This window comes from Homo sapiens, chromosome 18 (genome assembly GCF_000001405.40).
Source record: "Homo sapiens chromosome 18, GRCh38.p14 Primary Assembly".
Classification (NCBI taxonomy): domain Eukaryota; kingdom Metazoa; phylum Chordata; class Mammalia; order Primates; family Hominidae; genus Homo; species Homo sapiens.
In genome coordinates this window covers 33,840,664-34,417,379 of record NC_000018.10, presented here as the reverse complement: position 1 = coordinate 34,417,379, position 576,716 = coordinate 33,840,664, and the positions used below count along the sequence as shown (strand labels likewise).

General features: G+C 35.6%; 1 protein-coding gene and 2 long non-coding RNA genes across 36 annotated transcripts, besides 6 other annotated features; all 3 read left to right on the top strand.

The window, feature by feature from the left end:
- Positions 58,322–58,451: an enhancer, noted in NCBI's record as "active region_13215". NCBI's record gives its function as "activates an Ori minimal core promoter by ATAC-STARR-seq in GM12878 lymphoblastoid cells {active_cell/tissue: GM12878}" and the evidence as "EXISTENCE:reporter gene assay evidence [ECO:0000049][PMID:35858748]".
- On the top strand, positions 85,831–147,952 carry LOC124904280 (uncharacterized). The gene is made up of 2 exons (XR_007066331.1): positions 85,831–86,300; positions 147,516–147,952. It is a non-coding gene; the product is annotated as an uncharacterized LOC124904280 (long non-coding RNA).
- Positions 94,907–94,966: an enhancer, noted in NCBI's record as "active region_13214". NCBI's record gives its function as "activates an Ori minimal core promoter by ATAC-STARR-seq in GM12878 lymphoblastoid cells {active_cell/tissue: GM12878}" and the evidence as "EXISTENCE:reporter gene assay evidence [ECO:0000049][PMID:35858748]".
- Positions 133,006–133,228: a silencer, noted in NCBI's record as "fragment chr18:31864116-31864338 (GRCh37/hg19 assembly coordinates)". NCBI's record gives its function as "represses an EF-1alpha promoter that drives an FKBP-Casp9 reporter gene in an ReSE screen in HepG2 liver carcinoma cells {active_cell/tissue: HepG2}" and the evidence as "EXISTENCE:reporter gene assay evidence [ECO:0000049][PMID:32094911]".
- A 44,514-nt stretch (positions 147,953–192,466) lies between the features above and the next one.
- NOL4 (nucleolar protein 4) lies at positions 192,467–566,280 on the top strand. 33 transcript variants are annotated; one of them, NM_001384472.1, is made up of 13 exons: positions 192,467–194,390; positions 287,360–287,509; positions 288,491–288,531; positions 312,220–312,331; positions 313,221–313,333; positions 323,783–323,915; positions 358,462–358,526; positions 397,779–398,062; positions 458,962–459,141; positions 459,863–460,054; positions 474,202–474,315; positions 533,956–534,136; positions 564,345–566,280. In NM_001384472.1, exons 8-13 carry the CDS (start codon positions 397,862–397,864, stop codon positions 564,536–564,538), a joined length of 1,062 nt encoding a protein of 353 aa, NP_001371401.1. In that variant the 5' UTR covers positions 192,467–194,390; positions 287,360–287,509; positions 288,491–288,531; positions 312,220–312,331; positions 313,221–313,333; positions 323,783–323,915; positions 358,462–358,526; positions 397,779–397,861; the 3' UTR covers positions 564,539–566,280. The 33 variants fall into 33 exon arrangements, 32 of the variants coding, with proteins under 32 accessions (NP_001371401.1, XP_047293858.1, XP_047293857.1 ...); XM_047437902.1 differs by lacking the exons at positions 288,491–288,531; positions 358,462–358,526 and having other exon boundaries at positions 192,467–192,736; positions 193,166–194,390; XM_047437901.1 differs by lacking the exons at positions 288,491–288,531; positions 358,462–358,526 and having other exon boundaries at positions 192,467–192,822; positions 193,166–194,390.
- Positions 194,732–195,233: an enhancer, noted in NCBI's record as "H3K4me1 hESC enhancer chr18:31802111-31802612 (GRCh37/hg19 assembly coordinates)". NCBI's record gives its function as "activates a minimal SCP1, AML or CMV promoter by ChIP-STARR-seq in naive H9 embryonic stem cells {active_cell/tissue: H9 hESC(naive)}" and the evidence as "EXISTENCE:reporter gene assay evidence [ECO:0000049][PMID:30033119]".
- Positions 242,830–252,032, top strand: LOC124904279 (uncharacterized). 2 transcript variants are annotated; one of them, XR_007066330.1, is made up of 2 exons: positions 242,830–245,796; positions 251,833–252,032. It is a non-coding gene; the product is annotated as an uncharacterized LOC124904279 (long non-coding RNA). The 2 variants fall into 2 exon arrangements; XR_007066329.1 differs by lacking the exon at positions 242,830–245,796 and adding an exon at positions 250,693–250,722.
- Positions 383,134–383,203: a silencer, noted in NCBI's record as "silent region_9392". NCBI's record gives its function as "represses an Ori minimal core promoter by ATAC-STARR-seq in GM12878 lymphoblastoid cells {active_cell/tissue: GM12878}" and the evidence as "EXISTENCE:reporter gene assay evidence [ECO:0000049][PMID:35858748]".
- Positions 413,097–413,777: an enhancer, noted in NCBI's record as "NANOG hESC enhancer chr18:31583567-31584247 (GRCh37/hg19 assembly coordinates)". NCBI's record gives its function as "activates a minimal SCP1, AML or CMV promoter by ChIP-STARR-seq in primed H9 embryonic stem cells {active_cell/tissue: H9 hESC(primed)}" and the evidence as "EXISTENCE:reporter gene assay evidence [ECO:0000049][PMID:30033119]".
- Positions 566,281–576,716: the final 10,436 nt, after the last annotated feature.

The following is a 576,716-nucleotide window of genomic DNA, read 5'->3' as shown; positions in this document are numbered from 1 at the left end:
GTCATGTACTACCTGTGGGAGCTTTTTAGAGCCAATTAAGTTCATCAGTTCCTATAATACACCATTCAGAAATTTTAGACTCAATTTAGAGTAATTAGCTATAGTAACTTAAAAAATATCTAATAAATATGTTTATTATTAGTTTCTAATAGGTGTTCTAAAACTATATGAACTTTACAAAGCTATTTATGGTTGCATTTTTCAAGATTCATTTAAAACGAAGAGATAAAAGCCTACCTAACCTCTTTAACAATATAAAAGTTGGAAAAGTAAATGTGATGAAGATTACTGATGATTTAAATAAAAATCTCACAGGATAAAGTTGAAGGACTTAAGGACAAATGTGACTTTTTTTTTTAACATTTGTTACACTGAGTAGTCAAGGAATTTATTCCTGACTTCAAATAGACATTTTTTTCTGCTGAATTGCATTATAATTTTAGATTTAAAAAATGAAGCAGACTGCTGTGTAAATACTATTAAGCTCTTGTCTAACTATGTTATTAAAATTTATATGTAAGTTCCAAGACATTAGGTTTTCAAGCAAAATCATAGAATGAGAACATATATAAACAGAAGAGTCACTTAGCACCCACAAGAATTCCTCCGGGCCTTCCAAACTCTTCCTTCCCATAGGCTAACAACAACAACAAAAAGATAACTATCAAAACTACATAAAGCAGCTATGTAAATAATAAACATAAATCCTGGTTTTATTTTGTAGTAATGTAAAAATCAGAAATAGTCTACAAGGTCAGAAAATAAAATCACAGAAAAGATGAGTGCCTTTTCCCGGAAAATTTCACTCTCAAAACAGTCAAGTAATGTGTCCTCTTCCCTACCATTTTAATCATCTATGTCTCTGTATTTCACAATTTATTTTGGAATTTTTACCAATGCAATGATATATTAATAATGATTAAAATGACAAAAACATATGTATTGTGATTTGTTGCTATGGAGAAACTGGTATTTTTACATCTGGCATCTATTAGCTATTTATTTCTGCCTATCAGTTTTTCCGTTGAGAGGTGATAGTGGATGATGGTTCAGAATATAAACTCTGGAGCATGTGATTTGAATCCGAGACCCACATTTACAACCTGTATAACCTGGTAGAAGTTATTTATTCATATAAGCCTTTTCCTCATCTGTAGAATGGAAATAATATTGGTACCTATGGCCAATATTTCTTTTTCTGGGGATAAAATATATTAATATATGTAACATGCTTGGAAAAGTGTCTGGCACATAGTAAACAATATAAAAGTGTTTGCTATTGTTATCTATTTGTTTAAATATGGTCTATAATATTCATTAAAATAAAAACTAATGTCTTCAAGAAGGATACAGTCTGGGTGCAGTGACTCACACCTGTAATCCCAGAATGTTGGGAGGCCAAGGTGGGCGGATCACTTTAGGTCAGGAGTTTGAGAGCAGCCTGTCCAACACGGCAAAACCCCATCTATACTAAAAAATACAAAAATTAGCCAGGTAGCCAGGTGTGGTGGCACTGCCTGTAGTCCTAGCTACTTGGGAGAATGAGGCAGTAGAATTACTTGAATCTGGGAGGCGGAGGGTGCAGTGAGCCAAGGTCACACCACTGCACTCCAGCCTGGGTGACACAGTGAAACTCCATCTCAAAAAAAAAAAAAAAAAAAAAAAAAAAGATACAGAGAGTGACAACAACAAAAAAATGTTATCACTTTTTTGATCTTTACTTCAAAGATTAATGAAGTAAAGGATCTTTGATCGTAAGGGAAATAGGTGGCTGTGACCCAGTGGGGTACTAAAGTCAATCACTCTGCATTGGTCACCGGGGTAACTTCAGCAAATGTGGATATAGAAGTCTCACTCACAGGAACCCGAGCTTGTTTTAGGAACTCAGAGACAATCAGGCATAACACCATTTTCTACAACAGGACTTGTTTGTGATCGGCTCCTCCATGAGTTTTACTGAGTAGGTTCCTCTGTGAGGAAGCTTTCTGCTTTCAGGCCTACACTGACTTTGTCAGTCCAATACTCAGATTTGATATTTGAAGGACCACATGTGTCATATCTGCCTCGTTCACAAGTATGTCACATTCTCAATACAGCTCTACCAAAACTAAAAATCATACTTCTATTTTCCCACCTGCTTTTTAACTTTTCTTATCGCATAATTGGTTCAGAATTTGGGAGGAAAAGTGGAAGGATAAAATTTATTGGATCTTAAGTCATATTCTTGTCTATTCTTTTACAAAAACATCAAAAAAAAGAAGTGTAATTTCTAGACAGAGGTTTTTCACAATAATATTTCAAATATATATGTTTTCCAACTAATTGCTGGGGACAGGCTTCAAGATTTTACTATACGTAAGAATAAGAGACAAAAGTCACAATTTACAAATTTTAATGGATACCTAAGGGAGAGGCAGATGTCATTAATTATAAGAACTGGAACTTAAGCATATAGATGGAAATGGGAACCTGACATTTATTTGAAATCATTGTCTACCCAGATTGACTAAAAACATTCCATAGGCAAATGTATGAGTACTTCACGTGCATTGTAGAGCCAATGATTATATTGTAGAATGACATTGGAAAGACGGCAGTAAAGTTTATATATATATATGTATATATGTGTATATATATGTATATATAAAACTACTTCTGATTTCTTCAAGCATATATGAAGGAGGAAGGAGGAAATGGTGTTAACTGGGGATAAAGAGTTGATGTATCTGTGACTCCTTCCTGGTTAGTGGGGCTCCTGGACAGCAGCTTTTCTGTGCCACGTGACCACTCCTAGAGTGTGCTTTTCTGTTTAGGATCCTGCCCAGTTTAATCTGAGGGAGTGGATTAAAATTGACTGCCACAGAACAGCACATGATCTCCTCAGAAGTTTTCTAAATGAAGACCACACAACACCCAGCAATGCTAGAGAATCAGGCTGTCTGCCCAAACCCTCAAGTTCTCAGTGTGTTTGTGCTTCTGCAGCCTTGATCACAGGGGCAGAGACCATGAATCAGGGGCTGGAGGCCTGTGTGTGTAGCAGGGATATTCTCACTCAGTTATTGTGGAAGAAATGAAAGTATTTTCTAGGCGGTCAAAACTGTTATCATTTATTAGGGAAGAGGAGGAATGATGCTTGCTTGGGTTATGTGTACCTTCTTACAGGCATCAGTATTCTATTAGGGAAAGTTGGGGAAATGGAGTAAAGAGTCAGAAGTCTGTTTAGGAAAACTAATTTGGGGCTAACCTTCTTATGCATGGAGGACAATGGTCTGTGCAATGGACAATTTGGTGGGCTCTGAGTATCATTCATTGTTTTGTTCTTCCTCCTTCATATATATATATGCTTGAAGAAATCAGAAGTAGTTTCTTCTTTTGATATATGCTGAGAAGAACAGACAAGTTTGCTTAATTAACACCAGCTGAGAATAGGCTGATAACAGATGGGGAACAAACTAATGTATAATCCCAAGATATTTCAAGGTGAGAGAATTTGAAAAAAAGCAACATTTTATGTATATAAGTCTAAAAACCACTCACTCATTTTACCATTATGACTATTTAAATCAGTTTTTTTAGTTTTATGTCTTTTTCATCATATATAATTATGGGTAGAAATTGGTATAATTTAAGTATATGTGCTTTTGCAATTCAATCCTTCATTTTTATAGAAAATAAAACCTCAAAGAATGAATGGTGTATCCTGTTCTTGCCCACTAGGTTATTTAAGCCTGACCTACAGAGGGCTACACTTATTGGCAGTTACTATGTGCAAGATATTGATTGGTCTAAACATTTTACCTCATTTAATCCTGACAATAATTCTTATAGATTGTTACTAATATCATCCACATTTTTCAGATAAAGTGATTTTTTTAAAATTTTATTTTAGAGAAGCTAAGTGACTTGCAAAGGCCACACCATTTTTATGCAGTGAAGTTGAGTTTTGGAGACCAGAAGTGTAACTAAGCTCTGCTCTAAAACTCTTTGAGGAAGGCTTAACTAATGAATCTATTAGAAACAGGTTGTCAGTAGGCACCTCAGGAGGCATAGAGATTATAATCCTGATGAAAGAAAAAGAAAAGTGATGCCAATGGAATGATAGATTTTGGATATACTTTGAAGGAAAAAATTCCAAGAATGGGAGTTATTAACATGGCCTAAAATCAAGCAAAGCCTAATGAGATTATGCATCATAATACGAAAAAACACTTCATGCAAAATTAGCCACATGATATGTTATAGTTTATGGGTTTTTTGTTTGTGTGTTTGTTTTTGCTTTGCAAGTAAAAGACCATATCATAGAAGGCAGGATTTTCAGAAAGAGTGATGAGCTTGGCAGACTCCCCACCAACCCAGAAAGTAATTATTTAACTGGATAAAATGATTAAAAAGAAATCACTTATTTAAAGTTGCTGGAAATGGTCATCATCATAAGAGCATCAAGAAAATAGTGAAACCATCATCTAGGAAAATCAATTAAGTCACTGCAAGAACAGCAAGAGTCTGTAGCACTTGAGCCACCACTTACTCTTCTGTCCCATCCCCATCTATGTAATCTTTTCTCTGGGCCACTACTATGGGAGAGTGAAGTCAAGAAGATAGTGCTCTCTCTCCCACCAGCTCTAAATCTAGGGCTATGGGAGGGGCAGGCCACAGATCTTTCTTATCACCACAGCCCCTCCAGCCCCATGTAGTAGAAACACAATTCTAGATATTAAAAAAGCAGCACATTATGTAATTTCACGTATATGAAATGTCCAAAATAGGCAAAGCCATAGAGAGAGAGAAAGAAAAAAAAATTAGTGGTTCCCAGGAGCTGGGGGGGAAGACAGAGTAGAATGTTACTGCTCACAACTATGGGTTGATAAGAAATGTTCTGGAATTAAATTGTGGGGTTGGTTGTACAATCTTGAGAAGGTACCACAAACTACTGAAATATACAATTTGAATGAGTCGATTATGGCATGCGCATTGTAACTCATAAAAAAGGAAAACAAAACAACAAAAATTGACAGCACCATAGTATTTTACTCATTGATGCTGCTAATTAACATTATCTCTAGTATCTCAGAAAATAAAAACAAACATAAACTCCTTAAACTGTGATTGCAGCCTCCAAATCACATACAAATCCAACGATAAAACATAAAAGTCTAACTAGCCAAGAGGGCTTAGATATAGCCTTTAACCAGTAAGTGACCTATGCTGACCCAGGGTGATGTAAAAGTAGACAGACTAAAAGATAAAAGCAAAGAAAAACAAAATGTAAGGAGAAACCTCAGAGGCTGCACACCATGTGATAACATCAAGAGCTGATTTCTTATCAGTAACAATAAAAGCCAGAAGAAAATTGGATTCTATAGTTAAAGTACTGAAAGTCAAACTACATATGTGAACCAAGAATCTAATATGCATAATAATGAAGGCAAAAATGAGGACAAAATAAAGATCTTTCCTGATAAACAAAAGGGGATAAAATTAATTATTAGTAAACTTTTCTTACAAGGAAAAATAAAGAAAAATTTTTAGGTTGAAAGCAAGTGACACCAGACAGTAATTTGAATCTACACAAAAACCCAAAAAGCATTAATAGAGGAATTTGTAGATTACTATTAACAATAATGTAATTTTGTACTTACTCTCATTTGTTTTCCTGACTTATTTAAAAATCAATTATCTATATACAATCAAAAGGCAGAGACAATGAAACTGAATTTTAAAAAGATTCATCTGTATGTTGTCTATAAGACTCTTTATACGTATGCACACACACACATATGTTGTATATGTTATTAGCCAAACTATAAAATTATATATATATGTGTGTGTGTGTACATATATGTGTGTACATAGGTATATAACTATGTGTATATGTAATTGTATAGTTGGGTTAATAACGTATACAAGTGAAATTCATTAAACAATACCAGCACGGAGGAGGCAGGTAGAAACAAAGCTGTATTCAAGTAAGAAAATAACACCATAGAGTAACTCAATTCCATAGAAAGAAATGAAGAGAATCAGAAATGGTAAACATAAAGATTAATATGACAAACCTATGCTCTCATCTTTCAACTTCTTTTAAGAAACATAAAATTGTATAAAGTTATAATTATAACAATGTATTATTGATTTTGTTACACATACAAATGCAATATGTGTAATAACAGCTACAGAAGGAGAAAAAAGGAATAGAACTATACAGGAATCATGTTTCTATATTTTCCTGGAATTAAATTAGTTAACATTTGAACTAGATATTTGATAAGTTAAAAGGTATAAGACAAAACCAACCACTAATAAAATAATTTTTAAATACAATTTAAAATTTATTAAAGAAATTAAAATGTTACACTAGAAAACATCTACTCAATTTAAAAAATGTAGTAAAATGAGGAATAGAGAAAGGAAAAGAGATTAAGATACGTTCAAAACAAAAAGCAAAATGGAAGACTTATTCTAACCATATCAATAATAACATTAATTAAATGTGAATGGATTAAATAATACAATCAAAAGGCAGAGATTATAAAACTGAATTTTAAAAAGATTCGTCTGTATGTTGTCTGTAGGACTCTCTACATTCAAAAATACAAGTATTTTGAAAGTACTGGGAAAAGACCTATCATATAAATAGCAAACACCAGAGAAATGGGATGTCTATATTATTATTCAAAATATAACTTAAAATAAACAAATAAAAAGGTTACCAGAGAAAAATAGCAACATTTCATAGTGAATTAAAGAAAGGTATAACAATTATGAATGCATATGTACTCAATTACAGAATCCCAAGACACATGAAGCAAAAACTGACAAAATTGAAGGAAGAAATAGAAAATTCAATAATAGTTGAAGACTTCAATAATCCACTTTCAATAATGAATAATAAAATAACTAGAATGAAGATTGATGAGGAAATGGAAGACTTTAGCAACACTATACAAGTGTATGTATAACTACATATAGAGTTAAACATAAGAAACGTCTACAGAACAGGCTGCTCAATAGAAGCAGAATACATATTCTTCCCAAGCACAAATGGGACATTCTCCAAAATAGACTATATGCTGGGCCATAATAAGCCTTAATAAAATTTTAATAATTGAATAATATAAAATATGTGAAGTATGTTTTCTAATCACAATAAAATGAAATTACTAGCAAATGACAGATGGAAATTTGAGAAATTCAAAAAGAAGTGAAAGTTAAACAATAAACTCATAAGATAACCAAAATGTTGAAGAAATCACAAGAGAAGAAGCATCTTGAAGTGAATAAAAAACGTAACATCACATATGAAAACTTGGAGATTCAGTTAAAGTAATATTAGAGGGAAATTCATAGTTGCGGAAAACAATATTAAAAAAGATTTCAAGTCAACAACTTAAGTTTTCACCTCAAGAAACTCGAGAAAGAAGAGAAAACTAAATCTAAAGTTAGATTAGTTTTCTAAAAGCTTAGGCAAGGAGAGAGAAAGAAAGAAAAAATATTACAGCAGATAAAAATGAAATAGAGACTAGAGAAACAATTGAGAAAATCAGTAAAATCAGAAATTGGCTCTGTGAGAATACCAACAAAATTGACAAGTCTTTAGCTTGAATTAGTAGGAAAAAAAAAGAAAGAAGACTCAAATTACTAACATAAGGAATGAGAGATGGGGCATTGCTACCAAATTTATAGAAATAAAAAGGATTACAACAAATATTATGATCAACTGTATGCCAAAGTATTAGATAACTTGTATGAAATGGGAAAATTTCTAGAAAGACAGAAAGACAGAAATATCACACCAACCAGAAAAAAGTCCAGTAAATGCAAAAAGAAATAAATGAAAAGAAATCTATACCTCAGCACGTAATAGTAAAAACTAGAGGAGATAACCAATAAAGGGAAAATTTTAAAATAGGGATAAAAAATAATATTACCTATAAAGTAGCAACATTTGACTGAAAACAGACTTCTGTTGTTATTCATATCTTACAGGTGTGGAAACTGATACAGAGAGTGGCTAAGGAACATGAATAGGTCACACAGTGCCTTAGTGGAGAGAGAACATGAATCCAGGTGGTCAGTTAAGAGTCCATGGTGTAACCCTGAAGCTTTTACCGCCATAATGACTCTCCCATACTCATTCCTCATTCCTCAGAAAATGTTGGGGCCAGAGAAAAGAATGGAAGAATTTGAAAATGGAACTATTGGGGCTGTGACAAGATGTTGAGGGTGAGGGAGAAGAAATAAATAATATTTAGGTTTAGACATTTTCAATTTAAATTTAAGTTGTATTCATAGTCACATCTTCTGAATGCATTAGTATTTTATTTTTTATTAATTGCCTATTAATAAAATAATTGTATTTTTATTTTATTAATTACTATTTTTCTCAAATGAAAACAAAATGGCCAGTAGACAAGCCATAATTTTTTAAGAAACACCAAAATCTCTTAAATGAAATGTATTAATATAACACATTTGGTTTAGACAAATTTGGTTACTCTCAGGCTCCCAATGTTTACTTTGGAAGTAAAATGGAAAGACTGCCTTCTTAGGGAAAGTAAGAAAGTTAGTTCACATAATGAAATTAGATTATAAAGCATTAGGTGAAATACCTATGAAAGTACAAAAACCTGAGAACCAATGGTTTAAATTATTACAAACCACAAACAAAGAAACACATCGAACAATGGCTTTTGCATTCAATTAACCAGAGGGGAGACACATACAACACTGGAAGAAAACCTTTATCTACTTTGTTGTAAATTTTCTTTTGCTCTGAAAACTGATAATGCAGGAAAAGCTCGTCTAGTAACCATCCTTAATAATATCCAGGAATATGCTTCTATACAAAGTTTATTTAAACTTTCACCATGAGGGGAGAAAAAGACCCCTAACTCTAAGCACTAAATAACGTTTCCCAGTTTTGTGGGAAAGTTAAAAACAAAAAACAAACAACAACCCAAAGGATTATAAATCATTCTATTATGAAGACATATGCACATGTATGTTTATTGCAGCACTATTCACAATAGCAAAGACTTGGAACCAACCCAAATGCTCATCAATGATAGACTGGATAAAGAAAATGTGGCACATATACACCATGGAATACTATGCAGCCATTAAAAAGGATGAGTTCATGTCCTTTGCAGGGACATGGATGAAGCTGGAAACCATCATTCTCAGCAATCTAACACAGGAACAGAAAACCAAACACCGCACGTTCTCACTCGTAAGTGGGAGTTGAACAAGGAAAACACATGGACACAGGGAGGGAAACATCATACACCAGGGCCTGTTGGGGGGTAGGGGACTAGGGGAGGGATAGCATTAAGATACATACCTAATGTAGATGATGAGTTGATGGGTGCAGCAAACCACCATGGCATGTGTATACCTATGTAACAAATCCTGCACGTTCTGCACATGTATCCCAGAACTTAAACTACAATAAAAACAAGAACAATGGCCAGGTGCAGTGGCTCATACCTGTAATCCCAGCACTTTGGGAGACCGAGGCGGGCGGATCATGAGATCAAGAGATCAAGACCATCCTGGCCAACCAACATGGTGAAACCCCATCTGTACTAAAAATACAAACATAAGCTGGGCGTAGTGGCTCATGCCTGTAGTCCCAGCTACTTGGGAGGCAGAGGCAGGACAATCGCTTGAACCTGGGAGGCGGAGGTTGCAGTGGGCCGAGATTGCGCCACTGCGCTGCAACCCGGGCGACAGAGCGAGACTCCATCTCAAAAACACAAACAAACAAAAAAACAAAAACAGAACAAAAAAACAGCAACAACAACAAAACAGCAACAACAACAAAACAGCAACAACAAAAACAGTCTCATGAAACATATAACAAAGTCAGCTTTTTTTTTGTCAAAAGACTATGTAATTGGAGAATACTGTTTATCTCATCTATAATTTGAGGAGTATTACATTCTACATGACAGAAAAATCACAGAGGGGACTAGTTTTTTTTTCTGTTGCTTCAGCCATATCAACTAATTTTTCTAATACTCTCTTCTGAGTTGCATGGCTTTTACTTACTGTTGCTTTTTACAGATGTATAGTATATGTGCACTCTTTCTTATAGTGTGTTCTCAATATCTATTCCATTATCAAACTTCTAAGATAGAATTTTGTACATTATTGTTATTGATTTAATCAACATAACCATTGGTGGGAAAAATTCTTATACAAGCCACCTTACAAGCCACTGTAGAATCTGTAGATTATTCTTTCTTGGGTAAAGTAATAATTTCATTTCAATTTGCAGTGGCCAAGAAAAGATGTTCTTCTGGAGCAGAATATGACTATTTATAGGACTCATTGAAACAGATACAGTCTGAATGCCTAGCCTATAAGATGGGGAAATAGTGGGGCTATGGGCAAGAACATTTACAGACATTAGGGCGTTAACCTATCCAGCAGAACAAAGGAATGAAATTGGCTTTTTTGATCTCCTTGCAAATTGTGCTAATTACTGGCTAACATTAGTTAATTCAGTCTTCACATAAATCCTATAAAGTAGGAATTATTCTCCATATTTTATAGATGAGATAAATAAAGCTTAGAACAGCTGTCCAAAGTCATAGACATCAAAATTTAGAAATACATAGATTCATATTTAACCGTTATGTCTCTATGTCTTAATTCCTTTTCTGTTGTTTATAACAATAGCTGGAACTGGGTAATTTATAAAGAAAATGAATTTACTTCTTACAGTTACGGAGGCTGAGAAGTCCAAGGTCCAGGGGTGGCATATGCTGAGAGCCTTCTTGCTGTTGGGGACTCTCTGCAGAGTCCCAAGGCAGCACAGTGCATCACATGGCAAGGGGGATAATGTACTGGGTCAGGTCTCTCTTTCTTTTCTTATAAATCTACCATTCTCATTCCTGGATAACCCATTAATTCATTAACCCAGTAATCCACTAATCCATGAACGGATTAATCCATTCATAAGGGCAGAACCCTCATGACTCAATCATGTCCTAAAGGCTCCACCCCTCAAAACTGCGACATTGGAGATTACATTTCAACATGAATTTTAGAGAGGACAAGTATTCAAATCATACACTGTACCAAAATCTTTTCTCTACTTACTATATTCATCAATACCAGCAGATAGATTACATTCTGGAACTCAGAGATAATCTAATTTTAACAAGATTCTTAACTTATATTGATACAACTAATTAAATAATTGGCCATGATATCTGTGAAAGTCTAAGTTTCACAGTTATTTAGGAGGAGGATTCTGTATGAAACATAGATTTTTCTCTGGAATACACTTTCTTCAAGCACAGAGTTACTTACTACTTATTAGTATGGTGCCAACTATACATAGTGGCCCAGGAGCCATCTGAAAAGGTATGTTAATTATAAAGCACTACATAAATAAATGTACTACATTATTTTTCTACTACTATCACTAAAGAAGTTTCTGGAAATATATAGTAGTAAGTATTGTATTAATTGGCATCCAAAATTAGATATATGTGAATGGTTCATAAGGCAGATGTCTCTGTACTTTGAAGGATATTACACAGAGTTTTACAGAGTTACAAACTTATAAGGAATTTCTGAAAAATAAACTTAATGTTAACACTCCACATACTGCATTTTATATTTTCACATATTCAATTATTGTATTTTACATACCCAAACACATTTCTTTCTTTCTTTCTTTCTTTCTTTTCTTTCTTTCTTTCTTTCTTTCTTTCTTTCTTTCTTTCTTTCTTTCTTTCTTTCTTTCTTTCTTTCTTTCTCTTTCTTTCTTTCTTTTTCTTTCTTTCAGAAAATTGGAATTCTACTATAATGCTTTGAGTTGCCTTTTAAATATTTAACATATCTTTAGCATTTTCTTATGTTCTTAGGAACTTTTTTTTTGAGACGGAGTTTCGCTCTTGTTGCCCAGGCTAGAGCGCAATGGCTCAGCTCACTGCAAACTCCACCTCCTGGGTTCAAGCGATTCTCCTGCCTTAGCCTCCTGAGTAGCTGGGATTACAGGCATGTGTCACCACACCCGGCTAATTTTGTATTTTTAGTAGATATGGGGTTTTTCCATGCTGGTCAGGCTGGTCTCGAACTCCTGACAGGTGATCTGCCCGCGTCGGCTTCCCAAAATGCTGGGATTACAGGTGTGAGCCACTGCGCCTGGCAAGTACTTTTCAAAAGTATCATTTTAATGACTGCATAATATTCAAGTGTATAAAATGGATTATATTACATTAAACCAATAGAATTTTTCATAAAGGAGCCATGTTACTTTTCTTCCTATTGTTCCAATTTTACTATGTATGTCCCATAAATGCACTCTCATAAGGATATTCTTTAATGTTTCACAGACATCTGAAGATTAATTTTGATTGCAACGTTTAGGATCTTTGTGTGACCTCAGAGGTTTCTTATTTTTCACGGCGTACAATTCAACGTCCTTGGGAAGAGCTGGTTTTCAAGGCCATGCTGTGTGTTAACAAAACTGGACTGTTCTCTGGTCCATATTTATGGTTTGCTCCATGTTCTCATGCATTCATGCTTTTGTTCATATGCTTGGGTCAAACTGCTTAGGATTGTTTTCTTGATTTCTCATGTGTAAATTCTTCCCCTTTTCTAGGACCACCTCATGGTTTACTCTCACAAGAAACTTTCCTTCCACCAGTCAACCAGGAAAATCTATTTCTCTCTCAGCTGTCACAGCTCTGTAGCCATGTGGATTTTTCTTGTGACACTCATTACTTCTAATCATTGGCTATTTTAAGGAACTGTGTATCAAACAGCTAATACATCAGATTCAAAGGGGCCCAGTACACACAGCTATCTCTTTTCTCCCTGCGTTTTGAACCAAGTGACAAATAAGAGTCTAACAGATGAATCAAATAGCTCCTTAATTACTAATAAAGCGAAAACGTGATTTCTAGCACTACTTACCTTGTCATCAGCAATGCTAGCTTTGTACAATTTGTGGTGTACAAAAAGAGACTCCATTCGGCACTTTGTATACAACTGACTCCCAAGTGGAAAAGGAAGAAAGGAACTTGACTTTGAATACCCAGTTCCTCTCTCAAACTCACTGTCAGGTAATTTATTTCACATTTGTGGGAAAGACTTGAGAAGAAGGCAATAGTATTTAGTGATAGTCTTTCCTCATGAAAACCCAAACATACCCCAACAACACTACTTAGCTTTTTTTGGTCTCTTAACTGATTGGACTTAATCACTGAGCCCTGGTCGCTCAGAGGTGTGCACAGGTGTATCTATTTTCCTCTGGGGAGGTGATCAGCTACCTATTGGAAAGTCCTGCTTCTACCTTCCCTGGCGCTGCTTCTCAAACCTCACACCTTTGTGGATTTCCTGTAGGGGTCAATATTTTGTAGCAGAAGACTCAGGAATATGCATGGAGAGCTATTTTAAAAGATTCCAGGGCCACTCTATATTCAAGACTAAAACTTCCCTCCCTTTTCTATTACCACCCCAAATTATGTCCAGGAATTTTGCCTCCTGTAGAGTTAGACTCTTCAGTTCCACATCTGGGGCTAAAATTCACTGGAATGGGTACAGTTTCTTTTAGGCTCTGACTTGCTTCACTGTTAAAGCATTTACAGGTCACATAGCCTTTCACTCACGACGTTTAAAAATGAAGCACACATTGCCAATGCTTAATGAAGTATTCTAAGGAAAATATATGTTGCCAGAACCCATTACTTAATGTTGGCATGATAGAGACGTAGTGACTCTTGAGGGAAGAAGGACCAGACAGGGAAAACCTTGATATCTGCTTCTCCAGAATCCCAGTCAATCTAAGCCAGTTGTCTTGAGTCCATGACCTGCAAATAAACAGTTGGGAGAACTCTCCCTGCATGAGAGATTCATTATCATATCTGGGGAACAAACACTACTTAGCTTTTTTTAATTTACCTTCTCTCATGGTGAGATTTGACTGACTTCTTGCAATTTTTAAAATGTGCAATGCTGGCAGCAACCACAGGCAGACATTTACTTTTTATTTTGAGTTGTATTTTTAATTCATCATATTCAGATCCCTTTAATTTCCATTTCTCCTCTGAACCCCAGGGATATATTATGAGAGAACCTCCTCTCTACACTTTTGCAAGAGGCATTGTTAATCCTTTGCCTCCAACATGTGATCCCCAAACCATATAAATGTTTCAGGCCTTGCCTGGAATAGCAAGAGCAGTTAGGAGTCAATTAATTATCCAAGTGTCAGAAAATGGTAACTTGGATCCAGGTAGCAGTGTTGGGAGAGGGTGAAATGATCAGAACCTGGGTGCATTTTAAAGATAGAACAGCCAGGATTTGATTTTAGATTGGTTAGGTGTTGTGGAGAGAAAGGGAATGGTAACAACGATTATTTATTTATTTATGTTAACCTGAGCTACTGGAAGAAGGGAGTTGCCACCTACAAATTGGAGTATCACCGAAAACTCACCCAAGAATGCTGTTAAGTATTTAAAGCACTATCTCCCTGGTTTATCCTTCAGATCTGCCCAAAGATTTTACAGTCACTTGATATATCTCTTCCTATATTTGAAGAGTTGTTTCCCAATTACTTACACTGTGGCTTCTCTATCAGGGATTCTACCAAAATAGTTCTTAGTAGCATCTAGATATAGGCTGTCTCTGTGGTGGCGGTGGGGTTGGGGATTCTTAACTATTTTTCCATCACCCTTTTGTGAAGTCTGGTGTAGCCTGATTGCATTTTATAAGAATAATGCTTTTAAATATAAAGGGAACCAATAATATTAAAAACAGTTATCAAACAATCTTAAAATTTGTATCATAGTTATGTATGTGTTTCTTTATTAATGCATTAAATAAAAAGATCTAACATTGAGCCAAATATAAATGGTATTTTTATATCTTGGCAAACAGGGTAATGTGGTATAAAAATATGCATCATTTATATTAGTAACAAAGTTATAGGTACCGCAAATCCCATTGTTGTCTGTTGCCTACAGTTATCATTAAAAGACATGCTAAATTTCAGTTCTCCAGATGAAATTAATGAAAACACAATGTATTTTCATTGTTGTCCAAGTTCACGGACCTCCTTTGAGGATGAAGGAACTGACCTGAAAATGTGTTCTCTAATAGCACATGTTTGAAGTTTGGAACGAGATGAAAGTAGTATGAAGGAGGTGAAAAGTAGGTTCACTCCCAACACCTATTATATATAAGGTACTACACCTAGATTTTTAATGTACATCAGCCCAATTAATTGTCAAAACAATGTTGCATGTCAGACAGTATTTCTATTTCATAGACTGTGAACTGGAAAATAGAGAGAGTGATTTGCCTAAGTTCCTGTAACCCGGAGTTTCCAACTTGGGACATCAATTCAGGCCTGCTCCATTCCAAAGGATATACAGTTTCAACCAGGAATAACTATGACATCTCAGCACGTGGGCAGAAAATGTATCACCTCTACTAGTCTGTAAACTCCTCATGCCAGAGTTCAAGTTAAAGTCTTCTCAGCACCCACTACCAGCTTTGCAGTTTCATGTGTTGCCTTAAGCCTGTTATATTTTGATTTGTAATTACTAAAATAATTTAATAGCTTTAAAAGACAAAACACATGTCAAAACATGTTTAAGTGTCACTATTTTTTATCATCTTTACAGAAAAGCAATGTAGGAGTTAATGGAGGTGACTGCAGGGGAATCTGATCCAGAGAGATCCTGGTTAAACTTACTCTGTGTCAGCTACTGAATAATATCATGAATTAAATGCTTTCCTGGAGTTCCTCACCGTGCCAGTGGATGTATTCTTGCTTAAGAATTACATACAGAAACTGTACAGGGAACTGCATCCAAATCTGTAAATTAACAGTAATCATATCAAGAATGAACATGCTAATTAATATTAACTATCATGAAAATACAACTACTTATTCAATGATCCTGATTACATAGTTCACTTAGTAAAGCACAGGCTTAGAAATTTCTTTAACTGGGAGAAGTAATGGCTGTTAACACTAAATCTTCTCTTTTTCCATTAAAGTCCTCTAGCATATTAATTGCATCTTCAGATCATTTATTGATCTTAGTGCCTTGCAGTTTGCAAAAAATGAAAGTCTCTTGGGTTGTTTAAGGATTCCTTGAAATTTAATACATGCAGTGGTTTGGGGATACAGAGTTTCCATTGGCCAGTTTTAATTAAAAAAATACAATACAAATACAATACAATGAAAAATAAAACTCTAGGTTAGCCAAATTATTTTTTGTTCAGTGGGGAAAAAATCCAGATAAATCAGACTTTCTTGCATTTACATTACTAATGAGAAAGTACAGGCCAAGAAAAATAAATCTTTTTTTTTTTGCTGAAATGGCAATTTGTTAGAACGAGAAGCTTTATTTCTCATTGATTAGGTAATAGATATAAAGAGACTAATTAGTCTTGAGTGTCCCAACTTGAAAAATGATACCTTAAGACAACTTCAGAGGGATTTGAGTTACTCTGTTAGTTCACATATAAAGGATATGTATGTTCTGTTTTGTTGCTTGTTTGCTTTTTCAGAAATAGAAGCAAGTACAATAGCAAGTACCAGCATTTCCAATTTATTTTTTAAAAATATAATACAGCCGGGCGCGGTGGCTCACGCCTGTAATCCCAGCACTTTGGGAGGCCGAGGCGGGCGGATCACGAGGTCAGGAGATCGAGACCATCCCGGCTAAAACGGTGAAACCCCGTCTCTACTAAAAATACAAAAAATTAGCCGGGCGTAGTGGCGGGCGCCTGTAGTCCCAGCTACTTGGGAGGCTGAGGCAGGAGAATGGCGTGAACCCGGGAGGCGGAGCTTGCAGTGAGCCGAGATCCCGCCACTGCACTCCAGCCTGGGTGACAGAGCGAGACTCCGTCTCAAAAAAAAAAAAAAAAAAAAATATATATATATATATATATTACAGCATTAGAAACCATAACATTGAAAAACTATTTTCTTTTCTTTGAATAATTTTAATTTCTCAAGCTTGATGCTTGGGCTCACTTGAAAAAGATAGCACATTGGATTACTGAAAAAGGTCTAGAACCTAAAATATTAAAAAAAAAAAAAAAACAGCAGGATTACCAAGCACATCTGTGTATCAGCAGTGGTCCCCAGGCTGCAGTAATATTTACACATACAGTGTGGGAACTATTCCTGAACTCTTTCTAATGTGATATTTGGGGAACATCTTTCTATTTTTTGCTAATTGGCAGAGTATGTAACAGAGACCCAAAAGTATTAGTCATTCTTATTTTTATTGTGCTGCTGTGTGATTGAATAGCTTGCCACAAAACTATCTTTGGCAGCGCAAGAAGATTTCTGACTCCACTCCGTGGTTTGATGGGGCTTTAGTGAAGCCAAATTAACTAACCTGCTATGTACTTTGTTTTCCACTAGAATTTCATTTTACTACTATGGAAAATAGGTGAAGCCAACTGTGGGCTTCAGGAGTTATAAGCCAAGGAAACTGATCTCGGGTTTTATTTTTTGTTTGTTTGTTTTTTTCCTCAGAAATCTCATAGTGTCAATTTACCTAAGCACATTCAAGCTAATGGAAGTGATAACATATGGGCTTAGAAACCAGATGCTTCCAACTGGGCAAAGTTTCTCGCTAAGGTAGCAAATATCTTATTGGCCTAGATGAATTTGCTTAAACTCTTTGAGCCTCATCTTCTACAAGTGCAAAATGGGGAGAATAAGACTAACCCTATGGATCTGTGGTGAAGAAAAGTAATCATAGGTGCAAACCACCTGACTGAATTCCTAACACATAGAAGGTAATCAAAAAAGGAGAGCAGTGTGGTAGCATTGGCACAATATAAAAAGACCTGACTAGACTTTTTTAAACCCTATTTTGACTTTTTATTTATATATATATATTTTTTATTTCCATAGGTTTTTGGGGAACAGGTGGTATCTGATTATAAGTTCTTTATTGGTGATTTGTGAGATTTGTGTACCCATCACCTGAGCAGTACACACTGAACCCAATTTGTAGTCTTTTATCCCTCACTCCTTTCCCACCCTTTCCCCTGAGTCCCCAAAGTCCATTGTGTCATTCTTATGCCTTTGCATCCTCATAGCTTAGCTCCCACTTATAAATGAGAACATACGATGTTTGGTTTCCATTCCTGAGTTATATCACTTAGAATAATAGTCTCTGATTCCATCCAGGTTGCTGTGAATGCCGTTAATTCTTTCCTTTTTATGGCTGAGGAGTTTTATATATATATATATATACACACACACATATATACCACAGTTTCTTTATCCACTGGTTGGTTGATGGGCATTTGGGTTGGTTCTACATTTTTGCAATTGGAAATTGTGCCGCTATAAACATTTGAGTGCAAGTATCTTTTTCATATAATGACTTCTTTTCCTCTGGGTAGATACCCAGTAGTGGGATTGCTAAATCAAATGGTAGTTCTACTTTTAGTTCTTCAAGGAATCTTCACACTGTTTTCCATAGTGGTTGTACTAGTTTACATTCCCACCAGCATTGTAGAAATGTTCCCTTTCCACTGCATCCAGCCAACATCTATTATTTTTTGATTTTTTGATTATGGCCATTCTTGCAGGAATTAGGTGCTATTGCACTGTAGTTTTGATTTGCATTTCCCTCATCATTAGTGATGTTGAGCATTTTTTCATATGTTTGTTGGCCATTTGTATATCTTCTTTTGAGAATTGTCTGTTTATGTCCTTAGCCTACCCTTTGATGGAATTGTTTTTATTTTCTTGTTAATTTGTTTGAGTTCACTGTAGATTCTAAATATTAGTCCTTTGTCAGATGTATAGATTGTGAAGATTTTCTGCCACTCTGTAGGTAGTGTGTTTACCTCTACAATGAAAACTACAAAACACTGCTGAAAGAAATCATAGATGACACAAACAAATGGAAACATGTCCCATGCCCATGGATGGGTAGAATTGACATTGTGAAAATGACCATCCTGCCAAAAGCAATCTGCAAATTCAATGCAATTCCCATTAATATACCACCATCATCCTTTGCAGAACTAGAGAAAAACAATCCTAAAATTCTTATGGAACCAAAAGAGACCCTCCATAGCCAGAGGAAGACTAAGCAAAAAGAACCATTCTGGAGGCATCACACTACCTGATTTCAAACTATACTATAAGGCCACAGTCACCAAAACAGCTTGGTACTGGTATAAAAATAGGCACATAGACCAATAGAACAGAATAGGGAACCCAGAAATAAACCCAAATACTTACAGTCAACTGATCTTCAACAAAGTAAACAAAAATATAAAGCAGGGAAAGGACATCCTATTACATAAATGATGCTGGGATAATTTGCAAGCCTCATGTAGGAGAATGAAACTGGATCCTCATCACTCACCTTATACAAAAATCAACTCAAGATGGGATGGATCAAGGATTTAAATCTAAGATCTGAAACTATAAAAATTCTATAAGATAACATCAGAAAATCCCTTCTAGGTATTGGCTTAGGCAAGGATTTCATGACCAAGAACTTAAAAGTAAATGCAATAAAAACAAAGATACATAGGTGGAACTTAATTAAACTAAAGAGCTTTTGCATGGCAAAATGAACAGTCAGCAGAGTAAACTGACATAGACTTTGATCTTAGATATGTTTGATAAACAGAGTAGAGTGAGAGCTGGGGGTTCCGGGTAAATCCCAAAGCTGAACTCTGAAAGTCTGGGACAATAACATAGTTCCAAAGCTGATTCCCAAGGCAAAATGTTAATTTACTTATTTGTGATAAGGTCTCTACAATATGGGCATCTACTATACGTGATACTGATATCCTCTACCCTTTCTAAAAATCATTATTCACACAAATTATATGGGGATACAATATAGTATTAATGATTTTCCAACTCTACCTACTATTGCACTGTCATTCTGCCTCTGTGTGAAGAGAAGCAAAGGTTGTGTTTCACTCAATAGTTAAATGAATTGTACATTTCTCAAGAGTCTAAAGGGCACTCAGATATTACCATCATGGATGCTTTACAGAAGTGAAACATAACAAATGACACTTCAAAAACTAAGCAAATATGGACAGGCCCACTGGAACATGGTAATTGACATTTATTTTGCATACGTTTTATTTTCAGAGTGAATCTATTTCAAGGGCTCACTCTTCCAGCTAGGATCCCAGACTGGCAAATCCATTTTTAATTCCTCTCAGATTTAACCAGATCAGTCTTCATGTCCTGCTGGCAGTCAGCACACGTCTCCCTTGATCTATGTAAAATCAGGAGGCAAGGCGTTTTTTCTGGATGTAATTGAACAGTTAATCCTGATAATCACTTAACGTTTAGCTCTGAGCTACAACACCTTTATCTCATATTTTACCTTGGTCAGAGGTGCACTCTCACCCATAATACAGTGTATTCCACAAGATACACAGATAGTGGTCCAGGCACTATCTGCTTCAGAATAATTTAGACTGCTCGTTACAAATGTTGATGCTGGAGTTTATTCCATATCTGCAGACTCTTTGAGGTTGGGTCCCGGGAACCTTTATAAGATCCACTATTGCTAGTGATGATGATGGAAAGGCTCCTAGAATCCTTCCCTCCCTCTTCTGCCAAGAGGAGCTCAGAAACCAACTGGGAGCCTACTATGTCAAGGGGCTGGGAGTAGGATTTTTGTGGGACAAGCACCATGCTGTTTCCATGTAGGCTTGGCTTTCCATCTTAAGAGGCATATCCCATGTGACACATGCAGTTAATGAATTCAGATGTCTCCATCTTCACTGTTTAGCAGAGGAACCAGAAAACACAACTAGGCCTAAGAAAGAGAAAGGAAGGGCTCACACCTGGTCTAGCTCAGTTCATAGGGGTTGGAGATAGAACAGAGTTTAGGAACCCAAACTTCAGCTAGTGATAAAAATGGACATTTGCTATAGCAATGATTTTCAAATTTGTTTAAAATCTCAGCCCCCCTTTACACTGTTAAAAATTACTGAGTATCTTTTGTTTATGTTCAGTTTTTCAGTTTTTACTGAATTAGAAATTAAAATTGGGCAAGTTTAAAAGATTAATTGATTTTTAAAAATTACAAGTTAACATAATTAGCATATTTTTATTTGAAAAATTACTTTTATCCAAATAAGATAAATTATGAGAAGAGATATTATTTTATGCTTTTATAAGTATATTTAATGTCTGGCTTAATGTAAGACAATTCTTATATATCCTTTTGCAGTTGATCTGTTGAAATGTGTTATTTTATTTGAAGTATATAAAAAGCATAGCCTCATATGGACATATAGTTCAAAAAGAAATATTTTAATAGATTTTTCAGATAATTGTAGATTTTCTTCTTTTATGCTGCACCAAAAGCTAACAAGTGTTAGTTTTTAAAAACTTAATTGTAATATATTGTGACAAACCATTTTAATGAACTTTTTGCACTGGTACGTTAAAACCCATTACAACCTTGAATGGGTCTGTTATCCACGTATAATCTTATAACTTCACACATCATTATTTGGAAAATACTAGTTCACTTTAACATAGAGATCTTCCAAAAGTTGACACAGTTTCATTTAACAATATGAAAAAGAAATGCTGTATTAGTTTCTTATAGCTACCATAAAATATCACAAACTGAGTGTACTGTCTTACAGGTATGGAGGCTAGAAGGTAGAAATCAAGATGTCAATGGGCCATGTTCCCCTTTGAAACCTGTAGAGGAATCCTTCCTTGCCTCTTCCTATCTTCTGGTGGTTTGCTAGCAATTTTTAATGTTGTTTGTCTTGCAGATGCATCACTCCAATTCTTAGTGTTTACATGGTGTCCTGTGTGTTTCCCACCTGTGTGTCTTCACTTAATCTTCCCTCTGTTTAAGTCTGTTCTGTGTCCAAATTTTCCCTTAAAAATAACATCTGTTGTATTGTATTAGAGCCTAGATCATTCAACTCTAATAATCTCATTAACGATCTCATTTTAACATGATTATCTCTGTAAAGACCCTATTTCCAAATAAGGTCACATTCTGAGGTAGGGGCATTGGAACATCAACATCAACATATCTTTTTGGAAGGAGCAAAATTCAACCCATGGGAACTGTAATCATTAATATCACCACTGAACTCTTTCAAAGAAGTCTTTAATTATTATGAAGAGATCAAGATCACAGCGATGGGTACAAGTTTCACAAAATTTTAATTTTTGCTTGACAGCTTGCAATTTATCATTGGCAATAAATACTATCAATTATTTTCCTTGAAGCAACAGACTCACTTTATTTTTAAGAAAATGCTTGCCAAATACCTAAGTTTCAGTAGCTAGTTTTTCTGTCAGTGGTTTTTTCAAATAAAAATGGCGCTATATTAAAAGGGCGCTAGTTCAGCTTGCAACTCAGTGACTTTTCCCTGTGACATTGTGAATGAGGAGTCGGTCTCTTGGTTAAAAATTTATGTGTGATTTTTCAAGCCTGACTACAGGCAGCTATGAAAACTTTGCCTGGCACACCTCACTGGGGAGAGCTGCGTTTTCCACACCATGGTTGGTGCGTGATCCTCATATTTGCAGTCTCTGAAAGCAGTTGCGGTCATGGACTCAGACGCCTGGTTTGTCTTGCTCTTCCCGTATTTACAGTCCTAGCTCTAGGACTTTCATTTCTAGGTCCCTTTATCTAAGGCTTTGGTAGAGGTCTTCTTCACTAGCCACTTTATGCAGGGAGGTGACAGAAAATTTGAAGACACTTTTCCTCAATCTGACTCAGTACCCAGTACTTTTCCACTCCCAACCCTTCCCTTCACCCTCTCCTACCTCAACTCGGGGTCCATAAAATTGTCAGAGCTTTCTGCTTGGGGCTCCCTCAATGGTGAGCCAACCCCCATGTCCCTGCTAATCTACCTGATCCTCCACTGGTGTGCCATTCTGGCGGGGGAAAATGGAAAAGGGGAATTGGCATTTTCCTTATTTTAGCTTCTTGCTTATATCATCACAGTAACTGATTACAACCCTTACTTATTCATTTTTGGCTTGTTGCTTAAATTAGCTACTTTGTCACATGAAGTCTCAACTCTCAGCTCAGCTGAGCTCTAGAGCTTTTGCTTGCAACAACTCTCATACTTTGGGATGTAGCAAAAGTTGTTTATGTGTATTTCCCATTTAGTCATACAGAATATTCAAAAGCCATGCACTCACAGGTTGAGTTTAATAATATTGTAATTTTTTTACTACAAAATCAAAAATATCCTTAATTGAACTTGGCTTTTTTTTCTTTTGCACTGGAAATGAAAAAAATGAACGGTGGTAAAGTTACAACTACTGGTACAATTTTCTTGCCACTGCCTTGATTTGTTCAAATTCACCAGTAGTTTTACAAAACATTGCTTCTGTATCATTGGTGAAAATGTCAACACAGTGCAAAAGGCAAACAACATTTTAGTGTTTCTGAAAGGGTTTCAGGGACACCCAAGTATCTATGCATCATACTTAGAGAACTGCTGTGTAAAGGTATTCTCTTAGGTAAATATCCTCCCTTGTGGTAACCTGGCAGCATGATATTACAGAAGCTCATAAGGGTTGTAAGGATTTGGTAACTCCTAATCTCAGGGATCTTCCCATCTCGAATATCTGGTAGTTTGTCAGACTAAGTTAGGTATGTATGCATTCCAAAACATCAACTGCAAAAGCTAGGCATATTCAAGTGTATTTAGCAAGATCCCTGAACCAAAGAGGGTCTGATACAGATTTGCTTTCCTGGGGCCAAAGCCAAAACAAGAGAAGAGTATATCCATCCTTTTACTTGCGAACCAAGTTCTATACGGAGAGAGCACAGCATCTGTTATAAGCTAGACCAGCAAATTTCTGATACTGGCAAGGTTAGAAATGTTGGTTTTCTTAGAGATATCTGCAAAATCTTTCAGGGACCTCAAATGACAACAGAGCGTTTCCATTTGCAGTGCTTCCTCTGCAAAATTTTGGAAACCTGTGATTTTAGTAATATTTTGAAAATAGTTTTGACTTTGAGGGCCCTCTCAAAGGGTTTTAGGGACCACTAAGTAACTGTATAACACACTTTGAGAAACCTGTGATAACAGTAGCTAATGAAGTGCAGTAATTGTGTACAATAAAGATTTGACAAAGAAGGGAGGGATTTTTGATCTTGTATTAATATTTATAAAACAAAAATGTAGTCATTCCACTGTCTTTCTTACAATTTCCCAGGAGTGTTCAAAATGATAATCATACTTTACTGAAAACACAACACAAAGCGCTAGTTATTATTTTGGTCTCATTTCTAACCCTGCTCTAACGCTGATTATTGTTTTGGTTCATCTCTTGTAGGTTCCCGCCCTAGCTTCCCAACCTCCAGCCATCCAAAGTAAGAGAAGCCACATTCTCTAACATTTCTCCATCACTAGCTACCCTGTCCTTCTGCCTGTGATAGCTTTCTTCTATTTCCCCTGATCTCTTCACCTGGCCAGCTCTCAGTCATCCTTCAGAACCCAGCTTATGTCTACTGAAAGTCTTTTTTGTGCAGTACCTGACATTTGGATTTTGTAGACATTTTAGCATTCCAGCTATATCCTAAAAGCCAAAGCATTGTATCTCATCTATATCAGTCACTCACTCAATCCCTGCCCTCAATCCATTCTCATATTTCCATAGCTCAGATCCGGGCTCAGGAATGGGACAACATTTATACAAGGAATGAAGTCCAAAAACACTGTAAAGGAGCCTGTTTTATACACTGTTTGATAATTTTGAAAAGGTGAAATTTAATTTTAAAATGTTTAGGCTATGAAATATTCATGGTCTTTAACAGTTGCATCCGAACATCATGATTTATAACCTAATCTTGTCAGGTACATTGTGTCTTAATTATTTACTTATTTGTTTATTCCACTGGGTTTTTTGGTAGCAAGGCTTTCCTCTCAATCTCCCCCCAACCTAGGAATAATTCACACTCCCTACTTTCTGTCCTATCCTCTGCCCCATTTATAAATCTATCGTAGCACCTGTAACATATGGAGTTTTTTTATTTATATGTTTCAAAATGTGGCTTCTAGACCACAAACCAGTTGATCATTTAGACCATTATTTATTGGTCCTGTGTTCCCAGTTCCTGACATTTTGTCACATGTGTTGTACGTTGACTTACATGAATTGACTTCCTGCCTCTCTAACGTCATCACCTCCAGTGTGTCTTTCTCCATCTCATACTCAAGTAGCTCCTCAAAGTGTGAGGTTTTATACTTGCATTCCTGTAGCATAACTTCTGTCTTTGCTTCTTGGACGCATACACACACATTTTCAAACCAATAATTCTATGCTTTAGAATATCTTGTCTTTTGCTTTGCTCGTCACAGATAACTTTCTATGCTATCATATTGCTCATTTACTTAACTAAAAATATATGCATTCATTGCCTATTAACAGGCCTGTGATAAAGGCTTACTTGAAATGGCATTCTGCCTTGCTATTTTCTGAAGGATAGGCTCTGTTACACCCGGGGTAGCTCCAGTTATCATGGCCTTGAGGAATCTGGTCAGTTGGATGGCACTACTGAAATTTTAAATAAATCTATAACTGCATCCTCCTGGGGAATACAGAGACTACTGAAGGCTTGTTCTGTAAGATCAAGAAGAAGACAAGTTTGTTCACTCTCACTACTTCTACTTAATATAGTAGTGGAAGTTCTATCCAGAACAATTAGGCAAGAAAAAAGAAATACAAATAATCCAAATCAGAAACAGAAGAAGTAAATTTACTTCTGTTTGCAGATGACATGATCCTATATGTAGAAATCCCTAGAGACTTTATAAAAAAGTATTAGAACTAATAATCAGATTCGGTAAAGTTTCAGGATAAAAAAACATAAAAATGTATTGCATTTGCATACACTAATAATGTATCATCTGAAAAGGAAGTTCTGTGTAGAACTATATGATTTTCCTTATATCTCAATCTAATGGTAGTAAATATTAGCACTAAGTTTAAAAACAGCCAAAGTAATGTAACAACTACAGTATATTTATGATAAATAATTTAATGGTTTGTGCAAAATAATAATTGCAGTTTATCATGTAAAAGCTAATTTTAAAGTCAAAGATAGCAATGACTATAAAAGTGTGTCTAACATTAATATGTAATTTTCTCTGAAGTTAGGCTTCATCATGTCTTTTGTTCCATTAGTATTTACTTTTCATCTCCTATGTTCTATATTTTGTTCAAGCAATGAAGCACTTTTCTTGTCTTCCAGGAGTTTACAATGTGGTTGGCTAAATGTACATATATTTTAAAAAGTCATTATATTTTATTGTGTTGAAATTGCTGTAACATTTATTCACATTTTCAATCAGAATATATTGTTTGAGGCTATACTATGAGCCAGATACTGTTGTGGGCACATAACATTAATGAATTATGACTTCTGTGCTTAGAAGTTGTATGGTTTTTAAATATTTGTTACTCTTCTCTGTTAAACCTCTTCACTCTTTTTATGAATAGCTTCAAAAATAATTTAGAATTCACAGAAATGGTGAAGTCTTAGTAAATAAGTGATAGTGAGTTTAAAAGATGCATGATATCTTTCATTAAGATAAATTTTATCTCCTTATAAGGAGAAAATATCTCCTTATTTCTCTATAAGGGAGAAAATGGTCTCCTTGAGCAATTATTCAATTCTAGTTTCTAAAAGGGAACAACAATAGCATTGTCTAAGAGTCAAATAAATTATTTTGGTTTTAAGTATATTCTTTGAAATATGAAAAATGGTGATTTATGTGTATTACTGCAATGGACTTCAGAAGAGTTAGTTAGCTTAGTATTTGGAGAAATGTTTATATTACTTAACTTACCAGTAAAGATTATAGTGTACCATGCCCTTAGTGTGAAAGTATTTGAGATGATACAAAAAGACTTAAAGATGACTTCAAATCAGAAGGAGAAGACAGTGCCTGAGTATGACTATGAACTGTTATTTCCTTGTAGAAAAAATAAAAAGAAGACCAGTATCTTTCTGATGAATACATTTATTTTTTCCATCAAGGGCGTCCTGGTAGGAAAATAATGGGTATTTTTTTTCTCCCAGTGAGAAAAGTCAGCTTTAGAGTCAAGAAGTGAAAATTGGCTTGATAACTCAGAATCAAAGAGAACTGCCTTTACCTGAAATATTCAGAACTCAGAATTGGAAGCTTCGAAGATCTAACACCAGCATTAGAGCAGAAACTAATCTGGTGAAGCTGGAGGCATCTGAGCTTAAAACTAGGGGAGATATCTAATGGCGTTCCCTATTACAGACAAAGAAAACAGTAAGTCATGCATTGTGTGCAATATTTAATTTTTTTAAATCTAAAAAATAGTTTTAAGTTGACAACACTTGTATATATTTATGGGGTATAATGTGATATTCACATACCTGTATATACTGTGGAATGATCAAATCAGGCTAATTAACATATGCATCACCTCACATATTTACCATTTTCTTGTGATGAGAACATTTAAAATCCCATCAACCTTAAACCAGAAGAAAATTCTGTCATTTGTGACACATGGATGAATCTAGAAGACATTATGCTAAGTGTAATAAGCCAGACATGGAAAGATAAATACTGCATGATCTCACTTTCATGTGGAATCTAAAAAAGTAGAACTCGTAAAAGTAGGCAGCAAAATGGTGATTACCAGAGTCTTGGGGAAGGTGTGGGCCAGGAAAGGAAAATATTGGTCAAAGGGTATAAATTTCAGTTAGATAGGGAAGATAGGTTCTGGTGGATCTATTGCACAGTATGGTGACTGTGGTTCATAATAATAAAATTTTTACAATTAAATACATTATTACAAAAGTATAACTACTCTTAAATTTCAAAGCACTGAGATTTGGGAGGGTGCCATAATCAGAAAAATGATTTCCCAGAAACATAAGCAAATAGAACAGTACTTCCAAGAAGACAATTAGCAGTCTGGAATAGTGTTTTCATTTTAAATGAATGCTGTAAATCTGAGTTTTGATATTCCTATTTTTACAGACAATAGATTTACTCACTAAAATTTGTAATTTGTATGTGTGATAAGAAAGGTTAGTGATCAAAAAGGAAAATAAAAGTTTTGTAGTTTTCTTTAAGCACTTTGACCTATTTAATTTCAAAATTCAAAGAATAGATTTGCTTTTTAATGCTTTTGAATTCATGCAGGATATTGTATTTATTTCTGCCTTCTTGGCTGCTCCAATTCCATTGCCTCTGGGTATATTAACTGAAGAGATTAAAAACACAAATTATCATAACTAATAAAAGCTTCCATAGGCCATATAAGAGAAAAAAGTACTTCTATGGTCACATGTTTCATACTGACCATGCTAATTACTAGTCTCATCAAAATTATGTTTTCCTTAGGCATATATTTTGTAACAGAAGAAAACAAAATTTTCAACATTTTTGACTCTTTGACTTAACCCATTAATTATTCATAGCCATCATAATAGCTCATGTATTTTTTCTTTTTTTAAGCCCTCATAACAGCTTATATATTTTTTCTCCAATTGTTTGAATCAAGATTTAGTAAGTCATATTTTCTGATTGATTGATAATTCTTCTCTAGACTTTCCCACAGTTTGGATTGTGCAGATTATATCCTTGTGAAATTGTTCATCATGTTGCTGTGTGTTAGGTATTTTCTGTCAATCAAAATTAGTTGCAGAGGCTTGATCAGATTCAGGTATGATTGCCTTGGCAAGATAGTAAATTCTTCCATCAGGAGGTGTTCAATGTCTGTCTATTTCTCATTTGGTGATGTCAGCAACCATTGGTAGTTACTCATTTGAATCCAGTAGTTCTTGGGTGTTACATAAAGACGATATTATTAACTATCATTTTTTTCTGGTCATTTATTATTTGGGATACTTTTATTAAGATTTTTTGTTCTCTTTACCTATTACATTCTTGTGCAGCATAATAATATATCAGTTAAGAATGCATTGCATATACAGTGGTGGTCTCATAAGAGTAAAATGGAGCTGAAAAATTTCTATACCTCAGTGGTACCATACCTGTCCTAATGTCCTAGTGCAATGCATTACTCATGTGTTTGTAGTGATGCTGGTGTAAACAAACTAACCTCACTGCCAGCCATGTAAAAGTCTAGCACATTCAATTAAGTACACTACGTAATACTTGATAATGATAATAAATGACTATGTTAGTGGCCTGTGTATTTACTATAATGCAACTTCTTCATCCTTCTACACCAAAAGTCAAGAAACATGATTTAAGACCACACTGGGAATTATAGAACTAGAATATCACATAATTACTCAATTTCTTTATTCCACAACTCACAAGTAACTGTTTCATAATAACAATACCAACATGCCACTACCAACACTACTGCCAATAATATAATAAGTGAAAAAAAGAGTAAGGTTTTGTTTTTGTTTTTACAGTTATTTTTGTCCTTAAATTATACCCCACCAGGCAGTGAAATTACTGTGCTTTAAGGTCACTTATAGCAGTTTTTTTATGTGTGGTTATACCACCGGTTAGATACAGATTTAGTTTCATTTATTTCATTTTATTTTTTATTTGTAAGGATTGCTTTACATTTTAATTTTATTTTATAAGGGTCAAATTTAATCCTCACAATTTTCTTTTTTTTTGGCAGGAGGCAAGTTTTATTGACTCTATTTCACAGGTAAAGAAATTGTGGCTCAGAGAATTCTACTAAATCATATAAGTCAAACAGCTAGAATTTGAATCTACATTTCTGCCGAAGTACAATTTTTAACTATATGACTAAATAAATTTGTTGTAAGTCTAAATTAACTATATAGTTTAAAGTCAATAAGTGAGCTTCTGATTTGGGGTATAGTTATTGCTGAATGTTTAATTAAAGAAAAAGTGAATTTTTGCTTCCACTCTAGTGTTTCAATATTTCTGTAAAATTATGCAGATAGTCTATAGTTATTGTTCTGATTTTGGATTTGTAGCTGGCATGTTAGGTAAGACAATTTATCTCTTTGCTATCAGTTCCTTTTTCTATAAAGTGGTACCAACATCCACTATTTTACTTATTTAGCAACTATTTATTCAGTTTCTACTATGCTGGTAAATATGCTGGTATGGGAGAGAGGAAGACAAATAAGAGCCTTCCTATCTCAAGGAGATTGCCCTCTAGATGGGAAGACAGAGAATGCTAAACAAGTAATTACAATGTAGTATGATACATGTCATACGAGGGTAGGTGCTAGGTGCCATAGATACAAGTAGGCATGGCAAATCACCTAGTACTGACGTAGGATTTTCCTTCTTGCTTACTTTGCAAGCTGGGGACCCCCAGCCAGCAATGCCCTGCCTGGGCCTGGCTCGAACATTCTGGCATGCCCCAGCTCACCTGTGTTACAGCCTGTGCCCACGATCGGCGATTCCCAAGCTCTTGTACCATGCCCAAGAAGAATGAGGATACACTGGACATTGAACAGTGAGGAGGGTGGAGAATAATTTTATTGAATGATGAAAACAGCTTTAGACAGAGAGGGTACATGGGGTTGGTACTCAAAGGCAAAAAAGTTTCCCCCTGTGGCTGGGTCCAGGGCCTTTCATGGGCTCAGAATGGGGAGTGCAGGCTGATTGGTTTGTGAGTACGCAAAAAAGGTTAAATTAAAGACACCACTCAAAGGTGGGCATGACAGTGTAGAAAACCAATTAGGAAACGGTCAGTGTATGTAAAATAGGTGGAGGATAGGAACAAATCAGAGGAAAGTGTGCCAGACAGGAAGCCAAGTTCTCAATCCTGGGGGAGGATTTAACTTGCAGCTTGGCTTTCAGGCTTTAAACTGCCTTTGGCTTGGAGGTGGGTTTCACCAGGGACCCACTCCTATCTGCGTAGGTATTTGGCTGCCTCTTGTTGCCATCAGTACAGCTGTGGGAAGGTACAAATATGTATCCTCAGAAAGTTTTTCCTTGGTTGAGTGCTGAAGGAATAGTTCAAATAAACCAGGTTAGGCATGAAAGAAATAAGATTTTCAATATGAAAGAGTACAGAAGTTTAATAAATTGAAATATTAATATTATTACTTTGAAAATTGTGTTTCTTTCTCTGTGACTCCTTTTTCCCTGAAGCCTTTCCAACCTTAAAATCAGACTTCAAAAAATAAAAATAAAATAGGAAGAAATCTTCATGTATTAATGTTCTTAAAAATGGACTTTGCTAACTTATTAGAACCAAAGTTGAATTATTTTAAAGGGAAGAATTAGTGTTCTATTTTATTTCTTAGAGATGTAGAAAAAAGAATAAAGCAACTTTCATTTATAAGCACAAAGTAAAGTAATGTTTGGGAATTATACAGCTAATTTCATCATTTCAGACCAGGCTGAACAGACTATATTGATAAAATTTCCTCTTGTAATACCATACCTTTCATGGTGTCATTGTGTAAGAAAGTTACATTTGTTTTATGGTTTTCTTTTCATTCTGTACATTTCCTGGAATTGCACTGAAGTCCTTATTGAAAGTCTAAAATCATAATGGTTTGTTGCCATAAGTATGTGGATGTGAAAGCCAACATGTCTGAATAATTTATAAAACCTATGTTCCAGCAAAGTAACATTTGTTCGTATACTTGTGTATATGTAAATCTTAAAATTATATGTTAATGGACTCTAGCATATTGTGATTTAGACATTTTGAATTAATGTAAATAAATGTATTCTTTAGAAAAAAACTGGATTTATTGCTTGGGAAAGGGAAGAAAATAACCCAAGAAGAATGGACTCAATTATTTTCTTCACTTTGAGTTTCATTATGTACTTTTTGCTAAGTTCATAGCAGGCAGTATCTTGAAAGTAATTCTGAATTGCAAGAGGCAGACACTTGAGAGAGAGAAAAATGCTTTGGAATGCTAGGGACTGTTCTTTACATGTCAAGTGTAAAGCCTGGTTGAATCAGGGCATTGAATTCCACCTCTTAAACCACAGGGAACAGAAAAGAGGTATAATGACAAAAAATAGTTTTTTCTGTTACACAGTGAGAAAACTTAAGATCCTTCTTAATTGAGGTGGAGCCTGAAGAACATTGATAAGGGCAAAAAGAACATTTAGGTCAGTGTAGAGTTCTGCAGTTGTCCTCTGGCCTCTTCTTCAGAGTGAGAACCTTGAAAAAGGAGGGGCAATGGAAATCCTGTATGGGTTTGGAGATCTGAACTCTGAGGAGAGACAATATTGCAGCCCGCCTGAATGCCAGCAGAGGAGAGGGGCAATGTAGAGAAGGTAAGAGATGATGTGGCATCCCAAGTCTTTCAGCCTCTGTGTGACATAATGTAGATCAAAAAGTTCCAGTGTGCCAAAGCAGGGTGCAGAAGAGATCTGGGAAGAACAGCGTGCTTCTTGGGAGACTCCCTTCTCCATACAGAGGGTTGGTAATGAGAGATGAGATAGGGGATGAATCAGCAGGATAGACCACTCATGCTGGCCTTGCCCCAGTGACCACCATACTTTGTCCATGCAGAGAAAATGGAGAAGTACTTAGAACAGTTATCAGTAGAGAAAGCCAAGGGCAACACCATGGCAAGGAGGGACAAATCTATCAGCAGAGCCCAGCAACAGAGGATCGCATTTGGAAAGGGCTAGACATCCCTTTCCAAATGTGAGGAAGACATATATCTCTCTAGTGGCAAGAGAAAGAGGAAGGCCATAGCTGAGATTATAGAAATTGTTCTTAAACATGTTTTTTGAATTGGCAAGATTATGTTTTCTGTTAACGGAGATGTGTCAAAACTCATGAACCAACTTAATTTCAGTTGGAGAGAAATTACAAACATTGCATTTGTTACCTTAAAAATCACAAGATTTATGAATTTGGAAAAGGAAACTTGATTTCTTAGACAAGGCTGCAGCCTGCACAGTGGCCATTCTGTAGGCTGGAAAGCTCCAGCATAGACCAGTGACAGGCATTTTGAAGAAGAGGTAAGGGCTTTATGCTGAATGGAATGGCTAAATGTACATTTTTCAGCAGGTTACAGAAGGAGCTATGCATATTCATAAAGGTTGTGCTGACACATACATATTAACAAACATGCATGTAACATATGACCCACATTCACCTTGGGGTGGAGACTTAACATTTACATGTATTACAATTAGGTCCTCTGTGTCAAAATGTCTTTTCAGGATACAAAGGCATTCAAGTGCTCAGCTTCTGTAAACTGGCTAGAACCAGTCCATGGTTGGTGGTTTTCTTATCAGTAAAAAGTTACTGAAATCAGTCTCTTGTTCAACCAAAGCTGTAGTTAAGGCTGGTGGAGCAGGTGTTTGGTTACTTGGTGTCTGTGAGCTGGATGAGTTGCAACTGTTTTTACATTGCTTATTTTATGACCAGTGCTTGTTTAGCTAAGAGAGAAAAAGAAAAACCTTATGACAGTGTTTGTAAAGTCTATAGTAAAATTCTCCGTAAAGTCTACAGAGAAGAACATCATTTATTCTCTAAGTGTAGGAGTGCATGGGTTAATCCTTGCCTGGCATGAACTTAGGCCTTGTTTATAATTTGGTATCTTATTGACACAAAGAGTCCATTCTGTCAGTCTTGAGATCTCTATTTTAACATTAATGCTGGCCAAGTGTTGTGTCTAAATTGCAAAAAGAAAGGGGCATAATGAAGTGTGTGTGAACTCCTGTCTTGTTATGGTTGGGAACTCCAGTTTTAAGCTTTTTTCTGGGGTCTCATTTGCCAAGAGCAAGTCCATTCACTTGGTGGAGGGCTTAGGATTTTACATTTAGTTTACACATTTTTCCAAGCATGTGATTAGAAACTTTACACCTGCAGATATAAGCACCATGGACATAATTCCAAGGAAGGTTTGTTCACAGAACTGCAACTTGTTCTGTGACAATGAAGCAAAGAGTTTGAGAGTTTGGTGAGGGAAGCGAATTGAAGTACAGATAGATGGAGGGAATGGCCAGATGTGGCTGGAGACGTCAACTGGGGAAGACATTTATCCCATGTTAAAGAGTTTAGTAGTTGTTTAGTGAGGAACTTTTCATAGATTTAGGCAGAAATATATAATAATAAGGTTTGTTTTAAAGGCATGATCAGTTTAAATGTAGTATGGAGAATATATTGGGGAGAGTTGACACTAGAAAACCCTGCTGTCACAGGAGAATATTGCTTAATCAGAAGAGATTGATGGAGGCAGGCAAGAGGATTTCAGAGTGTAAATCAGGAATCAAGAGGGTTCAGTGATACTTCATACCTCTCCTGACATATTTTCAAAGGTGTATCTCTGGTGTCATGCTTGGGCAACTGCTTGATAATTACGCCTTTCATTGGAACCCAGGAAACGGAAGAGACTCTGATGAGACTGGATTTTGAAATGTTGCTTTTTGAGGTCCTTGTGGTGTGTAAAAAGAGAAACCTTTATAGGAGCTAAAGTGAGTATTCTAGAATAGAGATAGAACTTTGTAATTATGTCTGTAAATGATGATTAAAACCTTGTCAGTGGTTGTGATCACCCACTGAGACTGTGTGTATGTTTTGCCTGGAGTGTGACAGAAAAAATATAAGGTGGGAAGGAAAAGGATGCAGAGCAAAAAAAACAAAAATCATTTCTGAAGCAGAGGAAAGAATAATGAAGACACAAATGGAAATTTTTCCCTGGATTTAGTAGTAATACCACCTTTGGCTATGAAGGGGGAGAGAAAAACAGGGAACAAGCCAGAGAGGGACATGAAGCTGAGGCAGGTCAGTGTAGTTGTCAGAAAGTACAAACTCTGCAGTAACACAGCCTGGGTTCTGAGTGTTACTAGCTGCATGGTCTAAAGCATGTTTCTCAGCCTTTCTATGGCTCAGTTTCTGCTTATTTAAAAAGGGTATTTTATAAATATGTGAAATTATTATGTATTAATAAAAAAATTAAAAAACCAAAAGGGAATGTGTGTGTGTGTGTGTGTGTGTGTGTGTGTGTGTGTAGTAATACAATCTGTCTCATGGAGTTGTGAGGATTACGTGAGTTGACCCCAAGTTCATACTCTATTCATGTCAGCTGTTATTGTGAAGGGAGATTTTGTTTAATGTGAGATTCTGAGCTTGTTGAAATTCCAGTGGGAAGGTGATAACAAAAAGTCCCTAGAGAGACTGCCATGCCACACTGTGGCATCATACTTCCCTTCAGTCATTGGGTGGTGTCTTTATGTCCTTCATGAGGTCCTTTCCTCATAAACAACTCTTTAGCTTGGTATACAGGTCTGTGTGATAGGATTCCAATAGACTTTCCATCTTTACCTCACTATTTATCATCTCAAACTATAAGCTCCAAGTATATTGAATATCTTTCATTTGTAGAATACCTTGGCTTTCTGCACATGCTATTTAAATTACCTGAAGTATTCCCCTGGCCATACCTTTCTCACACTTAGAAAGAAGCTCTGCAATCTCTCACCCCCAGCCTCATTTGATATCTCTCATACATCTTTTTTTGGCATTCTATATGCCTTCATTTTAATTTTTATCAATTAATTGCAATTCTGTTTGTCTGTATTGTTCATTAAATTATAAGATCCCTCTGGGATCTTGCAGAGGAATAGAAACTATAAGATCCAAGAAGGATCTTATAATTTAATGAAGAACACCCAGGGTGGTATTTGTTTTCTATATAATTTATTCCATCCCCTGGGATGAAGTCTGGGATATATCTTCTCTCTCTCTGTCTCTCTCTCTGTCTCTCTCTCTCTCTGTGTGTCTCTGTCTCTCTCTCTCTCTGTCTCTCTCTGTCTGTCTCTCTCTCTCTTTCTGCATCTGTCTCTTTCTCTCTCTCTTCATCCATTCTAAATGATAGCATTATCACTTGTCTTGGCTAATGGCACCACCAGTAATACTGACATCAAATCAGAATCTACTGTCTTCCCTTTTTTTCATCATGAAGTTTTATTAGTTCTATCTTCCTACCATTCCCCCTTCAGTTCCATTGTTATTGTTCCAGTTCAGACCTTCACCATTATTTACTGGAAACATAGCACTAATCATTAAACAATTCTCTTTCTTTCTAGTTTTGCTCCTTCAAGCTACCAAAACTTTAAACCCAATATGTTGCTACACTATTTAGAACTTTCCTACTTCAATAGCTCCCTCACCTACAGCCTACATATCTGGCATTAAGAAAGGAAGTCCCTATAGCAGCATGATTTATAGTCCTTTGGGTATATACCCAGTAATGGGATGGCTGGGTCAAATGGTATTTCTAGTTCTAGATCCCTGAGGAATCGCCACACTGACTTCCAGGACTGTTGTGGGGTGTGGGGAGCGGGGAGGGATAGCATTGGGAGATATACCTAATGCTAGATGACCAGTTAGTGGGTGCAGCGCACCAGCATGGCACATGTATACATATGTAACTAACCTGCACAATGTGCACATGTACCCTAAAACTTAAAGTATAATAATAAAAGAAAAAAATAAAGAAAGGAAGTCCCTTGTTATTTCTTCTTTGTTTGCTTTATGTCTCGTCATCCCCCCGCCCAAGGCTCTCTCTTCTGGTCTTGCTAAACCAAGACTTGGAACACGTTTTGTAAAGGACCAGATAATAAATATTTTAAGTTTTGTGGCCACAAAGTCTTTGCCACAAAGACGTTTGCCATTGTAGCAAAAAAGCAGCCTTAGACAATACAGAAAATAATGAGCATAGCTGTATTCCAATAAATCTTTATGAACATTAAAATTTGAATTTCATAAAATGTTCATGTGCCATGAAATATTCTTCTTCTTTTCATTTTTCCTTCAACCATTAAATATAAAAAGCATTCTTAGTTCATAAGCTGTATAAAAACAGGTGGAGAGCTAGATTTGCTTTGTGGGTTATACTTTGCTGACCTTTGCTCTAAACCATTCTAAGACCTCTGAACATGACATGAGCTTTCAGGCACATGTTTTCTTTGTCTGATATGGCCCTGTTGTTTAGACTGGAGAGCTCCTCCCTAAGTGGGGCTTAAAGAGATGTTGAGAATTAGTGTCATCTCCTGGGGTGTTCCCTGATTATTTCACTTAAACTGAGGAGAAGTTTATCGCATCTTCTTGTATGTTTTCAAATTTTCTTGTAGATACTTCTACCATAATAATTTTCATGCTATCTTGCCACTGTTTGTTTATTTATGTGTCTCCACCATTCATTTGGGGTATGGATTATGTCTGATCTATTTTTGAATTTCTGGCTCCTTGATACCTAAAACCACGGAACATTTTTGTTTTACAGAGTCACCAAGGAAAAGTACAGCTGGGAAGACTAAGTTCTACTTTGTAGATAGTCATCTCAGGAGCAAAAAAAATTTCAAGATGTAGAGTGGGTGGTGGCAACTTTATGGGTTTCTGAGTTGCAAACTAAAACTGTGAATGGTGCCCACTGGAGTTGGGCAATATTGTGTGTCTGAACCAACTGTAGAGAGAAATTAAACTAAATGAGTATCTGGGACCTTTTAACAGGGAGAGTAAAAAAGTATAAAGATTGGATCTGGGCCTAAGAAGTGGCCTGTATTTAATAGTAAGACTGTCACCAGAGTCTGTTTAGTCTGTCCAGGGCAGAAAGACCCTCTACCCACCACGGCAATGTGAAAAGCCTTGAGCGGGTAGGCCATGATAGAGAAGAACAAAGTATGAGAAGATGGACAATCACTGGGCTGATATTTGCCTCTTTGGAAGATCAGATTTTGTAAAACTAGTCTATTTGATTATTATAGTAATGGGAAAATTAGAAGAACTAATTCACTTAGAATCTGGCATTGAGTTAAACAATTCTTAAACATATCAGTAGTGATTTTTGCCAATAACCAATATAACAAATCAGTTTCAAAGCTGACTACAAGTACAGAATAGTATAGAACTACTTGGTAGGACTTTAATCAACACTTATTTCTGTTAATTATTATTGCTAGTTCTAAAATAAAATTATCTAATGCCTAATATAGTTAAATTATTGGAAAAGATGATAGAACAAGTCTATTTATTATGAATATAGAAAATGAATGCAAAAAGTGTAATGTAACTAATATTTGTGTAGCACCGTATATTGTATATCTCATTGAAGAATCATACAGTTTTTATGGATTAATCCAATTATTAACAAAAGTTATATTTTAAAATATCTAAACTAAAATATTTTTGCTCCATTAACACTACAGAGCTGGACAGAATCATGTGAGTTCTCATTTATTATATCTTATTTGTGAGTGTAAAAGAGGCATTCTGGATAGTAATAAAAAATAATCCAAATGAGAAATACAATTAGTGACTGGATGATCGGTATCTAAAATAAAATGTACTACAATGTACATTAAAATACACATTTCTTTTAAATTACAAGAAAAGATTTATTTGGAAGTTAAAAGCAAAAGTTCAATTCTGCAAATTAAACAATGTATAACTCTTATGTCTTACCTTTTCTTGCAATTTATATTTCATGAAAAACTTAATTGTGAGTAATATTCCATCTTCTCTTTTGTAAACATAATATTAAAGTATTATAGAAGGACTTCTATCAATTATGTTATCCTAAAACTAATTATAGTAAATGAAGGAATAAAAATATAAATCATGAAAAATTACATCAGCACTGAACCCAGAGCATGATGCCTTCCAAACTTTATAGATTCTGAGAAGCCTTCTTTACATATACTGTAGAGAGAAATAGTTTTACGCAAAAAGCAAGATCACAAATTTTGTTTTTAATAAAGAAGTATAGAAACAGAGAAAATAGCAAAGGATCTGTAACAAATTTACTACCATCCCCTAATTTTGGATAGTAAGAGTTAGAAGCAAGGATAAACCACAGAAAAGATTAGGACCACCTCATTTTAAACATCACTTGACAATGTAAGTCAGGAGCATACATATATATGTTGTCTGTCTATCTGTCTGTCTGTCTGTCTGTCTATCTATCTCTATCTATCTGTCTGTCTATCTATCTATCTATCTATCTATCTATCTATCTATCTATCTAGCTATCCATCCATCCATCTCTCTCTCTATGCTACCAGGGGCAAACTTGCCCACATTTAATATACATTTTACAGGAAGTAGGGCTTCTCCTTTATGGGAAAGCTTACTATTAACAGATTGGGAAGTTGAAACAAGAAAGGAAGAAATAATATCCACCATTCCAAATGGAACAAAAATTTTAACATGTGAAGATTAATGTGAAGACTAGAGATGGGAGGTTGGTCATTATTGCAATAACATTAAAATGTGCAGAAAAATGCAAGCAAAACCAACAAACAGCAACAAAAACAACACAAACTTACAGTTTTAAGCTTGAAACAAATAGGTAACAGAAATAAAACAATAAATTTAATTGCTTGGATCTAGAGTTAAATTTTCATAGCGCCACGGTGGAAAAGTCATTTCCTATATAATGTATTGAGTTAATTACATTGTGAAGTTGATGGGGGAGACAAAGGTCTAGAGAATTTTTGTGTAACTTTTATTTATTTATTTATTTTTACAGATAAGGTCTTACTCTGTCACGTAGGGTGCAGTGCAGTGGCACAATCATAGCCCACTGTAATCTCAAACTCCTGGGCTCAAGCAATCTTCCAGACTCAGACTCCTCAGTAGCTGGGACTACAGGCATGCAATACCGCACCCAGCTACTTTTTAAATATTTTTAGAGATGGGGTTTCACTATGTTGCCCAGGCTGATCTTGAACTCCTGTACTTAAGTGATCCTCCTGCCTCAGCCTCCCTAGTAGCTGGGATTATAGGCATAAACCACCACACCTAGCCTCCGTGTAACTTTTTAATGAAGATGTTTGTTTCTCAACATATAATTTAGAGTATAATACATGTAATTATGTGTGGAATTTTGTAGCCTGTCAGGAAGATTGTCACATAAAAGTTTGTTTGTAAAAATATGTGTGCATCATCCTGCACTTGTACCCCAGAAATAAAAATAAAAATTATTTTAAAGGTGTGTATAGTTTTAGAAGAGTTTGTTAGATGTCAGATATTATTCTGCAACTCATGAAAGGTAGGGACTGCATACAGTCCTCTTGAGCTATGATTCTTAGTAACAGCTACAGTTACGTCCGATCTCATTTCTGCTGTTAGCTTTACAGTGGAAGATCCACAAATGTACATAATTATTCTGGTCAAAATCCGTAGATTATCTCTGCCTTATGAGAAAAAAAGGAATGTCTAGGCAGGTTTTCTAAGATGTCTATGCCCATCGAACAGTACCAATTTACACTTGTTGAATTAATAGTGCCTGAAAATCTGAATTTTGTCAGAATCCAGTACAATATAGTTGCCATGGTGCCTTTACCCAAAATAGGCTTGTCAAAGAAGTCCAGAAACAAAATATAAAATCTGTTATGGACTGAAAGTTTGGGCCCTCCCAAAATGAATATGTTGAAATCCTACCCCACATTGTGATGGCATTAGAAATGGAAACTTCAAGATGTAATTAGGTCATAAGAGTGGAGCCCTCATGGATGGGATTAGTGCCTTTATGAAAGGTAATTCAGAGAGCTCTCTGGGGGCTGTTTCCACCACGTGAGGAGACAATTTGAAGATGGTAGTTGGAAACTTAGAAAAGGTCCCTCAACCCAATTGGCCATGATGGCACCCTGATCTCACATTTCCAGACTTCAAAACTATGAGAAATACATTCTGTTGTTTATAACCAGACATTCTATGGTATTATAGCATCCCAAACTGACTAAGACAAAAAATCAATAGCTACCAATGTTGTTAAATTCTGTAGGCTGAGAAAGCATACATCTCACATTTTGTTTCTATTAGTTGTTGTAATTCTGTGATAGTTTCCAAACCCATTGAGTTTATTAAGGAAGTAACCATAGGAAAGATGATTTATCATTTTGTGGGAAAACGATGAACGAGATCAGCATTGAAGCCGTATATATCTGTAAAACTTACCGTTACAGGAAAACAATAGATTTTTTCCCCTTGAGGTTAAAAAAGAAAAAAACACCAAAATCTGAACAAAACTTGTAATGAAGACAGCAATGAGTTTAATGGCAATTAAACAAATATTCTGCCACAAAACTTTCTTTTCCACTCTTCAGAAGGTTAACAGTAATTTTAAAAAGAATGTTTTGCCACAAAAACTGGCTTTCTCAATTAAAATAATATATTTCCAAATAATAAGATCATAGATGCTGATTCTACTCTTCAGAGAAAAAGTAAATCACCACTGTAAATAGGAATCTATTATTTTCCTTTTGGTAATTAATATTTTAGCTGTAAGGCATATATTCATTATTTTATGAGTATTTTGCCTCATATGAAGTAATTCATAAACCAAAATAGATTTTATTTTTTATGCTGAAGATAGCCTTTGAAACTGTGATTAACTTTGAGGCAAGGAGATAATAACAATTTGTAAGTTTTCTCTGCTTTCAGGGAAATTGATCCTGATCAATGCAGAGACAAAACTACTCCAAGAAATTCAGCAGAAAAATTATTTATAGCCAAAAGAAATCATTATTTTGAGGGAAATAAATGAACAAACTCAGATAATGAGGAAGAAATGTTGTCTTTTGGTTACTTTTTTTTTTGGAAAGATTAACTTTTGGTTTAGGAAATATATCTGTCACATTTAGGCACATTTGCGTGAGTTTCATGCAACTAATTTCCATAAAAATAAAAATTTCTCTCATATAACTGGAGAAACAGAGATATACACACAATAAATGTCATTCCCTTAATTTTTCAGTGTTATTTATTTTGTAATGGGTAATACAAAATATGTAAAACACATAAAAAGACTGTATAAATCATAGTCATTTATACAGCTTGCATGAATCCCTTACATACATATTTCTTTTAGGACATAAAAAGATCATTTGGAAAATCAAGATAAAGTCTTTGCTGAACAAATTATAGAATCAATCACCTTGTAATAATAATATTTCATATTTATATGGTGTTCTACAATTTATGATGTACTTCCCTACATATTATATCATCACGGTTTTAACCAACATCTTCCCTAAAATTAAATCTGAATACTAAAAATTATCCAGGTACCACAGGTAGAAGGGATAGAAAAGAGAAGAAAACAAATGAAAGATGCTGACATGAATGAATCAAAATAGATGATGTCTTAGAAGGCAACATAGATGATTTCAAGGAGGGAATGGTCAATATTATCCATATAAATTACAGGAGAGAAATCAAGTCAGATTCAGACTGAAATTTGTCTATTAGAATTGGCAATTCTGCATATCTCTCACATATATGGAGGGAAAGTAGGGGAGCAGTTGGAGACAAGTTGTGGGCAGAGGAGGGTTTACTGTGAAGGTAATGGAGTTTAAGCATCAGGATCACTCGAATGCACATTCCCCTTCAGATTCCTAATTTGTAATTCATTTCTTTAAGCAGGCCTCAAAACTGTAAGCTTTAGGTCCCATGAAGCCTAAGTCGCTCCTGATTTTGGTGATGGAAGCTCGATAGGAGTTGAGATGTGAATGGGCTAGGAAACAACAGATGGTCAGCATGGGCTCTTCTTGAATATTCCTAGCACAAAGAAATGATGAGTGCTTGAGGTGATGCATTTCCCAATTACTCTGATTTGCCCATATCACATTGTGCGCATGTACCAAAATAGCACATGTACCCCATAAGTATGTACAACTATTATGTATCAATTTTGAAAAGGAAGCTTGCCTGTGGTCAAGGGGGTTGTGTAAGTATATACTAAGCCCACTTTAGGGGTGTGTGTCCAGGACAGTCACATGGTGCTTTATGCTAGGAGGGGCCTCACACTTGGGGTTTAATGCCCTTTCAATGCTATCTTGAGATTCTTAACAACTCCATATTTAATTTATGTTTTGTGATGTCTGATCAGACAATGAAACATGTACTGGAGCTATCCCTCAACCTGCTACCTCCCACCTCCATGGGACAGGCTTTCTGCTATCCTCTCCCCAATCCTCTGGCCCTTCAGGTCCACCTGGCCTTCACCTCTCTGCTCCCCATCTGCAGCTGCTATAGCCTCTGCCCATGGAAGGAACCTGGATGAGGCATGAGAAGGGTCAGGGTTGGGTGTAGAAGTCCTGCTGCATCTTAGGGCTGGGAATGGTGACAGATGTCCCCATGCTAGCTGGCAGTATCACAGAGTGTTTGGTGAGTGGCTAGACAGAAGCCATATGATAGCTCATCTTTGACTCACCACTGTGCAGGTATTTACTTCTTCCTGGCATGGAGGTTTAAAGATCCTTAGGTTTCACCCAGGAATGATAAGCCCGTGGAAAAAGGAGACGATGCCTGACTACATTTCCCAGCCCCCACCCCTGTGGTGCATTGGTGGGGCTGGTGCGAAGGGGATCCTGGCAGTCATAAGGCACTAGCCAGTGCAAATGCCCCACATGGTGCAGCAGCTCCCTGGGTGCCTGTCAGTGTCTTTACTCACAGTCTCTCAGGCTGTGACTGGAGGGATCTGCTCTTTTTTTCAACTTCCCCGATTCTGGCTTGTATTTGTCTATCTTGAATAGCTTAAGGCACTCTCTGGGGATGATCTACAAAATATGACTTTTATAATTTTGGTGACGATACATAAAAATTAAATGTGCTGATATTTGCATTTATGACTGGCATTGCACAACATAAACGTGAATGGCAAAACTTAAACGCTAGAAATTTAACATTTTAACTTTACTATGCAGTACTTAGAATTACATTAAATAGAAAAAACCCAGAGTGACAAATGGAGAGAGGGAGATTGTGGAAGACAGGAAAAATGCTGTACATGTACTTTTATGGTCACTTCCTTTTTTTTTTTTTTTAAACAAAGGCACTGCATTTTTATTTTCACTAGGCTCTGCAAGTTTTGTAGCTGGCCATGTGTGTGTATATTTATGGGAAAGAGTGAAGCACATTTTACATGGTTTCAGAAAGGAGCAGAAAGACAAAAGCTAGAGACAGAAGAAAGCTGGAAAAAGCCATCTGTTGATGTACTGAATGTTGATAGCTAAAGATAAATAAATATTTGATAGACAAATTAGCTATCACCTCTGATGGAAGGAGAAAGCTTTTCTGAGCCTCCTGCTTAAATCAATCAGGTGTGTCTGATTGGTGGAACCTAGTTCATATGCCTGTGCCCTAGCTGCAAGGGAGGCTGAGAAAGCATACATCTCACATTTTGTTTCTATAGTGTTAGGTATCGCTTTTTTCTACCAAGGGTTATACAATTAGAAATTGTCTAAGCCTAAGAAGTAGTTCAGAGGCTGAAGGTGAAACTGTTGGTGGCTTGCTCTCATTTGAACCTTACCACTTTGGCAGGCTCTGGGTGACTATGACATCCAACTTTCAGAGACTTTGCTTGAAGGCGATTTCAAAAGTCAGTGAAGAGACTCGGCTCAGTCACAGGGCTGGCCAGACGCACTGAGAGAACTAAGTCCCAGAAGAAGTCCCCAGCCAATGACTGATGGGAGCTCCCTCTCTTCCCTCTCTCCTTGGGTGGGATAACTATGAGATATGTGTTTTAGACCCTTTCCCACCATTCTCAAGTGAGGTTAAATTCTAATCTCTCACTGTGGCAGCTGGCTTGATAACCACTCTTAATTGGCTGCCGTCCCTTCCCTAAGCCAATTCCCCTCTCCTGGCAATGTTTCCTTTACTTCTCAAATAATTACCTTGCATTGGAATATTTTTCTCAGTGTCAGCTTTTGGGGCAACTCAGACAGATGCTGAGCAGCTGAAAAGAATGTCACATGTCTGCCCCTCCTCATGATATAAGTATCTGTTTCTCTGCTTCAATAGCAGATTTCCATGCATATTTCTTTAAAAAGACATATCTTCATGATATAATATTTTTCTCACTTGTCCCTTGGTTAGGCCCACAATATCCAGTACCACATACTTGTGACTTTGTAGTCTCAGTGTTCATTATGGAGGCTGTGTGTATTGGGTGCCTATAAATATCTGCCAGTACACCACACATGAACAAACTCTGAAGAATGGTTACATGTTTATCTAAACATGAGGGCTCATGAAAGGAGTTACGTGAAAAATGTTCATCATATCACTGGTTTCTGAAATCCTGATTGAAGAGATTGTGATTTTCTCTGTATTTTTGCAATCTGTCCAATTTTGTTTTTGGCCCGATTCCTTTGTAGGTGTAGGCATGTGATCAGCATTAATTTGTGCATGTGAGGGTATGCAAAGAACAATGCCCTACTGTGTTTTTCTTTTCTTTCCTTTTTAAAATATCCTTGAAATTAGAAAGAAGTGTCTCCAATATCTGTCTTCAATATGGCAAATAATATTAAGCAGACCTTATACTTGATGGCAAACCTTGTCTCTCTTACCTGATGCCTGAAAGTTTTTTTTGTTTTTTTTTTTTTTGAGATACAGTCTCGCTCTGTCGCCCAGGCTGGAGTGCAGTGCGCGATCTCAGCTCGCTGCAAGATCCGCCTCCCGGGTTCAGGCCATTCTCCTGCCTCAGCCCCCCGAGTAGCTGGGACTACAGGCGCCTGCCACCACGCCCAGCTAATTTTTTGTGTTTTCAGTAGAGATGGGGTTTCATTGTATTAGCCAGGATGGTCTCGATCTCCTGACCTCGTGATCCACCCACCTCGGCCTCCCAAAGGCCTGTAAGTTTTTGAGAGATCCGGGGGATATGTATCTTACCAGTGACTCAGCTCAAACACACTGTTCTATCCCATGAGTTTGGTCCCAGTGTTTTCCATAGAGGTGGCCTTTTAACAATTTTCTTTCTGAGCTTTTGTGCTGAATTTAAAGCCAATGAAATATGCCAGCTCAGGGCTTCTCAAATCAGAGGATCTCTGTTTCCTAGAGAATAAGTTTGGCACACAAGCGCCAACACTACCCACATTTGAGAACTGTGCCAGAATATAGGCTCCAAGCAAATGTCTATGCACAGCCTTTACCTTCCCCGAATAAAAACATTTTTGAAAGTGTATCAATTTGAAGGTCAAATCTCCTGATTTATCTTTTACTGCTTATTTCCTTTTTCACTTTTTATTTTTTTATTTGTTTATTTCAATAGCATTATGGGTATAAGTGCTTTTTGGTTACATGGATGCTTATTTCTTTTGCCGTGCAGAAGCTTTTTAGTAACAGTTTAATTAGATCCCATTTATTTACTTTTGCTTTTTGTTGCATTCGCTTTTGATGTCTTACTCATAAATATTGAGAAAATGACTATATCACCCAAGGCAATTTACAGGTTCTGTAAAATTCTTATCAACATACCAATGTCATTTTTCATTGAATTAGGAAAGAAACAATTCTAAATTTCATGTGGAACCACAAAAGAGCCTGAAAAGCCAAAGCAGTTCTAAGCAAATAAAACAAATTTGGAGGCATCACATTACCCAGCTTCACATTATACCACAGGCTATAGTAACCAAAACAGCATAGTACTGGTATAAAAGTAGAAACACAGACCAATGGAACAGAATAGACAATCCAGAAATAAAGCCAAACATTTACAACCAACTGATCTTCAACAAAGTAAACAAAGACATAAAATGGGGAAATGACACCGTATGTGATAAATGGTGCTGGGAAAGTTAGATAGCCACAGGCAGAAAAATGAAACTGGATTTCTGTCTCTCACCATGTGCAAAAATTAACTCAAGATGGAATAAAGACTTAAATCTAAGACCTGTAACCATAAAAATTCTAGAAGAAAACCTAAGAAAAACTCTCCCAGGCTGACTATTTTCATAATTAGTTTTCCCTTCTTTCTTTTTTTTCTTAAAACAATGAATGACAAGCGTGCAGATGACAGAATGTGTTAAAGGCAGTGAGCAAGTGTCTGTTAATAGTGAAGGAAACAACAATGAGTTCTTCAGGCACTCAGACACAGAGTAATTTGCCAAAGCAATGAAAGCAAAATATGCTTTTTTGTGTTCCAAGTCAGAGATCATTGCTAGTTTGAATAATAGAAAGTGAAAATCTGAATAGCTGGATGGGGCAATAAGCATATCTGCAGGATAATCAGTTGTCCCCAAAATAAGTAATTGAATGGCTAAAACTTCAGCTTTATAGCAACTAAGAATTTTTAAAGTGTTGTGTATTTTTTTAAATTTCCTACTCTGAGTTAATGTTCGAACGTGGGCATATTTCATTAGTATTTTTTTAAGTTGGTGACCATATTTTTTTGACTATAAAAAAGGCTTTTTTTGTATTATACTTTAAGTTCTAGGGTACATGTGTACAACGTGTAGGTTTGTTATATATGTATACATGTGCCATGTTGGTGTGCTGCACCCATTAACTGGTCATTTACATTAGGTATATTTCCTAATGCTATCCCTCCCACCTCCCCCCACCCCACAACAGGCCCTGGTGTGTGATGTTCCCCTTCCTGTGTCAGAGTGTTCTCATTGATTATAAATCATGCTGCTATAAAGACACACACACATATGTTTATTGTGGTACTATTCACAATAGCAAAGACTTGGAACCAACCCAAATGCCCATCAATGACAGACTGGATTCAGAAACTGTGGCACATATACACCATGGTGACCATATTTTAATAAAACTTTTTTAATTTTAGAATCACTATGTTTCAAAAAAGTTCTAAGGTTTCATTAGTCTCCTATTGCTTCTGTAACAAATTACCAAAAATTTCATGGCTTAAAAAACATAAATTTATTATTTTATAGCTCTGGAGTTTAGAAGTCCAAAATGAATTTCACTGGACTAAAATTAAAGTGTCAGCAGGAATATGTTCCTCTGGAGGCTGTAGAGGTGAATCCATTTCCTTTTCTAGTTTCTGGAGGTTGCCAAGATTCCTTTAATTCACAGTCCCCTTCTTCCATCTTCAAAGCCAGCAATGATGAGTTGGGTTTTCACATCAATCGATCCATCAGTCTGACTCTGACTCTCCTGCCTCCATCTTTCAGTTACAAGGTCCCTTGTAATTACCCTGGGTCTACCTCGGTAATCCAGGGTATTCTCTCCAGCTCTAGGCCAGCTAATTAGCAACCTTAATTCTGTCTACAACTTTAATTCTTCCTTTCCATATAACATATTCACAGATTCCAGGGTTTAGGAGGTAAACATCTCTGGGGACCATTATTATGCCTACTACAAGATGATTTATTTAAAAATAAAAAAACAGCAAAATGACACAAACTGAAACTAAGTGAAAAGGATATGACAAAGAAAAAGTTGATAGAGATATAAAATGGATGTGGAAATTTAACCAACTCAAAAATGCACATGAATGAGGTCCTGTACACCTCCTTTGAATTCCACATCCGTAAACTCTGGGTCTAAATCTTACTTTCAAATGCTATAATTTTTGGTGGCATTTCTGAGGGGATTAAAAGAATCAAAAGAAGACTAATTATGTAACCAATAATTATATCACAATCACTGCCCCATTATAACTCTATCTTCCATTTTTATTAAAGCAATCATGGTTAGAACACTTGATTGTCCTTAAGCACAGCCATTGCTTAAATAGAAATGTTTATTGCTTAGGCCTTATTCTATAAATAATGGGACAAAGGTCTTGCATGCTCTTTAAAAACCTTCCTTTTAGTACCAGCTTAATTTTTCTTTAGGACTCTCTTACCTTGTTGCAGCAAGATGAACCCCACTTTATACTCTATTGAACAATTTGTTCAGTATAACATTCCAGTTGGTAAACATTTCTGTGACGGTAGGTATACTCAACTGAAACAAACAAACAAAATTTAAATATTAGTCAAAATATGGTTGCACACAGTTATACCAATGGGTCAGAACAAACTGGTTCCAAGCTCTCTATCATCAAATCCAAAGAGAGATACATATATTAGTTTACATCTGATCTGTAACACAATTCATAATTCATAGCATGTATAAAGTAAAATCAGATTAAATTCTTAGCAGAAGGAAAACTATTCCTAAAATAGCTAATATTCCTACTGTGCTTACTGTATCTCTGATATAACTAGCACTATTTTAAGTGCCTTTGTGTACTTTAACTGACTTAATCTGCCCAATGAAATGGGTTCCCTATGTTTATAATCATTTTACAAATGAAGAAATTAAGGCACATAAGGCTAATTGGTGTTCCCAAGATCCCACATTTCTATTAAGTCATTAGCAATGATTTATTGATAAGATCTCTTTATTACAAATAAATACCAGAGATTTGAATCCAGGTAGTCTAGCTTTGGCTATACTCTTAACCACAAAACAAAGTTGCTTTTAAGAACTTAAAAAAAAAAATAAAAAAAATCCCACCATCCTCATAAAGATGACAATGTGCCAGGTTTTTAGTGACACTTACTGCTTTGCATAATGCAGCCTATGAGACATTGCTACCAATGTGGAAGAGGGGGGTAGAATGACACCTTATAAGATCATTGAAGGAGATGTTACATTCATCTAGAAAACTTTGCATGAAATGTTCTCCTCCTTTCTCTTCCCACCTCTTTATTGATTAACTCCTTCTAATGTAGATCTTGGAAAAAGAATCACTTCTTTAGGAGACTTTTGTGTCCTTTCCTGTCCTCAGTCTTAAATTACATTTTTGTTTTAACTGAGGTAATAAAAGGTACTCTTTTCTTTGGTAGCCCTTATTTCAGTTTGTAATTAATTTATATAATTATTTGATTAAGTTGTATATCTTCACTGGTCGTACCATTCATTAAAGAAAAAATCTGTGCCAACTATTTGCTCCACAATGTACCAGCAGACTTACCATGGTGCCTGTCACATAACAGTAGATAATTCATAAGCATTTGTGGAATTAATGAATGCAATCTTAGTCTCACTGTATTTGTCTTTCATTTCATTTTTTTATTAGAAGCAATTTCATATCTCAAACGATAGAACAGGACTAAGGAATTTGGTTGCAAAAATGATTTGAAAATATTTTATTCTTTCTGAAATTCTGTATTTATTACATTGAACAAAACATATTATTTACATAGATACAAGATGAAAAACGATGTCTAGCCTATGACAAGCCACTGTCCCTTGCACATGGCCTCAAACCTCTTGCTTCCCACTGGATTCTACTCCCTTATCTAAGTCAAAATCCAGTTAAATCCAAACTTTTGCCTCTACCATAACTTCACCTGCAGAGTTGATCAATGGTGAAGAAAAACACAACCATGGTAACTGGTAATACCTTAAATCTATAATCGCTAAGTGATTCCTTAATACTGCCTGGCAATTAAACCATAGTTCTTTTTATTGTTTGCTTGTTTCTTTATTGATACATAATAATTGTACACATGTATGGGGTACAATGTGATGTTTTGATACATGAATACATCGTATAATAATCAAATCATTAAAAATTATGTAAAATAAACATCTCAGCAGGAAAAAACCCATAGTTGTCTCCTCCGTTTGCCCATACTCTTCTAAGACTATTTTTCCTTTATATTTGAACATTGAACACTGCCGTCCCTCCCCTCACTTTCAACTGAGATTCTTGTTCTGATTTTACTGAGAAGAAAACTTATACAATGCCATACTACCACCCCAACCACCTTCCTGTGTTTAGACTTACACAGTCAGCCTTCTCTCCTGCTGCCAAGGATGAGCTGTCCTTACTCCTCTACTAGATCCCGCTCTCTCATGATTCTTCATGCTCAGTCTTTCCAGCAATTCTCCCTGCTCTCCTGCAGCTTCAATTTTTTTACCTATACTTTCCATCCCCCCTTTCTACTTTATTTTTATTGATAGCAGTTATCGCCATCTAACATACTATATATTTTACTGATTTGATTATCGTTTGTTCTTCCTTCCCCAACCATCCCAAAATTGAGTTTCTCAAGGACAGGGATATTTTATCTTTTATTCACCGATCTATCGCAGTGCCTAAAATAATGCCTAGCACGAAACAGGTGTTCAGTAAGTGCTTGTTGAATGAATGACAAAAGTGAGGAAACAATACTTTGTGTACTTCTTTACAGCTGGTAAGGTATTTTTATATTCATTCCTTCATTTGATCATGATACCTCTGTAACTGTAAAATAAATGGTATTAGTTTTCCACATTATAAAAGTAGTAACTGAAGTTTAGAGAGTTCCATAGCTAATATGCTGAAAAACTAGCATTAGACTCTCTGTCTTCTGCCTTGTAATTTATTGTAGTTACTGTCATTCACTCAATCACCAATTTTTTTTTGAGTATTTGCTCTGTACCATGCGCTGTGCTATGTGTTTGGGATATGGAGATGACTAAGGTATAGTCTTTACCTTCAAGGGACCCAGAGTCTGATAAAGCTCACCAGACACTCAGGTCCTAGGATAAAAGTCTGAATGGTAGAAGAATAGGTGAGGCAGTAGGAACACATGGGAAACAGTGGCCAATTCTCCCTGGTGGGATCAAGAAAAACTTACAGGTTACCTTTGTGTTGCATTGTGAAAATTAATGACAGATTTACCAGGTAGGCAGAGAGCAGAAGAAAATTCTAGGCACAGGTATAAGTGAGAGTAAATACATCATGATTCTGCTCATTTTGCTAACAGTGACTTTAAAAATAATAGACTGTAATGAATTAAATCCCTTTGGTTTGGCAGAGTATAAAATATTTTTAGAGGATGGTAAGGAAAAAGACTAACTGTAATGAATGGGTTAGGTATTATATTAGAAAAATGTTCATATGGGGATATAAATAGAACTCTTTTAAAAAAAATCAAAAACTTCTGTTTGAATTAACAGGTGGATAGGTTTTTGAGAAAGTAGCCCAAGCAGAAGGTATAAAGCATGCTGATCTCTGAGGGTGTATTGATTTGAGTACAAATGAGAATCAATTTGCTATTAATTTGTCAAAATCTAGCTTTAGCTGGAAGGGTGTAGGTCTGATTGTTTTAAGGCTCCATTGCACAAATGGCTGCACATCTCATCCTGAAACCCCATGGGCGGAAGTATCCACTTCCAGATGCATCAAATGTTTAACTCTTTCTTAACAAAGAACTTTTTTGTATTTAACCCCTGATGATAAATGCTTGCATGTGCTTTGGTGGTATGGTTAGAGTTGGCAGAAGGAGAGAAGGTAGAAAAAATCCTGGGCAAGAGAATAGAAAAAGGGCATGAAAACATCAAGAAAATTGTAATTTGAGGTTTAAGAGGATAACAAAAATATATTAAAATTTCAATGTATGTATAATTCAAAACCGAGTTATTTTCTCAATATTTCTTTTTTAAATTTAATGTCTATTTTAAATCAAAGTAATACATACTCATGTTTTTTTTGTTTTGTTTTTTAGTTTCAATAAGCACATTTAGAAAAACAGCAATTTGCCTTGACCCTCCTCCCTCCTGATTCTGACTCTCTGGAGGCAATCACTGTCAACTCTTTAAACCGTTTCTTTTATTTTCTCCCATATTTCTAAATAATATACTTATATTGTTATGTCTCTATTTTTTAATCTCAGACATATTTTATTGACTCTTACTCTGAAAGAGGAGTAATTAATCCCCTTATCACCACACCCTCCGTTTCCATACAACTTTGTTCTTTTCCACCTCCCAAATACAGTTGTTCTGCAATTTGGGGTTAAGTCAATATTGCAGTTATTTACATTATTGGGACTCTGAGAGGGCATTTTATGTGTTTGTTCAAGATAGTCATTTGCATACACTTACAATATTTGTGTTTACTTTGGATTTCAAACATGATTCAACTTCTTAGTGTTAACAAGTTTTAAATGTTTTACTGTAAGTTTTTAACTTCAGCTTACAAATTTTATTTTTCTGTCCATAATCTATTGGTATTGATAGTATGTATAAAGGGTCCTTATATTAATGTTTGGTGTCATTTACAAACTTAGTTCATTAAAATTCTGTAATTAACTTTAAACTTTGTTTTCTATTTAATATTTTTAAAGTATTTTATTTTGCTGACTAATATACTAAGCCAACAGTCATAATAAATTCAGCAAAGTAAACTTGTAACTATGGTGATTCTCCATTTACCTTAAACATCCCAACATGGTTGATATACTTTCAAAAATTCTCTCATAGTTTCCAACAAGGCAAAACCAAATACTCCAGAATGTTAGGACTAATCTGTTGAATTCACTAATGAGTTAGCATGCCAAATTCTTAAATATCTGATTACAACGAAGATATTCAAGAATTCATTATGGGATATATTTAATGTATTATTTTATATGTTATCTATTATTTCATACTTTAAAGACCGCTGCACTAAGGAAATAATTACCTTTTTCTAAAATAATTGGGATTCTCACATCAGTAGATGGTGCTGGCCCAGGCCAAAGTGTAGAATTATATTTTTTATAGGTAAAGCCTTTAAAAAAAGTTATTACTCATTACTTAATTTTCAAGTTTGATTTGAGTCTGAATCCCTCCATCTCTATAATCCAACGGTCAGGTTATTTCATCATTTGATTTGATTATTTCATTAATCAAATTCTGAATTCTTTTAATATTTTTCAAGTTTGGTAGGATCCAGACAGCTACAGATATGAATAGCATCCAGTTTTATTTTGTATACTTCTCATGTCACAATGCCATTGTACATGTCATTGTCATGACTAAATATTACTCCACCAGAGCAGCCACATGATGTTCTTCCATTATTACATTTCCTATCTTAAACATCTTATATTTAATTGTTTTTTATTTGCTTTGTTTTTTTTTCTCCTACTATAATTTATGGATTCTCAGCCATGCTCTCTTCGTCATTTTTTTTCATGTTAACATATCTGAAATCTTAACTCCAAAAGTAAGAGTTTAGAAATGCCTTGATCAATTTATTTTGTTTCTATATCCTCTTTATATACAGCCAGTGTGATATAAATCTATGTCTACAAAAGTCTAAATTTCAATAATTATAAAATAAAACATTAGTCATGTTTAATTGGTAAACCATCTTTTTTCTTAGTAGTACATAATATGAGGTTAAATTTTAGAATCTGATAGCTTAGATTTGATAAAATACGCTGTATTTGATAAAATACGCTTTTATTTTAAAAGTCTCTGAAAGAGTGTAGAAGTCATTTCAGTATCTCCAGGCATGTCATATCCTATCGAGGTATTTCTATGACACTGTTGCGGTTTAGTCTGGCTGTTCCCCACATCTACTGCTCAGCTGTTAGAAAACTTCCATCCGCCATTATTCCTGGAACTGCCTTCTCTCTCTCCTGTCTTGAATTCTCTATTTCCAGGATCTCATGTCTCCTTCTTTTATTTTCTCTTTTGGGAAAGCTCATCATTGAGATCTTGAATTTCTAAAAAATGTTTTAATCTAGCTTCATAATCGATATTATTGTTTTGATAGTTTCCTCATCTGTATTCTCCATATAAGAAATTTTATTTATTTTTTTCAGAAACATTTGTCATTTAGATACTGCCCATCCTACGTTGATTCTCTTTTTTTCTTTTTTCTTATCTTTTTTCCCATATTTTTTTCTTTGTCTTTATTTTCTCTATTTGTAATGATTTTCTCAAATATATCTTTCAAACCTTCAGTTGAATCTTTAATTTCTGGTATTCCATGTTTAATTTCCAATAGCTCTTTCCTGTTTTTCAAATATTCTTCAAAAGATTTTATTCTTTTTAATTATCTTATCTCTTGTACCATGGCAAATTTATTTTCATAGTTTTATTTTTTTACCTGTATTGTTCCTGTTTCTTCCAAGTTCCATTTTATGTTTGTGTGTGTGGTTTTTTTTTCACATTAGATGCCTCCTTCAAATATCTGGTGGTCCTTTGTTCTCTATTCAGATTTAAGAGTGAGGTACTTAGAATTTGATTGGAAGCTCTGCACACTTGGGTAGGATTTGTTAACTGGCAGCTCTATAGTTAGATGGATCACCAGGTGTGAATGTAGCCCTTCTGTGGGGATCCTCAAAGGTCAGGATCCTGGGTGAGCCAATTTGATAAGACAGAAATACTTCAACCTCTGTTGAGTTATAAGCCCATATCAGTGATCAATGAGCTGAATGGGGAAAGGAGCTGGGGAGAGAGCTCGATTAAACTCCCTGTTTCATGATCGCGCCTTGTCTCACTTCAGTCCTGTCTCTGGGTCTATGTCCAGAATCTCTCAGTGCAGCCTTTCCTGTCCAAAAAGAAGGGCTCTGTCTTTAGCCTAAATTCTGGGTTGGGAGTGGGATGGCGTACTATATGGCTTGAAGTTACGGGTGCGGTCCTGATTTTTCTAATGGGGTATCTACATAGAAGAGAAAGGTATAAAAGGTATACCCCAATTGGTGAATGGACATTTGAAAGACAAATTTATCCTACAGAAAAGCAAGATCAAGTCAAGTGTATCTTGTTTCATTTCCTCTTTTATTCACCCAACAAGTATTTATTTAGTATTTACTTTGCATCTGCAATAGACAATACAAATACTATGGTCATCAAGAAGATAATCACAGTTCCTGTTGTCATGGTGCTTAGAAACAAGCTAAGCAAAGAACATTAAAGAAATCATTACATAATTAATTAATGAATTACACTTGCACTAAGTGCTTTGGAGTAAAAGACAGTGTGTGAGAGGATACAAAAAGGGAGAATAATGTGTTCTGATGCACAGGTGTGTGTGTGTGTGTGTGTGTGTGTGTGTGTGTGTGTGACTAAGAATTAACTAAGCAAAGTTAAGGAGTGGAGGTGACATGTGGAAGGGGAGGTATCCCAGGCAGAGGGAATAGTATGGTTACAGATTATGTAGTCCAAAGGCTGGATGAAAGTGTGCTTGTTCAGGAATGGAAAGGACACCTGCATGGCTGGAGGACAGTGAGCCAATAGGAAAGAAGTGCAAGAGGAGAGGGCAAGATGAGTGGGCAGGGGACAGCATACTCAGGTCCAGCAAAGCCATACCAAAGATTTAAGGAGGCACTCGATCCAGTCTGGGTTTTGTTTTTTTTTTTTTTAAAGATTACTCTTCTTGCTGATGGAAAATTCATTGAAGGGAGAACATTTAACTGCTGTGTGGGTGTAAAATTATGTAATCATTCTGATAAATGATTTGGCAAAATGTATCCAGAGCCTTTAAAAATTCATAGCCCTTGGTCTGTTCTAGAATTCTATCTAAAAAGGTAAAAAAGAAAAAGATAAAATGTTAAATACATACATAATCAAGCTATTTATAAAAAATAATAATTAGAAACAACACAAAACTAAAATTAGTATAGCAACAACTACACATATTGACTGTTTACTGTCAATCTAGCTATTTATGCATATTAAATTTTCTATTATTTTTATGAGACAGGTAATATTAATATTTCTGTCTACAGAGAAGGCAACTGAGGAGTTAAGTACCTTTTCCAAGGTCACAGGAAAGTGGCGAATGAGAGTCCTGTGATTCCAGTCTAGGTCATCTGAATCTAGATCCTGTGTTCTTGACCACTACATGAAATTACTGACTGGCAACCAGGTAAGCAGCTGCAGATCAGAGGATGGAACATTCTACAAACATTAAAATTCAATTCTCAAACAAAATTTTAAGACTTTGACAAAATATAAGACAATAATGAATAAAAATATATCAAGACATAAAACTGGCTATGTGTGCTTGTGATTTTGTAAAATACAGGTACATACATGTGTGGTGGGATTATTAATCTTTATTAGACTGCAATTCTTTTCCATTTTTCTTTTCTACCTAGATCATAGAATTCTCTTATTCCTACTCCAAGGAGCCTTTTCCCAAGCCTATTTCACACTGTAGGCATGGATCACCCACTTCAGAAACAGTTCTAACGACTATAAGTCTCAAAGACAGAAGTTGCAAGCTACTGATGTGCTGCATAAAAATACTCACAGGCTTGCCTGAGGAGCAGCTTTTTCTACTCCCTGAAAGATGTGTAACTGTGGAAGAGAGAGAAGAAGGCTGAGAGAACAAGCAGATGGGAGGAAGGAACTGAGATACCTCAATCCTTGGGGAAGAAAACAGAACCTTCCTTTGCAAGTACCAGGGAAGTGTAGACCGTGACACAATGTGAAGAGTCTTCTTGTTGCTGGTCAGAGAGTTTTACCAACTACCGGCTTAGTGCCCCAAATCATCTGCCTCCATCCGACTGGTTCCCACAGACAATTCACTAACTGATGGTTCTGGAAACGGGTAGGGAAATTAGATGTCCAGTGAGGAGATGATGGCTGGAGGAGAATTTGGGTGGAGACAGCAACTAATATACCTCTTCTGTTACAGAGGCATAGAAACAAAGGAGAGGAAATACAGCAACATGTCAACCATGCTCATATTTAGGTGGTGATTATAGGTGACTTTTATTTCCTTCTTAAAACTGAATTGTATTTTCAAAGTTTTCTATGATGTATGACATATATAATCAGAAGATGGTTGAAATAAAGAACATCTTCATTGGAATATGTGCCTGATATATGGCAACTCCATTTTCATGCTGGGTTTGGCCAAGAGAGCACCCACAGCTGTGCCAAGAGTTCTCTTTGAAAGTCCATCTGGGTTCAGCCCAATTAATAAATAAACTCAAAGGCCCAGGGTTCTTCATTGTGATGCACAGGCATAATGATTTTAGCTTGATCACCCAAGGGCATAGTCCAGAAAGAGAACAGTCTGAAGACTACTAGCTTCAAGACAGGATGAAATTAAAAATGTTTGTCTATGTGGTACTCTGCACTGCTGGCATAAATTTTGGTCTACAATCTCCTCTGAGTGACTTCCTCCAGAGAAGTTATCTCAATTGCACTTATACTTATTTGTATGACTAATGCCTGCCTACTTCAGTAAACTATAAACTCCACGGGAATAGAATCTCCAATATTTTATTTCTTACCATTGAAAATCCAATCCAGAGGCTATATTTGTGTGTGTATATATATATATATATACACACACATATGTATATATTTTTGCATACACGCTGCTCAATAAACATTTTATTCATTTGACTGAAAGAAAATCATTTGTCTATAAGAAAAGGGAGGTTTTCCCCAAAGTACTTTTAGATCAGCAAAGGTCAAATTAAGCCTTGAAACTTCTGATTTGTGATTATGTTCTATGCAGAGATGCTACAAGGCAGGACACTAATTAATTCTCCGTGTTATAGGCCAAGGAAGTGTCTTGTAGCACTTGCCACCTAAAAATAGTCTTAAAAGATAAAAAGAAGTTAGCCAATTAAAGTGGAGTGAATTTCAGGGTGTTTAAAGCCTTATGGAGAGATTGAGATGTGGAGGCCAATCATGGAAAAAATATGACCATGATGTGGCAGTAGCACACACAAGCTTTGTGGGTGACACTTTGACAGGTTTGAATGCAGGGGAAGTCCCTTCCAGCAGGAGTGTGTTCTCAGGCAAAGGCATAGAGGTTGCTACTTACAAGAGAAGGGCAGGGAAACTCCCAGGAGACAGTCAGAGGAGAGAGTGTGAAAGGAGATTTACGTGTCTAGGTGAAGTCAGCTCAGCAGCACAGCGAGGAATTTTTTGGGTCAGAGATCTCTGAAGGGCAGCAGCAGGTAGGGATCCTCATGGCTCAGGCCTTCTCTTGTTTATCTCCAGCAGATGTGGGGTGAGGTTTGGGGTGGGTAAGGGTCAGCTAGGCTCACAGGGGCTAAAAAATGTGATTGTTCGAGCTATTTAAAAAAATAATTGGACATACAATCTTCTCTGAGTGCCTTCCTACAGAGTAGTTCCCCTTTATCCTGGGAGGAACAGTTCAAGACCTCCAGTGGATGCCTGAAACTGGGTAGTGCCAAACCTCATATATACTGTGTTTTCACTATGTGTACATACCTACAATGTTTAATATAGGACTTATCACACACTGTGGCCGTAACTTTTCGGTTTAAAGTGTGACAGCAAAATGAACACGGATTTCTTTTTCCATCTTCACAATTTCACGGAGAGAAGATTTGTTCTTACTGTAGATCTTAGCAGTCTCAGCATACAATCTTTTTCCTTTCCTTATTAAGTTGTGAACTTTCACCTTTTCACTTAAAGGAAGCACTTTATGGTTTCTCTTTGGCATATCTGATTTACCAGCATCACTACTCTTTCTCTCTGGGGCCATTATTAAATAAAATAAGAGCTACTTGAACACAAGCACTGTGATACCACTAGGGTCAATCTGATAACCCAGACGGCTACTAAGTGATTCACGGGCAGGGAGCATACACAGTGTGGATCTGATGGACACAGGGATGGCTCATGTCCTGGGCAAGACGCAGCATGGAGCTAGATTTCATCATGCTACTCAGAATAGTGAGTAATTTAACACTTGTGATTTATTTACTTCTGGAGTTTTTCATTTAATATTTTCAGACTTTTGTTAACTAAGGGTAACTGAAACCACAGAAAGCAAAATGGCGGATACGAGGAAATGACTGTACAAAAATTTGAGTTTGGTATGGACTGGGCTTTAAGCTAACAGAACTCCACCTGCTGTGAAGAAGTAAACAATTTAGAGGCCAACACACCAAGGTCATCTTTGAGTCATCTCTACAAGAAGCATGGTGGGCTTGGGGGAGATCACCAGTTGGAGTTACTAGAAGAAATGGGGTAATGGCAGCAGAGCAGGACAGGATTCTGTGTGGAGGAGCCTTGTGTGCCATTCTGAGAGTCTGAACTCCAGGCTACAAGCAATATAGGAGCCATTAAAGAATGTAATAGTTCTCAGACATCTACACTTTTTACAAAGGTCCTCATGTGACTGAAATAGTTGAAAATGAGTTGAAAAATGCTGTTCTAGAGCCTTGCTATCAAAATGCAGTTCATGGACCAATGGGATTGACACTCCCTGGGAGCTTAAGATAAATGTACGATATCAGGTCCTACTCTAGCCCTGCATTTTCAACCAAATACCAGGTGATTCCTGGTTACATTATACTGGCCTAGAGTAAATGACCAAAGATTTACCTCTACACTTCAAATACAGAATTATTCAGAAGAAGTCATCTCTTAATAACTTTTAGTTCCTTCAAAGTTATGTATAAATGTTATGTAAGTGGTAGAATAGCTTTACAGGCTTGTGATGAAAAATGACAGTATCCCACCTGTTCCCCCATTCTGGCTCTGCAAAGGCAATCTTTGGTGGGGTACTTACTTTGTACTCATATATACTATTTTTGTATTTCTATCATTACTGTTTTTAATATTGAGCATATTTCTACTAAGTTTTCACTATAAAAGATGAGTATTTAGCACTCTTTCACCTCTACTTCCCACCCCATATAATCAAAATTCTCCCTTATCTGTCTTAATTTCATTTATAATTTTTGTTTAAATCCATATTCAGTGTTTACATTGATATGACTATGAAAAATCCTATTTAAAACTGTAGTTAAGTAGAGATTTCATTTTTTCTTTTACTTTATTTTTTAACCCCTTAAGTTTTCTTTCTTAATGAATGACTATTCATTAATCTACTATCCCCTGTCATAAGTATAAAATTTCTCAAACAAATCAGTTATCATATTAATTAATTAACAACTTCTTCTCCTCCTCTTCCTTGTCCCTTTTTTTTTCCTTGTCCTCCTCCTCTTTCTTGTTTGTCATCTGACATGTTCCAAAAGGAGCTGGGTGCTCCCCGGGCCTCTTCCACAGCTTCCATCCTGCAGAATCCTCAACAATTGCCTTGTGCCACTCTACCATTCTCTCTTACATTGGATTCATTTCTTGAATCCCATGTCTTCCTTTTCTCTGCTTATGCCATCCTTTATGGTGGACCATGTCATTCTATAGATGCTTGAGAAATGAGTGTTTGCAATCTCATGTCCTTGTTTTACCCTAACATTTTATTGGTGTTTTAGCTGATTAAGAATTTTAGGTTAGAAATTACTATTTTTCCCTCAAAAGTTTGAAGACATTTCCCTACTGTCTTCTTACTTCCATTATTGTTGAGAAATCTGATAGATTTTTATTATTGATCCTTCATAACCATTGATCCTTCAAAACCAGCTCTCTTCTACTCCCTTCCCCAGTTTTTAGAATCTTCTCTTTACACTCACTCAGATCCTGTAATTGCACTGTCATGTGCTTTGCTGTGGATCTATTTTCATCTATATTATTGGATACTTGGTGGACCCAGTATTAATTACCTAGGTCTGCTGTAAAAAAGTACCACAAACTGAGTGGCTTAAAGAACAGAAATTTATTGTCTTTGAGCCCTGGAGGCTGTAAGACTGAGATTACATTTGACAGCTGCTTCTGAGAACTGTGAGGGAGAATCTATTCCATGCCTCTCACCTAACTTCTGGAGGTTTACTGGCAATGTTGGGCATTCATTCCTTGGCATGTCGATGCCTCACCCCGTCTCTGCCTGCATCTCCATATGGCCTTCTCACTGTGTGCCTCTAGGGCTGTGTTCAAATTTCTCCTTTTGTAATGACACCACCAGTCATTTTGGACTGGTGAGGATTAGTGACCTCATATTTAGTTGATTATATCTACAAAGATGATAGTACCAAACAAGATTACATTTTGAAGTACTGGGAGTTAGGACTTCATGCACTTTAACACATAACAGCACCTTTGAATTAGAAATTTAATTATTTAATACTGAGAATTTCTTTGAATTGACTCTATGAAAATTTTCCTGTTTTTTGTTTATTCTGTTCTCTCTGGAACACTTGCTATTTTGATCATAGAACTTGTGAAGTGAACTTTTAAGTGTATTAAACTTATTTCTTACTTTTCATCTCTTTCTCTTAAAACATTACCTTTCAATATTTTAATTCAATGTTTTATATTTCCTATCATATACAAACCCACAATACCCCACCCACCATCTAGGTCTATGTGTATATCTAAGGGCTCTACTATATTCTCTTACTATGTTACTTTTTATACCATTGTGCTTTTGTTTTGAGATCATACTATATTGCCTTTTCCATCTAATGGCATTAATGATGTTTGATGTTTTCTTCACCTGCCATTGTTTGTTTACTCACTTCCTTTTTGTTTCTTTGTCTGTTGGGGATCTGTTTTTGTAACTGAGAAGTGGAGCATAACTAGCTGAACTGATGCACTTTGTGTGCATTTAGGGCTTGCCAATTAGTGCACTTTAATCTTGGATGGTTTGGATGGGTGCATTGGGACCATTTTTTCCCACGAACCTCCAAGGACTGTGTATTTATGCTCTGCAGCAAATTCTTCAGATTTCTTATGTCGAAGGCAAAGGTCTAGAGGCCTGAATTCTGGGCATCCAATGAAGAAAGGAAGAGAAGGTTTAATATTTTATTTATTTTCTCAGTTTTAAATCCTTTAGTCCCAGACGGTTAAGGCACTCTAAATCACAGGATGAGATAGGAAGTCAGCACATAATACAGGTCATAAAGACCTTGCTGATAAAACGGGTTGCAGTAAAGAAGCCGGCCAAAACCCACCAAAACCAAAATGACGATGAGAGTGACCTCTTGTTGTCCTCAACTCTACACTCCCACCAGCGCCATGACAGTTTACAGATGTCATGGCAATGTCAGGAAGTTACCCTATGTGGTCTAAAATGCAGAGGCATGAATAATCCATCCCTTGCTTAGCATATAATCAAGAAATAACCATATAAATGGGCAACCAGCAACCCGTGGGGCTGTTCTGTCTATGGAGTAGCCATTCTTCTACTTTCTTAATAAACTTACTTTCACTTGAAAAAAAATAAAATTAAATTCTTCAGTCCTCATCTGTACCTGGTGTTTCCTTTCGGTAATGAGTTTCCAAAAATGGCCCTGTCCCATAATGAACCCACATCTCCTGGTGGTCACATTTTTCTGTGCTCCACTCATCTTAAATCTGTGCTGGCCTTGTGAGCGTCTTCTGACCAATATAATGTGGTAGAAGTGATGGTGCATGACTTCCAACTCTATGTCATAGACTCTCTGTGACTTCCACCTGGATCTCTTGGAATGCTTGCTTTAGAAAAAGCCAGCCTCCCTGGAAGAGTTTCAATTTCTCCGAGACTGCCAAGTTATGATGGGCCAAACCAGCCATATGGAGAGTCAGTGTGAAGAGAGTAGCACCTGGTCAGTCTCTAGCTGTTCCAGCCATCCCAGCTGAGGTTCCAGGCACGGGAGCAAAGAACTCATTTTGGACATCCAAATCATTTAAGTCTTCAGAGATTCCAGGCCAGACAGGAGACATCTGACTGGAACTGTGTTAGAGAGACCCAGTGAGATATGCTCAATTGAGCTCAGTCGGCTCATAGAACCATGAGGTATAATGGTAGATGGTTATACCTATGTTTGGGAGAGTGATTTGTTACATGGCAATAGATTAGATAAACATCTCTGGTCCACAAGATCTTTGTTTCTTTCCTTTCCAAAGAATAAACCTCCAATTTTTTGTTGGGGCAGTCTCCTAGCTTGCAGAGCAAGAATGGGGGCCTAAGGGTCCAACTGCTCCTTAAAATGGCATTTAAACAATCCCCTGCTTTTCAGCCATATTGTTACCTCCGAAGCCATCAGCTTCTGAATGGTTTGGATGTTCTGTAGTTAAATTCTATTGCTGCACGACTGCTACCAATGAAGCTCAGAATTCATCTCAAGTTTTCTGAGCAGTTATTCCAACCCATCTGCTTGCCAGCTTCCAGAATTCTGTTTCAGTTAATTCCTCTGTTGTTAATTTTGTCTTAGTGGTTTTATAGTTTTTAAGGGATTAATTTATTTTGTATCTTTAACCAGACATCTCTAGAAACCATTTTCTTAAAGGAACTTACTCAGAATAGAACATTGTAAACAAAATAAATAGTGATTTCAAATAGATTAAAACTAATTACTTACAAATAGGTAAGTCTGAAGGCCCACTTAATAAAATTTGAGACTTCAGTTCCAACCACCAAAGTTCCCTAAAGAACTAGCCTGGGGCTCCCTCTTTAACTGCATATTACAAAAAACAATACACAGGCAGGCAAAGGATGTTCTTAAAAAACACTCTTGCCAGGGATTCTGTATAAATATTGCTCAGACTTATAAGATTTCAAAAGGATGCAATATGGATCCTCTTTCTCTCAATGCCTCTCTCTTCCCCAGGAACTGTCCTGCTACAGTGCAGTTCTGTAATTCACATATACTTGAAGTCCTTTGCAAAAATAATTTGCCAGATGACAGCTTATTATGGAAGTGTTTTTTTCTGTCATAAGCAACAAAAATAACAATTCCCAACTTCTTTCAAGATGAGTCACGTTTTTTGAGACCATAGCCAAGTATTCTTAAATTTTAAAAATATCTTATTTTGCTTATAGAAAGCAATATGGCTGTCCACAGATGGTTCAAAAGAGCAAGGAAACTTGCGGGGAGTTATGAAGGACAGAATTAGGGAGCAAATGATTTAAGCAACACCAACTTAATAGAATTTCCCTCTGATTTTTATGTCTGAAAATGTAGCTTCAGTTTATGAAAGCCTTTAATATGATTTAATAAAAGACCCTCAGACAAACCTTTTCTTCTAAATGCAGTGTAACGTGGTTATCAAGAGGCCTTAATTTCAAGTTAATTATCATAATATGCTAGTAGGTTTCATAAAACCCTTTAGAATCCCTTGGGAATGAAAGCATTACATTCTGCTGCCCCCTGGCAGACATTTTATTTACTGAATGTTGTGAGCTGCCCTAAGAAATATGAAAACAGGATAGAGGCAGCCCTGTTTTTCTCTACAGAAGATAAAATACTCTTTCAGTGTTTGTTGTTTGATGAACAAATATTAGCACTGGATGAAATTTGTTTGAATTAGAAGGTTGCTGAAGCAGAACAAGCTTGTCTGAGTTCCTGGCCTCAATTTCTCTGTAAGTGGAAACAGTTAACATTAAATGAAATGTTAAAAGCAGATAAATGTTATAAATAAGCAATCAGAGACAAATGCTACAGTCACTCTTCTAGGTGCATTGTCAGGAACTCAACCTATCAATCACAAAGCTAAATACAGTGAAGTTGACATCTATGTACATTCTCAAAGGTCCAGGATAATGAGCACCTTGCAACTACAAGCATCAATTGTGCACACCTGCTAGAGTGGAAGAGGAAAAACATTGAGCTGGTGGAGAGGAGTATAAACATCATCCCTTCCATCACTTTGCTTATGTTAAATTTCTGTTAGAGCATTTACAAAATCATGCTCTGATTCTGAGAACCCTCCACATGAGAATGAAGAAGTCCTGTAGATAATTCACAAAATGAGGGCGAAATAAAATATAAAGTATTGATATTTTGTCTCCACTTGCTGTTTCTAAGAGTAAAAGAAGCAATGAACTACATTAATGGTGACACTATGGAGATTTTTTTAATTGCTTGGGAGTTTTTTAACTGACATGTTTGTGGGGAATATTTGATGAAGAAGTCAAGTGGGAGATAACCTGATTTTGGCTGCATCTCACCCGTGTCAGAATGGTTCTGGAGCTGGAAAAGTGAGGTAGAGTGGAAGTGGATCAGAGAGGGATGCCAGATTTCAACAGCAGCCAGTGACTGTTGTTATCTTCTCTGGCCCACCAGGATTTTAATTGATTTCCAAATAGAATAGAGTAGTTTTGATGCAGGACAGGAGAGCCCCAAAATTGGGACTTACCCCAGGAAAGAATTCAAGGGCAAATCAGTGATGTTCAACAGCAACTTTTATTAAAGCGGCAGTGTACAGCAGCAGCAGAGATATTGTTCTTTGTGAAGCAGGGCTACCCCATAGGCAGTGTACCCATTCTTCACTCATATTTATAACCACTTTAATTACATGTAAATTAAGGGGTTAGTTATTCCAAAAGTTCTAGAGAAGGGGTGGTAACTTCTGGGTCTTTGCCATGGAAAGGGGCAGTAGCTTCCAGGTGTTGCCATGGCAATAGTAAACTGAGATGGCACTGGTGTTATGAGATCTTTGGGGCCAGAAACATCTGTGGCCAGAGGTGCCTTTGGCCGAGTTCTTGTCCCACATCCAGGAAGAATGAGATATGCAGAAAAGTGGAAGGTGAACAAGATAGATAGGAGCTTTATTGAGTGTTACAATAGCTCAGAGGAGACCTGCAGTGGGTATCTCTTCTCTGTAGGCAGATCATAATCCCATCAAGTGTTCAGCTCTCAGCAGAGAGAAGGTCCTTGAGAGGGTAGCTCGTCTCTGCAACTTGTCTTCTCCATGTCTGCAGCTCTCAGCAGAGAGGAGGCCCTGAAGAATGTGGCTGCTCTCTGCCTGCAGGTTATTCTAGAGCCTCTGCAGCTATCAGCAGAGAGGGTAGCCCCTCTCTGAAGCTGGTCCTCCCATCCTCTGCCCTGCTCTGGTTGAACCCAAGGCTTTTATGGGCCTCAGAGCAGGGAAGTGTATGCTCATTGGTCCATGGGAAGCCATGAGCAGGCCCAGGATAAAGCATCATGAGCTCCCCTTCCAGTGTGCAGGACTGCCAGCCCACCTCCTAGGCTTCAGGCCTGCCCTGGCGTGGAGATGGGGTTTCACTGGAGACCTGCCCCCTTCCACACAGGATCCTGTCTGCCTCCTGTGGCCATCCATGGTACCCAGGCTGCTGGCACCAAGGAGCACTTGCAGGCCAGTGCCCAGCCACCCTCAACCTCCCATTAGCTTCCCCTTCCAGAGGGGAGCCCAAAGTCAGGAGGGGCAGAGGCAGCAGGGGGCTGGCATGTCAGTACTGCCCTGAGCATGTGCACACCCAGCTGGGCTGTGACAGTGCCCGGATGTGGTCCCAACCCCCAAGATTGGAGCAGGTTCCAGGAGCTGGGAGAGGCCAGGCAGTGAGAACAGGGATCTTCGAGCCTGTGTGGCAAAGGGGGCCTTCCCAGGCCCCCCAAGAGTACAGGGCTGCCTGGGTGGGCAGCCCTGGTTTGGGTGGCTGCAACTGCACCCTGGGGGGCAGAGCTTCTGTCCGCTCTGTGGGATGGGAGGCCCAGATCCACAGCCACAATTTGGACAGCTGCAGCCCTGCCCAGGAGGGCAGGTCTCCTGCCTACTCCCAATTCCCAAGAGCACAGGGGTGCCCAGGTCTTGGCTATTCGGGCTCTTTTTTGGTTCCATATGAATTTTAAAATAGTTTTTTTCTAATTCTGTGATGAATGTCAATATAATGGGAATAGCACTGAATCTATAAATTACTTTGGGCCGTGTGGCCATTTTCACGACATTGATTCTTCCTATCCATTAGCATGAAATGTTTCTCCATTTGTTTGTGTTCTCTCTGATTTATTTTAGCAGTGGTTTGTAGTTCTGGAAGGGGTCCTTCACTTCCCTCGTTAGGTGTATTACTAAGTATTTTATTATTTCTGTGGCAATTGCGAATGGGAATTCATTCATGATTTGGTTCTCTGCTTGCCTGTTGTTGGTGTATGCAAAAATGTTAGTGATTTTTGCACCTTGATTTTGTATACTTAGACTTTGCTGAAGTTGCTTTTGGGCTAAGACTATGGGGTTTTCTAGATAGAGGATATTGTCATCTGCAAACAAGGATAGTTTGACCTCCTCTCTTCCTATTTGAATACGCTTGATTTCTTTCTCTTGCCTGATTGCCCTGAACGTCCAATACTATGTTGAATAGGAATGGTGAGAGATGGCATCCTTGTCTTGTGCCGGTTTTTAGGGGGAATGCTTCCAGCTTTTGTCCACATGGATGATATTGACTGTTGTTTTCATAGATGGCTCTTATTATTTTGAGATATGTTCCTTCAATACCTAGTTTATTGAGAGTTTTTAACATGAAGGGATATTGAATTTTATCAAAAGCCTTTTCTGCGTGCATTGAGATCATCATGTGTTTTTTGTCTTTAGTTCTGTTTATGTGATGAATTGTATTTATTGATTTGCATATGTTGAACCAATCTTGCATCCCAAGGATGAAGCCAACTTTATTGTGATATATAATCTTTTCAGTGAAGCTGGATTTGGTTTGCCAGTATTTTATTGAGGACTTTTGCACTAATGTTCATCAAGGATATTTGCCTGGAGTTTATTTTTTGTTTTATTTCTGCCAGGTTTTGGTATCAGGATGATGCTGGCCTCATACAATAAGTTGGGGAGGAGTCCCTTTTTTTCAAATTTTTGTAGTAGTTTCAGTAGAACTGGTATCAGCTCTTCTTTTTACCTCTGGTAGGATGTAGCTATAAATCTGTCTGGTCGGGGGCTTTTATTTTATTCTTTTTGGTTAGTAGGCTATTTACTACTGCCTGAATTTCAGAACTCATATTGGTCTATTCAAGGATTCAATTTCTTCCTAGTTCAGTATTTGGAGGGTGTATGTATCCAGGAATTTGTTCAGTTTTTCTAGATTTTCTAGTTCATGTGCATAGAGGTGTTTACAGTATTCTCACATGGTTGTTTGGATTTCTGTGGGGTCAGTGGTGATAGCCCCCTTATCATTTCTGATTTCCTACCTCAATTTTATTTTAGATTTATTTCATTTTGCTCCTTAGTGTACACAAAAAAATAGCTTAGGTCAGGGTTAAGAACATTCCCACTTTCGTCAATGTAAACCAGTGTTTTTCAAGTATATTTTGCAGGCTCCTTGCACTAGAATCACCAGAATGATAATCAGGTCCTCTCCCTAACCTAGTGAATCAGAATCTCTGAGGATCAATCTAGGAATGTGCATACTAACATCCTTAGACAATATTGATAAAGTGTGAATTTTGGTAAGGCAATCTTTGTTATGCTGCATATTTTCAAGTAGTGTCTCTTAGAACTTTATGATAAAGAACATGTATGTGATACCATATTGCAGAGAGTGGCAAATTTCCTAGATTCCTCACATGCTTCCTTGGACAAATACCAGATATAAATCCCATGTGAGTATACTCAATTTAAGATTTGGTTCCATTAATAAAAGTAATTGGAAATGTAGAATTATGCCTTAATGTAATGAAAGCCTTCTGAGAGATTCAGCCTGAACTTTTATTCCAGGGTCAGGATTTCTCTGCCCTTAGCAATCTTTTTGTTTAGGAAGTTCTATGGAACTCTCTCAGAGTAATGAAAATAGGCTAGAGAAATTAGCACCAAAACCCTGAAATAGTTTTATTTGTGCAGTTAACCCTGAGTTAAAGGATTTCTGCTTTCTTTCCCTATGCAAGCATAGACACACATACTCAAATATGTTTCTAATGTATATGTCAATGCTGGTTTGTTTATCCTAGATTATGTGTTGCATTTTGTTATTTAGAGTTTTTTATTTGTTTTTTTGAGTTATTTTGTATTATGTGTTATATTTTCTCTCTGTTTCATAATGTGTGTCATTACGTTAAGTGAAATAATCCAGGCACGGAAAGACAAATATTGCATACAATCACTCATATGTAGGAGCTAAAAAAGTTTGATCTCATGGAGGTAGAGAGTAGGAAAGTACTACTCTCTAGTGAGAAGGGGCATGAAGAGAGGTTGGTTAATGGTGCAAACACACAGTTATACAGAAGGAATGAATTCTAATACTTGATAGCACCATAGGGTAAATATAGTTAAGGAGAATTTATTGCATATTTCAAAATAACTGGAAGGTAATATTTGAAATGTTCTCAACATAAAGAAATGATAAATATTTGAGGTAAGGGATATTCTAAATATCCTGATTTGATCATTACACATCATAAGAATGTATCAAAATATCATATGTACCACATATGTATACATTATTATGTATTAATGAGAGAAAGATTTTTGCATAAGGATGTTTTAATTTTTCAATATTATACATAAGATATGGTGGTAATTTAAAATATGTCCACAAATATTTTAGCTCCTCCCTCCATAAGGTGAAGCCAAATTCACCTCTCCTTGATTGAGGTCTGTGCTTAGTTGCCTTTTTCTTGTAAGCAGAATACTGTGGAAATGATGTTGCATGACTAGACTGTAAAATGCGTCACTGTTTAATCCTTGCAATCTCACTCTTGGTTTATTTGTTCTGGGGGAAGACATTCAAGAAGCCCTGTGTAGAGGCTCAATTAAGAATGAACTGAGCTGAGTTCTGCCAATAGCCATATGAGTATACCATCTTGAAAGGGAATCCTCCAGATCAACAGGTCCTCCAGCATACTGGATGCTACTTGAAAAGGCAGTGGTGAATAGGAATGTTGTATGGAGTGTTTTCCAGGGTCCTATAGGCAAATGACAGAGCAGATTATTGCAATTTTGGAGGAAAGCTTTGCCATCCTCTATGAATTACAACCTTCCAATTGAGAAACATTTTTGGTTTGCTTCAGGGCTTTAGTGGAGACTGAACATTTGACCACAGGCTACCAAGTTACCATGCAATCTGTGCTGCCATCATAAACTGGTATTATTTGACCCATTAAGCCATAAATTTTAGCATGCACAACAGAAATCCATTATCAAATGAAAGGGGAAACATACTAGATTAGGCTCAGATGGGTCCCAAAGGCACAATTAAGTTGCATGAGGAAGATTCAGATGCCCATGGTCTCTTCTCCTATTACATTGTCTTATTTCTTTCAAACTTCTTAACCTATAATCTCACCCTATGATGAACTGATTACAGAAGAAAGAAACAGGGCCTAGTTTAACAAATGGTTCTGCAAAATATACAGGCACATCCCAAAGGTGAATGGCTGTAGCACTGTAGCTCCACTCCAGGATGGCCCTGAAAAGCAGTGATAAAGGGAAGCCATCCAGTGGACAGAAATTCGAGCTGTTTATTTTTCCTAAAGGAAGAGATGGCTGGAGTTATGGTTCTATACCTATTTCTGGACTGCAGCTAAAGTGTTGGCTGGATAGTCTGGAACTTGGAAAGAACATAATTGGAAAATTGGTTACAGAGAAGTCTAGGGGAGACGTATGTGACTAGTCCTCCGTGAATGGGCCCTTGGTGTAAAGATGTTTGTGTCCCTTGTGAATGCTCACCCAAGAATGATCTCAGCAGAAGGAGATTTTAATAATCAGGTAGAAAAATGACTTATTTTGTATATGTCAGTGAGCCTCCATCCTCAGCCATTGCTGTTGCTGCCCATTGAGTTTAGGAAAAAAGAGTCCACGGTGGCAAGAAGGGAGGGTAAACATGGGCTCAGCAACACAACTTTTAAATCACTAAGGCCAGTCTGGCTATAGCTATGGCTTAGTACCCAAACTGCTCCCAAGTTGCTTTCCTTGTCGGCAGTATTTCTGCCAAAACTACCATCTATGGATTTACAGAATGTCTTATCCATCACTATGACATTAACACAGCATTGCTGATAACCAAGGAAATCACTTTGCGGCAAATGAATTGGAGCAATAAGCCTATGCTCATGGAATTCACTGACGTATCATGTGATACCATTGTCCTGAAAGAGCTGACTTGTTAGGATGCTGGAATGGGCTTTTAAGAATTTGATTATGGCACCAGCTCAGGTACAACAACTTGGAGTTGGCAGTGTCTTCCAGGATATGGCGTATGTGCTAAATCAGAATCTAGTATTTGGTGCTCTTTCTCCAATAACCAGGATTCATAGGTCCAGAAATCATGGGATAGAAATTAAAGTGGCTCTTTTCAACATTAATCCTGTAAGTCCACTAGCAAAATGTTTGCTTCCTATTCCCATAACTTTAGGCTCTGCTTGTTAGCATTTAATTACAACAGGAGGAAGTCTTCTACTAGGGGATATAATGCCATTGAATTGGAAGCTGAGATGGCCACCTGATTAAGTTGTGTGTCTCATGCCATTGACTCATGAAACAAACAAGGACAAGACTGTACTGGGTGGGTTATATTTTCCTATCAATAGGAAATTGGTTGCTACTATACAGTTAGGATAAGGAGTGGTATGTCTGGAATACAGAAATGATGCCTGTGTGTTTTTCTTTCTTTTTTTTTTCTTGTTTTGTTTTGGTTTATCATGTATTACATGTAAAATTTGCTGTGTGGAACTTATATTCATTTATTTTGCAATTATTGAATAAATAATGTAATGAATGGAATTTGGAGTCAGAAGTTACTCAGCACAGAGGAATGAGTCACAATTTATTCTCCTAAAATTTCAATTCCTAATTCTCCTTTATAACTAGCAATATATTTCCAGAGTAATAAGGTGAAATGGTCCAGAGCAGTTTCTCTTTACCATGGTTGTTTTAATTCCATACACATTCTTCTACATTTTTTATCCTTTTTTTCTGCCCTCAATGCTCCTTTTCTTTATCTCTACCTTAGCAGTGTGGTTGCTGAACAAATTGCTTCAGGCTTTTAAAGGGAATAGACAAGACTGCTTTTTGTCATTATTAACTTTTGGGATTTATGAGGAGGCTGCTCACAAAGTGTGGGCAGAAATCATCCACTACCTATATGTTGCTGGCACTGGCAATATGTAAAATCTATGGAATAATTCTGCACAACCACACTTGCATAATTATTAAGAACACTTTATTTGAAGGTCTGAGGTTTTGTCTTATGTCCCTGGACACTTTTCTTACCAGTTATTTAACCTCCAAAGTAGTTACCACCATCTACCTTTCATTATCTTAAAAATATTTTAAGATATTGCAAAAGTAGGAAGAATTAAATGCATATGATGAAGATGAGTTGGAAAATGTGAATTCAATTCAATTTTTAGAAAATTTGTATCGACTTGGATTAGGTAGTAATTGGGTTATAAGGAAATAAGGCTATTCATTTATTTTGTGGATGAGAAAGAGATATTTTATTGACTTCATTCTTAAGTTATGAGTGGTATTCTGCTATTTATGCCTAATCTTATCTCTTAAAGGAAATCTAGCCTAAGTTCTATAGGTACAAAAACTTCAATGCCCATTTTAAAGATGAGAGACTACTGAACTTCAGAGAGCTAAATGGCAACCCGATCATTTGCGTAAGTGATAGGATGGACCTAGAATCCAGGTTTCTTCCATTCACATCCATTTATTTGATTCCTAGTCACATTAATACCCATGGCAGTGGGAGGGGGCGGAATTATTTTCTTTAATACCTTAGTTTGATTGTTTCTCAGGTTCTCACAACTTGAGTGATTACTGGCACATCTGCCATTTCAGAAGGTGAACAGAGTGACTGTGGGCATAAGAGTAGTGAGAGATGGTGGGGAGTCTTGCTGAGAAATAGATGGAGCCTGAAGAGGTGAGGGGCTGGGGTTGTCCACTCCAATGCATAGTTAGTTCCAGAAACACATTCCTTTTATTTTGAAAAAAAAAAAAAAAAAAAAACTAAAGTAGCGGTCACTAAGCTAGTTTCTAAAATATGTAAGTGATTCTCAGTTCCTTGGTTGTACCTGAATTTACTCCTTGTGTGATTTTGACATGAGAGGTGGGTGTCTTTTGAATCTACAAAAACGCCTCCCAGTTCCAAAGAAAGCAAGCATTCAAGTAGGTGATTTTCAAGTGATGGAGTAAGTTCTACCCACAGAGATCAGTGATATAGGAAAAGATGTGAGACTAGCAGAGATTGTCTATGAAATTTAATAACATTCTACACTTGATTTAAACAGAAATTACTGATTATTTTACTTTACAAGTAATTTTGCAATATAACACGTAACCAAATCATATTTTTGTAACATAATTGATTGAATAGAGAAACAAAACTTAAATAGCAACCTCATCATTTAGACCCCTTTGAAAACGGTTGTAATGGTATATATAGAGGCATTGTAGCATCGCAGCTCAAGAACTCAATCTCAAGAGTTAAATGGACAATGGTTTAAATGTAGGCTCCAGTGTTCACCACCTGTGTGGCTGTGGGTAAGTTATTTACCTTTCTAAGCTTCATTTTCCTCATCTGTAAAATGGCAATAATAATTGCAACTGCCTCTTAAGGTTGATGTGACAATAACGTTATGTTCACTTTTGTGGCTAATGGAACATTCTACTGGCAAGTGTTAGAATACATTTATTCTCTTTGTGATCACAAAACCAAGATCAGATACCATAAATATGTATATCACAGAGGGTGGGAATGGAATAGCAGGACAGGGGCATTCCAACAAGAGGGGATTGAGAGAGATGGTGAGGAAATGATTAATATAATGTGCCTAGAGGAATAGGTTGAATCAAGTGAAGCCCTGAACAGGGGGAAGACAGGAGAAATTGGAGAAGTGCAGAGACCAGATCAAATGGTCTACACTAGGGGTAGACTGAAGTTATTGCAGGTATGAGCTGGAAGGACAGGAGATTATGCTTAGCAGGTTAGTGTTGGTGAATACACTTTCTGAGGTGCGACAGTTGTGGGTAATGACAAAGCTCCAATTGTGTTCATGCTGAAGAGAAGGAAATAAGGAGATGACTGGAATTAATTGTGAAGGTCAAAGAACCATGAAGCCAGGGTAAAAAATGGGTGATTTACACATTCATAGAAGTCCCCAGAATGATGGTAGAAGTTGGCTTGGAAAATGAACAGCAGGTGGGAAAATGATGTGGGGGTCAGGAAAGGCAGAACTCCAAGGAGGATGAGTTATTTCAGGAATTTCATACAGCATTTAGGAGCCAGATGGTGAGTCACACCTCCTGGCCGGAGGCATCTGGGCTTTCTGAGAAACAGTCCAAACTTGAAAGAACTTGGAGGAAGGGCAGGATTTGGAGAGGAAAACTAAGTTGAAGATAGGACTAGAATCTGGGGAGCATGGAGGGTTAAGATTCTTATTGCACTGCACATTAGAATCACCTCCTGGGGCTTTAAAAAGTCACCCATGTCTGAGTGCTTCCTAAAACCAACGGTGTCTAATCTCTCAGCTGAGGCCCTGTCAACCATATATTGTAAAAGTTCAGAATAATGGGAAGGTTAGGTAAAATGTTGCTTAGGTCAAAAATGAGTGAGGTGGAAGGAAAAATCAAACATTAGGGAATGAGTCTAGAAAGATGGAGATGACAAAGGGACTGGCATTTGAGGCTGTGATGGGGACAAGAGGCATGGGATTAACTGCTCTCTTGAGGTAGGATGGGGCTTTGAGCTGCTCACGCATTTTAGTGGTCTCTACATAGCTTCCTGGAAGAGTTTCATTACTCCCACAGTGGATATTGTGTGGACAGCAAGAGAAGAAGGCAGCTAATGCTGTGAGGAAATGCTTGGGATAAAAGGTCAGAAGTATATACTGACCTTTATTTCCTTCCTGCTTCTTTCTTTCTCTCTCCCAAATTCCGCCTCTAAAGCCCTTGAAATCAATGGAACTTGTTTCTCTCTTTCTTTATCTCTCCCACATTCTCACTCGAAAGCCCTGAAGTCAATGGAACTTTGTTGCCTCGTGAAATATAAGTAATTTATTCAGTCATGGTCATCACTGATGGTGGACGCTGCATCTGCTTACACTATTACCTTTTGCTCTGCACTCAGCCACAAAGCCCAGTCCCTTCACCAGTTTTCTCAGAATCTCTTCTCACAAAGCACTAAGCAAGGTTCAAAAGCACCTGCATTTAGGTTTAAGGGTGATCTGGATGGTGAATGGAGTCCCAGAGGAAGATGATGCAAGATATCTCTACATACAGAGCCAGGGACATGCCCCAAACTTGGAGATAAAGCCAGGCAGTTCTCTGGTTACCTAATGACCTCAATTCTGAGTCCCAGATATCCCATACTCTTTCTCTTGGCAGTGGCCATCAACTTTTTTGTAAATTTATATAGTTGTATAGGTTGCTGTATCACTCACTTCCCTTAAAAATCCACCTTGGCTATACAATTCTTATGCCCTGCATAACCATAAAAGTATATCTAAACCATTTATCTTCACAAATAGAATGTATATACTGTGTGTACATATAGATACATGCACACTATATATATATGTATTTTTATTTTAACCCCTCCCCCACCCCCAAGAGCAATTCTATTCTGATAAGGCCTAGTAGTTACGAGGTTAAAGTACTCACATGGCTCCATCTTTTTGGATTATAACCAGGGTCCCACACTGGCAGCAAGATGGAAAACATGGTGTCTGATCAGGCCCCATGGATTGGATCTTGTTTACTGGGGATTCATCCTCAGGGGCTTGAGGCACTCTTTCAGTAAAACCAGTCTCCTAAATCAAAAATGTGGATTCAAATTTCATCCTAAAGTGGTGTTGCCTCCCTATAACCTTCTGAATATATTTCACTGACGGAAAAAAATGGGGGATCCTTGGATCTCTTTAATGTTTGTGTTTCCCAAGTAAAATGTGCCCATAGTAGTTTGTTTCAACTAAAACTAAAGTTTCTGAACTATATCGAACAGCTCTGTGTTATGGTTTTTAGTGCATTCTTTGGTTAGAACACATGCATGGAGGACTCCACTCTCATGACCTCATTATTTCTCAAAGGCCTCATCTCCATCGTGTTGAGGGTCATGATATCAACATGTGAATTTTGAGAGCATACAAATATTCAGTCCATTGCATGGAGGAAAAGCATTCTTGGCACAAGGACCAACAGATACAAAGGCCCTGAGTTGGGAGGATTTCTCACATGTGTAAGGAACAGTAAAGAAGCCAATGTGTCTATAGTGACATGAAAAATGGGGCCATATCAGGAGATGAAGTCAGAGTTGTGGGTAGATGGGGTTGGGGGTGGGCATAGTGGATATGAGGGGAATCAGACTGTAAGGGACCTTGTAGACCATTGTCAGGTGCTCTGAGGAAGAATGGATTGCACCAAGCAGAGAAGTAACACCATTGGATTGAGAGTTACCAGGTTGCCTTGTTGACAATAGCCTGGAGGGGAGTCAGGGCAGAGAAGAGCAATCAGGTAAGAGGCTATTGCAATAATCCAGGGGAGAGATTTTGGTGTATTAGACTGGTGGTGGCAGTCAGGGTGGCTAAGCGTTGATCAGGTTAAAGAGATATTTTGAATATAGAGTTGAGAGATGTGTCAGATATGGGGTATGAGACATTGAAAGGAATCTAAGGGTTTATTTACAAATGAAGGAGTAGAATTGTCTGGAACTGAAAGAAGAAAACTGAAGGACGAGTAAGTTTGTTGGGGAAGATGAGGAGCTCAGTTTTAAATACATGTTGAGTTTGAAATGTATTAAACATCCAAGTGGATATTTTGACAAGGCAATTGGATACATGAATATGGGGTTTAAGGAAGGGATTTTGACTGAAGTTAAAAATTTAGAAGTTTTCAGCATATGTTTTATTTAAAACCATGAGACTGGAATAAATATAGATTTAAAAGGGATGGTTGACAATTCAGTAGGTAAATCCATCCCCTTAAGAGTAAACTACATCCCCATCCAGAGGCAAGAGGCCTTGCTCTAGAGCCCTCAAAACCCCTCAGAATAAACTAATCTAACTTCAGAATTTTTTCCGCAGTCCTGCAGTTCTGTAGGAATGGTGGGTTACCAACAGATTTGTCAGCATGAAGCTGCATCAAGCTGAGATCCATCCATTCTCAGACACTTCCAGCTCCTCCTCCAGTATAAGACCAGGAATATACCTGCATGTCCACATAGAGTCCCCAGTGTCTCTACTTACAGTTTTTGTAATGCTAACTGTTTCAATAAAAATATCTAAGCACAAGTACAAATCACTAAATTCATATGGAGAAAAAGAACATTTTTCCACCAAAGCATCAATATCTGTGGAGACATAATTTATATGACTATCCAGAATAGTTATTGTCTCTGACTGAAACAACTGCATTTAAGTTACACTGCGTTTAAGATATTTTTCAGGAAAAAGGTGTTGCAATTGATTTATTTGTGCAAAACAAAAAGGCCCATGGTGGTGGTTTTATAATATAATAAGACAGTTTTTCTCATGGATATATTTAAGATATTCTTAGAGGGCTGAAGTTTGTAAGTTGTCAAGACTAGACTGTTTCTACTTTTAAGAGTCCTAGTATATCAACTTATACATCTGTGAATAAGTACACATATACAAACACACACAAATATTTCTAAGAAGTAGATTGAGGTGCATCTTTAGAATTAAGAGTTTTTAAGCTGCACCTATGGCTAGTGATAAAGAAATAATATTTAGAATTTATATAATATATTCCTTCTTTTATACCATATCTATATTAAAACTTTCTCAGATAAAACTAGTAGGAAAGCCTTCAAATTTTTAAAAAATTGCATATTTATAAAATAATTTAATTTGAAAATAAAATGATTAGGACTGGATAATAGCTGCACAAACTTGATAAGTGGTAAAAATTCTCAGGATACTTATAAAGCAAATTATACAGACAGAGCATGTAGGAAATCTGAAATAAGAGCACCACAGAAAGAAGTCCATTGGTCACTTCAGAAAGCATATTAAATATGAGTCAGCTCAGCGATTCTGTTATTAAAGAAGTAATTATGGCATTGGCATGCTAAATGAGAATTCAGAGTGTGGGAAGTGCTTGGCAACTTTCCCATTAGGTACTCAAAACTGTCAAAACCTCTACATGCTCAATTCTGAATTTGTAATTTAATGAGGCAATGTACACAAGGAATATTCATAGGATGCCAATCTAAGACAATGTAGACAATGAAGAAGTTAACAAATTGATATTATTTATTTGAGGGAAACATGACATAAGACGTATGATATAGTCATCAATTTGCTGGAAAATAAAGTCACCTATTAAAGAGAAACTGTATTATAGTGGGAAGGAACAAGGGATTTAAAGCCAAACAAGCACAGGGTAAAATCCTTGCTCAACTAATAACTTGTCTGCGGGAAAGTAACTAAACATCATCTACTCTCCTCGTCTACAAATGAGGATAACCCTTCATGAGTTATAAGAATTCAGTTAAGTGAGATAATGTAAGTAAAACCCTAGAAAAACGTCTGGTAGAGAACAATAATAGAAATCACAATAACAAACGGATAAGGTTTGTTAGTGGTATTGACATTCATTCTGGCTGTACTGGATAGTGGTTGAGAACATGATTTCTGAAGCTATATTGCCTGGGTTCAAAATCTAGCTATATGACATCCTAGTTGTAGGACCATGGACTAGTTATTTAAATTACCTCACTTCTGTCATCTGTTAAACCAGGATTATCCTTATAAATATTGTGAGGATTACATAAGTTAATATGTAAAATGTTTAGAATAGTGCCAGGGACTATTCTTTTATTCTTCTTCCTTTTGTTCTTCCCTTCTGTTTCTGTCTCCTCTTTCTTCTTCTCATAATTTTTATGATTCAATGGCAATATTTTTTATATTTCTGATAGGCTGCAAATATAGGTATTGAATCACTGCAAAACATGCAACATAGCCGATCTCATTTGTCTGCCCAGTCCTGTTGTCTCTCCTTTCATTCAATGTGGTAATCCCAAGAGCACATCCTAAAAAATCTTCTGCATGCTAATTTCTATCTAGATTCTACTTTCTCAGGAACATAGCTCATGACAGTCACCACTACCCTCTTCCCACAAATAGTGACATCTTCATGACTATAATAAAAACTAAAACATGAATATTTATGATGTACTGTATGCTTTGCTAAATGTTTTATGTGTATTATCTAATATAACATTCAACTGAAAAGTACCATTATGATGTCCATTTTATATATGTGGCAATTGTGGCACAGAGAGGTTAAGGACTTTTCCTTGTTCACCCAGCTACAAAATGGTGGGGGTGGAATTTAAAACCATGTGGTTCAGCTTCAAAGACTGCACACTTTATCATAATATTCTACTGCCATTTAGTAAGTGTTCAATAAATATTTACAGAAGATTTTAAGGTGCTTTTGGTATTTTCATTTAATTGTTTTCAGAATCCTCTCATCCTGATAGAATTTTTTACTGTATGAGTCCATTGTTGTTGATAATATATATAAACAATCAAGTGAATAGGTACTAAAAATGAGGAAGACAAGCAGATCAAGACATTCCTCTGAGGGAAAAACTTTTGTTCAGAAAATAAATGTATTAAGGAATGTTGAATACATAATTTCATAAAAATGCATCCAATGTCATAAGCATTTGAGGAGATGTCATTAAAACGACACTAAGACACCATCATATTGACACAATTGCAAATGCCAATGTTAGCAAAACTGGGAAACTAAACACCGGTCATACACTGCTGATTAAAATTTTCATAAGTACTTTGGAAGAAATTAGATATTTTCAAGTAAATTTGAAAATGTACATATCTTATAACTTTGCAGTTGAACTAAAATACCTACAGAAATTCTTGTGTATGTGCATTAATAAGGAAATATATGGACACTCTAGCAACATTTTTTCTGAAGGTAAATGTTTTTGAAAAGTTCAAATATCTACCATTAATGGAATGGTTTGCTATATTGTGGTGCTGTATTTATATGATGGAATGTTCATACAGCACTTAAAATAATTTAATGTAGTATATTTTTCAACATGGATAGATGTTGAAAATGCAATGTTGAAAGAAAAAATGAAGTTTCAAAGTGTTAAATACAATATAATGCCATTTGCATAAGTTAAAAAATAATTAATATGTGCATATGGTTAATGGATACACGTGTGTGGTAGAAAATAAACATTTAAACTACAGAGAAAATCTATGATAGTGTTTTTTTTTAACTTAGTAATATTTTTCTTTTTCTTTTTTTTTTCTTTTTTTTTATTACTATACTTTTAAGTTTTAGGGTACATGTGCACATTGTGCAGGTTAGTTACATATGTATACATGTGCCATGCTGGTGCGCTGCACCCACTAACTCGTCATCTAGCATTAGGTATATCTCCCAATGCTATCCCTCCCCCCTCCCCCCACCCCACAACAGTCCCCAGAGTGTGATATTCCCCTTCCTGTGTACATGTGATCTCATTGTTCAATTCCCACCTGCGAGTGAGAATATGCGGTGTTTGGTTTTTTGTTCTTGTGATAGTTTACGGAGAATGATGATTTCCAATTTCATCCATGTCCCTACAAAGGACATGAACTCATAATTTTTTATGGCTGCATAGTATTCCATGGTGTATATGTGCCACATTTTCTTAATCCAGTCTATCATTGTTGGACATTTGGGTTGGTTCCAAGTCTTTGCTATTGTGAATAATGCCACAATAAACATACGTGTGCATGTGTCTTTGTAGCAGCATGATTTATAGTCCTTTGGGTATATACCCAGTAATGGGATGGCTGGGTCAAATGGTATTTCTAGTTCTAGATCCCTGAGGAATCGCCACACTGACTTCCACAATGGTTGAACTAGTTTACAGTCCCACCAACGGTGTAAAAGTGTTCCTATTGCTCCACATCTTCTCCAGCACCTGTTGTTTCCTGACTTTTTAATGATTGCCATTCTAACTGGTGTGAGATGGTATCTCATTGTGGTTTTGATTTGCATTTCTCTGATGGCCAGTGATGATGAGCATTTTTTCATGTGTTTTTTGGCTGCATAAATGTCTTCTTTTGAGAAGTGTCTGTTCATGTCCTTTGCCCACTTTTTGATGGGGTTGTTTGTTTTTTTTCTTGTAAATTTGTTTGAGTTCATTGTAGATTCTGGATATTAGCCCTTTGTCAGATGAGTAGGTTGTGAAAATTTTCTCCCATTTTGTAGGTTGCCTGTTCACTCTGATGGTAGTTTCTTTTGCTGTGCAGAAGCTCTTTAGTTTAATTAGATCCCATTTGTCAATTTTGTCTTTTGTTGCCATTGCTTTTGGTGTTTTGGACATGAAGTCCTTGCCCATGCCTATGTCCTGAATGGTAATGCCTAGGTTTTCTTCTAGGGTTTTTATGGTTTTAGGTCTAACATTTAAGTCTTTAATCCATCTTGAATTGATTTTTGTATAAGGTATAAGGAAGGGATCCAGTTTCAGCTTTCTCCATATGGCTAGCCAGTTTTCCCAGCACCATTTATTAAATAGGGACTCCTTTCCCCATTGCTTGTTTTTCTCAGGTTTGTGAAAGATCAGATAGTTGTAGATATGCGGTGTTACTTCTGAGGGCTGTGTTCTGTTCCATTGATCTATATCTCTGTTTTGGTACCAGTACCATGCTGTTTTGGTTACTGTAGCCTTGTAGTATAGTTTGAAGTCAGGTAGTGTGACGCCTCCAGCTTTGTTCTTTTGGCTTAGGATTGACTTGGCGATGCGGGCTCTTTTTTGGTTCCATATGAACTTTAAAGTAGTTTTTTCCAGTTCTGTGAAGAAAGGCATTGGTAGCTTGATGGGGATGGCATTGAATCTGTAAATTACTTTGGGCAGTATGGCCATTTTCACGATATTGATTCTTCCTACCCATGAGCATGGAATGTTCTTCCATTTGTTTGTATCCTCTTTTATTTCATTGAGCAGTGGTTTGTAGTTCTCCTTGAAGAGGTCCTTCACATCCCTTGTAAGTTGGATTTCTAAGTATTTTATTCTCTTTGAAGCAATTGTGAATGGGAGTTCACTCATGATTTGGCTCTCTGTTTGTCTATTGTTGGTGTATAAGAATGCTTGTGATTTTTGTACATTGATTTTGTATCCTGAGACTTTGCTGAAGTTGCTTATCAGCTTAAGGAGATTTTGGGCTGAGACAATGGGGTTTTCTAGATTTACAGTCATGTCATCTGCAAACAGGGACAATTTGACTTCCTCTTTTCCTAATTGAATACCCTTTATTTCCTTCTCCTGCCTAATTGCCCTGGCCAGAACTTCCAACACTATGTTGAATAGGAGTGGTGAGAAAGGGCATCCCTGTCTTGTGCCAGTTTTCAAAGGGAATGCTTCCAGTTTTTGCCCATTCAGTATGATATTGGCTGTGGGTTTGTCATACATAGCTCTTATTATTTTGAAATACGTCCCATCAATACCTAATTTATTGAGAGTTTTTAGCATGAATGATTGTTGAATTTTGTCAAAGGCCTTTTCTGCATCTATTGAGATAATCATGTGGTTTTTGTCTTTGGCTCTGTTTATATGCTGGATTACATTTATTGATTTGCGTATATTGAACCAGCCTTGCATCCCAGGGATGAGGCCCAGTTGATCATGGTGGATAAGCTTTTGGATGTGCTGCTGGATTCGTTTTGCCAGTATTTTATTGAGGATTTTTGCATCAATGTTCATCAAGGATATTGGTCTAAAATTCTCTTTTTTTGTTGTGTCTCTGCCTGGCTTTGGTATCAGAATGATGCTGGCCTCATAAAATGAGTTAGGGAGGAGTCCCTCTTTCTCTATTGATTGGAATAGTTTCCGAAGGAATGGTACCAGTTCCTCCTTGTACCTCTGGTAGAATTCGGCTGTGAATCCATCTGGTCCTGGACTCTTTTTGGTTGGTAAGCTATTGATTATTGCCACAATTTCAGCTCCTGTTATTGGTCTATTCAGAGATTCAACTTCTTCCTGGTTTAGTCTTGGGAAAGTGTATGTGTCGAGGAATTTATCCATTTCTTCTAGATTTTCTAGTTTATTTGCGTAGAGGTGTTTGTAGTATTCTCTGATGGTAGTTTGTATTTCTGTGGGATCGGTGGTGATATCCCCTTTATCATTTTTTATTGCATCTATTTGATTCTTCTCTCTTTTTGTCTTTATTAGTCTTGCTAGCGGTCTATCAATTTTGTTGATCCTTTCAAAAAACCAGCTCCTGGATTCATTAATTTTTTGAAGGGTTTTTTGTGTCTCTATTTCCTTCAGTTCTGCTCTGATTTTAGTTATTTCTTGCCTTCTGCTAGCTTTTGAATGTGTTTGCTCTTGCTTTTCTAGTTCTTTTAATTGTGATGTTAGGGTGTCAATTTTGGATCTTTCCTGCTTTCTCTTGTGGGCATTTAGTGCTATAAATTTCCCTCTACACACTGCTTTGAATGTGTCCCAGAGATTCTGGCATGTTGTGTCTTTGTTCTCGTTGGTTTCAAAGAACATCTTTATTTCTGCCTTCATTTTGTTATGTACCCAGTAGTCATTCAGGAGCAGGTTGTTCAGTTTCCAGGTAGTTGAGCGGTTTTGAGTGAGATTCTTAATCCTGAATTCTAGTTTGATTCCACTGTGGTCTGAGAGATAGTTTGTTATTATCTCTGTTCTTTTACATTTGCTGAGGAGAGCTTTACTTCCAAGTATGTGGTCAATTTTGGAATAGGTGTGGTGTGGTGCTGAAAAAAATGTATATTCTATTGATTTGGGGTGGAGAGTTCTGTAGATGTCTATTAGGTCCACTTGGTGCAGAGCTGAGTTCAATTCCTGGGTATCCTTGTTGACTTTCTGTCTCGTTGATCTGTCTAATGTTGACAGTGGGGTGTTAAAGTCTCCCATTATTAATGTGTGGGAGTCTAAGTCTCTTTGTAGGTCACTCAGGACTTGCTTTATGAATCTTGGTGCTCCTGTATTGGGTGCATATATATTTAGGATAGTTAGCTCTTTTTGTTGAATTGATCCCTTTACCATTATGTAATGGCCTTCCTTGTCTCTTTTGATCTTTGTTGGTTTAAAGTCTGTTTTATCCGAGACTAGGATTGCAACCCCTGCCTTTTTTTGTTTTCCATTTGCTTGGTAGATCTTCCTCCATCCTTTTATTTTGAGCCTATATGTGTCTCTGCACGTGAGATGGGTTTCCTGAATACAGCACACTGATGGGTCTTGACTCTTTATCCAATTTGTCAGTCTGTGTCTTTTAATTGGAGAATTTAGTCCATTTACATTTAAAGTTAATATTGCTATGTGTGAATTTGATCCTGTCATTATGATGTTAGCTGGTTATTTTGCTCGTTAGTTGATGCAGTTTCTTCCTAGTTTCGATGGTCTTTACATTTTGGCATGATTTTGCAGTGGCTGGTACCGGTTGTTCCTTTCCATATTTAGCGCTTCCTTCAGGAGCTCTTTTAGGGCAGGCTGGGTGGTGACAAAATCTGTCAGCATTTGCTTGTCTGTAAAGTATTTTATTTCTCCTTTGCTTATGAAGCTTAGTTTGGCTGGATATGAAATTCTGGGTTGAAAATTCTTTTCTTTAAGAATGTTGAATATTGGCCCCCACTCTCTTCTGGCTTGTAGGGTTTCTGCCAAGAGATCCGCTGTTAGTCTGATGGGCTTCCCTTTGAGGGTAACCCGACCTTTCTCTCTGGCTGCCCTTAACATTTTTTCCTTCATTTCAACTTTGGTGAATCTGACAATTATGTGTCTTGGAGTTGCTCTTCTCGAGGAGTATCTTTGTGGCATTCTCTGTATTTCCTGAATCTGAACGTTGGCCTGCCTTGCTAGATTGGGGAAGTTCTCCTGGATAATATACTGCAGCGTATTTTCCAACTTGGTTCCATTCTCCCCATCACTTTCAGGTACACCAATCAGACGTAGATTTGGTCTTTTCACATAGTCCCATATTTCTTGGAGGCTTTGCTCATTTCTTTTTATTCTTTTTTCTCTCAACTTCCCTTCTCGCTTCATTTCATTCATTTCATCTTCCATTGCTGATACCCTTTCTTCCATTTGATCGCATCGGCTCCTGAGGCTTCTGCTTTCTTCACGTAGTTCTCGAGCCTTGGTTTTCAGCTCCATCAGCTCCTTTAAGCACTTCTCTGTATTGGTTATTCTAGTTATACATTCTTCTAAATTTTTTTCAAAGTTTTCAACTTCTTTGCCTTTGGTTTGAATGTCCTCCCGTAGCTCAGAGTAATTTGATCGTCTGAAGCCTTCTTCTCTCAGCTCGTCAAAGTCATTCTCCATCCAGCTTTGTTCCGTTGCTGGTGAGGAACTGCGTTCCTTTGGAGGAGGAGAGGTGCTCTGCTTTTTAGAGTTTCCCGTTTTTCTGTTCTGTTTTTTCCCCATCTTTGTGGTTTTATCTACTTTTGGTCTTTGATGATGGTGATGTACAGATGGGTTTTTGGTGTGGATGTCCTTTCTGTTTGTTAGTTTTCCTTCTAACAGACAGGACCCTCAGCTGCAGGTCTGTTGGAATACCCTGCTGGTGTGAGGTGTCAGTGTGCCCCTGCTGGGGGTGCCTCCCAGTTAGGCTGCTCGGGGCTCAGGGGTCAGGGACCCATTTGAGGAGACAGTCTGCCCGTTCTCAGATCTCCAGCTGCTTGCTGGGAGAACCACTGCTCTCTTCAAAGCTGTCAGACAGGGACATTTAAGTCTGCAAAAGTTACTGCTGTCTTTTTGTTTGTCTGTGCCCTGCCCCCAGAGGTGGAGCCTATAGAGGCAGGCAGGCCTCCTTGAGCTGTGGTGGGCTCCACCCAGTTCTAGCTTCCCGGCTGCTTTGTTTACCTAATCAAGCCTGGGCAGTGGCGGGCGCTCCTCCCTGCCGCCTTGCAGTTTGATCTCAGACTGCTGTGCTAGCAATCAGCGAGACTCCGTGGGCGTAGGACCCTCCGAGCCAGGTGCAGAATATAATCTCGTGGTGCGCCGTTTTTTAAGCCCGTCGGAAAAGCGCAGTATTTGGGTGGGAGTGACCCGATTTTCCAGGTGCTGTCTGTCACCCCTTTCTTTGACTCAGAAAGGGAACTCCCTGACCCCTTGCGCTTCCCAAGTGAGGCAGTGCCTTGCCCTGCTTCGGCTCGCACACGGTGCGCGCACCCACTGACCTGCACCCACTGTCTGGCACTCCCTAGTGAGATGAACCCGGTACCTCAGATGAAAATGCAGAAATCACCCGTCTTCTGCGTCGCTCACGCTGGGAGCTGTAGACCAGAGCTGTTCCTATTCGGCCATCTTGGCTCCTCCGGATAGTGTTTATTGAACTGGAGAGAAGGAGAGATGGTAGGTAGAAGTGGTGAAAGAAATGGATGGGTTTAATTTTTACTCCAGTTTTATTTTCTAAAGCAAACTGACAATAACAAAAAAGACCTGATGCAAATATAAAAATAAGCCAGTATATTCTGTTTTGGGCCAGTAGATTTTTATCTTTGTACTTGGCTATATTTTATTTATGCCTTCCAAAATGCAGTACAATAACAGTAAAAGAGAGAACATGTGTGTAATTTCACAAACGAATTACTTTGTAAAGGGAAATCTTAATCTAAATGTAGCTATTTAAATAGACTCTAGATGTGTCGATTATTTCCAAATGGGCTTTACAGTTTGATTATATTTTACATGAAGAAATTAGGAAATTTTGTCTTTAAAGAAAAAGTTTTTGTTTTTGTTTTTTTAATTTTTTTCGTGGAGGGTGATTTAGGGGTGCCCTTTCCTGGTGCAAGGAAAATACAATCAACCAGTGGTTCCTAAACCTGGCTGATCTTCACTGTCACCTGGGGAGTCCTTTAATATGAAAAGTCTTAGCCACACCCCAGGTTTATGAATCATTCTCTAGGGATGGAGCCTGCAGATTTGCTCCCTTTATTTCTGTACTCTTTGATAGCTCCCAGGGGAATGTGATAATTCGCCCAGCTTGGAAACCTATCTCCAGATGTCTGCTCAAGTTCCTGTCCTAGCAATTATTGTTTTAGAGATTAATTCGTTCAGGATAGTGCTGAAGTCTAGTTCTTCCTCAGGCCAGGTCAGGAAGGGGGTGGTATAAAAAGTTTCCAGTTTGTAAAGTAGGCCTTTTAAAAAATCAGACTAGGCATATTCCTGCCTACCTTACAAGCCATCTGGGGCTTAAGATGACCCATGGTGTTTAAAAATTAGATATTTCCACATATAAAATCCTGAATGCTTTGCTCACCTTGTTGGCTGCCTAGTCATTTTTGTCCTTTCTTACTCTTCAAGAATGTTACAGACAGTTGAATATCTGTAAGAGCATTATGGTTTTGGCTGCCAGGAAAATAAACATTATTGCAGTTCTATTTGTGTGAAACTCCTTGTCAGTACAAAGGTAACTAGTAAGCACAGATCTTTGATTCTGATTAAAGATTTTGGCTCTTTGTACCTCATTTGCAGGTGAATATAACCTCCAGTACGACAAAATAAAAAAATGAAACAGTGGTTTGTGCCTCTGAGGCATTTTTTAATTTTTAAGGGAGACCTCACCTTCTGTGGGTTAGTAGAGGAGTTATGTGTCTTACAGGGTCTGAGACTATAAATATTCGGGTCATAAAGGGAGTGCCTCCTGACAGAGGCTTCTCATCTGTATCTGATAGGATTTTTCTGAGGGTTGGAAGAAAGAAAGACGACAGATGAGGAAATGTCAGGGAAGAAGTTTCCTGTGGAAGCATTTTGTATTTACTAATTTTTAAAGACTGTGTCCTAGGAAGTAGACTAAACATATATTTGTAAATAATTTTTCAACATGAAAAAATAGAAGTAGCAGGTTGCTATTGGTCAGGAGATCGAGACCATCCTGGCTAACACGGTGAAACCCCGTCTCTACTAAAAATACATTTAAAAAATTAGCTGGGCGCGGTGGCGGGCGCCTGTAGTCCCAGCTACTGGGGAGGCTGAGGCAGGAGAATGGCGTGAACCCGGGAGGCGGAGCTTGCAGTGAGCCGAGATCGTGCCACTGCACTCCAGTCTGGGCAACAGAGCGAGACTCCGTCTCAAAAAAAAAAAAAAAAAGAGTGATTATCTTGACATTTTCCTTTAGTTGTTTCCTCCAATCTGAACACAGAGTTTCACAGAGTTTCTTTATGTTTGCTTTGACCTTGTGCCTTTAGCCCATGTGGACCCCATACCCTCTACTTTGTCAACATCCAATACAAGGGGACTCTAGGAGCCCAGGTGATGCTCATAATCAAAGTTTTGGACCCTGTTCCTTCATCTCATTCTTTTCTTTTATTTTGAGACGGTGTCTTGCTCTGTCGTCACCAGGCTACAGTGCAGTGGTGCGATCTCGGCTTACTGCAAACTCCGCCTCCCGGGTTCAAGACAGTCTCCTGCCTCAGCTTCCCGAGTAGCTGGGACTACAGGTGGGTGCCACTACGCCCAGCTAATTTCTATGTTTTCAGTAGAGACGGGGTTTCACCATGTTGGCCAGGATGGTCTCGATCTCTTGACCTTGTGATCTGCCTTCCTTGGCCTCCCAAAGTGCTGGGATTACAGGCATAAGCCACCATGCCCGACCCTTCATCTCATTCTTGTCCCCTGTCCTGCTTCATTTGTATTCACTCAGCTCTTGACCTCTGGCTTTCCTGCCTAACACTTGCCTCTGAGATCGAATTCTACTTCAACTTTTCCAACTTGACCCTCAAATCTGCTGTTAGCCTCGATTTTGCCCCTTCGTCCTATGTGTTCTATTTCTGACTCCCACATACCAGCCTAGCATTGTCCACCTGTGCTCTTTTGACTGACCCAACAAAGGAGGAAGACACTGCTCCTTCTCAAGTGATAAGGGCCAATGCTCTCTTGCCCAATTTTGGTATGAAGATCTAAGTAGGAGTTTTCATCAGTCCTCCACTCATATCTGAGTCTGTCTGGCTCATCTTCATTTGTAATTACTCATCACATGTGTGCTGGGCCTTACATATACTCTTATGTTCTTCAAACATTTGGGGAAGGCCTCATTTGGAATTGCCTTCTGAACACTTCTTATACAATAAGAACTCAATTGTTGTTTGTTGAATGAGCCAATTTCAGATATACACAAAACATCATTCTTGTTGCTTCATAAGAATATTCCTTGTTAGATTAAAAAAATTTCTCAACTTTATCACCTACCTTATTCATAACATGTGTCACCAGATGACTACGGAACTTTTAAAAAACTAAATCCATTCATCCCTTACCCCAAGACTGAAGATTTACCACCATCGGAGACATAAATGCATGTGCCAAAGACTGGAAAAAATTTTCCCGTTCATGTGTTTGATGCCACTTTAAAATATCAGCACCAATATTTTATAGCTACCCTTATACACTGAACTGCCTAGAAATAGTCATCTTGACATATCTAGTCAAATGGGACTATAGCACCATTTGATTTTACTTTATGGAAGTTATCTAAACCAGAAGACAATTTATCCCCAAAGAAATATCTAATTCTTATAAAACTATAATAAGTAACATATCCAGTGAAAAAAAATGTGGAAAATATTTTATTTTACTTGTCATTTCCTCCTGTTTGGGTTTTAGTTGGTTTCTCAAATACTTTATTCACTATTCCACAAACATTGCCTGAGCACTTTCTCTATTCTGTCATTGTTCTTGGAACTGGTCATGTAGCAACAAATAAAATAAAATAGTCCTGATCTACAGGAAATGAAAAGTTGCTTTGGGATGGATAGGCTCATAAACAAATTTTCTTTTTTTTTTTCTAATTATTACTTTAGACTCAGAGGGTATCTGTGCAGGCTTATTACATCAGTAAATTGTGTGTTGCTGGAGTTCAGTGTACAAATGATTTTGTCACCCAGGTAATGAACATAGTACCCAATAGGTAGTTTTTTGGTCTTTATTCTCCTCCCACCCTCCACTCTCAGGTAAGTTCTCATATCTATTGTTCCCTTCTTTGTTTCCCTGGGTACTCAATGCTTAGCACCCATTTAAAAGTAAGAACGTGCAGCATTTGGTTTTCTGTTCCAGTGTTAATTTACTTGGGATAATGGCCTCCGGCTGCATTTGTGTTGCTGCAAAGGACATGATTTCATTCTTTTTTATCACTGTGTAGTGTTCCACAGTATGTATGTATCACATTTTCTTTACCTTGTCTACCACTGATGAGCAGGTAGGTTGATTCCATGTCTTTGGTATTGTGAAAAGTGCTATAATGAACGTACATGTGCATGTGTCTTCATGGTATAATTATTTATATTCTTTTGGGTATATACCAAGTATTGGGATTCCTGGGTTGAATGGTAGTTCTGTTTTAAGATCTGTGAGAAATCTCCAATCTGCTTTTCACAGTAGCTGAATTAATTTGCATTCCGACCAACAGTGTATTAGCATTCCTTTTTCTCTGCAGCCTTGCCAATATATGTTGTTATTTTACTGTTGATATCTCATTGTGGTTTTCATTTACATTTCTCTGATGATTAGTGATGATGAACATTTTTTCATATATTTGTTGGCTACTTGTATGTCTTCTTTTTAGAAGTGTCTGTTCATGTCTTTTGCCCATTTTTAATGGGGTTATTTGTTTTTCACTTGTTCAATTATTTAAGTTCCTTATAGATGCTGGATATTGGGCCTTTTTCAGATGCATAGTTTGTGAAAATTTTCTTGCATTTTGTAGGCTGTCTCTTTACTCTGTTGATGGTTTATTTTGCTGTGCAGAGGCTCTTTGGTTTAATCAGGTCGGTCCCATTTATCAATTTTTGTTTTGTTGCAATCGCTTTGGTAATCCTCATCATAACATCTTTGCCAAAGCCTATGTGCTGAATAATATTTCCTAGATTTTCTTCTAGGGTTTTTATAGTTTTAGATTTTATGTTTAAGTCATTAATCAATCTTGAGTTAATTTTTGCATATTGTGAAAGGTAGTGGTCTAGTTTCATTCTTTTGCATCTGGCTAGCCAGTTATCCCAGCACCATTTATTGAATAGGGAGTTCTTTCCTCATTGCTTGTTATTGTTGACATTATCAAAGATCAGATGGTCGTAGGTGTGTAGCTTTATTTCTGGATTCTCTAACCTATTCCATTGATCTATGTGTCTGTTTTTGTACCAGTACCATGCTGTTTTGGTTACTATTGCCTTATAGTATAGAATAAACACATTTTCTAACAATGCTAGTTACTCTTTAGTGGCTTGTGAAGAATGCTCTAGGATTATAGAAATGATAAGTTGACTAGGAGACTTGGATGGAGTGACTACTTCACCAGAAAAATAATGTTGATATAGACCAGATATCAGCAAACTTTTTTTGTGAAGTGTCAGATAGGAAATATTTTAGGCTCTGTGGCTAGTCTCTGCTGTACGTATTCAACTCTGCAGTCATAGTGCAAAAGCTGTAATAGACAATATAGGAATAAATGAGCATGGCTGTGTTCTAATAAATCTTTATTTGCAAAAAGAGGTAGAGTGGCAGGTCAGATGTGATCCATGGTCACAGTTTGCTGACCCCTAATCTTGATCAGGAAGGATGAGTAAGATCAATGTATTTCAGGCACAAGGGACAGTATGATAAAAGTTCACTAGCAAGAGAGTGTCTGTATCCCTGGATAATAGCAACTGAATATAGCCAGAATAAGGAATGCTGCAAATGAGCTGCACATAAATGATTAAGGCTACATTTGGTAAAGTCTCATATGCCAAAGTAAGAAGTAGGTTTTTACCCTGCAGGGAGTTACAAAATGAGCTTCTGTCCTCTAAAATCTGTATAAATCAACGTGTTCATCTTCCAAAGTCAGTGGTAGAAGAAAGTCTGTTAGAAGAAAAAAACACAAAGTGAATAAAGATTCTTATTTCAGCGTTTTTAATGGCTAGCAGTGGCTACATTTTCTTTTCTTTTTTCCTTTCTTTTTTTTTTTTTTTTTTTTTTTTTTTTTTTTTTTTTTTAAGACAGAGTCTTGCCCTGTCTCCCAGGCTGGAGTGCGGTGGCGTGATCTCGGCTCACTGCAACCTCCGCCTCCTGGGTTCAAGGGATTCTCCTGCCTCAGCCTCCCGACTAGCTGGGATTACAGGCACGCACCACCAATCCCAGTTAATTTTTGTATTTTTAGTAGAGACAGGGTTTTGCTATGTTGGCCAGGCTGGTCTCGAACTCCTGACCTTAAGTGATCCTCCTGCCTTGGCCTCCAAAAGTGCTGGGATTACAGGTGTGAGCCACCAGGCTGTGGCTACATTGTTAAAAACACATTATAACTTTTTTTGTGTACTCTTTTTTCCACACAGCAAGTACCAAGAACCTGACAAAGGCAGCATGCACATGTATCAGTGATATATCCTCTCAGCCTACTTTGTCTTCAGCAGACAATTTACTTTTGTTGCTCACCTAGAAATAATAGGGCATTTGGGAAAATTACTCCTTCTAATGACATTTCTATAGAAATTGGGGAAAAAAGCTGCTGGAAAAAGCAGCACTTAGGTGAAATGCTAAAATAAGTCAAGTACAAAAATGAAAAATCACCCTGTAGCTCAGTATATTTTATAATTTGATATTTCATCACTAAGACAGTTTAAAAAATAATCCTCCAAGACAAAGAATGTTTCAACATCAACTATTAAGCATGTGATACTAAGAGAATAGAAGCTTCTTCTGCTCAGAAATTGTCTGAACCTACCACCAACTGTTTGTAAAGAGGTTTTAAAGCTACCGAATAGCATAGATGTATTATTATAACGAGCTGATTAGATATTTTAATAATCTCTTTTTCAGTATTTTCTAACATAAGAGTAATGTCATTTAGACATCAGTGAGAGAAAAGATCACAATTGTGGAGAAACAAAGTCATCTATGAGAAAAGCCATGGCCTGAGTCAGAAGACTTCCAGTTCTCCTGGCAAGTCTGGCTTTCTCTTTCTCTCTCTCTCTCTCTCTCAGGCCAGAAGATATTCTTTTATTACAATGAACTAGCAATCATGCAATATCAAGAAACAGCCATGAAGGCACCTGCAGTAGGGATTACTGCAGGCCTGTAAATAAGAAGTTTCTTGAGGGGTACAACTGGGTAATTGCTGGGAAGGCAGAAAAATGTGGGGAAGAAATGTTCTGACCTCCTTTATAATTTTCATACAGGTGACAAATTAAGAGGCCAAGGTGACATTTTATAACAACTTTTTTTTTCATTGATTTGGGGCACTGATCAAAACTTCTGCCTCATATATATATATACTGTAAAATAACTGAAAAAAAAAGCAGTCATAAGTCCTCGAAGAAAGGGACATATTTTGGCAAAGAATATTTAAACACATTGTAATTTCTAAAGCAAAATTTGAAAGAGTAAGGAATCTTCAGACACGATATGGGTCTTTTTCATCACAAGCAAGCTCTTTCTTAGCAAGGACACAAAGACAGCACACTGCACAAAAGCAACAGTGACAGCATTAATGATGACTTAATCTCCTTGCAGAAGAGAAAAATCATTTCACCAAGGTGTCCAGAAGGTTTCAGGTCCTTTTTAGGTAGTTTCCCATTGAAATACCTGAATATGCAGCATAAAAACAAAACACAAATATCTTCGGGCCAGAAATGGACCTAAGATACAGTGAAAGCAGATACTGTGTGAGCTTCTGGGAAGCTTATAATATAGTGGCAGGTGACCTCAGTGACTCTGAGATTAAACTTTGATCAGGAGCCCATAGTGGCAGAATGTCCATGGACCAGAAGATCTCAGGCAGCTCAGGATGCTCTGCATCATTCAGTAAGCAGACACTGGGAGTTAGGACATGTATGTGTGCCATACGTTTGGTGCCTAGTGATATCTAGGGATAAACTAGTCCCTGAAATGACACAAAGCACACTTGTCATATGCTGGCTTTTGCCTACCTCCTTGCTATTCTAAGCCTACTTTTGATTTTGTGAACTACCCTTCATTGCATGTAGTCTTGGCCAGACTGTAAGTCAGGGCCCCTGGACAAAGGTTGGTCAGAAGATCAAGAAAAGCTAATCACGCACTCTCTTCCAGAATTTTAACCTAAAGCAGAGTGTTACAAGGACACAACATGATTGAACTCATTATTCGAATTGATGAATGAGATCACCTTTTTTCTATCTGCTCACAAACAGCAACCTCACAACCAAACAAATAATCTAGAAATCCACTAATACCAGCTGATCTCTATGAGGAATTTGCAAAAAAATGTGAGTATTCATGAAGCAGAGCATATACTTTTCTGTTCCTGTGTGCTAGTGTTAGCTCGGTTCTGTTTTTTTAAATAAGGCAATTAAACAAAATAACTTCACTTTAAAAATGACACCAGTGATAACCTTACACAGTTTTAAATGTGAGAGTCATTGTCATACCTTCTAGAAATACGATGATAAAAAAAACAAGGCTATCACCAAACTTTCGAAAACACGCATGATCTTTATTATTAAGTTTTCTGGCTTTTGTCACGATGTACAATTTTTTTCTTGCAATACTTTCTCAGTCTGCAAACCCACTCTAAGCCCGCGTGCGTCCATAAAGACTGCACCACATGGTGGCGCTCTGGTTGTGCCTTAAGTGAAATCGCTAGCGTTTTCTTTTCAAGAAAAGGGTTGATCAAAAAATGAAGTTAAAAATAAAATTCACTACTCAGCTTTCCATGGTCCTAGAAAATAAATATTCTTTTTAATGTTTTCTCTACCTCCTCTCTGCGTCATTCTCCCTCTGGAAAACCTGCAGATGCCCTTTATTTTGGTTCATGCAGTTGGAGCCACCTGGACCCAAGAGTGAAGACCAGGTGGAACCTGTCCGGTTCTGAACAATAAGGAAACTGGTTTAATGATACTCCCAGAGCTTTCTTGTGGCCACCGTTCCCCTCTTGTCCATTCAGAACTCTTGTCATTCTCTCTATAAATGAATCACCGGGGAATTTTCAGCACACCCCAGCTTCCTGACCAACAGCTTGCTCACTTGCTGTAGCCATCTTGAAATAAAATGTACTACTGCGATAAAGAAAAACAAAGTTTAATGGGTAGAGTTCTTGTATGAGGCCATTTAAATTTAGACTCCCAATCTCCACAAAGCAAACAGTCCTGGGGTAGAGAATGCTCTGAAATAGCAGCGTCTTGTTTTGTGTTTTGCCTCCTGGGATCCTCTGTTTTTCCCTTGAGGGAAATTGCCTTAAGGTAGAGAAAGGTCCAGTTCTGCCTACCTGGAGAAAGGCTGACCTGGTGATTTATAGTACATAATTAACAGAAGGTACGTGTACACCGGGGGCCAGTGTACTATCTCAAACTGTGGATGAGAATGACATTTCAGCTGAGCTACATGAAGAGGAAATTATAAGTAGAATGCCTAAGAAGTATTTTTCAATATAAGAAACAACTATTAAATTATCTACTATTTTCTCTAATCATAGAGGTATATTAGATTTCTACTGTTATGTTACAAATTTCCATAACCTTAATGGCTTAAAAATATCCTTTTATGAGTTCACAGTTCCGTAGATCAGAAGTCTGGGAATGGCATGGTGGAATTCTGTGCTCAGATTATCACAGCGTTGACATCAAGATGCTTTCAAGCTCAATGTTTTTGCCAGGATTCATTTCCTTGTGGTCCTATGACTGAGGTCCACATTTTCCTGCTGTCAGCTAGGGGCCACTTTCAGCTCCTAGAAGCCACTCACAATTTCTTGCCATGTGGCTCCTATTGGAAATTCACAGCATAGCGTTGCTTCTTTCCAGGCCCAGAAGAACATGTGTTTCTGACTTCTTCCTCTGTGGCCTGCTTGAGAAAAATAAAAAATCTCTCTGCTTTTAAAGGGCTAATGAGACTGATTAGGTCAGGCCCACCCAGATAATCCCTCCGTTTCTTAAAATTAACTGGCATGGGTCCTTCAGTGGAACTGCAAGACCCCTTCACAGCGAATCCAGATTTGCATTTGATTGAATGACTGGGAGTAGGTGTGGATACCCCAGGGGTCAGCATACTATCTCAAAATAGTGGCTTTCTCATAACTTCATTCCCTTACCCCTGTTCTGATACCAGCATACAGCAAAGCTAAGGAGAGGTCCCCGGTTTACTCTGCCTGAGGAAGGGTTATGGTTTTAGTTCTTAGGCACTCTATTGGTCTGAGTCAGAGGATATAAAGTTAGAGCTGGAACAGACTTTAGAGATGGGTTCAATGTATCTGAGACTGTGAGGAGTTCAGAAACAGCTCAGGGTCACACAGAGGTTGATTGCTGTGGCCAACGCCTTCTACTTTCCCCTGCTAGCCTCTTCCAAGCAGCCAGTGCTGCTCCAAATGGGCTTGTCACCAGGCCCAGGGAACATGAATAAAATAACAATAATTTAGTAAGTTTTCAATAACATTATTCTTGATTTAAATAATCTTCCTTTATTATGTGATCATACTGCCTCCTTTCCCTTTTTTTTTTTTTTTGGTGATGGTGAGGAATGAGCTAGATAGAGCACAGAGAACTGATCTGTGCAGTTATTCCGTAATTCACTTTTTAGCTATAATTTTTTTTTATTTCCAGGTCAGAACTTGGTTGACAAATATGACATCATGTTCTTCAGAATGTGAGAGAATTCCTTTAAAACAGGAAAAAAGAAACCCACATTCAAAATAAAAATAGTATGAGACAACTATATCAAGTGTTTAGTCTGCTTTCTAGTTATTATTGTTCTTAAGAAAATTCCCTGTCTTTAAAATTTTCAATTTATTTTATACCCTCACCCCACCCCTGTATTAATTCCTGTAGTGGTGAAGAAATTTACCACTTAGAAAAGTCAAGTATTATCATTGAAACTCTAGTGACTATCAGGATGAGGCCATAAACCCCATGAATTTCTAATGTATTTTATAACTCTAGCTCCTGTCATGTTTGGAATATACCCTGTGCATGATAATTATTTTTCCTATGGGATTGGTAACTGTATTTGAAAAGACATTAAAAATGAGTGACAATGAAGAAAATGGATAAATATAGAAAAGCTATCATTTAGTGTCTGCCACTACGTGTCACAAGGCACTTTGATACAGTTTCTCTAATTCTCTCATCAACCTGCAAGGCAGATGGTATCGTCTTTACCCCACATATAGATAACAATTTTCAGAGAGATTAAATAACTTGGCCACAGTCAGAAATCTTGGAACTGGCAGAGATGATTTTCAATCTCAGGCTCTATAGTCCAGGTTCATTTTGCTACAGTGTGCATGACCATCCATTCTCCACTTTTGAGCCTGGGCATATATCTTTACCGCTGCATAAGGATAATAATTATATTCAGAGATGACAGATCATACTGTAGCCTACACCCCCTATACCTGGAATGGAGTGGTTCTAGTCTTGATTTTGTCAGTAAGTATGATGAACTTGGGTGAGTAACTTTGTTAAGTTTTCTGAGCCTCAGTTTCCTTGTCTGTACCTGTAAAACCGAGTAGTAGGATTAAACGATTCTCTTTGGTGTCTACTGACTTAAAAGGCTAGTGCCCTTACTTTTAGGTTAACTTTTCATATTTATTTGTGCATTGAATTGCTTATTTACTCACTCCTTTTGCTATTTATTTCTGTGGCTGTTACAATTGCCCCTGCTAATCTCAACATTATTGTGGCTACTACCAATATTAGTATGCTGCTGCAATCACATTTAGTGCCACGGTGACTGTCTCCAGTATCACTCTTAACTACAATTGTGTATATTCTCTTATTTGAATCCCCAAGTCTCTATAAAACAGTTATGATTGTCTTCATTTTACAACTGAGAATAAAAATGCTTGGAAGAATTTTTAGAAGGTACTTGAGGTCATATCACTAAACAGTGGTAGGTACAGAATTTAAAATTATCTTCAAAGCTCATGATCTTTACCACAACTACCAACATGACATTTATTAGATTCTCCTTATCCAATGTTTGCTTTAATAGAAAAATAATCTTTTAAACATGACTTAGAAAATAAATGGATTTTCCAAGAAGCTGGAGAGATACTGTGTTTATCTTGTGACTGCTCATGCTCCGTGGCACACAAGGGCATACCCCTGTGAGTATGCATGCACAAATTTGAGAAATTGAGGGAGAAGGATCTAATGCTGAAATTGCATTTATTGAAGAGATCTTTACTGGATTCTGTTCCGTGACAGGCGCTTTGCTAGGCACTGTAGATGCAAGATGAATAAGACACAATCCCTGCCCAGGGGTAGTGAGGGAATAGACTTAGTTTTTTGATAACCACACCACTGGCTTTCCAGTAGGAGCGGGGAGGCAGAAAGTTACCACTTAAGCTGTCTCCTGAAAAGGAACACTCTAAGAACTCTGTGTCACTGTCCTGTATTTCAGTGAAAGATGTGAAAAGCAGCATCTTCTAACTGGGCAAATATAGATGCTGTCCAGTTTGGTGAACAGCGATTTTTCTTTGAAATGGAAAGATTTGGCTTTGGGGCCTAATGTGGGAAAAGGATATAGAGGAAGCAATAGGAATGAACTGTCCCTGAGGCACTGAGGCGAGTTAGGCTGAAAATGATTATTTTCAGCAATGAAAATGAGCACAAACTCAGAAGCCCAGCAGCCTAAAACGGAGCATGGAAAGACAGATACCTCCTCTCCGTGACTGGCCAGGGAATTGTGTGTGTTTGTGGGTGCATGTGCCTGTGCGTAAGCGTGTCTCTGTGGGTACATTTCTGTGCATGTATGTGAGTGTGCACTTGTGCATACCTGTGCACATGTGTGCATGTGTGTCTCCTTGCACAAGTCTGTGCACTCAGCGCAGTGTGTCTCGTGTGCATGTCTGTGTATGTGTGTGTGATTGTGCACACACACACTAAGGAAGGGACTCTAGCAGGGTGTATTCTTGTTGATGCTGTAAGTAGATACCTATTTGCTCTTAATTTAGACTGGAGAAATACAGGAAAATCCTATCAGCTCTTAATTTAGAATGGAGAAATACAGGTTGTGGCCAGAATCTCTAATGTAAATTTTAAAGATTAACAATATATTTGCTATTTTTGCTATTTAATGATTCCAAAAACAACTTACAAAGCTGTAATTTTAGCCAATGAGATCCACACGGTATGTGGAGTGGGTTGGAGGTGAAAAGGGTTTATTTTCTGTTATTATCTATGCTTTCTATAATGCAGCCCTTTACGTCTCCTTATGCCCCATACTTGCCACAGAAATTGCTTCCTTTGTCTGAACTTGTTTACAACAGATGCCTTATTACAGCCTGGGTTTTAATTGTCCTTATGAACACTGAAAACAAAATGAAGGGAGAAAAAAACAACAACAACAAACAGTATCTATCTGCAAACATTTTTAAACCAGTGCTGGAGGAAATGAAAAATGTGTTTCAAAATTATTTTAGTTTGATAAGGAGCCTGGAAGACTGGTCTTTTCCCCAAGGGGTTAAGTCCCTGGGGCAGAGATAATGATGTCTATTTGTGTTTCTTATACACATAGAACTGTAGGATCTGTTGTCCTTCTCTCTAGCATATGATATCTGTTCAAGTGGGCTTCTGCTAAAACTCAGCTTTCATGTTTATTTCTGAAACTGACCGTAGTTCTTTTTCTGTCATCCAAAACAAAAATATTGAATTTCAGGTACTTGTTTGATAATAATGACATTCCATACCTAGAATGCCAGATACTTGTTTTTTTTTATAGGTTATTTTCATCTGTGCATATGAATGTGATGCTGTATTAAAAAGAAAGCAATAAATCTCTTCTTTTGTATATAATTATTTATAAAAGCAAAAACTAAATATAAATCTAAAGTCAGAAATTACCAAGCTTTGGACATCTAATTTTTAAAATAGTCTCTGGCTCTCAAAAGGCCATCTTTGTATACAGCTGGGATAGGCCTTTGCAAAGCCCTAGAGCAACTGAACTACAGGTCAGGGCAGCGGTGGCTGCTGCCATAGAGTAATCCAGCTTTTCCTGGGTAAAAAGTGCCTCTTTTAGCTCCCTAATCAGTAGCTTGAAGAATCCACTGATTAGAAAGAGCACTAGAACACCTCCCACATTCACTTTGCCTTTACAATGGACAGTGTTGAAGTAGCTTTACATCATGTAGCACTTAGTCTAATACTTCTGTTAAAATCAATATATTGAGGAAAGGAGGAGATGCTAAATATCTTGGCATCTCTGAGTACTAAGCACACTGTGTCCCTTGCAAATTCTGAAATATATTGGTATTAAAGTAACTCAGTGTGCAGGATGAAAAATGTCCTGGCAAGTGACAGCATGTGCCTGCAGACAAGGGGCTCTAATGAATAGGACATTAGAAGCCAATTGAGGACTACCTGACAGAGGGCTAGGGAGTAGGCAGGGGAAGACAGGAGGTCAGAAGACTCTGCTTTTAAAGCAAAATGGTGCATGGTGGAGCTTCCGCATAAGCAATTATGAAGAGGAGAGCAAATTAAACTTCAAAGAAGTATTTAAAACACAAAAAGGTGGGTGACTTCCACAGTAAGGAAGCTATCACAAAGGCAAGGGGAGAATGAGTCATTTAAAATTATTGACCATCAACAAAATCGTGGACAGTTTATGAAATTCCAGCTGGATGAAATATATCCTAAGAAACTATAGATTTATGATTGTGGGTGAATTATACACAGGGTCATGGGAGGGAATAGCATATTCAGGGAAATGGAAATAAGACAATGTTCCGGTCAGTGTTAGCTAAAGAGAAGCTTTCAAATGGGAGATAGGACTCAGGTTTTTCCTCTAATACCCCATCAGGATAACCACTCCCTTCCCATTTGAAGGAACTGGTGGGGTCCTTAAGTCCCACTGGTTAAGCTATAGAACTATATTTCCAGTGGACCTATATAATATGAAGATATGTGGACACTGGGGTAGGAAGTCATGGTGTCCTTGAATGTTAGAGCTGGAGGAAACTTTAAGAATCATCTCATTAAACCCTCTTAAATCATAGATGTGGAAACATGATCAACAAGATGAAAAGACCTGGCTAAAATCTACTCAACCAGGTAGTGGCAGAGCTGGTGGGATAATGGGTCTCCTGGAGATTGTTCTGGTCTCTTTGTCTCTCATTTTAAGTTTTTCCTATTCCTTTGAGACAAAGACAATGTCTCTTTTAGTGATCAATGAGATTGATTCTTTTAAAAAACCTTTCACACGTTTATCTAAATTCTAAACACAGAAAATACTCAAATACTCAAGTCCACCCCTCTCCGCTTCCTTTTCTTTTAGTTAGCAGCTCCCATGTGTCACATCATCCAAAACTGGGAGGTAGCATTTTGACCCTGAGAATGAATCCACCCACACTGTGGTTTCACACAATATGCGAAAAAGCAGTCAGTTGAATTAAACTTCATCCAGCAGGTGCTCCCGTAAGAATAGACTCATCCAATCTCCAAACCTATTTACTTAAATTTTACTTTGAGATATAAAACCATGACTTTTCACCAACGAGTTCATTTATTCTTTATTCATTTGAGAAAATCTGAGCTGCTTCCATGTGCTAAGCCATGTGCCACAGTAAACTGCAGAGACACAATTCCCATCCCTGACTAGAGCTTGCAGTTCAGCGGGGAGTCACTCCTATAAAGCCACAAGTGCATGTCAGTAACAAATGGTGATAAATGCTATGAAAGCTGATCAATTGTTTCTGCTACAGTATCTTTATTCATGCACTCACCACATAGTAACAAGCCTAAGCATGAATGGGAGGCCAGCTAGAAAGCTTAGATCCAAATAACTAAGATTCCAATTGCATCAGAAAGGTGTCATTTATAGTCTTTTTTTATGTGTCTCTCCTTGTTTGGCTGTTTAACCTGAGCACTTTTCAAAGCCTATTTTCTCTTTTCAAAGCCTCTAAAAGCACTTGTGTTATACAAGCCAGTCGACTTCACAGCCCTTATTACCATTGTCCTTGTACTGTTGAAGCACCTCAGCTATTAGAAAAGCCAACACTTCATCTTCCATTGCACTCAGTCCAATCCACCATCTATGAAAATCTTGGTAACTCTGATCTGCTTCAAGCCAGGGTATAATTTCACTGGTTTACAGATATAACACTCAGATCCAAACTGATCAATTGAGGTGGAAGCCAAGTCCCCTTGAAGAAGAATCCTGCAATGCTACTGCAAATATATACAATAATCATTTTACCCAATCTTCCCCCAAAGGAATCTTCAGCCATTTACCTGGAGAAGAGAAAATACTTAACAATTTGAGTGTTGTTAGACAATAGATCTGAACTGACACTCAAAAATCCAACAGTTCAACATGATTCAAGGGTTAGAGTAATTAGAGATCAGGAAATATACAAAGTTCTGGCTCAAGTCTCTGATGATGGGTTCATGAACCCACTCTAAGGTTATTTACTCATTTCCTGAGTATATGGTTGATGTGAATGTACTAAGCAGATAGCAGAGCCCTCACATTGGTTCACTGACCTGTGGAGTAATAACCATTATTGTAGGAAAGGCTAAGTAGACGTCCCGGAAACTATCTTACCTCTCGCCCAGATCCCAGCCCAGCCAAAACAGAAAATCACACCCCCGGTAAAACTGCAGAGATTAGAGCATTCTTAGTCTGCTTGGTCTGCTATAATAGAATACCAGAAATGGGACAGTTTATAAACAGCAAACATTTATTTCTCACAGTTCTGGAGGCTGCAAAGTCCAAGATTAAGGCGCCAGCAGGTTCAGTATCTGGTGAGGGCTGTTTCCTCATAGATGGCACCTTGTCCCATGTCCTCACCTGGCAAACAAGGCAAAGGAGCTCTCTCAGCTCTCTTTTGTAAGGGCACTAATACCGTTGATGAGGGTTCCGCATTGAACTGGCATTGTTTTCCAATCCTATTCATAAAGATGATCCAAAGCAGTTATATTATGTTGGGAGACTATGAAGGCTGTAGCCCCAGGGCTCCATTAACTCTCCTGATCATTGTCATGATATAATTATCATGGATCCTGATTAATTTCATATTTTGAATAATATTGCATCAGTCTACTATATTGATGAAATATGCTAATTGGACTTGGTGATCAAGAAGTGGCAAGTACTTTGTATTCCCTACTAAGGGAAAGTGGGAGAATAACACTGTGGAGATTTGGGAACCTGTGGTATCAGTAAGGATGTTAGGAGTCTAATGATCTGGGGCAGAGTAGCATTCCCTTTAAGGCAAAGAATTGTCGCCCATGTACTCCTACCCACAAAGAGACACGCCTCTTGGTGAGATTTTTTGAATCTTGGAGGCTACATGTAGTGTGCTTAGGATTACTGCTGTAACCAACATAATGGGCACCTTGGAATGCTGAGGCTTTTAGATGGGGCCCAGAGTAAGAGAGAACTCTGCAGTCAATCCATGTGACCAACACGTCAAAGGCTGTGTATAGTCTCTTTCTAGTACAAGAAGAGCCTTTGCACAGGGAGATGCCTGGAATCTTTAAGCAACATCCTGTAGTCTGTACCTTGTGAGTTAGAGAACTACTTGCCATTCGTAAAAGCAGTCTCTGCCATTCTCCTGGGCACTAGTAGAGGACAAGTGCCTGATGATGGAATATCAAGTTATTGTGTGACCAAAGCTTCCCACCCTAAACTGGGTGTTATCATGCTCACCAAGTAAGAAACATGAACAGTATAATAGCAATCTGCCCATAAGATGGAAATAGCACATATGAGTTCAGGCTCAGTGATGTCTAGAGGACATTATTAAGTAACATGAACAAGTGGTTTAGATTCCCATACCCCTTAATTCTGTTGCACGCTCTTCTCTCTCAGCTCACACGTATGGTCTTGTAGTGGGAAATGGATATTCTCTATCACCACCTAGCAGAAATAAAAGCCCAGGCATGGTTCACAAATGGATGGTTGTGTATGTTGCTTCTAGGTGAAAGTGGACTGCCACAATACTATTACCCCTCGGGATGGACGTATAAGAGTTCACACAAACATAAGGATCTCTATGGCATATGATATTGCTCACCAGAGAGCATCTGTGGTAGAGGAGACAATCAACAACTAGGGAGACAGGAGTACTTGTTCAGTGGCAACAAATTATTACATGAGACAAAGGGACACATTTTATAATTAATAAGGATAACAATGACTGCATGAACATAAGATCTACTAGTTCTGACATACACTATATGGCCTGAAAGTGGACAACCTCACTGAATGATAGAATGGTTTATAAAAGATACCATACAGGTGTCAATTTGGGGACAATGCCCTGTAGGGCAGGAATGCTACCTCCAGGATGTGGTATTCATACTGAGCCAATAGCTGACGTTAAGACACCATATTCCCAACAGCTTGAATGCACAGATCTGAGAAGCAAGGAGTAAAAGAAAGATTGGCCTCTCTCACTATATTCCCTGCTACCCACCTATGAAATCTGTGCTTTCTGTCTTAGCAATTTTAGTCCCTACTGAATAAAACTCTTAGTTCTTTGGGTGTGGGAGATACTTCCATTAAGGGACACAGTAAAGATTCCACTTAACCTAACTATCACTTGACCACTTTGGGCTCTTTCTGCTAGTGCGTCTGCACACAAAGAAAGGAGGTACGATATAGGCAGAAGTAATTGGAACTGATTACTATCAGAGCCAAGATTACTAATAGGAAATTGCTACTAGGAGCTCTTCTGCAACCCAGGGAATTCCCTGGAGTGTATCTTGGTGCTTCCATACATAGTGATAAAAGTAAATTGGCAGTGTCAAAAACGATACCCTAACAGATAAAACTACTAAGGGTTCTGAGACTCTGAAAATAAAAGTCTGACTTTCTCCATCAGCCAAGCAATTCAAACTCAAGGAAGATTCTGAAAAGGTAGTAAAATATTTGCATGCTTATATATTCTTGTCATTACCATGTTCAGATTATCCCACACTGGCTGTGCTCTAGTCCTCTAGCTTTTGCTTTGCCTTGTGTGGTCTTTTATTCTCCCCTATCCTAGATTTATTTTTCTTCCCAGGAAACCTCCACTATGTACTCTTATGATTTCCCCAAATGCTGGGCTCTAATATCTGTGTAAAAAGTGGAACCATTTTTGAAGGCAAATGAGATGACATTTGTATGCTTTCTTTCTTCATCTTCCACCCCAGAAGTTAATAAGAAACTGTGTAGCTATTTGAAAAGAAAAAAAGTGGTATATTCCGAGTGTTTTAGAATTTATTAATGTACAATATTTGAGTAATCATAAAGACTCTGTGACACTCCTAATTTGTGTATTAGTATAACCAGCTTACCCATGCTTCAGTATGATTACTAAAGTTTTATAGACACAGTATACTTCTCTATAAATTGATTATTCAGAAAGATTTGATTTTATTCTAGATGGATGTGCATTCATTCTAAATCAGTGAGTAGCAATTCAAAAGAGCTATCACTTGATTTTCAGTGTCAATCAGAATTCAGAAGACCAAAGCTATACATTCCACGTAGCTCCTGGTACTCATTAACAAGTTAATAGTATTATTTACATAGTATGTCAGAGAAAGAATAACATATTTTCCCCATTTCTCCTTTAGCAGCATTTGCACACATATATAGCATGTGTAATGATGTGTGTGGGGAAATCAATCTCATCCAATTAAGCTCCCCTTCAATAGTGTCTTTCAAGTGATGAATTCCAGAGGGTGTTGCAAACGGCTGATAAAATTAATGCTAAAAAATTCTACAAGAATGTAAGTCAAATAAAGTAACTCAAGATCAGATGTGAGGTATAAAATTGAAAAATGTATCACAGAATGAGCCTCATAGAGAGAGCTCCAAGAGGAAAGTGAGTGGAAAGATCCTATCTCAGAAATGTTTTAAGCTAATGGAATCAAAGATGCATCCAGTATCAGTGGACTTCAAGATATGTCATGTAATAGAAAACTTGAAGAAGACTCACTTTTTCTATGTCAGTATGTGAATTTTAAAATATAAAAGGCAATTTATTAAAACAATTTAACATCCTAACATTTTTGTAAGATATCAAAAGCAGTGCTCCTTAGAGATATTTTCTATATGTTAGTCTATTTTCCATAAAGAATCATAATATAGTTCAGTCCTAAGATTTATGAGCTCTGTTTTTACTTGATTGTTAAATTTAATTTTAGTTCAGGTATTTGAGAAATCTGTTTCTTCTTATCTGTCTCATAAACACAAACACACACACAAGCACTCACACAGTATTTTATGAGTAGCAATTATAGTTGGCCCTCTGTCTGCACAGGTGCCACATCCACAGATTCAAACAACTGCAGATCAAAAATAAATGGAAAAAATTTAAATAACCATACAACGATAAAAATAATACAAATAAAAATACATTCTAACAACTATTTACATTGCATTAGGTATTATACCTAATCTACAGATGATTTCAACTACACAGGAGGTTGTTGGTAGGTCATATGCAAATACTATGCCATTTTATATTAGGGTCTTGAGCATCCCAGGCTTTGGTATGCATGGAGGTCTTGGAACCAGTCATCCACAGATACCAAGGGATGACTGCCCAGTTTCATATTCACACAATTATTAGATTACTATTTTTCTTGACTTAGACCTATAGACATAGTAACATTTTTATAAACAGTATTAAAATCAATAAAAAGAATTTGAATATTTTCATGAAATTTAACACATCTTTTGACTTAGTAACATTGTCAAGAGATTAAAACATTCTGAAGTGTCAAATGTATTTTTCTTTAATTTTTTTTGAATGACAGTAATGACCAATATCCTCTATTCTTCAAATACCAAGCAACCCTCAAAAGATATCTACATAAATGCCCACATGTGAAAAGCATGGTTTTAATTCTGATAGATTATTTTTGAAGTATCATTCTTACAATGTGAGAAAAATACTTAATAAAAGGTATTAAAATCAAAAGCTGTTTAAATATGACTTTCATAAATGAGTAAATAGAAACTTTAAGAGAAAATGAAATATTCATGGTTTATGAGTCTATCTCCAAGGCAAGCTTAAGGTTTTACTGAGAACCCAAACTCTAACATCTTTATGTTTCCAACACCCAACCTAATGCCTAATGTAGAGCAGTGTTTAATGACTGAATGTGGAATAAAAGAATACATAGGTGTCACACCTGTAATCCCAGTACTTTCAGAGGCTGAGGCAGGAGGATAACCTGAGGTCAGAATTTCAAGACCAGCCTGGCCAACACGGCCAGATGCTGTCTCTACTAAAAATACAAAAATTAGCTGGGCGTGGTGGCAGGCACCTGTAATCCCAGCTACTTACGAGGCTGAGGCAGGGGAATTGCTTGAACCAAGGAGGCGGAGGTTTCCATGAGCTGAGATCATGCCATTGCACTCCAGCCTGGGCAACAAGAGCGAAACTCCATCTCAAAAAAAAAAAAAAGAAATAAAAAAGAACACATAGGTGTAATAATCTACAAATTATCCTCTCCGTGTCCACCATTATTTCCATTTTGAGGGAAATTATTTATTTTTGGACACTTCTTCCAAAATATGAGACTTCTTCCTTGGCTCAGACAGGCAATTCATTGTTTGAATAACATGAATCCATAATGCTTGTATACACAGAAACATAATAATGCCTCATGAACCTAGAAGCCAATCTTCATGTAACTTAAAAGCATGTAGAAAGCCTGAGCCAGAAAAACAGACACTGGTAGGATGGACAGCTTCTGGAAAACGTTGTTGAAGAAGCTTCCGAGACTGTGTCTGACATAAAGCCACTGGCTAGTTCACTGACCAGAAAAAAACAAGTTTGATTTTAAAGCCAAGTTGCTGGTGTGCAAGCCAAGGTGATGGAAGAAATGGAAGAAATAAAGAGAAAAAAAATAAGTGAACACAACAAAGGGAACAGATCAGCAAGGAGCAGCAGCAATAGCAGCAAGATGGTGGCAGTAAAGGAAATGAAAAAAAAAAAAAAAAAGGAAGGCAAATTGTAATGGCAGTATGGTACTCACCTTTGTTTTTCCCAAGGGCATCACTGTGCCACAGTTAAGACTGTAGGAACTCAGGCGGAAAAAAACAACAACAAGACTGTAGGTATGCAAATGGTTTCATATATGTCTATAGAAAGCATTTAGAGAGAAGGCAAGCTAAATTTCACTCATTTTTATTGTCTCAAAGCACATCAATATTCAAGTAGTGTCATGCTTAAGGCAACCCAACAGCTGTCTGTGGCCCATTCACTATTGTTAGATAAGAGTTCACTTTAATAGGGTAGAGTGCTGATGTCAGTGCTGCAGTAGACAGTTATCAGGTGATGCATATAAACTGTCCTACACCATGATTCAAAACTTCCCCATTGCCAGCAAACATCTCTCTTTGTACTCAGTGCAAATTGAAGAACCAAAGGATTTTGCATGCAAACGCTCTTGACTGAGCTGTGTGAGACACAATATTAGAAGGCTAGGTGTAACTGTTTTTTTTTTTAAACAAACAAACAAAAAACAAAAAACAGAACGCCATGAAGTTACAAAACAATTTTACCGCTTTCCCCTTTTGAAAACTGCCTAGTCCCATAAATAGTTTTTTTTTTTTAAATGTTGATGATGTTGGCCTATTTTGGCAAAGCTTTCTAAATTCTAGCCCAGCCAGTGGATCAAGTGCCTGAGGGTATAAGAAGAATAAAAAAAGCCAAACTGCTATCATATGTGCAAATATTTCAGGCTTCTACAAAATCAAACTCCTAATGATGGAAAAATTCCACTGTCTAGAGTTTTCATAGGTGTCACAATTTCTATATTACTTCTAGAGTGTAAGCTGTTTCATAAAGGAACAGAGAATTTGTTCAATTTCCTTCACAATGTATTTATTTGTTTTCACACTGCTATAAAGAAAACTACCTGAGACTGGGTAATTATAAAGGAAAGAGGTTTGTTTAATTGACTCACAGTTCTGCAGGCTTAACAGGAAGCATGGCTAGTAGGCCTCAGAAAACTTACAATCATGGTGGAAGGTGAAGGGGAAGCAACCACGTCTTACATGGTGGCAGGTGAGAGAGGAAGCGAAGGGGGAAGAGCTTCTTATAAAACCATTAGATCTTGTGAGAACTCACTATTATGAGAACAGCATGGGGGAAACTGCCCGCATGATTCAATCACCTCCCACCAGGTCCCTCTCTCAACACCTGGGGATCACAATTTGAGATAAGCTTTGGGTGGGGACAAAAAGCCAGGCCATACCAATAATAATATTCTTGACTTTATTTCTGATCCCAGACCAAGAGTGAACAAGAATGAGCTGACCCCAGAGAAAGGGCAGAGGAGATTATGCCAGTTAAGGTTTTAGTATTGAAAGCCATATTCTGGGAAGCTTTCGGTCTTGGGCAAATCAGGATGGTTGCTCACACTAGCTCCTAGTATATTTTCTTTCTTTTTTCCAGGAGCTATTTGCAGATGTGCATCAGAAACCTGAGAAGTAGGGCAATGCTGTTGATAAAACCTAAGGAGCATAACCAAAAGAAAGGACTTGATAGTATTTTAGATGATGTAGGGTTGTGGTTCTCAACCTTGGCTGTGCATTGACATCACCTGGGGAGCTTTAAAAACTACTAGTACCTGTGTCCTAACACCAGAAATCTTGATGTAATTGTTCTGGGATGTGGGCTCTACAAGTTCCCCAGGTGAATCTAATGTGTAGCCAAGGTTGAGAACTACTGACATGGCGACATTTAAGTGTTTTCTCTATTTCCTGTGTTAAGTCTCCAACTTTAATATATATTTTTCATTTTTTACTTTAAATTTTTTATTTTTTAATTTTTGTAGGTACATAGTAGGTGTATATATTTATGGGGTACATGGGATATTTGATACAGGCATGCAATGTGTAGTAATCACATCTGGGTACATGGGGTATCCATCACCTCAAGCATTTATCCTTTGAGTTAAAAACAAAATTATACTCTTAGTTATTTTTAAATGTACAATTAAACTATTGTTGACTATAGTCACCCTGTTATGCTAGAACATACTAGATCTTATTCATTCTTTCTAACTATTTTTTAGACCCATTAACTGTTTCCCCAACACCCCAAACCCACTGCCCTTCCCAGCCTCTGGTAACCATCCTTCTACATTCTGTCTCTATGAGTTTAATTGTCCTAATATTTAGTTCCCACAAATAAGTGAGAAGATGAGAAGTTTTTCCTTCTGTGCCTGGCTTATTTCACTTATCATAATGATCTCACATTCTAACCATGTGGTTGCAAATGATGGAATCTCATTCTTTTTTACGGCTGAATAGTACCATTGTATATATGAACCCCATTTTGTTCATTCATCTGTTGATAAACACTTAGGGTACTTCCAAATCTTGGCTGTAAGTGGTATTGCAATAAACATGGGAATGTAGACATCTCTTCAATATACTATTTTCTTTTTTGTGGGGGAGAGGGTGGGCATATACCTAGCAGCGGGATTGCTGGATCATATGGTAGCTCTATTTTTAGTGTTTTGTGGAACCTCCAAATTTCTCCATAGTGATTGTACTAACATTCCCACCAACAGAGTATGAGGGTTCCCTTTTCTCCACATCTCACCAGCATTTATTATTACCCATTTTAGAATAAAAATTACCTTAAGTGAGGTGAGATGATATCTCATTACAGTTTTGATTTGCATTACTCTGATAATCACTGATTTTGAACACCTTTTTATAAACCTGTTTGCCATTTGTATTGTCTTATTTTGAGAAATGTCTATTCAGACCTTTTGCTCATTTATTAATCTGATTATTAGATTTTTTCCTATAGAGTCGTTTGGGCTCCTTAAACATTCTTGTTATTAACCCCTTGTCAGATAGGGCCTTTGCAAATATTTTCTCCTATTCCGTGGGTTGTCTCTTCACTTTGTTGATTGATTACTTTTTTGTGCAGAAGCCTTTTTAAATTGAAGTGATCCTATTTGTTCATTTTTGCTTTGGTTGCCTTTGCTTGTGGGGTATTACTCAAGAAATCTTTGCTCACTCCAATGTCCTGGAGACTTTCCCCATTGTTTGTACTTAGTAATTTTATAGTTTGAAGCCTTATATTTAAGTCTTTATTTCATTTTGATTTTATTGTTGTACATGGAAAGAGATAGGGATCTAGTTTCATTCTTCTGCATATGAATATACAGTTTTTCCAGTACCATTTATTGAAGAGATTGTCTTTTCCCCAGTGTATATTCTTGTCACCTTTGTCAAAAATGAGTTTGCCGTAGGTGTAGGTGTACAGAATTGTTTCTGGGTTCTCTATTCCATTCCAGTGGTTTATGTGTCTGTTTCTATGCCAGTACCATGCTGTTTTGCTTATTACAACTCTATAGTATGATTTGAAGTCTGGTAATATGATTCCCACAGTTTTGTTCTTTTTGCTCAACATAGGTTTGGCTATTCTGGGTCTTTTGTGGTGTCATATAAATTCTAGGATAGGTTTTTCTATTTACGTGAAGAATGTTATTGGTATTTTGATAGGGATTGCATTAAATATGTAGATTGCTTTGCTTACTATAGGCATTTTAACAATATTGTTTCTTCCAATCCATGAACATGGAATATCTTTCCATTTTTGGTGTTCTCTTCAATTTCTTTTATCAGTGTTTCATCAGTGTTTTATACTTTGCCCTTTATTTCTTCAATTTATTTTATCAGTGTTTTATAGTTTTTATTGAAGAGATCTTTCACTTCTTTGGTTAATTTACAGGTATTTTATTTGCAGATATTTTAAATGGGATTACTTTCTTGATTTCTTGTTCAGATTGTTTGCCACTTGCATATTGAAATGTGACTAATTTTTGTATGCTGATTTTGTATCCCACAACGTTACTGAATTTGTTTATTAGTTCTAAGAGTTTTTGGTGGAGTCCTTAGGTTTTTCCAAATACAAGATTATGTCATCTACAAACAAAGATAATTTGACTTCTTCCATTCCAGTTTGGATGTCCTTTATTTCTTCTCTCCTCTGAGTTTTATAGCTAGGATTTCCAGTACTATGTTGAATAACAGTGGTGACAGTGGTCATCCTTGTCATGTCCCAGATATTAGTAAAAAGGGTTTCAGTTTTTCCCAATTCAGGATGATACTAGCTGTGGGTCTGTCATATATGGCTTGTATTATGTTGAGGTATATTCCTTTTATACCCAGTTTTTTTAGGGTTTTTTCATGAAGTGATTTCGCATTTTGTCAAATGCTTTTACAGCATCAATTGAAATGATCATATGTTTTTTGTCTTTCATTGTGTTGATATGATGTATCTCATTGATTAATTTGTGTATGTTGAATCATCCTTGCATCCCTGGGATAAATCCCCCTTAGTTATGATGAATGCCTTTTTAATGTGTTGTTGAATTCAGTTTGCTAGTATTTTTTTGAGAACTTTTGCCACAATATTCATCACAGATACTGGCCTGCAGTTTTCTTTTCCGTTTCTTTCTTTCTTTTTTTTCTTTTCTTTTTTCCCTTTTTTTTTTTTTTTTTTTTTTTATGTCTTTGTCTAGTTTGGGCATCAGGGTAATATTTGGCCTTGTAGAGTGAGTTTTTAAGTACTCCTTCCTCTTCTATTTTTTGAAATATTTTCAGTAGGATTGGTGTTAGTTCTTTAAATGTTTGGTAAAATTCAGCGTGAAGCCATTGGGTCTTGGGGTTTTTTATGCTGGAAGACCTTTTATTGCAACTTCAATCTTGTTATTTGTTGTTGGTCTGTTCAGAGTTTGGGTTGCTTCATGTTTCAATCTTGGTAGGTTGTATGTGTCTAGGAATTATCCATTTCTTCTAGGTTTTCTAATTTATTGGCATATGTTTGTTCTTAGTAGCCATTAATGATCCTTTGAATTTCTGTGCTAGCTATTATAATGTCCCCCTTTTCATTTCTTATTTTATTTATTTGGGTCTTCTCTCTTTTTTTCTTAGTGTAGGTACAGGTTTGCCAATTTTTTTTCTTTTCAACACACCAACTTTTCATTTCATTGATGTTTTGGATTGTTTTCTTTGTTTCAATTTAATTTATTTCTGCTTTGATATTTATTCTTTCTTTTCTTCTCCTAAATTTGGGTTTGGTTTGCTCTTGCTTTTCTAGTTATTTAAGATGCATCATTAGGTTATTTGAAGTTTTTTTTCTCTTACGATGTGGGCACTTGTATCTATTAACTTCCCTTTTAGTACTGCTTTTGTTGCATCTCATAGTTTTTGGAATGTTGTGTTTTCATTATCATTTGTTTAAATTTTTTTTCCAATTTCCTTCTTAATTGCTTCATTGACCCACTGGTTATTCATAAACTTACAGTTTAATTTCCATGTGTTTGTATAGTTTCCAAAATTCATCTTATTATTGATTTTTAGTTATATTCCATTGTCGTCAGAGAAGAAATCTGATATTATTTCAATATTTTAAAGACTGTTTTAAGACTTGTTTCATGACTGAGCATATGGTCTATTCTTGAGAATGTCCCAAGAACTGAGAAGAAATATGTGTATTCTACAGCTATTGGATGAAATGTTCTGTAAATATCTGTTAGATCTATTTGGTCTATAGTGCAGATAGAGTTCATTGTTGCTTTGTTGATTTTTTGTTAGGAAGTTCTGTCCAGTGTTGAAAGTGGAGTGTTAAATTCTCCAACTATTATTGTATTGGGGTCCATCTCTGTCTTTAGCTCTAATAATATTTTCTTTATGTCTATGGGTGCTCCAGTGCTGAGTGCATATATATTTATAATTGTTATATTCTTTTCCTGAATTGACCTCTTTATCATTATGTAGTGTCTTTTTTGTCTCTTCTTATAGTTTTTGCTTTGAAATATATTTTGTCTGATATAAGCGTAGCTACTTCTGCTGTTTTGAAATTTCCATTGGCATGAAATATCTTCTTTAATCCCTTTATTTTCAGTTTGTGTGTCTTTATAGGTGATGTGTATTCCTTGTAGGCAACAGATTATTGGGTCTTGTTCTTGTATTCATTCAGCCACTCTATGTCTTTTGATTGGAGATTTAGTCCATTTACATTTAGTTATTATTAATAAGTAAGGACTTTTCCTCCTGCCATATTATTACTTGTTTTCTGGTTGTTTTGTGGTTTGTCTTCCTCCTTTCCTTCAATCCTATCTTCCTTTTAGTGGAGGTGATTTTCTCTGGTGATATAGAATTTAATTTCTTGCTTTTTATTTTTTATGCATCCATTGTATGTTTTTTGGTTGGTGATTACCATGAGGCTTGTAAATACTACATTATAACCCATGATTTTAAATTGATGACAACTGAACACAGATTGTGTAAACAAACAAACAAGTAAAAAGAAAACTAATAAAAACTCTTCTCACTTCATCCTCCTTTTTACCTTTTATTCTGTTTATATCTTATTGTACTGTCTCTGCCTTATAAAGTTGTTTTAGTTATTATTTTTGGTTGATTCATCATTTAGTCATTCTACTTAAGAGTAGTTTACCCACCACAATTACAGTGTTGTAATAGTCTATGTCTTTCCACGTACTTACTATTACCAGTGAGTTTTGTACCCTGAGATGATTTCTTATTGCTCGTTAACATTCCTTTCCTTCCGATTGAATAACTCCCTTTAGCATTTCTTATAAGATGCAGCTAGTGTTGATGAAATCCATCAGCTCTTGTTGATGAAATCCATCAGCTCCCAAACAAGGGAATTCAAACATTCCCTCATGTTTGAAGGATATTTTCACTGGATATATTATTCTAGGGTAAATTTTTTTTTTCCTCCAGCACTTTAAGTTGTCATACCACTCTCTCATGGCCTTTAAGGTTTGCTCTGAAAAGTGTGCTGCCAGATATATTGGAGCTCCATTGTATGGCACTTGCTTCCTTTCTCTTGCTGCTTTTCCTTTCTTTATTCTTGACCTTTAAGAGTTTGGTTATTAAAAGCCTTTAAGTATTCTTTGGGTTAAACCTGCTTGTTGTTCCATAAACTACTTGTACTTAAATATTTATATCTTTCTTTAGGATTGGGAAGTTATCTGTTATCCCTTTGAGTAAATTTCCTACCACTATCTCTTTCTCTATTTCCTTTTTAAGGTCAATAACTTAGATTTTCCCTTTTGAAGTTATTTTCTAGATCTTGTAGGTATGTTTTATTCTTTATCTTTTGTCTCTTGTGACTGTGTATTTTCAAGCAGCCTGTCTTCAAGCTCACTAATACTACCTTCTGCTTGATCAATTCTGCTGATGGGAGACTCTGATTCATTCTTCAGGTTCAGAATTTCTGCTTGATTCTCTTTAATTATTTCAATCTCTTTGTTAAATTTATCTGATAGAATTTTGAATTCCTCCTCTGTATTATCTGAAATTTCTTTGAGTTTCCTTGAAACAGCTATTTTGAATTCTTTATCTGAAAGGTCACATATCTCTGCTTCTCCACGATCAGCCTCTGGTTCCTTATTTAGTTCATTTGGTAAGGTCTTGTTTTCTAAGCGGTCTTGATGCTTGTGGATGTTGATCAGAGTCTGAGCATTGAAGTGTTAGGTATTTATTGTAGTCTTCCCAGTCTGGGCTTGCTTATACCCGTCCTTCTTGGAAAGGCTTTCCAAGTATTCAAAGGGTCTTGGGCATTGTGGTATAAGTTGTATATGCATTAGGGGCACTGCAAGCCCAGTAATGCTGTGATTTTTTTCCAGACACATGGAGGTACTGCCATGGTGGCCTTAGATAATATCTGGAAAAATTATACGGATTACCAGATTATTACCAGAGATTATTGTTCTCTTCCCTGACTTTCTCCCAAACTCTGTGCTGAGCCACCTCGAACTTGGGGTGGTTGGACACATGCACCCCTGTAGCCAGCACCACTTGGACTATGCTAGATCAGTCTTAAAGCTAGTACAGAACTGAATATGGCCCAAGGCCCCCTGTAACCACTATCTGGCTACTGCCTATGTTTGCTCAAAGATCTAGGACTCTACAATCAGCAAGTGGCAAAACCAGCCAGTCTTATGTCCTCTCTTTCAGAGTGACAAGTTCCCCCAGGCCCCACATGTGCACAGAGATGCTATTTGGGAGCCAGGGACTGGAGTCTAACACCTTAGGACTCTACCTGGTACTCTATTCTATTGTAGCTAAGCTGGCACGCAAACCACAATACAAAGTCCTTCCTGCTTTTCCCTCCCCTTTTCACAGTCAGAGGAGACTTTACCCATGGCCACCACTATCACAGATCATGGTTAGGGGGTACTGCCAGGCTACTGCCAATGTTCACTTAATGCCCAAAGATTCTTCACTCAGTTTGTGGTGAATGCTTCCAGGCCTTGGATTCACCGTTCATGGCAGTGGGCTCCCCTCTGGCCCAGGGCAGGTCCATAAATGTCATCTAAGAGCCAAGGCCTAAAATTAAAGACCCTAAGAGCTCATACGGTGCTCTATTCCACTATGGCTGAGCTCATACCTGAAGCCAGCATGTCTCAAAATCTCACTGAAAGCCCATGGCTTACTATCTGCAAGTATTGCTGCTTGCTCTTCAGGGTACAAGAGCTCTTCAGTCAGCAGGTGATGAATCTTGCCAGGATTGCACCCTTCCTTTAAGGCAGTAGGTTCCCTTCTAGCCCATGGTATGTCTAGATATGTTATGCATGAACTAAGCCCTGGAATCTGGGCCTTATAAGTCTGTCTGGCACCCTATCCTACTGTGGCTGAGCTGGTATCCAAGATGCTAGACAAAGACCCCTTTACTTTTCCTTTTGCTTTTCTCAAGCAGAAGGAGTCTCTCCTCGCAGACCCCACAGCTGTGAATATGCTGGGACTCATCTGAAGCTGGTCCATTTCAGAGTCTCATCCAAGGTCTACAGTGTACTACCTGGGTATTGCTGTTTGTTATTTAGGGCCCAAGGGCCTGAGTATCACTGTTTGTTATTTAGGGCCCAAGGGCTCTTAATCAGCAGGTGATGAATCCTGCCAGGCCTGGGTTTTTCATTTCAAGGAAGTAGGTTTCCTTCTGGACCAGGATGTGTCTAGATATGTTGTCTAGGAGCTAGGACCTGGAATAGGGACCTCGTAACTCTGCCTTATGCCTCTTCTACTGTAGCTAAATTGGTATCCAAGATGCAAGAAAAAATCTTCTTTACTATTTCCTCTCCTCTTCTCAAGCAAAATGAAGGAATGCTGCCTGGGCTTGTGGAAGGGTGCAACCACTCCCTTGGCTGCCCTCACTGGTGTCTCTGTAGGTCTCATGTCCCCTTGTCCACTGGCTCTGAGCTCAGCTCAGTGCTAGAAGTTGCCTATGAATTGTAGTTCTTGTGGCCTAGACTGCTTTTCAAGTTTATATGCAGCTCCAGAGCAGTTTAGCCTGTGGTGGCCAAGGCTCCCCAAAACTCAAGTTCCACCTGCTGGGATGGGCTATTCCCCTCTGGCTAGGGCTGTTCCAATTGTTCCCTCCGTGGGCAGGCATTGGCTGAGTTCAGCAGTTTTACTTTCTGCTGTGACAGGACAGCGCTAAGTTCAAAGCAGCGTGCTATAATTGCAGTTCTCTCTCTCTCTAACAAATGCATAGATTCTCTGTGACATGCAGCTGCTGCCAGGGGATGGGGGATTTTGTCAGTGATACAAAACTGTCTTTCCTACCCTCTTCAGTGCCTCTTTCAGTGATATGATGTTAAAGTCAGGTACTGTAATAGGTCACCTGATTTTTGGTTCTCATGAAGGTGCTTTTTTGTATAGACAGTTGTTGAATTTGGTGTTCCCATGGTGGGGATGATCAGTGAAAGATTCTATTCTACCATCTTTCTCTGGCCTTCTGTATCCAACATGAATATATTTTGAGTTAATGATACTGAGTCCTATTTAATACCAATTAGTGACATAATATTTAAAGTTCACCTTATTTAATATCAATGATCACATGAAATAGCCTGTGAAAAAGATTAACATGAACTGGTTTAACAGAGTTCTCATTTTATCTTCAATTTTTGAAGTATGTATTTAGTTATTAATCTGATTAATTGCAACCAAAGAATTTAAATTATGCATTTTTACAATTAAGCCTTTTAAAAATATGACCCTTTTATATTTCACATGTAATAGTTAACAATCTTAATTTTTTAAAGAACAGTTCCAGTCCCAAATGACTAATTTTTCCTTTCAGAAAATTCATAATCTCTACTTAACCTATTAATTACTCAACAATGAGAGTTATTGAGTAGTTTGACATTCATAATATTTAACAGCCAGTAAGGGGCAAGAATTGACCAATTACCGAAAGCTTACATTTGAGCAGGATCCTGAGTAAACCCTAATGGGACAGAAATAAACCATTAATTGCTGAATCAAAATGTGGTGCTGGGGGACCACAACCATGTCTGAAATTGATACTGGGGGGTTTTGCACAATGTTATTTAGCTAGCCAGAAGTATCTAAGTATTTAACAATTGATATTGCTTTCCAAATATACATTTGCTAAATCCTAACCCAATAAATGGTTAATCACAATTTTTATTTAAAAAGTCCACAATAAAAAATTTCAGTAGTGAAGCCAATGATAGAGGATATCAATCCAATGCTTCATTCACTATGTTAAACAATTTTGTAGCTACCATTTTGTTTTGCAATGGGGAAAGCGGGGAAAGCATATAATCTTTCAGTTCAGACCTGGCTATTAATTCCAGCTTTGCCACTTATCTTGAGTAAAGTGCCTTTTTTAAACAACGTTCCCATCATTGTTTATGTTTTATGAGGATTAAATGAAGGCAGGAATCTAGAATCTTATTACATATTTAATGAATAGTAGCTATATTTATTATAATAGTGAAGATTTTCCAGCTTCTATTGAGATATTTTTATTGCTCACTATACTGCTATTCATCTCTAGCTGCCAGAAAGTTGCACCTTATTACAGTAGATTGTACTTTTTTTGTTCAAAGTATTCATTATTCTTCCCCATGAAAGGAGTATTTATCTTCACCCATTTAATATCAAGTGTTACCATATGAGTTGCTTCGGCCAGTAAAGTATGAACGAATGTGCCATGTGCCACTTTCAGAGAATAGCTTGAAGTGTCAAAATTCAAGTCTGCCTTTAAACATTTTCTCCTTACAAGATTATCAATGTCTCAGATAGAAGCTTCTTGGCTGGCCTGGGTACCAGGATGAAGAACACATGGAGCAGACTAATTTACAGTGGATATATACTATGAGTGAAACTTGTAATTTCATTTTTGTAAGCCACTGAGATTTAAACTTACAGATTACTATAACACAGCATTGCCTATTATTTTTGATATGAAAATTGGTACCTAGGAGTGGGGTGCTTCCATAAGAAGAAGTTTAAATTTCGTGACTTTGGTTGCAAGATCTGGCAGTAGGTGGCAAGAAAACTGTGTTTAGAGGCTGGAAATACGTCAACTCACAGTATGCAGAGAAAATACCTTTGGTAAAACAATCCACTGGCATAACTTAGGAAGCAGATAATGTAGTGAAAGAACCTGTGCTTTAAGAATGGGTAGGGGAAATAATACTGGTTGTGTGCTTTGGTCATTTGAAATAATCATTTGAAATACTCTACAAGAAAAAGATGACCTTTAGAAAGAATTTGCCACATTGAATATGAGGATGAAAGAAAACATGAACAGGCCACAAATTCTAGAACTTTGCATGTTAGAAGATTCGACTTTTTCTGATGTCTAGCAAGTTTGGGTGTGGCTGCCAGGCCTTTTGTTAAAAACTTTATATTGATTCAGATAGCACCCAGCTAATGTTTTTAGTTGAAGAAAATGTCTCAGAACAAAGAGACTAAAGAATTGACTCTCCAATGGACTACTAAGCTTATAATTAAGTCTAGAAAGAGCCATCTCTTGAAAAGAACTGTTGGTGTGGGTATTGGCACATGGAACAAATTCAAATAAATTAAAAGTTATTGTTTTCAAAGAGTGTTACTGCCAAAGGAATACCATCTTGGATAAAAATTGACAGTAATTGTTTGAGCCTTAAACTAACCTCAGGTCCCCAGTCTTCTCTGGGAACAAAACAAGCTGAGAAAGCTGCTTATTACTCATAGCTGTGGCCTATTCAGATGTGGCCAAGAGGGGAAAGGAAGGACCTCCCAGAGGGCAGAATGAAGTGTTATACAAAACAATGGACCAGGAAGCTACTCTCCAAAACAAAAACTAAGGTCTAATCAAGGAACAATTTTCACCCTGAGAATAGAGGGCTCCTACAACATGTGTACCTCAAGATTTCAGAATTATTCTGACCCAAAGACTGCTATATGCCTCCCATTCCCCCCTCTTCCATATAAGAGCATTAACTATGATCACCCTGTACTGTTTGTTGGGTGTCAGAGGAGAATAGGAAGAATAGGGCAGATGGCTTGTCCTTTTAGTTAATAGGTCTTCAGCTTAAGCAGAATGGATGAATAAGTTGAGGTATATTCATTAAAAAAAAAAAAACTTCACAGCAATGGAAAATAACCATTGCTAAAACTCAACAAAATGGGTAACTCTTATAATATTGTTAGGTCAAACAAAATTCCAAAGAATACATGCTATATAATTTCATTTACCTAAAATTTCAAAAAACAAGCCAAACTAACATACAGTGATGAAAGTCAGAATAACAATTTCCTTTGGAGGACTGCTGACTTATAGAGCAAGTATGAGAGAGTCACTTGGGTGTTTAAAAAGTTTTATGTCTCCATTTGGGTTTGTTTACATGCATATAGATGTATGTACAATTCAAGCTGCACACTTAAATCTTGTACACTGTACCATATGTAAAATATGTCTCAATGATTTTTTTAAAGCTGTGTATATTTTTCTTGTCCTTTTCTCCCCTAAGCTTCACGTCATTTAGAGGTTCAGTCTTGTTGAAATTCTTCCTATAAGTTCACCAAAACTTTTTATTTTACTTTGACGTTTTTGCAACATTTTCATCGTTGTTTCTATCTATTTAATATGAGTTCATCTTAATGCTCCAAATGCAATATCTCTGGTTTCCTTAGACATGCACGCTTGTTTCCCTTATATTGGAACTAATTCTTCATGTCAGAATTTTATTTTAGAGAGTATAATCACTCTTCTGTTTTAATTTCTTTCTCTTTGCCCATAAGACCACATATATAATTTTTTTTTCCTTTGATTTGGGACTCTCTTTTCCTAAAACTTTTATTTAAACAGACTGATAAGCAGCATTGTTTCTCTATATCATCACGAACTCCAGTGTGATATTGTAATTTTTCTCCAGTAATTATTTCACTTCCCCATTATCAGCCAATTCACTCTAATTGGATTCAATTATTTGCAGCATGGATAAAGATAAAGAGATCAAAGGGTAGATCTAGCTGTGTGAAGCCCTAAACCAAGCCTGTTCTTATAGGGTGTCCTTACATGGTAGGAGGCTTATGCCCTGGGGAAGATTCATCTGGTGAATCTAAGGAACTATACTACTGGGTGCCAGAGCCAATTTTATAGTGAGTACTGCATGACTGAATGAGCATACTACAGAAGTGGGAATCATCCTTAATATCACCTCAAAGAAAACACTCAGCTGTGCAGAAGTCTGCACCACCAGTAATGGAGGCTACCAGAGCAGAAGTCCCAGTGTCTGAGAAAAAACAGCAATCATGATATTCCAACATGAAAGCAGCAGCAAAACCCTAGTGTTTATGCATTGTATGTATTCAGCTATGACACAGACCTCCATCTTTGGTGGCAGAGAAAGACAGTCAGTGGGAGCACATTCTAGGGTAACCAGACCTGGCAATGGTTCAGGAGTTCACCAGGCTGAAGGGTTGCATTTGAGTTTCATTTCCAGGGATAAAGTGAAAACAAATTGAGTTGGACTTTTGAATACAAGTAAGACTCCTGAGGGATTTTTTTTGGACATATGTGAATGCTAGACAAAGGACATAAAGAGGAGAGGACACATTTTCTGCTCAATTGTAAATTGAACCTTCTGAGTTACATAAATAATTTTGGGCATATTAATAATTATAGGCTGGGCATGGTGACTCGTACCTGTAACCCCAGCAGTTTGGGAGGCTGAGGCAGAAGGATCACTTGAGGCCAGGTGTATTAGTCCATTTTCACACTGCTGATATACCCGAGACATACCCGAGACATGGGTAATTTATAAAGATATACTGAGACATACCCGAGACTGGGTAATTTATAAAGAAAAAGAGGTTTAATGGATTCACAGTTCCACAAGACTGGGGAGGCCTCACAATCATGGCGGAAGGCAAAAGGCACATCTTACATGGTGGCAGGCAAGAGAGAATGAGAGCCAAGTGAAAGGGGCAACCCCTTATAAAACCATCAGAACTCATGAGGCTTATTCACTACCACAAGAACAGTATGGGGGAACCCACCCTCATGATTCAATTACCTCCCACTAGGTCCCTCCTGCAACATGTGGGAATTATGGCAGCTACAATTCAAGATGAGATTTGGGTGGGGACACAACCAAACCATATCACCAGGAGTCAGGAATTCTAGACCAGTCCAGGCAACATAGCGAGACCCTGACTCAATTTAAAAAAAAAAAGAAAGAAAAAAGAATTACAGGCTCTCTTTCTTATTCTTTCTCCATAGAATTACGCATGCCACCTTTTTCATAATAAAAGTAGTATCACAGAGTGGTTAAGAACCCAGGCTTTAGAATCAATGCTGAGTTCCAATTATTATAAGCTAGGTATTCTTAGATTATTTAATGCCTCAGACTCTCAGTTTCCTGTATTATAAAATAATATGTGCATATTGAGTGGGATAATTTATGTGAAGTACTTAGCAGAGTGCCTGGCACATATTGTAAGTTCAATAAGTTATTATTATTTTTATTATTCCATGGAATATATATCTTCCATGGTATTTATTTTTTACTTTAACATGTATGTTTTCATGCTCTTACCATCAAGTTTCAGTTTATATATATATCTTAATAATATTAACGAACGTCTTTCCAGTTTTCATGCAGCACATATTGGCTCTTGGCACAAAATATTCTAAATACTTTATATAGTTTTGTGCTAGAGTGTGCTAGATTATGCTTGGTTTTTAAAATTTAAACTCAGAAAAAAATTAGTTAGATTTAAGATGTGCTTAACATATTCCTTGATAGTAAAAAATTTACTAGTATTAAAAAATAAGACTGGTTTATCAAAACAATTTAGAATGCTAATAAAAATGAAGATCACTTTCTAAAGAAAGTAGTATCTTTAATTCCTCATGTGTTTACATTAATGTTTATAGAGGATTTTTGTGCAATAAAATCTTTGTTACTACTTTGAAATCAAATATCCATAAATAAAAGGAAAAGGAGATAGAATCTCAAGGTACTAGGTATTTAATACATATTGATAAATGGGTAAATCAAAGAGCCCACAAATTCATGGCTTTTTGTTCAATAGGTAAAATATATAAATATAAAACAATTAAACATGATAAAACAATGTATATCATGAAATACTAATGATTAATCTTGGCAATTATTGTTTAAAAATTTCAAGTGCCACTGTGTTTAAAGACAAACCATACATATAAAAAGTAATTGCCTTTCTGATATCATAGAAAGAGTATACTATTCAATGTATACTAAACCAATATTTGAGTAACATTCAGGACCATGTTTCTCATGAAATCTGCTGTATCAATTGATATTGGATAAAGTTCAAGCACCTTCTCAGGGGTTGAAATCTGGATGAAGAATGAAAACAAAGATGTTGGCCAGATGTGGTGACTGACGCCTGTAATCCCAGCACTTTGGGAGGCTGAGGTGGGTGGATCACCTGAAGTCAGGAGTTTGAGGCCAGCCTGGCAAACATGGTGAAACCCCATCTCTACTAACAATACAAAAATTAGCTGGGCATGGTGTCAGGCACCTGTAATCCCAGCTACTCTGGAGACTGAGGCAGGAGAGTTGCTTGAACCCAGAGGCAGAGGTTGCAGTGAGCCGAGATCACACCATTGTACTCCAGCCTGGGCAACAAGAGCAAAACTCCATCTGAAAGAAAACAACAGCAGCAATAACAACAACAACAAAACAAAAACAAAAACAAAACAAAACAAAAAGATGTTAATATATGGCAATGTACGAAGTTAATGGTGGTAGAGAGTGATGTGAGTTTTATAGGCTACCTAACATCTCTATTAATTGTAGGAGTAGACAGCTTGTAACAAAACTTGCAGAGGATTATACATTAGGAAATGCCACAAGCACCACTGAAAAGCAAGAAGTAATTGTAGATGTAAAGACATTTATAAACAAAAACTGCCATTAAATATACTGAAAGAAGATGTATCAGTAAAAGTGAAGATTTCAAACTCAACTGTTCCCATTTTCTGAGTTTCCAAGGCAGAAAACTAAATAAGCATCTAAAAACATAAATACAATCTTTGAGGTTAATGATGATTTTTTCTAAGATTTTTAAGCATTATCCTAAGCTATTTTTAAGCATTTTTTTTAGAGCTCATCACTTTCAAGGAGATACTAAAAGCCATGTTTAGAGAGCAAATTTCACTGTGTTTGTCTGAATAGGATACTAATTTAGATGTTCCTGGTCCATATCCTGTATCTCTACACATGAGTCCTTGTTTCATTGTGGAAACAGTCATTCCAAGTTATCCTAAAAAATGGGACTATGGCCCTAAACAGCAATCCATAGGGGCAGAATTTTTACCACTTTTGTCTTCTCGTGCCAAACTGCCTGTCTGAACTGTTAGGTATTATGCAATCTCTGACATGCTTGATGCTCAACTTATCTTCCTCCTATCACCTGTTGCTGAATGATTTTTGGTTCTTTCATTTTCCTCTGGAGGTTCTCTCTAGTCTTAGCATCTAGCTGTCTCATTTAGAGTGTTCAAGAGGACTAATGCCCCATCTGATAACTGACAAATGCCACTGCCACTGTTTGGAAAATCTATTGTTGTCTCAAAGTCAACGTTTCTAAAGAGAATCCATTATTCTTTGTTGTTGTTGTTGATCCCTAAGAAGATTCCTCTAGTGACTTTTCTATTTGTCAGTGGTGACAGATTTCACCCAGGCCAACAGGAATGGAAACTAGAGTTGTCTTTGACTTTTCTGTATTCATGACCTTCTGTATTCTATTGTTCACAAAGTCTCTCTGAGCCTTCACTCCAAATTCATATTAATCTTCCTCTTTCCACTCACATTTTTACTTTTCTTGCCTAGGCCCATATCATTTCTATTTGTATGATTTTAATAGCCTTGTGGGGCAAATAAAATAAAAATAATAGGTTTAATGTTACTATAAAAGTAAGCACATATAACTAAAGAAAAATGATTGTCACTATGTCACCCTTCCATAAAAGAATACTCAAATGCTCAAGGATAGAGAAAAACAAACAAACAAACAGGCAAACAAACAAAACAAGGTCAATTTAATACAACCTAGATATACCTGGGGTTCATAAGCTTTTACCAGAAGTGAAGGTCTGGTTTTTCATGGTTTTGACCATGTATTATTACATACCCTTGGGTGAAGACCGATCAGCATTAGGATTATTACTAAAGAAGAGCAGGGCTGGGTTCACATAAATATATGATAAATGCATGCTTAAATAAGGAGATATGCAGGTACTGAGGGCATCCCAGGGAGTGAACACACTATGTGAGGGTGGCAACTTGGAAGAAGATGAGAGCAAAAACAAGGGAAGCAGTGTTTAATTCATTTTCATCTTTTAAAATAATAGTAAATATGTTTTAAGCATTTAAAATATATTGAGAAAAAATACAAACTAATTATACACATTTTGTCCTCACAACAGCCCCATGACATAGATATGTTTTAACTCCATTTTTATAATTGATGGATGAGGATCCAAATATATCCCAAATGTGGACCCTTCTCTCTGTATCTATAACTACCACCATGGCCCAAGCTCCCATTGTCTCTCTTTGTAATGCTCTCCTAATCTGTCCCCCTGCACCCACTTTTGCCCTCATTGATCCTTCTTACTGAAGAATCTAGAGTGATCTTTCAAAAATTCATATCATATCACATCATTCCTCTAATTTAAATCTTTCAGAGGCTTCCTCTATGGTCTGAAAGTGTCCCTTCAAAATTGGTATGTTGAAACCTAATTGCCAAAATGATAGTAGTAACAGGTGTGGGCCTTTAGGAGGTGATTAGATCATGAAGACAGAGCCCTCATGAATGGTATTAATGCCCTTATAAATGAGGCCCTAGGGAGATAGTTTGTCCTTTCTACCATGTGAGGACACAGGGAGAAGGCTGTATGAGGCACCAGCCCTCACTAGACACTGAATCTGCAGGTACATTATTCTTGGACGTCCCAGCCTCCAGAATTGTATCCCATAGGTTTTGGTAGGTTGTGTTTCCATTTTCATTTGCTTCAAGAAATTTTCCAATTTCCTTCTTAATTTCTTCATCGACCCACTGGTTATTCAGGAACATATAAATGGTGGTTGTTTATAAGCCATCTAGTCTATGGTATTTTGTTATTAGCAGCCTGAACAGACTAAGATATTTCCCATTGTATTTAGAATAAAATCTAAAGTTCCTCATAATTGGTACAAGACTCTGTGTAATCTGATGCTCATTTCTTTCTCTTCCCACATTTCTTGTCAAACTCACATTCTTTACAGTGCCTTTGCTACATTGGCCTCAGGTTACTTCCTCTAATGTCCAGATTCTTCCTTCCTTGGGGGTTTTGCCCAAATTATTCCCTTTGCCTCAAACATTTTTGTCCCAATCCTTTAGTTTGCTCATTTCTACTCATTCTTCAGGTTTTAGCGTAAACTTTACTTTCTCAGAATGCCCTTGTTTTGTTTTTATTTTAGAAAGTGTTTTCCTTGTTTGATTTTTAAATCTTGGTTTATTAAGGTCTAATATAAATACAGTAAAATTTATTGTTGATGACATTTAGTAAATGTAAACTGTCATATAACCACCAATAATCAAATATAGAATATTTTACTTTATTTCAAATAATCTTTTGTGTCCCTTTGAAATCAGTTCCCTTTCCCAACTCCTAGCCCTTGGCAACCACTAATTTCTGTCCCTATAAATATGCCTTTTCCAGAATGTTATATAAATGGAAGCATACATAATATAACCTTTTATGTCTGGCTTGTTACTTGTCATAATTATTTTGAGATCCATCTATTTTGTTGCATGTGTGCATCATAATTTGTTTATCTGCTCACCAGTAAATGGAAATTTGGGTTGTTTCCAGTTTGGGGCAATAATGAATAAAACTACCATAAATAATTGGCACAGATTTTTATGTGAATATATGTTTCATTTTTCTTGGTAAATACCTAGAAGTAAAATTATTTAGACATGTAAAATGTATATTTATTGTTATAAAAATTGCCAAAAACTGCTTTCCAGAGTGTCTGTGCCTTATTGCATTACATTAGAAATACGTGAGGGATCAGTTGCTGTTTACACTTGCCAGCATTTAATATTGTCAGTTTTTAAATCTTATTTTTATAAGTGTGTAATAAATATACAGTTTTATTTTGCATTCTCTTGATCAGTAAAATTGAATATATTTTAATGTGTATATTTGCTATCTGTAACTCACCTTTGATAACCTATCTTCAAATATTTTTCCTACTTTTATTGAGTTGTGAAAAGTTCTTTGCATATTATTAATAAAAAATCTGTATCAGATATATGTTTTGCAAATAGTTATTCACAGACTGAGTTATCTTTTCATTTTTTAAGTATATTTACAAAAGCAGAAGTTTTACATTTGAAAAATTCTATTTATCAGTCTTTTATGGTTCTTTTTATGATTTCTGTTTTTGTATTTTTACATCGCCAAAGGTGACCGAAAAGTATCTGCTCTGTATTTATTTTCTAGAATTTTATGGTCTTGGGTTTATGATCCATTTTCAGTTGACTTTTGTATTTTAGCCTATGGATAGAGAATTTTTGGTACATAAATATTTATTGTTTTGGTTTTGAATAACTATATAATGTCTAAATTAACAGGTATGGACCTTTGGGGGATGATTAGATCATGAAGATAGAACCCTCATGAATGGTAATAATGCCTTTATGAAAGAGGCCCTAGGGAGATGGTTTGCCCTTTCCACCATGTTAGGACACAGGGAGAAGGCTCTATCTTCTACATGTTTGGGGAACTCATGAATGAACTGCAGCTGACATATTCAAATCTTAGCTATACTCTTCAATGCATACTCTGCACTAGCTCTTGTTTAATCTACCTAAACATAATATTAAGTCACTTCCTCACTGAAAACATGAAGTGATGAATGCCCACAAAACACAGTATTAACTCCTCAGTTTAGCTTTTAAGGTCCTTCATAATCTGGGCCTAACCTATATGATATAGTTTGGATATTTGTTTCCACCCAAATCTCATGTTGAAACGTAAGTTCTGATGTTGGAAGTGAGGCCTGGTGGGAGAGGTTTGAGTTATGGAGGCAGATCCCTCATGGCTTGGGGCTATCCTCACAGTAGTGCATGGGTTGTTACAATATCTCATTGTTTAAAAGTCTGTGGCAACTCCCCACCTTTCTCTTGTTCCTGCTCTCACCATGTGCTACACAATCTCCTGCTTCATCGTACGCCATGATTGTAAGCTTCCTGAGATCTTCACCAGGAGCTGAGCACATGCTAGTGCCATGCTTCCTATAGAGCCTGCAGAATCATAAGCCAATTAAACTTCTTTTCCTTATCAATTACCCAACCTCAGATATTTCTTTATAGCAACAAAAGAATGGCCTAACACTGAAAACTGGTGCCAAGAGTGGCATGCTGCTGTAATGATACCTGAAAAGGTGGAGTCAACTTTGCAGCTGGGTAATAGGCAGGAGTTGGAAGAGATTGGAGGTCTCACAAGAAGACAGAAAGATGAGGAAAAGTTTGGAACTTCATAGAGACTGGTTAAATGGTTATACCAATATGATGATATAGTGATATGGACAGTGGAGTCCACGCTGATGAGATCTCAGATAGAAATGAGGAACTTATTGGGAAGTGGATCAAAGGTCACTTGTGTTCTGTCTTAGCAAGGAGCTTGACTGAATTCTGTTCATGCCCTAGAGATCTATGGAAATTTGAACTTTAGAGTGATGATATAAGATATAGCGGAAGTTCACATTTGAACTTAAGAGGGATAATATAGGATATCTGGCAGAAGAAATTTATAAGCAGCAAAGCACTCAAGAATGGTGTGGCTGCTTCTAACAGGCTATTCTTAGATGTAAGAGTAAACAAATGACTTAAAGTTGAAATTTATATTTAAAAGAGAAGCAGAGCAAAAAAAGTTTTGAAAACGTGCAGCCTGGTTATGTAGCACATAAATAAAAAGCATTATCAGGAGAAGAATTCAAATAGGCTGCACAGCAACCACTTCCTAGGAAGATTTGTATGACTGAAAGTAAGCCAGGTGCTGATAGCCAAGACAATGGGAAAAAGGCCTTGAAAGCTTTTCAGAGATCTTCAGGGCAGCCCCTCCCATCACAGATCCAGAGGTCTAGGAGGAAAGAATGGTTCTGGGGGCCAGGTCTGGGGCCCTGCAGCTTTGGGACACTGCTCCTTACATCCTGGCCACTCCAGTTCCAGTCATGGATCAAAGGGCCCCAGGTACAGCTGGGGCCACCACTCTGGAGGGCACAGGCTGTAAGCCTTGATGGGTTCCATGTGGTGTCAAGCCTGTGTATGCACAGAGTGCAAAAGTAAAGGAGGCTTGGAAGCTTCTGCCTAGATTTCAGAGGATGTATGAGAAAGCCTGGGTGCCTAGGCAGAAGTCTACTGAAGGAGTGGAGCTCTCACAGAGAACCTCTACTAGGGGAGTGGTAAGGGAAAATGTAGAATTGGAGCCCCACACAGAGCCCCCACTGGGGTACTGCCTAGCAATGCTGTGGGAAGGGGGCTGCTGTGCTCCAGACCCCAGAATGGTAGAATCACCAGAAGCTTGCAACCTCAGTATGGAAAAGCCACAGTGATAGAGCTGCTCAAGGCCTTGGAATCCCACCCCTCATACCAGTGTGTGCCCTGGATTTGGAACACAGAGTCAAAGGAGACTACTTTGGATCTTTAAGGTTTAATAACTGCCCTGCTGGGTTTCAAACTTACACAGGGCCTGTAGCCCTTTCGTTTGGGTGATTTCTCTTTCATTGGAATGGGACTGTTTACCCAATGATTGTACTCCCATTGTTTCTTGGAAGTAAATAACTTGTTTTGATTTTACAGGATTATAGGTGAATGAATTCATCTCCAGATGAGAGACTGGACTTGGACTTGGGACTTTTGAAATAATGGCGGAATCAGTTAAGACGTTGGGGGAATATTGGGAAGACATGATATTTTGCAATGTAAGAAGGACATGAAATGTGGGGGGGCAGGAGCAAGGGCAGAATGATATAGTAGTTTGGATATTCATCCCTACTCAAATCTCATATTGAAATGTGATCCCCAACATTGGAGGTGGGGCCTTGTAGAAGGTATTTGGGTCATGGGGGCAGAATCCTCATGGCTTGTTGTCTTCATGGTAGTGAGTGAGTTCTTGGAAAATCTAGTTTAAAAGTGTGTAGCATCTTTCCCCTACACCTTGCTCCTGCTCTCACCATGTTATATAAGGGCTCCTGCTTCACCTTCCACCATGATTGTAAGCTTCCAGAGGCCTTCACCAGAAGTTGAGCAGACGTCATGCTTCCTGTACTGCAAAACCATGAGTCAATTAAGCCTCTTCTCTTTATAAATTATCTAGCCTCAGGTATTTCTTTATAACAATGCAAGAATGGTCTAACACACTATATAATTAAATGCATTTCATATTCTCTTTAACACAATCCACATGACTCATCCAATTGGTTTCTTCAATTTTCTTTGATATAATCTGTCTCCCAAGCAAATTAAAATGCCAAAGATTAACTTGTTGGACTCCTCTCTCCTCCATTTAACCAAACAATTCCAATCCACACTTTAGAACCCAGTCAAATACTTCAGGACATCTTCCGTAACACTCCAACACCAGATCAGCTCAAAACCACGAAGCTGAATTGTCTTCTGAAATATTTTGGCACTTTATTGTCTATGCTACTCATTCTGGAATTTTACCTTACATTTTCTGGCATCAGAAATATCTCTCTTGGCTAATTCTGTAAGATCAGGAACACTTTATTCATTAAACATGTGAATAACAGGAATACCTGCTATATGTTGGGAAATCTGCAGTCTAGGGTTTCAAGATTAATAACAAAGGTATGGGCTCTGCCTTTGAGTACTTACAGTTTATTAGAGGAAATAGAATGAGAAATTATAAATGTACTGAGGTTATAGATGGAAAATTACTAGGAATTATGAGGATGTATAATAGCAGACAGACCTCATGCCATTTCATGCTTTTTTTCATTAGTTTTTGTTAATTTTATGCTTTTCTTTTTTCTATGCTATATGTTTTTTAGATTTCAAAATTAATATATTTTCTTATGAATCTATAAATGTACTAAAAAGTTAAATTAATTAAAAGAATGTAGTGCTAAGATATCTATGAATATATGGGTGCATACAATGAATAACAGTGATATTCCATACATACGCAAGGAAAATAGATTGTTGAATAAATTGCATTGGCAAAAATTAGCTCTCCACTTAACAACAAAATGTTAATTCAAATATCTGCATCTCTTATATACACATGCTCAATTCTAGATGGACTTAAAATATAAATATAAAAGATGTAACACGTAACACTGTTAGAAAATGTAGACTACTTTAACATTCTTGAGGTAGAAAATGCTTTCTAACAAAACATAAAACCCAAAGACCCCTGAAAAGCAATGGGCAAAGGGCATCCACTGCAATTCACAATTGAATAAACATCCCATAAAAATGAAAAGATACATTATGTTAATAAGAGCCAAAGATTTATAAATTAAAACATCAGGCCAGGTAGGGTGGCTCATGCCTGTAATCACAACACTTTGGGAGGCCAAGGTGGGTGGATCACCTGAGGTTAGGAGTTCAAGACAAGCCTGGTCAACATGGCAAAACCCCATCTCTACTAAAAATACAAAAATTAGCCAGGCATGGTGGTGCATGCCTGTAATCCCAGCTATTTGGGAGGCTGAGGCAGGAGAATTGCTTGAACCCTGGAGGCTGGGGTTGCAGTGAGCCAAGATAATGCCACTGAACTACAGCCTGGGTGACAGAGTGAGACTCTGTCTCAAAACAAAACAAAACAAAACAACAACAAAAAACAGCAATAGGATATGTTAACATTATCAAATGAACAAAGTTTACAATGTCTCCTAATGTCTGATTTTAGTAAATGTCACAGGGAAACAAATCACACTTATTTTACACGTAAGTGTGCATTGATACAACATTTCTGGAGAACTATCTGAAAAAATTCATTAAAATCTTTAACTATGTTCCTGTTATTTGAATAATAAATATGTTCATAGGAATTTCATATAAGAAAATAATCAGTCAAGTGTAAAATGGTATATTTATTAAGTCAAAAAATTGGAAATAATTACTTGTTAAAAAATAATTGTTTACAAATTTTAAATAATAATTAAATAATGGCTCATCAATTCAATGAAATAATTGGCAACTGTTCAAATAAATATATATAAATATATAAATATACACAAACACACCCCTTGTCACTGAGTCAAAAAAGTCGGTTCAAATATGGTACATACAGTGTGACTGAGCCATTTTACATTTATGTACAAAATGTGTGCATGTGCATGTGTGTGTGTATATTTACATCTAAGTACTAATAATATTTATCTCTGGGCAGCAGGGTTTGAAATGAAAACAGAATTTCTATTTAAACAGCTTTGATATCATTTGAGTTCTGTTTATCCTGTGTGATGGTTTTTATAATATATGTTAAAGTTATCCATATTCATCATAGAAAAATTGAAACAGGAAAAAAAAATCACACAACACAGGGACAACCACTGTTCAGATTTTGCTGCATTCCCTTCTACAATGTTTTTCTATGCCTACATACAGGTGTTTAGACATATTTGAGGTCATAATACAGAAAGAGTTTATAGCTGGTATTCCTGGGTCTCTCATTCACCAATCCATTCACTGGGCATTCATCACCTTTTTGTGAAAAACTCCAGTTTATATTATGAGGAATGCAAAAGAAGGAAAGAAAAATATTGAGAAGAGAAAAAATCTGCCAATAAATAATTCTCATTTACCTAAGTTATTCATTCAGCAAGTATTTATTGAGGGCCCTTTACCTGCCAGGCACTGTTCTAGATGCGACAGGCATTTACCAAGCAATTTTCTGTTCTTAATGGAAACAGAAGCCATCAATATTCGTTTGACATTTCTTAGTTTTTGAGTGAATAAAGATATGTCTGATCTTCAGATGATCTATCAGGCATTTAGTATATTAACTATGTTAAAATTCTTTAAATGACTAGAGATTTTTCTCTTGAGGCTGAGGTCACTATCATTTAAATTTCTTCCAGTGAACATATGCTTGCAAACCCATGCCAGCTGAATTAATGAGCAGAAGATAAATGTGTCTACTGATGGAGAAGAAGAAAGGACCAATGGAAAGCCACATGTAGTCAGGAAATGAATTCAACATTCGTCTTTGTTATAGGGCCAAAATGTGGGATGAAGACAAAGACCATATGGGAGATTATTATTGATATCAATAAAATTATAGTAGCTATGAACACCTTCCTTCCTGTTCCTTGCTCTGATATTCTCTATTGCTCTTCTATTTTGTATTGGGGAACTGGCTTCTCTCATGACAAATGCAGATACAGACAGACTGGTTAAAGCTAAAAGCATGGTGACCACCCTGGTGACCAAGTAGAGGCCTTGGTCCAGGAACCAGGCAGGTCCTGGCAGGGGTGTGGCAAGGCAATGACAAATACAGGCAATCAGGCTTTCATGGGAGGAACTGAGACATCAAAAAGTTCAGGAGGTTGCAGTGTAGATGGGATACAGACGGCAAATATGTCTCCAGAACAAAGTAAGGGTTTAATTATTAATGCAGAGTGTTAGGCTAGAGAGATACCAAGTTCCTGGCTAGATTCATTTTTTGTTCCTCTTGAAAATCAGGTCCTAGAGCTACAGGTGAGCCTTAACCTACAAATAAAGCTTCACTCTACTCAGCTGTGGAAACCAGCTTTTAAAGAAACTCATTACATAAAGTGGTTATATCCCCTTAATAGTATGAAATCCAACAACTTAGAGGGGAATTGGAAAATCATGATTCTTACATAGACTCACATCTTTCTAGATCCTCTGATTACTATTGTGGACCCATTACTTTAACTTCCTGAGCCTTGTAGTGCTATTGTGAAGACCTCCCTATCTCCTTTTCCTTTCTATTTTCATTTTAGATGAAAATGAAAATTACATTGAAAATATTGTTATGGTAGAGATTACTCATGACATCTTGGTATTTGTGTAAAACAAAAGCTGATGCCCCTCTATGAAGAGGTTTAGATAACTTTGTACTCTGCATATATGCCTAGGCTTGGTCAGTTAACAGGTAGATTGGATGTAATAGAAAAGGAATTTTATCTTTTCCTAATAGAATGCATAAGTACTACCTGTTCAACCCCAAGGTCTCCATTCTCAGCCTGGGTTATGTTAGGGTTCCCTGGGGTTATGCTGTGTACTGCCTATATGGCTGTGGGTAGTGACCCTGTATACACTTGTCATGTTATAGGTAAAATTTAATTTTCTGGTGGTGAGAAATCTCTTAAATTATTTCATGTTTGCATACCTTAACCCGAAAAGAGAAGATGGCAGTCAATCTCTTTTTTCATGTATGTATTTATTATTTGTTGGAATTTCTGAATCAGTGATAAAGAAACCTGCGTTTGTTATAAGTGGAAGGAGCTTAATGGAATATGTTGGTTTTGCTCTATATGGCTATTTGTAAGTATGAGGAAACCAAATGCCATCTGGGAAGTAGAAATCACTTTTTTCAGTGCAGTATTTTTAATTATGTCTTTTCACCTGAGCTCCAGGGCAAAAGTTCCATTTTTTTCCCTGCTCACTATTAATAAACCCCACAAGTACAGGGTTTTTTAATTTCATATTTTAAGTGAATTTTGCATGCAGAATTTTCTGAAATGACATTAGCTATGTAGTTAAGACAATATGTTGGCTCTGGAGTTTCTTCGCTTCATACAAATCTTTATATCCTACTTGGATTGACTACCCTCCGTGCACATAGAAATACTTATTCATACACAATCTGCATGTTACTGAAAGTGTTTTCAGTAGCTTGTGGTGATTATTGTTTGTATGCTACATACATTTGAAATTGTGTGGATTATTGTTTGTATGCTACTTACATTTGAAACATATGGCAACTATATTTGTTTTTTTTTTTTTTGGTCTATTATTTGTGTTGAGTGTGATATTGTGCACTATGCAGACTTGCAAGCATTTTGAAATTAATTAACCTGAACAAAATTGAATTCACCAGTCCAGGTTCCTTAATAATATCCTGCCTAAGACATTAAATAATAAATGAGAGGAGAATGGATGTGGGGAGATTCCAAGGAGACAGAATGAGAGATCAGGCCTCCTGAATTTTTATTCCCCGTTCTGCCATTGTGTCCCTCTGTGCTCTTGAGTCAGCCACTCTCTGCTTTTGTTTTCCTGGCTGTAGCATGAGAGTAATAGCAAGCCTGGGCAGTATTGTAGTGAGAGAGAATGAATGCCTAAAATGTGCTTTGAGAGCCGCAAGTAAAACACACTATGCCACGTGTGGAAATTATTATTGGTTCATTCTTCATGCACTTTTGGTCCTTGCCCTCTAGGCTCAGACTGCCAGCCAAGGCACCAATTACTGTGGATGGGGCTGTTGGTTCTTGTGATGTGAACACCTGTCCTCCAGCAAATGAGTTGAGATAACATACCAATTTACTCTGTGTGTCATACACCCTACAAATTGAATCTCCAAAATACACTCAGAGTTGAATAATAAATAACACTGGGTTTAAATGACAGGAAATAGATGCAATACAATTGCTTGGGCATCTGTGTCCACCCAGGCCTTTGTCCACCCAGTCTGCTGCTGTAACGCCATGCCAGACTTCCCTCTGCATTTTCAGAGCTGACTAAGGGGCCATCTGTATGGGGAAAGTCACTGCAGAATTGCTGGCTTCCCTGGGACAGCCTTGGGCTGATTAATTCAGTCAAGGCAGGGCTTGGCAGACCCTGCCCTGCGCTGCTTATCAGGTAAGACAAAATTGCAACCTAATACCATTCCAAGGACCTTCACATTTATATTTTAAGAAGCATTCATTAGGCAGTGGGACAAACTGCAACATAAAAATTGTTGCCCTGAAGTTTACAGGAGAAAAAATTTCAGAGGGAAAAAGGAAAAGAAGGAAGCATAGGGTAGGGGTTGAGGGAAAGGACTTTCAAGGGCAGTCAAATGCGGGCATGAACCTTGGCTACCCCGTTACCAGCTGTGTGACTTTTGGCAATGTCATAAACCAAAATTTCCCCACTCTTCAGTTACTTCACTGAACTGTAAGTTGGGACCATGCCTAACTTGTTCATCCTTATAACCCCGATCCCTGGCACAGTATTTGGCACATTGTAGATGTTAAAAAACAATGGATGAATGTAAGATTTTTCTGGAGTCATTTTTACTACTTGGTGAAGCTAGGGATTTAACCAGACAGGATAGGCGCACAACCATCTGTGTCAGCTCACTCCGTTGCCTTCCAGTGGTCTCTATGGGAACAACCTCTGGGTGAGGCAGAAAAGAGCTTCTTCAGAGTTTGGTCTGCTCTGTTTAAGAGCCCAGCCAGGAGGTTAAGCATAAGGCTTAAGCTCATTTTGTACCAAATCAACTCTCTTCCCTCAAATAATATATAGTGCACAACAAGGATTTCATATTTGGTACATTTCTGATATCCTTCGCCTATTAGTATATTTACAGAATTGTGCATATGTAGAATTTTGCAGTGTTTCTAATGGTTTTCTTTCAGTTAATTAAGTGACCCTCAAATAAGTACAGATGCATGCACCTCCCATGGCTATGTTTTATGTAGATACCTACGTACATCCATTTTTCCTTTCTTTCCTATTTTTAATTTCATGCTAATCCATCAGAACTGCATTGCTCCAGATACTCTTTTCTATGGCCATTCACTCTGAAAATAACCTCTCAAGATTAAGAGGAAAAGTGAGGATAAGAACAAAATAGGTACTAATTTATTCACCTTTATTTTATGTCCTCCAATCTTTAGCTAGCATCTCCTTTGGCTGAATCTAGCAGGAAGCCAGCTGACAGAGTATCCTGAGAAACACTGCCTTCAGGGTTTGGCTTCCTGTGTTCCAGGGTTGAACAGAGCTAGGAGGAGGCATGAATCTGAAGGTGGACCAGCTTGGAACCAGCACAAAGCACTTAGTGCTTCACTTCATGTTTGTTTATGTAGATATCTCCATTCTAAGAATGTGAGCTGCCTAGAAACAGAAACTGCATCTTTTTCTGCTTTGTATCCCCTGCTACCTGCACATTGCTTTGAGTAGAACGTAAGCTTAACAAGTGTCAAATTGGTGGATTTGTTTGTGGAGTTAAGTAGCATTCTTCCCAGGAAACACGTTTGCATTTTTAGTTGGATAGGTTTGGACCTGTAGGAGCCCATGATCTAGTAATGGGTATAAATGGGTACGTAGCATAGTAGGGAGGGGATTGAAGGAAGGATCAACTAAGAATTATTTACAATTCTTCAAAAGGCTCTGTTCAATTTGACAAATACATCTGAGCAAAATCTTAGCATTAGCTTGGCTTTGGATCTTTGGTGGCTTCCCTTAATCGAGAACAGCATGACCCAGACAGTAGTTATTTCTTCAAAGTGCTTTCCAGAAAGAAAACTCAGAGCACAGAACTGAGCAGAACCTGTTAAAGCCACAGCTGACTTGCAGACCTCAGGTGATTTAAGCAAGAAATATGCATTTGCCATTGTGAACTGATAAGGTGTATGTATTATGAGATGATAAGGAAAATGTATTAATTTTCTATTGGTGCTGTAACTAATTGCCGTAAACTTAGCAACTTTATCAACACCAATTCATTCTCTTTAGTTCTTTTGGACTAAAGTCTGACACAAGTTTTACTGGGCTAAAATCAAGATATTGGCAGGGCTATGTTCTCTTTTGCAGACGCTAGAGAAAATCTGTTTCCTTGCCTTTTCTGGCTTTTAGAGACTGCCCACATTCCTTGGATCGTGGATCCCTTCCATCATCTTCAAAGCTAGCAATATAGCATCTCTCTGACCATTATTCCACACTTACGTCTTCTACTGAATGTCTTTTTCTGCCTTCCTTTTCTAATTTCAAGGACCCTCATGATTTCATTGGGCTCATCCAGTTAATTCAGGACCATCTATTTCAAGGTCAATTGATTAGCAATCTTAATTTCTCTTTGTCATGCAGCCTTAACATATTCACAAGTTCTAGGGATTAAAATGTGGACATTCTTGGGGCTATTATTCTGCAGTGCGGGTATTGTAATCAAGGCATCAAGCATGATGATGTTGCTAAAAAGAGAACTAGAAACTACTTCAAAAATGAACATGAAACAGCAGCTACTTGTGGTTGTTTGAAGTCACAAGATAAAATATAAAGCAGAATAACATTAAATTTGATGACCTGGCTGTATGCCCAGTACTGCTTCTAGCTCTAGCACCTTGGGCAAGTCATTTGATTTCTTCTACTCCTCTTAATTTTTTCAACTGCCACATGGAAATAATAACTCTAGTGCTATTTATCTTTCAAGTTTATTAAATAGATTAAATCAGTATGTGTATACATACATACATTTGTGTGTGTGTGTCTATACTGTTTGTTCTTTCATTCTGTGTAATGAGATATATATATCATTACAGAGATATATATATCATTACAGATATATATATATGTAATGTGCTTATTTCACATCACATGCCTGTATCCAAAACATGATGTTAATAAGGCAAAAAAGTCATATGCAAATTAAAACTTTACCAGAGGAATAATAATTAAACATGTATTACATAAACTATGCCATAATGGCACTACATGCCATATATATATATATATATATATATATATACACATATATATACACACACACACACACACACACACACACACACACTAACAGTTTGTAATAGGATCATCAGATTCAACCTTCCTCCAAATTTCTCTTTTAAATGCATCCTGCCTTATGTGTCTATTTATTGGCTTGTAACTGACCTTTTGAATATAGATTAGGTTAATTCACTTTTTCATTGAAAAAGTAATACATCTTCCAAAAATGCACAACTTCTTCATCTCTTCATCAACAGTAACTGTTCAAACTTACTCAGTAATCAACAAATGAGATTAAGATCTAATTTTCATTGATTTAAAGTCCTATGTTTGGAAACAAATACACTTGTGTACATTTTTGTTCTACATTGTGAAAATTTTTCTGTACTTAATCTTTTATATCATATCACGATGTGGTCTTGACAATTCCAACTTCAATTATATAGTATTTCAATGGAAAACTCTCATTAGAATGAACATATACAATGCTTTTCCTTTTGTTGGGGGTTTGGCTTGGTGTTCATTGTCTGTGACCATCTTGACTGACTCCTAAGGCAGCCCTGGGTAAGTAGCTGTCTCACTCAATGGAAGATGGAAGCTGTTCTTCTCCCAGCATCCATGGAATGAGAGTTTATCTAATCATTCCACATATGTTCCTAAGAGATCAGGATATTATAGATAACAAAAAAAATCATATATTTCTGTATATGTTATTCTTTTGCCTTTTTAAAACATATACATTACTATTTAGCTATGTCCAATTAAATGCTCTCCAGTGTGTATGTATTAGAATATGTACAACACATAGATATGTGCCTGTTTTTAGAATAAACTGTTATACTTATCCAGTGACAGATCCACTTTTTAATCTGCTGTTTTCAAGAAATCACAAATTTGTCAGTGGGAAAGCTAAATATTTTCAGCAAAGTAATGCAATGAAAGAAAAATGTCACTTGTTAAGAATGTTTCCCACATTCAAGATAGAGGTCTATGACCATTCCATGGACTTTGAAATTATTCTATGCTAGCATAAACATGAATATAAAAATTAGTCCAAAACATGATGTTAATAAGGCAAAAAGGTCATATGCAAATTAAAACTTTACCAGAGGAATAATAATTAAACATGTATTACAAAAACTATGCTGTAATGGCACTACATGCCCCTAAAAGTAAAAGCAATTGATTATTCTGAGAAGTCATCTTGAAAATTAGTGTCTAATAAAATGAAAGTACTTTACTCCCTTGCTCAGCTCTAGTGTCTGAAATTAAGTATTTTGAAATACTTTGTTTTATAGCTCATTGTGTTGTTAACCACCATACTCATTATATTTTTATATTTATCTAAATATTCTTAATTTATCATTTCAGGCAGTAGCTGTCTGAAGTAACAGAATGAGATATCAAACACAATACATTTAAAAAATTATAAGCAAATGAGATAACCTATTCTCCATGATGTGCTTATTTCACATCGCATGCGTGTATCAAAACATCTCATGTACCCCATAAATATATATGCCTATGTACCCACACAAATTTTAAAAAATAAATAAAATTACAAGCATACATAACAATTCATATTTCTTGAAAACATATAAACAAAAAGTTTTACACTAAACACAATACAATGACTGTCAGGGAAGGAATGGAGAATGGGAGTGAGAGATGACAATTTAAAAAATCAATAAATGAATGACTAAAACAAAAGGGATTATAACATGCTACGATTTAAGGGGTGTGATTAACTTAACCTTCTGCACCAGGGGTTCAAAAAGTACTAATTTGTTTGCATTTTAGCTTCTTTGGGGGCAGTGGTTCAATACTGAATGCAAATCGTAGTGACCCAAGGAGCTTTTAAACAATGCCCCCTCTTAGACCCAACCCCTAGAAGTTCTGATTGATGTCTGGAGTGAAAATTATGCATATATATTTGTTGTGATTAAACATTACAAGGTGAATACATCGGCATACCTATAATCCTTGGCAAAGCAATAAATATTACCAGAATTCCGGATGCTCCTTCTCACTGGACATGAATACTCTTAAAAGCTCCAGATGTGATCCTAATGTTTGTGCAAAGTTGAGGACCATTCTTCTACTTCATACTCAGGCTGTTCGTTTCTTATGGCACTCTTTCCCTTGCATTTCTTTTTCTTATTTTGTAATTTCCTGGTGTTATTTCTCATAGTGGGTAAGAAGGATTTGTACAACTTTTTTATCTTTGGTTGTTAAAAATGTATTTATTTTATACAAGTTTCATTAATAGATTAATTATACATCACATTCTTATTTAGAATCATTTTCCCACTCAAACTTTGTAATATTTTCCTCTGTTTTTGAGCATCCAGTTTTTCTGAAATCAATTTGGTTTCTTTTGTTGTACATTTCTTATTATTATATTTTTCTGAAAAATTTATTGATTTCTTCTTTATCTTTAAAGCCCTGAAATTTTACCAGTGTTATTCATATGTGACTTTCTGCTATATAACCAGCTCAGCACCTGATAGGGCCTTTCAATATACATTTTTTTCTATTATTTCTATTATTTCCTTGATTACTTTCTTTCCTCCATTAACCATTCCTGAAATGCTTATTAGATTAACACTGGCACTCAGGAATTGTACCTGCATATTGTAACTTTATAAATAAATAAATATTGGAATTAAATATTGGAAATAAATAACATTGGATTTTTTAAAACGTAAACTTTCCAATACTAAGTTTGGTCTTGCTTGATTATTTTCTTATTAAATGCATTGATTTCTTTCTTTTGTAATCACAATTAAAATTTATTTTCTACAAACTTATTCTCTGGTGTTTCTTTTTTTTTAATAGGTCATTCTTGTTTTATGGATGCAATATCATCTTCACCTTCTCTGAGGGAACTAATTGGAATATTTTTAGCCTTCATTTTGGTTCCTAAATTATTTGTTTCCTATGGGGCTAATTTTTTGGTTTATTTATTTTGATTCTTGCTATGGATGCTATTGGTTTTCCTCCAATATGTGGTGATATTTAGATATCAGTTTATATTTACTGAATGAAAGATTAGGATGATTAATAGAGGTATTGTATTGTTTTTCTCACAGACCTTCAATTATGAGAGTTGTGATTTTTTTATGGGTGAGGGGCTTTGTTCATATGGAGAGTATGTGTCAGTAATGTATGGCTCTGTAGGTTACTGAGCATGAAACAATAGAACAGTTTGGTTGCTGAAATTCTGAGCTAATCCTTGGTTATTTTGAGAAAGAAAGATCTTTCATTTAGTGTTTAAAGCTGAGGCTTTCTCCATCATGTTTTCTCTTCCCAATTATTCGCTATATTCCCAATTATTTATTCCCAATTATTGCTATAATTGATCTCATATATAATTGATTCCAATTTAATTATTTATTCCCAATTTATCAAAATTATTTGCAATATTCTCTAAAGCTTTCTAGTATACTGCTGGCTCACTTTTCCCCCACATATTCTAATTTTCATTAAAAAACATTTCAGTGGACCTGAAAAAGAAATGGAGATAATTGTTTGCATTAAATTTGACAACTTTTACACTGAAAGCCCTGATGAGCATATGATAGGTTTTCACTAATTAAAAGGAAAAAGGCATATAGATATCAATATGTTGAAGTATATTAATGAGTAGATTCAGTAAGATTGTTACCTAGAATAAGGCAAGATACTGCTAAGAGAAAACAGTAGTTAAGATACATAATATAGTATAATCATTTAAATGAAAAATTTAGAATCATTAATATAAACAAACGTGGGACATACTGGTAATTGCAGAGCTAATATACACTGTCAATATGTTTGCTGTAGATAGGCCAATATTTTGTAGATATGTACATCTGTTTGACTATTCATCCACATATTTGTCTCCTTATTGCTTTATTCATGCTGCTTTTCCTGTATCTATGCAATGAGTTTTAAAGAAAACAATAAAAAGTATCCAACTTTTTTAGCCTTCCAGGTAAAGAAAAAGATAATGGCTCTAAAACTCTTTAACCCAATATTCAAGTTACAACAGGGTTTATTACTTTTCTGTGCTGTGGACCCCATGGTAGTCCAGAGAAACCTACGGACCCTTTCGCAAAATAATATGTTTAAATATGCAAAAAATAAACACACAAGATTATACAGGAAACTAAGTATAGTAAAACATATTTGTTAGAATAACAAAAAAACAAAAATTTCTTACATATTTCACATTTATAGCACGTGCTCTTTTTCTTGATTAGTTTTACCAGAGGACAGTCAGATTATTGGCCTTTTCCAAGAACTACTATTCAGAAGAAAGTATTACTATTTTTGTTTTCCATTAACTTCAGAGCTGTCTTTATTTCCTCATTTCTTGTGTCTTTAGCTTTACTCTGGATTTATTCTGTTTTTCTTTTTTCTACACTCTTAAATTGGAATATTACCTCGTTAAGTTCCAGCTTTTCTTCAAGTATAAGAATGTTAAATCCATTAGCATTTCTCTAAGTAATGCTTTATTGCATTTCATACTTTTTGGTACATAGTAATTTTATGATCACTGTTTCAATGTATTTTCTATTTTTTTAAGATTTCTTTTATGATCTGAATTATTTAATAGCATATTTTAAAATTTTCAAATGTGTGAGTGATTAAAGTTAGTTTTCATAATTGATTTCTAGCTTAAATGTAGTCAGAAAAGATATATCTAGCTGTTATGGTAATGAGGTTTTAGAATTTACAGATGCTAGTTTTATGGTTCATTAAATGAGTAAATTTTGCTCTGAGTACTTGAAAAGTACATATACTTTCAATTTTGGGAGTGTATTTTTTCTATAGAACATGCTTGTGAATTGTGATATTTGAATCTTATACATCCTCAAATTTTTTGGTCTGATTTATCTATATCAATTACAGAGGAAGTTATATTAAAATCTGCTATAATAGTGAATTTGTCAATTTTGCCATATAGTTTTGTCCTTTTGCTTTAGATATTCAAAAGATACATTATTGGATGAAGTTTAGAATTTTACATATTACTAGTGAATTGGGCCTTTTATCAATATACACAGCTTTTCTGATACTTTAATTCAAATAATGTAGCCTAATTGTGATGCAGTTTTTTTATCTAGAATTTAATTTTAATTTTTCCTTGAACCTTGAGGGCAATTTTTTATTTAAATTTGGCACCTTTGATAGCTGTGTCCTCTTGCATCTCGGGCCTTCCTTCTGAAACCATCTCTTGTATTTCTAAAGTATATTCACTCACTGTTCTCTTATAAGATTTTGTGTTTGTTTTTGTGGCGATGTAATCTCTATTTCATCTTCATTTTCGTTGTTGTTTGCTAAAAACGTCTGTATATCCCTCTCATTCCTGAATGATAGTTTTGGGAAGACATAACATTCTGGTTGGCATCTATTTTCTCTTCTTTGAAGATATACATTCAGCTGTCTTCTGGCTTCTATTTTTGCTTTTGAGAATTCAGCTGTTTTGTTGTTCCTTCATAAAAAATGTCTTTTCTCTCAGACTGCTTTTAAAGTCTTCACTTTCTCTTTATTGATCTTCAGTGCCACTGTAGTTCCTATAGTACATCTACGCGTATGTTTCTCTTTAGTAATCCTGCTGAAAATCTATTGGACTTTCTGAGCCTCAGAATTGGTGTCTTTATCATTTCTGGAAAATTCTCAGCCATTATCATTTTGAATATTGCCTTTTATCCATTCTCCCTATTCCCCTCTCAGGAACTATGAATAGACATATAGTGACTTTTTAACTTTATCCTCAATATCTCTTAACTTCTATTTCATATTTTCATTTCTTTACGACTTTGGGCTACATTTTGGGTGACTTTTTAAGCTCAATATTCTCTTACATAAATTCTCTCTTTACCCAGTGGCCAAGAGTTTGCTTTTTGTTTTTGTTCTTGTTTTTGAGACAGAGTTTCACTCTGTTGCCCAGGCTGGGGTGCAGTGGCGCGATCTCAGCTCACTGCAGCCTCTTCCTCCTGGGTTCAAGCGATTCTCCTGCCTCAGCCTCCCAAGTAGCTGGGATTTCCGCCACCATGCCCAGCTAATTTTTATATTTTTAGTAGAGACAAGGTTTTGCCATGTTGGCCAGGCTGGTCTCAAATTCCTGACCTCAAGTATCTGCCCGCCTTGGCCTCCCACAGTGCTGCGATTACAGGCTGAGCCACATGCCCGGCCCCTAGAGTTTGCTTTTTAACCCATCTATTGAGCTACTCATTTTAATGATTGTAAAAATTCTATTTAGAAATTTTGAAACATCTCTCTGGTTATTTTTGATAATCTCTTGTTCTGTATTACATATTTACCTGTATTTTTTTTTCTTTAAGCCTTTTGTTTTAATATTCCTGACTTGATAATACCAATATTTGTATCTTTGGGGTAGTATTCTGTAGGTTTTAAAATATTTCCTCCTGCTAATTCAGTTTTTCTATCTTTCTCTGATGGTAGTTATTTTGCTAATGTGAAAATGTTATGAAGTTGAGATATAAAACCCATTTCTTCAGAGAAGAATTTTTCTGTTTTCTATAGTTGAGTGTGCGGTAGGATTACTTAGTGTTTGACTTACAGAATTTGTTGGCCAGAAAGGTAGTACTACTTAATTTATTTCTCAATCTCAAGTAAAGGCACACTCATGTTTGGAAAATTTCAGGGGAAAATTTTCTTTTTCTTTCTAGTTCTACATAGATTCATGGCCAAACTAGGCAAATATTCTACCATGTCCTTCTGCTTTTTTCTTTCTTTTTCTTTTTTTAATCTTCCTAATTCAACCACACAGTGCATTGCCTTTCAGGATCTCAGGTTCTGTGTGGTGGTTTCTGTTTTTATCTTTCTTTTTTGAGTGCTCCATAAACAGTAATTTTGATTGTTCTCCATGTCTGTGGCTCATTAAAGGCCAAAATGCTACACCACCATAAGTGTTTTCTTACCTCTTTAGATGCCTCCAAAAGCTTCTATTTTCCTGCCAACTCAACCATGAATTTAAAAATTATTTTAAAAATATTTTATCTAATGAGCACACCTAATGTCCAGATTGTGGTTTCTAAATACTATTTTTGAGAAATGGCTGCTGTAGGACTGGCTCATGGAGAGTACACAGTGAACCTGATACATCCTGTTATGCCAGAAAACAAGCAAACTCTGTATGAATGGAGACATGCACACAAACCGAGAACCAGTTTTGGAATAATTTGAGCATCAAAAAGGATAATGAACAGAACTGACTATAACCATTAAATACATAAAAATCTATGACACCACCATGGTGTCAGACAGTAAGATACCTGCTGCAATGAGGAGATTATTATACTAACTCTTTATTTTTAAAATTAGTAATTAGCGGAAAAGTTAATCGTTTGTTATCACGCTTGCAGGAAGTACATTTCAGACGATGGTATGAGATAAAGCTCTTTAAAAACAATCAAACAAACAAATACCAGAAGTTTACTAATGCCGGTTTAGAGAAGAGAGGGAATGAGGGAATTAGAAAATGATTATTTTTTAACACTGAGTAAAATAGTTCAGAAAAGGACTTAGAGGCTAAAGTCATTAAAGAAAATGTTTTGGAGAAACAGGATATTTACTAAAAGCAAAGCATCACAACAAAATCACTTGCTACTTGCATAAAGGGGGAAAATATTCACCTTTAAATTGTAAAGATTTGGCAGTCACCATCTTGACCATGGGATGAAAAGCAGTCTCTCTAACAGTGGACTGCTTGACATCATGTTTCCTGATGAAATGGGGCAGGGCGTGAAACTTATTCTTGCCCAGTGTGCTACACCTGGATAAGATCAAGCCTCTCTCTTTAACTTCCTGTGTTGTAGGACATACACAGGGTTAGAAAAATGACACCATGAGGGAAAGAACACATCTAGACTGTGGAACCTTGTACAATTACACTGCCTGAGTCTCTTCAAAATGTCAAATGCACAAGAAAAAGAGAAGTGGGCAGTGTGAATTTTGATTGAGTCAAAGTTCTAAAAAAAAGGCTAAAAGTATATTTTGGAGAAAATTGAGAAAATTTGAGAATGGACTGGCTCTTAAATAATATTGTAGAATTACAGATTGAGTATTTCTTATCCAAAATGCTTCGGATCAGACGTGTTTCAGAGTTGAGAATTTTTTTTCCAGATTTTAGAATATTTGCATATACATAATGAGACAACTTAGGGGTAGGACCCAAGTCTAAACACAAGTTTCATTTATCTTTCATTACACCTTTTATTATACACATACCCTGAAGGTAATTTTATACAATATTTTATATAATATTGTGCATTAAATAAAGCTTTTGTACATAGAACCATCAGGAAGCAAAGGTGTCACTATCTCAGCCACGCATGTTGACAATCTGTGGTTGGTTGGCAACACTGCCTCTCCTGACTCGATTTGTATGCTATAAGCAATAATTTTCTCACACTTATTCTCACATAAGTACTTAACAATTAAATGTATGACATACAATTAATACAGTGAAAAAATAATGTGTCCAGGGTAACTAAGCAGCCCAATGGCATTACTAAAATACCTGTTTCAGCTGCTAAACAACAACAACAATGAACAATGCCAGGCTTTCTGTCTCCACTTACAATGCTGTGTTTTGGCTAAAAGGTTACTATACACTCTATTTTATTTTCTCAGGTGAGAAGAAACATCAGAAGCAGTTGAGAGACTGAGAAGTGGGTTCTCTACTGATGAAAAGGCATTCTTCTGGATGGCTGTTAAAAAATGTTTCCTAGAGTCATGTGCCTCATTAACAACAGTTGTCGCCTTAGAAGTCTCTCTTTGATTTGTTGATTGTATAAGCTGACACAATTTCTTGTTATGAATGCATGCTGTTCTAGTCCTTCAATAAGCCCATTATATATTTTCACCATGTCATCTATAGGCACTTTTTTCTACAGTGTTAACAATGCCAGCTTCATTGTCACTATTGATCAAAATCACCTTGGTTCAGAATTATTTTGGCTATCTCACCATCAGTCAAGGAATGAACAACTGAAGCCTCATTACTGATGTTAAAAACTTCAATATCTACTTTTTCTAGCTCACTGATTAAAGTCATATTTTTGAAAATATAAGGATTTCAGGCATCATTTTTTCTCATATGACATACAATATCCTTCAAAGTCACCACCTTGTTCATCATGATAACTGAACATAGTTGCAGGCCAGAGGTTGTGTCAGGCATCCAGAACTGTGTCTCTAGTCACTGTGTTCCAAGCATTGGCAACAATATATATATAGCATCCTTCATCCTAAACTCCTTTTGGAAACCTACGCCCATGCCTCTGTTCACTGCTGCTAGGCATGCTGTTCATGAAAATGTTTTTACATTTACTCTTCATTGATCTAAGGATATTCTGGTTACATCACTGAATTAATAAAGTTACATTTTGTGGAAGAGCACAACATAACCATCATTTGTGATGAGAATTTCAGCTGAAGGATGAACAGAACAGTTTTCAAGGAGTAACAATATCTTGCAGTAATCATCCAGTCCAGATTCCCTGCAGTTAGCATGAGCCACTGGTACACAACGTTTGTGAAACCCATCATAAAAGATTTCCCTAGTGATCCATACATTTTTCTTAGCATAATAATGGACTGGCAAGAAATTCATTTCTTGAAAGCAGTGAGGATGCAAGGTTATGTCTATCACAGCAAATTTTCACTTAAGTGTGTCTGCCATATTAGCACATCCCAGCATGGTTATTCTGTCCTCGACATCCTTCATTCTTGTAGGAGCTGTCTCATCAGCTCTACTCAATGTCTTTCTAGGGCAACAATGCCAAAATAGTCATATTTCATCAGAATTATCGATTTGTTCTGGTGTTTTATTTTCATCAGCAATGACCTTAGCTAACTCATCAATGAATTTCTCCACAGTTTCATGATCAGCAGATGCTCTGTCACCAAAAATCTTTGAAAAAATTAATGTTATGTCTTTTTTAAAATTTCTTCATGCAGCCTGTTGGATATTTACAATTCCCTTCAGTCTTCAGTTCATGGTGATAGATTTTTGTTGCTTCATGTCTAGCATACGATTAAGGTACATGTATTAACTGTGATGCTGATGGATCCACTCTTTGAATACACAATTGAGATCTTCATTTTTAGGTTTATGTGGTTTAAAAAATTGTTTTTTCATTAACTTCTCTTCATCAATTTCAGCATAGAACTTTAGCAGTTTATTCTTCTGTTTCTTCATGTCACACATGGTGGTCATTCCAACACCATACTCTTCTGAGATGTTTCACACTTATGCCACTGTCCAGATTCTCCAACAGCTTGACTTTCTGTGCTATAGATAAACATAAATGCCGCCTCTTTTTGTTATCACAGTAGTATCTGCAGGCCTTTTTAACATCTCAACAATACTCTTATACTACAGAATAGAGAATAAACAACAAAACAAAACAACACAAAACACAACACAACACAAAACAAAAAACAACACAACACACACAAAACAGTGAGTAATACATTAGGTCTTGGTCCTATGTGGGGCATTGGGGAACCTGCTGTTGGTATGACCAGCCTGCAAACATGCTGTTTTGTTACCGTTTGTGCATGTGTTCCCTGGGGGAATCTCACAGCTAAAGGAAGCTGAGACGGTCTTTTATCCCTTGGAGGCACTAAACAAACTGTGTTGTGCATCTATATTTTGTGACTCATCACATAAAGTCAGGTGTAAAATTTTCCACTTTTGGTGTCATGTCAGTATTCAAGGAGTTTTGGATTTTGGAGCACTTCAGATTTCAGATTTTAGATTAGGGATGCTTAATCTATATGGTAATTTTAAATATATGATGATGTTTGCATTAGTCAGAGTTTTCCAGAGAAACATAATGAAGAGGATGTGTAGATAGATAGATACATATCTATACAGATATATCTCTATGTGTATCTATAAATAGATGTATATATATGTATACATATACATGTACACACACAGAGATTTATTGTTGGGACTTGGCTTTTATGATTATTATATTAGTCCGTTTCATACTGCTGATAAAGACATACCAGAGACTCAGCAATTTACAAAAGGAAGAGGTTTAATTTGACTCATGTGGCTGGGGAAGATCTCACAATCATCGCGGAAGGTAAAAGGCACTTCTTACATGGTGGCAGCAAGACAGAATAAGGAAGATGCAAAAGTGAAAACCCCTGATAAACCCACCAGATCTCGTGAGACTTATTCACTACCACAAGAACAGTATGGGGGAAACTGCCCCCATGATTCAAATTATTTCCCACTGGGCCCCTCCCACAACACATGGGAATTATGAGAGTACAATTAAAGATGAGATTTGGGTGGGGGCACAGCCAAACCATATCATTCTGCCACTGGCCCCTCCAAATCTCATGTCCTCAACAGTTCAAAATCAATCATGCCTTCCCAACAGTCCCCCAAAGTCTTAACTCATTTCAGCATTAACTCAAAAGTCCACAGTCCAAAGTCTCATCTGAGACAAGGCAAGTCCCTTCCACTTATGAGCCTATAAAATCAAAAACAAGCTAGTTACTTCCTAGATACAATGTTGGTACAGGTATTAGGTAAATACAGCTGTTCCAAATGGGAGAAATTGTCCAAAACAAAGGGGTTACAGGGCCCATGCAAATCCAAAATCCAGCTAGCTGGGTAGTCAAATTTTAAAGCTCAAAAATATTCTCCTTTGACTCCAGGTCTCACATCTAGGTCATGCTGATGCAAAAAGTGGGTTTCCATGGTCTTGGGCAGCTCTGCCCCTGTGGCTTTGCAGGGTACAGCCTCTCTCTCAGCTGCTTTTATGGGCTGGCATTGGGTGTCTGTGGCTTTTCCAGGTGAACAGTGCAAGCTGTCAGTGGATCTACCATTCTGGGGTCTGGAGGATGGTGGCCCTCTTCTCACAGCTCCGCTAGGTGATGCCACAGTAGGTGATGCTCTGTGTGTGGGGGCTCCAACCCCACATTTCCCTTCTGCACTGCCCTAGCAGAGGTTCTTCATGAGCACCCCGCCCCTGCATTAAACTTCTGCCTGGGCATCAAGGCGTTTCCGTACATCTTCTGAAATCTAGGTGGAGGTTCCCAAACCTAAATTCTTGATTTCTGTGCACCCACAGGCTCAACACCACATGGAAGCTGCCAAGGCTTGGGGCTTCCACTCTCTGAAGCCATGGCCCGAGCTGTGTATTGGCTTCTTTCAGCCACGGCTGGAGCAGCTGGGATACTGGGCACCAAGTCCCTAGGCTGCACACAGCATGAGGACCCTGGTCCCAGCCCATGAAACCATTTTTTCCTCCTGGGCCTCCAGGCCTGTGATGAGAGAGGCTGTCATGAAGGTCTCTGACATGGCCTGGAGACATTTTTCCCAGGATCTTGGGGATTAACATTAGACTCCTTGCTACTTATGCAAATTTCTGCAGCCAGCTTGAATTTCTTCTCAAAAAATGCTTTTATTTTTCTTCTGCATCATCAGGCTGCAAATTTTCTGAACTTTTATGCTCTGTTTCCCTTTTAAAATGGAATGCTTTTAACAGTACCCAAGTCACCTCTTGCATGTTTTTCTGCTTAGAAATTTATTCCACCAGATATCCTAAATCATCTCTCTCTAGTTCAAAGTTGCACAAATCTCTAGGGCAGGGGCAAAATACTGTCAGTCTCTTTGCTAAAACATAACAAGAGTCACCTTTGCTCCTGTTCCCAAAAAGTTCCTCATCTCCGTCTGAGACCACCTTAGCCTGGACCTTATTGTTCATACCACTATCAGCATTTTTGTCAAAGCCATTCAACAAATCACTAGGAGGTTTCAAACTTTCCCACATTTTCCTGTCTTCTTCTGAGCCCTCCAAACTGTTTCAACCTCTGCCTGTTACCCAGTTCCAAAGTCAATTCCACATTTTTGGGTATCTTTTCAGCAACACCCCACTCTACTAGTACCAATTTACTGTATTAGTCTGTTTTCATGCTGCTGATAAAGACATACTCAAGACTGGGGAATTTTCAAAAGAAAGAGGTTTAATTCGACTCAGTCCTACGTGGCTGGGAAGGTCTCACAATCATGGCAGAGGATGAAAGGCACTTCTTACATGGCAGCAGCAAGAGAGAATGAGAAAGATGCAAAAGCAGACACCCCTGATAAACCCATCGGATCTTGTAAGACTTATTCACTACCATGAGAACAGTATGGGGGAAACCACCCCCATGATTCAATTATCTCCCACTGGGTCCCTCCCATAACACATGGGAATTATGGGAGCACAATTCAAGATGAGACTTGGGTGGGGATACAGAGCCAAAACAAATCAATTATGGAAGCTTGTTCAGTCCAAAATCTGATGAAGGAAGCTGGCAGGAAGGAGACTAAGGAAAAATATCAGAGGTCAAATTCAACTGCAGTCTGCTGGTAAACCAGAAGGAGTCAATGTTGAAGTTCAAGTCAAAGACTGTGTGCTGGCAGTATTTCCTCTTGCTTGGGGGAGGTCAGCCTTTGTATTACTCAGACCTTTAACTGATTGAATGAGACCCATCCATATTATGAAGGGCAATTTGCTTTACTGAAGTTTCACTGATTCAAATGTAAATCTTATCCAAAAATACACTCACAGACACCAAGAATAAAGTTTAACCAAATAACCAGGCACTGTGGCCCAGTCCAGTTGTTATTATTCTTAGCAGATGCCTGCAGAACTACTTAATGATAAAGTATCATGATACCAATAGCTCACTTCAAAATGATTGAGAATATACACACACACGTATATGTAATATATATACCTTCATATAAACACGCACACACATAGTAAAATTTCAGCAATTGTTTATTCTGAGCACTAGGTATAGCAAGTTATAGCTTAAGAATCTTTTTTTAATCTAAACTTTTTATTTGGTCCTTTGAAGGGATTTTTGTTTTCGTGTTTGTTTTTGTATGTGTACTTTAAGATATACCTAGAGTACATAATAGGCAATATTAATTTTATTTTTAACTATTATTCATAAATGGTTGAGGATTATAATTCATCTAATTATTTTTGGCAATTTGCTATTTCTTTTGGAAAATAAATTGCCAAAACCCAGTGTGAACTTATCTTTTTCACAAAGTATGAAGTTAATGTTTTCATAATTTAGACTCTAGTTTATTAGAATAATTTGTAACTACATTATAATACATGTTCAAAGCATGTGCTTGTGATTATATTAATGTTATCAATCTTTCAATAACTGTTTTCATTAATCATATTTCATTTGTTAGTATATATAGGAGTTAGTTACTTTTATGCATTGTTTAAAAGTAGCAAAATTACATAATATTTTGAATATTTATTGTATTTATGTATCCAGGAATTTAACTCTTTTTATTATAAATAAATGATGTTTATTCCACTTTGGATCTTTTCACATGAGCATCTTTGTCATCTTTTTTTCTTACTTTTCTACTAATGGGGGAATATAACATTAAAAATCTGGCAATTAATGAAACAATGAGAAAAATCAATAAAAGTTAACATTAAAAATTTTCCTGAAGAATAATAATTTTTGTCTCTAGATATTACCCTGTTGCATGTTTATAGCTATCATTATGTGGAAATACTAACTTCTCTGCTAAAAGTACAAAATTCAATTACTTTTAAATTCCGATTAATCATTTTAGACATACGTAAATGACCTAAATGATATCCAAGTCTTAGTTAAGACAAACACATTAAGATTTAGTAATGAAGGACCGAAATAATACATTTCTTGTTATTTTCTACTTCAAATCTATGCTGTCAATTGGTCTTTTATTCTTCGACATATTTTATTAAAACTATATTTTGGTTTGCAAGAGATTAACTATCTTGGCCAGGTGCAGTGGCTCGTGCCTGTAATCCCAGCACTTTGGGAGACTGAGGCAGGCAGATCACAAGGTCAGGAGATAGAGACCATCCTGGCTAACATGGCGAAACCCCGTCTCTACTAAAAATTACAAAAAATTAGCTGGGCATGATGGCACGTGCCTGTAGTCCCAGCCACTCAGGAGGCTGAGGCAGGAGAATCGCTTGAACCTTGGAGGCAGAGGTTGCAGTGAGCCAAGATGGTTCCACTGCACTCTAGCCTGGGCGACAGAGTGAGACTCCTACCTCAAAAAAAAAAAAAAAAAAAAAAAAAAAAAAAAAAAAAAAAAGAGAGAGAGAGAGATTAACTATCTTAAAACAATCAATTATACTCTAGGAGAGACTAATGGAACACAATAAATTTAAACAATATATTTCACGTTTTTTTATGCTTATTCTCTTTATAATTCAACTGAGGCACTTAAAACCTTCAAAGGAAAAACATCCCAATTAGCAGTAAAGTCATCTCTCCTCTCTAGGAATATCTGGAAAGCAGAATTCTGGGTTAACATACTTTATTCAAATAGGTTCCCTTTTCCCCAGAGAAGAAACAATTTTTGGTGAATATTTTAGTTTCACCCTCACTTTTTAATTTCTCATTAAAACTGTGACACATTATAAAAACTCCTATTTATGAAAAAGAATGAAATTTACATATTTTAATTCACATACTTTTGAAACAGTCAACATTCTTAAGCAAAAATCTTTACACATAAGTTTAAAGCAAAACAAAACCTTAATCAGCTACTAGTGTAGTTTTCTTAGAGTTTTTGAAAGTCCAACATGGGAGCAATTTTAGACACTATTTCCAATCTAATAATTAATATTACCAAGAGTTTAGAAGCAAGAGGATGTTTTAAGTAATGGGAAAAAGCCTGGATTCCAGAGTCAGAATAGCTATTTGACATTAAGAATGCACTCATCTCAATGTTCTCATTTCTTTAAAAAGAGACAAAATATTACCAACATTTCCTACATGTTGCTTTACTACTTAACTTGGCAATGACTTAGGATTTCATTCAACACTAAAGCACTCAAGTTATTCTTGGTTAATGTTTACCTTACTACTGTCCCTGAGGCTTTCACTCAGGGAAAGTAGAAGCAGCCTCTACTTCATTCTCTGCTTTCACTATTACTCCAATCCTATTCACTTTTTTCTAAAGACAAAGTTCTCTGAGGTCCAACCCAACTTTTTATTTTAAACAGAACTGCAATTCCCAAAATGTTAATCTTGTTATCATAGATGAGCACTTACTAGGCTTGTACATTCTATTTAATGGTTTTCTTATATAGATATACCGAGATTTCCCTAAGTCAAGCTCTGTGCACTACATAGCGACATGATTAACTTTCCTTACTTAGGACAAATTTAGACAGTTGTACATTAGCTAATGTATGAATGTTTTATAGTGCTGTCAACCAGTGGTGATTGCATATCCACCAACAACTTAATTTTGCCAGAATTGTCATTGTTATACAAGTGTTTGTCTAATTATTTCAATAATCTAGTGAACTGATTTTTATTGAATTGCACGTGTAGGCTCAGTTCTATTTCAGGCACAAGGGCTTCAACAAAAAAGAAAACAAGATTAAACACAAATAAACAAAACTCTTGCCCTTGTGGAGCTTACATGTTATTACACTTTGTTCTCTTCTAAAATAAAAATGAGAGGGAAAAAACCCAGAAAAATAAAGAAAGCTTGATTATGAGAAATGTAAGACACACAATTTTACATAATTGCAACAAATTAGGTGGCAATAGTGGAAAATTTTATACCTGGATGGAAGCTCTTTGGGTTGACTATGTTCAACTATGAGTTAAATAGCAAAATTAAAGATCCAAAATTCTGGAAATATACAACTGTCCAAATGAAAAACAATAAGGACTTTACAGTACTTTAGACTGTAATTTATTTTTCAAAGAGGTATGGGTTAGCAATTCTGAAACTGTCTATTTTAGCAATGAACAAATATATATATATTATACACACACACACACACACACACACACACACACACACACACACACAGTGGAAAATGAGAGCCAGATATTTTTATGGAAAGTAGTTACCAATAAGGAAAGGGTTAAAATTTAAAATAAACATGGATGCAGGTAAGTTTGTATACATATATTTATGAGCTTTCTCCATTGACAGTGTCTGGAAGAAAGGACAATTTAGTAGCATAAGCACAATTACTTTTACTGCCCAGATCTTGGGTTCTAAATATCATTCTTTAGTAAAACAAACCTGTGTTTTGAAGAAATGGCTGTTTCCAAAATTGGGACAAAGAAAGTAAAAAATGAGCCTTGAATACTTTTTTGGGCCAGAAAGTAAAGACATGCTCAGAAAATGATGAAAGTATTTTGAAAGGACACTGTAGCCAATTTGAGGTACCCAGTGGCTGTATCTGGTTCAATTTGAGCAATAAAATAAGTGACAGTGATGGAGTATAGCCAGTAGAATAAAATAATTTTCTGCGAGTTTATACTAGTATAGTTATTATAATTGAATGAAATCTTAAAGGGGAAGAAAGAATATCTCTTAATTACTGTAGAATTCCATTTAACAAGTGCAGAAGAAATGATACATATATTTTTAAATCACCATTTGTTGTAATCACCATTACAGTGATACTTGTTGTAGACAAGAATTGTCAATGAATTTTTTTAAATTAATGGGAAAAGTATCATGAGAAAGAGAATCTCTGTAATTTCAAAGCATTTCTCCCATGAGATACTTATTATTTATAAAGGGGAAAATAGTAACCTTACAATGGAGAAATCTGGCAGACATTATCTGAACCAAGTAATCAAAGCTAACAGCACCCATAATAGCACATTGATATGATCCTCAGAAGGGCATGTATCATTTCAATGTTATTCTTCCCCAAAATGCATAAGTTGAATTTAACCATAAGAAAACATTAGACAAACCTAAGTTGAAGGACATATTACAAAGTAACTGGCTGGCTGGCATTCTTCAAAAAAGTCAAGACCATGAAAATCAAAGAGACAAAGAACTATCCAAAATGACAGGAGACTAAGATACCATCTCACGCCACTTAGAATGGCGATCATTAAAAAATCAGGAAACAACAGATGCTGGAGAAGATGTGAAAAAACAGGAACACTTTTACACTGTTGGTGGGACTGTAAATTAGTTCAACCATTGTGGAAGACAGGGTGGCAATTCCTCAAGGATCTAGAACTAGAAATACCATTTGACCCGGCAATCCCATTACAGGATATATATCCAAAGGATTATAAGTCATTCTACTATAAAGACACATGCACATGTATGTTTATTATGGCACTATTCACAATAGCAAAGACTTGGAACCAACCAAAATGCCCATCAATGATAGGCTGGATAAAGAAAATGTGGCACATATATGGAATGGCACACCACAGAATACTATGCAGCCATAAAAAAGGATGAATTCATGTCCTTTGCAGGGACATAGATGAAGCTGGAAACCATCATTTTCATCAAACTAACACAGGAACAGAAAACCAAACACCACGTTATCTCTTGTAAGTGGGAGCTGAACAATGAGAACACATGGACACAGGGCGGGGAACATAACACACCGGGGCCTGTTGTGGGGTGGGGGGCTAGGGGAGGGACAGCAAGAGGAGAAATACCTAATGTAGGTGATGGGTTGATGGGTGCAGAAAACCACCATGGCACGTGTATACCTATGTAACAAACCTGCATGTTCTGCACATGTACCCCAGAATTTAAAGTATAATTTTTTTTTAAAAAAAGGAGAAAACCTTAAGCAAGTTTAAAAAAAAAGAAGAAGACATGACAACTAAATACAGTGTGCAATCCTGGTTTACATCTTGGGTTAGAAAAAGGACATTTATGGGATAATTGGTGAAATTTAAATATCTATAGTTTAATAGCATTTTCAACTTTCCAGTTATGATAATTACCCTATGGCTATTGTAAATATTAATTTGGGGTCTAAGCTAAGTCATGGCTATGTTGGAATTCTTTGTGCTATTATTACAAATATAAAATCATTTCAAAATAAAGAGGTTAAAAATTAATATTTAATATAAAGTATCTCAATTTAAAAACATTTTATCAATTGAAATGAAGCTTTTCCTTCCAATCCAATAAGACTCAAAACTTGTAAATCTTTCATTCTATATTCACCCATTCAAATTTTTGTATGATTTTAGGAGCTCATTTTGTGACTCTTGGAGAGAATCTCTAGAGTAATAAAATCATTAAAAATGACTAATTGAGTAATGTCTTTTTTTTTTACAACAGGTACAAAGCTAACAGACAATTTAATTGTCAAATTATAACTGGACTAGATAATTACGGTTAAACATTACTGCTGATCAGTGGTTTTTAAACTCAAGAGGGCATCAGAACCTCTTGGAGGGTTGGTTAAAAATGAAGACTCCTTGGTGCCAAACTTCTGAGTTCTTAATTCAGTAGGTCTGGGGTGGGGCCTAAGAATTTGCACTTGTAAAAATTTTCTAGGTGAGGCTGACAGGGCTAGTCCTGGGGACTACAAATTGACAATCATTGGCCTAAATATTAATTTGAAATTGTAAGATCAATGTGTCACATCTCTATTGCTTCCAGTGTATACAGTTAAATATATAGATGAATAAAAAGACTCATTCTAACTCCATTTTGACCCAATTACTAATCCAGAATATAAATATTTCAAAACATCAAACAATTTTCATTATAATGTTGAAGCATCTTTTATTGACCCAGGTCCCCAAAATCTAAAACTTTTTTGTGACTTTTGATTTTAAATCTGATATGTAAAACACTTGGGAATCACCACTCTTCTAATTACATCAAGAAAAACGGAGAAAAAAAAAATCAATGACTTATTTTTGGACTAATCAGAGAATTGAAGTTGCAGGGCAAATCACTTTTCTGAAATCTGGAGAGAAAGACATATCCAGCCAGGTGCAGCTAGTATGTGCTAACTGGAACAGAAGTCACTGGAATCCTAAACTGATCAAAACACTTAAATATTAATTTTGATGTATTCATGGAGACTGAATGTGGACTAGTTTGAGAGAGAAATTCATGAGGGTGCAGAGCGAGGTGGTTCCCCTTACTCTCCTGGTTGTTTCCTCTAAGAATCTCACTAAGTTCTCAAGATGAAGATCCAAGAAAGATATCCTCAAAGATCTAGCAGGGGCTGGGAAACAGCAATCATTGTGTACTACGGCCGAAGCCTTCCTCAAAACAAAGGCTTACCTCTGGAGTAAAAGAACTTGCCAGAGCCTTATCGCAGGCTCCCTGGGGGAGGGGTCGCTGCCTGATTTCATCTCCCTCTAGCTTCTCTGTCTAACCTAAGGGGCAGGATTGGGGAATAATTAGTAGGGGGTCAGAGTTTCAGGGAAGGCAGTGTGTAGCAGGAGGAAATAAAAAGCTATACCACTGGAAAGCACTTTTGATGGTCACAGCTTGAAAACACATGCTGAGAAAAAAATGAGATTTTATTTAAAAATTATAGAAAGGCCCCTCACCCACTTCCTTGTATAATACCAATAGGGGTCCAATATAATATCAGTAATTATAGCTGAGAAAGCTGAAAACACAGACTATCTCTGAGATGTAGTACTTAAAGAAGACCAAAATTAAGAGGTGAGACAAAAACAAGGACACTAAAGGATTATGAAGTCTCTGCCATTTGTAACTACAGTAAACATTAAATATAGCCTCACTTCTACCCAGATGAGCATAACTCCTTACTCACATTAAAGTTTATTTATGTTAGTTCCTATTGCCTGACACATGTCTAGTTTTCAACAAAAAATTGCAAGGCATGCTAAAAGGCAATAAAAAATGCAGTATGAAGAGTCAAAGCAATTATTAGAATAGGCTTAGATATGATCAAAATGTTGTAATTGTCAGACATAAAATGTAATATAATTATCATGATTATGTTAAGTGCTCTAATGCAAAAAAATAGAAAACATGCAAAAAGACAGATGTAAGCAGGGAGATAGAAACTCTATGAAGCAAAGAGAAGTGTTAGAAGTAAAAAACAATGTACCAAAAATAAAGAAGGTTTTCGATGGATTATCAGTAGAATGAACATATTGAGAAAAGAATAAGTAAACTTGAAAATATGTCAGTAAAATCTTCCCAAACTGAAATGCAAAAAGGAAAAAAAAACAGAAAAGAGAAGAAAAAAGGAAAAAAGAAGCAATGATAAAAACATAACAGAACATCCAAGGACTGTAGGACAATATTGCAACGATTAAACATACCCATTGTTAGAATACCAGAAAGAGAAGAAAAAGATAATGTATCAAAAGAAATATTTGAAGTAACAAGGCCAAGAAATGTTCAAACTAATGAGAGACAAACAATTCAAGTAGCAGGAAGCTCAAGGAACACTAGCAGGATAAACACAAGAAACAAACAAAAACAACCCCCATATATCTATCCGTATCATATTCAAACTGTAGAAAAACAAAGACAAAGACAACATCTTGAAAAAAGCCAGAGGGTGAAAACATATCTATTTATACATTAACAGGGATAGAAATCATAACAAACATCTTGTCAGAAATCAAGCGAGTAAGAATAATGTGAAAGAAAAGTGTTTAAATCTTGAAAGAAAAAAATCTACACACTTAGAATTCTATATCCAAAAAAACTGTCAATTAAAGCAAAAGAGAAATACTTTCTCAGATGAACAAAAACTCAGGTCATTCAATACCACTAGACCTTCCTTTCAAGAAATATTAAAATAAATTTTTTATAGGGAAAGAAAATGACATAAGTCAAAAACTCAGGTCTATATAAAGAAAGAAAGAATGTTAGATAAGGAATAAAATAAGGTAAAATAATATTTTCTTTGACTTATTCTTTGCTGATCTAAAAGATAACCATTGGCTGGCTGATTCTTAGCTGATCTAAAATATAATCATTGTTTAAAGCATTATTAATGTATTGAGGTATTATAGCATATGGATACATTAAATGAATAATGGTTATTGCAACAAACGACCTCAGTTTTTAAAATATATTTTAATCATCCACTTTCTTTTTCTTTCTTCCCTTCCCTCTTACCCTTTTATTTCTTCCCTGTCTAGATACTCCCTTCTGGCAATCCATGCTTACCTAATTAAATTTTTGTTTTAGAAATTTCAGTGGCTAATCTTGGAACAAACCAGGCATGGAGCCCCAATTGCAGAAGCTTCCTGCTAAGGGGAATTGCCAGGCTGAACCAAAGATAACACCAACCAGACTTCTAGATGGGCAATTACCAAAGACAGCCATCAGAACGAAGACACACAGACCCTGCAACCTGCACCACTCCCATGCCTCCTGTACCAAATTTGCCTTTACAAACCCTATGGAAAATTTTGAAATTTAAGATGTTATTTGAGAATGCTAGTTCATCATCTTGGTTTACTGGCTCTCTGATTAAACTTGCTCTTCCTTGCTCCAACCCTCACTTCTCATGTCTTGTTGTCAAGCAGTGAGCAGCCCAACCTAAGTTCAGTTAGAAATTCAGTGCCCAAATGTGGGGCTGCAGTTTGGGTGGTCTAGCCTGCTTGGTTTCCAAAGGATGGAGCAATTTACTACAGCAGTGTGCCAGGGCTTACCCATTTATGCTACCAGGCAGAGCAACAGATGCTCATGAGTGCCAGCTACTCATGGTTAGGTGACTTCATGGCTTCGACTCCAGAGATGTCCCTGCAGCTGCCAAGAACGCTTTTGTCTTGGGAATTCTCTCATCTTTCTCCTTTCTGGCATCAGCTGCCTGAAATGCTTTGTTGAAGCAAGGAAAAGTGGTGTCTGAGGAGTTAACAGGCTGAAAGGTTGGTAAGTCACTATGGTGTGTTCAACCAGGAACTACCTTCCCATTTGGGCTTTTCCTTGGAATAAACCACTTTTTTTTTTTTTGGTTGGGGTACCCTTTTGGAGACAGGAATAGTTGTTGGACTTCTATCAATTTGAGAACTAGTTCCTTTGCATTTGTCTGTTTGTGGACCCTGGGCTTACATGTTTAATAACATGGAAAATACAAAGGCATGCTAAGTTTTCTGGGGCTCCAGCTAATAACACGTTATGGGCAGTTTTTGTACATATCTTAAACTAATAGGCAAATTACAGCAAGAAAAAGTCAGAGCTCAAATGGTTACCCTGCAACTTTTTTGTTAAGTAGGCTCTTCTAAAGCTGTATATCAATTTATCTTTTCTACCTACTTTGAACCGGAGGTTATTAAGCTACTGCTGTTGAGATAAAACTCACTAATTCAAGGATGAATTTGAGTTTAGTGTCAGATACCAAAGATATTTTATTTTTCTTATACAGTTATGCCCGTTCTAGCTAAAATATAAACATTGGAAATTCACTTGAAACTGAATTTAAAAAGGGGGTAAAAGAGGTTTTTCAAAAAGTAAACTGCTATGGAAACTACCCAAGATCTTGATCCACAGCCTTCATTGGAGTATCTACTGGGGGAAAACAAAGTTTAGCCACGTGGACAGGTTCCAGTTTTGTCAGTCCATCAACTAACTGGAAGCCGTAAAAGATCTTACAACCTTGCAGTGATTAATTTTTATAGCTTTTTTTTTTTTTGAGATGGAGTCTTGCTCTGTCGCCCCCAGGCTGGAGTGCAGTGGCGCAATCTCAGCTCACTGCAACCTCCGCCTCTCCGGTTCAAGCAATTCTCCTGCCTCAGCCTCCCGAATAGCTGGGACTACAGGCTCTGCCACCACGCCTGGCTAATTTTTTGTATTTTTAGTAGAGACTGGGTTTCACGGTGTTAGCCAGGAAGGTCTCGATCTCCTGACCGCGTGATCCACCCACCTTGGCCTCCCAAAGTGCTGGGATTACAGGCGTGAGCCACCGCGCCCAGCCCCTAATTTTTATAGCTGTGATAAGCCCCAGCAATAAATCAGAGACTTAATTTAGGATTTGATTTTGAAATAATTTGTCAAAGATGTTAAAAAGCTCAAAGCATTTTATCAAAACAGAATCACAGGTTATTGTAAAATAATAATCATTCACTTAACCGAGTAATAATTAAAATAACTCAAAGGGAATGCAGAAAGTCTCTGGGCTTACAGACGAGATCTGCTGAAGCATCATGATACGAGGGGTCAGAAGCTTTTGGGAAAGCTGGTCTTGCATTCCCATACATAGTGTGTAACAGCAATACAATTTACAGCAAAACCTATCCCTATAATCATAGCTAAAATTATGAGTAACTTTTTCCACCAGGAGGGGACTGATAAAAACCATAAAGAGAGTCAGTATCACCACCTCCAGCCCCCTGAAAATGTCCTTATCATATGCTATTAACTAATCCTGTGCTGTTAAGTTACAGGGCTTTGAGTCTTGAGTAAACATATCTAAAGAAGGCATCAACTCCTGCCACTCTCTGACACCAAACTCAAATTAACCAATGCCTCATTGTTAGATCCTAGTAAAGGTGACAATCAAAGTAAACTGCTTTCATGAGACACAGAGACAGGCCTGTATTCAAAAACATTAAGATTCATTTAATAATTTTGCATCTATCTGAATTAATAAAATGTATTCTATACCTTGATACTAAATAATTTAAATGTTTAGCTACATGTGAGCTTCCTTTTCCTGTCATTCTCAGAATTAGGCAGGGCTTATGACCTTTCTGTTTAAAACATTGCTAATTTGTTTGTTTGAGACAGGGTCTCACTGTGGCACCCAGGCTGCAGTGCAATGGAATGATCTTGGCTCACTGCATTCTCGATCTCCCAAGCTCAAGCGATCCTCCTACCTCAGGTTCCAGAGTAGCTGGGACCACAGACACACACCACTACACCTGGCTAATTTTTGTATTTTTGGTAGAAACAGGGTTTCATCATGTTGCCTGCCTCAGCCTCCCAAAGTACTGGGATTACAGGCATGAGCCACTGCATTTGGCCCACACTGCTAATTCTTTATGTCTTGTTTTACCTCCAGAATTTGAAACTATTTAATCCCTCCAGGCCCAGGACCTATTGTGGAAGAGGTGGGTGCATGAGATTTTAAGGGCCAGTTTTGAGGGATAAAATTAGTTCAGACCCCCAAATCAAAGACAGGTATACAGATGCTCAACACAGCAGTCCTCAACTTTTTGGCTCCAGGGACCACTTTTGTGGAAGACATTTCTTCCACAGATGGGAGAGGGGAATGGTTTCAAGATGATTTAAGTGCATTACATTTATTGTACACTTTATTTCTATTGTTATTACAAACTCACCATAATGTAGAAACAATGGGAGCCCTGAGCTTGTTTTCCTGCAACTAGACAGTCCCATCTAGGGGTGATGGGAGACAGTGATAGATCATCAGGCATTAGATTCTCATAAGTAGTGCACAACCGGCAGGGCGTAGTGGCTCATGCCTGTAATCCAGCACTTTGAGAGGCTGAGGGGGGTGGATCACGAGGTCAGGAGTTCAAGACTAGCATAGCCAAGATGGTGAAACCCTGTCTCTACTAAAAATACAAAAAAAAAAAAAAATTAGCCGGGCATGGTAGCAGGTGCCTGCAATCCCAACTACTTGGGAGGCTAAGACAGAGAATTGCTGGAACCCAGGAGGCAGACGTTGTAGTGAACAGAGATCACGCCACTGTGTTCCAGCCTGGGAGACAGAGCGAGACTCCATCTCAAAAAAATAAAAAAGTGCACAACCTAGAGCTTTTGCATGTGAAGTTAACAATAGGGTTCATGCTCCTATGAGAATCTAATGTCCCTGCTGATCTGACATGAGGGAGAGCTCAGATGATAATGTTTGCTCACTTACCACTCACCTACTGCTGTGTAGCCTGGTTCTTAACAGGCCAGGGAGCAGTACCAATCCATGGCCTGGGGGTTCAGGACCCCTAGCTCAATATATAGAACGTATAGACAAATCAATTTTATAACCTTGTTTTTTGGTTTTTGGTTTTGGGCTCTTATATTGCTTAAAGGAGTTTGGCTTTTAGTTTTTGGCTCTCATATCGCTCAAAGGGTTAATAAGTGCCAGCCTACTTTCATTCCCATCTGGCCTAGAACATTTAATTGGCTATCTGTAAGTCTTTTGACTCTAAGTCCTTTTGCCATAGGAGTTCCACTGAGAGACATGACAGATCTGATGCAGGTAGCCACAGCACCTCAGCATTGATATGGAACAAAATAAACACTTGGCCATTGATACCGCCCCTGGCATATATTGACCAAAAAAGGAGGAATATAAACTAAAAAACAAACAAACAAACAAACAAACAAACAAACAAAAACCCAAGTCCACTCTCTGAATGGACTCTCCTCCTTATAGCTAAGGGGATCTCAAAGAAACCTAAAAGCTAGTTTCAGGCTATGACAGGAAGGGGGTTGGACATGACTCATTTTATCCTCCCCCCCCATTGGAATTCAGGTACAACTGACCAACATTAACATTAAAATAGAGATCATAAAACTGGCAAAACAGACTCTCTGTAATAATAAGATACCAAATCATAAACCAGACCTAAGACTATGACAGGCAAAGGTTAAGTCGGACACTCCTACACTTAAAAGGTGAACCATGTTCTAACTGCCACAACGATTTTATTTTTCCCAAGCAGTCAAATAAGCACTGGCTTCAAGATAAGCAATATTGAAACAATTTACAGCTCCACCAAATGCTGACTGACCCTCAGCCCCTGTTCCACCAGCCATAACTATAGCTTTAATTAAACAAGAGGCTGATTTCAGTTACTTTTTCCTGCTAAAAAGACTACTGACTGTGAACTGGTTCTGGCCAGTTGCTAACTTGCATACTTGTGTGCCTTGTGTCCTAGTAAAAACCCCTTTGATGTATAAAGACATTTAAATGTTAAGTGTCCACCCCAGAATGAACATGGGTCATATGTTACATGCATATTTTTTTCAATATACATGTGTCAGGACTACCTTCCTAAATATTCAAAGTTTCTCCTGTAACCTGCGAAATATGTATGTTTAGCCAATCTGTCATCATATACACACAGGAGCTCTGGGTATAATTGACAGTGGGGAATATGTGCTGTAATTAAGACTGAATGCTGTATGTACATTCTGGATAACTCTGGAAACATATATTTAGCCCTACAAGTCATGCACAAGCAAATTAATGCTATGGCTGATCCCACAAGGTCTTTAAATCAATGGCTCTCTTCATGGTTCTTATCCGTCCCCTCTTGGTGGAAAAAGTTACTCATGATTTTAGCTATGATTATAAGAATAAGTTTTGCTGTAAACTGTATTGATGTTACATACTATGTATGGGAAGGCAAGACCAGCTTTCCCAAAAGCTTCTGACCCCTCATATCATGATGCTCCAGCAGATCTCTTCTGTAAGCCCAGAGACTCATGAATATTTTCAACTCCACATGTTCCAGATATGGTTTAGATATGTTTCCCCAACCAAATCTCATGATGAATTGTAATCCTTGATGTTGGAGCAGGGTCCTGGTGGAAGGTGATTGGATCATGGAGGTGGATTTCCCCCATGCTGTTCTCATGATAGGGAGTGAGTTCTCTTGAGATCTGGTTGCTTAAAAGTGTGTAGCACTTCCCTATTCTCTCTCTTCTTCCTGCTTTGGCCATGTAAGATATGCCTCCTTTCTTTTCAACTTCTGGCATGATTGTGATTTCCTGAAGCCTTGCAAGCCATGCTTCCTGTACAGCCTGTGGAACCACAATTAAACCTCTTTTCTTTATAAATTACCCAGTCTCAGCTAGTTCTTCATAGCAGTGCGACAACAGACTAATACAGAAAATTGGTACCAAGGAGTAGGGCATTGCTATAAAGTTATCTGAAATCGTGGAAGTGAATTTGGAACTGGGTAATGGGCAGAAGTTGGAACAGTTTGGAGAGCTCAGAAGAAGACAGGAAGATAAGGGAAAGTTTGGGACTTCCTAGAGACTTGTTAAATTGTTGTGACCAAAATGCTGATAGTGATATGGACAATAAAGTCCAGGCTGAGGTGGTCTCAGAGATGAGGAACTTACTAGGAAATGGAGTAGAGGTCACACTTGCTCTGCTTTAGTAAGGAGACTGGAAGCATTATGCCCTTCTTCTAGGGATCTGTGGAACTCTGAACTTGAGAATGATTATTTAGGGTATCCGGCAGAAGAAATTTCCAAGCAGCAAAGTGTTCAAGATGTGACATGGCTGCTCCTAACAGTATATGGTCATATGCCTGAACAAAGAGATGATCTGAAACTGGAACTTACATTTCAGTGAGAAGCAGAGGAGAAAAAATTAGAAAGTTTGCAGCCTGATTAAATTTACTTATGCAAATTTCTGTAGCAGGCTTGAATTCCTCCCCAGAAAATGTTTTGTTTTGTTTTTTCCTACAAAAAGACAAAAACACATACACCATTTTCTGGGGAGGAATTCAAGTTGGCTGCAGAAATTTACATAAGTAGAGGAGCTTAATGTTAATAGCCAAGACAATGGGGAAAATGCCTTAAAGGCAATTGAGAGACCTTCACACTAGCCCCTCCAATCACAGGTTTTGAGGCCTAGGAGGAAAATCACTGTTTTGTGGGCTAGACCCAGGTCCCTGCTCCCCTGCATAATCTCAGGGCGGCACTGCTCCCTGTGTCCCAGCCACTCCAGCCATGGCTAAAAGGGACCCAAATACATCTTGGTCCTCTGCTCCAGAGAATGTAAACCAAAGCCTTGGTAGATTTCATGTGGTGTTAAACCTGTGGGTGCACTCTTGGGAGCCTCTACCTAGATTTCAGAGGATGTATGGAAATGCCTGGATATCCAGGCAGAAGTCTGCTATAGGAGCAGAGCCCTCATGGAAAAAGCTGTACTACAGCAGTGCAGAGGGAAAATGCAGGGTTGGAGCCCCCACACAGAGTCCCCAATGGGGCACTGCCTAGTCAAACTGTGAGAAGAGGGAAACCATCCTCCAGATCCCAGAATGACAGATCCACCAACAGCTTGCACTATATACCTGGAAAAGCCACAGACACTCAACACCAGCCTATGAAAGCAGCTGGGAGTGGGGAGGTACCTTGCAAAGCCACAGGGGTGGAGCTGTCCAAGGCCATGGGAACCCACCTTTTGCATCAGCATGACCTGGATGTGAGACATGGAGTCAAAGGAAATCATTTTGGAGCTTTAATATTTAATGACTGCCCTGCTTGATTTCAGACTTGCATGGGGCCTGTAGCCCCTTCATTTTGGCCAATTTCTCCCAGTTGGAATGGGTATATTTACCCAATGCCTGTACCATCATTATATTTAGGAAGTACCTAACTTGTTTTTAATTTTACAGGCTTATAAGCAGAAGGGACTTGCCTTGTCTCAGATGAAACTTTGGACTGTGGAGTTTTGAGTTAATGCTGAAATGAATTAAGACTTTGAGGGACTGTCAGGAAGGCATGATTGGTTTTGAAATGCAAGGACATGAAATTTGGGAGGGACCAGGGCAGAATGATATGGTTTGGCTGTGTTCCCACTCAAATATCACCTTGAACGGTAATAATACTCATGTGTCAAGGGTGGGGGCAGTTGGAGACAATTGAATCATGGGAGTGGTTTCCCCCATCCTGTTCTCCTGGTAGTGAATAAGTCTCACAAGATCTGATGGTTTTATAAACGGGAGTTCCCCTGCACAAGCTCTCTTGACTGCCACCAAGTAAGATGTGACTTTGCTTCTCCTTTGCCTTCTGCCATGATTGTGAGGTTTCCCCAGCCAGTTGGAACTGTGAGTCCATTAAAACTCTTTCCTTTATAAATTACGCAATCTTGGGTATGTCTTTATTAGCAGCATGAGAACGGACTAATACAAACCCTATGGTAAATTTTATAATTTAAGATGATACTTCAGAAATCTGGTTTGCCATCTTCTTGAATTGCTCACTGTCCAATTAAACATGCTTTTCCTACTGTCAATCCTTGTCTCTTGCATCTGAGTTTTGATTGGTAAGCAGGCAAACGTGGGCCCATTTACATTGTGTCACAAATGATGAGACAGAAGAATTGGATATTCTATTATAAGATACATAGATTTCTGTACTACACATGACATGGTTGTGACTTATGTGATGGTAAACTTAGAATAGTAGAAACTGTATCATGTAAACACTGGGGTCACTTAAATTTTTTTAAGGATTATAATTGGTAGATTAAAAGAGGAGATAAAATGAAATCGTATACACTCAATTAAACTAAAGAAGGTAGAAAAAAGGAGAAAGTAACAGAAACCAATTGCAATGAATAGTAAAAAAATTGTAGATATTAATCAAACAAATTATTAATCAATTTTAATGTAAATCTACAAAAATGCCAAACAAAAGGTAGAAATTATCAAAGTGAATAATGAAAGAAGACCAAACTTAATGGCATCTGCAATAAACCCACTTTAAATGTAAAAGCTCAGGTTAACAGTAAAACAGTGATGAAAGATATACCATATTGACACTAATAATAAGAAAGCTGAAATATCAATATTAATTTTAGCCAAGGCAGACTTCATAACAAAAAATTATAATGGGTAAAGAGCATAATTACATAATGATAAATGTGTTAATTTCCCCCAAAAATATAACAATCTCTAATGTATATGTAATTGATGATAATCTTCAAATACAAGAAACTAAAACGGAAATGGTTGAAAGGAAAATAGACAATTCCACCATTATTGTTGCATACATCAACATCCCTCCTCAGTAATTGATAGAGCAGGAAGAAATCATCAAGGTTGTAGATGATCTGCAAAACACTATCAATCATCAGGATCTCACTGACATTTATAGGACACTATATATGAAGATACCAATATAGACAGTCATCTCAAGCTTACAAGGGACATTTACCATGACACATTACATTGTGGAACATAAAATAGACTTTCCAAACTTAAAAGTAAAGAAATTATACAAATTATGTCCTCAGATCACATGAAATTAAGTTAGAAATCAACAACAGAAAGAGAGCTAAAAATAATCTCCAAATTTTGGAGATTCAAAGAAAAAACTTCTAAATAACACTTGGTAAAAGAAGTCTTCACAGAAATTTGACGATATTTTAAGCTAAATGATAATGGAAATACACCTTACCAAACATTATGAGATGCTGTAAAAACAGTCCTTAGAGGGCAATTAGTAGCATTAAATGCATGTATTAGAAAAGGGGATTTAAAAGCAGTAACCTGATCTTCCACCACATGAAACTCAGAAAGAAGATCAAATTAAACTTAAAACAAGAAGAAAGGACATAGTACAAAATTAGAGCAGAAATTGATGAAATTGTAAATAGGACTAACAGTAGAGAAAAATCAGCAAAACCAAAAGCTGGTTATTTGAAAAGAACAATAAAAGAAAAAAACCTGTAGATACACTAACCATAGAAAAAGAGAAGACACAAAGTACTTAATGCAGAAATGAAAGTTCATTATTATTTATTCCATGGACATTAGAAAGATGATAATGGAATAGTATGGACATTAGAAAGACGATAATGGAATAATATGAACAATTATATGCTCACACAGTTGATAACGTAGTTAAAATCAACCAGTTCCTTGAAAGACAAAAACTACCAAGCCTAAAACAGGAAAGATCAACAAGTTGAATAGACCTGTATCTATTAAATAATTTTAATTGAAGCACAGTGAACAGTGGACTACCTCCTGCTCTGAGTGGTCACTGCCACCAATGTGAATGTGCATAGAGAGCGCATATAGTCCTGCATCAATCAGTGTCCTGCCTCCATACTAACACCACCACTGGCACAAATGTATGCACAGTCATTGGTGAAGGCCCCTTGGACCTCTAAGTCATGCTGCCATTGTCATTGCTGCAAACACCCACATGGAGGCTGGCACCCTGGCACTCACTACCACCCTGCCATGGCTGACAAGTGTGCACCCTCCCCATACTGTTGCTGCTGCTGGCAGGTGTGAACGAGGATAAATCCTGCTTCTCCCACCCTATGGCATGCTTTGGCTGGGACCACTCAACAGAGTGTTGTGAACAGCAGTCCAGGAGCACTTTGACCCCTCCATTGCAGAATGTTCCCAAACTTGAGGAGCCAAAGAAAAAAGATGGGGCCCAACACCAATTTCCCAGAGTTTAAACATGTAGTCTAGGACCCTGAGATGAGCTGTGGCCCCCTAAAATGTTCCAGAAATGAAGCCAGTTAACTGAACCCACCTTATGCCACAATCAAAACCACAAGGTCATCAAATATGATAAAATAAAAAAAAACACAGCCAAAGAACAGCAACTTCAAAGATTGAAGGAGCATCAGCTCACAAATATTGGAAAAAAACAGTGCAAGAACTCTGACAACTCAACAAGCTAGAGTGTGTTTTTCCTCCAAACGACCACACTAAGTCTCAAGCAAGAGTTATTAACTGCGCTGAGACAGCTGAAATTACAGAAATAAAATTAATTACATCAATAAGAACAAAGATAAGCAAGATTTAGGAGAACATTGAAACCCAACCTAAGAAAGGTAAGAATTATAATAAAATAATATTGGACATAAAATAGACAGTATAGAAAAGAATGTAAGCGACCTGATAGAGCTGAAGAACACACTACAAAAATTTCACAATGCAATTTCAAGTATTAATAACAGAATACACCATGCTGGGAAAAGAAACTCAGAGCTTGCATACTGATTTTCTGAAATAAGACAGACAAGTATAAACAGAAAACAACAAAAAGGAACAAACAAAATCTCCACAAAATATGGGATTATGGAAAGACACTGAATCTACCACTTATTGGCATCCCTGAAAGAGATGGGAAAAATGGCAACAACTTGGAAAACATATTTTAAGATATTATCTATGAGTACTTCCCCAACATAGCTAAACAGGACAAAATTCAAGTTCAGGAAATGCAGAGAACCCCAGTAAGATATTCTACAAGAAATTTATCCCCAGGACACATAATCATCAGACTCTCCAAGGTCGAAATGAAACAAAAGGAAGCTAGAGAGAAAATATAGGCCACATACAAAGGGAAGCTCATCAGACTAGCAGCAGACCACTCAACAAAAGCCCTACAAGCCAGAAGAGATTGGAGACTTATATATAACATTCTTAAAATAAATTCCAATGAAGAATTTTATATCCCTTCAAACTAAGCTTCAGAAGTGAAGGAGAAATAAGATCCTTTTCAGACAAGCAAATGCTCAAGAAATTTGTTACCACCAGACCTGCCTTACAAGAGCTCCTGTGAGAAGGACTCAATATGGAAAGGAATGACCGTTACCAGGCAATATAAAAACGCATTTAAGTACATAGACCAGTGACACTATAAAACAACCGAACAAGTCAGCATAATAAACAGCTAACAATATGATGACAGTATCAAATCCAGTCATATCAATACTAACATTGAATGTAGTCAGGCTAAATGCTCCAATTAAAAGGCACAGAGTGGCAAGCTGGATAAAGAACCAAGACCCATCAGTATTCTTCTTCAAGAGTCCCATCTCACATGCAATGACACCCATAAGCTCAAAATAAAAGGTGGGAGAAAAAAACATCAAGCAAATAGAAAAGAGAAAAAAGCAGGAGTTGTAATCCTAATTTCAGACAAAACAGACTTTAAACCAACGAAGATCAGAAAAGACAAAAAACGGGCATTACATAATGATAAAGGGTTAATCAATAAGAAGATCTAATTATCTTGAATATGTAGGCACCCAACTCAGAAGCACCCAGATTCATAAAGCAAGTTCTTAGAGATGTACAAAGGGACTTAGACTCCCACACAATAATAGTGGGAGACTTCAACACCCTAGTGACAGTACTAGACAGATCATCAAGGCAAAAAATTAACAAAGGTATTCAGAACCTGAACTCAACACTAGATCAAATGGACTTGATCAATATCTACAGAACTCTCTATGCAAAAACAACACAATATACATTCTTCTCATTGCCACATGGCATATACACTAAAATTGACCTAACAATTGAACATAAAATAATCCTTAGCAAATACAAAAGAACTGAAATCATACCAACCACTCTAGAACCACATCACAATAAAAATGAAATTTAAGACTAAGAAAATTGCTCAAAACCATACAGTTACATAAAAATTTAAACATCTGCTCCAGAATGACTTTTGGGAAAGTAATAAAATTAAGTCAGAAATTAAGAAGTTCTTTGAAACTAAACAGAACAAAGATACAACATATCAGAATCTCTGGGATACAGCTGAGGTAGTGTTAAGAGGGAAATTTATAGCACTAAACACCTCATCAAAAAATTAGAAAGCTCTCAAGTTAACAACCTAACATCACAACTAAAAGAACCAGAGAAGCAAGATATAACCAACCCCAAAGCTAGCAGAAGACAAGAAATAACCAAAATCAGAGCTTAACAGAAGGACATAGAGACATGCAAAACCATTCAAAAAATCAACGAATCCAGGAGCTTGTTTTTTTTAATTAAGATAAACCACTAGCTAGATTAATGAACAAGAAAAAAGAATATCCACATAAACACAATTAGGAACAACAAAAAGGACACTACCACTGACCCCACAGAAATACAAATAACCATCAGAGACTACTATGAATACCTCTATGCAAACAAATGAGAAAATGTAGAAGAAATCAATAAATTTCTGGACACATACACCCTCCCAAGACTGAACTAGTAAAAAACTGAATTCCTGAACAGATCAATAACAAGCTCTGAAATTAAATCTGTAATAAATAGCCTATCAATCAAAAAAAAAAAAGCCCAGGTACAGACAGATTCACAGCCAAATTCTACTAGATTTACAAAGAAGGGCTGGTACCACTCTGACAAAAACTATTGCAAAAAACTGAGAAGGGACTCCTCGCCACCTCATTCTATGAGACCGGCATCATCCTGACATGAAAACCTGGCAGAGACACAACATAAAAAGAAAACTTCAGGCCAATATTTTTGGTGAACACTGATGCAAAAATCCTCAACAATATACTAGCAAACTGATTCAGCAACACGTCAAAAAACTAATCCACCATGATCAAGTAGGCTTTTTCCCCTGAAATGCAAGGTTGGTTCAACATACAAATATGAATAAATGTGATTCATTATATAAACATAACTAAAGACAATACCCACATGATCATCTCAATAGATGCAGAAAATACTTTTGATAAAATTCAATCCTTTCATGTTAAAAACTGTCAACAAACTAAGTATTGAAGGAACATACCTCAAAATCATAAGAGCCATCTATGACAAACCCACAGCCAATGTCATACTGAGTGGGCAAAAGCTGGAAGCATTCCCCTTCAAAACCAGCAAAAGGCCAGGCAAGGTAGCTCATGCCTACAATCCCAGCACTTTATGAGGCCAAGAAAGGCAGATCATATTGAGGCCAGGAGTTTGAGACCACCCTGGCCGACATAGTGAACCCCCATCTTCACTAAAAATACAAAAATCAGCAGGTTCCTGTATTCTCAGCTCAGGAGGCTGAGGCACAAGAATTGCTTGAACCCAGGAGGTGGAGGCTGCAGTGAGCCAAGATCATAGCACTGCACTCCAGCCTGGGCAACAGAGTGACAGAGTGAGACTTTGTTTCAAAAAAAAAAAAAGGAAAACCAGCACAAGATAATGATCTGGTCTCTCACCACTCCTATTCAACATAATATTGGAAGTCCTGGACAGAGCAATCAGACAAGAGAAAGTTATAAAAGGCATCCAAATAGAAAGAGAGGAAGTCAAACTATCCCTGTTTTCAGATGACGTAATTCTATATCTAGAAAACCCCATAGTCTTCTCTCAGAGGCTCCTTCAGCTGATAAACAACTTCAGCTAAGTCTCAGGCTATAAAATCAACATAGAAAAATCACTGTCATTCCTGTTCACCAACAACGAAACCAAGAGTCAAATCAGGAATGCAATCACACTCACAACTGCCACAAAAAGAATAAAATACTTAGGAATACAGCTAACCAGGGAGGTGAAAGATCTCTATAATGAGAATTATAAAACACTGTTGAAAGAAATCAAAAATAACATAAACAAATGGAAAAACATTCCATGCTCATGGTTTGAAAGAATACATATTATTAAAATGGCCATACTGCCCAAAGCAATTTATAGATTCAGTGCTATTCCTATCAAACTACCAATAATATTCTTCACAGAACTAGAAAACCTGTTTTAAAATTCCTGTGGAATCAAAAAACAGCCTGAATAGCCAAGGCAATCCTAAGCAAAAAGAACAAAGTGATATAGGAGTTAAGATGGAATTATTTAAGCAGATAGCAAGACTATGGGAGTCCTCAGTAAGGCTTTTCTTTCCTTTCTTTTTTTTTTTTTTTTTTTTTTTTTTTGACAGAGTTTCACTCTTTTTTCCCAGGCTGGAGTGCAATGGTGCAATCTCGGCTCACTGCAACCTCCACCTCCCAGGTTCAAGCAATTCTCCTGTCTCAGCCTCCCGAGTAGCTGGGATTACAGGCATTCGCCACTATGCCTGGCTAATTTTTTGTATTTTTAGTAGAGACGGGTTTCATGGTGTTGACGGGACTGGTTTCGAACTCCTGACCTCAGGTGATCCACCCGCCTTGGCCTCCCAAAGTGCTGGGATTACAGGTGTGAGCCACTGTTTCTGGCCCAGACTTTTCTTTTTAATGAAAAGCATCCCCAAATCATTTTCTAACAAAGAGCAGCCTGTAAAGTTGAGCCCCAGACATAGACAAGCAAGCTGGGAGCTTCCATGGGTGAACGCCGGCAGGAACCAAGGATTAGAAATGTTCAAGACGGAGACTCCATCTTCCCTTCTCTGCCAGCCACGTGTAGTGTAAGTAGACAAGATCGCAGGGATCAACTGGAAAGCCCATTTGCATAATAAGATTAGGGTGGGGCAACAAGCCTTCCCTGTGCAGTGTGTAAATGTCATACCTGATCAAACCAGTCTATAAGCCCTATGTAAATCAGACACTGCCTCTTCAAACTAGAATATAAAATTTGGGGCATTCACAAAGCTGGTCCTTTCTGCTCAGAGACCCTTTCCTCTATAGAGGAAGCTGTTTCTCTTTCTCTTCTCCTCTACCTAAACTCTGCTCTGAAACTCCTCATGTGTGTTCGTGTCCTAACTTTTCCTGGCAAGTGACAACAAACCCCAGTGTATAAACTGCAGTCAACGTAGCTGCTTCAAAAAAAGGAGGCATCACTTTACCCAACTTTAAACTATATTACATGGCTACAATAACCAAAACAGCATAGTACTAGTACAAAAACACACACATAGAACAATAGAATGGATTGACAGCCCAGAAATAAGGCCACACACCTACAGCCATCTGTTATTTGACAGAGGTGACAAAAACAAGCACTTGGGAAAGAACTCTATTCAATAAAGGGTACTGGGATAACTGTCTAGTCATATGAAGAAGATTGAAGAAGATTGAAACGAGATAGCTTCCTTACATCAGACACAAAAATCAACTCAAGATGGATTCCCGACTTAAATGTAAAACCCTAAACTATAAAATCCCTGGAAGATAACCTAGGCAATACCATTCTGGCCTTAAGAATTGGCAAAGATTTCATGTTAAAAATGCCAAAAGCAATTGCAACAAAAGCAAAAATTGAAAAATGGGATTTAATTAAAGAGCTTCTGAATAGGAAAATAAATTATCAACGGTGTAAACAGACAACCTACAGAATGGGAGAAAATATTTGAGAAAGGTCTAATATCTAGCATCTATGAGGAACTTAATCAAATTTACAAGAAAAAAACTAACAAGTGCATTAAAAAGTGGGCAAAGGACATAAACAGACACTTTTCAAAAAAAGACATAGATGCAGCCAACAAGCATATTTTAAAAAGCTCAATATCACTGATCATCAGAGAAATGCAAATCAAAACCACAATGAGATACCATCTCACACCAGTCACAATGGCTATTACTAAAAAGTCAAAATACAACAGATGCTAGCAAAATTGCAGAACAAAGTGAATGCTTATACACTGTTGGTAGGAGTATAACTTAGTTCAACCATATTGGAAAGCAGTGTGGTAATTCCTGAAAGAGCTAAAAACAGAACTACCATTCAACCTAGCAGTCCCATTACTGGGTATATATACCAAAAGGAATACAAATTGTTCTATCATAAACACACACATGTGTATGTTCATTGCAGCACGATTCACAAGAGAAAAGACATGGAATTAACATAAATGCCCATTAATGGTATACTGGAATTTTTTAGAAATGTGGTACATATACACCATGAGAATTTATGCATCCCTAAGAAAGAACAAAATCATGTCTTTTGCAGGGACATAGATGGATCTGGAGGCCATTATCCTTAGCAAACTATCGCAGGAACAGAAAGCCAAATATTGCATGTTCTTACTTATAAGTGGGAGCTAAATGATGAGAACACATGGACACAAAGAGGGGAACAGCAGTCATTGGAGTCTACTTGAGGGCGGGAGGGAGAGGAATAGGGCAGAAAAAATAACTATTGAGTACAAGGCTTAATACATGGGTGATGAAACTTGTGACACAACTTTACCTAAATAACAAACCTGGACATGTACCCCTGAATCTAAAATAAAAGTTTAAAACAATGAAGAAAATAATAAGAATTTGAATCAACAATTAGCGACCTTTCAAAAGAGAAGTTACCAGATACAGATTGTTTCATTAGTGAATTTTATGGAAGTATACCATTTAAGAAATAAATGATTTCAATTCTCCATAATCTCGTCTAGAAAGTGGAGACAGTGTGAGCACTTCCTAACTCATTCTATGAGGGCATCATCACTTTAATACTGAAGTGAGGTATTATAAATACCATAAAGAAATCCAAAAAAAGAAATCTACAGACCAGTATCTCTCTTGAACATAGATGTAAATATCCTCAACACAATATTAGCAAATTATATACGATGACATAGAAAAGCAATTATACACCACAGCCAGCTTGGATTTATTCCAAGTATACTAGGCTGGTTCAACATTTGAAAATCAATTTTGGTTTTCTGTCACTTCAACAGATTACAGAAGAAAAGTAATATGATCATATCAATTGACATAGATAAAACATTTGACAAAAATCCAACACCAATTCATTACAAGATCTTTCAGCAAGCTAGGAGTAGAGAAGAACTTTTGTAACTCAATGATTAACATTTGAAAAACAAAATGCCAACTGCAGCTAACGTACTTAAATGGTGAGAAATTGACACTTTCCTCTTAAGATCAGGGACAAGGCAAGAATGTCCTGTCTTAGGAATCCTAGTTAACATCATACTAGAAGTCCTAGCTAGTGAAATAAGATTAAAAAAAAAAAAGAGAGAGAGAGAGAAAGACAGACAGAGAGAATAAAAGGTACATTTGGAGGGAAGAAATAAATCTACCTTTGTTTGCAGATGACATGATTGTCTATGGAGAAAACCCTACATAATCTTTAAACCAAATTTTATTGAACAAACAAGTGATTAAAGCAAGATTGCAAGCTACAAGATCAATATTACAAAAGTCAATTTGCTTTTCCATAAAGCAGCAATGAATACTTGTAATTTGAAATTTTAAAATACCATTTACAATGGCATCAGAAAACTATGACATACTTAGGTATAAATCTAACAAATGATGTAGAAAATCTATATGTAGAAAACTACCAAACTCAAGTTATTTTGTAGAAATTAACACGTTGATTCTAAAATTTATGTAGAAAGTATTAAAAAAAAAACTTGCAGAGCCAACACTATACTGAAGAAGGAGAACAAAAATGTAGGACACACAAGACCCAATTTCAAATTTTACTATAAATTCACAGTACTCAAGATACCATTTTCTTGGCTAAAGAATAGACACATGTCAATGGAACAGAGATCCAGAAATGAACACAAATATACTGACAAGGGAGCAAAGGCAATTCAATGCAAAACAAGATATTTTTTCAAGAAATGATGCTGGAACAACTGGACAGTCATATGCAAAATAAAAGAAAAGGCTAACATAGACCTTATATTTTCCATAAAAACTAACTCAAAAATATCATAGACCTAAATGTAAAACCTAAAACTATAAAACTTAGAAAAAAAGTCTATGTGAACTTCAGTTTGGAAATGAGTTTTATATACAATAATAAAAGCATAATTTGAGAAAAAAGGAGATTTGGATCTTGTTAAAAATAAAAACATCTCCCTATGAAAAACACAATTAAGAGAATGAAAAACTAGCTACAGATTGGGAGATAATATTGCAAAACATATACAAGATAATGTACTTATATTTAAAATATACAAACAACTTTTAAAACTTAATAAGAAAACAAATGACTTAATTAAAATATAGCTAAAGATCTGAACACATACCTCACCAAAGAAAGAAATTATACAGATGGCAAACAAGTCTATGAAAATAGGCTCAATATATATTACATTAGGGAATTTCAAATTAAAACAAAATTGAAATACCATGATATACTTATTAGAATGGCTAAAATTAAAAAAAAAATCTGACAATACCAATTTCTGGGAGTTGTGGAGCAACAGGAACTCTCATTCATTGCTGATGGGCTTGCAAAATGGTCCAGTTGCTTTGGAAGAGTTTGGCAGTTTCTTACAAAGCTAAACATAGTTTTGTCATACAGTCTAGCAATTGCATGCCTAGCTTTCAACCCAAATGATTTGAAAATTTATGTCCATACAAAAAATTGCTTGTGAAAGTTTATACCAGCTTTATCATCAAAAACTGTAAATGACCAAGAGTCCTTTAGTAGGTAATAGGGTAAACAAACTGTGCTACATCTATCCAAGGGAATCTTGTTCAGAAACAAAAGCAAATGAAATATCAAACCATAAAAAGACACTGCTAAATCTTATATTGCCAGGTGACAGTCTAAAACAATTACATACCATCTCTTTCTAATTATATGGCATTCTGAAACAGAAAAACCATAGAAATAGCAAACAATCAGTGGTTCCCAGGTGATTAGGATGGGAACGATTTGAATAAGTGAGGAACGGGAGTTTTTAAAGGAAAATACGGTAATGGTGGATATAAGACACTATACATTTATCAAAAACCATAGACCTTTACTACAGAGTGAACCTGAATGTATGCAAATTTAAAAAAGAAAAACATTTCAGAGGTCAGGGAATCCCAAGATGGAATGCAGAACATGACAGAAAAAAAATCAACTATATTACAAATGTATGATTACAATCTCATTGAAGTGGAAAGAGGTGAAAACCTAAGTAGTCTTGCAAATAAGGAGTCTACGAAACTAAAAGCAAAAGAAAGTATCCAGTTAATAAATTTATTTTCCATGAGGGTAAGAGTTAACAATTCTGATGCTTATATACATGTATACATGAATTGAACAATTAAGTAAACGGATGTCAGGTGGTAGGAGACAGATTTCCCACTGTTGGGATGGAAATTTACAGATAAGCAAGTGGAGGGAGTTAGAATGACCTATGTGTTCATGGATTAGAGTTGGAGACATCAGTGTTAACTCAAGTTTTAACTTAATACAGACACAGGCAGCTGCGTATGGAAGTGTTTTCAGGTATGTAATACATAAGGTAGTATATACACATGTATGTTTCCTTGCTCTATGATCTGAGAGGGTCTAGAATAACACCTCTGTAGCAATGGGCATAGTTAACACTGAGATCTTGTAAAATAGAAGGAACCAGGGCTCCTTAGAGAAATGGCTGATTATTGGACTGACGCAGGAAATTAACATTAAAGTTGATCCTGGAGATCTTGTAATGCCAGAATGTAAGAAGCAACAAAACAAAACAAAATCATAAAGCAAAATAAGGAACCATGATAAGTTATGTCAAAGGAACACAGGAGCCAATTACAACAGCTCCCAGTGGCCAAACCTGGAAAATTTGAGCAAGCATTAATGTGCTTTGTGAAGTAAAGTGCTTTGTGCTTTGTGAGTGAAGAAATTCATCATAGATGTCTTCTAAATTACGTCCATCACTCCACCAGTCAGTAAAGTGCAGCTCTCCTAAGGACAGAATGTAGCTGTCTTTCCAGTGCTCACCATCATTACAATACAGTCATTTAAAAACAAGTGCTGTTTATATTGTCTTTGGACACCATAAGAATCCCAGAACCAACAAAGATGTGAGATGATCATAGACATGTAAAAGTGAAAAAGCAAAGCCCTGCAAAAAAAAAAAAACTGGACATAACTAAGAAAAACATTCTTTTCGCTACTCTTCAGCAAACAAACGCACCCTTAAATTCTATCTAAAGACCAATCAGTAGATGGATAATTTACATAAACAATTTGGTCTTCTAAATGACTTGCCCTGGAACCAGGAGTAGAAGCAATTTCTTGAATTTGAATAATCTCCAGTCTGAGTATTAAGAGTCTTCTATACACAAATTCACAGGGTAAACAACACTGAATTTTTTTCCAAATAAGGATATTACATCCATAGTTTTCGTCTTTAGTGGTATTTATTCTTTGCATAGGAGATTACTTGGAAAGAAGTACTACTAAAGCTAATGTTGTATTCTTCAAAAATGCTAGAGAGTGGATGTGAAGTGCTCTCACCACAAAAATGGTAACTATGTGAGGTAATGCATATGTTAATTGGCTAGATTTAATCATTCCACAATGTATATGTACTTCAAATTATTACATTGTGCAAGAAAATATGTATATAATTTTGTCAATTAAAAATACTAAATTTGAAAAAACAAAAATAAATTAAAAACTAAAACATTTTAATCTGAAACACCAACTTACCTATTTTTTCTATTTCATGGATTGGTACCTACAGTGTTTGTCTCAAAACTCCTCACCATATTCAAGGTTCCAGCAATTTTTCTCTGATGTTTTCGTCTAGGAATTTTACAGTTTTGTATTTTACATTTAAGTCTATTACCTATTTGAGTTTCATTTGGTAAATTGTGTAAGAGCTATGTCTAGGTTCATATTTAAGCATATAGACATCCCATTGTTACAGCTCTATGGCTTGAAAAGACCACCTTTCTCCATTGAAATGTCTTTGCACTTTCGCAAAAATGTTATATTTTGTTTGATTCTAATTCTGGGCTCTCTGTTCCATTGATCTATGTGTCTGGTGTTTCACTAATAGCATGCTGTCTTGATTGTTGTAGCTTTATAACAAGTTGAAATCTGATAGGTTAAGTTCTCCAACTTTATTCTTCTTTAATAGTATGTTGATTATTCTAGTTCAACTCCCTGTATAAATTTTAGAATCAGCTGGTTGATATCTACAAATAGCTTCTGGGATTTTGATTGGAATTTCATAGAATCTATAAACAATTTGGAAAGAACTGACATTGTTAAAATACTAAGTTCTCCAATTCATAAACATGGGACATCACTACATTTATTTAGATCTTTTTTGATTACTTAGAGTTTTGTAGTTTTCTACACGTAGAGTTTATACATTTTCTTAAGATTTATACAGAAGTATTTTTATTTTGGTGTATTGTAAATAGTAATTTCAAATTTCAAATTCTAATTGTTCTTACTTGTACATACGAAAGTAGTTGATTTTTGTATCTTGAATTTGTATCCTACAACTGTGTCCAAAATTGGTGGGTTCTTGGTCTCACTGACTTCAAGAATGAAGCCGCGGACCCTCGCGGTGAGTGTTACAATTCTTAAAGGTGGCCTGTCTCGAGTTTGTTCCTTCTGAGGTTCAGATGTGTTCGGAGTTTCTTCCTTCTGCTGGGTTCACAGTCTCGCCGGCTTCAGGAGTGAAGCTGCAGATCTGCACGGTGAGCGTTACAGCTCATAAATGCAGTCTGGACCCAAAGAGTGAACAGTAGCAAGATTTATTGCAAAGAGCAAAAGAACAAACCTTCCACAGTATGGAAGGAGACCCCAGTGGATTGCCACCATGGGCTGGGGCGGCCTGCTTTTATTCTCTTATCTGGCCCCACCCACATCCTGCTGATTGGTCCATTTTACAGAGAGCCGATTGGTCTGTTTTACAGAGAGCTGATTGGTCTGTTTTGACAGGGTGCTGATTGGTGCCTTTACAATCCCTGAGCTAGACACAAAAGTTCTCCATGTCCCCATTATATTAGCTAGATACAGAGGGTCGATTGGTGTATTTACAAACCCTGAGCTAGACACAGAGTGCTGATTGGTGCATTTACAAACCTTGAGCTAGATACAGAGTGCTGATTGGTGCATTCACAATCCCTTAGCTAGACAAGTATTCTCCAAGTCTCCACCAGATTAACTAGATACAGAGTGCCAGTTGGTGCATTCACAAACTCTGAGCTAGACACAGGGTGCTGATTGGTGTGTTTACAAACCTTGAGCTAGATACAGAGTGCTGATTGGTGTATTTACAATCCCTTAGCTAGACATAAAGATTCTCCAAGTCCCCACCAGACTCAGGAGCCCAGCTAGCCTCACGCAGTGGATCCAGCACAGGGGCCGCAGGTGGAGCTGCCTGCCAGTCCCGCGCCGTGGGCCCGCACTCCTCAGCCTTTGGGCGGTGGATGGGACTGGGAGCCATGGAGCAGGGGGCGGCGCTCGTCGGGGAGGCTCAGGCATGGCCGACTGCAGGTCAGGCGAGAAATCGAGCACAGCAGCTGCTGGCCCAGGTGCTAAGCCCCTCACTGCCCAGGACCAGCGGGGCGGGCCGGCTGCGCTGAGTGGGGGCCCGCCAAGCCCACGCCCACCTGGAACTGGCGCTGGTCTGCAAGCGCTTCGCGCAGCCCGGGTTCCCGCCCGCGCCTCTCCCTCCACGCCTCCCCGCAAGCTGAGGGAGCCGGCTCCCAGCCTTGGCCAGCCGAGAAAGGGGCTCCCACAGTGCAGCGGCGGGCTGAAGGGCTCCTCAAGCGTGGCCAGAGTGGCGCCAAGGCCAAGGAGGCGCTGAGAGCGAGCGAGGGCTGCTAGGGCTGCCAGCATGCTGTCACCTCTCACAGCCTTGCTATATACTCACTTATTTGCTCCAGGAATTTTGGTTTGTAGATTATTTATGATTTTATACATAGACAATCATGTTCCCTGGGAATAATAGTTTTCTGTCTTTCCAGTGTGTATATATATTTTTACAGCTTTATTGTATTAGAAAGGATTTTTTTTTTTTTTTTTTTTTTTTTTTTGAGACACAGTCTCGCTCTGTTGCCCAGGCTGGAGTGCAGTGGCGAGATCTCGGCTCACTGCAAGCTCTGCCTTCCGGGTTCAGGCCATTCTCCTGCCTCAGCTGGGACTACAGGCGCTGCCACTACGCCTGGCTAATTTTTTGTATTTTTAGTAGAGACGGAGTTTCACTGTGTTAGCCAGGATGGTCTCGATCTCCTGACCTCGTGATCCACCCTCCTCAGCCTCCCAAAGTGCTGGGATTACAGGCGTGAGCCGCAGCGCCCGGCCTGGAAAGGACTTCTAATACAATATTAAACAGAAGTGGAGAGACAGGATATTCTTGCCTTGTCTCCTACTTGGAAAGCGTCCAGTATCACTACTAAGTATGATGTTAGTTTTAGAAGTTTTGTAGATCTTTAAAAATCAAGCTGAGAAAGTTTTCATCTATTCCTAATTAGATGACAGTTTTATCACGAATGTGTGTTGGATTTTGTCAAATGCTTTACTGATGTCAATTGATATAGTCATATGAATTTTCTTCTTTAACCTCTATATTGGTGGATAACAATGATTAGTTTTCAAATATTGAATTAGCCTTCAATATCCGGAATAAATCTCATTTAGTCATGATGTATTTCTAAACATATATTGTACATAATTTGCTAGGTTTTTTTTTAGCATGTTTGCATCTATATTCATGAGAGATACTGGTCTGTATGTTTTCTTTCTTCAGTTGTCTTTATCTGGTTTTGGTATTAAGGTGATGATGGCCTCACAGAATGAGCTAGGAAGTATCCCCTTTAATCTATTTTCTAGAAGATATTATGGAGAATTGAAATTATTTTTTCCTTAAGTGGTAGAATTCAGAAAAAAAGTCACCAATAAAATCATCTGGGTCAGGTTCCTTCGTTTTGGAAAGATCACTAATTGATTAATCAAATTTATAAATAGATATAAATCTATTAAACTTGTTGATCTATCCTTGTTTTAAGTTTGGTAGTTTCTGTCTTTCAAGAAATTGGTCCATTTTAACTAAGTTATCAAATTTATGAGCATAGAATTGTTCATACTATTCCTTTACCATCCTTCTAATGTCTATGGGATATTATTTTCTCTTTTATTTCTGCATTAGGTACTTTGTGTCTTCTCTCTTTTTTCTTGGTTAGTCTGGCTATAAGTTTTTTAAAAATTATATTGGTCTTTTCAAAGAATAAGATTTTGGTTTTGCAGATTTTCTCTACTGCTTTCCTATTTACAATTTCAATAATTTCTGCTCTAATTTTGTATTATGTCCTTTCTTCTTCTTGATTTTGGCTTAATTTGATCTTTCTTAGTTTCCTGTGGTGGAATGTTAGGTTATCGCTTTTACATCTTCTTTTCTAAGATATGCTTTTAAAACTATAAATTTCCCCCTAAGGACTGTTTTTGTTACATATCACAAAGTTTAGTAAGATGCATTTTTATTATAATTTGGTATAAAATATTTAAAAATTTTCTGTCAAAGCTTATTTGACCCAATTGCTATTCATAAGTGTTTTGCTTGATCTCCAAATTTGGGGGATTTTTTTCAGCTCTCTTTCTGTTATTGATTTCTAATTTAATTTCTTGTGGTCTGAGGACATATGTTGTATCACTTCTGTTCTTTTAAGTTTGTGAGTTTTGTTGTTTCATCCAAAATGTGTTATACCTTGGTATATGTCCATGTGAGCTTGAGAAGAATGTGCATTCTGCTGTTGTTGGAAGGAATACTCTAAACATATCACTTCAATCAAGTTGATTGATAGTACTGTTCAGGTTGCCTATAGCCTCACTGACTTTTTGCCTGCATTGTCTATCAATTACTGGCAGGGGAATGTTGAATTCTCAACCATAGTAGTGGCTTTGTTTATTTATCTTTGCAATTCTATCAATTTTTGCCTGACATTTTTTGATGTACTGTTGTTGCGTGCATAAACATTAAAAACTGTTATGTGTTCTTGAAATAAATCTTGCACTTTCAAGGGTCACCCATATTTCAAAGTTCATTTATATTTGTTTTCCTACATGTACACATACACCCATAAATATTCTCTCAAACAGCTTTCTTCATAACCCATTCTCTACCATTGACCCTCGAGGAGCTGTTCCATCTTCCCTTTCTGTGTAGGTGTTTGCTCCAATCATCACACCAAATTATACATTACTGGCTAACATGACTCTTCAATGTTCAATTGATTCATAGCTTCATTGTACCTAGTGAGGTTATTAATAAATTATGCTGTACAATATGTTAGACAAATTCTATCTCATGCACAAATGTGTAAGACTGTGCCTTGAAGATTGATTCAATCCAAAAATAACATTCATTAAGATAAATGCAAGTGTATCACCCTCATGTTGGTGCTCTTCTTTACCAGGTTAGCAAAATCAGGAAAGGAGACAGTTGAAGTTGAATTGCCTAAGATGTATTTTTGCATTTAACATGAACACTTAATTTTTTTAAGTTAGCTTTCATTTCCAAAACTCCACATAAACTACTATAAGCACTTTTTTTGGAACATCTAAATATTTTCTGTTTTTTGATCAAGAAGATTAGTTAAAGACTTTCTTAAAGACTTGGGGGATGTTCATTTTAGAAGACAAAAAATAAAAGGGAAATCTAAAACTTTTTTTTCTTACCTTGCTCTTAAATCCTATTAGTATGATCCCAGGAAAACTGGGGGTGGTTATTCCTTCAGCTTCCCTTATTTCAAAGTTAGCATTGTTACCACTATTTTACAGATTCTGGTGTTTAAGCTCAGATGGTTCCCCTGTAAAAACTATTTCTGGAGTCTGTGGTTTTAGCCAAGAAATCTTTGTGTGCCATTCTTGTCACTTTTATACTGCAAGTTAAACAAATGTCCTAAAATGATTAATCATGCACTTTAAATAAGATATAAGGGCTAGATGATGATGGTAAGATATGAATTGGTTCACTCAGCAGAAATCAGAATAAAAACTGGAAGTATCGAAAATATAGTGGGAATTGAGCATAGGTGTGTTGCTCCTTCATCCCCAAATAGTTTTTATTTTCTATGACAAAATAACTTCTAAAAATAATCTAAAAATTCTATAATAGTACTGTCCACTGAGTTGAGGACGAATATGTGGATTACTGTTTTAAGACATATTTTGGAAGAAAAGATAAGCCATATGGCTAGTGGGAAATAAAGCAATATTTGGGTCCAGAAAAAAATGTATTTTCTTCTCTGTTACAAGGGACACGAACACCAGACTGTTAACTTTGGACTTTATCATAGCTATTGCAGCTAGATGAAAATGTCGGATGGATGAATGTTGAATAAATCCATATGCCACTGTCAAAATGCAGGAACTGGCTGTACCATGGACTTGCTCATAGGATCATGTTAAAAGTAGAAATTAAAGAGAAATTTAGAAAATCAACTAGACTATCAAATCTAATGTGTTCTTAATTTGCACACTTAAGTATTTATGGAAATTAAATTTTGGTTAACGCATAATATGTAATGAAATTCTTACAAAACGTAAATATCAGTAAATTTGGGCAAAACAAAAAACATCAAATTTTTAATCTTTTCTTTTGGGTTAGAAAGTGGAATAAAGATACTGATATTACAGTTCACAAATTAAAATATGTGTTTTTCTGTGTCTTAGTAATCACCGCCATAAAGATCAGAAAAATATTTAAACTCTCTCAAAAGTGTTTCTTTTCTTAATTAAAGGATAGCTATTGCATACTAAAGACAGGCTCTTTTCAAAATTATTTGGTAGAAGAGTCAATACATTGGAAGTCAACTAATAAAATCAGATTTGTGACAATTTCTACAAAGTTCCAAATTTCTCTACCTGCATAAACAGGGCATTTCTGCTTTGTTTATTTTGTGTCATTTTGAAAAGTTAATAAATTATGTCATAATCAAGTTGCTGATTGAGTTGGTCATTTGCTTCCTTTACAACTTTCTTTTCCTTGACGGGATTATTAATAGACTTTTAACCCTCTGAATGCATAATAACGTTCAGAACCTCAGCTTTCAAAGTAGCAAGTACCATGCTCCATAATCTCTAATCTAGCTAAAAGGCTCAAATTCTTTTATGAACTTAACTCAGTAGACAAGTCTCTAGTCAACCCCTTCAATGGGAAATGTGATCATAGGACATCCTAAAATTTGATTCCTATTTTAGCGTGCCTCCAGGTCCTGATCTAATCCAGAATAGGTCTAACCAAAGCTTTCACAGCTTCACTTTTAAGTTTTAAATGATTTTAAGTCCATGTAAATTTGGAAATTACTAACAGTTTAGGTCTAGTCAAGGATTCATCCAAACTGCTTTGCTATTTTTCTCAGGTTTTTCCCAATACCAGTATTATATCAATAGAAGCCAACTTCTGCTGCTCAGTACATGACATTCTATTTTAGTCATAAGGTATTAGTATATACAAACTCAATATCAAAAGATGGGGGCTTTCCCTTTTTGTAGGAAATGTGGACAAAGGTGATGTCATTCATTCCTATGGCTTTAAATTCCCTGTATTTATATCTCCAATCCAGACTTTTCTCTGTAGTTCAAGCTTCTATATTCAATTCCTACATGAACAACTCTCCTGGTATTTCAAATTTAACTTCTCTGAAATTAAATTCTTTCTTCCTGCCTCTCCACCCCAACTTGCTTCTGCTCCTCCCTCAGCCTCCAACTCCCAATCTGTTCCTCCCCCAAACATTTCTCTGTAAGTCAATGGCTTCACTAGCCTCACTACTAAAGCCAGAAACCATGTAGTCGTCTTTGATTCAATCGTTTCTCTCATCTGATACATGCAGTCCATCAGTGTATTAGTTCACTAGGGCTGCTATAACAAACTACCATAGGCTGGGTGGCTTATAAACAACAGGAATTTATTTCTCACAGGTCTGGAGGCTGGAAAGTCCAAGATTAAGATGCTGGCAGATGTGATGTCTAGTGAGACTCCTCTTCATAGATGGCCATCTTTTCAGCGTCCTCACATGGAGGAAGTGGCAGAGGAGCTCTGTGAGGCCTCTTTCATGAAGGCACCAATTCCATTCATGACCAGCTCTCCTTTCATTACCTAATCAGCTCCCAAAGGTGCCACTTCCTAATACCATCACCTTGGGGGTTAGGATTTCAACATATGGATTGTGGGGTGGGGGCAGGGGGGTGGAGGAGATACACATTCAGGAAGCTCTATTCTTTCTTTAAACTGTATCTTCAACCCATCACTTCTCTCCCTCTACCTCCTCTGTTAATACTCTAATCTATCGCCGTAATAGTTCATCTAAGCTACTACTTCAACTATCACCATTTTTTCTAGCTGGTCTTCCTGCTTTCATGCTTGTCCCTTTCCAATCCTTTCTCCTCAAAGTGGCCAGTGACACTAATAAAAATGCATATCATATCATATAATTCTCCTGCCTGAGATATCTTACTGGTTTTCCACTGGACCAATAAAATATAAGCACTTATCAATAAAATGTAAGCAATGCCCTACAAGATCTGGCTGCAGAAGTCTACTCAGATCTCACGTTCTACCTTTCTCTTTCAAGCTCCAGTTGCCTTGGCCTTCTTTCTATTCCTCAAACATGCCAAGAGTTCTTTTACGTTAGGACCTTTGCGCTTTGCCTATAGTTCACCTTCCTGGCTTCACATAATTGACTCCTTTGAATCTTCAGGTCTCATGATAAATGTTACCTACTCAGAAAGATCTTCCCTAAGCTCATCAAGTCTCTCTACCTTGTCACTGTTTTCTCTTATGCTGCTATTTTTCCCCCTCCCAGCACTTACATAAAGCTCTAATTATTTATTTCTTGCTTTGTTGTCTGCTGTCCTTAGAAGAATTTATGTTCCATGAGATGGGAACCATGCATATACATCTGTCTTGCTGAGGACGTTAACCCTAGAACCTGTGAGAGTAACTGAAGCTTGGTTAATATTTGTTTAATAAAAACCACAATTATTTGAAGGAATGAAAGCTTGTTTATTCTTTGAACATGGATTTTCTGATTACAGATTCTATGTTGTTTGTACTCTAACATTTTGCTGATGAACACATAGTGTTGTGTAAATATTTGTGATTGATAATAAAGTGCAAGATTTTCTGGATTTTTAAAATGTCATTTACAAACTGACCATGAAGTTGGAAGAAATTTTACTTCTATAACAAAAATCATATTGATGATAGCCCACGTTTTGGATTATTTTAAATTAAAATATAAGTTTCACATACCTTTTTGCCTTCCTCTTCCTCTCTTTTCTTCCTCTGCCTGCCAGGCAGACAGGACCCCTGGGCCCAGATTGGGGATTGGCATTCAGAAGGGGTGAAGAAAAACATTTCGGAGAGATATGCTTTGTAGCCAGGCAATTCTGAGGAAAGTGTCCTGGGAACATACCAGGTTAAATCCCAGGCAGCCTGTTCACATGAACCATATAGCTGAGGAAGCAGCTCAGGATGACCCTGAGATGGGGCTGGTCAGACCTGACTCTAGAGAAGTTCAAAGAAGGAAAATTAGTCCAGAGTAAGTTGCTGAAGCAGATTTTAGATTTTTGTTAGGTGCCTACCTTCCTAGGTGGACAAGATATGGTTGAAGGTGTTGGCTCAGCCAGCACAACTAATAATGGGTGCAAGTACAGAGCATATTACACTTTGGGTTCCACTGAAAACAAGAGAATCTGCAGGGCTCTGAGACTTAGGACCCTTGAAATCTTTGAACCCTGTATTCCTTTCCTCCAATGCAAACAGTCTTTCAGTAGTTAATCATTTACCTTTTCTTCTTAAAAAGAATGTATTTCATATAATCTATTTCATTTTGTGGGGTTTTTGTGCTTGTATATCAAATCTAGTGAATACAAGTGGGGGTTGATGACATATTTATCTTCTGGGAGTTCTGTATGTCTAGGGTGTTCTAGTTGCTATGCATTAGGGTGTCAAGTATAGTTATAAATACAATGAACACATGTGTGTGTGGTAAAGCCCTGTCATTTCCTTAAGACGGGGGACCAACTTCAACCAAACACTACCCAGCAAAAGCCAACAAGAATGGACAAAGATTATGCCTACCTTCTTCCTTCCTTCCCTTACTCTTGTTCTCCTTCTTTCATTAATTTATTAACTCAATTTATTAAGCACTTACTGTGCACATTGTTCATTGCACAAAACAAGAAAAAAGACATAAACTTTCAAGGGTTTTCCAATTAAGATTTTATTTGACCAACAAAACATACTCATATGAAAATATAAATAAGGTAAAAGGAGCAGTGTAGTCATTATGATCTAAAACAATATTTTTCAAATTGTAGGTTGCCAGTCATTCTTTGCTGGGTCATAAAATAAATTTTTTTGGTTGGGACTATACTTTACCAAATAATAATAACAAAATCAACAGGAGAGAAAAAGGCAAATATCAGTGTATATTGCAGGTAATAAAATAGATGTTTTCATAAAATTTTTGCAGAACAAATGTATGTATGCACTACATGTCAATGTAAAGTGTATGGCTTACTACAAGACAGGGCTAAAAAATGTTTGAAAGACACAATACAGATGATTATAGAAGAAAGTTAATATTAAGTTGAATGATTAAGGAAGGTTTTTGGAGGCTGAAAGTACATAAATAAAGCTTAGAGGGGATGGGATGCCTTTTTAGATGAAAAGCTGCATAAAATAGTTCTATAATTGTGAACTATAACCATATGAGAAAGTGAATTCTATAGAACCAGCTTATTCTTGAATGACTACCCCAGGACCAATTATCTTTCCAGAAACTTCCAGGAAACACATGACCAATATCTAACTAAATTGAGCTCTGATGCCACAAAGGGAAACTTAACAGAGTTGCTCCTGTGAAGTATACCCCACTAGAAGGGTGGTTCAGGATATCTTCTGTCCAATTGCGTGTTTCAAATATTTATGTATTTAAGATATTAAGATTTTTTTAATGTGAAATATCTAAAGATTCACCTCAATAAATTGAAAGTGATATTTTTCCCCTGAGTCCCTTGTATTAGATTCACTTGTGACTTCATTGGACAGTGTCTTCTCTGAGCTCTATGGTCTAATACGTATTGAACAAAAATTCAAGGACTCAACAACTGATTTATTTTAGCATTTCTTTTTAATACAAAAGAAGGAAATAAAAGAATAAAAGCAGTCGGGGTGGCCTCTGGAGAAGGGGAGCTGTTGTTGCAGGAATCTTGCAAGTTAATGAGAATTCACCCGGGACTCAAGAGGGATGGAGAGAGGGGGAGAAAGGAGATGGGGGAATGGGGTGGGGGGATAAAAACTCTTCCTTTGCAGCTGGCCCTTTCCCTCATTTGTTGCTCCAATAAGCAGTAATTAGGTCCTGAGCTAATGGTGTCAGCTGATCTGCTGTTTTTAGGCTAGACCCAGAGGAATCTCCATGGAAACCCTGCTGGAGTCGTCCCCCCACCTGGATGCTGCGTGCTCCTTTCTGCCACCTGGCTGCCGCCGGGCCCGCTGCTACCTCCTTCTGCCTCTAACCTGCAGCCTGCAGCATGCGCACTGCCCCCGGGATCCCTAAATGGGACAATTCTGCCCGTGACGTCAGCGCCCAGCCGTCTCCACAGAAACTTTTGTCCCATTGGCCAATCAGAGAGCTTGGAAGGGGCCGGGGAGGGTGGGGGAAGGAGAGGGGAGTGGGAGGGGTGGGGGTGAGGGGAGAGGCGAGAGGTTTAGCGTGTGGAGCTGCCTGCGCTCCGCCCGGGCTGTCAGTCCCGGCTCCAGCCGCCGCGAGACCTTCCCGGAGACGCGCGCACACACAGCGCACCCCCTGCACACCGCACACCCTCGCTCCCTTGCTCACACACACGCACACACTCAGCCTGGCCGAGCAGGAGCCACTGACCATTTTGCAAGTGTCAGGACCAGCTACAGCGCGGTGGGCGCAAACATCCCGCTTTCCCTTTCCGGGATTTAGTCTGGGAGACGACGACGAGGGAAGAAGGTGGGCTCGGACGCAGCCCAGGCGCCGGGCACTGGTCGGGCCGTTTTCCTGGCAGAGCCGCTCCCCGGGACGGGCGCGGGCCTCGGGTGAGAGTAGAATAAAGAGGAGCGGCCGCAGCCGCCGCGCGAGGAGGATGGGAACTCCCCTATTTCCAGCTCTGGAAACAAATGGATGGAAGTCCTGAATGGAGCAACTGCTGACTTCATCTGCTTGGAAAAATAGTCCAGAGGAACTCATATTTGGCTACTCAGAGCAGTGGAGGGGGTGTCCATGACGTGGCAGGGGGAAAATAGACAACTGAAACCTCCCGTGTGAACTGCAAACTGTGACCAAGCAAGGGGAAAATGATCTTTCTGTATATATTTTAATTTCGTGCAAAGGTTTTCAAGCATCTGTATCCTAAACTTACTTCTATGTCTTGTTCAGCAGAAACCAGAGGAGTCCTGTCTGGGGGTCCCATCATTATTCGGGATACCCGCCGCCAGCGGCCTGCCTTCGGTTACCCACATCCCCCTGGAACGGATATCTGTTTGGGGCACTACAATCTATCCTGTAGAACTATGGCCAAATCTCCATCAATGCTTTGCTAATTTCTGGGACTTAACTCGTAGAATCTACATACAGGGCTGGAATTTATTCAAAATGCATCTGAAGAAATGACATTTTAAACCGTTTTAAAAAATATCTTGATAAAAAATTCTGTAAAACAGAATTTGATAGGTTTAAAAACATGACAGGTAAGAACTTTCTCTTTCTAGTCCCTTAACACCCGTCGTGGGGAAGGTCAAAGCAGGACCCAGGAGGAAGGAGAGATCCGGGACCCGTGTGCCCTTCGGGGCTCAAAGGCGCTGGGCGGGCGGCTGCTTTCGGGAGAGGCGCAGCCCTCACTCCTGGACCACGGGGCCAGTGGCTGGGGAAGCTTCTGGGGCGCGCGCGGGGAGGCGGCGCTGCGCTCCACCTGCCCAGCCCCGGACGCAGCCCGGGGGCGAGGCGTCTAGGGACCACCCCAATTCAATATTGGGATTTTTAATAAACCAAGGAATGGGATTTTAATTATTGAAAACCCAGCTCCTCTGGGCCAGAATGGTGTTGGGATGGTCCTGGTCACAAAATATTAAAGAGACCGACCGCTAAGGGAACAGGAAAAACGTCCGAGACAGCCGTTGCAATTACGAATGGACCAGACTTGGTAGCACGGGGCATTGATTGCTGGTGCCCAACCGGACCCTCCTCCCCTCTTCCCATCCCTTCCCCCACCCAAAGCAGGCTCCCGCTGCGGCCGGGACCTCGCATCCCTGCAACGTGGCCGGGGCTGCATTTTTCATGAGCCTAGGGTGAACAGGTGCGAAGTGCGCTGGGAGCATCCGGCCAGCGGCCGAGCGCGGGGAACATGGAGAGCGAGCGCGACATGTACCGCCAGTTCCAGGACTGGTGCCTCAGGACTTACGGGGACTCAGGCAAGACCAAGACGGTGACCCGTAAAAAATACGAACGGATCGTCCAGCTCCTCAATGGCTCCGAGTCGAGCTCCACGGACAACGCCAAATTTAAATTCTGGGTCAAATCGAAGGGCTTCCAGCTGGGCCAGCCGGACGAGGTCCGCGGGGGAGGCGGCGGCGCCAAGCAAGTGCTCTACGTGCCTGTCAAGACCACGGTGAGTGACTCGCCTTCCTCTGTTATTTGTCTGCCGGAGCAGCCCGGCGGGGAGGGAGGAAGGAGAGAGGCGGGAGAGAGGGGGAGCCGTGAGCCGCCGTTGGCTCGTGTGCCCCCTACCTTCCTCAACCCCCTCCCCAAGTCGTCCCCACTCGCATTAGCCAGGCGCGTTTTCCCCACTGTACAGTCTTTGTGGTCCTTTATTTTAAAGCGGCAGCGCACCTCCAGAGCTGGCCTCCCTCCCCGCCTCGGGTTCCCGGACCGGCTGCAGGAGCTTCCTTCCCCGGGTCGGGCGGCGGCGTCTGGCGTCCTCGGGCTGGGCCATTGTCCCATGTCCTTCTCTGGGCGCCTGGCGCGTGTCCCACCGCCGCCACCGCGCCTAAAGGCCAGGCTGGAAGCCCGGCCGCACGCTCTGAGAGCAGACGAGTCTGATCGATAGTCTACAGTGTCTCCTTATTGGCATAAAGCCCGAATGTAGCGCTAGCGGTGGATGTGGGGTTTTCCCCAGGACACTGTCAGGTTTTATCGTTAGATCGCTGCCCGGGAGGCACGGGGCAGCCCGAATGCCTCGATCACTCCCAGAGATCGTTGCCGCGACTGTTGAGATTGTAGATAAGGTCCTGGAGATTCCTCCTCCCCGCCCCCCCATTCCCTTCCTCACTTCCCTCTTCCACAAATAAAGCCGCAGCTAGAAGATGAACAACAAAGAAAGATGGGTTTAGGCGCTATCGAATGGTGTGTGTATTTGTTCCTTTTTCTGGGGTGGCTCTAGTCTCATGGCCACAAAGCTCTAGCCCAGGCGCCGCGAGGCACTGGCATTGAGAGCCCAATGCATCTCAGCCTCACGCTGCAGAAGCCAGTGGGGCTGGGGAGCCGCAGCAGCGTCGATTTTCTTCACAAGAAGATGGGAACTGTGGGCTACAAGTAGGATGGCAGATCTGATGCAGGAGACCTTTCTGCATCATGCCACGGTGGGTACTCGCCTGGAGTAGGGATGGGGGAGGCTATCTGGCATCCTTTGTATTTTTGCCTCGCTTTGGGGTTTCTTGAGCATTTCTTCCTTTCCCCCCTCCTGTACTGGCAACTGTTTCCCGGTGCAGTATTCCTGGAGGATGCTAGAAAGGAGACGCTTTGAAAGCTATTCTATCTCTAATGGAGGTATATTATATTGAATTGAAAATATGTGCATGAAAAGTTTTTTTTAAAGCATTATTTGGAAGGGTCTTTTAGGTTTGGAAATCAGTTTATGGTTTCCTGAGATTAATTAGAAATAGTTGTTTGAAGGATGTATATTTATTTTAGAATTTATATAGAAATTGGGAACCAAAAGTAAAAGTGAAATGGAAACACATATAAAAGTTCTGTGGTGGTTTTTTTTTTTTTTTTAACAATGTACTATTGTTGGGAGATTTCTAAGAGTTGGACCTATAAAGGTGTCTTCTCCTTTAGCATGTGGCACTACTAAAGACAATGGTGAGATTATTGTCTGGCTTTCCTAAATAATGAGGACTAGATTGGCATGATTTAGAACTGAGGTTTATTTACATCTGGATGAGCCAGAAATCTGATATACAGAATGAAGTGCTTTGATTAATTTGTATTGGGAATAATATCAAGAAATGATGTAGAAAAATAATTTATTGTTAGAATTCAAAACATAAACATGCATTTTCCTTTGGACAAAACTGAGCTAACTGAATGGATAAAATCATTTAAGATATCTTTACTTAAGGTATTATTTCATAATATCATGTATGTTTTAAAGAAACACTGTTAGTTGGGAAGTTTATTTTTCATTCCTTTTATGTTAAACTTAGGTCCCTCTAACTGTCAGATAGCTTCACGTGGATATTGGTACAATGAGTTTATACTCATATGGATTTGACTACACCCACTATATGTGTTAACATATGTGTCCTTTTAAAGGATTGACTATTTTAAATAACATAAATTCTGAACAATTTTAGAGATACTAAGATCATCATAAATGTCAGTTATTCAAACTAGCATTCACGCATTCATATACCACTATTTTCAGTCAAAAATTTATGCAGAATAGCTAAAGAATTACTGCTAAGACATCTAGTATAGAGTGACAACTTCAGGGATAATATTAAAGTAACACGTGTTTATTCAGTAAAGATTCCATATATTTATGGGAGAGAATATAATTCATCAGGTGATTGTTAGATAATGGTTCTCATGTAGTATTTAAGAGCTCTGCTTTTCATTCAAGCCTGTTTTGAAATATTGAAGAGGTTTTTAATTTATGAACTCGTCTATTGCTCTTTATAAAATTTTTATACTGCTCCCGACATAGAATTATAGGCTCCTCCTTCTCTGAGAGACAGCCAATCATCATTTCAATGAGTTAAAAAATAAAGGATCCCCTTTTATCATGTGTTTCCCTACATTTCAAATTATTCCTTCCTTAATGATACATTGATTTTTCTTTCCGATGGTAGGAGTACAGTCACCAAGAAGACAAAAATATATTTTCTCTTAATTCCAAGGCATATATTGATCAAAATAAAATACTGTATTTGAATGGTATTTTCGTGCAGACTAAGAATCATTCTTAGCTGCTTGAGGTTTGAGGGTTCACGGCTGGCTTTGCTGTCAGTAAGAGATGCTTTGCTCCTGATGTTGCAGTAATCCACTGCTGCTGATAATTAGACATCATTACTACTGCGAAAAGGGAAAGAGAAAAGGGGAGAGGACAGGCTGAGGCTAATTATCTACTTTAGTTTAATGAAAGAAAGAGAGACTGATGGCACCTGGGAGGTTATACTAGAACAGAGTAGACACACCACATAGACTTAATTGAAACAAGACTATCTTTAAGTCTCATAGTTAAAGAAGCTTGGTTCTACTCTTATTTTCCCAAAAGAAATATAGCTTTCCAACTACTCTTCCCCCTAAAGCCTAAACTTAACTGATGATAAAATCGAGCAAGTTACAACTGACTTAAAATAAAAATATTGACTACTGGAAAGGATAAATATGTCCTTTAATATTTGTCCTGGTCATGTCTAAACCTGAGGGGACATATCTGCCACTGATGTTTAGACTGCTTTTTGATGGAGTAGATACTGTTTGGTCACCAAGCAACAACATCCGGCAACTCAGCCATTTTAGGTCTGGTGTGGGACCTGTGCTTTTGCGAGCCCGCCTGCACTGCACACTCACGCGCACGCGCATATGCAGTTTGTTGAGCAACCCATCTGCTTTTTAGATAGTACCACTGTTATTTTTATACATTCTTTCATTAAAAGTGTCAGAAATTTAGAAGAATGAAATGATGAATGACTTAAAACAGTTCCGAAAACGATATAGCAAATGGTTGACATTGATTACATCCAACTTTTAAGCAGCGATAGTTTTAAATTCACTTAACTATGGTAACTCTGTTTTACACATTTGGTAGTTCCAGTGTAGTTTGTTTTTAGAAGCTTTTGATCCTGATTAACGTTTTCTGGCAACAATTAGTGGAAACATCACACTTGCAGTTTAAACTACCAGAACACATTATACCATTTGATATTGTGAATGGTAAACTTAGAAAAGGAGAAAATTTATTAAACGCTCTTTTTAAAAAGTCCTCTGCATTGTATAAAACATTAGGAATTTGGTAAGCTCATGTTTTTGTCTTTCAGTATCAAGCAAAGAAAGTAATGAATATGAATATTGAAACTGTATAATCAAAAGATGTAATACTTTTCTTAACCTATATTTGTAGGAACAGACACAAAGGTCTAAATTATGCCTTTCTTATATATATTTCTTTCTTATATTTATTCCAATACAGGTCTTAAATGAATTTCCATCCAGAAAGGAAAATGCATTATCTTTAGTTGTGCTATTTACAAATGATGATTTATTCAGTTCTGCAATCTGTAGCCTCAGATTTCATATTGTTCTTGCTGTGCATACTACTAATTGATTACTGTACAGTGATTATAATGAATATTCATGGACTGACTCATAAACAGTAACTGTTTTTGTTATTTTTCTGACTGTGGTTTTGGTCATAAATCCTTTATGCTACATCAGAGTGAAAGAAATAATACCCCATGAGGAGTCCTGTATACCTTTCCACCTGGCCTAACTTTATGCCTAAGGCACCTATATTAGGCCTTGATCTGGAATCTGCTACAGACCCAGTTATTTATCATGATACTTTGTATCTATGACACAAAGACAAATCATCATAGTGGTCACTGAGATGGAAGCACATTTTTGCTTCTATAGTGGACATTGCTGTTGATAGCCCATGCATTTTTCTTTTCATTAAAGTACTTTGGGAGATCCTGTAGCATAGGATTTGGGGGTCAAATAGATCCCGAGAATGAATATCAGCAATGTGGCTTATTAGCTGACTTAGTGATTCTTTGTGGAGTTGTGAAGAATAAATCATCTATGACAAGTCCCCAGCATAGGTCAGCTCGCAGGGAACAGTGGGGACCAGTAGTAAAGGCCATTCTGGCTTGAGTATTAAGGGGCAGGAGATTTCCTCTGAATATAAAGAGGAAATATGACCCTGTTCGTGTATGAAGACTATCCCACACTTATTTCTTGAGATACCAGTTTTTTATTTTTCCGTTGGTTCTTCCTTGTCCTATTAGTAGCCACAATAGGGAGATGGGGCAAGATTTGGCACTCGTATATATTTCTTCTGTAATCTTCCTTAGTTTGCTGGGATCCTGCTCCCTACGGGTTTACTCTCTAGACTCACTGCATAAGACGGAGGAATGATGAAGTAGAAAATACAGGCATATGGCAGGAGAACTTTCAAGGACTTTAATTTTGTGTCAAGTCTATAAAGACCTTTTCCTAATAGCTGTTGTGTTTGCTAAGACTTTCACTCTTTGTTTTTTGTTTTTTTTTTTTTGGTCTAACTGGGAAAGATGAATGTGAATCTACTATGTTTTAGGTTATATTCATTTTTACAATCTTTATATAACAAGATAAAACAAACTTCATGGATAGCATAGATGGCAAGAAACATGGCATAGTGAGTAGAGTGTTGATTTTACAGCACAATTTAAATCCTGGCTCTGACGTTTACTGGAGTTCTGGGTCGGCTAAAGTTTAACTAAAGATGCAGTTTCCTCTTGTAAAATGTTAGTATTAATACTAGTCTTACTAGTTTTGCATAGTTAGTAGTGTATATAATATATACTAACATATACTATATATGCATATGCACACATATATACACATACATATACACACACATACACACAAGCATGTGGTATATGTAGCATATGCCGGGGACATAGTAAATGCTAAAAAAAAAAGTTGCTTAAAATATGATTCATAGAACATGAAAATCACGATGTAATTATAATTAGGTATATTTTATGAACTCAAAATCACATTGCAACACGGAGCTAAAATACAAGGTCAAGCGCGGTGGCTCATGCCTGTAATCCTAGCATTCTGGGAGGCTGAGGCAGGCGGATTGCCTGAGCTCAGGAGTTTGAGACCAGCCTGGGCAACACAGTGAAACCCCATCTCTACTAAAATACAAAAAAAATTAGCTGGGTGTGGCCATGTGCCCTTGTAGTCCCAGCTACTCGGGAGGCTGAGGCAGGAGAATTGCTTGAACCCGGGAGGCGGAGGTTGCAGTGAGCCGAGATCGCACCATTGCACTCCAGCCTGGGCAACAGAGTGAGACTCCATCTCAAAAAAAATAAATAAATAAAAAAAAAGAAAGAAATACAAGGTATACTTGTATGTATTTATGTACATATGTATTATTAAGATTTATTCTACCTACTCCATTTTTGGAAGAAAAAATGACTGTTATTGTAAAAGTGATACTGTCTCAGTTTTTTAAAAAAGTTAAATGAAAAGGAAAGAAATAAAGAAAAAGTCATACCAAATGTCCCATCAAAATATAATCACCGTAAGCTAATTATGAACATCATTCTAGATTCCTCTCTAGAAATATATGCCAAAAGAAGAGTCGATAAAATGACTGATAGTTGCATATGGACAGGCAGAAATAATTTTCTAAAACTAGGATGATGATGATATGCTAATTTAAGTAAGAATAAGAAAATATAAGATTGTCAATGCGACAAAAGAAGAAATACATAAAATTTAATGAATTGCTAATAGATAAATGTTTCTTCTCAAAGATATTTATTCCTGAAGTTAATGGAAAAGATTAAGAAAAACTTTAAGATGTTGAATTACACTTATTTTACCAATTACAAATTTCCGTTTTATAAGTATTATTGACTTTCTCTAATGATAAATGAGAAGCATATTTTCACTTCTTCCCACCTCCTTGTTTCTTAGATCCTGGTTTACATTTCATTTCACTTATTATATTATACTTATTATATATTATAATTTATTATATTCATTATATTATAATTATGTTTGTGTTGTCAGGGTTGTTGATATTAATGTTAAATTATGTAATTTCATTTTAAACATTATTTTCCTATTTAAATGTTTATTATCTGTTTTGTTATCTGGTTTCCTTTACCTCTGAATTCCTTGATTTGATTGACTCTAATTACAGTTTATCATTTTTTTCCTAAAGTAGGTCCATGCACTCTATTCTTTGAATTTTATATACAATTGAGAGTATTTGTCTTTTACCTTTATCCTTGAAGGACAACTAACCAGATGCAGATTCTGTATTTTACTTTTTCTCTCAGAACATTATAGATATTGTGTGTGCTCTGTAAAATTCTAAGGCAAATTGATTTTCCCAAATTTCATGAATTGTTTACTTCTTTATCCTTGAAATTAAATTATTTTGCTAAGATATATTTGAATTTCTTGTCTAACTCTATATTTTGTCCTGCGTAACTGTGCCCCTGTTTATGACTTCAGTTAGGCCTGTGTTCTGGTGACATAATGTATATCTTCTGAAGTCTAAATCTGTACAGTTGATCCTTGAACAACACAGGTCAGGATTGCCTGGGTCCACTTGTATGTGGATTTTTTTCAATAAGTATTTGGAAAATTTTTGGAAATATATAACAATTTGAAAAAACTCTCAGATAAACTGCATAATCTAGAAATATAAAAAATCTAAGAAAAATATATGCCATGAATGCTTAAAATCTATGCAGGCACTAGTCTATTTATGGCTTAATAGACTATCTTTTTGCTAAGGCTTGCAGTCAACAGTAGACTATTAGTAGTTAAGTTTTGGGGGAGCAAAATTATATGCAGGTTTTCAGGGGCAGAGGGTGTCAGTACACCTAACCCCAGGTTGTTCAAGGGTCAGCTGTATTTTCGATTTTCTATTGGGTGTTTTCACCAAGATATCCCAAAATATCTCAAATTAAGTATGTCTAGAAACACATTTTTCTTCCTTCCATTTTCCCATCCGAGGTCCTCCGAGCTGACACATCTTTTTCTTATTCCCTCTCTCCATGGATAGCAGCACAACTTTACTTACCTGTACAAGGTGAAATTTGTATGGCAGCCTTGATTTCTCCCTCTTATAGTCAATGTTCAACTGTTGGTTGATTCTACTAAACTAATATTTCTTGAAGCCATCAGATTCTCACCATATAATAAAATATGCCTATTGCTTAATAATTTGTTAAATTTCCACAAAACTATTTTGAAGAAAGATTTAATCTCCAGTACCTGGCATAATGGGTGATGCATTTTGATGTTCAGTATTAATGGAATAAATAAAAATCACTTCCCAATCTGACATGACATAATGGGACATTATACAACAGCTTCTTATTTACCACCACACAAGAGCTTTTTAGTTTTATCTACATCTATATCTATCTGTCCAACTGTCCATCCATCCAACTATGTGTTTTAATTGTGATAAAAAAAACACACAACATAAAAGTTACCATATTAATCATTTTACATTGTAGACTTAAGTAGTGTTAAGTATATTCACATTGTCTTGCAACAGATCTCCAGAGCTTTTTCATCTTGCATAACAGAAACTATATTATACAACAGTTCCCCTTTTTCCTTTCTCTCCATCACTTGGTGAAGTGCCATTTTAGTTTCTGATTATATGAATTGAACTACTTTAGATGCCTCATATAAGTGGAATCATACAGAATTTGTCTTTTTATAACTGACTCATTTTACTAGCATAATGTCTTTAAGATTCATCCATGTTATAATTATATGTGACAAGATTTTCCTCCTTTTAAAGGCTGAATAATATTCCATTGTAGGTATATGCCATTTTGTTTGTCCATTCATTAGTTGATGGCCATTTGGATTGCTTGTACTTCTTTTATTGTGAGTAGTGCTGCAATGAACACGAGTGGGCAGATATCTCCTCAAAACCCTACTTTCAATTTTTCTGGATATGTACACAGAAGCAGGTTTGCTGGATCATATGGTAGTTCTAATTTTTTGAGGATCTCCCTACTAATAATAATAATTTGAAACAAAAAGTCCCTTTAATCTTCACAATAGTCCTATGGTATTAACACTTTTTATTATACTTATGTGAAGATTATGGTTTACATTAAGGTGAATTTCTAAAAATCACACAGCTTGGGACAAGAAACCATTTGGATTCTAAGGCCCTTGCTTTAAATCACTGGTTTCCAAATTCTAATGATAACGTAACTCATTTGCTAAAAAAGATTCCCCCAGTATATACACTTTTATAAACTACATCTATATAACACTCTACCAATACTTAACCCATTATAAACTATATTTAAAAGTACAAATATATTGGGCTGAGATTAAAATATATATAAATCCAAGTTTTAACATTTCCTTCTTCACCTCAATAGGTTATCTTATGCACTGCCTGAGTGTACACATACCAATTTGAATACCTTATTCTAATTTATAACACCATATTGCCTCTCAGAGAACATTGAATTTAAGACTTTACACTCAGCTAAAATACTTTCTGTCATCTTGTAATAAAATATTTTTATATGTAGAGGGAAACTAAGGAGGAATAATTGTTGACCTCTTAGTTATTAGTACATTCACAACTACAAAGATTTCCCATTGGAGAAATCCTACTAAAAACTCAAGTGGAGAATTCTATATGGAGTACTTATTTAAATATGGACCTTTTAAAAGTAAAATGAATGTTTCAAATGCTTCTCAAAACATTAGGTTCATGCTTGAATGCAATATTCTAAATTTTACCCCATTTTTTCTTAATTATACTTCTTTGATTTTATACCTGTCTTAGTCCATTTTGTGTTGTTATAACAGAATGGTTAATTTATAAAGAATGAGGATTTATTTCTTACAGTTCTGAGGGTTGGGAAGTCCAAGAAGCCTTCTTGCTGCCTCATCCCATGTCAGAAAATAGAAGGGAGCCCTTTTGTGAGAGAGAAGGGAAGGGGTCTAAACGCATTATTTTATTAGGAACTCACTCCAGAGATCATGACATTAATTCATTCATAAGAACAGAGGCCATGCGCAGTGGCTCATGCCTGTAATCCCAGCACTTTGGGAGGCTGAGGCGGGTAGATCACAAGGTCAAGAGATCGAGATCATCCTGCCCAACGTGGTGAAACCCCGGCTCTACTAAAAATACAAAAATTAGCTGGGGGTGGCGGCGTGTGCCTGTAGTCCCAGCTACTCAGGAAGCTGGGGTAGGAGAATCGCTTGAAGCCGGGAGGCGGAGGTTGCAGTGAGCCAAGATTGCACCACTGCACTCCAGCCTGGGTGACAGAGTGAGACTCCATCTCAAAAGAAAAAATAAAAATAAATAAGTAAATAAGAACAGAGCCCTCAGGACCTAATCACCTCTTGAAGGTTCCACTTCTCAACACTGTTGCATTGGAGATTAAGTTTCCAACACAGGAACTTCGGGGAACACATTCAAACCCTGGCAATAACCATATGCCTCTATCTACCATGAAGGGTTCTTCAGTGTTTTGTACATTGTGGTGGTCAGAATCCTAGGATGAGTCTCAGATGGCCCCCACCCTTGTATAATCCCTTCTCCTTTGAGTGTGGGCAGCATCTGTGAACATGACGAGCCCCATAACTCTCATAGTTATTATCTTATATGGTAAGGCTGACTTTAAGAAAGGGGGGCCTTTCATGGGGATCTGATTTAATCACATTAGCCTTTTAAAAGCAGGGAGTATTTTCCTGGCTAGTCCAAGAAGGGGAAGTCAGGGTGGTTTGAAACCTAAAATGTACTTGCTGCAGAAGTTCTCTCTTGCTGAAATGGAATGGGGGCATGTGGTTAAGAGCTGAGAGCAGTCTCTGGATGCTGAGACCACTCTTGGCTGACAACGAGCACAATAATGGGGACTGTAGTTCTACAACCACAAGGGAATGAATTCTGCCAACAGCCTGAGGGAACTTGGAGGTGGATTTTCCCTAGTGGAGTTTCCAAATGAGAATGCAGTTGGCTGACACCTTGATTTCAGCTTTATGAGAACCTGAGCAGAGGACCCAGTTAAAACATGCCAGTCTTCTGACCCACAGAAAATGAGATAATGTTTGAGAAGTTGTAAGCCATTCAATTTGTGGTAATTTGTTACACCATAAAATGGAACTGATACATAGTTCTTTAATGTAAAATTTACCAAAAACATGTGTGTAATTAACAGGTCAATTTTTAACAAGCGTATTTGACCAAGATTATTTGTGGTTTAGGATACAGCTGAAAATAGCTTAAATGTTCTTTTTCTCTAATACCTTATGTATTGCCATTTCTATGGTTTTTGATGAGATGGTCTATAATTTAGTAAAAGATGTAAGCTCTCACAGATTATTTGACATATTTAGTGACTAATGACTGTCATTAGGAATATGTATGTATATAAAAGTTACTTTGATTTTTCTCTAAATGTTTTTATTTTTGATCATTATTTACTTCATGATATTCCATTCATCTCTTGAGTAGAATACAAGGTAGCTTACTGTTTTAGCAGTAGGATGGAGAAAGACAAGTACACATATCAAAGGAAATTGTTATTCTCATAATTATAATTAATTTACATTAAAGGATTTTTGAAAACTTACAAGAAAATATAACAATATAATATTTGTTCTCATTTATTAGAAATAACCATTCTATAATTTTATTTTTTTAACTTATTTAAATATTACACATTTTGAAGAAGATCTACCTAACATTTGGGGAATAGAATATAAAAAATAGCAGTAATTGGCAAGTCTTTTTCTTTTGTCAAGATACTGGAGGAAATTGTAAATTAGTCTCTCCTCTCTACGTTGATTTTATTTTGATTTTCTTCCTTTCTATCTGAGGTTTATTCAATAGCCTCTTATGTTCCACTCTTTCTAATTTTAATCAAATATTCATTTGTGATAGTTATTCTCACAGTTACGAGTTTTTGAAGTGTTTTGGAGCTGTTAGAAAATTGGAAGGTTGAGAAAAACTCAGAGAATAAATTTAAGAAGTTGAAAGACTAATTTTGAGAATAAGGAACAACCTTATTGGTTCTCACTGGATGTAACTACAGTTGCCAGATGGCTGAAGGGTTTTAGGGGTTTAATCTAGGGCCATGGGGTAAAGCTAAGAGGCACATATGGGGATCTAAGGCCTAGCCTGGTCATACTAGCGCCATGCTCTACCCAATTGACCTAATTAGATGAGATTTTTCAAATCTAATATCAAAGGTTTGTTTGAATATCAGATGTGGGTCATTGTTCTCTAAGCACTCTGTTTACATGGTCATTGTTGTTTACCTGAGGCCAAGAAAGAATTTTTGCTATGTTGTTGCTCATTTTTCCTCTGTAAAAGCTACCATCACAATCAATTAGTTTATTTGTTTGTTCTTACTAATTTAGAATATGTAATTCATAATTAGCAGTAATTTGAACAGGGGTAAGATGACATTTACCTTGAACTACCTATTAAAGGAGGATTTTTCTTTTCCTTCCTTCCTTCCTTCCTTCCTTCCTTCTTTCCTTCCTTCTTCCTTCCCTCCTTTCTTTTATTTGAGAGTCTTACTCTGTCACTCAGGCTGGAGTGCAGTGCTGCGATCTCGGCTCACTGCAACCTCCACCGTAAAGGAGGATTTTTCTACAAATTCATGATAAGATAGCAGAGGGGGCATGCTTTTCTACTACAAGAAAAAACTTTTTCTTAAACTTTCTCTGTCCTTATATAAACAAATTATATATCTATTCCACTATAAATGGTGCTCTAATGTAAAAATTAGGTGTTATAAGTACCCTTTAGCTAATTTGCATTACTTTGTTGTAAATGCCTAGTATTTTCAAATAAAAAAGGTCACTCTCTAAAATTAAAACTTAATCAACATAGTTAATACAGTGATATCCAAAGTCACTTTAAAGTGACAGAATGGCTATAACACTGTATGACCAGACTGTAACTTGCTTGAAAACTTACTAAAAGCTCTTTTAATAGAGCTTCACTAGTGAACTAACACTAACTTTCTCTTTCTTCTGTATAACATAATGACTGATACCCAGGGCATGGACAGGCTCACTCATAGTGATCTGCTCTGTAGTTATTTGCACTTTGTGCACATACAGTAGAGTTGCAGGCATAGCATTGGTTATGTTTTTCCCATACTATTTTTTGCTAGTTTCACTTATAATTATGTGATTTAAATATATCATAAACTGAGAAAATGAGTGCAAAATTTAAATTCAGTGCATTACAAAGACTCAAAATAAGGGTGAGTTACTAAAAAGACCTATGGGAAAAAAAGAGAACTTCGAATTCTGAACTACTTAGATTGCTTTACAAGTAATTACTAACTTCCCATTCTACTTTAAAGTAATTGAAACTGGAAATTACAGACAATGTTTCTTGGAAGGGTTATACACTTGCAATGCTCAACATGCTTAATGACTCATACTTAAAGATCTTTGTCCTATCACAAAAGTTTAGCAAATAATTATACATTAGTATATGTTAAATGGAAATTTAATATTAAGAAATATATGATGTTTTATGCCTTCCAACTTTAACTTCTTGTGACTGAACAGCTTCACAATTGATAACAAGAGCTTTTTAAATTAACATAGGAAGTGTTAATAAGTTTTTGGTCAGCCATAGAACTATGAATTAAAGATATAAATATTGGATGTGCCCATAGAATAATCTATTGTCTTGATAACTGAGGAACTTAGTGTTTCCTGAAGGGTTATCCCTATTATTGAGGAAAATATTTATATCCATAAGAGCCTGAGAACCCTTAAATACTTGCCATTATTTTAACCCCTTTAAATCAATATTTAACCCCTTTTAATTATTTGCGTTTCTAACTGCCTTGACCAGAGAGAATTCACGGGTTGAACTGTTGCCAATGATGGCACTATTTAGCAGTTCTATTTCTCAGTATAAATTAAGTAATCTTAGGTTTTATACTACTTCAATTTCTTGTGAGTTTTGATTGAGTTCAGAGTCTATATTTTAACCAGTCTATATACACAAATGAGACCTCCAAAAATATAATCACTGGGTGGCTGTTGAGAAGAGGAGGGCAAATGGATGTTAGGGAGTCCACTATAACCTGACTCGCTTAGAATTTTCCCTTTTCTATAACCATTTTTTCTTGGATTTCAGTTCTCTTGCCATCCTGTTCATCCATTCTAGTTCTCTTGCCATTCATCATGCCTAATGAATGGATTATTTTAAAAAATATAATACCTAGCATATTTTTTAGAGTTATGGTTTAAAATATAACTTTCAATTCTGCTGTTTTTTATCAAAATTATTACCATCAACATTTCTCAATGTTGCTACATAATAAGCCTTTACAAATAATCAAGTATATGTAGTGTAATTTTATTTACCATTTCTATATAACATGTGATTTTACTTATTTCTTTTTTTTTTTTTTTTTTTTGGAGACAGAGTCTCACTCTGCCGCCCAGGCTGGAGTGCAGTGGTGTGATCTCAGATCCCAGGTTCAAGCAGTTCTCCTGCCTCAGCCTCCAGAATAGCTGGGATTACAGGCACCCACCATCACGCCCAGCTAATTTTTGTATATTTAATAGAGACAGGGGTTTCACCATGTTGGCAAAGCTGGTCTCGAACTCCTGACCTCAGGTGATCCGTCTGACTCTGCCTCCCAAAGTGCTAGGATTACAGGTATGAGCCATCGCACCTGGCCTATTTCTTGCTTTAAATCCCCTTTCCCAATGAATTATGATAATTACAGTTTTCTTTTCATTTTTTCGAGATGGAGTCTTGCTCTGTTGCCCAGGCTGGAGTGCAGTGGCGCAATCTCGGCTTACTGCAACCTCCGCCTCCTAGGTTCAAGTGATTCTCCTGCCTCAGCCTCCCAAGCATTTCAGGCTACAGGCATGCGCCACCATGCCCGGATCATTTTTTTTTTGGTGATTTTAGTAGAGACGGGGTTTGACCTTTTAGCCAGGCTGGTCTAGAACTCCTGACCTTAGGTGATCCACCTTGGCCTCCCAAGGATTAATCCTGTGCTAGGATTACAGGTGTGAGCCACTACGCTCAGCCAATAATTACAGTTTTCATTTAAAAATGTATATGTGTCTGTTTGTATATTACAACTGACATTTTGAACCTTGGAGGACTTTATATGAATCTTGTTAGTAAGATTCTGAGAGTTTTTTTTTTTTTAATCTTTTTCTTGTCATCTAGCTGAGGACATCTCATCTATTACCATGCTTACCAGTCACCTGAGGATCTTGCTAAAATGGACATTCTGGGTCAGGGTAGGGCTCATGAGTCTTTGTTTCTAGAAAACTACCATAGGGTTCCAGTGCTGGTTAAGCTCACTATGAACAATCCCTTCCACTGATTATACTAAAAACTCTGGAAGGAATATACAACATAACTCCCTGAGAACTCTGAGAAACAAACAATAGCAGGGTAAATGAGGATGGATGTCAACTGCAAGTACACAGCACAAGGGGTGAGTTTCCTTTGCCCTGCCCCCTTCATCTACTGGATTTAATCTAAGGGCAGCCTCAGTCATGAAACTGCACAATGAAAGCAGACAGTACAAATTTTGAAGAAAAGCTCTTTCTGTCCAGAGGACCAGGAATAGGGTTCCTTGACACCTGCAGAATGTGGAGGGATCACCATGTCTATTTTTTTCCTCCCATTTTCACTAATAGCCTAGCATGAGGGCAGCCCTGCTCATGGAGCTGCACTGCTGATGTGATGGTGGCAGTGCCAGCAGAGAGGGGCCTAAAAACCTCAGTGGAAAAACCTGTCTCTGGCCAGAGGAACAGAAAACAGAAGTTCCCTTGGTCCCTGTGGCAAAAGAGTGTGTGTGAGATTCTCTTTTTCAGGGCTACATGTTCCTGGAGATGGCCTCAATCCCATGGAATTGTGTAACAGTGCACATAACTAAAACTCTAAGAAGTAAGAAAGTTTTCAGGCAAGAAACATCAGAAAAAAAGTAATCTGTTGGGAATTAGAGAGTGTGAGGGAAATTCCAAAGAGAAGATCCCCTAAATCTTGTATTAACTGTGTTCATTGTCAAGCTAAGAATGTGCAGAATATATGCAAAGCACCATGGCAAAGTCTTTGAGAACTGAAATATGATATAAACCACTGCACAAACTAAGACTGACCTCTGAGTTGCATGTATGCAAGGTAGAACCAAAGAAACATATCAAAATTTAAAAACTGAACTGACATTGGAATCATTAACTGTGAAGACAAGACAGAATTTTTGGTGTCAGTCTAATGGGATTTACTGCATGCTATCCAAATATAATATTTTTTTTCTGGAGGATTTTAACAAGACTAAGAGTTCCACAACATAGTATTCAAAATGTTCAGGTTACATCTGAAATTATTTGGCATATAAAAACAATGAAAAGGGAACAAATCTTAAAAAAGAAAAAAATCAGAAGATGTCAACCCTGAGTTGGACCAGATGTTGGAATTATAAAGGATTTAAAGGCAGCTAACATAATCATGCTCTATATTGAAAATGCAAACACTCTTGAAGTAAATGAAAAGATAGACCTTTTCAGCACACAAACTATCAAAAGAATCAAATGTCAATATTTGAATTAAAAAATACATGATAAAAATTCACTAGGTGGGCTCAAAAGTAGAATGGAGATGGCAGATGAAAGAGTCCATGAATTTAAAATTCATGGACTCAATAGAAATTATCGTTGCTGAAAAACAGAGTAGAAAAAATATTTAAAAAAACAGACTCAGGAATCTGTAGTGCAGTATCAAAAGATCTAATATTTGTGCCAGTGGAATCATAGAAGGAGAAAACAAAGGAATTGGTAGATAAAAAAAATAGAAAAATAATGGCTGAATGTTTTCCAAATTTGTTCGCAGGGCAATTCAAAATGCTTGGTGGAACTGAAACAAGATAAACTCAAAGAAAAATGATTCCCAAACACATCATAATTGAAACTAATGAAAGAAAACCATCTTGAAAGAAGCCAGGGGAAAATTACACGTTATTTGTAGGCAAACAGTAATTGAAATTACTGCAGACTTAGTCAGAAACCATGAAGCCCACAAGACAAAAATTTCTAAAATGCTGAAAGAAAATAATTGTATCTCTAGTGAAACATTTTTTTAGAAAACAGGTGATATAAGATTTTCTCAGATGAAGAAAAACCATGAATTAATTTCCAGCAGGCCTATTCTAAAATAAATGCTGAAGGAAGTTCTTCAGTATGAATAGATATGATATTACAAGGATATCTGGAGCTTCAGTAATGTAAAAAGACCAAAAGAAATTATAAGTAGATTACTCTTATTCTATACATTATTTAAAATATGTATGACTGATGAAAAAATACAGCATTGTATGGTAGGGCTTTAAATCTCTGTGTAGATGTGATATTGTGATATGTATGGCTCTATGCAACATACAAAGGATGTTCCCTGACCAGAAAGGGTTTAAACTACAAATCTGTAAGAGAAAGTTGTCTGGAAATTCCCTAAGTACTTAAAGATTAAATAACATTCATCCAAATAATCCATGGGTGAAAGAAGAAATTCAAAGATAAATTAGACAGTATTTTGACGTGAATAAAATGATAATGTAGCATATCAAAATGTGTGGGATGCACCTTAAGCAAGGCTTTGAGGAAAATTTATGGCAATACATGCTAATATTAAAGATAAAATGTCTTAATAATTTAAGCTTCTGCCTAAGAAATGAGAAAAAGAAGAATAAATGGAACTCAGTGAAAGCAGAAGCTTAATTTTAGTTAATTCCTGGTGAATTAATTTTGTTAATTCCTTGGTAACTTTGAGGTATCCCTTTGCCTGGGGTTTTAACATTCAAGGATGGTCCATATAGGGTCATATTCCCAGAGTGAGGAGGGGATAGGGTCTTGGTTATCTGCTAATCACCTTGGCAACTGCTTATATACACATTTTCCCATACAATTTGCTTCTGACATGTAGGTTGTCAATGTGATTCACTTGCTTCTGAACACAGGGAATATGCAAGATTAGGACCCTCTTAAATATTTTCGTCTCTTTCTTGCTGCGACATCCCAAGAGTTCATGGGATGAACTCACCTAATTTCCCAGGTGAGGCTGTCTTATACTAACATGCACCGGCATTCAATTATCTCTATTCTACTGCTCAGAAACCGCTTTGGGTGGAGAAAAGTGTAAAATACATGCCACCCGCTGATACATTTGGAATTTCATAATTTTCCAAAACTATTTGGGTTTCGTTTCCTAGAATTCTTACACACTGGGGAGGCGTAGAAAGCAGAGCTACTTCTCGGGAACTCATGAATATCTAGGCTACATTTTCTTTTCATGTCTCTTTATCTACTGAGAGAATTGTTATATCATTTAAAGTGTGAAAACTGTCTATTACTTCATCAACATTCCTTCAGGTCTATTGTTCATGGCATAAATAATATTATGATGAGTTTTCCAGACTTTAAGTTTCTGAAGCTTGAAAGCTTAGGATTCTGTAAATCCAAGTAAACTTTTGAAATTTAAAATCCAGGACTTAAACATTTTTCAAAAAACCTGTTTCCATAACAACCTTAATCCAGGGCAGTAAGGATGGAATGCCTTAACAATCTGGTTTAGAGAAAGGACTAGGATACACATAGAAATGCAAATGACAGAAATTGGTTCACACTTCAACATTTTTCTCAATATATGTGAAATGGGGACAGTAAATGATATCTACTTCACATGGTTATTGTGATGATTAAATGAGTACATTTAACAATACATGTGATGTGATGCATGTGCCAGTTTCTGACAACTAAATTTAATTCTTCTTCCTTTTTTTCTCCATTATTCTCACCTCTTCCTTTTTTACTTAGTATTGTCACCTTTTTCTTATATAATTGGTATAAACTTATGGGTTCTGAAGTACCACCTCTGACTAAAGATAATGGAAAGATGTCTTAGGGTTTATTCATTTATCTATGAAACAATTCAGAAAAATAATATGCTTGAAGGGAGGCTTGTGCCCATGGCACTGAATTAGAACCCAGCTGGCTAAAGGCACAGTAGGGATTTAATTTTCTTCACTCATTCTTTTTTCCTACTCACTATTTAGAATACATTTTGACCAAAGCACATTTGTAAAAGTCTTTTCATATAAATGGAATGCTTTGTTACCCTAGCCTTAAAATGCAGCATATTCAAAATTATAAAAGGATAAGAGAAGGATAAGAGAACCTCAGAATATTAAACCTCAGAATATTAAAATAAAAAGGAATGAAATAAGACAAATATGATAGTATTACTGGAAAGATTGCTTTGGGGACTAGTGAATTAAACAATACATATTGCAGACTACAAGAACTAATCATCACCTGAGATTATTTGTGATAAGGGGTTTAGAACTCACTGTCAAAGAGCACGGACTTTCCTCCAATTGCAGAGACTACACATAATAATCAGATCATGGGAGAAATAGCATGTATGTTATTGCAGAATAATAAGGTGTTATATATGTGTATTTTATATGCACATACTAAAGTTTGTTGAGCACCATTTTTGGAACAAATTGAATTTTTAATGAGTCAGCACTCTACAGGGTGGCTTCAGGTGAGGCCAGGAAATAATGAGGAGAGGTATACACTGTCTACACTGTCTTATCAGCACTTGTCACATCCTATTAATTTTTTAAATAGAAATAAAGGGGTATATTTTTTTCTCATTCAAAATAAAGTCAAAAGTAGTTAGGGTACGGATGATGTAGTGGAGTCCCTGGGTCATATGGGACCAAGACTTCTATTTTTCTGCTTGCCATCTTTAATGTATAGCTTTCATTCTCAAGGCCACTTGCTGGGGTTGATCTAGTGCTGATAAATATGCTGCTTTCTAGGCAGAAAGGGCCGTGTGTGTGTGTGTGTGTGTGTGTGTGTGTGTGTGAGAGAGAGAGAGAGAGAGAGAGAGAGAGAGAGGGAGAGAGAGAGAAAGAGATCAGGGGGCTGTTCCAGCTCTCTAATCCCACTTTTTTGAACTGAATTTTTTATTGAAATAATTGTAGATTCACATGCAATTGTAAGAAATATTACACTTACTCGACTTCCCACCAATGGTAACAATTTTCAAAGCTATAATATAATATTATCACATCCAAAATAATTGTATTGATATAATCTACCAGTCTTTTTTGACATTTTCCCAGCTTTACTTGTGTGTATGTGTGTGTGTGTGGTGTGTCTGCATATTAATTTCTATACAATTTCATTGTTTATGGGTTTGTGTATCCACCACCACACTCAATATATGGAACAGTTCTAATACCACAAGGAACCCTCAGTCTGCTCTTTTATAATCACATCCACCTCTTTCCTGTTCCTTCATCCTGCCATGACCCCTGTTCCTAACCACTGATCTGTACTACATTTCTAAAATCTCTGATTTCAAAATGGACCTATATAGCACATAACCTTTGGGGACTGGCTTGTTTTTTTCACTTAGTATAATTCCCTGGAGATTTATTGAAGTTTTCATTTGTTTCAATAGTTTGTTTCTTTTTGTTACTGAGCAGTATTTCATAGTATGTGTGTATCACTATTTCATCATCATTAATCTGTTGAAGGATAGCTGGTCTGATTTCAGCTTTGGGCTGTTACACATAAGGCCATTATAAATATTTGTGTACAGGATTTTGTGTGAGCACACCTTTTCATTTCTCTCAATTAAATGCCCAAGAGTGCAATTGCTGTGGTGTGGGTTAATTGTATGTTTAGTTTGTTAAATTGTTTACCAGAGTGTCTGTACCATTTTACTTTCCTACCAGCTATATATGTGTGGTACAGTTTCCCTATCCTAGCCATTTTTTAAATGTAATGGTAATAACAATTTATACCAATAACAACATCATGAAAGTCACACTTTCTCTTTATGAGCAATTATTCAGTGGATTTGAAGATAACTGTCACTAACACAAATATGACCATAGAGGTATCATTTTAATATTTTCTCAATTTTCATGTTAGAACATTTATGGATGTTTACTGAGTTTAGTCATCTCCACCATCAATACGTTCACCTTATAGATTGTGTGTCACTTTCTTTGATAAGTTTCTTACTAGTGCTTTCCATTTTAGCCAAAGTTGGGAAAATTGACAGGTCTAAATCGTCCAACCAGGTGGGTATCTTCATAAAATAGAAGCTGTAGAAATGAATATTTTCAATATTAATGTTTATAAACAGTGAAAGAAAGGATTCAGTTTTTAACTCTAAGATTAAAGTATTGATGTGAAAATGATAGATTACAGTAAATCATGTAGATGTGCAATTTATTACTTAACAATTTCAGTCTAATGGACTAACAGGGATATGCTAAAATTTGTCTTTCAAACATAAGCCCTTAACAGCAGCAATACTTACCTTAATCATCTTAGTATCCTTAGAACCCTGCATGGTATCTAACTCAGAGCAAGTGCTTAATAAACACTTAATATAATAATTAAATTAGAGTAAAAGTGGGATTTGGACTGACTTTCTTTTAGGTCAATACAAATTGAAATAAACTTTGTTGTTACTAAAACTCTAACTGGTTACCAGATCCAGGACAAATACAATTTAATGAGATTGTTTAACATTTTTAATGTTCCAAAATAAAATAATCAAATATATTTGCTGATAATAAAAAATATTTACACAAATCTAGGTAAGTAGAAAATTTCCCATATAGAATAAACATAGATCTAGATGTATATGAAAGAAGAGATAGTTTATTTCTTGACTAGACCATTAGTAACAGAATATTGGTATTTTCATAGCACCGAATATAAAATTTATATTAATGAAACTGATATATTTAAATTATAGGTTGAAATAGAAAATTTACAGATATTTTAAAAATATAATTCTGACCCTAGAATATTTTGAAAGATTTCAGGTGGTTGTTATGGAACTGAGAACTATCATGTGAAATCTGTGGAACTTAGGAATGTATTGAATGTGGCCTAATATTTGTTCAGGTGGGCCTAGAAGTAAAATTGTGAAAGAAACCATGAAAAAAACCTCAATATTTTATGTTAATGGAGAAAGGATGCAGATGAAAAGTATCAAATAATTAGGAGTTATTTGCAGTATTTATATAACTATCTTTGTGTAATCCTTACAGTGAGTGTGTTACTTTTCTGTCTCTTGGGATATATAATTCCTACCATTAATTTCCATTGACAGTAAGAGTAGCGGTTAAGAACATGAACTCTAAAGGCATGCAACTGCCTTAGTTTTATTTCCAGCTCTGTCATGTGTTGGCTGTGGGACTTGTGGCAAGTTACTTAATGTCTCTGTGCCTCAGATTATCTACATACAGAAGATGGTACTTACTTCATGGGATTTTTATGAAGATTAAATGAGTTAATATCTTAAAATACTTAGAAAATGCCCAGTATATAGTAAATGCTATAGAAGTAATTTCCAAGTAAGAATAAATGTGTTTTTGGAAATGATAATGTAAAAAACCAACAGAATATCATTTTCCCCTTTCTCTTCCTCTGTCCCCCTCTCTTGCTCTCTCTTTCTGCTGCCTTCTCTTCTTTCTCCCTCTCTTTTTCTTTGTGTGTCTCTCACAGTCTCTCTATCTTATGCAAACATCAACCCTATATAGAGCAGCATAGGAGTATAGTATTATATTAATTTGTTCAATTTAAGACAAAAATGAGCCTCTTTTTTAAGTCAGAAGCTGATCCTCAGTTTGAAATTTCTTATCCACTCTAAGGAACTGTCTTATTGGTTAGAAACATTCTGGGAAAAAAAAATTGTCTTTCTTATGGAACTCTTCTTGCCACATGGAACTCTTCCATTGAATGTTTTTACTGAATTAGCCAGTTAGTTCATTTCAACAATACATTTCTTATTTTTTTCATCTGAACAGATCAACTTTTTTATATTGGCAGCTGACTTTTGGTACCGCAGTGACATGCCTAAGTGTATGCCCTGCATTGATTGAGAGATATTGTATGTAATATATGAATATATTATTTTTTCAGAGTGGCTCATTGGGACTTTTTAGTTTTATGGACTAGTAAAAGATTCGTAAAAGTTAAGCAGGAGACCAAAACCAATTTGCCAAGTTTTTGTTTTGCCATATGAAGATATAAGAGCATTAAAGAATAAACTGTCATCTATCATACCAACATTGTATCAAAGAATAAGTCAACCTAACAACAACAACTAGGAAAGATTTAGAGTCAAGATTTTTAAATTGAATAAGTTTAACTTAATAAAAAATTCACTTTATTTTAAAAATTATTTCTTCTCAAATAGGACTACATTACGATCTGGCACCGGTACTGAGACAATTTCATCTCTTTATGAGGCACGTTTTGTTTGGTTTATCAGGATATATTAATTACAGGAAGAACAGCCAATGAAGTGCTACCAGGTCAACAGGGCTTGTGGTCCAGTTTATAAACTGCTAAAAGCGATGGCTGAAAATGAAGTTTCTAATGAGCTTTTCCTCATAGTAGTAGTTTTCTTCTCCAATAAAAAGTAACATGTTTATTTCTCTGTCAACTCTTAGTTTGCTTACTTCTGTGATGACACTCTGTAGATGGTGCCAGGGTCTGAAAAACAACACAACAATTACTAAAATGAAAACTGAAGAACAAAGTAGTCATTGTATAAAAGGAATTATGTATATATCCCAGCTTAAGATGCTGCTGCTCTTGTTGGTATCCAGTTATAGGACTAGGGTTGACAGCAGCTATTACTTACCGTGTGCTTATTCAGCAAGCCTCTCCTTCCCTCTCTGAACTGTAGAGTTTGATGTGAAACAATATTTTTAAATGAACAATTAAATAATTGGTGCTTTCTGATTGTAGAAATCCCTCTTCCTACCTCCTAGAATTCACTGATATCACTGTTTTTTCTAACCTTATGCCATAACAAAAAATGTTCCAGGATATTCAAATCTTTAGTTCTCTAACTCCAACAATGAGCTATGCCACTGATTTCTAGGCTTGTGTCATGATAGAATAATAGGTTTACAGAACACTGACGTGTTCATCTTCTGGTGTTATGCATAAGTTTTACTTGGCTTTTATGGTTTGGGCTGGGATACAGTGAAGTTAAAAACTACATTTGATGCTGTGGATTCAGAGTTAAGTTGGGATTCTTTCCCTTAAGGAGCACTTTAATTGTTTGTTTACTTATTTGTGTGTATTTGTGTGTGGGGGGACAGATAAACCTGCTTATGTTACCCTTTAAAGCATTTTTAGATCATTTTTGCTCCTCTTTTTATTTGAAGCTACTGTCTCATTTTAGCCAGATTTCATCTACTTAAAATGCTGATTAGGTTGGAGGCTAGCACTTTAACAGCTGTCCATAGGCCAGCAGATGTGGCCCTGGTACCACATAAGGTATGAAGTTTGAACTAAATCCCTTCATAGAGCTGAAGCCATCTAAGGATTTTGTTCTCAGTAGAGGTTGGACTAGGGTATAACAAAACAAAACATACAAAAAAAAAAAAAAAAACTTCTCTGTCCCAGGCTTTGCTCTGAAAAAGAAGGAACATTTCCTCTGAGAATTCATAACCATAAGTCCCTCACTTATGTTGATTTGTTGTTCCAATATGCAATAGCAATGCAATCATGAAGATTCAAAGTTAAGAGATTAACATTAGTGAATAATAGGTGGTAGCATCTGAGGGTGACTGACAGAAGCTTTTACAAAATATCTTTGGAATGATACACTTAACACAGGCCCCTAGGATTCCAACAGAGAAATCACAACTGAACTTGAACTTGAGCTTGTATGCTGCAAGTAGTATGAATTTTGTCATATATAAAGCAACATTTGACAGAATTACAATGAAAAATTGGCAAAGACACTATAATAGTGGAAAGCTTGTCACATATTTTCATTCAATTCTTGTTTGGTTTGACTGCCCTTTACTAAAAAAGTACAAGATTTAATCTAACAGTAAAGAAGCTTGGTCAAATGTACAGGTATTTTACCTGTACCTAGCAATGACAGCATCCACATTGTTCCCAAGAATATGCAATTTTTTTTAAAGTTGCATATGCATTATGCTATAAAACAGGCATCAATACATTTCTAAGATGGATTCATACATTTAATTTGAATTCTTAATTTAAATTAAAAATTAGAAGTGAATTTTTATTTGAAAATATAATGGGAATTTTTAAAAGCACACTGAAAAATAATTCATCTATCAAAGAAAAATCAAAATGGAAATTAGAAAATATTTTGAAGGAAGTAACATATATTTATGTCAGAAATTTTATGAGGCAGACAAATTGGCGTTTGTCACTTTTAGTGTTTCTCTTTATGGAGGGTGAGGAGGATTGGAAATCAATGAGATATCCCGTATAATTTAAGAAGTCAGAAAAGTAAAAAATAAAGACAATCTAAAATAAGTGTTTAATAAAAAAAGTAGAAACTAATATACCCTTTCAAGACTGTGGGTTTGTATACTTTCTGATGAGAAATCCACAAAAATTCAAGTTGTTTTTATTCTGTATGCAATGTATTTTTATTCTCTAGTTGCTTTGAAGATTGACATTTTCTTTGATGTTCAACAGTTTCACTGTGACATGACTAGGTTTCACTGTATTCTCCTTGTGATTTGGTGTCTTGACTCTTGTAAATTTTGTTTAAATTTATGTCTTTCACTAAATGTGAGTTTTTGCCCATTACTTCTTAGAATATTTTTCTACCTCCCTTCCTTCTGGGCCTTTAACAACCCACATGATAAAAATTTGGATATTGTCCCATAAATCTCTGAAGCTCTTTTCATTTTTATCAACCCATTTCCTCTCTTTTCACATCAGGTAATTGATAGATCTATTGATCTGTCTTTGTTCATGTCCTTAAATTAATGATGCTTCCTCCCTACAAAGGCCTTTTCCTATGTTGTTCCCTCTGCCAGGAATTCAAACCACCTTCCACCACCCTCTCCACCGAATTAACTTCTATACATCCTTCAGGTCTCATCTCAAGTGACACTTTTTACAGCATGTCTCCTTAGTATTTCTTCTTAGTGTTTATGTCCCTTTATGATAATACATGTGCTAGTGTGATTATTTGATTAAATCCTGTAATTCCCATGAGATAAACTCCACTGGAACAGGCAGAGTTTAAATTTTCTGCCACTATTCGTTAGCTTCTGGCACAAAACAAGCATATAATAAATGTTGAGTATAAAACATATAGCTTTGTTCTTTCATGGTATTATCAGCCTATACATCTGTGTTTACCGTAGACAAGTCAAATACTCATTTGCTTTTCTTTTTGACCTCTCCTTGCTGAACTATAAAATTAAGAAATTGGATTAGATTTTACCTATAGATCTATTCAACACTGAAATGCCATTTTTTAAAAAATCTATTATTGGTTTAAAAGGATGCTTTTAATAGAAAAAGGATAAAGATCATAGCTTTCAGTTTTCTGTTTTCTTAATTGTAAAATCATAATGAAATGGAATAGAATATTGACTATCACTAAAACCTGCTTAATTCCCATGTTATATATTGCAATTTCTATATAAGTTTAGCACCCTTTTGTAGTTTTTCTCATGCACAAATAATTTTCTATAAATGAGAGTAATGGATCTTCATAAATTCATCATTATATTTTCTACTCCTAAAAGAAAACAGAAGAACTCAAAACCTTCACTATACCTATTGTTTGATATCAAAGAGATGGCAAAATCAACAGGAATGTATTTCAAAAAGTTCTAAAGTATCTGCTCATTAATTTACCAAGCCTTCTCGAAGACTGTTATCAGAAGTATATAAGGAGTTATAAAATAGTTTGTATACCATATATAATAAAACTAAACTCAATTATTTGTTTAATATTATTTAGTTTCTTGAACCTTTAAGTGTAGATGAAGGAATTATAACATGGAGAAAGACAAAAGTTAATGGAAAATAAGTTAAACTATTGTAAGGGAAAAGTCCCTTTCTGCTGTTTTCTGTAAATGCCAAGTAATCTTTCCATTGCATGGAAGTTTGCTGCAAATACATGTTTTGCAGTTAACAAAGTGTGAATAAACCCTCTCAGAAATATTTGCTTGAGGGCCCCCAAATCCCTGCTGTGAACATCTAATCAAAATTCATGTTCTACTGACAATAGCTCAGTAATGTCAACTTCACTTAGAGGACAGGCCATTTACTTTATTATTTACTGAATTATGTTGTGATCTAAACCACTTTGTGATTCTGACTCTGCACAGTTGAGAAGACTGTGAATGTGTGTGGTGATCAGTCTCAAGTGGCTCTGATCAGCAATTTTCTAAGATGTCATATAATGTTGTCAGCAGTTACCTTCCTTAGTTTGAGTAAAACAAGATGATAGAATCTTTGTAAGCTAGTTGACTGTCCTTAGTATTTCTATGAGGGTAAGTATATGCACACATTAAAGCAGACAGCTCCTCTTCTTGAACTTGACACAATGGTAGAAATGTTTATCTGTGTCCTAGAGAAATATGAGGGAAACAATGTTTTCAGCATAGACATTCCTGAAGAGAATCTGATATTTTGCAGTTAACACATTTTGTTCAAACATAAGAATAAAAAGCAGGTATACATAATCATCTTTTTTTTTGGTCAGAAAATGAGATTTATTAGTTTATTGGTTATTCATGAGTACAGCTATTTCCTGTGTGACCTTCTACAGTTATCTAAATTGTTAAAGTAAGAAAGTTAGAGAAAGGTTACCCTGAAGAACAGAAAAATGAATTCTTTATCTACTGGGAGAGATTTCTTAAAAATAAAAGATTGTTCCATCTATACATTAATGCTAATGTCATGATATTTTAACTTACTGAAGCAATGCTAGTGAAGAATCCCAGGCAAGGTGACATTTTTTAAACTTTCAGGTATCTTCATCATTGCAATGGAAAATAAAATGCATACAACTAGTTGTAAAATTGGCATAATTGGCCATAATGCAGTGGCCACAAGAAGCTTATTTGGCACACACCGGTACAAAGCTTTGTTAAATTTAAATAGCTTTTTTTTTTTTTTGAAAAGTAACATTTGCATTACAAACCTTGAAACTTAAAGGAAAACATGGCAGTATTATTTGAAAAGGTAACAATCTATCAAACATACATAAAATATAAACAAACTGGGTTTGGCCTCTTCAGTATTTCGTACTAATAAAATCATCAAATTTGCAAATTTTGTTTTTTCTTCCCTACATCAATTTCTACATTGATAAATATTTTGTTATTTGAGAGTCATCCTTAGATTATTTTTATTAATTTTAATGTTGAGAAAGAATTTAGAAACAGATGATGCCAATTGTCAATAGTAATATCCATAAAGTGAAGATTTAAGAAAAATGTTGCAGTGATGCCTTAGCATTTCTTGAAAACTGTATCAGTAATTTCTGATAAAGTATCTTTTAAAATTTTATTTGTAATTGATTTAACAAGGCTGTAATTAGAAGATTTGGGTAATTCATTTGAAAATCCTTTTTTACTGTAAACTTTTCATTAATTTGAATTAAGTGGGTTGGAGTAAGTAAAATATCTGTATGTTAAATAGCTCTTAAAAAGATATTCACATATTCACATTTAGGTAGATAGTTTTTCTTTTTCTTTTCTTTCTTTTTTTTTTTTGAGACGGAGTTTCGCTCTTGTTTGTTGCCCAGGCTGGAGTGCAATGGCGTGATCTCGGCTCACCCCAACCTCTGCCTCTCAGGTTCCAGAGATTCTCCTGCCCTAGCCTCACGAGTAGCTAGGATTACAGGCGTGTACTACCACGCCCGGCTAATTTTGTATTTTTAGTAGAGATGAAGTTTATCCATGTTGGTCAGACTGGTCTCAAATTCCCGACCTCAGGTGATCCACCCACCTCGGCCTCCCAAAGTGCAGGGATTACATGCGTGAGCCACCGCACCCAGCCTAGGTAGGTAGTTTTTATATTAATTACATGCAAAAATTATTTATAACTTTATTATCCAAAAACTACTGAGGATGACAGAGCTAACATAATAGCTCTTGAAAAATGAGTAAGATGAAACAATGTGTAAACATATTTAAATTTTGAGCAAAGACACTTTGAAATGCTGGTAATGGTACATTTTTTTTCCCAGCTTACTTACGAGGTAATTTAATAAATCCAATAAAAATTTGCTGCTTTTCTTCATTCTTTTCTCGCCTGCCTGCCTGCCTGCCTGCCTGCCTGCCTTCCTTCCTTCCTTCCTTCCTTCCTTCCTTCCCTCCCTCCCTCCTTCCCTACCTTTTTCCTAATCTTTCTTTTCTTCTTTTCTTAGTTGCTTTTAAAATATTTATTTAACAATTGGCAAATAAAAATTGTATATATTTATCTTGTAAAACATGTTTTGAAATATGTATAGATTGTGGGATGACTAAATTGAGCTAATTAACATACGCATTGCTTCACATACTTTTTTGTGATGAGAATACTAAAAATGTACTTTCTTAGCAATTTTCAAGAATATAATACATTTTTTAACTGTAGTCACCAAATCATACATTCTATATTTTGAAATTATTCCTCCTAAGTGAAATTTTGTATCCTTTAGCCAACATTTCCCCAACCCCTATCCCCCACCCTAGCCCCTGGTAACCACCATTCTATTCTCTTCTTCTGTTTATTCAAGTTTTATAAAGTTCACATATAAATGAGATCATGAAGAATTTATCTTTCTGTGCCTGGCTTATTTCACTTATGTCCTCCAGCTTCATCCATGTTGTTGCAAGTGACACAATTTCCTTCTTATTAATGCTGCATGTATTTGCTTGTGTATGCATACCACATTTTCTTTATCCATTCATCTGTTGATGGACACTGGTTGATTCTATATCTTGGCTAGTGTGAATAAGATTGCAATGAACATGAGAGTATAGATATTTTTTCAACATTATGATTTCATTTCCTTGGAATATATACCCAGTAGTAGGATGGCTGGATCATATGGTAGTTCTATTTTTGATTTTTTGAGGATCCTCCATATTTTTTATAATAGCTGTATGAATTTACATTCCTATCAACAGTGTGCAAAGGTTTTTTTTTCCTCCACATCTTCTCAAAAGACTTTTATATTTTAAAAAGAATAGCCATTATAGTGCGTATGGGATGATATATCATTGTGGTTTAAAATTGCATTTATCTGATGATTAGTGATTTTGAGCGTTATCCTGATATTCATATTGGCTGTTTGTATGTCTGCTTTGAGAAATGTCTGTTCAAATCCTTTGCTCATTATTTTTCTGCTATTGAGTTGAGTTCCTTATATATTTTGGATATTAACCCCTTTAATATATGCATGGTTTGCAAATATTTTCTCTCATTCCATAAATTCTTTCTTCACTCTGTCAATTGTTTCCTTGGCTGTGCAGGATCTTTTCAGTTAGATGTTATTCCATCTGTCTATTTCTGCTTTTTTTGCTGTGTTTTGGGTATATATCAAAAAATCATTGTCCAGACTAATGTCATAAAATTTTTTCCTTATGTTTTTCTCTTGCAGTTTTACAGTATTAGGTCTTGTGTGTAAGTCTTTAATAATTTTGTGTTAATTTTTGTATATGGTATGTGCCTTAGTCCATTTTGTGTTTCTGTAACAGAATACCAAAGACTGGGTAGTTTATAAAGACTAGAAATTTATTTCTTACAGTTCTGGAGGTTAGAAAATCTAAGGTCGAGGAGCCTGCATCTGGTGAGGGCCTTCTTGCTGCATCATTTCATGGTGAAAGGTGGAAGTGCAAGAGCGCATGAAAAAGCAATAGAGCAAGAGGGGGCCTAACTTGCTTCTTATAACAATCCACTATGTGATAAGCAACCCACTCCCATGATAATGCCGTTAATCCACTCATGAGGGCACAGCCCTCATGACCTGGTTACCTCTGAAAAGCCCCACCTCTCAACACTGTTGCATTGGGGATTAAGTTTCTAACATGTGAGCTTTGGAAGACACATTTAAGCAATAGCAGTGTGAGATATGGGCCTACTTTTATTCTTCTCCATGAGGATATCAAGTTGTCCCAATACCATTTATTGAAGAAAATGTCCTTTCTCCATTATGAGTTCTTGGCACCTTTATTAAAAATCAATTGGCTTTAAATGTGTGAATTTACTTTTGGGTTATCTATTCTGCTCTGTTGGTCTGTGTGTCTGTTTTTATTACCAGTACCATACTGTTTTTATTACTACAGCTTTGTAGTGTATTTCGAAGTCAGGTAGTGTGAGGACTCCAGATTTGGTTTTGCTCAAGATTGCTTTGGCTATTTTGCATCTTTTGTGGTATTATACAAATTTTAGGAAATTTTTTCTGTTTATGTGAAAGTGTCATTGGAATTTTATTAAGGATTATGTTGAATCTGTAGATTGCTTTGGGTACTATGGATGTTTTAACAATATTCTCTCAAATCATGAACATAGGATTTCATTTATTTGTGTCATCAATGATGTCTTTCATCAATGATTTGTTTTACTAAAGAAGCAGTAAATCTCAAAGAGCTATAAACTTGTGACAGCTCTTTGATTTTGCAGATACCAATAAAGGATTCTTAATCCTTTTAGCTGAAAATCTTGCCAAAATTTCAGAGCTTTAATATACAATCCTGACATAGTGGAGAGATGTACATCTGATAGCTTAGCACATCACAACAAACAGTATCTCCTTTACCTAAGCTAGTAATTGCAGGAGGAGCATGCACATGTGCATATGTGAGTCAGTATGTGTGTGTGTAGGGGGAGAATAGGTTGGTAGGTAGAGGAATTTTTAACCATGTAGGGTAAATTAGACAAATATACAGATATGACAGACTTGTAGCTAATATCACCAACCTGTATTCCTCTATTGGCCTTTCTCTGCTGGCGTAGTCGGCTTCCTTTTGTAAAGTTTGAATGTGCTACACACTTGCTTTTCCAGCTTCCCTGGAAGCTAGATATTTGGACTATAAACCCCACCTATAAAACAAGAGCTAAGGGAAAGTCTTTTGTAAGGCTTTCAGGAAAGTTATTTCTCCATAAATAAAGAGATTAAAAGAATAAAACAGTCTTTGCTTGACACGGCAAGCAAACATGAAGCCGGAGACTTCTGAAGTCATATTGCAAACAACAGAGAGATAGAATTATCATGACGTGGATGACAAAGGATAAAATTGGGAATTACTTACATGGGTCATGATGATACCTTCTTGACTCAGAACCAAATGGAAAAGCACTGCCTCTGGAACTTTTTGTATATGAAATATTAAATGTGTAAGAATTTTAAAGTTGGATATTATGTTAATTATAGTAAAATCATATTAACTGACAAGTGGTCAATTATTGTGTTATGTAGTACAATATTATGTTATATATGTATGTATTTTATATAGTATAGTGTAAATCAATTTCTGAAACATTTAGAACAATGGAAATGAAGAGAGTGAGACTTAATAGTATTTTCAACCGATAATATATTCTAAAATTAGGAAGTTAGCAGAATTGGGTGGGGATACAACCAAGTACTTGTGGAATTTTCTTGTTTTATCACATGTCCACGACCTGAAATTGTGTAATCATGTAGTCGTATTTTTAAGAAAACACAGTAAAACATAGGGTCTTTCTACTTTCTGTTCTACAATTTCAAACTAAAGTTTATTTGCTTATTCAGTGATTTTTAAGCAATATCTTTATATTTTTAAGTAACATGGGATACTTATAATTCTTTGCCTGATGAGATTCTTTGGCTGTGTCAGAATATTTTTGTAATATGTGAAATAGTTTTGCATAGTTAAGCCAGAAACCTATGTATAAAATGCTGTTGATATGTTTTGGAATATAAAATTATTTCTATCATGTTCTGATCTGAATAACATTAATGTACTTTTTTGGAGTGTGAAATAAATATACAATTGTAATAAAATGCATAATTTAAATTATTGGTAAAATATATTTATGTGTATATTTAAATATTAATTAAATTATAAATAATCAAAACCTAACATTTCATTTGCTGTTTTTATATATTAAAAATGTCTTTGTACTCTTCCTTTGACCTGTTCTACTCAATTTATGAATATAAATTACAAGGATAAAAAAGAGACTAGGACTCACTGTAAACAGATAAACGTTACTGATAATTCAAAGCACACATTTTATTTTTGGTGACTGGGATTCTACCTTCATATATAAAGGACAGCACATTTATTCATATAAATTTTGAATATATAAACATAATACAATGTTAATATATTGTTATTATTTGACAGTTATTTATATAATAGTATTTGGGAGATACATACAATCATATACACCATTTGTCCAGTTGCATTACATTTTAAGAGACCATTTTAATTTATATTCCAAGCTTTTATTTGCATGCGATCTGTTACAGATGGCCTCTAGCCATACTTACCAAGAGCTAAGCATTCTCAGCTCTTGTAATTATGGTAAATGAATATCAATCAATCTGTTTTGCCACTTTATATAGACCATAATTCCAGATGGAAGCTTGCTGTTTATAAATCTGAATTCCTGCCAAAACAGAGATGTTGAAATTCGTTTGGATACTATCTATATGCAAAAGATCTAATACATATATATGCGTGTGTGTGTGTGTATGTATATGTAGATATAAAATAAGTAATATATATAAAATAATATGTTATATATATAACAAGCTATATATGTGTGTATATATATATATGCATATATCTAACTTTCTCTACTATTGGAATTGTAACTCTAAAAAAGAGCAATTGTCCAGTATGAAGTTTAGATGGAAACCTCATGATGTCATAGCAACCTGCAAAATAGATGTTTAAAATGAATCTCCAAGTCCATAGAGCACTGCCAATATGACTCTTTTGGATTCAAATAACTCAGCCTTATGGGAATTAAAAAATATGTATTTATTTTGCAAATGAGGACTCAAAATAAAGTACATATTTTGAACTCAGTTTAAAATGGCTTAGTATTATTTTTTCAGATTGAATTATTTCTAAATAGAATACATTAATTTAAAATATACCAGGTGGAATATAGTCTTAAAATGTATTATTACATATAATGGAATAAGCTTACATGTGTAACTTGGTAAAATTAACTTTTTCATTAATAGGGATTCTTTGATTTTGCTCACTAATACATTTCTTGTTCTAGAATAGGGCCTCTTATATAGTAAACACCCAATGAATTTTTGCTGAATAAATTAACTTTGAAAGTCAAACTGCTTGCTACGTTTTGAGTGTATTCATGAGAATTCATGTGTTGGAAATTTGGTCCCCAGCACGGCAGTGTTCAGAGGTGGGGCCTTTAAGTTGGATTGGGTCATTAAGAGGTATTAATGCTGCTCTTGTGGAACTGGTGAATTCTTAGGGAGTGAGCGAGTATCACTCTTGCTGGACTGGAAGAGTTTCTATGAGATCAGGTGGTTATTAATATAAACTGAGACTGCTCCTCATGTTTTGCCTCTTTTGCATACACTCACTTGCACTTCCACTTTTGTGCCATGTTATGATGCAGCACAAGGCCCTAATCCAACGCTGGCCAGATGCAGCCACCTGATCTTGGACTTTCCAGCTTCCACAACCACGAGCCAAATAAACCTCTTTGCTTTATAAATTACCTGGTCTCAGGTATTCTATTACAGAAACAGAGAACAGACTAAGACATTGCCATTATTCAAGGTTCTTGGAAGTCTTTGATAGGAGTTAATATATTGGAAATATAGCTCATTTTACCTTTAATCTTCCTGAGTCTATTTTTAAAAAAAGTACCAATATTAGTATAAAACATTGAGGTCATGTACCTTGGGTTCATATGTTAATTTTGTATAGGTGAGAATATTCATTTGGGTCTAAATACAGATAGTCCTCAAATTATGATGGACTTATGATGGTTTGACTATGGTTTTTGAACTGTACAATGTTGGGAAAATGATACACTTTCAGTAGAAACTGTACTTCAGATTTTGAATTGATCTTTTCCTGGTTTAGTGATACGTGATATAATACACTCTTTGGGTGGTAGGCAGTGACAGAGAGCCATTCTAGTTTTCACTATTGGTAGAGTATTCAATACATTAGGTATTCACATTTTATTATAAAATAGGATTGTATCAGACAATTTTGCCCAACTGTAGGCTAATATAAGTGTTCTGAGCAGATTTAACATAGGCTAGGCCAAGCTATGATGTTCAGTAGGTTAGGTGTACTGTATTAAATACTGTATTGTCTGCTATAATATTTTCAACTTACAATGGGTTTATTGGGACATAGCCCCACTATATGTTGAGGAATATCTGCAATATATACATTTATCAAAATGTGAAATTACTAAAAATTTAAGCAATAGCTAACTCTGGCATTGTATCTTAGACACCCCTGAGACTGAATTTGCCCTGCTAATGAACTGAGGCATATCTCCTTGAATTCTTTCATTTTTTTTTACTACAGTCCTAGCATATATTCAACAATTATTTTAGTGGCAAGTATATATGAGGCATTATACTGTATTCAGTTAATGACAAAAAGATGAATGACTTTTGATACTCTTAAAACGCCTGTAATTAACATGGATACACAGTGTCTACAAAAATAACTACAGTACTTGACATCATGTGTAATTAGGACATTGCATGCAAATTAAAGCACAGTGAGATTCCACTACCTACCTATTAGAATGGTGAAAATCCAAAGCACTGACAGTACCAATGTTCGTGAGGATGTGGAGCAATACAACTCTCATTCATGGTGGTGGAAACGCAAAATAGTACAGGCACTTTGGAAGACAGTTTCATGGTTTTTTAAATAAAACAGAATCCTGCAATCAGACTCCTTGGTATTTACACAAGTGAGTTGAAAAACATAGGTCTACATAAAACCTGCAAAATTTTTTTAAATAAATTTTTAAAACCTAAAAGTAACAAGTTCTTCAGCAGGTGATTGGCTAAATAAACTGGTATAGCCAGACAATGAAATATTTTAGCATTAAAAAGAAGTGGACTGGCCGGGCGCGGTGGCTCACGCCTGTAATCCAGCACTTTGGGAGTCCGAGGCGGGCGTATCACGAGGTCAAGAAATCGAGACCATCCTGGCTAACACGGTGAAACCCCGTCTCTACTAAAAAATACAAAAAAGTAGCCGAGTGTGGTGGCGGGCGCCTCTAGGCGCCTGTAGTCCCAGCTACGCGGGAGGCTGAGGCAGGAGAATGGCGTAAACCCGGGAGGCGGAGCTTGCGGTGAGTGGAGATGCGCCACTGCACTCCAGCCTGGGCGACAGAACAAGACTCTGTCTCAAAAAAAAAAAAAAAAAAAAAAAAAGAAGTGGACTATTAAACCATGAAAAGACATAGAAGAACCTTAAATGCAAATTACTAAGTGAAAAAATCCAATCTGAAAAGGTTACATGATGTATGATTCCAATTATCTGACACTCTGGAAAAAGCAAAATATAGAAACAGAAAAAGTATCAGTGGTTGTTATGGGGTTAAGGAGGAGGGAGGGATGAATAGGCAGAGCACAAGGGAATTTTAGGGCAATAAAACTATTCTGTATTATATTACAATGGTGGATACATGTTATTTGTCACAACCCATAAAATTGAGAACACCAAGAGTAAACCCTAATGTAAACTATAAGTCCACTCTGGGTGATAATGATTGCCAAGGTAGATTCATCAACTGTGATGGAAGTACCACTCTGGTGCAGGATGTTGATAGCAGGGGAGGCTATATATATGATAGGATACAGCATATATGGGAAATCTCTTTACTTTCTGTCCAGTTTTGCGGTGAACCTTCTATCCAGTTTGGCTGTGAACTTACAACTTCACTAAAAATAAAGTTGTTGTTGTTGTTTTTTTAAAAAAGCTTCAATGTGAATAAATTTTGCAGAGTGCCAACAAAAACAAAATCCATGTGTTTGGGAATTTATAAAAGGCAGTTTATTGGTTCTGGTTAAGAAAAATTTTATGAAAGATGTAACCATGATATAAGGTTAATATTTTATTACAGGTAAGAGTTAAATATTGTATATGAGAGAAATGGCAGTAGCAAAAATTTTAGCAGGTATAGCACTCTCAAAATGCTTTTCTGTGGAATGGCACATAGTTTCATTGGACCGAAAAGCAGAGAGCAATTGGTAGAGTAATGGAAGCTAAGATTTAGAAAGCAGACTTGTGTAATTTTACAGCTAGAATGTTTGATGTGTTCACTCCTCATTTTATACATATAAGGAAGGAGGCTTACAGGTAGGATAACACAATTAGTTATGAATATTTGTCACCTAATCCCTAGTTCTAAATTGTATTACATTATACTTTAGTAATTACACAGGGTCCTAGAACTTTAAAATAAGAAGTTTAAACTTTAATTGGCCATCAGTTTTGTTGTTGTTGTTGTTTGTTTGTTTGTTGTGCTTTCTTATTTTGGACAGTAGCAAAATAGAACATCATCTTCGAATCAATATGGTAGAAGTGAGCAGAATAGATTATGGAGAAAATGGAGATACCCAAACATGGAGAACATTCATATTTGGATAATGCAGACTTGAGCTAAATAATACATTTTATAATAAAATGGATCATTTTTGTCAGCAAACAGCAAAAAGATTCCAAAAGCAAAATGATGTATTTCAGAACTAAAGATATCATTACCACAACAAGCTTGATGACTTCTCCTGAAGTTATAAAGCCTAGTTTTAAACCTAATCACTAAAATGAAGTAAGAAAAATATTCCTGCATCACAGGACTGTTAGCTGTCATATTAGGCACACAGCATGAAGAAAAATTGCTGTTGCATGTATGTTCTAGTTATTACAAGTCTTTTGAGGTAGAGCAAAAGGACCTCATGACAATTATTCTTATCTCTTTGGTGAAGTAGGAGATACGTCATGATTTGGGTAGATTGATAATGTTCTTTGGAAGTGAAATTGTATTCAAGCCTTATTCTTGAAATGAGAGGTACAAAGCTCATGCACTCTATAAAGTGAAAGAAAGTGCAGAATAACTTGGGGCCTGAATAGAACTTAATGAGAAACAAGAGATTCTCATGGAACACAATTGAAAAGAGTAGAGTTGGGTCTGACAAGAGCTGAAAAGCTTGTCTTTCTTCCCCTTTGTGAAATTGTACAGTGGCTTGGAAATTCTTCCCTTTGAATAATTGTTCAATTTTTCTCTCTGAATTTTACCTTGAAAAAAAAATAAGCCTCTTTGCAAATTATCTGCCCATTGTAAAAAATTCAGTTTCTCTGAGCTCAGAGTTTCTTTCCTGCAGCACACCTCATGATGTGCACAGATGTCATCTGGCCTTCTTCCTGTTGCTTTGTGAGAAGTGGGGTGTGGAGAACTATGAAAAATCCCGATCCTTTGGCTATTGCTATTCCTAGAAGTAATCCATGGTCTTTTATTTCTGATTAGAAGTCTTGTATGTTCTGCCAGAATCCGTGAAATTGTAGCAGGCTAAATTATTAGCTTGCAAGTAGGGCACAATCTCAGCTCCTTCACAATTGACAGTTTTCAGATTAGAACATCAACATTGCTTTAGTGGTTGACCATGGGAATCTAGTGTAAGGAGGCAAGTGAAGCTGAAAAGAGTACTGATAAATGGAACCATGAGACAGGAGGAAGTAACTGAAAGCCTTAACTAGGGACAAGATAGAGATTGAGTGTTGTTAGAGGATGAGATGACAGGTAAGAAAATTTTGAGTCCCTAATCTGAGGTCCTATTTAGCCTCCACAGGTTTCTGCTCACCGCTTCTGAATTCCAACTTCTGGTTACCCAAATTTCAGTTTCACCCATTAGTTACTTGTATGTCTTCTTCACCACTTACTTTATACAAACCCTATTTTTAAGTGGTTTATTTTCATAAGTTGTTTGAGAGTAGACAGTTTGATTGCTCCCACATGTCAGCTGGAAGTGCCCTTCCTGTCACATCTAAATGGGATTGGTTTAGCCTCCATTCTGAAATTTGAAAAGTCAAATGCTATCCCCTAATGTTTTGTGAATTCATAAGGAGCTTTTATTTCCATATCACCTTTGGAACTGAACCCCCACCTTCTCAGAATTCTTGCTGTTCACTCTGTCGCTTGTGGATCTTCCTTTGCCATCAAACTAGTATCAACACAGAACTCAGTCCCTTCCTTGACTCCTTTTCCATCATAACCACTCCCACTTTCCAACTCTATGTTCTTTTTCTTTGTTTTGGGTCTTCCTAATGTTGTGGAAGAATGTCAAAGTAGTGGCAACAACTTATTAGTTATCCCTTCTAAATGCTCTTTGACTCTTTTTCATGCTGCTTTTCCATATTCCATTATATTACTAAATTTGAAATTGATTCATGCTTCTTAGAAACATAATTGTATCATGTTATTATATATAAAATATTATATTACATGACATAATATGCAGTTATTATGGTAGTAATAACAATGATATAAATAATTATCTTATTTAGGTAAATCCAGTACATACTCAGAATTAGCACTGAGCCTGTTTGCAGTTTCAATTCGGCTGAAGCTTTGAAATTACTTTGCAGGGCCATTTTGTTCAATGTTTAGATAAAAATACATTTTAAGCTCTGAGTGTGTGTGTGTAAGTGTATGTGTCATTATATGCTTTGGGATGGGGTTCATTTGCATAGTTAACTTTATTTCATTCTTTTCATATCCTATCAGTTGCATTTTTTTATCTTGAATACATTTTATATTCATTTTTATTTATATTTTTATTTACATATTTATTTACATACAGTAAAATTCTCTTTGTTATATACAGTTCTATGGGTTTTGACAAATGCTTAGAGCTATACATCTACCACCACAACCATAACATTGAACAGTTCCATTGTCTCTGAAATTCTCTCATTCTTCCTTTTTGTAGACAGCTCCTCTAACCACTGGTGGGTTCTCTTGTCTCTATTTTGCCTTTTCCAGAAAGTTATATGAGTGGAACTGTGGAACATATAGACTTTTGAGTCTGGCTTCTTTCATTTAGCCAAAGGCAGTGGAGGTGGTATGTGAATCAATAGTTTGTTCATTTTAATTGCTAAATACTATTTCTTTGTAGGGATATACCACAATTTACCCATTTACTTGTTGAAGGACATCTGAATGATTTCCATTTTTGGCAATTATGAATAGAGCTGCTACAATTGCATACAAGTTTTTATGTGAATGTAAGTTTTCATTTTCTTGTTTAACTTTATAACAAGTTGCCAAACTGTTTTCAAAAGTGACGGTACCCAGTTTACATTCACACTAGCAACGTATAGTGTGTCAGTTGCTCTACTCTTCACTGGCATTTGACATTGTCAGAGTTTTTAATCCTCCATTATAATAGTGTATAGTGATATCTTGAAGTTTTAATTTGCATTTTCTCATGAATAGGGCTATTGAACACCTTTTCCTATGCTTATTTGCATCCACATATTTTATTTGGTGAAGTGTTTGTTCAGATCTTTGCCTACTTATTAAATTGGATTGCTTATTATTGAATTTTGAGAATTATTTTTATGTTCTAAATACAAATCCTTTGTCAGAAATGTGATTTGCAAATATTTCCTCCTACTCTGTAACTTATTTTGACATTTTTAAAATTGTGTGTTTCACAGAGCAGAAGTTTCTTCTTTGTTAATATCCAATTTATCAATTTTTCTTTCACAAATGATATTTTTGTGTCACACTGAAGGATGCTTTGCTTAAACCATGGGTAAACAGATATTATTCTATGTTTAATACTAAAATATTCTGTAGTTTTATGTTTTAAATTTACTCTATAGTTCATTTTGAGTTAACAAAGTGTGAAGAATGGTCAAATTTCATGTACTTTTTGGTAAACGAATGTCTAATAATTTCTATTGGCCATTTTAATTTTATCCATTTTTAATTTATCAACTTAATTCACTTAACTATTTTTGGATTATAAAGTTAATGCAATTATTTTTTAAAAATGAAAGAAGAAGTTTAATTTTTTTAAAAAAAATCCTTATTCTCACTACCCAAAGATATTCACTATAAACATTCTGGAGCATATCTTTTCAGGCTTTATTCCTCCTGCACTCAGTTGATAATAAATTAGTGAAGATATGAAACTATTCACAAATGTATCAGTGTATTGATTTTTATTAATGTAATTTACCTAGCTTAAAATTCACTGTTTTAAAGTGTATATTTTATTGGTTTTAAATATATTCACAAGGCTGTGCAACCATCACCACTATATAGTTGTAGAATATTTTCTTCATTCCAGAAAAAAATCATTCACACCTGCTAGCATTCAGTGCTTATTTTCCTGTCCTTCCAGCCCCTAACAACTATTCAACTTTCTATCTTAATGGGATTTGCTTATTCTAAACATTTTATATAAATGTATTGATACAGTATGGGAACTTCCTATCTGTTTTCTTTCATTTAGCATGTTCTCAAGTTTCAGGCATGTTATAGTGTGCCTCAGCATATCATTCTTTTTATGGATGAATATTCCATTATACCGATATGCCATATTTTGTTAATCCATTTATTAGTTGATAGAAGTTTGAGTTGTTTCCATTTTTCAGCTATTACAAATAATGCTGCTATGAACATTTGTGTATAAGTTTTTGTGCTGATATATATTTTTTTGTTTTCTTGGATATAAACCCAGGAATGGAATTGTTGGGTCATATGGTCAGTTTGTGCTTAACTTTTTGGAGAACTGCCAGACTCTTTTCAAGGTAGTTGTACCATTTAGATCCCCAGAGCAACGTTATGAGGTTCCCATTTCTCCACATCCTAACATGCTAACATTTGTTATTTTCTTTTTGTCTTTTCATCACAGCCATCCTAATGGATGTGAAGTAGCATCTCATTGTGGTTTTGATTTGCATTTCCCTAATGACTAATGATGTTATGCATAATTTAATGTGTTTATTGGATGTTTGTATGTCTTTGGAGAAATGTTTATTCAAACACTTAGCCCACTTCAATTTTTTTTTCAGTGTTAAGCTGCAAGAGTTCTTTATGTAATCTAGAATTAGACCCTTCTCAAATATATAATGAGCAAATATTTTCCACTCTTTGGGTTGGCTTGTGACTTCTTTGATAGTGTTATTTATATGCAAAAGTTTTTAATTTTGATGAAGTCTAACTTCTCTATTTTTTCTTTGGCTGCTTATACTGTATATGTCATATTTTAAAAACTGTTACTTAAAGCAAGGTCATAATGATGTGTACTTCTGTTTTCTTCTAAGATTGTTATAGCTTTAGCACTTGCATTTAGGTGGTTGATCCATGTTGAGTTGATTTTTGGATATGATATGACATAGGTATTCAAATTCATTTTTAACGTGTGCATATCTAGTAGTCACAGCACCATTTGTGGAAAAGATTATTATTTACCAGAGTGAATTGTCTTGGCACCCTTGTCAAAAATTATTTTACATAACTATATGTGTTTACTTTTGGATGCTCAATTACATTCCATTGATCTACATGTCTATCTTCGTTCTAATACCATGCTGCTTTGATTATTGTATCTTTGCAATAAATTTTGAAATTTGGTAGCATGAGTTCTCCAACTTTATTCTTTTTCAGATTGAGCTTTTCTGGATTCATTGCATTTCCATATGAAATTTAGAATTAGCCTGCCAATTTTTGGCCTCCTTCCAAAAAAAGACATTTGGAATTTTGATAGGGATTTTGTTGAATCTGTAGATAATTTATAGAGTATTGCCATCATAAAAATATTGTCTTACAACCTATAATCTTGGAGTATATTTTCATTATTTTAATCTTAATTTATTTCAATAATGTTTTGAAAGTTTACAGTGTACAAGTCATTTATTTTGTTAAATTTATTTTTGCCTATTTTATTCTTTTTAATGGTATAAAATAGATTGCTTTCTTAGTCTCAGTTTAGATTTTTCATTGCTAGTATATAAAATGAAACATTTTAAAAATATTGACATCATTTATTAATTCTATCAGTGTTTCAGGGGATTCCTTAGGATTTTCTCTATACAAGATCATGTCATCTGCAAATATAGTTATATACTTCCTCTTTTTTCATCATGGATGCTTTTATTTTTCTTGCCTAATTGTCTTAGCTAGAATCTCCACTATAGTGTTGAATAGAAGTGACAGAAGCATACACTCTTGTCTCCTTCCTGATCTTGGGGGGATATTATGCTTAATGTTACTTGTTGGTTTTTTGTAGATCCCCTTAATCAGGTGGAGGATGTTTCTTTAAGTCCCCAGTTTGTTGAGCTTTTTTGTCATGGAAGCATGTTGGATTTTTCTCAAATACTTTTCCTGCATCTCTTTAGATAATCATGTGTTTTTACTTTATTTTATGAGATATTACATTGCTAATTTTTATCTATTCCATCAGCTTTGCATTTATCCATATGAGATAAATTCCATATGGTGATAGCATATGCTTTTGTATATGTTGCCGAATTTGGTATGCTAATATTTTTTGAAGATGTTTGTGTCTATATTAATAAAGGATATTGTTCTGTAATTTTGTTTTCCTGTGAAATCATTGCATGATTTTGGGATAAGGCTAATACTTGCCTTATAGAATGCATTGGTAAGTGTTTCCTCTCCCTCTTCTAATTTTTGGAAGACTATGTAAAGAGAAGATGTTAATTCTTTTTAAAATATTTGATAAAATCACCAGTGAAGCCATGTGGTCTTTGGCTTTCTTTGTAGAAAGTATTTTTTTTTTCAATCTGTTTAATCATCACAGGTTTATCCTTTTTTCTACTTTTTCTAGACTGATTGTCTTACTCCATTTGGGGTGCTAAAACAAAATACCATAAACTGAGTAGTTTATAAACAAAAGAAATTTATATCTTACAGTTCTGAAGTCTGGGAAATCCTAGATCAAATCACTGGAAGATTTAATTTCTGATAGGGGCCTGCTTTCTGGTGCACAGAGAGTATCTTCTTGCTGTGTGCTCACATGGCAAAAGATATCCCCCATCCTAATACCTTCACAATGGTGATTCGGTTTCAATATATGAATTTTGGGGAACACAAGTATTTAGGCCATAGCAATTAGTTTTGTTAGTTGGGGTCTTTCTATGAATTTGTTCATTATTAAACATATTAATCTATTTTTTTGGTAAACAGCTGTTTGTAGTATCACCTTATAATCTTTTTTAAAAATGTAAGTTGGTAGTAATATACTTTTTTTTCATTCTTTTAGTAATTTGAGTATTTTCTTTCTTTAAAAATAATTTATTCTAGCTAAAGATGTATCTGTTTTGCTGATCTTTACCACAAACCAACCAACTTACGGTCTTATTGATTATTCTCTGTTTTTTCTAGTATCTATTTCATTTATTTCTACTATAATCACTATTATTTCCTTATTTCTGCTTGTCTTGAGTTTAGTGTGATTTTTCTTTCTAGTTTATTAAGGTGGAAGGCTGTTTTTTGTTTGTTTTGTTATTTTTGTTTGTTTTTGAGATCTTTCTTTTTTAAATGCAGGCATTTACAGTCAGGTTTTGCTCAAAGAAGTTATTTTGCTGCATCCTATAAGTTTTGATACGTTGTGTTTTTATTTTCATTCATCTCAGAGTATTTTCTAATTACCTTTATGACTTCTTCTTTGACTCATTAGTTTTGAGAGCACGTTGTTTAATTTCCACATTAGTGAATTTTCCAAATTGATTTATGTTGTTGATGTCTAATTTCATTATATTGTGGTCATAAAACATACCTTGTATGATTTAAGTCATTTTTATTATTTTGAGACTTGTTCTATAGTCTAAAATATCACTTATCCTAGAGAATGCTACATGTACAATAGAGAAAACTATGTATTTTAGCTATTGTTGGATGAAGTATTCTGTAGCTGTCCAAACAGGTTGGTTTATCACATTGTCAAGTTCTCTATTTCTTTTCTGGTCTTCTGTCTAGTTATTCTATCCATTTTTGAAATTGGGTTAAGTCTCCAACTATTATTTCTGAACTATTTCACCCCTCCATTCTGTCAGTTTTTATTTCTTGTATCTTGTGGCTCTGTTGTTAAGTACACATATTGAAAATTGTCATATATTCTTGATGGCTTGACAACTTTATCATGAAAAACTGTCCTTTTTTCTCTATAGTACAACTTTTGCCTTAAAGTATATTTGATCTGATATTTTTATAACCTCTCCACTTCTCTTTTGGTTTCCCTTTGCAGCGTATGTGTTTTCATCCTTTTACTTTCAACATTTTTGTGTCAGAATATCATATATGTCCATTGTATGCATATTTTTGGATAATTTTTATCCATTAATTTAGTCCATTAAAATTAATATCATTACTGATACAAAATAACCTGCTTCTATTTTGCTATTTGTTTTCTATGTCTGTGTCTGTTTTTCTTCCCCGCAATTCCTTCTTTACTGTCTTCCTTTGTATTGAGTAGTTATTTTTTTGTTTACCATTTTAATACACATCTTGTTTTTTTAACAATATGTTTTTGAGTTATTTTCTTAGTGGTTGTTGTGGGGATTACCATTAATATCTTAATCTATAACAATCTAGTTAACATTTATACCAACATAATATCAATAGTATATAAAACTTGTGCTCCTAAATAGTCTCAACTAGTCCTTATGCTGCCACAGATTATATCTCTATACATTGTTTGTCCATCAACACAAGGTTATAATGATTGAATTATGCAGTTGTCTTTTAAGCTAGGTAGGAAAAAAGAGGTACAAACAAAAAATACATCATTTATATTTAACTCTCCCTTCATATACTTATCTGTGTGGTTACCCATTAGTAGAGGTCTTTATTTCTTCTTGTGGATTCAAATTACTTTCTAGTTTTCTTCATTTCAAGCTGAAAAATTCCTTCATCATTTCTTTTAGTTCAAGTATGCTAGTGACAAATTCTTTGAATTTTTGTTTATCTGGGAACTAATTTATCCTTATTTTTGAAGAATAGATTTTCTGGATATAGAATTCTAGTTGACAGGATTATTTTCTTTAGTGCTTTGACTATGTACATTCTGGCTTCCATGACGTCTGGCCATTGCTTTGGCCTTCCTAATTTCTTATTAGAAATTAACTCTATCTTCTTGAAAACATCCCGCGAAAAACCTAATAGCAGCCTAGCCTGAACACACCTGTGCTAATTAAATGTGTATTTTCTAGTTCTGATATTCAGCAAAAAGGGGACTCACACTCAGCCTGTCTCAGTTTTCATGCTAAACCATATCAGCTAGATTTGTTTAAGTTTATTATTTGAAGTTTTAACAAATTTATTTAGGTATGATTGACGTACAATAAATTGTACATATTTCATATGTACAACTTGATACATTTTGACATATGAATGCACATGTAAAGCAGTCAGGATAATGAACATATCCATTACTCCCCAAAATTTCCTAATGCCTCTTTGTAATCCATTCCTCCTGCCTCTCCATGACCCATCTATCCCTATCTTTAGGCAAGCACTACTCTGCTTTATGTCACTATGCTATATAGTAGTTTGCAATTTCTAGAATTTTATGTAAATGGAATAATCAATGCACTCTTTTTTTGACTTGCTTATTTTCACTCATCCATGTTACATGCATCAATAAGTTATACCTTTTTATTGCCTACTAGTATGCCAGTAGGTTTGACATATCATTCGCCTATTTGTCTGTTGCTGCACATTTGGATTGTTTCCAGTTTGGGGCTATTTTAAATAACTATGACCATTCCTGTATTTAAAAAAAAAGATATCAACTCTATCTTATAAAGGATCCCTTCTATGTGATGAGTTACTTCTCTCTTATTGCTTTCAGTAATTTTTATTTGTCTTTGGCTACTGACAGTTTGTGATGTATATAGGTAGCTTAGCATTTTTGGCTGCCATAACAAAATACCATACACTTGGTGGCTTAACAAACAGAAATTAATTTTCTCATAGTTCTGGAAACGCAAGTCTAAGATCAAGGTGACGGTATTGTCAGCTCCTAGAGAGAGCTCTCTTCCTGGCTTGTAGATGAACACTTTCTCTCTGCATACTTTCATGGTAGAGAGAGAGAGCGCTCATGCTCTCAATATTTCTACATATAAGGGCACCAGTCCTATTATGAGAGCCCATTCTTATGATCTCATTTAGCCCTAATTGCCTCCCAAAGCCCCATTTCCAAATACCATTATATTTGGTTAGGGCTTCAACATATGAACATTGAGGGGAACACAATTCAGTCCATAGCACTGTGTGTGGACCTCTTTGAGTTTGACCTATGGGGAGTTCAGTGTGTTTTCTGGATGTGTAAATTAATGTTCATCAAATTTGGGAAGTTTTTCTTCTGTTATTATTTCACATATTCTTTCTCCTCATTTCTCTTTTGTTTCCTAGGACTGATTGATGATATCTTGCAGGCCTCTAAGGTTCTGTTCACTTTTCTTTGTTATTCTTGTTTTTGTTCCTCAGATAATAATATCACTTGACTTCATGCTCATTGATACTTCCTTCTTCGTGTTCAAATATGCTACTAAGATACTCTAGTAAATTTTTAATTTCATTGATTCTCCTTTTCAAATCCAGGATTTCCACTTGGTCCTTTATTTTTTTAAATAATTTCCGTGTTCTTATTAATATTCTCCAGCTAGTGTGACAATGTTCTTATACTCTTCTTTAGCTCTTTGAACATATTTAAATTGGCTGATTTAAAGTCTTTGTCCAGTAAATCCAATAAACTAGTTTCCTCCAAGACATTTCCTATTGATTGTTTTTATTCCTGCTTGTGGAACATACTTTCTTGTTCCTTTGTGCCATTCATTTTTTAATGAAAATTGATATTTTAAATAATATTATATGGGATCTCTAGAATGAGATTCTTGTCTCTCCCCAAGATTTGCTGTTGCTGCTTATTGTATTTATAGTTGTTAATTGTTTAGTAAATTTTCTAAATTTAATTTTTAAAGTCTATATTCTTTGTCATGTGTAGCAACTGAAGTCATTTCTCAGCATAGTGATCTAATAATAGAACAGTGATTTCCTTTAATGCTTGGAACCAATAAATTCTCCAGCCTCTGCCAATGGGGTCTGTAGTCTACATTAGCACAAATATTTGACATTCACCTAAAGTTGAGAGCTCTTTCCTAACCTTTACCTCTTGCTTGTACAGTGCCTTAAGTTCAGTCAGAGGTGAAAGCTTAGCCCAGTCTTAGATTTTTTCTGAGCATGCACATATATCTGTACATGTGTGGTCATCTGGATTCCTAGGGAATATGCTGCAGAGTTTCAAGAATCTATGGATTTTTTCATTCGCTAGTTTTTCCTTTAAGCTTTTTGTTTAGTTTACTATTTGATTCAACTGTTATCCACAGCTTTAGGCAGCTGCAAAGATAAAACATTTTCCTGTAATTGTTTTTTACATGGGTGCTGAGGAGAAGGTTTTTCACACTGGGTGAAATCCAAGTCAGGTCGACAAGAGGCAGCCTGTTAAGTGGGGTCTTCCATGGAAGCACTAGACATGTAAAATAATGTGATAATTCTTTAGGATTGAGGCGTTGAAAAAGCCCCAGTTCCATTCTCCTTTCTCTGGTGGCTACCAGGCTGTATAGGAATGTGGGCCATTGTGAATAGTGCCGCAATAAACATATGTAAAAAACATGTAAAGTGCATGTGTTCTTTACAGTAGAATGATTTATAATCCTTTGGGTATATACCCAGTAATGGGATTGCTGGGTCAAATGGTATTTCTAGTTCTAGATCCTTGAGGAGTTGCCACAATGATTCACAATAGCAAAGACTTTGAACCAACCCAAATGTCCATCAGTGATAGACTGGATAAAGAAAATGTGGCACATAGACACCATGGAATACTATGCAGCCATAAAAAAGGATGAATTCATGTCCTTTGCATGGACATGGATGAAGCTGGAAACCATCATTCTCAGCAAACTCACATAAGAACAGAAAATCAAACACCGCATGTTCTCACTCATAAGTGGTAGTTGAACAATGAGAACACATGGACACAGGGAGGGGAACATCACACACCGGGGCCTGTCGGGAGGTGGGGGGCTAGCAGAGGGATAGCATTAGGAGAAGTACCTAATGTAGGTGACGGGCTGATGGGTGCAGCAAACCACCATGGCATCTATCTATCTATGTAATATAAAACTGCATGTTCTGCACATGTACCCTAGAACTTAAAACACAATAAAAAAAGGAAAAAAAATGTGGACCATTATTTTTCAAGGCTACTGAAACATACAGAGCAGAAGATGAATCTAGAGCAAGCTAAAACACCCCAAATTTTTAGGTTTTTTCACCAAGACTTAGCTTTTTTATTTCTTTTTAACAAATACATATTGGATTGTTGTGAAACTTTGATAAATTAAGAGTTTTTGAAAAGTTGATTTTGACAGTGTTTGCCAGTTTTAAAATTTTTTATGAAGAGCAAATTTTCAGAGGTTCTTTCTCTGCCATTTTCACTGATTTTACTTCTGTGCCCTGGATTTAAATAGTACAGATTAAGTTTCCTTCTTTGAACAGTACAATTTTAGCCTGACACTTTAGTTTCGGGTCCCCTAAAGGAGCAAGCAAATTGGTAGGACACTACTCATTGAATGATGTAAGACAGTTTGCCAGTCATTATCCACTTCACTTATTGTTACATGGTATTGTACTGTTCAGCTGCTCTGGCTCTGATTCACTCCATTAGGTCATGTTTCATAAGAGATTTTTAAAGTTCAATTGAAATAATTAATCAGAATCATGAATCGGCATTAATTGGAGGCTCCTAAATGAGAAAGTAGTTAATAATGATTACGTTTGAAGTTAAAATAGATATTATATCATTCACATTAGAAAAGGTGAACATATCACTCATGTTCAGAGGATCCTTTTCCTTAGTAAAAATGCATTCATACAACACATGGCACTGCCAAGATTTAAAATTCATACATCTGTAATATCTGTGAACATGGCAAAGATTTGCCTTTCAATAATTCATATAACACTCTGTCATAGGCTGAGACAGATCAAGATATGTGGAGCCCCACAGCAGGTTGGTAACTTGGCACCACTTAAACAGATACTTTAAAAATATTCTTTCAGCATTTATTTGGTGGATACAGAGGGAAATTGATTTTTTCCTTACTTATTTATTTTCATATCAAATAACTTTAAAACACTATTTTATTATTTTATTTTAATTAATTAACAAATAAACATTTTATATATCCAAGGTATACAACATGACGATCTGATATACACATATACATTGTGTAATGGCACAAGTGTATAGTCAAGTTAACATATCCACCATATTCATAGATAACATTTTTATGTATGTGTGCATATGGTAGGGACATTTAAAACCTGCCCTCTCATCAAATATCAAATAATACAGTATTGTTAACTATAATCACCTTGCTGTACATTAGATCTATAGAACTTCTTTATTTTATTACTGAAAGATTATGTTTTTGACCAAAATCTCTTTATCCCATCCTCCAGCCTCTGGAAATGACTGTTCTACTCTGCTTCTATGAGCTTGATCTTTAAAACATTCCATATATTAGTAAAATCATTCAGTATTTGTCTTTCTGCATCTGGCTTGTTTTGTTTAGCGTAATGTCCTCTAGGCTCATCCATGTTGTTGCAAATGGCAGAATTTCCTTCTTTTTATTGTTGAATAATAAAAACACAGGCAAAAAAAGCAAAAACAAGGCAAGGCAGGCTACATCAAACTGAATAGCTGTTTGCAGAGCAAAGAAAAAAATTCAACAACATTGAAAGACAGCCTATGGAATGAGAGAAAATATTTTCATATCATATACCTTACAAGGGGTTAATATAAAAAATGCAAGATACTCAACAGCAAAAAGTCTAAACAACACAATTTAAAATGTGCAAAAACCAGAACAGATACTTTTCCAAATAAGACGTAAATATGGCCAACAGGTATATGAAAAGTTCATCAGCATCACTAATCATTGGGGAAATGCTGATTAGGACCACAATGAGATATCACCTCATACCTGTTAAGATGGCTATCAAAATGGCAAGAAAAACAAGTGTTGATATGGAGAAAAGGGAACCTTGGTGTACTGTTGGTGAGAAAGTGAATTTGTATAGTCATTATGGAAAACAGTATAGTTTCCTCAAAAAATTAAAAACAGAACTACCATATAGTGCAGCAATTCTACTTCTGGGTATAAATTCAAAAGAATGAAATCAGTATCTTGAAGAGATATCTGCACTCGCATGTTCATTGCAACATTATTGACAATAGCCAAGATATGGAAAACAAACCTAAGTGTCTATTGGCACATGAATGAATAAAGAAAATAGTATATGTATATACACACATGCATATGCACAATGGAATAAAAAATAATACAATTTTAATTTACTTGGAAGTATAAGTTGATTTTTTACTTTAATCAGCATTTAAAGCTGGGTGATTCAGTTATATTAGTCAAAAGATTAATTTCAATAAATACTTTGATGTAGTTATCCAAAAATATTTAGTTCATTTGCTTTAAATAATGCTGCAAGTGATATAGAAAAAATAATTATTAATCTTTTAGTTCCTGATCTTAAAGCTTTTACGTTTATGTTAGAATACCTTATTAAATATCATAAAACCAGGACTTCTGTTCTTCATAGCTTTCTTCTGTTCTGTGCCTCCAGAACTACAAGTTAAGTCAAGTTCTCATTTTGAGGTGTTTGCTTTTGTACAAAAGCTCTCATTCTTTTGTACAGGCAAGGCTTCATTGCTGGGTATTGTATTGGAGTTTTGCACCAAATGGTTCACCAGTTAGTAATGTTTAAGAACTTGATTACCATTTGGGATAGAGAGTATAATTCTGATTAAGGCTAGAATGTAGTTCTAAGAGTCTTAATTTAATGCTGCTTGATAAAAATAGTGACTTAGAATACTACTTGATAAAAGTCATGGTCAGAATATGTGGCTCAGACTCAAAGTTTCTGACTTTCCTGAGTGACTACATTCAAATATCTATCCAATTATCATCTCTTTATTTGTAGAAGAGGAAGAAATGAAGTAAGAGCAAGCATTACTAGAAGAATGTTGACTTTCCCTTCACACTAGGCCCAATTTTCCTCTGCTTTGGTTTTCTCTGTTAACCTAATTGGACTTTTAACAAGTAAGACTATGGTCATTCAGGTATTTGACTATTTCTTCTTGAAGGAGGGTACAAAGTGAATATTCTGGAAACTCTACAATATCTTCGATTGCTACTTTAAATTTTAGGGAGATGAATGACATAGGTGATATGGTGGCTCATAAGAGCAAATTAATTACAAATTTATTCTCTATTCTATGATGAAACTTTTCCTTTTGTATTATTTCTTGAACTAGCCAAGCCTATCAAATGGTTATACAAAGTGTACTACCTTCTTTACTTAATGGTAGCCTTTGATGAAAACAACAAAACAAAAAACAACAACAAAAGGGGGATTGAGATCTTAGAGTGGTAGAAGGCTGAGAAAACCTAAATCTACATCACATTTCATAACATAAACCAAGAAAATGTGTTGTATGATTACCTGAAGAACCAATAAACCTGAATTGAACTAATAACAGTAAATGTAACATCTGGTAAACTACAGTTATAATGCAGTTTTTCTTATGTGGACAAGAAAATGAGAGGCTAACTAACCATTTATTCTATGAATTAAAAGAAAGCCTCAAATATTTATTCCCTCAAAGTCATGTTCTATCTGCTAAAAATGCTGATCAATGTTAGCTTAATTATAGAAAACTGTATTTTATTTATAGCAAACTGGATGTTTACTGGTAGAACTGTGCATAAATATACACTCATTATATATTTAGTGTTCATTTAGGCTGCTCAACATCTTGGTCTATTATAGGGGAAATTGTAATAAGCTTGAAGCATAGTTCTTAGCCATAGTATGTATATTGATATCCTCTTTTTAAAGACCATTTGCAAGATTTGAGGATCATTTTTAGGTATGATTAGAATTTCCTAATGAGAATTTTCAGTCTATTAAAAATGGCTACACCAGCACTATCCAATAGAAATATAATGTAAGCCATAGATGTAATTTTTGAACTTTCTAGTAGTCATTTTAAAGTAAAAACAGATAAAAATAATTTTAACAACATATTTCATTTAACCCAATATATTCAACATTTTACCATTTCAACATGTTATCAGTTCAAAACAATTATGAAGGGAGGTATTTTACTTTTTATGTTTTAGAGAATTATCATCCGGGCGTGGTGGCTCACACCTGCAATCCCAGCACTTTGGGAGGCTGAGGTGGGTGGATCACCTGAGGTCAGGAGTTTGAGACCAGCCTGGCCAACATGGTGAAACCCATCTCTCTACTAAAAAAAATAAAATAAAATACAAAAATTAGCCAGGCAGTGTGGCACGTGCCTGTAATCCCAGCTACTCGGGAGGCTGAGGCAGGAGAATCGCTTCAACCCAGGAGGCAGAGGTTGCCATGAGTTGAGATCATGCCATTGTACTTCAGCCTGGGCAACGAGAATGAGACTTCGTCTCAAAAAAAAAAAAAAAATAGTTCTTAAACAGCCCATCTCAATTCAGACTATTCACATTTCAAGGGCTCAATACCCACATGTTGCTACTGACTACTGGTTGGAAAGTGCAAGTTTCTACCTTTATCCTTGAGATATTTAACTAAAAATATGCTTATGATTGCCAGTAGAGTTTCCAAAAAGGATCTGTAGAATGTCAGAGATGGCAGTTAAATGGAAGAAACAGAACAGCATATACAAAGTCTAAAAAGCAAGAGAGAGAATTGATTAAAAATAGAAAAATAATTGTATATTAGTGCATATTATGTATAAAATATAGTAAAATTTTGTCCTTAATTCTGATAAGGAAGTTCCTTATTCCTACTTTCCTGAGAGTTTTTATTAGAAATGGATGTGGGATTTTGTCAAATGTGTTTTTTTGTGTTATTGAGATGAACATTTTTCTTTTTAGTTTGTTAATACAATGGATGACAATTGATTTTCTAAATGTTAAACCAACCTTGTATTCCATTGATAACCTAGCCCTTGTAGTATTGGCATGGTGCATATTCTTCTATCCCTTTATTGGTTAACTATTTGTGACTTTAAATGTGAAGTACATTTTTTGTAAGTGGCATATATTTGGAGCTTGCCTTTTAATCTGATGTCTGACTTTCAATTGGATGTTCATTAGAACATATACATTTAATGTGGTTAGGTTTCCATCATCATCTTGCTGTTTTTTTTTTTTTTCCTGTTTGCCCAATCTGTTATTTGTTTTTTTCACCTTCTTTTTCCTGCACATTAAAAATTAGTTAAATACCAATGGTTACTTTAGGGTTTACAGTATACTTATTTACCTTATTTAAGTCTACCTTCAAGAATTATTATGCCACTTACATGATGTAAGGAGCTTAGAATACTTCTATTTCCTTCTTGGTTTATGCTATTGTTGTTATATATTTCTCCTATACATATGTGATAAATCCCAATATACACTGTTATTTTGTTCAGATATCAATTATATTTAAAGTGATTTATAGAAAATAACAATAAAAATCATATATTCATGTGGTTACTATTTCTGGTGCTCTTCTTCCCTTTTTATAGATCTGTATTTCCAACTGACATCATTTTATTCTGCTTGAAAGACATTTCTGCCTAAAGGATATTGATATTTATTATAAACAGATCTGGTAGTAGTGAATTATTTTAGCTTTGTATGTCTGAAAATGTGTTTTGGTTTGCATTAATTTTTTATAAGATATTGTAAGTATTTGTATATTTCTATTTTTAATATCGCATTCTTTGTATTCTTGTCATATCTATCTTGTTTATTTTTTAATGTTTCCTTATCCACTACTTTTAACTGTAAAATTATTTTTTATTCACCTTCCCTCTTGATTGGTTTGGAATTTATAAATTAGAATTATCTTAGAAGTTTCCGTTTAAATTTGAAAATGCAAACATATTAAATTCTACATCTTAATATTTCTGCTAATCCTTTGACTCCTACCATATTGTAGTGAATTAAAATCTTTTGTTATCAAGGGTTTAATTTTTTTCTTTTGAACTCCAGAACATGGACAATAGCCTTCTTCTTCTTCTTTTACATTTCTTTTAAAATATATATTATAAATAACATAAATATCAATTATCCTTACTAGATCCACTTGTTTTCAGACTCATCTTCCAATTTACTAGTTTTTTTCGTTTTTCTTCCCCCTACTTTCTTTTCCTATCTGTGGGGCTTTTACTCTGCAGACCTTTTTTCCCCCCTGAAACTATTGCTTTAGAAGTTCCTTTAGTTAAAGTCTGTGAATGGTAAAATTTCTTAATTTTCTGGCTAAAAAAAATTTATTTATATCTCTTATTTTAACTTTTTAAACATTTAAATATTTACACACATAATTTTATTTTCTGTATTCCATTTTACTTCCTATTGAGAAATGTGCAGTTTTATTGTCTTTTTGTAGTAGAGGATCAGTCTCTTGCTTGACAGTCTTAAAATTTTTATCTTTTTTTGGGTATTCTACAGGTTCATTGCAATGTTCTAGGTGTAGATTTTAAAATAATTATCCTACTTGATATATGACATTTTTCCTAAATTTCTGAATTCATGATTTTGTCACTTATAGAAAATTCTTTCATTATCTCCTTGAATCAAGAAAAAAAGATATTAAAGTGACTAGACAGATTTATAAAATAAAACAGAAAAAAATGTAAAATGCAGGAACTCAATTGTTTCAATAGAAGCTTAGATAACATTAAAAAGAGATTTAGTGCACTGAAAAATGGATGTGAAGATATTGTCGAAAATGTAGTCATTTTTATATTATTCCTTTCCCTCCAATTCCTTGCACTTATAAAACAGCTACATTTACCCAAATTTACTAGAATCCAAGACTTCACTGCTTCTCCCTACTCCCTCCAGTCCTCAGATGTTATGGTTCCTGGTATAGGAAATTGCTCTCAGATAGGCCTCTGCTCTAGTTTTCTGTTATAGCTCACTAATCTGGTTTCATTTTAGCATTTATTTAAATTTTAATTTTGGGGTCCTTGAAGATTTCACATACATATGTGTGAGCTTAACAATACATTTAAAATGTGGTTGTTTCTTCTCCCCATACAAACCTCTATCTATCTGTCTGTCTGTCTATCTATCTATCTATCTATCTATCTATCTAATTATTTGAGGAAACAGTCTCAGATTTTTCATTTTAGAAAGATACTTTAGGCACCTAAGAGAAGAATGAAGGGGCCAAAATATGAAACAGGTAGAAGAAGTAGTAAATTGAATAAGTAATCCAAGCCAGAGATACAAGCAAGTATCGACAGATTAGAGAAGTGTTTAACAATTAACACTTAGTAACTGGATATGTAGGAGGTGTAAGAAATCAAAGATGACTTATTTTAAAGGTGAACTGAACGTTATACGGTATTCCCTTGGTATCCATTAGGGATTGGGTCCAGGAACTTCCTGTGATGCTCAATTCCCTGATAGAAAATGGTCTAGTATTTGCATATAACCTATGCACATCCCTTTGTATACTTTAAATCATCCCTAGGTTACTTATAATACCTAATATGATATAAAGACTTTGTAAATAGTTGTTATACTATATATTTTTTTTTACTATTTTTTTTTTTTTTTTTTTTTTTTTTTTTTTTTTTTGAGACGGAGTCTCGCTCTGTCGCCCAGGCCGGACTGCGGACTGCAGTGGCACAATCTCGGCTCACTGCAAGCTCCGCTTCCCGGGTTCACGCCATTCTCCTGCCTCAGCCTCCCCAGTAGCTGGGACTACAGGCGCCTGCCACCGCGCCCGGCTAATTTTTTGTATTTTTTAGTAGAGACGGGGTTTCACCTTGTTAGCCAGGATGGTCTCGATCTCCTGACCTCATGATCCACCCGCCTCGGCCTCCCAAAGTGCTGGGATTACAGGCGTGAGCCACCGCGCCCGGCCTTTTTTTTACTATTATATTTTTATTTTTTCCCAAATATTATTCATCCATGGTTGGTTGAATTGGCAGATGCAGAACTTGCAGACCCAAAAGGTCAACTGTATGTAAATTATTCCATATTTGTTAAAGTTACAGCATGATTGTTATAAATTTATGAGCTTTAGTTAATATTTTTCTATTGTGTTAGTGACATGATTGCATTTATGGACATTTACCATTGGCTCCAGTTCAAATGATAGATCTTTGATAATGGGACTTTGGGAAAATGGAGATAGACAAATTTTCACATTATCTACTTTCTGTAAAAAACAAATACCTTTCAGTTCTCCTTTTCCCTCTTCTAGACAAAGTCTGTTTACTTACTTCAGTTCCAGATACAAGATCCATTGTTTAAAGTGGCATACCTTGTTGAGAGGGAATTACAAGTTGGCTATTTTTATGTTGTTCTTTTATTGTTTTATTAATGCCTTTTCATCAAATACTTTGACTCCAACTTATAAATTCCTTGGTATCCACTGGCTCAGATAAACTATAATGTTATATTCTGAAACATCAGTAGATAAAAACTGTCAGCATTTCATCATGTGCTTTTAAAATTTGAAAAGCTTATACAAATATTAATGAATATTTAAAATATTACAGTTTCTTGTAATATCATATTGTTTATTAACTAAGCTAGAGACTAAAGTTTATCTGGCCCTGTAATTGTTTTTAAGAATCGGTGAAAATTTCCCAACTTTTGGAAAGACATATTTTGTAAATTTTTATTCTATTGGCTTTTTTCTAGTACACAGTTACAGCTTAAACATTCTAAAATATTGAAAGAAAGTGTTGTTAGTAATAATAGATTAAAATAAAGAAATGTATGACATACTTTAAAAAGCCTATTTACCAATTTTAAAAATATAGTATTGTTATTATTCAATTATATCTGCTTATTATATATTTAAAAGTTAAAAAAAGCAGAAGAAAAAAAGAATCACCTCTGGTTTGATTATCTAGAGATGTCTACTATTAATAAAAATTACGTATTTGGGGTATGATATCTGATTCTAGATTCTTTAAGATCACCTCTTAACTTTTTCTAGTCTCCTTAATTCTAGTGTACACTAATGTCAAATAAGATAATTATTCATTGTGAAAGCTTTCATAAGAAGATATTTGTTACTCTCTGTAATTTAATGTCCTACTATATATTGTGCATTGACAGAAATAAAGCAGCACTTCAATATGCAAACATTGAGACCCAGCTGGAAAGCATGCAATACCCACTGAGGCTTCTAATGCTATGTGAAATACACAAAGGGTGGTGTGCTAGGCTAACCTTTTCAAATGGCAGAAGAACCAGTCCAGAAGACTAAAAGCTTTTCTACTTACTTTCCCATTCAATTAAACATCTACACACTGGAACATGGGTGTTCTGATCATTTCCCATCTGCTGTGAGATACTAAGGATGTAAACTGAGGTTTTAAACACTAGTCTATACACAGTCTTTATTTTATTTTATTTTATTATTATTATACTTTAAGTTTTAGGGTACATGTGCACAATGTGCAGGTTAGTTACATATGTATACATGTGCTAGCTGTTGTGCTGCACCCATTAACTCGTCATTTAGCATTAGGTATATCTCCTAATGCTATCCCTCCCCCCTTCCCCCACCCCACAACAGTCCCCAGAGTGTGATGTTCCCCTTCCTGTGTCCATGTGTTCTCATTGTTCAATTCCCACCTATGAGTGAGAATATGCGGTGTTTGGTTTTTTGTCCTTGCGATAGTTTACTGAGAATGATGACTTCCAGTTTCATCCATGTCCCTACAAAGGACATGAGCTCATCATTTTTTATGGCTGCATAGTATTCCATGGTGTATATGTGCCACATTTTCTTAATCCACTCTATCATTGTTGGACATTTGGGTTGGTTCCAAGTCTTTGCTATTGTGAATAGTGCCGCAATAAACATACGTGTGCATGTGTCTTTATAGCAGCATGATTTATAGTCCTTTGGGTATATACCCAGTAATGGGATGGCTGGGTCAAATGGTATTTCTAGTTCAAGATCCCTGAGGAATCGCCACACTGACTTCCACAATGGTTGAACTAGTTTACAGTCCCACCAACAGTGTAAAAGTGTTCCTATTTCTCCACATCCTCTCCAGCACCTGTTGTTTCCTGACTTTTTAATGATTGCCATTCTAAATGGTGTGAGATGGTATCATTGTGGTTTTGATTTGCATCTCTCTGATGGCCAGTGATGGTGAGCATTTTTTCATGTGTTTTTTGGCTGCATAAATGTCTTCTTTTGAGAAGTGTCTGTTCATGTCCTTCACCCACTTTTTGATGGGATTGTTTGTTTTTTTTCTTGTAAATTTGTTTGAGTTCATTATAGATTCTGGATATTAGCCCTTTGTCAGATGAGTAGGTTGTGAAAATTTTCTCCCATTTTATAGGTTGCCTGTTCACTCTGATGGTAGTTTCTTTTGCTGTGCAGAAGCTCTTGTGTTTAATTAGATCCCATTTGTCAATTCTGGCTTTTGTTGCCATTGCTTTTGGTGTTTTAGACATGAAGTCCTTGCCCATGCCTATGTCCTAAATGGTAATGCCTAGGTTTTCTTCTAGGGTTTTTATGGTTTTAGGTCTAACGTCTAAGTCTTTAATCCATCTTGGATTAATTTTTGTATAAGGTGTAAGGAAGGGATCCAGTTTCAGCTTTCTATGTATGGCTAGCCAGTTTTCCCAGCACCATTTATTAAATAGGGAATCCTTTCCCCATTGCTTGTTTTTCTCAGGTTTGTCAAAGATCAGATAGTTGTAGATAAGCGGCATTATTTCTGAGGGCTCTGTTCCGTTCCATTGATCTATATCTCTGTTTTGGTACCAGTACCATGCTGTTTGGGTTACTGTAGGCTTGTAGTATAGTTTGAAGTCAGGTAGTGTGATACCTCCAGCTTTGTTCTTTTGGCTTAGGATTGACTTGGCGATGCGGGCTCTTTTTTGGTTCCATATGAACTTTAAAGTAGTTTTTTCCAGTTCTGTGAAGAAAGTCACTGGTAGCTTGATGGGGTTGGCATTGAATCTATAAATTACCTTGGGCAGTATAGCCATTTTCACGGTATTGATTCTTCCTACCCATGAGCATGGAATGTTCTTCCATTTGTTTGTATCCTCTTTTATTTCACTGAGCAGTGGTTTGTAGTTCTCCTTGAAGAGTCCTTCACATCCCTTGTAAGTTGGATTCCTAGGTATTTTATTCTCTTTGAAGCAGTTGTGAATGGGAGTTCACTCATGATTTGGCTCTCTGTTTGTCTGTTGTTGGTGTATAAGAATGCTTGTGATTTTTGTACATTGATTTTGTATCCTGAGACTTTGCTGAAATTGCCTATCAGCTTAAGGAGATTTTGGGCTGAGACAGTGGGGTTTTCTAGATATACAATCATGTCATCTGCAAACAGGGACAATTTGACTTCCTCTTTTCCTAATTGAATACCCTTTATTTCCTTCGCCTGCCTAATTGCCCTGGCCAGAACTTCCAACACTATGTTGAATAGGAGTGGTGAGAGAGGGCATCCCTGTCTTGTGCCAGTTTTCAAAGGGAATGCTTCCAGCTTTTGCCTATTCAGTATGATATTGGCTGTGGGTTTGTCATAGATAGCTCTTATTATTTTGAGATATGTCCCATCAATACCTAATTTATTGAGAGTTTTTAGCATGAAGGGTTGTTGAATTTTGTCAAAGGCCTTTTGTGCATCTATTGAGATAATCACGTGATTTTAGTCTTAGGTTCTGTTTATATGCTGGATTACATTTATTGATTTGCGTATGTTGAAGCAGCCTTGCATCCCAGGGATGAAGCCCACTTGATCATGGTGGATAAGCTTTTTGATGTGCTGCTAGATTCCGTTTGCCAGTATTTCACTGAGGATTTTTGCATCAATGTTCATCAGGATATTGGTCTAAAATTCTCTTTTTTGGTTGTGTCTCTGCCGGGCTTTGGTATCAGGATGATGCTGGCCTCATAAAATGAGTTAGGGAGGAGTCCCTCTTTTTCTGTTGATTGGAATAGTTTCAGAAGGAATAGTACCAGTTCCTCCTTGTACCTCCTCTGGTAGAATTCAGCTGTGAATCCATCTGGTCCTGGACTCTTTTTGGTTGGTAAGCTATTGATTATTGCCACAATTTCAGAGCCTGTTATTGGTCTATTCAGAGATTCAACTTCTTCCTGGTTTAGTCTTGGGAGGGCGTATGTGTCCAGGAATTTATCCATTTCTTCTAGATTTTCTAGTTTATTTGCGTAGAGGTGTTTGTAGTATTCTCTGATGGTAGTTTGTATTTCTGTGGGATTGGTAGTGATATCCCCTTTATCATTTTTTATTGCGTCTATTTGATTCTTCTCTCTTTTCTTCTTTATTAGTCTTGCTAGCGGTCTATCAATTTTGTTGATCCTTTCAAAAAACCATCTCCTCGATTCATTAATTTTTTGAAGGGTTTTTTGTGTCTCTATTTCCTTCAGTTCTGCTCTGATTTTAGTTATTTCTTGCCTTCTGCTAGCTTTTGAATGTGTTTGCTCTTGCTTTTCTAGTTCTTTTAATTGTGATGTTAGGTTTATACACAGTCTTTAATTTATACACAGACCTGTCTCACAGTTGAAATATACATTTGCATTTAGCGTGGGCAGAAATGAGCAAATTTGGCACTTGAGGGTATGGATAATATATTTGGGGAGATAGTAGATTTCTGCCGGCATAGAAATAGTTTGGCAGATAGTTTAGAAGTTAGGAGGATAATTAAATTAAAAATTAAATAAATATTACCTTTACTAATCTCCTATTTACTGAATCACATTTAAAGGGAAATTCCTTAGAAAAATAATCTATGGAAATGACTACCTTATAAAGTTGAATATTTCAGTGCAAAGACACCAGAACATATCTAAATTAACAATCAGGTAACACTTTAGTTGGTATTTTAAGGCATATATCTAATCTCAAATCTCTAATTCACATTTGTCAAGGAATTAATATTCCAAATATACAAGGAACTCAACTCAACAGCATAAAAAGAAATAATCTGATTTAAAAATGGGCAAATGATCTGAATAGACATCACTTAAGAGAAGATGTACAAATGGCCAACAAGTATATGAAAAAAAAATCTCAACATCATTAATCGTCAAGGAAATACAAATCAGAACCTACAGGAGATAACATCTTACCCCAGTTAGAATGGCTATTATCAAAAAGACAACAAGAAATGCTGGAGAGGTCGTGGAGAAGAAGGAATAAACATAATAGTGTTTATTTCTTGCAAAATTGTCCTCCTTTTGATGTATTATACAAGGTTGGTGGGAATGTAAATTAGTATAGCCATTATGGAAAATAGTGTGGAGGCTCCTCATAAAACTAGAAATAGAATGGCAATCCCACTACTGGGTATCTATCAAAGGAAAGAAAATCAGAATGTCAAGGAGACATCTGCACTCCCATGTTTATTGGAGCACTATGCACAATAGCCAAGATATGATATCATCCTAAGTGTCGATCAACAGATGGATAAAGAAAATATGGTATATATACCCAATGGAATGCTAGTCAGCCATAAAAAAGAATGAAGTCCTGTCATTCACAGCAACATTGCTGAGCCCGAAGGACATTGTGTTAAGTGAAATAAGCCACGCACAAAAAGATAAATACCACGTATTCTCACTCATGTGGAAGCTAAGAAAGTTGATCTCATAGAAGTAGAGAATAGAAGAGTGGTAACTACAGGATGAAAGGGTGAAGGGGAGAGAAAATAGGGAGAAGCTGGTTAATGGACACAAAATTATGCCTATATAAGAGGAATAACTTCTAATGTTTTATCGTACTGCAGGGTGACTATAGTTAGCAACAATATATTGTATATTTATAAATAGCTAGAAGAGAGGATCTTGATTGTTCCCAGAACAAAGAAATAACAAATGTTTGAGGTGATGAATTTGCTCATTACCCCAATTTGATCATTACACATTGTACACATATATAAAATATCACACCGAACCCCATAAATATCTACAATTATTGTGCCAATTAAAATTTTTTAAAACTCTAATTAAAAGATCATTTGTTTTAGTATTTAAAGTGACCACATATATAAGAATTCATTTAAAACTTTCTTCAACAAAATATTACACTAATTCCATTTGGCAAATGCTTTTCATTTCCTTATGCATTTTCTCTAGTTAAAGGTTATCTTTGCCATAGGTGCTAGTTAGCTAACAATCATTCAATGATACATAGATTCACAAGCATCTCCATTAATCTCTGGAAAATCAAGTATATAATATATATAATCAGAAACACATTTATTACTTACAATATTTTTTAATTTAAAAATTTTGAGAATTACATTGAAATATCACAATAAAATCTTTTTTCATGAAAAGCCCTAGTTACAGCAATAAAATATTAAACATTATTCAAGAGGAGGATAGGTCCATTTTGTATACTTTAGAAAAACTGCCCTCAAAAATTTTCATTTTTTCAATCCATATAGAATTGAAAAGTTGTTTCTTTGCCTTTTTCTTTGTCTACAGCTGAACAATAGAGTTTCTTGCAAAATTTTCCTCCTTTTGATATATTGGAAAGCGAGGCAAGAGTCCCCGTTGACTTAGCTGCCAGAAAAGACACCCTTCTCCGCCTGGGTTTGTTTTGCTCCAGTAAATAAAAACAGGATTCAGTTGGGCTCTGAGCAAAATCTGTTCCTGTATGCAATTTTGAAGTCCATTACGGGTGCCCCTACTGAGCACTTAGTTTACCTGGCCAGGGATGACTGGATATGGCCAGCTGACAACTCCACCCCACCCCACTCCCCTCCCCGCATCCCTCTCCCGCTGAGAGGCCTACAGCGAGCGGGGTCGGGTCCTGGGTGCTCTCTGGTCTTGTCTGAGCGGGCAACCTTTTCTGAAGGCCTCTGACCCTTCCTTTGCTCCCCAGACACCCGGGAAGGGCAGAAAAAAGGGAGAAAGGATCCGGCGTTATAGTCCTCGAAGATAATTCTAGGTGGGAGTGAAGGGACTGGGAGAGTGTGCTGCCGTTGGTCGGGTCGGGACATACAGGGAATTAGAAGAGAAGGACTAAAGCCAGAGGGACCCCTCCGGCGAGGCGGGATGGATTGGGGTGGGGCCTGCTCTCTAGGGGACTCTCAAGCTCTTGGAAGGTCACGTGCTCAAACTCGGCGTGACCGTGCCTCCCAGGCCCTGTCCCCCACCACCCAGGGGAGGAGAAGGCGGCGGCGGCATCCACGGATCAGGGTCAGGCCCGCGGCTTCGAGCCCGCGTCTCCTGCTCCTCCGAGAGACCCAAGCTCATGCTCGGGTGAAGCGGACGCAGATCTCATCCAGGCCCCAGCACTCTGGGTACTGGTGGCGGGGGACGTCAGCGGGAGAAAAGCCTTGGCCTTCCTCCTCCGGCCGTTGCCGCGGCAACTGTGATGTCTGAGGCGGAGGGTCGCGGGTTGGGAGCACTGCTCCCCCTCGCGGAGCGCGGCGCCCGGAGCGCTTAGCGCGCCTGCAGGTCGGGGGAGGCGAGGAGGAGGCTGACAGGGTGGAGGGCGCCTTTCTCCCTGCCACCCCCTCCAGCGTTGCTATGGACACCGCCAGGGCAACCTCACCTGTACCCGCTGCTCCAGCCGCCGCCGCTGAAGTAGAAACAGCAACCCGAGCTCTCTTTTGCCCCAGCATCTCTTCCAGGGACTCTAACCCAGCAGCTGCCACCGCTTGTCTCCCACAAACAGGAAGTGAGAGGGCAGACGTCCAACATTTGTCCTTGTTCCATTACCATGCCTGCCTTTATTTGGCTTTCCATTCTACATTTTGTATCTCAGCATCTTCCAGAGTAAATGGTCTAGAGGATGGAAAACGCTTCCTTTTATACCGTCTGCCACGCCTCTTCTATTAGCAGACAGCTGGTTTAATTCTACAAAACACTGTCCTGGGCCCTATTTAATTATCAGAAGAAATATATTTTAAAAGTAGCGTGTTTCTTGTATTACAGCAGATATGTAGAATCCCTAGTTTTCATTAGAAGGATATATAGCTATTTATAGGAATGTTCTCTTGCTGCTAAGCACCCCTGAAATAAACACTTTTTGACAAATGAGTAGAACAATTCTGTGTCAGGATATCTGGGATACATAGTACGTAAAAACGAGCTGTTTAGAAACCCCTTCTTTTCCCATCTCATTTCCAGTTCTATATGCCAGTGCTAAAATCTCTTTTCTGGGCTCTAATCCATCTGTGTTTGAGGTCAGTTTTTGACTTTGCAAGGGGATTTATTTCCACATGGCTCTGTTTTTGAACTCGAGGGTGGGGGGTAAATTAAATATTCGACTACTTACACTCAGCTCAGGTGCAAGATTTAGTGCATAGATGCATCTCTACTGACTACCGACGTAAATGCACTTAGTAAAAAAGACTCTCCCTGATTAGAGCAAATGGAGGCATCTGTGATCTTGAATTGCCAGCCATACCCTGGCAGGCTCTGTGAACTACTGTTGGTCACAACCCCTTGCTCTCAAATTTCTTTTCTGTTGAGTGTATATATGGTAAAGCTTTCATTCTCTGAAAGCACCCCGGTAGCTTTTGCTACTGATAATCATGAGTTTCCTTACATAGTTCTGCAAGTTTGAATAGACAAGCCTTTTCAGCTGACTTTGATACTACCTCTTTAGAAAATCCCAACAATGCAAGATAACTATTTCTTTTTTTTAAAGCTGATAGGTGGGATACTTAATAATTTCATTTTGTCACACTTTCTGTGTCATGGTGTTTTCAAAGCCACTAAAAGAGATTTTGATATAGTGCAAGCCCTAGGTAAAGCTATGAATTCGAAACATGTTTATCTTCAATGTCCTATCTACCCTGTTCCTACCTCTCCCAAAGGTCACCTGGATTCCTAAATACCAAATCGAATGGTCCCTTTCATTTGTCATCCTACTTAACCTCTTATAAGAATTTGACGCTCTTGATCTAACTTCTCATTTTCCTTGATAATCTCTTCCCATCTTCTTGTGCTCTCTGACCTATTTGAAGGTCCCTTCTCAGTCTTTTTACTTTTCTCTTTTCCTTTTTTGATACTGTATTTTGATCTGCTTTTTTTTTTCATTCTGCATATTTTCCTGGGCCTTTTCATCCACATCAATTGTTTTATCTGCCATCTTATTTTCTTGTCTTCTAAATCTGTGTTATCTTGTGCAAACTTTTCTCTGAGCTCTAGACCTTTTTTCTGAGCTACTTCATGGACAATTCTATATATCTTACCTGCAGGCATCTCAAATTCAACCTGTGACTCACTGAACTATTTTCCTATCCAAAATTTGATTTTCTTATTGTATTTTCTATCTCAGTTAATGACCCTATGCCCCTACTTACACAAGATCAGAAGCATGAGGGCCATTTATTGAGGTATATATTTATCTAATGAAATTTTCTTACTGGCATCTACCATATGCCAGACAGTGTCATGAAGCTTAATTCTAGTAGAAAAGAAAGATTAATGTATTTATGACCAAGTAATATAATTCCAGCTTTTGGTAAATTCTACTACAGAAATAAGCCAGGTGTTATATGATAAAGAAGAGCTGAGAAGAGTACTCTACACAGGATGGTCCAAAAAAGTTTTATGTGTTAAACCAAAATGAAGAATGAGAAGAAGCCAAACATGTAAGTTGCTGGAGAAAAAAAACATGTCAGGCAGAGATAATAGCAGTCACAAAGATCCTGCAGTGGGGGAGGGCCTCCTGTATTCAAGAAAATGACGTAAAAGCCAATATACGTGATGAGAAGGGGACAGTGGGGTGTAGTGAGTGTGGGAAGGAGGCAGGGGACAGATTTTGTATGACTCTGTGGGCCATGATGAGGAATTTGGATTTTATACTATGTGCAGCAGGAAGCCATTGAATGTTTTTATTAAGAGTGGCTGAACTGTTTCATACTTATAGATGATCATTAGGCTGTAGGGTGGAGAATGAATTGGAATGGTGACAGTTTGGAAGTGGAGAGGATATTAATGACAATGGAAGTGTTCCGGATCAGCGATGACAGTGGTATGGAAGTAGAGAGGGAGACGAGTGAACAGACGTGAGGTATTTTCAGTGATCTTTTGTCTTTATCACTCACTATTGTGTGTCAGTCTCATTTCTGTCCTTAGAGCACTCCATGCCATATGGAGCTTTCCACATCCCAAGTCCTTACCGATAAATCCTATTTTTATGGTTCTTATACTTTTAGAACCTTAACTGAATGATAGTTACATGTTACCTGACAAGGAGAAGGTAGAGAACAATAGTTAAGAAAGTAGGCTCCAGAGTTAAGCTGCCTTGGTTCATAGCCATGCTCCAATGACTTACTAGCAGTGTCACTTGGGCAAATTGTTTAACCTTTCTGTTTCATTTTCTCCAGCTACAAAATAGGAATAACAGTAATAATAATTATTTACAGGATATTATGGGGATTAAATAATGCATATAACACACAGTATATGGCAAGTCTCAGTAAATTTTAGATTATGATGTTGCTGCTGATGGAAAATGATAGAGGATGTAAGATCTTACTCTGGTAAACATTTTAATATAATGCACGGGAAGTTCTGCAGCCTTTCCTTGTAACTTGTTAGTAAGACTAAGAATCAGAAGAGGAAAGGCATCATGTCTGGCATGGAAGGAAATGGGAAATATTCTGACAAACAGGCATCCAAAATAGTTGCTCATCAAATCTCCCTTCTTGGGGAAACCCTTCTATAGGAAAGCATTTTCTGTTCCTTTCTGATTTCTTAATCTTGCTTTCTTTGAGCCTGCATTAAATCATTTTGTTTTTCTTGTTACAGTGATTAGAAAGAAAATGGATATGAAGTTTTTAATCATGACAAGAATAATAGAATACCTTTAAGCTGGAAAAAGTTGAGACTTGCTACTACTTGGTGATTTTCTTTATGTCTTGCTAATTCAATAGGAAACACTCCTTAGTACAATCTTGTCCTGCATAATAATGTTTTGGTCAAGGATGAGTAGTGTATATGATGATGGTCTCATAAGATGATAATACTATATTTTACATACCTTTTCTATATTTAAATATATAAATACCCACTGTATTAAAATTACCTACAATATTCAGTACCGTAACATGCTGTATAGGTTTGTAACCTAGAAGCAATATACCATGCAGCCTAGGTGTGTAGTAGTCTATGCCATCTATGTTTGTGCAAGAACACTCTATGATGTTTGCATGATAAGGAAATCACCTAACAGTGCATTTCTCAGAATATATCCCCCTCATTAAGCAATGCATGACTGTAATTCCAAACTTCAGTTTTCCTGCATTCACAACTAAGCCAATATTGACTGCCTTGTTTTATCAAGTTATTAGTATCCTTCATGAATGGTCTGTATCTCATAATTTTCCAACTCAGTTATCAAGGTTTCTCTGATTTATTGAATAAATCAGTGATTCTTTATAAAATATACCTTTCAACATTTTTCTTTCTTTTCATTGTTGTTTTCCTCTGTCTAAATTAGATTCTCATATTTTTCAAATATATATATATATGTTACATTTTTAACATCTCTCTGACCAACTTTCACGTATTTGTGGCAGATTTATTTTTTCGAAGTATGGAGCTACTCTTGTCATCCTTTCATTCAAAAATTCAAAAACTCTTTACTAAGAAGAAAGTTACAAATTGGCAAAAGATTCGTATTCAGACTTTATAGAGAACTATAAGAAAAAGGGAGACCAGCCAATAAAATATTGGGCAAGTGACTAAGAGAGATATTCAACAAAAGAGGGCGTCTAAATAACTAATAAATGTAAGAAAGGATCCACAACCTCAGTAGTCATCAGAGAAATTAAAATTAAAACCACTATCCACACATGTATCAGAATGACAACAATGAAAGAGAATGCCATTCCAAAGAGTTTGTGAGAATGTTGAGCAATCAGAATGTTAGTATACTGCTAGAGAGACATTTAGTTAACACACCCACTTGGGAAAAACTATTTAGCACATTTTACAAAGATATATATATATATAGCAATAGTATATGACATGAGTGATGGGTGCACAAAAAAAACACGAATGAAACCGTTATAGCAGTATTATTTCTAATAGTTAAAAAACATAAATGACTCTAATGTTTTTCCTGAAAAAAATTGTTAAATAACTTATTGCATATTTTACTATGCAATACTATGCAACAATAAAAAAAGTACTTCTACACACTACAGCATGTATGAATCCCACAAACATAATGACATAACAAAATAGGCAACACGAGTCTATGTTGAGAAGCTAAGGTAGTAGCTATCTCTGGGGAGATAAGCAAGATTAGTGATTAAAAAACAGTCAAAGGGAGCTTGTAGGGGTGCTGCTACTCTTCTATTTCTGGAACTTGGTGATCCGTATGTGGAAGTGTTTAATGTGTACATTCATTAAACTTTATACTTATATTTTGTGCATTTTGTCTTAGTTATATTTCAATTATTTTTTTAAAGACTTGTCATTAACTACTGTATTAAGTCACTGTCTTCAGCCTCTGCCTGTTGGATTTTAACCTGTTTTCTGGCTGTTTCCTCTTACATCTTTGCATGTGTCTTACGTTTTCAACAGATTTGACTAGTAAATGAATTTTTCTTCATATTCATTGTTTTCATCCTTTTAGTAATGGAATCCTCTGAATGTTAGCTGGACACATGTCTGACTCCTTTTGGCCAATCTTCTGACTACATTTTCTAGCCTGCCTCAGCTCTACATATGGCTGTGTGATTAAGTTTGGGCCAGTTATTCATAGCAGAAGTAATGGGTCCGATTTACTTCCTGTATGTTACTTTCACTTTTACTTCCTGCTGGGAAATAGCAATGTCTGGGAAACCTTGGCAACCACATGTTCTAGATGGCAGAGCTACCATGCTGGCTGTGGATCACTGGACTGTTAGATGAAAGAGAAATTAATTTCTGTCTTATTTAAGCTATAATATTTTGAGGTTCCTTTATTACAATATAGTCTCTGTCTTAACACAGTTTGTTATAAATATTGCAATTCATATGTGTCTCTGTGCATTGATTTGGCTAATCACTCTTTCCAGAGATGACCTGACCTACTGAAATGATCTCCAAGAAGTGCCATATTCACTGATTTATATCTTGCAGTGCTTTCCATTTCTTAGATATCTGACCATGGGGAATGTATTCATTTATTTGAGTCTCAGCTTCGTTACCTGTGAAATGGGAATAATAGATAATTATTATGAACACTAAAGGAGTTAATACTTGTAAAGTGTTTAGCAGTCTGGAGTACATATTAAGCACTCAACAAATATTATTTTCACCTAATAGTTTTAATGTAAATAATTGATATGGAACTGAGCAATAGCACAACAAAGAAACTCAATGTACATTGGAAGAGGATATGAATTAAGGACATTTAAGAGACAATCATTTCATGATTCGAGCCTTCTAGAGATTTGTTATTATTTTATAAATATTGGAAATAGTGTAATGTTAATATAAATATACCTTATGACCAAGTAATTCTGCTCCTAGTGATGTATCGAAAAGAAATGAGTACATGGGTATATGAAAAATATAACGAAAATATTTATAGCAGCATTACCTTTAATAGAAACAACTGGAAACAACCCCGTTGTTTCCTACACATAAGAGCAAAACTAACTCTTAATTTTGGCAAATTTATTTTAACTGTCCCATGCTTCTCTTTCTTCTTAAAAATTGGTAATAATAGTTCCTGACTATTGATTACTTAAGAATATGACTTATCTATTACAATGTGATTTGGGGAAAAATTGCTAAAAGTCTCTAAGTTATTAAAAATAAATTGCACTTCTATTTTTAGTATTCCCTTTCAATTATCTTCTAGCAATTTTCTTTTGTCTAAGTACTTCCTTTAAGTCCCTTCATTAGGGTGGTAAATGTTTTTGGTGTGTTTGCCAGAAGAAAACCCTCTTTCTTGCACGATAATTTTTCTGATTATATAAATCTATATTTTTCAGCATTTGCCCTCAGAGTCGTGAAGCTATTATTGTATTGCCTTCTCACTTGGTGACTATTGAGAGGTTTGCTGTCGGACAAACTCTTGTTCCATAAGGGTGATCTGTCTCATCTTTCTGGCTGTTTTTTCTTTTAATATAATCAGTTTGTGGTTATCTGCAGTTTTATACATAGTAATGTATGCAAGAGTGAATTTTTGCAAACAAAATTATCCTGTGTAGGATTCACTGTGTTTCTTAAATCTGAGGTCTCATAGCTCTATTAATTTTCCTCCATTGTTTTCCCAAAAGATTAGACTATTTTGTTTTCAAACCAAGAGCCAAATAAACCTAAGACACATCACCTGGTCATGTCTATTTACAAGTAGTTCATTCATTCACTGCATGTGGACATTTTTTTAAGAGTCCTATTTTTACATGAACATTTCTGTTTCAAGTCTTGTGGCCCATTGCTCACATGACCCTAGAAATTTACCTGACTTTATCAACTCTGCATTTTAAACTATGCTTATTAGTCATTCTTTCTAGTTGTTTTATAATGGAAGATTTCTTTCTTTTTAAAAATAACATTAAAATAAGTTAATGTTTCATTTCCTATCCTTGGCAGATTTTTATTTTTCAATATGAATTGTTTTGAAAAAAAAGTTAATGATACATGCACTAAAAAGGGATACAAAGATTTCGTTATTATATTTTAATTTAATGTGAATTTTTCATTTTTTCAAATTGATCAAGCATAGTTTACAAAAAATTCCTTGAGCTGGTTGTCGGTCCACTAGAATAACTTTCCTCTGTTGCCGCACAGGACAGCAAGGCTTTCACTCCTCCAAAGAGTATATCCTTTTCCCCCTCTCATTTTAAATAGACTTCAGGTTTACAGCAATACTGAGCAAAAGTACAGAGTTTCCAGGTATCCCCTGCCCTCACAAGCTCATAAGCACCCCTGCTATCAACATCCTGCACCAAAGTGGTACATTGGTTACAATCAATGAAACTACATTGGCATATCATTAAAATCCAAAGTTTACATTAGGGTTAATCTTGGTTTTGTACATTCCATGAGTTTGGAAAAAGATGTATAATGACATGTATCTACCCATATAGTGTCATACAGAATAGTTTCACTGCCCTAAATATATGTTGTGCTTTGTCTATTAATCCCCCCCTTCCCATAAGCCCTGGCAACCACTGATCTTTTTACTGTCTCCTTAGTTTTGCCTTCTTCCAGAAGGTCAGATATTTGGAACCATATAGTATTTAGACCTTTCAGATTGGCTTCTATCACTCGATAATATGCATTTAAGATTCTTTCATGTATTTTCATGGCTTGATAGTTCATTTTTTAGTGCTAAGAAATATTTCATTGTCTGGGTGCACCAGTTTATTCACTCACCTACTGAAGGACATCTTGTTTGCTTCCAAATTTTGGCAATTATAAATAAAGCTGCTATAAACATCTGTGTGTAGGTGTTCTTGTAGACTTAAGTTTTCAACCTCTTTGGGTAAATACAAAGGTAGATGTTTGGTGGATCATATGACAAGAGTATGTTTAGTTTTATCAGAAAGTGCCAAACTTTCTTCCAAAGTGCTATAAAGTTTTGCAATCCTATGCACAATTAACGTTCTTTTTGCTCCATATCCTCACCAGCTTTTGGTGGTGTTAGTGTTTTGAATTTTGGCCTTTCTAATAGTTATGTAGTGGTATCTCATTCTTTTAATTTGCATTTTCTGAGTGGCATGTGATGTCGAGCATCTTCTTTGGTGAGGTGTCTGTTCAGATCTTTTGTACATTTTAAAATCAGTTTGTTTGTTTTCCTATTGTTGAATTTTATGAGTTATTTGTATATTTCAGATAACAGTCCTTTATCAGATTTTCTTCCAGTCTGTGGCTTGTCTTCTTCCAGTCTGTTGCTTGTCTTCTCCCTCTCTTGACTATGTCTTTCATGATCAGAAGTTTTGAATTATAATGAAGTCTAGCTTATCAATTCTTTCATTCATGGATCATGACTTTGGTGTTGTATCTAAAAAGTAGTCATATCCATGCCCAAGTCATGTAGATTTTCTCTTATTTTATCTTCTAGGACAAAAGTTGTATATATTTTTTGTATTTAACATTTAGTCTAGGATTCATTTTCAGTTTTCTTTTTGAACAATGTAAGTTCTGTGTCTAGACTCCTTTTTTCCACACGTGCATATCCAGCTGTTCTGCAATGTTTGTTAAAACTATCTTTTCTTCATTGTATTGCTGTTGCTCCTTTGTCAAAGATCAGTTGACTATATTTATGTAGGTCTATTTTTGGGCTCTCTATTCTATCCTACTGATACTCGTTTGTTCTGTTGCCAATACATACTGTCTTGATTACCACAGCTTTATAGTAAGCCTTGAAATTGAGTAGTGTTAGTCCTATGACTTTATTCTTCTCCTTTAATATTGTGTTGGCTATACTTGGTGCCTTTAAATTTCCTTCCACATTTTTTGAGGGCACTATTCTCAACATTTTCTTCATGTAATAGGCTTAGTCATATATTTGAAGGGTAACTAACACTTACAGATAACTAACATTTGTTGAGTACTTATTAAATTCTGGGCAAAATTCAATTAATCATAAATTAAACAGATATATTATATAATTATCATCATATTTTAGATGAGAAAACCAAGGCCCAGGGAAATGTAAGAAAATTCCCCAAGGCAACTTAGGTAGTAAATAGAGGAATACGATAGTCTGCCTCAAAGGGACATAATGTGGTATCACCTCCCAGTACCTACAGCATTAACTAACTTTCAGCAAGGAAATTCTTCAAATAAACCAGGTTATAGAGGTATAAATTCTACTTCAATTGAATATTTGCTGATTACGTACTATATACCAGGGACAATTCTAGGTATTCCATTTTCAAAATAATGATCACTAAGCATTTTCTCTTAATGAGTTCATTGTGTAGAGTGTCATATAGTGAACAGACAAGTTAAAATAAAATAGTAGCTTTCTCCAAAGGGTGCCACACTGGAATCAACCTAGATGGTCATCAACTGGAGAATAGAAAGACAAATTATGGCTTCATCATGCAATGGGATATTATTCATCAATAAAAACATAGGGTATGATGATAACAAAGTTTTGATATCTCTCTCACAGATCTTACTTGCTAAATCTTCATGTTTACTTCCTATTAAAACACTATCATAGCTATTCTGATTAATTTAGTAGTGAAAGAATAATCTTTCTTTCTAGGCTTCAAATCCTTTCCCTTGTATTTAGGTTAAAAATTCTTACTTTGTGGCCACGTGCACCCTAACAAAGTTACTAGTCCCAGAATTTTCCCAAAATAAAAGTCCTTTTATTTTCTGGGATTATTATTCACAAGATTGACCCTTATCTCTGAAGGCTTTAAAGATTTTTATTCTTTTGGCATTTCTTTCCAATATACTCATGTATTACAGATTGTTGGCTATGGACACCAGAAATATTTTGACCTATTTTTAATCATTAAAATCACTATGAATATTAGCATGTCTCAACCTAATTTTTATTTTCTTTGCTCTGCATCCTATCCCCAAAGCTATGAAAAGGAATTTACTGCTCTATCACACAATGATTATGCCTAATAATTAAGGGAAAATGCAGGAAGATGTAATTGTACTTCTCAATTGCAGTCAAACACTGAATTAGCCACAATAACTAAAAAAGATAGCTCAAATGATTAAATCTTCAGAGGAACCCTATATTTATATTAAATAATTCATTTCTCAAGGAAAAAATAGTTTGTATATATTTTTGCAAGAAGAGCTAACTATCCTAAATATATATGCACCCAATACAGGAACACCCAGATTTATAAAGCAAGTCCTTAGAGACTTACAAAGAGACTTAGACTCCCACACAATAATAGTTGGAGACTTTAATACCCCCCTGTCAATATTAGACAGATCAACAAGACATACAATTAACAAGGATATTCAGGATTGGACTCAGCTCTAGACCAAGCAGACCTAATAGACATCTACAGAACTCTCCACCTAAAATCAACAGAATATATTCTTCTAAGCACCACGTCTCACTTATTCTAAAACTGACCACATAATTGGAAGTAAAACACTCATCAGCAAATGCAAAAGAATGGAAATAATAACAAACAGTCTCTCAGACCACAGTGCAATCAAATTAGAACTCAGGATTAAGAAACTCACTCAAAACTGTACAAGTACATGGAAACTGAACAACCTGCTACTGAATGACAACTGGGTAAATAACGAAATTAAGGCAGAAATAAGTAAGTTCTTTGAAATCAAAGAGAACAGAAACACAATGTCCCAGAATCTCTGGGACACAGCTAAGGCAGTGTTTACAGGAAAATTTATAGCACTAAATGCCCACAGCAGAAAGCTGTAAAGAGCTAAAATTGACACCCTAACATCACAATTAAAAGAGCTAGAGAAGGAAGAGCAAACAAATTCAAAAGCTAGCAGAAGACAAGAGATAACAAAGATCAGAGCAGAACTGAAGGAGATAGAGACAAGGAAACCCCTTCAAAAAATAAATGAATCTAGGAGCTAGTTTTCTTTGAAAAGATCAACAAAATAGACAGATCGCTAGCCAGACAAACAAGAAAATAGAGAAGAATCAAACAGACACAATAAAAAATAATAAAGCAGATATCACCACTGATCCCACAGAAATACAAACTCCCATTGGAGAATACTATAAACACCTCTATGTAAATAAGCTAGAAAATCTAGAAGAAATGGATAAATTCCTGGATACATACACCCTCCCAAAACTAAACCGGGAAGAAGTTGAATCCCTGAGTAGACCAATAACAAGTTCTGAAATTGAGGCAGTAATTAATAGCCTACCAACCAAAAAGACCCAGGATCAGATGGATTCACAGCCAAATTCTTCCAGAGGTACAAAGAGGAGCTGGTACCATTCCTTCTGAAACTATTCCAAACAATAGAAAAAGAGGAAATCTTCCCTAACTCATTTTATGAGGCCAGCATCATCCTGATACCAAAGCCTGGCAGAGACACAACAAAAAAAGAAAATTTCAGGCCAATATCCATTATAAACATTGATGCCAAAATCCTCAATAAAATACTGGCAAACCAAATCTAGCAGCACATCAAAAAGCTAATCCATCACTATCAAGTTGCCTTCACACCTGGGATGCAAGGCTGGTTCAACATACGCAAATCAATAAACGTAATCCATCACATAAACAGAACCAATGACAAAAACCACATGATTATCTCAATAGATGGAGAAAAGGCCTTTGATAAAATTTAACACCCTTTCATGCTAAAAACTCTCAATAAACTAGGTATTGATGGAATGTATCTCAAAATAATAAGCTGTTTATGACAAACCTGTAACCAATATCATACTGAATGGGCAAAAAGTGGAAGCATTCCCTTTGAAAACTGACACAAGACAAGGATGCCCTCTCTCACCACTCCTATTCAACATAGTGTTGGAAGTTCTGGCCAGGCAATCAGGCAAGAGAAATAAATAAAGGGTATTCAAATAGGAAGAGAGAAAGTCAAATCGTCTATGTTTGCAGATGACATGATTGTATATTTAGAAAACCCCATCGTCTCAGCCCAAAATCTCCTTAAGCGCATAAGCAACTTCAGCAAAGTCTCAGGATACAAAATCAATGTGCAAAAATCACAAGCATTCCTATACACCAATAACAGACAAACAGAGAGCCAAATCATGAGTGAACTCCCATCACAATTGCTACAAAGAGAATAAAATACCTAGGAATCCAACTTACAAGGGATGTGAAGGACCTCTTCAAGGAGAACTACAAACCACTGCTCAAGGAAATAAGAGAGGACACAAACAAATGGAAAAACATTCCATGTTCATGGTTAGGAAGAATCAATGTCATGAAAGTGGCCATACTGCCGAAAGTAATTTATAGATTCAATGCTATCCCCGTCAAGCTACCAATGACTTTCTTCACAGAATTAGAAAAAAAAAAACTACTTTAAATTTCATAAGGAACAATATAGCCAAGACAATCATAAACAAAAAGAACAAAGCTGGAGGCATCACACTACCTGACTTCAGACTATACTACAAGGCTACAGTAACCAAAGCAGCGTGGTACTGCTACCAAAAGAGATATATAGACCACTGGAACAGAACAGAGGCCTCAGAAATAACGCCACGCATCTACAACCATCTGATCTTTGACAAAGCTGACAAAAACAAGCAATGGGGAAAGGATTCCCTATTTAATAAATGATGTTGGGAAAACTGGCTAGCCATTGCAGAAAACTGAAACTGAACCACTTCCTTACACCTTATACAAAAATTAACTCAAGATGGATTAAAGACTTAGATGTAAGACTTAAAACCATGAAAACCCTAGAAGAAAACCTAGGCAATACCATTCAGGACATAGGCATAGGCAAAGACTTCATGACTAAAACACCAAAAGCTACTATATAAACTGTTTAATAGGCACTAGAGCAGTGAAATAATGACAAAGCAGAGAAACATGCAGCCTGAATAAATGGCTAGTCAGTACCTCAAATTTGAAAATTACTTGCATTTTAAGGGAAGCAACAGCAAGTGTAAGGGATGCAATGGAAAGTCCCTTGGAAGACAATATCCAACAAGTAAAGCTCACTTAGCCAGCATCTGCACATATGGCCAAGCAGTGTTTTTCTAGTCTTCTTTTCGCATGGGGATTGGCCAACTAGTAACATGGACTTTTTGTGCTAGAAAGAAGATGAATATTCTATGTAAATAACTGTGAGTATTTTATATAAATATATATGTAGTCTCACTGAAGAAACAAAAACTTGGAATTCAGTGTTGTTTTCTTGGGTAAATCATTAATTTTGGAAAGAGTAGATGTAAATTTTATCTGCTTTTGCAAATGAATTGCTGGTATAAAATTAATAATTTTTGTATATGTTTGCTTTTCACAGAAACAAATTTTTTGAAGTATTTCAAGTTAAAAATTGAGTTAGTTTTTCTTTTATGCTACTGTTACTTAGTACTGTTGTTTCTTTTCCCCGAGATAATGTTCATTTAAAATTCTTATGTTTTTCTTTTCCTTTTTAAAAATAGTAACTCAAATACATGAGAAGATGTCAAGGAATGCTGCATATTAAAAATTCTTAGAGTTATAAACATACTATTTGTGAAAATTAGATTATTTACAGATGATCTCTATAAATTCTTGAGTTTAGGACTCTTGAAAATTGAATGCTAGAAATTTATATTTATTTTATTATCTCCTCTTTTATATTATGTCATTCTTTTATTTGTTGTTTATAAATTAGGAAGTTTAAATCATACTGCTTTTATTTGTAAATGTTTTACTAAAATTGCTATCAATTACATGAGCTACTTTATAATGATGATTTTGCCCATTAGAATATCTGATTGATAATACTTAAGACTAGAAAAGGTAATAACTATTTTCATTCATTGAGTCCTAGAAGGTAAAATTGCTATATTGACCTTAGTTTGAATTCTCTATTACAATTTCCATAAAAACCTTTCAGTATATGTTTGATATATCAAAATTTTGACTTTCAAATATTATTTTTAATTAATTGGAAAATGCATGCAAACTATCCTGTTTCAATCTGACTAGTATAATTGAGCAATATAACAGTGTTCTTGTCTGTCAATATCTTGCCAAATTACCTCCAAAGCAGATACAGTGGCCTGTGGAGAATAGGAGTTAGGAAGAAGTTCAGGACAGTGATCTACTCCATAATGGTTATTTCTGCATCATTTCTTCCTGTCTGTTTTCCTCATACTGGTGAAAGTCCAGAATTTAAAAAGAAGTTGAATTTGAAACTCAGAAAAAGCATATTCCAAGTAGATCCTATAAGGAGAAGAGTCATGGAGAACTGCATGTCAGCCTTTTAACGTAAAGGGCACTTTGATTTTATCGTAATAAAAAAGTATCTCTAAGCATAGTGTCTCTCATTTGACAACTTCATACAATTGCATTAAATTTTTATATGCATGTATATTATCTTACCAATTGGCAATTAGTGAGAAAACGTAAAGTTAAATAAGGGGTAACTCGTTTTTAGCCTAACTTTTCTTTCCTTCAATCATTTCAGTGTGTTAATATAATACAACAAAACTTTAAATAAACCCATCATTTTGTTGAGCACAGACTTGCTATCACTAACTCGATTTACAAATTTGGTTAGTTTTTCTATCAAATTAGCTTTAATGTAAAGTTTTTTCAGTAGTAGCTATGTTTTTCATAGCACCCTGAGGTGTCACATTAGATGAGTTAGTTTTTTGAGTTCTTGTTCTTTGAAGCTTTTTATGTCAATAGTTGACCACAGGAACTAGTCTATAAAATCGTCACTGAATTCAGTGAATCTGTCATTTACTCATCTTGAATGACATAAAAATGTTGATATCCTGGAGCTGGATTGTACTAACTCATGAGAGCTAACAGGTAACTTTTTGGAAATTTTGCAATCCATTTATGAAACACAGCAATTACCAAAGGTTGAATGATATAAACTTATTAAGTAATTAATATTAAAAGGGAATATGTGCTCAAAACTCGTCATGAATAATTATTTTTATATAGTGTAGTATTGTCTATACTCTTGAGGTGGTTCATCTGGTTTATAGTATCATTATGGTGAAAATACCATATAATGGAGGATTATTGTGATTCTCTTTTCAACTTCACGTTCAGTGATTTCCCACTGGTAGCTTGAAAGAAGCAATGATAGAAGTATTTATACAACATAGAAATTAGCAAATGACATAAGTCAGGACAGATTTATGATTTTGTCCATTGTCTTAGTAGAGCTGAAAGAAGTTTCAGGTTTTTTTTTTTTTTTTTTTTTTGAGATGGAGTTTTGCTCTTTTGCCCAGGCTGGAGTGAAGTGGTGCAATCTTGGCTCACTGCAACCTCCACTCCCTAGGTTCAAGCAATTCTCCTGCTTCAGCCTCCTGAGTAGCTGGGATTACAGGTGCGTGCCACCACACCTGGCTAATTTTTGTATCTTTAGCAGAAACAGCCTTTCCATGTTGGCCAGGCTGGTCTCGAACTGCTGACCTCAAGTGATCCACCCGCCTCGGCCTCCCAAAGTGCTAGGATTACAGGCTTGAGCCAACTCTCCAGGCCAGAAGTTTCAGTTTAATGAATAAAATTTGTATAAGAGTGAGAAATAATTTAACAGTAAATCACATACCAAATCAATTACAAAAAAATATTGAGAAAAGTATTCAAAAGTTGTATGGAGTTTTATTTGCCATATCATAGTTCAATCAAAACCATAGGTTGGCTAGATATACAAGGGTTCAGCAAAAATCAATGAAAGTATTCTGTGAGAATTGGTCACTTATATGAAGTTTATAGTAAGAGTTATTACATATTTTATTATTTATAAATTATATGTTACACATCTTTTATATCAGTACTGTTTATAACCTTATGTATTATGTATGTTTTCAAGAGACAGTCTTAAATAGTTACCAGCACACTCTCATAATCACCACTGTAGTATTGGTTGAGCCACTTCTGTTTTCACTCCGCACTCTACTCTACATTGTGGATTGTTTGAATTTGGATTGCATGAGCTCCTCCACTTGGTTTCTTCCCTTCCCTTCGCTTCCCTTCCCTTCCCTCCCCTCCCTTCCCCTCCCTCCTCGTTTTATTAATTTTTACATCCTTGAACTCAAAATCCAAAACCATTAGCAACTATTTATTTTAACAGCTTTATTGAGCTAGAACTCACATTTTTTAAAGGTTTGTAATATTTTTATTGTACTGTTATTTTTCCTGAATATTTTTGATTATCAGTTAGTTGAATCTGTGGATGTGGAATTCATAGATACCAAGGGCCGACTGTATTGCATATTTCTTATTTATTTATTTATTTAGACTTTAAGTACTAGGGTACATGTGCACAACGTGCAGGTTTGTTACATATGTATACATGTGCCATGTTGGTGTGCTGCACCCATTAACTCGTCATTTACATTAGATTTATCTCCTAAAGCTATCCCTCCATCCTCCCCCCACCCCACAACAGGCCCCAGTGTGTGATGTTCCCCTTCCTGTGTCCAAGTGTTCTCATTGTTCAATTCCCATCTATGAGTGAGAACATGCGATGTTTGGTTTTTTGTCCTTGCGATAGTTTGCTGAGAATGATGGTTTCCAGCTTCATCCATGTCCCTACAAAGGACATGAACTCATCATTTTTTATGGCTGCATAGTATTCCATGGTGTATATGTGCCACATTTTCTTAATCCAGTCTATCATTGATGGACATTTGGGTTGGTTCCAATTCTTTGCTATTGTGAATAGTGCCACAATAAACATACATGTGCATATGTCTTTATAGCAGCATGATTTATAATCCTTTGGGTATATCCCCAGTAATGGGATGGCTGGGTCAAATGGTATTTCTAGTTCTAGATCCTTGAGGAATCGCCACACTGACTTCCACAGTGGTTGAACTAGTTTACAGTCCCGCCAACAGCTTAGAAGTGTTCCTATTTCTCCACATCCTCTCCAGCACCTGTTGTTTCCTGACTTTTTAATGATCACCATTCTAACTGGTCTGAGATGGTATCTCATTGTGGTTTTGATTTGCATTTCTCTGATGGCCAGTGATGATGAGCATTTTTTCATGTGTCTGTTGGCTGCAAAAATGTCTTCTTTTGAGAAGTGTCTGTTCATGTCCTTTGCCCACTTTTTGTTGGGGTTGTTTGTTTTTTTTGTAAATTTGTTTGAGTTCTTTGTAGATTCTGGATATTAGCCCTTTGTCAGATGAGTAGATTGCAAAAAATTTTCCCATTCTGTAGGTTGCCTGTACACTCTGATGGTAGTTTCTTTTGCTGTGCAGAAGCTCTTTAGTTTAATTAGATCCCATTTGTCAATTCTGGCTTTTGTTGCCATTGCTTTTGGTGTTTTAGACATGAAGTCCTTGCCCATGCCTATGTCCTGAATGGTATTGCCTAGGTTTTCTTCTAAGGTTTTCATGGTTTTAGGTCTAACATTTAAGTCTTTAATCCATCTTGAATTAATTTTTGTATAAGGTGTAAGGAAGGCATCCACTTTCAGCTTTCTACATATAGCTAGCCAGTTTTCCCAGCACCATTTATTAAATAGGGAACCTTTCCCCATTTCTTGTTTTTGTCAGGTTTGTCAAAGATCAGATGGTTGTAGATGTGTGGTATTATTTATGAGGGCTCTGTTCTGTTCCATTGGTCTATATCTCTGTTTTGGTACCAGTACCATGCTGTTTTGGTTACTGTAGCCTTATAGTATAGTTTGAAGTCAGGTAGTGTGATGCCTCCAGCTTTGTTCTTTTGGCTTAGGATTGACTTGGTGATGCGGGCTCTTTTTTGGTTCCATATGAACTTTAAAGTAGTTTTTTCCAATTCTGTGAAGAAAGTCATTGGTAGCTTGATGGGGATGGCATTGAATCTATAAATTACCTTGGGCAGTATGGCCATTTTCATGATATTGATTCTTCCTATCCATGAGCATGGAATGTTCTTCCATTTGTTTGTGTCCTCTTTTATTTCGTTAAGCAGTGGTTTGTAGTTCTCCTTGAAGAGGTCCTTCACTTCCCTTGTAAGTTGGATTCCTAGGTATTTTATTCTCTTTGAAGCAGTTGTGAATGGGAGTTCATTCATGATTTGGCTCTCTGTTTGTCTATTATTGGTGTATAAGAATGCTTGTGATTTTTGCACATTGATTTTGTATCCTGAGATTTTGCTGAAGTTGCTTATGCGCTTAAGGAGATTTTGGGCTGAGACAATGGGGTTTTCTAGATATACAGTCATTGTTAGACAAGCAAATGCTGAGAGATTTTGTCACCATGAGGCCTGCCCTACAAGAGCTCCTGAAGGAAGCGCTAAACATGGAAAGGAACAACCAGTATCAGCCACTGCAAAAACATGCCAAATTGTAAAGACCACTGATGCTAGGAAGAAACTGCATCAACTAGCGACCAATATACCCAGCTAACATCATAATGACAGGATCAAATTCACACATAACAAGATTAACATTAAATGTAAATGGGCTAAATGCTCCAATTAAAAGACACAGACTGGCAAATTGGATACAGAGTCAAGACCCATCAGTGTGCTCTATTCAGGAGACCCATCTCATGTGCAGAGACACACATAGGCTCAAAATAAAGGGATGGAGGAAGATCTACCAAGCAAATGGAAAACAAAAAAAGGCAGGGGTTGCAATCCTAGTCTCTGATAAAACAGACCTTAAACCAACAAAGATCAAAAGAGACAAAGAAGGCCATTACATAATGGTAAAGGGATCAATTCAACAAGAAGGGCTAACTATCCTAAATATATATGCACCCAATACAGGAGCACCCAGATTCATAAAGCAAGTCCTTAGAGACATACAAAGAGACTGAGACTCCCACACAATAATAGTTGGAGAATTTAACACCCCACTGTCAACATTAGACAGATCAACGGGACAGAATGTTAACAAGGATATCCAGGAATCGAACTCAGCTCTGCACCAAGCAGACCTAATAGACATCTACAGAACTCTCTGCCCCAAATCAACAGAATATACATTCTTCTCAGCACCACATCACACTTATTCCAAAATTGACCACATAGTTGGAAGTAAAGCACTCCTCAGCAAATGTAAAAGAACAGAAATTATAGCAAACTGTCTCTCAGACCACAGTGCAATCAAACTAGAACTCAGGATTAAGAAACTCACTTAAAACTGCTCAACTACATGGAAACCGAACAACCTGCTCCTGAATGACTACTGGGTACATAACAAAATGAAGGCAGAAATAAAGATGTTCTTGGAAACCAATGAGAACAAAGACACAATATACCAGAATCTCTGGGACACATTTAAAGCAGTGTGTAGAGGGAAGTTTATAGCACTAAATGCCCACAAGAGAAAGCAGGAAAGATCTAAAATTGACACCCTAACATCACAATTAAAAGAACTAGAGAAGCAAGAGCAAACACATTCAAAAGCTAGCAGAAGGCAACAAATAACTAAGATCAGAGCGGAACTGAAGGATATAGAGACACAAAAAAACCCTCCAAAAAATCAATGAATCCAGGAGCTGGTTTTTTAAAAAGATGAACAAAATTGATAGAGCGCTAGCAAGACTAATAAAGAAGAAAAGAGAGAAGAATCAAATAGACGCAATAAAAAATGATAAAGGGGAGATCACCACTGATCCCACAGAAATACAAACTACCATCAGAGAATACTATAAACACCTCTATGCAAATAAACTAGAAAATCTAGAAGAAATAGATAAATTCCTGGACACATACACCCTCCCAAGACTAAACCAGGAAGAAGTTGAATCTCTGAATAGACCAAGAACAGGCTCTGAAATTGATGCAATAATTAATAGCTTACCAACCAAAAAAAGTCCAGGACCAGACAGATTCACAGCCGAATTCTACTAGAGGTACAAGGAGGAGCTGGTACCATTCCTTCTGGAACTATTCCAATCAATAGAAAAAGAGGGAATCCTCCCTAACTCATTTTATGAGACCAGCATCATCCTGATACCAAAGCCTGGCAGAGACACAACAAAAAAGGAGAATTTTAGACCAATATCCCTGATAAACATCGATGCAAAAATCCTCAATAAAATACTGGCAATTCAAATCCAGCAGCACATCAAAAAGCTTATCCACCATAATCAAGTGGGCTTCATCCCTGGGATGCAAGGCTGCTTCAACATATGCAAATCAATAAATGTAATCCAGCATATAAACAGAACCAAAGACAAAAGCCACATGTTTATCTCAATAGATGCAGAAAAGGCCTTTGATAAAATTCAACAGCCCTTCATGCTAAAAACTCTCAATAAATTAGGTATTGATGGGACATATCTCAAAATAATAAGAGCTATTTATGACAAACCCACAGCCAATATGATACTGAATGGGCAAAAACTGGAAGTATTCCCTTTGAAAACTGGCACAAGACAGGGATGCCCTCTCTCACCACTCCTATTCAACATAGTCTTGGAAGTTCTGGCCAGGGCAATCAGGCAGGAGAAAGAAATAAAGGGTATTCAATTAGGAAAAGAGGAAGTCAAATTGTCCCTGTTTGCAGAACTCACATATTATAAAAGTAATCATATAAAGTGTATAATTCAATATTTTTAGTGTGTTCAGAACGTTGTAGAACCACCATCCTCTAATTTTGGAACATTTTGTCCCTCCTAAAAGATACTTTGTGGCTATTAACAGCCAGTCCTTATTTTTTTCTCCTCCCCAGTTCTAAATAAGCAATAAACTACTGTCATTATTTTTATTTTTATTTTTTTGAGGTAGTTTCTCACCCTGTTGCTAAGGCTGAAATGCAGGGACACAATCACGACTCACTGCAGCTTCAACCTTATGGGCTCAAGTGATCCTACAACCTCAGCCTCCTGAGCATCTGGGACTACAGGCATGTGTCACCATGCCCAGCCAATTTATTTATATTTTTTATAGTGATGAGGGTCTCACTATGTCTAAAACTCTTGGGCTCAAGAGATCCACCTTCTGCAGCCTCCCAAAGCACTGGGATTACAGGCATGAGCCACCACATCTGGCCCTATTTCTATCTATATACATTTGCCTATTTTCTACATTTCATATGAATTGAATCATACAATATGTGGTCTTTTATGTCTGGCCTCTTTCATGAAACTTAATGTCTTCAAGGTTTATCCATGGATGAATCAGTACTTATTTCTCTTTATGGTAGAAAGATATTCCTTTGTATGGTTATGCCACATTTTGCTTATACATTTTTCAGTTCATGGACATTTGAGTTCCCACTTTTTGGATATTACACATATGCTACTATTAATATTCATGTATAATATATTTTGGGTGAACTTATTCCTTTTGAATGTGTGTATGTGTGCGTGCGTGTGTGTGTGTGTGTGTGTGTGTGTGTGTATTTCGTATATACATGATTTTGGCTTACCAAGTCGTCTGGTAAGTCTATGTTTAACTTTTTGTTACTGCCAGTCTGTTTTCAAAGCAACTGCATTATTTTGCATTCCCACCAGCAATGTATGAGGATTCCAGTTTTTCCAGATCCTTGCCAATACTTGTTATTTAATATAGCAATCCTAGTGCATGTGAAGTAGTGTTTCATTGTTATTTTGATTTGCATTTATCTAATCACGAATTATATTAAGCATTTTTTCTTGTGCTTGTTTGTCATTTAAACATCTTTTTGGAGAAATGTCTGTTCAAATTCTTTAACAGTTTTTAAATTGGGTTATTTGACTTTCTATTACTGAGTTGTGTTTTCATATATTATGGATGTAAGTCCTTTATTAGGTATATGATTTCCAAATATTTTCTCCCATTTGTATGAGATGTCATTTCACTTTCTGGTGGTATTATTTGCATCATAAACATTTTAAATATTTTTGTAGTTCAATTTATAATTTTTCCTTTTGTTGCTTTTAATTTTGACAGTTATGAGGACTTTGCGTTACCCAAGGTTACAAACATTTACTTCTGTGTAACCTTGTACAAATTTTGAGTTTTAGCTCTTACATTTACATTGATCATTTAATTTAATTTTTATGTATGGGTTGAGGTAGGGACCTGACTATTCCTTTTCATTTGGGTATATAGTTGTCCTGGCATTATTTGTTAAATTCTTTTCCTACTGCATTGTTTTGACATGTCTTTTGAAGATGAACTGAATAAATGGAAGGCTTTATTTCTGAAGTCTCAATTTTATTCCACTGATCTATATGTCAATTCACATGCCAATACCACACTATCTAATAAAGACTTTAGTGTAGTAAGCTTTGAAATTAAGAAGTGTATGAACTCCGAATTTCTTTTTTTTAAAGGCTATTTTGGCTAATCTCGTTTCCTTGAATTTACATATAAATTTTAAGGCCAACTTGTCAATTTTCATGAAAAGCTATTTGGAATTTTGGTAGTGATTTCAATGATCCTGCAAAATAAGGTTTATATTGTCTTCTAGTCTATAAACGTAAGGTGTATTTCAGTTTATTTAGCTCATATTAAATATTTTCAGCAATGTTTTATAATGTTCAGTGTATAAGTCTTACACCTTTTTTAACATTATATCTAAATTATTCCTAAGTATTTTAGTGTTTTGAAACCCTTATAAAAGAAATTATTTTTCCCCCTTCATTTTCAGATTGTTCATTGCTAATAAAAACTACAATTGATTTTTAATATTGACTGGAACTCATTTATTAGTTCTAACAGTTTTTTAATGGATTCCTTAGAATTTTCTATATATGAGATCATGTCATTCGTGACACACAAAGCATCTACAAAGATATTTTTACTTCTTCCTTTCCAATTTGGTGTATTTTCTGTCTTTTCCCTGATTAATTTTCCTGGCTAGATTCACCAGTATGATGTTAAATAGATGTGGCTAGAGCACACATTCTTGTTTGGCTTTTATTTTTAGGAGGAAAGCATTCAGTCTCTCACAATTAAATAAGATGTTAGTTGTGGGAGGTTTTTGTAGATGTCCCTCATGAAGTTGAGGAAATTCCTTTCTATTCCTAATTTACTTAGAATTTTTGTCAGGGAAGTATGTTGGCTTTTGTCAAATGAGTTTTTTCCTGGATCTATGGAAATAATAATATGCTTGTGTCCTTTATTGTATTAATATGATATATTAAATTAATTCATTTCATTGTATTAAACTAACCTTGCATTCCTGGGATAATCCTACTTGACTGTGGTATATAATAACTTGTAAATGTGGTTGGATTTGGTTTGCTAGTACTTTATTGAGGATTTTTGTATCTATATTCATAAAATATATTGTTTTGTATATCTTTTTTATCCTGTGATATATTTGATTTTTGTATCAAGATAATGCTGGCCTCATTGGATAATTTGGGAAGTGTTTTGTCACCTATTGCTTTAAAAGAGTTTGTGATGAATTCCATTGATTCTTTGAATGTTTGGTTCAGTGAGGCTGTCTGGGCCTGGGCTGCTTCTGTGTGTGAAAAGCTTTTTTTTTTTTTTGAGATGGAGTCTCACTCTGTCGCCCAGGCTGGAGTGCAGTGGTGTGATCTTGGCTCACTGCAAGCTCTGGCCTCCCAGGTTCATGCCATTCTCCTGCCTCAGCCTCCCAAGTAGCGGGCACTACAGGCGCCCACCGCCACACCTGGCTAATTTTTTGTATTTTTAGTAGAGACAGGGTTTCACTGTATTAGCGAGGATGATCTCGATCTTCTGACCTCGTGATCCACCCGTCTCAGCCTCCAAAGAGCAGGGATTACAGGCACGAGCCACCGCACCCCGCTGTGAATAGCTTTTTTAATTACTAATTTTGTCTTTATACTTGTGATAGGCCTATAAATTTTTTGTCAGCCATTATCAATAATTTAAGTCTTTCTAGGAATTGTTAATTTTATATTATTAATTCTAATTTGTTGACATACACTTGTTTATGGGTTTTTGTGATTCTTTTATTTTTGTAAGGTCAATAATGATCCTTCTTTTATTCCTAATTTTAGTAATTTGAGTCTTCCCTCCTCTTTTTACATTTTTATATAAGTAGAGCTTAAACTTTGTCATTTAAAAAGTTGTTTTCACATATTGCCTTTTAGTTTTGCTGATTTTGTCCATTGTTTTCTACTCTCCATTTCATTTGTTTCACATCAAGTTTTTACATATTCTCTCCCTTCTGCTCGATTTTAGTTTACTCTTTTTCTGGTTACTAAGGTGAAAAGATAAGTCTGATTTGAAATTTTTCTTATTTTTTAATACAGGCATTTAGCACTGGTTTGGGCATGTTGTGTCTTTGTTTTCATTCATCTCAAAGTATTTCTAGTTTTCCTTTGGATTCGTCTGACCAATTAGTTTTCAGAAGTATGTTAATTTCTTTATATTTGTAGTTTTCCCAAATATCCTTGTGTCATTAATTTCTAATTTAATTCCATTTTGGTCATAAAACATGTAAAATATATTTTCAATCCCTTAAATTTATTGAGGCTTGTTTTATGATAGCATGAGGTCTCTCATGAAAAATGTGTTACTGTTTTGTAGAGTGTTCTATGTATGTCTATTAGTTTTTTTTTAAATTTTAAGTATTGTTCAAGTCTTGTATTTCTTTATATATCTTCTGCCTAATTGTTCTACTTTGGAAGGTGAGCTTTTACGTTTCCAGCTATTATTGTTGAATTGTCTATTTCTCCCTTTAATTCTGTTTTTGCTTCATCAATGTGTGTGTGTGTGTGTGTGTGTGTGTGTGTGTGTGTGTGTGTGTGTGTCACTTGGAGTCTCTTATTGGGTCCATATATGTTGATCGTTGTTTTGTCTGTCTGGTGAGTTGAACTTTTTATTACTATGAAATGAGTCTCTTTTTTAATTATATTTTTAAATTATATTTTAGTGGTTGCTCTTGAGCATACAATATACATTCAAAATTATCAGAATCTACTTCAGATATATAGTATGTTGGTTACAACCAAGTAAAGAAATTTTAATTTTATATAGCTATATTTTTCCCACTTTTTTGTTCTGTGACTGATATATATTTTGTTCTATGGCTGATAAGTCATAAAACTGACACACACATGTAAAACATCTATATATGTTAAAATACAACAATATATTGTTATAACTATTGCTGTTTATAATCTTATGTGTTTTAAAGAAGCTGAGGGAAGAAAGTAGAAAAGTATATATATATTTTGAGGCGAAGTCTCACTCTGTGGCTCGGGCTGGAGTGCAGTGGCGTGATCTCAGCTCATTGCAACCTACACCTCCCAGGTTCAAGCGATTCTCCTGCCTCAGCCTCCTGAGTAGCTGGGACTACAGGTGCATGCCACCACGCCCAGCTAACTTTTGTATTTTTTAGTAGAGAAGGGGTTTCACCATATTGGCCAGGCGGGTCTTGAACTCCTGACCTCATGATCTGCCTTCCTTAGCCTCCCAAAGAGCTCGAATTACAGGCCTGAGCCACTGAGCCCGGCCAACTTTCTTATTTGACCTTTTTGGTTCTCTTTCTTTCTATGTGTGGATCTGCATCACCATAAGGTATCATTTCCTTACTCCAAACTCCAATACACCTTTGTTTCTGCCCCTTTTCTCTGTTATTGTCAAGTGTGTTACATTTCTCTATGTTATTATTCCAATAAATCAATTACCTATTGTTTTATCCAGTTGCCTTTGAAGTCATTCAAGAACAAATATGCAATTATACTGTCTTTAACATTAATATATTACATTACATTATATTAATTTGTATTATATTATATTATTTTTACCTTTACTGGTGTTCTGGATATTTTCATGTGAATTTGAATTACTGTCTGATGTCATTTACCTTCAGCCCAAATAACTTCCTTTAGCATTATTATCATATGTTATGTCTACTAGCATTGAATTCTCTCAGTTTTGTTCATCTGGGATAGTGTATTTCACTTTTTTTTTTTTTTTTTTTGAGACGGAGTTTTGCTCTTGTTGCCCAAGCTGGAGTGCAATGGTGTGATCTTGGCTCACTGCAACCTCCACCTCCCAGGTTCAAGCTATTCTCCTGCCTCAGCCTCCCAAGTAGCTGGGATTACAGGCACGCACCACCACACCCAGCTAATTTTGTATTTTTAGTAGAGATGGAGTTTCTCTATGTTGGTCAGGCTGGTCTCGAACTCCTGACCTCAGGTGATCCACCCCCCTCTGCCTCCTCCCAAATTGCTGAGATTACAGGTGTGAGTCACTGCATCTGGCCTTCACCTTAATTTTTGAAAGATAGGTTTCTCTGGCTATAAGATTCCTTGTTGACAGTTTTTTACATTTAGCAATTTGAATATTTCATCCCATTGCATTCTGACCTCCTTTGTTTCTTTTGCGAAGTTAATTGTAATTGGGGTTAACTTATATGTGATGTGTCTTTTATCTCCTGGTGCTTTCAAGACTTTTGTCTTTGCCTTTGGTTTTAATTTCTACTGTACTGTGTCTATTTACTTTTTTTTTTTTTTTGCGTTTTTGAAACTTTGGGTTTGTTGAGCTCTAAGCTCATTAAATATATTTCTTCCAGTTTCTGAATGACTTAATTATACCTTACTGTCTAACTCATGATATTTGGCTGATTTATATGGTAGACCTAACCTCTGAAGGCATTTTTGATTTTTACTTATAGAGTACAGGTGTATTGTGCTTAAATCATAGTTGAGAGTAAACAGGTCCACATAACAAGAAGATAATAGACAATTTTCCTCCACAAATATGTGATTTTAATATTATCCTGACAAACACTGAACTTCCAATTTCTTGAGACAATGTTGACTGTTAAGAAATGCTTGTGAAACTTTTCAAATGTATGCTCCTATGGCACAATTTGTATCTCCTGTGCTCTAACTCATACCCATTGGTAGTTGGTTGAATAATGGCCACCCTAAGATACCAAGTCCTAATTCTTGAAACTTGTAAACATTATCTTGTTTGGTATAAGGACCTTTGTAGATATTATTAAGCATCTTGAGAAGATTACTTTGGATTATCTGATTAGGCTCTAAATCTCATCATAAGGGTCCTCACCAGAGAGAAAAACGCAGAGGAGAGATGCACAGAAGAGACAATGGTAATATAATGCAGCCTCAAGCTGTGAAATGCTGTAAAGCACCAGAAGCTGGAAGAGGCAAAGAATGGGTTCTCTCCTAGAGCTTCCAGAAAGAGTATAGCTCTGTGGACATTTTGATTTTGGACTTCTGGCCTCCAGGATTATGAGAAAATAAAGTACTCTTTTTGAAAACCACTCATTTTGTAGTAAGTTGTTAGAGAATCCATAAGAAATTAATATACTACCCTAGCAACCATTTCTTTAATACCTATTTTCTGCATTAAACTGTAAGCTTCACAAATGCCTCAATTATCTGTCTTACACATCTTGCTAACTCCAGCTACTAGCAGAGGGTTTAGTAGTATCTGGGCCTTGTTGAATACTTATTGATAAAATGAGTAAATAGGCTGTGATCCCCACATCACTCACAGTTGAGTATTTAGCTAGATAAATGAGTGAACATGTGAATGAATTAAAGGACAAATATATATTTATTCCCATAAACAATAAATACAGACTAAGTGTAAAAGATTATCATATTTTTTGTTTTTCCAGCAAAGGAACCCTCTCAGTTCCTTTGCTGGAGACTGTACAAATTTCATGGCTGGGAACAAAGAAGACAAAGTTTTATGGGTGGTTTTACTAGTGGGTACAGTTAGAATTTGAGTTTTCAGCCTAGGAAAGGTGGTTATTCTCTCAGGTATAGGGGATAGGTCAGGAGGAGGCATATGAAATTGTGTTTTTAGCTCTTTGACCTAACATGTGATTTCCTATATATAGTTGTCTGAATATGTTGCTTCAGCCACCACTACTCACAAGGCTTACCATGTCAGAAAAATAAATGAATAAATAACAAAAAACTAACAGAAAGCACCAGGTGACTTACTTTTGTTTTTGCAGTGAGCTCAGTCTGCTGGGGTTACTGTTCAAATAAACTCTTGCCATCTCACTGCATAATGATTTTGCTCAGATTAATCACTCTCTTGTGCTGTATGCTGGGGTTAATGGCTATGTTATGTTACTTCAAATTATATCACAGGGTCCAAATAAGAAGTGTGTGTGTGTGTGTGTGTGTGTGTGTGTCGGTGTATGTGTGTGTGTGTATGTGTATGTGTGTGTTTGCAAGCAGGAAGCCCTTTCATGTTGCAGTCATGTAAGATTAACTTTATTATCTCATTCCAAACTTATTTCTTACTCCTCTCTATTATCCATGAAAACTCTTTGTTCTTTGCTGTACTTCCCAGCAAAATGGCTTTTGCCTGGCTCCAACTCCAACCTGTGTTAAATTATATTTCTTCCTGGAATCTACTTCAACAGAAGGTGATATTTTCTCTTAATTCTTATAGTACTTTGCATATTTTTATCATGGTCCTGAAAATGACAAGAGCCACCATTTACTGAGGGTTCATTATGTGGTAAACATTGGATTACATCCTTTAAATATGTCATTTCATTTAATTCTTACAACAGTTTTGTGTAGTGGGCTCTTTATTTTATAGGAGAGAAAAACTGAAATTTAGAGAAGTTTAAGTGATTTGCACAAAATATGCTGCTTCCAAGTAGAAGATCTAAATTTCACATAGATAATTTCTAGAGCTCATGTTTTTAACCTTTACCACATATTGTTCTTTAGACCAATACTGATAGAATAATAAATGTGTTTTCTTTCCTAGGTTATGCAATAACCTAGGATAACTCTGTATCATTTTTTTCATTTCTCGAATTACAGTTTCCAGGGCCCAGCAACTCAATATTGTTTGGATGAATTAATAAATATCTAGAATTTAATTATTACAATAAAAAATTACTGGGCCTCAAAATATATTTTAAAATAATTTAAGAAAATCGTACTGATGGCAACAAATAAGTCATTATAAAAACTTAAAAGATGGAATTGATGGGTAAGCATGATTTATTCAATATTAACTATGCCAAATGTCTTCTCTCATGTTTTTCCAAGTTCTGTATGTAAGTAATGCATAAAATATTGAAATATTCATTCATGAATTTTTGACGTTTCCTATATAGATGATTTTGTTGAGGTTATAAAAACATTTTGTTTTAAACAATTTGTGTATTAAATGCAAATTAGTTTATTAATCTTATGGGTTTTTGTTGTTGTTGTTTTGTTTCCAGGATGGCGTAGGGGTAGATGAGAAGCTATCTTTACGACGGGTAGCTGTGGTTGAAGATTTCTTTGACATTATTTATTCGATGCATGTGGAAACGGGGCCAAATGGAGAACAAATTCGGAAACACGCTGGACAAAAGAGAACTTACAAAGCAGTAAGTTAAAAAAGAAAAAAAAAAGAGCATGCATTTCGAGACTTGATATTATGTATCCTTGTTTAAATGGGTTCGATAATTATAAATATTCTATCTTCAACATAAATTAGGCCATATGATGGTCATGCCCAACATTTAAACTATAATTATTTTGGTTGTATGTTCACTAGTCTATTCATATAATTTAAAACTGTCTCTAGAATTTTCATATTGTTGCCTTTAAAAATGTATAATATGTGGTAGTCCCAATCAAATGTCCACAAATGGGGACATATATTATATATTATATTATGAATATTATATATTCAATGAGTCATAGCATATGAATTATGGACTGGAACATAAGAACTTTTATACTACCACTACTGTCAACAATTATTTTCCATCAAATCATATTAATATGTTTAGGTATTTTCTAGTTCATAGTAATAATAAAGTCATGAGGAATATTTTATGTACTTTTCTTATGTCTCCTTATATTCAATGTATTTATCCTGAAGGGTATGTATTTCTTAATTTTCCAGGATAGAATATTAAAAGATATGTGTTATTGTAATAGATCTAATGCCCTTGAAAGTTTAAAAATGGAAGTATATGATGTTTTTGTCATAAATTTTGTAAAAAGCAGATTTAATTAACTGCTAGATATCGAAATATATAGTGTCAAAATGGAGTAATATATTAATCTAAAGTTTCTAATTATACCTACAGTTTGATCTAGACACTTTAATCTAGCTTTTTATTTAATTAAAACCTTTATAAAATCATATTACTATAGATATTTCATCCTGTCTAGGAAAATTGAACAGTAAATTATTCTTCTCCTATATGAGCAAAATGTGCATCCGAATTACTTTGTCAGCAATGAGAATAATATCCTTTTTGAGAATTCTTATTGAATTTTGCTTTTGGCTACCTTTATATTAACTGTTTTCAGCTATATTGATATACAATATCAGTCTGGATCCATTTTTTTTTCAGATACAGAAAAATGTGTGAAATGCTCAAAGTTTCAAATACAGGTACCTATGTTTGAAAATTAGCTACTGAGCATAAGAAATAGCTTCTTTTTCATAACTATTTTTTGCTATATTTCCAGGGTCATATTGAATCTTTGTAGTTGCATAATAACCCCTAATACATGTTGTATTTATCCCTCCTCCTCTATGGTTTTGTTTCTTGGCTGTTTCCAAATTGCATGGTTTGTGGGCAGGCACTATTGTAAGTTTCCTTACATAAATCTGCCACATAAACTTTCTTTTGACTTACACATTCCAGGAGACATTCTTTTCATGACTAATGATAATGGCCTAGCTTCTTGGGATATTTTTATATAGACTAACATTACTGAACATACTCATTTTGCCTGTCTCCTAAGCCAGGGCTATTCCTCTGGACAGTAATAGGAAAAAATAAATGTATATTGATCTACTAATATCACTAACTGTGTAATCTTATAATAATACATTTTCATGAAATAGCTACCTGAACTCGACAGGACTTTGTAAAAGGACTTTGCTAGGGATGCATAATTTCAATTGTATTAAATGAATAAAAACAAAAACCAAAATAACAAGCAAAAATCAAGTGGTTTCGTTGTCAATAGTAGTGTGGCAGCCAAATCTGTTTAGGTGCCAAAAGCAATTTAAAATAATTTAATCTTTGAAATGCATTTATTATAGACCTTTAATCAAAATGCAAAATGAGTCAATGATTTAAATCCAAATCTCTTGCCCTGTGTTTTCTTAAATGAAATGTAGAGAATCTGATCCATTGCCATTATGCATGCTAAACACTTGTAATAAATTGATAAACATGTTTCCAGTGTACACAATTTTGAATTAACATTAGGAAGACATTTTCTGCATTTTGGGGTAGAGATATAACCTTTGAAAGTATGTCCAGAATCTGAAACCTTATCTAATCCCTCTTGAGAATGTCCTATTTGAATATTCTCTCTTTTCCCAAGTTTTTTCTTTGCACATCTAAAGTGTTGTCACCTTTTCCTGATACCATGAAGGTTCTTTTTGGCCTAAACTTTTTCCCTCTGATCTCTCTCAGTTGAATTCTAATTGGGAAACATTTCCTTTTTATGCAGTAATAATTCATTATAGGAAAGAAACAAAATATAGAACTGCTTGCAATGCCAGTGAAACTGTGCATGTGACTCTACAATGAATTTAAGTCTAATGTTAAAATTTGATGTAAGTGTTCAATTAATGAGGCATAAAACTAAAATGTGATTTGAAATAGAACGGTTTAGTGCTATTAAGGCCATAGACTGTTGGGCCAGACTTTAATTCTTAATACTAATGCTGAATTTGGCTAGTCATAGGTAGGATTAGCTAGATAACTATTGCAATTATAATGGTTCCCATTAAGTTTAAGATTTCTTCTAATTCTTAAACATTAGCTTATAGAGCATGCATGATGATTATGTTTATTGACCTTCTTTTTCTCCTTTTTCCTACATGGCCAAGAAACCATACTTATATAACTAATCATTAAAGTGTATCATACTGTCTTAACAATATTATCAATAGATCTAGTGGTCATTTTATTTACTTTGCCTTTTTGCAAATCTTTCTATGTTTTCACTCTGCAGGAAATGGTGGTCCTTTAATGTTGGATTAACTTTTGAATGCATTTGTTTTTTCTATCTGCAGTATATCATTCCTTGAAATATCTAGGCATTTATAAAGCTTAAACTTTATTGTAATCTGATTTGACTTTAGATAAAATTGGAGGGTATATATATTATTTCTTATGAGCTCTTGAAAATCCCACACAAAATGACACATTTTAGGAATATGTAAAGGCAATCATAATTTTTTTTTCAATCATTATTGAATTATAGTGACTCTTAGGTCTCTTTATTGCATTTGTATCTGTGTATATATTAACTGTTACTGGTACATTGAATGTGTTTCAGTATATTTGTCTGTAGTCTACTCTTGGTTATCTACATGAACAAAACGGAGAAGAGGTGTAGACATCTCAATATCACTCATGTTTGAACTTAAAATATATCCTTTTACTAAAAAATATAATCTGAATGCAGATGTGGTTAGCAATTTGGAAAGTCACTTCAAAATTAATGATGTGGCATTATAAAAATAACTTGGGACCCTGTTTTGTCTTCCAGTGTTTAACTTTTCTCAAATTCTGCCAAAACTTCACTTTCTGTGAATACATCACTGTTTTCTGGTTTTCTTTTATCAATTGTATTATATCACAGGGTAAGCGAGTTCAGACACATTTCTTAAATTAGGGACTAATCAAAGGGTTAAGTTTCAAAGCTCTTTCTTGCTACATGTAAAATAAGACTAACTGGTAGAAATCCAGGAACTAAGAGGGAAAGTCAGTGTTATCAATAGAGAAAACAGTCTGCATATATCTATGTATAAACACATACACACATACAACTCATAGTGTGATATTGTAAACTTATATGTATTACTCATATATATAACTGCCAATAATTACATTCAAGTCAGGAGTGGAGAACATATGCTATAGCTAAAAGGAAATAGGCTGGAAGCCAGACTAACGCAGTTTCAAATTTCAAATCTAACACTCATTTCGTATCTGTGCCACTTTTGGCAAATTATTTACTCTTTTTCTTTATATGGTGGATAATGATATACATTGTGTGCTAAAATGAATGAGTTACTATGTGCAAAGTGCTCGGCATATAGTAAACTTGTGATTGGTGTTACTTCTCTCCTTCTTTGTCCAATCACTACTCATGTTTCACGTAGAAGGACAGGCAGCAAAATTAGCATAGCTCTATCATTTACCCTAGTTACAATTATGGATCTAATTTCCTAGGCCCGCTCTAATGCCTCTGTGTTGGTAGACAGGAATAGTAATAACTTCTCATGCAGGCATTTTTTTTTTTTTGGTGCATCCTGTAGATGTCACTATCCCTGGAAGTCCACGGTTTGGGTTTATAAGAAAGCATGAGGAAAGGCCAGAGTTCTTGTGTTTAGGAGCTCTCCTGCCAAATGAAACTCGTGAGAGTTTCAGTTATTTCATTTGCTTTTCCCAAAGATTAAATCTGTTAAACTAATTTCAAATTAATTTTCTGGAAAAAAATAAAATTGTCTCTTTTTTTAAAAAAATGCTTTTAATATGAATGGAATATTCCTTTCCAGAGATATGCTGTAGAATAGTAACATATTCATGTAGAATCTCTACAGCCTTACTCCGAACATTAATAAAGAAAATATTTATACTATCATATCTAGGACACTTAACCTTAAAACCCTAGTTAGCATTATTTTTTGCCTAGTTCTTTTTATAAATATCTATTGGTTCACTGTCTCTATTGCTAAATAGAATATTCTAACTTGCACCAGTTTCTGCTAGTTTGTCATGTAAAAATTCCCAGAATTTTTGTCAACTTATAATGGGACTAATTAACCAAATTTGCAGCCATATGGTGTGGAAAAGTAGCACTAAAGTCAAACTCAAGAATTCTGAACAATTCATGTAGCCTCTTTGTGCATAGGCCACAATTCACTCACATATATGATATAATTCTGTAGTCTAAGACAGAGTTTGTAGAGTTTGCAGATCTTAACAGTATTGAAATAGGGGTTTATCTACATACCTTTTTGATTCATGCCAGGAAGTCTTTGGTCTCAAGCACATTTTCCTTCTGTGTCATAGTGCCTCAAGTTTTACAATTAGAACTCAATCTATTTGGGTTAAACCATTGACCCCTGTATTTTTATATAAAATTCAAATATCATTAGGCAAGAGAAGGTGGAGAATCAATTAAGCTGCCAGCAGTCATTGATACCTTATATGATCATTTAACATACTTGTTTCTGTCTCTCATCTCTAGCTAAATTTAACTTAAGTCAGGAGTGAGATAGAAAGAAAATGTGAGTTATTGGCATAGAGCAATCTATTGACCTCCCAGTTAGCATAGGACCTGTCTGATTTTTTTTTTTTTTTGAGACAGTTTTGCTCTTATTGCCCACACTGGAGTGAAATGGCATGATCTCAGCTCACTGCAACCTCCACCTCCCGAGTTCAAGTGATTCTCCTGCCTCAGCCTCCCAAATTGCTGGAATTACAGGCATTCACCACTATGGCTGGTTAATTTTTTTGTATTTTAAGTAGAGATGGGGTTTCACCATGTTGGTCAGGCTGGTCTCAAACTCCTGACGTCAGGTGATCCGCCTGCCTTGGCCTCCCAAAGTGCTGGGATTACAAGCATGAGCCATCGCATCAAGCCTTGATTCTTATATGAGTCCTAATGTGGCATCACACCTAATAGCGTTTGGTATGTGTTTGACAGTTAGAAGTTAAGAAGCATGTCATCAAGATGAGGAAGAAGTCTCAGCAAACTCCACAGAAAAATCTTTATTTTCAAAAAAAGGGGAACTATGTCTATTCAAAATATTTAAAAATGTTGGAGTATATTTTGAAATAAATGAATATCATTAAATGAAAAACTGAGAATTACATACATTTCTTAGAAAAAAATACTCTCTAGGCACAATTCACTCATAGAATATAAAAATACTGTGTGTTTGAGTCTCTTTCACTTCTTTTTACTATTATGAATTTTTCCCTTTCTTGCCACGGATCTTAGTGCAAGTATAGATTGTCTTTGAAGCAGAGGGGCTAAGAAAATCTCTATCAGGCTTAGAACTTAATTTCATTTCTGTAGCCAAATGCTTTAATGTAGAAAGAAAATTAAGGCAAAATAACACAACAGACAAATATAGGTTCCTGCCTTTTTAATACAGATGCATTGTTTTTTCCCCATTTTATTATTACAAACTAGAGTACCTTAAATAAGCTGCTGTTCTGGATGTCTAACAGAGATAGAAAAACTTTAAATGAACTATTCCAAGTTCAAATTTTTGGTAAACTTTGTCCAGTATTGAACTCATTAATAATTTACACTGTTACACAATAAATTTGTGATCTAGAATTGTATTTTATAGCTAGTTTACCTTAGAGAGTTTATCAGTATAAAATAGCACTCAAATGTAGATATTTTACAGATAATTTTGTTAGGTTATTTTGCTTTATGTCTCTCTATATAAATATAAAATATCTAGATATATCTATAGCTATCTATAGATAAATAGATCTATGTCTTTCTATATCTATATAGACATATATGTATCCATCTATCTCTCTATATATACATATATATCTATTAGATATATAGATACATATCTATATATACATATGTAGGTATATCTCTCTGTATCTATATAGATATAAATATAGAAAGATGTAGATCTATCTCTCTATATATATTCTCATATATATATAGAGAACCATATATATATATATATATATATATATATGGTTATCACATATATAATGATATCTCATTTGAGGTAGAATATAAACACATTACTTTTCACATTGGTTTATTTATCAGTTACACACATACACACACACCCCATATCCACACAAACATATATAGGTTTTACACAAGTGATTTCTAAATATTAGCTACAGCTACTGAATATTATTCAGATTATTGTCAGATGTGTACAACATCTCAGAAGGAAACAGTTAAAAATAATTCAGCATGATAATTAAATTTATTAACTAGCAATCCTAAAACAAAAGAATAGCTTACTGCCATTCATTAAAATTGAATTATATATCTCATATAGGTGTAGTTGCTCACCGCAGTGGCCAGAGTAATACTGCAAATCTGTTAAGATTCAGAAGCTGTCTTCTTGGTAGTGGAGACAAAAAAAAAAAAAAGACGTAAGAGCTTATCCAAAGAAGTTTATCATCAGCTAGTGTCACACACCACATCATCAATAATTTTTATATTAAATTATAATATCCCAGTGAATATTCTTTGAAATATAATTTACCTTTTGGAGAAACTTCATTAGTTGTTTATGACAGCCTAGTAAATTACTACTTTAGTGCTCCCTAGTGGTGAAAAGGAGCCAATGCGGCTTTAAAAAGTAGCTGGTTAATGCCTCCTAGTGGGTGATTCTCACTCAGATCGAGAGGTTTGTTTTCCTTGCTACTCTGATAGTGTAAAAAAAAATAAAATGACCAAATTTCTTAAAGTGCCTGCATGTATGCACCTGTATAAATAACTATATAGGTAATGAATTTGCAATGAGTATAATAGCAAGGAGATGTAAGACATGGGAGACTGGCATGAGATTGTGGAGACAGAATGGTCCAGCTTTGATGCCAACTAGACTTGAGTTTAAATCTTGATAGTGTAAGTTCTACATGTGTGATGTTGGCATGTTATTATTTTGTAGGGTTGTTTTTAGGGCCATAAATAATATAGGTAAAGTTTTAACATAATAATTGCTTCAAACACTATAGATATTATAATAATGTGACTAGAAAGATGGTTTTTTTCTTTTAATATGGAGTTGTTTTTGGGGTAACAGATGTTCTAAATTGCTTTTTTCCCCCTCTTAATCAGGTAATGAAAAGCTTACTTCTTTTTTTGTGTCTACTATTCTCCTTAGTGACCTATGGATAACACCCACCCATGTCTTCATTTATGATTTTCTCATAAATTTGAGAATATTATTAACTAGCTTTATGAGCAGCAGACTTAGTTGTCTTATGATAAGTAAAGAACCAGCTTTTACCTATTTTTATCCATCTATCTCTTCTGCTCCCCATTTCCCCCTCCACCCTCATTTTCCTGGGAATGTCCTCTCAGAGTGAACACTTTCCTCAGCTGAATTTAGTTCTTTGGTTACGGGTGAATTCTGAAAGAAACTGAGTCAGTAACCTAGTTGCTCTTCTGAGAATTTGGAATTTGGAACAGGAAATTTCTATCTTTCTGTGCTTTTTCTTATCAATAGATAATACATAGACGTGATATATTTGGTCAGATATATTCATTAGTGTCTAATTATTTACATAGTCTAAAGTGTTATCTCTCAATTGGGCTATATAGGCCTTAGGGGCAGACAGGTGGCATTGTCCCAAGTACTCCAGGCCTTTTGATATCCCATAATATGTTAACTTTCAGCACCACCAAACCCCAGATACTGTAATAACCAAAATGCCTTCTTGTTCTCTATTTGCAAAAGTCACCTAGTGAGAACAGTAAACACTCCCAGTTGAGAGACATTTTATAAAGGAAACCACATAGCCAGTTCTCTCCTTGGTACCTTTGAAAAATGTGTTTCTTATTTGCCAGTTGTTTAGCAATTCAATAATTCAGACAACTGATTCTGCAACCATAGTGCACTGTCGTCATCTCACAGACTCTGCACTTTGCCTCTTGCATAAATACATGAACGATATGCAAATTACTGGAGTCCCTAACAGAATGAAGTGAAATCTTCGCCGTCTTTCTCTGTCTCCCTAAGATGGCTAATTATTGCCTGCTTTGAGTGGCTACAGCAACTGTATTCTTGGATATGTGTTCAAAAAGAAATGCTTGCTCCCCACAGACCAGCAGTGTGTAAGAAAGGTAAACTTTAACAAGGGGAGTTGCAACAGAAGTCTAGGAGGTTTTGAACATGCCAATGAACTCTAGACCAGAAAAGTGGCATTCTTTGTGGTTCTCCCCTAGGGCCCAAGGGAAATATAAATGTATCATATTACACATACTCTTCAGGAAAAATCAAGACAGGAAGAGGTTTTCCACACTCCCATGTAAGTACTTGTGTCTTTTAATGTAATTCTTCATGTCACAAGTAATTCTATAAACAATGACTTTGCTGAGTTATCTTATTTAATGCAATATTTAGGAATTCTCTTTATTTTATGAATAGTGAACATGTATGAAAAAGATCTTTTTCATTGCCCATCTACTTATTTTTTCATCTAATATAAGAATTCTCTGTTATGACAATCTTTTCCTTAGCAGCCAAATATTCAATCATAAGAAATAACAGCTGAATGTGGTGGCACATGCCTGTGATCTCAGTGCTTTGAAAATTAATTATAATTTAACATAAACCACTTTCTATTTTCTGCTTGATTAACTTCAGTCTACTAATGTATACTGATATAGTACCAAATTCATCTGATGGTGCCCTAGAATGCTGCTACCTGTATATGTTTTCCTCCTCTAGTTTCTTTATATCATATGGTGAAATGCTTTGCCTTCTTTTAAGCTGTTTTTGCCTCTGGTCTAGCACTTGTACCATTTCCCTATCTTTGGAGAATACTGACTTCCTACCTCTGTAGCACATTCACTTTTCATTTCTTTTACTCTGTGTTGAATGCATTTGCCTCAAATCTCCAAATTGTTTTTATCCGTCTGAAAAACTGACTTGAACTATCTAAAAATACTCCTGCCTGCTTTATACCTTCTTCAGATTTGCCTACTTTTATTGTAAATTTGACCACATACTCATCAAATTCTCAGCACCACAAAATAACTTTGGATGGACAGAGTGCATTCCTCTGCTTTAGAACAGTGTTTTTTTATTAGATGTCATAATCCATTTATGACTCATCAAGTTAATTTAGTGGGCTGTGATCACTTTTAAAAATGAAATAGAGAAGAGAATAGAAATGATCAGTTTGATTTTATGAGTGTGTATATGTGCTAGCTTATGATGTAAAATGTATGTATACCTGTGCTGTCGATATAGAATGTTGGAAAGCCTTGCTTTAAATAGGCACTATGATTTCAAGCTGCCTGCAGACTCTCCAATAATTGCTTCCACCTACCCTATCACTTCTGCTTTTGGTATATCCTTAGATTTTCCTGACATAACAATTTTTTCCAAAGTTAAAATTACCTTCAGACTCAAGCCAATATTTTCATTCATATTAGATAAATATAGTCTTTAAGGCTGCTAGATTTAACACACACAGGATAACCAGTTATATTTGAATTTCAGATAAACAATAGTTTGTAATACGTTTGGCTCCAATATTGTATGTTTATCTAGAATTCAAACTGAACTAGGTGTCTTATATTTTATCTAGCAAACTTAATCCTATTTAAAAATCAGGCCGGGCGCGGTGGCTTAAGCCTGTAATCCCAGCACTTTGGGAGGCCGAGGCGGGTGGATCACGAGGTCAGGAGATCCAGACCATCCTGGCTAACACTGTGAAACCCCGTCTCTACTAAAAGTACAAAAAAATTAGCCAGGCGTGGTGGCGGGCGCCTGTAGTCCTAGCTACTGGGGAGGCTGAGGCAGGAGAATGGCGTGAACCCAGGAAGTGGAGCTGGCAGTGAGCCGAGATCGCGCCACTGCACTCCAGCGTGGGCGACAGAGCGAGACTCCTTTTCAAAAAAATAAAAATAAAAAAAATAACCCAGATACTCCTGACTGGGCTAGATCACCCATCTCAACTAGGTAAAAAAGGGAAGGGTAGATGAACGGGTGGGAAGACTGAGGGAGAACATGATCAGAGAAGAAGGGAGAAAAAGAAAATGTGGGCAGTGCTTTTCTACAAATGGTGCATTGGAGTAATGCTAATATTGCCTGAGTCATGGCAAAACAAGCAGTACTGCAGGATTGATAGGAACTCAAAGAAAACATAAGAATCCTCCACCAGGGAGTATGGGGATTTGGGGGTGATTGTGCAAATCTGGCAGTTTCCTGGTTTTGCTATTGGAAACATCATTTAGGCACAGGAATTCTTCTGGTCTTTAACAGGCATTCAAAGGTCAGATAGATACTCTATCTATAGATAGATAAGTAGTTAGGATTCCGAAGCAAAAATTTTTGAGAGATACAGTGATTACAAATTTGTTTAGGCAGGCCAGTATGTCTGTCTTTTGTCTAACTGATTGTTGCTAGACAAGAACTTTTTATCTGAGAGTTTTCTTTTTGAGTCCTGATTAAAGCCTTTTTCAGAGTTGCTTTGAAACTAATCAAATAACTACCAATAGATAATTCCAATAATTTGATATATCCAGGCACATTAATGCTGTAGAACCATATTGAGTAGTATTCAGGGGTAATTATGGTGCCTATGCATTCAATAGATATTTGCTGAATAAATAAATATGTAGTTGAAAATGTCTTTATCTTTGCAAGACTGTTTCCTTACACATCTCTGCAAATTAATTATTTCCTCTGCAGTAGTACAATGATGTACACTGCTAATCCTTTTTCATGGACAAATGGGTTAAAATATATTTTAATAGAAAAGAAAATTATTGTCTGAGCATTTCAATTTTATAACACATCTAGAAAACTATCAAAGTCATAGCTAATGTAAGTTATCACATTATATTCCACTTGGGCTCAAATGTGACAGTGATTGCATACCTTGTAAAGTCCTAAATGCAAAGATATTCAATATATAAAACAGAAAAAGACAGATGTTCCTTGAATTGAAGATATGCATAGAGCCTAGATTTATTTTCCTCAGATAGAGGCCGCTCTGGAGTTTGGTGTTCTATATGTTTATGAATCAGGACACACAGGCTTTTAATAACATTTGGATTTATAGGCTCTGTTCAATTTAATTTCAATTTTATGTTTTACAAATAAATTTTCTATATCTTAATTTAGTTACATATATTGCAGAGGGTTTGTGATACAAATTTTCTCAAATCTAGTAAGATAAAAAAATTTCACTAGGAGATTATTTCTAATTTATTCTTTATCCATGATCTGCAGGATATTGATAAGAGAAAATGTCAGAAGTTTGGCCTTAAGGGCAAATTCTTTTAGGTACATACAGTTTGATATTTGCCAAAAACTATGGTGTCCATATAATTATTCTAGTTAAATAAAGCCATTATTGCTATTCTCTAAATTCATTTTAAAAACAAAAGGTGGAGAAAGGTGATTTTAAAAATTTGTGTGATTATATTAATTATTGTTTGCTCTAAAGTTCAGTATCTGAAAAGGAGCACAATATACCAAAGCACCAAGTTACATTTTCAAACTACTGATATTTAGGAACACTCATCATTTTTTTATTACACTAGTGAATTTAGGTTAAAATTGTATAATTTTGGTTGATAAATCTTTTGATTAGCTTATTTTTGTTTGCTTGCTTTATAAAGTGATTGTTACTACTCATGATTTGCCAACGTTATGTGATGGCTTTATTTCAGCTCGCACATTAGCTTCAAATCTTAGACCAAGAATGGCTTCTCTGCTGGCGAATTTCTTACAATTAGATGTCTTGTTCCTTTAGGAAGAGGCAGTTATTTACATTCCTCTCCTAAATTCTATTAAAAATGGAAGTCCAACGCATTTACTGACTGGCTGCTAAAATATTACAGCATTGTCACAAAGCCATCATTTTAGTCCTCAGTTTTGCTGGAATGGAACAGATGGCCTGTTAATTTTTTCCAGGCGGAGCTCTGTGTTGTTACTCCATAGTCTGACTTGTTCTTGAGAAACTTTGTAACCTGAGACAAGGTACAGAGTGCTTGACTGACCCTTGTATTCAGAAAGGTCACCCCAAACTAGTTAGAGCATTTTACACTTATAAAGAACTTCACACCAGGGAGCATTATAAACATTTTAGAATAATTAACCTATGCTGTGAGGTTAATATCCCAGCTCTTTATGGATGAAACAGTCTCTATCTTTTTTCAATACTGATAACTAGGAGTGGCTGTAAAACAGTGGTTAAAGTGATAGGCTTTGAAACCACAATAGCAGGTGAGTCCTGTCTCTTGTACATAATTGGCAAAATACACAACCTCTCTGAAGCTTAGCTCCCTCATCTGTTACACAGAGATCATGATAGTGATCATGGTAATCTATTCGTGGGACTGTTGTGAGGATTAAATGATGAAACTCATGTAAAGTTCTGATTCAGCATAATCCATTTACTAAGTACTCAATTAATGGAAAACAATCAGACATAGATTGCTTGGTGACATTTTCGTCCATGTAATGCAGCCAAAACTAGTAATTGTCATGTAATTAACGAGAATCTTAATTTTGAGGATTGCAAATTCTCTACCATTTCAGGAACCAGAGGTTTGCAGGTTTATATATAATACAAACTGAATAGTTAGAAACCCTTTTTATTGAATAACTTAGAAATGAAACATTGTTGCAATTAGAGAGGAAGGATACTTGGGACTGAGAAAAGAAGACATGGTCAAATTCTCCATGTTTTAAAATTATTTTCCGTTATTTTTTTCTCTTAATTTGCACTATTTTATGGCTTGAGTTAAGGAGATAAACTTACGTTACATACTTATGATACACAGTCTGAAAAAATAGAGCAAAACAACAATTTGTTATTAAATTTTTTTGATTAATTAACTTCTTCAATTTTTCTAACTTTATGTTACTTCAGATCCAAGTTGGAAAGGTCATTTATTTCTGAAGACTCTGATACTAAAAAAGAAAATGTGAAAAAACTTTAGTATTATATATTATTGAATTTACAAGATGAGTTTTGCAAATTAGATTGCTTGTGATTGCTTTTAAAATTTCAGATTTTTGGATAACTTATAAGTTTACCTTAACTGCATTGTGTTAAAGGCGAAGGCTAGTAATACTCAGGAATGGCCAGTATTTGGCTTTATAGTTGTAGGGCTTCTTAAAGTACCATTTTTTTCTTCCGAAAAGCAGAACATTGGCAAGTAGACAAGTATATTTGTCCGTGGGATTTTCAGTAAGGTATTCCCAAGAGTTTGCTTGTTTTTTTTTATAACCCACAGATGGAAGATAGGAAACCATGCCCTTTATAGAACTTGATCATTGAGCTTTCTGCAGGTGGATAAGTTTGTCACTGGATCACTAATGTTGTGCTGTTATTGCTCCAGAGGCTGATTTTATTGTTCAGTCCATCAAAAGAGGCTGTGGTTAAATTACTTTTATATGGAAGTATTGCTATACTTTTTGGATGGTAGAGGTCATTTCTACTTCTAATTTATGGAAATAATTTAATCTATTATTTTCTGTTTTACTGATGAATTCCAGTCCTAAAGGACTTAGACTGTAATATTTACACTGAAAACACTATCCATGTTTCCCAATACTCAAATGAATTAAGGCCTTTACAAGTGGTAAGTTATGAAAAATGTACCTTGTGCCAAATTCCCCCACTCCACAACCGTAGATAATTCTGAAATGGCCTCATTGTCTGGGGTGACACTGAAATTCTTTGTCTCACTGCCAAGGAAATCAAGAACGTGGACACACCAAGGGTGAGATTAGAGCAGAAATTTAATAAGCAAAGTAAAGAGAACAGCTCTCTGCTGCAGAGAGAAGTCCCCGAAAAAGGGTTACCGTTCTTCAGGGAAATGCAAGGGTTTTTATAAGCAAGTTACTGGGGAGGGAGTATTTCATCTACATAGGGCGTAAAAAACCTATTAGGACTAGGTGTGTCATTTGCATAGGGTGTGACACTCTGGCAGTCCCCACCCCAACCTTTTATTGCCCAGGCAGGTCTTTAGCCTAAGTTATTCCATGTTGCTTATCTTTTCCCCACTGTGCATGTGCTAAGGGGGAGGGGGGTGGGCAAAAATTTAAAAATTAGTTGTGCATGGTAGATTGTGTCTGTAGTCCAGCTAGTCAAGGAGGCTGAGGCAGGAGGCTTGCTTGAGCCCATGACTTTGAGGTTGCAGGGAGCTATTATTATGCTACTCCACTCCAGCTTGGGTGACGTGCCTGGCCATGGTGGATGTGACTGGCCCAAGGTAGTTCTTTCGATTGGTGCAGCTGCATGCACCACCTTCATGCAAGCTTCCAGCTTCCTTACTGGTGTATGTCCAAAAAAGGAAAGGAATGTGCTCACTAGGGCCCACAGTGCTTACTGGGACCCACTGTATGCATGTGAAACTTGCTAATTACACAGGAGACTCCATCTTTGTGCTCGAACTTGCTTCCTTATCTATGTCTGCAGCCTGATCTTCCAGGCTGCTCTTTGTTAGAGCAGAAATTCTGCCGAGGACTCTTTGCCCTATTTTCCTAGCTAGTTTCTTCCTTCCTTCTCTCTCAATTCAAGGTTAAAAAATAATAACAATAACAAATCTTTCCCATGACTCAAGTTGAAGATAGTTTAACAAACACTGAATTTTTCTGTGATGACATTTTGATACTTTGGGTTTCTTGAAATTTTTTTTTTTTGTCTGCTTTCCCTGGGCCCTTAGCATTTGTCTTGTCTGTTGGATAAGCCACCCATGGTCCATTAAATTTACAGAAATAGACCAGTATTTGGGAAATCCTTGTTTGACTTCCAGCATTTTACTTTGCCCTCTGCTGTGTAACAACGACAATTCATTTCATCTCTTTACAGCAGTCAACCAATTTATCAAAAAGTTACTGGAAAATCTGTTTTAACCATTTGCTAAAATAATGGTAGTAAAACCACAGTGAAAAGTATAACATTATATAAGCATAAGAAAACAAATCTAGATTCCTAGAAAACAACATTTGTAAGAAATAAATTTCCCATAATTATTTACTTGATAAATAATGTTAGGTCATTAGTTTTAAGGTTCAATGTGGCCGTGTTCCAGTTCATCCTTAACATGTTTGTTTCTGTTGTGAGCAATATATTTAATATGTGGTTTGTCACATGGAAGTTGTGATTTTTTTAGTGCTTAGTTAAGAGAGATCAAGACTAACATCCATTCTATTTTGTGTCTTATCACTATCAAGGGACAGTGTTTCTGTGTTCATAAACAAATTCTAAGGAAATACTCTATCTTTCTGAAATATAAAAATATTTTTAAGAATACATTTTCAAGTGAAACATGTTCTCACCAATATTCTAGAAAATGTTCTGTACTGTATATTCAAAATCCAATTTCCATCTAGAAGCAGAATATTCACATTGGAAAACTGGGTCCAAGACATTTATGACATTTATGAATGATTATAGTATTTTACATAGTTAATTGTAATATTAGTAGAATAGTATTTTTAGTATCTGAATCAAAATCTTTTTAAATTTCTGTTCCTTCTAGGTTTTATTTGCAACTGCTATTACATATTGCGAGAAAGATATTAGGACTTTGATAAATGGGCTACCTTGAGGGACATGTCCCTGAGTTTTATCACCATTTATGAACATCTATTTAAAATTGATTTAACATTTCAAACATTAATTCCCAGCAAATGAGAACAGGCCTTTCATTAGGGTAAGAGTCATAGAGGTACTTAACATAGGCCTCAAGTTGGAAGAGGATTGGCACATAGGCTTTCAATGCTGTCTCTGAATTAGGTTAAATAAAGATGCCCACAGAATCAAATGGCAGTATTTCATCATAAAAGTTTAATTATGAAATGTAATTATTCAAATATACCATAATTTAAGAATTTTCCAAAGACAGGACACTGTTTTAATTTTTTTTTTTTAAGAGGCACTGTCTCACCCTGCTACCCAGGCTGGAGTGCAGTAGCATAATAATAGCTCCCTGCAACATCAAAGTCATGGGCTCAAGTGAGCCTCCTGCTTCAGCCTCCTTGACCAGCTGAGACTACAGGCACACACTACCATGCACAACTAATTTTTAAAATTTTATATAGAGATAGGATCTATGTTGGCTGGGTTGTCACGAACTCCTAGTCTCAAGTGATCCTCTAGCCTCAGCCTGTCAAATTGTTGGGATTACAGGTGTGAGCCACCATGCTAAGAACTTCAGTAATGAAGCTTGTCTAGGATATTTTCCTTTTTTGCTAGCTTTATTGAGGCATACTTGGTAAATGAAAATTGTAGCCAGGTGCAGTTGCTCATGCCTGTAATCCCAGAGCTCTGGGACACCAAGATGGGAGGATTGCTGGAGGCTAGGAGTTCAAGACCAGACTGGGCAACATGATGAGACCCCATCTTCACCAAACAAAACAAAACAAAACAAAAAAAGTTGGGCTTAGTGGTCCGCACCTGTAGTCCTAGCTAATTGGGAGGCTGAGGCAGGAGGATCGATCACTTGAGCCCAGGACTTTGAGTCTACAGTGAGCTGTGATTGCAGCCTGGGCAATAGAAAGAGACCCTGTGACCCTGTCTTGAGAAACAGATTTTATATATGTTAGGTGTACAACGTGTTTTCATACACATATACATTGTGAAATTATTACCGCAATCAAGCTAATTAGCATGTCCATCACCTCATATAGTAACCATTTGTGGGTACATGTGGTAACACTTGAGATTTACTCTATTAATGAATTTTAAGCATACATTACAGAATTATCTACGGTTACTATGCTATACATTTGATCTCTAGAACTTACTCATACTACATGATGGAAACTTTGTACCCTTTGACCAATATCTCCTCATTTTCCTCACCCTCCAGCCACTGGAACCACCATTGTATTCTACTCTCAGCTTCTATGAGTTTGACTTTTTCAATTTCCACTTACAGGTGAGATTATGCTTGTCTTTCTGTGTCAGGCTTATTTCACTTACCATAATAATCTCCAGGTTCATACATGTTGTTGCAAATGACAGGATTTCCTTCTTTTTTGGGGATGAATAATATTTCATTATGTATGTGTAGTGACATGAAATATATATGTATATATACACATATAAAATTAAATATTGATATATATTTTATATCATGTTTTCTTTATCCATTCATCAGTAGACACTTATATTGTCCCCATATCTTTTTTTTTTGGGGGGGGACAGTCTCACTCTGTCACCCAGGCTAGAGTGCAGTGGCACAATCTTGGCTCACTTCAAACTCTGCCTCCCGGGTTCAAGTGATTCTCCTGTCTCATCTTCCCAAGTAGCAGGGATTACAGGTACCTGCCATCACACCTGGCCAATTTTCATAATTTTAGTAGAGATAAGGTTTCATCATGTTGGCCAGGCTGGTCTCGAACTCCTGACCTCTGGTGATTCACCTGCCTCAGCCTCCCAAAGTGCTGGGATTGCAGGTGTGGGCCACCGTACCTGGCCTAGTTGTCCCCATATCCTGGCTATTGTGAATAAGGTTGCAATGAACATAGGAGTGCAGATATCTCTTTGAGATAATGATTTCCATTTCCTTTGGATATATTCCCAGAAATGGAATTGCTGGATCACTTGGCAGTTCTATTTTCAATTTCTAGGGGAACCACCATATTGTTTTCTATAATGGCTGGGTTGATTTACATTTTCACCAGTAGTGTACAAGGCTTCCCTTTTCTTCACATCATTGCCAATACTTTTTGTCTTTGACTTTTTTATAATAGCGATCCTAACAGGTGTGAGGTGATATCTCATTGTGGTTTTCATTTTTATTTCTCTGATGATTAGTGATGTTCGACATTTTTTCATATACCTGTTAGCCATTTGTATGTTTTCTTTAGGGAAATGCCGATTCATGTCTTTTGCCTATGTCTTAGTCTGTTTGGGCTGCTATAATGAAATAATCTAGACTGGATAATTTAAAAGTAATATAAATTTATTACCCATAGTTATGGAACCTAGGAAGCCCAAGAGCAAGCTACCAGCATATTTAGTGTCTGACAAGGAATCATTCCACGTAGATGATGCTTTCTTTCTTGGTGGAAGGGCAGAAGAGACAAGCAAGCCCCCTTAGACATCTTCTATAAGGGCACTAATCCCATTTATGAGAGTAGAGCCTCCAAAAGGCCTCACAGCCTAACACTACTAGACTGGGGATTAAGTTTCAAAGAAAAAGTTTAAGAAGACACGGACATTCAAAACATAGCAGCCTATTTTTAAAACAGGTTGTTTTATTGCTATGAAATTTTTTGAGTTCTTTATATGTTTTTGAAATTAACCCTTTATTATGTATGGTTTGCAAATAATTCCCTCCATTCTATGGGTTGTCACATTCTATGTGTGCACACACACATATGCACACATTTAAGTCTTTAATCCATTTTAAGTTTATTTTTGTATAAGGTGTGATACAAGGGCCAATTTATTTCTTCCACATTTGGTTATCCAGTTTCCAAATACCATTTATTAAAGAGATTATCCCTTCTCTTTGTGTGTTCTTGGTATATTTGTCAGAGATTATTCTTTCTTTTTTATAGTTTTCATTGTATATCTCTTTTATCGTCTTGATTGAATTGTTTTTCTAGTTTATTTTATTTTTGATGCTATTTTAAATGACATTGTCTTCTTATTCTTTTTTGTATAGTTCATTGTTATCTATAAACATTCAGCTGATTTTGTATCCTGATTTTTTTGTCCTGCAACTTTACTGGATTTGTTTATAAGTTCTAACATTGTTTTGGTGGGGTCTTTAGGATTTTCTGTCTATAAGATAATTTCACTTGTAAGCAAAGAAAATTTTATTTCTTTCTTTCAAGTTTAGATGGCTTATCTTTTTCTAACTTTTTATTACTCTGACTAGGACTTCTAGTACCATATTGAATACAAGTGACAAAAGTGGGCATCCTTGTCTTATTCTTGATTTTAGAAGAAAAGTTTTCATTTTCTCACCACTGAATATGACATTAGCTGTGGGCTTGTTACATATGGCTTTTATTATATTGAGGTACATTTCTTCTATACATATTTGTTAAGAGTTTTAATCATGAATAGATGTTGAATTTTGTCAAATGCTTTTTCTGAATCTGTTGAGATGATTATATTACTTTTATCCTTCATTCTGCTAATGTGGTGAATCTCATTTATTGATTTGTGTATGTTGAAACATCCTTGCATCCTAGTGATAAAACCCACTTGACTATAGGGTATAATCCTTTTAATGTGCTTTTAAATTTTGTTTGCTAGTTTTTGTTGAGTTTTTCATCTATGTTCATCAGAGAAATTGGCTGTAAACTTTTTTTGTAGCGTCCTTGTCTGGCTTTGGTATCAAGGTAATGCTGACATGAACTTGGAAGTGTTCCCTCCTACCCAGTATTTTTTTTTTTTTTTTTTTTTTTTTTTTTTTTTTTGTGGGAGGGCGGGGATGGAAGGAGTTTGAGAAGGATTATTGTTAATTCTTCTTGGAATGTTTGGTAGAATTTACCAGTGAAGCCGTCAGGTCCTGGGACTTTCTTTATTGGGAGGTTTTTGATTACTGATTTGATCCCTTACTCACTATCGATCTGTGCATATGTCCTGCTTTTTATGATTCAGTCTTGGTATGCTGCACATTTCTAGGAATTTATGCATTTCTTTTGTGTTATCCGATTTGTTGGCATATATAATTGTTCATGATTCTTGTGATTCTTTGTATTTCTCTGATATTTATAATATCTCTTCATTTAATTATAATTTTATTTATTTGATTCTTCTCTGTTTCTTGGTCTAGGTAAAGTTTTGTCAATTTTGTATATCTTTTCAAAAAATAAATAACTCAAGTTTCATTGATCTTTTTTATTGTTTTTCTGGTCTCTACCTTTTTTATTTCTATTCTGATCCTTATTATTTCCTTCTGTTAACTTTGGCCATAATTTGTTCTTCTTTTTCTACTTCTTTGAGATATAAAGCTAGGTTATTTGAGATCTTTTTTTCTTCTTTTAAAAATTAATTCATTAATATTATTATTGTTTTTAGAAACAGGAAACAGGCTCTCCCTCTGTCACTCATGCTGGAATGCAGTGGCATGATCATAGCTCACCGCAGTCTTGAACTCCTGGGTTCCAGCTATCCTCCCACCTCAGCCTCCTGAGTAGCTGGGACTACAGGTGCATGCCACCATGCCCGACGAATTTTTACTTTTTATAATCTTTTTTAGAGACAGAATCTCACTATATTACCCAGGCTTGTTTCAAACTCCTAGCCTCAAATGATCCTTCCTTTTCAGCTACCCAAGTAGCTGGGATTACAGGCATGAGCCACCACTTCTGGCTCTTTTTTTTTAATGTGGCATTTATTGCTATACACTTCCCTGTTTGAACTGCTTTTGCCGTATTTCATAAGTTTTGATATGTTGTGTTCCCAGTTTGTTGCACTCAAGATATTTCTGGATTTCCTGTTTGATTTCTTCTTTGCTCAGGAGTGTGTTTTTTATTTTCACATATTTGTAAATTTTTCAATTTTTCTTCTATTATTGATTTCTAGTTTCATACCAGTGTGCTCTAAAGATTTTTCATATGTTTTCAGTTTTTTAAAATTTGTTAGGACTTGTTTTGTGGCCTAACATATGATCTATCCTGAAGATTCTTCCCTGTTCACGTGAGTAGTATGTGTATTCTGCTGCTGTTGGGTGATAAGTTTTGTATATGTCCATTAGGTTCATTCAGTTTCTAGTGTTGTTCAAGTCTGCTGTTTCCTTATTCATTTTCTATCTGAACTATCTATTTACTATTGAAAGGGATATATTGAAGTTCTCTGCTGTTAACGTGTTGCTGTTTGTTTATCCCTCAGTTCTATTAACATTGGCTTTATATATTTAGGTGCTCTGATTTGAGGTACATATATATTTACCATTGTTATATCTTCTTGATGAATTGACTTTATCATTATTTAACGACCTTCATTGCCTCTTGTGACAATTTTTAACAAGCACCCTATTATGTTTGATGTGAATATAGCCAGCCCTGATCCCTTTTGGTTACCATTTGCATGGGATATATTTTTCTATCCTTTCACTTTCAGCCTATGTGTCCACTTATAGCTAATGTGATACTTTTGTAGACAGCATATAGTTAGTTCTTTTTTTTTTAAATTCATTTAGCCACTCTGACTTTTGATTGGAGAATTTGATCCATTTATATTTAATGTAATTATTGATAGATAAGGACTTACTACTGCCATTTTACTAACTGTTTTATGACTATTTTTCTTTTCTTCCTTTCTTGGTCTCTTCCTTTGTGATTTGATGATGTTTGTGTAGTTGTATGTTTTGATTACTTTTTCTTCATCTTTTGCATATCTACTTACAGAATTTTTCTTTGTGGTTACCATAGCACTTACATAAAATAACTTATAACAAACTATTTTAAGCTGATAACAACTTAACTTCAATGGCTTCAATACTTGGTGCCTCGAGTGTAATGGAGGGCCTGTTGCTAGGGTCCAAAGTGAAGCTGAAGTTGAGTGCTCACTTCACTCTCCTTCAACCATGTGGAGAACTTCTTTCTCCAAGTTGTGCTGCATGGGTTTGAGGGAGAGTTGACATATATAATGTGAAACCGTCTTTTCTACCTTATTCATTGAGTCTTTTCTTATTTCTATGCTCTACTCAGGTGCTGTAATCACTTACTTGGATTCCTTAGTTGTTGTGAAGGTATTTTTGTGCATGGATGGTTATTCAAGTTCATGTTTCTGTGAGGGGACAAATGCTGGAAACTCCTATTTCACCATCTTGGTGACTCCTGAAAATTCCAGGACTCTTAATTTCGAATAGGCCTGGGAGAAAAGATTCTGAATAGGGAAAAAAGTTTTTTTTTTTTTTTCTTTACGTGCGTTGCAGGAGAAATATTTTTTTTCAGAAATGAGTATGAGATGTGAAAAGCCTGCTTGGAGGATCTTTCTTCCCTGTGCATAGGAGGACTCTGTGGTCTGTGGGCCCCAGTGAATATGAGGTGGGGAAGAAAAGATTCAAGGGGAGTGGAATGCCATGGCAGGTGTCCCTATAACATGAATTCTAAACACCAAGAAAACTATTCCCAAATAAGCGCTTTTATCTTATGTAATAGATAGTGACATGGCAAGTACTATGTTAGAGCCATACCGGAAAGAATAATATGATAAAATATTTGCTTAAAAATATTTTCTAAGATACAAAGTGGGCTTTGTATTATTTCATGCACACATGTATACATGAACACAAACATTTTTGACCATTACATGTAGTATTTTTCAGAGTAAAGCTATAAAACTAATGTGATATGATTATTAATAATTTCAAGAAAAATTGATTTGGGGCTAAATGCTGCTAGACAAGTCATAGGATTGATTCAGGTCAATGATAAATCTATCCTGAAGGGTTTTCTACACAAGTGCTTCATTAGCATGGGGAAAAGAGAAGATTTCAGAAAGTATCAGGACCGTGGAAGCCAATGGAGTGTCTCTCCAACTCCAGCACTTACCTATCTTTCAATGAAATATTTCTCTTTTATAAAGTAGATAAAAAATTTAATAGAAATCTAGAAAAACCAATGGAGCCTTTACCTAAAATCCTACTTGATAATAAATTTACTGGTCAGACGCATTAGTTCTAATGGACTATAACTCGATATGCTTTGAAATATAAAATATAAGGATGAAGCATGCATTATAGACTTTTTCTTCTGAATTAGTATAAAATATTTCTTCAGAGAGTAAGAAAATAATGATCTCTAATGAAATAAGTCAGTTAGAAGTGTTTATTCCCTCTGTAAAAACAGAAAAATAGGATTCAAATTCATATATGCTGTGTGTGTTTATAGGGAAAGAGAGAGAAAATGAATGAGAACCTAAATTATATATATATTTTCTTATTAAATAATATAAAATTTTTCACAAAATAGTTTAGAATTGTTCTGATCATTTTCCTCACACAATAACTGCATAGTCTGAAGCAGTATTTTTTGAAATCTGGATATCTTACTCTGTCAATATAATATTTAAAAATAAGAGTTCTATATTTCAACCCCTAAGAGTGTTGAATTTTAATGACCTGAATATGGATTATCAATGGCAGATTTTAATTGTAAGCCTGTTTCTCCTCTTCAGTATTCTTATGGCTTCTTTTCCCTTAAAGTCAATAGGATAGGCTATGTGGTATAAACTGATTTTAATATTAAATTAAGAGAAAAATGAGCTTTACAATTTTGGATCTTAGTATATGGGGTTTTCTCAAGGCTAGGCTTCTGTAGCCTGGCTAAGCAAAGTTGACTCCATCACCACTAAGAGAACTAGCACCCATTTGCACTCAATTATACATTTGTTGCACATTTCCCCTCATTTTTACTAATTTAAAATACATCAGTGTTTGTAAGGGCTATAGATGCACCTAAGAAATCATCTGTGGCATTTATGTCTTATTTGCAACTCATTTATTCCTATTGCTTATCTTATATTTCATGTAAAATGTTAGTGCTATGGTGGAAAACTGAAGCCCGGCATCAGACTTCTTAGTAGCACTGTCTGAGTCACTGTCAGCTTTTATTTAAAGATATTCAACTATCTATCAGTTTCACATAAGGAATTATTTGCTTTGATGAGAGAACTTGGTTTTAGAAAATTAATATTTATAAAATTACTGTAATGGTAGTATGGATTTCTAACTTGATTCTAGATTATGGTTCTGAAAACAAAGCTCTATATAGGCCACAGAAAAGGCTTGCTCTGACAGTCAGTGTGAGCTATTATGGACATACATTATAAAAAATTGACATAAAATGAATGAAATAGGTGGCCTAAATGCATTTCCAGATGTGTCATTTTCTGTGGAAGGGATGATTCACTGCAGTAAATATATACATAAGTTCTGTTTGAATTTATTTTTTATTCTCACTTAAAATATTTTGAAAAGCAACAATGAAGAAATGTTCATTGTGCAAAATCCAGAGTTTATTGCTCCTACTTGGGGCTAAATTACAAAAAAGAGTATTTAAAATTGGATACAAATTTGATTGTGCTAGCAGTAAGTTTAAAAACAATGTTGGCAATGTTTAATAATAAGGAAAATTCACTAGGACATCTGTACACTGTGATTATTTTACCTAAAAGAAATGCAAAATATAAACAGATGCCCATCGAGATGTGGTTGATTTTTGTCTCCACATGGCATTATTGGCTTTTATTAAAAGACATCTAATCAAGTTTGATAGATATTTCTTGAAATGATGCATGGTATGCAATGCATGCTTTCATTGTGCTTCCTGCCATTATGGAATAACGTGTCTTATTTGGAAATACAATGATCATTTCTGTTAAATCATGCTCAGTGAGCTTATATAATAACACCTGTATTTTGTGAATCATTTCAGATTTCAGAGAGCTATGCCTTCCTACCAAGAGAAGCGGTGACACGATTTCTAATGAGCTGCTCAGAGTGCCAGAAAAGAATGCATTTAAACCCAGATGGAACAGATCATAAAGGTAGCTGCAGTGTCAAATAGTGAGATTTAAAGTAATTTTATTCATAATGGCCATTTGTATCTCACATTTTTATAAAAACGTGGTAGACTGAAACAGTTCAACAAGTCAGATCATCTCATTTATTCAAGTAGGAGGCAGTGAATTTTGAATATCCACTTACAAAGTAATTCAGTGCCCATTCTTAGAAGAAAGACAGTTTCAGCTGTGGCAAATAACATTTTTCCCTGTAATCATGTTTTAATTTTCATTTATTATATGTATTTCATGCTATTTTAGATATATTCAGCAAGGAAATTGGTTTCTATCAATGTCTTTTTAAATCTACCAATTCCTTATTTCTAAAAATTATGAATAATGTGGAGTTTCTTTACTAAAAAATTTTACATTAAAATTATGATTTGGATTTAGCTCTCATTAAAATTATTGAAAATTATTTAGCTAAATATGACTTCCTCTCAGAGATTATATCAGTCTCAGAGATACATTTTTTGCTGGCTCATTCCTGTGTCTCGAAGGTTAAATCGAATGGCCAAAAGCAAAAAATTGAGCAGATTTCCTTCGGCATTCAAAAAATACATATAGAAAGTAAAGCAAAGAAGAAAAATACAAATAATTGTGTTAGTAACCACATTAGGTTTATTTATTGTTATTCAGGATGTTTAAAAGTTCCCCTGCATTTATAAATAATTTATTAGTACTGTTAAACAGTGTCAATACACCTTTGTAGAACCTTACTAGTTGTTTTTTCTACCGTCCAACTATAATGCTACCATGCTTTAAGACACTTGATATCTAAAATCCTGTTTCAATTTGGAGAAATAGATCATTTTAAAATTACAGGTAGAATGCAGTATTACTTTCATTACCCATTAAAAATGTTTTATTACAGATAATGGAAAACCTCCCACTTTGGTGACCAGCATGATTGACTACAACATGCCAATTACCATGGCCTACATGAAACACATGAAGCTGCAGCTGCTAAACTCACAGCAAGATGAGGTAAAATAAAAACATCTACATTTGTATTACTTACAAATTGGAACGAAGCTTGATAACCATGACTATCATATTAAGCATGATGGCATTTTGAAGACAGTAATTTATTTTTTAATGAATGAATCTCACCACAGTTGCACAGATGGGAAAAGTGAGCAGAAACTCCTAGTCCACAATACAGAGCCCCTGCTTAACACCTCTGTCTTAGTGTTATGTGGGAATTTGTTTGTTCCCAAGAAAGCTACATTTTCCTTAGTAGACCATCACTGAGCTGGCCTTGGTAAAGTGCTACAAAGTTCAGAGGGGGTAAGTTCACAGTAAAGTATCCGAAATAATTGAGATTCTAAGGAAATTTAAGTACTAAGGCTATTTTGCATGGCAATCAGAAAAGTAGAGTTAATGGGTATTTCAAGTATTATCATTTCTCCATCATTCAAACCTTATGTAAATTTTAAAGTTATTTTTTAATTAACTGCTATTCTATATATTATTTATTTACTTCTGTGCATTTCCTAGAGACAATCTGTGGTCATTCTTAATTAGAAGTGTTTTGATGTTTTAAGTTATCCTATTTAATTTGTATAGTGAAAATTTAGCAACATGCTGCATGTATAGACACTAAAAACATATTTCTTAAATACTCTGTAGGATTCTAGTTAGCTAGCCATTTTGGTTGAAGCTATGTCAAAGCAGGGACTAAGTTATATATGTATGGTTTATATTCTCCAAAATAAATAACAATAGCAGATATACAATAGGTGCTTAGTACATCCTTGTTGACTAGTTAATACTCAATAGATGCATTCAGGTTATTTATATTAGAAACAGGTTCAGGTCCTCAGGCTAATAAATTATCTTCTTGAAATTTCTCTAAAACAGGAAATGAGGTTAAATGTTTGTTTTTCAAATACAGAATTATTTGCTAAGCTATGATTGCATTCTTTTAAAATTACTTTGTTGAACTTACTTTATTCATAAAACTCAAATCAAGTTTTTAGTTTTCCTCTGTATTTAAGCAGTTTTAACCTCCAAGCTATATTTATAAAATTGTTTGATCTCAATAGATGTTATTCAGGGTATACTCCATACAAAAATTCATATTAGTGCAGTGGCAATATTGGATTTTATATTGCCATATGGCTACATATAAATAATTGAATAAATAGTAATAAAATCATTGGGTTAAAGATATCAATGACAATTAAGAAAATACTAATGTCCTTCCATCCCTGAGAATGATAAAAAAAAACTATCTTCATGATTCATTATATAGTTGAAAAAAATTTTTAAATGTCTCATTAACTAGTTAGAGCTGTCAGATTATTTGTAGGAAGCTCATTTAGATGTTGATATGTTTATTACTAGGCCAAAATGTAAGAAGATCCACTTTGTGCCAACAATGCGCCCACATATGCTGATCCCTTCTGGCTTCTAAAAAATCATAAGTATTTTACACAAAAGAAATAGATCCTTTAAAATTTATAACTAGATTAGAAAAATAACTCTTATCCTTACATTTTGAAAATACTAAATTGGATGTCACGCTTCCTTAAAATATTTAGATAAATGACTAGTTAGATTATTTGCAAAATTTTTAGAAAATTGTGTTTATTGAAAGATGAAAAAGAGGTTAAGTAAAGGAAGTCACATTAAAATGGAATGTAAGTGAAATATTCCTGTCTAACAAATTATATTTAAATTTGAATAAGCATTAATCCAATAAGTTCAACCAATATTTATTCAGTACTTACATGTATCTGGTCCTCCTGAAGAAAAACAGTGAATAAATTGAGAAAAATCTTTGTCTTTTGTGGGGGTAAACATATAATAAAGAAAATAATGGCCATAGGTATATAAGAATATGCTAAAGGCTATTAAGAGAAATAAAGAAGGCCAGACATGGGACTCCCTTTAGAACTAGGGAATCACAAGTTTAAAAGGCTTTATTAAAATGTATCATTTGAATAGAAGTGAAGGAAATGTGTGCATGTAGCAGAGGGATATAGTGAAAACTTCCTGAGGCAGGTATATATCTAGTAGCTGCAGGAACAGCAAGACAGTCAACATGGTTGGAACAGAATGTTCAAGGAAGAGGAAAATAGGAGAGGAGTTTAAGGAGATAGTGGAAAGCCAAGTTATATAGAGTCTTACATTTTAAGAACTTTTAAATTTTACTCTGAGTAATATGGGGAGCCATTAGAAGGTTTTGAGCAGAGAAGTCATGTGATCTGATTTATATTTTAACATAATGATGGGGGCTGAGAATAGATTGAAGAGGAAAAAAAAACTGGATGCAGGGACACCAGTAGAAGGTTATTACAGAAATCAGTGTGGGTAAGGAGTTAACAAAGCTCTATTCCTTCCTGCATGAGAAATTGGCCTTTGAATAACTTTTGGAGTTTGCGCTCCACAAAACTGCTAACATTGAAATGATAACTCTGTTACTAGGCAATGTTCCTATGGCAAAAATGATTCCAATTGATAAACTGTATCAGAAGACTAGAAATATCTGGTTAGAATCTTCAGATTTCCTTGAGTTGGATGATTTTTGCAATTGGCATGTCCTTTGTGAGGACCTTAAGTTATTAACTGTGGTGTGATAAGAGATTTTTGTCTCTTTTGGGGCATGGGGCTTCTCTGCTAAGTTTCCAACCTACCCAGTATGATTACTGCTTTCTTGTACCTGAGCTATATCACAGGAAGAGCTAAAGAAAATATGTCTAATTAACTATGTGAATTTCTACATGGCCCCTGCAAGGGCTTCCATGGAAGAGAAACACCTGATGCTGCCCTACTGGCAAGAGTTTCCTTTGCTACATGTTTCTAGAAGAAGCTAATGCCAAGGGTTTTCAATGGTCCTCTTATGAGTATACATTTTAGTTGGATTTAACAAAAGCTTCTGATGGATGTTTCAGGAAAGAAGATAATAGTGGCTTGGATCAAAGACAGTGGTTTAGGTAGTGAAAAGAGGTGAAATTATGAATAGATTTTAAGTTTTGCTGACAGATTCGATGTGAAGCATGAAAGTCAAGAGGTAGTAATGGCTCCAAGGTCTTTAATCTGAACAAGTAGGGTAGAATTGGTATTAACTAGTGTAAGAAAAACTGTGGGTAGAAAACATTTGAGGAATGATACTAGAAGTTCATGTGAGCTCTTCATTAGAAATTCAAGTATATTTAAGAGGTTTATTAGAGATTCAAGTAGATTTGTCAATTAGACAGTTGGCATGTGTAATTAAGAGCAAAGAACTAAGCTAGACATAAGGCCAAGCATCATCGGCAGATAGTGTGTGAAGCCATGAGACTGAAGATACTACCAAGGTAGTGAGTGTAGACTGAACAAACAAAGCCCAATAACTTTGATTTGGGAAATTCCAATGTTATAACATCTGGCAGATAGGGAGGAACCAACAGAGGATACTGAGAAAGAGCACCCAGGGTATTAGGAGAGGCAGGAGAGTTTGTGAACTAGAATAAAACTGGAAAAAGGTTTTTCAATATGTCTACAGTAATGTATTATGTCAAATCAAGTGATAAGTCAATTATACTGAAGTCTGAAAATTAAATTTGTGTTTAGCCTGGTGGAAGTCAATGGTGTTCTTTACAAGAGCAGTTTTTATGGGGTGCTCAGGATGACAGCAGCAAGGCCATTGAAGAGTTTGCTATGAAGGGGAGCAGGGGAAAGAGGTAGGAGATGGAGGGAGCATGGGAACAGGAGTTTTTTATTATATATTTTTTTCTAAAATCAGAGAAATTATAGCATATTTACATGTTGATGAGATTCATGTAGCAGAGGAAAATAATGATTTAGAAAAGAGGAAGGAGAATTGATGAAGCAATATCCTTGGCATTAATAGGTAGGATTTCTTGTACAAAATTGGAAAAGTTGGCCTTAGAATGGAGCACAGACAGGAGGGATCAGATAGAGGTAGGCGAATGGAAATAGTGGTGGAGATTATGGAATTGTTCTGCTGTTTGCTCCTAATTCATCAGTTAAAAAAAAAAAAAAAGCAAGACTAAGGATGTTTGAGAAGGTGGTGAAAGTTTGAGAAGAGGAGAGGATGTGAGAAGTAGAAATCTAGACAGTGAGGAGTGAATTGACCAGGAAAATGGACCTCTTTTGAGTTTCAAGTAAAGTCATTTAAATAATTGCTCATCTCTATGTCCAGCTATATAGGGGCATGGGTAGAAGACAGTAAGGGAAAAAGAGAATTACTCACATTTTGGGTCTTGTCAAAAGAATAGAAGTGTTATATAAGGGTATGATTAAAATGACAAGCCATGGAATTCTAGCCACATAAGAATATAAGTGAGATCATGAGAGAGGTGGGGCGAGAGCAGGGGAGGTCAATGCAAAAGGGTTAGAGGGTTAGAATCAAGGGGTGATAAATATCAGTGGGATAGAAATTTCATCGGAATACTAGAATACATGCAATACTAGAGCAAGTGAGCTGGGAAATTTGAGCTGTTGTGTAGAGAGTGAGATGCTTAAAATCAAGGTTTTGGAGGATGTGCAGTTGCTGGTAATGAAATGCATAGAACATGATTATGAGAGCAAAATGGTTGAAGAAAGGCAGAAGACCAGATCATTAGGGAAGAGTTCATGAAAGTGACAGGTCAGGATGTTTCCAGAGACACTGAAGTAATCAGGGACCGAAGCATGCGTAGTTGTCTTTTTTTTTTTTTTTGAGACAAAGTCTCACTCTGTTGCCTAGGCTGGAGTGCAGTGGCGCGATCTCGGCTCACTGCAACCTCCGCCTCAAGGGTTCAAGCAATTCTCCTGCCTCAGCCTCCCGAGTAGCTAGGATTACAGGTGCCCGCCACTATGCCAGGCTAATTTTTGTATTTTTAGTAGAGATGGGGTTTCACCGTGTTGGCCAGGCTGGTCTCAAACTCCTGACCTCAGGTGATCCACCTGCCTCAGCCTCCCAAAGTGCTGGGATTACAGGTGTGAGGGTGCCTGGCCTGAAATAATATTTTTAAACAGTTTGCTAAGACTGTCTTGTGAAAAATGTCAAAACATGTTCAAATATCAAAATTCTATTAAATTACTCTTTTTATGTACACATCAAAGAAAGAATTGATGTGGAGAGAAAAAACACACAGGAAAATTTAGGAAACTGGCCGTAAATAATTTACTACTTAGAACCACTGACATGCTGCTCTACCTCCATTTTGCAGATGGGGCACCAAGGTTTTTAGCTGATAAAACTTGCCCTAATGATTAAACTGGTAGAGAGAAGATTGGATATTTGAACCTAGGTTTAAATAACTTTGGAGCCCAAAATCTTCCTACTGTGCAACACATCCACTTAAAATTAGTATTAACTATTTGTTTTTTTAAGCAACAAATCAATGTAAATAGAATGCTATGGTGTAGCTCAAAGGGGAGAAATTAGATGTTTTTCAGTTTTCTTTTGCTATGTACCACCCCTAAAACTTAGTGTCTTAATACAAAAATGATTTATTAATACTCATTATTCTATGGGTTAAGCAGTTAGCCAAGAACCTCTGGGTGATTTATTTTGTTACTTCTGGCATAGGCTAGGATCATTTACTCAGTGACATTCAATTGGTAGCTGGACCTGGCTGGATAGTCCAAGAAAACCTCACTTAAGTACCCGGTTCCTTGATGCTCCTTTATGCTCCTTTACGTGACCTCTCACTCTCCATGTGGCTGGCTTATGCTTCCTCACAGTGTGCTGGTCTCAGGGTAGTAAGACTTCTTAACTGACAGCTTTATTGTATGGCAGCTGGCTTCCAAGAGACAGGAAGTGGAAGCTCCCTGTTGTTCTGGGACTGACACAGCATCACTTCTGCCATATTTCTATTGACCAAAGCAAATAACAAAACCAGCCTAGTTTCAAGGGGAGGAGAGAGAAATACTGTTCCTTGATCTAAGGAGCAGCATGCATGTAAGGGGCAGTGGGGAGGGGAAGGGATCCATGGTAGCCATCTTTGGAAATTATCCACTACATGGTCAATATCCATAAAAAAAACCCCAACCTCCTTTATTAACCAAAATAAAATTTTAATGAATTAACTTGTTATTTGAGGCTTACTGCATTGAGAAAGATTTTACAAAATACTGTATCCAATATGAGATCATTTGACCTTCTTATAAACTGTTGGTGAGGGTTTAAACTCGAACAAACTTTCTGGGGGATGATTTGATGATAATTATTAAAAACTTTTCAAATATATTTATATTACTTGACTAGAAATTTATCCTAAGGAATGTGATATATGAAACAACAATTTATCTATTAAGATGTTTACTGTATTGCTAGTAGTGAATGACTGAGTATATTTTCAAGATTTCACAACAAAGGATTGTCAGTTATGCACTGCCTAAGATGGTAGTCATTAGTCACATGTGAATGTATAAGTTTAACTGAACATTAATTAAAATTAATTAAAACTAAAAATTCAGGTCTTAAGTCACACTAACCACATTTCAAATGTTCAACAGCCACATACGACTAGTATTTACCTTATTGAATAGAGAATATTATAGAGCAATTCCATCATTGCACAATGTTTTCTTGAACAGCACTGGACTGGGCAGATAGCCAGCATTAAATAGCTCATTGAGCTACATGTTGCAGGACACCACCCCAAAGATTCTAATTCTAGGTCTGATATGTGGGACCTGGGGATATGAATTTTTAACAGGATCTACACTCATGCACACTGAGATTTGAGATGATGAATTTCATAGAGATGCTGATAATGTAAGCTTTGATTTGATTTGAGCAGATGATAAGTTTTAAAAAATCAACAGAAGAGAAGATTGGTGGGAGTGGTTTTTAAGCAGTCTTATGGGAAACCGTAAATATTTGATTGAATAGCATACACATTATTTGATAAACAATGGATAGGGCTGCAAATTTATAAGCAGAGAAGTGACATGTTCAGAAATGGGAAGATTAATTTGGCAATTGTTAATAGGCAGGACTGGTGTAGAGAAATTGGATGTGGATAAGTTAACTGGGAGACTATTACTACATAGTTTAGGAAATGGCAAAATGCAATTTTGAACTAATCAGGCAGGACAATAGCAGGCGAAATCAGGAGGTACATGGTAGAGACCCTTTATAGATAATATCTGGAACTTGAAAACTAAAATGAAATATGGAGCAGATTAGGGGTCTCCATTTCAAGCAACTTCTGAAGATAGAAATAAAAGCTCAATAACAAAGGTTTTGAGAAATAAATAAGTGCCGTGTTTAAAAGGGAAAAGACTGAAAAGAAAATTATTTGTTACAGTTAAATTGTTCTAATATTAAAACATTAAGTTTCAAGGAGGCAGAATTACTATGGTCTCTGGCCATGACTTTCATTATCATGAGATTTTAGTCATGTAAGAAATAAGCTCACACAGTATGATGTGGAGAGTTTTTTTCTGGTTGTCAAACAAAATAGATTTTCATAGAGGAAAGGAATTAGATGAATGGTCTAGAGATAATCATGAATAAAATACTTAATATCAGATCAGTCAAGTTTTCTGATTCTTTATTCTTAGAAGCCTTCAGTAGTTTCTTCCTAGTGTAATTAGTATTTTATCTATGTTGGTAAAAAAGCACAAGCTTATATTTCATATACCTCTGCTAACTTTTATTAAAAACAATAATTTAATCAATTATTAACTAAACTAGAATATACAGAATGAATACATGCACTTAGTCTCATTAAAGCTCTTAACAAAAGTATAACAATTGAATTCTAATAAGGAATGTAATTGTGAAAATGAATTATATTTCATATGTAGTAGTGGAGGAAAATATTTAAAATATTCTCAATCATTAAGCCACTTATGATGGTAAATAATTTAACATGGTTTTTTTAATTACAAAAATACATAAGTATACATTTGGTTACATAAACATTTTAATCTCTCATCTGAATTTATTAAAATGTATGCTGGCAAGAGTGTCAGCATACATTTTAGTGGTGATAAAAAATATATTGATTTTCCATAATATGCTGTGGCTGTTTTTACAACCATTTCATAGAACAGAGGCTGTGACTTGAATATTTATATTTAGCTCTTCTTTAAACATAAATACACACACACATACATATCCTCATATACATATACATTTTACATATTTATATGCCATATAAATGATATTTTACTAGATTACTTATAGTTAGCTTTTTGTGACCTTTATAACAAATACTTATAAAGACTGTTTATATGTTTATGTAAACACACAGCTACTTTAGTAACACATTTTGTTTGCCTTTACCATTATATTGAAATGTGTTATATTTTGTTGTATATGTTCATATACTGTAATAAATGTGCATAATTTTATATACTGTAGAATGTATTGTATATTCCATATAGTAATATTAAACCATTTTATTGTGCTTATCATGTACCTGACATTGTTCTAGATACTTTAAATATAGTACACGCCCTCACTCCACATGTGACTCTGTGAGAGCAGCACAATTTTTATTTCCATTGTATAGATAAAGAAACTGAGGCACAGTAAGTTGAGGTAACTTGCTTAAGGTAGCATATCTAATAACTGGCAGAATATGGACCTGAATCTAGGAAGTCTGGCTTCTGAGAATATCCTCTAAAATACTATGACATCACAGAAAGTAAATATAGTGTATCTAATAGATATCTGTATCATCTATCAACGTGTGTATATATATATGTATGTATTTGTATATGATCAACACTAGTAACAAGTCCACATTGTTATCACTGATAATGTCAGTCCACATTGAAGTCTCTTATTTTTGCATACACACACACACACACACACACACACACACACATACACATTAGAATTTAGAATTGGAGTAAACATAATGTATTGAGAGAGGGCATGCAACTAAGAGAAGTCTATGTGGCTGATTGTCCATGGATCTGACACAGTGGCATTTCCTTACTGACTTAATGAAGAGCTAGTGCTACTCAGTGTGCCCAAGCATGACCCAGTCTTTGATAAAGGAAAGACACCACAGCCAAAACCACCAAGCCTGATATAAGAATCAGAATGCCAATTTATTAGTCTACCAGGATAGTCTTGTTCGTTAATAATAGAAACTCCTTTGCTGATGCCAAGATGTCATTTATGAAACCAGGGTAATTCTTCCTATTCAAATATATTGTTTCCTCGAGTCTGGATGACTTCATATGACTACCGGTTCTAGTATATAATAGCAGGGAAAATGATTTAACTTCTCTGTGCCTCAATTTCTTCATCTATAAATTGTTTGCAAATTTATAGCTAATTCATAGTTGTGATAAAATATAAAGAACAACGTGTGCAACATAAATAGCAGCACTACTACTGCTGATTATTATATTCGTGTTAAACGTTCAGATCAAACATTTACAAATTAAAGTCAAAGCTAGAGATTTTGATTAAACATTTACATTTTGCACAGGTTTCCCGGGCCTTCCAGCCTGTATAAGTATACCATTTGTCCAAAAATCAGTTCTCCAAACGAAGTTTGCTTCAGAAAAATGACTGCAATAATATATCCTAGATTTGGTTTAACATTTGGAAAGTTTTGATAAATTGGCCATTCAGCAAACTGGCCTTTTGGTAATTCCATTTTATGAACTGACTTTTAGTAAATGTTTCATGCACAATTTTACCTAGAACTCCTCTTTGTGGTTGCCGTGCAATTTATATTTGCTTGTAAAGAAAGAAAGGGTGTACTAAGATTAGCTTGCTCTCCATTACATGTGGACTTTGAACCTAATATATAAGTTGGCTATATTAGAATCTATCCTGTTTGCCAATGAAAATTTTTTTATAAAGCCCTTTCTGCATTCTAAGATTTCTGCTTACAACATTTTTTGGTCATTTAGTTTTAAATCAAAACTTGTATTTCTCTTTATGTTACATTTTATGATTAACTCTTTTAGAAAGTATTTACTATAAAATCATTCTTTATATTATTTCACAAGTCTTGAAATTCCTTGAAGGGAGAAATTATTCCATTGTTTTTTTGTTTGTTTGTTTGTTTGTTTTTTTGAGACGAGTCTCGCTCTGTTGCCCAGGCTGGAGTGCAGTGGCTTGATCTCAGCTCACTGCAAGCTCTGCCTCCTGGGTTCAAGCCATTCTCCTGCCTCAGCCTCCCAAGTAGCTGGGACTACAGGCACTCACCGCCACACCTGGCTAATTTCTTTCTGTATTTTTAGTAGAGACGGGGTTTCACCGTGTTAGCCAGGATGGTCTCGATCTCCTGACCTCGTGATCTGCCCTCCTCAGCCTCTGAAAGTGCTGGGATTACAGACCTGAGCCACCACGCCCGGCCCATTGTTTGCTATTTTAAACATCTATTAGTTTGTAACATATTTTTCTGAATTCTGTAAAAATTTACTGGTTAAACTTCAATTGACTGTGTAGATAAAATGGTTATTATTTAAACGTATTATACGTTAAAATGCTTGATGATATTTTAAAACTATTTTCAGGATGAAAGTTCAATAGAAAGTGATGAATTTGACATGAGTGATTCAACACGGATGTCAGCTGTGAACTCTGATCTTAGCTCCAATCTTGAAGAAAGAATGCAAAGTCCCCAGAATCTTCATGGCCAGCAAGATGGTAAGCCTTTCAGTTTGACTAAATAAGCAAAACAACAGCAAAAAAATGAGTCAGAATGCATGGAAACAACAACTACCTCTTAATTCTTGTGTCAATTTTTAAAAATCTACCCATTTCTATGGGAACTTTTCTCTATGTATTTAGGTTATATCATCCACTTCACTATTTTTTAATTCAAAACTGTTCAAAACCAAGGTGTTAGACTGATTTATAAGCAGATATTGGTTATAAAATTCAAGTTAATTCATGTTTTGCTCCCTGAACTTAAAATATGTGTTATATCAATACAGTTTGGTTTCTGTGATATTTTCTAGCTTTGATTTCTTGGGCTGTCATTCTTCCGACTAAATTAAGCATTTAAATATGATCAAAAGATTAATTTGGATGTTTATCTTTTATGTAAAAGACAAGTTTCAACTAAGAATCACTAGATATTAAAGGAAATTTTACCAGAGCAATAGTGCTGAGTAAGACAATATTTGCTGTGATTTTTGAGCTACTTTATCCAGCTGTTAAGGAAAGAAAGTTCATGATCTCTTATTCCTGGGTTCATGAAAGATTTCTGAATCAGCCTATTCTTGATAGGAAGAAAGCTAGATATGTAGAGAAAGTAGATGTCATACTAACATTGTAGGCCTAATATTTTTGGAGATCTTTGAACACTACCTTTGTAGATTTTTGTCTTTGTAAATATACAATTATGTATACAAGTCAATGTGACTTATTTTGGTAATTGCTGACAAAAAGGGTTTTAAATAGAAGGAAATTGGCCAGTTATATTCAAAATTTGTGTATTATTTCTGTATTTAACAAGTTCATATGAACTTTTTGATTGAAGAGTTTTGTACTTACATTTATAGATACTGAAAAAATCTTTGCTTTCTCTGACAGTTGCTATTACAAACTGGTTGCAAAAGATTGCTGTATTTCTAGCTGCTATTTGTGTTCTGTTTGTGTTGGCAAGGCTTAAGAAATCCCTAGTTTTAAGCATAAAAAACGTCCAAGAACAGAGGGGCTTTTCTTTTTCTCACTTCAGATTAATCTTAAAAGATGCTGGTGTCCTTGTTAGCATGAGTTATAAGAAAATGAGGAATGCATTGATTATCAGTGACTTTAAGATAGTATCTTAATTGCTACGTGCTATAATAGCTATTGTAGTAGAAAAGCAATTTATTTGGAAATATTATAAGAATGAAGTTTTTCTGATTTAGATATAAATTTTCTCTTTTCTTCTAAAACATGAGTAGGCATTCCTCAGATTTTGTATTTTTTTAATGGCCATTGTATAGTACCAAGATCATAGAGTAACTGAAATATTCTTAGTAATGTATATCACTCCATTAATTTGCTTATGCATTTAACTTAGGTATCTCCTTGCCGTCTTAGTCTATATATAATTTTAGGGAATATAGATAATGTAGAGGGTGTATAGAGAATGTAGAGGATGTCTCTCATCATGCAAATTCATTGTTTACTTGACTGAAGTTGCAAGCTGCAGGTCTTTGGCTATGGCACAACTGCTGTGATATAAATCTATATTGATTTTAATCAAATGCAGTAGAATAACTCCAAATATTATATACTCTTAGGGAAAAGCACTTTCTCATGATATATTGATGATATTCTAACCTAGGCCTAACCCTTCCTTGCCTTACATGTAAGATACTTTTTTCTTACATTTCTTGCTGAGTTTTCTCTTGCAGTGATCCGTCCTCTTTCTCCTGCATCAGAGGTTTTCCCCACTCTACTGGATTATTAGAATCTACATACAAACATAATTTGATAAATATCTTCTTTAAAATGCCTCGATTGATTATGTCTTTTTCCGTTTCTGCTGCTACAGCAAAATACCTGAGACTGAGTCATTTATAAAGAACAGAAATTTATCTCTCACAGTTCTGGAGTCCAAGATCTGGGAGTCCAAGATCTAGGTGCCAGTAGGTTCAGTGTCTGGAAGAGCTTGTTCTCCCACGATAGTGCATTATTGCTGAATCCTCCCGAGGGAAGGAACACCATATCCTCTCATGGTGGCAGGATCCAAAGAGGGGCAAACTCCTTCTGTCAAGCCCTTTTGTTTTATTTTGTTTTATTATTTTATTTTTAAGATGGAGTCTTGCTCTGTTGCCCAGGCTGGAGTGTAGTGGAGTGATCTTGGCTCATTGCAACCTCTGCCTCCCGGGTTCAAGCAATTCTCCTGCCTCAGCCTCCTGAGTAGCTGGGGCTACAGGCACACACCACCACACCCAGCTAATTTTTTTTTTTTTTTTTTGTATTTTTAGTAGAGATGGGGTTTCACCATGTTGGCCAGGCTGGTTTTGAACTCCTGACCTCAAGTTATCTGCCCGTCTCAGCCTCCCAAAGTGCTGGGATTACAGGCATGAGTCACTGTGGCTGGCCTATCAAGCCCTTTTATAAGGGCACCTAATCCTATTCATCAGATGAGACTGACACATCCTAAAGGCCATACCTCTTAATACTGCTATGCTGGAGATTAAGTTTCAATATCAATTTTGGATGGGACAGAAACATTCAACCATGTCATATCCCATTGCACCTCTTCATTCATCACCCTATTTCTCTGCACCACCCCTGCAAAAGACTTTATAGTGAAACTCTGAAAGAGTTTTCCCGTTATTTCCACTCTATCCTTTTTGGCTCATCTCAAGTAGGCTTTCATCCTTGCCACCAACTTCACTTGTTCTTGTGAACATCACCAGCAGGCTTCTTATTGCTTAATTCATTGGTCAACCCTTAGTCCTCATCTCCTTCAACGCTAATGTTTAAGGACAATGCCTCCCCCCCTTTTTTTTTCTGGTGCCATTTCTGTCTCATTCATCTCTGTGGGCTCCTTTTCTATGTTCTATTCTATAGATGCCAGAGTGCAGGCTTCAACTCCCTCTTCCTTTTTCTCACTCCCTAGTACACTACATCTAACCATGTTGCTTTCCATAACATCTCTATCTAGATGAATCCCAAATTTATTTCTCCAAGCCCTGACATCTTTCCTGAGCTCAGGACTATCTCCCCTTACCTATTTCCTAATTGTTAACATTCTTCAGAGGACTTATCACTGTATGAAACTGCATTATTTTTCTCAATTATTAGCTGTTTCTCTTCTAGAATGAAAATACCATATTAATTAATGAGTTTTCACATGCTTAAAGTTTTCCTTTCATTGGCTTCATTTGAGTTAGTTCTTACATTCTCCATCATTTAAATGATTAAAATATAACTTTTTACCATAATTATATTTTGTAACACAAGTTTTACATATTTATCTTCTTTTCTTCTGTCCTTCCTTCTGACAATGGTACTCTCCTAGGTAATCCATATTGACAACCTTCTGTAAAATTTCTTTTTTTCCTGTTTACAAATACACACCCATATACATACTCAGAAAATTTTGTCATCAAAAACCTAGAATTATGTCATTTATGCTCTTCTGTATCTTGATTTATTTGTCTAACATTACCTTTCTTTTAGAGCTTCCTATATTAGGGGTGTGTGTGTTTGTGCGTGTGTGTGTGTGTATCACAGTAAGAAAAAAAAAGGCATGGGACCTACCTCATATAACACACAATTTTAAGGAATGTATATCAAACTCAGTGTTGCCACTATTGACACACAACTCTTTGTTGGAGAGGGATGTCCTCTGCATTGCATAATGTTTAGCAGCTTCCTGGCCTCTACCTGCTGCATGTTCTTAGCTCCCCTTCTCCCAACTGTGACAAATAAAAATATCTTCAGATGTTGCAAATGTCCCTTGTGGGACAAAATTACCCTAAGTTGAAAACAAAAGAAAAGCCTAGGAATCAGTGCCCAGTTGTCTTTCTGCAATCTCAGAATAGTTCTTTAGTTACACTGTCCAACTTGATAGTCGCTCTCCACATTGTGGCTATTGAGTACTTGAAATATGGCTAGTGTTACTGAGAAACTATTCTAATTTAATTTTAATTCAAATTTAAATAGCTACATGTGACCGGTGGCTACTGTGTCAGACAGTGTAGATATAGATCATTATTTTATTTTGACTGGCAGTTAAACTCTGTTCTCTGCAGCCATTGGTTGAATGTGTCTGAAGTCTGGAAAAACTATAGAAGAAATTCCTATTTTAACAGTTGACTGAAATCCCTGTTTAATATTTTGAAAATCTAAACAATACAAATTATTTTAAGTTAAATTAAAATTTTTTTTTAACATTAAGTGATTAAGATTTTATTTAGAGAAATTGAAGTAGGACATTATGATTTTTATAAATCCTTCCTAATAATTATAACAGGTAGGTATAAAAATGTCCTTATTGGGTACCATATAAAATGAAGAGTAAAATAACTTTTTTTACAATTTTTATTTCACTATGGTTATAGAAAATTTGAAAAGTATTCATTAAAAACCAAGGGAAAAGAAGACTATCAAATGTGCGTTGTGTTGGAAATACATATCTGGATATATAGATATGTATACACTCAGAAAAGGTGAAAAAGAAGAAAAATATTTTTCCCCAGGCTAGATAATTAGATAAAGGTCAAAAAGACACAAACCTGAATGAAGAATTTGTAATAAGAAGAATGCTTCAGGATTAATGTATAGTATTCTGCTTCTTTTGCCTTTTTTAGGTTTATAATATTTCCCTAACTCAATAAAAACATAAAGGCAAAAAATGCTTAGAAACTGAATCTTCGCATAAAAAGTATTTTACCCTCATTTTTGGTTTTGAGGAAACTAAGTTGAGCTATTTAAATTTTTTTTTACAGACTTAAAAGAATGTTTTTAAGTTAAAATCATTTAAAGGTTATATATACGTCTGCTTTACTCATGAAAGCATGAGTAAAAGCAAAACACCTTGAAGGTGTTGTGGAATATAAGGGACTTATTATGAAGGAAGTTTTGCTATGCAATGGCTGCGGTTCACAGAATTTCAAAAAGCATCTCGAGGACTAACAGCTAAAGGCATCCTTCAAATATTCAGCAGTTTGTAAGCATTCTTCTTGTTCTGCCAGCCATTTAAATGGATTAGAAACAGAAATTTTGTCACTTGAGCTTCTGTGTTTGAATCTCAGATCCTAGTCATTTATGGAAGCATGGATTAGCTCAAAAATGTATTCCCTTTCCTAAATCAATTACTTACTTTATTATGAATTTGTACCTTCTAAAACAGCTGATGTTCATTCCTTGTCTGGGGTTATTTTTAAAAAATATCTGGCAAAAGAAAAGTGTCAGATTTAGAAACAGACTTAAAGTTTCAGTTCAAAATAAGCATTTTACTTCATTTTATAGAAGGATACTTTTCTAAGAACCATTTTAATCACTTTTCTGAGTTAACACTTTAATGTAAACTATTGATATTTTGTAAGGGAGTATTTGTGCTTTTTTAAGCACAAATAATTAGAAAGATTATTAGATATTACCAATATATTTATGTATTTTTCAATTGCAACAATTTATATATATATATTTGCATTTTAAAAAAAGATAATAGGAATAAAAGGAATGTTGAGGCATACCCTTAAATTCTCTGTATGTCAGCTTAATCAGCTATAAAAGCTATTAAGAAATCCATTTAAAATATTTCTATATTAAATATTTTCCCATGGTCCTTTGAGCCTTTTGGCCTCCATAGTAAAAATCTTTGCCTCCCACTAAGACACATATGATATATTAATAGAATTCACCAAAAATAGGAAGCATATTCAGAGGCTAGGTAGTCAAAAAAAAAGGCAAATGTACCATTCAGAGATATAATTCTAAAAGGTAACTCACTTGGATCCTTGGGTATACTTAGGACAAGGGTAAATGATGTGAGGTCCAATATTTCATTATTCACTCAACTAATACATATTAAATTCTAGCATAAGTTGGACAATGGATTTACAAGCATGAACATTGCATATTAGATTAAACCATATGAAATTGCCATACTTCCTTGATTTGAACTGATGGTTCAAGCTTTAAAATAGCTTAAACTAGAATATGAAAGATATGGAAACAAAGTGTTTTTGAAATTGAGATGCATTTCTGTTTCAGATAGCAATGATGCTCACATATGTACATTGTGTATCTCTTGACTTGTACACTCGAAAATTATCACAATCCTCTTTTCAGTGGAAACATAGAGGGGAGTAAGTTAACAAAAAATAGCAATCTGATTGTGAGATAAATAAGTACATTAACAGATATAACTGTTGGAGTTTCACTTTTTCTTATATCCTAATTCAGATTATGTGCTAAACTGGCCTCCTGAAACTCCTACATTGGGAATTTATTTTAAAAATACAGATTCATGGGACCCATCTCAGATGGGATGACTAAGACAATTGTGTGGGATGTAAGTATGGGAACCAGTGCTCCACACTATGCTTGTGAAGATATTCTTTACTATTCTACCTAGCTGTTCTGGAGTGCCAAAATGGCAATAGGTCTAAAGGGGATTAAGTCACATTGGTGCACTTCATGCTCAAATGTTGTGACCAGTAACTTCTGAGTTACTTTTTGAATGAGGAATAGCATGTAAGTTCATTCCTAGTATATGTATGTGTTTGTATGTGTTTCAATTAGCTCTGTTTTCTTAGTTATGACAATTGCCACATATGACAGTTCTTTTGTAAATTTTGAAAATGCTCCTATTCTACTCTAAGAAATTTTACAGTCTGTTTTCAGTCTTATGTATATGAACACTGCACACACTGGACTTTAGAACACGCACACAAACACACATGAAATACTCCTTTGAAATGCTGTTTTTACTGCCCAGTTTATATGTGAATAAAATTTTAGTAAAAATATGCTTGTGGCTAAAATTGAATTTAATTTGGTTGAATAAGATAGTTTTATGTAATTATTAAAGTGTATAAACCAGCAGTAAAAGCAAGAACTATGTGCTGTTCACCATTTAATTTCATTGGAAAATCTAATAAAACATGTTTTTAATAAAAGTGATGTAAAACAGTATACTGAATAGGAAATTAAATTCAGTGGTTAACTTTTTTGTGATGGTGAATTTTAATCAGAAAAGCTATTAAAATGTTTTTCAGGCTGAACACCAGATTCCCTGGAGAGATTATGTTGTCTTGTGTAAGTCATTTTCTTTCTTGTGCAAGTTTGTTTTCTTTCAGTGTTTACAATTTCTTAGGAAACTTGGGATAGAGCAAAAATTGTTAAAAGGATGTTGATTCTTTTATACAAATGTAATAAAATATTTGACTTCAAAATTGAATTCGTTCCTAATAGTGTTTTTACTCTCACTTTTTAATTTGCATACACTTCTGGACTTAAAATACCTAAAAATGATACAATGCTGCTCTTTTTTCTTAATTCAAGTTGTTTTAATGCATTATTAAACCTAATTCACATGATGAATTTGTTTAAATATTCTGAATTGAGTTAGTTAATTCGATGAAGCTTTTAGAAAACTCTCTTTATGGCAGTTGCTCTATAAATAATTGTATAATAATTTACAGAAGTATAAACTACCTTTATAAGTAATATAAAGAAAACAAGTAATTTGAAGGAATGTTACTATGAATTGGAGGAGATTTTGATTATTAAATCCATTCATAATATTGTTATTTGTGTGTATATGTGTGTTCATGTGTAAGTATTTAATCATTTGAAATTGCTTTTAAGCAGTAATTCTCTGTTTCCAAAAGCAGAAGAAAAGGCAATTTGACTTACATATAAAGGATAGGTATGAAAAATGATGTTTAGTTGTATATTTATTTAAAATGCATATCTAGGGAATGTTATTTACTTTTTACATTTAAGATCACTTATTTGGGAGTTTGCTCTACCTTTTTTAGTGACAATTCTGCCTTTCAATACTTTACTCATATTACATAAGTGTGTTTTCATATAAACGAGTGCTTGTTTAGAGAATTAGCTCATTGATTTCAGGCTCAAACTTGCCACACCCTAGAGACCAGTCCCATCTTAGCTAGGTTCTGATCCTCTGGGAAACTAGGGGAAATCGGCTTGGTTACATGCTTGCTTTGGAGAGTCTAATCTGATCAGTGAAGGACGTCAGATTAATTTGAAATTTTACTGCTGGGTTAGTTCTTTGTTTTGAGATATTGCTCTTTTGGTTTTGTCACTATCTTCTTGACAGTGTTTGCCAGTCCATGAATGTTTATGTGGATCCAAAGTTCAATCAGTTTCAGCACCTCCAGGAGATGCCAAATTTCTGTTAGGACCAAATAGCAGATGCTAGACCGTTTAATCCTTAAATATGGATTTCTGTCTGTCTGTTAAGGCATAAATAAAATTAAGAAGCCTCATAACAACTGGAGAGATGTTAGACAATACATATCCTTTCTGAATTTATTCAAATAAATTTTGAACCTATTGATTTATATATCCAGCTATATTATAGAATCAGACCACCTGCATTTCCAACTTGAAAGTCTTGAACAACTGTCTTTTTTGTCTATTTTTGTTTTTGTTTTTACTATCACCTGGCTAGCCTTTATAAACTCTTACCGTAAACTGAACACCATGCTGTGTTCCTTTATAACTTTCTTGTACTAATTTGGGTCAGCTAGCTACTACTTCTTTTAAAAACAGCTTTAGCCTTTAGGCAAAGCAATTTCAGTGTTTAGTAGGGCTTTGAAGCTGGTGTTGCATGCCAGCTGTGCAGACAGATAAATCAACTACAACGTAGGGGTAAATTGGCCATGAAAATCTTTATTTACTAGGTTTATAGAGATCCTAGTTAGATTGTGGGTGATATAAAGAAAGAACAGTTGGAAAGTATTGAAGAAAGGGGTTGAAAGGATATTTCATTATAATTATTATAAATTTACAGTGTAATTATTTTCTTACCAGTCTCATTTCTCCACTTGACTGGGAGTGCTTTGGGGACAAAAAACAAAGTATATCTTATGTATCCTTGCATATTCTCTTTGGAGCCACACACAGTATTTGAAATACAATAAAATATAAATACTTTTTAAATTGAAATAGTATTTTGAAATTTCTTCCCCATCTGCTTACTTTTATAGTGAAATGCACTCAACCCTTAGACTCAGTTATTCTTGCCAAATATTATATAGGCAGTTGCTTTCCTTATCCTCGACGGGCGGGGCCTCCCTGTTACAATTTCAGCATCCCTAGCCAGGGGTTTATGGACAGAACTCTGGTATCCCTGAGAAGAGCCCCTAGGAGGAAGGGCGACCGCAGTATCTTGGATCAGCAGCCCTAGTCTTTCCTGTCTGCTAGCTCTGGAGAGTCAGGGCAGCCCAGAGGAGGGGGATTCCACCCAGCCCAGCACACCCGCTCCACCAAGGGGCAGCCAGACTGCCTATTTAAGTGGGTCTCTGATCTGGCTCCTCATGACTGTGTGAGACCTCCCAACAGGACTCTCCAGACACCTCATATGGGAGCGTTCCAGCCGGCATCAGGTCAGTGCCCCTCTGGGAAAAAACTTCCAGAGGAAGAAGCAGGCTGCCATCTTTGCTGCTCTGCAGCCTCCACTGGTGATACCTCCAGGGGCAAGAGGGACCCAGGTGAATAGAGTCCAGAGTGAACCCCCAACAAACCGCAGTAGCCCTAAGGAAGAAGGGCCTGACTGCTAAAAGAAAACCACACAGAAAGAAACAACAACAACGTCCATGGATGAATATTCTGTCTTTTTTATATCTTACTTTGGGGTTCCTGAGGCCTGTGAATTCTTCCTTTTCTACAACCACAATCTACTATGAAGCAATAAAATAATTAGTAGCTTTGGTATGTTAAAGTGAATTCATTAAGAAGACAGCATAAAAGACCTCTCAGCCATAAATATTGACACTAGCTCGGCCAGTAACTAGTTCTGCAACATTATTTAAGTATTATTGACAACTTTGGACAACCTTTTCTATATTTGTAAATGAGAAGCTTTAGATAATCTCTCTCTAAACTTTATTATAGTTCCAGAACCATCTGTGTGTTCACCCTGTTAGGGTTCTCTTTCTTGTTCCTAACATTTTATCTTGTCTCATTTTCTGTACATCTCTAAACTGGTTTAGTGCTTTCTTAAACTAGAGAAAGGAATTAAAAGCAATGGAGACACCCCCATTTTTCTCCCAGCTGGCCCTTCCTTAGAAAACCAAGGTGATTCCTGAAAGAACAGACTTTCCACTCTTCTAGTTTCTCCCTCCCATCCTGGCTGCGAGAGTCATTCAGAGTTGTTTCCTCCTTTTTCCTCCCAATCTGCCACTCCATTTTCAAGAAACTATAGTCAACATGAAAGCTCACAAATATTGCCAAAATATTGTGAAATCATCACTTCCTTCTTTTTCCTCTATGAAGAATCTCATTCATAAGAACCCTTATCCCTAATCCATCTTGAACGTACATGTGTATATATGTATGGGTATGTGTATATATAAAGACAGAGAGAGAGAGCAAAATTTAGCTGTTTCAACAATAATTTTTAATTTCCACTCAATCACTTTTCATAAAATATTTCCTGAGGTTTTGAGGTACTGGAGTATTTCTTGGGATTTCCTTCAACCACTGCATTGTTATGTCTTTGGCAACCTTAAATGTTCATATACATTTTAGAAATTTTGAGGGTTTCTGGCAGTCACATATCATCAGTCAGCCCATCTCTCCCTATGAGGTTAATTCACTAACATGTCATTATTGTTATGGTGTAACAATGTTAGGGAGAATCATTCCTGGTGCCATACAGAATAAAACGTGCAACTCATCACTGCTTAGCCCTGTCTTTATTCAAATCTGTGATGAAACAAACAAGAGAAATCAGGTTATCAGCATAGGGACAGTGGAGTTTAGTGCACTGAATGGTGATGTGGGGTTCTAAAGTGGTCTCTGTGAGGACATGCCTACTCTCTTAAAGCATGCCAGCAGAACCAGTAGTTTGTTTATCTAAAATATTGTGTGCATGATTCTATTTTAGAGTCAATAAAAACCATATAAACTCTCATTCAATTCAACCATATAAAATCAAATTATTTTTAAAAGGCATTTCTAACTCAAAGGACAGATGATGACGAGAACTAAAATTTCTTGACTGTTTACTGAACGCTAGGCGCTGTTTGAGGAATAAGCTTTTTAAAGTTTTTACTAGAGCCATTTGAGGTGGACACTTTTTTTTTTTCTTTTTCTGGTATACAAGAGGACACGGAGGCTAATTTACTAGCCTATCATCACCACAACTACTAAGTAGTAGAAACAGGATTGGAACACAGCCTTCTGGTTCTGATGCCCATGGCTTTAAGCATGAGTTTCTAAGTTGCCACAAGCCCAGCTGTGTAACCACCGCATTTATTATATCCTATAGTTTATGCTTGCTCACACCTATTGTTTTATGCTTTGCAGGCTCAACCATTCCATTATGTTCTTATTTTCTAAACAGAAAATTAATAATATAGCTAATATTTTTATATAGCTTGTGCTTTTATAATCTGTCTATAATAACCACTTGTAGATGTTTTCCTGTAACTTCCTATTATCATGCATGTATCCTCTTTGTTTCTGCATTGTTATAAAGAAATTAAAATATTATTTGTAGCCATTGAAATGTATTGGTTCTGTCTAGCTCTCTAAAACAGGAGTAGGAAACCTAAATTCTGTTTGTTCAGTAATCTCTCTTGACAATAATTGCCCTGTGTTTAAAATTCATATTTTCTTATATCTGTTAAATATGTAATTGACTTTTGACAGTTTCTTTCATTCCTTCCAATTCTCCTTTGTCTGGAAAGGACAATAGGAAAATGTGGCTGCCCTCTTTGGCTGCATTTATTATTTTGTATCTTCTCATTTCATTTTACTGTGCTTTATTCTAAATAATAAGACCAAGCTATGATGGAAGGAAAAGAAAAACACTCTTCATTCATGACCATCCACTCATGTCAATAGTGATGTACCTTATCTTATAAGCTTATTTTATAACTATTCAGCCTTGCTTTGTGTGACATACAATAAAATATATATGTTATTGATGAAGAGTGCCATTTTCCTACATAAAGCATTCAGAAAAATAGGCTATTTTCAGCTATCAATTATACAAGTCACATGTCTTAAAATAACATACATTATATAATAGTGATAGTCATTTCAATCTAATAAAATATTTTAAAAGAATATTAAAATGTGTATAATGTGGAAATTATCCAGATTATAGTTAAGTAGACTTATCAAATATGTTCAGTCCTACACAAATGTGAGCAAACTTTTCAAAATAAAATGCCAAACTTCAAAAGAAGTTTTAATATTATTAATTGAAGTTACTTGCATTTGTGGAAATAAAGAAACTAGACCAATAACATTCATTAAAAGTACTTAAAAGATATTGTGGTCCTGAGAACTTATGTTTAGTAAATTGAGAAGTTAATAATAGAATCAGTTACCACTTAGGCATATTTTCTGTCTAACAATTGTGAATCTGTAAATAGGCCAGCTTCTGCATTTGCATCAGTAGATAAAGGGCCATCTTCTAATTTCTTAAAAAGAAGACTGCAGAATGTTATTCTGGGTATGAAAATTTTATAAATAAGTTCCAGATAGACTAGATACTTTGGCTTTTTCCTTTGAAAACTGTTTTTTTACCCATTGAGGTACTATTACAATAATGACTATCATGTAGTTTAACAATCAAATTAGTATCTTATGTCACACATTATTCCCATTTCAAAGCTAAACCTTACATTTTATTTTCTTTCCATTAAACTGTGCTTCTTTTTGCCATTAACAATGATGCTTTACCCAGTTAAACATGTGTTTTCTAAGACTTCTTTATAAAGCACATCCTAACTGTTATTAAAGATGATGATGTTTGTGGCCAGCCTGGGCAGTGTAGCAAGAGCCCATCTCTTAAAAAAGGATGAATATGATGGACAAGGATGTGGTACAATGGACGTAGCAGTGGCCCAGCCTTCACAGTATCAAAGTTTAGATCCCAGTTCTGTGATATAACCTGTGTGCCCTGGTGCATGCCGCTTTTTATGTTAGCCTATGAGCCCTTCATTTCAATTAGGGGTAATATATGCCTTATTAACATCGGAGTCTATAGGAACTTATTAGATAATAAAGTCATTTACAACAGAATGTTATTGACCACCTACTATGTGCCAGAACTATATGCAGGGCTGGAGATTCAGCAGTGTGCAAAATAGAAGAGGCCCACAATCTTGCAGATGATATGTAATCTGGTTGCAGGGGTGAGGCCATTAGATAACTATAGGAATATATGTATAACTACAAACTGGAAGAGGAGTCTTATGAGAGAGTCTAGCAGTGGCTACAGTTTGACCTGAGGATGGAGGAGCTGCAAATGCTTCTCAATGTAAGGGACAGAGATCCAGAGGATGAATGACACATCACAGGTGACAAAAGGCACAAGAACATGTAAGGCAGAAGCAATAGGATGTGTCAAGGCCTCGTGCCTTCTAAATTGTTGTGGTACAAATGGGGCAATATTTTGGTATTAGGTATGCTTTGTTTTTCAATGCCTTTTACTTCTGCTTACCACATCTCCTTTAAGCAGAATTCAGGATTTTCCCAATGAACAGCCCTTAGGCTAAGTCTGGTATAGAAAGAAACAACAATCAATTGCTTGGCTTTTGAGTGTTTAAGTAGATATTTTAAAATTAATAGCATAGTTATATATCTTTAAAACCATGACTTTGACTTGCAAGATGCAGGCAAAGAACAGAATTCTAAAAACTTGGCTTTAAATAGGAGCAAAAACCTAAAAGTCTGAATGAATAAATTATAGAAGAGACAAGAATGCATAATTACATAAGAACTTTTTTTTTCTTCCAAAAGAAGTTAATCGTTCAATCATATGTGTGTGGGAAAGAGCAATTTGGAGAAATAAGATGTGATGCTCACTGGGAAAAGCATACTGGATATTGTCCCTGTGGCAGGGTAGTTGGTATATGGTTGAAGGTACAAGATCGGAGCAAGTGTGTGTCTCATTACTCAAGGTGTAGTCAGGAAAACTGCTAGCCTCATTTGTCCAACATGGCACCTGAAGGGTTCAGCAACAATGGCATGGGGTATTTAGGTACTTACACTAAAGGAAAATCTCACAGATACACACTCCAGCCTAGGATGGGGTGGCAAGGAGAAGCAGCTGGGAGGTTTGGTGAACTGGGAGAATCTCCTTAACTGGAGATTCAGGACACAGAAGTCCTGAATCTGTCACCTGGAAGCCTTGACAAGTTCATGGTCATCATCAGCAGATTTAACAATGATAGACATATGATGCGAAAGTTACTCTTCGTTGGGGATAATTAGGGGAGAATACACTTGCCTCCTTTTTCTGCCAACCCACACTTCCAAAGCCTCACAAAATATGGTTATTTAGGTTCCTAGAGAGAAAGGAGTGGTGGTAGAATCCTGACAAAAGTTACTGAGTTTTAGCGGGCTAAACTGAGTTTTAGTTGGCTAAGCGAGCTTCATTTGGCCCCGGTTTCCTTCCCTGACCAGAAGTGGGGCAAATAAACTAGATTCAATTAAAAAGAAAAAATGTCTTCTATTTTTGTACAGTTGAGTTGATGACCATGTGAATTTATGCCAGTCCTACCTGAAGTGCAAGTGTTAGTAACAACCGCTAACCTTAGGTTTGGGGCAGAGGCCAGAAATTACCATATCTAGAGCTTCACAGCTACCTTAAATTTATCATCCTGATAAATGTCTCTCCTTTTTTAATACCTTGTAGTAAATTGGATATTATGTTTATTATATACCTATGTTCTTTTATAAGTGATCACGAGGCATTTTAGAATTCCTTCTCTAGAGCAAAACATTTTAAAACTGTGTTTGCTGGATATAGTATTTTGTTCCCATGTAAGTAATTATTGAATTATTGTTTTCATATTGGCTTGCCATTATAGATACACCAATAAGTTATCTTGAACATGAATTATTAAATGTTTTATCTTCTCCTACACTTCCCCTTTTGAAATGATTTGATGATTTGTAGGAATGAAATGTATTGTTACTTGTGGGAAGTAATTGATCTGTTGAAGTGATGGCATTGAGGTTGTCCATCATTGTCCTATGGAGGTAATTTTTATGTCCATGACATCTAGTTTCACATCAGAAATGGCGTTGCTTAAAGACATCCTTTACATTTTGACAATTGTCTTTACTAATAAAGGTGAAAAGTCATCCTTCAATAACAATTACTTAAATTTAAAAGAAGGGAATTAACTTCACTTCAGACACAATTTATGTCTCCCTAAAACAAATTTCTGTGATGTGACCAATGTTGATAGGGTTACGACCACCATCCTCTGAAGCTAACATTCATTTCATTCTAAGGTAAAGATAAATACAAGTATTTATTTATAGCTCACATATTTAAATTTTGATTAAAACATCTTGACATCAAGAAAATGCCAACATATTGTAATTATCTAAAAATGAGAGAAAGTAACATACAGATATGCAATGGGTTTCTCTTTCAGTTCATGGAAATTTTATGATGAGAAAAGTGAATTTCTAAAATTAAGCATGTATAAGGACTTTTCTTAGGTGTAAAAATTATTTTATTTGTTAGTTTGTGGTTAACTTATTAAGTTAGTTTAATTGTTTTGCTTTGTTTTCCAACCTACATGAGTAGGTTACTATTTGTAGTATTGCCATGGGAAATAACATTTTGGCACATTTGAAAACTGTTTTAGGTCACAGAAAGCAGTAATGGAGAGTAGTAAAATTATCAGTTACTCTAATAACCACTAGAGGTCTACTGATATCAAATTTCTGTCAATATATTTCCTTTCTACAAATATTTTAAATTAATTATTTCATATGAATGAAAGTGAATTTTCTCTTCTTTGTTTTATGTATTTTTTATTCTGTAGACTTTAATTCCACTTAAAATTAGGATCTTTGGTAGGTTTTAGTTTGTTTTGTTGTCCTTGCATGTTGTGTTTAAATACTATATTATGACTTATATTTAAAGTTAATCGTTAGGTGCTTTGTGGGAATTAAGTACTTTAAATATGTATACATATATATACATGCATATGTGTGGATATATACACATTTTTATATGTGTGTGTGATTGTGTGTGTGTATATATGTGTATATATCTATATATATGTAGATATATGAAAGCATTAGTAAAAGAGAAATATTTGTCTTGATTTTTAATTCAGTAGACAATATGAGTTCCATTTGATTTGTTTTGTATTGTTTTGTTTTGTTTTTTGAGACAGTCTCACTCTGTCACCCAGGCTGGAGTGCAGTAGCATGATCACAGCTCACTGCAGCCTCAACCACTGGGGTTCAGATGATCCTTCCACCTCAGCCTCCCAGGTAGCTGGGCCCACAGGGGTGTGCCATCATGCCCAGCTATTTGTTTTGTATTTTTTGTAGAGACCGGGTTTCACCATGTTGCCCAGGCTAGTCTCAAACTCCTGGACTCAAGTGATCCACCCACCTCAGCCTTCGAAAGTGCTGGGATTATAGGTGTGAACCACTGTGCCTAGCCCCATTTCTTTCTAAGGCAAGAATTTCCTGCCTGGTGTTAGATATTTTCATGCTAACTTGTGAATGCACCCCTGGGAATTTGTAGATGTGTGTGCAGATCAAATATAAGCAGAGAGTTCATCATTTAAAGACTCATGTTTATCAGTCATGTTGCTAAAAAGAGACATTTTCTACTTTATTATAAATGTTACTAGCAACGATTTTGTAGAAAATTTGTGTCTAAGAATTCTGGAAGTATTAAGGGTTACTTTGCTATTCAATATGATTTACCATTTTGCATTCTTTTACATAAAAGAAGGTAGTAACTCGAATCTGTGTGAAGGAATTAAGGAGCCCATCTTTGAACTCGGACGCATAGGAGGAGCTCAGTACAAATTGTTCAAGTGACTTCTGTTCCTGGAGTGGGACTCAGGTGACATTTGAATCACTAAGAAACACCCTCCAGTCTGAGGGTCTCCTGCAACTGCAGTACTTTGAACAGTCCCAGCTTTCAAAGCTTAGTAGGAATATCATTTTCATCGTTCTTTCAAGTCTAAGGGTAACTTTTGCTCAGTCCAGTTAATGGGCAGTATTTTTTGTCACATTGTTAGATAATCATTTACACTATTCAGGATGACCTTTGGAGTAAGTAGAATAGGCCACTGCCAATGTGAGGGATTTGGTGGATGTCAGAAATGGTTCCTCCTGGCCGCTCCGTATGGGTATAATAAAGTGAAAAAGTTTGTGCGCACTACAAAGCTGCTAACCATGGAGAAAGTAGAGGCCCATTCTAGGTCATGTTCTGCTTTGCCAAGCCAACTTTGCTAGTGGGAAGCTGCATTTGCGTAGGGGAGAGGGAACCTTTTCATAATTCATCTGACCAGAGGAAGCACCTTTCGTAAATAGGCAGCCCTTCTGTAATTTACTCACAGATATACTCTATGCTATTGACTGTCCTCTATTAAAGTGTCTCTCATTCACCTATGATAGTATTTAAATTTTTACCATCATAACTTGGGGATCTGAAACTTCTTATATTTTCTTTCTTATAAAAAATTTATACTCCCCCCACAAAAAAATAAAGCCTTAGCAATTATAAATGAACACCTAAAATGAAATGACCAATTAGTAACTGGGAAGGCTCTGCAGGAACTTAGAGGTTGTTTTCTGCTTTTATGGAAATATATATATATTTCACATACAACTCATATACAAAAATTCAAATGCACTCAAAGAAAGTACTAGAATATATGAATGTACTCGTCTTCCAGCTGTAACAGTTATCCATGTGAAAACTTTTCAAATTGGAGGAAGAGGAACATAAGAGAATGTGTTTTGACTTTTCATAATTTTGTCTCACCTTGACCGTGTCTCTAATGTCATGACTTGCAGTAAGATTTACATGGAGTGTAGCCTCTTCCCCACTTTTGTTCAACTGTGATAAACATGACATAGGTTGAACATTCCTAATCCAAAAATATGAAACCCAAAATGCTCAAAAGTCTGAAATTTTTGAGTGCCAACATGATGCCACAAGTGGAAAATTCCAAACCTGACCTCATGTGACAAATCACAGTCAAAATGCATGCACCCAACACAATTTCTTCAGTATTCTCAGAGGGAAAAAAGACCCTTGGCTCTATTCAGTGGCAATATATATTTTCTGCACACTCCTAGATTCTCTCACACACACCCACAAAGGTTAATAAAATTGTTCAATGTACATAAAATTGAATGCAAAAAATGATTTAGAATGTTGGGTAAAGTTAACTTCAGGCTCTGTATACAAGGTGTATATGAAACATAAGTGAATTTCATGTTTGGACTTTGGTTCCATCCCCAAGATGATTCATTATATATTTGCAAATATTCCAAAATCTGAAGAAAAACCTGAAAGTTGAAACAATTGTTGTCCCAAGCATTTCAAATAAGGGATACTCAACCTGTATAATGTACGAAGAATTTTTTCACTCTTGGAAGCACTTCAAAAATTTCATAAATATGATTGAGGAGACAATTGTTAATATACTGAGTTTTAAAATAATCCATCCATTTCTTAATTATTAAGTACTTACTATGAGCCAGACATTTGTTTATTACCAGGGCTATTGCAATAAGCAAGTCAGACAAAAGATACTTTGTTAACTGAAGTCTTAATGACTTAATGAGTAAGCCAATTACATAATATAAGCTAAAACATTAAACCCTACATATGAGAGGAAGTATAGAAAAGTAAAACCATTTTGTATTGGAACAATAACAGAAATACTACTTTATTCTCTTAAGAACCATTTTTATTAAAATTGTTTGATAACCAGAAGAGAAAAGTCCAAAAAAGTATCTATCTGTTTATTACACTGTGCCCTAATATTCCCTTAATTCTTGGTACTCGTGAAATATCATCTTCCTTGGGCTATGAAACTTATTCCTCTTCCCCATTATAAAACACATTTTTATTATTCTTTATGCTTGCATTAGTTTCATGATTTGTGATATATTGCTTATAAATTTAGATAAGCATAAAAAATGGATACTATAAAAACTGACAATTCAAAGTGTTATCAGTTAAGTAAAACAATATAAAAACTTGCAAATTTCTTAGTGTATGTATTTTTTGTTTGTGTTTATTACACAAGGTTATATATAATACCACAACAATATGAAGAGTGTTATCTCTAAAATACATTAAATATGATTTTTCTTTTCTTTAGACTTTTTGTATTTTTCAAAAATTCTATAATGAGCTTATATCATTGTTAATTTAAGTTTTAATGAAATAATGCATATAAATAATTTACAATCTCAGATATTAATATGTAATATTAAAAAATATGAATATTGAAAAATCCAATTATTTGAGATTTACAATGTTAAATATTACCAAAATATTCCAAAAATATGAATATTTAAAAAATACAATTCTTTGACTATTCTCCTTTTTTCTTATTCTACAAAAGTAATTACTTCAAATATTTTAGCTGTTTCCTCTTATTTTCTAATGTATTTATAAGTAACTTCTTGTTTTTGCTATTTCTTGATTTTTTCCTTAGTTAGACATTATATATTGGCTTTTTATAGCATTCACCCATTCTTTCTCCCCTATCCTCCCAATTTAGTCATACCACATTTTTTGGTTAGACATTATTTAATTGTACATTGCTTTGGCTATGTAAGTGTTGTCCATAGATGACTATGCCTTCTTTCCTATAAAAGTTTTTCTATTGTTTTTTTCTTTTCTGGAAGAAACAAATGCCTAGTTTTTTATTTGATTGCATTACTATATCCCTATTATTTTGTAGCTTCACTACTTAATATATACAAGGCTATTTACATTTACTGTTCCCTTTTGTCACAAGTGTGTTTTAAAAGTATTCAGCCCTCTTCATCCATGGGTTCCACATTCCATGGATTCAACCAACTGCAGATGGAAAATATTTATTAAGAAAGAAATGGTTGTCTCTGTACTGAACATGTACAGACTCATTTTCTGTGTCATTATTCCCTAAACAATATAATATAACAAGTATTCACAAAGCATTTGCATTGTATTAGGCAGTTTAAGTAAGCTAGAGATGATTTAAAGTATACTGGAGTATGTGCATAGGTTATATGCAAATACTACATCATTTTTTATAAGAGATTGAACATCTATGGATTTTGGGATATCCATGGGAGTACCAGTTCCCCCACAGAGACCAAAGGACGACTATCACCTCTCTATTTTATCTAATTTGCCTAATTTATTGGCTTAAAGTGTTCAGAATAACACTTTATTGTCCTGTGAATTTCTGTAGAGCGTGTAGTCATATCACCTTTCATTCCTGATATTGGTAATTGATGTATTTTTCTTTTTATTATTTTCCTGATTGGTTATTTCAAGGGGTTATCAATTTTATTAATATTATCACAAATGAGCATCTAGCTATATTGTGCTTTCTCTGTATTTTGTATGTTTTGTATTTAATTGATGTCACACTTATTAACTTAGGATTTACTTCATTCTGTTAGTTTGCATTTAATTTGTTTTGTCCCTGGCTATTTAGTTTTAAACTCCTCATAGCTAATACTAGCATATAAAACTATATATTTCTTTCTAAGCACAACTTTAGCTTCCTTACACATGTTTTGATACATTTTGTTTTCATATTAATTTAAGCAAAAATATTTTACAATGTTTTGTGATTTCTTACTTAACCAATAGATTATTTAGAAGTTGGTGTTCAATTTCCAAATATTTGGTTTTATTTTTTAGATTTTATATTGTCTTCTATATATAAAAAACAGCTTAAAAATGAAATGACGGACAAAGGCATTTAAGTAGTTTAAAATTTTTTGTAACTTGCTGTATGGTCCAGCACATGACCTGACTTGGTAAATGTTCGTGCGCACATGAAAATAAGAGGTATTACACAGTTGTTTTGTGTGGTATTCTGTTTATGCAAACTAAGTCAACTTGATTGATAGTGTCATTCAAATATATAGTCTTTTTCTTTTTTTCATCTACTTGTTCTATTAATTTGCCATAAAGACATGTTAAAATCTCAAACTACGATTGTGCATTTATCTACTTCTCTTTAATTCTCTCCATTTTTGCTTCATGTATACTGAAGTTGTTATTAATAATATACACATTTAAAATGATGTCTTCCTATTAAATTGACCCATTGGTCTTTATGGGATGTCCCTGAATATCTCTGGTGCATTTTGTCTTGAAATCTGCTTTGTCTGATGCTAATATAGCCACAACAGTTTTCTTATGATTAGGGTTTGAATAGTGTGCCTTTGTCTGTCATTTTATCTTTTTTTGTTTGTTTGTTTTTTGAGATGGAGTCTCGCTCTGTCACCTAGGCTGGAGTGCAATGCTGTGATCTCAGCTCACTGCAACCTCTGCCTCCCGGGCGATTCTCCTGCCTTAGCCTCCTGAGTAGCTGGGATTACAGGTGCCCACCACCACGCCCGGCTAATTTTTGTATTTTTAATAGAGATGTGGTTTCACCATCTTGGTCAGGCTGGTCTCGAACTCCTGACCTCATGATCTGCAGGCCTCAGCCTCCCAAAGTGCTGGAATTACAGGCGTGAGCTACTGCGCCTGGCCCCTTTCATTTTATCTTTAAACTGTTTTGTAATATTTAAGATATAGCTCTGTAGGTTATCATATAGTTAGGTACATTCCCCCCTCATTATGTGCGTAATATACATATACTGATGCTCCTTGTCTTACGATGTGTTACATCTCAATAAACCCATTATAAATTGAAAATATTGTAAGTGAAAAATGCATTTAATACACCTAACCTAATGAACATCATAGTTTAGCTTAGTCTAGCTTAAAAGTGCTCAGAACACTTACATTCACTTATATTAGCCCACAGCTGGTCAAAATCATCTAATACATGGCCTATTTTATAATAAAGTGTTGAGTATCTCATGTAGTTTATTGAATAATCTACTGAAAGTTAAAAACAGAATGGTCGTATAGATACTCAAAGTATGGTTTCTGCTGAATCTGCATCACTTTCATACCTCTGCAAAGTCAAAACATTATAAACTGAACCATCGTTAAGTCAGGGATCATCTGTGTGTGTGTGTGTGTGTGTGTGTGTGTGTCTGTCTGTCTGTCTGTCTATTTGTGTATATCTTCAGCCTGACAATCTCTGCCTTTTAACGGGAGTATTTTAAACTCTATTTTTTTAGTGGTTGTCTGGGAATTTCAATATGTATCTATATTATAGCAAGTTTTGAATTCATACTTCACCATATTATTTTACTTTTTGTTTACTAAAAGAGCTTTGTTCACTATTTTGTTTTAAATTAACACAATCTTTGTACGTATTTAGTGGGTACAATATAAATTTTGATACATGTATACATTGTGTAATGATCAAATCATGTTTTTTGGTATATCCACCACCTAAAACATCTATCATTTCTTTGTGGTGAGAACACTCAGAATCTTCTCTTTTAGTTACCTTGAAATATACACTGTTGTTTACTATTGTCACCCCTGCTATGCTATAGAACACCAGAACTTATTTCTCCTAACTGTAACTTTGTACCCATTGACCACACCATTTTATTTTAATGTAAGAATTTTAAAATTATATATTTCCAATTGTTTCCTTTGTTCTTTGTGTTATTGATTTTATATATTACACTTGTTCATAAATTATAAGATTCATGTTTATATTGTTATTTTTGCTTATAATAGCCTTTTACAAAGAGTAAGAAGCATAAAGAATCTTTATATATACCTATGTATTTATTATTTCTTTCAACTTTCTTTTAAGCTATGTTTCTTTCTGAAATAATTTTTCTTTATACTGAAAAATTTACCTTATCATGTCTTATAGTGCAGCTTCTACTAGTGACAGATTCTCTCAGCCATTGTTTATGGGCTGTGTCTTTATTTTACACTCACTTTTAAAGGAGGATGTTTTCACTGACTGTATAACTCTACACTGTGAACATGTTTTCCGAGTACTTTAAAGATTGTGTTCCTTTATGTTCTGGCTTAAGTTGTTTATGTGCAGTCAGACATCATTCTTATGGTTGTTCCTCTCTATATTATGTGGAAATAAATGAAAATCAACAAATGAGAAGAGGCAAAGTCTATTTATTCAGGGCTTGGTATAACAAGGGAGTCAGCCACCATCACGTTTTCATTTGTCAGAGACTGAAAGGCAAGTAGAGATGTGGTGAAACTTTATAGTGTAAAAAAGGCAAGGCGGGCCGGGCGCGGTGGCTCACGCCTGTAATCCCAGCACTTTGGGAGGCCGAGGCGGGCGGATCACGAGGTCAGGATATCGAGACCATGGTGAAACCCCGTCTCTACTAAAAATACAAAAAATTAGCTGGGCGCAGTGGCAGGCACCTGTAGTCCCAGCTACTGGGGAGGCTGAGGCAGGAGAATGGCGTGAACCCGGAAGGCGGAGCTTTCAGTGAGCCGGGATTGCGCCAATGCACTCCAGCCTGGGCGACTGAGCGAGACTCCGTCTCAAAAACAAAACAAAACAAAACAAGGCAAGGCTACAGGTATGCTCTAATTGAAGACTGTTGGCATAGCGAAGCTGGAGGTGGGCTACCTAGAACTGGGGTATCTTATATGATTAGTGAGGGATGCATAGGACTTTCTCTGGTTGGTCCTAAGTTGGAGGCAGGACTAAAATTAGGAGATCTGTCTGTTATTAATCAAGTCTTAGCCATTTGGGACCAATTATTTCAGATGTTTTTGTTTGATTTTGTGAAATGGTTGCTAGAGATAGTGGTCTGACTTCATACAAGTCTGACATGGAAAGTAAGCTGGCTTCCTGAGCGGGTTACTGTGGATAATGGGTTGGTTTTCTGGACTGGTTGCTGCGATTGTGGGTTTGTGTATTTAGTCTCTCAGTCATGTTCATTTTGTCTCTCTTCTTTTAAAATTTTATTTTCTCTTTGGTTTTCATCAGTTTGCCTATGATATGCCTAAATGCATTAAAAAAAATTCTGCTTAGTGTTTGTTGAGCTTCTTAGATCTATGGGTTGATATTTTTCATCAGTTTTGTTAATTTTTCAGTTTTCTTTCTAGAAATTATCCGTCTTATTTTCTCTCTTCTCCTCTTTTGAGATTCTAATTACATAATTGTATGTGTATTTTTGAAGTTTATGCCACAGGTCACTGACCATCTGTTTTCCACTTGATTTTACAATCTTTTTTCTCATGTTTTAGTTTAGATAATTCCTTTTCACTTGATTTTAAATCCACTTATTCATTCTTTACCCATGTCCAATCTTTTGTAAAAGGGATCCAATGAATTTTAATTTCAGACACTTTTTTCTACAACTCCATAATTTCCATTTGGTGTTTTCTTAGAGTTTCTAATTTTCCAACTAAATATCCCATTATTTAATCCACTATATCCATATTTTGTTGTCAATTGTTTCACACATCAATAATGGTTATTTTAAAGCCCAGACATGTTAATTTCAATAACTGAGTTATACATGGGTCTTATTCTTTTTATTTTGCTTTACCTTTATTATGGATAATTTTTTCCTTCATGTATCTTTTAGAGTTTTATTGTATTCTGAGTATTGCTATAAAAGAATGATTAAATAATAATATTTTATTGTTTTTGTTTATTTCCCAGATAATAAATCCCTTTTCTTTCACCATAGTTTTAATAATATTGAGTTCATCTTTGAGTTGCCAAACCTCTAATCTCCCAGACATAGCTTTTTAAATCTAGTCAGTACTTGAACTGAGAGGATGTTGTATTGCAATTCCAGATATGGTTATTCACTATTTAGTTTAAATTGGAAAAGCTTTTGGAATACAATTACTGTGAGGATGCTCAGAAATAAGCAATTCTCTGCCAGGCGCGGTGGCTTATGCCTGTAATCCCAGCACTTTGGGAGGCCGAGGTGGGTGGACATGAGGTCAGCAGATCGAGAACATCCTGGCCAAGATGGTGAAACCCTGTCTCTACTAAACATACGAAAATTAGCTGGGCGTGGTGGCACGAGCCTGTAATCCCAGCCACTCAGGAGGCTGAAGCAGGAGAATTGCTAGAACCAGGGAGTTGGAGGTTGCAGTGAGCCAAGCTCGCGCCACTGCACTCCAGCCTGGCGACGGAGTGAGACTCTGTCTCAAAAAAATAAAAAATTAAAAAATTAAAAAATTTTAAAAAAAGAAATAAGCAATTCTCTTAGCATTGTTCCTCCTTCACTGCTGCTGTTTTCATGTTACAATTTAGGGAGGAAGAATTAGTTGACACACTAAGATATTTGTCTTTATATTTGGGGCTATTTTCCATTTTTTAACCATTTTGCCACAGTGAACTGTCACCTAGTCTTGGCTGATTTCCCCAGCCCTGCAAAGCCTCTCCCTCTGTAGCAGGTCTGCTTCTCCATTATTCATGCACATTAATGCCCACTTCATGTATGGAAGCCTAAGAGGGTCTTTGCTCACCTCCTAATTTTCCTCCCACCTCACTGGCTTTTCTTTCTCATTTTCTTTCTTAATTTTTTCTCATTTCTCCCATCTCTTTACTTTGCAGTGCCTTGTGGCTTCATCTTTGGATGGTTTTTGTTGTTTTATATACAATCACTCTCTTGATGATATTGTCTAGACACATCTTTAACTACTGCCTATGCACTGATGACTCATGTTTATATCTCCAAACCAGACCCACCCCCCAAACCAGGCTTATATACCCAACAGGATATTTGACAGTACCATTCAGGCACAAAATTAAAAAAAATAAACACATCCCAAACTGAGCTTATCTCTTTCACTAAATAAATAAATAAAATAAAACCTACTCCACCTGCAGTCCTTTCCTTCTCAAAGGCAACTCCATCCTCCCAGATGCTCCGACCAAAAGACTTGGATTTATAACTCCCATTTTTCTTGAATACATATCATTCTGTGCATCAGAAGACTCTTATGTTTGTTCCTTCTGCCTTCATAATGTACCTAAAATCTGAACACTTTTCTCCACTTTCGAGTCTCTACCCTAGTCCAAACCATCTCATCATTTGCCTGGTTTATTAAAGTAGCCTCATACCTGATCTCCTTGCTTCTACTCTTGTATTTTTTCCTATCCTACAGTAGATTCTAAGCCCGATGATTCTTTTAAGACTGGAGTCAGATCACATGGCTTTTTTTACTCAAAGCCCTTTCAGGGTTTCTCATCTCTTAGTGTAAAATTTAAAGTCCTGTAAATGGCATAGCTACAACAGCCTCCCTGCTGCTCCTCAAACATGCCAGGAATACACTGACTTCAGAGTTCTTTTTGATCATTGGTACTTTTGCCTAAAATTCTTTTATCTACTACATTTCTTGCCCCATTGCCTTTTTCAAGAGTTTGCTCAAATATAATATTCCAAGTGAAATCTTCTATGATTGCTTTCTTTAAATCGCAAATCCTGTACACCACCTCCATTTTATGTTCTCTATAACACATCTTTTCTTCTATCTATATAACTTACTTTAGTATTTTGTTTATTTTCTTTTTTCACCCATTGGAATATAAGTAGGATGAAAAAATATATTTTCTATTTTCTGTATGCTTTATCCATAGAATAATGCCTGACGTATAAAGGTATTTTTAAATGTGTTAATACATTAGTGGCTGATTCTTTATTAGTCAGCTATTGAGTTGTATTACCAACGAGTCTAAAGATGAAGAGCCTTCTTTGTTTTATAGTAATTCCTGACTTCTTTCTGATTATTCTTTTACATTAATTATATATAGAGTTTTGGAATTATTGTTAGAGATAGAATAGAAAAAGCCAACACAATTTTCTTGAACAAAGGTTAAATGTTATCTTAGGAAAGGAACATACACTTATACTTCAGTGTTGTTTTTTTTTTTTTTAGAAGAAAAGCTTTGGAAATAAGAAACTTTTCAAATATAATAAATTAAAATATTTTGTTTCATAGACAGTTTTGGAATACTTTAGTACTGATTTGACATGCAAGCTTTCTACTAGCCACTACATGCTGCTTTGAAAGGTTGGGGTGTACAGTGTAAACATATTTGAACATTCAAGTTCTATGTAAATAGTTCAATATTGTTTGTAACAGATCTCCAGAATATTTTCTCTTCATAGCAAATTTAAGGCTATATTGTAGTAATATTTTAAGCAGCTGTGAAGACTCTTAAATAATTGGACACAGAAAAATTAAGAGTAGCTGCTCACAATTTAAGAATGGACATAAGAAACTTTCTATTTTAATGTAATAAAATGATAGCATCTCTTGAGAGTTGTTTGATAATTCTCAAGTGAATGAATCATCTGTAATAAAGAATGACTGTTTTACCATATAACTTTGCAGAAAAGAAAATGATATTTCAAGTTTGCCTTCTAAATTAAATTATTTATACCTATTATTTTTTAAAACTTACACAGAAATTACATTGAATCACTGCATATAAATTCCCAAAACAAATTTAAATTTTTATTTTTGTTGTTAGAATATATACTTCAAATCAATCCTGTGAACCTGCTTATAATTTTTGAGATTAACAATCCCCAAGTCAAATTCGTAAGGGTTATATTTTGAAAAGCTATACAGATATTTAAAACCTCTCAAAGTATAATAACTATATGCCATTTATTGGCAAAGATTTGAAATTTCGACTTCCTTTTTATAATAGACAAAAATCTCCTCTAATATTCAGCCGAAGTCCTCAACTAAACCAAAGAAACAGGTGTTTTGAAAATTCTTAGAAATCAATTACTTAGCATTTAATCTCTTATCAAAAGTTTTTATGTACCTGTAATGAGACTATGTAGTTAATAGATTATTCAAAGTTTTAAAAGTTATTATACTATGTACTAGTGAGTAGACATAGATTTGCATGATTTATAATAAAAAAATAAAATGAAGCTTCACTACAATTTCTGTGCATTTTGTAATGTAATGACAGAGAAATCCATTTAAAAATGTTTTGTGTGGGGTGGGGCTCATTTGCATGCCAGAATCCTTACTAGTAGCACAATTGATTTAAAACATTCTGCATTTTAGCCTTAAAAAATGAAGCATTGCTTTACATGAAATTATTGGGTAGTTACTTTTACAATACTTCATCTTTCTCTCTTTTAGTCTCTAAATTGTAGAATGCACTGTGACATCATTTTAACTTCAATAGGCAGGTAGGGAGGATGCATTTAACCGAAAGGGTAATGGAAACCAGTTTATGTGAGGGTTAATAAGCTCTTACTGGTTCTTAGTTTCTTTAACATTTTAACCTCCAGAGAAAATTAATAAATATTAAGTGTCAAAGGGGCTACACAATCAAATGAATTTATGAGATGATTGGGGATCCTTGAGAGAATAAACTAAATTATATGTGTGTATTCTCTTTCAAGCATTTGCTATCTCTTCTAGGCTGGATTTCTATGCTAGTTTCTAAACAAGACTAAGCTCCTTTCTCTGCTAAAGGACGTAGTGATATCATTATCTAACCCTTTTTATTCAAGTTGACTGCCTGTTTTTATTGAATTGCTTTAATAAATCCAAAACATTTCTATAGATTGTTTCTATAGATTATGCAAGTAACTATTGTATATTTTTCTTTTTTGGCATAAAAACAAGACACATATGATGTGTGTGTGTGTGTGTGTGTGTGTGTGTGTGTGTTAAAAAATACCATAGGGAATAAAACTCATGGTTTTTGAAATTTTTATGCATTACAGTAATTATAGTAAGCTCCTTTAGATAGAAAATATAGAACATACTTGTAAGATTTGCAAGACTTAAGTCAACTGTATCAATTTTGGGGATACTAATCATACATAAAGACAAACCACAGAACTTTGTGTAATGATTGACTTACATTGCTATAATACAACTGAATTATGTGTCATAGAGAGTACTACTATTAACTACTGCATATTTATTTATCATTTTAGAATTTCAAAGGGTAGTTTTCATAATAATAATAATCTATGAGCATAAATTGGTATTTCATAACTTGGAATGCATGCTAATCTATCAGGATAAACTGTACCATAGTATATGATCCTTAAAGAACAGTTCCCCTTTTTAATGATTAGATGTAGATTCTGCAATTTCTCTGATACTATTTCAGACGAACTTCTGAATGGAGGGTACAGGGCCCAAGGTTTTTATAATGTTGTAGTAAATGTGGAGGAGGAAAAGGACATGTGCTCTGAGGCTGCATACAATCTCAGACAATACAACGAGTACAACTGCAGTATTATTTGCATAGGGTATTGATGGCAATCCTTTGTTGTAGCTTTCATTTTTCTTTATTCCTTGACCTGCTTCATTAAATTTCAGCAAATAAGAAAACTTGGCTAAGGATAGATTGTTTAGTCCTGTGGTCCCTGCTTCACTTTCCTTGGACTCATTCTATCTTTCAATAATGCTCACCTTGCACCAATAAACGAGTCAGAATGCTTTGTGTTTCATAAGTGACAATATGCCAATTGTATTCTGTAGGTTATATTTGATTTCATATGATGGTCTTTGTAGTCTCATAATTGTTAATTATTTCTAAACACAAGAACCACTCAATTATACCAGTCAGTGTGTGGCAAGGAAAAATAAATGTCAGCTTCCAACTTCATAAATAGAGTTAATTGTTTTCTCTAGAGTGGTGTAATCATAATAAAAGCACTTTTGTAGAACTCCTAGGATGTGTTCTTTTAAGCAATATAATATCACCTTGAGAGAAAATAATCTATCTTTAATGTAATATTCAGTGATATACTACTGATATAGTTTATATATTTATTAATTATTATCATATAACAAAGCAACACATAATATCTGGAAACAATAATGTTTGTTTATATTTTTGTTTCACATCATGATTTATAAAGAGAATGTACAGACATTATTTTATTTGGTCCTAACAAAAATTCTTTAAGATCAACAGAGGGTTGGTTATGTTCACTTAACAGATAGGAAAGCTCAGATTTGAAGTGCTGACTTGTGTCCAATAACACATTTTAAGTGCAAGAGCGAAAACCTCACGTACTTCATTTTAATACTGAATATTTATTCTTCTACATTGCAATTTCTGTTGTCAGAGATTGTAAAATTTTTATTAAATAATTTTGATTAATTATAGTCCCTAAAACATATATTTTAGGGGTAAGATGGAGTGCAAATGGAAGGGGAAAATAAGATAATTAGTGGATATTAAGTAATGGGATGATAAGGACTGAAAATTCCACTTAATTTATTTTGGAAAAGCAAAATATTTGCCCAACACATATTCCTATAAGGGAGTACTTGTGTTGAGACCTTTGGCTCAGTGGTTCTACATTGCTGCTGCTGATTTCAGGGCTGCTGTCCATTTGGCTTTATTTCCCATAGTCTGATCACTCCTGTTGGATCAAGTCAAGAGATAGCTGTGGTTTCTCTTCTCCATTTACTTCATTTGGGTTCAGTTTTTCATCTTTCATCCATACCTCACCCAGCAATGAGTGATTGAGGAATGAGTGAGATGTAAAAAATATCAAAGGTAAATCACTCTTCTCTACCTTTTCAGAAGCAAGGGTTCAATGCTAATAGAAAAGACAATATAGCATCCATAAGTAAATTCTCCCGTAATTCTATGATATAAAGTTGATTGAATGATTAATGGCATTATATTTGACAAATTTGAAAATGTCCAACCAGTTCTGTATATTAGCAACGTTTTTGGTTTGGGATTTTCATTTACTTCAAATATTCAAGACATTTTATTCTGGATATAGATAGTTTCTTATATGAATATGCACTATGGCTTTCTATCTGCTAGTATAAAAGTCCAAGTGGCTTTCTTCTATGACAATAGCTATAGACATATTTTCCATCTACCTGCCTATTTTTATTTTGATATACAAAAAAGTTGGACATTTGAGTAAAATTGAATATGTTATTCTATTTTTAAAAGTCATATAACCCCTTCTTTAACACATTCTGCATTCAAACCAGATTAAATTTATTTCTTAGAAATTTTGAAAATTTCAAATGGGGAATGGAATGGAAATGGCAGGCATTATTGCTGCTGCATGTTATACACTTATGAAGAAAGGGTCATACTGTACTTCTTTAGCTAATTTATAAATTCCAGAAGAGGTTCGGCAACTTCCCCTCCTTGTCCCTTAGGTGAAGCTCAGATATTTGAGATCTAATTATTCAGTACTAAATGAGATCTAGCATTATTCAGTGTTACATTTCTGGTTATCTGAAGTATATAACTAATATCTCTTATTATGTCTCTTCTACCAAATTTTTACAGCCCCTTTTCTTCTTTTGTTCCTTTGAGTCTTTCTGTTAATTATTAACAGCACAAACTTTGATATTTGGCATCTTTTAAAAAAAAACTTTTTTTTTAAAGTTCAGTGGTACACTTGCAGAATGTGCAGGTTTGTTACGTCGGTGAACAGAATACCAAATACGGCATGTTCTCATTGGGCATTTCTTATTTTGAGTCTTCAATTGCTTCCTTTGACCATTTCCCTTAGCTTGCCAAGTCTTATCTTTACCTCACTTTTATCTGTGCTCCTGCTATATATTTTTTCCTATCTTGGTAGGCTTAACGTCTCTCTCAGTATATGTCATTCTGAATAATACACAGTTATTTCCTTTGGTAATTGAAGAAAGAGGTAGTTCCTGATAACATGACTAGAGGAGTGTAGCAACTATGATAAATATTGTTAACTGCCTACTGACTGTTCAATCATTCTGGATATTAAAAGAAATACAATAGATATTTAAGACGTGATCCCTTTATCTCAATTAGTTTATAATATTATGAATAAAAATATTGCCCAATATAAAAATAAACAGTAAATATTATAATAAACTGACTATATTTTATTGTCTTTCATTTATTCGTGGTTCTTAGGAGTTATTACTCCACCATTTAGGAGTTATTACTCCACCAGTGTGGAATTAATGAAAACAACAAGGTCGTCCTTCCTGAGCCAACTTTATAATCAACACAGTAGTGTCATTCAAGCTATGTTGTATATGTGCCTTGAAAGAATGTGTTTAGCTTGACTATTGGTTGACCTTTTAGGTAATATTTTAAAGCCCTGGCCACCATCCCATAAGCTCATTTTGTGTACATGATATTTTTCTGAAGGGCTCTGAAACTGTCTCAACTTATAATCACAGTAATGAGTATTATAATAGATTAACAGATTAACAGTGATCTTCTTTCCCCATATAATTAGGTCTACAGGATTTGCATATTGTCAATAACACCTCATTATATTTTTCTTACCCACTGTATGTGGAAGAGTATCATTAAGAATAATGTATTCCTTCAACACTAATTCAGCAAATATCTTTCATATATCTATGATGAACTGATAACTAAGCCAAATACATGTATATAAACCTAGATTTTAACTATGTTCTCTCTTACATTTTTATATCTTATAACATTTAAGTGAGTGCTACATGATAATATAAGGCTGTTTTTGTTTTATATAAACCTTGGGGTTTCTTTTTCTATAAAACTCACACTCTTAGGGCGTGTCAGCGTCAGACATTTCTCTAAGTAATTTTGAAGTTCTATCTTCTGAAGAAAAAATGCTGAATGTCTGAGAAATACCTTTGTGACTTGCACTACATCAAGCAGCAAGGCAGGAATGATGTCTTTGTGCATTTACATAGCACTTTTATTTTTAAGAGGTCAGGGAATTTCATATGGATGATCTTTTTCACCCAGATTTTCCTTCTGCAGTAGTTGCCAAAACATAGAGGAATGAAATTTATTGCCTCAGGTTATGTAGTCCTTCTTAGGCACCACATGTGAACTTTCTCTAAGTCCTGGTTTTCTTTACAGTGTTGTCTCACAGATTTGTCCATTTCCTCCTAAAATGAATGAATTAATTCAAACAACAAGTATTGAGCATCCACTGTTACTAGACACTGTTCTAGGTAGTTGGGAGAAATCAATGAACAAAACAGGATAAAAAACAAAACAAGATCAAGCAAAGCAACCCTTTCTTTGTCCTCCTGAAACTTATATTTCAATAATGGGAAGAAGGGTGTGGGGAAGACAGAAAATAAACACCACCCATTAATAACATACAGTATTTTAATAAGAAATAAATGCAATGGAAAAATAAAGTAATTATGAGGAAGTTAGGCCATGTGGTTGGGATATGTAAATAAGTTAAGCCAGTTGATTCAGAAATGATTTAAGTTCCCAACCATATAAAGCAATATCATTAAAAACTAGTTCAAAATTGAAAGAGTAAACACAATCCTGTGTTTACATATTCAAATGGAGAATAATTAAATTTATTAATTCAATCAGTAGACATTCATTAATGACCACTTGGTAGAAAGTGCTGTTCCAGGGACTGTGAGTATGGGGGTGGATATAGTGTAGATTCACTCTCAAGCTGTTCAGAGACTGGGGGACAGGATATTATAATTACTTATTGCTAATTAAAAATAACCATCCAAAAGCATAGCCCTTTAAAACAATAACCACTTTAGTATCTCTTGTGATTCTGTGAGTTGACACAGCTTAGCTGGTGATGCTTCTGCTTCTCCCAGTGTTGGTGGGAGCTGTAGTCCTCCGAGGACTTGACTTGCCCGGACTGTCAGAGGTGGCTCACTCAATGACCGATGCTCTGGTGGGGGAAGGCTGGAAGGCTCATCTCGGTAATGAATTTGGGATACTAGACCATTTGGGTCTGTTTCTCTCCGGGTGTCAGAGCCTCTTCCTCTTCATGCGACCTCTCCCTACATGGTCTCTGCACATGGTTTCTCCAGCAGATAGTGAGACATTTACTTGGTGGCTCAGTGGTACAAAAAGTGCTAAAGAACTTGACAGACCTTCCCAAGAGTTAGTTCCAGAACTTACACAGGGTCATTTCCTCTATATTCTACTGGTTAAAGGGAGTCCCAGACCAGACCACTCCAGATTTAGGGAGGTTATTTCACAAGGAGAAAGTTATGGGTTTCACAGATTATTTGAAGCCATTTTTGGAAGCTAGTGATCCCAAGCGACAGTGTTTACAATATACACAAGGTACTGTGGAAACCCTGAAGAAGATAATCTATCAATCTGGGTGCATTCAGGTGAGGCTTCCAAGAGCAAAAGGATGCTGAGCTAGACATTAAGAAAAAAAATCAGAATTAACCAGTCAGTGAGGAACAGGATATGCCAGGAAGAGAAACAGCATGAGACATATACAGGACATGGCATCAGAAGAGAGTGTGGTGTGTCCAGAGAACTTCCAGTTATTTAATATGAGAGTGAGGTATAAATCCTTTCAGTAAATGCTGAGAAAGAAGGCTGCATAAGACAAAACTTTGAATCGGGGGTATTTTATAAAATGAAGACAGTACTCTCACAGAGAGTTGGTCTGAGGACTAAATTATGTCAAGTATCTGGCACATATAAACTAAGCATGTGTATATATATATATATATATATATATATATATATATGTATATCTATCTATCTCTCTATATATATGTGTGATTTTTAACATTTTTTGTCATGATAAAGGGTTTGAATTTCAACCAGAAGTGGATAGGAAGCCAATAAAGAATAAGATTTGCATTTTACAATGACCCCTTTGTGCAGAGTCCAGAGAATTTATGAGAAAGATAGATGCTGAAGAAAGAATAATCAATTTGATGGCTTTCTAGGTCAACAGAAAAGACATACAGAAGGCAGAGGCTGTGGAAAAGGATTTGAGAAAAAACTAGAAATTGTAAGTTAAATACACAACTTGTTTTAGTTTCCTTTTTTCCTAACATGGTAGATCCATTTAATAATTCATTCATTATTGCAATATGTATATTCATATTTTTTAAGGTCTCTCACAGTGCAGGCACTGGGTTAAAAACTGTGGATACAGTTTCTAGTTGTGAGATACAGCTTTACATTCATGAAGTTCACAGATTTGTTATGAAGATTGCAATATTAATGATAATTACGATGGAATATGACAGGTGCTTGCTAGACGTAGGCACATAGGAGTCTCATTACACCCAGATGGTAAATGTCTGTGAGGGTTTTTCCAGTAAAGTTTACTCAAGACATGAAAGCCAGCAGGAGAAAATTTTAGAAAGATAAAGGCCTCACCTAGCAGGACAAAGCAGGGGCAAAAACAAAGAGTTAGAAATAAGGAGGCCGGGCGCAGTGGCTCATGCCTGTAATCCCAGCATTTTGGGAGGCCAAGGCGGGCAGATCACGAGGTCAGGAGATCGAGACCATCCTAGCTAACATGGTGAAACCCCGTCTCTACTAAAAATAACAAAAAATTAGCCGGGCGTGGTGGCGGGTGCCTGTAGTCCCAGCTACTCGGGAGGCTGAGGCAGGAGAATGGCGTGAACCCGGGAGGCGGAGCTTGCAGTGAGCCGAGATCGTGCCATTGCACTCCAGCCTGGGTGACAGAGTGAGATTTTGTCTCAAAAAAAAGAAATAAGGAACAACAGGCCAGCAGAGGAAGAGCACAATATAGACCTGGAGATGTGAGCAGGCCTGTTAAAGTGAGGAGCTGGATATAGCATAGCATCATTATGGCCAGAACTTAGTATACAATGAAGAGAATGGGAGAAATGACATTTATGAGAAAAAATAACTGGAAAATTATCAACAGCTGAAATCAATAAGCAAAAAAGTCATTTACAATTCCTGAAATCATGCTCTGCATTTTTTAAATCCATGAAGTGCAGAATAATCATAGAAGCTTAAAGATAAAGTAGGCAAATGTGTTAGTAACTTACACTGTGTAATAATTAATATTAATTTTTATGAGCAGTATTTTATATTAACTTGCTATTTCCATAGCAATGTGCAACTAGAGCTGAGATGTATAAGGCATGATTCTTACCCTCAAAATCTTTCAAGTGCAACTTCCTTCAGGAAATATTCCTTGACCATCCAGTGCATGTAATCATATTCTAATTTGTATTTAACAAATTGCCTAGCAAGTAATATTGTCAATAGATACTGTTACTTATTACTATTATTATTAATAAAGATAGATCACAGATCTTTCAGGGCAACAGCAGATGCCACTGATAGGCCATTTACCCACACTCCTGAAATTCAGTTCTACTCTCATTCTAGAAAACAGATTTGATTGAGATGTTGACCAGGTCAGGACAATGGCACGTATACAAGGCAAAGAACATTTTAGTTTTACCTGGGCTTAACCTTAGGAGCCCAATGTAAACAGAAACCGCATAGTTTTTCAATATAGCAGTATTCTTTATCTGAGCACCAGGTGAATAAATCATGTGCCAAATTATGTGTGCTCGTGAGTGTACATATGCACATGTGTGAATTTTGGAGGAAGAGAGGATATATGTAAATATAAGTACATGGTGGTGGGGAGGGGTAGATTTCTTTAGATTCTCAAGAACTCCAAACAGTGTAAAATCCCTGCCTTAAGGTGATGCTTAACTGAAATTCCTGCTTTAAGGTGATGATTAATATTAGAATTGCCCTGTTTCTAAGCCTTTAAGAGGGACATGTCAGGGTTCATTAAGCACTCCAGGACTTCCTCCTATGCCTGAAGCTAGAGAAGAAACAAATCTTCCTAAGTCAAGGGTTGTATTGCATTCTACTAAAGCCTTGTTCAATGTTACTTTTCAGTAACCAACTATCATCTTTAAGTATTTCTCAGCATTTCAGTTAAAACTAAACTAACAGAAAGTGATGTTGGCAAGATGGCAAACCAAGAGGCCCGAGGCCCTAATTCCCCCCTTGAAGACACTGAGTTAACAATATATGGACCAGAATCCCTTTTTAAGAACTCTGTTGACCAGTTAAGAAGTAGCGGCACCCAGACCAATGCAAAACCAAAAAAAAGATCCTAGTAAAGTTCAGAGAATTTTGCATGCCCATGTCCTTTTCTTGAGTCAGTGTAGCATAGTGCACACTGGAGGAAACATTCCATACAAGGGCTCTTCTTTTACAATAGCAACAAGAGAGTGGATTGTGAGTCAGATATTCTGGTTTGTCTAGGGGCTTCCTGAAGTATTGGTTTCTATATCATAGCACTGATGGGAACAGTAGCAGAGTTTGGAAACCACTGAAAAAAGAGGCAAGCGGTTTGGCATGGTGGGTCCTCAGAGCTGCAGAGATTCTGTAGTTCTACAGGCAGATGCTAGAAGGAGCAGGAGATTATGAGCTCCTGAGAAAAAAATGGGCAGGCTGCTTAGGGAATTTGAGAGAAGTAAAGACATACACGAGCCCAGAGGAGAAACATCCTCAGAAACGTTTTGAGAGTCTCCCAAACATATAGCTAGGCTCATTGATGAAGGCCGTTCTCTGCACAAATCCAGTGCATAATGGCTTGGGCAGGTGAATGTGTTCTCAAATGCCCAAATCTCAAATATCAAGAAATATCACAAGGCATGCAGAGAAACAAAGAAATGTGGCTTGATGAAATGTACAAAACAAAACCTTGGATATAGAACCTAAAGAAAGGCAAATCACTGAACTTTCTGACAAATAATTAAAAACAACTATTTTAAATATGGTCAGTAAGCTCAAAAAAGAACATAGAGAGATGACTAAACAAAATCCAGAAAACAATGTATGAACAAATTGAGAGTATCAGTGAAAAGGTAGAAACTATAGGAAAGAATCATATAGAAATTCTGGAGCTGAAAAATATAATAACTGAATTGCTGAATTGAAAAATTATTTAGAGAGACTTAATAGCAAACTTGATCAGGCAGATGAAAAAATCAGTGAACTTTAAGACAGGACATTTGAAATCATTGAGATAGCGGAGAAAAAAAAAGGAATGAAGAAAAGTAAACAAAACTTAAGGGACTTATGGGGTACCATCAATCAGACCAATATACAAATTATGGAAATTCAAGGAGTAAAGAGAGACAGAGAGAGAGATAAAGGGGCAGAGTTTATTTGAAGAAATAATGACAAAAAACTTCCCAAATTTGAGGAAAGAAACGGATATACATGTTCAAGAAACTCAACCAACTGCAACCAGGACGAATCCATAGAGACTCCACCAGGACCCATTACAATCAAACTGTTGAAAGTCAAAGAGAGTTGTGAAAGCAGCAAGGGAAAAAAGACTCATCATGTACATTATAGCCTCTATAAGATTATCAGATAATTTCTCAGCAAAAACCTTATAGGCCAAAGGAAGTGTGATAATATTATTCAAAGTGTTTAGAGAAAAAAATGCTGTCAACCAAGAATACTACAGCCAACAAAATAATTCAAAAATGGAGAGGAATTTAAGATTTTATCAGACAAATCTGAGGAAGTTCATTCTACTAGATCTACTGTACAAGAAATGCTATAAGTGAGTCCTTCAAAGAATGCTAGATGAAAATACAAACTTCAGTAAAGAAAAATACATGGCCACATATAGGAACTAGTATTATTATAATTTTGGTGCACAAATTTACTTTTAATTCTTATATAAAATTTAAATGACAAAAACATAAAAACAAATATAAATATATGTTAATGGATATAAAATACATAAAGATGTACTTTGGGACATCAATAACATAAAAGTAGGGACAATAAGGAGTAGAGTAAGTTGTTAGTAGTTTAAAATAAAATGTTATAATTTGTTTAATATGTTATATATAAAATATATATAATATGGAAATATGCAATATAGAATATATTAATATATAACATTATATAGAATGTTATGTTACAACTTTAATGTTTTGTCTAATTGCAACAGTAACAATGTATATGAAAGGAAATGAAAAGAAAGTCAAAGCATGCCATTACCAAAAGTCAACAAAAGACAAAGAAAAGCAGTAAGAGAGGAAAGGAGAAGTAATAGAGCTACAAGACACACAGAAAACAATTAACAAAATGGCAATAGTATCTCCTTCCCTAAATCAGTAATGACTTTAAATGTAAATGGATTAAACTCCCTGATCAAAAGATATAATTTGCTGAATGGATTTAAAAAATCAAGATCAAACTATATGCTGTCTACTAGACTAACATTAGATGTTAAGGATACACATAGGCTGAGAGTCACAAAGATTAAAAACATATTCTATGCAAGTGATAACTAAAAAAGAGCAGAGGTGCTATACTAACATTAAAAAAGGAGACTTTAAAATAAAAATGGTTAGAAGAGACAAATAATAATATCACATAATTATAAAAGGGCCAATTTGCCAAGAAAATATATAATATTTTATAAATATTCGTGCACCCAATATCAGAGTTCCCAATAGATGAAGCAAACATTGGCAGAATTGAAGGAAGGAACATACAGCAGCACAATAATAGTAGGAGACTTCAATACCCCACTTTTAATAATGGATAGAACAACAACCAAACAAAAGATGAATAAGGAAATAGAGGACTAGAGCAATTCTATAAGCTAATTGGACCTAACATACATATAAAGAACACTCCAGTCATTCTTCTCAAGTGCACATGGAACATTCTTCAGAATAGACCTCATGTTAGGGTACAAAACAAGTCTTAACATATTTAAAATGATTGAAATTATACCAACTATCTAGCATTTAAAAATAATTATGTGAGAATTTGCTTGCATCACTTACAAGTATGTGAATTTCCAGTATTCATCTTTAACATTCACTTTCATCTTACTCATAAACATGAGTAAATAAAAAAATGAAACCATATCCATGTTGAAGTATACTTGATTGTCAGTTGCAGTCATCTTGATTGTCACTGCCTACAAATATAATAGTTTGGTAAAAATCAATGTGAGTATTCTGAAAGAATCAATTGGATATATTAAATTTATAATAGAGTATTGAATATTTTATAATTCAAAAACTGTGTTAAAAATCTTTTATATCAGTATAATTATAATATTGCTCCCCCTTTTTTGGAAACTGGTTATTAAACATTTATCAGCATAGAACTGATATTACCATTTATCTGTTTCCTATATGTTCCTAACATTATTTTCTTAAGTATGTTTCTTAAGTCTGGACATTATGTATGAAAAATAGTAGAGTGATAATAGAGAGGGTCTTAGGAATGTTATCTGGCTCAGAGACAATTTTCCATCTTCCAGCAGATAAGGGGGCACAGATCATTTGAATTAAATTAAGTATTGAACTGGCTTGATGCTGGGTTTTAGTTCTTATAATAAGCTTTTTTCTCCATATGTTTCCTTCCACTCATAGGGTCTAACCTACTGGTTGTCCCAGCTGAGATCCAGGACTCCTCATAAAAGCTCTTCCTCCCTAATGGTCCTTGGCTTTTTAGTTTAGAACTGAGAGTACAGCAAACACTACTGTATTTTTTTTTCAACAGTTTTCTGTTTGTCTCATTTGTCTTTTGCTCTTGGCAATTTAAGAGTATGCAAAGCCTTAAAGGCAAATCCATAGAATGGTGGTCTTACTTCTCTGCTACTACCTTCTCTCTGTAATCTTGACTACTTACATCATTGCTACCATCTTCAATCTGAAATCCATTTTTTCTTCAGTATTTTAAGAGTTCCAAAAGTTCTCTACCTATTAGCAATGTATGTTCATATTCTTCGTCTCTCTTTTCACACCAAAATTGGTGTTTTCCCTGAGGGAAAAAGCTGCTTACAGAATGTTGGTTCACATTTCTCTGATGTCCTTCCCTCAGGGATCTTGGGCTCTCAAGTCCTAGTTCTCTCTTAGCTGTCTGATGCCTTTAAATATATTTTAATCATCTATATTTCAAAATTAGCTTTTCTGGTTATTCTCATTGGGAACATTGGACTGCTCCAATCTATTCCATTATGACTGTATCTACATGCTTGTTATATGATTTCATAAGCCTACCTCCCTGTACCAGGAAAAAGTTCTCTCCTAGATTCTCTCGTAGCATTCTGTGTATAATTTTATAAAAATAATTAGCACTTTGAATCATAAAGTCCTATGTTTTTGTCCATCTGTACTATAATACTAGACCATGAGCTTCTAGAAATTAAATACTATCTTATTTTTCTGTCTATTCCTAATACATTGCACATGATTGCTGCTGAATAAATGATTGTTTAATAAATAATTTAAAAGTGTGGGAATAGATTTGTAGATTTCTGGACCAAACAGCCAATTATTTACCTGACAGATACTCCAAAGTTTGTTTTCCTCTATGTTTGTGTTTAACACATTTTCCTTAACTTCTTTCAGTACTTGTACAGCTTTTTAAAAAAGAGTTAAATGTTTAAGCCATCTGGAATTTATTTTGCTGTACAAATAAAGTGAGTTATAATTATCCTTCTTTAGTTGTTTTTTATCTTAGAAAAAAAAAGACAATGGTGTCAAAGTAAGGGCAATTTACTTTTACTTTTATAGATCAACCATGTATTACTCCACTTGCTAGAATAACATGCTTTTTAACTAAAGGAATATTTTTGAGCATTGTAAACCTATAATGGATTAGTTATTAGACAAATTTCTATTTCTGTCCTGATACTTTAGTATCCTTAGATAGTATTTATTCACTTTGTTTTATTAGATATTAAATTATATAGATGATGTGAGTAAATGCTAGTTAATATGCAGATAAGAACCTTTTTACATATTTAATCCTCATTAGATTTTTACTACTCCCTCTGTGAAGCCTTCCCATATTCCTTAGGAGAGAGTTGGCCACTCTTTTTCCTAGTTGCATGGTGCTTTCTTTGTGGCTCTTTTATGGCCCTTATCAATTTGCATTAAATGTATCTTTTTAAAATTAAAATTTTATCCCTATTTCTACTGCCTTTCTTATTCCAAAATTTGAATTTATTTTCCTCTGAAGCACTAATACTTAAAATACATTCATTTCCCCTGCCGGAAAACACACACACACACTCTCTCACACACTAGCAGGGAGAAACTTCCTTATAGTAGACATTTCTTTCTGTTTGGTTCACTATCATACCCCCAGCACCTAGAGCAGTGTCTGGCACATAGACTATGCTGAGTGACTGTATGCTTCCTGCATTAAATTGTGAACTCACTGAAGACAGGCACAGTGGTCTAAGCCTTTGTATCCCAGCACCTACTACAATATCTAATAAAGCAGATGCTAAATCAATTTTCTAATAAGTGATAACTCATTCTCTTATAAAACTAAAGGAGATGTTATTGTTATTCACAGTCAAAGATAATCCTACTTATGTTGTTTACTTATTGTTTAGCAAATAATTCTTAAACTATAAAAAGTATAAAAGAACAAGAAATATTTAAAATTTAGTTCATTGATTACTTGAATACATATTTATTTATTGAATTTTATAAACCAATAATAATTATGTAGACAGATTTACATTTTTCTTCTGACACATTTAGAATTCTAAAGTATTGTCTATTCACTTTGCTTTATTAAATATTACAGTCATATAGATTTTATTAAAAATATTTATTTTCATTTATTAAGTATATACCTGATAGCAGACTTTGTATTAAGAACAGGGGAGACAAAGCTGAATAATATTTAGTCCCTGTCTTCAAGGTCCTAAATGACACCTAACATTTACATAGTATTTTCAATATGTCAGGCATTATTATGAGAAATTTATACATATTTACTCCTTGAATTCTCATAAAGATACTCTTATTATGTCCATTCTGATGGTGAGAAAACTGAAGCAGAGAGAGATTAGTAATGCAGTTTGTCATTAGAGTCTGTGTTCAGTGTCTAGCCAAAGTCTAGAGGCTGTATCCAAGCCTTTCCATGAAAGGCGGCTTTTTAGAAAAAAATTGTTCTCAACTCCGCATTTGTTCCCCTTACTATGTAGGCTCCAATATTTCAGTCTTTTTACTCAGAACTGCCTTGGGGTTTATATTTAAAACTTGTTTTGTGAAAAGTGCTGTTTTTCCTACTCTCATTTTCCCTATTTCCCATAAGACAAACATATTGTTTTAATTTACCAGATCTGCTGAATATTATGTTGAAAAATTAGGGCTCATAAAAATAATACATGAGGAAAAATTTAAAAACTATAGAATTTCTTGCAGTAGTGATTTCTGGCATTCATATAACCTTAGTTGTTTATAACTCACTTTTAACATCCAAATCTAAGTTGTGGCACACTCACCATAACTACTTAAATAATTTTTTCTACAAACAATATTGTCTTCTTGGGGAAGCTAGACAATATATAATATGATCGATGTCCAGGTAGTCAGTCCTAAAGGAACAGCAGATAGTAACATTATCTATTATAGCAGTAAATTATTTCAACACATTTTTAACTAAGAAATGATTTAGAAATAATTCTGGTTGATTGATTTTGAAAGTAAACCATATGTTGTTTACATGTGTTGGCATTTATCCAGTTTCCCTGAATATGAGAGTGAATTTTTTTTTTCCAAAAAATGAAAGCCCTTTACTAATTAGATAATAATGAACATAATGAAAACAGGTGCTATAACTTTTTGAATTATGAGAATGCATCTTCAGAGCAAGCTCTGAAAAGAGGATCATGAAGGGAAAATTATCTGCATATATTGTGAAGTGGGTACATATGTATCCTGGAGATATATTCCAAGGCACACATTAGCAAAAATTTAACAGCATTTTTTACTATGATGGAAATAACAAATACAAATCAAAATGAGTTTTAAAATATGCTGTCTCTTTTAAATGAACTACTAAATGTAAATACATGCATTATGTGCAATAATGAGATTCTAGTTAACATCATAAAGCTTTTCAAACGCATTAGGGTGACAAGCAAGAAGTAACTAAAGATAGCCCTATGATTTTCTAGAAGGCCAATGTGGCATTGAATCTGACTAACATATAGATTCTCACACCTCTGAGTGACAGCGACATCCATAAAGTCCTGTTCGCTCTCAGCACTTGAAAGAATAGATGTAGATGATATAGATTCCATTGCTTCAGCCACAAAGGAGAATAATTACAGACAGTGGGGGAAGGGTGGTATGCAGGAATAGATGCTCCTAACATAAAAGGTTGAGAAATAGAAAAGATTACGGGGAAATTAAGGAGTAAAGAGGACAGGTCAGATGACTCCCTGGGTGAGAACCTGAATCAGAGTGATTGAGTAAACTGAACCTCTGCTGCTGGGAGGGGAAAACTTTTCCTGCCCTGTATCTTTCCTTCCAATTGAAAAGGATGTACTCATTTGAATCGCAGTAATGTTTCTGAAGAAAAATGAATGTTCAATGTTCAAAATAGTCAGAACTATTACAGTATACTATCAACTGTTTAAAATATATATTAATATACGTGTTCATTATTTTCCAGAAAATTTAACTGCCATGTTTGAAAATAACGTATGAAATCTGCCCTCCTACAATGTGGCTTGATACTAGATCTCTTCTGCTGTGGCACAGGCACTTAAATTCCGGTTATAATTATTTTTCTAAATGATTAGCAGTTATTGTGATTATTCTCTGGATAATATATGTATGCAAAATGTGGCTGCAGGATTTGCTTTTGTTAGCATACCCCTCCCCCACCCTGAAACCTCAAGGCTCCAGACGTTGATGCTGGAGAGAGAAAATGGATGTGTGTGTGTGTGTGTGTGTGTGTGTGTGTGTGTGTGTGTGTGTGCGCGCGCCTGTATCTAACCTTCAAGTTGATACAATGGTGATGATATACAAACAAAAAAAAGGTAAAGCTTCTCCTTGATAGTGCCATTCTCAACTCATTGTAATCATTTTAAAAAATCTAAAAGTAAGCAAAATGCTTTTAATTTAAAGGGGGTAGTGTTTTAACAAGCTACACAGAGTATTTAAACTGGAAAATTATTAAAACTGAAAATGGCACTTTTATTAAATAACTCTGTGATCTTCCAGCCATGTTCTTAACCAGTGATCTCCCTGTAGCAAAATGTACAGATAATCAACAACCCAGTCTGACAGTAAACTTGTTGGGAGATTAAATCCTCAAGGAAGGAGCCCATAGCCCTGGAGGAAGACTGAGTGCATGTTTCCCTGAGTCTTTGAAGGCTCATCTCAGTAGTCCCACTGCTAGAATGTGCTCCGTTGTCATAGCAACACCATCTCCTGCTTCATACAGGAAAGATTAGCTCTTACTGTGCAGAGGAGAGAATTTAGGGGAAGTCAGACTAATCCCTGGGTGCACTTCGAGAGAAAGGTTGGACCTCGCCTGAGGGATGCTGGATCTGCAATGATAGAATTGGCCTGCCACAGACATTGGTATTTAAGTTGAAGAGCAGAATTCACAGTAAGTGTCAGCTCCTCCAGAGTAGAATATTGATGAATGAGGTTTGTCTAAGTCTTGTTGAAGACTGTCCCATGAAGCAGTAGAATGACAGGAGTAGACTCTGATAAATGCCAATGTTTTCCTAGTTCAGTTGTTATTTAAAGGTCTGACCAGATTAGAAACTTGAGGAAAAATTTTAGGTACTTTTTAAATATCCATCTAAAATCTCAGGAGCATGGTAAAATTAGATAAGCAAAAAGAATATATTATATGCTTTTGGCATTTAATTTATTTACCCTAGATTGTTGTGCATTTAAACCTAAAATTCCATCAAGAGAGAGAAAAAATATTCATGGACAAATCTGCATGTGTAAGCAAGTTGTGTTTCTTCAACACCAAAAGTGATGAAATTTCATTTTAGGTTTGTAAATGTCCTTTTCTAATTATGCATACATATTTTAAAAATCCATTTAGAAGTATGCAAGTGGTGTGGTTTTTTAGGTCATTATAATATGATGAAAAGGCATTTTTGAGTGAAGAGCAATTAATATAGCTATTCTGTTTGGTGCTGGTACTTCAACTTTTCAGCATAAGGCATGTGCAATGTGTATACCTTTCAGGATTTTTTGTTGATCGCCTCAGATGGATTTTGTTCTGGGGGGATGTCTACGTCTATGTGGGTTTGTTCATTTTCTTTTCCTCTTTGGTTTGTGCTTACACAGTTCCTTCCCCAATTCTTATGAAGCATATGATTTTTAGCTTAGAAGCTAGAAACCTTGTATGAATTTTAAATATTTGATATTAGTGTCTATTGTGAAGATATCTAGTCTTTCAAAAACTTAATTACCTCAAAAGACACTTTAATCCACATACAAAATTGAAAAGAATTTTTCAAAACTATGTAGATTTTACATATTATATTAATATATAACCCTTGTGTTTATGACTATCAATGGGTATTCCCCTGAATGTATTTATTTAGTATTTAAAATATTCATGATGAAAATTGTATCAGGCTACATCCGTGATACATGATGTTTTTTAATTGTTTCCATCATGTTTATATATTTATAACATATATTTAGAAACTGGGATTGTTTCCCCTGTGTAAAATCCTGCTAGTAATGTACTACACACTACAAATAACATTACAGTCTACGCTAAATATAGCTATTATCATAAAAACATTTAATTGCCAATTGAAGTGTGCTGTTTTAATTTCTCAGAATAGACAGACTTGGGTGTTGCTGCAAAAACAGAGCACAGATCACACATGCACTTCTTTTCCCTGAAACTTAATGCTAGAAGAGACCATTGGTCCTAGAGTTGAACAGGTATATTAAAATGTTGGATAAAATTATTATCTTCATATGTTAGGAAGTACACACAAAACTAGAAGGGTTATACTTTGCTTAATAGCATTTGGGTTGTAACTATGCAGAACCTGGTACTCTTAAGAAAATGGAGACAAAGCAGGAAGTCAGGGAGTCCCTCTCAATGAATGATCATAAATTATTCCAACAACCTTTTTGGTGATTTCTATTAGTAGTTCGGGATAGGACCCTTAAAAATTACAAAAGGAAAGAGGTAATTGTGTTCCTTTTGTCCTCCCCAGAGAACAAATTAAAGTAGCTTATCTCCCTTCATAGATTTTGGATAGCAAGGAGACAAACCAATGACTTTATTTCAGAAAGAGTGAAACTTAGAGGGTCACTGCAGAAGGCAGTGAGCAGAATTAACAAAATAGGACTAGGAAAGAAAAAGAATAGCTAAGAAAAAAATAGGCACCATTTATTGAGATAGCAGAGTAAAGTACATATACATATATATATATATATATATATATATATATGTATAAGTAAATAGTAAATTTTAAAAATGGTCAGGGACTTAGCCAATTTACTACCTTAACCAAAGTTTTTCAATAGGTATTCCTAACCAGTTAAAATAAAATTTTATATTTCTTAGAATTCTCCATTCCCTGTCTTCTGTGCTTATGTCTTTTGAAAATATAGTGGTGGCTGACCTAGACACAAATGCTGGCTGTCAACTGAAGACTGGCAGGGATTTGTAATCTATCTTAGGCAAGTTTTGGTTTGGCCCCGTCTGCTCTTCTAAGGTATTGCTTGGTGAGGACCAGGTCATCCTCCATCGTCAGATTCTCTCTCGAAAGGCAATGCTTCAGGAATCTAGGAAAGAAGTTGATCTATTCTGAACTGGTCTCAGAGTTTGGAATGGCATTTGGAAAGTCCAGGAGTCATTTTAAGAGTAAAAATCTTCAGGTCGCCAAGGTCTTCTGAAAGCTCTGGGATTATTAGGTGATATGGAAATGGTCTGAATTTTTGCATGGGAAACCAGAGTACAGAAAAGGGCAAGAGGAAGGAATAGACAGGAAATTTACAACAGAAACCTCTGCTAGGGAACACTCAACAAACAAACACATGAAACATTAATATATATTTGCATAATGGTATAATGGTCTGTTACATAAACTAAGGAGAGTTTCTAAAACTGCCCATTGTGATTGATGGTTGATGTGTGTATTTTAAAATATATTGAAAATAAAAATGTTATTCAGCACAAGAGATAATACTATAATATGAACACGTTTTGTATTTGCTTTTAAAAATCAGATTAATGTTTGATTTGAGCATATTTGATTCAATACTATGATACATTGTTAAGCTAGAAGGGCCACTTTAGAGGACTGTTAAATAGCAACAATTTCTATTTTCTTTCTTAAATTTTGGGATTTATGCTGCCATGAAAATTTTTTATCTATATGCTATAAGTTTGACTTCATATGTCTCAGGAAAATTATGTCAGATGCTAAATTTATTTGTTTTCTTAAAGTTGCATGTAAGCAAATTGATAACATGGTGTGTGGGGATAGCCAGAGCAGTTGTTGAAATTAGACTGTAGAAAGAAAAGAATGTCAGACTGGAATATGTTCTTTCGATGACATATACTTTTGAGGGCAGATAGGGGTCAATGGGCATTTGTGAACCAGGAATGAGAAGTAGAAGCAGTGCTCTGTTAAGATATATTTATTCTTCAAATGTTGAGTAAGATGAATAAATGGTAGGGGTAATAACTGGGGAAGGCAATTAGGACTAAGAGCCTAAACTAGTATAGAAACACTAGAAATTAAGAATAGAAAATAAATGGGAAAGAAATCATAGGCCTATAATCTATGGAATTTCATTTATTAATTTATTCAACCAAGATTTATTTGACAGCCCAGGCTCACGGCAGGCAGTGGCTCATGCCTGTTAGCCCAGCACTTTGGGAACCTGTTGCAGAAGGATCACTTGAGGCCAGGAGTTCAAGACCAGCCTGGTCAACAGAGTGAGCCTCTGTCTCAAAAAAAATTAATATAAAATAAAAGATGATTAATTTGGCTTCATCCAAATAACAGATGAAAAGATAGATGATAAGAAGGACAGAGAAAAATACTAATGTTCAAGATTTCATAAAAACACTCAGTCTGGTGAGCATGACCAATGGAAAATTGTATTATTTTGTAGTGGGCAGTGTGATAAAGTAAGCACAGACTATAGTCTTGGCCCATGACTGGGCAGCATTAAAGAAAGAACCTTCAAGACTGAAAGTGCATGGGTGCCATTATAGACATAGGAAAGTCAATAGAAAGAGGGAGTTTTTGAAGAGAGTAGTGGCGGTAATGGGAGGCAGGAACGAATTTGATTTTAGACATCTTAAGTTTGATCTTTAAGTCTTTAAAAGCATATATTGCATTTAATTATAATAACTAACTTACTCATAATGTAGATCATTGACAAATGTCTGTTTTAAGTTATATTATTGCATAAAATTTCAAAGCATCTTTAGCATTCATTGGACTACTCTATATGTTGTTTCCTCTTTAATATTGGTATATAGCATTTAGAGTATATGAAAACTTGTCATGTATTTTTCATTTAAAGTATACAGCTTCTTAGTATAACAAAAAATTGTCTTTTATTACTGGAGTCTGACAGTTCTAAAATTTAATAACTTTTAATTTGGGAAGTTTTATACTTTTGATCTTGGCATTAATATATGATAAAAATAAATTTGAGGCAAAGGAAAAAAGTAAATATTCAGCTGAGTTTTGGGAAAAGCATTTTGTAGTAATTATCCAATTAGTTAAAGATAAAAGTATTTTATTTTCTTTTCATATGGATAATTGCTATAATTTTATATCATTGTGGTCCTGAAATGATCATAATTATAATAATTACAATAACAGCATCAACAATTAACAGTTGTTTGGTACTTTATAGTTTTTAATTGATGGAGAAATAAAACAATTCTAACAAAAGATCCCTCTGTACCTATTTAAAAGAAAGAGAAATAACACAATTTTTTATAGAGTTAAGTGACATAAACGTGACTATGAAGTCTGAACAGAATTTCATACACATACACAGTAAAGTGAGAAGAATGAGCAGTTACAATTTCTCTATCTTCTTGATAGATATGGATGGAACTCTTTTTATTTATCCCATGAGAGAGACCCCTAAGCTAATTCTGGAGGTATACATTTACAGTTTTAATGGTCAGAAGTCCCTAATCTTGAATTAGAAAGTCAAAAGGTTGGGCCTTTTATTCAGGCCTATATGTTTTCGAGATGGCACCCTAAAGAGGAAAACACACTGAAGAGGGTATTATGATGAAGAGGCAACTGCCTCCCTGATTCAAAGAAAACTTATCCCTTAACCCTTACACTGTGCACCCTTTAATTTACATTATCTCATTGGACTATCACAACACTGTAAGACACATATAATTACTATTATGTCCCAGATTTATGAGTGAGGAAACTGATGCTAAGAAAGATCAAGGAATATTTTTAAAGCGATATAACTAATAAAGAGAGGCTGATTCCAGCTCATTCTGCACCTCACATTGTCATTTCTTATGATGCATTGTAGAGAGTCATTCTTGTATCCTACAAGAATAGGTGAAGAAAAAATTATTTTTATTGTTTTTTCTTGGGTACCTATGTATAACTTTGATCTCTGTAAAAATAAGCAGATTATTGGTCATAGTCGGTTATCTCACAAAAATTCATCCTACTCTAGGAAGAGGAAAATTGTAAAGATGATTGGAGCTTTAATAGGAAAACTACTGTCTTAGGATGCAAAAGATTATCCATTCATCCATCTATACATGCATACATACATATTTGCATACATACATTAATTCATTTATTTGTCATTCATTCAATGAGCATTTAATAAACCCCCACTATGGATCTGCTTTTGCCAAAGCACACTGTATGTACATGAAGAAAATCATGCACACTGTAAGTACATGAAGAAAATCAGAGGCTTTCTCTCCCTTCAAATACTACCTTCCTTGATGTGGACCAGGTACTGGGCTAGCTACTCTGCAAACATGAACTCATTTATTTGTAACACATGTACTGTAATGTAAATCCTACAGCTACCCCTGTTCTCCTTATAAGGAAACTAAGGCTCAGAGAGATTACGTCCAAACCACACAGGTTGTGAATGACAGGACTAAGTTCTGATTATATGTTTTTCTGACTGCCAAGCTCATGGTCTTAACCTCAATGTGATTCGACCTATTTCCCAAGTGTGAAAAATGTCATGATGAAGATTAGTGCAAGATGTAGTACTGACAGAAAGGAGAATGTGAGGACAAGTTGGTAGTGATCGTCTGGGAAGGCTTTAGCACATGAGATTTCTCTTATTTGTAATATGGAGATAACTAGTTCATGGAATTGTTTGGGGAATTAAAGGAAATAACTAATATAAAGGAACTTGCTGCACCGGATGCTTAATAACTGAAAGCATCCACTCATTATCACTTATCTACCAATTTCAGTTTCAATTACTGGTCACATTTCTTTTTCTTGCCTTTCTTCCTTCTTTGATTGGTGTTTCAGAAGCATTTAGTCTATTAATATACATGCTACCTCTCCTACACTTTACTTAAACTTTTGGAATATGATTAAAGATCAACAGACAACTTGTCAACATTTGATCATTCATGTGAATCCACTGGGATTTGTAATTGGGATAGGAATCATGGACATATTCCTCTCAACTTTAGAAAATACCATCATGTTTTCTGGCACAGTTTTATTCTTTACTTGCAGATAGAAAGGGGTTTGGTGGGAGGGATGTCTTCAGAGTTTTTCATCTGGGAAAATGAGCCATCATTACTGGCTAGGGAGCTTGCCTCTTTGTGTATGTAGCCTTATTCAAATATTTGATTGAATGGGTTGCAGAGAAGTGTATGAAAATTAGAGTAAGGAAAAGGCAAAGTGTATAGTCAGCTCTTAAAAGAGTCAATGAGGTCAATATCTGAGCCCAAACATCAGAATTTACTAAAGTATATTCAGAACTTTGTATTTATAGAAAAAAGTCTTCATTTTTTGCTCCTGACTTCATGCCTATGTATAATTTTATATTGCTGCCTGAACCTATATTTTTGTAAATCACATGCATAACTTCATGCAACAGAAAACTGTTTAAAGATTATTATTTTGTGATAGAATAAATTATATCCCATACCTTTTAGTAAAATCTATCTATAGCAATTATAAACTGTAGCCCTGTATAATAAATATTAAGAACAATAATCAACATTACAATATGGCTAAATATGACTTGTAGAACAAACCCAAGGTGTATTTTAAAGGTAGAATAAGAAATTAACTTTGATTGATACTGTCTGTAACTTCCAACTTTGTTTAATATCGGTCACCCCAACTACTAAAAGGTTAAAATTTAAAAAGGAAGAAAAAAAAGAAAATCTATAATGCTTTTCTAATGCTTTGAAAGAAGTTTAGAAATTTAGAAAATCCCAGAAGCCAGGGCTTTGTTAAAGAATGCAGCAAATGTGAATTCACTTCCTAGAAATTGCTTTAAGCATGTAAGAAATTTAAGGGTGATAACGAAGTGGCTTTTTTTTTTCATTTTAGCTAATAAGGTCCCCATGGATAACTATTTCCCATATCAGGAAAGAGACATGTGCTTCCCTTAACACCTGCCACATAGAGGAGGATATTAAGGATTTTCTTTGCCTTTAGTTCTTTCCTCTGTTTGCCATTCTTCACAGTAGGGATTGGGGGTAAAGGCCCAAGAATGTGATTTTTTTCACTCAGTTTTTGTTACAATTGCTCAAGGCATTGTTCCCAAGTTCTTCTCTTAAGCTGAGAATTTTAACCTTTTACTTTAGCCTTGCTTCTTGTTGACCTCAAGACTTGATTTTCTTAGTGGCTCATCCTGTCTTCAAATTTATATCATAGTTTTTATCATCTCAAGAAAAGTAACAATGCTGGGACTAACATTATTAGTAACTCTCTTATTTTAAATATTTGGGTTCAGAGGAAATAGTAATTGAAAGCAAAATATGTGTTATTGGACCTGCAATAGAAAACTCAATTTATAATCTGGCAAATTTTTTCATTACGTTTTTTCATCCTAGAATATTTTTGATTATCAGACAAAATTATCTGGAGTGTTCCTTGCCAACTTAAATGTTCTCTGCACCCATTTCTAATATTTTGAAGAATAAACACTTCTTTTACTAATTTTACAATTAAAGGACGTGAATATAAAATATATTTCTGACCAAATTTATATGAACAATTTTCTCATGGGATTGCCCTGAATTCTGGGCTGTATCAATGTCACCAGAGCATATCACACATGGTTCTTTTCGTTGTTTATCCTCCGTGATACCTAAGTTAGAAACACAAGGAGATTCCATTAAATGATACAATTGACTCATTTTTCTTATCCCTGCAGCATAAGGCAGTGGAAAGTACACAGACTATGGCTTAACACACTATCTCTGTTCGTATCTCAGACTCACATTTCCACAATGGTTTGTGCACCCATGTACTAATGGGCTAAGAACCTCCACCTCGCATGTTGTTTTATTTCAAAGTTCAATTGATTAATAAAGTATATTAATAAAATATAGATTTGTTTTAAAAATACATATTCATGATTGAAGCATTTTTCCTCAGGAAAATAGCTTCAATCACTTCAAAATAGTTTCTATTTTGAAAATAGCTTCAATCACCTCAAAATAGCTTAATCCTCAAAATAGCTTCTATCAGCAATGTAAGATTAATAAAATATTACATATTCATGTGAAGTATATAGTCATGAAAAAATTCCAAAAAGTACCAAAATGTATAAAGAGAAAGGAAGGGTCCCCTATTCTTCACTCCCAATCTACTGTGCCCCCAACAATAATCTCCATTAACAGTTCGGTATGTACCTTTCCAAACGAGAGATAAATAGATCAATCGATCGTTTTTATTAAAAATATAGTCACCAAAATTTTGAATACAGATGCTTCTCAACTTACAATGTGATTGCATCCCAACAGACCTATTGTAAATTGAAAATATTCTAAATCAAAATGGGTTTGATATGCCCAAGGTACTTAACACCATATCTTAGCCTAGCCTACTTTAAAGATGCTCAGAATACTTACATTAGCCTACAGTTAGATGGAGTTATCTAACACAAAGCCTGTTTATAATAAAATGTTGAGTATCTCATGCAATTTATTGAATGCTGAGCTGAAAGTGAAAAACAGAATGGTTGTATGGGTGCTCAAAATGCTCTTTCAACTGAATGTGTCTTGCTTTCACACCATCATAAAGTCAAAAAATTGCTAAGTTGAACCATTGTAAGTCAGGAACCGTCTGTATATGTTTTTCCTTTATATCATGATTTTGAATCAGTTGTTGGAAAGAACATTTTGCCAATGTTTTGCTGATGTTTTCATTGTGTTTAAACTAGCTGTTACTACAAAAGAACTAACAATTTACAGGCTAAAGAAAAGTGGAATGGGATTGACCACACACTTATTTTTTTGGAACCATTCATTAATTGTGGCAAGGGTTTTGCTGAAATGACAAGTAAATGCACATCTTAACTTTATACAGAAATGGAGGCTAAGCCAAATAAAGACTTGCTCTTAAAATATTGGTCTGCAAATGTCTGCAGAGCTGAAATGTGTAAATTAGAGATTCATTGAAGTCTGCTAGCCAAAAGTGAAAATGAAAGTGCTTTCAGCTTGCTAATTAATGCTGCCTGTGGAATTTGCAGGGGAAAAAAAAAGCCACCCAGACCTATGAGCAAAAGTAGTGATCTGGTTGTCAAAAGAATTGTGTCTCATTCTATTATGCTATTATGCTACTCAATATGGAACCCTTAGTAATAAACCTGTCTTTTTTCCCCAATGTAACCACTTAAAATTAGGTGACATATTCTCTACTTTGTTATTGTGTGACAATAAGACGAGGGAAAAGAATATCCAAAATTGTTCAAATTCCAGAATAAGATATGATATAACTATAATATATAGCTGAGATTTTAATGTTCTGATGTCTATATTGTTTATATATTTTACATTTTGTTTCTTTTATTGATACATAATACTTCACATACTTATGTGATATTTGTATTTTTTACATGCATAGAATGTATAATGATCAAACCTGCTTATTTGGGGGCACCCATCACCTTGAGTATTTATCATTTCATCACCTTGAAAAGGGTAACATTTCAAGTTCTCTCTTCTAGCTATTTTGAAATATACAGTATACTGTTGCTGATCATAGTCACTTTAGGCTGTTATCAAACATTAGAACTTGTTTTTCTATCTAAACTGTAAGTTTATACCCACTCATCCACCTCTTTTCATTTCCCCTACTCATTCTAACACACTTACCCACCTCTGGTATCTATCATTCTGTTCTCTGTCACCATGATACTAAGTTTTTTAGCTCCTACATATGAGTGAGAACATGCGGTATTTATCTTATTATACCTGGGTTCTTTGACTTAACATAATGACCTCCAGTTCCACCCATGTTGCTGCAAATGACATGATTTCAATCTTTGTTATGGCCAAATCATATTCTACTATGTATATGTACCACATTTTCTTTGCCCATTTGTTTACTGATGGACACTTAAGCTGATTCCATATTTTTGCTATTTTGAATAGTGCTACAATAAACATGCTAGTGTAGGTATCCTCTTGATATACTGATTTCCTTTGGATGGATATCCAGTAGTAGGATTGCTGGATCATATGGTAGTTCTATTTTTAGTTTTTTGAGAAATCTCTATGCTGTTTTTCATAGTGCTTGTACTAATTTACATTCCCACCAACAATATGTAAGTGTTTGCTTTTCTCCACATCCTTGCCAACATTTCTTACATTTTATTTTTTATAATAGCCATTCTGACTGGGATAAGATGATCTCTCATTGTGGTTTTGATTTGCATTTCCCTGATGATTACTGATGTTGAGCATTTTTTCATATACCTATTAACCATTTGTATGTCTTCTTGTGGGAATTGTCTGTTTATGTCCTTTGCCGAATTTTTAAGACATTATTTGTTTTTTTATTGTTGAGTTGTTTGAGTTCTTTGAGTATTTTGGGTATTAGTCCCCACTGGATGAACAGTTTGCACATATTCTCTCCTATTCAACTGATTGTTTCTTCACTTTGTAGTTTGTTTCCTTTACTGTGTAGAGCTTTTTAGTTTAGTATAATCTTATTTGTCTTTTTGTTTTAGTTTCTATGCTATTGAAGTCTTAGCTGTGAAACCTTTGCCTAGACCAGTCTTGAAATGTTTTCCTTACAGTGGTTTTATAATTTTGGGTAAGTGTAAGTCTTTAATCCATCTTGAGTTGATTTTTATATACGGTGAGAAATATGGATCCAGTTTCATTTTTTGGCATATGAGTATTTAAATTTCCCTGTATGTGTATCGAAGAGGGTGTCCTTTCCCTAGTATATATTCTTTGTATCTTTGTCAAATTAGCTGGGTGTAAATATAAAGATTTATTTTGGGGTTCCCTATTCTGTTCCATTAGTCTATGTGTTTATTTTAATAACAATACCATGCTGTATTGGTTACTATTGCCTTGTAATATAATTTGAAGTCAGGTAGTATGATACCTCCAGCTTTGTTCTTTTTACTCAGGATTACTTTGGCTATTCTTCTCATTTTTGGTTCTATATGAACTTTAAGATTTTTTTATTTCTGTGAAAAATGACATTGTTATTTTGATAGGGATTGTGTTGAATTTGTATATTGCTTTGGGTAGTATGGTCATTTAACAACATTAATTCTTCCTTTTCATGAGCATGGGATATCTTTCTATTTGTTTGTGTCCTCCTGTGTTATTTTAATCAGTGTTTTGCAGTTTTCCTTGTAGAGACCTTTCACTTCCTTGGTTAAGTTTATTTCTTGGGATTTTTTGTAGCTATTGTAAGTGGAATTGCCTTCTTGATTTCACTTTCAGCTATTTCACTATGGTGTACAGAAATGGTACTGATTTTTTCTATGTTCATTTTGTATTCTGCAATTCTACTAAATTTGGTTATCAGATATAAGAGTTTTTTGGTGGAATCTTTGGTTTTGCTAGATATAGGATTATGTCATCTGCAAAGAGGGACAATTTTACCTTCTTTGTTTTTGCAACTGTGATGCTATTTATTTATTTATTTTTTTAAGATGGAGTCTCACTCTATTGCCCAGGCAGGAGTGCAGTGGCACAATCTTGGCTAACTGCAATCTCCACCTCTCGGGTTCAAGCGATTCTCCTGCCTCAGCCTCCTGTAATCCTGAGTAGCTGGGATTACAGGTGTTTGCCACCACACCCATCTAATTTTTCTATTTTTAGTAGAGACGGGGATTCACCATATTAGCCAGGCTAGTCTTGAACTCCTGACCTCAAGTGATTCACCCACCTCAGCCTCCCAAAGTGCTGGGATTACAGGCATGAGACACTGTGCTGGGCTGATGCCATTTATTTATTGCTATTGCCTCATTGCCTTGGCTAGAACTTCCAGAAATATGTTGAATAGGAATGATGAAAGTGAGCATCCTTGTCTTGTTTCATATCTTAAGGAAAAAGCTTTCAACCTTTCCCATTCAGTATGATGTTAACTGAGGGTTTGTTGTATACAGCTTTTATTGTGTTGAGGTATGGTCCTTCTATGCCTAATTGGTTGAAGCTTTTACATGAAGTGATGTTGAGTTTTATCAAATGCTTTTTCGGCATCTGTTGTTTTTTCCCTTCATTTTATTGATATGATGCATTTCCTTTTTACTGATTTGGGTACATGAAACCACCCTTGCATCCCTGGTATAAATCTCATCTGATCATGGTTTATTATCTTTTTGATATGCTGTTGCTTTCTGTTGATTAGTATTTTGCTGGGGATTTTTGTATCTCTGTTCATCATGAATATTGGCCTGTAGTTTCACTATTTGTCAAATCCTTGTCTGGTTTTGGTATCAGGGTAATATTGGCCTTATAGAATGAGTTAGGGAAAATTTCCTTCTCTTTGATTTTTTTGAAATAGCTTGAGGATTATTATTATTTCTTCTTTATATCTTTGGTGGAATTCATTAGTGAATTTATCTGGTCCTGGTCTTTGCTTTGTTGGAAGATTTTCATTACTGATTCAATCTCACTACTCATTACTGGTCTGTTCAGGTTTTCTATTTGTTTCTGATTCAATTTTAGTAGGATATATGTTTCCAGAAAATTATCCATTTCCTATAAGGTTTCTGGTTTGTTAGCATATAGTTGTTCATAATAGTCTCTGATGATCTTTTGTATCTCTGTTTTATCAGTTGAAATGTCTCCATTTTCATTTCTGATTTTTTTTAATTTGAGTCTTCTATCTTCTCTTCTTGGTTAGTCTAATAATTATTAGTTTTGTTTATTTTTTAAGAACTACCTTTTGGTTTTATTGTTTTTTGTATTGTTAGTCTCTATTTCATTTAGTTCTGCTTTAATCATTATTTTTTTTTCCTTTTGCTGTTTTTGGGCTTAGTTTATTCTTGCTTTTCCAGTTCCTTGAGGATCATCATTAGATTATTTGAAATCTACATTATTTGAAAGATTATTTGAAATCTTTCTACTTTTTAAATGTAGGCATTTATTGCTATAATATTCCCTCTTAGTACTGTTTTTGCTATGTACCATGAGTTTTGATATATTATATTCCTATTTTCATTTGTTTCAAAAAATTTTTAAATTTCCAGCTTAATTTCTTCATAACCCAGTGGTTGTTCAGGAGTATATTGTTTAATTTCCAACTATTTATAAGTTTCCAAAGTTTAACTTGGCGTTGATTTTTAGTTTTATTCCATTATGGTCTGAGAAATACTTGATATAATTTTTAATCTTTCAAATATTTTTAGACTTGCTTTGTGGCCTAACATATAGTAGGTCCTGGAGAATATTCTATGTGTTGATGAGAACACAGTGTATTCTGCAGTTGTTAAATAAAATGTAATGTTTTTTTAAATGTCTGTTAGGTTTATTTGGTCTAATGTGTAGTTTAATGTTTCCTTGTAGATCTTCTGTCTAGATGATCGGTGTAATGCTTAGAGTAGGGTGTTGAAGTCTCCCACTATTCTTGTTTTAGAGTCTATTGCCATCTTTAGACATCTTTAGATCTAGTAATATTTGCTTTATGAATCTGGGTGCTCCAGTGTTGGGTGCCTATATATTTAGAATGTTTATATCCTCTAGCTGTTTTATTGTTTTATCATTACATAATGACCTTCTTTGTCCTTTTTTTTTCCATTTTAGTGTTTTTGACTTGAAGTACATTTTATCTGATGTAAATATAGCTATTCCTGCTCACTTTGGGATTGTTTATTGTTGCTTTTTTGGGGGGTGGGGTGGGGCAGGGTCTTACTCTGTGGCACAGGCTGGAGTACAGTGGCGCAATCTCCACTCACTGTGACCTCCACCTCCCGAAGTTCAAGTGATTCTCATGCCCCAGCCTCCTGAGTAGCTGGGACTATCGGTGTGCACCACTATGCCCAGCTGATTTTTGTATTTTTAGTGGAGACAGGGTTTTGCTGTGTTGGCCAGGCTGGTCTCGAACTCCTGGCCTCAAGTGATCCACCCGACTTGGCCTCCCAAAGTGCTGGGATGACAGGCATGAGCCACCGTGTCTGGCTTCCCTTTTGGTTTTCTTGTGTGGAATATCTTTCTCCATCTCTGCACTTTCATTCTATAATGAGTCTTTAGAGGTAAAGTTTATTTTTTGTGAGCAGTTTGTAGTTGGATTATTTTAAAAATTCACTCAGCAAGTCGATATCTTTTAGGAGGAGAATCTAATTCATTTACATTCAAGCTTGTTACTGATGTGTGAGATTTTGTTCCTGTCATGCTGTTATTTTCTGGTTTAGTATATTCTTTGTTCCTTTATTTTTTCCTTATTGTCTGTCATTTTGGTTTGGTGGTTTTCTGTAGTGTTATCATTGAGTCCTTTCTCTTCCTCATTTGTCTGTTTGCTTTACCAGTGAGTATTAGTTACAACGTGTTTTCATGATGGTAAATGCTGTCCTTTCGCTTTTGGGTTGAAGACTGCCTTGAGCATTTCTCGTAGGGAGAGTCTAGTGCTAATGAATTTCCTTTGCTTTCAATTGTCTGGGAAAAATTTTATTTCTCCTTCATTTATGAGGGTTAATTTTGCTGGGTATAGTATCCTTCGTGATTTTTTTTTTCTTTTTAGCACTTTGAATATGTCATCCTATTCTCTACTGGCCCATAAGATTTCTGCTGAGAATTCTATTAGTCTAATGGAGTGTTCCTTTATAGGTGACTACATGCTTTTCTCTTGCTCTTTTTAGAATTCCCTATTTATCTTTGACTTAAGCTGGTTTGACTATAATGTGCCATGAAGATCTTGTTGCATTTTATCTGTTTGGGGATCTCAGAACCTCCTATATCTGAATGTCTAAATTTCTTCCTAAATTGGGGAGTTTTCATTTATTATCTATTTAATAAGTTATAGAATGCTTCAATTTTCTCTTTGCTTTATGGGACTCCCATAATTTTAATATTTGATTGCTTTATGGGTTTATCATATGTCACAAAAACTTTGCTCATTCTTTTTATTCTCTTTATTTTTTTCTGACAAGGTTATTTTGAAAGACCTGTCTTCAAGTTCTGAGATTTTTTTCTTCTGCTTGATCTAGTTTATTGCTGAAGCTTTCAAATGTATTTTTAACTTTATTCAAATAATTATTCAGTTCTAAAACTCTGGTATTTTAAAATAATATCTATCTGTTAAATTTTCATTCATGTCCTGAATTGTTTTTTCTGATTTCTTTAAATTGTTTTTCAGATTTCTATTGTAACTCACTGAGTTTCTTAAGAATCAATAATTTAGTTTCTTATTCTGGGATTTCATGAATTTCTTTTTGATTGGGATCTATTGCTGGAAAATTATGGCCCTTTAAAGGTGTCATACGTTTTTGCTTTTTCATGTTTCCTGTGCCTTTACATTGATATCTCTGCATCTGGTATATAGTTATTTTTTCCAAATTTCTGAATTTGCTTTCATCAGGGAGGACTTTTTCCTGAATATGTACCTATGGTGTTGGTTGAGCAGGGCACTTTGGCTTTGATTTTAGATGTGTGCGGTAGTGTAGTCTTTGTAAAACTTCTTTGACTGTAAACATCATCAGTAGTATCTGTGATTTTCCCAGTGGCTTAGGGTGCAATTGTTATTGGAGGCTGTGATGAAGTTTTTCTGTGGGCTAGGATGTCAGGAAGGCCAGTCTTTAGGCCCCAGTGATGGCAGCAATGGGCTGGGATGCCTGTCCTTGGGTCCCAGAGTGGTGTACCCTGGTGTTTGTTGGTTCAGGTAAACCTATTCTTGAGCCTCCAGGTGGCTTACTCCAATTCTGGTAGGCAGCAGTGGGCCAGGTGGGTGGGTTCTCAGGTCCCTGGACAGCTAGAATGGCATGGGTGAAGGTAACAGGACAACTATCTGGATCCCACGTGGTGAGTGCTTATATTGGCAGTGGGACTGTGATGAGCCGAGTGGGCCAGTCTCAATGCTCACAGGTGCTATGTGCAGATAGATGCCAGCTGTGGTGGTAGCTGGGTGGGTAGTCCCAACCTCAGGCCCCAGGAGGAGTGTTCATGTGCAGTGGTGGTGGACTGGGCTAAGCAATCTTTTTGCCTCCAGAGTCTGTGCTCTGGGATGGGAGAAGTTGGGCAACACTGGGCCAGGTGAGCTCATCTTCAGGCCTCCTGATGGTGTGTGTGGGTGTCAGCATGGTAGGCAGGGGTGGGGTGATCCCCAGGCCACCATCAGAATGCTCAGGTTGTGGGCAGCAGTGGTTATGCTGCAGCCCTGCTACTGGATAGGGTGGTGCTACCTTCCGTGGCAGCAGCCTAGCCTGGTGGCTGGGGAATGTGCACACCACTTGCACCCAAGCTTTAGTAGAATTCATACCTAAGACCTGCTGTGGTAGCTGGCTTCTTGCTTGCACTTTCTTTGTGCTTTCACCTTAGACGCAGTAATATTTGGTGGTTGCTCACATCTAAGCCCCAGAGGCAAGAGCCAGGGCTTGTCTAGCACCTCAGCTGCAGCACCACTAGTCCCCGGAAGAGTGCAGTGTGTTGCCACTGGCACTCGAAAATGGCAGCTTGTTGTAGCTGCTTAGATCTCCAGGTGTTTTTTGGGACCCACTGTGAGCCCTCTCTCTGGGGCAGTGCCATTGCAAGGTCTCCCAGCAGCTCCCTTTGTTGGTTTCAGGACCTATGAAGGGTGAAGAGGCTTTCCTGTGGCTTGGATTGCCACACTCCATGTTGGAAATGTGGACTGTTGAGGGTTTCTCACTTACTCTTTCCTTGTATTGAGGAGTCTCTCTTGGCATCTGACACCCAGTTGATTTCAGGTGAGCAGATGCCTCTCTTCCTTCTACTTTAGGTAGTTCCTGTCACTTTCATATTGAATTTTAGTGTTTTCTCTTGGATAATCATCTTTTGAAAGTATAAAATATCTACTCACTATTTTGTTTCTTCTTAGTGAAGGAGGCATATATGAAATGCCTCTAGGCAACCATCTTGAAGCTCCTCTACAAATTTTTAATGAGGGTCTATCAAATCAATAAGAAGTTAGTGGATTATTGCTGGTGACAACTGCTGGTACATATCAGTGACAAGATATGTACAGGACTTGGAAACAAGCAATGATATATCTGTTGAATCTAATAATAAATGGGCTTGGATTTTACATGTCTTTTCTTTACATTTCATGTTTAAAGTTGTTGCTTTTGTTTTGTTTTGCTTTACAAATTGGTTGTCCATGATAAATTAGAAACACAGGACTGGAGTCTTCATCGCTGAGAGTTTGAGAAGCACTGCAGTAGGGGACTAGCACTGCGCTAGATACAACAGAGAACAAAGACGGACATAGCCTGTTCTCTCAGAGCTTGAGTCCTGGGAGACACCCGGATATTAATCAAATAACAATTCTCCAGTGATTTTGTTATTCAAACTGAGATAAGTGCCCTTCCTGAACTACTCTTCTCCTCTCTCCATCCCTTCCCTTTTATTTTCTCATCCATTCAGCCCCCTTGTGATTCCCTATCCTGCCACCTCTTTACCCATTCATCTCTCCTCTCCCTCCCTCTCCCCACCATGACTTGTTCTCCCTATTGTCAACCTTAATCTTCTATTTTTTTACATATTTTGATTTTTATATCTGAAAAACTTTATCAATTTAAGCAATAGAGTAAATAATCATCTTTTTAAATTTTATTTTTAATTGACAAATAATAATTGCACTTATTTACGGGGTACACAGTGATGTTTTTACATATATAGTATATGTAGAGTAGATCAGAGTAATTAGTATATCCATTACCTAAAGCATTTATTATTTCTTGGTGTTGAGAACATTCAATATGCTCCTTCTAGCTATTATTTGAAACTATATATTATTATTAACTACAGTAATCCAAAGTGGTACAGAAAACTGGAACTTATTTCTCCTATCTAGCTGTAATTTTGTATCCATTAACACATGTCTCTCCTATCAACAAATACAAAACAATTTCAATATTCCAATTTTTGAAGATTATTATATTCTCACTTTGATTACCAAAGAGTATATGCCTATATCCCTTTTCCTTTGTCCCTTCCTCCTTTCCTTCCTTTCTTCCATCCTTCTATTGAGGAATTTACTTAGAATCTCTTGAGCCCTTGCTATGTGGTGAAGATTAGGCCTTTTGTCCCACTATATGCATGACCCTGTTTCCTCTCCATACCCCCAGAAGAAAAAATAAGCAAAAGAAATAAGAATTTGAATTCAGGATTCTTTGAATATTTAACCTAGTTATGCTCTGTCTTAGGATGCAGTTTCTTTGCATGTATCCTTTAAAAATGAGTAGAGATTAACATTTATGGCTTTTGAAAATTATTAAGAATATCAAATATAATAGGCATTGCTCCTTTTTCTAGAAGCCCAAAAATATAATCAAAGTGGAATTTTATTTAGATCATTACTTTACTTTGACTTTGAGATAGGACTCATTATATAAATGAAGAAACAGTTTATTTTCTGAAGCACAGAATCACTGAATTATAGTACATTTCCCACTACTTAATAACATTTGTAAGTAATAGCTGAAGTGATTTGTATGTGAAAATTTGTGGAACTTTTTCCTGGTTTAATTTACTACTTTATTTTAGATTTTTGTCACTATATTTATTATTGAAAATTGGTTATTATGTTGTGTTGGTTGTATAAAATAGTACTTTAAAGAAAAATTATTTGAATAGAATTTTTAAAATCTCACCTCTTGGCTTTGTATTATCTAGAAAATAATGCTCAATCCACACTACAAAGCGTCTAAACATTTTATCAGAAAACTAGAGATACAGAGCATAGTATCCAATAAACAGAAAGTTTCTGTGCCCTCAGAGATGTTCATGTATGGCATGGTTTCCTCGCATGGCAGGTGTTCGCAGTATCACCAGAGAATTGGGAGACATAAGCTCATAGCCTGGAAAGGTACATGGTGGAGAGAAAAGGCCACAGATTATGGAGTCAGCTGCTCCTGAGTGTTAAGTGGGCTTTGGCACATAGATCATCTGGAGAAAGCCATTCAATCAGGAGCCAAGGATATGCCCCTGTGACATTAGGTAACCTGGGCTTGCTTTGAGGATTGATAAATTAGTACCCCAGTATCATTTTTAATTACTCTTTAGTGGCACCTAGTATCTACTAATTAAATAGTAAAATTTTTATGTGTGTGGGCTACTTCAAAAAATCAGGGCACAAGGGTGTCAATTTTTTTAAGAATGATGTGTCCCAATAAGGGAGACAGTGATTTAAGGGACCCAAGACTAGAATGTGCAGAACAGCTAGGCCATAAATAAACCTCACTGAGTTTCATACTGAGATATCATATAGTTTATTGTCTAAACCAGGATATATTTGAGATCCAAAGGGGGGCATGATTAGTAATTGTACTGAGAGAATAACTGTACACCAAGACTGTGTGAGGTAGACCCTACACAGTTCCCTTATCTTTTCTGTTTCTACGTGTCTCCCTACTTGGCTTTCTCTGATGAATTTGGCTCAAGAGATTCTAAGTAAATTGCTCAATAGAAGGATGGAAAAAGGAAGGAAAGGAGGAAGGGACAAAGGAAAAAGGGATATAGACATATACTCTTTGGTAATCAAAGAGAGAATATAATACTCTTCAAAAATTGGAATATTGAAATAGTTTTGTATTCATCATGGACCCCTGTAACTTCTCCAGCTCAATGCTCCCCTACCACTTTTACTTCTGCTGCAGCTACTAACGAAGTTAGTGGTTTCAACTTTTCAAATTTTACCATGCAAATGAATCTTCTGGGAGTCTGGTTAAAATGCAGATTCTGATTTAGTAGGTCTGGGATAAAGTCTCTGATTCTGTATTTCTAAATTCACTGGTGGTTTTGATGTGGTCATTGGCCCTTAAGAAGAAAGTGTTAGTTCAAATTCCAAGAGATGAAATCCTTTGGCCTAATTCATTTTTCCGGTCTGGCTGCATTGGCTGTGGGTTTGACTTGTGGTTTCATTGCCCTTTGGTCAGGCGCCTGCCTTGGCAGTTTCAGCCTGGGCTAGTTGTGTGGCTATCAATGCAGTAGGCTGTTGGCATGTTGATTTGTACTAGAAGGGAGCATAGAAATGAGATGTGTACAACCAAATGATATATTCAATGTAATTCATTGTTCTGTTTAGTTTAGTTGCATGGATAACCACTAAATAAGGATCCTGGAAATGTGCCATCAGCAGTGAACACTCTGAATCAGGTGCTGCAAAGCTCAGTAAATGTTCCCTGTTTGGCTTAAGTAAAGAAACAAGGATTTTCAAAATAGAATCTACTGCGCTTTATCCAAGGAAAGATTTTATAGATGGCCATGCTTATGTGACATTGGTGTAGCAGCATAAAACATGGAATGGGGTTGGGGGGGTACTATGACCAGCTCTTGATTAATTAGTAGTAATCACATTGTGAGAGCTCTTAATTTGGCATTATTCAAAGAGTTTAAATTGATACAGTTAGTACAGTAACTTAGATTAGTTTTTCCTAATGGTCATCCAAGACAGATTTTTAAATTTTGATTTGATGAGAACTCAATGTTTTATTCTGACAGAAACAGTTTAAATGAAAATGAATATATATACCACTACTATAAAAAGGATACTCATTATCTGGGAATCCTTTCTATTCTTAGTTGTGTTTTTTTCCTCAAATCAGTCTGACATTACTTCTTGGCTATCCTCTTACTATGACAAAAATAAAATATCCACAAAAACAAAATGTTTTCTCTTCTTCTGTTGATTTTTTAAAATTATATTTTCATTTGGCGATTTGCTGTATGTACTGCTTTACACAAAGAACTGTTAAAGTAAGGTCCTCACTACCTATGACCATTTGGGAAAATATGACTTACATCCATGAAAAAATTAGTGTATAATACAATATAAAAGTTTTGGGCTATGAAAATCATGAGTTTAGAAAATAGAATAAAGGTGGTTTAGAGTCATTAATTTATAGCTTTATGCATTTGCTGAATATCTACTATACACAAAGCATAATGCTGGCTTCAAGGCATACAGCAGTGAAGAAAAGCCTAGCCCCTGTCCTCCACCTATTTGTAATTTAGTTGATTTGCTCCTCAGAGGAAGAGGTGTTCTCCTTGGAGGGTTGTTTCTCCTACTTCAGTACCTCCAGACATTAACCCCCAACAATTATCACTTAATTTTTGATAATTCCCAGGATATTTATTGCTAATCCCATGATTCCTGACCCCAACACCCTTTACCAAATACCTATTCTCCAACCCACATGAGAGCTCCCTACTACTGAGCTTGTTCCAAACCACCGTCATCATCACCTTTCTCTCATCATCTTTCTCCTCTCTATCCTCCTCTCTGTTCTTTGCTGCTGAGTTTACTTTCTTTATATTCTACTATTTCTATAATCCAACTCTTTCTAAAGCCTGCCTTCACTGAGAGACAATATAACATAGAGAAAAGAATGTAGAATGCGACACATGTCATTAAGTGCTAGTGTTGCCATTAATTCCTCATAAATCTAAAATTAATTCATTTTCTTCCCCTACATAACATAGCATCTGTCTTTTTCAGGCTCCTCTCCTCAGAATACCCAAACATGTGTTTCCTGCTGAGATATACTAGTAGAATTTAGATGGAAGTTTATTTTGGAATTAGGAAACCAGTTTCTAATACTATGTTTGTCAACAAAACTTTTATTGATTTTTCATTCTTTAAGATGTCGATAAACTCCCTTAATACCACTGTTACTGACGGTAATTAATTTCAATGCAAGAGAGAGAAACAGTAAAGGGAACTGGGTGAAATTATCTTGTATATCAAATAATGAATTTATATTATTTAAAAAATTACAAAATATCGTTTATAATAATATCAAAGTTTTTAGACAAAAGTCTTGAGGCTAAAGGAAAAGAAATTATATCAGTTGGGATTGGGATCCATCTGGAAAATGGAGCCCATTCCATGACATCCATTAGGAAAATTTAACACTAGGCACTATTTACAGTGGTGTTTGAAGAGCTAAAAAGCCAAGCAGGGGTTAGTGAAGCAACTCTGGAATTGATAACAGAAAGAGGCGGCTCCCATAGCTAGCAGTGGAAGGGCCAGGGAATAGCTGATATTACTAGAGCTCAAGCCCAGAGCTCCTACATGGGAATCAGATTCACAAAAGAGGCTTCTTAGCAGGAACTAGGGCATAGAGGATATACTCCCCATGCTGGAGATGGAGAGACTGCCTGAACCAGAGAGGGTGTGTGCATGGGGAGGGAGGAGGGCATAACCAGGCATTCTCTCTTTGTCCAATTATCCATCTCTTCCAGTGTCTCTCATTGTCTAAACCCAGTCATAAGGCACTAGGCAAGAAAACCTAGGAAATAAAATTTGCAATAGAAGGAGAACAGATTTGAGAACAAAACAGCCAATGACCATTGTGTTAGATAAAGGAGCAGGTATTGTGGATCCTTACAGAATAATTATTTTAGGATGTATTTGTTCTGTAAATCCAGGAAGAGGTTCATAGCTCAGGCTTCTTGCTGTCTCAGAATATTGGCAATAAGAAATTCAGCTACATCAATGAGTAGTCCTGGCTCACCCATTACCATAGGGAGAAGAACTGTTGAAGGGCAGGGGTAGGAGAGTTTAGGAGAATACCTAAAGGAGTATACATTCTAATCATTCACCTCTAAGTTACTTTAAAAACATGGGTACTTAACAGGTCTAGTATGATCACAGGGTTTCTCTCTCCGCACAAACTCCCAAAACACAATACACTTCACCTGCTTGCTAATGGCTGAAAATACCAAGAGAAAAAGCCTTTCATTCTGCAATTAGAGATAAAAGGTTTAAATTACAACTGCCTAGTTGAAGTAACATTTTTCTGTGAGGGAATTTCAGATAAAGGATAATCAATCAATCAATCTGTCAATCCATTACTCAGTAAAATGACATACATAGAGCCAGTGTGCACACAAATAGCTGGAGAATTAGTGATCAAGAGGGGAAAGAGAACATGCAGGACCCAGAGGACACACTTTGATGGTTTTGACAATTCTTCCCAGGGTGATACTCTTTACCTGCTATGTGAGCAAAACTGATAGTGACTTCAGCACATGTGAATGCTTATATGATAGGCAGCTCTACTTTAGAAGGGGAGTAAAGATTCTTGATTTTCCAAACATACACTTGACCCAGGTAAAGGCCTTTTCTTCCAGGGGTTTGTTAACCAAGGTAATTAAGTTTATCCTTTTCCCCCAGATAAGGTTTATAGCTCCTTAGTTACACATTTACCTTTAATTCTTTGGGCAAGATCATATCCTTTCATGAGTCTTTTTAAAAAATGGGACCATTCTGGCAGTAAGTATTTTTGTTTATTAGTTTTGATAAAGGGAAAGAATATTTGGCTTTTGGCTTCTTTTTCTGAAATTTTTCCAGATTTTTATAAAATGAGATTAAAATATCCTCAGATTCAGCCTTACTGAACCCAGAATTGAGGGCTGTTAGTCATCTTTAGTTCTGTTGCTATCCACAGTTGCCTCCTTTAATTGCGTATTCTACTGGGTAGTTGTTGGATATCATCTACATTAATTTCTCACATATGGCTCCTAAGCACTTATATGAGAAATGCTTCTAGATTCCCTGACCTCAACCAAAATAAATTAAACCAAGATTTCTAGCCTTTATTGTGTTAGAGGTTTTAGTGCCCACATGGATCCTACAGATACATATTTTTAATCATCTCCCCCAGGAAATTCCAAAGCAATTAAAGTTTGAGAACTACTAATACACATCTATTATTCGAAATATACTATGTATATTATTCCAGTATAGTATTCCAGTATACTGTGCTGGAAAGTGCTACCAAGGATTCATTCAGCCTACATTACCTGCTTTGTGTTGCAGAGTAAAGGCAGTTATGGTGTAAGATTTAAGGTATGGCCTAGTGATAGATAAGCTTCCTTTGTTGTTGTTGTTGTTGTTTGTTTTGTTTTGAGCCTGGGAAAAGACAGAGCAGAGACCACAAGGGGTAAAGGAGAGTTGCACTTAAACTATTTTGCAATTAGATTTCAAAGGAATTTTTAATTTTTTTTCTTTTTTGGATATGAAGGTACTAATCTTTTCAGCAAGGCTATTTACATCTATATTTTGGACCTAATACTTAGTTTTACGGTAAGATATGAAAGAGAAGTTTTCTAAGGGGGGCATCAAAGGACTAGAGGAGGAAAATTGTGGTGAATTTGGGGAAAACAATAAAATCTTTGTGGACCCTGTGAGCATCTGACCTGAATTTTGGGACTAAATTTCCAAGTACTAATGTTAAAATGAGGATTTTATATATATATATATATATATTTTTTTTTTTTTTCCTGTTTATTTTGCCTAAGGCACTTGGCCTAAAGGACATGATGCTGAGCTACTGAAAGTAACTGAATAAGAAAGTAGGTCAGGTACTTTGGGAGATTACATATACACACACACACTTAAATACACACACAGGTACACATATACATTAACATAATATTTTAGGCCAATTCTCTTCATACAGAGAGAGCTAATTGTTGAATATGATGCTGATGAAACCACTTTTCTACAAAATGCTGGTGGGATAACTTAACAGTATTTCTAGGGTCTCTACTAATTCATGGAGGGAATGGGGAGTAGCAAAAGAGAAACAATAAAATGAATAATCTGCCATTTACTGTGTTACTAGACCTTCTAGACAAGAAGGAGTCTCATCTGTGCTCGCAGAGATAGCACAATAATTCTCCAACACTAAATCCATCCCATCAAAAGTAGCCACAGAACAAGTTAACTCCCGACGTCCAACTGCCCTCCTGATGTCACTAGATTCCACACTTCCTTGTCATCACATTCCACATTCTCCTCTGTTGCTAGGTACCCTGGGCACTCTTATTTTCCAAAGCTCCAGGTGCTGTTTTCCTTGGGACTCATATACAGAGTCTTTGGTTCAAATGCTATGGTACCCAGGCTGAAACCTTGAGAGAAGAACCACCGCCTTGGCCCAGTGAACCTGAAGGCCATACCCACAGACCTAAATACTGCACCTTCTGTGTAGCAGCTACTCAGGATGGACCAAACTATGTTGGGTAAGGAAGCAGATTACCCCTTTAAAGTGATGACCTGATATGAATTGGTTACAGGAGTCTGAGATCCGCGATTTTAAATTCTTAAAAAGTATCTTTTAGGGAGAGAGGGAAAGAGAATAAAAATGGTTAACATGATTACATGAAACTCAGCAATAGAAAATTCTTAATTTGTCCTCAGTTTAATATCTGCTTACTGTTCTATATGGTATTTTTAAAATAAAGACATCAAAAACTTTGTTTTAAATTTGGATTTATAGGACAGTGTTGTGAGACATTATTGTTTTTTACCATTTAAATTGCAAAATATGTGAGTATGTATATTTGATACAAATGAGTAAATCATGTATTTGTTTTTCTTAAAACATACTGATTTACTCAGGAATGAAATATGTAACGCTGTTGAATTTAGTTACCTTGGTAACATCTGGAGTGAACTACTCCATCTAAAAATATTTTCTACCTTATTGTTTATACTTTTTATTGATATAAAAACAAGGCACTTATTAAAGCCTTTCCTGACAAATAATAATGTTTACCTTACCTGAAAAATAAATGAATGATATACCATTTATTAGATATACATAATGATTTCAGATTGAAGAAACAGATGTAGGATGTTTAGTTTTTAACCAAGATAGATATTGGATTTGTCTTATGCTAACGTAGATTTTATTTTAAAATATAATATATACTTAGGGTTATTTAACCTAATAACATATTGACAAAGCTTTCATACATTAAATGTTACTATATTTTTTAAAGGATTCTAGAACACAAATGTTAAATCACTTTTTTTCATGAATTAAAAATTGGAGTTGAATATTTTCATTGTGCTCTTCTTTGGACTTTTGTGGGAAATAATAAAGTAATAAAAATCATCTTCATAATTTAGCGTAAGAATTTGAATTGGCATAAAAAGAACATGCACACATTTATCTAAATTACTTATATAAGTCATCCCCTTAATTCTGCATTTCAGAAACCCTAGACATTTCATGTTAAAATAATATTTTGAATCCCTGGATTAATACCTATGGAAAGTACCATGTAATAAAAAATGTCATATTATTTATGGCCAGTTTCCTAAATTTTCCTATGTATTTTTTCTTTCCACATCAATTCTTTCTTTGATGGGTACATAAAAAGTAATTTACTAGAATTTTGCCATTTGAACATATTTTAACATTTTTCACAGGGTAGTCTTAGAAAACTGTTTAAAAATATTATTTCAGGCCAGGCGTGAAATAATATTATTTCATTACAAATTAAACTTAAACCTAATGTGCTTTGTTTTTATATTTTTTATTTTATTTTATTTATTTATTTATTTTTTTTGAGATGCAGTTTCGCTCTTGTTGCCCAGGCTGGAGTGCAATGGCGCGATTTCAGCTCACTGCAACCTCTGCCTCCCAGGTTCAAGCGATTCTCCTGCCTCAGCCTCCCGAGTAGCTGAGATTACAGGCACATGCCACCATGCCCGGCGAATTTTTGTATTTTAAGTAGAGACGGGGGTTTCACCATGTTGGCCAGGCTGGTCTCAAACTCCTGACCTCAGGTGATCCACCCACCTCGGCCTCCCAAAGTGCATGAGCCACCGCGCCCAGCCTGTTTTTTAATTTTTTACTACAGATCTGGCTTCATCTTAGACTCTTGCCTATTCCATTACTACTAGTCGTACCAGTTCTATTCTCACGATTTTTCTAATTGTCTCCTCTTTTTCTGCATTGCCACTGCTTCAGAAGTTTGAGCTTTTAAATATGCCAAATTAGATGACTTCTAAATCTCTTAACTGGTCTCCCCAACTTCCATTTTGCCCCTTCATACCATTCTCCTCATCAGAGTCAGAATAGTCTATTTGAAATATAACTTTTTCCATGTCACTTCCCACAATAAATTAAAACTGTTATTTGCTCCCAGAATAAAATCCAAGTTCTTTGATAAACAAAATGCTTTTCTTGGTATTCTCTTTTTTTCTTCTGTTTATCTTTTCCCATTCTCTTTTCTTGCACTCCAGACTACTCTTACTTCTCACTTGCCCTGCATATGCTGACCTCTGTGACTTTGCACGTGCTGATCCCTCTATAGAGAATGCTCTTCCCCAACTTCTCCACCTGGTTAAGGCTCACTCACCTTTGAGAATTCAACTCATATCACCTTCTTTAGGAAGCCTTCTATGATGTCTTTATCCCTTGTATTAGATCACAGCCTTCTTGCTCTGCATTTTAATAGCATGTTTGTTTTTCTGTCTCTCTTAATTATCTGTGACCTTGTTGAAGACAGAGTCTTTACAGGCCAAATACTTAACCCCATATTGGTCAGAGTAAGCACTTAACAAATGTTAGTGAATAAATGAAGGAACATGTGAGTTATATCACTCTTTCAGAATTTGAATATAATTCCCATGAATGTAATTGATTAGAAAACATTAACTATTTCATTACATCCCTCAAAAAAACATACTTGATAACATTCAGAAAATTAAAAATCACAAGTATTGAATAATATTTCTTTTGCTCAGCCATATTTATATGATTTCACTACTAGCTTTTAACTAAATGAAACAATTTAATACCTTTTCCATCATAATTTTTAAAAATCAGTAGCAAATTTTTATCATATAAGATAAAATTAAGAAAAATAGAATGTTATTTCATGTAATCTTTGTCTATGTGTTTTTTTTTAACAAAATTGGGATCATACCAACCACACTCTTTTGTAGCTAGATTTTTGTGTTTAGTACTTCATGACTCACATCCCCATATCTTAAAATGCAATATTGAATAACTACATAATAATCTAACAATTTCAACATTTATTTAAATAATCTATTTGTGGTAATTTAGGTCATTTCTAATTTTTTGCTATTATGAACAACACTGGTATAAATGTTTACCTACAAAGAGATACACACAATGATTAAACTTCTTAGGTATTAAACTCCCAGAAGTGTAATGACTGGAACAAAGTTTATGAGGACTTTTAATGCTTTAGATGCATCTTAAACAGTCATTCAGCTAATACTGATGCACATTCCACCAGCAGGATAAATGATGCTTTTTATCAGAGAATTTTTACCAAATCTAGATATTCTCACTGGAAAAACAAAAACAATTTGCAAAATAATTGGTAGTTATTTAATTCTCTTTGTTTTTTTTTCTTTGAGATTGCATTTGAGATTGAACTGTTCTCTCAATTCTGTTTTCTTCTTCCTGTTTTATTTCACTTATTGTGCCTAAATGTGCTGTGTTAGCCCATTTGCGTTGCTATAAAGGAATACCTGAGACTGGGTAATTTATAAAGAAAAAAGGATTATTTGGGTTACAGCCCTGCAGACTGTACATGAAGCATAGTGCCAGCATCTACTCCTGGTGAGGGCTTCTGGAAGCTTATAATCATGGTGGAAGATGTAGGGGAGCCAGTTTGTCTCATGGTGAGAGAGGGAGCAAGAGAGAGAGAGAAGAGGTGCCAGGCTCTTTTTAAACAACTAGCTCTCCTATGAACTCCCAGAGCAAGAACTCACTCATTACCATGGGGATGGCACCAAGCCATTCATGAAAAATCCACCCTCATGACCCAAACACCTGCCACTAGACCCCACTATGGACATTGGAGGTCACATTTTAATGTGAGATTTAGTGAGGACAAAACATTCAAACCTTATCATGTGCCTACTAGATTAAAAATAACAATAACTGCTTTACAAGCTTATTGCTGAGGATGAATTACATATTGTATGTAAAATGCCATTCATATAATGGGAGCTCAATAAATGCTAGTTGAAGTAGACTCTGAATAGCATATTAATTAAAATCAAAATATAACTTTTCCTTTCCAACAGATGATTCTGCTGCAGAGAGCTTTAATGGCAATGAGACTCTGGGGCACAGTTCAATTGCTTCAGGGGGAACACACAGCAGGGAGATGGGAGACTCCAACAGTGATGGCAAAACTGGGCTGGAGCAAGATGAACAGCCACTGAACCTGAGTGACAGTCCCCTCTCTGCGCAGCTAACTTCGGAATACAGAATAGATGATCACAACAGTAATGGGAAAAACAAGTATAAGAATCTTCTAATTTCTGACCTCAAGATGGAACGAGAGGCGAGAGAAAATGGAAGCAAGGTATGATCACATTACAATTTCCAGAATTTTTGAGTTGGTCATGAAGGTCACAAAAAATACCTATGCATATAGCAGATAAACATTATTGTTAATAAAAATATTATAAACAAATCCAATAAGAGGATACCAAGAAACTTATCACCAAGCATATTGTGTGTTTATAACATATGATTTCAGGAATAATAGCAAAATGAATCGTGTCTCAAAGCTGTGGGTGTTTTTAGATCCGGAGAATCACTTGAGTTAATGTTTCTCATGTATATAATCTATTTGTATGAATCTCTCTGGGAATTTGTTGAGCTCAGATGTGACAGTTTCAGTCTCGGTACACAATTTTCTACTATAAAAGGATCACTATCTAGTTTCTCCTAGATGGATAGGTGTAAGTAAAGATAAAGTTTCAATTAAATTCTTCAGTTTGCTTTGGAGACCTGGGGACTTTGATCAGTAATTTTCTTTGTGGACACTAAATAACTGTTAAGTGTGAGGGTCCTGGATGAAGTTTGTGGATTAATTATTTTAAGAAATGATTTATCATAAATTATATCATACAAAAGACAAAAACATATTTCAGACATATCTAAATGTTTAGATTCTTTATATTAATATTAGAATAAAGTACAACCCTCTCCCATTCCCAGCTGACTTTTTTTTAATTAAGCTTAAACTTCTGCTAGTTTGAGATAACACATGCTGGTGACTTTGCTCTATGATTTTTGAAGGTGTACTTTGGAACATATGAGGGTTTTTATGGAATATACCTTTTGAGTGCCTTCCCCAGCCCTTACCTCTAAGTCAGAGTTGTAGAACTTGTTTTTTGACATAGATCCTTAAAGCAAAATGTCTTAATCTGGATTAATTTCTGAATTTGCTAAGGCATTATGCTTCCTAAATTGGCTCTATTTAAATCTTCTGGCTTGCCTGGGGGTGTGTTGTTTTATCCTCTTTTAAGCAAGTCACTGGACATTAGCCGACACCTAAGCACTCCTGCCTGAGGGAGGCTGCTACAACTTTTGCTGTGGCAAATGTTCAAATATCCTCCTCAGTGGTTTAAAGCCAAATTACATAAACACAAATGATTTTATATTTGATGACATGATCTGATTCACTGTGCACTGTGTTACATTTTACAGAACAAAATAACTCCTAAGTTTCCCTGCCCTCCACGTAAACCTGTCTTTATGAAGTTTAAATAATCGTGAAATGCTCTTTCTATGCTATGTGTCTATTAAATTTTTTTCTAAAATTATTCGATAGTTTGCTCTTCTTTTTTTTATTCCCTTATTCAGTATTACTCTGGGAACGATGCTTATTAAAACATATTCTTGCACATATTAGACAGAATGAAGTGACTTTTCTACCTCTGTTACAATGGAGTTGAGAAGCACAGATGGTTTGGGCTGCTTGTGAGGGTTAAGATGATAAATGAGCCTAGAAGAGAAGAAGATACCCCTGATGCACTTAATAATTTATGGCTTAGTAAATGAAGAATGCTTCCCACAGCCAACTGAGGAATAGCCAAAGACGCAGAAGAAAAATCAGAAGGGTGTAATGTATGAAAGCTAAGCAAAGTCCACCTTTGAAGGAGAGTGTAGGCAGCTCCAATGGACAATGTTGAGAAATCAAATAAGATGAAGATAGAAAATAGTTAAATTTGTGAGAGAAGTTTTGATAGCACATTGGGAAAAGAATCAAGAGATATTATTTTTATTATTGTCTTCAAAAAGAACATAGTAAATACTTAGCACCTATGAAGGACAAATACATCTAGAGATATAAACGGCAGGAGTACTAGAGCTAATAATATCATATCATCTATTGAAAATTTGCTAAAAGTAAATTTTAGATGTTCTTACCACATGGAAGTGATGGCTCTGTTAAGTTGCTTACCTGGAGTAATCATTTCACTATGGATAGGTATACAAAACATCATGTTGTACATCTTAAATTTATGCAATTAAAAATACTTGGCATACTTGCAGCAATGGAGTAGGTAGCAGAGACAACTCAGAAATAACAGTCTTTATTCACAAGGCTCTTGATACTTAATTTTGAGAAAGAGGATACACATACATAGAAAAGTTTCTTAGAACAAGTACAGACAATACTTATTCTCGTATTAAAACAGTAAGAGTTTAAGTAAGAAAATGCTATTTGAAGTAAGAGTCAAAATAGGTTTCCTAGAGGAACTGAGGCTTGAACTTTGAAGGAAATATAAGATTACCATTTTATTTCTTTCAGAAGGGGTCTCTTGCTAGACACTATGAAGGGCCTGGAATGCAGATAGGGAAGATGACTTGGTCTCAGGCTAGGGAATCATTGTCCATTCTGACCTCAGTATGATTTTATCACTTCCTCATGGCATTGAGGAAGAACATGACATCCTTTTGCAGGATAAACTAGTTGCCACCAATTAATTTATTCTCCAAATATTTACTAAAGGATTCCTACATGCAAGTCACTGTTGTAGGAAGCAAAAATATGTAAATGAGAAGAGCAAGATTCCTGCCCTTTAAAAGCTCATGGTCTAACAGTGGGGACAAACTTGTGGTTACAGTCTGATTCTGTAAGTGATATGAGGGACATATGGTCAGGAGGGTGAAATGAAAGAACAGAGGAAGGGTGCTGAGGGACTGTAATGATTCTTCAGGAAAACTCTAAAGAGAGATTGATGCCAGAGGTGAGTGTGGAATGGCAAGTAGGAGTTATTCTGATTATGTATGGGAGAGGGGTAAGCATGTTTTAAGGCACAGAGCCATGAGAGAGCGTACCTGGCATGGGTATTTGCAAGGAGCTTAGCATGGCTGCAGCAGAGAACAAGTGTGAAGGGATGAAGTATAAAGCGGCTCCACCAGTAAATGTAGGTCATTTTAAGGACTTCGGATTGTCTAATAGAAAGAGCTTAGTGGTCAGCTTAGAATTTTAGAAAGCCTGTGGTCAGCTTGGAATTTTATAAAAATTATTCTGGCAACGTTTTGGTGAATGAATAGGATAGGCACTAGAAAAAAGTAATGAGAGAATGCCGGTTAGAGAGCTATTGTGGCAATCCAGGAGGAAAATATTGACAGTTGGAATCAAATAACTGACAATGAGAAAGAAAAGCAGAGATATAGTACAAAAAATTACTGAACATGTTATTTTTGTTCTTTTGACATTGTATTTGCAGGACTACCTATCTAACCTCCATAGGTTGTATTAATATATTGCCAAACTCCTGGGAGTGCCATTCACATAGCCTACAATATGAATAGCATATTTACCTTTCTATATCCCATTAATGTGAACATTCTGTGAATATAAGAATGATGTTTACCTTGTCCACTGCAGTATGCCTTACACCTGGCTTACTATCTCGTCCATAGATGTTTCTCAATACTTTGAGGAAATATACAAAGGTTTATTGAATATGGAAAGCAAAGCATAGAGGAACATTCTAGAATGACTCCAAGATTTTTGGCTTTGTTGCCTAAGTGGATGACGAATCCGTTTACTAAGATTCAGAATGAGAAACATTTGAAGAAGCAGGTTTTGACGTGTAGTTTACGGTGCACATGCAGTGTCCATTGGACATATTTAATAGGCATTCGGGGGACATGTGTCAGCTCTGAAGAAAGGTACAGGATGGAGAGAGAGAGACATTTTAAAGATTTCAGAGCAAAAGTGCTGCTTGAAGCTGTGGTGGTTGATAAGATCACCTTGGGAGAGCATAGAATGAGGAGAGAGTTGAAATATGTCACCTCGCAGAATATCAATCCATTAGGAACAAGTGATATAAAAGGAATTTGTGGAGAAACATATACCCAAGGAGAAAATGAAAGTAACTAGATAAGAAGGGGATATTTTAGAAGCCAAAATGTGGAGCATTTCAATATTGATATAAATTGTTAAACTAAGCGATCCTTAGATGAAGTGACATTGGCCTGAACCTGAACATTGGTTAGGAGAGTTAGTGCTCAGAGGTGGATTCAAATCACATGGCAGAAGAAACACTAACAGAATTAGTGGGAAATTTGATTGAAGACAGTTATAGAGGCTGAGATAGGAAAGCAGAATCATTTTAATTGCGAAGGAGACTGTGTCTGGAATTTCACTTTAGAGATTCTTCCTGCAATCTTAATCCAAATGTAGAGTGCTCTAGGATTCCCGCATCTGGATCAATACTTGCTTTACCCCAAGGCTATGAAGTGAACTTCATAGTAAAGTTCTGTTCAATCTGTGCAATCTTTTGTAGTCCTCAGGATTGTTCCATCACTTCTGTGTGACCTTTTGAAGTGACACTACATTTCTTCTTCCTTGGAGGGCTATAAAAGCTTAATTATATAGAATATGTGAAAAGCTTAGATTCCAGTGAGTTTAATATTGACCTGTTTCACAATTTTATTGTGAATAAAATCAAACAAAAATGATTATAAAGCATTGAAAAATTGAACAGTGAATAGAAGTGCTTAAAACGAATAGTTGAGTTGGACTATGTCATTTACTGATTACTTATTATTATGCAAATTAACTCACTAGACTAGCAGGGAATCACATTAACTAATCTAAGGACTAAATGTATTGCACTGAATGAAGTTAGGTGATATTTATTTTCTACTTGCTGATGGCCGCATTTTAAAAGGACAACTAATAACATTAGAGCTCCAAAGAGGGCTGAAATGATGATAAAGAGCTTGGAAAATGAGACCCATGAGGAAGTGTTAAGGGATTAGCTATATAGAAAATGAAAGGCCAATCAAACACCAATCTAGGTATAGATGTTTTAAATTATTAATCAATGAGAATAGAAAGAATTCTAATGGCAGTGAATACTTAAAAACACTGTATTATTGACTTTTTAATTTTTGTTTTCTATTTATCTTTTAGTATTTGTAACCCAGCTGCATTTTACTTTATATGGTTAAATATTCTGAAGCAATTTCCCAGAAGAATAATGTTTCCAATAAGGACTGCGGTGGGCACGTGATTATTGTTGAACAGTTTATGTGCAACTGTGGTTACTGCATATTTGGGTCTCAGTTCCCAAGACCCCTAAATCTTCACTTTATTTAGTAGTATTTTATTTTGTCCACTGTGTTTCATGTAACTTTTTTCAATTAATCTTTAATTTTTTACCAAAACTGATACTACCAGTTAGTTTATAAAATATTAATGGTAACTAACATTAATATTTGCTATATTTAATTTCATTTAAATATGATTAATGGAAGCAGCACAAGTTTCAAAATATCTCTTTAAAAAAAGAAATTGTCTTTTACAAACTAAGAGCGATGGATTGACTTCTGTAATATTATCTTTGTCTTTGTTATATGGATATTCCTGCTCATTATTGGTTCAATTTAATGATTTTTAATGTCTGGCTTTTAGGTGTTATACATTTATTTGGCCCAGGTGTTGTTTAGGGTAGAAGCAACAACATGTATTCTTATTCAGGGTAGAAACAACAATAGTAAATGTGCTTAATATGTGTGAGACACTCTCCTGAGTGCTAGACGGACAAAGTTAAAAAAAAAGAGTCTCTATCATTAAGAATTCACATTTTGGCTAGAAAAAGCAGACATATAAATGAGTGTATTATAATACAGAAATTGATTTGTGTGTGAGTCTCCTCTAGGCTTACTTATGCCTTGGAAGGTTCCTGAGTTAATTCTCATTGGTTAAATAGGAGATGGCCACTTAGCAATAGGGAATAGAGAATTCCAAACAGAGGAACATTGATGAACAGAGCACTGAGGTAAGGACTAGAAATGCTGAAGATGGAAGATGATGATTTAAGTCTGGAGACTAGAGTGTCAGACTAGGGAAGGTTTTGAATATCCTTTTGAAGCTTGGATTTTACTCTTTAGTTGACAAGGAATCACTTAAGGGTATAGGATGGAAAATAGTGTGGTCAGATTGTGTTTTGGGGTAGGAAAAATTCTGGCGTGTGTTTTACAAGATGACTTTAGGTGGCATAAGAAGGGAGAAGTCTGCTAACAGAGAATAAGACTTGCCTTAGTAAGGTGGTAGTTGGGATGGAGAGGAGGGCATAAATTTAAGAAATATATAGAAAATTAAATGGACAGAATTGGGTGTTTGATTAGATAGGTGGTGGAGAGTATAAAAGAAACTTTAGCCACAGGATAAAGGATATATCAGTTTTGATATTGGGATACTATATCAACTGTAGTAATGATGAATATTGTGTAATGCTTTCTTATTCATAACTCAAAGCAACCCAATGTAAGAAGAGCAAATACAGTTATTAGCTTTATTTAAACAAAAGGAAATAAACTCTAGTGCCATTTAAGACATTCCAGCGACATTATTAATACAATCAGATAAGTGATAAAGCCTGGTATTTAACCCAGGTCACCTGCCTCTGCAGCCCATGTAATTTTCGCTACACCCACACCTGCTGATGCTGTGTGAGACCAATCATCTCTCTGGATCATGTGGTGACTATGACAGGCAAGCTATACAGAAAGGAATAGTATCTAATACAATCAGTGGATAGCTTCTTGATAAATAGCAAATACTTGCAATGGCATTTCTTATTTTCTTATTTGAAATATTAGTTTTGCTTTTGATGTTTTAGTTACTTTATACCATGAAAAGAATGTAACAGATGCCTCTATCATAAAACTAAGCATTTCTTCAAAGTATCCTTTTATTGCTTTGGTTCATAAATGTAAATGAATGCGTAATTGAATGAGAGTGGTTCTTTTAACAGCTCTAGGGTAAATTTTGAGCTTATATTTTATTAAATACCAATTTAAAACAGCATCTTCATATTATATACATATATAAACATATGTATTTTGCATATAAACACACACACATATAAATAGTATATTCCATACTTAAAGATCACATATTCTTCAGTTCTGCTCATTACTGGATACATTTTTTTATTATGTTCTTAGTAGATTTTTTAAAAATAAAATGATACATAAGAAAGATATAATAAAGTTAATAGCTTTATAGTATATGTCATATTGCAATCTAAATTTAAATGTATACAATGCTTTTATGAATAAATACCCACATTACTAGGGATTGTAAAATCAACTATATTATATAGAATAATACAACTTTAAAATCAGGAACCACTTCATTTTACAGACGAGGAAATTGAGACCCACCCAAATGACCTAACACCCAAATCAGTGTCCTTTTGAATCATTATGCTACCATGTTTGCCATTGCATATGCTCATATTCTCTATATGTTATTGCAGGAAGATGAAGGACAGGGCCATTAATTACAAGTGCCTATGCCTACTATGCATGTTCCAGTCCATGTTGGTTCATTTCACATTTTATATCTCAGGAAAATGAAGAAGGTGAGGGGCTTCTATAATTTATGCCTTGAAAAGTGCAAGGTGAAGTTGATTTTAATTCTGCACATTCGGTGAAATGTGCATTTTGAGTTCCTTTTTAGACATATAATAGTTCATATGAGTTAGTACAAAATCTTAACTAGCCCTCCAGCTTCTGATGCCATGTATTCATAAATAATCTGGTTAGTTATAGATTGTATTTTTGACCAAAATACAAAACAAAGAAAATTGACCCGTCATTATCCTTATCTTTATTTGAGGGTTCATCAATACCTCAAAAAGAAGTTGTCTATTTTGTTTATTTTTGTATTTAATTTTTGTTTATTTGTTTATGGGCTTTCTGTTTTTTGTTTTTTATTTTTTGCTTAAGTGTGTGTGTGTGCTTGTCTTTTTCCACTTGAGTTCTATCGTTAAGAATAAGGTCAAATGCTTAAAAATATCATTCCAGTCTGTAGATGCCTTGAGAATAGTGGAGAATCTCTAAGAGAAAGAACTATATTTTAAATACTCAGAAGTGATTTATATATGTCTCAAGATAATTGCTATTACCAGGACTCCTTAAAATATTCAATATTGACCCAAATTTGGAGAAAGAATAAAAGAAGAAAAATTAATACTAGACTCATAGAGTTATAAATTCTAATTTGTTTCAATATGCTAGTTTACATTTTCATTATTAGATGAGCCTTACATTATGCACCATAAAGCAATTATCTGTAGCCTTCTTATTACTATTTATTTTATTTTTATTTAAAACTTTTAATTATTATGGCTACATAATAGGCATACATATTCATAAGGTATATGTGATGGTCTCATACATGCATATGATGTGTAATAATCACATCAGTGTAATTGGAGTTTCCATCACCTCAAACATTTATCATTTATTTGTATCAGTAACATTCCAATTTCACTATTTTAGTTATTTTAAAATATGTAATAAATTATTATTAACTGTAGCCACCCTGTTGTGCTATAAGGTACTAGATCTTTTTCATTCTTCTAACTATATTTTTTGCAAACAACCCATCTGACAAGAGATTAATAACCAAAATATACAAGAAACTCAAAGAATTTGATAGAAAAAAATATGATAATACAATTTAAACAATAGGCAAAAGGTCTGAATAGACATCTCCCAAATGAAGACATACAAATGGCTAACAGGTATATGAAAAAATGCTCAACCTCATTGATCATCAAAGAAATGCAAATCAAAACTACTATGAGATGTGATCTCACCCGGTTAAAATGGCTTTTCTTCAACAGACAGGCAATAATGAATACTGGCAAGGATATGGAGAAAAGAGAACCCTCATATACTATTGGTGGGAAAGTAAATTAAAACAACCACTATGGAGAACAGTATGGACATTGCTCAAAAATCTAAAAATAGAACTAGCATATATTTCAGCAACCCCACTGCCATGCATTTGTAAATAATCTGGTTAGTTATAAATCGTATTTTTATAAATTGTATGTTATAGATATATTTCTAAAGGAAATTGGTATATCAAAGAGCTAGCTGTACATCCATGTTTATTGCAGCACTATTCACAGTTGCTAAGATTTGGAATCAACCGAAGTGTCTATCAGTGGATTAATGGATTAAAAATGTATTACATATACACAATGGAATACTATTCAGCCGTAAAAATAACGAAATTCTGTCATTTGTAACAACACGGATGGAACTGAAGGACATGTTAAGTGAAATAAGACAAGCACATAAAGACAAATTTTGCCTGTGTTTACTCATACGTGGAAGCCAAAAATTAAAACATTTGAAATCATGGAGATATAGTGTAGAATGATGGTTACCAGAGGGTGAGAAGAGTAATGGGGAGAGGGGGGAAGTGTAGATGGTTAATAGGTACAAAAATATGGTATGCTTTTTAATACTTTTAAAATGGCGATCTTAGGGTTAGCTGGGGTCAAGAGGATAACTCAGATGACAAGGTTAAAAAAAATAGCCAAGTCATAAACTCAGTCCCAAGGAAAAATGAAAGTGTATATTGAGTACTTGTATACTATGTGCCAGGATTATTCTAATAACTAACTTATGTAATTCTCACTGTGATCCAATGGAATTAGGCTCTGTTAGTTTTCTCATTTTTACAGATTGGAAAACCAAGATTCAAAGAAATTGTATATATGATTATACTAAGAATTTCTAAAATTTGTATTTAAACTACAAATAATTTAACCCACCTTTTAACCACTATAATGTTAAACGATCATGGTGTAGGCCTTGAGAATGAGTAGCTGCAAACTTGACCTGATGCTGAGACCCCCAGCTACTAGTTTGGGGTTCATAATTATTTCCCGATCAGGAAGCACACTTATCAGCTCTGTGACTTTGAACAAGTCTCTATCTTTTGAGCTTGGACAGTTCATCAATAAAATGATGATAATAATTCTTAACCTATAGGCAATTATCAAGATTAAATAAGATGGTGTGCATGTTTTACAATAAATGAAGTTGCTGCAGTGGTTGTTATTGGCTCCAGAATTTAGGGTTTAGCTGAATCTTGCAAAAATGTCTTCCATTCGTTAATATTCATTTGGAAGTTTAATACCTGTTTTTAATAGCCTAAAAAATTCTTACTGAGATTGGCAACTTGAAGAAGAACATTGATTTATTTAAGCTAGCAAATACTAGTTTTCTTTTCTTCTTTTGTCCCTTCTTCCTTATTTCCTTTTAGTTACACTTATTATCCAGGAATCTGGAATATACACATTCCCAGAGGCATTTTATAGGCATTCTTGATCCCATTTCTGTGAGTAACATGCACTCATAAAATAGATTCTAGGATGTCTTATCTCTGCTCCTTAATATCTTTCCTGACCCCATTGGAATCTATCCAATTAAACTGTTACTTCCTTCATACCACCTCTCCTGATCACTACCTCAGCTAGAAAAAAAAAAAAATCTTTTCTGAACTTCTGGAGGGGAAGATCCATGAGGAATGAGGGCAAGATGGCAGGGTGTTGGGTTGTAAGGTAGCACACTAAAGTGATTTACATGCGTGAAGCTTGCTTCCTGTCAAATGTTTGTTAAATAAAATGCAGTGACATGGGAATATGTTGCATTGATCTTATCCCATACACTTTTTCATTCTGGTAATTTCTTCTCATTGCCATTTGGCTTCCCTGAACTCCCAGCTATGCAGCTGACTTTAGCCTTAATTTGGAATAGAGTCTTTTCTCTTTCAGGCAAGGTGTAGGCAATTTTACCTCTCTGATGCATATATTCCCTTTTGAATATTTCACCAAAAACAGTGAATCAAATGAAATAAATTTCCATTATGGTGATTAAGGAGGATTGCATCATGGCGGGCTGGTAAAGGAGATATTTGGGGCCTTATGAGCTTTGCATTGCGATTCTCAAATCACAATGTGCAAACTTCACGTAAAATAATTAAGTATTTTTTATCAATTACATTTTCACGTATGAGACAAATATTTTAAAGTAAAAATTAACCTGTAATATTTATTTTTACATTTTTCATTAACTAAGATATTATCACTGGTGTTAGTCCTCTGTATTATTCAGGATTCTCCAGACAAATGGAACCCATAGGATAGATAGATAGATAGATAGATAGATAGATAGATAGATAGACAGACAGATAGAAAGTGATATGTTATGAAGGACTGGCTCACACAACTGTGGAGGCTAAGAAATTCAATGATCTGCTGTCAGCCAGCTGGAGGCTCAGGAAAGCCCTGGTATAGGTCCAGTGTAAGCCTGAAGGCCTGATAACCAAGGGAGCCAATGGTGTAAGTCCCAGTCTGAATTAGAAGACCATAAACCCAAGAGTGCCAACATCTGAGGGCAAGAGAAGATGAATGTTGCAGCTCAAAAATGGAGTGGACTTGCCCTTTCTCCACCTCTTTCTTTTATTTGGGCCCTCAACAGATTGGATGATGCCCACTCACATTGGTGAAGGTGATATTCTTCTTTGACCAGTTTACCAATTCAAATGCTAATCTCTTCCAGAAACATCTTCAAAGACACACCCAGAAATAATATTTACAAGCTATCTCAACACCCTATAGCGCAGTCTAGTTGACTCAGAAAATTAGCCATCACAAGTCCCCCACTTATTAACTCGGCACCCATATGCAACTTCTTAAACCATACTGAATCTCCAAATAAAAAAAAATAACAAGGAGATAATTCTGCCTGACATGATACAACTATACTACACGTAACAGAAAACAAACTAATGCCTTACCCAGAAGAGGAGGTAAAATCCATGAATGATGTTTATTCTTCTGATATGCAGTTGCTTAAATATGATGATGTAAAATGAACAATAATTAAATACCCTAATATAGCGTCAGTACATCTTTTGTTATTTGTGAAGGAAATAAGACAGGAAAGAAAACAAAGATATTTGCTTAATATATGAATATATACATATAAGCATGTTCATAACAAAATAGGGAGGAAACACTCCTGGCAATTATTTTCCTATATTCAGTATCTAGTCTTGTCTTGATAGCTGGTATTTATACCTTCTTCTATTACCCATTCTGTATTCCATTTTCCTTCAACAAGCACCTCAGCTAGTCATGGTTCTTAACTTCAGATTAAACCCAATCTTTCTTTTTGAAGAGTATGGGTTATTAGTAGCCTTGTTTGGATTGGGTTATTGTGATTTTTAATTGACCTTATATCACAGGGCCTGGTAACACTAAGCAATGCCCTAATGGATCTCCTGTATTCCAAACATACTCTTCCTCATCCCCACTGTGGAGTATTACTCAAATTTCTTTGTGGTAGCCTGGAGCAATTACCCCAGCCAGCACAGCAACTCCCTTCTTATCCTATTGATTCAGAGGCATGAGAGGCTCAAAGAGGCTGGGTGGCAGTTTTGACTTCCAGCTGAACAGAATCATTGTTGTGTCTCCTGGTGGAAGCATTTATCTCCCTGGAACTAAGACCTGTAGGCCAGCAGAGCATAAAGTCATGGGAACAGGAAGCAAAACTTTTTCTAGTCTGTCTCTAGTGGTAATAATGAGTGATACCACTCCCATTTTCACTCCTTGATTCCTGGGCTCATAAATCCTGCTATCAAAGACACAGCATCATACATTAATTGCTGATTTGAAGCACATGTAGCCTTTGAAGAACCTTGCCCCAGCCCTTCGAGGTATTCACACCTAGCTGGCACTGTAACTGAGTCTTCCAAAGATCATCCCACCATTCTATTAATCAGCTGTTTCAGGATGGTAGGGAACATAGTAAGACCAATGAATTCTATCAGGATAGGCCTATTGCCACACTTATTTTGCTGTAAATTGAGTCCCTTGATTAGAAGCAATGCTATATGAAATCCCAGGTAGATAATGCATTCTGTAGGTTCATGGATGGTAGCTTTGGCAGAAGTGTTGTGTACAAGAAGGGAAAATTCATATCTAGAGTGTCTGTTCCTTCCATGATGGAAGCAGTCCAGTTGAATCAGTCTGTCACCAGATAGCTGGCTGGTTACCCCAGGGGATGACTCTACATCTAGGGCTCAGTATTGGTGTCTGCTGCTAGTAGATTGGGTACTCAGCAAATTGGTTAATGCCCAGCCACACTGGTGAGGGTGAGCTTTTTTACTCTGTTTACCAATTGAAATGCTGATCTCTTCCAGAAACACCCTTGCAGGCACTCTCAGAAGTAATGTTTTACCAGCTATCTGGGCACCCCTTAGCCTAATCAAGTTGACACATAAAATTAACCATTACATTTTCTCCTTAGAGATGTCTTAGAATGCTGAAATAATTTAATAAATTTAGTATTATTTGGAACAATCTTTGGATCAGAACTGTACAAGTTATCAAATATTCATCAGTTTCTATATAAGTATGGTGCCCTATTAAAGACTGAGAGCTATAAAATTGTTTCTGAAAGAGAAATACCAGTTACTGAATTAACTAAAATAAAATGTAAAAAAAAGTCAGTTTTTATATGCAAAAAATGTTCTGTGAAAACACAAAGTAGGAAATTGAAGAAGGCTTCAAGGAAGAAGGCATGTTGTATGAGCCCAAATTATAAGCATCACTTTCATGAGAGAAATTTGAGAAGGTGAAAAGAAAGAAGAGAATAGTCACAAAAGCAGCAGGCAGCAAGGTTATCTGGGAGAAAATAACCATGGAGTTCAGAAGGACTGAGGGGTGCATGAAGGCAAGTCAGGAGAGGCACTTTCCAGAGGGTTAGGCCTGGCAGGCTATTTGATTTTTTTCCCTGAGTATGGGGAATCATCGAAGTATGTAAGCATTACAGTGATGCAATGAGTGTGAGCCTTGGCCAGGAGGACATCTCAGCACTACGTTGAATGGTTTGAGGATGCAAGAGACAGAAGGTGGAGATCATTCTCCAGAGGACAGGCGTAAGAGCCATTGCCAGGGCAGGAGCATTGCCAGCCTCAGTTTTGAGATTATGGAGTTTCAAGTGCTAGAGGACCATTAATTTTGGCTGATAGCTGGCAATGTGAGGTCAATAGTGAGGATGAGGCCCAGAAAGAAAAGAAATAGAGGCCTGAAGAGTGTCACCAGGTTGCCATAAGGGAAGTTGCCAGTCAGAAGATCTGAGCCTTTCACTAATGTATGAAAGAAGAGAAAACAGTGATGAAGGATCAAGATGAAGCAGAGAGCCAGAAAACAGGAAGAATCCAGCATAGCCAGTCCCAAAGTACACGAAAAGATGGCAATGGATCATTTTGAAGGATGCAGAGAGAGATGGAGTAGATGGAAAAGCAAAATGGGCCATTGAATTGCATGTCCCTGGAGGACAAATCTCAAAGCACTGAGGCATGAACCAATATATGATTTCTTCAGAAAAAGAAAAAACATGTAGTAAAAGGATTCATTGCATTTATATTAGTTTTTAAATTACTTTTGGTTATAATATCTGTATGATTAAAACAATAAAATATAAGATAAAGTTGGTATTTTAACACGGTATCTCAACATTTACTTTTCAGTTGAATTTAGCAGTTTGAGCACCAAATAGGAAATAAGCCCTGAAAGTGCAGAAATGGAAAAAGCATAGGTTTGCACTCCCAAGGCATCAAGAAAAGCAAGGAGACATTAAACTTGCTACAACATGACAGTCTGATAAGTGCAATAAAGTAATATTGAAAGTAAGTCATGAATATAAGAGGAAGATTCATTTTATTGAGAGGAGGAATAGGGATGTCAGTTTGAGGTGGTCTGGGAAGATTTTCCTGAAAATGTCACCTTACCTGGGTTTTAAAAGAAAAATAGTTTCCAGCCAGAAAAATGAATAGAAGCAATTTTAATTTGACTAGGGTGTGTGGGTTTAGATAGTTAATCTCTCTTTAACTCAGTTTACTTAACCATAACATGAGAGAATGATCTTTATTGCAAAAAATTATTTATATAATCATCAACATAGGTTTGCTTTTTATTATATGCTAAGCCCTGAGTAAAATGTTAAGGATATGGGAACTGTGATGAAAATCAAATGAAAACAAAACAAAAAATATCTTTAAAATGTTTACTGTTGTTCCAAGACAAAATTAAAAGGTGCTGTCATTACATGTGTTATAACTATAAATGAATGAAATGATGCTGTTGACAAAAAGAATCAAACTCTGCAAAATATTTGAAGAGATTTATTTTGAGCCATATATGAGTGACCAGTGGCCCATGGCACAGCCTTGGGCGAGCTTGAGAACTTGTGCCCAAAGTGGTCAGGCTGCAGCTTAGTTTTATACGTTTTTAGGAAGCCATAAGACATCAATCAATACATGTAACATGGACACTGGTTTGGTCTGTAAATGTGGGATAACTGGAAGGGAGAGGAGTGGTTTCCTGGTCATAGGTGGATTCAAAGATTTTCTGATGGGCAGTTGATTGAAAGAGTTATCTAAAGACCTGGAATCAATAAAAAGTAGTGTCTGAGTTAAGATAAGGGATTGTAGAGAGGAAGTATTTTATTATGCAGATGAAGCCTCCAGGTAGCAGGCTTCAAAGAGACTAGATTATAAATGTCTCTTATCAGACTTAAAGAATCTGTCTTAAGGTCTGTATTTTGATGTTAATGCTGGTCAGCTGTGCCTGAATTCCAAAGGGAGGAGGGTATAATGAGGCACGTCTGACCCCCCACTTCCCATCATGCCCTGAACTAGGTTTCAGGTTAACTTTGGAATGCCCTTGGCCAGGGGGAGGATCTGTTAGTTAGTTGAGGGCCTTAGAATTTTATTTTTAGTTTACAAGGCAGTAAGTGAAGCAAATGATAACCAAACAGTCTTGCTGAAGAACAGGAGAGTGTGAAGTGTGTATGAGAATGATGGGCACTAGGGCATCCTTATACCAGAGGTGAGGCAGTAATGAGAGGAGATAAGGCAGGGGCCAGAACAAGAAGGTATCATATGCATACTGAAGGGCTTATACTTTATCTTACAGGGAAAATTAATAAGAAAAAGATTTCCAGCAGCAGGAAATATGTGGTTGCATATACATTTTTAGAAAGCTAAATGATATGCTCTTCTAAATCCTTAAGGTTTTTAATATAATCAAAGTGTTAGATTTGCAAAAGTGGTAGGGTAAACTTTATTTCACTTTTTAAACAAATATTTATTCAGGGTGTACGATATGCCACATATCATGCCAGCCACTGAGGATGCAAAAATCAACAAAATGCAGTTGCTACCCTATAAAAGCTCAATCTATTGAGTGAGACAGCTACATAGATAATTATAATAAAACACATACAATAATAAAGATACTCACTAGGCAGCATACTTACATGAAGAAAATTTCAGAACCCTGGGAAATATCAATAAAATCCAGAAGATAATCATGTACTTTAATGCTTGTTCTTAAGAAGTTCACAGAAAGGGTAGATTTTTGAACTAAATGCTCACGTAAGTAACAAAAATAACATGTAAAATTATGTCTGCACCTCCAGAAAAACAATTATTATGCAAGGACACAGAGAATGATTTTGAGTGGGTTTTCCTGGCACTCCTCTTTTTGAAAAATGGGGATAATGTTTACTCATACAAGTTTCATATAAAGAATTAAAGAATGCCTACATCATGATCCCAGGTTTTTATCTTAAATGTAAATCATGGTCACTTCAGACTTCAATTACAGTAGAGTAAAATGTGAGCCCTTAATGGAACTTTCATGAATCCACAATGATTCTGAGTCATCATGTAGTGCCTTTTTTCATAAATAAGAAAGTAAATGGGGACTTAATTGGTATGAGTATTGCAAATTCTTATTTAACATTTAGATTGGAGATTTTTATTTAATAGTACATTTTGATGCAAAGTGTTTACATTTTATTTATCATTTAATGAGTATTTATTAAGCCTCTCCTGTGAGCCAAGTACTGTGTTGCTACCTAGAAATACCAGAGTGAAGAAGATGGAGGTGGTTCCTTTTTCTCAGAGGTTCTCATCTGGTTGGGTCACGCTGTTCATTAGCAAGACGTTGGAGGTGGAACAAGAAGACATGGTATGGTCAAAGTGCAGGAAAAGACACTGGTTTGGGTCTTGGGAGTCAGGACTTCTTCTCCAGAAGGTATAATATCTCATTAGGAAACTAAAGAATGCGTAGGAGCTAGACAAGAAAGAAGCTTTGCATTCTAAGCTAAAGGTCTAGCCCCAGGTGGAAACAAAACTTGGAGACAAGCCTAAGCATGGCATGTTTGAGGAACTGAAAGAACATCAGTGCAGCAAGAGCTTGGAGAATGGGGGGGCTACTGGAAAAAAATGAGTCTGAAAAAGTAAAGAGGGCCACATTTCAAAAGTCCTTATAAATTATACTTATAAATTTGACTATTGTCACTACTATGAGTAGTGAGGATAAGATTTTAGTTTTAAAACTGTTGAGAACTGGATGAGCCAAGGTGGAGTCAAGGAGACAATTTAAAATGCCTTTGAAATAATCTAAGCAAGGTATTTTGTTGACTTTGTTTCTGGCATGGGGACCTGGGTGAGTGGTACTACAAGTCACTAAGGTAGGTTTCTGTGTGGATGGCACTGGCCTCAAGCTGCTGTGACACCCAGTTTGAAGATAATTGCCTCTCCTAGTCCATGCTTTCACAGCACCCTCTATTCTTCCCACTTCAGTACCTAAATGTAGTATTATGATTAATTTCAGTATTAGCACTTAACGCTCTCTATGGTGAAACCTGAGTTCCAGTCTTTATGAAATATTGTCTTTGTCTGGTCTGAGTGCAGTGGTGTTTACAATTAATTGATCACACACAGTTACAGATTTCTTTATTCCTTGTCCATTCCCATTGCTTCACTTGACAGGCCTAAAAATAAAAATAATAATAAAAAAAGAAATGTCATCATCGAACAGGTTTTTCTTCTATGTAGAAAGTTCATTGTGTCTGCTTTCCTTATCCTGCCCCACCCCTCTACCCTGCCCTTGCCATCACACAAACACAGACACACACGCACCTGCACATGTCATGTTGACGTGGTGTGCTTCTATCCATTACTTAGACTGTGTCAGGGCTATGAAGTCTTTAAGACATTAATATTTAGCACAATTTCTAGCAGATGTTTACTAAATCAGACTAGCTGAAAGGTAACAAAGGGAATATTGTTCTTAGCTAATGCTATAGGTATGGGAAGAATAAAAGGTAAGGACAATTATGTAGTTTGGAATTGCGTAGTAGAACAAACCTACAGTCCGTGATTAGGAAATGTAGTTCGCATTATTTGCAGCGCTAAAAAATTAGTGCTTTGGAATGCATGCTAATCTCAGTCTATTTAGGAAGAATTCACGTAAAGAGAAGTTGTATTGAATTGTACCCTACTATACTAAAAATGATTATGCTTTCTGAACCATCTATCATATAGTTACTAGGAATAACTGAATTACAATCACTCTTACACTGAGACTGTTGATGTACATTAAGATATATTGTCCTAATTTCTAAAATATAGGAACATATTCCTTAAGATTTACTTTCTTGTTTTTCTGTGAGGACCTACCATTTCAGAGTTTAAACTGTTTACATTTTATTTTTGTTACATTTTCTATATTCATGTTTATAATTCCTTTAGAAAATAATTCAGTATGAAATCACCATCTCTCTCTAAGTCATGTTTTTGAATGTTAATAACTTCTTTGTTATAACAGCATTATTCAGTACTTCTGAGTAGAAAAAATAGAAATTAGCATTTTATGTTGTCTGCAGAGAAGTTTCCAGGCACTGAGGTATTTTAGATAACCTTTGCCCATAATTAATAATATGGATATTTTTGTTCCCTTGAGATGGAAGAGACATTATCAAGTGCTTACACTGTCCAGAGTTTTAACCTTTTGGGATTCTTTGATTTAATTTGGGAGAATATCACCAGGTCTCAAGAATATGATGTGGACATTGAGATCTTGATCCAATTACAGTTGCAAATCTCTTCCTAGTCTTTCTTATCAAGACTGAAACTGACTGATATGTTCCGCAAGAATTTTGCCAGTTTAATGGAAAATAAAGAACTATGGGAGGAAAAGACTGGTATAAAAACATACATAGGTTTAAATTTCCTTACTCTATGATAGTTAGAATGAAATAAATTGAGGGCAAACACAATGTTTTTATTCATAGTTGAATCCTAAATACCCAACAGAGTGTTGAATCGTGGTATAGTATAACATTCAAGGAAATTCTGACATTGACAATCTACAATACTTGCAAAGAGAAGGTTGTGTTTTATAGGCCTTTTGACTGGCTTCCCACTCTGAGCAACTGGCCAGCTCCTGAGCAGGTTGACTGTACGGACCACATTATCTCTTAGAAATTAGACTCCTCATGGACAGTCAGGATAAATGCCGAATGATTGGACAAGTCTACAAGACTATTTGTTATCTACCTAACCTGGATTTCTTGGATGAGATATGTTCCCAGTCAGAATGACAATTGAATATCCTCCATTTTAGAAATGACAAATAGTTTTCATCTTTTGTCTTAGTTGCAAATACTTGCTAGTGGCTTCCTATCCTGCTGATATATTATGTTCTGGCTCAGAAGGAAAAATTATCAATTAAAAGTTGTCAGGCTGGGCATGGTGGCTCACACCTGTAATCCCAGCACTTTGGGAGGCCGAGGCAGGTGGATTACGAGGTCAGGGCTTCGATACCAACCAGGCCAACATGGTGAAACCCCATCTCTACTAAAAAAATACAACAATTAGCTGGGCATAGTGGTACATGCCTGTAGTTCCAGCTACTCGGGAGGCTGAGACAGGAGAATTGCTTGAACCTTTGAGGCAGAGGTTGCAGTGAGCCGAGATTGCACCACTGCACTCCAGCCTGGTAACAGAGCAAGACTCTCTCAGGGAAAAAGGAAAGGTGTCTCATGAGCATGGCATAGGGGAACACCTTTGCCATTCCTGAGATAACGCTGTACAGCTCAAAATTATCAGCATCATCTTCCTCTGAAACATCTGGTCCCAGCTCACACAGGTACTCCACTCCCAACCCTGTAAAGGAAATTACCAATAAACATTGACCTATAAAAATAAGCTCATAAAGATACTAGTCAATAAACATATTATATGTACATTCATAATTGCCTTAGAAAATAACATTATATTTTTATAATATTTCTTAGTGTGTTATATTCATAATAACAATGTAACCATTATTGTGAGTATATAGATATTATAAAAGAAAATAAAAAAATTAGCATTATCTAGCCAGGTGTGATGGAACACACCTACAGTCCCAGCTACTCAAGAGGCAGAGGTGGGAGGATTGATTAAGCCAGCCCAGGAGTTAGAGCACACAGCCAATAAACTATGATTGTGCCACTGCACTCCAGCATGGGCAATGGAGCAGACTGTCTAAAAAAAAAAAAAAAAAACTCAGCATTATCTGTATCAAAAAAAAGTGTTGAGGGACAATACACCTACTTCTCTGAATTTAGACATCATAAAAATGAGGGAGTTGCACTAGGTGGTCTCTTCAGCTCAAAAATCCACTGTACAAAATCTACTTTAAGTTTTCTGAAGGACTGTTAGCAAGCAGTTTAAGAAAACTGTCATTGTCTTCTCTCTCCACATTGTTTTTTACATTCTACTCAGCAACTATAAGTATATGGTGATGAAAAATGTAAGTGAAGCATGTGGAAGGGGAAGAAGAGTGAGGAGGAAAATAAATACATTTCAAGGGCCATCTATGTACTAAACTCATGGAAGTGTTTTCCCTGCAGATCCTCTGTAGCACATCTCCTGGTCATTCATTAATTTAATTGACAAGCAAGCAAACATTGATTGAACACTTGTCACGTGGACATACTGAACCTGTGCCTCATTACTGAAACACTAACTTTTAATTTTCATATATTTAAAAAGTGTTGTCCAAAAATATACCATCTATGGGCACATATCTTTGTTTCCCCATATATTTTCTCTTTTTCAAGTCAGTTTATTCATAATTTTGCAAGCTTTTTCTCTACAAATCATGTAATAGATAGCATAAATATAAGAAAAGGCTGGGCCTTTCTTTTTCTGCCCACCAGTATATTCTTCTGGCAGTTAATCACATTTTCTCCTTCATCTGTTATTCCTGACCTCAAAAGGTATATAATACTGGGGAGCATTCATGGAGAAAAAGAGTGATTTCATATAGATAAAAAAGAGGTAAGCAAATCTATGGTTTATATTGAAAGGGAATTGGCTAACCCATTCCATCAACTCTTTCTTTTTTAGTAGCATTATTTGTAAAGATTCATATACCATGCAATTCACCAATTTAAAGTGTACATTTCAGTGGTTCTTAGTATACTTGCAGATATATGCAACCATCACTATGGTTAATTTTTGATTTCCATCACCTCACAAAGAAACATTATACCCCTTAACTATGACTCTCTTTCTTCCCATCTTACTCATCTCTAAGCAACCATTAAACTACCTCTGGCTCTGTAGATTTTTCTATTCTAGACATTTCACATAGGGAATCATATATGATGTCATCTTTATGACTGCTTTCTTTAACATAGAATATTATTTTTTAAGATCTGTCCATTTTGTAGTATGGGTCCATATTTCATTCCTTCATTATTCAGCCCAATGGACAATAATATGTCATTGTACAGCTATACAATACCAAATTTTGCTTATCTATTTATCAATTGATGGACATTTGGGTTGTTTTTACTTTTTGGCTATTATGAATAATGCTGCTATGAAATTCATGTGCAAATTTTTATGTGAATATATGTTTTCATTTTGTGGTATTTCTACATATATGGAGTATATATATAAAGTATATAGAGTATATATACTTACCTATAAATATATGTGTATATATTTATATATAAAGTATATGTGTATATATTTATGTAAAGTATATATACTTATTTATATATAAAGTATATATGCGAAGTGTATACTTTGAAGTATAGTTTGATGTGAGGTAATGTGATGCTTGTGGCTTTGTTCTTTTATAACCAGAAAAGTCAAAGCAATCCTATGCAAAAAGAACAAAGCCAGACGATCACATTACCCCACCTCAAACTATACTTCAGAGCCACACTAACCAAAACAGCATGGTATTGGTACAAAAACAGATATATAAAACAATCAAAAACAATAGAGACCCCAGAAATAAAGCCACACACCTACAACCATCTTTGACAATGTGAATGCAAATAAGCAATAGGGAACAGACACCCCATTCAACAAATGCTGCTGGGATAATTGGCTGTTGATATGCAAAAGAATAAAACCAGAAACCTATCTTTCACCATATCAGAAAAACTAATCCAAGATGGATTAAAAACCTCAAACTATTAAAATTCTCCAAGAAAACCTAGGAAATACCCTTCTGGACATCCGCTTTGGCAAAAAATTAATTAGTAAGTACTCAAAAATAAATGCAACAAAAATTGACAAGTGGAACCTAGTTAAACTAAAGAGCTTATGCACAGCAAAATAAATTATCAACAGAAAACATACAGAATTGGAAAAAATATATTTGCGAATTATGCATCTGACAAAAGTTCAACATCCAGAATGCGTAAGGAACTTAAACTAAGAGTTGAACTACCATTTGACCCAGTAATCCCATTACTGGGTATATATACACCCATAGGAAAATAAATTATTTTACCAAAAAGACATATGTACCTGTATGTTAATCACAGTGCTATTCGCAATAGCAAAGACATGGAATCAAGCCAGGTTCCCATCAACAGTGGACTTGATAAAGAAAATATTGTACATACATGCCATGGAATACTATGCAGCCGTAAAAGAAGAATGAAATCATTTTCTTTCTAGCAAGATAACTGCAGCTGGAAGCCATTATTCTAAGCAAATTAATACAAAAACAGAAGACCATATGTTCTCACTTATAAGTGGGCCCTAAGCATTAGGTACACATGGAAATAAAGATGAGAGCAACAGATCCTGGGAAATACCAGATGGAAGAGGGAAAGTGTTGAAGTGCTACCTATTGGATACTATGCTCACTACCTTGGTGATGGATTCATTCATACTTCAAACCTTAGCATCATGCAATATGCCTTTGTAACAAACCTGCATATGTAATCCCTGATTATAAAATAAATTTGAAAAAAAATCTTGGACTTAAATTAAAATAAATAGATACAAAATTCATTTTTGCATTGTTCATTACAAATGTACAGAAATACTATTGATTTTTGTATATGAATCTTGTATCCTTCCATTTTCAACTTTCTATAATTATTTCTAATAGAGTTTTAGGAGACTGCTTAGGAATTTCTCCGTATGAGATTATGTCATCTGTGAATAAAGTTGGTTTTCTTTCTTTTTTTTCCGTTCTAAATGGCCCTATCTCCTTCTTATCTAACTTCACTAGCTAGAATCTCCAGGACAATTTTGAATAGAAATAGTGAGAGCATGCATCCTTGTCTTTATTCTGATCTTTGGTTAATTCATCCAGTCTTTCAACATTAAGTATGATATTAGCTGAAGTAGATACTATTTCAAGACTTCAATACCCTACTTCCTGGAATGGTTAGAATAACTAGGCAGAAGAATAACAACAACAAAAAGAAGACTTAAACAACATTATACTCCAGCTAGACCTAATAGGATAGACTACTCCACCCAACAACAGCAACATACATGTATTCTTTTCAATTGCTATGGATCATTCTCCAAATTAGGCCATATTCTAGGACGTAAAGCCAATCTTCATGAATACAAATTTATTGAAATAGTACAAAATGTGTTCTGACTCCAATAAAAATTAAATTAGAAATCAATAAAAAATGACATTTGCAAACTCAAAAATATGTAGAAATTAAACAATACATTCATAAATAACCATTCAGTCAATGAAGAAATCAAAAGGTAAGTTAGAAAATACTTTGATGTGACCCAATAGAAGAAAGGAAAGAAAGGGTTTTGGTAGACGTTTCTCTGAGATTCATTAAGTTCCCTTTGATTTCTAGTTTGTTAAGTTTTTCTCATGAAATGATGTTGGATTTTGTCAAATGCTTTTTGTGTGTCTATTGAGACAATATTTTTATTCTGTTGATATGATTGACAGTTTTTTAGATATTAATTCAATATAGTCCTGAATAAATCTTAGTAGATCATATAATAGGTACAATTATATTCATGTGCTTCTGGACTTGGTTTGCTAATATTTTGTTGAGGATGTTTGTATCCATATTTATAAAAAATAGTAGTCTTTAGTTTTCTTTCTTTGTGATGTCTGTAGCTGGTTTTGGTATCAGAGTAATATTCAATTCATACATAAAGTTGGCAACTGTTCCCTTTTCTTCTATTTCTTAGAAGAGTGAATAATTGATAGTCATCTGTTTTTAAACGTTTGGTAGAATTCAAAAGTGAAGCAATTTGGGACTTGGCTTTTCTTTATAATAGTTTTTGACTACTAACTCAGTGCCTACACTTATATGTCTACCATGATTGCTTATGCTTAAGTCAGTTTCAGTAGTTTGTGTATTTCTAGGAGTTTTTCCATGTCATCTAAGGTACTAATTTATTGGCATTTAATTGTTCATAGTATTCTTTATAGTCTTTTTTATTTCTGTTAGTTCCCTGTTTCACTTATATTTGGAACATTAGTTTTTCTTTCTTTTCATTGTTGATCTACTAAAGTTTTGTCTTTTTGTTGACCTTTTCAAAGAACCAGCTTTTGATTTTATTCGTTTTTGCCTATTGTTTCTCTATTCTCTATTTCATTAATTTCCACTCAAATCTTCATTATTTTCTTTCTTTTGCTTGTACTACGTTTTGTTTGTCCTTTGTTTTCCTGTGTGTTAAGGTGGAATTTTCAGTTTTTGATTTGAGATCTTTATTCTTTTTTAATATAAGTGCCTACAGCTAGAAATTTTCCACTAAGCACTGCTTTAGTTGCATCTCACAAGATTGGGTATGTTGTGTCATCATTTTCATTTACTTAAAAGTATTTTCTAACTTAACTTTTGATTTCTTTATTGACCAGTTGGTTATTTGTGCATGTATTGCTTAATTTCTACATATTTGTGAGTTTGTGATTTCTAATTTAATTTTTGTTGAAGTCAGAACACATTTTATACTATTTCAATAAATTTGCATTCATGAAGATTGGCTTTATGTCCTAGAATATTGTCTAACCTGCAGAATGATCCACATGCACTTGAAAAGAATACATATATATTGCTGTTGTTGGGTAGAATGTTCTATCAATGTCCATTAGGTCTAGCTGGAGTATAATGTTGTTTTTAGGTCTTCTGGTTTTTGTTGTTGTTCCTCTGCCTAGTTATTCTATCTATTCCAGGAAGTGGAGTGTTGAAATCTTCAACTATTATCTATTATTATTTAATTGTCTAGTCATCTTTCATTGATGTTATTTTTTCCTGTTTATTGGTATAATACTGTATTATTAGGTTCATATAGTTTATAATTGTCATATCTTCCTGATAGATTTTGTCATTGTAAGATGTCTCGTTTTATCTCTAGTAGCAGTTTTTTGTTTTAAAGTCTATTTTGTCTTATATTAATGTAGCCACTCAACCTTTTATGGTTTCTATATTCATTATATATCTTTTTCCATTCTTTTACTTTCAGTATATTTGTATCTTTGAATCTAAGTGTTTCACTTTTAAAAAAGTTGTATTTTGTGTTTTCTTTTTTTTCCTCTTTCTTCTATCAGGTCAAATCTACTGTTAATCCCTTCTAGTAGATTTTTTTATTACAATCACTATACTTTTCAACTCCAGAATTTCCATTTGATTCTTTTTATTATTTCTATTTATTGATGTGAAATTCTCATCATATCTTCCTTTACATCTTTAATCATCGCTTCTTTTTGTTTTTCCAACATATTTATAATGGCTACTTTGACATCTTATTCTGTTAAACCTAACATCTGCTCACTCATACAGTTTCTGTTGCCTATTTATTTCCAGTATACGGGCCATACTTTCCTGTTCCTTTGCATATATTAGGGTTTTGTTGTTGTTGTTGTGGGAAACTTCCCATTTTAAATACTACAGGTATTTCCCACCTCCTAACCCCCAACACAGGGTTTGTTATTGTTATTTGCTTGTTTATTTGGTTAGTGACTTTCTTGATTATTTCAGTGAAGTCTATTTTTCCCTTTCTACTACATCATGTTAAGGGTCTGATGTTGCTTCTCAGGGAAGTGGAGCTTTGGGTATGCCCACACTCACCCTGGATGACAGTGGTTTTGTTAAGCTCTCTTAGACTATTTATTTCTCTAATCACACCCAGCTATTAGTTGCCACTAATTACTGGCTGATATTTCTATTATTTTCAACAATGCACTGGAGTATAATTTGCTGTTCAGACTAATGCTGTACAGACTAAGGCAATAAAACTCAGGTGCCTTTGAAGGAATGGTTACCAATGTCAGTGTTTGAGATTTGTTCTGTCCCCAGGAAGGCACCTCCTAATTGTCTCTTTCCTTGTTCTCTCCTGCAAACTTAACTGCCCTACAGTTTAGTCTATATTTTCAATTAATCTGCCAATCTCCTTCCAGTTGCCGTCCACTAAAACCTCTATTTAGTTTTTGGAAGTTCCCTTAGCCTAAAACTTCTCTTTGCTCTGTTGCAAATTAATTTAGTTCCTTTAGTAAGAGATTAAGTGCTACATTATGGTCTCCTTCTCCTCCCAGGCAAAGTCTCCGGAGCTGGGAGTGAGGACAATGACGTACTTCTCTCCAACTGACACCTCTACCTTAGGAACTGAGCTCTAGTGTAGGTGAAGCTTTCATTCTATGAGTGAAGCCTGATTGAAAGAGATGTGCTCCCACTTTGACTACATTTACCTAGAACTTGGCTTTAGCAATAAGGAGCTGAATGCCAGATGAGAAATGCTGAGATCTTGCCCCTCCTGGGTAGATAGCCCTCTTACTGGTAGCTTTGAATTTTTGCTACATCAGTGTAGAGTGAAGTTTCTGTCTCAACTGGAAGGGGGTTGTTGTGAGAGTGATCTTGGTTCAAATACCACAGACTCTCACTGTTATTACTAAATCTTAGCTGTTATTTTTGAATAGATGTTTCCTCATTTACTGTATGTCCTTAGGATGACTTCCAGAGACTTTTTGTTCGTTGTATGTTTTATAATTTTCACCAATTTTGCTGAGGTATGGGTCTACAGAGCTCTTCATGCTGTCATAACAGTGTTGATCTGGCCTGTTAACTCTTGAGAAGTGAAATTAAGTAATTTAAAAAGACATCCATAATTGTTAACTGTTCAATACATTTTTAGGGAAATGTATCAGTATATCTTACACCATTTTGAATTTAGACTACAAAAGAAAAATAGATTTAGGGTTGAAACGTTAGAATGTGAATTTATTTAATTTTATAAATCACAACTTAGTTATGCAAATGCCAAGCAAAATTTCAGGTTAAGTAGATCAGAATGGAGAGAAAATAGATTTCCAAAGTATAAAAACCATTCTCATGTTGTACTGGAGTATCTATCATTAACATTCTCCTGTTAACATTTAAAGAAGATCTATGCACATGCTTATGGGGGAATTAACCTCTGAATCTGTAACTTTATTAATTTTATTTGCAGATATATCAAAAGTACAAAAACCTAGGACTTCATTTTGTCTCATTTTATGCCTCCTATTGATAACCTATCCATGTACAGTATAGAATTCAGTTTAGCTGGAGCAACACTGTTCGATAGAAAGGTTTGCAAATGACAGAAATGCTCTGCTCTGTCTAGTATGGCCACCACTGGCTATGTGTGGCTATTGAGCATGGGAAATATGGTTAGTATGACTCAAGAACAAAATTTTTAATTTTACTTAATTTTACCTGATTTAAATTTAAATTGGTACATGTGGCTAGCTGCTATTATATGGGAGCCACAGGGCTAGAGTAATTAGCTAATGGTAATTCTGATGCATTGATCCATTTATAATTCCCCTCCCTATCTCACCTCTGTCAGCACACATAGAATAGCACTCACCAACACCACAATTGTAAAAAAAATGCAGTGTAATCATTTCACTGTAAAAATAATAAGATAGGATTAATTGTTGTATCCCAGAGAAACCAAGTATACAAGATAATTTAATGGCTGTCAACAGAGTAGATGTTAAACAGTAGAAATAAAAACATTTAGTTTATTTTTATTATTTCTACCATTATATTTTGAAGCAATGTGCAATTTAAAATAAAAATATACATTCACTTATAAATAAAGTTTCAGTTGGGTGGATTTTTACATGAGAGATCCAAGAAATGTTGAGCAATATAATAGGTAAGTTTCCCAAACTCTGTGGCAGGTTCAATGGGTGGTAGAGTCAGACTGATAGAGAACAGATGTTTTCCATATTGGAGTCAGCTAGAGGTGGAGGGGTAAGCTAGTTGTGGATATCGGTGAGAGGATGCTTAAGGATATAATTAAATATTTAAGTTGAATGAGAAGAAAATGAAAGTGAGCAGAGACTGGTAGATTGGGAGAAATTTGACCCAAAGAATTGGACACCTTTATGAAGGCAGGTAACAGGCATAGCGGGTATAAGATATTGAAAGTTTGTAAATAGAGTAAGTTTTAATTAGATAATTGAAAATTCAGATTTTGTATTTTTAAAAAAGCATTCATTATGATAACAAGATCTAGGATATGAGCTTAAGCCTGTCTGGCTGAAATGGCATGAAAATGAATGTCATTTGAATTGAGGAGTATGTGGAATTACTAGACCAGATATTTGTTTAAGGACATGGAATTCACTCAGGACAGGGATGCCATTTAGGATGGAAAGGAAGACTGTGGGCTAGGTGATAAGTACTTCTTTAAATTCTGGGAAGTGGACAATAGGTAAATGATAAAGAGGCAGGAGCAGGGACTGTTTAATTGGATAACACAGATTTCAAAGGAAGAGTTATTTTCACGTAACTGTAGAAGAATAAATGGCTGTAAGGGGCAGTGTAGGTCTAGGAGTATAGCAGCCCAATGTCTAGACCTTGGCAATTTGTAGGATTTGGACAACCATGCAGTATAAATCGACAAACTGCACAAATAAGGCAGGGACTCAGGGAAGGCCAGGTTCAACATATGGCAAGGAGAAACAGGAAGCATGTTCTGTTCTACAAAAATTAAGGGGACAAAGAGATGTGTCTGCTATGGAAGGGGGTGGTTTCAGAGGGTACAGCTGGAAGATCTGGGAGTCAGAGGAGGTAACCTATGTGAAAGATATACAGCATAATAGGATGTTTCAGAGAATGAGTGAAGTGTGTACATTTTGGGTAGTGACCAGTTATGATCTGATGTGAGATACAAAAAAATAGCTCACTTCTATTTTCTAAGAGAGGTTATTTTGTAAAGTTGTTTTGCTGTCACTAAAACTGACAACTTCTTTATCTTCCTGTCACAATTACAATACCTTATTTGATTTTTCATCATACACTTCAAAGTCTAAAATTATCTTGCTTACTTGTTTTTGATTATCTTCCCTCCCTAGTACAAGATAGTTTCCCATGAGAACAGGATCTTGTGTTTTAGTCTGCTACTACACCTCAGCCTCTAGAACAGAGCCTGGTACATAACAGGTGCTCAATAAATATTTGGTAAACAAAATAATCAACTCATTTATATTCTGATATGTGATCATGAGTGGGAGATAAGACTAAAGGAGTTATACGTTGTTTAATGAACATTGCACGTGCTATATAGGGCATAATGATCATGTCACAGCTATAATGAAGTAACAGTAAGGAAATTGTAACACAGGTATGGTAATACCTTTTATTTTGTCAGACATTTACACAGTGCTTTAATATGCCAGGAACTATTCTAATAGCTTTACTAACATCAACTCTTTTATTATGAATGATGAATTGTTATACTTCCCTAGTAATTCCTTAAAAACCTGCTTCGTGCTCTATAAATATTTGGCTTCAATCTTTGAAATATGCTGAGCATGAGAATGTCATCTTCCCTCTGTCTCTACAGAAAATAAATATTATAAAAAGATTAAGCAAATATCCTTAGTAGATCTTCATTTGGGCTACTCTTTACAAAATTGAATCTTTCTTTTTCTAATGCCACACAATAACCATTCAATAGATGCTGTATTAAAAGTTATCTCTTGGCTTGGTTTCTAGCAAGCTATTTTCATTGTCTTGTGTAAATACATGTATGCTATAAATTTTTCGTATTTTTTTACTCAGCTGGTTCATAATTATTAACAAATGCCACCATTCAACTTACTAGGATGCAATGGTGAATGGCAGCGTATCCCTTTAATATCACTAACCAGCCTATATTTTAGGCCTTCATTCAGAATGACTTGCCAATGATTTTTTTTTTTTTTTTTTTTTTTTTTTTTGTAGAGATGGGGTCTCACTCTGTCACCTAGGCTGGAGTGCAATGGAGTGATCATGGCTCACTGCAGCCTCGACCTCCTGGGCTCAGTTGATCCTCCCCACCTCAGCCTCCCAAATATCTGAGACTACAGGTGTGCACCACTATACCTGGCTAATTTTTTGTAGAAATGGGCTTTTTTATCTTGCCCATACCAGTCTCAAAGTCCTGGGTTCAAGCAGTCTTCCAGTTGGCTTCCCAAAATGCTGTGATTATAGGCATGAGCCACTGTGCCCAGTCTTGCCAATAATTTTAAACCTCTATTTTAAATAACTTGATAAAAATTTCCAAATTGTACTTGGTTCCATTGCCCGCAGAAAAGGAAGAAGGTAAAATATAGAGGCTTTCAAGGCCTTTTTTTGTCTTTGACAGAATTCCAATATATACAGTGTATATACCATGTGGTGTAGATGTCTTCTTTTCCTTCCCCAGAGGATGCATATCTGGCTATCTTGGGTGGGGGCGGGAAACAAGTGTCTGCATCCAGGTAATCAATTTTACTCACTCTTCAGCTGTGTCAATCTACATCATCTATACTGGGTTGAGCCTCACTGCCTCCAAATCTATAGTAATCAGTGGGGGAATGCTTTTTGTGTTTCAAGAGTCCACAAAGAATCTCATGCCCATGAGGAGAGTAACTATGAAAGAGGAGCTGCCCCCACCTCTCCTGCATCTTCTTACATGAACAGGGTTTCATAGTTTGGACCATTTCCTGGGTTGAGTAATCTTTCCCAAAAGAAATGATCAGGTCTCAAGTATCTTTTTATGTTTGAACATTTCACACTTCTAGCATCCTCTGAAACTGAAATCTCCACCTTTGTCTGGTTTTATGGCCACTCCCATGTATAGAAGTAGGGAGGTCTAGTGATAGCCTCTTGGGGTGGGGAAGAGTGGAGGAATAATATTGACAGTAGGCATTTTACTTCTCTGGCTAAGGGTTTAATTTCCTCCGAAGTGTAGAGTCAATTACACCTTGCCCTATGACAGTGTTTTTCTTTTTCAAAAACAACCTTATGGCCTGCATAAGAATTTCATATTTCATTAAAAACATTTGGACCTTGTTTTCTAACCTGGAAACCCAAGACTTCATATGCTAAGTGAGCCCTTCCCCCTGTGTTTGACCTCCTCCAGGAAAATGGCAGGAAATGACGAGTTTCTTCTTGGTTCTTGATTTTCTTCTTTGGTTAGGAAAGTAGTAGGGTAGTGTATGTGGAGTGGGGAGGGTGCTTTCACTTCACCAAGCTCCGCTGATAAAAGCAGAAATCATCTGGCTTCAGTATGCATTGGGACATCAGGGTGGCTCCAAGTCTCCTCAATTCAGCCTGCCCACTGGTGCCTACCTACTGCTATGCCCTTCCTTCTAGGTGGCTGCTAGTCCATAGGAGATCAACCGTATACTGGGAAAAGAACAGTGTTTAGATTCAGGAGACCTAGGAATAAATCCTGGCTCTAATACCTTTGTCACTTTGGGTTAATTATTTAATCTTTCTTTGTCTCATATAATTCATTTATAAAAATGAGAACACTGATACTTTCCTGCAGTTATCGTTGCTTTTGGAATGAGGATTATCACAGATTCTAAATCCAAACACACATTGTGTGCTGCAAAGGATCAAATATGGGATAATTATATTCTTTTCCAGCTTAAGACCACAAAAACAGGCTTTGCCTCATTATTGTGCAAACCATAACAGTTCTGAGCTCCTACTTAGTCAGGGAGTGAATTGTTTTCCCCTGCTGTTCTCCTCCCCATGTCATTCCTAGAAGCTTTAGTGAATGCTTTCCAGTCATTCTCGTGATCAAGTGTCATTCATCTATGGCATGCTTCTGTGAAGCTTTCAGGGTCACTTTCCAACTGCTGTATGATGTACTTTCCAAGCTCCGATCATGATCACGGTCATTTCAGCCCCTATCCCCCAAAGCAAATAGGCCCTAGTGTTATTTTTCAGTCTAGCTTTTATGGTATACTTTATATACAACAAAATTCACCATTTTTAGTGTAAAGTACTATGAGTTTTAACAACCATATATAGTTGTATAACTACCAACAAATTAAGATATAGAGAAGATTCACTATAAAATCCCAAAAAATATCCCCCCAAATTCCCACTTTCCATTCTGGAGTACATGCCTGCCCCAATCCCTACCCACTGACAATCACTAACCTGTTTTTTGTCTCTATATTTCTGCCTTTTTCAGAATGTCAGATCAGTTGACTCACACAGTACCTACTGATTAGTATCGCAATATATGGATCTACCACAATTTATTTACCAACTGAAGCACATTTGTGCTTTCTCCAGTTTTTTTGCAATTATAAATAAAGTGGCTGTAAACATTTACAAACAGGTTTTTGTGTGAACTTATGTTTTCATTTATTTTGGGTAAATAAGTGTGAGATTTTTTTTGATTCTATAAACATATGTTACATTTTTTAAAAATGCCCAACTGATTGTCAAAGTGGCTATATCATTTTGCATTCTGGCAGGTAATTCTTTCCAGTGACTCTACAGTAGTCCCCCGATCTTTGGTTTGGCTTTCCATGGTTTCAGTTATCTGGGGTTAACCATGGTCCAAAAATATTGAATGCAAAATTTCAGAAATAAACAATTCATGAGTTTTAAACCATTCTTTGTCCTCAGTAGTGTGGTGAAATTTTGTGCTGATCCTCTCAGTCCTGCCTGAGTTGTGAATCCTCCCTTTGTCCAGTGTATCCACACTATACATGCCTTCTGCCCATTTGTGTTTTTATAAAAAGTTCAAGGGCATATTTAGTTATTTATTTAGCTGTTTGGACTATTCTGTTTCATGTAAATTGACACCTTTACATTATACTTTGGTTTACAGTTCCTCTGAGTTGTAAAATAAAACAATATTATTTGCTTTTGTCCAAAAAGTAATAGATCAATACTGGATTTCAAACCAATATATTGAATAGCCACAATTACAGTTTTTAACAAATATTACTTTCAAATTCATAAATATAAGAGAATATAACATGGTTTGCCTCATAAAGTACTTGTTGATTTACATAATTAGAAAGTTCGTATCAGGCACACTTGCTTTTCTTCCTTGATTTATTTTATTTTACTTTGGCTAAAGAATAAAGCCAAATCATTTTATTTTCATAAATGGCATATTCTATAAAGCCAAGAGGTTTATTTGATGAAAAGTTTATGACCATTTCTAGTGATTATTTATTCATCTACATATCTATATCCCAATTTCTTCATCTGTAAAATGTAAGTAGGTGATAACCATTGGCTCTTTGATTACTCTCGGCTCAAGTCTATGATGAGGCAATAGATTTAGAGAGATTAAGGAAGTCAGAACTTTGCATTCATTTTAAATCTACTTCTGTATTTCATGCCTTTCCCAACATACAACAAAGATAGATTATGGATAAAACTTTACCCACTAATCTGCTGAATGTACAGCATTTGCTACAAAACTAAAAATTTTGATAGCACTTTATTTCACCCCTATTGTGACAGTTAGTGGGTTTTGCTATAATAGAAAATATTGAGGAAGACAAGACATGAGGGTCTTTTCTTATTAGCCTAGAGGAAAAACAAATTGGAGTGACTAAAAGGCGATTTTTGAGGATCAGGTCTAACCGTGATAATAAATCATTGGTAAGCAAAAGTGATGGTCCTGAAAGTTTCATCCTCTCAATAGATGACATAAAATAATTTGTATAGGATTGAAAAACACAAACAAAATGTGAAATACTTGATAACATTTTATGTAATCAAAATACTGGAAATTAAGATATTTAGAAACTCACAATTATGTGCCTATCAAGGTTTTATTTCCCCATTGGTCAGAGGATATGTGCTGCCTCACCAAATACTTTTAGATTCCTGAATTCCTCAGGTGTCGAAAACATTACCCTCAAAAATAACCTCGTGTGAGATTTTACAACTGTGGTAAACATTTAGAGTTGCTTCTTTAAATTTTTAAGAAAGTTTTAAAGCTAATTGTTAAAATAGTTAATGTTACTCATTTGATGCATTATATCATCTTTTTTCTTTGGGAAATAATTTTTGATCAGTTTTTGTTCTGAAACACTATCTCATTTATTCCTCATTATAATCCTGTGAGGTAGGTACTGTTATTATTCTGTTTTTAATGAAGGATCTCAGACTTAGGTAAAATAAATCGTCCAAGGTCACACAAATAACAAAAGGGGGAAGGGGAATGTGATTGCTTAAGTTAAAGATAGTCCTTGTACAAATGCTAACACTTTGTAAAATCTTGAGGCCATATCACCCTTTTCCAGAGTCGAAAAAATGTAGAATTCACTAGGTTTTGTGTTATTGTTGTTTTGTATTGTTTTACTTCAAATGATAAAATTGACCAGTGTATTAGTCTATTCTTGTACTGCTATAAGGAATTACCTGAGACTGGGTTAATCTAAGGAAAGAGCTTTAATTGACTCACACTTCCTCAGGCTGGACAGCATCTGCTTCTGGAGAGCCTTAGGGAGCTTTTACTCATGGCTGAAAGGCAAAGAGGGAGCAGACGTCTTACATGGCCAGAGCAGGAGCAAGAGAGAGAGGAGGGGAGGTACCACACACTTCCAAACAACCAGAGTTCATGAGAACTCACTATGGTGATGATAGCACCAAGGGGGAATGGTGTTAAACCATGAGAAACCACCCCCATGATCCAGTCACCTCCCACCAGGCCCCACCTCCAACACTGGGGATTATTATTGAACATGAGATTTGGGTGGGGACACAGATCCAAAACCTATCAACTATTATAGCATTGGGAAGCTTGCAAATTCTCATGCACCAACCTAGAGGGATATTTCTATGTAAGTCTGATATATATGGTGTCTATCCTGAGGTATATTTCACTGTATATTTGACCCTAGGGTAAGATATGAGTGAAAATTAGATCAATACTCATTCTGCATTCTATTTCTTCATAATTTGTTGTGTACTATGAATGTATTGAGATTTCGTTTGTTGGTAAAGAAATAATGTCTCCTTAGTTTCTTTGTTGTTGACTAGATATTGCCCTAATCAAGAAAACATTTTTTTTGACCCTCTCACATGTAAGGTATGAGGACTCGATTTCCTATGATCCTGGAAAATATTTTTTCACAGGCTATATCTTGGTTGAAACCCAAATGATTTCTTTAGTCTGTCTCAAATTATGTGCAAGCAAAGAAATACATCATCTTTAATACATTACTTTGTAAATTAGGCATTAGATTTTTACTATTTTTTCTATTGTTAATTTTTAATTAGTACTACTTAAAATTGTCAATATTTGACTTTTTTTTGACTCATATAACAAGTCTGTATGATTCAATCTAACATGAATGCAAAAGGGCAACTAAGCTTTTGGTTTAACTTCATGTTAAAGAATATTTTTAAAAAGTGAGGGAAGAGTGAAAAAGAAAGCCAAAGATTCAGTGAGTGGTTTGAAAGCAACAATGTTTAAATATATATGTAAATATATATTATGCATGTTTACATATATGTGTATATGTGTATATACATATGTGTGCATATATGTGTATATGTGTGCATATATGTGTGTATGCACCTCCTATTTATATATATTTATACATACACATACATATACCTAATATTTATATTTGGTTTCATAAATATGTGTATACATATATATGTGTGTGTATCTGTGTGTGTGCATGTGTGTGCGTGTGTTTATACCACCTATGTATACCTCTCATCTACCTCCTATTTCCACATGCACATACCAACTCTTCTACTATCAACATCCCTCACCAGAATGGTACATTTGTTATAATCAGTGAACCTACAATGACACGTTATCATCACTTAAAGTCCATAGTTCACATTAGGGTTCATGCTCAGTAGTGTACATTCTATGGCTGTTGACAAGTGTATACTTATATTATAGTATCATATAAAATAGTTTCAGTATCTTAAAATCCTTTGTGCTCTGCCCATTTATCCCTTCCTCCCCCTAACCCCTGGCAACCACTGATCTTTTTACTGTCTCCATGGTTTTGCCTTTTTTCAGAATGTCATTTAATTGGAATCATATAGTATGTAGCTTTTAAGATTGTGTTATTTCACTTAGTAATATGCATTTAAGATTCTTGGGCTGGGCACAGTGGCACACACCTATAATCCCAGCACTTTGGGAGACAGAGGCAGGTGGATCACCTGAGGTCAGGAGTTCGAGACCAACCTGACCAACATGGTGAAACCCCATCTCTACTAAATATAAAATATTAGCCACGTGTGGTGGTACATGCCTGCAATCCCAGCTACGTGGGAGGCTAAGGCAGGAGAATAACTTGAACCCGGGAAGCAGAGGTTGCAGTGAGCCGAGAACGCACCATTACACTCCAGCCTGGGGAACAAGAGTGAAACTCTGTCTAAAAAAAAAAAAAAAAAAAAAAAAAATCCCATTGTCTGGATATACCACAGTTTATTTACACATCCACCTGCTGAAGGATATCTTGGGTTAAATTGTGTCCTTACTGATTTTCTGCCTGTTGGATATGTCCATTTCTAACATTTGTTGAAGTCTCAAACTATAATAACAGACTAATCTATTTCTCCCTGTGGTACTGTTGGTGTTTGCCTCATATATTTTGATGCTCTGTTGTTAGGAGCATACACAATACAGATTGTTCTGTCTTCTTGGAGAATTGACCCATTTATCATTAAGTAATATCCTTATTTATCCCTGATAAATCTTCTGGCTTTGAAGTCTGCTCCATCTGAAATTAGTATAGCTACTCCAGCATTCTTGATTAGTATTAGCATGGTGTATCTTTATTCATTCCTTTATTTTTAAATTACATGAGTATTTATATTTGAATTGGGCTTCTTGTGGACAGCATGTGGTTGGATCTTGATTTTTGATCCACTCTGACTATCTCTGTTCTTTCATTGGTATATTTAGACCATTGACATTCGGAGGGATTATTAATATAGTTTGAGTAATGTCTACTATGTTTGTTACTGTTTTCTATTCATTGCCTTTGTTCTTTGTTCCTGTTTTTGTCTTGCCCTCTTTTCCTGCCGTATGCAATTTTATTTGAGCATTTTATGTGGTTCCATGTTCTCTCCTTTCTTATCGTATCAATTATATTTTTATTTTTACTGTTTCTAGTGCTTGCTCTAGAGTTTGCAATAGACATTCACAATGAACTCAAGACCACCTTCAAATAAGACTATATAGATTCATGAGTAGTACAAGTACCCTATAACGAAATACTCCTAATTCTTCCCTCACTTCTCTTATGTTCTTGTTATCACACATTTCATTTATAGATAAACTATGGTTATTGTACGATTGTTGCTAGTATTATTAAAACACAGTTTTATCTGTTAGATAATTAAGAATGAGAAAAAATATTTTTATTTGACCTCCACTTATGCTTCCTCTAATGCTCTTTGAAAAAATAAGTCCAAGTCATTAACCTATATTATTTCCTTCAATCTAAAGAGCTTCTTTTAACATCTCCTGCAAGCCAGGTCTCCTGGTAACACATTCTCTTATTATTTTCTGTTTTTTAGTCTCAGAAAGTATTCCTCCTTCATTTTGAGTGATTATTTTTCAAGATACAGAATTCTAGTTAGCTGGGGCTTTTTTAATCATCACTAAGTATTTCACTCCAATCTTTTTGTTTGCCTCGTTTCTGAGAAGTCAGATGTAATTTTTATCTTTGCTCCTCTCTAGCTAAGTTGTTGTATTTTCTGGCTTCTTTCAAGATTTTTCTTTATCATTAATTTTCTGTAGTTTGACTATAATAAGGCTAGGTGTAGTTTTTCCCACATTTTTCTTGTTTGGTGTTTTCTGAATTTCTTGGATCTGTGGTGTGGTGTTTGACATTTTTTTTTTTAATTTCAGTCATTGCTTCAAAGATTCTGTTTTTTCTCTTTTTTTCCTATCTTAATTATGTATATTTCATACCTTTTGTGGTTATCCCACAGTTCTTACATATTCTGTTCTGTTTATTCAGAATTTTTCTCTTTGCTTTTCAGTTTTGAAAGTTTCTATTGACATATCCTCATGCTCAGAGATTCTTTCCACAGCCATGTCCAGTCTACTAATGAGCCTATCAATGGCATTCTTAGTATCTGTTACAATATTTTTATCTCTAGCATTTTTTTAATTTTCTCAAAATTTCTATCCCAGAATTTCTATCTCTATGCTTACATTATCCATCAGTTATTGTATGTTGTCTAGTTTTTCTATTAGATTCCCCAGAATATTAATCATGATTATTTTAAATTTATTGCATGATAATTTCAACATGCCTGCCATACCTGCGTCTGGTTCTGATGCTTGTTCTGTCTCTTCATGTTATGCTTTTGGCCTTTTAGTGTGCTTTGTAAATTTTTGTTAGAAGGAATACATGATGTTCTTGGTAAAAGGAAATGAGATAAACAGGTCTTTAGTAATATATTTGTAAGATGTTTCATGGGAGGGGAAGCATCCTATAGCCCTTTGATTAGGTCTTAGTCTTTAGTAAACCTGGACACTAGACTGTGACTTTCACAAATGCTTCTCAGTTTTTCTCTTTTATTGTCTTTCCACTCTTCTTGGTGGTACAGGATGCCTAGAGCAGGCTAGAGTTGGGTAATTTTCTTCCTCCAACTCAACTGGACTCTAATAAAACCACAGCAATTTAGGCTCTGGTAAAATAATTTCTCTTAATAACCGGAAAGAACAGAATGCTCTGGCATGTTTCAAAATGGTTACTTTTCCCCTCCTTTTGCTATAAGCCTAAGGGTATTTTTATCTGATATTCACTGTTAAAAACTTGGTAGAAATTCTTGGAGGTAAAAGCTCACAACTTGTGAGGACAGCTCTATGACTAAGTTCTAAGTTTCCTTGGAGTTTTTCCTTTTCAGGCTTGTCCATCACACTGAGCTTCCAGAAATTTGTCAATTACAATTTAGGTTTTCCTTCTCCAATAGTGGTTCCCATGGATGTGGGTTTCTGCTTTAGTGAGTTGTGATTCTCTCTATCTACCTGTTTGTCTGTCTGATTTTTTGAATAGCAATCTGACCTAGAACCTCACTTCTGTGACAAATCCAAAAATTGTTTATTTTTCAACTGTTTAGCTTTTTAGTTGTTAGGATGGAGTGGCAACAACTAAGCTCCTTATATGTTGGAGTGGAAACCACCAAAAACATTGGTTTTGAATACACTATATAATAATTGTTTGAAAATTTTGTGGCATTTAAATACTTGTAATTCATTAAAATTGCTTTCTTATGAGGCAGGTCAGAAGCAATATCTAATTTAAACACTGAATAATTTATGGTGTTATGAGCCGACAGTTCCCTTTCCATAATTCTAAAATTCAAATGGCTCTGAGAAATTAAAGCTTTTGCATAAGTTTGTGGCAAACTAATTTTTTGGCAAAAGCTAACCAGAATGAAAGTTTTTTATGGTCTTTATCCATTTTAGTGTAAATACTCACATAATTTTCTGGAGAAATATCAATATATTTTATAGGATGCTTTTGGAGTATTTCAAAGTACATATTTATACTCCACATGCTATTTCTAAATACAAAAAAAAAATTCTAAGTTCCTCAACATTTATGGTACCAAGAGCTCTAAATAAAGGATTGTGGACCTGTTATAGTATTTTTAATGTCATAATTTAAGATGTGTCTTTACCAAGTAGTACATTATTTTGCACTTAACTAGAGGTAGAATAAGATAATATGGTTAAGACATTTTATAAATAGGTTAAAAAATAGTCAGAAAATTTAATTTACAATTTTAAAGGATAATATTGTATCTGGCATGTTGCTTAAGCATAAATAAATCTCAAATTTCAATAAAATAACTGTAAAGAATATTGTCATATTTTAGTTATCATTGTCTTCTTTTTGCCCTCTCATCCTTCTGTTACTACCTCTAAAGGGGAATGGGGGGTGACTTTGTTTATGTTTTGTCCTGGTCCTTATGAACAAGCATGTGATAGTGTCTATTTGAGTCTTCCTTCTAAGGTTTTACCTCTATAATCTAAACATTCATCTGTTTTATATATTAAAAACCAAAGCTCTACAATCAACCATTTCTCACATACCTACCTTCAAGAGTAAATGTCAAAGTAAAATAGTCTGTGTTTCTATTAGCCTTTATTTAATTTAAATTTATAGTTCAGATCCTCTTTTTCACTCCACAGTTAAACATCAATATTGCCCAAACAATTATACACCAGGATTTATTAAGCACTTGCTCTATCCCTGTAGTTGAACCTCCCTATTTACATGTTCTACATCAATGGATTCAATTAACCTCAAATGAAAAATATTTTTTTAAAAAACTTAAAATTAACAATATAACAATAAAAATGATAGAAACAAAAATATAATAATTATTTAAATAGCATTTATATTATATTAGATATTATAAGTACTAGAGATGATTTAAAGTCCAGAGGAAGATGTACATAGGTAGTATGCAAATACTATGCCATTTATATAAGGGACTTGAGTATTCACAGACTTTGGTATCAGCAGGGGTCCTGGAACCAGTCTCCCCTGGTACTGAGGGATGACATTATACATCTAAATTAATACTTAATAAACAAACCCAGAATATCTTGGGTGCTTGCTTTGTATCAATAACTCATGCAGTTATAATTCCTCAAGGAATTTCATAAGTTCTCAAGGAAGCTTAATTTCTTGTAACTAGGACAGATAAGAAAATAGTAATTTAGAAGATAAATCCTTCTTATGGAAGAGAAAAAGTATCATCAGTAGAGACCTGACTAATGGAATACTACACTCACTAGCTCTTTCTCTTGACACCCAAGTCTCTCCTTTGGCCAGAATTTGGCCATTTTTCCTATCCTACTCTACCTTCGCAAGACTCTTTGTCTGTACTGGTATATACTGGTATCAGTCACTTTGATATATGCATATGAAATTTCTAGAAAAGGTAGACATATATCTTTCAATAAATATTAATTTTGGAATAAGAAAATATAAAGAGAATATTCAACAGATAGATAGGTAAAGACCAGTTTGGCAGATAGCGGCCAACTGGTCACCAACCCAATATTCTCTTCCTCCTGAGCACACAGTTAAACAGCATTTCCAAATTTTCCTTGCCCATGTGACTGAGTTCTGGGCAATGGAAAATGCATGGAGAGAAAAATGCAGTTCCAGCACCAGCCCATAGCAACTTTCCATGCATGATTCTTCTTTCCTTCTCTACTGGCTGGATACAAAGGTCTCCAAGGCCTAGACTTCCACAGTGGGAAGGAGCCTAGGAAACCACATGTGAAGTCTTTTTCCAGTCAGGGAAAACATGTTAAACTTCATGAGAATGATAACCAGACTGTATTTAGTCACTGAGATTGGGGGGATTTTGTCTGTAACTGCAGCTAGCATTATACTGACCAATACATATATGAACATATAATTTAATTTAAGAATATATTTATATGTCACATGACGTCAACATAATAAATATCAAACCAGATATTATCTCAGTTAAACCTTGTATTCGATAACATAGTAGGTATGGATGGGTAGGCATTGAAGCTAGATGTATGAGTTCATTTTCATACTGCTGTGAAGAAATACCCTAGACTAGGTAATTTATAAAGAAAATGTGGTTTAATGTACTTACAGTTCCACATGGCTGGGAAGGCCTCACAATCATGGTGGAAGGCGAAAGAGGAACAAAGTCACATCTTACATGGCATAGTCAAGAGAACATATGCAGGGGAACTGTCCTGTATAAAACCATCAGATCTCATGAGACTTATTCACTATCATTAGAAAACCTTGGGAAAAACTCTCCCCCATGATTCAGTTGCCTCCCATTGGGTCCCTCCATGACACGTGGGGATTATGGTTGCTACAATTCAAGATGAGATTTGGGTGGGGACACAGCCAAATATCACTAGGCTATAGAGTTTAAATTGCAACTCCACTATTCACTCTCATTTTTCTCACTGCTAAAGTGAATGTAATAGTATCTACCTCATGGGATCTTTGTGAGAATGAACTCTGATATGTGTAAAGTACTAAGTACTGTTCTGGAATATAATAAGCACACTATAAGACCAAATTATCATTACTGTATATATTATTATTATTAATGAGGATGATGATGTTGCTATCATTTACTATTAGAGTTATTTTTAAAATAAGACAAATGAAACAAAACTATTCTATATGCAACCTAAGAGTAGTGCAAAAATAGATGCCAGGCTGGGCAATTCCATTGTTAAGCAGCAATTGTCTTTTAATGTCTAAAGCCTAGGCCAGTGAAATAAATATTTATATAAAACTACTTCCTTTTGAATAAAAATATTAATAGTGCCCTCAAATCAATACAATATTATAATTATTTGAATTGGTGGTGATGAAATTAATTACTGGGAGTTCAAATCACCTTCAAGGCTCACCTCTAACTCAAACTTAACTCTAAAAGGAGAAAAATGTAGTTCTATAAATATGAGATAACAGTATAGTAAAATCAGACTTACAGAAATTCATTAACAGTATGCATAACTTTTTTTCATCATCAAACATCAAAGTACTTTCCCAAAATCTAAATGATATTCACAATAGGCATCCTGAGATCTGATATTTTTACCTTCTACTATTTCAATTGTGGAAACTAAACTGAGGTATCAAAAGATGAAGTTTGCCATTTTGGGACTTCTACTTCAGAATGATAGGTAATAACTTTAATAATTGTGTTTGTAACTTGGAAAGGAGTTAAATCTAGGATTGACATTTTAAACTTAAATTGGTTAAAATATATGTAAACTCTCTCAAGAAATTCTTTTACAAGGAAGTATGTAATAGCTTCAAATAAAATGCATTGCTTTTGACATATGCCTTGTATTCCTAAATGAAATCTGCAGAATGGTGGAGCAATTTTTCTCTGACAGAAAACCTTCAATAACCATATAGCACACCAGGCTTGTGTGCTGTGAGACGGTCACAAGGATCAGTTGTTCTAAACCCATTTTATAAAGACAGCTTAGCCCCTCCCCAGCCCCTGACCTGTATTTCTCTTCTCTTCTGCCTTGAAATGTGTTTAGTGTCTAAGATTGTTATCTGTTCAGTGTTTAATTTCTCTGTGTGATTGTACTGCCTGTCTCTAAGGCCCTCCATCCTCAAAAAACTCTTTCTCATAAGATGATTTCCTGTCATTAATAAATCAAATTACATTCATCAGAATAAAAAGTTTTGTGTTCAGCAAAAATCCATGACAGCTGTGTTCTCAATGTCTTCCTTACTATTCAGAAGTTGTGTCCAACAGTGCCTTCTGCAAAGGACCACCATTAACTGAGAGAAAAGGGAGAGATGCTTGACATGAGGGCATTTTATTTCCATGTGTATTAATTTCTTCACCAATTGCCTTTTTAAAATTAATTTATTTACTTTTTTTACATCTGGGCTGGAGTGCAGTGGCGCCAACTCGGCTGACTGCAACCTCTGCCTCCTAGGTTCAAGCAATTCTCCTGCCTCAGCCTCCTGAGTAGCTGGGATTACAGGTACCCGCCACCATGCCTGGCTAATTTTTTTGTATTTTTAGTAGAGACAGGGTTTCACTATGTTGGCCAAGTCTGGTCTCAAACTCCTGACCTCGTGATCTGCCCGCCTTGGCCTCCCAAAGTGCTGGGATTACAGGCATGAGCCACTGCACCCGGCCTTTTAACAACCCCATTGTATTGTGAATAGTGAGCTCAGTCTTGTGAAAACAAATACATGAGAGTAGATCAGAGTAAAGGAAAAGAAGAAGATATTCCTTACCTTATAATTAGATTTCTTCTTTGTACAAATGGTAATTTTTAATGAAAATATTTTATTTCTGTTTTTATGGTGGTATAAAAAAGTCTCATAATTTTAGCATCTTAACTATTTTTAAGTGTACAGTTAACTACATTCACAATGTTGTGCGACAGATCTCCAGAACCTTTTCATCTTGCAGAATGGAAACACTATACCCATTAAACAAGAATTCCCCTTTGCTTCCTTCTCCCAGCCACTGGTAACTATCATTCTACTTTTTATATCTATGAGTTTGACTGGTCTAGATACCTCACGTAAGTGAAATTATCAGTATTTGCTTTTTTGTGAGGGTCTTATTTAACATAGTGTAATGAACTCAAGATTCATCCATGTTGCAGTGTGTGATAGGATTTCCTTACTTTTTAAGGCTGCATAGTATCCCATTGTATGTATATACCACATTTTATTTATTCATTCATCCAGCCATGGACAGTTGAATTGCTTTCACCTCTTGGATACTGTGAACAGTAAAGCCATGGATATGGGTATGCAAATATCTTTTGAGATCCTGCTTTCCATTCTTTTGGATACAGGCACACCTTGTTTCATTGTGCTTTGAGTTATTGTACTTCACAGATAGTGAATTTTTTTTTTGCAAATTTAAGTTTAGAGGAAACTGTGTCAAGCAAGTCTATTGGCACCATTCTTCTAATAGCATGTGCTCCCTTTGTGTCTCTGTGTTGCATTTTGGCGATTCTTGCAATGTAATAAACTTTTTCATTATTATTGTATCTGTTACTGTGATCTATGATCAGTGATCTTCAGTGTTAATATTGTAATTGTTTTTGATCACCACAAACTTCTCCCATATAAGATGATGAAATAAATAAATGTCGTGTGTATTCTGACTACTCCAATGACTGGCTGTTCCCCCATCTCTCTCCCTCTCCTTGAGCCTTCTGAAGAAAATTAAAAGTCCTCCTCCATTATTCATGAGCACATGAATAATAAGAAAGCAAAACAGCTTTATTGCTGATATGGAGAAGGTTTTAATAGTCTGGATAGAACATCAAACCAGCCACAATATTCCCTTAAGCCAAAGCCTATTCCAGAGCAAGTCCCTAAATTTCTTGAATTCTGTGAATGCTGGGAGAGGTGAGAAAGCTTCAAGAGAAAAGTTGGAAGCTAGTAGAGGTTGGTTCAGAAGGTTTAAGGAAAGAGGCCTTCACCAGAACATAAACATGCAAGGTAAAGCAACGAATGCTGATGTAGAAATTGCAGCAAGTTATCCAGAAGATCGAGTTAGTATTATTGATGATGGTGGCTATGCTAAACAACAGATTTTCAATGTAGACAAGATAGCCTTTTATTAGAAGAAGAAGCCATCTAGGACTTTTATAGTCAGAAAAGTTAATGCCTGGCTTCAAAGCTTCAAAGGACAAGCTAACTATCTTGTTAGGGGCTAATGTAGCTGGCGGCTTTAAGTGGAACCCAATGCTCATTTATCATTATGAAAATCCTACGGCCCTTAAGAATTTGCTAAATCTACACTGCCTGTGCTCTATAAATGGAACAGAGCCTAGATGACAGCCCATCTGTGTACAGCATGGTTTACTTAATATTTTGAGCCCACTATTGAGACTTACTGGTCAGAATAAAAGATTCGTTTCAAAATATTACTGCTCCCGCACAGTGCGCTTGGTCACCCAAGAGCTCTGATGGAGATACACAAGAAGATTAATGATGTTTTCAGGCCTGCTAACCAACATCCATTTTGCAGCTGACAGATCAAGGAGTAATTTTGACTTTCAAGTCTTATATTTCAGGAATACATTTCCCAAGGCTGTGGCTGCCATAGCTACTAATTGTTCTGCTTGATCAGAAAAAGGTAAATTGAAAACCTTCCGGAAAGAATACAGTATTCCATATACCGTTATAAACATTTGTGATTCATGGGAGAAGATCAAAATAGCAAAATTAACAGGAGTTTGGAAGAAGTTGATTCCAACCCTCATGAATGACTTTGAGATTCAAGCCTTCAGTAGAGGAAGTCATTGTAGACGTGTGGAAATAGCAAGAGAAGTAGAATCAGAACTGGAGCCTGAAGATGTGACTGAATTGCTGCAATCTTATGATAAAACTTGAACAGATGAGGAGTTGCTTCTTATGGATAATCAAAGAAAGTAGTTTCTTAAGATAGCATCTACTCCTGGTAAAGATCCTGTGAGCATTGTTGAAACAAACAAATAAACAAACAAAAAGATTTAGAATATTACATAAGCTTAAGCTTAATTGATTAAACAGCAGCAGAGTTTGAGAGGATTGACTCTTATTTTGAAAGAAATTCTACTCTGGGTAAAATGCTATCAAACAACCTCACATGTTACAGAGAAATCTTGAATGAAAGGAACAGTCAATGAATGTGGCCAACTTCATTGTTGTGTTATTTCAAGAAACTGTCACAGCCACCCTATGCTTCAGCAATCACCATGCTGATCGGTCAGCAACCATCAACATGGGGGCAAGACCTTCTTCCAGCAAAAAGATTATGACTTACTGAAGGGTCCAATGATTTTTGGCATTTTTTAGAAATAGAGTATTTTTAAATTAAGATATGTGCATTGCTTTATTTAGAACTAGTGCTATTGCACACTTAATAGACTACAGTATACTGTAAACATAGCTTTTGTATGCACTGGGAAACAAAAATATTTGTGTAAGTCACTTTATTATGGTATTCACTTTATTGCAGTGGTTGAAAACCCAACCTGCAATATCTCCAATGTATGCCTGTATATACCCAGAAGTGAGATTGCTGGAAAATATGGTAGTCCTATCTTTAATTTTTTGAGGAAGTGCTATACTGTTTTCTATGTTAGTTGCACGATTTTACAATCCCACCAATAGTGCGCAAGGGTTCCAACTTTTCCACAACATCCTCAACACTTTTTTAAAAATATATATATAGTTGCCATCCTAATGGGTGAGAGGTGGTAGCTTTTTATAGTTTTGGTGTGCATTTTTCGGATAATTAGTAAGGCTAAGCATCTTGTCATATGTTTCTTGGTCATCTTTAGAGAAATGTTGATTTAAATACTTTGCTCATTTTTTAATCAGGTTATTTGTTTTTTTTTATTGTTGAGTTGCAGGCATTTTTATACATTTACTTTTAGCTTTAAAAAATTGCAGCATACCATAAATGATTTAATCTTTGGACTAAATTTTTGTTTAAATTTTTTTTTTTTTTTGAGACAGAGTCTCACTCTATCTCCCATGCTGAAGTGCAGTGGCATGATCTCAGCTCACTGCAACCTCCACCTCCCGGGTTCAAGCCATTCTCCTGCCTCAACCTCCCGAGTAGCTGGGATTGCAGATGCCCACCACGCCCAGCTAATTTTTGTACTTTTTAGTTGAGATGGGGCTTCACCATGTTGGCCAGGCTGGTTTTGAACTTCTGACCTCAGATGATCCACCTGCCTTGGCCTCCCAAAGTGCTGGGATTACAGGTATGAGCCACTGTGATCAGCCTTAAAAAAGTATTTTTGGTTCAAATGTTAATTTACACATCAAAGAGTCTGATGTTTGTAGGATTCATAAATTTTAGCTGTAGACAACAGGCTTATTACAGCAGAAAAAAAAATATTTATATAAAGTAATCTCTGGAAGGGGTGGAGAATCAGGCTTGGAACCTTTGCAGGCAGGAACAGTGCCCCGGTTTACTTTGCAGAAGTTACCTGATGAAAGTACTTTAAGACTGAGCACTAGTAATTACCCCTAGAACTGTACATTTTCTCTTAGGTCTCCCAACATCACTTACAGTTCTAAAAATTAGAAATACTTCCTTTGTAAAATGCAGTTCACAAGAGTAAACTGAAAATATGACCCCTCTACAAAAATACATCACCTCAAAATTTCATTGTTATTGTAAACAGTTTCAAGTCTAGGATCTCTGAATAATGTCCTTTTTTTCTTCTCATTTGATCATTTTCCTATCTTGTAAAGGACAGATCCAACTGCAAAATTCTCATACACAGAACACTTTCTACAAAACAATGGAGGAAAAGAGAATGTTCACTGTCACTTCTGTATGCATTTGAGTTGCTGCTAATCATCCCAATATAGGAATAACTTCCAGAAATATTTCAACCAACAAACGTAACTGCATTATGCCACACAGGTGTTTGGGATTACAGATTCTGATATGAACATGTGCTATTATTCCTGGTATGAAAGTATAAGGGAAATGGAAACAGGAGAAACAAAAACTGAACTGTTTTCAGCCATAGTTTAGAATGAAAAACATTCTTTCACGTTCTTCCAATTATTATACATGTAAAATACAAAATGTAGGATTTGTATCTCACCGACACCTAGTCAAAATGAAAAGGTCTGTCCTTTGAAGAAATATTGAATAAGCACACCACCTTTTCCTTCTTTTATTGGAATCCCACACAAAAGACTTTATCTGAATTCTTGTGTTTGCATGACATAAACTCATAGCAGGCCCGAGAACACCTAACACTCTTTTCACACATTGTATGGATCTCACCTATCGAATTTCTCTCAGCATATTGTATCAAACATATAATTGTCCAGATGAGGCCTGGAAACTCCGAGAGAAATAACATACAAAGTTGCCACTGACACACACATACACATACACACACACACACACACACACACACAAATAGCTTGAAGAAGTAAGTTTTCCAGTAACGAAAGTTCTATATATAGATTTATCTAACATTCTGTATAAGTTATGAGGATAATGTGATCTGTATAAGTTATGAGAATAATGTGATCCTACAGTTTAAAACTTTTAATTTTTAAAGTATAGGCCTTATTATTTGAATTATAGGCCTTAATTTTATAATAATTTTGTGTATTTCTTCAGAATCATTGGTCATTCTACAATTCATACATAAAAGAAAGTAAGTATGTCACATGAAGCCAAAATAATGAAAGACTGGCATAAGCTTAAAAATGTCAGTATGTCAAAGATTCAACAAAACATTAATAAACAATTTTTTCAACCATATTTTATGGGAAAGATAAAAATAAAGTGTCAAACTGATGAGATACTGACCAGTTTATTTAAAAACCAAAGGTCATATATACTGTTTTGTTGTAAACTACAATATTTTCAACAAGACAAATATTACATATCTGGGTTTTTAGAATGGATAAATATATTAAGAACTCTCAAATATCATGAAGATTCCATGGAGCTCATAATGGCTATACTTATTTGAATTACATGTAAATCAAACAAAAACACTAAGAACTCAAAGTGTGTTCCTCAGACTTTCAGGAGCTGCATCACTTGGGCTCTCGCTAGAAATCAAAATTCTTGGACCCCACTGTAGACCTACTGAATGGGTCCAGTAACTTGTTTTACCAAGTCCTTTGGGCGATTTCAACGCATGACAAAATGAAAATAACACTGCTCTAGCCAGACAATATCTTGAAAAACAAGGCTTAAAATAATGTTCTCTATCATTTTGAAGTGCCTAAAAAATGTAGCTGAGGTTTAAAAATTATTAAGCGGAAGAGATTTTCATTGGCAGGTTATGATAAAAGGATTTATTTTTAAATGACAATTTCATGGGAATCTTCAAAGTAATTGTTAAATTTGATCTTTTTTTTTTTTTTTGGACAAGCACTGGAAAAATGTCAAAATGCAATGTCAAATGTGACTTATTTGTCCAAAATTGATTAAGAAGAATTAATGTAAATAATGGGAAAGCATATACAAAATGGTAAATGAGTAAACCAGATACCATATACCATCTATGGTTATACAAATGAATAATTGCAGATTCACATGCAGTTGTTAAGTAATAATAAAAAGATATCTTGTGTGCCCTTCACACAGTGGAATGTGACATTTAAACTGCAATTTCAATTTTGACCTTTTGGAAAAAGCTGAGAAATTACAGACTCCTAATTTGGAAATATATGAAGAAGCCTACATCATTTTGTTGTCTATTTATTTAATACAAGATTGAGAGCACATTCAGATAAAGTGCTAATGTAATATGAAAAAAATAAAGATGAAAAGTGAAATATAAAGAATATTTCTCTGATAATGAGAAGTGAGTTGCAATAAACTTCAGTCCATATCGAAGGTAATATTTCTTTAGGAGGAAGAAATAATAGAATTAATGAAGAGGAATGAATTATATTATCATATTGCGAGAAGATTTAAGTTGCATGTTGGATTTGACAAAAAATATTGATATCAATGAAGAAAACATAAGACTCATAAACGCTGCTTTAATGAAGGCATCAATCACTGCGCAGGGAAACTTAAAATGTCCTGAAATCTCATGGTTCAGACATGAAAGGAACTTGATTAAAGGTTTCCCCAAACTAAACATAATCTAACAGTTTGCATGATATTAGCAATAATTAATTTGAACAGTAAAAAACATAAACTGTCAAGAATAAAAGACATTTTCATTAGACAGAATAAAGACTGAATTATTTTTCTATTCTTTCAATAGAATATATTACTACATAACTGTTGTCGTATGAAGAAGCAGTCAAAGAGCATGCAGCCAAGAAAAATGGGAAAATGTCATTTATTTTTGCATTTGTGTTGCTTGTGGCACTTAGAAGATTTTTTTAAAAAATTAGATTCCCGGGGTACATGTGCAGGTTTGTTACATGGGCATATTGCATGATGCTAAAGTTTGGGGTATGATTGATCCCCTCACACAGGTAGTGAGCATAGTACCCAATAGGTAGTTTTTAAACCCTTTCCCCACTACCCTCCTTCCTCCTCTCTCTAGTAGTCTTCAAAGTTTGTTGTTCAAATCTTTATATTCATTTGTACCCAATGTTTATATTCCCTTATAAGTGTTGACATGTGCTATTTGGTTTTCTCTTTCTGTGTTAATTCCCTTAGGATAATGACCTACAGCTGCATCCATGTTGCAGCATGATTTCATTATTTTATGGTTATGTAGTAGTCCATGATGTATATGTACCATGTTTTCTTTATCCAGTCCACCACTGATGGGCACCTAAATTGATTCCATGTCTTTGCTATTGTGAATGGTCCTGTGATGAACATATAATTGCATGTGTCTTTTTGGTAAAATGATTTGATTTCCCTTGGGCTTGTATGCAGTAATGGGATTACTGGGTCAAATAGTAGTTCTGTTTTAAGCTCTTTGAGAAATCACCAAACTGCTTTCCACAGTGGCTGAACTCATTTACATTCCTATCAACAGTGTGTAAGCATTCTTTTTTCTCTACTGTCTCGTCAGAATCCGCTATTTTTTTATTTTAATTTTTATTTATTTATTTATTTATTTATTTGAGATGGAGTCTCACTCTGTCACCCAGGATGGAGTGCAGTGGCACGATCTCGGCTCACTGCAACCTCAGCCTTCCGGGTTCAAGCCATTCTTCTGCCTCAGCCCCCCAAGTAGCTGGGACTAGAGGTGCCCGCCACCACGCCTGGCTAATTTTTGTGTTTTTAGTAGAGACAGGGTTTCACCATATTGGCCAGGCTGGTCTCAAATTCCTAATCTTGTGATCCGCCTGCCTCGGCCCCCCAAGTGCTGGGATTACAGGCATGAGCCACCGTGCCCAGATTATTTTTTGACTTTTTAATAATAGCCATTCTGACTGGAGTGAGATGGTATCTTATTGTGGTTTTGATTTGCATTTTGCTAATAATTAATTATGATGAAGATTTTTTCATGTTAGCCACTTGTAAGTCTTCTTTAGAGAAATGTCTATTAATGTCCTTTGCCCACTTTTTAGTGGGGTTGTTTTTTGTTGGTTGAATTGGTTAAGTTACTTATAGACTCTGGATGTTAGAACTTTGTTGGATGAATAGTTTATGAACATTTTCTCCTATTCTGTAGGCTGTCTGTTTACTCTGCTAATTTGTTTTGCCGTGCAGAAGCTCTTTAGTTTATTTGGGTCCCACTTGTCAATTTTTGTTTTTGTTGCAGTTGCTTTTGAGGACTCAGTGATAAATTACTTGCCAAAGATGATGTCCACAAGAGTATCTCCTAGGTTGTCTTCTAGAATTTTTATAGTTTGAGATCTTACATTTAATCCACTTTGAGTTAATTTGTGTATGTGGTGATAGGTAGTGGTCCAGTTTCATTCTCCTGCATATGGGTAGCCAGTTATCCCAGCACCATTTATTGAATAGGATGTCTTTTCCCTATTGCTTGTGTTTGTCAATTTTGTTGAAGATTGGATGGTTGTAGGTGTGTGGCTTTATTTCTAGGCTCTCTATTCTGTTCCATTGGTCCATGTATCTGTTTCTGTACCAGTTTCATCCTGTTTTCGTTATCGTATCCTTGTAGTGTAGTTTGAAATCAGGTAGTGTGATGCCTCTGGCTTTGTTTTTTGCTTAGAATTGCTTTGGCTATTTGAGCTTTTTAAAATTCTATATGAATTTTAGAATAGATTTATCTAATTCTGTGAAAAATGTCATTGGAAATTTGATAGGAATAGCGTTGACTCTGTAGTTTGTTTGGGGAATTATGGTCATTTTAATGAGATTGATTCTTCCAATCCATGAGCATGGGATATTTTTCCATTTGCTTATGTCATCTCTGATTTCTTTAAGTAGTACTCTCTTTGTAGAGGTCTTTTACCTCATTGGTTGTATATATTCTAGAGTATTTCATTTTTGTGTGTGGCTATTTTAAATGAGATTGCATTCTTGATTTGGCTCTCAGCTTGAACATTATTGGTGTTTGCATTGTTGATTTGGTTCTCAGCTTGAACATTCTTGGTGTGTAAAAATGCTACTGATTTTTATATGTTGATTTTGTATCCTAAAACTTCACTGAAGTGGTTTATCAGTTCTAGGGTCCCTTTGCTGGAGACTTTAAGGTTTTCAAAATATAGAATAATATCATCTGCAAAGAGAGATGATTTGACTGCCTTTTCTATTTTGATGGCTTTTATTTCTTTCTTTTGTCTGATTGCTCTGGCTAGGACTTCCAGTACTATGTGGAACTGGAGTGATGAGAGTGAGCAACCTTATCTTGTTCCAGTTCTTAATGGAAATGCTTCCAGCTTTTGCCTAGTCAGTATGATTTTTGCTGTGGGCCTGTCATAGATGGCTGTTAATATTTTGAGGTATTTTATATATTTAGAAGCTTTCAAAAATTTTGTAATTTGTGGTTATTCTCCTCATCTTAAATAAATAGTAACTTTTTAATCTAATGTTTCAAAACAGCCCCCTCTCTAAATTTTATAACTTTCAGGCTTTACAAAATGTGGATTCATCCAATCATGTGAACCTAAAACAATGCTCTAAACATGAAGTAGTGCTTCTTAAATGTTGTTGAATAAGTTAATATAGAAATAGTCAAAACAGAGGGGATATAAAATCAATCACAACATTTATAAACTTAAATTTTATTTTGAAAATATAAAATATATTTTAAAATAGAGACTACAATGAACCAGTAGTACTCATCACCTAAACTGAACAGTGTTTAAGACTTTCCCACATTTTTTAACTTTTTAACTTTTTTTCTGTAGTATTTTAATTTCTCTTAAGAGACAGGGAGTATTAGTCCATTCTTATGCTGCTAATAAAGACGTACCCAAGACTGGGTAATTCATAAAGGAAAGAAGTTTAATTGACTCACAATTCAGCATGGCTGGGGAGGCTTCAGGAAACTTACAATCCTGGTGGAAATGGAAGAAAACACATCCTTCTTCACATGGCAGCAGTAAGGAGAAGTGCTGAGCAGAAGGGGAAAAGCCTCTTATAAAACCATCAGATTTCATGAAAACTCACTATCACAAGAACAGCATGAGGAAAACCTCCCCCATGGTTAAACTACCTCCCACTGGGTCTCTCCCATGATACATGCAGATTGTGGGAACTGCAATTCAAGATGAAATTTGGGTAGGGACACAGCCAAACCGTATCACAAGGTATTGCTCTGTTGCCCAGGCTGGAGTTCAGTGGCAGGATCATAGCTCACAGCAGCCTGGGATTCGTGGGCTCAAGCAATACTACTGCCTCACCCTCCCCAGTACACTTCTAGGGATGCATGCCACCATGCTTGTATAATTGTTTTTGGTTTTTGGTTGGTTTGTTTGTTTTTTAGGGATGGAGGTCTCACTATGTTGCCCAGGCTTGTCTTAAACTCCTAGCCTCAAGCAATCCTCCTGCTTTGACTTCCCAATGTTCTGGGATTATAGACATAACCTGACCTTCTATAGTATTTTAAAGCATATCTCAGGCATTCTTGTCGTATCATCTCCATATCTTAACTTGTATCTCTAACAAGTGTGGATATTTTGTTACATATTTACTTAACCAAATGTTAAGGTATTACATCTAACAAAAATTAATAATTCCATGTTACTATATATTTTCCTCATCTATAATAGAATATTTTTACTTTTCTCAAAAAATGTCTCTTGCTTTGGGTTTCTTTGAATCATAATACAAGCAAGGGTTACACATTTTATTTGATTATATCTCTTAAATCTCCTTTAATATATCTTATTTCTCTATCAGTAAATTGTTGCAAAACCAAGGTCAATTGCCCTGCCCAATGTCTCATATTTTGGATTTACCTGTGTGCTTTCTCTGGTGTGATTTAACTTCTCTCTCTGCCATTTTTCTTACAAATGGAATTTAGCTCCAGACAAGTGGTTCTCAAGCTTGACTGTGCCTCAGAATCTCATGGAGGTCATGTTAAAACACAGATTGCTGGGCCTACATCCAAAGTTGATCTTGGGAGGGAGCTGAGCCTTTGCATTTCTAGGAGGTTTCCAGGAGATGCTGATCCTGCTAGTGCAACCAGCACATTTTGAGAACCACTGTTTCTAGATTAAAGTTTGGGTTCAACTTCTCACTCTTTCTCTTCCTTCCTTCCTATCTTCCTTCCTTCCTTCCTTTCTTTTCTTTCTTTTCTGTCCTTTCTTTTCTTTCTTTTCTTTGTTTTCCTTTCTCTCTTTCTTTCTTTCTTTCTTGATGGTGAGTTTACTTCTTGAGTAGTGCCATGTGCTTCATATAATATCAGAAGACACACAGTGCTAGATCATTACACTTATAATGATACTGACATTGCTTGTAAACTCACTGATGAATAACTGATATTTTTTAAAGGAAATATAAGATAGTTTTTAAAATTGCAATTTAAAAAATTAAATCATCTTCAGTGTAACTCAAAAGTGTAATCAGTCACTCACTCAGAAAACGTTTACTTTATTCCTTCTATGTGTTTGGCATTGTGCAATGTTATAAAGATGAAAGGTGCCTATGTGACTCTCCCCTCAAGTAACTCTCAGACTGCATGGAATATGAACATATAAACTCGTTTGCATGATACCTTACGATCACTGCTGTGACATAGATATGCAAAGCACGTGAAAGCATAGACACCTGGCACTGAATTCATGTGTTCTTCCCTCATTTAGGACATAATGAGGAAACACAGGTTCGCCTTTTTTCCACTGGCTGCAAATATCAGACACAGCTCCCAACCGCAGCTGTGTCTAACACCAAGCACTGTGGTGTTGCTATCTGAGCCATCCTAGGCTCTGACTACAGATAAGCAAACAGGTCACGTTTCCTTCAAGTGGGAATTTTCAAGGCCTAATGCTGGCAGTTCTATTGGGATGGGAAAATTTGAGAAAAGGAAAGGTCAAATGTATTCTCAGAAGCCTCTTTGCTGAGGAAAGCCACGTTTTATCATGGGAGGAATAAGCAAAGTATATAGCTAAGGCAAAAATCTACCCTTATCCCCATAAGCCAACACCTGTGTTTTGAGGATAAGCATGTATCCATCTTCCATAGAGCCTAAATTGTGGTTCTTTAATAACTTTGGATCTTTATTTTAGTTCTGGTTTGGATTTTTTTAGGTTTATACTTGAAGTAAGAAAACAATTGCACCTGAAATGAAGGTTTCCTAGGCTATAGTCATCCAAAGTTCTTATTAAGGCAAGGCAGGCTTATGGGGCAAATGGCTGCCATATATTATATGGGTTATTTGGAGACCTATAGTAACTTGTATTCCCTGAGCCTATGATACCATTCCAATACTCACATTCCCCCATTTATGAAAACCAAATAGTTTTATAGAAAAAAGAGAAATTATAGTCAGTCTTGAATTGCAATCTGTAAAGCTCATGTCTTGGATTCTGTGAGGGATATGTGTTGGTTCTTATCTCAGACTAGTTTGAAGAAAAATGCAAATTAATATGGAAAGTAGAGAACAATTATAGTGTTTAAATCTGTGTCAAATTAAGTAACTTGGCTTCACAGTTTAGGGAAAGATTGAAGTAGACTAGGGTAGAAGCTGGAATCTTTGTGGAAAGTGAACTTAATTCGGCCTTAAATGATAGGTCCTAAATGGTAAGAGAGGCAAGAAATGATAATCCAGCTGAAAAGCAGAATTCAGTTATAAAAATTTCAGTTTGTTTTGTAGAGCAAAATAACATCAATCATCCTTGAGATTTAGATCCTGAATATTTTCAGATCTGCAAGATTGCACGTTCTTTAAAACTTGAGTAAACAGGGCTATACATTTTTTACTGTTCCAACTGGTTCTGTGTCCATCAAACAGCTGCATTGAATGAATTAGCCCAGAATATTTGCATTCAAATAACCATATTGTAACATTTTTAAATATTTCACATTGCCATTCAAAATATATTATGCTTATTACATTTTAGATTTAAAAAGATAGACTTTTCAAACCTATGGAATATTTTCCTTAATATATTTTATTAGCTAATTCCACCTTGTTAATGATGTGAACTGTAAAGATATTATGCTGATTTTTAAAATTTAACTTTACTGTTAATGTCAGAGATCTGTTCTAGTTTTATTATTCCTCCACTGACTATATAGTTATGATATGTTAGTATGATCCTTAAAGCATGCTACACATATGTTATCATTGCATGGAGGCAGTTTTGAACACTGTCAATTTAAATTTTCCCTTCATAAAGGTTATTCACTATCATTTTACTTTGTTGGTAGATTCGAGAATATCTCCTGCTGCTTACAAAGATAGTATTATTCATTTGGCTGGGGCCATCTATATATTTGAATGATCATGTGTGAAATCTATATTGTTAATCTGGCTTCTAATGATTGGTGGCTGTGCCACTCCAGATTCAATCTCAGGTGACTGAAACTCAAATTTAAGCAAAATTTAAAAGCATGTGGGTGGGTGGAGGATGTATGGTATTATACAACTTAAGGGTCCAGGGCTTAATTTCAGTAATAGTGAGATCTAGATGCACAAATGATGCTATCACGACTCTATGCTCCTTAGCTCTGCTGGATTCAGCTTGATTTGACTCAGGCCAGCCATCTCACGTAGAGGCAAAGATGCATGCTTAGCATAGAGAAGGTTGGTACCCAAGGGATTGGCAATTTTACCTGGTAGAGCGAGGGGCCATTTCTGAAAGAAAAAGGTGCTGGGCCAGCAAACAAGTAGGAGATACCATAACAGGCCCCGTGGTTGGTCTTGGACACAATTATAGAAGTTAATGAAAATTGTCTGGATTGGCATTCATCTTCCTTTACACACTTGCCTTTCTCCTTCTACTTTGGCAATCCACTGAGATTCCAAAACTCAACATTTTCATTTCTTTTGCTAACTCCCATGATCCTCCAATGCTGAAATCCTGTGTAGTGTTACCAGCCCAGTGATGAATGGATGGCCTCTACTTAACTTCTCTACCACTCTTCTCAGTGTCGGAGGTTATCTCATCAAGTTAAATTAACTGAGCCTTAATGAAGTCATTGATAATGTGAATAATATAATTACTACTCAGGGTTCTCCAGAGAAACAGAATCAATAAGATATATAATATATAGAATAAAGTATTGGCTCATGAGATTATGGAGACTGAGAAGTGCCATGATCTGCTATCTGCAAGCTGAATATCCAGGAAAGCCAGTGGTGGAGTTCAGTTCAAGTTTGAAGCCCTAAGAACCAGGGGACTCAGAATTCTCAGTAAGTCTCTTAGCTCAGCAGTCAGGCAGAATAGGCAAATTTTCCTTCCCTCTGCTTTGTATTCTATTCAGGCCCTCAAGACACTGGATTATGCCCTTAGGCCCTCCCCTCACCCACCCTACACACACACTGTGAAGAACAATCCGTTTTAGTGAATCCACCACTTCCACTGCCAATCTCATCCAGAAGTATCCTCACAGACACACCTGGAAATAATGGATAGCCAAATACCTGGACACCGTGTCATCCTGTCAAGTTGACACATAAAACTAACTGTCAGATATATTAATATCATTTATTATTATTATGTATATATTTGAAACCATTTATAATGTAATATATTAATATATTAATACTAGTTCTTCTGTGAAGTTATTATGTCAAGGTTAAAGCTCCATGTAAATTTTAAGATGCTTCATTAATACAAAACATTATTAAATAGGCTCCAGCCCATATAAAATACATATATTCTATTAGATTGGCTCAGGGGAAATTCATAGTTAGATGTTAAATAATGAAATGGGTTTAATATGTCTTGTCACAGAGGTACTTCTATTTTAAAAGTTGGTGTCAAGAAATACAGTGCCTTAGGAATTGATTTCTACTGATATTATAACAATAACCTCATAAGTAGTCATGCTATAGAGACAGCATAGAATAGTGTTAAGATGATAAACTCAGAGCCAAACTGCATGGGTTCAGATCCTTTTTCACTTGCTAGCTATGTGACATTGGGAAAATCACTTAACCAGTTCATTGTAAATGAGTCATATATTTAAAAGGCTTAGAATAGTGCCTGATGCATAATAGCTGCCCATAAATACTTTGTTGAATGAAAATTGCTCTGTGGCAGAGTATCTTGGCACAAAACCAAATGTGTAGTGATACTTAATGTAAAGGTTTGCTGAGGGAAGAAATGATTGACTTTGAGATAGATACTTGGAGTTGGAGCAGGAGATTTTAGAAATTACTACTAACCATGTTGGTCTTAAAAGTTGTATGTTATTGCTGTTTATTAAGAGTTTATTCTCTTAAATATATATTTTTCCTAAAATAAATATATTCCAGAATATGTTTAGTCCTAAGTTGAAAAAAGAAAGCTTGTCACTATTTCCTTCTATAGATGTTTTGTATTTAAGAAACTGTAATTATCTGCATTTGATTACAATAGTGTATCTTTATTCTACTTTATCCAGCAAAACAAATAAGCAAAACTGTGTATGAAGCACTAATAAATTATTTAAATAGATTCTATTATATGTGGAAATTTTATAGCAAGTGATAATTCTTCTTACTCAAGATTTATAAATTGCAGCTTACTGTTCTATAAGAAAATGTAAATAATGTATCCAATTTATTTAGGTGGAATAGCAGTTTTAGGGGAAATCACTTATAAAATATTTTGTTTAAAGATTAACATGTACATAAACCAATGCATATTTTATGTTCTTTCAATTATACACACATGTGCATACACGCACACACACACACACACACACTTAGAAAGAAAAACTTCATATCGAGGAGAAAACCTTATGTGATCACTCTTAGCTCTTAGGCAGACCTAGGTTCACACAGTAGTTATATAATCTCATTCTTTAGATAAGAAGAGGTTGTTTAGATGTTCTAAAGCTGTTTCCTTATCTGTAGAATCTGGAGGATAATCCTTTCTCACCAGGTTGCTATGAAGCTTAAGGGAACCAATTGACTAGGTATGCAGTTGTTCTAAGTACTAATTTCTTCTCTTTACCTCTCACTTGCTTCATTATTTGCTTTATTGTATGTGATGTCTCAAAAAATATCTTTTATATCATGAAACAGAAATAAATAGAGAATACTCATTTTTAAATTTGATTACATCTTAGTTTAGTATCTTATCAAAACTACCTAGAATATGCTAAGAAGATTGATCAATGTTATGGTCTCAAAGAGTATATAAAATAGTTTGTGGTTATGCTGTACATGGCTGATTCAAGCTCCTTATCACACCATATACTTGGATTTTCTGTATTTCCAGGTCACTCTTCCAAACTTACTCTGGAATAATCCTAGAGGGTCCCAAGAGAAAATATTTGGAATAAGTGTAATCCCAAAATGAAAAGTGATCAAAGCCAGTTTATTTATTTTAAACAGCCCCATTAACATGTAGATATACTTATGCATTGTATTCTGACAACGGAGGCTCTACGAAGGCTATCTATCAGCTGTTTCATGTGAAAATGAACTGTTAAACATTTTCAATTTTTCAGATGTTTAATTATTTTTACATGGAAATATGTGTCACTATTATTTAATTGTTCTTGCTTTAAATTTGTTGTGTCTTTTGAATGGTGTTAGAATCCAGAAACATTAAACTTAACAGAGGATTAGGAAGAAACCCGGTTCCCATTTTCTAAACCCAAATCAGATGACCTCTTAAGACTCATAGACAATTAATACATTTATTTTAAAGCATGTTAACTAATAACTAATAGTCAATAATATTTTGTATAGCTCTTGCTGGGTAAGTTAATTGAACATCCCTCAGTTTCCATAACTGTTTAAAGAATACTAATAAAGTTAGCATAATACTGATATGATATAATACAATATTATATAAAGTGTAATACTAGTACTAATATTGACAATGCTCTGAGGTCATATTAAGTTCTAAGAATATGTGACTCAATGATTCCCTTGCAAAATCGATTACAGATTGCTTTTTTATTTGGAATATGAGTATTGAGAGGAAACACTAATTGCTCTTGCATAGCTAAGTTCAATAAAACTTTCTGCAGTGAAGGAAACGTTCCATGCAGCTAACAAGTACTTGCAATGTAACTAGTGTGACGTGACCAAGGAAATGAAATTTTAATTTAATTTGAATTAATTTTTATTTAAACTAAAATCACCACAGCTCTAGAGTTATCAACTCATAAACAAGATTTTTGAGAAACAGTTGAAATTAAAGATGAAACATAAAACTTATAAGCTTGTGCAATGAATTTAAAAGCAGTTATTTCACCTTCTCTTTTCAGTCTCCTGCACATAGTTACTCCAGCTATGACTCTGGCAAAAATGAGAGTGTAGACCGAGGAGCTGAGGACCTCTCACTAAACAGGGGAGATGAGGACGAAGATGACCACGAGGACCATGACGATTCGGAGAAAGTTAATGAGACAGACGGCGTTGAAGCCGAGCGGCTGAAAGCTTTTAATGTGAGTCCTGCCACACTCCAAGTGTGGTTTAATTTTTACCACTTCACTTTCATGTTGTTGCTTGTTGGTAAATGTGGATATTTTAGAGACATGTTTGTTTAATTTACAGAAGGATTTAAAAAGTACATGAAACACTCTTTGCCAACCAGACACCAGAATTGCTGTGTTTTGTTTAGAATTTTAAAGCCAAATGTGAGCTGAAAACTGGAGTTGTGTTGTGTGAGTATGCATGTTTACCTAGTGGATGGAGGGGGCCTCAGCTTAGTCCTCGGAAGAGTACGCCCGTCATCTGTTATTTCTTTTGCTTTCCTAGCTTATCTAATTATGCATGACAAAAGAGTCAGTTGTTTGATTTCAGAGATTAGTCCACTGTGCAGTGTAGCAATGTAACAGTCGTATTCATCATTAATAGAGATTGTAAAGGGGTGCTCAATTGTCACAGTCTCTGTTATTTCCTGATTTTTTTCTACACGATAGTCTATTCTTTTCTGTATGTTTGTCTGTCTGTCTGCCTTTCTCTCTTTTTCTCTCTATTTTTTAATCCAACCATTTAGAAAGTCTTTAAAGAGTGTTTGCTTAAAATTTCTGGCTTTCCATTGCAAAGTTCTCCAGTGCATAAACCAGAAAACAGTATTTTCCTATCGGTAATCAAGACAGGAAGCTAGGAACAGAAGAGAGCAGCCCTCCAAACCCTTCTCCTCTGTCTCCCTCTTGCCAACAGATGTTTGTCAGGCTGTTTGTAGATGAAAACTTGGACCGAATGGTCCCAATCTCTAAGCAGCCCAAAGAAAAGATCCAGGCTATCATTGACTCATGCAGGCGACAATTCCCTGAGTATCAAGAGCGTGCCAGAAAACGTATACGTACTTACCTCAAGTCCTGCAGGCGGATGAAAAGAAGTGGTTTTGAGATGGTGAGTTTTGAATTAAAACACAGCCCTAGACTCCATCAAAATCCCACATGTAAACCATGACACTATTTTTTTTCCATCTTAGTGTCTTTTTTTATTTTTTTCCATAATGTCAGGTCAAAGGGGGTTTTGTTTGCTCGTTTGTTTTTTCCCCTTCTCCTTTTCATCTTCCTGAAGTATTTATTCTCTTTGTTTATTTAATAAGGAATATCTTGTGAGTCCAGTGCTCACAGAACCACGTGGTACCATGTCACAGAAAATAAAGGTGATATGAGTAAACACCAGTGAGAACCAGCATCTCGTTCATATTTGTTTTCTTTCTGTCGCTACTAAAGTGGGCATGAGGTTATTTAAGTTGTGAACTGAAGCACCAGTCACTGCTTGAGATGGCATGTAACAATGGCATTCTCTAAATCAAAAGGAAACAGATGGATCTACCTAGGAATACCATTTTCATATCAATGGTTAACAAATTGCAGTCCTTGAAAGTAAAGATCAGAGAATGAAAATGCTTAGGTGAAATATAAGGATTTGTTGTACTGGATATGTTTATTTGTGTGCTGGTGGATGGTACCAAGAGCTTTCATATTCAGGTGGATGTTATAGACAGATGAGATTATGTTGACATTAGATTACTGATAGGGTGGAGATTAGAAATCAATGATTTTTAAACTTTATTCTATTTCACCTTGCTCTAATTGTTACATCTAGAAATAACGCACACATTTACAATGTATGCCTTTCCCATTTTCTTATTTCCTATGTATGTGAGCAGTTTCGAAATTTTGTGAAACCATTTTTTTCTTGTCTTATTTGAGAAGGCGCCATAAAAGCCTAGGCTGTTAGTGTTTGTGATCTGTGAATCTAATTAGTTAGGTGTGATTGGGTAGGAATTGGTGTACATAAGAGAGGTTTCAGAGTATGTCTGTACCAATTATCTCAAATCATAAAATCTCCAGAGTTGGATATAAAAGGCCATGCTTTATGAAAGATAAATCTAATAAATCTAATGTTTGATCAATACTGTCTTCATTTTCATTAGATTTTAGAAACCCAATGAGTTAAGTAACCATTAAATTAATCTGTAGACAAATATATCAAATTGTTATTGAGTCTGTTGTGTGGCTTTGATGCTCAAATTCAGCAATTTCTCTGAAGAATATTTATTGTTCCAGAAGGTGTCCTGATCTTAAATTCATAGTAATAGAAAAGTCCATAAAAAGCACAGCTTTATGAACAAGGTAGGGCATCTCCAATAGGTGACATGATTTCTGTTTTTTGTTTCCTGAATTTGCATTATGAGACTCTTTCACCAAGGTGCATACATGTATTTCTGTAAAACCCAAATGACAATATTTAGGGAATATATAGGAGACTTTTAGTCCATTGCTCCTCTTGTATCCCAAGTTTTGCCACTGTACCTAGTTAAACCAAATAGCCTAGATATTTAAATTTAATAATCTCAATCTATTGAAAAATTACCTAGATAGTTGCTTTTAATGTTATGCAATTGACTCTTTTCCCTTGTAGAAATAAATCTCATGCAAGTTTTTGTATTGTCAAGGTCATTGTTTACTAGGCTGCTAAATGTCCATGACAGAAAATCTGATTTCAGAAGTTTCTTCTAGAATTTAATGCAAGAAAAATAATTGTTTTCCTGAGGAAATGGAATGCTTTTACCTGTTCTCAACACCGGGACTGTGAACCTTAATATGTTCACTTTTGTGCCTTACTGCCAGGGAGTTCAGAGCCAAACTCTCCATTGTCTTTCTGTTTAATTTATCTTGGTGGAGACAACTTTCCTTGGTGGATTTGATAAATTTTAATGGAAAAGAGGAGATATAAATTTAGAAACAAATAAATAAATAGTCTAATTATGAAAGCACCAGAAAGCAAGCCTTTCATGTTTAGGAAATTATATGTTTTTTTAGAGGATTTAACTTTTCGATCATTTGCTTCTATTTGTCAAACACAGCTCACAGTAGAGGGATCAGACCTTGTTTTCAATACATAGTTTCCCTGATATCATAAGCATGGGAATAGCTACAGTGACACTTGCTATTAACTTTTTAACAAATAGAAGTATTATAAAAATGAATTAAGCGATTCTTTAAACTGAAAATTATATCAAAAATATACCTAGCCTTTCATATAAGATCTTGATAAAAACTTTATAATACCTATGTAGCTATTAATATTCTTCACGCAACATGAGTATAACTATGTGTTTCTCTTTGTCACCAATTAACTTAATTGATGCTAATTAGCAAACACATTTTGTTTGAATTTTCCACTTGCTATTTGTACTAACTCTTGCCCTCTGTCTTATAGTTGTCATTTACCATCCCCCAGGTTACATTCACATTCTCTAAGATCTTTATTTATAATCTTTATTTTTAATTGCATCCCATAGTATCCTCCTTATTAATTTTGATATCTAAGCTGATTTCACATTTCTTTTACCTTTTCCACTTCAGGGATCTGGATCTCTCTTTCACCTCAGTCTTTATTAGCATGAATACACCTTGGTCTTAGTCATCACTCCAAGAGCCTGAACAAGCAATATTAAAAATTTCAAAGTTTTCTAAATGTTCTCAAGTATTCTCTGGTGACTTTACAGAGGAAAAGTCTTGTTCTTATTTGCCCTGGATAAATAAACCTCACATCTCTGCCCCCATATAATTCTACCTTCTTCAGAGCATTGCTCCATCAACCACCCCTACTGTTTTATATATTCAGTTTTCCCTTTTCAATGAGAGGAACATTTAATCCCTTTTTCCTAAAAAAAAAAGTTCTCAGATATCAAAAAAAGTTACATCTCTTCTTCTTCTTCTACAATCTGAGTTCATCTTTCTTTCTCAGGTTTCTCGAAAGAGCATTTTATACTCACAGATTATACCTATTACCACCAAATCCTGCAGTAGTCCCTTACATTCAGATTATCCAGACTATGGTTCTCACCACTGTGTAGTCAGCCGTATAGATCTGCAAGGTCTGCATCTATGGATTCAATCAACTAATTGAAAAATATATGGGGAAAAAATAAGGGGATTGTGCCTGTATTGAACACGTATAGACATTTTTTACTTGTCGTTATTCCCTAGACAACACAGTATAACAGCTATTTACATGTCATTTACATTGTATTAAGATTTATAAGTAAGCTAGAGATGATTTAAAGTATATGAGACAGTGTGCCTAGGTAATAGGCAAATACTATGCCATTTTGTGTAATGGACTTGAGCATCCTCAGAGGTGCTAGAGCCAATCCCACACAGATACCAAAGGATGACTCTACTGAATTAGTTCTTATAAAGATCACATGACCACCTTTGCACAAAACTCAAAGACTGCATATTCAACTAAAGTATATGCTCTTTTTCTTGAAACTTGTTGTTTCTGTTCCTCCTCATTTACTCTTACCTGCTTTTGGGCAGTTACTACAGTTCCGTGTTTAGCCACGTACTGTATATCACCCTAACCACAATTACAAATGTCTGTCCTTGTGTACAGTGTCCTATTCTCAAAGTACAATACCAAAAATATACAAATCTTTGGTATTTAATTCCAAATGTCAGTCGGACACTAGGGCAATAATTATATCACACTGAACTCTATATTCTCCAGCACCTATTTTCTCCACTGATATTCCACTTCATTTATCAAGACACCAGTAAGTTCCTCTTGACTTGCCTGCTGTTAATAGCACCATATTGTCATTTTTACCATTGCTCAAAAATGTAGAATGAGATTTGACTATTTTTGTGTCTTGTATCCTACCACTTAATGAATTCTGCTTATTCCTCCTTTATTCTGTTTCCCAAATAAATCTTACAGTTTCCAATTTTATGTGTTCTTATTTTAGTTCTAGTCTTTCATACCTCATACCTGTACTCTTGCATAATCCTAACTCAACTCCCTACTTTCCTCTTACCCTCTTCACACACATTATGCCTAGGCAGAGGCAGAAATAGGGTTTGTAAAACCTGAAGATTATATGACTTGAGATCTTTTTGAAAAGAAAAGTAATACACAATTATGAGCAAAAAATTAGGTAGAAAAAATGAATGTGTATTTGCAGTTTAAAAATATCCTACACAAAAGAAATTTAGAAACCACTGAAATCTTGAAGATTAAAACGCTTTTCTTCTAACATCTCGTTAGACAATTTTCAGACACACTTACATATAAATGCTTCCAGATTTTAAAGTGGCTTTCCCTTCCTACCTAGAATGCTTACAACATCCAGGAACTCCAGCACTTAAGAGGCTCATCCAATTGAGGCATCCTATGCCTCACTTTTATTGACTTTATGATAAATCTGCCTTTGCTCCTAGAGTAGTCTTCCTCAATTTTGGCTTTGATAATGTGAAACTCTGTCATGTTAGAACATTTTGTTTTTTTGAGACGGAGTTTCACTCTTGTTGCCCAGGCTGGAGTGCAATGGCATGACCTCAGCTCACCGCAACCTCCACCTCCCGGTTTCAAGCCATTCTCCTGCCTCAGCCTCCTGAGTAGCTGGGATAACAGGCATGCACCAAAACACCTGGCTACTTTTGTATTTTTAGTAGAGATGGGGTTTCTCCATGTTGGTCAGGCTGGTCTTGAACTCCCGATCTCAGGTGATCCACCCGCCTTGGCCTCCCAAAGTGCTGGGATTACAGGCGTGAGCCACCACACCTGGCAGAACAAATTTCATATTTCTTTCTATAATGTTTTAGCGTATGACCTTTTGAAACTGAGAGACCTAGCTTCAATGCCTTGCTTAGTTCAATTCCTGTACAAGTGTGGTGTTTCTGAGTCTCTTCTAAAGGATAGGGCTATTGGGGTACTATATGTGATCATGTATGTATATGTATAGCATATAATATGGTACCTTTCTATCCCTTCTTCTGGTATGTTCAAATTATATTCTTTCAAACCTTAGTTCATCATATGAGACTGCTGCTCCTTCTTTCAATGGGTTGTCTCTTGGTTCACTAATTTTTTATGACACAGGAATTATGGGTACCTTTGCTCATTGTTTACTAAATGCATTAAAATTGAAGAATAACTAAGTTGTAAAGAATATAGCCAATATATTTTTCAGAGCTACTTATCACTGCATCTTTTACTTTAAGCAAGGTGTTGACCTGAGCCTCATGGGGTATGTTCTCTTCACATTCACACACCCCACCCAGCTTCCCACCACAAACACATACAAATCCTGAATATAATATAACAATTTAAAAAATATTCAGCTAAGCTCAAAAGAAAGAAAAGGAAATTTCCAGGTACCTGAAATGAGTAGGAAACTCTTAGCCAAAATTGTAAGCCCTTTGGATTGGGTAACAACTTAGAAAGATAGAAAAAGTAAATGTAGAACCAGACAGATTAGGGCTGGGGTATGAATGTCCACCCAAGTTCAGGATACATGCATTTTAGTTTGTAACTAGATAGGCATATAAACTGAGAAATGTATATAAAGCTGGGCCCAAGAAAGGCTCATTCTCTATTTTCCTCTCTATGAAAGTGGAATTAAGAAATAACCTAATACGACTTTCAGGAATAAAAATGACAGACATTATAAGCATTGAAATTAAAACCTTACTAAATGGGTTAAGTAGAATATAATATTCAGGCAAGGAGAAAGTAAACTGGAACACAGAAGTATGTAAGTTACCCACAGGAAGAAAAGAGAAGTTAAATATGAAAAAGAAATGAAGATGGATAAGAGAATGATAAAGATAGATTTAACAGGCATTCCAGAGGAGAAATTACAATAAAAAGGCAAATTGAAAAAGATAATGATGAAGAATTTTTCAGAATTGATTGGACCTCAATCCTAATAACAGATAAGTAGATTAGTCCTAAACAGTATACATTTTTTTTAAAAAAACTCATACCTAGGGATATTATAGTAAAACCACAGAAGAGCAAATAAATTCTTAAATGTACCAGAAAGAAATAACACATTATCTACAACCGAAAACCAGCCTGAACAATTTCTTCAAAGTACTAAGAAAAAAAGTCTTCAAGAGAAACTACTTTTAATTCACAAATCAATGCCCAGCTCAGCTCTACTTTCAGAGTGAGGGGGAAAGAAATACTTCAGATAATTTCTGAGGCTACTACTCATACAGCCTGACTGATTCCAGAGGAATGCTTCTATAATCTAAGAAGAAGGAAACTGAATCCAAAAGGAAATAATAAAAAATTAGCAGCATTGGTGAGCATCTGAAGAAAAGCACCTGGATTTGATAGTCAGTGAGCCTTGGTTCTTGTCTGTGCTTTTCCAGTTGCTACTTGTTGATTTTCTATCTCTGAGCTTTGGTCTCACCCTGGAAAAGAAAAATGGAAATAATAGCTCTTATCCTAAAAATGAAAACCAAAAGCACTTGAAATAACAAATGTAAAAACTCCTAGGACAGTACCTGGTACACCTAGTATGGTACCTGGTGTGTGTGAGAAATGTGATAAAATGCAATTTAATCTGAAATTGAATTTCACAGTTCCCTTTCCTGGGAAACCTGCACTGTCAATCTGTTGAGCTACTTGAAGGACTAAGTCAACTAGGTCTTTGTCTATTTAATCCTCACTGCTAGCTAACAGCAGCCTCAAATCTCTCTTTCTTCTGTGTGCAAATTGTACTTTGTGGTACATCTTTTGTAGTTTTATTTTATCCTGTCTTATATTGCTGTTATCCATATATGGGCCTTAGCTCTTCAAGAAGAAATTATGTTCCTTGAGTACTATGCTTCTTAACTTGTTCATCTCTGTATCACCCACAATGTCTTATATAATACAAGTAGCTGCTCATGAAAGTTGCTCAATTCATGTTGAATTCAACTGAATTAAAATTGCTGAATGAAAGATTGAGTGACTGGATGGATATTTACTAATGTGCTTCTTTGTGGTAGAAATTAGTTGAGAGATAAGATAATTTTTATTGTGTGACATGAGTTTCATAGCATCTTGCAACTGGTATTTTAATTTTAAAAGCTACTACTAACTGAAAATATAGCCTAATATATTTTAAATGTTTAGCGAGTTTTTTTTTCACAAAAGAAAACAGTTATATAACATTTAATTTTAACTCTTTTTAAACTATTAAAGTGTTAAAAAAAAATTACACTTGATCTTAACCAAAAGGCCAAGAATTGATACATTAAAAAAATTTAAATCTATTTAACAATTAGTGGGAATAGGTAGTGATATTAATTATATGAATGGAATTGGTATACACTTTTATTTTCACAAATAAATAATTAGGAAATCTACATCATAATGTACAATAATTGTAAGTTTATATAACACTCAACTTTCAGAATATATACAGTGTATATAGTATATACAAAATATATTTTATATATTTAACATAAAGGATCATGTAGTTAAAATTAAAGCATGTTATTTCAGTTGTTAATTTAGTTGATCCTGTGTCTTGATCAGAGGCGTTGTCAGCTGTTATTAACTAAACTGTGTTTCTAAATCTTCAACTAGAAGACTTATTAATTCCCCATGTAGTCATAAAAGATCATTATTAATGACCAATAATATTCTAAAAATAAGGCCAAGACATAGATCATTAATTCATAAATGAAATATTTCTAATCAAAGCCTAGACAAAGGTTAACTGGCTTATATTCCACTTCTGTTAAAACACACTTTCAAACTCCTTTTAGTCAAGAGAATTTTCTCAAAACAACTAGAAAGTTCAAGAATTCACACATAGTAGATCCACGGGCTCCAATTTCAGGGGTTTGCTGCTCTCCTTTTTCTTAATTATGCTTCTCTTGTGTATTGATTTACATCTTAGACAACTTCTTGCTACCTGTTTGGAAATGTTGCCACCAGCAGTTCCAGGCCTCCATTCTTAAAACTCACAACCCAAGATCAATCCTCCAACTCCAGGTCTCAGTTCCCAGGAAAGAACTTTGCTTGGCCCTATTTGGATTATATGTCCACCTTCTTGGATCAGTCATTGGAAACAAAGTATTGAGTTCCCATGATTGCCCAGGACGAACTCAGGTGGCCAGGGTTAATTGAGGAAGGAACTTTCTTTATGACTTCCATCAAAACCATGTGGAATGAAATAAGGACAGTTGAACTACTATTTTAGTTTGCATTCACCAGTTTGTCTGAAATCTTGGCTTATCTATGGTTTGGAATTTAGAACTTTTCAGTTTTGGGACATGATAGAGTGCATACTAGGTTTGTTGCATAACACCCATAGTGGGGCCTAGAAAAACATCACAAATAAAAATATATCAGTATTTCTGCAGCAAAACATATGCATATTCACAGAAATTAGGAAAAAGTAAAACCTTAGGTATTCATTTATCAGTTTTTTTCTGCCAGCTGAGTTTATCCCAAGTTTCTGAAAAATCTTTTAGGTTTATACAATATTAGAGCTTCAGAATTGATTACAAAAGGTTGTGAGTCTACTAAACACACTCTTAATAATGCACTTCCGTGTATATTATAAAGTTATAACCTATGTGCTAGGCATTGTACCAACTTGTCAAGTAAACTCTATGATGGCAGAGACCATATTGGTATCTTCAAATCTCTAAACTTGGCACAGTTCCTATCATATATAAAAGTGCTTATAAAATATGCTAGTGACTTTATGCACATTTCTCATGGACTTCTAAAAACTACTCCATAATGTGGAGATTATTTTCCTTATTTATAATTTTCTGACTGAACCTCAGTTTTGTCATTTTTAAGAATAAAAATAGTGATACCTAGCAGGATGACTGAGACTCAGATTAAGTTGCAAAAATGGTCACATGGCAAGTAGCTGGTTATAGAATAATATTCAGTTCAGTATGACTTAGTTGCAGACTATCTCTATTCCACTGCTGTATAAGAATGAAACCACCTGCTTAATAGAAGGAATCTCTTAGAACATGAAACTTTATATATGTATATAACCTGGACAATTATGCCTTTAGGTATAGATATGCCACTTGGGGGAGATAGTGTGTGCGTACCATCCAAATTACAGAATTCTTAATAATGTGTTTTATAAAGTAACAAGTTTAGGAGGAATAATCTTAATTCATCACACTACCTAAACTCTTGACTACTGAATTATTATCTTCAAAGTGCTCATTCTACTTACAACCTTGGGTGGATGTCACAGTTGCTCCCAATCTGGCCTTAACTAATACTTGATTAAGCTTCACATTAACTGTGGAGTCTGAAGAGCATCACCACATTAACCCATGACCATAACCTGACATTCTTAAATTTCTTTGTACTTTTTTGTAATTGCAAAAATCCTGTGGCATCCTAAATGTACAGCTGAAGTTCAGAGGACTCTAAAGTTATTTCATGTATAGTTTTAGACCCACAAAAATGGAAGTTTGTTGGTGTGACGGTACATTTTATCAACATATATAAGAAGAGACACATTTACATCATGCCAACAGCAATTACATCTTAAGTCCCCAATTAAAATGTGACTTTTTAAACTCCAAAAGCTCCATGTGATGGTTTAGCCATCTGTTTAATGACACAACTGCCACTGATTTGAGCAGTGATAATTATTACAATAAGAACAGTGCTGGAGAAAGATCAACTCAGATCCCAGTTAGAATGTCAGTTAATTATGAAGAGATAATTAATGAGGGTAGGTACCATTATCTTATATACAGAGAAATAAATATGTAATAAATATTCCCAATCCAGGTGTAGATCATTTGAAGTGTATAATTAAATCCATTGTAAACTAATATTTTAAATATTCTAAGATATAGATAGAGAAAGAGAGAGATAGATATCAAATAGTATATGTATTTACTGAGTTATCTTCAGCCACAGGAGGTGTTATTTTCATAAGTTATCTATTGAATTTATTGCATTTGGTTTTTGCATCAAAATATTCCTATCTCCAATTATTACATGGAAGCTTTGTGTTTTATGGCCACTCTTACAAATGTAAGAGGGAATTTTCAGCCTCATTCCTGGTGAAATCTATGACCATATTCCCTAACACACTCTGCTAATTATGTTTTAGAAAGACCATACTGTGGTGACATTAGAATAAGCCCTCAACTGTCAAATGTAATGATGAAAAGGAGAGTTCAGAAGGAGATGATTCTCAGAGCACGTACTAAACACTAGTTTTAAATTTCTCTGTAATATTACTTTTATAATGAGAAAAATTTATTAATTTCCTTCTCACTCTCTCGATATTAGTACTTTTGAGTTGTTAAGTGATAGAAGCCAAATTATAGAGAAATTTTTTTAAACTTTTGTCTTTGCTATCTTATAACCAAATGCTGCACACTTGAGCCCTGTGTGTATTGGAGAGTATTGGCATTTATTATTGGCTCATTAATATTAGAAGCAAAGAGATTTTTAGCATGATTGCCTCACAGGAGGGAAAGAACTTTTCTGCCTGGCTCCTGTATTCTCATTTTGGGCATGAAATTAAGCTTTATTATGGTTCGTGTATAGTAATTTATTGACACTTCTGGCTGTATAAACTTTAAAATCTTATGAATTCAGATTACATCAGTTAAGAATTTGTGGCATAACTTAGCTAAGTTACATTTTTGTCTTTGTGCTTTTAATGAAGATCATAAATTTCATAATTTATAGAATTTATAGGAAAATATATTAAAGGACTTCAACCATTTAACTGAAGGATGCTAGGGAGATCTTGATATATTCTTTGCTAAATGCAATGTGTGGTTAGCTGTGATTGAATTTCCTCACAGGAATGTGTAGTATTTAAGAATTCTAGATTTATTTAAACTCAGTGGGGACTTTGTTGTAAAATGTGAATAATAGTTCACTAGGGATTATAACTCCCAATTCATCATCAGACTTGAATTTGAATTCAGGTATTTCCACATACATCGCTGCATAATTGTGAGCAAGTTGCATAATCTCTCAGAACTTGAATGTAGGTTATCTAAAATATGAGTAATATAAGTACTTTTCTCAAAGATTGTTAAGGAGATTAAATTTGATAATAAATCTAAGCTTTTGGTATTAATACCTGAATGTCCTAAGCACTCAATAAGAGTTAGATATTATTAACATTTATCTAAAAATTAAATTAGGATGGTACTGGATTTCTATTTGGAGGTACACATTATTGAGATATAGTACATTCTCTGCAAAAATACATTTAAAATATAATTTTTTGATTGTAACACAGATTTTATGATTTATTCTGCCTTTTTCTCCAATGAGCTTGAGTTAATGATGATTATAACACATTCATGTACATGTCTACCTTTGTTCTGCTTATTTTTTTAGTTGAAAACAATGGTTTGTATATACAGATTTTTTAAAGAATTTTTTGTTTTATTAATGACAAAGTATGTAAAAGTACTAAATATACAACAGAATTTAGGAAAGTGAGAGTTGAAAATTGGGAGACACGAAACCTGAGTTCTGGATCTAGTTCAATTTGTCCTTTTGCAATTACTTAATCTACCTAGGTTTCAGTTCTTCAAAGTTGAGAGAAGAAACTTGTACTGGATGACTTCTATGGCCATTGAGAGTTGTCAACTTATGATCCTACAATAAACTCAGTACAAATCTATTTTCAAAATTATACTGTTTATCTACGGGAAGTATTGAATCATGCATCTTTGATTCTACTTATTTTTTCCACTCAATAGGATAGTGTGCATGGTTGCTTTATCTTGAAGTTAATTTTTAAATATTAGGTTATCACATGACCTTAAAATATATCTAGTTCTAATTAGCCAGGACATTACTCTAGTTTATGAGAAGACTAATTTCACACATCTAGGAAAGATCCAACTCTCCCTTTCATCTTTTCTGAAAAGGAAATTACATAAATTATTATGCATAACAACTTTTACTGCTTTAGTAGAAGTTGAGTAGTAAAAGTTGTTTTTAAAAATTAATAAGAATTTGAAAGAAAATGCCATGAAATAATATTAATTGAAGGGGTATTTTACTTACGTTCTCCATGTTAAACGAACTTTTATGTATTTAAGTTACTTGTGTGCCTATTGATACAATGTAATCATTTAGTAAAATTCTATAGCTTTATATATTCCTAATTTTTAATGGTGATAGCTGAAAAAAAGAGAGAAAAATCGAGGTAACGAAGAACTGAATATGTCTCTCTGAATCCCATGTGGCTCTCAATAATTGGATTAAGAAAAGGATGGTTGCTGATATTTTATTTAGATTCTCTTAATTTCATCCCTGGAAACAAAAGATCTAATAATGTACTTTATAAAGATATAAACTCTCACTCCTATTTGAATAATGCTAACTACAATCAAATAATTTGTTTTATTTTTTGATAATGTAATGTTCTTATTCCCATTTTTCCTATAACATCTTTGCCTCAAAAATTAGCTCAATCAAGAAAGATATCAATGAGTATCTAATTCCCATGTAGTTGGACTACATTTTTGAGCCAGGCAGTGATCATCGGTTAATGAGACTGATTTTATAGCTTAATTTATTTGGCTTTGGACTACAATATTTTCTTTATACTTAGTGAAGTAGAGAATGAAATGAAGAAGCAATATGAGTTTTGAAATTATGCTTACATCTTTATGGCAATTTATTTTAGATTTGCCTCATTTGACCCTCTTTTCTATTACAAATACCCAGTCCTGGCTTTCTAATTTCCTTCTCAAAATGCTTATATTGCATTTTTTTCCTGCCACCCATGGACCTCTTTTCTTCTTTTTTGCAAAAATGACATTCCAAATATCCAACTGCTTTATTGTCAAAGTAGTGTAACCATCATTTGAGATGTCCCATGGGGTTAGCAGAAGAGTATGTACCCTATACCTTTCCTACCTTTTGCCTCCAGAGGCTACTTTGGAGGGGGAGTAGTGAGGAAGTCTGCTAAGGCAGCTGCAGAAATTGCTTCCTAGTTCACCCAAGGTCAGAGCCTGGTCTCTGTCTACACTGTACAAATTTAACTATGGAGTGTCTGTTAAAACGGTGTGGTCTGAATTTAGCTGTTCTAGAATATTATTTGAGATGTAAGCCCTGTGTTCAATTTGCTGAGACACACTCTACATGCCAGAGTTGGTAAAATGAGTCATGTATAAAAAAGGTTTGTTTCAATTCCTTTAGAAAAAAATTCAAAAGGTCTCAATTAGTTCAGGCTTCTAATAAATAGCATTCACACATATTTTCGTTTGAGGCTTTGAAAACCCTAAGGTGGCATATACTGTATATGCTATATTCCCAAAAGATACATTTATTTCATAATTTCACATTATTTTACTACCTCATTTGGTTTAATTTTGTTATTTCTCATCTATCATTTGCTTATCTTAATTTAAAAAAAACTTCTATATTATTAAGTATTTCATCTTTCAGTTGGATGACTTTGCATGTAATTATGGAAAAAAGAATGAAAATCATAATTTTTGTTATGGTTATCATGAATGATATTGAGAGCTGCAAACAATTTACAGTTAATCATGAGCTTAGTTGGAGAATTAATTCTTTCTATGTGGGCTACATAGAAGATGGATTTCAACACGTCCCTATAAAATATCAGCTCATATTTTATAAGTAAAACAAAACAGGCATGTACACATAGGCAAACATATCTCACATCTAAAGCACTAAACCTTTAATATATAAAAATCATTGTAGGACTGACTTTTTAGTTTTTAATTATTTATATTTAAAACCATTGTAATCACATCAATTGGGTCATAATTTAGAGTGTAAATATTCATAATATTTCATATTAAGACTGTTTGACATGGTCTGAGTGTCTATTAGGTTTTTTAAACTCTATTTTAGCCCTGTCACTTGTTTTTGTTTTGGTTTTTTTTGTGCATGTCATATGTTGTAGTAGAATTAAAGACCTTGTTTTATTTGCAAAATCCAGTCAGCAGTTTTGCCACTGCCTGTTCAAACTCCAGCTTCATGACCCAGGCTAGATACTTGTGACAATGGATCTATGGGAATGAATGATGGATCTGTGTAGCAACGATAGCTTTAACCTCTAACTAGCTTTCATTTTTCATCTTTACAATTTCCATTTCCTCTTTCTATTGAAACAAGTTCAGTTGAAATAAATGGATATTCCTGCACATGTTGATGATCCTGAGAGCTCTTCTGAGAATAGCATTGGCCTGTTAATGATACTGTTAATAATTTTTTTCATACTTTTCTCTTTTTTTTTTTAGTCTCGACCTATTCCTTCCCACCTTACTTCAGCAGTTGCAGAGAGTATCTTGGCTTCAGCTTGTGAGAGTGAGAGTAGAAATGCCGCCAAGAGGATGCGTCTGGAGAGACAGCAGGTACTGAGGCATCTTGAAGTCTGGTGAACACCAGCTATAGCAAATGTAGTTCATTTAATTTGATTTATGTTGAAGAGTAAAAGCTCTTGAATGGATTTAAAGTACACAGAGATATAGTTTTTGTGTCCTTATGATATGAATTTAAACTTGAAAATGTGTGTTCATGTGATCAATGAAGGTCAAAGAACAAAATGTTTCTGTGGCGAAAATGAACAGTAGCAAAACTAACGAGTTATGATTCTGTTTAGTATCCAATTTAAAGGTCAATTACTTATTAAGAGGTTCTAGCTGATCATTTCCAACAGCTTTGTAAATTTACCTCATGACTTATGAGAGTGACCTGATCATGTTCATTTCGAATGAAATGAACCAACCTCTCCTTAATTTCCTCTGGCCTACTACCGCATGCCAATACATGATGCTGAGGGTGGTGACAGTACAACACAACTTTGAAAGACTAGAAAGTCACAAAATGAGGATATACATAATGAAAATTCATGTCTTAGACTTAATCTCTCATTAATTAATCATTTATTGTATGCCAATTGCATGTCATGTTTCAATATCTTTTTTCTAAGGCATCTGTGTATTGGCGATGTTTCTTTTTTTTGTACTTTGCTCACTGGTGTTTCCCTCAGTCTTTCCCTTGGGTTATCTGTATATTTCTGTTTCTCCTTCTCATCCCAGAAATGTCTTTCTCTTTGTTGTATGTACCCCCTTTCTCAAGTATCCATAGTAAAAATCTAAATTATCACATGATATACTAAATATTCTGCATAAAACTTTGCCACATTTTCACTTGTAAAGTATTTTTACAACAAATGGATTATATGCTTTATATTGCTAATTGAGGATGAGATGAGTCAAGACTAAAGTAAGTTAGTTCAATTTTGATTCTACAGTGAGCCAATGGACTTCGAGGAAAAAAGCAAAAACGTTTTTTCATTTCAGGCTTAGAATACTTTAACATGTTTCAGAATTACATCAGCATTGATTTGATGTGTTTATTATTAAAATGTCATGTGCTAATAATTCTAAATGCCACAAAAGATGAAGCCTTCAGTTAAATGAAAAATACAGTATTAGTCTCAGATAAAAACCATGTGAAAATGTCAATTTAGAATGTGCTAATCGTGCCACCAGTGTTGATTCACATATATGTGCCCTCTGTTAGGAGTTTTATCATTGTTATATCTATAAAATGTATCTATACAATGAGTTATAACACTATGTATAATACCATCTGGCATAGTGATTAGGGGAGCACATTCTGGAACTAAATAGACCTGGTTTTGAATCTCATCTCTACCTTTTCTAATTGTGCAAACTTCACCAAGCTATTCCAGTTCTGTGTGCTTTGATTACTCCATATGAAAGACAGCAATAGTAACAGTACTCATCCTGTGGAGTCGTTATGAGAACTTTAAATGACAGATTCATGTTATGTACTTAGCATTTTGCCTGGTGCATAGTAAGCATCAATAAATTCAGTCTAGAAAAGACTGATGCTAGCTGTTTTGTCATTGTATTGATATCAGTTAACTAGAAGCAGGCATTAATAACACTACCTCAGATACTGAAGTTTCAAAGGCAAAGTCCATTTGAGAACAGATGCTAGTTCTAGAAATTGAGATTGTAGAATTCTGGGATTAAAAGGGCTCTCCTGGTTGTTGTCTAGCTATACATCCCACCTAATGTACATTCTAGAATATCCCTATATAGTTTTAATCATGTGGAGTTGTTATAAAAATTAAATGACTTATTCATATTATATACTACCTATAATATCACTCTACAATATTCCCCAAAGCTGGTCATCAGCTGATATTTGATCCAGTCACTTAAATACTGTTGGCCTAATCTGTAAAATGGGACATACAGATATCAGATTCATAGAGCTGTTGTGAGGATTTTATAAGTCAATTCATATAAAAGCATTATGTATTTCATACGTTTATATGTTGTTAAAGATATATTTGTTATTTGCTTTAATATCTCAAATCTCACACTGGTACTAAAGATCTGCTATTTACTGACACACTTTCCTACTGTCAGAGATTTATCATTGTTTTTGAAGGTCTTTACATTGAGCTCAAATTTACTTCATAGACTTTCTACCCACTGAAGAAAAACTTCTAAAAATAATTAAAAATGGGACTTCTTACTCCTGCACCAGGAGTAGGGACTAGAATGAATGAGGACCAGTGGTCCTTGGCCCTACTCTCCATATTCTCTCCTTTTTATATGTCCTCATATATTTATTGCAAGGCTCTGTTTCTAGGAATGGAGGATATCCAATAATATCTCCACACAAAAAAATACTGTTTTCTTTTTTTCCCCCGTTTTTGTTTTGTTTTGTTTTGTTTTGTTTTTTGTACTTTAAGTTCTGGGATACATGTGCAGAACGTGCAGGTTACATAGGTATACATGTGCCATGGTGGTTTGCTTCACCCATCAACCCATCATCTACATTAGGTATTTCTCCTGATGCTATCCCTCCCCTAGCCTCCTACTCCCCGACAGGCCCCGGTGTGTGATGTTCCCTCCCTGTGTCCATGTGTTATCATTGTTCAACTCCCACTTATGAGTGAGAACATGCGTGTTTGGTTTGCTGTTCTTGTGTTAGTTGGCTGAGAATGATGGTTTCCAGTTTCATCCATGTCCCTGCAAAGGACATGAACTCATCCTTTTATATGGCTGCATAGTATTCCATGGTGTATATGTGCCACATTTTCTTTATCCAGTCTATAATTGATGGGCATTTGTTGGCTCCAAGTCTTTGCTATTGTGAATAGTGCTGCAATAAATATACATGTGCATGTGTCTTTATAGCAGAATGATTTATAATCCTTTGGGTATATACCCAATAATGGGATTGCTGGGTCAAATGGTATTTCTGGTTCTAGATCCTTGAAGAATCGCCACATTGTCTTCCACAATGGTTGAACTAATTTACACTTCCACCAACAGTGTGAAAGCGTTCCTATTCCTCCACATCCTCTCCAGCATCCGTTGTTTCCTGACTGCTTAATGATCACCATTCTAACTGGCGTGAGATGATATCTCATTGTGGTTTTGATTTGCATTTATCTAATGATCAGTGATGATGAGCTTTTTTTCATATGTTTGTTGGCTGCATGAATGTCTTCTTCTGAGAAGTGTCTGTTCATATCCTTCTGAATGGGCAAAAACTGGAAGCATTCCTTTTGAAAACCAGCACAAGACAAGGATGCCCTCTCTTACCACTCCTATTCAACACAGTATTGGAAGTTCTGGCAAGGGCAATCAGGCAAGAGAAAGAAAGAAAGGGTATTTAAATAGGAAGAGAGGAAGTCAAATTGTCTCTTTGCAGATGACATTATTGTATATTTAGAAAATCCCATTGTCTCAGCCCAAAATCTCCTTAAGCTGATAAGCAACTTCAGCAAAGTCTCAGGATATAAAATCAATGTGCAAAAAATCACAAGCATTCCTATACACCAATAACAGACAAACATATCCAAATCATGAGTGAACTCCCATTCACAATTGCTATAAAGACAATAAAATACCTAGGAATACAACTTACAAGGGATGTGAAGGACCTCTTCAAGGAGAACTATAAACCACTGCTCAAGGAAATAGGAGAGGACACAAAAAAATGGAAAAACATTCCTTGCTCATGGATCGAAAGAATCAATATGAAAATGGCCATACTGCCCAAAGTAATTTATAGATTCATTGTTATCCCCATCAAGCTACCATTGACTTTCTTCACAGAATTAGAGAAAGCTATGTTAAATTTCATATGGAACCAAAAAAGAGCCCATATAGCTAAGACAATCCTAAGCAAAAAGGACAAAGCTAGAGGCATCACACTACCTGACTTCAAACTATACTACAAGGCTACAGTAACCAAAAGAGCATGGTACTGATACCAAAACAGATGTATAGACCATTGGAACAGAGCAGAGGCCTCAGAAATAACACCACACATCTACAACCATCTCATCTTTGATAAACCTGACAAAAACAAGCAATGAGGAAAGGATTCCCTATTTAATAAACGGTGTTGGGAAAACTGGATAGCCATACTCAGAAAGCTGAAACTGGACCTTTTCCTTACACCTTATACAAAAATTAGCTCAAGATGGACTAGAGACTTAAACGTAAGACCTAAAACCATAAAAACCCTAGAAGAAAATCTAGGAAATACCATTTGGGACATAGGCATGGACAAAGACTTCATGACTAAAACACCAAAAGCAATGGCAACAAGAGCCAAAATTGACAAATGGCATCTAATTAAACTAAAGAGCTTCTGCACAGCCAAAGAAACTATCATCAGAGTGAACAAGCAACCTACAGAATGAGAGAACATTTTTGCAATCTATCCATCTGACAAAGGGCTAATATCCAGAATCTACAAGGAACTTAAACAAATTTACGAGAAAAAACAACCTCATCAAAAAGTGGGCAAAGGATATGAACAGACGCTTCTCAAAAGAAGACATTTATGCGGCCAAGAAACATATGAAAAGAGCTCATTGTCACTGCTCATTAGAGAAATGCAAATCAAAACCACAATGAGATACCATCTCACACCTGTTAGAATGGCGATCATTAAAAAGTCAGGAAACAACAGATGCTGGAGAGGATGTGGAGAAATAGCAATGCTTTTACACGGTTGGTGGGAAAAATATTATTTTCAAACCCAGAAGGGTTCAAAAAGCTTTGGAATTGTGGGGAATAATGAAGAAATAATTTTTTTAAATTAAACTCTTTTAAGATTTACTAAAAACTTGTTGGGCAATTTCTAGATACAGTTTCATTTACCATTCTCAACAACCCCATGAGAAAGGATATTATTATTCTCATTTACATGTAAGAAAACTGCGGCCCAGAGAGGTGGAATGATTTGTGCAAGGCCACCAGCTGCACGAGAAAGCCAGAATATGAGTTTATATTAGATAAAACTAATGCCTGACATCTTTTCACAATCCTATAATGTATTTTCATGTATTATGTTCATGGAGGGAAACCCATAGCCTAGAACAAACATTTAGGACTTGTATCATTTGTGCCTCTGCTTACAAGGTTTTGGCAGTGCAGTTTTCTTGTGGAAAATGATTTACTTTATTTACAAAAATTTTGTACTTTACTATAACTAGCAATCTAGAGTTTGCCTGGATATCAGCCTAAAAAAGGCTACAAACTTCCCAAAGTGCTTCACTTCATCTGGAGAGCTGTTTATGCACTGTAAACACTAGTTTACTGTTTATAATTAGTATCTTAAAAGTGTATAAACTACTTTTTTCTTGCTGTAAATTCTATAGATTTCCTTAGCTGTGTCACACAGAAACTTCTACCAAGTGATTCTACTTCCTACCAAAGCATGTAATTGGCAGGGATCCCTCTATTAGTTGAATCAAACCCCTCTTTGCCCAACTAGAGAGAGCCAGAGTTCTTTTGCATGTTAGCAAGAAGATCACTCTTCCTGTGTGCATTCTTAACCTGACTCAAAATTTTTAGAATTTTCCAGTGACTAAGAGATTCTTCATTATGCCCCCAATTTTCTGTAGGCACACAAAAGTTCAAAACATGAACACTCAAAATTGGCTTTCTGTTAAGCCACTCATCTGACTGCTTGCTGCCAGTGGTTAGCCACATGTAGAGATGTAATTATGTATGTCTTTCAGAGTTTATGAAGCTTGATGAATTAATTGGATTTTATAAAGCTCTTTGAGCTATGAACATGAGAGGTGGTATGGATGTGTTAAATACTTTATTCCATATGTCCATTTTGTACCAAAATCCAGAGGAAGCTTGTTATTATGCAGCCTCAGCCCTGAAGCAAGCCAGTGGCAAGGACAGGAGCCTACTGCTCCTTCATCAGGAATCAGATTTCACAGAAGTCCATTCGCAATGCAGTTTGGAATATATATAGCATTTTTCTAGATTTAACATAAAATTTGTATTTTTTACGTTATCTAGGAAATTCTTCTTCACTTTGACAATTCAAAAGGGGCAGCCAGATTTCGCATTTAGAGTTCTATGACATAGCTCAAAATTTGTGGGTTCTTTTCTCTATATATTTATTATTTAGTAATTATTTCTTTTTCCTTAAACCAAAAAGATCTTATAGTTATTGGTTACATTTCATTTGAAGACAAAGAGGCAAAAAGTAAGAGGGATTAGAACCAGTTACTTGTTGGTGATTTATCTCCTATCAGTGTATTATTTTTGCTGGTTTTGAGGGATGACATACATTTTATTAACAGGCTTGATGACTGATTAAGGTAGAAAGTTTCTGGAGAATGTGAGGGTTTCCTTGTTATGTTTTCTGCTCTTAGTGCTTTCAGTTAAATTAGTTCGTAGTTCTGTAGACAAGATCATATAAAACCACCAGTTAAGGGCTTCCCCAGCAGGAGCCCAGCAGTTACTGCCCTAGAAGGACAAAGCGGGAATGCTGGGTGACAGATTTTGCAGTAGCTAAGACACACGGGAAACCAATGGTTGACTGTGATGTGACACCATTGACTCTATTGAAAAGAACACAGTGGAGGGAAGGGGAAATGGCACGTTACTTACCTGTGGTGTAATAAAAAGTCAGGAAGAAGAAAAATAAAGTACTGAAAACTTATACATCACTAAGTTACCAAAAAAAAAAAAAAAAAACTCACTGCTAATTAACCAGCATGAACCCAATGGCCCAGGACCTAAAAATATTTAGTAACTGTATAATTCCTTGCAACTGTTTTTTCCCTTAGTAGTGGTGAATTCACTGTCATCTGTGTCTCTTCATGATTTTTCTTTGTTTTATTAGGATACTAATAAGTTGGAATATTATTAAAGAAATGTAATTGCAGGTGCAAAGGTTGAAAATGTAGCCACGTAAGCGTGGGGGCAATTTTAATATGACTTTTTTTTAAAACTATCTAACATACCATGATTAAGACATGGTTTATGAGAGGCAGCTTTTCTTTCACATTTAATTCTGCAGTTTTGTGTCCTTTTTATAACATTTATAAACTTTAACAAATACCTAACTGAAAGCAACACCATTCAATAGGGTTTTATTCTTAAATTTAGACATTGTGATATTAACAAGATATGGCTTGAAACTTATTTCTATGGCCTGCCAGTCCACACTTATTCTCAGTCATCCTCAGCTTTTTACTTTACTCCTGGCATTTTTCTCTCTTACATACATATGTTAGGGGGAAAACCCTGTATCTTTGAGTTTCTCAATGTGCTTCAACATGACACTTTCATTCACAGAAGAAAATATACTATATAGGAAAAATGAAGCACAAGCATTCCTCATTTTATTGAACTTCACTTTGTTGTGCTTCACAGATATTGCAGTTTTTACAAATTGAAGGTTTGTGACAATCTTGTGAGCAAGTCTGTCAGCACCATTTTTCCAACAGCATGTGGTCACTGTGTGTCTCTATGTCACATATTGGTAACTCTCCACAATATTTCAAATTTTTCATCATGATTATATCTGCTATAGTGATCTGTGATCAGTAATCTTTGGTGTTGCTATAGTACTTATTTTGGGACACCGTGAACCATGCCAAATTAAGACAAAGAACTTAATAAATGTGTGTATTTTGACCACCCCACCCACCAGCCATCACCCTGTCTCTCTCTTTCTTCAGCCTTTCTGATTCCCTGAAACACAGTAATATTGAAATTAGGCCAATTGATAATGCTATGATGGCTTCTAAGTATTCAAGTGAAAGGAAGAGTCTCATGTATCTGACTTTAAATCAAAAGCTAGAATGATTAAACTTAGTGAGGAACACATGTTGAAAAGCCGAGATGGGCCTAAAGCTCTGCCTCTTGCACCAAACAGCCAAGTTGTAAGTGTGAAGGAGATTTAATATTCTTGGAGAATATTAGAATGCTACTCAGCTGGCTGTGATGGCTCACACATGTAATCCCAGCAGTTTGGGAAGCCAAGGTGGAAGGACTGCTTGAGCCCAGAAGTTCCAGACCAGCCTGGCGAACATAGTGAGACCCCCATCTCTACAAAAATGTTTTTTAAAAGATTAGCAAGGCATGGCGCAGTGCATCTGTAGTTCTAGCTACTTGGGAGGCTGAGGTGAGAGGATTGCTTTAGCCCAGGAGGTTGAGGCTGCAGTGAGCCATGATTGTGCCACCGCCTCCAGGCAACAGAGTGAGACCCTGTATCAAAAAAAAAAAAAAAAAAAACGTGCTACTCCAGTGAACACAAGAATGATAAAAAAGCAAAACGGCCTTATTACTGTTATGGAGAAAGTTTTCATGGTCTTATAGAAGATCAAACCAGCCACATTCCCTTACACCAAATCCTAATCCAGAGCAAGATCCTAACTCTCTTCAATTCTATGAAGAGTAAGAGAGGTGAGGAAGCTGCAGGAGAAAAGTCAGAAGCTATTACAGCAGAGATTAGTTCATGAGATTTAAGGAAAGTGGCCATTGCCAGAACATAAACATGGAAAGGGAGGCAGCAAGTGCTGAGGTAGAAAATGCAGCAAGTTGTCCAGAAGATCCAGCTAAGATAATTGAAGAAAGTGGGTACACTAAAACAATAAAGATTTATAATGTAGATGAAATCACTACATCATCGTAGTGAATCATTGGGAAAAGGTGCCACCTAGTATTTTATAGCTAGAGAGAAGAAATTAATGCCTGGCTTCACAGTTCAAAGGACAGGCTGCTCTACTGTTAGGGGCTAATGCAGCTGATGACTTTAAGTTAAAGTCAGTTTTCATTTACCATTCTGAAGATCCTAGGGCCCTTAAGAATTTCATGAAAATCTACTCTGCCTGTGTTCCATAAATGAAACAACAAGGCCTGGATGATTGCACATCTGTTTAGAGCATGGTTAACTGAATATTTTAAGCCCACTGTTGAGGCCTACTGCTCAGGAAATAAAAAAAAAAGATTCCTTTCAAAATATTGCTGCTCATTGACAATGCACTTAGTCACCCAAGAGCTCTGATGGAGATGTGCAAGGAGATTAATGTTGTTTTTATGCCTGCTAACCAACACCCATTCTGCAACCTATGGATGAAGGAGTAATCATACTTTCAGGTCTTATATTTCAGAAATACATTTCCCAAGGCTATGGCTGCCATCGCTAGTGATTCCTCTGATGGATTAGGAAAAGGAAATTGAAAACCTTTTGAAAAGGATTCACCATTCTAGATGCCATTAAGAATATTCACGATTCATGGGAGGAGGTCAAAATAGCAAACCTAACAGGAGTTTGGAAGAAGTTGATTCCGACCCTCGTGGGTGACTTTGAGGGGTTCAAGACTTTACTAGTGGAGGTAACTTTAGATGTGGTGGATAGCAAGAGAAGTAGAATTAAATAAAGCCTGAAGATGTGACTGAATTGCTGCAATCTCACGATAAATCTTCAGTGGATGAAAAGTTGCTTTTTATAGCTGAGCGTAAAAGTGGTTTCTTGAGATAGAATCCACTGCTGGTCAAAATGCTGTGAATTCTGTTGAATAAAAACAAAGCTTTAAAAACATTATATAAACTAAGGTGATTAAACAGTGTCAGGAATTGACTCCCATTTTGAAAGAAGCTCTACTATGGGCAAAATACTATCAAACAGTTTTGTATACTTTAGAGAAATATTTCATGATAAAGAGCATCTGTCAGTGTGGCAAGCCTCATTCTTGTCTTTATTTAAGAAATTGTCACAACCACACTAGCCTTCAACAACCATCACCTTAATCATTCAACAGCCATCAATATCGAGTCAAGACTCTCCATCAGCAAAAAGATTTTGACTCAAGAAGACTCAGATGATTGTTAACATTTTTAAGCAATAACGGTTTTATGTTGTTGTTTAAGGTAAGCGCATTGGTTTTGTTTTAGACAAATGATATTGCACACTTAATAGACTACAATATAGGGTAAACATAAATTTTATATGCAGTAGAAAAACAAAAAGTTCATGTTACTTGCTTAAATGCAATATTTGTTTTATTGCAGTGGTCTAGAACGGAACTTTCAGTATCTCTGAGGTATGTCTGGACCATCGGGGTAGTTCTTGGACTATGTTCTATCTCCTATGTAACATGTATACTTTATCTGGGATAGAACGTATTTTGCAAGTCATTTCATTCTAATGGGTCTTGACATCCTCTTTAATAATAATGTCAATAACAGCACAGCAGAAACATATATGAATGTGGGACTATGTGAAGTGTTTTGCAAGCCTTTCTTTTATAATTGCCATACTTTTTATAAGAGTATAGAAATTGGGGCTCAGAAAAGTTGAAAAAATTTCTCCAGGTCACAGAATTGCTCAGGATGGGGCCCCATTTTGATCCAATCCTCATGACTTTAGAATCATACTTTAAAAATATTTTCATTTTTAATACTCTTCTCAATCACATAGGATTTTTTATAATTAGGAAATAATGAAATACATAAATAAGAAATTTTACTAGTAATTCCACCACCTCATTTTTTAAATATTAAGTGCTAATTTTACTTTTTTTCTATCATAATTTGCATATGAAAATGATGCCTTGCTATTTTTTAGGATAAATTATGAGAAGTAGAATTACTGGGTCACACAGCAGCAAGGTTTTTAAAGGTTTTAATAAACAGGTAGTGTGTTCTTATTTTCTATTTTATTCCTATAAAAGATGAATTTTAGTTTATTTTATAGGTATATGCCTATTAAAAGCTTGTCTTAACTTTAAGAAATCTTTGACGCAAAGCCAGTAATTCCTAATCCTAAAAAACATGGCATTATTTTTTACAAGAATTACCTTGAAATGCCCTACCTTAAGACCTGAAGTGCAATTTATAATTAATGTTATATATGGCTGCAATTAAAAAATATATATAAAATGTCCTGATATTAATGTAAATAATACATTAAAGAAAGTAATATGTAATAAAATAATATGTATTTCAATGTGGAAATGTGGGGATACTATGGCACTAAAAGAGATAATGAAATCATCAGGTACTATTTGCACCTATACCACAAATCAACATGAATGCAAGAGCTAAAGTGTCCTCTGACATGTATATGTTGTGACAACTCACAGTGATCAGTGACATGAACTTTCCAGATGGTAAGAAACTGCTGGTAAACTTCTAAACAAAGCATAGTACAATATTTTCTTGATTTGCATGATAGTGGTATTCCTTAAATAATTCATTATATATTTAAAAGCAGTTTTAAATATATATATTTAAAAACATAAAAACTTTGCATTTATACCAAACTAAGATTATGTTTTAGGCTCAGAAAATTCTAAAAAGGCTTTTAACTGATATCTGCAAAACTTTCATTTTTATTAATTTTCTTTTTAATTTTATTAAGAAACAGATTCTTGCTCTGTCACCCAGGCTGGAGTACAGTGGCATGATCAGAGCTCACTGTAGCCTCATACTCTTGGGCACAAGCAATCCTCCTGAATCAGCCGCCCAAGTAACTGGGACTACAAACACATGTCATCACACCTGGCTAATTAAAAAACAAAAAAATTTAGAGACAGGATCTTGCTGTGTTGCCCAGGTTGGTCTCAAACTCCTGGGCTCAAGTGATTCTCCAACTTCGGCCTCCCAAAGTACTAGGATGACAGGCATGAGCCACTGTGCTCAGACACTACTTTAAAAAATTCCCAGGGGAACAGATACAATTCTTGGTCACATGAGACTGCCTGGAAAATGTCGGGGCTTGTAGTAAACTTTTCCCCATCACCCCACCTACTTAATGTCAGTAGCACCTGCTATAGAGTTCCCCAATGTTCCCAAGAGGGTAGTATCACTGACTTTGAAAAGCACTGCTATGGACCGAATAGTCTAAGATTTGAAAAGAGGACTAAGAATCCTAAATTGTCAGATTAATTCTTTGATAGTGAATCCTTATGCCTCTGTTATTTCCACTTTTAAGAGACTGAACTTGAGGCTCAAAGTCCTCACATTTTCAGTAGGCTTTGCATTTGTTATGTCAAATAAATTTTTCCTCCATCCTTCCTTTCTTCCTTTCCTGTGTTTTTTTAATTTGCCAGAGCCTAGAAGTAACAATGATGTGGCATAAGATAAAAATTACTTAATGTAGTACTTTTGGTTTAAGGGAATTATTAGCAAGGATAAGGCAATTAAGTATCAATGGCAATATCATCATGCCCCACTAAAAAACTGAGTCACATATGATTTCTAATTCCAGTTTTATTCTTGAAGGACAATTCCATTTTTTATTTTTCATTCAACTATTTTAAGTTGTCTCCTGATATACATTTATATTCTTTTTAATTTCAAAAGCTATCATAAATTAAATTTCTGTTTGATATTCACAACACAGATACCACAAAATCCAATATTTTGCTGCAAACAGAATGCACAAAAATGTCAGGCTAGAGAGTCCTAAAAAATGTGTGCTTTTATCAGTTTTAATAACCTATAAATATACTTTTTGTTTACTCAGCATTGGAGAATGTGTACTTACTTGCTCTTTGGTTTCAGTGATGGATTTACACTCAACCATCTATCTACTCACATGGTCTCTAAAGTTCCTGGTACTGTGTAGTAAGGTGTAATCTTCCAAAACAACATGACTTTTTCCCTATGTAGGAAATAGCTAGCACAAGTGGATATCAAAATATAACCTTAAATTCATGATCGCAAAGTGGTGAACAAATTAGAAAATCAATACAGAGAAATGTGATTACAAAAATTATCACTTCTGAAAACTTACCATCTTACCTTTATTAGTCCAGAACAGATTCTGGGAATGGTTATAATAACATTTATAAACAATTAGCTATTGAAATAATAGATGTTCCATTATATTTTTATAAACATAGAAATTTTATAAACATAAAAATGAAGGAAACACAAATATATACATATTAAATTAAAATGTTTTACAGATAGATATCACCAGTAAATATCTACAATGGACTTTTACCATTCTAATTTAAAAACTTGAATTCATTGTGCACATAATATCATATTTAGTAACATGGTTAAAATAATTTTGCTGGAATTTTGTACTTGCTGTACATGAAAGAATATTAGACCTGAATTCTGTTGGTACATGTAAGCAAAATAATTGCCTTACTAACTTGTATTCTTTCAGTACTAGCTTACCAGTGTGGCTGGATTTTAAATATGAATGAATTCTAATTTGAGTTCTTGAAAGATAAGTTTTTAATGACAGAAGTTATAAACTTCTAAATTTTCCATGGTTTTTGAACTGTTCTAGTTATTTTCTTAAGTATTTAATATATCTGTATCAACAAGGAATATGATTAGTAGGATAAAAATACTTCTAAATAGGTCCTAAAATAGCTTGTTTATTTAGCAAATATATATTAAGCAGTCATCATATGGCAGATATTTTACTCAGTAAAGAAGCTACAAAACAAGTGAGGAAGAATAACTTTTACTGAGAATTTTTACTAAGTGCCAGATTTACTTGTATGTACTTAGCACTTTATAGTATCATATTCTTAATTCTGACAATATCACCACTGAGCAGGTGTTTGTATACTGCAGATGAATATGAATAAGACATAATGGCTTTCCTCAATCAACTCACATTCTGTTAAAGATAAGTGAAATTAGCATGGTAAATGAAATTATAAGTCTGTAATCAGATTGCTGTGAGAGCCAGGGGAGCATTGCTAACTGCCTGAGGAATCCAGGAGGGCTTCCTAGAGGAGGAACTGTTAAGGCAGACCTTTTGATTAATGAAGATATTGACAGAAAAGCTAGAGGAGGGTATTCCATACAAATGAGGTGTTTCCAAATGAGAGAGGCTCTTGACTATCAAAAACAGCAGTTTCTTATGGAGGAAACTTGAGATTGTTGTGAAGAAATCAAAGAAGAGATGACTGGGCATAGAGGTGCAGGGGTCTTCTATGTCCTTATGTCCTGTGAAGTTACGTAGACTGTAAGTACATGCTAGAGAGGAGTGGTAAAGAAGACTATGCCCAATTTGTAGGAAGTTTCAGAAGCAAACAGACAATGGGGTGTAGATGAGACTATGGGAAAAGTGAGATCCCGATACTGTGGGAATCACTTTCCCATTCACCTCTCATTTCAGGTTTTCTATTTAAATGCAATGATATTTAAATCTGAGCATATGCCAAAAAGCAATAATGAATATTAACTGCTACAAAATAATCTTATGGTTACAGGGTATTTCTGAACTAAACATGAGTGATTTGGGAATGTCTATTCTTCCATGCCACATTAGCTCAGCTAATTAAGAATTCAAGTTTAACGAACTATAATTTTAGCTTATGTAAGTACATACCAAGATTTCTATTCTTCCTATCTTAAAGACTGCTTTTTAGTGGTGCCTCCTTAAACAGACATTATTGTTTTCATCAAACAATGCATTTTTTAAAAAAAACTTTAGAATAAGAGTACTTCTGTTTAAATTTCTTCCTTAGTGCACATATTTATGTAATGATATATCAATATATATCTGAGTGGTGAAGTATAAATGTCATTGTATTGGTCCCTCAGTAGTACTGTGAGACATGTAGATGGCTTCCCTCGTCATGGATGGAGAATCTGAAGCTGAGAAACTTTATTTCTTCTGAGTGACCTCTGGTTTTTTTCAAGAAGTTGGAAATGAGCCACAATTTCTGATGTTTTTCTTTCCATTACTCATTCTACTTTACTGTTTGGTTTTCTGGTTTCATTAAGCATTCTCCCACATTTATATGGAAAATTTGATGTTTTAAATTTTTGAGATACATCTTTGGTTTAGGCTGTTGTTAATTTCAAGGAAATAATCAGCAGGATACAAGTAGGTGGTTTAAATTACGACAGAAATATTTAACCTACGATGTTGATACACTTTTGGTGCCAAAGACAGGGAAACATATGGTTTACTGGGATCTCCATGAAGACAACATCTTTGTTAATGTTATTTTTAAACCAATTATTTTTAGGCTTAGTGGATAAACGAAGACCTGACATATTTGGTTTATGCCACGTGGATTCATTTTTATAATTTATTTCTCATAATTTGTTCATTCCTTGCCCTGTCCTTTCTCCTCAATCTGTCCACTTTAAAACCCATTAGTTACTGTGAAACAACAATATATGTGTATTAGAGAAACTGAACTAGAGTCACAAATTCATTATGGAGTTAGATAATATAATAGCTGGGGAAATTGGGCTATGCTTCCTAAAGGAAGCGGTGTGTCATGTGTGACATGTCTCGTGTGGTCCATATGGTGAGACTTGTGGCCTCGAGGAACACATACTTGTTACCTCAGTTATTTAGCACTTTGGGGCATTAGTGTTTCTACATAACTGGGATTTCTAAAGAGCTGGAGATTACTGATTTAAATTTATTTTACTTTTTTTTACTTGTATTTTTAGTTAAAATCTTTCCAAAATATAATCAATGTATCTTCATTTCATGACAAAAGATCAACTTTCCTGAAATGGATAAATCCTTATACATTTTTCAAATTTCCACCCTCAGGAAGAACCCCAATCTTTGCTGTGTTATCAGTGTCGTCTTCCTTTGTCAATAATGTATTTTTAAACCTGGGAGAGTGTCAACAGTCCACACACTGACTCTTAGATGACTGCAGGACAGGCTGTACTTGTTCCTATTTACACCCTGTTAAGGAGATACAGTGAGGAAAGAGGACACCCTCTCATTGCTTTAGGAGTTTTCCAAAGCTATTTTCTATGAGCCCTTACCTATAGCTTCATCAGGAGAAAAATGATAGGAATATGGACCAAAACCCAAGTTACATTTATTTTTAAGTTCCTTTTAATGTTTTGCCTTTAATACACCATCAAAATAGCATTTTACATGATACAGTTTAATTGAAAGTCCTACAATAAGATCAAACCACTTCTCCAGTTACATTCCAGGTGCTTATTGTAGATTTTCTTGGTTTTATTACTTAAGAAAACAGAGTAGTACACTCTGGCACTCAGGAAACTCCCAGAACATGGCAGGATCAATCACGTTTTTCATCATGTTTCTGGTTAGTCTCTTGTTCCCAACTCCTCTATGAAAATGTAAGTGACATTTAATAAAACTCATGGTTCTAACTTCTGGAAAAAGGACAGAGAGCCAAAGTACATAAAAAGATTATAGCTGTAACTATAAACTTAATTAATAAAATACTATAGTTCAATGTGAATGAAAAGTTTCTAGAGGAAAAAATTCTTGGCCAGGCCCGGTGGCTCACACCTGTAATCCCAGCACTTTGGGAGGCCAAGGAGGGCGGACCACGAGGTCAAGAGATTGAGACCATCCTGGCCAACATGGTGAAACCCCGTCTCTACTAAAATACAAAAATTAGCTGGGCGTGGTGGTGGGCGCCTCTAATCCCAGCTACTCGGGAAGCTGAGGCAGGAGAATTGCTTGAACCTGGGAGTGAGAGGTTGCAGTGAGCCGAGATCACACCACTGGCCTCCAGCCTGGTGACAGAGCGAGACTCCGTCTCAAACAAACAAACAAACAAACAAAAATCTTATTTCCATCTAAAAACCCAGCAACTAAAGCAAAGCCTTTTACTCTACCAATGTCTTTCTTGTTGGTTATTTCTTTATCTTTGCTACATATGTAGCATGGAAGAGATTGTTTTCAGAAGACATCTAAGAAGGCAGAGGAAAAAGGTAGCCTTGATTTAGGACTTTAAATAACAAATACAGTAGAGAATTGAAAGTAGTGAGATGTCTTTTTTTTTTTTTTTTTTTTTTTTTTTGAGATGGAGTCTTCCTCTGTCGCCATTTTGGAGGGCAGTGGCATGATCTCGGCTCACTACAACCTCTGCCTCCCAGGTTCAAGCGATTCTCCTGCCTCAGCCTCCCAAGTAGCTGGGACTACAGGTGCGTGTCACCGCACCCAGCTAATTTTTGTATTTTTAGTAGAGACAGGGTTTCACCATGTTGGCCAGGATGGTCTCGATCTCTTGACCTTGTGATCTGCCCACCTCGGGCTCCCAGAGTGCTGGGATTACAGGCATAAGCCACCACACCGGGCCTAAGATGTCTTAAATCCATATGTAGGCATGTACACAAAGTTGCTATACTTGAGAATTGATAGTATACAACTTTTCAAAAGAGGATCCTTTATTTTCAAATTATTCAAATTATAAAATTATTTATTACACGACATATTAGACTCATTAAAAAAGTTATAGCTACAGGGAACTTTACAGGCCACTTAGCTCAACAAATTTATTTTATAAAACAAATGGGCCTGGAAAAGTTAATTCTCCTTTCAGCATAGATTTTCCTTCCTTTCTTGTTTCCTTCCTTCCTTCCTTTTTTCAAAGCATTTTACATATGCCACTGGAAACAGAATTTCCCTTTAAAAAGGAGAAAAAAGACCAACACAGCACAAAATATTTAGCTCCCTTTGGATTTCAGGGTAATGTTCTGAAAAATGAAAATCAGAATGCTTCATAAATTTCAACTGTTAATGTCATCATACATTCATAGCATGCAAGAATTTGAATACTACGTTGGTTGCAGAACTCAGAAAGTCACATTAGTTTAATTTAATTGCATTTTTATATCATTAATTATTGCCTATCAAGCAAATTTGAGAAGTCCAATGAATCTGTCAGGATTTTTTGAGTCTCTGTATGTGTGAGGAAAATTTCTTTCTAGGGAACTGTCCAATTAACAATGGGTTTCTTTAAATCTTTTTACAGAATCCTGCATTTGAGCTAGTTTTTTTAAAATACAAGATGCTTTCTATAGGTCTTTACATTAAATTAATTTGTCAACTATCATTTATTTGATAATTTATATTCTAGCTACAAAATTTGTTGAAACTATTTCAAAAACCAGATCCAGGTTTCAATTCCAAGTTCTTCACTATTCAGTTATCAAAGTATCATTTTGACTACATTTGTAAAATAAGTCAGGACATGTATGCAGAGCACATCATACATAATCGTACTAATATTTGTGTTATTGTATATTTTAAATTTGTATTAACATATTTTCTCATTTATTTTTTTCAAAAACTCAGGTATACATTATCACTATTATTATTTATGACTGAAATTTACACAAGTAAGAAATGTGTTTCCTCCTTGTTGCTCCTGTTTTCTTTCTGCATAAATGATACTTGGGGGATTGAGATATATTTGAGAGTGGCACAGCTGTCCTAGCTCTTTCCACCAGGGTGTCTTTATCCAGGCAGTTTCTCAGTTCAATTTCACTCCTATGTTTATTTGTAGACCCATCTCAAAGTGCACCTGCTTTAAGAACAACACCCTAGATCAAATATTAGTCCACAAAATTAAGTCCCTTTTCTAGTTCTCTATGTAGCAACAACTATCAGCACTACATATTTTAGTAATTAATTATATTCCCCGCTAACATTGTAATGGCCTCCAGATGTCTTTTGCACTCAACAATTGTTTGACTCGACAATTTTATATCACTTTGTAGGAATAAAACAGCATTGCCTTTTTATCACAGTGAGCCCTAAATATGTGTATTTACATACTGGGATGAGGGTAGGTACGTAATAAATATCCATATGTAACTTCTTGCATAGCATCACAAAAAGTTTACTTTTAGGGAGGGGAAGAGGCTTTGAGTGAGAAGCCCACCACACGATAGGAATGCTGGTGCCTGAGAATGGTAATAGATGGCCCAATAGAGAGGTACTCACTGGGATTAATGCCGTAGTTTAAAATATTGTCCAACAGCATATTAAACACAGTTTTAGCACCAAATAGGGAAAATCACAAGTACAATATGGTCAGAACCAAGGGTGTAGGCAGTGGAGCAGATAAAGAATGTCCCAGCATTTAGTTCTTTGGCTACTGTTGCCTTTCACTGTTCTGAGAAAAAGAAGGCAGCTATTAGTTTTGACAAAGCAATTATACCAAGACGCAGCTGCAGGGAGCTGACCTGATATTTGCCCCCGATAGTTGTCATAGCAGCAGGCTGAATAGAGCAGCTTGATACAAGTGCTACTGCAGACACTGGAGGAAGTTCTGCCCTAAATGCAACACGTTTGAACATTAATATACAAGTGTGTGTATGATTTCTTAGTAGTGGCCATCTTTCTCCTTTATTGGATTCTTATCTAATTTTTAAGTACTCATTTCTTAGGAAATCCCTGCTTAAAGGTAACAATAATGATGTGCCCCTTAAGTACTAGTGGCACCATCCACCAGAGTAGATACTATGTATCTAGGGTAATGCTGCAGGGGGAGAAGATATTTTAAACAGTATAGCTGACAAAAGAAAGGTTTAGATGCTGTAAACTGGTTGTTGCTTTTTAAAAAACTATATGTACTTTGTCTATACTTAGTAAATAATTTTTGTTCTTATTTACTTTTTGCTTATATGCATATACCTCTATACATCTTATACACAAAAGATAACGATTTGAAGTGATGTATAAAAAGATGTAAACATATACAATACATTATGTACACATAAGGAAGACGGTATTTGTCAATATGGTAAATAATACTTTGGGTACATTGTTGAGGTAATTATTTGATGTTTTTAAATATTACCTCTATTTTAGTAGCCTAAACTTAGCATAAATGTGGAAGTGCTTTGTCAAAACTGAAGTTTTAATGACAACATTAAGATATATATCATTATGAAATAATCTTTTATAATGAGTTACAATTCTTAATAATACATAATATCTAAACACTCAGATAAACTGTTAATATGTATAAAATAGCAAAAAAAATTCTATTTCAATGATGACTAAGGTGTGTGATAATCTATGATAATTCTGCTTAAAACACAAAAAGGATAAAAGTTTTAATAATATGTATGATCAACAGAGAATCTATGTATTCAAAGTAATGACTTTATAGAATTTCTAAATCAGTTTCTAAATCATGACCTTATGACATTATGAAATAGACATCAAGAAAGGAAGACAAAAAATTGGTATATCCAAATCCATGAGGGTATTCTTTGTTTTATTCTTTCTTTCTCAATCAATATATACTTCCACCTATAGGAGAAATTTTAAAATTGTATTTTGTCATTCAGTTGTTTGAATGTATGAAAATTGTGCAGCTGACAGGTAAAATATATATACAGTATGAATAGTATGGCTTTTATGCCTAAAGCTTGTGGAAAATGAATATGTTGACTCTATAGTTTTTAAACAGAATTTCAATAATTACAAAAGGATGTATATATGATAAATTGCACTGGATACATAATAAATTAAATTCGATATTTAGAATCAAAAGTACATTTGGTTTATGTTATGAATCAAATCAGAAATTAGGAAAATTTTCTAAAAGATTTGGAAGCACAGTTTTGATGCAGGAATGTGTAAACATTAAAAAATTAGCTTGTTAATATATAAACTAAACTTTAAGAATGTATTTCAAAACATAAACTATATTAGTTTCAGTAGCACAAAATTGAGGGTATATTCAATCTAATCTAAATCCATATGTAATATGAAGAGATGCTCTTGTATATTTTTCCCCCAGGAAAAAATTAAAGACAATTTGTCTGCTCTTTCAGGCCATTGAGATGCAACTGACTAAAGGTCTCTGTAATACAGCCTGCAGACTGCAAGACTAAGTGCTAGAAATGAAAGCAGCTATGAAGTACACATTTAGAAATGGGAAATCTGGTTAACATTTTTCCTAAAAAATAACTTTATGTAGATAATAATCAAATTATTTCATTGATGAAGTTATCAGTGAAACACCTGAACAAAGGCTTCACTTTATTTTTAAGTCTAGAAGTAAACCAGGAGAAAACAATCTGGTATCAGTGATGGCTGAAAGCAACTGAAGGAGGGCAATGTTAAGAACTGGCAGATTTAACACATATGAATCTCTTGAAACTGTTACAAAATTTAGTCAAAAATGGTGTAAGCAGAAGGGAATTTATTATCTTGGGTGACTCAAAATTGTAACAGTAGGGCTAAGTTTACATATGGTTGATTGAGTGTCTCATAATTATGGGTCTTCTCTCAGAGATCTCTTGGTCCTGCTCCATTTTTGTTATTTCTATTCTCAGACAGGTTATCCTCTCATAGTAGCAACATAGCTGCAGCAGCTCCAGCCTTCCATCTTCCCCATATGATTGGGTTACATATTTATCCCTGAAGCAATTGCTGAGGCCAGAGAAATGGAAAGTGTATAGGCCACATATTTAGTTTTGGAGCCATTGGTGGAGTAAATTCTGTAAAACACATGAAACAAGAGTAGGGTAGGAGGATCAGATACAGTTACTAAAAGGGGAAGGGGGATGAATGCTGGAAAGCCGATGAAAAACAGTGTTCACTACAGTGGACATTACTGGCTTTCTAGGGCTGCCAACACAAAGTACCACAAACTCAGTGATTTAAAATAGCAGAATTTTATTCTCTCACAATTCTGGAGGTTAAAAGTCCAAAATCAAAGTATTAGAAGGGCCCTGCTCCCTCAAAAACCTCTAGGGGAGGATCCTTCTTTGCTGCTTCTAGTAGCCCAGACATTCCTTGGTTTTTGGCAGCAAAATTCCAATCCCTGTTTCTGTCTGTGTCTCTTCTCCTCTTCCTAAAAGAATACAAGTTATTTTGAAGTAGGGTCCACCCTAATTCAGTATTGCCTCATCTTAACTAGATTTACTTGCAAAGTCCCTTTTTTCAATTCAGATCACATTGATAGGTATCAGGGATTAGGACTTCAACATACTTTTTGTGGGGACACAATTCAACCCATAGCAATATATTCTTTGCACCCTCCACAATTCATGTCCTTCTAACTTGAAAAATCTATCCACCTATCCCAACATCCCCAGAAATCTTAATTCATCCAGCATCAACTCTAAGTCCAATCTCCTCTAAAAATATTCAACTCAAGAAGTCCCAAATATTGTCTTTAAATCATCTCAATCCAGTGTGAGTAAGACTCTGGATATGGTCCATCCTGGGGCAAAATTTCACTCCATCTATAGACCTGTGAAACCTAGAAAACATGTTACCTGCTTCTAAAAGACAATGGTGGGACAGACATAGGATGGACATTTCCATCCCAAAGGGAAAAAATGGATCAGAGTTCCCAAGCAAGTTTAAAAGTCAGCAGGGTCAATTCCATTAGTTTACTAGGACTGAGAATAATCATCTGTAGCCCCATGCTCTGTCTTCCTGTCCCACCTGGCCGACTGCACCTTCCTCTTGGCCAGCCTGGGCAGTGGCCGCGACCTCTTCGCCAATGATGTCCAGCTGGCTGGCCTCAACCTCTGGGCTCATTGCTTTGCCCTTGGAATCATTCTTGTTTCATTCAATCCCATCTCTGTCCCTTTTCAGTCTGGGCTGACAGTTTTTCTGCTGGTATAAAATTTTCAAAAACTTTGTCAGTCTCCTGTGCATGTCAAGGTAATCCACACTATTAGACATGAGTATTCTTTACACATTCTTCCTGAATAATCTCATCTCTCTTCCTGGAGTCTACTAAAATGGTTGATTGGACCCATAAATCACATACCTAATCTCTTTAGTGTATAGTTGTCCAGCCACACCTGTTTTCAGAGCATGCTATCTGAAACATTTTCCAAATCATCAAGTGCTGGTTCTTCATGTAGGCAAATTCAATCCATAACATAAGCTAACTCCAGTTTTTACATTGCACTTTTTGAAGAATGCATGTATGGCTTTATGCTCATTAGCTATACCTAATAAGAATTTACCAGCAGAAATATTGAAGGCACATAATTTAAAGTGTATTTACAGATGCAAAATATATAACTACCACCAACTCTCTTTAAGTGAGGGAAAACTACTTACACATTATTTTAGAGTTTTATTTATTTAAAGATTTGGGGTACAACCAATATATTCATTTTTTTTGTATTTTTAAGTTGCACAAATTTTAACATCAGGAGACTGTAATAGACCTCTCTCTCCTTCTGTCTCGTCTCTCTCTCATCTTCCCTCTCTCCTTCCCTCTCTCTATGTCCCTCATACATACTATATAAAAACTCTTATACAATATGAAATTTTGTATCAAAATATGAAGAAATTACAGTAATCTAAAATCAATGATAGATATGCAGAGCATAAGTATTGGAGTTGTCATTTAAAAAGAATAAGGTGAAACATGAACCAATAGGTACATGATTGCTCTTTCATGAATGTAGAAAATATACGTAGTCTATTATGTTGTTATTGTTAAAAAGGTAAAATGTTTCACACATACACACACAGCCCCCCATCTATTTTTAAATGCTCTTAATCATTTTTCCTAAATGTTTTGCTTAGTTGTAATCATAGTTATTCAGTTTAAGATGCAAATTCAATATAGATTTAAAAGGGCATTGTCTAGAGACAAAGCTGTTACCCAGTGATTCACATATGCATACCCTGTACACATCCTCTAATTGGAGCCCACTGTAATTACACTGCAAATAAGCACTTCTTAATGATGATGAAGAAGCCAGTTACTAAGGAGCTGCTTCTTGAAAAGTACTGTCATTCATAGCTGTAAAGGGCTAAACAAGCCTTAAATTATATCTTCCGTTCTAAAGTCAAACTAAAAATAATCTATACATGTCTTTTGTTTATGTGCCCCATTGTTTTCCTCTAAATATGAAAGCTCTTAAAATATTCAGCAGTGACTTATGCATTATGGAAGTGACCACTGAAGGCAGCGTTTCTGAAAAGTTATATGCAAGTTAGCATCAATGCAAGCCCAACAGCAGCCCAGGTCTAGCCCTGTTCAAGGCTCAGGGGGTAAACACCAGGGCTGCCTGGGTTCAAATTCCTTCCCTCAATTTTTACCTGAGCTCTCCACTCACAAGGAGGAAAGGGCATGCCTCCTTGTTTTTGTGACACATCAGGGTCCCTTGTTCTTAGAAGCTCAGATGTGTAAAAAATGCTGTGGATGCTTTTAGATCAACTTAAGAGTGCCGGGAGCTGTGCTATAGCAATGGCAACAGGGTCCAACCCAAAGATGACACGCTCATTAGGTCTTACAAGTATTTCCAGAAATAATTCAATCTACCCTTGATTTGAGACAAATGATTTACTTCAACAAGTCCTAAAAAACACTGCTCCAGTATTCTGCAAAAATAAAATACATAAAATACATAAAAATAAAAGGTATTTTATTTAATCATTTATTTATTAGTAATCTCTATATATAGATTACTAATAGATACTAATCTATCTATATTATTAACCTATCTATCTATAGGGTAGTAAGTGGCAAAAGTGTTTTATTTGGCCTGAACGTTGTTGCAAAATGTTACATTTGAATGCTCTTGAATTTAGCACTGTCTTCATAACTTCCTATTGTTCAATAGTCAGACCTCTTTAGTTTCGCTTGGTCCCTAGAGGAAGTTGAGTTTGACAGGATTTTTGATTCACCTAGTTTTTGGCAAGTGTCTTATCACCCAAACATATATGCCAAAATTTTTGCATTAAAAATTAAAGCCTTGCTGATTCTTCAAAAAATAATTTGAATGAAAAGTAAGTTTAGTCTTTAGATGTTTTACTTCTTCCAAATGGCACAAATGCACAGACACTGCCTCCTTTACACGTTTCTTTAGTAGACAGAAAATTATGTTAAAAGAATAGGAATAAGAATGCTGTTTAAATTTGATACTTCCCTTTTCTAGATCTTAGCATGGGTGAAGATGTGGTTTTGCCCTTGAGAGGATACTTGCTATATTATAAATAACATATATATCAGTAAGAATATATTAATAACATACGAATAAATATATGAATACACATCAGTGAGTGTATGAATGTAAGTTCAACTCATGCTGAATTATGAACCTCATCTTTAACCAACCACTGAATTAAGGTACTTCCTTTTTAAAATTTCAACATTTTGTGTGATTCCTGTGAGCTGCTTTGAAACCAGCAGCCTTGCTCAGTGCAGAACATGAAAGGGGAACAATTGAGCAGATTTTTCCCCCTCTTGGCATGAATCTATCAGTACTCATTTTGAACTGAGCTGTCTGTCATTCCTGACAAGTCCTGAGGGGAAATAAGCCTTTGGGTCCCAAAATATTAATAGGTAAACACGTTATTCATGTTTGGCCATAGCAAAGATACGTTTAATTTTAAAATGAGGCCAGAGTCCCTAAACTAGAATAAGATGTTTGTACAATGACAACAATAAAATAAAATCATTTAAAATGAAGAATGCCTGGGATTAAGTGTTCTGAAAACCCACAGTTCATAAAATGTGTTTAAAGCAGTTGAGGCAGGAGTGAGAAAACCCAGTAAGGAAAAGACAGCTTCAATTAGCAATCCCCAAAAGGTGTATATTTCAGAACAAGGTTCTTATTTAAAAATTAGCCTTCTGGCTGGATGCAGTGGCTCACACCTATAATCCTGGCACCTTGTGAGGCTGAGGAGGAAGGATTGCAGAAACCTAGGAGTTTGAGGCCAGCCTGGGCAAAATAGCGAGACCTCATCTCTACTAAGCATTAAAATAAAAAAAAAATTAACTAGGTGTAGTAGCACCCACCTGTAGTCCCAGCTACTGGGGAGGCTGAGGAGGGAGGATTAGTAAGCCCAGGAATTCGAGCTTGCAGTGAGCTATGATTACACCACTGCACTCCAACAAGGGCAACAGTGAGACCCTGTTGTAAAAACATTAATTAATTAATTAAAATTAGCCTTCTATAGAGTTTAAGACGATCATGTTGGATTTTGTTTTATATACCCTATCTGTATAGCATTTTACACTACTCAAAAAGCTTTATAGAAATTAATATTACCTAATTTATGTGGATTCCTGAGATCAGACAGAACTGTACCCCTTCATCCATCCAAACACAGCAGGATAAAAGGAGGGGGTAGTACTGGGCTCAAAATTTTACTGAAACTCTGGACAAGCTGCTGAACAGTAGTTCAGCATACTTGCCCACAGTTCACAGATCTACACACACAACTGTGCCCGTCATTTCTTTTGCAAGACCTCACAAAAGGCAAAGGAGGAGGAAAGAAAGTTATAGTTCATTTGCATAATCTAGGCTCCTGGTAATTAAAAATTATTAATTACCTTGCTGATAGTTGTAATAAAATGAAAAAAAAGCTGCTTATCAGCAAATCCAGCCTTCTGCATAGTGCCTGGGTTGAAACAAACAGAACAAATCCCATCAAAGAGAGGTTTTCAAGTAAAGATAATGCTGAATTCATGGAGAAATAGTCTATGTAGTTCCATTGTTTTTCACTTTGATTGCTTTTATTTTAATGACTATTTTAGAATAAAAACACCCTATCCTTTCTAATTGAATGTTTTACTTGAAGCTATACTTTAGGACAAATAGCTAAGTTTAGAAGATTAAAAAACAAGTTTGAATGTTTGCCTATAAACATCTGAAGTTATACCTAAACATAGATACATTTAGTACTAGGCATGTCTAAATAATATTTATATTTAGCAATTATTATACAACGTTTTGTTTACTAGCAAAACAGATATGAAAATAGTACATTTTTAATTTGAATATTGGCACAGATTTTACATTAAAGTAAATAAGCATTGGATATTAAAACTATGTAATCAGACTTCTCTTTTTATTTTTGCCATTTGCTTTCTTAATTGCCTAACAAAATTAATTTATACTTGTGGTTCACTGAGTGGGTAAGAGTTGCTTTGGATACCATTTTCCTTCAACCTATCCTAGCCACCTATAAAAGAGTTCCCAGATGACTTTGACAGAGTACGCCTGATAAAGATTGTTCTCTGATGAGCCGCCGGTCCCTAATGGAGAAAGGCCAGAATTGCAGCCCGAGAGGCTGAAGAGTTACCTGCTTGTCATCTTCAATTCAATTTAATAAATATTAAGTGCTTCCTATACACAGGCCATTATCTGGAATATGCAAGATGAATTTAATCATTTATTTAGAACTCATGAAACATAGAGAGTCATTCTAGAGCTTGGAATAAGATGGGAAACTGAGACTAACTTTCCCCAATCAGAAAATAGAAGCATAGCACTCCAAAAAATTGAAAAATGTTTACTCTATCACTCTTACACTCTCCCTGAAAATAGTTAAACTTGCTCTACTGCATCCTTAACCTTCAGTCACTTAGTGTTGTTAGACCATAGCTTTGGGAGTCACTTAGACACCTCCCCCACTGCTGTGCTACTCTGTACTCGATAATGTTGGAACTCAATCCATGTGACTTTGATTCCTCCTTTGCAATTTGGGAATAAATTTTATCTTGTAGAAGTGTGAAAACTAAATGAAATCATGTATACATTGCATACAACCTAGTGCGTGACTCAGAGTAAGCACCAAAGAGGAATTGACTTTGTTACCTGGTTCCCAGGAGAGAGACCTTACTACTTTTCAAGGAGAGCCCTACTAGTTCCAAATATCATTTATTGAAATTTCTTTATTTCTGTTGTTCTGTAATATTCACCCTTTTGCTATATTCTACGCTATTTCATGACACAAAATAAGTATCTCCTCTTTCATAAGACAGTTCTTCATATATTTAAATAAATTATTAGAAGCCATATATCTCGCCTTCTCCACTCTTATTTAGGATGAGCATTTCATGCCTCTAGCAGAGCAGTCCGTCTCCTTATTTACTGCATCCCATCGCCTCTCGCCTATTCCAGCAATTCTCCCTGCTCTCTCTCCTCCAGGATCACTTTCCCCTTTACACTGGATTCTTCCCATCAGCATGTGTAAATACTATTCTCCTACCACAACCAAAAGAAAGCAAACAAACCGAAAAGCAAAAAAAATAAAATATTATCTACACCTTCCCTCAGTTTCCACATTTCTCTTTCCCTTTACAACAGTAGTCCTTAAAAATGTTGTCTTAAATGACTATTGCCAAATTCTCTCCTTTGATTTCATCCTGAACCAAGTCAGGTTTTTGCTACCACCCCGTCACCAAAGTTATTCCCTTAAAAGTCCACTGATGACTTCCACATTTCTAGAGCCAATGGTCTATTTCTTAGTTCTCGTCTTACTTGCACTATCAGGGGCATTTGTCACGGTTGATTACTTTGTTTTCCTTGAGAATTTGTGCTGCAATTTACTTTTAAAACAACATACGAATTCTTTTCCTGCTTCCTTGCAGTTCCATCTCACTTGCCTATGCTGGTTTCTCCTTGTCCTCTAATTCTAAAATTTAGAGTGCTCCTGGCTTTAGACCTCTTCTCTTTTCTCCTGTAGTCCCACCACTTTCAATACCATCTGTAATGTGATGACTCACAAATTGATATGCCCAGCCAGGACTCCTCCCTGAACTCCAGATCCATATATCCAACCACTTCCTCAGCATGTACTCTTGGATGGATGTTAAATGGAGTAAACATAATGTGTACAAAACAGACCTCACAATATCAACCCCAACCCAGTTAATGTCCTTCATTCTTACAGTTGGCCTGACCAGAATCCTTGGGGTTACCATTGAGTTCCCCCTTCTTTTCACATTACACATCAATCCTTTGGCACTACCTTCAAAATATGTCCAAAAGTCAATCTGCCCACACTGTTCTTACCTTTTGTCCTTTTCCAACTCACCATCATGACTCATCTGAATTATTACAATGACTTCCTAGCCAGTCATCCTCTTCCTCTTGCTCTTATCCCTCATTTAGTCTGTTGTTTATATGTTGCCAGAGTAATCTTGTTAAAAAATTTCAGTTTATGTCATTATTATTTGACTGAAAACTTCCAGTGGCTTTCCATCTTATTAAGAGAGAGCACCAAAGTCTTTACTAGGCTCTAAAAGGCTGCACTTAGACTTTGTGTCCCTTCTCTCACCTCCTCTCCTATAATTTCCTACCACACAGACTTCCTTGTAGTGTTTTGACACAGTGGCTATGATCCTGTCTCAGGGTCTTTGCACTTATTCCTTCTACTTAGAATGCTATCCCCACCCCAGCATTCACGTGGCTTGCTCCTTTGCTTCCTTCTTTACTCAAAAACCACCTTTTCAGTGTGGTCTTTCCTGGCCATCCCATTTAAAATTCCAAAGCATTATCCCTCAAATTTTATATCCTCCTTTCATGCTTTTTATTTCTTTTTGGTGCTATTTACTGTCCTATAAAATGCATATTTTAAATATTTACTTTGTAAATAAATGTTTGTTCATTTCTGCATTAGAAGACAAACCTCTGAGAGAAGGCACTTCGTGCTATGTTTATTCTCTACACTGGGTCATTACCAAGCACACAGTGGGCATTACATAAATATATGTAGAATAAATGAGTGACTATTACCCTTTGTCTTCTCTGCACTAATTAAAAACCTCCTATTCATGTGGGTTCATTTTTAAGTTTTGAGATCTTCCAGGAACCTGCTTTTTTCACACACATAGGTTTAGTTTATTGTGTGTCTCATAGTGTGGCACCCAAGGAGCCTTTGACTTGCTCAGTATGGCAGAGTAGTGAATTCTTCCAACTCTGGAGTGGAAGTTCACAGGTTTAGATTTCAGTTTCTGTGCTTATAGTTGTGTGACCCTGGATATGTCTAAAATATGCAAACAGAAAGACTGCATTTTTTCTACCATAATGGCAACATAAGTCGTTAAACCTTTTAAAATGGGTTAAAAGTGTTGAGAAACAACACATACTAAACTCACCTCATTTTCTTTGTGATGGAACTATTAAAAAGGTGGACCATTGTGGTTTTCTAGAAGTAGAACAAATCATTTGACAAAATAAAGTAGTGTGTACTGAAATATAGTATCGTTAGGATGGTTCACATCTAATGGAATGACGACATCCAAACACTGATGATTGGATTAATCTAACTAGAAAAAAGGTTTTGCATTGCATGTCATGGGCCTAAGCCCTATCCCCTTTGTTACTCAATATTTAAATTAATGAGACAGATAATGTATTGGTAGGGTACTGAACAATTGTGTGATAAGAAGAAACAGGGATATGAAGAGGGAAGGGGAAGACTAAACAACATGCAATGTTAATGGAAAGATAATTTGAACAATTTCATGCAATGTTGATGGAAAGATAATTTGAACAATTTCATTACAGGCTGGTATTTCACAAGATGAATTTAATAGGCCTAAAAATATAGCCTAACACTTAAGTATACAAGTTTACCTATACATACAAAGTGAAGAATAAATGTCCTAACTTTGGCACCCGTAAAAAATAGAGATATAATGAGATAAAACGTTTATTAAATACTTACTGAACACATATACTGATCAAGACACTGTAGTTTTGGTGAATAGTAGAGAAAGAATATCTGCTTCCAGTGAGCTTTCATGTTAGCAGGGAAAACAGGTAACACTTTTGCAATTAATTATAATTGATTTTAGTCTAACAAAAGAGTTATGGTTGCATACAATGGGGACCTAATGCATAGATGAATTAGGCAAAATATTTATAATGTCATCTTAGGTCACATGAATAAAAGTATATTATACCTAGTAGAAGAGAGTAATATTTATTGAGCATTTGCTCTGTGTCAGAAACTATGCTGATTGTCATATTACCTTAATCCACACAACATCCCTATGAATCAGACATTATTAAACTCTGATTTCACAGATTGAAGAACAAAGGAACAAAAGGCTTATGTTGCCATTATGGTAGAAAAAATGCAGTCTTTCTGTTTGCATATTTTAGATTATCTTTTTCTATCAAAGTTTTCAGATGGAGTTTACCATCTCACATTTTAAAGCCTTTCAAATGTCAAGAAGCTGAAATTAAAAGATACAAATAAAAACTTAATGTACCTATCCTGATTCTAACTATATTATATTAGAAAATTTGTCCTATCTATAATTTCATACATATATTAAGGTTTTAAAGTGTGCATGCCTTTTGATATGGAAAATTGAATCCTTGCATTTTATTTGTACTTCCTTCCAAAATGCTACTATAATGACTATAAGTGAATATATAAAGTTTAGATTTACAAAAAGATTGAGAATGAGGAAGGACTCAGGAAAGGATGAGACATTTCAACTCAATTTTGGAAAATGAAAATCTGCCCCCTAACTGACTATAGGGTGACATCAATTAGAAGCCACTCAGTCTCTGTCGACTCTGGAAAGTCTAAGAACTGAAGACACTACATATTATAGAGAATTGACTTATACAAATATGAAAATAAGAGAATTGACTAAAGTGTATCTAACAAGTTGTTAGACCCAGGTCCCATCCCCAATTCTGTATTGCCAGGAGACATTATTTTCCTACCCAAGTAGGAAATGGAGGGTTCATTATGTAGTGAAATAAAGGCAAAAAGGTCTAAACTCAGGATACCAGAAACAATAATAGTGGAAAAATATGCTAAAAATGGGCAGAATAAATTAAATTATTCAAGCTGAAAGCTATACATCTCTGCTGCAGGCCTTTTTTCAGTTTTTAGCCACAAGTATGGAGACAGTCTGATTATATCCTCCACTGAAAAGACTAGAATTGTTCCCCAGAAACGAAGAAGCCAGAGGGGGGAAATTATAGTCCTGGCACTTAAATATCAGAAGCAAGACATAGTATAGAAGGAAATTTTAAAGCAAAATATAATTTATATCCTCAGAAAGATAAAGCAAAATCATATTTCATCCTTGAAGTAAATAGCAAATGCATGAAAAAGAACAGCAAGCAAAAAAGAACTCCTGGGATACAAAAACATATACTGTGTATGATAGAACTTTTTTAAATAAGTGGAAGATCATTTGTTAAATCACTCAGAGTTTTCTTTTTAAATAGACAAAAAATAGAAAATAAAGTAGAAAGGTAAAAAATATATTGTAGAGGGTCAATTTAGGAGGGTGAGCATCTGGCTAATGAGAGTTAGAGAAAGAGAAAAAGCAGAGGGAAAGAAATTATCCAAACAAAAAGAGAGAGAGAACATTTCTCAGAAATGAAGGATATGCATTACCAGACTGAAAGAGCACATAAAATTACCAGGATAGTAAATGCAAAAGAAAAGACCATGGCAGTCATATTATCATGAAAGTTCTGGAACACATGAAATAAAGGCAAAATCTTAAACATTCCAGAGGGTGGGGTGGGGGGGAGGAGCACATATAAAGAATCGGAAAGCCAAATATGTCAACCAACAAAAACTGTCCCAAACACTAAAAATCATGGGTGCAAAGCCTGTAAAATTCTGAATAAAATTCCTGCTCACCCAAATTATAGCCGAGAAGAGAGAGACTGAAGGGAAAGGAGGTTAAAGAATGATGCTGTGTGGCAGGCCTGGAGAACAGTCTTTCCAGATTGGAATAAGAAGTCTCCAGGAGATAGGTGTACCGGGAAATATTAAGTGATGCAACACCTAATATATTTGACAACATGGAAAATATTCCAAGAGGGTTGTATACTTTTGTTAGAGAATTTGGGAAGAACTAGTAGTAATGGCTCAGAATACTAGCCAAACCACACCAAAACCCCCAAAATGAGTTTTAATACTGAAGGAACAAACATTTGGAGAGGTATACTCATTGCTCACCAGTTGGCTCAATAGTGAACAACACCGTCATCCTGGGTCTCAGCAGGAGAGAGATATTAATAATATATTCAAAATAAATAATTGAAGAGTATCTAATAAATGGGCTATTTACATAGGCGTGGGGTGGGTTAGGGAAATCAAGATGAGATGGTGAAGGACTAGCAAGAGAGAGGAACCCTCACCACTGAGAGCTAGGAGGAGCAATGGGAGGGAACTGAGGCCCTGGGAGAGGGAATGTCTGTCAGGATCCAGGTTCTGCCATGGGGAAACACAGCATCTGCCCAACCATGACATGGCAGGAAAGGATACCGGGAAATAAATAGGCCACGCACTGTTATCTTTCAAACACTAGACTCTTGTCGGTGTGTTTCACTGATTTGAAACCCTAGAGTCCAGAGAGCAAGTAAGCCCAGCTTACTTAAGTTCACAGTGGGTATACCCCCAGGAAACAGTGTTAGAGAGTGCATTTGGGGCCATAAATTAAGAATGTTCATTGTGCCAGAAAAAAATAGTGTTGTAATTTCATGTTGTTAAAAGAAGTTCTAAACTATGTGAATACTACGTGGCACAATTAAACAAAATCCTCAAGAGCATAGTCAGAAATCTTTGGATACAAAGAAAGTTTTATAGCAAATGTAGGATGTATTTCTGTGTAGTGTGGACACACACATATGTACACGCACACATGCACTTAGCCTATGTCTTCACATGACTGCCTTTTTAAAATCATTCTTTTGATGGCTTATCGGTTTACATGTTTTTCTCAGAAAGACCTTCCCTCTTGAACACCCATCCCCAATCATTAGTTTACATCACCCATTTTTTTCATTATTAATGGTTATCACTGCATGAAATAATTTTTTTTTTTATATATTTTATCCTTCCTCTTGCCTATCCTTCCTTCGCAGCCCTGGAAATCCCATGAGGGCAGGGATCATGTTTATTTTTTCTGTTGATATATTCCCAGCACCCAGATGACCGTCTAGCCTAGTAGATAGAAGGCATCCAACAGATTATTAAGTTTTTATTCATAAACAAAATTAGACTGTATAAGACTTGGTCCTGGGTTATAGACATGAGATAATAAAAAGGGGACGGTTGATTATGATTCTCCTGAGTCTCTAACTCAGGAAACTGGATAAATGAAAGCATCATTAATTAAGATCAGGATTTCAGGAAACAGCAAATTATGGCTGGAGAAGTGATTGCATGGGAAGTTAAAGTGCACAGTTTCGGATATAATGCCTAGGAAGTAATCGTGGGATATGTAGGTTGTTATGTCCAGTAGCCACTTGGAAATGTGGACTTAGGAAAAGGTTTTAATTGCAATTTTAGATTTAGAAGTCATTGGTAAAGAAGTGGTAGATAAAGTCATAAACAACAGATGAGATCTTGCAGGGAAATTATGCAGATAAAGTAAAAGACTCCTAGAGAATAAAAATGGAAGGAAAATAGAAGCTTAGATATACTTTTCTACCAAAACTTAACATGAGGTGGAGTAATATATTTCAATATCTTAAGGAAGATAAAACCACTACTTTCCAAATCCAAGTAGTGTTAAATAACATTGATAGGTGCATATGTGCATATTTTTGAGAAGTTACAGTAGAGAACACCTAAAAATTAACAACTTAAATAACAAGTTGTTCTTAATGGAAATAAAATTATAAATTTTATATTTAATGTCTGAAGAAATATGCCAACAGTGATATTTGTCTTCCTATTGTATGCGCTACACCCATAGTCAATATGATAAATCAGAACACTTTATAGGGCTAAACTGAAAGTAATGTAAGCAGTACTATTAAACAAGGGAATATTAACAAAGAGCATAGTATTTTCCTCATGTATACACCATATAACACCCACACATATTCTGGCTTATGCAACTTGTTTTAAATCCATCACTAGATTATTTTTGTCTTTAGATAATTTCATGTTATCTATGCGTGTTCCTCTTAAAATTTAACTTCACATTAATATAAAAGCATTATCACTCAGGCATCACCATATTGATGGCTTATCTAATTACCTTAGTTTGACTATTTCATAATTGATATGCTTGAAATACCAAAACAGATGGGCAATCTTTACACTAAGTTTAAATTAAATTATAATAACCTATAAACTTTAATCTCAACACATAGGAATTAAGATCACAATTTTATGACTCCTTCAAGATATATAATCCAGATGGAATTATGTTTACTATATGATTGAACATAATGCTCATCAAAAGTTGCTACAAAGAAATCCATTATGTAGTGATATTAGGAAGGGATAGTTCTTCATTCTGCTCAGCCAACCATGTTGGCACACCCGTTTCTAATTTCAAAACCATCTATGATTATATCCTAATGTCAGTGTTGAAATCACATCATCAGTCCAAGTTTTTCTACTTGCTCGAAAAGAAATATGAAAAGATGAAAATTTACTGTGATGGCTAGTTTTCTGTAAGACATTAATTGTATTTTTCAAAGTTTTGTTTCTTAGTTGAGCCTAATTTTCTTAAGTCAGTAGTGAGAACACCAATGTTGGGTAACTGACTCCTGTGAAAAATGCATAGTATCTGAGAGGGCACTTTTGAAGTATCAGGCCTGAATTTTCTTGACATGCCCGTAGAACCATTTGTGACAATCAATCTAACCATAATTTTAACATAAATTGTAGGTCCTGTCTTATACTCTGGGAAAGTTGATAACAAATGAAAAGAAAGTCAAGTTGTTTCCTTAATTTGTCTTTTAAAGTGGCATATATTGTTTTTATTTGATTTGAAATAAAATGTTACAGTCAAAACAGCATTAACACCTATGAGTTTATTTTAGCCTTGACCAATAATGTATACATATTATTATATATAGACAAAATAAATATGTAGCCTTATTACCAAAAGAGAATTGTTAAGTACCAGACATGAATTAAATCCCTTTATAAAGCTCCTTTATGTGTCACAAATTTGATTAAATTGCAGATAAAATAATGCAGCTCTTCACCCTGCCCAACATCATGCTCTAGACAGCTATTATGCAGATGCTAGCCTTGATCTTCCAACATCACCACATTAATAGGATTGTGTAGTAGCTAACGGTTAACTCCTATAAAAAAATGTACCTCCATTGTGCTTCTAAAAGTTTAACAACAAAGGTATTTGTTCTGAATTTTTATTACAGCTGTAATATTTTTATAGATAATAGACTGTAACATAAATATTATCCTTAGATTATTGCTTTGGGAGAAAATGCTTATTGTTAAAACACAACTGTGTTGATGATCTTTTTAGATTTTGTTTATCTTCAAGGGAAGATAAACATTGGTAAAGATTATCTTCTTTAATGTTTATTATTATTTCTTTCAAGGTCTTTTTTTTTTTTTTTTTTTTGAAATGGAGTCTCGCTCTGTCGCCCAGGCTGGAGTGCAGTGGAGGCGATCTCAGCTCACTGCAAGCTCCACCTCCCAGGTTCATGCCATTCTCCTGCCTCACCCTCCTGAGCAGCTGGGACTACAGGTGCCAACCACCACGTCTAGCTAATTTTTTGTATTTTTAGTAGAGACGGGGTTTCACCGTGTTAGCCAGGATGGTCTCGATCTCCTGACCTCATGATCCACCTGCCTCGGCCTCCCAAAGTGCTGGGATTACAGGCGTGAGCCACCGTGCCTTGCCTCTTTCAAGGTCTTTTGTAGCAATCTGAAAACTAAGTAACTAATTTATATACAATGAAAGTCTTTATTTTCTCTTAAAATATATTTTACTATTTGCTGTTATTGCATTTTTCATAAAGATAATTATATAACAGAACAGACCCTGCTTTTTGTGTGTGAAAGTGTCTGGGGGATAGATTAGAGAATTAAAAAGAACAGTATATTCTGTTCATTTGGAACACTAAGGGTGTGGAAAAGGAAAATATCATCTTTTTTCTCCTTTACTTTTGATGAAAGCCATATCTAAGCCTGCTTTATCTACATAACACTTTTCAATTTCACACAACAATGTTTTAAAAGTTCTAAAATACTACAAAGAAAAAAATTAATTTGTTATTCAACAGATACATATATTAAAGATTTGCAAATTACATTAAAAATTAAATGACAAATTATCCGAAGATACAACACCCATTAATTATGAGAAACTTCCTATATATTGGTCATTTTACATGGCCTAGTTATGACACTAGTAGGAATTGTTTGGTTTTAAAGTCTTGTATCTGATTCCAAACTCTTTCAGCTCACCGCACAACAGCCAGTAAGTTGAGAGACAAGGATTTGGAACAAGGTCAGTGACCTTATTTAGAGAGCTAGCAAACTAAGAACATGGTGGACTAATGTCTTAACCATCTTAAGTCAGTAAACATTTCAGGTTGGTTTTATGTTAAGGGAAGGGGAAAAAAGAAAGGGTTGGAGTCCAGAGGTGACTCATGACCACAGATATCTGGGTGCCAGCATGGGTCTGGTCTGAGGAGGCCATGAAATGCCTCCATCCTTGGTCGGGTCATGACTCTCCGACAAATACTCAACACTACATTGTTACGTGTGGGTACACTATTTTTATCTTCTGGGTTAGTTTTCATAAGGAACTGTTATTTGCTTTCAACTATACACCAAATTCCTCTCGTAGTTAGCTTGGCCTACATGCAGAAATAAGCAAAAGCAGTTACCCTAAAAGATATCACCACAAAAGGAGTGATGAGTTTAGGAGCAAAATGGAGTTAGTCATGCTAGGCCTCCTTTTCACTGCTACAATTTCCCCACTCTCAAAGGTTCATTCCAAAATCTTGTGGAATTGAGGACAATGGGATGTTGTCTCCCATCTGGGTACTACTGGTTGGATGGGGTTGATGAGGGATGACTGTGGAATAAAACCATTTGACCTGGCTAAGGAAATATTCCCCTTGTAGGCTTGTGGGTTCCCACTATCACTTTGCATGTAGTGTCTAATGAGAAGAAGTTGAGTAAGAAAGAAGCATGGAACTTCTGGGTGCATGCTTCCTGATATACAGCATATAGTTGTACTCTATATACCCTATATACAGCAACAACTATATGATCAGAGTTGTCATGTACTGAACAAGGTGTAGGATGGCAAATTCAGCAGTGGGGGATAGGTTAGTGGAAGTGGCAATAGACTGAGAAATCCTAACTACTTGGGTTGCCAAACATATGAAAATCTCCAAAAGACAAGCAAGACACATAGGGTTTTCATTTTTATTTCATTTATCCTTTTGTGAATGAGTAACTTTAGGTCCTTCAAGAGCTCATATGCCCACTGTTTTCCTGGTTTCTGGAATGGTGGGGTGACCTGACCCAAGTATGATATACCCATGGCTTTAATCCATCAAGTTTAACTGATGAATGGGTATTCAGCAGCACCTCTAACAGTCCCATTCACTTGGCAACAAATTGGTGTTCAGGTCCTTTTTCTTTCCAAGTCTTTAAGAAGACCCCTCCTGGTCAAAAAGGATGTGAGACCACATCTGTGGGATGAGTGATCCTGCTAGAAGAAAAGTCATGAACAGAAGTTAGTACAGTGCCTACAGTTAACATATTTGGCAATTGCTAAATCTCTTAAAATATCAGTTCGTTCTCCAGCTGAAACTTGCAATGACCTATCATATAATGTTTCAAAGAGATTCAATTTGAGCATACTTGAGGGAGCTACTCTAATCTATGGCAGGGCAACTGGCAATGCCTTATTCCAAGTTAAATTAGTTCTTTGAAAATTTTGATGCTTCTTTTTAGACTGTGGTTTATCTTTTCAATTTTTCTGTCAGTTATCGTCTCCAAGCTGACAATTCAAAGGTTTCAGGAAGGAATGAGTTACAGCTTCCCTTGACATTCATGTAACCATCATAGTCTTCTTCAAATCAGGGATAGATGGGTGTTAACTACAGAATCTGTGGCCCCTGCATCAATAAGAAAGTCAGTAAGTTTCTTCCCCACTATCAATTGTACTGGGACTCCTATGGGGATATGATATCAGGTTGGCTAAACATACATATTTAACAGGTTATAGGAGAATCTATGAGTATTTATAAAGGCAGTCCTAACACAGGCATATTTACAAAACATACAGGTAACATATGGTTACCTTCAGGTGAAGACTTAACACTTGCCTGTCATGGCCTTATGTCCTGTTTATGATTTGGTATCTTATTGCCACAAAGAGTTTGTTCTGTTAGTCTAATGGTCATTAAGTCTGCTGAGTTATTTTCTCTAAACCATAAAAGGGAGGAGGGATAACATGACATATCTGACCTCCCATCCCTTAGTTCATGGCTGGGAACTAAGTTTTTAAGGTTTTTTTCTGGGGCTCCCTTGGCCAAGGGAGGTCCATTTAATTAGTGAGGGACATAGGATTCTACTTTTTTCGTTTATATACCCTCTTTTTGGTCAAAATATGCCAGAGACAGCATCAATGACCAAGCTTTTATTTTTTTCCATATCATTGCTGGGGTAGTGTGGCTACCTGCCCTAGGTCCATACTATCCCTCGATGGGACCCCTATGGCAAAGAGAGTTAGACCCAAATGACTTAAAGCTAGTTAATAATTCTAGGCATCTGTGGGAATGGAGTTGGGCAGATACTCATTAACCATTATAACTTTTTCAAGTAACATAAGAGCCAAAAACCAAAAGCCAAAAAGCAAGATTATAAAATCAATTTATCTATAAGTTTTATGTGTTGAACCATCAGCCATTTAGGCATCTGTGAATCCATCTTTGATTTGGAGAGTTTGAACTAGTTTTAGCTCTCGAAACAGACCCTTTAAAATTTCATGTGCCCATCTCTTCTGCAATAGTCCCTGGGCATAGAGGGAGGGTGGTTGATTTTGTATAACTTTAACAGCAGTATGTTTGCAGTGCAAAATGGATTGGCCTAGTGGGATTGAATTGTTTTTAAATTCTGAAGAGAAACAAGACATAAAGTATTAGCAAGGTTTCAAGCAAAAAGGTCATAAGCCTTGTCTAGTTATGGGAATGACTGAAAAAGGAAGCTCACAGGTAGCTAAACATTCAAACTATCTAGCATCAAGGATATAGATAGAGGCACAATTATAAAATGAATCCAAATCTCTTTGAATAGTGGCCTATCCCTGTGTCTCATGAAAGCAGTTTACTTTGATTGTCATCTTTTCCCAGATCTAAAGATGAGGCTTTGGTTAACTTGAGTTTGGTGTCAGATAATGGCAGGAGTGAGTGCCTTCTTTAGATGAGATATGTGTACCCAGGAGTCAAAACCCTGTAACTTAACAGCACAAGGATTGCTTAATAGTACCTGATAAGTATTGATATGGTTTGGTTCTCTGTCCCCACTCAAATTTCATCTTGAATTGTAATCCCCATATGTCAAGGGAAGGACCTGGTGGGAGGTGATTGGATTATGGATGCAGTTTCCCCCATGCTGTTCTCATCATAGTGAAGGAGTTCTTACAAGATCGGATGGTTTAAAAAGTGGAAGTTTCCCCCTGTGCACTCTCTTCTGCTACCATGTAAGACGTGCCTTGCTTTCCATTTGCCTTTCACCATGATTGTAAGTTTCCTGAGGCCTCCCCAGCCATACAGAATTGTGAGTCAATTAACTCTCTTTTGTTTATCACCTGGCTGGAAGTTATAAAAAGATTCTGAAACCTTTAAGTGATTAACTTTATAGCTTTGACAAGTCTCCAGTAATCTGAGACTTAGTTTTAAAATTTTATTTTGAGGATGTTTATCAAAGATGTTAAAGGGCTCAAAATATTTGAACAAAACAGAATAATAGTTATTCATTTAACCAAATGTGATAATCAAAAACTTTAAAAGCAATACAGAAAATTACATACATGTAGAAATTTTAAGCCTTTTAAATTTCAGTTTGCCCAAGTAATTAAAAACCTATAAATATAACATAGGGATTATTTTGATAAAATGTAAAAACTTTGTTTTTTAGGCCAGTTACGAAAAAGGCAAAGAAAAACCTGCAATGTGATTGCTTCTCCTTATGGGAAACTCATTTAGATAACCTGGAAGTCAAACTTGATGAAAAAAGGACTCAAAGTCAAACTTGATGAAAAAAGAACTCACATTCCATCAAACACAGGAAAAGTGTGTCCCAGGTTATTAGTATGTCATGGAAATGCATGACTCTTAGTGACTGCATGGGAAGTTCTTGGGTTACATGGAAAAATTCAGACATATCAAGAAAAGCTGAGTACAATATCAAGTTGTATTCAAGGAAAACATTGCTTTTCTATATAAAACATTTCCGCATCAGTCTACAACAACAGTTAAAACTGGAGGAAAAAAGTTATGGAATTGGATGAAGAAGTTGAAGGAGAGCATTATCATCTTAGGCCTTCTCAACAGAAGAAAAAGCTGAAAGCAGTGAGATACAACAAAAGTTGAACTTCTGAGATATGAATCTGAAAAGTTTTCAAAAAGAAACAGGTTATAGAATTAAAAATCAAAATTCTAGTAATTTTATTAGGAGCAAACCAATGCCTTAAGAAAACCTCATTTAACATAGAGGACCAATCATAGAAGAACTATTATAAATAATTCCCTTTTAAAAAAAAAACTAACTGAATCACATCAAAATTGTTTTTATAAATTCTCTTTCACAAACCTTATTACAACTTTCAAAACCATCTACAGCATACTTGGACTTTCTGATTTGTTCTGTACTTCCCTCTTTTCTCAATAACTAGCCATTTTACTTTAGGACCAAAATTTACCATATAAGATCCTTTCTTACACACAATTATTCTCTTTTTAAGCTTTCCTACTAAAAATACATCTTCATATTCATAGCCTTCTTCATACTTCTGTCTTCTACTTACTGGTTCCTTTCTACCTTATTTCAGAAACAACTTTTAAATAATCTCCATATCACCTAAATTTATTTTTTCTCAATAGTAACACAGCTTTACATGTCTTATAATTTATTCTCTCATCAAAGCCCACATCTTACCTTGACACTTTATATAGAGAATTATTATGTCAACTAGAATTCTTACTTTTAGTAACCTTAAATTTTAGTGAAAACCTAGGAGGCAAGAAATCCTGAATAATCTATCAGATATTAATATGTTATGGATGAAAACACTCCAAAATTTTTATAAACGTGTTTCCCCATATCAAAATCCTTTCTTAATTGAAAATGACTCAGATATCCAATCAGCACCTATTTATCAATTGAAACTAATTTTAAGATTTTAAATTACACAAAGTAAATAGAATCATTTATTCTATTTACATGTACTCAATTCTTTCACTTATGACACTTTACCTAAATTACATCTTAACTCAGGTATTAAACAAAGCCAGTCATCATTTAAATTTATTTCCCTGTTAACCATTTTTAAAGCCTGTGAACATCAGGGTTCATCTAAGTAAGAACCTTAAAGTTAACTCATGAGCATTTTGCCAATAACTCAGATGATTCAGCTGTTTTCATTGAACAAACGATCTTGTATTCGTCTTATTTGTCAAAAAAATCACATAAACAAAGACTATTGTGTTTTTGGTTGGGTTTATAGTCTTATGATCTGATGCCAAACCCTGATATCTTAAAATATCTATCAAAGGCAAATATAAAATAATCAGTAAACCCAAAAATGTGTGGTGAAAATTCCAAAGACATTTCTATTGTATTTTAGTAATAATTTTGAAACCATTTTTATTTACCAAAGATACCTAAATTCACATGAACTTGCAAAGCATTTGAGCTTATTTAATGTACAAGTACTCATTTACTTATAAACCAATTTGTAGCATGCTAGACATAACAAATAATGCATCTACATACACATAAACACATCTAAACAGATATATACACACACAAGCCAAGATCCAATTGTTTTTACCTTAAAATTCTAGCCATAAGATGGCATCACAAACTCACTGGCCTGTAAATGCCACCCCTGTGGTCTACTGGCTAACATTTGGTACTTTCGCTGGCCTCTAAAAGATAGCTGGATCCAAATTATGTCTGAAAACATATGCCAAAACTTTATTTTCCCCAGTAGATAATCTGGTGAAGGATGTAGACCAAAATTATGGGTAAAACAGTTTTCATGGCAGTTTAATTTTTTTAAAAACCTGTTTTATCTTTTTTTCCTTCCGTTTCAAATGAATTTTCAATGTTTACATTTTAGCTAGAACTTGCTGAACTCTATAAGGAAACAGAATTTCCAAGTAACTTCAGATTAGTTGGTGCTATATAAAAAGTGAGTTTTATCTCAACGCCAGTAGCTTAATAATGGGAAATTCAAAGCAGGCAGAAAGGAAAGAGAGCAATAGAAAGTGATATGGTTTGGATATTTGTCCACTCCATATCTCATGTTGAATTGTCATCCCCAGTGTTGGAGCTGGGGCCTAGTGGGAGGTGTTTGGGTCATGGGGGCGGACCCCTCATGAATTGCTTAGTGCTGTCCTCACAGTAATGAGTGATTCTCAGTCTATTAGTTCACCCAAGAGCTGGTTGTTTAAGAGCCTTGTACCTCCTCCTGTCTCTCTCACCATGTGACACACCTGCTTCCTCTTCTTCCTCGATGAATGAAAGCTTTCTGAGACCTCACCAGAAGCTTTCCAGAAGCCAGCACCATGCAAAACCATTAGCCAAATAAACCTCTTTTCTTTATAAATTACCCAGACTTAGGCATTTCTTTATAGCAGTGCAAAATGGACTAATAAAGAGTTTTAGAAGACACTACTTAACTCTGTAGTTGCAGGTTAACAATTTGATCTCTGATTTTTCTTGCTATAATTTGCCTATCAGTTTAAAATGTACACAGAAATGGGCCATAATATGTAACAGCTGTAATCCCAGAAAACCTAGCATGCATTTGAACTTTCTCATATTTTAAAACATATAGCCCAGGGCCCACAAAAACAAAGACAAATGCAAATGAACTGCTTCTCAAATCAGATACAAGTCCAACACTATTCCCCCTCTCCAACAGGATACCCCAGGGTAAAACAAAATGGCTGGTTCAAGGAATGAACCCAAACAGAGGGAAAAGGGAGTTCCCGGCTGTAAACACCAGAGCAACTTGTCCTGCTTCTGAATCGAGTCCATTCACTCATAGAGATTTTTCAATACCTTGTTTCAGCAGTATGCATAGAGACAGCCAGTACTGCCAAGGGAACTAGCAGGGGTCCCTGGAGGAAAAAGTCTCCAGCAGCTGATAGGGACATAGCCAGGAATTCCTTAGCTGGGGCCAGCTGGCCAGGAGCAACTTCTCCTGGCTGCAGGCTTCCCCAAATTGTGAGTCCAAACTATTTCTGCTTGCTGCATGACAGCCAATGCATTGAGAGACAAAGAGTTGGAGGAAGGTAGACAACTTTATTTCAGGGAGCCAGCAAACAGAAAAGATGGGGGACTAACATCCTAAAAAACCATCTTAAGTCAGTACAAATTTCAGGCTCCTATTATGTTAAGATCAGGGTGAAAAGAAAGGAGTTGGGATTAAGAGGTGACCAATGACTGCAGACATGTGGGCACCAGTGAGGGGCTTAGGAGGCCATGAAACGTCTCCATTTTTGGTCAGATCACAATACCCCCACAAATTCTCAACACAACATTGTTACTTGTGTATTCACCCTCTTTATCTCCTCAGGGGTTAGTTTTAGGAAGGGAGTATTATCATCTTTTTTTCAAACAATAAATGAAATTCTTCCCCTAGTTAGCTTGGCCTAAATTCACAGATAAGCAAAAGTATTTAACCTAAAAGATAGCACCCCAGTGGAGTGGGGATGGGTGTTGTGAGGTTACAGGCAAAATTGAGTTAATAATGTTAGGCCTGCTTTTCACTGTCATAGTCTGACTAGAGTGTAGAGTGCCATAAGGGCAGGTGACAGAAAATGTGGCTGGCAAGATTGTTTTCAAACTCTGAAGAGCTCTGCATGCAAGGAACTTTGGGTTTTGTTCTCCAGGAAAAAAAGAAGTCTCAAAAGTTTTTAAAGATCAATCAACATAAGTGAATAAAAATTAACTTAAGAAGATGTGAATATGAAAAAAGAAACAGGATTGGTATGTTATCACAATAATTCAAATGAGAGATGATGAGCTTTGAAGTTACGCATTGACAATAAGTGCTTCTCAGATGACAAGAATTGTCATTTTCAACATGTCACTGACAGGACTTGGAAATTATTTGACTGAAGGAAGTGGTACTAAGAGAAGAAAAAATGGCATGGTGCATTAACTAGAACAAGGAACACTGGTGATATAACGGGTGTTGTTTCTTCATAATTAAAAATTTTTCAAGGGCTATGTGGAAGGAAGAGGAAATAAATTTAATACCAAAATTTAAACTGAAAAATAGACAATTTGGGCATAGGCCTCAGAGGGGAAAACTGAGACTAGGGGTAAGAATTTGAGAGTGACTATTACATATAGGTAGTAACTGAAACCATATCTGCCATGTGATCACCAGCTAAAGCAATGCAACTATTTTACCAAAAGAGAATGTTGTGTCAAAAGGGGTTAAGAAAAAAATAATTTAGGAAATATTTTTGGTTGGGCACAGTGGCTCACATCTATAATCCTAGCACTTTGGGAGGCCAAGGCAGAAGGATTGCTTGAGCTCAGGAGTTTGAGACCAGCCTGGCCAACATAGGGAGGCCTTGTCTCTACAAAAATTAAAAAATATATATTGTCTGGGTATGGTGATGCCCACCTGTGATCCCATCTATTCAGGAGGCTGAGGTGCGAGGATTGCCCAGGAAGTCAAGGCTGCAGTGAGTTGTGATGACACCACTGCACTCCAGGCTGAATGATGGAGTGAGATCCTGTCTCAAAAAGTTATTTTAAAAAGGAGATTTTTTAAAATAAATGGAGCCCAATTATAAACAATGGAATGGTTTCAAAAATGGTTAGAGTTGTCCTAAATGTAGTTTTTTTTAATGAAAGAAAAGAAAAAGAAACATACAATGATGATATTATTAGAAGAAATTATTTTTTAACTTTTATTTTAGGTTTGGAGGTACATGTGAAGGTTTGTTACGTAGTCAAACATGTGTCATGGGAGTTTGTTGTACGTATTATTTTGTCACTCAGATATTAAGCCCAGTACCCAATAGTTATCTTTTCTGCTCCTCTTCCTCCTCCCACCTTCCTCAAGTAGAACCCAGTGTCTGTTTCCTTCTTTGTGTTCCTAAGTTCTTAACATTTAATTCCTGCTTATAAGTGAGAACATGTGGTATTTGGCTTTCTGTTCTTGTGCTAGTTTGCTAAAGATAATAGTCTCCAGCTGCCTCCATGTCCCACAAAAGACATGATCTCATTCTATTTTTATGGCTACATAATATTCCATAGTGTATATATACCACATTTTCTTAATCCAACCTGCCATTGATGGGCATTTAAGTTGATTCCATGTCTTTGCTATCATGAATAGTGTTGCAATGAACATTCACATGCATGATCTTTATGGTAGATGATTGCTATTCCTCTTGGTATATACCCAGTAATGGGATTGCTGGGTCAAATGGTAGTTCTGCTTTTAGCTCTTTGAGGAATCACCATACTGCTTTCCACAATGGTTGAACTGATTTACACCCCCACCAACAAGGTGTAAGTGTTCCCTTTTCTCCATAACCTCACCAGCATCTGTTACTTTTTGACTTTTTAGTAATAGCCATTCTGACTGGTGTGAGGTGGTATCTCACTGTGGTTTTGATTTGCATTTCTCTAATGATCAGTGATACTGAGCTTTTTTTTCGTATGCTTACTGGCCGCATGTATGTCTTCTTTTGAGAAGTGTCTGTGCATGTCTTTTGCCCACTTTTTAATGGGGTTGTTTTGCTGTTGTAAATTTTAAGTTCCTTATAGATGCTGGATATTAGACTTTTGTCAGATGCATGGTTGGCAAATATTTTCTCCCATTCTGTAGGTTGTCTGTTTACTCTGTTGATAGTTTCTTTTGCAGTGGAGAAGCTCTTAAGTTTAATTAGATCCCATATGTCAATTTTTGCTTTTGTTGTGATTGCTTTTGGTGTCTTTGTCATGAAATCTTTGTCTATTCATATGTCCAGGATTATATTGCCTAAGTTGTCTTCCAAGGCTTGGATAATTTTGGGTTTTACATTTAAATCTTCAATCCATCTTGAGTTGATTTTTGTGGAAATGATCCAGCTTCAATCTTCTGCATATGACTAGCCAATTATCCCAGCATCATTTATTGAATAGGAAATCTTTTCCTCATTGCTTGTTTTTGTCAGCTTTGTTGAAGATCAGATGGTCATAGATGTGCTGCCTTATTTTGGGGCCCTCTATTTTGCTCCAATGGTCTATGTGCCTGTTTTTGTACCTGTATCATGATTTGGTTACTGTAGCCTTGTAGTATAGTTTGAAGTTGAGTAATCTGATGCCTCCAGCTTTGTTCTTTTTTCTTAGGACTGCCTTGGTTTCATATGAATTTTTAAATAATTTCTTTTCTAGTTATGTGAAGAATGTCATTGGTAATTAGATAGGAATAGCATTGAATCTGTAAATTGCTTTGGGCAGTAGAGCCATTTTAATGATATTGATTCTTCCTATTCATGAGCATGAGAAGTTTTTCCATTTGTTTGTGCCTTCTCTGATTTCTGTGAGAAGTGTTTTGTAATTCTCATTGTAGAGATTTTTCACCTCCCTCGTTAGCTGTATTCCTAGGTATTTTATTCTTTTTGAGTCCATTGTAAATGGAATTGCCTTTCTGATTTGGTTCTTGGTTTGGCTATTGGTGGTGTATAAGAATGCTAGTGTTTTGTACATTGATTCTGTATCCTGAAACTTTGCTAAGTTGTTTATCAGCTGTAGGAGCTTTAGGGCTGAGACTATGAGGTTTTCTAGATATAGAATTATGTTATCTGCAAACAGAGTTAGTTTGAATCTCTCTTCATAATCGGATGTGCTTTATTTTTTTCTCTTGCCTAATTGTTCTGGTTAAGACTTCCAATACTATGTTGAATAGAAGTGGTAACAGAGGCCATTCTTGTCTTATACTGGTTTTCAAAAGAAATGCTTCCAGCGTTTTCCCATTTAGTATAATATTGGCTGTGGGTTTACCATAGATGGCTATTTTTTTTCTTATTCCAAAAATGTAATATGATTTAATGTTAAAGACACCATTTTTTTCTTTGTTAAAATTAAAAGATGTTTCTGAGGTGAAAAATACTATGATACACATATAAAACCAATGGCCAAATAACTTATATCTGTAATCACATTTTTGAACCTCCAGAAAATATTTCTTTAAAAATTTTGATTTGGTGATAATAACAAACTCCAAATTAAATGTTACCAACCTATAAAAAATACATTTACTTTTTAAATATGGAGTTTTTTGGTTAATAACTAAATGGAAAGTGTTACATTTAAACCTGTAATTTAAAAAATGTTGAGTCTCCATTTTTACTTTTAATAACTAAGCTTTATGTTGATCGGGGAAGTTTTAAGAGTAGATGACTTTGCATTGCATCTAGTTACTTCTTGCTAGTCATGTATACATATAAAATTAGTTGAGGATTATCACTACTGTATTTATTTTGTATTTTTCTTTAAGCCTATCATTCTCAAATTTGTATTTTTCACAGTAATGCATTTTTAAGGAATTTATTCATATTATCTTGATTGACATATTGTACCATAATTTTAAAATGTATAGGGTACAATGTGATGTTTTGATATATGTACACAGTGTAGAATGATTAAATCAAGCTAATTGACATATCTATCACTTCATTTACCTATCATTTTTTATGGTGAGACATTTGAAATTCACTCTCTGAGTTATTACGAAGTATATATCATTATTGACTACAGTCATCCTGCTGTGCAATAGAGCACAAAACCTGTTCTTCGTGTCTGTCTGAAACTTTGCACCCTTTGATCAACAACCCTCCATTCCATGTCTCCCCACACTGGCTCAGAGGCTGGGTAACCATAATTCTACTCTCTACTTCTCTGATTTCAACTTTAGTATACTCCACATATAAGTGAGATCAAACCTTTATTGTTAATAAAATCATGTAGTGTGTGTATGTGCATGTAAATATTGCTACAAAGAGAATTTGTTAAAATAATAACCTGTTATTTGAAGAGTTTGATAAAATTCTGGTAACAGGTATCCTGCGGTGACTTTGGCTTCTCAAGTCAGAAACAAATTTAATCTGGTTTCCTTGTCATTTCAAAGCTTGTCATTGGTTGTCTGGATTTAGTCAAAACATGAATTTACTTATTATCTGTCTTAGTGGGTTTGGGAGCATCTTTGTAAAGAACAAAGTTCTGTGTTGGGTACTTAATCATTTGTATGGCCAGCAAGGACAGCACATTATACAGAATGCTCCTAACTACATGAAAGAAATTATTTCCTGTGTGTTGTTGTATATGTGAGGGTATGCGTATCTGTATCTGAGTGTGTTTTGTTGATGCCATCAAAAATCACTTCTCAACATCCTAAATAATAATCACATTCCCTTTAACTGCAGACAGTTTTTCTTAGCAGAAAAGCATTTTAAATAGGAGCACTGGATCTCGCAGAATTTCTATGAATTTTCCTGGAAACTCAGCAATTTACTTAGTTCTGGAACACTTGCTATCAAATGCAAGAAGAGAAGCTTTTAGAAGGTAGAGCTGTTTTCCAGTAGTTTATATATGAAACAAATTGCACTCCCTTGCCCCATCTGTACTAATGGAGCAAAGGAGACATTTAGAGCAGTAACTTCAACAAAAATACTTTTTCATATAGATTACAAAGAGCATGTAAGGGCAGGAGAAGTCCAGTAGAAAATCTTAGAGGTAGCAAAGGCAAACTGAGGCCTTCATTATCCACTTGTTTACTATTTTACAGTGGTAATATTCTTAGAAGTTCAGTTTAAGGCTCTTTACCTTAAAACAGTGGATCACTAATACCCTGCCCTGACCACATCACATGATATTCTCAAAATGTAATTCAATCCTAATGCAAAAATGCCTTGTACACTTCAAAGTGCTATAAAAATATCAGGTAAAATGCAAACAGAAACAAGGTATATGTATTACTGAATATAGCAGTAATTTTATTGAAGTTTTCTGATCTTTAAAGGCAGAGAAAGTTACTGAAAACATAAAAACATTCATTCGATGGTAGAGAATATAAAGTCTAAACAGTGGAATTCTTGGAAGATTTAGAAAAGTTAATGAAACATTTTATATGCAATTTTTATTAAAACCTATTGTCAAAAAGTTGAATCGAATCAATGAAACTTCATTTTATAAATAACATGTCTATCAAAGGTACTGCAATAAAGGTAAAGCATTTCTTAGGCATCTAGAGTAAGTTAGGAATTCAGTGTGTTGGCTCAGGGTCCAAATCAGTTTAACAAACTCAAATTTTGTATGTGTCCAGTTTCTAAGGACAAGAGTACAAAGGAGTACAAACCTGTTTTCTCAAACAGTGTGCCAATGGCAGGCCATCTGTACTCTTCTAAACCACTCTCAATCTTGCCCTTAATCTGTAAATATCACCCATCCTCTTATAAATCCCTTTTTTTGGATATATGAAATGCATATTGATACATATCAAGAATATATTTATTGATAAGCCCAGAGCCTTGTTATGTAAGTCAGCATAAGTGTTTCTTTAATCTCTTATAGATTTTTAATCAAATAAATCTAATCAAAACAACTCCGTGCATTATCTAGTGTATTGTATGTGGTCATTCACTGATTCAATTTTATTTTCATGATATTATAAAAAATTTGAAATATGTCTAATGAAAGCTAGGATATAAAATTATTTTCTGGATGGGTGCAGTGGCTCATTCCTATAATTCCAGCACTTTGGGAGGCTGAGGTGGGAAGATAGCTTGAGGTCAAGAGTTCGAGACCAACCGGGGCAACATAGTGAGACAGTCTCTACAAAAACTAAAAAAAGAAAAAAATTAGCCAGGAAGGCAGTGTGCACCTGTGGTCCCAGCTACTCACAAGGCTGAGGCAAGAGGATCACTTGAGCCTGGGAGTTTGAGACTGCAGAGAGCTATGGTGGTGCCACTGCACTCCAGCCTGGGTGACAGAGCAAGACCCCATCTCAAAGGAAAGAAAAAAAGAAGAAGAAGGAGAAGGAGAAGAAGAAGAAAAGAAAATTACTTCATGGTGAATAAAATGTATTTCATTGCCTTGTAATGATGTGAAGCCTTGTAGCATTTTAATATTATCTTCTTGTGAAAACAATCTTCATGGTAACCCAGGAGGCAAGCTGTCAGCTGTGAGAACTTTGGGAACTCATAATGATGATTATTTCATTTATTTATTTATTTATTATTTATTTACATTTAGAGAGATGGTCTCACTCTGTCACCCAAGCTAGAATGCAGTAGCACAATCACAGCTCACTATAGTCTCAGACTCTTGGACCCAAGTGATCCTCCCATCTCAGCCTCCTGAGTAGCTAGGACTACAGGCACATTCCACCATTACCAGCCAGCTTTTTAAATTTTTTTGTAGAGACAGGGTCTTGCTTTGTTGCCCAGGGTGGTTTCAAACTCCTGACTTCAAGTGATCTTCCACCTCAGCCTCCCAAGCATTGGGATTACAGGCATGAGCGACTGCAACTGGCCCTGGAACTAATGATTGTTAAAATTTGCTTCCAGTGGAAAATATGGCTCCAGGGATATTTAATTTTTATGTCATTAAAAACCTTTCTTTAAAAACAGTAATAATAATCATTCAAGATGAAAACATGAATTAACTTTATATTAAACTTTTGCCCAAAAGTCACTATGGACCAGATTTTATTGGAAGTTTCATTTATTGTATTTCTCAACATATTGTGGACTGCCAAAAACATTAATAATGCAAATCCATGTCTGAATACAAATGAATCCCTACAAGGCCAGTGTTGATTATTAATGGAATAAATTATCTGGCTACTTAGTGCAGTTACTGTGGTTTGGAATACCAGTTAATAATGAAAGAAGGGAATTTTTAAAAAATGTATCTCATAGTTTGAATTGATTCTACCATACAAGAGATCAAAGAGAAAATACTGTGGCAACAATGCCTTCTCCCTTTTTCCTTTTTCTCATCAATAAGAAACTCTTCTGCAAGCGCATTTCATTGTTATTTTCCAAATACGAAGAAGTAGACTTGTATTTTTCAGAAGAGCCACCATTTTTCCAAAACCAGAAACTCAAGTTTTATGTTGCCCAAGTTATTTCTGCTACAGGAATGTTGGGACTGTTTGAGGCTACCTTTTCCCAAGGACCCCAAAATTGCCTTGAAGTATAGAACATTGTGTCTTCTTTCAGAGTTTCCATAGCTACAAGTATTTGCAGAAAGAATACTTTGCACCTTGGTAGTTTTCATAATGCTTTATTTGTGGTGATTTTATAAGTGTAAAATAGAAGAAAGCAGAGCTGCTAGTCTGGTTAAAGAGGACATGAAAGCATATTTATATGCCTTCACCCATAAACTCAGGAAGACACTGAGCCATTTCCCCCAGAAGCCTTACAGGTCTATGGACATCAGCTTGAAATCAACTACTTACAGGAAATTGTTGTATGCATGAGAAAAATTAATCCATGTGAGCATCACAGGTTCATCTCTTAATCTTTTGGCAAGATTTACTCATTTAATAAGCTTAACCTGAATATGACATGCCTATTATAGTATGGAAGAATATATGTGTAATCATATAATATATATATTATATTATATAAATTTCTTTCTCCAGACAGAAAGGTTTGCTCTCCAAGATGGGAGATTTTTCACTGTACCTTTATGAAAGTTTGATGGATAGTGTGTGAGGTGTCGTAATTTTTGGTTTGACCACTTTCCAGCCACCCACTCTGTCATTGTAACATGCCATCTGGTTCCAGACCCTAATGATACCTATATTTCTCTACCACTATTTCTTTATTGATAATTCTTGTTTGCAGTAGCACTATAATAATGTGATTATTTACCTCTGACCTGCGTATTAGCACACACACTTCCAGAAACAACAGATTTGTTGAAATATCATTTTTAATGTCTAATAAGTTAAACTCCCTTACTATCTATAATATAAAAGTTCATCATAAGTACAAAAGGAAACATATATTGTTTGCCTACATATCAAATAGAAATATGTATTTTAAAAAGTTCTCATTATCAGCTGTAAATTTGATGCTGGCCCAATATCATTTTTTATAGAGAACCACAGTATAAAACTCACCCTGTTTTTGGTTCCATATGAATTTTAAAGTTTTTTCCAATTCTGTGAAGAAAGTCATTGGTAGCTTGATGGGGATAACATTGAATCTATAAATTACCTCGGGCAGTATGGCCATTTTCACGATATTGATTCTTCGTATCCATGAGCATGGAATGTTATTCCATTTGTTTGTGTCCTCTTTTATTTCGTTGAGTAGTGGTTTGCAGTTCTCCTTGAAGAGGTCCTTCACATCCCTTGTAAGTTGGATTCCTAGGTATTTTATTCTCTTTGTAGTAATTGTGAATGAGAGTTCACTCATGATTTGGCTATTACTGGTGTATAGGAATGCTTGTGATTTTTGCACATTGGTTTTGTATCTGAGACTTTGCTGAAGTTGCTTATCAGCTTAAGGAGATTTTGGGCTGAGACGATGGGGTTTTCTAAATATACAATCATGTCATCTGCAAACAGAGACAATTTGACTTCCTATTTTCCTAACTGAATATGCTTTATTTCTTTCTCTTGCCTGACTGCCCTAGCCAGAACTTCCAAAACTATGTTGAATAGGAGTGGTGAGAGAGGGCATCCTTGTCTTGTGCCGGTTTTCAAAGGGAATGCTTTCAGTTTTTGCCCATTCAGTATGATATTGGCTGTGGGTCATCATAAATATCTCTTATTATTTTGAGATATGTTCCATCAATACCTAGTTTATTGAGAGTTTTTAGCATGAAGGACTGTTGAATTTTGTCAAAGGCCTTTTCTGCATCTATTGATATAATCATGTGATTTATGTCATTGGATTTGTTTATGTGATGTATTACGTTTATTGATTTGTGTATGTTGAACCAGCCTTGCATCCCAGGGATGAAGCCAACTTGATTGTGGTGGATAAACTTTTTGATGTGCTGTTGGATTCGGTTTGCCAGTATTTTATTGAGGATTTTCACATCGATGTTCATTAGGGATATTGGCCTAAAATTCTCTTTTTTTGATGTGTCTCTACCAGGCTTTGGTATTAGGATGATGCTAGCCTCATAAAATGAGTTAGGGAGGTTTCCCTCTTTTTCTATTGATTGAAATAGTTTCAGAAGAAATGGTAGCAGCTCCTCTTTGTACCTCTGGTAGAATTCCTACCAGAATCCGTCTGGTCCTGGAATCTGTCTGGTCCAGGACTTTTTTTGGTTGGTAGGCTATTAATTATTGCCTCAATTTCAGAACCTGTTATTGCTGTATTCAGAGATTCAACTTCTTCCTGGTTTAGTCTTGGGAGGCTGTATGTGTCCTGGAATTTATCCATTTCTTCTAGATTTTCAAGTTTATTTGCATAGAGATGTGTATAGTATTCTCTGATGATAGTTTCTATTTCTGTGGGATCAGTGGTGATATCCCCTTTATCATTTTCTGTTGCATCTATTTGATTCTTCCCTCTTTTCTTCTTTATTAGTCTTGCTAGCAGTCTATCAATTTTGTTGATCTTTTCAAAAAACCAGCTGCTGGTTTGATTGATTTTTTTGAAGGATTCTTTGTGTCTCTATCTCCTTCATTTCTGCTCTGATCTTAGTTATTTCTTGCCTTCTGCTAGCTTTTGATTTGTTTGCTCTTGCTTCTCTAGTTCTTTTAATAGTGATGTTAGGATGTCGATTTTAGATCTTTCCTACTTTGTCTTGTGGGCATTTAGCAAAGACAATCCCAAGCAAAAAGAACAAAGCTGGAGGCAAAATGCTACCTGACTTCACATTATACTACAAGGCTACAGCAACCGAAACAGCATGGTATTAGTACCAAAACAGATATATGGACAAAGGAAACAGAGCAGAGGCCTCAGAAATAACACCACACATCTACAACCATCTGATCTTTGATAAACCTGACAAAAACAAGCAATAGGGAAGGAATTCCCTATTTAATAAATGGTGCTGGGAAAACTGTCTAGCCACCTGTAGAAAGCTGAAACTGGATCCCTTCCTTACACAGTATACAATAATTAACTCAAGGAAAATTAAAGACTTAAATGTAAGACCTAACACTGTAAAAACCCTAGAAGAAAACCTAGGCACTACCACTCAGGACATAGGCATGGGCAAGGACTTCATGTCTAAAATACCAAAAGCAATGGCAACAAAAGACAAAATTGACAAATGGGATCTAATTAAACTAAAGAGCTTCTGCACAGCAAAAGAAACTATAATCAGAGTGAACAGGCAACCTACAGAATGGGAGAAAATCTTTGCAATCTACCCATCTGACAAAGGGCTATTATCCAGAATCTACAATGAACTCCAACAAATTTACAAGAAAAAAGCAACCCCATCAAAAAGTGGGTGAAGGATATGAACAGACACTTCTCAAAAGAAGACATTCATGCAGCCAACAAACATGAAAAAATGCTCATCATCCATCACTGGTCATCAGAGAAATGCAAATCAAAACCACAATGAGATACCATCTCACACCAGTTAGAATGGTGATCATTAAAAAGTCAGGAAACAAAAGGTGCTGGAGAGGATGTGGAGAAATAGGAACACTTTTAAGCTGTTCGTGGGACTGTAAACTAGTTCAACCATTGTGGAAGACAGTGTGGCGATTCCTCAGGGATCTAGAACTAGAAATACCATTTGACCCAGCCATCCCATTACTGGGGATATACCCAAAGGATGATAAATCATGCTGCTATAAAGACACATGCACACGTATGTTTATTGCGGCACTATTCACAATAGCAAAGAATTGGAACCAACCCAAATGTCCATCAATGATAGACTGGATTAAGAAAATGTGGCACATATACACCATGGAATACTATGCAGCCATAAAAAATGATGAGTTCATGTCCTTTGTAGGGACATGGATGAAGCTGGAAACCATCATTCTCAGCAAACTATCACAAGGACAGAAAACCAAATACCGCATGTTCTCACTCATAGGTAGGAGCTGAACAATGAGAATACATGGACACAAGGCAGGGAACATCACACACTGGCGCCTGTCAGGGGGTGGGGGCTGGGGGAGGGATAGCATTAGGAGAAATACCTAATGTAAATGAGGAGTTGATAGGTGCAGCAAACCAACATGGCCCATGTATTCCTATGGAACAAACCTGCACATTGTGCACATGTACCCTAGAACTTAAAGTATAATTAAAAAAAAAAAAAACTCACCTTCTTTGGTACTTTCTAACAGCAAAGAATAACTTTCAGAATTAAAATATAATAATAATCTGCAATTTGCTGACTACCAAATCTAAAGTAATACCAACAAAATGTGATTCAGGGTTCCTTCCTTAAGACATTTTCATTTAGGATTATGCTATTCTAAAGTAGTTTACTTTTCCAGGGATTTCTGTGATTTATTTTTTAAATCTTTTTTATTTCTAATTTTTGTGGGTATATAATAGATACATCTATATATATATACACATATATCTAGATATAGATATATCTAGATATAATATATATAGATACAGAGATATATATATCTATATCTAATATATATAGATATATATATTATATATAGATATATATTAGATCTAGATATAATATATCTAGATATATAGATATATATGTATATAGATATATCTAGATATATAGATATATATGTATATAGATATATCTAGATATAATATATCTAGATATATAGATATATAGATATATATGTATATAGATATATCTAGATATAATATATCTAGATATATAGATATATATGTATATAGATATATGTAGATATATCTAGATATATAGATATATATGTATATAGATATATCTATATACGTATATAGATATATCTATAGATATATATATATAGATATATCTATATATGAGGTACATGAGATGTTTTGATACAGGCATACAATGTGCAATGAGCATATCATGGAGAATGGGCTAGCCATCACCTCAAGCATTTATCCTTTGAGTCACAAACAATTCAGTTACACTCTCTGAGTTATTTTAATATGTGAAACTAAGTTATTATTGACTATAGTCACCCTGTTGCACTATCAAATAATAGTTAATAGTTCATTATTTCTTTTTTCTTTTTTTTTTTTTTGAGATGGAGTCTCACTCTGTTGCCCAGGCTGGAGTGCAGTGGCATGATCTTGGCTCACTGCAACCTCTGCCTCCTAGGTTCAAGTGATTCTCCTGCCTCAGCCTCCTGAGTAGCTGGGATTACAGGGGCCCACCACCACGCCCAGCTAATTTTTGTATTTTTAGTAGAGACGGGGTTTTCCCATGTTGGCCAGGATGGTCTCGAACTCCTGACCTCAGGTGATCCACCCGGCTCAGCCTCCCAAAGTGCCAGGATTACAGGCATGAGCCACTGCACTCAGCCATTTATTCTTTCAATTTTTGTTTTTACCCATTAACCATCCACACCTCCCACTTCACCATCCCCTCACTCCCCTTCCTAGCCTCTGGTAATCATCCTTCTACTCTCTATGTCCATAAGTTCAACTGTTTTGATTTTTAGGTTCCACAAATAAGTGAGAATATGCAATGTTTGTCTTACTTGGCCTGGTTTATGACTTAAGATAATTATCTCCAGTTTCATCCATGTTGTTGCAAATGACTGAATCTCATTCTTTTTTATGGCCAAATAGCACTCCATTGTGTATATGTACCACATTTTCTGTATTCATTCATCCTTTGATGGACAGAGGTTGCTTCCAAATCTTAGCTATTGTAAACAGTGTTGCAACAAACATAGGAATGCAGCTACATCTTTGATAAATTGATTTTCTTTCTTTTGGATAGATAACCCACAGTCGGATTGCTGGATCAGATGGTAGTGCAATTTTTAGATTTTTGAGGAACCTCCAAACTGTTCTCCATATTGGTTGTACTAATTTACATTCCCACCAACAGTGTACAAGGGTTCCCTTTTCCCCACACCCTCACCAGCATTGATTATTTCCTGTCTTTTTGATATAAGTCATTTTAACTGGGGCGAGATGATACCTCACTGTAGTTTTGATTTATAGTTCTCTGATCATCAATGATGTTGAGCACCTTTTCATAAGCCTGTTTTCCATCTGTATGTTGTCTTTTCAGAAATGTCTATTCAACTCTTTTGCTCATTTTTTAATTAGATTATTAGATTTCTTCCCTAGTTGTTTGAGCTCTTTATATATTCTGGTTATTAAACCCTGGTCAGATGGGTAGTTTGCAGACATTTTCTCCCATTCTGTGGGTTGTCTCTTCACTTTGTTGATTGTATCCTTTGCTGTGCAGAAGGTTTTCACTTGATGTGATCCTGTTTGTCCATTTTTGCCTTCGTTGCCTGTGCTTGTGGGGTATTGGGATTTCTATGATTTAAATAGCGAGAGTTTAAATTACAATTAGACATTCTAGTTCATACACCAATTTCAGTCAATTAATGTTTGCATTAAATATATCTCAGAGGAATGATTTTTTTTAAAAAAAGTAATGCTTGGAAAATAAATTTATATCAACATTCAAGTTTTTAAAATATTGTCCCATGTTTTCCTTTCAATTTTTTTCTTATTTTTACTTCAATTTGCTTTGAGATATTTTGCTGTTTATTTTATAGTCTTACTATAAATGAAAATATTTGAAAGCCTATAAATTATGTGTCTCATGTGTACAGCTGAGTATAATGGTCAGAGTTGAATGGGTCAGTTAGATTTGATTCAGTTTGATGAACAAGAGCAAAGCCATAACTGTGTTATGCTGATAGTCACGGCAATAATTTCACAATATAGATGGTCATAGTATTCTCAATACAACAGTACTACTGTTTCAATAGAGCAAACTAATTTCATATTTCCTCGTTTTCACCCCTTTGGGGCCACAAAAAATGTATTTGAAATTTACTTGTTCCATTAACCACATACTCAACATTTAAAAGCTGCAAAATACTTCTGATTGTGACAAAAAACTCTCCTAAGAATTCCCTAGAAATCTCTTTATAATTCTTTCCTATTAACAAAAAGTAAAAAAAAAAAAAGATGAAGAATGCAGAAGGAAAGTGAATTCATATATGTATATATTTTAAGTCTTATAAATTCACAGCTGAAGGGGAATTCAATCTGTATTGCTATTGAAAATATATACAGTTTATTGCAATTTAAACGTTTTATTTCCTCACAGTTTGACATGATTAGAATGATTGAAGAAAATTTTTTAAACACTAGCGTAGCTTAAAAATGAGCAAACAAATAAAAAACTGAAAGGTTTGGATGTATTCACATCCTTGTCAGTCTGTTATAACGCATGTAATGGAATCAGCTTGGAGTCGGCACTCAAATTTTGTTATAAACAAAATAATAAAAAGAGAAAGACACACACACACATACACAGAGGAAGAGAGAGACAACAGAGAAGGAGAGAAAGGAAGATAAAAGGATGCAAAATGGATTTCAAGAACCCAACTTTTATTAAATATTTATTTTCCATTGTAATATCTCTTCATTTAATTTTTAAAGCCTAGCAAGTTATTTTAAGCAATTCTAACATAAAAATTACCCTTCCAACATTTTCCAAGTGTGCAGTACAATATTGTCAGCCACATCCACATGGTTGTGCAGTAGTGCTCAGAACCAACCCACCTCCACCCTTTCATGACGGAAACCCTATACCTTTAGAAGACTCCCCAGTAGCTCCTCCCCAAGTGCTGAAAACCCTCATTCTACTTTATGTTTCTTTGTCTTTGATTACTTTTGATACCTTATAAGTGGCATCACACAATATTTGTTTTTTTGTGGTTGGCTTATATCACTTTGCACAATGTCCTTAAGTTCATCCATGCTGTAGTATGACAGGGTTTCTTTCATTTTGAAGCTGTATAGTATTCTATTTTATGTATGTACCATATTTTCTTTATTCATTTATCTGTCAAGAGATGTTTAGGCTTCTTCCACCACTTGGTTATTGTGAGTAACTTTCTTCATGTCATTTTATATTCAATTGAAAACTGTCAATTGTTCCATCTCCAATCTGCCCACATTGTTATTTTGATTTCCTAATTTTAGTTTTTAGCAAAGATGTTGAAAATGTGCATCTGTGCTTACTTAACATTCACTATATATTTTTTCTTATTCAATGCAGGTATTTAGATAACAATAAGGTAGTCCTGTTCAAGGTGAAATAGCACTGTGAGGTGATAAATAATGGAATGCTGTCTGTCCTTGCAGGATGAGTCTGCTCCAGCTGACAAACAGTGTAAACCAGAGGCGACCCAGGCCACTTACTCAACATCAGCTGTTCCAGGCTCACAGGACGTGCTGTACATCAATGGAAATGGGACCTATAGTTACCATAGTTACAGAGGGCTAGGAGGGGGTCTGCTAAATCTGAATGATGCTTCCAGCAGTGGTGAGTATTTATCATAGATTGTGTTTTTTTTTTAATTATTATACTTTAAGTTTTAGGGTACATGTGCACATTGCGCAGGTTAGTTACATATGTATACATGTGCCATGCTGGTGCGCTGCACCCACTAACTCATCATCTAGCATTAGGGATATCTCCCAATGCTATCGCTCCCCCCTCCCTCCACCCCACAACAGTCCCCAGAGTGTGATATTCCCCTTCCTGTGTCCATGTGTTCTCATTGTTCAATTCCCACCTATGAATGAGAATATGCGGTGTTTGGTTTTTTGTTCTTGCGATAGTTTACTGAGAATGATGTTTTCCAATTTCATCCATGTCCCTACAAAGGACATGAACTCATCATTTTTTATGGCTGCATAGTATTCCATGGTGTATATGTGCCACATTTTCTTAATCCAGTCTATCATTGTTGGACATTTGGGTTGGTTCCAATTCTTTGCTATTGTGAACAGTGCCGCAATAAACATACGTGTGCATGTGTCTTTATAGCAGCATGATTTATAGTCCTTTGGGTATATACCCAGTAATGGGATTGCTGGGTCAAATGGTATTTCCAGTTCTAGATCCCTGAGGAATCGCCACACTGACTTCCACAATGGTTGAACTAGTTTACAGTCCCACCAACAGTGTAAAAGTGTTCCTATTTCTCCACATCCTCTCCAGCACCTGTTGTTTCCTGACTTTTTAATGATTGCCATTCTAACTGGTGTGAGATGGTATCTCATTGTGGTTGTGATTTGCATTTCTCTGATGGCCAGTGATGATGAGCATTTTTTCATGTGTTTTTTGGCTGCATAAATGTCTTCTTTTGAGAAGTGTCTGTTCATGTCCTTCACCCACTTTTTGGTGGGGTTGTTTGTTTTTTTCTTGTAAATTTGTTTGAGTTCATTGTAGATTCTGGATATTAGCCCTTTGTCAGATGAGTAGGTTGCAAAAATTTTCTCCCATTTTGTAGGCTGCCTGTTCACTCTGATGGTAGTTTCTTTTGCTGTGCAGAAGCTCTTTAGTTTAATTAGATCCCATTTGTCAACTTTGGCTTTTGTTGCCATTGCTTTTGGTGTTTTAGACATGAAGTCCTTGTCCATGCCTATGTCCTGAATGGTAATGCCTAGGTTTTCTTCTAGGGTTTTTATGGTTTTAGGTCTAACGTTTAAGTCTTTAATCCATCTTGAATTTATTTTTGTGTAAGGTGTAAGGAAGAGATCCAGTTTCAGCTTTCTACATATGGCTAGCCAGTTTTCCCAGCAACATTTATTAAATAGGGAATCCTTTCCCCATTGCTTGTTTTTCTCAGGTTTGTCAAAGATCAGATAGTTGTAGATATGCGGCTTTATTTCTGAGGGCTCTGTTCTGTTCCATTGATCTATATCTCTGTTTTGGTACCAGTACCATGCTGTTTTGGTTACTGTAGCCTTGTAGTATAGTTTGAAGTCAGGTAGCATGATGCCTCCAGCTTTGTTCTTTTGGCTTAGGATTGACCTGGCAATGCGGGCTCGTTTTTGGTTCCATATGAACTTTAAAGTAGTTTGTTCCAATTCTGTGAAGAAAGGCATTGGTAGCTTGATGGGGATGGCATTGAATCTGTAAATTACCTTGGGCAGTATGGCCATTTTCACGATATTGATTCTTCCTACCCATGAGCATGGAATGTTCTTCCATTTGTTTGTATCCTCTTTTATTTCCTTGAGCAGTGGTTTGTAGTTCTCCTTGAAGAGGTCCTTCACATCCACAGCCAATATCATACTGAATGGGCAAAAACTGGAAGCATTCCCTTTGAAAACTGGCACAAGACAGGGATGCCCTCTCTCACCACTCCTATTCAACATAGTGTTGGAAGTTCTGGCCAGGGCAATTAGGCAGGAGAAGGAAATAAAGGGTATTCAATTAGGAAAAGAGGAAGTCAAATTGTCCCTGTTTGCAGACGACATGATTGTATATCTAGAAAACCCCATTGTCTCAGCCCAAAATCTCCTTAAGCTGATAAGCAACTTCAGCAAAGTCTCAGGATACAAAATCAATGTACAAAAATCACAAGCATTCTTATACACCAGCAACAGACAAACAGAGAGCCAAATCATGAGTGAACTCCCATTCACAATTGCTTCAAAGAGAATAAAATACCTAGGAATCCAACTTACAAGGGATGTGAGATTGTGTTTTTTTGCTTTGTTTTGTTTTGTTTTCTTTTGGTGAGGGGAGGTGGTGGTAAATTTTTTAAACTTGAGAGAAGAAAATGGATAGACTGTGATGAGAATAGTCCGTGAGAATCTGCTATTAATAAAAACAAGGCCATTTAATACATAATGATTGTCTCTCTACATGGGTGTCTCCCGCTTTTGTTGCTGTCTCTGAAAGTGGCAGCACTATTATATAACTGAATGATTGCTGTTTATACTAAAAAAAAAAAACTCAACTAGAGAAATAGCAAATGCTTTTCTTCTAAATAGTGATCCATTCTGCCACCAATGCTGTAATGCACATTATTTCCGTGTTCAAAGAGGCTTTTGATTTGGAAAATTTGAGGGGCCAGGAATTTCTCCAACTTCATGAAACATACACAGTCATAACTAAGAACATACAAAATGAAACAACACATGGAAAGGACGCATGGGTCTCCAGAAGATAGTTTGTCAATGTCAATGGCATGCTCGGTCAGCAGTGTTGTACTGGATCAAGCCTGTACTGACTCTTGGTTGGTAAATTTTTAGGAATTTTCTGAACTTATATACCAGGTTGAAGTCTAAAGGAGTCTAAAGTCAGAAATTTAACTGTATAATATAAAGCTATGCATGTATGAGGAAAAAATACATGGATAGTGTTCTTATAATTGGGTGGTAAGAAAAACTTTCCTAACTATACTTTAAATCCAGGAGAAAAGTTTCATTACACACACACACACACACACACACACACACACACAGACCCCTTTTGCATGACAAAAACACCATAAAAAAGTAAAAAGATAACTGGAAAATGTATTAGCTAACTCTACCACAAAGAATTAGCAGGTCAATATATAAAGGTCTTCTATAAAGAAAAACTATACCCAAAATCATATGATAAAAATACTAGAAAAGAAACACATAATTCACAGAAAGACAGTGCAAATGTTCTTTAAATATTTATAAAGTTGTTCAACCTCAGTCACTCCTGATAAGAGAGATGCAATTTCTACCCATCGGTTTAGTAAAAATCCAAATGCTTAACAGAATTTTTTTAACAAGACTGTGGTTAAAAAGGTACTATCATGACTAGCTCAATGCAAAAAGTTAGAGTGGAATTTGACAGTATATATTAATAGAAAAAATGAATGTACATTTACCATTTGACCCAGCAATCTCTCTCTTAGGAACCTATTTCAAAGACCCACTGACAAAGTTACAGAAAGAGATATGCTCAAGGCTATTTAGTGCACTGTCATTTATAAATGCAAAAAAAAAAAGTTGCCAATAAAAGTGCCCAGCAATACATGGCTGACTGATTAAATTATAGCTCATCCAAACAAAAGAGTATAAATAGTAATAGGAACTATCTTTTTTATTTTTAGGACAGGGTTTCACTCTGTTGCCCAGGCTGGAGTGTAGTGGTGTGCCCTTGGCTCACTGCTACCTCTGCCTCCCAGGCTCAAGTGATCCTCCCATCTCAGCCTCCAGAGTAGTTGGTACTACAGGTGCATGCCTCCATGCTGGGCTAATTTATTTTTATTTTTATTTTTAGCAGAGACAAAGTTTTTACCATGTTGCCCAGGCTGGTCTTGAACTCCTGATCTCAAGTGATGTGCCCACCTTCGTCTCCCAAACTTCTGGGTTTACAGGTGTAAGCCACCATGCCCAGCCAGGAAATACCTTTATATAATATTATATAGTGATCTCCAGGTAGTGAAAAGTACTTATAGAATGCCAACATTCATGGAATAAGGATTTATACTATTGGATGCATAAACTATAACTTTTTAAAAAAAGTTTATGTAGATGTGGCAGTGGGGAGAAAACAGTATAAGGGGCAGGAATAAAAGCGAGAATATTCCTAATGTGTTTGGTTTTTACACTGTTTCATATATTTAACTTTGGAACTATATATATTTATGTAACTATTAAACTGTTTTTTTAAATTCTTCAAATTAAAAGAAAAGTGATGCAAATAAACTTCAATTGTTTAACGAGTTGTTGGCATAGCCTCACATAGAGAGGAACTCGTCCAAGTGATTCCAAAAATCATAATTTGACTCCATAAGTTTGAAGCCAGTGATTAAACCTTAAAGTATTTTCAGTAATCATATTATTATTTGGGGACTGTTGTCTATATATTGTGGTTAAAAGCAAATTGCCAATTATGTGGGTGTCAGTGAAAGCTAGCATTTTCAGCACGGGTCAAAGTAGACACAGATGTAAAATCAGTACATTTAAACAAAAACTCCGTAGTCTTGTATTTGAATTGGTAGTACCAGTAGGAACTTCCGATGTATTTTTTTGTTTTTTAAAAAACACAAAATATATCTCCTTTTCCCGGAAATGCTTGGAAACCATGGCCAACTTGAATTTAAAATTTTGAATTAGGCTGGGTGAGCTTATATTTTGGGAGAAATTACATTATTAGTCTGAGTTTATACTCTAGGAAATCACTTAGTTTACAGTGCTGGAAGTATGTTTCATATATAGCTAGATAGTTTTGGGGGCTCAATGCAAAATGAAAACATCAAGCCTCTTGTTTAAAACTTAAAAATTTAAGGCATTGACTGTAGAGAATTAACCTAAGCATGGAACTTTTCTAAGCACATGGTACTGTGGGACTACAAACACTTCATGACCCACTTTGCCCTTTTAATTTACTTAGTAAGCCAGAGGAAAGCATTGCTTTTTCATTAAAGGCAGAGAGCTACCAGTGGTAAGAAAGATAACGTATACAAATAAGGAAAAGAATAATACACAAGTGAGAACACTTTGAAAGAGTATTTTGAGAAGAAAAGAGAGCACTCTGGGGCAGCTACCAATCCTGGGTAAAAATTGATAACAAATCCAAAAGAAAGTTTTGTTATGCATTGTTAATGAACAGGGCTCCCAAAGTCCTTCCTGACTTTCAACCAATTCTCCATAGAGGAACCAAAATAATTTTTAAGAAAAGGCAAATCTGATCACGTCACTTCACCATCTAAAACCTTCTATGGGCTTTCATTGTTCTTAGGGAAAGGATGTGAGCCAGCTCTTCCAGCTTCAAGGTCTACTCACCTGAAGTTTTCTTTCACCTGCTTCTCCCCCACTCTCTCCTCATTCATTGAACACCCTTTTTTAAATCCAGAACTCCAAGTCTAGATGAAGTATAGATATACACTCTCATAGTATCCTCAATTTAACCTCTGAAGCATGTATGATAGCGCACACACACACACACACACACACACAATCACACAACATTGGTACCTATTCCTCAATTATATTTTTCAGTGGTGCCCAAAAGCCACATAGGAAATTTGGTATAAATCCCAGGTATGCAGGCATATAAGTGTTTAGAAAGCATGTTTTATAAATGCACAGTTTGGATATACATGCTGTAGTACTATGTTGAGGTCTATTTTTTCTGTATGTTTCTCCCCAAAAACTTTCCTATCATAAAATGACAGAGGCTAAAGGGACATGAGAAATCATTTGATAGCAACCACTTCATTGTGTAAAGACCACAAAGAAAGAAACAGGGCTGGAAATTTATGTGACTTGCTCAAGGTCATGTATAATGATTTTGGAGTTGTTTAGTTAATTCATGCCTTGGCTCTTTTTTTTTTTTTTTTTTTTTTAAGGCAAGGTCTCCCTGTGTTACCTAGGCTGGGGTGCAACTGCAATGCTTCCACCTCAGTCGTCTGAGTAGCTGGGACTATAAGTGCTCACTGCCACACCTGGCTAATTTTTAATTTGATTTTTTTAATTATTTTTTGAGACAGGATATCACTATGTTGCCCAAGCTGGTCTTGAACTCCTGGGCTCATGCAGTCTTCCTGCTTTGGTTCTTATATGATGAGATGATGATATCTCAAGGACACAGCAACCAATAACATCAAACACTTCAGGCTGTCTGTGTACACTTCAAATGAAACAAAAGTAACAGATTAATCAGTATGGCATGCAGAAAATTAAAAATGATGTGAATTTCTTTGAGCAATGACTTTGGGCTGAGTGTAGCTGAATTTAAATAAAAAACAGCAATAACAACAACAAAGATCAAAACACTAATCTTGGCAAACAAAAGCTTTAGTCTCAAACCAAAGAGAATTTGTCTAGTGTATATTTGAGAAAGGATTCTAGCAATGTAGTGGTAGCAAGGGAAGTGATGTTTCCCTTGTTACGTATCAACTCTAAATACCAGTTTCGTTTTCTTCACCCAAAAAATGTATACTACCTGTAACAATGATATTGTCTCCTGCTCTTTTACTTTTGTTTGTTTAGTTTTTGCTTGTTTTAATCACAGAAAGGCAGCTAGATTGATTGGGCCCACAATGTCCTTTATTTGTGTACTTTCTTCATAAATTCTGGGAATTCCAAATGTTCTGACTTTTTAAAATGGCATTATCATATCTATCATTTCTTCATCTTTAAGACATCAAAATAGTCATTCCCTGTAACAGTTTTGGAGCTCTGGAGAAAGAAACTACATACATATGCATAAATCTTGAGAGCTAAAAAGGACATAACAGAAGATTAGCATTATATTAGATGCCAGCCTCATAGCTGATGGATGACAACTCCAGTTAATCTCAGTTTGAGAATTCTTGAGTTTAGGATTTGTAGAGATCTGAAATGTGTGGAAGGGAGTAGTAACTTCTAAGAGATCAAGTAGAACTAACCTTACATATGATTTAATTTATAAAATAGGTGAAAACAATCAGAATTCAAGCCACTCTCTGGAGAAATTGTGAAGTATGATGCAGGTTGGCAATAGAATTAGGAGTGCAAAGATTGAAGGGAAAATGATGTTTCCAGAACCTTTAAAACAAATGTCATTAAAATAACACTATCCATGCAGATTATATCATGTTCAAGACAAATCTATAGGCAGAAGAATAAAAGAGCATACCTTAGCAGCATTTGAATTTGATTTAAATATTTTGGAGTTCTCATGTTCAAATCTTTGTAACTTTAAGAGAAGCGAAGTTGGATAAGGCAGAATCAATGACATCAAGTAAACAAAAAGAGATATATTCTTCCTCTTCTTGTCTATATGTCAAAATCCTTTAGGACTCTGATTAAATACTCCGTTATTCTACCTCATCATCCTTCCACTCTTTGGAAGATTGATCACTCCCCTGCATGTGTCTTTATTCTAATACCTATCTTATTGAATTGAGAGATACATTTTCAAGAAAATTTCCCATTATACATATGCATTCCTTGAAAGCAGAAACTTCATCTTGTTCACTGTTATATCCCTCTAAGTAAGGTCAGACATATAGCAAGTGCTCAATAATATTTGCTTAATAAGTGAATATTTAGAAAAAATAGAATGATATCAAAAGGAAAAAGGCTACAGAGATAATTATGTACCTTGGATGGCAGGAGGGAAGGGTTAATCTTAGATAAATCAAAGCAATTGGAGGCAAGGAGAATGATTAAACTGAACTTGGGGATTCTGTGGGTGAAAGAGGAAGGCTCCAGTTCATTCATCAGTTTATGGGTCTACAGTAGTTTTAGAGTTTTATAAACTCCTGTTTAATAGCAATAGAAAATCTTGCCCGATTGGAGACTTCATAGCAAGGAAATATTCTGTCTACCAATGATGCCAGGATGCCCTTCAAATCCATCATTAGCCAACCTCCATTTGTTTGGAGCTGGCAAGGGGCTGCACCCAACAATCCAAATTTTCAAGTTGGAGAATTATCAAAATGACAGCAGTTACAATCTGTATAAAGAATTTATTCAAATTATCCAACTGAAATGAGGAGCAAGCAAGCAGCCAATCCTCCTGTTATTATCACACCATTTACATAGGACTTTGGACTGCTTTCTTTCTATCAGGAAGTTCACATTGAGCTGTCTAAAGAGGGCAATTGTAGTTCACTGCAGTTATTCATTGGATCTCTTGAGTCTAAATTATATGCATAATGCATAAGTTAACTACTGATGTTTCTGCTCTACAAACTCCGTGGGGGGAGACTTTTCAATTTGTTTTTCAACTCTGTTATAAACTGGGCTGATATACAGACCAAAATCTATCAAGACCAAATTGTAGTAATAATGACCATAATCACTAACATTTGTATGGCAATTTCTAGTTTTCCCAACTCTTAACATTCATTAGCTTCCTTGCTCTTCATTAATATTTGGGGTTTTGTCTTTAATGATTCCTCAGCTCAGGTCCTTTAGTTATGAGCCTAAGGAAACTTGGCCATAAGATTCACCATCACACTAGAACTGGTTTACAGTGGTGTGACTGGCTGTGTGTGTTGATAGTGCCAGAAACCAGCATTCTGAAACATATTTTTCATCTGAAATGTTCAAAGGAGCATTTTTATTCATTCACTGCCTTCACTTCTTACCTCCCTTTTACTTTTCATTCCACGATAACCAGCTTCTCCCCACCATTTTGCTGAAACTGGCCTGGCTAAGTTTATAGTGACTCTACTTATTGCCAAACAAAAGATGGATTTTTGCTCTTTACTTGACTAGATTTCTTAAGCATATTTGAATCTTGATGATTAGAATGTTGAAATGTCCACCCTGTTGGCAACTATGCTTATTAGCCTCTTAGGGGATCTTCACTGTATCCAAATGAGTATGGGAATAATCAGTTGGAGTTAAGGATGTCTTCTTAAAGTATGTTCTCTTTTTCTCTTAATACCCTAAGGAGCACAATATTGGAAGAAGAAGAATGTTTCATATCAAACATTTTAGAGAAATATCTTGAAATACATAAATTCTTGAAATACAATTTCATGGTACCTTGTGCTTCTCAGATAATTTTTCTTTTGCTGCCTTTCTAGAATTTCTTTTGTACTCATGCCCCTTCATGCTTGGATTCTCTCAACATCCCACACTTTTCCCTTTAATCCTTGTGTTCTGCATAATGACCAAGATAGAACTCATAGCTCTTACAATTTCAACTAGAAAATACTCCCAAATGTGCATAACAACCCCAATCTTTCCCCTAAGTTTCAGATTTTGTATCCAGTTCTCTACCATGATCTAGACATCCAGAGAAATCTAATATTTGATTTAACAAAATGAATTCTTCATCCCCGTGCATACTATTACCTGTCTCTGGGGTTATCTCATGCAGAGATACCCTCCCTTGCATCTGACTCATATCAGCTATTATGTTCCCTAAGATACCGTTTCTGTTTACCTCACTAATTTTCTGGCTAAATTTTCTTCCAATATGTTCCCATGATATTCTAAGCGTATTTCTTATTATTTTACCTGTCCATTATGTGCTGCTTTCTATAGACTATGCACAAGGGCAGGCAAGGTGACATTTTTAAAACTGTCTTACTACCAAGTGTTAGTAGGTAACTACCTTATATGAGTGTTCAATAAATATTAAATGGATAGATGAATGACTGAGTGAAAGAAATTGCTTCAATAAAATATTATGCCTCTTAAGGGATCTTGACTAAATCCAGTTGACCATGGAGATAATCACTTGAAGTTAAGGATGTCTTCTTAAAGTTTGTTCTCTTTTTCTCTTAATATCCTGAAGAGCACAACATTGGAAGAAGGGAAATGTTTCATATCAAACGTTTTAGAGAAATATCTTGAAATACATAAATTCTGCTTTGAAATCTATTAAGCTTAAACCCCTAGTTCAGGAAAGACATGTTTACCATAATTAACCAGGGTCATAGGAAAATGTGCTTTTCTTCTTTAGCTTACACTCTTAATAGCTTGTTCTGGCTCACTAACCATATGCAAAGATGTAGTGCAGATGTGTGGGGAGGGAACCATTGTCATCCTGCTCCAGGAGACCAGCTGGATGTTTCTTTTGTGTGAAAAACACATAAAGTCTATTATGTAAAACTTTGTAGATAATTTTATAGAGTATAGCCTAAAAGTAATTCACAGAAGCTAAGCAATCCCCCACGGTGAATTTGTATGACCTTTACACAATTGGAAGATCTGCGTGGTAGTAACATATTATGTGAAGAAAAGTGACTGTGTGATCTAATTGAAGTAAACGTAACTGGAATTATGCAGTTATTATATATCCAAGGAGGTCCAATGAAACCTGAGTGAGTTGTCAAAGCACATTCTGCAGCACACAGTGAAACTTTGGTTATAAAAGAAACAATGTGTTATATTTAGGAATTTTTTCTGCCAGTGTGCAGCTTGCTGAAGCTCTCCCATCTGTTTCCTTGATGACCTGACTTAAAGTATTTTCCTATTTTAAATACTAATTTGTATCCATATTTTGATAGTTTTCTCTTTCTTTCAAATATAATTTTATGTAGGCCTGTGCCATCTAACATTATAGCCACTATCCATATGTGGCTATTGAAATTAAACAAAATTCATAATTTAGTTCCTCCACCGGGATCTATTTCAAGTTTTCAATAGGCAAAATAGTGAGAGCCTACTGATTTAACAACACAAAGAAACATTCCCATCATCACAGAAGTTTCAGTTGGACAGTACTGATTCCAAACTCAACTCTTCTCACCTTATTCACATTATTGCACTGGCCTTTGGGTCATTTTGTCATTGCAGAATACCTTTTCTATGTCTATTCCATCAGGTTCTTTGTATTTAATCATTTATCATATATCATTCACTCCTCAATGAGATAAATGGGGTCAATGAACAACCTTATAGAAACTTAATGCTGATTCTTAAATAGTAATGTTTTTAGTTCAAACTGCCTGGCTTTTAAATAACATCCGGTCATGTTAAGGTTCTGAGAAGAACTAATCCCAGTGTGAGTTATAATGTAGGCATTGAAAACCACTTTGGCATAGGCTAGGATTACTTAAAAACTAGAAACAAAACAAATTTTAAAAGAATTTAATTGTGACAGAATTTGAAACTGTGTAATGTTTAAGGAAAGCAAGCTTAAACTCAAGGTATTTGAAATGTGACCACATTTTTGACACTGAGCTTATTCTTTGTTTCCAGATTTCCCACAAATAGTATGATAATGACCTATAATTTAATTGATATTGTGAATTATTTATAAAGATATATATTGAGATACATAGATTCAGAGAGATGATTCTTATTTGTAAATTTTGATGATTTACAATTATGTTAATCATTTGCTGAAAAATTGAAAGTAAAATTGTGTGAAAAATTATCTGCGAATATAATTAAGCAGCTTTCAGTTTATCTGGCTGAGCCCTCAAATCTTTCACTGGTTTACTGCAGGGCAGAAAGCCTCCAAGAAAGGCCCTGAAAAGGGAGGTGAGTGACCCTGTGTGTTCCCTGAACTATCCAGCACTTGTAATTGGTTTTATAGTTCAACATTGATCAGGCTTTTCTGGCAGCAGCTTCCTAAAAGCCTGTTCTCTAACTGTACAGTAAAATGGATATTTATATACTCTTAAGAGCCTCTTGGGAATTTTGTGGTGTGCCTACTCACTGAAGGGAAGGAATGAAAAGTATCCTGGGACCTTCCTTCTTGAGTCTGCTAGTAAACTGTTTAGGGTCTTTCCAGGTGACATGGGCTCATTACGGTTGGCTTGGGTTGTTTTCTTTAAACAGCCTCCTTTGAACTTTGACACATCCTCTGGGGAGCTATCTGAACAAACCAGTTAAATATCACTGGTCTCACCAGCCCTCTGCCACTTAGGAAGGGGTTCTCCTGGGGATCTCAGAATGTCCTGCTTTTTCAGGAAGTCAGAAATCTCACTCTTTATATGGACATTGAGCCAGCCATTGTCCACATTACCCTTTCCTGGGCTCGGGTACTGATGGAATTTCCAGAAATAGGAACCAAGCTTGTTTGCATTTGCCTACCTCCACCAAAGAGCTTGGGTCTGTCTACTTGAATCATTCCAAGAGTGTAGTCATGCTAAATGTGTCTTCGTTTTTCCCTCTTCATAAACTTTTCAACCTTTGAGCATGATGACAATTATTATGCTAACATCTTCTTTTGTGATTTCAAGGCACAAGTTAATTTTTAAATGTCATTTGGCTCTTAACTCACTTAAAAATGTTTTTTCTGTAAACCCTTTTTTCATCCACGAACAATTGCTAGAACTAGTGGAAGTAGATACATTTGAATGTGAGTCCACACAGTGCAAGTTTTGCCTCCTGAGTTGTTGCTTGGTCCACTCACTAAAATTCAGAATTAAAACTGATTACAAAATTAAATGTGTGATTGACGAACATTCTGGCCAATATCTAAATGGCCACGGAGGGAAACAAATTATTTCTTATAATTTAAATCCATTAGGAAATATAATCCTCTTGTGTGTTCTGAATGGATCTAAAAGTAGCTTGTACAGTCTTCTGAATTTAGGATTTTTTTTGTTGGTGCCTATTTCAGGTGATATAGGTTATTATGTCTTTTGTGTTATTTGGGACAATATTACAAGAATTTTTTTTTTACATTTTATTCCTGAAAGCATATTTATGAGCACAGTTTATCCATAATTGTGAAGGAGGTCATACTATGTTTATTTTCATTGTGTTTTTTCAAATCAGACATATCTTTCGTACATTTATAATATACTCAGCTCTCCATGTTTACATCCTTTAAAAGCCATTCTTCATGCACCACTCTGTCCATCTGTGGTCTGCTCCCATGATTTCTTCTGTTTCTTGTAAAATATTAATTGGTTTTTTTCAGGAATATAATATATCAGCATTAACTATGCCATACAGTAGATTTCTTGAACTTACTCCTCTAATCTAACTGTAAACTTGCACTCTTTTGCCAACATCTCCACAATATTCCCTACTCCCTATTCACCCCAGCCTCTGGCAACCACCATTCCACTCTCTACTATGTGAACAAATTCTTTGGATTCCACATATGAGTGAGATCATGCAGCATCTGTCTTTTTGTTCCTGGTTTATTTCACTTCATATAATGCCCTTCTTGAAAACTGCTAAGTGAGTAGAAGTAAAATGTTCTCACTACAAAATAACTAGGTGAGGTAATGCTTTTGTTAATTAGCTAGATTTAACCATTCCATGATGTATGTGTACTTCAAAACCTCATGTTGTTCATGATAAATACATACAATTTATGCCATTTAAAAAATAAATTTGAATAAAATACTAATTTGCTTTCTAAGCAACTTAATAACAAAGGTGAGAAATGAGGAGACAGGCATTAACATTAATGGGAATCCATCCACCCTGCCTTTCTTCATATACAAGAAATTATGCTGTCTAGGTTCACGAAAATGATTGTGCTTTATTTTTAAACCTCTGGATGTTTGATGAAGCAATGTAAATATTTGATAAGAAATCACTAAGAGAAGTCAGACACATGTGTTCTACATCTAAGTACAGATTCTTTAAATTTTCTATTCCTTAAAATTGTAATTTTGCCTTCATGGCTTATTGACTAATAGTATAAAAGAAGTAGGTATTTCAGTGTAAATACTCTATATTTCATATGAGTTACAGTTTCATAACATAAAAAATATCTTATGTTTATGGTTGGATGATTGTAGATTAACTGTGATTTCTTAAATATGCAGAATATCCATGCTTGCTGACCTTTGGTTTAGTTTAGTGATTCAACTTAATTATAGTCTACTATTTGCTAGACTTCCATCATTTATTCATTTACAAACTTAGAGCCTGGTTTTCTCTTCCTTACCTTAAATTATTAGACTCTAAGAGCAAAAAGGATACTCTAGAGGTAGCAGGATCTACCCACCCCAATTTCATCCCTACTCCCAAAGCAACAAATATTAAAATTAGCTTGTCTATAAAACACTTACACATCTTCTTAATACGTAAGTTGATTAAAATTTGCTGATTCTCATTTGACAAAAAGTAAAAAAGAAGTCTCTTAGAAGTTTAAAAACAAATGGATCAAACTTAAACCATCTCATGTGTACTTTGTCCTATAAATATATACCTTATAAATATGAACTTATATTTATAGTATTCTATATAAATATCTTATGTGCTGTAATATTATTTTATAATTATTATCTACTTACAGTAAAATTTGAGGGACTTAAAATATGTGAATACAGATGACATATCATAGGTACCTACATATTTGTTAGGTTATTGATAGTGATAGGAAGCAGCAAATTGCCAAAAAGAGGACCATTTTTTTAATGTTGTACTTTAAAACAGTGAGACAAATTATTTCACAGCACCTTAAGAAATTTGTAATAATATTTTCCAATATAATAATGACTAAACTGAGGGTTGTATTGGATTTTTATAATACTAACATATTATAGTATCCTTAACAGCTATCAATTTCATTGTTAATTACTAGTAATCTCAATTCCAGAGGAGCTAATTCTTCACTAATTCATGTGTCTTACCTTATGAGGCATCAGTGTTTCTGTTATAGATTTTCATTGTCCCAAGTTTTTAAAGGAGTGGAATAAACTACCAAATTTAATCACTCTGGGATAAACGTGTGTGTGTGTGTGTGTGTGTGTGTGTGTGTGTGTGTGTGTGAAATACAGGAATTTAAAATATTTCATATGACCATTAAACATACAGAACAAAAAGCAACTCCTATTAAATCTTGTATTGTTGTAACAGGCATCTATGTTATAGTGAACATGTCTTAGTAATTATCTCAAAATATTGAATGTGATTTAGAATACCTTCCCTTTGGGATATTGTAAGGGAATTCTCCTGAATAGAGTATATAAATGTGATGGTTAATTGTATGTGTCAACTTGACTGGGCTATAAGATGCCCAACATATGACCAACCATTTTTCTATATATGTCTGTGAGGTGTTTCTGTATGAGATTAACATTTGAATCAGGGTGGGCTCAGTGGCTCACACCTATAATCCTAGCTGAAGCAGGTGGTTTGCTTGAGCCCAGATGTTCGAGACCAGCCTGGGCAACATAGCAAATCCCCATCTCTGAAAAAAAAAAAAAATTACCCAGGTGCCCAGGTGTAGTAGCATGGCCTGTAGCCCCAGATACTCTGGAGGCTGAGGTGGGAGGATCACTCGAGCTCTAGAGGTCAAGGCTGCAATGAGTCATGATCATGTCACTCCACCTGAGAATGGGCAACAGAGCAAGACTCTCTCAAAAAAAAAAAAAAGATAAAGAATCAGTAGACCGAGTAAAGCATATTGCCCTCCCTAATGTAGGTGGACATCATCCCATCAATTGAAGACTTGAGAAGGACAAAAAAGGTTTAATAAGAGGGAATTCTCCTGCATGACTTCTTGAGCCAAGACATTGGTCTTTTTTTACTTTTGGAGTCAAGCTGAAATATTAGTTCTTCTTGGGCCTTGAGCCTCCTGGATCTTGGACTAAGAGTCAGCTCTCTTGAATCTCAGGTCTTCACACTCAGACTGGAACTACACAACTGGCCCTTCTGGATCTCTAGCTTGCTGACTACAGATCTTGGGACTTTTCAATCTATATAATTGCATGAGCCAATTCTATATATATATGGAATTGTGTGTGTGTGTGTGTGTGTGTGTGTGTGTTTACATACACACACATTAGAGTCTTAACTTTCCAGGGATTTCCAGGGATTAGTATGAATTGTGGTAAGCAAGGGGCGTGATAAGACGAAAACCTCCAAAATGCCCTGAGGAAATACCAGACAGTTTTATTCTTTTACAAATTTATTTTATTTCACTTTTAAGGGAACAGAAAATCAATAGGCCGCAATTTTTTACTGTCAGTTGTAAAATTTATCTGTACATTTGTGTTTATTCAATCTATTTCCAGAAATATTTGAAGACTCTTTAAAGATGTAAATTAAATGTTCTAGCTTTGTTAGAGCACTGATAACTCAAGAAAATAGTAAAAATTTACTAATGAGTTTGAACTTGAACACAAGTTTAATCTCCAAATGATGAAATCTCATTTAATATACAGACAAAAATTATGCAGCACACAGCTATAAGATAGTAAAATTAGCAAGTGGAAAACCCAGGTTCAAATCTTAATGTAGAAACTTCCAAGCTATGTGAATTTAGGCAAACAATTAACCCCCTACGGTATTTACAAGTAAACTATAAATAGTACTATTTTCCTTGTTTATTTGTCAGCTTGTTGAAACAGGAGAAATGAAGTTGAATTATGAATGGTAGGGGAGTACAAATCATAAGATTCTCTTTTCTTTAACAGTGGCCAGAGAACCCAATGGTCTAAGCAATTGTGATATTTTTGACCTCATAGGCTCTCTGAAGAATAATAAATTCATGCTTTATTCTTTCTGGTTTTAGGGATTGCTTCCTGTTATTTGAAAATGTATACATGTATGTAAATATATACATAAACAAATAATACAGTAAATCATTATGCCATTATGTAGTATGTTTGTTCAGCTTAAGTTAAAAAGTAACTCTTCTCTCTCCTGCAGTATTTGTATCTTTTCCCAGAAGCCAAAAATTGCCTGGAAACAGAAGCATGCTAGGAGTCTTTCGCTTTACAAATTTCTAAAACTGCTGGGACACTGATTCTCACTTTAGGTTATCCTGTGATTTATCAAAGGATTAGTTAGGTCTCCACAAAATACTGAATTTGAAGCTTGGGTAGAAAGGTCATTTACTGAATAAACTCAGTCAGTTTACATAGCTGAGTACTGAGAATTAGCAAATGCAAGTAGAGGAAAGATTAGAAAGGCCAATGTGGCAAATAACTGCTTCTCTTTAAAATTAATGTGTAGAAAACCCCCTTAGATAAAAAGCAAAATGCTGAGATGTTCAACAGCAATTTTTCTGTCTTTTTTTAAACAAGGTGAATTTAGATCAGAAAAATGAAATAAAACACAAATGGATAAAGACAGTGGGAAAAGAAGATTTTAAAATGTTTTAATTGGTGTAAAAATTTAGAATTTAAAAAAAGCAAGTCCAGGAGATTTGAGTTTTGCAGTACTTAATTTTTCAAACGTGTGGGAGATTGATATTTACAGTCTTAAACTAAAATTAATCTTTTAAGTAAACATTCAAAATTGCCCTCAAATCAGTCCAGGAATATATTATGAAGGAGATCTAATTTAACCTGCAAATGCTGTCAATGTTTGATCCTTAGCTTTGCTAGAAAGAAGTCTTACAACTTTGGTGGGGGAGTACAGTCTATAAGGTTCTCTTTTCTCCCTTGCATAATGCCTTAAACAGTTACTTGGCCTTGACAGTGATACATTTCTTGCTTTTTGTATTTTCTTAAGTATGTGTACAATATGTATCTTAGCAACTTGTTACGTTGTAGAAAATGATACTATTTATTGGTAACCTAATATTGATTAATCAATGTTAACTAAATAGAGAAGTGTAAACTTAATGACATCAGGAGGAGTTAAGTGTTTGAAAGCACAATCATATTAGGGTTACAGTTAGACCTAACTGGTTTGAAAATGGCTTTGGTTTGACATAGACTGCAGAAGAGACAAATAGTTACCACCAAACTGTAGTATCAATCTTTTCTCTAATCAAAGGGTAAGTTATCTGAAGATGGAGGGTTCCAAGACCTTATACTTACCTCTCATATTTGGTCCTGTTGTTATCCACCATTTGTTAAAGGACAAATTCTCAGGTGGATGCATAAATAAAATGTAGTTTTTTTTTTATAGCAGTGACCCAGATAAAATACAATCTTGCAGAAGTATTGAAAGAATTTTTATGTGAGGGTGTATGACATTACAGCTGTCCCTCTGTGTCAGTGGGCTCCATATCTCCAGACTGAACCAACGGCAGATCAAAAATACTGGAAAAAAATCGAAAGTAACAATACAACAAAAATAATACAAATGAAAACATACAGTATAACAAATATTTATATAGCATTTACGTTATATTCAGTATTATAAGTAATCGAGAGATGATTTTAAACATATCAGAGGATGCACATGGGTTATATCTAAATACTGTGCCATTTAATATAAAGGACTTGAGTATCCTGGATTTTGGTATCCTGGACCCAAGTCCCTAAGGATACTGAGGAACCACTGTAACTGGCTTTAATATGAAAGCTTAGGGGAATTAAATATTTATTAACTAATAATGAGAGTAACTGTTCACCAGAAGGTTACAATTGTCTAGGTACTATTGATATGATTTGGCTCTGTTTCCCCACCCAAATCTCATTTCAAATTGTAATCCCCATAATCACTACTTGTTGAGGGAGGGACATGATGGGAGGTGATTAAATCATGGGAGAGGTTTCCCTCATGCTGTTCTCATGAAGGTAAGTGAGTTCTCATGAGATCCGATGGTTTTGTTAGTGTTTGACAGTTCCTCCTTCACATACTCTCTCACCTGCCACCATATAAGATGTGTTAACTTCTGCTTCTGCCATGATTGTAAGTTTCCTGGGGCCTCCCCAGGCATGCAGAATTATGGCTCAGTTAAACCTCTTTCCTTTATAAATTATCCAGTCTCAGGTATTTCCTTATAGCAGTGTGAGAATAGACTAATATAGGAAATTGGTACCATAGACAGGGGGAAACTGCTATAAAGATAACCTGAAAATGTGGAAGCAACTTTCGAACTGGGTAAGGGGCAGCAGTTGGAACAGTTTGGAGGGCTCAGAGGAAAACAGGAAGATGTGGGACAGTTTGGAACTTCCTAGAGACTTGTTGAATGGTTTTGACCAAAATGCTGATAACGATGTGGATAATGAAGTCCAGGTTGAAGTGGTCTCAGGTGGAGATGAGAAACTTCTTGGGAACTGGAGCAAAGGTCACTCTTGCTATGCTGGTGGCAATTTGCCACTGCCCTAGATCTGTGGAACTTTGAACTTGAGAGGGATGATCTGAAATTAGAACTTATGTTTCAAACAGAAACAGGGCATAAAAGTTAGAAAATTTTGCAGTCTCACAATGAGATAGAAAAGAAAAACCCATTTCTGGGGAGAAATTCAAGCCAGCTACAGAAATTTGCATAAGTAGTGAGGAGCAGAATGTCAATACCAAGACAAAGGGGAAAATGTCTCCAGGGCATGTCAGAGATCTTGGCAGCAGTAACTCCCATCATAGGCCTGGAGGTCTAGGAGGAACAAATGGTTTCCTGGGCCAAGCCCAGGACTTGCTGCTGTGTGCAGCCTTGGGACTTGGTGCCCTGCATCCCAGCCACTCCAGCTCCAGTTGTGGCTAAAAGGGGCCAAGGTAAAGGTTCAGCCATTGCTTCAGGGGATGCAGTCCCCAAGCCTTTGTGGCTTCCACATGGTGATTGACCTGCTGGTGTACAGAAGTCAAGATTTGAGGCTTCGGAACCTCTGCCTAGATTTTGGAGGCTGTATGGGAACACCTGGATATCCAGGCAGAAGTCTGCTGCAGGGATGGAGCCCTCATGGAGAACCTCCATTAGGGCTGTGTGGAAGGGAAATTTGGGATTGGAGTCCTCACATGGAGTCCCCACTGGAGCACTGCCTAGAAGAGGGCCACCATCCTCCAGACCCCAGAATAGTAGATCCACTGACAACTTGCACCATGTGCTTGAAAAAGCCTCAGTCACTCAATGCCAGCCCATGAGGGAGCTGCCCAAGGCTGTGAGAGACCACCCTGTGCATCAGCATGCCCTGGATGTGAGACATGAGTCAAAGAAGATCATTTCAGAGCTTTAAGATTTCATGACTGCCCAACTGGGTTTCAGACTTGTATGGGGCCTGTAGCCTTGTTGTTTTGGCCAGTTTCTCCCATTTGGAATGAAAGCATTTATGCAATGCCTGTATCCCCACTGTATCTTGGAAGTAACTTTTTTTTATTATTATTATACTTTAAGTTTAGGGTACATATGCACAATGTGCAGGTTAGTTACATATGTATACATGTGACATGCTGGTGTGCTGCACCCATTAACTCATCATCTAGCATTAGGTATATCTCCCAATGCTATCCCTCCCCCCTTCCCCTACCCCACAACAGTCCCCAGAGTGTGATGTTACCGTACCTGTGTCCATGTGTTCTCATTGTTCAATTCCCACCTATAAGTGAGAATATGTGGTGTTTGGTTTTTTGTTCTTGCGATAGTTTACTGAGAATGATGATTTCCAATTTCATCCATGTCCCTACAAAGGACATGAACTCATCATTTTTTATGGCTGCATAGTATTCCATGGTGTATATGTGCCACATTTTCTTAATCCAGTCTATCATGGTTGGACATTTGGCTTGGTTCCAAGTCTTTGCTATTGTGAACAGTGCCGCAATAAACATACGTGTGCATGTGTCTTTATAGCAGCATGATTTATCGTCCTTTGGGTATATTCCCAGTAATGGGATGGCTGGGTCAAATGGTATTTCTAGTTCTAGATCCCTGAGGAATCACCACACTGACTTCCACAATGGTTGAACTAGTTTACAGTCCCACCAACAGTGTAAAAGTGTTCCTATTTCTCCACATCCTCTCCAGTAGCTGTTGTTTCCTGACTTTTTAATGATTGCCATTCTAACTGGTGTGAGATGATATCTCATTGTGGTTTAGATTTGCATTTCTCTGATGGCCAGTGATGGTGAGCATTTTTTCATGTGTTTTTTGGCTGCATAAATGTCTTCTTTTGAGAAGTTTCTGTTCGTGTCCTTTGTCCACTTTTTGATGGGGCTCTTTGTTTTTTTCTTGTAAATTTGTTTAAGTTCATTGTAGATTCTGGATATTAGCCCTTTGTCAGATGAGTAGGTTGCGAAAATTTTCTCCCATTTTGTGCGTTGCCGGTTCACTCTGATGGTAGTTTCTTTTGCTGTGCAGAAGCTCTTGAGTTTAATTAGATCCCATTTGTCAATTTTGGCTTCTGTTGCCATTGCTTTTGGTGTTTTAGACATGAAATCCTTGCCCGTGCCTATGTCCTGAATGGTAATGCCTGTGTTTTCTTCTAGGGTTTTTATGGTTTTAGGTCTAACGTTTAAGTCTTTAATCCATCTTGAATTAATTTTTGTATAAGGTGTAAGGAAGGGATCCAGTTTCAGCTTTCTACATATGGCTAGCCAGTTTTCCCAGCACCATTTATTAAATAGGGAATCCTTTCCCCATTGCTTGTTTTTCTCAGGTTTGTCAAAGATCAGATAGTTGTAGATATGTGGCTTTATTTCTGAGGGCTCTGTTCTGTTCCATTGATCTATATCTCTGTTTTGGTACCAGTACCATGCTGTTTTGGTTACTGTAGCCTTGTAGTATAGTTTGAAGTCAGGTAGCATGATGCCTCCAGCTTTGTTCTTTTGGTTTAGGTTTGACTTGGCGATGTGGGCTCTTTTTTGGTTCCATATGAACTTGAAAGTAGTTTTTTCCAATTCTGTGAAGAAAGTCATTGGTAGCTTGATGGGGATGGCATTGAATCTATAAATTACCTTGGGCAGTATGGCCATTTTCATGATATTGATTCTTCCTACCCATGAGCATGGAATGTTCTTCCATTTGTTTGTATCCTCTTTTATTTAATTGAGCAGTGGTTTGTAGTTCTCCTTGAAGAGGTCCTTCATGTCCCTTATAAGGTGGATTTCTAGGTATTTTATTCTCTTTGAAGCAATTGTGAATGGGAGTTCACTCATGATTTGGCTCTCTGTTTGTCTGTTATTGATGTATAAGAATGCTTTTGATTTTTGTACATTGATTTTGTATCCTGAGACTTTGCTGATGTTGATACACTGCTAGCAAGACTAATAAAGAAAAAAAGAGAGAAGAATCAAATAGACACAATAAAAAATGATAAAGGGGATATCACCACCAATCCCACAGAAATACAAACTACCATCAGAGAATACTACAAACACCTCTACACAAATAAACTTGAAAATCCAGAAGAAATGGATAAATTCCTTGACGCATACACTCTCCCAAGACTAAACCAGGAAGAAGTTGAATCTCTGAATAGACCAATAACAGGAGTTGAAATTGTGGCAATAATCCATAGCTTACCAACCAAAAAGAGTCCAGGACCAGATGGATTCACAGCCAAATTCTACCAGAGGTACAAGGAGGAACTGGTACCATTCCTTCTGAAACTATTCCAATCAATAGAAAAAGAAGGAATCCTCCCTAACTCATTTTATGAGGCCACCATCATCCTGATACCAAAGCCGGGCAGAGACACAACCAAAAAAGAGAATTTTAGACCAATATCCTTGATGAACATTGATGCAAAAATCCTCAATAAAATACTGGCAAACCGAATCCAGCAGCACATCAAAAAGCTTATCCACTATGATCAAGTGAGCTTCATCCCTCGGATGCAAGTCTGGTTCAATATAGGCAAATCAATAAATGTAATCCAGCATATAAACAGAACCAAAGACAAAAACCACATGATTATCTCAATAGATGCAGAAAAGGCCTTTGACAAAATTCAACAACTCTTCATGCTAAAAACTCTCAATAAATTAGGTATTGATGGGACGTATCTCAAAATAATAAGAGCTATCTGTGACAAACCCACAGCCAATATCATACTGAATGGGCAAAAACTGGAAGCATTCCCTTTGAAAACTGGCACAAGACAGGGATGCCCTCTCTCACCACTCCTATTCAACATAGTGTTGGAAGTTCTGGCCAGGGCAATTAGGCAGGAGAAGGAAATAAAGGGTATTCAATTAGGAAAAGAGGAAGTCAAATTGTCCCTGTTTGCAGACAACATGATTCTATATCTAGAAAACTCCATTGTTTCAGCCCAAAATCTCCTTAAGCTGATAAGCAACTTCAGCAAAGTCTCAGGAAGTAACTATTACATTTGTGCAAAAGTAACAATCACTAACTTGCACAAACTCCTAGACAGAAGGGCATTGCCTTGTCTCAGATGAGACTTAGGACTTGGACTTTTGGGTTAATGCTGGAATGAGTTAAGGTTTTGGGAGACTGTCAGGGAGGCATGATTGGTTTTGAAATGTAAAAAGGATGTGAGATTTGGGGGGAGGTAGGGGCAGAATATGGTTTGGCTCTGCGTCTTCACCCAAATCTCCTCTCAAATTGTAATTCCCATTATCCCCATGTGTTTTGGGAGGGACCTGGTGGGAAGTTATTGGACCATGGGGGTGGTTTCCCCCATGCTTTTCTCATGATAGTGAGTTTTCACAAGATCTGATAGTTTTATAAGTGTTTGACAGTTCCACCTTCACATGTGCTCTCTCGCCTGCCACCTTGTAAGATATGCCTGCTTTCCCTCTGCCATGACTGTAAGTTTCCTGAGGCCTCCCCAGCCATGCATAACTGTGAGTCAATTAAACCTCTTTCCTTTTTAAAATAACCCAGTCTTGGGTATTTATTTTCATTTTATTTATTTATTTTTGAGACAGATTCTCACTCTGTCCCCCAGGCTGGAGTGTAGCGGCATGATCTTGGCCCACTGAAACCTCTGCCTCCTGAGCTCAAGCCATTCTCCTGCTTAGCCTCCCAATTAGCTGGGATTACAGGTGCCCACCACCATGCCGGGCTAATTTTTGTATTTTTAGTAAAGACTAGGTTTCACCATGTTGGTCAGGCTGGTCTTGTACACCTGACCACAAGTGATCCACCCACCTCGGCCTCCCAAAGTGCTAGGATTATAGGCGTAAGCCACTATGCCTGGCCTCTGGTATTTATAGCAGTATAAGAATGGACTGATACAACTATGTACCCCAATAATAAAGCCTCAAAATTAAATTAAAAAGTAACAAAATAGCAAGGAGAAATTGAAAGTCATAATGATAGCCATAGAGTTTTGACACAAGTCTCTCAGAAAAACAAAAAACAAACAAAAAAAGTTACACCAGAAAAACATTTGCATTTGAAACAAATAATTAAAATTTAATCTAATAGCTATATCTAGAATCTGACCCCCAACTGTCTAACAATACATATTCTTTCACATATATTGACCACCTAAGCAAATGGAAACATCCAAATAATCATTAACATACAGATCGCATTGTGTTGATAACTATTTATAATTATCAAAGATGAAAATGCTACATAACTAGATTTATGGAATATAACTAATTTAGTATTTTGGCATACACATTAGAAAAAAATATAAAGTTAATGAACCAATGATTTAACCTGAGAAGTCAAAACAGAGAAAACCCAAAGACAATAGAATAAGTGAAAAAATTGATTAAATACAAATCAAAGAAGCAATAGGGAAGACTAACAAAGGCAAAAGCAGCATTCTTGAAAGGGCTTTTTTAAAAATATGACAAGATGAATAAAGACAGATGAAACATAATAGAAATTTTAAAAAATAAAAGTTTAAACAGTATAAAATTAATATTTTTATACCATTATACTTGAAAGTTTAGAGATATTAGACCATGTTTTACAAAAGCATAATTGGCCAATATTAATTCAAAAATGGATATTCCAAATGAACTTGTAACCATTACACAAACTGAATCAGTATTATAAAAATCTGCCCATTAAAAAATATCAGACTCTGATGGTTTTACAAATTTTTACCAAGGCTTCAAAGGCTAGATAATCTTCACTTTAGACAAACAATTCTAAAAGAAGGAAAAATGGATAAAAGAGGAGAAAGTACTCCAGCTCATTTTATGATGCTACTAAAATTCTATCATCAAAAAGAGTATTAGAAAGGCAAATTATAGTGTAATCAGACTTGTGAATATAAATGAAATTCATTAGCATGTTGAATCTAGCAATGTATATTTAGTGTGATATTTTAGATATCTTTAGCCCATTGATAAATATTTAGTCATCTGGAGAAGGAAATTACCACTTATAGAATATCTAGTATAACCAGGCATTGTGCTGGATGGATACTTTATCTATATTAGCTAACTTAGCTAAAATCCTGAGGTTTTATAGTTGATTTTTTTTTTACTCTTTGGCAAAAGAACTACAATATCATCATGAATACCTTGATTAAACATCTGATCACAAAAATAAGAAATGAAATGGCCTACAAACAAAGTTTTCAAGGGGCGAATTTGTTAGCCAACCAGGGAAAATCACTTCATTTACTGATAGCAAGTTTATTAAATCACATTTTACTGCAAAAGCTAAATAATTGTGTCCAGAAAAATAAGCCTTCTTAAGACTTTTAGCATTATGGCAAGAACAGTGCTTGAAAGCTTGAGGAAATTGAAATATTGCTAATATGAATAGTCAATTAACAAACAAGGTAACTCTAGTTTGAAGTAGTTTTCCTTGCCTCTTGAGTTGAGATGGTACTAATACTACTCTGTTGTTGCTTATTGGAGGAGTCAATGATAAGTTTGAAGTGATGAATAATTAGCCTCTATGAATAGTAAGTGTGGAACACCTATAGGTGAGAATATTTTCAAAGTTGCAAAAAAACTAATTCAATACAATCCGAAGTGGAACTAAGAGGTGTGAAGCACAAAGAGGGTTATTTGGACATATTTACAAAGTTTGTTAAAACATAAAGCATATGGTTATTCCTTGAAAGAGCCATTAGCAGTTGTATTGTGGAAAACACTTCAGTATTTCATTCATGGTTAAAACAGTGCTATCACCTTTAAACTTCATTTGTTCTCATCAATTAACCATGTTCATTACTGTGAAATTTTGTCAGAATAGAATCTGAATATACTGAGTTGTCCTACCACACAGCAGTTGGATGGCTTCCTGGTAAAGTTTTATTACAATTTTTTTTCCAGATCAGGGCTAATATTAAATTTTTTCTGAATAAGAACTGCCCTCAGACACTATCAGTAAACACTCAATGGTTTTGGAAATTAATTTTTGCTGCAGAATTGGCAATGTTTCTTGTTGAATTCGATCTGAAATTACAAGATAAAACAATACTTATATGCAAAGCTTATGCTGTGGTAAAGTTATTTTGATGATGGCCAATACTGTTTGAATCACAGTAATAGAAAACTGCTTATAAGCTTCTTGTCCTATCAGAAGTTAAAAGAAGAAGTAAAATCTCCATTCCCAAGCAGATTTGCGTGGATATATTTTCTGAGCACATACCACAGACTCAGCAATATTTTAGTACATTGATGCAAACGCAAAGTAAATTCTTATATTTCACATTCCTTTTCACTGTTCAGTTGAGGAGCTTCCAGTTTAAACTTTAATAGGAAGTAATTAATCTGCAGTGTATTGACCTAATAAAAGGTAACTATCAGGAGAAGGATCTAATAGAATTCTATAATGACTTTTAAGTGATGAATATGCTCAATTAAAATAATATGGTTGTGACTTGATAAAAGTATTTGAAAAAAATTTATAAAAAGACATTTTCAAAGATGAAACACTTAAAATATCACTACAAATCTTCATTAATAGATGAACATTTGCAGTTGATTTTGATGAAAAGGAACACTAACGGTGAAGCTCAATTAAGAAAAAAGCTTTTTACTCTCCTCAGTAGTAGACCTTTATTTAAAAACAAAGACTCAATTGTTATAGTTTGAATTTTGTCCATGAGAATGTTGTAATCTGCTTTCTCTCTTTTTGTATAAGTACCTGCATATTATTAATATCTGCAATTCTGCCTCATGGCTTAAGATGACTAAAATATTTACTACCTTGTTCTTTGTTTAAAAATTTCACCAACCCCTGTAGTAAAGAATTAATTTAAAATGTTCTTCACTTATTTAAATTGTTGAATTAATTGCCAGTTATCCAGACATTTCATAGTCTATTGCTTGGGAGTGGAGGTCCTAGCTGAAGAAGAGAATGTAGGAGAAGGCTGTATGAAGCTAGGAATTATTTTATATTCAACTCAGGACTCATGGTAATATTTAGTGGTAAAGCAAACATGATTATTTAGGAAATGGACAATAACTTATTTTTCTCTATCAGCAATGGTTCATGTGGAAATCACTGTACTCAAGCAATTACATTTTTATAATTTTATATGACTTTTATGGCAATAATAATATTTCCATATATTAGAGGTTACTTTACTTGAATAAGTCACATTAAACCATCGTGGTTTTTGTCTAACTAGTTTTGTTTTAACCATAACTAGTGCTATTAATAACATCACTTATTTCCTATTTCTTAATTATTGGCTATAGAAAGAATCTGGCACTTCTCATTTATTGATTCTACAAATACAAACATCCATCAGTCACTGATTATTATTGAGGCTTCCTTTGTGCCAGGCACCAACACATCTCCACAGAATGATACGGTAAATGAGACACAAAGCGTGCCTGCGTTTATGGGCCTTGCATTCTTACCTTCAGTCTAATTTTTGATAAATAAAAATGTATGCCATAGTCTTTCAAAGAGAATTTACACTGCAAAAACAAAACTTTGTCCTAAGGGGCCCTACTACCTAAGGATAAATGACACTAAAATATGACCATAAAAATAAGTCTATTTAAAACAACAACCAAAAATGCACCATAAACGGGAGAAGTATTCAACTGATAACTTAATTTGAAAAAGAAAATGAAGAAAAAGAAAATGAAGAAGTAAAATGAAAATATACATTTTCATTTAACTGAAATTTATTTATAACTTAAATATCCCTCAAACCTCAAAAAATGAATCAATAATTCGTTTTGGTGTGTGGAGCTTAATTTTTCAAACAGCATTGTATGTTAGCATGAAATATCTTTTGTCTCTTATATTTTCAGAATGATCATAAAGCAGGTTCGCATCACTTTGGTAAAAATGTGGGCACTTGGATAAGTGTGGGCCTAGCAAGTTGCCTTGGTATGTGCCTTTAACCTTGGATATCAAAATCCTTTCTCTTGAAGTATCTTTTGTGTCACTCTCCTTGGTCATTTCCTTGTTAACTGGTCCAGCTTTTCCAGAGCCGTGCTTCTCAGTAGCCTTGTGTGAGATTTTAGCAGGTCTCCAAGAATACTTTCCTAGACTTAATTAAATGTAGCATCTTTATAACATTTGAATTTTTACTTGTAATTGATATGCATTCTAATCAGATCATATTGTTGGGGATAATGAAGCCAAACCAGTCAAGTATGGGATTCACTCAATGAGGCAGAAATGAATGGTAGCAACCATCAGTGAGGGCCATTTGGTCCCTAGTGAAATATCTTGTTTATTTGCAAATATTTTTATTTTAGCTTGATTCCTTGCTCAACCCCATAGTAGTGAAGACATGGATAACAAACACTCAGCTAAAGGACTCCTTATGGTTTTGGTTTATGCACTCTATCCTGATCCTGCAGATCTGAAAAAAGCCAAGATAATGATGTCAACTTTCTTTCAGACAAAGAATAATAATAACTTGGGAGATGTGAATAGCCTCTAAATGGCAGAGCTTTCTCTAGACTATGCCTGTGCTAACAAAGGTCTGAAGGAAAGTGAAAGCTAGGTCTTGGTTTGGAAGCTTAGAACACTGAGCCAGCGGTAGGGTGTAATTCAAAAACTGCCGATTAGAATAAAATCAATCTCCCTCACTTTAGAAAGAACTGGAGCCCTAGCCTCAACCCTTTCTCAATTTTACTTAAGGATGCCAATCAACTTGGATTGACAGCAAAAACCATCAAAATGTTACACCTTGTAATGAAATAATGACAGTCAGCCAACCAGATACTAGATAACTACATAGCTGAGAGGAAAACCCTTTCAATATCTGTTATAAATATCTGTCCTTGTACTGGGCTTCTTAAATATAAAGAAAAACAAAACTTAAAGTGGGTTCATCTGGAGACCACTACTCCTGTTATAATGCCTTTTTAATCCACTCAGAATTTTCCAAATAAACTCAATGATGTTAATGATTTGCCTCAACACAGGTTCAGTAACTTCTGTTTGCAAATGTGACATCGCACATCTCTCTTCCAGCTTGTCGTGTCAGTCTCATGATTTTGTAAATAGCAGAACAAATGGAACCTAAGTCCTGCTAGAAAAATCAAAGCTTTGAAAGGCCACTACAGAAGTGGAAATACATTTCTCTCAGATGTCAGAGTTCTTGTGTGCTAGTCTTGTCTCTGCTCTAATTAAATTCAAGTGAAGCTATTTCCCTCTCATGGGACATCTGTCTCCTCTGTGGAGGTAGAGGGTGGAGGGGGTTGGGTCTTGACCTATCTCCATCATGCTTCAAGGAGAACCAAAAGGATAAAATAACATCTCTTGTTTTAGTTCATGAAACGAATACCATTATCTGAAAATTTACGCATGTTTAGGAAAAGTCTGTTAAAACATTTTCAAGTTATAGAATCATTACAGTTTTGGAACACATGTTTAGTTATGTGCTTAGTACTGTTTTATTCAAGGATTTAAATTTAATACTGCAAATTTAATAACTACAGTAAATGCTTAATGTCAGCTAAGAAGTATAAAAGTGAACACTTAAAGAATAATTGAAAGAAGTATCTTCTCAACACAAATGACTGAATAAAAGATTTTAAATAACTTTATAAATACTTTTTAAGTAAAAATTTACAAAATGTTGTCAAAAAGCATACCCACCAGATGGCTTAAATATGTAAGAAAAAAAGGTTTCGGCACATGAATGTGTTTTGTGCAAATAAATACAGAGATGACATTAAATTCCTAAACACGTAAGTCAGTATTCCAAATGTCTAGGTTCTCTGTGGTATTGTTTGCAGTAATCACTTATTGCACTTCTAAAGCAAATTCCAATGTAATATGTCAACACTTTTAATACTAATCAACATGGTAAACAACATCTGCCTGAAATGAAAAATAATAATAATAAAATACTTAAGTCAAGTCCTGGTTGTGCCACTTAAACGTTGTCAAACTCTAAACATATTCCTGAAGTCCTTTAGTCCTTAGTTTCCTTTTTGCTAAGTTGACTAGTTTGTACTCTAAAGTCATTAGCATCACAGTTTTTTTAAATTGCAAATTGATGCGGTCTAAGATATCTGTTAATGAATGTAACAAATGAAAAATGTTTGTAATTCCCATCATGTTATGCTACTATGAGAAGCGTCTACAACATATGGAAGACAGATTTAAAATTGAATTTTTCAAAAAACACATGTTCCAAGAAAGTTTTCACCATCTCTCTACAGCAAGAGGTGATTTCCAGAGGCTGATTTCGGCATCTGAGAGAAGACCGAAGAGAAGCCACTCGGTTACCATTACATTGCTCATTAATCTTTCTGAGAGTAGATGTATTTGATTAAAGAGATCACTAGCTTCTTGTGGAAGAATTCATTAATTCATTCAACTATAATTTATTGAATGCTCACATCCAAGATGCTGGAACAAATAATATTTATGTCTAATTTTGTGATGATTTTCTTTCTAGGACCCACTGATCTCAGCATGAAGAGACAATTGGCGACTAGCTCAGGATCCTCCAGCAGCTCAAACTCCAGACCCCAGCTGAGTCCAACTGAAATCAATGCCGTGAGACAGCTTGTTGCAGGATATCGAGAATCAGCTGCATTTTTATTGCGATCTGCAGATGAACTGGAAAATCTCATTTTACAACAGAACTGAGACAGACGACCACCATATTCACTGAGGTCTAAATTTGCAGTTTCCACTAATGACATTTTGATTTCCCAACAGAGATACTTCTGGTCTTACTGCACAGTCTTTTAAGAGAAATACTTCCATTATGCCACATTGTCCTTGATCCGTAAGTGATGTGTTAAGGTGCTTCAAAGGAACTCTGACCTCTGAAGTACTTGAGCTACTTTAGTATGTCCAGCCTATTGCTTTTTGTTTTAGTGTGTCACCATAAATATCAGGGGCATAAAAGGCTATCTATTCTTAATTCAAGGATAAAACAGAAGAAGCTTGTGGTATAAAACAATAGTTCAAGATCCAGCTGAAATATTAGTGGAATTTGCTACTGACTCATTGGACTGAAAGCTGAAGTACCTGGCAAAAAAAAAAAAAAGAAAAAAAAAAGCCAAATTTCTTGTTGCTACAGGATATAACAACAATGAAAAGGATCTCGTATTTTAAAAAAATATGTAATTTTTATAAAAAGAAAACTTGTTTTTCATTCAAACTTGTCATTTTTACTTTGGTAACTTTTTCATAGGTCCTAAAAGAAAACTGTTTTGAGAAACTACTGTAAGTACCTTTTCCACATCCCTTTGCCTTCTCCTCTTTCCAAATTCTTTCTACAAAAATAACACTTGATGCTGGAAAAACCCTTGCCTACGTTCTTTCAATCGTCACATCAGGAACTACTTCCAAGAGAAGCCTGCATTTCTGCTCTCATGCTGATCTCAAAAACCCCACTCAACACTGCAACTTTATCATAGCAGTTTTCATCCCAGAATTTTTTTTTTAATAATGACAAGACATGTTGTTGAAAAAAAATCACACCTTGGTTTCTTAGAGCTGCTCGTTCCTGATTGCCGCTGCTGTCTCCAGGCATCCCTCTAGCAGCACCTGGATGTAGATGACTGAATGTTAAGAGGTTGCAAGTGACAATCTGAAAATTTGCACTCTTGTGTGTAGTTTTCTTTTCATTTCTTTCAGAAATAGTTTCCAAAAAGACCATTACATCTCCTGATATGATTTGTATAATTTTCAGTTCTAGCTAAAAATAATGTAAGGAACTCTCAGCGGATGCAGCTGCAACTTACAATGAACTGTGCCCTCCTATCCCCCATACTTTACCCTTCTTTCTTATTTTATAGTGTGGGATACACATGAGTGATGTTTTCTTTGTGCACTGAGACAAGCCTATTTTTTAAATATTTAGGGAGAAGTACTTTAGTTCATGCTTCTTATACAACTTTTTTCTGTTGTTTAGCTTTGGTTGGATTACAAATTCTTTGTGCATTCCTGAATTTGCCTTATTTCATGTAAAATTTATGTCATTCAGTTTTTGACAATGAGTTTGAGGCATCAGTGATATTTCTTATCTACTTGTTACATATAGTTTTTCAAGTAATGACTGTGATTGTGACCGAGTAATGTGCACTTTTTCTTGTAACTGTGGACATTGCTATGCTTTTTTCTTCTAGTGTTTCTAGAATTACTGTTCCTTACAATTATGTAAACAAAAAACAAAAAAAAAACTTTTGTGATACTGTTGGTGAATATAATGTGAAAAATCTTATTGAAATATGAGTATTTTGGAAATACATAGCTGCACAAACATCTTTTAAGATGTGGATTTAGAGTTTGCTTATTTAAATGAAAATTCAAAAATTGAGGGCTGGTATAATTTTCTCTGTTTTGTTTGGTTTAATAAACAGATTTCTGTGTTAAAAGAATGATTGTCAAACCTTATAAACTTTCTGAAGGGTATAATGCTTAATTTTTAGCCATTTACTTTTAAAATCTAAAACGCCATTTTCTACCTACGTTTAGCACAAAATTGGCACTTCAAATTTATTTCTCAAGAATATCCTAAGATCCCCCAGGGTCTCAACATTCATTCTAATAAAGAATTTATTCCAAGAATGGGTAAGGAAATTAGGAAGCCAAGACTACTTCATTTGATTATTCAAATATGAATAGAGAATATTTTTGTATATTTTATTACTTTTTTTTTTCAGGAGTAACCTGTTATTTTTTAGTTCTTCCCGATTTAACATCTTGGATGAAACACATGCCTGTTTTAAGTGCATGTTTTATACTTTGCCTTTTGCTGTAATAGTATTTAAAGGCTTGGACAGGGTTTCTATTTTGCAAATTAACACTCAGGCTTGAATTTAGGGTATATGTCAAAAATTCTTGATGGTTAAGAAGCAAAGGGAGTAAAGAAGGTAAATTCCAACAAGATGCACTTGTTTCTATTTCATTTTCATCTTCAATTATAACTCCCACATCCACTCACCAAGGACAAAATACCCAAAATCGTCTGTGTTTGGCACATTTGTTCAAAAGAATGAGTATCTTGGGACTCCCATCATTCCTGGGAGAGTACAAAGGCCAAAATGAAGTCCATTTTTTTCTTTACTTGTACCTGAAAAACAGCCTGGTCCTTTTTTTTACCCTCTGTCACAGCAGAATAAAGAGATCACATTTCTTTATAAAGCATTTTGGAGAAACCGAGTGAAGGTTCATACTCTCATTCAAATGAGGCGATTAAAAAATAGGAAACTATCATTAACACAGAGATCAAACAGAAGCTTCTGTCACTTCTGCCAGGTAGCTTATCATACAACACCAGTTTCTTGTCACATATGTATTATTTTATCATGCTGATAAAAAGTGCCTTGAAATAACCATAGCACATGCAAGCACAAAGTCACTGAATCTTAAATTGTGTAGTACAAATAACAATACTCAGTGAAAAGGGCTTTAAGATATCTCAGCCACTATTTAATGATTATTTACCAAGGAAATGCATTTTGCTTCCTTTACTTCTTATAATAACCTGAGATGAGCATAGTCACTCTCCATTCTACAAAGTCGTCTCCAAAAGAGGAAATTAGTAATCAAGAGCACAAAGACAGTGAGAGTTGAAGCCGTCCTTTGAACCCAGGCACACCGGATGCCAGAGCCCACCCTGTTGCTCACTGACATCTGCTCCTTCACGAGTACTAAATAATTAAATTCTGCACTGTATCTTAGAACCAAGCTTTTACACTAAATTTTAGAAATGTTATATGTACAAATAAATCACAGTTATTTATTAAAAATGCACATAACTTATCCAATTATTTGACTAAACACAGTTTTATTCTGCTATACAAGATTTAATTTCCTTTACGATATGTTCTTTACAAATATTAAAACCCACCATAAAACCCACCACTAATGAAAATCAAGTACACAAAGCATGAAAGGGAAAGGCAGTGACTTTTTATCAATGGGGGCTTGTATTGAATTCTGTAAGGAAAAGTAAAAGGGATTATCCAGTTGAACTCATAAAGAAAAATTCATTCACTTGAGGTTTTTGCCCCAGACACTATACAGGTGCTATCCTGCTATTGTCATTAACCCTGACAGCATGAACACAATCATTCAAAGATTAAACTTTCTATGGCAAAAATATTTTCTAATTTCATGTGGCCCACGTTTTAAGATGTTTTGTAGAAAAAAAATTCAAAAATAATGTAGGTAGACATTATCATATCTTTTGAAGTGTGTTTGGGATGCTGATATTCAGTAAAGTAAATTGAACACAAGCTAATCTACAGAAAATTACTATATTAGTTATAGCTGTCTTCTTTCTTAAGAAAGTTTCTGAAAGGACATACAATGCTATTAATAAAGTAACCTCTCTCCAGTTTTAACATCAGTCATGTTCAACATTTAATTTTTTCTGATTACAAAAGAAACTTGGGAAGTGGAAGAAAAAAGATAAGAAATAAAAACAAAGAAAGAATTAAATGTCAGCATCTATAGAGAACCATGAGAAACATTTTATAGTGTATCTTTCAGATTTTATCTGAAGTGTATATACGTATTTTTTTCTGTTTTTTACCATATGTGGTCTTTTATCATAACCTAATTATATACCATAAATATTTTCCAAATCATCAGGCATTCTTCTTAAATTACTTTAATGATTGTGTAGTGTGACATTATGGGAGTGTACTAGTAATAGTTTTCCATTGCTGCTTCAAAACCCCAAACAATGAATGTATTACATACACCAACCATAGGTTAGGTGTTTCACTGGTCTAAAATCAATGTGTTGGCAGGCCTCTGCTCCTCTGTGAAGGCTCTAGGGGAGAATCCATTTCCTTACCTACTCCAATTTCTGGAAGCTGTCTATATTACTTGACTGGGGGCTCCTTCCCCCATCTTCAAAGCCAGGAACATAACATGTTCAAATCTCTCTATAACTCTGCCCTTTTCTTCCTCTTCAAAAACATTTAAGGTTCCTTGTAAGTATACTGGGCCCACCTGAGTAATACAGCATACTCTCCTTATACTAAGGTTCGTTAATTAGCAACCTTAATCCATCTGCAAACTTAATTCCATAATTTGACATGTAACAAAACATATTCACGGGTTCTATAATCAGGACGTGACTATCTCTGGGGAGCCATTATTCTGCTTACTGCTGTACTTAATTTAATTTCTTGTTTTTTCTTTTAAAAACCACTCTGTACCCAGTTGCATTTTTCCATTCACTTGTAGAAAATATCTTAAGTCAGCAGCACAAACATTTATGAATAATTGTTAGCTGCTGCACCTATAATTCTTCTTTTGCATAAAGGTTGTGATCTTTGGAAATTATTTTAATGGTATTTTTCTTGAATGTCTCTCATTCAAATTAAATGTAATAAACAAATATGATAAAAGTGCAGCTAAGTCTTTCAAGGGAAATAAAACAAATACCTCTGGACCTTTTCCTCCACATTGATTTCTTAGAAGGTGTTTCTGCCCAAGAGATTCCCTGAAATATGGTTGAGAAGGCTCCAACTCATTAGGAGAAAAGAGTACATGAGAATCCAAAGCTTAATTAAATTCGGAAAGCAATCCAACCACATTCATAAAACTTCTCATTGTAATTACCAGTGGCATTTTATTTACTCTGAACAATTAAAAGATATATTTAATGTTAGATGTAATTAGATGACATTTCTTTTAAAAGAGAGTGTTTGGCAATAACATATCTATTGAATGTAGAATGATCAACTGAGTTTAAAAATTAAAGCTCTCCCTTAATTTCTTTGCTAAAACCTTTTTTATTTCCATATTAAAAATTGTATTTCATCTCATTTACTATGTTTTTTTTTCCCCATTCAAGGCTGAAAGAAGAGAAAATTAAAGATAATTTTCAGGACTACTTTTAATACTATGAGAGAAAAAATACAGTAAAGCATAGACCACACAGACCAAATGCTATTACTAAAAGTGTGGGATTGGCACCAGTTTTTTCCCTTGAAAGTTTTAACTTCTAATATTCTCTGTTTATTGGGGAGTGGATTAGATAGGGCTGCCCATGAGAAATGTCTTCTATTTATTTAAGGCACTCCATCACGGTGATAATATGGTGGCCAGAGATTCCACAATAGATTATTTATTCTTATTTCCTTTGCTGGCGGAAGGATTCAAAGGTCTGATATGAGCCAAACCCATAGAGTAAGTAAACCTCTTAGCTCATTTTAATTGTCATTCATTTAATCATTGTGCATTCTTTCCCTACTATGTGCTGAGCATTGTGCTCTGATACAGAAAAATTACAATTCGTGCTTCAAAGAGTCAACGTCTAATGGAAGAGAGGGACTGAAGTACAGTTGGTATAATACAAAAGGATAAAGTGTAACAATACAACATGCAACGATAGGACTGTACCAGAAAGGTCAGGGGAGGGCACAGACCCCATCGTGGGGGCAGAAGAATGAAGGGAGGGTGTAGCTCATTATAAAGACTGGATCATTAGGGAATACCTGGCCAAATGTTGAGCATCTTTTGAGAGAATAGGGGAAAAGAGAAACGTGTCAAATGAAGGATGTTTCAACTGCAGGGGCAACAAAATGGGAGGTACAGAGGAGGCAAGGGATAACAAGTGCACAGTCACTCAAGAAGTTTAGTGTTGCTGGAGGGTAGAGTTTGAGGATAAGTGATTCCTGGAGAAGAATAAAGGGGCCAGATGGGTCGTGTAGAGGATGAAGAGGCACTGACATATTTTAAATAGTGGGGTGGTAAATGTGGGTTGGTCCTTTTGTTGAATATTGCATGATGGCTCTGAGCAGAAGCTTCTGGAGTAAGATGAAGTAATACTGCATCATAGAACCTTCCTTCCATCACCAAAGTGAAAATACCAAAAGGGAAAACAAAAAACAAAAATGATTGCATGAGCAGCATACTCACAAGGAAGGAAGGAAGGGTCTTTTTGCTATAAGCATTGTAAGGTGGGAGCCAGAAAAAGTCAGAAAATGCCACATAAGGGCTCAACAAAAGCAAACCCAATCCAGTCTGCTCCTAAGTATATATATAGAGAGAAAATATTCTCAGCCTGTAAGTGGTTTTGGAAAGAAGGATACACCAATTAAGTCTGGCAGGGGAAAATTTCTGTGAGAAATCCTGTACCAACATGACATTGGAGGCACCAGTCAGGAGTACAACTTCCTATTGAATTCTAAGATTATATATAGAAATTTGAATTTGACCTTTGGCGTTGGCAATATCTGCAGCTAGGCTGAATACTAATGAAAAAAAAAGGAGAATAATTGCTTTAGGAGTGGCAGAGTCATGCCGTAGAATTCCTGCTGATCTAAGGTCCAGCACTACTTTGCTGTCTGCGTGGGATGCATACAGTATGAGTGATGCAATGGGTCACCTTGTCCCATCTTCCAAAGAAAACACTACCCATGAGGAATTGTCATTTCACTAGTAAAACCAAACTAAACTAAACTAAAACCCAACATGAATACCATATCATGAGGTTGCAGCTTCATTGCCAAACTAGTCCTTCTCCTATACCACTAAGGAAACTCTGATACAGTCTTTTTCTTCCAGTCTTCCGAGGGGCCCCACATTCTGTTGGGCTGGCATAATGTCTAAGGCACCCACCCTGCATTGCTGTAGTGGATAGAAAATGTGTGCAACAATAGACTGCTCTGTTTTTAGGAACCCTTTGAGAAAGAATCCTTATAATTAAAGATTTGCCATAAGGTGACATCATTATAATTTAGGGTTGTCAAATGAGGTGAAAACGTGTTTCCCTGCTCTTATGGTTTATTTTAGCAAGCACAGCATTTATTGAAGAAAAAATGTTTTATTGGAAGATACTTTAAATATAGTTTCTTTTTTTTTAATTTTTGTGAACTCTTCTCCCCTGTCTGCCTTCCTTTCTTCCTATAAAGTGTCATGTTGTTTCTTTAACTTTTGTTTATATTTAAGGGGCATGCTCTTTTTAATTTACTATTTGTCCTAATGTGGTATGATTAAACTCTCCCTGACATCTCTTTCCCATGTCTGAAATGTACACCTTTGCTTTTCAGTTCAGCAGCTGAAGTGTTGGGTATTTGAGTTCCATGCACAGAGAGCAGAGGCATGGGAGGTGTTTCTGGCACTGAGCTTGGGGCAGTAGTCTCTCATATTCTTCTGCCATTTCACTGTTAGTCCAGAACTCACTCCACTTGGGCAGGACTACGTGTGATCTGTATTTGGGGATGAGGAATTAGCCTTCAGATTCCCAAATTCCCCAGTCTCTGGGTAGACCCGTAGAAGCTTTGCTTTTGGTAGAGGCAATAAGACCCAAATATGTATTTCTCCTAATCCTTTAACCCTTCCCCTCAGTAGCTTCGCCTGTTGTCCTGCTTGTCAGAAGGAAAATACAATAAGAGAAGCCGAACTCATGAATTCTGGCCCCTGTGTTGATGAGTGGTGGGGAGGTGGGTCACAGTCGAGGAGAAAAAAAGAGGAAGAGACAGGAAGGGGGTCGCCCCAGCTGAGATCTGTTTATTTTTATAGAAAATTTGCCCTGGGTACCACCATCTTCCTGCCTTTAGTCTTTAGCCCTTCTTTTCTTGCCAGAGAACACACAAAATGGCAAGTCCTGATGAATTTGCTACTTAGGGAGACCTGTTGTGAGGACAGGGAGGTACTGTATTTTCTCCATCTGGGCCTCATTATTTCACATTGCATTTCTAAGAGTTATTTATTTTATATGTCACAAACATATACTATCTGTGTTTTTCTAATTTCTGATACTCATTTTTTGACACACTTATAATGTTGGAGATTTTTAAACCTAGGTAATTTTGGTTTTCTCTCCTCCTTCACCTGTCGGTTTTTTGTTTTGTTTTTGTGTTTGTGATTTTTTTTGTCTTTTTCATAATAAAAATTCATTAAGAAAGTCATTCAACCAGGATGTATTAAATGCCTCTAACCTGCAGAACCCCATGCTTCTCTGGAGTCAGAGTTGGGAGATTAGATAGAAAAGAAATCTGCGTTTATGAAGGATCTGTAAGTCACCAGTGAGTATTTCGGCACCAGGCCCTGTGCCAACAGCCACTGAACTAGATCTGTTCGTCCATGTGTAAAATGAGAGTAAGCTCTTTCTCAAATATAAAAGCAGTAAATATAAAAGCAGAAGGTTTTGCTGTATATACTGAATAAATAGATTCCCAGAGTGCTATTTCTTTTTACATTTCCACTTGAAGCTCTCAGCTACATTGTTTAATTTTAGAAAATAAGAACAATTATCTCCACTGGCCAGTATAACCAAATGAAGGCAAAAGACATACGAGCTTATTCCTGTATTTGATGGGAACATGCATTTGAGCCCTACTTTGCACTCCTAGGCATCATAGGACATTCATAAATGCTCCAAAAGTTGCTTACACGAGGTCCCTGTTGGGACTCCAGGTACACTAAAAACAACAAAGCTATAGGTTTATTTTAAAATTTGCACTAGATCTAATTTTCAATCTGCTCACTCTATTTTGGACATGGTCATTTAGCAATGGGAGAAAGGAACATTTGAAAAAAAAATAAACTCTAATAATAAAATTTTCATTCACATTTAAATCCCATGTGGGTTTTTTCTCATTATTTTTGTCCATGAGAAAACTGAGGCACCTACAGCTTAACCACTTGTCCAGTGTGGCACGCTAGTAAGCAGTGGAGATGTGATTTTAGCTCTTGCCGTCCAGATATAGAGGCCATGATTTGGTTACTCTTCAAATACACGTCCAGTGCATTCCATATTTCTATAAGGAGCTCCCACCAAAGACAATAAAAACTTACCTCTTTTCACTGTTTTAACTGAAAAAATAGAGATAATGCAGGATTTACTACATTTTCTGCATTACCAGAGAGGAGTGCCAGGTAACAGTCTGATGCCCTGGTCCATAATAGCATGAAAGGTAAATAAAATCTCAGGGCCGGGAGCGGTGGCTCATGCCTGTAATCCCAGCACTTTGGGAGACCGAGGCGGGCGGATCATGAGGTCAAGAGATTGAGACCATCCTGGCCAACATGGTGAAACCCTGTCTGTACTAAAAAATACAAAAATTAGCTGGGCGTGGTGACATGGGCCTGTAATCCCAGCTACTCTGGAGGCTGAGGCAGGAGAATCACTTGGACCCGGGAGGTGGAGGTTGCAGTGAACTGAGATCGCACCACTGCACTCCAACCTAGTGACAGAGTGTATATATATATATAGATACACTCTCTATATATCTATATATATATATATATATACTCTATATGTATCCATATATATATCTATATATATACTGTATATATACATATATAGATACATATAGAGTATATATAGATACATATAGAGTATATATATACAGATACATATAGAGTATATATATATAGATATATAGAGAGTGTATCTATATATATAGATACACTGTCACTAGATATATGTACTCTATATGTATCTATACACACACACACACACACACACACACACACCAATATCTTGGGACCCTAAACTCGCCATGCAAAAGGGAAAAGTTAAGCTGCAAAAGGGAAAAGTTAAGCTGCAAAAGGGAGCCATGCAAAACTCTGCCCTCCTTTTGTTCCTACACAGATAGCTGCAAGACAGAAGGCCATATATTACCTCAGGTAGCCTCCCTCATCCTGGCAATGTAAATGCACACCTTATTTTCACAAGTATAGGGAAAAGACAAGACTAGAAATCATCCCTCAGCCCACTCCAAGACAGATGCATATTTGACTTTTTCCTCTGCTCTATGTTTACTTTATCATATGTAAAATGCAGATTTACTGAGCTAGTGATAGATGCATAATTGACTGTTTCTCTTTCTCCTCGTGCCTGCTTTTTCCCCTTTAAATACTGAAGTCCTCAAAACCCTCTTTGGATCACAGGCCACAGATCCTACTATAACTTGCATCTCTTTTTCCCAGGTGTATCCTCAATCTTGGCAAAAGAAACCTCTAAATTGATTGAGACCTGTCTCAGACGCTTACTGGTTTACAATAGCTAGCATTCCTTGTGCGCTATGTGTCTACTCTTAGCGAGTAGAACTTCTTACACCTTTATCATGTTTATTAGGGAGGTAGCATTATTTTCATATTACAGATGAGAAATCTAAAGCACAGGAAGACAAAATTAGCTTTTCCAATATCATTCAACTAAAAAGTAGCAGAAACTTAGCTTCCAGGCTCTCCTTCCTCTAACAATTTATTGCATATCAGTGAAAAATCCTAAAATTTACATACAGCTTCAACTTATGATTAGAAAACAAAACAAGTTCAACATGAACACAAATAAACATGCCAAATCTCGTTTATTCTCTAATTGTAAAATTATACCATTTTAACGCCATTCTGTATCTCTCTGATCCTAAACAATTCTTTATCCTAAAGCAGTATTTCTCACAAAGTGTCAGCTGTATTAATTTTGACTAATATTTTAATTTATTTCCTTTTTGTGTGGGGAAGGCGAGAGAAGAAGTGTGCGATATAAGCACATCTTAATTGTGAAAACAGTTAAGCTTTCTCTCATGACTAGCATAAAACACCCCCGCTCTTCAGCCACAATGAATAGATAGCGCCTAGCACTGTGCCAGACACTGTGGGCTGGGTCAAGCCTCAAGAACAAATTAAGGTAAGACAGCCCAGCAGTCCACAGGCTTTTTCTGTGGGCTTCTACTTCTCTCTCTCCTCATCCTCTCTTATCTCTCTCACTTCCCCAGTGTGCTTCTCTGGGTACTCAGCTGAATATTTCAGGCAATGAGAAGTGTCTGTGGTGGCAGAATTACCGTGTGAAGGCAGGTGATTCTTGCTTCTCCTTCAGAAGAAGGAGCCCTCACTTTCTTTTTTTTTTTTTTCTTTTGAGACGGAGTCTTGCTTTGTCACCCAGGCTGGAACACAGTGGTGCCATCTCGGCTCAGTGCAACCTCTGCTTCCCAAAGCAGCCCTCACTTCCTCACTTTGTGCTAATCCACATCCCCTGATGCCAAACAATTCTTTACCCTGGAGTAGTATTTCTCAGTATCAGCTGGAGGACCTAGGGTGATATGTGTTAAAATTTAGACGCCTGAGGGCCATCACAGCTGTATCTGAAATCAGAGAGGGGGGTAGGTGGGGTGGGGGATGGGCATGATAGTGTAGTTAGGTCACAGCAAGCTCTCATCTAGTAAGCTAAGCTCTCCCAGGTGATGCTGAGGCAACTTGATTGCTTTAGAAGTTCTAACCTGGACCAGAGAAAGGGAAGAGATGGGCCAATAAGTGGACATGTTTGAGGAAAAATTAAGTGATGGCCTGAGAGCCCAGAATTGAGACATGTTCCTAGAAAGTTATTTTGTGGAGAAGCTCTTAGATCCATGGCTCCTACTTTTTCACAAATAAAGCACCCAGCTCTCTCCCTAGAGACCCCACTCTATCCCTTAGCAGCTCTCCTGTGAGGAAAGGATGGCCCAGGCAGTAAATCTCTTCTGGTTTATAACAGAAAACACTGGGTAGTTGGGAGTGTTCCTATCTCTTGGACTGAGTAGAGACATATTTTTGGCACACTGAAAAAGATCAGTAAATGCTTCTTATCACACAATTATTGCTATATTTGGGAGTTAAATTGCATTATAATGTACTCCAATTACTTATACTTTTATCAATATAGTCATAACTATGCATATATTCCGAACAAGGGTCATAAAATTAAGGCCAGTGGACCAAATTTAGCCTGCCTCCCATTATTGTAAATAAAGTTTTATTGGAACACAACCATGCTCATTTATTACATGCTGCTTATAGTTGTTTTCACGCAATAACAGTAGAATTGAGTGAGTAGATACAAGAAAGATGATATGGCCCACAA

What these genes read in the sequence shown, in the direction of transcription:
- NOL4 (NM_001384467.1), top strand. Translation starts at nt 194,127, where the DNA reads ATGGAGAGCGAGCGCGACATGTACCGCCAGTTCCAGGACTGGTGCCTC. An exon ending in TTTTCAATTTCCACTTACAG is followed by an intron (nt 304,752 to 312,219) that starts GTGAGATTATGC and finishes GAATCATTTCAG; the next exon opens with ATTTCAGAGAGCTATGCCTT. An exon ending in TAAACTCACAGCAAGATGAG is followed by an intron (nt 313,334 to 323,782) that starts GTAAAATAAAAA and finishes AACTATTTTCAG; the next exon opens with GATGAAAGTTCAATAGAAAG.